We start from the raw sequence: 535,366 nt of genomic DNA on the forward strand, positions 1-535,366 counted from the left end.
ACGGGAGATAACAACTCTGACACTCCCCGCTACCGGGACACTGGAAACGGAGACTAATACTCTATGACAGAATGAGTTACCATTAAAAGACAAGGAGGAAGGTGTGTCCAGTAGTGATTCATTTAATTGTCTTATCGATCTATCTAAGTTTTATTTTCCAAGCGATACATAGCCCACGGGCAGAGTAGTGAGACTAAGTTGACTAAAGGTCTTCACACTTTAAACTAGATACATCACAGAGGGGAAACACTCAACCACAGGGAAATCATATAGAGACTGGTAGGACTAGTGCTTAATAATAACTCAAGGACCAATTAGTGGTGAAGCAAAGAGTCTAGAGGATAAAGGTGGGGTTCACACATCCCAGCTAGAGCTTGACCGTTGAGAGTGACAAGGCAAAAGACCTCTCTACGCGGACAACGCTTCGATATAGAAAGAGAGGCAGGGCTACGCGAGCGGTCCTGGTTATACCGAGATAACCTGAAGTATCTATAGTGCCCTGTCCAATCCAGGGAACGGGACGCTAACCACCTCTAGCACCCCGCTGCCGGCCAAGGGGCGGGGCTGAAGGTTTCGTATCGCGACAAGGGGCAAGAGAGGAGTGAGCGCTACGCATAGAGAAGGTATAGCTGTTTATGCATGGTTCTCATTAAATCCTGTCTCTAGGGAGTTTCCTAAGGATAGAGTAACAACATTAGCTTGGGGAGTTTCCTAAAGAAACGCAGGTGTATCAGCGACTGGTTTATGACCCCTATTTACACTAGATATGAATCTGTAACCCCTCCCTCCCTCTCCCTACGTCTCTCTTGGTGTCCCACTTTCCCCTACCCCTGAACCCACCTTGGAGGAGCCAACTATTATCCCTGACCCGGATGAGTTTGTCCCCCCTGCCCCTCCCCCCTCCTACTTTTCAACCTTCTACTCCTACACACCACGGCTGGCTCGCAGGATGTTTGGGGACAGTGTGACACCACTACCTCATATCTATGGTGCCAGGATTAAAGGAGTAGAGGTGTTCAGTCCTTTAGACCCACCCCCTCCCTACGAAGCTGTTACTGGAGGCTCCGCCCTGGACACCGCAACACAGGTACTTACAGCAGATTACATTTATATCATTTTATGGATACCTTGAAAGTAGACTATGGATTTAGATAGTCATTCAGTTACAGCTTAGCATTAGCATTGTTTAGTGCAAAACAATGGGAATGGCTGGCCCCCATCCAGTCAGCATGCTCCAAGTTGTATTCCAACAAAAACTCAGTAACTTCAAATCAAGTAATGCAGCAATGTGATACCTTAGAGTTGTAAACACTTTGTATTGATAGTTGCAGGGTTGGAGTCAATTTGGAATTTCTGAGTTCAATTCAAACAATGCATTTAAATTGAATTGGCCATAAGAAGCAGAATTTTAATTGAAGGAATTGGAATGGAATTCAAACCAATTCAAACCATGGAGCATGAAAGTTTGGTTCATTTGACAATTATTTTATCAAAAGGATATGCAACATATTAATGCATACTATTTAAAATATTAGTTTGGAATTATTCCACATTTTGTTACAGCCTGAATTCAAAATTAGTTAAATATATTTTTTATAACAAAGTGAAAAGTTTTAGCAAATTTATTGAAACTAAAATACAGATTTAATTGACATACATTATCAGTCAAAAGTTTGGACACACCTACTCATTTAAGGGTTTTTCTTTATTTTTACTATTTTCTACATTGTAGAATAATATTGAAGACATACAAACTATGAAATAACACATATGGAATCATGTAGTAACCAGGCCAGGTCATCTGATGCAGCACTCCATCACTCTCATTGGTCAATTAGCCCTTACACAGCCTGGAGTTGTGTTCGGTCATTGTCCTGTTGAAAAACAAATGATTACCCCACTAAGCGCAAACCAGGTGGGATGGCGTATTTGCTGCAGAATGCTGTGGTATCCATGCTGGTTAAGTGTGCCTTGAATTCTAAATAAATCACTGACAGTGTCACCAGCAAAGCACCCCCACACCATCAACTCCTTCTCCATGCTTCAGGGTGGGAACCACACATGCGGAGATCATCCGTTCACCTACTCTGCATCTCACAAAGACACAGCGGTTGGAACCAAAAATCTCAGATGTGGACTCATCAGACCAAAGGACAGATTTCCAACAGTCTAATGCCCATTGCTCGTGTTTTTTGGCCCAAGCAAGTCTCTTCTTATTATTGGTGTCCTTCAGTAGTGGTTTCTCTGCAGCAATTGGACCATGAAGGCCTGATTCACACAGTCTCCTCTAAACAGTTGATGTTGAGATGTGTCTGTTACTTGAACTCTGTGAAGCATTTATTTGGGCTGGAATTTCTGAGGCTGGTAACTCTAATGAACTTATCCTCTGCAGCAGAGGTAACTCTGGGTCTTCCTTTCCCGTGGCGGTCCTCATGAGAGACAGTTTAATCATTACCTCTTGATAGTTTTTGCAACTGCACTTGAAGAAACTTTCAAAGTTCTTGATATTTTCCGGATTGACTGACCTTCATATCTTTCACAGATTATTGTATGTGTGGGGTACTCCTGAACTTATTTAAGCTTGTCATAACAAAGGGGTTGAATACTTATTGACCCAAGACTAGGGCTGTGGCAGCCAGTGAATGTCAAACAAATAACTGTCAGTCTCATGGTAATTGACCAATAATTAACATAAACACATGTAGCATCTCCTGGCTTCCACACATAGCCTACAAGCCATTTTAGTCTAATAGATCCATGTAATATAGCCTAAACCTTCACAATAAATCCATTATTTATTTTAGACAGGTCTATAGAAGCATGATATGAAGAAAATGTAGTCTATTTCAGAAGAAATTAATTGCATACTCTAAATTGTCCTTAAATTGTTCCTAATGTGGCTGTGCCAAATGGCTGTGGGCTACACTAGTTCATTTAGCAGACAAGATTTGCCTATAATTCCGTGGCATTATTTGATACTATTTTATAGTATGAAGAATACAATTGAACAAAGCTGAATAAAATTTAAATATTTTCTCCAAACATTTGAGGGAGTGTGCACATGCGTCTATTCTGTGTTAAGCTGTTAATAAAGAAATAGGTACTCCTATATGCTTAATTTAGAGTTACTAATGTAACTTTAGTTGTTCTACAAACGTCGGGCTATATGTTTTGATGTTTAATACATTGTAAGGCTGCATGATTCTAATGATGGAAAAATTCGCTTGAAAGGCATGAGCTCTGCGTTGTTTTTTGCGCAAGCTGTACACACTCCAATAGTCTCTCATTCACAATTTGACAAACACTTGATAATGCCACGAATTTCACAGCAGCATTCCCTTTGTGGCCATAATGCACCCTAAAAAAACATGCCTTTTGCGGACCGGAGTGCTGCGTTGTATCCTTCTCCCTGAGTGTGCTACGCAATCCGAAGCGTCTCTCACTCACACTGCTTTCCGTCAGGTGATCGGGGACGCAACTGCGTGCGTCCTTATCCAATTCCGAGGTGCATACTGAAAATATTGGAAGAACTGTCAACCAAAAGATGAGTATGCCTAACAAACAGAAAAAGCACTAGCCTATGTCAATCTACTCTCCCTCATAGTACAAAAGTCGATCTATTCTACGCAATAAATACATATTCCAAACATAGTCTGGGACAGTTGAGGGACGCGATAGATCCCAAATTAATACAACCACTAGCATTAAAAAAACAGTTTTATACAATGTGGCTGACGCAACAGATCAGAACAATTAGCTTAAAATGTTGATAATCTGTTAGGCTATTTCTTCGCATTATAAGCGCAGCAATGCGCTCATGCTAGTAGTAGCCTTTTGCGGACCGGAGTGCTGCGTTGTATCCTTCTCCCTGAGTGTGCTACGCAATCCGAAGCGTCTCTCACTCACACTGCTTTCCGTCAGGTGATCGGGGACGCAACTGCGTGCGTCCTTATCCAATTCCGAGGTGCATACTGAAAATATTGGAAGAACTGTCAACCAAAAGATGAGTATGCCTAACAGACAGAAAAAGCACTAGCCTATGTCAATCTACTCTCCCTCATAGTACAAAAGTCGATCTATTCTACGCAATAAATACATATTCCAAACATAGTCTGGGACAGTTGAGGGATGCGATAGATCCCAAATTAATACAACCACTAGCATTAAAAAAACAGTTTTATACAATGTGGCTGACGCAACAGATCAGAACAATTAGCTTAAAATGTTGATAATCTGTTAGGCTATTTCTTCGCATTATAAGCGCAGCAATGCGCTCATGCTAGTAGGCTGTAAGCGGAAAACACCATTATCAAAAGTGATCACAAATGCAATTATGTATGTAATGCTTTTATTATAAATGTGCATTTTTATGGTGAAAATCATCTTCCCCAAACTTGAAACTCACGCGCTGCTTATATATGCCAGTTAGGCTCCACACCCTTGTAAAGCGGATTAATGTGCTTAATTTAAAAAGTTATTTGGCCACTTTAGTTGTGAAGGCATTGTTTCATTCACAAGTAAGTGATAATAATAATAATATATGATTCACAATAGGCTAATATTCTCACCGTTCAGAATATTCTTGATTTAATCTTGTCTTTACATATACTAAATAGTATATGTGTGACATTTGTTTAGATTTAGAATGGACCATTATCATGCACCTGTATCGAAACAGGGGCAGCGGAAAAAATACATGTCATCTATGCACTTCCAGTTGAAGTCAGAAGTTTACATACACTTAGGTTGGAGACATTAAAACTCATTTTTCAACCACTCCACAAATTTCTTGTTAACAAACTATAGTTTTGGCAAGTCGGTTAGGACATCTACTGTGTGCATGACATAAGTAATTTTTCCAACAATTGTTTACAGACAGATTATTTCACTTAAAATTCATCTTATCACAATTTCAGTGGGTCAGAAGTTTACATACAATAAGTTGACTGTGCCTTTAAACAGCTTGGAAAATTCCAGAAAATGACATTCAAGGGTTTTTCTTTAGAAGCTTCTGATAGGCTAATTGACATAATTTGAGTCAATTGGAGGTGTACCTGTGGATGTATTTCAGGGCCTTCCTTCAAACTCAGTGTCTCTTTGCTTGACATCATGGGAAAATCTAAAGAAATCAGCCAATGTTACGCCCCTGAAAACAGGGGAGAAATAATCACGAGTGTGATACGGTGTTGTATTCTCAATTCAACTTAGTGTAATCATTTCACAAAAGTAACACATTACAAAACAACAGAAAACCCATTATACAACTAACACAGCAAAATATCTTATTAACAACGTACATGTTCATTCACAATCGACATAAAATGGCAGCTACTCTCAGTACGATGCTATTCTTCACTTCAACCGAGCAGGGCTAATATTACTCTCTTCAAACTTAACTCTAACTTCCTCAAGACGTTACTAAGACACACCTTAAACACTCTTGACATGTTAGCGAGTTATAACATTTAAATTATTATTTTTATCATCAATAAAGTACCTGAAAACAGGGGAGAAATAATCACGAGTGTGATACGGTGTTGTATTCTCAATTCAACGTAGTGTAATGAGAAAAGACCGCGATTTTCCCCAGGAATATGGGTGGAGACCAGAGCAATCGATCTCCGGCTCATAGATTAAGAGCATTTCGTAGATCACAGATGAACATTTTTAGGCACCACAAAATAAAGTAATCAATATAACGTTTACACATTACTCTCAATTCTTACCCTTTGACAGATTTTAACGTTAACACAATTATATGAATGTTATTAATCTCTATCAACTAATACTGAATGCATCTTTTTAACCTTAGATGTTTTACGATCCTCACATACTATAAACTTACGAATACTTTTTAATGTATAACAGGCTATGAATGTTTCCTTTAACCTGTCACACCAAGACCTCAGGAAAAAAGTTGTAGACCTCCACAAGTCTGGTTCATCATTGGGAGCAATTTCCAAATGCCTGAAGGTACCACGTTCATCTGTACAAACAATAGTGTGAAAGTATAAACCCCATGGGACCACGCAGCCATCATACCGCTCAGGAAGGAGACGCATTCTGTCTCCTTGAGATGAACGTACTTTGGTGCAAAAGGTGCAAATCAATCCCAGAACAACAGCAAAGGACCTTGTGAAGATGCTGGAGGAAACAGGTACAAAGTATCTCTATCCACAGTAAAACAAGTCCTATATCGACATAACCTGAACGGCCGCTCAGCAAGGAAGAAGCCACTGCTCCAAAACCGTCATAAAAAAAGCCAGGCTTACGGTTTGCAAATGCACATGGGGACAAAGATTGTACTTTTTGGAGAAATGTCCTCTGATGAAACAAAAATAGAACTGTTTGGCCATAATGACCATCGATATGTTTGGAGGAAAAAGGGGGAGGCTTGCAAGCTAAAGAACACCATCCCAACCGTGAAGCACGGGGTTGGCAGTAACATGTTGTGGAGGTGCTTTGCTGCAGGTGGGACTGGTGCACTTCACAAAATAGATGGCTTCATGAGGAAGGGAAATTATGTGGATATATTGAAGCAACATCTCAAGACATTAGTCAGGAAGTTAAACCTTGGTCGCAAATTTATTTATTTTTCACCTCTATTTAACTAGGCAAGTCAGTTAAAAACAAATTCTTATTTTCAATGACGGCAAAGGAACAGTGGGTTAACTGCCTGTTCAGGGGCAGAACAACAGCTCGGGGATTTGAACTTGCAACCTTCCGGTTACTAGTCCAACGCTCTAACCACTAGGCTACCCTGTGGTTAGTGGCCATCACAAAACCCTAATCTCAACCCTACAGAAAATTTGTGGGTAGAACTGAAAAAGCATGTGCGAGCAATGAGGCCTACAAACCTGACTCAGCTACACCATCTCTATCAGGAGGAATGGGCCAAAATTCACCCAACTTATTGTGGGAAGCTTGTGGAAGGCTACCCGAAACGTTTGACGCGTTAATTCATTTAAAGGCAATGCTACCAAATACTAAGTGAGTGTATATAAACTTCTGACCCACTGGGAATGTGATGAATGAAATAAAAGCTGAAATAAATAATTCTCTCTACTATTATTCTGACGTTTCACATTCTTAAAATAAAGTGGTGATCCTAATTGACCTAAGACAGGGAATTTTTACTAGGATTAAATGTCAGGAATTGTGAAAATCTGAGTTGAAATGTATTTGGCTAAGGGGTATGAAAACTTCTGACTTCAACTGTAAATAGCGAATGGAAGATGCTTTCCCCCGTGGTTTATTCTCATGCCAGCCAAATAGGCTATACTCCTGTGCTAAATATAAGCAATATGCTTAATATTAAGAAAGGTGAGAAATAAATATAGTAGGCCTAGCCTATAGAACGATGATGGGATCCTCCTCTTTTTATTAGTGGCCATCAGTCAGTTTTTTTCCTGCGATTGCATAGCCTATAGAAATGTTGCGCAACATGAGCTCATGGGCTCTCATGAAGTGTTTGATTAGATTTTCAAAAGGACTTGTATAGATGTCAGAATGATTAGAGGGACAATAGAATGCTGAGTACAAGGCAAGTTAGCAAGTTTGGTAGGCTACTAATTACCAGCAGCATCAGAGCTTGGAGAATCCTAATTATGGTGACTAAACGGTCATGTGGAATTTGACTGCCTTCATGGCTTGTGACCGCTAGTTTGGTGGTAATACGGTCACCGCAACAACCCTACTAAAGACATTTCAGCTTTTGATTGGTTTGTTTTGTAAAAATGTAAAAGAAAAACATAAAACTACTTTGACATCATGGGATATTACATTCAGACTGTAACAATAAAATGTGGAAAAAATCCATATTGAATATTTTCTGGAGACACTAATTGATAACAGAATAACAGTATTTTTTCTTTGTCATGATATTATATTGTTCCCTTCCATACTGCAGTGTTTGATATAATCAATTCTGGGAAATGTATTTTGATATTTAAAAACATTAAGGGAACTATGAACTGTTATAGACAACCCACAACGATGTTAGAATATTTCCAGGCCACTATAATTCTAGAAAATTGATTTAAGAGAATGTGTTTTATATTTCTAAAACTCATTCTCCTAAAATATATATATATGTATATTATTCTAACATGTTGTAGGTTGTCTATTATAATTCATAGTTAATACTCAGAATACATTTCCCAGAATGCATTCCCAAAAATGTTACAACCTTATGCTACACGGTATTGGTAACTATACGTGAAGTCAAAATAAACATTTCTATGGTGATGTATCAAGGCACAAGGTGAGACCCAAATGCAGACACAGGAGGCAGAATGGTCAGGCAGGCAGGTACAAAGTCCAGAAACATGCAAGGGTCAAAACCGGAGGACTAGAAAAAGGACAATGCAAAAAAGCAGGAGAAGGGGAAAACCGCTGGTTGACTTGGAAACATACAAGACGAACTGGCACAGAGAGACAGGAAACACAGGAATAAATACACTGGGGAAAATAAGTGACACCTGGAGGGGGTGGAGACAATCACAAGGACAGGTGAAACAGATCAGGGCGTGACAGTGATTTGTAGAATAAATAGTGCATTTGAGTCTAAATTAATTAAATTAATTAAATTCTACTTCCTTTAATTCAAATTCTATTAATTCTGCTTCCTGTGGGGTGTGGCCAATTCATATTCAAGAATTGAATTGAAATTAAATGGCAATTCACAACTGAATTCAGAATTGACCCCAACCCTGGATAATTACTTTTATTGTTTGTTTCATATCTGTGTGGTTTATTAATGTCTCCCAATCTCCAGTTACAGTATAATATTGAATGACTATGTTATCTTCAGGAGACAGAGATTCAGATTCCCGTGACGGATCTGACAGAGTTGACAGAAGAGTTGAATAACAGCTCAGAGGCGGGTACTTCAATTAGAGGTAGGACACAAGGATGGATGGATTGATGGACCGACATACTGTAATAAAGTTGAGAGAGAGGTGGGACAAGTACTGGGTTGGGCAGAGTAGTGTAGCATAGTGCATTAAGTGGTATGGCGTCAGAGGTCTGAACATACCAAAACACAACCACAATGTACGATATTTTATTAGATATTAAAATTCATAGGACAATGTGGCCCATATGGAAAAAATATATTGACAGATATTTTAACATGTATTTAATTATATGTAAATTACAGATATATAAATATATGTTTAAGCCTTATATGAACATATATTTAAATATTAACCAGCAGGTCTCCTATGTAGAGGCAGTGAAAATAGCTGAAGGAGTAAGAAGTGAGATGGCTGTGGATGGCCGTGGATGTCCCACAGTCTGCAGCGAGTGCCATGCAAGAGAAGGATCCCGACACATTAACAGTGGATAAAAAATATTATGAAAAACCAGCATTGTAATTTAGAATTCCGTAAAGTAAGTGTGGAAGAGGTGAAAAAAGTATTGTTGTCCACCAACAATGACAAGCCACCGAGGTCTGACAACTTGGATGGAAAATTACTGAGTATAATAGCGGACGATATTGCCACTCCTATTTGCCTTATCAATTTAAGCCGAATTTAAGCCCTAAGTGTGTGCCCTCAGGCCTGGAGGGAAGCAAAAGTAATTCCGCTACCTAAGAATAGTAAAGCCCCCTTTACTGGCTCAAATAGCCGACCAATCAGCCTGTTACCAACCAATAGTACACTTCTAGAAAAAATAGTGTTTGACCAGATTCAATTCAAATCGACAACAGACTTTCAGCACGCTTGTAGGGAAGGACATTCAACAAGCACAGCACTTACATAAATGACTGATGATTGGCTGAGAGAAATTGATAATAAGATTGTGCGGGCAGTTTTGTTAGACTTCCGTGCGGCTTTTGACATTAACGATCTGGAGAAACGTATGTGTTATGGCTTTACACCTCCTGCTATATTGTGAAACAAGAATTACCTGCCTTAACAGAACACAGAGGGTCTTCTTTAATGGAAACCTCTCCAACATAATCCAGGAAGAATCAAGCAGCTGTCTAGGCCACTTACTTAAAAAAAAAAAAAAACTTTACTAACGAGTAAGGCCAGTGTGTCTATGTATGCAGATGACTCCACACTATACAAGTCAGCTACTACAGCGACTGAAATGACTGCAACACTTAACAAAGAGCTGCAGTTAGTTTCAGAATGGGTGGCAAGGAATAAGTTGGTAAATATTTAAAAACCTAAAAGCATTCACTAAACCCTAAACCTCAACAAAATCTTGTAATAAATCACGTGGAAATTGAGCAAGTTGAGGTGACTAAACTGTTTGGAGTTACCCTGGATTGTAAACTGTCATGGTCAAAAGATATTGATACAACAGTAGCTAAGATGGGGAATTTTAATAATGTTAATAATAATACAGTGTCCTCCACTAATATTGGCACCCTTAGTAAATATGAGCAAAACAGGCTGTGAAAAAAGTATTTATTGTCTATGTGTCTACGCCAAACCCACTTCTGGTGTTTGTTTCCAAAAATATATCTTTTGGTCTCATCTGACCATAGAACCCGGTCCCATAGAAAGTTCCAGTAACGTTTGGCAAACTATAGGCGCTTGAGCTTGTTGTTTGATCAAATAAAATAAAATAAAAGTGTATTTGTCACGTGCGCTGAATACAACAGGTGTAGAAGACCTTACAGGGAAATGCTTACTTACAGGCTCTAACCAATGGTGCAAAAAAGGTGTTAGGTGAACAATAGGTAGGTAAAGAAATTAAACAACAGTAAAAAGACAGGCTATTTACAGTAGCGAGGCTATAGAAGTTGCGAGGCGACATACAGACACCGGTTAGTCAGGCTGATTGAGATAGTATGTATGTACCATGTAGATATGGTTAAAGTGACTATGCATATATGATGAACAAAGAGTAGCAGTAGTGTAAAAGAGAGGTTGGCGGGTGGTGGGTGGGACACAATGCAGATAGCCCGGTTAGCCAATGTGCGGGAGTGCGGGCCTTCCTCTGTGTGCAGGCCTTCCTCTGACACCGCCTGGTGTAGAGGTCCTGGATGGCAGGCAGCTTAGCCCCAGTGATATACTGGGCCATACGCACTACCCTCTGTTGTGCCTTTCGGTCAGAGGCCGAGCAATTGCCGTACCAGGCAGTGATGCAACCAGTGCTCTCGATGTTGCAACTGTAGAACCTTTTGAGGATCTCAGGACCCATGCCAAATCTTTTTAGTTTTTTGAGGGGGAATAGGCTTTGTCGTGCCCTCTTCACGACTGTCTTGGTGTGTTTGGACTATTCTAGTTTGTTGTTGATGTGGACACCAAGGAACTTGAAGCTCTCAACCGGCTCCACTACAGCCCCGTCGATGAGAATGAGGGCATGCTCAGTCCTCCTTTTCCTGTAGTCCAAAATAATTTTCTTAGTCTTGGTTACGTTGAGGGATAGGTTGTTATTCTGGCACCACCCGGCCAGGTCTCTGACCTCCTCCCTATAGGTTGTCTCGTCGTTGTCGGTGATCAGGCCTACCACTGTTGTGTCGTCTGCAAACTTAATGATGGTGTTGGAGTCATGCCTGGCCATGCAGTCGTGGGTGAACAGGGAGTACAGGAGAGGACTGAGCACGCAGGGGAGCTCCAGTGTTTTTTTTTTTATGGTAACCCTCCCAAACAACTTGTGGTTAAACTTCTTAATTATTGCCCTGTTAGTAGAAAGGGGCATTTTCAACCTTTGAGCTATTTTCTTATAGCCATTTCCTGATTTGTGCAACTTAACAACCTCATTACTGTATTCTCAGGTCTTTCCCAGAGTGATGGATGACTATGGGAACTTGGCCTGTGTGTCACCTCATATTTATACCCCAGTGAAACAGGAAGTAGTCTTAATTACTCAGATGAACTAAAAAAAACGTTAAATATGAATGGGAATATATTCAGTTAGATTGCCAGTAATTGAGAGGCACGTTTCGGAATTTTTTTTTTTTTCACATACATTTGACTTCAATTAAAGGTTTGATTTTTGTGAATATTTTGAATGAAAGACCAAGAGGATAAAAAGAAAATAAATGTTTTCACAACAAATATCAAATCATAGACTTCATTATAACATAATAACACTCAGAAATACGAGCCATAGGTCATTAATATGGTCAAATCCGGAAACGATAATTCGAAAACAAACGTTTATTCTTTCAGTGAAATACGGAACCCGTACATATTTTATCTAACGGGTGGCAACCCTAAGTCTAAATATTGCTGTTACATTGCACAACCTTTAATATTATGTCATAATTATGTAAAATTCTGGCAAATTATTACAGTCTTTGTTAGGAAGAAATGGTCTTCACACAGTTCGCAACGAGCTAGGCAGCCCAAACTGCTGCATATACCCTGACTCTGCTTGCACAGAACGCAAGAGAAATGACACAATTTCCCTAGTTAAAATAAATTCATGTTAGCAGGCAATATTAACTAAATATGCAGGTTTAAAAATATATACTTGTGTATTGATTTTAAAGAAAGGCATTGATATTTATGGTTAGGTACACATGGGTGCAACGACAGTGCTTTTTTCACGAATGCGCTTGTTAAAACATCACCTTTTTGGTGAAGTAGGCTGTGATTCAATGAGAAATGAACAGGCACTGCATCGATTATATGCAACGCAGGACAAGCTAGATAAACTAGTAATATCATCAACCATGTGTAGTTAACTAGTGATTATGTTAAGATTTATTTTTTTTATATGATAAGTTTAATGCTAGCTAGCAACTTAACTTGGCTTCTTGCTGCACTCGCGTAACAGGTAGTCAGCCTGCCACGCAGTCTCCTTTTGGAGTGCAATGTAATCGGCCACAATTGGTGTCCAAAAAAACAGATTACCGATTGTTCTGAAAACTTTAAATCGTCCCTAATTAATCGGCCATTCCGATTAATCGGTTGACCTCTAGTACAGAGTCCCATTATCAGCAACCATCACTACTGTGTTCCAATAGCACGTTGTGTTAGCTAATCCAAGTTTATCATTTTAAAAGGCTAATTTCTCATTAGAAAACCCCTTTGCAATTATGTTAGCACAGCTGAAAGCTGTTGTTTTGATTAAAGAAGCAATAAAACTTGCCTTCTTTAGACTAGTTGAGTATCTGGAGCATCAGCATTTGTGGGTTCGATTACAGGCTCAAAATGGCCAGAAAGACCTTCCTTCTGAAACTCGTCAGTCTATTCTTGTTCTGAGAAATGAAGTCTATTCCATGCGAGAAATTGCCAAGAAACTGAAGATCTCGCACAACGCTGTGTACTACTCCCTTAACAGAACAGCTCAAACTGGCCCTAACCAGAATAGAAAGAGGAGTGGGAGGCCCTGGTGCACAACTGAGCAAGAGGACAAGTACATTAGAGTGTCTAGTTTGAGAAACAAGATGCCTCACAAGTCCTCAACTGGCAGCTTCATTAAATAGTACCCGCAAAACACCAGTCTCAATGTCAACAGTGAAGAGGCGACTCCAGGATGCTGGCCTTCTTGGCAAAGTTGCAAAGAAAAAGCCATATCTCAGACTGGCCAATAATAAGAAAAGATTAAGATGGGAAAAAGAACACAAACACTGGACAGAGGAACTCTGCCTAGAAGGCCAGCATCCCGGAGTCGCCTCTTCACTGTTGACAGCCGCGACCGGGACTTAAACCCGGGCTCTCCTAACTGACTTGCCAAAACTATAGTTTGTGAACAAGAAATTTGTGGAGTGGTTGAAAAACGAGTTTTAATGACTCCAACCTAAGTGTATGTAAACCTCCAACTTCAACTGTAGACATATACAGATATATACAGATATATACAGTGTCAAGAAAAAATATGTGAACCCTTTGAAGTTACTTGGATTACTGTATAAATTAGTCATAAATCTTAGTAACAACAATAGACAAAAACATAGTGTGCTTCAACTAATAACACACAAATGTTTGTATTTTTCTTGTCTATATTGAATACATCATTTAAACATTCACACTGTAGGTCAAATCTACACTGGAGTTGCTTACCAAGAAAACAGTGAATGTTCCTGAGTGGCCGAGTTACAGTTTTGACTTTAATCTACTTGAAAACCTATGGCAAGACCTGAAAATGGTTATTTCACAATGATCAACAACCAATTTGACAGAGCTTGAAGAATTTTGAAAAGAATAATGGGCAAATGTTGCACAATCCAGGTGTGTAAAAGCTCTTGTAATCGCTGCCAAAGGTGCTTCTACAAAGTATTGACTCGGGTGTAAATACTAATGTAAATGAGATATTTCTGTATTTGACATTCACAAAATGTTCAAACATTTAAAAAAATCTGTTTTCACTTTGTCGTTATGGGGTATTGTGTGTAGATGGGTGAGATTAACAAAATATGTAATACATTTTTTAATTCAGCTGTAACAACAAAATGTGGAATTAGTCAAGAGGTATGAATACTTTATAACTTACTAATAAATCATCTGATTGGCTAAGAATAAAAACTGGTATGGTACAACCACCACATGAGCTGATTGAAACATGAAATGGCAGAAAAATAAATATAACATTATTTGAATCCTAAGATTGAAGTGGGCTTAATGGGTATACTTACCCTACATCAGGGATGGGCAACATTGATGGGAGTGGGGGCCACAAAAAATGTATGTTGCCCATCCCTGCCCTACATCATGACCAAGCACAAGGTGGATGCAGGTGAGCTACGCTGAATCTCCAAGCTTGTACCATATTGCTTTGAGATCAAACACATTCCAGGAAAGCAATGTTGTGCCCAACGCGCTGAGCAGGGACCCGTTTGTGAAGCCACCGAATCATCGACTCTTGTCCGAGCCGTATTTGGAGCTGCTTAGGAAAGTGTGTGATGTGGAAGATGGATGTGTGCAGGATGCATTCCACCAGACATGTCAGCCGCAAGTCCTAGGATAACTCCTCCCTGAGTGTGTCTGCGGATGTGTCCTTGTCTGAGGATGGCGTGTCAGTCTTACTCTCCTCTCATGAAGACTGGGAGTCTGTGTCTCAACAGAGAGCTGCTTTGTTAGTGGACCACATGAGCACCCAGCTAGCCCAATACACACTCCCCTCCTTGTCCGTAGAAGAGCTCAAGCCCCACCAACAACATGATGCCTCCATCTTCACAGTGATCCACTATGTTGAGAGGAAGTGCAGACCAGCCAAACGTAAGCATCACAATGACAACCAGCTCGCTCGGAAGAATCTGAAACAATGGGAAATGCTCACACTGGTTAATGATATATTGTACAGAGTTTCCAATGATCCACTTAACAAGAGCGAGCGATTCCATACGTCCTACCTGAGACTCTGAGGAAGGAGGCCTTGCCTGGTGGCCAGCCACACACCGTCAGAGGTTTTTATGGCACGTAATAGAGAAAGACGTCCGCAACTATGTCAAGACCTGTCAAAGGTGTGTCCTCAGCAAGACCCCAGAGCCCACAGCAAGAGCCCCACCGGAGAGTATCAAGACCACTGCCCCACTGGAACTTGTATGCATCGACTCAGAAGTCTGCTGTCTGCTGAAGACAACCAGAACAAGTCTGTGGATGTCCTAGTGATTAGTGATCACTTCACCAAGATGGCACATGCATTCCCCTGCTGGGACCAGACAGCAACGGAAGTTTGAAGAAGCTTTGGGACAACTTCTTTTGTGTCTATGGATTTCCTACCCATCTCCACTCAGACCAGAGAGCCAATTTCCAAAGTGAATTCATCGCCGAACTCCTGGAGTTGGCCTGTGTCAAGAAGTCTTGTACCTCCGCCAATCATCCTACATCCTGCAGTGGCATGGAGAGGTTAAACAGAACACTAGGCAACATGCTGATATCCTTGTCCCCAAAGGAAAAGCAGGAAGTGGCCCCATATGATCCAGAACATGACCTTTGTGTACAATTGTACTGCTCATGAGACCGCTGGCTTTGCACCCTTCTACTGGATGTTTCAGAGAATACCTAGGCTGCCTGTTGACCAGATCTTCAAGAACTTCTTTCAGGACAAGACTGTCTGTGGCTACGATGTCTATGTGAAGACCCTGGTGAGCAACCTCCAGTCTGTTATGCTCCAAGCTCAGAAGAACTCTGCAGTGGAACAGAGACACCAGTCTGACCAGCACACCAAGAAAGTCAAAGCCAGCCTCGCTCCATTGGTGACCAAGTTCTTGTGGATAACAAGATATGCAGAGGAAAACGCAAGCTTGCCGACAAGTGGCCCTCCTGCCCAAGAACAACCTAGGAAGGCAGAACAACCTAGGAAGGCAGTCACCCCCCTTCTAAGTTTGGGAGGGTTATCAAGCCAGTGTGTAGACTGATAGTCTATGGTAGAACAAATTGTAGACACTAAAGGACAATGTTAGGAAAAAGTACCCTGTTATTGATAAGGGAATAAACTTAGATGTTGAGAAGTTCTCATTTTTCAATAGAGAGTGCTTAGACCTGCACAATCTCTATTCTCTCAACCTTTTATTAGGTAGCTATTTAGCTGATATATTCCAGTGAGTGGTTTGGTAAAACGTAGGGCCTGTATATACGAAGTCATTACAAGTATTTTTCTTTTATTTTCATACTCTCCAGAGGTTTGCGTAATTCAACATGTTGTAATTGTATATTATAATTATACAATATATATATTGTATAATTACACAACATTTCAATAGTTCCATGCCTGATATTACTGCCTGATATTTCTGTACATTCCTTTTGTTGTTGCAAGTGCCCTTTTTAACGTTGCACACTCCCTTCTGCATTCCCCCTCAAACATCCCCTGCCCCCCTTAACTCTTCGCTGTCTACTACTGTACCCACGTGGAAGGTAGGGTACTGAAAAATTGTCCCATGAAAATCATAATCAGGCCTATATGTTAAAACACTTATATGGTCACTGACAGTGTATTATAATGTGGACTCCCACCAATATATTGAGATATTCATGTATTTCGGTAATTTATTCAAATTGTATCTGTTGATTTGTGAATATTGTACATGCTAGCTAGCTACTGTACTTTCTACTGTAGGCTACATGTCGTCATTGGGCTTGCATGTCTATTCATGTCCCCTTTTGTTGTTAAAAGGGGAGCACAGCATTTGTTTATGAAAGTTTTTCCTGTCATTAAATATGCCATGTGTTTCTGTTGAAGATATTTTGACCATATTTTACTGTTAGTAGTTTGCAAGGTCACGTACTGAACATAACACCAGGTTGTCGTTGAGAAAGCTAGCTAGCCTAGGTCCATAGACTATACTGTACATAACACCAGGTTGTCATTGAGAAAGCTAGCTAGCCTAGGTCCATAGACTATTCTGTACATTTCTATTTCATACTGTATATTGCATTTACCTTATATTATACTGTTATGTGAAACTAGGTTACTGTTATATTTCCCTGTCTACTGTACCCATGCGTAAGAGAGGACTTTGGCATATAAGGACAGCATTTGTTTATGGATATTTTTCCTGTCATTACAGTGCCTTGCGAAAGTATTCGGCCCCCATGAACTTTGCGACCTTTTGCCACATTTCAGGCTTCAAACATAAAGATATAAAACTGTATTTTTTTGTGAAGAATCAACAACAAGTGGGACACAATCATGAAGTGGAACGACATTTATTGGATATTTCAAACTTTTTTAACAAATCAAAAACTGAAAAATTGGGCGTGCAAAATTATTCAGCCCCCTTAATACTAATACTAATATATGATATATATATAATACTTTGTAGCGCCACCTTTTGCTGCGATTACAGCTGTAAGTTCATCATAGGTACACTTCAACTATGACAGACAAAATGAGAAAAAAAATCCAGAAAATCACATTGTAGGATTTGTAATGAATTGATTTGCAAATTATGATGGAAAATAAGTATTTGGTCAATAACAAAAGTTTTTCTCAATACTTTGTTATATACCCTTTTTTGGCAATGACAGAGGTCAAAACGTTTTCTGTAAGTCTTCACAAGGTTTTCACACACTGTTGCTGGTATTTTGGCCCATTCCTCCATGCAGATCTCCGCTAGAGCAGTGATGTTTTGGGGCTGTTGCTGGGTAACACGGACTTTCAACTCCCTCCAAAGATTTTCTATGGGGTTGAGATCTGGAGACTGGCTAGGCCACTCCGGGACCTTGAAATGCTTCTTACGAAGCCACTCCTTCGTTGCCCGAGTGGTGTGTTTGGGATCATTGTCATGCTGAAAGACCCAGCCACGTTTCATCTTCAATGCCCTTGCTGATGGATTTTCACTCAAAATCTCACGGTACATGGTCCCATTCATTCTTTCCTTTACACGGTTCAGTCGTCCTGGTCCCTTTGCAGAAAAACAGCCCCAAAGCATGATGTTTCCACCCCCATGCTCCACAGTAGGTATGGTGTTCTTTGGATGCAACTCAGCATTCTTTGTCCTCCAAACACGACGAGTTGAGTTTTTACCAAAAAGTTATATTTTGGTTTCATCTGACCATATGACATTCTCCCAATCTTCTTCTGGATCATCCAAATGCTCTCTAGCAAACTTCAGACGGACCTAGACATGTACTGGCTTAAGCAGGGGGACACGTCTGGCACTGCAGGATTTGAGTCCCTGGCGGCGTAGTGTGTTACTGATGGTAGGCTTTGTTACTTTGGTCCCAGATCTCTGCAGGTCATTCACTAGGTCCCCCAGTGTGGTTCTGGGATTTTTGCTCACCGTTCTTGTGATCATTTTGACCCCACGGGGTGAGATCTTGCGTGGAGCCCCAGATCAAGGGAGATTATCAGTGGTCTTGTTTGTCTTCCATTTCCTAATAATTGCTCCCACAGTTGATTTCTTCAAACCAAGCTGCTTACCTATTTCAGATTCAGTCCTCCCAGCCTGGTGTAGGTCTACAATTTTGTTTCTGGTGTCCTTTGACAGCTCTTTGGTCTTGGCCATAGTGGAGTTTGGAGTGTGACTGTTTGAGGTTGTGGACAGGTATCTTTTATACTGATAACAAGTTCAAACAGGTGCCATTAATACAGGTAAAGAAGAAGTTACAGGTCTGTGAGAGCCAGAAATCTTGCTTGTTTGTAGGTGACCAAATACTTATTTTCCACCATAATTTGCAAATAAATTAATTAAAAATCCTACAATGTGATTTTCTGGATTTTTCTTCTCATTTTGTCTGTCATAGTTGAAGTGTACCTATGATGAAAAATACAGGCCTCTCATCTTTTTAAGTGGGAGAACTTGCACAATTGGTGGCTGACTAAATACTTTTTTGCCCCACTGTACATTTGCATAACCTACTACAGTCAGCTGTCATCAAACACATCTAAACAAGACATTTCGGCTAATGAATTACGTTTATCAATCTATTTTTGTGCAAATTAATGACGGCGGTCTGACCCAAAATAAAAATCTACCTGAAGAGTTAAGAAATCCTTGAATACTTTCACACCTAATATTGCAAATGACAGTTGGGGACATGTGGCCAAATCTCACCCGCAGGGCCGATCCTAGCTTTTTGGTGGCCCTAATCAAGATTTAGTTTGGGAGCCTCACCACCTTGTGGATAAAACATTTTTATGGTCTCCCTTTTGACATCAGTTCATTTCGTGCAATTGTATGCATTTTGCTATAGGGCGTAGAGAAAATGCTGTGGTTTTAAAGCACATTTTCTGAAATTCTACCCATTTTTCCATGGGGTGGAGAGAAAATCTTGCCGTTCTAAATTGAATTTCATGCAATTCTACTCATGCCATGGGGCGGACAGAACATTTTGTAGTTAAAAGCTAATTTCCTGCAATTACCAAAATGTTGTGATGCGTGGATAGAACATTTAGCCCTTTTAAAGCTAATTTCCTGCAATTCTGACTGTCATCACTGAAGACATTTGTGGTGACGAGGCACACAAGGGTTGCTGTAAAAAAAAAGTAATTATCGGTTTGATCGTCTCTAACCAATCAGAGTATCAAAGCCAATGGGGGGGGCTTGAGGTTAGGGCCCCTTGGCAAATGCCATGCATGGTAATGTGTAACTGGCTAGACTAATTTACCAATTTAAACATTTTTCGCTGACATGGGCTAATTGAGTGACTGTCAGTGACTGACATTACAAGAGGAAAAACTGCTGATGCACTGCCAATTTCAAAATTGCATCTTATCTATTCTACCATTCTAACTCTCAACAGTAAATTGAGACCATGACTGAGTTCCTAAAAAAAGGGGGGTTGGGGGCACCCTAGCGGCTTGGGTCCCTGCCGTTTATTCCCAGGGCCGGGACACATGGGTCCCTGCCGTTTATGCCCAGAGGGCTGCACACGCGCCCTTTCCTGCGCCCTTCTTGTGCCTCTGACAAAAATGTGAAACGCAATCCTAGCCCCTTGTCACAAACAGCAGTTATTTTAAAACTTCAAACTCCGCCACCTCGAGACGACCATGGGAGTAGTAACGACGCTAAGATTGACCAAACCCAACTGACGGATCTCTTCTTTAATTTAGGAATAAAACTAAAACGATCACCCGCCTCCTCGCGCTGAGTTTCATCCAGGTTCAGTTGTTCTCCTCCTGGTGGCGCGTATCCAATGTCTATACCGGTAGTTCTCCCCGGATCGTGTTAGAAACTAGGGTTTCTTTGGGTTCTCAGTTGGCAGACTCGTCGTTCAGGATCCGGCCGCCCCGCTGTGTATCTAGCTCTCGCATGCCTGGTTCTCAGTCGCAGCTGCTACCAGCGCTTCTCCCCGGCGGCCCACTGCTCTCCCTTGGATTACTGCAGCTGGTTCTCGGCTGCTCCATGGTCGCGCTCTCCTTCTCAGCTCTCTCCCTCAGCAGCTCGCCACCCATCCGAAACTCATGCCCTTTCTGGGTCGGATCTTCAGTGAGTAGCCTCAGGTTTATTATTAACATTTCACACATAATTAATAAGATGGCAGTCATTTGTTTGACTCCATATTCTTAAATTATGATAGCTAGTCGACTATATCAACAGGTCGTGTAGTGCTTATCAATTATGCAACTGTTACCCAAATCACACTCTGGTTAGGGGATTAGATCATATCCACCAGAACCAAAAGACGGCAGAGCGATGGACTATTTGTCAGCTGTCGTGTCCTGGTGTCATATCTAGATGCTGTTTAAGAGTCAAGTGGTATTAGGTGACTTGTGTGCTTACAAGTACATTATTATTATGGGGTGACTTATATTGGTAGCCCCTATATACTAGCCTATTTATGAGTGAACTGGATTGGAGCACATACTGTACAGTTGAAGTCGGAAGTTTACATATACCTTAGCCAAATGCATTTAAACTCAGTTTATAATCAGAAATAATCTTTCTGTAAACAATTGTTGGAAAAATTACTTGTGTCATGCACAAAGTAGATGTCCTAACCGACTTGCCAAAACTATAAGTTGTTAACAAGAAATTTGTGGAGTGGTTGAAAAACAAGTTTTAATGACTCCAACCTAAGTGTATGTAAATTTCCGACTTCAACTGTATATCTGAAAGGACTGGGTAGAAATGAAGTTGATATCCAAAGCTATGTCTTTATAAATCAATCACACCAAATAAGGGACTATACAATCCTTTGGCAAAATAAACTGTATTGTTATGAGTAATCAGGGTCAGGGGTAATAACCTAGTAATTTACCCCAGGAAGCACATTGTGATTAAAGTTCTTATAAAACAGGCAGTTTCTTATTGGAAAACACTGAACCAGAATTTGATATTGAATGTTTCTCGATCTAAGGTGTCCATCTTGGTTCGAGTCCGAAATGGCACCCTATTGAATAAATGGCACCCTATTTTCAATTTATCGCTTTACTTTTATATAGGCCTTATAAAGGGTATCTGAAGCCTTTAGAGTTGTTGTTCTTTTAACGTGGGACTGTGCATTGTGCAATGACTTTTGTGCATGTTTGGCAGACCATCTCAAAATCTCTTACACAGGGGTTACATGATTGTCAGCTGCTGCTCAGACAATACTATGGAGGCTGCCAGGGTTGTCAAACCTCAAAATAATGGCCCTGTTAAAAGTCTTAATCAGTCCAGCCACTTTATCTGCCCACTTCCTTTAAAGTATTAGACTAAAAGTGTTTCAGAAGACTATTGGGCCTTTTCAGCTTAATCAGAAACTACCACTGGAGAGAAATCAACCTTTTACAGACACTAATGTTACCACACACTAATGTAACCACACAGTACAATTTGTTTTTGTGTTCTTACAGTGCCTTGAGAAAGTATTCGGCCCCCTTGAACTTTGCGACCTTTTGCCACATTTCAGGCTTCAAACATAAAGATATAAAACTGTATTTTTTTGTGAAGAATCAACAACAAGTGGGACACAATCATGAAGTGGAACGACATTTATTGGATGTTTCAAACTTTTTTAACAAATCAAAAACTGAAAAATTGGGCGTGCAAAATTATTCAGCCCCTTTACTTTCAGTGCAGCAAACTCTCTCCAGAAGTTCAGTGAGGATCTCTGAATAATCCAATGTTGACCTAAATGACTAATGATGATAAATACAATCCACCTGTGTGTAATCAAGTCTCCGTATAAATGCACCTGCACTGTGATAGTCTCAGAGGTCCGTTAAAAGCGCAGAGAGCATCATGAAGAACAAGGAACACACCAGGCAGGTCCGAGATACTGTTGTGAAGAAGTTTAAAGCCGGATTTGGATACAAAAAGATTTCCCAAGCTTTAAACATCCCAAGGAGCACTGTGCAAGCGATAATATTGAAATGGAAGGAGTATCAGACCACTGCAAATCTACCAAGACCTGGCCGTCCCTCTAAACTTTCAGCTCATACAAGGAGAAGACTAATCAGAGATGCAGCCAAGAGGCCCATGATCACTCTGGATGAACTGCAGAGATCTACAGCTGAGGTGGGAGACTCTGTCCATAGGACAACAATCAGTCGTATATTGCACAAATCTGGCCTTTATGGAAGAGTGGCAAGAAGAAAGCCATTTCTTAAAGATATCCATAAAAAGTGTCGTTTAAAGTTTGCCACAAGCCACCTGGGAGACACACCAAACATGTGGAAGAAGGTGCTCTGGTCAGATGAAACCAAAATTGAACTTTTTGGCAACAATGCAAAACGTTATGTTTGGCGTAAAAGCAAAACAGCTCATCACCCTGAACACACCATCCCCACTGTCAAACATGGTGGTGGCAGCATCATGGTTTGGGCCTGCTTTTCTTCAGCAGGGACAGGGAAGATGGTTAAAATTGATGGGAAGATGGATGGAGCCAAATACAGGACCATTCTGGAAGAAAACCTGATGGAGTCTGCAAAAGACCTGAGACTGGGACTGAGATTTGTCTTCCAACAAGACAATGATCCAAAACATAAAGCAAAATCTACAATGGAATGGTTCAAAAATAAACATATCCAGGTGTTAGAATGGCCAAGTCAAAGTCCAGACCTGAATCCAATCGAGAATCTGTGGAAAGAACTGAAAACTGCTGTTCACAAATGCTCTCCATCCAACCTCACTGAGCTCGAGCTGTTTTGCAAGGAGGAATGGGAAAAAATGTCAGTCTCTCGATGTGCAAAACTGATAGAGACATACCCCAAGCGACTTACAGCTGTAATCGCAGCAAAAGGTGGCGCTACAAAGTATTAACTTAAGGGGGCTGAATAATTTTGCACGCCCAATTTTTCAGTTTTTGATTTGTTAAAAAAGTTTGAAATATCCAATAAATGTCGTTCCACTTCATGATTGTGTCCCACTTGTTGTTGATTCTTCACAAAAAAATACAGTTTTATATCTTTATGTTTGAAGCCTGAAATGTGGCAAAAGGTTGCAAAGGGCCGAATACTTTCGCAAGGCACTGTATGTGGTGGAAAAACCCCTTCATAAGGCACTCCAATCTCAATATACAAAAGCTTTATTTCAGCATGCATTGGAAAACAAAATAAATTTGCTTTTTGTTTTCACAGACATCTTATTACCAAGGATGGGTGGGGTGTTTCACATGCCCTTCAAATGAGTCCGGTGCTTCTGCTTATCACCACAGATATTAGGTCCAGACAGAGACGAGTCATATCAAGGACATGTCCACTCTCCCACACATCCTGGGGAACAGGAACCATGAACAATTGTTTTACAGAAAGTTAGAAACAGTTATAAAACAGACCACAAAAACTTAAAGGGCAACTTGTAACAATATTACAGAAACTAAGAGGAACAGGATTACCTATCTCTTCTTCAAGCCATATAAGATAACAAATGACATTTTCCTCTTTGACACCACATTATACGGGTTTCACATTGATCTATAAGGGCTGGGGTGTTGCAGGCTTCTGTTGGCCTTTGTACAAGTCTGTTTTAATGTCCACTGGCAAATCACTCCTCACCAAAACACAGCAACTCACTCGGCATACATAGCTTTCCTGGAACATGGGTGGGTGTAAGGGAGATAAGGCCTATTGAGCAACTAACTATCTAGTTATTGTTAGGAAGTGTGGCGCAATGGCCTACAAAGGAAGATCACTGCTTTAGTTCATTATGTCAGACAACATTCACATAACCTTTGACAACATTCACACAACCTTAAACAACATCCACACACCATGTGTGACTGACCGTCTGGATTCGGTCTTATGTAGCAACGTTTGCAATTGTGTTTTTTACATTGGATAACAGTAGAGACTGTGCTAGAACATGGTATATCATATACTGCAGTTGAGGAACAATTGGAAAGTCATTCTGCTTTGAAAGTTGATAAACTTGTAACCTCACTTTAGAGAAAATGGCCCTTGAATGTTTTGATACACCTACTGGAGAGCTCTTCTTAGTCTACACCCATTCAGCATCATTCACACCCTCTTAAGCTTTAGCCCAATCCAGCTCTTTAGATATTCACATTCACTACGGCCGTGTACTAAACAACCAAAGATTTCAAGACTAAAGGCTGGTTTATACTACGGGTGTGTTCGTAAATTCAATCTGGAGTGCCAGAGTGCGCTCTGGGCGTTCGTAAACTCAGCGTTGTCAGATTGTCCATTAGTAAATTCAAAGCGGTTCGCTCTCAGAGCGTTCAGAGTGCACACTGGCCACTCTGGCCGAGGAGTAGGGTTGGTCCGAGCATTCGGACCTAACAACAGCAGTCAAGCACCCAAGCTAACTGGCTAACGTTGGCTAGCTGGCTAGCTACTTCCAGACACAAATGGGTGAACAGCTCACTCTTACCATTTTACTTGCTATAGTAGAGCTGGTTAGGCTGTTTTCATGTTATCCAGAGCGTTGGTGACTGCAACTGTGCTGCTGGCAACTATTTATTACGCTTTTTTGCTACTGTTTACTGACACCGGCCATATTCAACGGGTGTTGAGCGTTCGTAAATGTATTCTGCACTCTGACACACTCAGACAAGTGCTCTGAAAACGGAGTAGATAGCCAGAGCAAATTTACCAGCTACGTCTAGTTTACCAGCTACTTGAGGAAACAGACGCTCCTCAAGTCCTCAACTGGCAGCTTTATTAAATTGCACCCGCAAAACACTAGTCTCAACGTCAACAGTGAAGAGGCGTCTCCGGGATGCTGGCCTAAAGCTGCCAGTTGAGGACTTGTGAGGCGTCTGTTTCTCAAACTAGACACTCTAAAGTGCTTGTCCTCTTGCTCAGTTGTGCACCGAGGGCCTCCCACTCCTCTTTCTATTCTGGTTAGAGCCAGTTTGCGCTGTTCTGTGAAGGGAGTAGTACACAGCGTTGTAGGGGATCTTCAGTTTCTTGGCAATTTCTCGCATGGAATAGCCTTCATTTCTCAGAACAAGAATAGACTGATGAGTTTCAGAAGAAAGGTCTTTGTTTCTGTCCATTTTGAGCCTGTAATCGAACCCACAAATGCTGATGCTCCAGATACTCAACTAGTCTATGGAAGGCAAGTTTTACTGCTTTTTTAATGAGCACAACAGTTTTCTGCTGTGCTAACATAATTGCAAAGGGTTTTCTAATGATCAACTAGCCTTTTAAAATGATCAACTTGGATTAGCCAACACAACGTGCCATAGGAACACAGGAGTGATGGTTGCTGATAATGGGTCTCTGTACGCCTATGTAGATATTCCATTAAAAATCAGCCGTTTCCAGCTACAATAGTCATTTACAACATTAACAATGTCTATATTGGGGCGGCAGCGTAGCCTAGTGGTTAGAGCATTGGACTAGTAATGAGCTGACAAGGTACAAATCTGTCGTTCTGCCCCTGAACAAGGCAGTTAACCCACTGTTCCTAGGCCTTCATTGAAAATAAGAATTTGTTCTTAACTGACTTGCCTAGTAAAATAAAGGTAAAATAAAAATAAATATACTGTATTTCTGAAAAATTTGATGTGATTTTAAAATTGCTTTTCTTTAGAAAAAACAAGGACATTTCTAAGTGACCCCAAACTTTTGGGCGGTAGTGTATGTGATACGTGGTTGGGATACAACTGTGATATGTGGTTGTCTCACCTTTCCATCTTGATATGAATGCACTAGCTGTGGGTCGCTCTGGATGGGAGTGTCTGCTGAATGGCTAAATTGTAATGTAAATGTAGTTCTATGTATGTATATTTATGTATTTTATTTGTTGTGTTTCCTGTTTGGACCCAAGGAGGAGTAGCCACTGCCTTGGCAACAGCTAATTAGGGGTCCTAATAAATACAAAATACTTTAATGGAGACAAAAATATGTGTGTGTGGGGGGGGGTTACTGTCTGTATATGCACATGGTATACAGTATGTAACATTGCGGATTTCTGTATCTGTTTTCTTCTTCTTCTCCAGGTGATCCTGTCAGGGATCGTTGGCCTCACAACATGGAGGAGACCCATGCTGCTGCTGGTAGGTCATTTATCACAGAACTGTTATTTTTATACATGAGAGGGATCTGTACTTGCTTACTGTATGAGGGAACCGACCTAAGTACTGTATGAAGGCCAGGGGTATTCAACCATTTTTTCCATATTTTTGTTTGAATATCTCTAGCAACAACAGAATAAACACATTTTGAATTAAGTACCTGCCAGTAGCGACTCCTGGTTGGCTAAGTAGGTGGGGGGGAGCAGAGTGCAGGCAGGTTTTTTCCAATTTCAACAGGCCACGCACAATGCTGTCAGGTGTATAAATTTGAGCACACAGCCGTGCAATCTCAATAGACCAACATTGGCAGTAGAATGGCCCTTACTGAAGAGCTCAGTGACTTTCAAGGTGGCACCGTCATAGGATACCACCTATCTAACCAGTCAGTTCATCACATTTTTCCCTGCTAAAGCTCCCTGGTCAACTGTAAGTGCTGTTATTGGGAAGTGGAAACGTCTAGGAACAACAACAGCTCAGCCGCAAAGTGGTAGGTCACACAAGCTCACAGAACGGGACTGCCGAGTGCAGATGCGTGTAGCGCGTAACAATCATCTGTCTTCGGTTGCAACACTCATTACCAAGATCCAAATTGCCTCTGGAAGCAATGTCAGCACAATAACTATTAGTTGGGAGCTTCATGAAATGGGTTTCCATGGCCGAGCAGCTGCACACGAGCCTAAGATCACCATGCGCAATGCAAAGCAACTGGCTGGAGTGGTGCAAAGCTCGACGCCATTGGACTCTGGAGCAGTGGAAACGCTTTCTCTGGAGTGATGAAGCACGCTTCACCATCTAGCAGTCCGATGGACAAATCTGGGTTTGGAGGAGAACACTACCTGCCCGAATGCGTATTGCCAACTGTAAAGTTTGGTGGAGTATGAATAATGGTCTGGGTGTTATGACTTCTAGAAGTAGTGGGTGGAGGAGCAGGCGCAGAGAGCAGGGTAGTTCGATACGTGGATATTTATTTCCAAACAACAGAGTGTCGGTCAACGCCACACACAAGGGCGCATAAAGACCCAGTCCAAACAAACAGGACGAAACTGTTCGGAAAATAGAATCCACAAAATATACACACACCAATAACCGAAAAACAAGCCCGCACAAAAGCAGGCCTACCGCACAAAAGCGGGCCTACCGGGTTTAAATAGCCCAAAACAAAAACCCAAACAAGAAACAGGTGAAACTAATCAGACAACACTAAATGAAACAGAAAAGGGGATCGGTGGCAGCTAGTAGGCCGGCGACGACGACCGCCGAGCGTAGCCCGAACAGGAAGAGGCACCATCTTCGGCGGATTTCGTGACACTGGGGCTGTTTACCATGGTTTGGGCTAGGCCCCTTAGTTCCAGTGAAGGGACATTTTTGCGCTACAGCATACAATGACATTCTAGAAAATTCTGTGCTTCCAACTTTGTGGCAACAGTTTGGGAAAGGCCCTTTCCTGTTTCAGCAGGGCAATGCCACCGTCTACAAAGCGAGGTCCATACAGAAATAATTTGTCAAGATTGATGTGGAAGAACTTGACTGGCTGCACAGAGCCCTGACCTCAACCCATCAAACACCTTTGGGATGAATTGGAAAGCCGACTGCGAGCCCGCCCAACATCACTGCCCAACCTCACTAATGCTCTTGTGGCTGAATTGAAGCAAGGTGACCGGAAACATGACCGAATACAAACAGTGTAGCTATTCCCTCCGCAAAGCAATCAAACAAGCTAAGCGTCAATATAGAGACAAAGTAGAATCGCAATTCAACGGCTCAGACACGAGAGGTATGTGGCAGGGTCTACAGTCAATTACGGACTACAAAAGAAAAACCAGCCCCGTTGCGGACCATGATGTCTTTCTCCCAGACAAACTAAACAACTTCTTTGCTCACTTTGAGGACAACACAGTGCCACTGACACGGCCCGCTACCAAAACCTGCGGGCTCTCCTTCACTGCAGCCAACGTGAGTAAAACATTTAAATGTGTTAACCCTCGCTAGTTTGCAGGCCCAGACGGCATCCCCAGCCGTGTCCTCAGAGCATGCGCAGACAAGCTGGCTGGTGTAATTACGGACATATTCAATCAATCCTTATCCCAGTCTGCTGTTCCCACATGCTTCAAGAGGGCCACCATTTTTCCTGTTCCCAAGAAAGCTAAGGTAACTGAGCTAAATGACTACCGTGCTTTGAGAGACTAGTCAAGAACCATATCACCTCCACCCTACCTGACACCCTAGACCCACTCCTACCATACCGCCCCAATTGGTCCACAGATGATGCAATCACACTGCACACTGCCCTAACCCATCTGGACAAGAGGAATACCTATGTAAGAATGCTGTTCATCGACTACAGCTCAGCATTTAACACCGTACCTTCCAAACTCGTCATTAAGACCCTGGGTCTCCACCCCGCCCTTCTGCAACTGGGTCCTGGACTTCCTGATTGGCTGCCCCCAGGGCACCCCCTGGGTAACATCATCTCCACCCCGCTGATCAACACTGGGGCCCCACAAGGGTGCGTTCTCAGCCCTCTCCTGTACTCCCTGTTCACCCATGACTGCGTGGCCATGCACGCCTCCAACTCAATCATCAAGTTTGCAGATGACACTACAGTGGTAGGCTTGATTACCAACAACAATGAGTCGGCCTACAGGAAAATAACCTCAAACTCAATGTCAACAAAACAAAGGAGAGGATCGTGGACTTCAGGAAACAGCAGAGGGAGCAGCCCCCTATCCACATCAACCGGACAGTAGTGGAGAGGGTGGAAAGTTAAGTTCCTCGGCGTACACATCACGGACAAACTGAAATGGTCCACCCACACAGACAGCATGGTGAAGAAGGCGCAACAGCGCAACCTCGGGAGGCTGAAGAAATTCGTCTTGTCACCAAAAACACTCACAAACTTTTACAGATGCACAATTGAGAGCATCCTGTCGGGCCTGCTACGGCAACTGCTCCGCCCACAACCGCAAGGTTCTCCAGAGGGTAGTGAGGTCTGCACAACGCATCACTGGGGGCAAACTACCTGCCCTCCAGGAAACCTACACCACCCGATGTCACAGGAAGGCAAAAAAGATCATCAAGGACCCTAGCCACTGCCTGTTCACCCCGCTATCATCCAGAAGGCAAGGTCAGTACAGGTGCATCAAAGCGGGGACCGAGAGACTGAAAAACAGCTTCTATCTCAAGGCCATCAGACTGTTAAACAGCCATCACTAACATTGAGGGGCTACTGCCAACATACTGACTCAACTCTATCCACTTTAATAATGGAACAATTGATGTGATAAATGATCCATGATATCCACTAGCCACTTAAAAACGGCACTTTAAATAAAGTTAACATACCCTACATTACTCATCTCATATGTATATACTGTACTCTATACCATCTACTGCATCTTGCCTATGCTACTCGACCATCACTCATTCATATATTTGTATGTACGTATTCTTATTCATTCCTTTACACTTGTGTGTATAAGGTAGTTGTTGTGAAATTGTTAGGTTAGATTACTTTTTAGATATTATTGCATGGTCGGAACTAGAAGCACAAGCATTTAGCTACATTCGCATTAACATCTGCTAACCATGTGTATGTGACAAATAAAATTTGATTTGATATGAATATCCGGATATCCTGCCGTTTGCACAGTCAGCGTCTTACAACTCTGAGAGTGTATTTAAATCAGCTTTCACTGATTGCACTTAAAGGAAGATAGTTCCTAAATGGGAGTGCTTGCTTTGTTGTCCAACTGATCTTGTGTTCTTTCTGTCATCCGGTGAACCCCGTTCATGTCTGCACACAGCAATATCTTTAAATTATTTTCTTAAACTCCTTTACTCCTAAACTATATCTGTTAAAATGTCGATTCCGCTAGGTGGCCCTTTTTTATCAGGCTATGATTAAGCCTACCGCAGAATGTTGCCAGTGTGTATAGTAGCATAGTGTATTACAAATGGAGGTATCACACAATACAATTTGAGCAATAGTTCTGTTAAAGCTGCAATATGTAACTTTTTGGGGTCCCCTACCAAATTCACATAGAAATCATGAGTTATAGTTCTCACATACTCATTGAAAGCAAGTCTAAGAAGCGGTAGATCTGTTCTATATGCGCTACTTCCATGTCTCCCATTCTTAGGTTTAGCTTCAAGCAGCTGAAAATAAATATTGAATATTGAATTAAATATTTTTGGGTATTGAAAATGTTATTTCACAGGGGTTTAGATGGTACAATGATTCTCTATGCTGTACTGCTTTTGCTTGTTTTATCACATAAACTGAAATTATGCGAACAATTCGAATTTTAGCAACCAGGATGTAGTGGAGCGATTTTTGCACCTTTAGTGCAACAGATTAACATCAATAATGTATCTTCAGACATAGCCTACCCCTTGGGGAACACTCTTATTAGTGTAAAGGGGGTCTTAGTCTTAAGCCCCTCAATTTGTTCAAAACGTGACTTCAGGAAACTGGAAGAGTGAGTGTTCAGTTGAAACTGGGGAGTTGGCGCTTGCCTGAGGGTGAAATCTGGAGTCGAGCTGTCTGTCCCGCAAGCTGTGTATTTGTGTGTGTGTGTGTCCTGTGTGAGAGCGGACACACTGACTGAGTTAGGACAAATTAGTGACTGTATCCTCCCCGTCACAAAGAATACACAGAGCCCCACCTCTGACCTGAGTGATTTCCATGGCCGCGGTCGCCAGACAGAAAGGGACAGACACAGAGAGACAGACAGCGGTCACCATGCGTCTTAGCTCCAGTATAAATACCCCTCTGCCTCACTGTGAGAGGCGGTGGGGGGCTGGATTTGGCCCATCCCCTCCCTTATGCCCAAGACCGCCAGGCGACCGACACGATTTTGCTGCTTGAGGCACGCTTAAAATAGTCAGATCTTTTCCGAGCCCACCTATTTGTGTAAGCTTTGAAAAGGGGTCATTTTCATATTGATTGACATATCCTTGGCTGTTCTGAATTACATGCACTATAAACCAACACTCACATCAAGTCAGTCTAATAGTAAGTGTAGTTAAATTACCCATTGTATATTCCATGATGTCAGCTATCAACAAACAGGTCTGTCTTCCCTCCTCTCCTTCTTCTTTCTGTCTTTTTTTCAATAACAGTGTTTATATGACTAATTTTTTCTGTCATATTTTCTATCTGTAATTTCGTCTTGTTGTTCGTGTTTTTTTATTTTTACCATTGAGGACCACTTTGAAAACAAGTGTTTTAATTAATAATTTTACGTGATTTCCTCTGGGAATACATTGTTTATCTTGTTGTACATTATATGTATTTTACCCAAATAAATTCAATTCAAATACAGTGCCTTCAGAAAGTATTCACCTTGACTTTTTCGACATTTTGTTGTGTTACAAAGTGGGATTAAAATGGATTTAATTGTATTTTTTGTCAACGATATACACAAAATACTCTTATGTCAAAGTGGAAGAAAAATTATAATATTTATAAAACATTTATGAAAAAGAAAACAATATTATATCTTGATTAGATATGTATTCAACCCCCTGAGTCAATACATGTTAGAATCACCTTTGGCAGCGGTTACAGGGTATTTCTGGGTAAATCTCTAAGAGCTTTCCACACCTGGATTGTACAACATTTGTCCATTATTATTTTCTAAATTCTTCAAGCTCTCTTAAATTGGCTGGTGATCATTGCTAGACAACCATTTTCAGGTCTTGTCATCGATTTTCAAGCAGATTTAAGTCAAAACTGTAACTCTGCCACTCAGGAACATTCCCTGTTTTCTTGGCCAGCAACTCCAATGTAGATTTGGCCTTGTGTTTTAGGTTATTGTACAGCTGAAAGGTAAATTCATCTACCACTGTCTGGTGGACAGCAGACTGAACCTGGTTTCCCTGCAGGATTTTGCCTATGCTTAGCTCCATTCCGTTTCTTTTTTATCCTGAAAAGCTCCCTAGTCCTTAAGGATTACAAGCGAACCCAAAACATGATGCAGCCCACCACTATGCTTGAAGATATTGAGAGTGGTACTCAGTAATGTGTTGTATTGGATTTGCCCCAAACATAAGACTTTGTATTCAGGATAAAAAAGTTAATTGCTTTGCGACATTTTTTGCAGTATTATTTTAGTGCCTTGTTGCAAAGAGGATGCGTGTTTTGGAATATGTTTATTCTGTACAGGCTTCCTAACTACAATGTTGTTGATCCATCCTCAGTTTTCTCTGTTATTTAGGCTTCCCATAAGAAAGGGGTTGAAGACGTATTTCAGATTTTCAGTTGTAATTAATTTGTAAAAAATGTAAACATAATTCCACTTCGACATTCAGGGGTATTTTTTTAGGCCAGTGACCCAAAAAATCTAAAGTGTGTCCTTTTTAAATGCAGGCTATAACACAACAAAATGTGGAAAAAGTCTGGGGTGTGAAGGCACTATAAATGATCTTTCCAGTCAAGGCCAGCTATGAGGGCCTTTTTCTTTTGTCATAAACATCCCTTTTTTCTCTCAACTTCCCTTTCTTCCCTCTCTCTATATTATGGTTCTGTATTATTTGAGGATTTAGTTTTAATATGCTCTCTGATTTGGACTATTTTCCTATTAGGCTGTGTGATATGTTTTGCAAATATCTCCATTACTATTTCTCTCCTCCCCCCACCCTTTCCCTCTCCCAGGTGAATATGTTTGTGCTGTCGTCAGTGGTGTGTGTTCTTCTCAACCTGGCCGGCTTCATCCTCTGCTGTCAAGGAGCTCAGATGGTCTCCACCATAACCAACTGTCAACTGGTGAGACACACACACACACACGCAGACATCACCCACACACAGTCAGGCACACAACACAAACTCTTTCCCTGATTTGAAATGTGTGTACAGTGCCTTGCGAAAGTATTCGGCCCCCTTGAACTTTGCGACCTTTTGCCAATTTTTCAGTTTTTGATTTGTTAAAAAAGTTTGAAATATCCAATAAATGTCGTTCCACTTCATGATTGTGTCCCACTTGTTGTTGATTCTTCACAAAAAAATACAGTTTTATATCTTTATGTTTGAAGCCTGAAATGTGGCAAAAGGTCGCAAAGTTCAAGGGGGCCGAATACTTTCGCAAGGCACTGTAGGTGTTTGATTGGTCGAGTGTGTGTGCAGATGTGATGATGTTGTGTGTAGGTGTTTGATTATGGTGTAAGACAGACAATGATTGGGGATAAGTGGATCATGATTATCAGTGATCTATCTTCACATGTTTGTGTGGGCTTTGTGTTGTTATTATAGGGGAGATTTAGATGTTTTATAGGTGGCAGGCTGTATTCCTGTATTCATTCTCTCTCTATGTCTCTCGCTTTCGCTCTCTCTCTCACTAAAACACACACACACACACACACACACACACACACACACACACACACACACACACACACACACACACACACACACACACACACACACACACACACACACACACACACACACACACACAGCATCTTGCATTCAGAAGGTATTCACACCCCTTGACTTTTTCCACGTTTTGTTGTTGCAGCTTGAATTTAAAATGTATTAAATGTAGATATTTTGTCACTGGCCTACACACAATACCCATAATGTCAAGGTGGAATTATGTTTGTTTTTTATGTTTACAAATTAATAAAAAATGAAAAGCTGAAATGTCTTGAGAAAATAAGTATTCAACCCCTTTGTTATGGCAAGCCTAAATAAGTTCAGGAGTAAAAGTGTGCTTAACAAATCACATAATAAGTCGAATGGACTCACTCTATGTACAATAATACTGTTTAACATGATTTTTGAATTACTTGCTCATCTCTTTACTCCACCATACAATTATCTGCAATTAACACAGATTCAACCACAAAGACCAGGGAGGTTATCCAATGCCTCGCAAAGAAGGGCACCTATTGGTAGACGGGGGAAAAAATAAATAAACTGACATTGAATATCCCTTTGAGCATGGTGAAGTTATTAATTACACTTTGGACGGTGTATCAATACACCAAGTCACTACAAAGATATAGGCGTCCTTCCTAACTCGGTTGCCGGAGAGGAAGGACACTATCTGATCTACCTGATGTCTCTTTCCTCTCTACTGGAGATGCTATCTCAACAATGTGACCTCTCTACATCCTAATACCATCCATCATTTTTTTTATTAGTCCAACCGGCCCCACACAGAGGGGTTATGTCCCAAATGGCACCCTATTCCCTACATAGGGCACTACTTTTGAACAAAACCCTATGGGCCCTGTTTCAAAAGTAGTGCAGTACTGTATATAGGGAATAGGGTGCCATTTGGAACAGAAACCACGGCTGGTTCCAGTTCAAGGCATATCAACATGGTACATTTTATTAGCCTAGAAACATGCCAACTCACACGTTAGACGTGCAGGAACTTCTCCCACCCCAAAACGAACTTGAACACAAGCAGCGTATCAGACTGGAGCTTCAAACATAAAGATATAAAACTGTATTTTTTTGTGAAGAATCAACAACAAGTGGGACACAATCATGAAGTGGAACGACATTTATTGGATATTTCAAACTTTTTTAACAAATCAAAAACTGAAACATTGGGCGTGCAAAATTATTCAGCCCCTTTACTTTCAGTGCAGCAAACTCTCTCCAGAAGTTCAGTGAGGATCTCTGAATGATCCAATGTTGACCTAAATGACTAATGATGATAAAGACAATCCACCTGTGTGTAATCAAGTCTCCGTATAAATGCACCTGCACTGTGATAGTCTCAGAGGTCCGTCAAAAGCGCAGAGAGCATCATGAAGAACAAGGAACACACCAGGCAGGTCCGAGATACTGTTGTGAAGAAGTTTAAAGCCGGATTTGGATACAAAAATATTTCCCAAGCAGCACTGTGCAAGCGATAATGTTGAAATGGAAGGAGTATCAGACCACTGCAAATCTACCAAGACCTGGCCGTCCCTCTAAACTTTCAGCTCATACAAGGAGAAGACTGATCAGAGATGCAGCCAAGAGGCCCATGATCACTCTGGATGAACTGCAGAGATCTACAGCTGAGGTGGGAGACTCTGTCCATAGGACAACAATCAGACGTATATTGCACAAATCTGGCCTTTATGGAAGAGTGGCAAGAAGAAAGCCATTTCTTAAAGATATCCATAAAAAGTGTCGTTTAACGTTTGCCACAAGCCACCTGGGAGACACACCAAACATGTGGAAGAAGGTGCTCTGGTCAGATGAAACCAAAATTGAACTTTTTGGCAACAATGCAAAACGTTATGTTTGGCGTAAAAGCAACACAGCTGAACACACCATCCCCACTGTCAAACATGGTGGTGGCAGCATCATGGTTTGGGCCTGCTTTTCTTCAGCAGGGACAGGGAAGATGGTTAAAATTGATGGGAAGATGGATGGAGCCAAATACAGGACCATTCTGGAAGAAAACCTGATGGAGTCTGCAAAAGACCTGAGACTGGGACGGAGATTTGTCTTCCAACAAGACAATGATCCAAAACATAAATCAAAATCTACAATTGAATGGTTCAAAAATAAACATATCCAGGTGTTAGAATGGCCAAGTCAAAGTCCAGACCTGAATCCAATCGAGAATCTGTGGAAAGAACTGAAAACTGCTGTTCACAAATGCTCTCCATCCAACCTCACTGAGCTCGAGCTGTTTTGCAAGGAGGAATGGGAAAAAAATTCAGTCTCTCGATGTGCAAAACTGATAGAGACATACCCCAAGCGACTTACAGCTGTAATCGCAGCAAAAGGTGGCGCTACAAATAATTAACTTAAGGGGGCTGAATAATTTTGCACGCCCAATTTTTCAGTTTTTGATTTGTTAAAAAAGTTTGAAATATCCAATAAATATCGTTCCACTTCATGATTGTGTCCCACTTGTTGTTGATTCTTCACAAAAAAATACAGTTTTATATCTTTATGTTTGAAGCCTGAAATGTGGCAAAAGGTCGCAAAGTTCAAGGGGGCCGAATACTTTCGCAAGGCACTAAATATATTCTGCATTTTTGACTCAAAGATCAACTGTTCTAGTTGTTCGGGATCTGATCTTGTCCCATCTTCATTATTGTCCGGTAATATGGTCAGGTGCACATTTAAAAAAACGTATTGTATCACAGCGCCTCTCCTCTTTCTAAAGATCTACACTGTTGGTCCCATGTTTCATAAGCTGAAATAAAATATCCCAGACATTTTCCAGACTCTCAAAAATATTATTTCGCTCAAATTTTGTGCACAAATTTGTTTACATACCTGTTAGTGAAAATGTCTCCTCAGCCAAGATAATCCATCCACCTAACAGATGTGTCATATCAAGAAGCTGATTAAACCGCATGATCATTATACAGCTGCACCTTGTGCTGGGGACAATAAATGGCCACACAACACAATGCCACAGATGTCTCAAGTTTTGAGGGAGCATGCAATTGGCATGATGACTGCAGGAATGTCCACCAGAGCTGTTGCCAGATAATTTAATGTTAATTGCTCTACTATAAACCGCCTCCAACATCATTTTAGAAAATTTGGAAATACGTCCAACCAGCCTCACAACCGCACACCACGTGTAACCACACCATCCCAGGACCTCCACATCCGGCTTCTTCACTTGCGGTATTGTCTGAGACCATCCACCCGGACAGCTGATGAGATTGTGGGTTTGCACAACCAAAGAATTTCTGCACAAACTGTCAGAAACCATCTCAGGGAAGCTCATCTGCGTGCTCGGCATCCTCATCATTGCCTTGGCCTGACTACAGATCCCGAGGCCAATTGTCGTGCCATTCATCCGACGTCATCACCTCATGTTTTAGCATGATAATGCATGACCCCATGTTGCAAGTATTCACAATTTCTGGAAGCTGAAAATGTCCCAGTTCTTCCATAGCCTGCATACTCACCAAACATGTCACCCATTGAGCACATTTGGGATGCTCTGGATCAACGTGTACGACAGCGTGTTCCAGTTCCCGCCAATATCTAGCAACTTCGCACAGCCATTGAAGAGGCCACCATCAACTGCCTGATCAACTATATGCAAAGGAGATGTGTCGCAGTGCATGAGGCAAATGGTGGTCATACCAAATACTGACTGGTTTTCTGATCCATGCCCCTACTTCTTTTTAAGGTGTCTGTAACCAACAGATGCATATCTGTATTCCCAGCCATGCGAAATCCATAGATTTGGGCTTAGTGAATGTATTTCAATTGACAAATGTACTAATATGAACTGTAACTCAGTAACATTTTGAAAATTGTTGAATATTGCGTTCAATCGCCCCAGTCTTCAGGCCAAAGAGTTCAAACTTGGTTTCATCAGACCAGAGAATCTTGTTTCTCCTGGTCTGAGTGTCCTTTAGGTGCCGTTTGGCAAACTCCGAGCGGGCTGTTATGTGCATTTTACTGAGGAGTGGCTTCCGTCTGGTCTCTCTACCAAAAAGGTCTGATTGGTGGAGTGATGCAGGGAAGGTTGTCCTTCTGGAGGGTTCTCCCATCTCCACAGAGGAACTCTGGAGCTCTGTCAGAGTGACCATCGGGTTCTTGGTCACCTCCCTCACCAAGACCCTTTTCCCCCGATTGTTCAGTTTGGCCGGACAGCCAGCTCTAGGAAGAGTCTTGGTGGTTCCGAACGTCTTCCATTTAAGAATGATGAAGGCCAATGTCTTCTTGGGGACCTTCAATGCTGCAGATATTTGTTGATAACCTTCCCCAGATATGTGCCTCGACACAATCCTGTCTCGGAGCTCTACGGACAATTCCTTCGACCTCTTGGTTTGGTTTGCACTGTCACCTGTGGGACCTAATATAGACAGTTGTGTGCCTTTCGAAATCATGTCCAATCAATTGAATTTACCACAGCCGGACTCCAATCAAGTTGTAGAAACATCTCAAGGATGATCAATGGAAACAGGATGCACCTGAGCTCAATCTTGTGTCTCATACCACAGGGTCTGATTACTTATGTAAATAAGGTATTTCTGTTCTTTATTTTCATTAAATGTGCAACATTTTCTAAAAAACCTGTTTCGCTTCGTCATTCTGGGCTATTGTGTGTAGATTGATAAGGAAAATAAATAAATTGTCAATTTTAGAATAAGGCTGTAACGTAACAAAATGTGGAAAAAGTTAAGGGGTCTGAACACTTTCCGAATGCACTGTATATACATGTCACACCCTGACCATAGTAAGCTTGTTTATTCTCTATGTTGGTTGGGGCGTGATACTGACTAGGGTGGGTCATCTAGGTTTTTTTGTATGTCTATGTTGGCCTGATATGGTTCCCAATCAGAGACAGCTGTTTATCGTTATCTCTGATTGGGGATCATATTTAGGTAACCATTTCCTCATTTGTGTTTGTGGGATCTTGTCTACATTTAGTTGCCTGAGTGCACAACAGTAGCGTCATGTTTCGTTTGGTTGGTTGGTTGTTTGTTGTTTTGTTCAGTGAGTTTCGGTTTATTAAAATTATGTTGAACTCTATGCACTCTTGGTCTAATCATTATAACGAGCGTGACAGAAGATCCCACCAAAAATGGACCAAGCAGCGTGTACAGGAGGAGTGGACTTGGGAGGAGATCCTGGATGGTAAAGAACCCTGGACGCAGGCCGGGGAGTATCACGAGAGGCAGCCCCCCCAAAAAGGTTTGGGGGGAGAACACGGGGAGATTGGCGGAGTCAGGGTTCAGACCTGAGCCAACTCCTCGTGCTTACAGTGGGGAGCGTGTGAACGGTCAGGCACTGTGTTATGCGGTGATGCGCACAGTGTCTCCAGTGCGCATTCACAGCCCAGTGCGCTTTGTTCCATCTTCCCACAGTTGCCGTGCTAGAGTGGGCATTCAGCCAGGATGGATTGTGCTACGTTGGCCTGATATGGTTCCCAATCAGTGACAGCTGTTTATCGTTGTCTCTGATTGGGGATCATATTTAGGTAGCCATTTCCTCATTTGTGTTTGTGGGCTCTTGTCTACATTTAGTTGCCTGAGTGCACAACAGTAGCTTCACTTTTCGTTTGGTTGGTTGGTTTGTTGTTTTGTTTCGGTTTATTAAAATGATGTTGAACTCTACACATGCTGCGCCTTGGTCTAATCATTATAATGAGTGCAGTGCAGTGCAAGTCAAGTCAATACAGTGCAAGTCAAAAGTTTGGGGACACCTACTCATTCCAGGGTTTTTCTTTATTTTTACTATTTTCTACATTGTAGAATAATAGTGAAGACATCATAACTATGAAATAACACATGGAATCATGTAGTAACCAAAAAAGTGTTAAACAAATCAAGATATGTTTGAGATTCTTCAAAGTAGCCACCCTTTCCATTGAAGACAGCTTTGCACACACTTGGCATTCTCTCAACCAGCTTCACCTGAAATTATTTTCCAACAGTCATGAAGGAGTTCCCACATATGCTGAGCACTTGTTTGGCTGCTTTTCCTTCACTCTGTGGTACAACTCATCCCAAATCATCTCAATTGGGTTGAGGTCGGGTAATTGTGGAGGCCAGGTCATCTCCATCACTCTCCTTCTTGGTCAAATAGCCCTTACACAGCCTGGAGGTGTGTTGGGTCATTGTCCTGTTGAAAAACAAATTATAGTCACACTAAGCACAAACCAGATGGGATGGCATATCGCTGCAGAATGCTGTGGTAGCCATGTTGGTTAAGTGTGCCTTGAATTCTAAGCAAGTCTCTTATTCTTATTGGTGTCCTTTAGTAGTGGTTTCTTTGCAGCAATTGTACCATGAAGGCCTGATTCACACAGTCTTCTCTGAACAGTTGATGTTGAGATGTGTCTTTTAGTTGAACTCTGCGAAGCATTTATTTGGGCTGCAATTTCTGAGGCTGGTAACTCTAGTGAACCAATCCTCTGCAGCAGAGGTAACTCTGGGTCTTCCTTTCCTGTGGCGGTCCTCATGAGAGCCAGTTTCATCATGACGCTTGATATCGCTTTTTGCGACTGCAGTTGAAGAAACGTTCAAAGTTCTTTACATTTTCCACATTGACTGACCTACATGTCGTAAAGTAATAATGGACTGTCATTTCTCTTTGCTTATTTGAGCTGTTTGGTCTTTTACCAAATAGGGCTATCCTCTGTATACCACCCCTACCTTGTCACAACACAACTGATTGGCTCAAACACAATAAGAAGGAAAGAACTTCCACAACTTTACTTTTAACAAGACACACCTGTTAATTGAAATGCATTCCAGGTGACTACCTCATGAAGCTGGTTGAGAGAATGCCAAGAGTGTGCAAAGGGTGGCTACTTTGAAGAATCTGAAATGTAAAATATATACACTGCTCAAAAAAATAAAGGGAACACTAAAATAATACATCCTAGATCTGAATGAATGAAATATTCTTATTAAATACTTTTTCTTTACATAGTTGAATGTGCTGACAACAAAATCACACACAAATTATCAATGGAAATCAAATTTATCAACCCATGGAGGTCTGGATTTAGAGTCACACTCAAAATTAAAGTGGAAAACCACACTACAGGCTGATCCAACTTTGATGTAATGTCCTTAAAACAAGTTAAAATTAGGCTCAGTAGTGTGTGTGGCCTCCACGTGCCTGTATGACCTCCCTACAACGCTTGGGCATGCTCCTGATGAGGTGGCGGATGGTCTCCTGACGGATCTCCTCCCAGACCTGGACTAAAGCATCCACCAACTCCTGGACAGTCTGTGGTGCAACGTGGCATTGGTGGATTTAGCAAGACATGACGTCCCAGATGTGCTCAATTGGATTCAGGTCTGGGGAACGGACGGGCCAGTCCATAGCATCAATGCCTTCCTCTTGCAGGAACTGCTGACACACTCCAGCCACATGAGGTCTAGCATTGTCTTGCATTAGGAGGAACCCAGGGCCAACCGCACCAGCATATGGTCTCACAAGGGGTCTGAGGATCTCATCTCAGTACCTAATGGCAGTCAGGCTACCTCTGGCGAGAACATGGAGCCCCCCAAAGAAATGCCACCCCACACCATGACTGACCCACCGCCAAACCGGTCATGCTGGAGGATGTTGCAGGCAGCAGAACGTTCTCCACGGCGTCTCCAGACTCTGTCACGTCTGTCACGTGCTCAGTGTGAACCTGCTTTCATCTGTGAAGAGCACAGGGCGCCAGTGGCGAATTTGCCAATCTTGGTGTTCTGCACGGTGTTGGGCTGTAAGCACAACCCCCACCTGTGGACGTCGGGCCCTCATACCACCCTCATGGAGTCTGTTTCTGACCGTTTGAGCAGACACATGCACATTTGTGGCCTGCTGGAGGTCATTTTGCAGGGCTCTGGCAGTGCTCCTCCTGCTTGCACAAAGGCGGAGGTAGCGGTCCTGCTGCTGGGTTGTTGCCCTCCTACGGCCTCCTCCACGTCTCCTGATGTACTGGCCTGTCTCCTGGTAGCGCCTCCATGCTCTGGACACTACGCTGACAGACACAGCAAACCTTCTTGCCACAGCTCGCATTGATGTGCCATCCTGGATGAGCTGCACTACCTGAGCCACTTGTGTGGGTTGTAGACTCCGTCTCATGCTACCACTAGAGTGAAAGCACCGCCAGCATTCAAAAGTGACCAAAACATCAGCCAGGAAGCATAGGAACTGAGAAGTGGTCTGTGGTCACCACCTGCAGAACCACTCCTTTATTGGGGGTGTCTTGCTAATTGCCTATAGTTTCCACCTGTTGTCTATTCCATTTGCACAACAGCATGTGAAATGTATTGTCAATCAGTGTTGCTTCCTAAGTGGACAGTTTGATTTCACAGAAGTGTGATTGACTTGGAGTTACTTTGTGTTGTTTAAGTATTCCTTTTATTTTTTTGAGCAGTGTATATATTAGATAGTTTTTGTAACCTTTATTTAACACTTGTTTTGTTACTACATTATTCCATATTAGTGTTAGTGTTATTTCATAGTTTTGATGATGTCTTCACTATTATTCTACAATGTAGAACATAGTAAAAATATAGAAAAACCCTTGAATGAGTAGGTGTGTCCAAACTTTTGACTGGTACTATATGTACATATAGTACAGTGCCTTCGGAAAGTATTCAGACCCCTTGATTTTTTCCGCATGTTGTTATGTTACAGCCTTTTACAAAATGGATTACATGTTTTTTTTTATCTCAGCAATCTACACACAATACCCCATAATGACAAAGCTAAACCCTGTAAAAAAAAAAGTTGGGCAAATGTTAAAAATAAAAAAAACAGAAATACTTTGTTTTCTTAAGGATTCAGACCCTTCACTGTGAGCCTCGAAATTGAGCTCAGGTGCATCCTTTTTCCATTGATCATGCAACTTGATTGGAGTCCACCTGTGGTAAATTCAATTGATTGGACATGATTTGGAAGGCACACACACCTGTCTATGCAAGGTCCCTCAGTTGACAGTGCATGTCAGAGCAAAAACCAAGCCATGAGGTTGAAGGATTGTGTCGATGCACAGATTGACATCGGAAGTTTACATACATCTTAGCCAAATACATTTAAACTCAGTTTTTCACAATTCCTGATATTTAATCCTAGTGAAAATTCTCTCTCTTAGAATCACCACTTTATTTTAAGAATGTGAAATGTCAGAATAATAGTAGAGAGAATTATTTATTTCAGCTTTTATTTCTTTCCCAGTTGATCAGAATTTTACATACACTCAATTAGTATTTGGTAGCATTGCCTTTAAATTGTTTAACTTGGGTTAAACATTTCAGGTAGCCTTCCTCAAGCTTCCTACAATAAGTTGGGTGAATTTTGTCCCATTCCTCCTGACAGAGCTAGTGTAACTGAGTCAGGTTTGTAGGCCTACTTGCTGGCACATGCTTTTTCAGTTCTGCCCACAAATGTTCTATAATAGGATTGAGGTCAGGGCTTTGTGACGGCCACTCTAATACCTTGACATTGTTGTCCTTAAGCCATTTTACCACAACTTTGAAAGTATGCTTGGGGTCATTGTCCATTTGGAAGACCCATTTGCAACTACGTTTTAACTTCCTGACTGATGTCTTGAGATGTTGCTTCAATATATCCACATCATTTTGCTTCCTCATGATGCCGTCTATATTGTGAAGTGCACCAGTCTCTCCTGCAGCAAAGCACCCCCACAACATGATGCTACCACCCCTGTTCTTCACGGTTGGGATGGTGTTCTTCGGTTTGCAAGCCTCCCCCGTTTTCCTCCAAACATAACGATGGTCATTATGGCCAAACAGTTCTATTGTTGTTTCATCAGACCACAGGACATTTCTCCAAAAAGTACGATCTTTGTCCCCGTGTGCATTTGCAAACCGCAGTCTGGCTTTTTTATGGCGGTTTTGGAGCAGTGGCTTCTTCCTTGCCCAGCGGCCTCTCAGGTTATGTCGATATAGGTCCTGTTTTACTGTGGATATAGATACTTTTGTACGTGTTTCCTCCAGCATCTTCACAAGGTCCTTTACTGTTGTTCTGGGATTGATTCGCATTTTTCGCAACAAAGTATGTTCATCTCTAGGAGACAGAACGCCTCGCCTTCCTGAGCGGTATGACGGCTGCGTGGTCCCATGGTGTTTATTCTTGCGTACTATTGTTTGTATAGATGAACGTGGTACCTTCAGGATGATCCAGACTTGTGGAGGTCTACAATTTTTTTCCTGAGGTCTTGGCTGATTTCTTTAGATTTTCCCATGATGTCAAGCAAAGAGGCACTGAGTTTGAAGGTAGGCCTTAAAATACATCCACAGGTACACCTCCAATTGACTCAATAGATGTCAATTAGCCTATCAGAAGCTTCTAAAGCCATGACATCATTTTCTGGAATTTTCCAAGCTGTTTAAAGGCACAGTCAACTTAGTGTATGTAAACTTCTGACCCACTAGAATTGTGATACAGTGAATTATAAGACAAATAATCTGTCTGTAAACAATTGTTGGAAAAATTACTTGTGTCATGCACACAGTAGATGTCCTAACTGACTTGCCAAAACTGTAGTTTGTTAACAAGAAATTTGTGGAGTGGTTGAAAAACATGTTTTAATGTCTCCAACCTAAGTGTATGTAAACTTTCGACTTCAACTGGTTAAATTGTGAGTTTTTGAGTAATGGAGTCTCCCGTCCAGAACACCTGCTCCTCAAATCTGTTGTTACTTTCACTAAACCCTGACCCCTTCACTTACCCTAACCTTAACCATAACTCTAACCTTAACCCTTACCGTAATCATTTTAAATGTCAACTTCAATGGGGTAGGGACGTCCCAAGGATCCCGGATTTCAAGCACCCTTTTGACCTGGAGGGAGGGAGGGAGGGCGATGAAAATGTACATGCCTGAAGGTAAAATATGTCTTGCTCTCACTCTGTTGATGTCTCTCTCTTCAGTTTCCCTCTTTGCCCTATTTCTCTCTCTCTCCCTTCCTCCCTCCTTACTTTCCTCTGGTTGAAAGTGTTAACATTCTTAGAATAGGTTGGGATTGGCATGCCAACATGTCAAACAAAGTCTGTTTGTTTTTGACATTTCTTAGACCTGGTCTGTTGTGTGTTTCAGAGTGAGTTTAACGGTCATGTATCTGTTGTGTTTTATGTGTTTCAGTGTGAGTCTAAACGCCATGCATCTCTTGTGTGTTTCAGAGTGAGGTGGGAGATGTGTGTAACTGCTGTCCTCAAACCCCCACTGCCAAGTGTCCTGAGGACAAACTACTCAAACTCTACCCTGGACACTCCTGTAGTACCATGAGGGTCCTGCTCAAGGTGTGTATGTGTTAGTTTGTGCATACCATGTATGTGAGAGAATGTATGTTCATTGCATAGAGTTGTACAGAGATCGCAACGTTGTATCTGTCCCATTATGGCATCTGGGCAGTGCCACTGAGTCCATCTCCATTTTTTTATTCTACTACTTCTATGAGTTGGTTAACAACCTGATAGAGGGTGCATACTGCCACCTGGAGTGTGTTGCTAGAAAAGGTTTGAAGCCAAGTTTGGTGATTAACTGCCACCTGCAGTTATGCAATGTTTGCTCACAAGTATAATTCATTGTCTGATCCCTCCAGATGATCTTGATGGAATTATGTGATCCTTACTTAACCCATAGGAATTCCCACCCAGGTGGCTACTTAACCTTTCACACATACCAATAAATGAATATGATCATTCTACAGTGGTCACTGCAGCTTACGCTCAAACTGGTGTGATTAGAACGCTTATTTAGAAAGTCCAGTTTCGATTTACGCAACAGTCAGCATTTAAGCTAGCCACACTGTTTATTCACAGAAACATTTTGCACAAACACAGTCCTTACAAAGTTATGTCCTGAACGTGCCAAGTTTATTTTTGGATGCAATGTTCAGACATTCACAGAAGTAAAGAAAATGGAAAATGTAGGCTACGTTAGTCCTAGCACTAACTGAGGAAAGATTGACATAACACAAGCGGTCATATTTAGATAACTCTCGACTGTCAGAAACCACAATGTGAATTAGCTAATAGCAATTACTATTTATATTTCATCACATCATGGGTGAGCTTATCGAAATAAAATTAAAAAAAATATATATATATTTTTTACATTTTACCCCTTTTTCATGGTATCCAATTGTTTTTTAGTAGCTACTATCTTGAAACATAGATAATTAGCAGGCAGCACGTGTTAACTGTCCTGTTACGTAACAATCACATTTTGGAACAGTGAGTGCATTCTGACATCACGTGCATAGAGATATTTTGAACTCATGTGTGAAAAGGTTAAAAATGGCGAAAGTGCTCAAAGGCACTGTTAAAACGGGGTTTTGGGCACTAGAGCCCTCTATACAACTCTATGGTTCCTTATGGTAGTCTTTAACCATAAAGCAAGTTAAGATGGTTATTGGTGTTTGTGGGGTGGTTTAACCCAAACTGTTTCTCGTCTGTCCGTGTTTCCAGAAGGTTCTGTTTGCGCTATGTGCTCTGAATGCTCTGACCACTGCAGTGTGTCTGGTGGCTGCTGCCCTCCGATACCTACAGGTCTTCACCACCAGAAGACCATGTATGGTATGTACTCTATCACAACCATTCACAGGGCCTGAGAACCCCCAGCTGCATTCATGTAGGTTAGAATCTGCACCACATCCGATCACATAACAGAATAATCTCCATATCAGAGTGTGTGAGCAGAGTTGAGTGGTTGGAAATCCCGCTCATGCTGTGCTTGTGCACCACTCCAGTGCTCCACAGCACTCACAGGATAAAAAACTGCAGCTCTGAATTCACTCCATTCATTAAAATCACAATTTAACCGACACCCATTTGGCGGGTATCCCTTTTCCATCTATTTGTGTGACTACCTGGACCTACCGTTTGGTTTGGAATTATTGAAACCAAACCAAATGATTTGAATGAAAGTATTTTAATAAACATGAAAAGGTGAATGTAAGAAGCGCTTATAATTTCAAATAGGCTTACGTGTCATATTTAACAGCATATAAACACTCTAAATAGGTCAGGAGCCAGACAGGGAGCCTAAGAAGGAACGAAAATGTATTTTTCAGGCTATATTATTTCAATTATTTCAAGGCTATAGCCTTGTTTTATCAAATTCTTTGTGAAAATATTTATCGAACTCCATGACAGTAGCTAAAGCAAGGGGCTATAGCAGCACAGAAGTGGACTACAAATACATGCTGGGCCAGGCATGCCCTGAACTCGTGAAGTGAGCGCTACTGGAGCGAAGTCCGATGCTCAAACTTTTGTGAATCTCGCTCTGTGCTCCTGTCAAATTGGGCATACTGCTCCTCGGTCCGCTCCAGCTCCGCTCTGCTCACATACTCTGCTCCATATTGACCAATGCTTCTTTAATTTGTCAACACTACAGGTGCATCTCAATAAGGGGCTTATCTCCCCCCTCTATTAGGATGATCCCAGGCCAATTGCAGAGGAGGTGGAGGAGCCAACTATTATCCCTGACCCGGATGAGTTTGTCCCCCCTGCCCCTCCCCCCTCCTACTTTTCAACCTTCTACTCCTACACACCACGGCTGGCTCACAGGATGTTTGGGGACAGTGTGACACCACTACCTCATATCTATGGTGCCAGGATTAAAGGAGTAGAGGTGTTCAGTCCTTTAGACCCACCCCCTCCCTACGAAGCTGTTACTGGAGGCTCCGCCCTGGACACCGCAACACAGGTACTTACAGCAGATTACATTTATATCATTTTATGGATACCTTGAAAGTAGACTATGGATTTAGATAGTCATTCAGTTACAGCTTAGCATTAGCATTGTTTAGTGCAAAACAATGGGAATGGCTGGCCCCCATCCAGTCAGCATGCTCCAAGTTGTATTCCAACAAAACTCAGTAACTTCAAATCAAGTAATGCAGCAATGTGATACCTTAGAGTTGTAAACACTTTGTATTGATAGTTGCAGGGTTGGAGTCAATTTGGAATTTCTGAGTTCAATTCAAACAATGCATTTAAATTGAATTGGCCATAAGAAGCAGAATTTTAATTGAAGGAATTGGAATGGAATTCAAACCAATTCAAACCATGGAGCATGAAAGTTTGGTTCATTTGACAATTATTTTATCAAAAGGATATGCAACATATCTATTTAAAAATATTAGTTTGGAATTATTCCACATTTTGTTACAGCCTGAATTCAAAATTAGTTAAATATATTTTTTATAACAAAGTGAAAAGTTTTAGCAAATTTATTGAAACTAAAATACAGATTTAATTGACATACATTATCAGTCAAAAGTTTGGACACACCTACTCATTTAAGGGTTTTTCTTTATTTTTACTATTTTCTACATTGTAGAATAATATTGAAGACATACAAACTATGAAATAACACATATGGAATCATGTAGTAACCAGGCCAGGTCATCTGATGCAGCACTCCATCACTTTCATTGGTCAATTAGCCCTTACACAGCCTGGAGTTGTGTTCAGTCATTGTCCTGTTGAAAAACAAATGATTGCCCCACTAAGCGCAAACCAGGTGGGATGGTGTATTTGCTGCAGAATGCTGTGGTATCCATGCTGGTTAAGTGTGCCTTGAATTCTAAATAAATCACTGACAGTGTCACCAGCAAAGCACCCCCACACCATCACCTCCTTCTCCATGCTTCAGGGTGGGAACCACACATGCGGAGATCATCCGTTCACCTACTCTGCATCTCACAAAGACACAGCGGTTGGAACCAAAAATCTCAGATGTGGACTCATCAGACCAAAGGACAGATTTCCAACAGTCTAATGCCCATTGCTCGTGTTTTTTGGCCCAAGCAAGTCTCTTCTTATTATTGGTGTCCTTCAGTAGTGGTTTCTCTGCAGCAATTGGACCATGAAGGCCTGATTCACGCAGTCTCCTCTAAACAGTTGATGTTGAGATGTGTCTGTTACTTGAACTCTGTGAAGCATTTATTTGGGCTGGAATTTCTGAGGCTGGTAACTCTAATGAACTTATCCTCTGCAGCAGAGGTAACTCTGGGTCTTCCTTTCCCGTGGCGGTCCTCATGAGAGACAGTTTAATCATTACCTCTTGATAGTTTTTGCAACTGCACTTGAAGAAACTTTCAAAGTTCTTGATATTTTCCGGATTGACTGACCTTCATATCTTTCACAGATTATTGTATGTGTGGGGTACTCCTGAACTTATTTAAGCTTGTCATAACAAAGGGGTTGAATACTTATTGACCCAAGACTAGGGCTGTGGCAACCAGTGATTGTCAAACAAATAACTGTCAGTCTCATGGTAATTGACCAATAATTAACATAAACACATGTAGCATCTCCTGGCTTCCACACATAGCCTACAAGCCATTTTAGTCTAATAGATCCATGTAATATAGCCTAAACCTTCACAATAAATCCATTATTTATTTTAGACAGGTCTATAGAAGCATGATATGAAGAAAATGTAGTCTATTTCAGAAGAAATTAATTGCATACTCTAAATTGTCCTTAAGTTGTTCCTAATGTGGCTGTGCCAAATGGCTGTGGGCTACACTAGTTCATTTAACAGACAAGATTTGCCTATAATTCCGTGGCATTATTTGATATTATTTTATAGTATGAAGAATACAATTGAACAAAGCTGAATAAAATGTAAATATTTTCTCCAAACATTTGAGGGAGTGTGCACATGCGTATATTCTGTGTTAAGCTGTTAATAAAGAAATAGGTACTCCTATATGCTTAATTTAGAGTTACTAATGTAACTTTAGTTGTTCTACAAACGTCGGGCTATATGTTTTGATGTTTAATACATTGTAAGGCTGCATGATTCTAATGATGGAAAAATTCGCTTGAAAGGCATGAGCTCTGCGTTGTTTTTTGCGCAGGCTGTACACATTCCAATAGTCTCTCATTCACAATTTGACAAACACTTGATAATGCCACGAATTTCACAGCAGCATTCCCTTTGTGGCCATAATGCACCCTAAAAAAACATGCCTTTTGCGGACCGGAGTGCTGCGTTGTATCCTTCTCCCTGAGTGTGCTACGCAATCCGAAGCGTCTCTCACTCACACTGCTTTCCGTCAGGTGATCGGGGACGCAACTGCGTGCGTCCTTATCCAATTCCGAGGTGTGATACGGTGTTGTATTCTCAAAACGGGGGAGGCTTGCAAGCTAAAGAACACCATCCCAACCGTGAAGCACGGGGTTGGCAGTAACATGTTGTGGAGGTGCTTTGCTGCAGGTGGGACTGGTGCACTTCACAAAATAGATGGCTTCATGAGGAAGGGAAATTATGTGGATATATTGAAGCAACATCTCAAGACATTAGTCTTAAACCTTGGTCGCAAATTTATTTATTTTTCACCTCTATTTAACTAGGCAAGTCAGTTAAAAACAAATTCTTATTTTCAATGACGGCAAAGGAACAGTGGGTTAACTGCCTGTTCAGGGGCAGAACAACAGCTCGGGGATTTGAACTTGCGACCTTCCGGTTACTAGTCCAACGCTCTAACCACTAGGCTACCCTGCGGTTAGTAGCCATCACAAAGCCCTAACCTCAACCCTACAGAAAATTTGTGGGTAGAACTGAAAAAGCATGTGCGAGCAATGAGGCCTACAAACCTGACTCAGCTACACCATCTCTATCAGGAGGAATGGGCCAAAATTCACCCAACTTATTGTGGGAAGCTTGTGGAAGGCTACCCGAAACGTTTGACTCAAGTTAACTAATTTAAAGGCAATGCTACCAAATACTAAGTGAGTGTATATAAACTTCTGACCCACTGGGAATGTGATGAAAGAAATAAAAGCTGAAATAAATCATTCTCTCTACTATTATTCTGACGTTTCACATTCTTAAAATAAAGTGGTGATCCTAATTGACCTAAGACAGGGAATTTTTACTAGGATTAAATGTCAGGAATTGTGAAAATCTGAGTTGAAATGTATTTGGCTAAGGGGTATGAACTTCTGACTTCAACTGTAAATAGCGAATGGAAGATGCTTTCCCCCGTGGTTTATTCTCATGCCAGCCAAATAGGCTATACTCCTGTGCTAAATATAAGCAATATGCTTAATATTAGGAAAGGTGAGAAATAAATATAGTAGGCCTAGCCTATAGAACGATGATGGGATCCTCCTCTTTTTATTAGTGGCCATCAGTCAGTTTTTTTTCCTGCGATTGCATAGCCTATAGAAATGTTGCGCAACATGAGCTCATGGGCTCTCATGAAGTGTTTGATTAGATTTTCAAAAAGACTTGTATAGATGTCAGAATGATTAGAGGGACAATAGAATGCTGAGTACAAGGCAAGTTAGCAAGTTTGGTAGGCTACTAATTACCAGCAGCATCAGAGCTTGGAGAATCCTAATTATGGTGACTAAACGGTCATGTGGAATTTGATGGTAATACGGTCACCGCAACAACCCTACTAAAGACATTTCAGCTTTTGATTCGTTTGTTTTGTAAAAATGTAAAAGAAAAACATTTCTACTTTGACATCATGGGATATTACATTCAGACTGTAACAATAAAATGTGGAAAAAATCCATATTGAATATTTTCTGGAGACACTAATTGATAACAGAATAACAGTATTTTTTCTAAGGCATGATATTATATTGTTCCCTTCCATACTGCAGTGTTTGATATAATCAATTCTGGGAAATGTATTTTGATATTTAAAAACATTAAGGGAACTATGAACTGTTATAGACAACCCACAACAATGTTAGAATATTTCCAGGCCACTATAATTCTAGAAAATTGATTTAAGAGAATGTGTTTTATATTTCTAAAACTCATTCTCCTAAAATATATATATATGTATATTATTCTAACATGTTGTAGGTTGTCTATTATAATTCATAGTTAATACTCAGAATACATTTCCCAGAATGCATTATAAATGTTTCCCAGAATGCATTCCCAAAAATGTTACAACCTTATGCTACACGGTATTGGTAACTATACGTGAAGTCAAAATAAACATTTCTATGGTGATGTATCAAGGCACAAGGTGAGACCCAAATGCAGACACAGGAGGCAGAATGGTCAGGCAGGCGGGTACAAAGTCCAGAAACATGCAAGGGTCAAAACCGGAGGACTAGAAAAAGGACAATGCAAAAAAGCAGGAGAAGGGGAAAACCGCTGGTTGACTTGGAAACATACAAGACGAACTGGCACAGAGAGACAGGAAACACAGGAATAAATACACTGGGGAAAATAAGTGACACCTCTGGAGGGGGTGGAGACAATCACAAGGACAGGTAAAACAGATCAGGGCGTGACAGTGATTTGTAGAATAAATAGTGCATTTGAGTCTAAATTAATTAAATGAATTAAATTCTACTTCCTTTAATTCAAATTCTATTAATTCTGCTTCCTGTGGGGCGTGGCCAATTCATATTCAAGAATTGAATTGAAATGAAATGGCAATTCACAACTGAATTCAGAATTGACCCCAACCCTGGATATTTACTTTTATTGTTTGTTTCATAACTGTGTGGTTTATTAATGTCTCCCAATCTCCAGTTACAGTATAATATTGAATGACTATGTTATCTTCAGGAGACAGAGATTCAGATTCCCGTGACGGATCTGACAGAGTTGACAGAAGAGTTGAATAACAGCTCAGAGGCGGGTACTTCAATTAGAGGTAGGACACAAGGATGGATGGATTGATGGACCGACATACTGTAATCAAGTTGAGAGAGAGGTGGGACAAGTACTGGGTTGGGCAGAGTAGTGTAGCATAGTGCATTAAGTGGTATGGCGTCAGAGGTCTGAACATACCAAAACACAACCACAATGTACGATATTTTATTAGATATTAAAATTCATAGGACAATGTGGCCCATATGGAAAAAATATATTGACAGATATTTTAACATGTATTTAATTATATGTAAATTACAGATATATAAATATATGTTTAAGCCTTATATGAACATATATTTAAATATTAACCAGCAGGTCTCCTATGTAGAGGCAGTGAAAATAGCTGAAGGAGTAAGAAGTGAGATGGCTGTGGATGGCCGTGGATGTCCCACAGTCTGCAGCGAGTGCCATGCAAGAGAAGGATCCCGACACATTAACAGTGGATAAAAAATATTATGAAAAAACAGCATTGTAATTTAGAATTCCGTAAAGTAAGTGTGGAAGAGGTGAAAAAAGTATTGTTGTCCACCAACAATGACAAGCCACCGAGGTCTGACAACTTGGATGGAAAATTACTGAGTATAATAGCGGATATTGCCACTCCTATTTGCCATATCAATTTAAGCCAAATTTAAGCCCTAAGTGTGTGCCCTCAGGCCTGGAGGGAAGCAAAAGTAATTCCGCTACCTAAGAATAGTAAAGCCCCCTTTACTGGCTCAAATAGCCGACCAATCAGCCTGTTACCAACCAATAGTACACTTCTAGAAAAAATAGTGTTTGACCAGATTCAATGCAAATCGACAACAGACTTTCAGCACGCTTGTAGGGAAGGACATTCAACAAGCACAGCACTTACATAAATGACTGATGATTGGCTGAGAGAAATTGATAATAAGATTGTGCGGGCAGTTTTGTTAGACTTCCGTGCGGCTTTTGACATTAACGATCTGGAGAAACGTATGTGTTATGGCTTTACACCTCCTGCTATATTGTGAAACAAGAATTACCTGCCTTAACAGAACACAGAGGGTCTTCTTTAATGGAAACCTCTCCAACATAATCCAGGAAGAATCAAGCAGCTGTCTAGGCCACTTACTTAAAAAAAAAAAAAACTTTACTAACGAGTAAGGCCAGTGTGTCTATGTATGCAGATGACTCCACACTATACACGTCAGCTACTACAGCGACTGAAATGACTGCAACACTTAACAAAGAGCTGCAGTTAGTTTCAGAATGGGTGGCAAGGAATAAGTTGGTAAATATTTAAAAACCTAAAAGCATTCACTAAACCCTAAACCTCAACAAAATCTTGTAATAAATCACGTGGAAATTGAGCAAGTTGAGGTGACTAAACTGTTTGGAGTTACCCTGGATTGTAAACTGTCATGGTCAAAAGATATTGATACAACAGTAGCTAAGATGGGGAATTTTAATAATGTTAATAATAATACAGTGTCCTCCAATAATATTGGCACCCTTAGTAAATATGAGCAAAACAGGCTGTGAAAAAAGTATTTATTGTCTATGTGTCTACGCCAAACCCACTTCTGGTGTTTGTTTCCAAAAAGATCTCTTTTGGTCTCATCTGACCATAGAATACGGTCCCATGGAAAGTTCCAGTAACGTTTGGCAAACTATAGGCGCTTGAGCTTGTTGTTTGATCAAATCAAATCAAATAAAAGTGTATTTGTCACGTGCGCTGAATACAACAGGGAAATGCTTACTTACAGGCTCTAACCAATGGTGCAAAAAAGGTGTTAGGTGAACAATAGGTAGGTAAAGAAATTAAACAACAGTAAAAAGACAGGCTATTTACAGTAGCGAGGCTATAGAAGTTGCGAGGCGACATACAGACACCGGTTAGTCAGGCTGATTGAGATAGTATGTATGTACCATGTAGATATGGTTAAAGTGACTATGCATATATGATGAACAAAGAGTAGCAGTAGTGTAAAAGAGAGGTTGGCGGGTGGTGGGTGGGACACAATGCAGATAGCCCGGTTAGCCAATGTGCGGGAGTGCGGGCCTTCCTCTGTGTGCAGGCCTTCCTCTGACACCGCCTGGTGTAGAGGTCCTGGATGGCAGGCAGCTTAGCCCCAGTGATATACTGGGCCATACGCACTACCCTCTGTTGTGCCTTGCGGTCAGAGGCCGAGCAATTGCCGTACCAGGCAGTGATGCAACCAGTGCTCTCGATGTTGCAGCTGTAGAACCTTTTGAGGATCTCAGGACCCATGCCAAATCTTTTTAGTTTTTTGAGGGGGAATAGGCTTTGTCGTGCCCTCTTCACGACTGTCTTGGTGTGTTTGGACTATTCTAGTTTGTTGTTGATGTGGACACCAAGGAACTTGAAGCTCTCAACCGGCTCCACTACAGCCCCGTCGATGAGAATGAGGGCATGCTCAGTCCTCCTTTTCCTGTAGTCCAAAATAATTTTCTTAGTCTTGGTTACGTTGAGGGATAGGTTGTTATTCTGGCACCACCCGGCCAGGTCTCTGACCTCCTCCCTATAGGTTGTCTCGTCGTTGTCGGTGATCTGGCCTACCACTGTTGTGTCGTCTGCAAACTTAATGATGGTGTTGGAGTCATGCCTGGCCATGCAGTCGTGGGTGAACAGGGAGTACAGGAGAGGACTGAGCACGCAGGGGAGCTCCAGTGTTTTTTTTTATGGTAACCCTCCCAAACAACTTGTGGTTAAACTTCTTAATTATTGCCCTGTTAGTAGAAAGGGGCATTTTCAACCTTTGAGCTATTTTCTTATAGCCATTTCCTGATTTGTGCAACTTAACAACCTTTTGTTGCACATCATTACTGTATTCTCAGGTCTTTCCCAGAGTGATTGATGACTATGGGAACTTGGCCTGTGTGTCACCTCATATTTATACCCCAGTGAAACAGGAAGTAGTCTTAATTACTCAGATGAACTAAAAAAAACGTTAAATATGAATGGGAATATATTCAGTTAGATTGCCAATAATTGAGAGGCACATTTCGGAAAAAAATATTTTTTCACATACATTTGACTTCAATTAAAGGTTTGATTTTTGTGAATATTTTGAATGAAAGACCAAGAGGATAAAAAGAAAATACATGTTTTCACAACAAATATCAAATCATAGACTTCATTATAACATAATAACACTCAGAAATACGAGCCATAGGTCATTAATATGGTCAAATCCGGAAACGATAATTCGAAAACAAACGTTTATTCTTTCAGTGAAATACGGAACCCTTACATATTTTATCTAACGGGTGGCAACCCTAAGTCTAAATATTGCTGTTACATTGCACAACCTTTAATATTATGTGGTAATTATGTAAAATTCTGGCAAATTATTACAGTCTTTGTTAGGAAGAAATGGTCTTCACACAGTTCGCAACGAGCTAGGCAGCCCAAACTGCTGCATATACCCTGACTCTGCTTGCACAGAACGCAAGAGAAATGACACAATTTCCCTAGTTAAAATAAATTAATGTTAGCAGGCAATATTAACTAAATATGCAGGTTTAAAAATATATACTTGTGTATTGATTTTAAAGAAAGGCATTGATATTTATGGTTAGGTACACATGGGTGCAACGACAGTGCTTTTTTCACGAATGCGCTTGTTAAAACATCACCTTTTTGGTGAAGTAGGCTGTGATTCAATGAGAAATGAACAGGCACTGCATCGATTATATGCAACGCAGGACAAGCTAGATAAACTAGTAATATCATCAACCATGTGTAGTTAACTAGTGATTATGTTAAGATTTATTTTTTTTATATGATAAGTTTAATGCTAGCTAGCAACTTAACTTGGCTTCTTGCTGCACTCGCGTAACAGGTAGTCAGCCTGCCACGCAGTCTCCTTTTGGAGTGCAATGTAATCGGCCACAATCGGTGTCCAAAAAAACAGATTACCGATTGTTCTGAAAACTTTAAATCGTCCCTAATTAATCGGCCATTCCGATTAATCGGTTGACCTCTAGTACAGAGTCCCATTATCAGCAACCATCACTACTGTGTTCCAATAGCACGTTGTGTTAGCTAATCCAAGTTTATCATTTTAAAAGGCTAATTTCTCATTAGAAAACCCCTTTGCAATTATGTTAGCACAGCTGAAAGCTGTTGTTTTGATTAAAGAAGCAATAAAACTTGCCTTCTTTAGACTAGTTGAGTATCTGGAGCATCAGCATTTGTGGGTTCGATTACAGGCTCAAAATGGCCAGAAAGACCTTTCTTCTGAAACTCGTCAGTCTATTCTTGTTCTGAGAAATGAAGTCTATTCCATGCGAGAAATTGCCAAGAAACTGAAGATCTCGCACAACGCTGTGTACTACTTACTCCCTTAACAGAACAGCTCAAACTGGCCCTAACCAGAATAGAAAGAGGAGTGGGAGGCCCTGGTGCACAACTGAGCAAGAGGACAAGTACATTAGAGTGTCTAGTTTGAGAAACAAGATGCCTCACAAGTCCTCAACTGGCAGCTTCATTAAATAGTACCCGCAAAACACCAGTCTCAATGTCAACAGTGAAGAGGCGACTCCAGGATGCTGGCCTTCTTGGCAAAGTTGCAAAGAAAAAGCCATATCTCAGACTGGCCAATAATAAGAAAAGATTAAGATGGGAAAAAGAACACAAACACTGGACAGAGGAACTCTGCCTAGAAGGCCAGCATCCCGGAGTCGCCTCTTCACTGTTGACAGCCGCGACCGGGACTTAAACCCGGGCTCTGCGAGTGTCAAGCCAACACGTTAACCATTTCACCAAGAGGTCAGAATAGCTTGTCAGTCATCAGAAGTGGGATGGCACTCGTGAGGTCATTGGAGAGGATTGTATACGTGAGGGACTTGTTATAGAGAAAAGGGGTGGGTAACACCTAGCGAGCTCATCAAGAGGTTCGGAACTCTTGGCATAATGGTTTAGGTGTTGGCTTAACAGTTGCTGGACCTGGGTTCGACCCCCCCCACCAAACACCCACACACAACCAGACATTGGTTGATTTATTGATTGGAGACAGTTTGTCAAAGAACATTTCCTTGGAATTGTTTTACCTGCATAAATATGGGGTCAATTTCACGCCATATGTATTGAATTCAAAATGAAATAAATCATGAACATGAAAAATAAAGTTGAGAATGTAAACATTATATTTTTGAGGACGGGTGAAATAATGGATGTTGAAATCAAAAACCAAACAATTAAAAGAAACATTTATAGAATTGTAAACAAAAATAAGACATCAAATGCAAAACCCAAAAACTTGTAAGCAAATCATTTAAAGCAAGAGCAAAACTCAGTGACAAATGATGAAAAAACTATATTTGAAAAAGAATGCAAAGATAACTTTCCCAGCAACCAATCGTATTGAATACATTTTGTCTATCCTCTTGCCTGCATGTACTACCTTTTGGTTACGCTACTCGTATCTTTGCTTTCGATGTCTGTTTCTTTCGAGTTTTGGCATTATTCTTCTGTGAAGGGAGGGGTTTAGAGGGAGGTGTAGACAGTGAGTCTTCCATTGGTCCTATTCAATAGGATTGGTTGCTGGGAAAGTTTAACCGAAAATGATTTTTTCATTAATTTTCAAATATATCTTTTATCATTTGTCATAAGAGTTTTGCTCTCGCTTTAAAATTATTTGCTTACAAGTTTTGTGGTTTTGCTTTTGATGTCTTATTTTTGTTTACAATTCTATACATTTTGCTTTCAATTGTTTGGTTTTTGATTTCAACATCCATTATTTCACCCGTCCTCAGAAATATAATGCTTACATTCTCAACTTAATTTTTCATGTTCACGATTTATTTTATTTTTCAATTCAATACATATGGCATGAAATTGACCCCATTACAGCAAACCTAATGAATAATGCTGGAAATGCCAGTTAAAAAATGGAGAAAAAAAACTGTCCCTACCTATAAATTACAGACTATATGCAAAACACAGGGCATCCTGTGAATGGACATGTCCAAACCTCGGTATAAATCTCTCATATCTTCGTTCCACCATCATAATTCACATTAACACATGTGAGCCTCGGAAAACGCTATACGTTTGTGTCCTGACAAAGCATCCGCGAACTTGAATCCTTTTATTTTTTATTTTTTATTCAACTAGGTAAGACAGTAAACAACAAAATCTTATTTTACAATGGCGGCCTTCTCCGGCCCGAACCCGGACGACGCTGGACCAATTGTGCACTGCCCTATGGAACTCCCAATCACGGTCGGTTGTGATACAGCCCGGGATTGAACCAGGGTCTGTAGTGACGCCTCTAGCCCTGAGATGCAGTGCCTTAGAGCGCTGCGGCACTCGAGAATCCTTGCTGAGAGAGTACTGTTGCTAGTCGGATGTCTGTCTGTAGCTATCCCATTACAGCTATAGTTACTGCTAACTTACAGTGAAAGTACTGATATAGTTATCCTAGTGAAAGTACTGCTATAGTTATCCTAGTGAAAGTACTGATATAGTTATCCTAGTGAAAGTACTGCTATAGTTATCCTTTGAAAGTACTGATATAGTTATCCTAGTGAAAGTACTGCTATAGTTATCCTATTGAAAGTACTGATATAGTTATTCTAATGAAAGTACTCCTATAGTTATCCTAGTGAAAGTACTGATATAGTTATCCTAGTGAAAGTACTGCTATAGTTATCCTTTGAAAGTACTGATATAGTTATCCTAGTGAAAGTACTGCTATAGTTATCCTAGTGAAAGTACTGATATAGTTATCCTAGTGAAAGTACTGATATAGTTATCCTCGTGAAAGTACTGCTATAGTTATCCAGTGAAAGTACTGATATAGTTATCCTAGTGAAAGTACTGCTATAATTATCCTAGTGAAAGTACTGATATAGTTATCCTAGTGAAAGTACTGCTATAGTTATCCTAGTGAACGTACTGATATAGTTATCCAGTGAAAGTACTGCTATAGTTATCCTAGTGAAAGTACTGCTATAGTTATCCTAGTGAAAGTACTGCTATAGTTATCCTATTGAAAGTACTGATATAGTTATCCTAATGAAAGTACTCCTATAGTTATCCTAGTGAAAGTACTGATATAGTTATCCTAGTGAAAGTACTGCTATAGTTATCCTTTGAAAGTACTGATATAGTTATCCTAGTGAAAGTACTGCTATAGTTATCCTAGTGAAAGTACTGATATAGTTATCCTAGTGAAAGTACTGATATAGTTATCCTCGTGAAAGTACTGCTATAGTTATCCAGTGAAAGTACTGATATAGTTATCCTAGTGAAAGTACTGCTATAGTTATCCTAGTGAAAGTACTGATATAGTTATCCTAGTGAAAGTACTGCTATAGTTATCCTAGTGAAAGTACTGATATAGTTATCCAGTGAAAGTACTGCTATAGTTATCCTAGTGAAAGTACTGCTATAGTTATCCTAGTGAAAGTACTGATATAGTTATCCTAGTGAAAGTACTGCTATAGTTATCCAGTGAAAGTACTGCTACAGTTGCTGTATCCCAGTGTACTACTATAGTTGTCCCAGTCAGATGAATGGGACTTAACCTTGCCCTTCCGTCATAGATTCACCCACTGACAGCTATGCCATCAATGTATTATAAGAACATTTATTTCAGTCTCAGATGTTACATTTACCACCCCCACCCACCCTCTATCTAGCTCTCACAAACTCCGTCTCCCACATACATACATACAGCTCAGGATAGGAAAGTTTCTTCCCTTTCTTCAATCTCTGTGAAAAGTGTAGTTTCACTCCCAGTCTGGAACTATTTTAGAGTAGAGAGACACGTTTGTCAAACTGAGAAGATTAAGACGTGGCGAAAAAAGTCAGACAGACAGAGACATTATGATCAAACAATTCAAATTGTAACTTTCCCTTTCTAAGGTCACAGTGCCTGTGCGATAGAGATGGAGCTTTGGGTGTGACCCGGGTATAATTTGTCACACCACACACACTTAAGGGAGAGGAAGAAAGAAAGGGGAAAAAACTGACAGAAAGACAGAGTTAAAGAGGGTCAAGAGAGGAGTGAGCGCTACGCATAGAGAAGTTATAGCTGTTTATGCATGGTTCTCATTAAATCCTGTCTCTAGGGAGTTTCCTAAGGATAGAGTAACAACATTAGCTTGGGGAGTTTCCTAAAGAAACGCAGGTGTATCAGCGACTGGTTTATGACCCCTATTTACACTAGATATGAATCTGTAACCCCTCCCTCTCCCTACGTCTCTCTTGGTGTCCCACTTTCCCCTACCCCTGAACCCACCTCCTTCCCCCCTACCCACCCCTCTCCTAACTGACTGACTCTGTGCTTTTTATGTGTGTCTGTTTTAGTGCCCCCCTACCCCTCTCCTCCTAATTGTGTTTAGTGTTCCTGTGATTCAGACGTTGGTCCCCAGACGACGGTTATGGCGGTGCCCACGTCTCCGCCGTCTTACCCCTCTCCCCGATCACCCCCCCTGCTCCAGGCCAGACCCCCCCAGGGTACCCCGGTGCCCCCCGTCAGGAGGTCTCAGCGCCAGAGAATTATGCGCTCCTACAGTGACCCTGTACTATTGGACCTGGCTGCCAAAGGTAAGGCAGGGTTACCCACGCGTGTGCACACACACACACACACACACACACACACACACACACACACACACACACACACACACACACACACACACCGACAGTCAAAAACAGGATTATATCAACTTTATAGTTCTGGAACAGTCTGTCCTCGGTAAATCTACAGTCTCTGCGTGCGTGTGTTTTAGAATCTCCTCATTCTCTGAAGAGTGAGACTACATTTACAAACATTTCCCTTGCACAAATTCACATTTAATATGATACCGTTTGGCAGACACTTTTATCCAAAGAGTGTGTACATTTTTAGTGTGGGCGAGCTCCAGCAGTGGTTAAACCCATGATGCTGACATTGCAAGTGCCATGATCCACCACTGAGCCACACAAGACCACAGTTTTTTGCAAGAAAGGAAACAGCAAATGTTAATTCCTTCTGACAGTGAAGGGAGTTCAAAAACATGGCTCATTAGATTTTATAGTGGGATTACATGATAAGATACAACAGATGTTTTTGTTTGTTTAATATTCACTCAGCAATAGAGCAGAAGCAAACACTTGAAATGTCAATTCACATTGTAATGGAAAAAGAAGAAAGGAGGACCAAGGCACTCTTCATATAATTGATTAAAATGCCTTGATTAGTAATGGCATGTTCAATAGAAACAATGTTTTTTTTAAACCGATGCGTTTCGGCTGCATGGCCTTCGTCAGGGAGTACCAAAAAAAAGGAATACAAGGTCCTCTTTTAAACAGCTTATCAATTAGCCCTAATTGGAAGAGTGAGTGGTTACACAATTGATTGGACACACCTAGTAAGCAATACTATACACATTGAAATACTGTAGCTATGTTATGGGGGGGGGGGGGGGGCAACCCAGACAGGATGACCACATCAGTGAATCAACCCACTCAGGTGACGCACCCCCTCCAGGGACGGCATGAGAGAGCCCCAGTAAAGCCAGTGACTCAGCCCCTGGAATAGGGTTAGAGGCAGAGAATCCCAGTGGAAAGAGCGTCATACCCAAGAAGACTCGAGGCTGTAATCGCTGTCAAAGGTGCTTCGACAAGTACTGCGTAAAGAGTCTGAATACTTATGTAAATGTGATATTTCCGGTTTATTTTCATTTTTTTTTTGCTTTAAAAAAAAAACTGTTTTTGCTCTGTCATTATGGGGTATTGTGTGTAGATTGATGGGGGGGACTATTTAATACATTTTAGAATAAGGCTGTAACCTAACAAAATGTGGAAAAAGTCAAGGGGTCTGAATACTTTCCGAAGGCTGCGTATATACAGTGGGAAGAAAAAGTATGTGAGCCCTTAGATATAATAACAGGTTGACCCTCCTTTGGCAGCAATAACCTCAACCAAACGTTTTCTGTAGTTGCCGATCAGACCTGCACAACGGTCAGGAGGAATTTTGGACCATTCCTTTTTACAAAACTGTTTCAGTTCAGCAATATTCTTGGGATGTCTGGTGTGAACCGCTCTCTTGAGGTCATGCCACATCACCTCAATCGGGTTGAGGTCAGGACTGACTGGGCCACTCCAGAAGACGTATTTTCTTCTATTCAAGCCATTCTGTTGTTGATATACTTCTGTCTTTTGGGTTGTTGTCCTGTTGCATCACATAACTTCTGTTGAACCTCAATTGGCGGACAGACATTCTCCTGTACATTCCTGTACAGCTGTACATTCTCCTGCAAAATGTCTTGATAAACCTGGGAATTCATTCTTCCGTTGATGATAGCAAGCTGTCCAGACCTGAGGCAGCAATGGGTTTTTTTGGACAGCAGGGGCTTCTTCCATGGTGCCTTCCCATGAACACCATTCTTGTTTAGTGTTTTACATACAGTGGGGAGAACAAGTATTTGATACACTGCCGATTTTGCAGGTTTTCCGACTTACAAAGCATGTAGAGGTCTGTAATTTTTATCATAGGGATACTTCAACTGTGAGAGACGGAATCTAAAACAAAAATCCAGAAAATCACATTGTATGATTTTTAAGTAATTCATTTGCATTTTATTGCATGACATAAGTATTTGATACATCAGGAGAAGCAGAACTTAATATTTGGTACAGAAACCTTTGTTTGCAATTACAGAGATCATGCGTTTCCTGTAGTTCTTGACCAGGTTTGCACACACTGCAGCAGGGATTTTGGCCCACTCCTCCATACAGACCATCTCCAGATCCTTCAGGTTTCGGGGCTGTCGCTGGGCAATACGGACTTTCAGCTCCCTCCAAAGATTTTCTATTGGGTTCAGGTCTGGAGACTGGCTAGGTCACTCCAGGACCTTGAGATGCTTCTTACGGAGCCACTCCTTAGTTGCCCTGGCTGTATGTTTCGGGTCGTTGTCATGCTGGAAGACCCAGCCACGACCCATCTTCAATGCTCTTACTGAAGGAAGGAGGTTGTTGGCCAAGATCTCGCGATACATGGCCCCATCCATCCTCCCCTCAATACGGTGCAGTCGTCCTGTCCCCTTTGCAGAAAAGCATCCCCAAAGAATGTTTCCACCTCCATGCTTCACGGTTGGGATGGTGTTCTTGGGGTTGTACTCCTCCTCCAAACACGGCGAGAGGAGTTTAGACCAAAAAGCTCTAATTTTGTCTCATCAGACCACATGACCTTCTCCCATTCCTTCTCTGGATCATCCAGATGGTCATTGGCAAACGTCAGACGGGCCTGGACATGCGCTGGCTTGTGCAGGGGGACCTTGCGTGCGCTGCAGGATTTTAATCCATGACGGCGTAGTGTGTTACTAATGGTTTTCTTTGAGACTGTGGTCCCAGCTCTCTTCAGGTCATTGACCAGGTCCTGCCGTGTAGTTCTGGGTTGATCCCTCACCTTCCTCATGATCATTGATGCCCCACGAGGTGAGATCTTGCATGGAGCCCCAGACCGAGGGTGATTGACCGTCATCTTGAACTTCTTCCATTTTCTAATAATTGCGCCAACAGTTGTTGCCTTCTCACCAAGCTGCTTGCCTATTGTCCTGTAGCCCATCCCAGCCTTGTGCAGGTCTACAATTTTAGCCCTGATGTCCTTACACAGCGCTCTGGTCTTACACAGCTCTCTACACAGCTCTCTGGAGTCTGTTTGATTGAGTGTGTGGACAGGTGTCTTTTATACAGGTAACGAGTTCAAACAGGTGCAGTTAATACAGGTAATGTGGAGAACAGGAGGGCTTCTTAAAGAAAAACTAACAGGTCTGTGAGAGCCAGAATTCTTACTGGTTGGTAGGTGATCAAATACTTATGTCATGCAATAAAATGCAAATTAATTACTTAAATATGTGATTTTCTGGATTTTTGTTTTAGATTCCATCTCTCACAGTTGAAGTGTACCTATGATACAAATTACAGACCTCTACATGCTTTGTAAGTAGGAAACACTGCCGATTTGGCAGGTTATCAAATACTTGTTCTCCCCACTGTATTGTAGACTCGTCAACAGAGATGTTAACATCTTGCAGAGATTTCTGTCTTTAGCTGACACTCTAAGATTCTTCTTAATTAACCTCATTGAGCATTCTGCGCTGTGCTCTTGCAGTCGCCTTTGCAGGATGGCCACTCCTAGGGAACAGTGCTGAATTTCTCCATTTATAGGCAATTTGTCTTACCGTGGACTGACTTTTAGAGATACTTTTGTAACCCTTTCCCTTTTCAAGGCATGGTTCACATCAGGCAATGCTTCTTCTTCTTCTTCAAAATCAAATTTTGTGAGTGTTTTTTATGGGACAGGGCAGCTCTAACCAAAATCTCCAATCTCGCCTCATTGATTCGACTCTAAGTTAGTTGACTCCAGACTCCAATTAGCTATTGGAGAAGTCATTAGCCTCATGGTTCACCTACGTTTTCCAACCTACACTGTGACAAGTTTAAATTATGTATTCAATATAGACAAGAAAAATACAATAATGTGTGTGTTATTAGTTTAAGACTTAGTTGAAGTTCAGATCAAATTGTATGTCAAATTTATGCAGACATCCAGGTAATTCCAAAGGGACACTGTATATGCAGTTAAAGTCGGAAGTTTACGTAAACTTAGGTTGGAGTCATTACCACTCGTTTTGCAACCACTCCACACATTTCTAGTTAACAAACTATAGTTTTGGCATGTCGGTTAGGACATCTACTTGGTGCATGACTCAAGTCATTTTTCCAGCAATATTTTACAGACAGATTATTTCACTTATAATTCACTATATCACAATTCCAGTGGGTCAGAAGTGTACATACACTAAGTTGACTGTGCCTTTAAACAGCTTGGAAAATTCCAGAAAATGATGTCATGGCTTTAGAAGCTTCTGATAGGCTAATTGACATAATTTGAGTCAATTGGAGGTGTACCTGTGGATGTATTTCAGGGCCTACCTTCAAACTCAGTGCCTCTGCTTGACATCATGGGAAAATCTAAAGAAATCAGCCAAGACCTCAGGAAAATTGTAGACCTCCACAAGTCTGGTTCATACTCAGGAGCAATTTCCGAACGCCTAAATGTTCCACGTTCATCTGTACAAACAATAGTATGCAAGTATAAACACCATGGGACCACGTAGCTGTCATACCGCTCAGGAAGGAGACACGTTCTGTCTCCTGGAGATGAACGTACTTTGGTGCGAAAAGTGCAAATCAATCCCAGAACAACAGCAAAGGACCTTGTGAAGATGCTGGAGGAAACAGGTACAAAAGTATCAATATCCACAGTAAAGTAAGTCCTATATCGAAATAACCTGAAAGCCACTGCTCCAAAACCGCCATAAAAGTCAGACTACGGTTTTCAACTGCACATGTGGACAAAGATTGTACTTTGTGGAGAAATGTCCTATGGTCTGATGAAACAATAATAGAACTGTTTGGCCATAATGACCGTTGTTATGTTTGGAGGAAAAAGGGGCAGGCTGTGCTAGCCAAAGAACACCATCCCAACCGTGCCGCACGGGGGTGGCAGCATCATGTTGTGGGGGTGCTTTGCTGCAGGAGGGACTGGTGCACTTCACAAAATAGATGGCATCATGAGGAAGGGATAATTACGTGGATATATTGAAGCAACATCTCTAGACAACAGTCAGGAAGTTAAAGCTTGGTCACAAATGGGTCTTTCAAGTGGACAATGACCCCAAGCATGCTTCCAAAGTTGTGGCAAAATGGCTTAAGGACAACAAAGTCAAGGTATTGTAGTGGCCATCACAAAGCCCTGACCTCAATCCCATAGAACATTTGTGGGTAGAACTGAAAAAGCGTGTGCGAGCAAGGTGGCCTATAAACCTGACTCAGTTACTCGAGCTCTGTCAAGAGGAATGGGCCAAAATTCACCCAACTTATTGTGGGAAGCTTTGAAAGGCTACCTGAAACGTTTGACCCAAGTTATAAACAATTTAAAGGCACTGCTATCAAATACTAATTTAGTGTATGTAAACTTCTGACCCACTGGGAATATGATGAAAGAAATAAAAGCTGAAATAAATCATTCTCTCTACTATTATTCTGACATTTCACATTCTTAAAATAAAGTGGTTATCCTAACTGACCTAAAACAGTGAATTTTTACTCTGATTAAATGTCAGGAATTGTGAAAAACTGAGTTTAAATCTATTTGGCTAAGGTGTATGTAAACTTCTGACTTCAACTGTACATATCTTTTAAAAATATATTTCCCTTTATTATTTTCCTCTAACCCTACCACCCCTCCCCTAATTGGAATAAACTAACGAACAACAACACGTAGGCTTCTACTTCCAGTTTATACATACAGTGCCTTGCGAAAGTATTCGGCCCCCTTGAACTTTGCGACCTTTTGCCACATTTCAGGCTTCAAACATAAAGATATAAAACTGTATTTTTTTGTGAAGAATCAACAACAAGTGGGACACAATCATGAAGTGGAACGACATTTATTGGATATTTCAAACTTTTTTAACAAATCAAAAACTGAAAAATTGGGCATGCAAAATTATTCAGCCCCTTTACTTTCAGTGCAGCAAACTCTCTCCAGAAGTTCAGTGAGGATCTCTGAATGATCCAATGTTGACCTAAATGACTAATGATGATAAATACAATCCACCTGTGTGTAATCAAGTCTCCGCATAAATGCCCCCTGCACTGTGATAGTCTCAGAGGTCCGTTAAAAGCGCAGAGAGCATCATGAAGAACAAGGAACACACCAGGCAGGTCCGAGATACTGTTGTGAAGAAGTGTAAAGCCGGATTTGGATACAAAAATATTTCCCAAGCTTTAAACATCCCAAGGAGCACTGTGCAAGTGATAATATTGAAATGGAAGGAGTATCAGACCACTGCAAATCTACCAAGACCTGGCCGTCCCTCTAAACTTTCAGCTCATACAAGGAGAAGACTGATCAGAGATGCAGCCAAGAGGCCCATGATCACTCTGGATGAACTGCAGAGATCTACAGCTGAGGTGGGAGACTCTGTCCATAGGACAACAAGCAGTCGTATATTGCACAAATCTGGCCTTTATGGAAGAGTGGCCATTTCTTAAAGATATCCATAAAAAGTGTTGTTTAAAGTTTGCCACAAGCCACCTGGGAGACACACCAAACATGTGGAAGAAGGTGCTCTGATCAGATGAAAGCAAAATTGAACTTTTTGGCAACAATGCAAAACGTTATGTTTGGCGTAAAAGGAACACAGCTGAACACACCATCCCCACTGTCAAACATGGTGGTGGCAGCATCATGGTTTGGGCCTGCTTTTCTTCAGCAGGGACAGGGAAGATGGTTAAAATGGATGGGAAGATGGATGGAGCCAAATACAGGACCATTCTGGAAGAAAACCTGATGGAGTCTGCAAAAGACCTGAGACTGGGACGGAGATTTGTCTTCCAACAAGACAATGATCCAAAACATAAAGCAAAATCTACAATGGAATGGTTCAAAAATAAACATATCCAGGTGTTAGAATGGCCAAGTCAAAGTCCAGACCTGAATCCAATCGAGAATCTGTGGAAAGAACTGAAAACTGCTGTTCACAAATGCTCTCCATCCAACCTCACTGAGCTCGAGCTGTTTTGCAAGGAGGAATGGGAAAAAATGTCAGTCTCTCGATGTGCAAAACTGATAGAGACATACCCCAAGCGACTTACAGCTGTAATCGCAGCAAAAGGTGGCGCTACAAAGTATTAACTTAAGGGGGCTGAATAATTTTGCACGCCCAATTTTTCAGTTTTTGATTTGTTAAAAAAGTTTGAAATATCCAATAAATGTCATTCCACTTCATGATTGTGTCCCACTTGTTGTTGATTCTTCACAAAAAAATACACTTTTATATCTTTATGTTTGAAGCCTGAAATGTGGCAAAAGGTCGCAAAGTTCAAGGGGGCCGAATACTTTCGCAAGGCACTGTACTATATACTTTTTACAGACACAATGTATTTTACAATAGTTATCTTTTGTTTGTTTTTAATCCCATCATTCAGATACTCTCAACCCCTCCATCTATCTCTGTAGACCATCCAGTTCGATTTCTATGTTGCATATATTTTTAACCGTGCTGTTTCACAAAAGTTCTGAATCTATATACATTTTACAGACACAATGTATTTTACATTAGTTATCTTGTTGTTTTTAATCCCACCCTTCAGCTCCACTCAACCACTCCCATCTATCTCTTAACACCATCCATGTTTTAAATATATATTTGCAATATATTTTTCAACTGTGCTGTGATGTTGAAACAAAATATATATTTTTTTGCTAAAAGTATTATTATATCATTGATCGATTGACTATGTCTTTTCAAATCACCCAGTATTGCTATCTGCAGAGTTAGCTCCAGGTAAATGTTGCACTTCTTCAACCATTCCTGGACCTAAGACCAAAAACATGCTACATATGGACAGTATCAAAACAAATGATCTAATGATTCGGTCTCTTCACAACAAAATCTGCAGAGCTGGGATGGTTATAACCCCCATATAAATAACATTATATTGGTTGCAAGAATTTTGTATAATAATTGAAAAGAAGTAGTTGCAGCTTGTCTCTCTTTGGTCAGGTTGTGGCAAATGCAATCTGGTCCTGTGTTATTTATCTTCATTGTGCAAGAGATTTGTCTTTGTCTTCATTTTGCTACCTTTCTATACAGTATGTAGGCCTATAATAAAGAAACACATTATACATAGAAGTCAGTAGACTCACAGAGGGCCAGACGCAACGAGATGTTGAGAGTAACTTGTAGAACACACAGCAGTCCATAGCTGGGAGCCAGGGACCTTGCTATAGGGCCTGAGGGAACACGCACACATTACACACATATTACCCTGGAAGCACCGTAACTATGAATCATAACTCCAAAGACGTTTTACTCATTTGAATTCTTCAGAATGTCTTTGGAACAAGAGATACAAGGAATTCCGATTGTAAAACATCTTCTCTTTTTAGTGAAATATATGCTTAGCTGTGCCCAAATGGCACCCTATTCTCTATAGAGTGCACTACTTTTGACCAGCCCCTGCATCACTGAACATGGTTGGAGTGGAGTTACTGACATCAAAAACTCAAAATTCCGGTGTCCCGGACACAGATTAAGTCCTTCACTAAAAACACAAAATGTACAGGACATTGAAACCTAACATAGACAAATGTGTACAATATAATGTGTACAATGCGTGGGCCACTTGTAGGTTTACTGCTGTATTGGTCGTCGTATTGACATACGTAATTGGATCCTCACAGGTTTGTTTCAATCTCATGGATCCTAGGGAATAGGGTGTCATTTAGGACGCACACCTAGACTAGTGAAGTCATCACTGACCGTTCACTAGTCACTTGTGATATCTTTGAATAATGCTTTGTTATAGGCTAATGTCGTGTTTGATTCGTTAGAAGTGAGATCTGATCATCTACTTAGCATGATTGCAATAAAGACCTGTGTGTGTGTGTGTGTGTGTGTGTGTGTGTGTGTGTGTGTGTGTGTGTGTGTGTGTGTGTGTCATTTGCTAAACTGTGAAGCATAGCTAACGCTTCCAACAGACGTCCCACTGCATGCCAGTCTACAGACACACTAAGCCCCTACCACCCTCTCCTCCTCAGTATTAAGTTGTGAGGTGGCCACGCAGACCACCCAGACTTCCACCCAGACTTCCCAGTCCGCACTGGCCGCCCAGTCCTCTCGGACCCAGACAGTGACCCTCCGGCAGGGAGGTAGAGGCCCTCGGCGGCCCCGGCCCTCCTCCATGGTGGACTACCAGAGCTACAGACACACCCAGCAGCTGGTCAGTAGGTTCCTGGATCAGCCGGTCCACTGCAGCCTGACTCCCGAGGTCCAGGAACTGGTGGACAGCATCCGCAGCGTGCTGCGCTCTGACCAGAAACAAATGGAGGAGGCCGTACGCTGTGCCAGCTACATAGAACAGGTATAGAGGCTACATAGAACAGGTAGAGGTTACATAGAACCAGACCTGGGACAACTATAGTTTTACCTATGCTTCGTATAATTTTTTTTTTAAATAAATGGGGAAACAAATAGTTACTTTGAAGGGGACTACAACTCTTTGAATAAAGATCTCAACAAATGACTTTTACTTTATAAAACTATTTCAATGCAGATCTCAGAAAGTTACTACTTTTTCTAAACTGTTTAAATACAGATCTGAGAACACAACTTCTTAATATTTTTTAATATATTATTAAATATTTAATATATTATTAATTATATTATTTAATATATATATTTTTTTATCCAGATCTTATGAAGCTATTGGATTTGCTGGTTTCAACTAATTGCAGGGCTGCATCTGCCACTGCATGTTGAAGATATAAATAGAATGAATATCCAACACAATCTCCAATCTATCTTAGCCATATTTGATCTACACAATACTTTTCTATCTGAACATGCTGTAAATATATATTCTCCTGAATGTCTATTGCCCCAGGTGTTCATAATCAAGTCAAACCAATTAACCAATTATATTTTGTACAGATAAGTATAAATAAATTGTGACACTCAACCTAGACTCGGTTTCCCAAACTTGGTCCTCTGGACCCCAAGGGGTGCACATTTTGGTTCATGCCCTAGCACTACACAGCTGATTCAAATAATCAACTAATCATCCAGCTTTGATAATTTGAATCAGCTGTGTATTATGCATTCCTTGGGGTCCCTAGGACAGAGTTTTGGAAGTGCTGAATTAACCAATTATATTTTGCTAAGATAAGTATCAATACGTTGTGCTGCTCAACTACTGTATGACTCTTTCAACATGCCACTGAAAAGGTAAAAAGCTGCAATTCACTTAATAATACCCGAAAATACAAAAGCCATTTGAAAACATTGCAAATAGCAAGTTGAATTCTGAGCTAAATCAACTTCTAATCTCTTTGTCCATCTTCTTATTTCAAACACACTATAACATAGTTAAAGGGATAGTTTACTCAGAATACAAACTAACACGTTTTCCCCTTTACCTTGGCTGTTGTTGATATTTGTTGTGTGGTATATTTTGTTTCCTTTCGACACTTAGCCATATTTTGTTACTGTTAGTGTTCTCAGTAAAGCTTAACATTAAACTGTTCCTATGCCTGTGTAATAAAGCTGTAATTACTTTTGGAGCAACATGTTATTAGCATGTTGTTACATAATACTTTGGTAATTGCATTTTATTTGCATAATGAGCTGAGAGGAATAGTGACTGTTCCTTATTCCACTTACGTAATAACTCCATTATTATGCAATTATAAAGCAATTTCCAAAGTCATGTGACAACAATGTTGCTATTGTAATAATCACAAAGTTAGTATATATAAGAACTTGATGTCAAGTGTTACTCTATTAAGTGTCTAACTCATTATGAAAATATATGTGTTAGTCATTTTGAAGCTGCAAAAGTGGTTTACTCTAATGTTGAGTTGATTCCATGTCCCTCATGTATTTAATTGTAGGCTATATGCTATAATAAGATTAATATATGAGAGCCCTCCAAACCATGTACTAATGATAATATATTTAGACAAATTCAGCTCACTGTTGTAGCTTTTGGTTTTCAAAATACTTTCAAAGATGATTTGGTTTTCTGTTTGAATATGTATGAATATCAAAGAAAATAGTTGCCTTATAGATTAAACTCTATATAAACTATATTCGACCATTTAAAGTATTTGAAAAGTTGGTATTTTCAAATAAACTACAAAATCCAACTATTTTCTGCCCAGGTCTGCATAGAACAGATAGAAGGTATATAGAACAGGTAGAGGAGTGGAGGACGGAGGAAGAAGGGGGTGAGAAGGATGAGTCGGTGAGAAAGAGGAGATAAGAAGAGATACATTTGTGTGAATTTTTGTGTGAACTATCCCTTTAAACTGGACCATTATATCCTCCTCTCCTCTCCAGGTGATCACAGTATCAGAGAGAGCAGCTATCCTCCAGCCCCTCTCCCTCCTCAGGCCCCGCTCCAGACCCAGTGCCCCCCTGTTGAACTGTTCCTCCCAGACCCTGCCCCAGCCCCTCCGGAAGAGACCCTGGTTGCTGCACCTCGGGAGCTGTGGGGACCTCAGCACCTTCACCTGGGCGGAAAAGCAGCCGCTAGAGGACAGGCAGGGTGGTGGCTCTGGCTCCAGGTCCTGGTCTAGAGCTGGGTCTAGAGCGGGTTCTAGGGTGGGTTCTAGGTCAACGTCACGGGCGGGGTCACACCTGGATCATCGCGAGCGCCCCCACAGTCTTATAGGGGTGTTCAGGGAAACTGTGCTCTGATGGAACTCTGTTATCCCATCTCAAAACCTCCCTAGCGAAGAAATAATGGTATGCTCCACTGGGGGAAAACAGCCCATTGACTCCAAGTGAAGTGCTCCTACTAGTGGTGAGGTTTGGGACTGCCACTGCTAAAGCTAGTGGAGAAAAGTCCCACAGACTGCAAGGATTAGCCTTTGGGAAGGCTGCATGGGAGTGTGTGGTTGTGTATGAGAGTGTCTGTATGTGTTTTTTATTTTTTATTTGTGCTGTGCTAATATTGATGAAGTGTTCAGTACAGATGTTGTTTGCATCGTGAGAGAATATTTCCCATTAACTATTCTTTGCTATACAACCTGTTCTAAAATGATTGGCACTGAACATATGGCTAGACAGCACCTGCCCCTTTGCCCTCCCACTCGCCAAGTCCCATTTTGGGTGGCGGTATACTTGTTTTTTTGAATACCGTTTTTGACGTTGTTGTTCTGAACCCACTGCCCGCAGGTCATCGTTAAGTTTGCCACCCCCACCCCGTCTGTTGATTGCACATTGCACATGTTGATTGGTCTGCCTTGTGCGGAGCTTGGTCACGCCCGGGTTGTGCCTGTTTCCCAGTCTGCCCTGCCACTTGATTTTACATAATCATCAGTACTCGGTCTGGTTGGCTGATACGTGCAGCAGCAACACAGGTAGTCTGTACCTAACCACATACTAACCATATACTAAAATATCCACACGTCACTAGCCAGCCATATACTGGATCATGAGTTAGACGATTGTGCATATTCTATTAGGAAGTTATTTAATCATTTAAGAGCATTTATTGATCACAATCAGTAAAAAATCAATCAAGCTAGCTAACTAGCAGTTTAATGTCAATCATCAACAATGATCAGCTGTATCCTCACCCTATTTTCCCGTAGTCAATCATGTATTTTTCTGATGAGTGTGTTGTTGCAGAAATAAATAGGCTTATGCTAAAAAAAAAAGTTTGAATTTCGAGATTGAAAGTCTTTTTTTTTCTTCAGGCTGTGCATGACCCTGCTAGACAGCAATTTTGCACTGAACAATAAGAGCTAGATTCAATCCAACCTGCATCTTTCAAAGGAAATGTTTCCACATTTGCGGTAAACGCTATATATGTCTGCTCAATTGAAAATGACCTTCAAAGGTCAATCGCGCTTGAATTTAGGCCTAACTGGAAGGAGAACTGCATGTGAGAGTCTATGGAAGGAAGTCTCTCTCTACACTTCACTATCTACCCAGGAAAATTCAGGTCTACCCCTTCTGCCTGTAATGTTCCAAATCATGTACATTTGAAATGTTCAAAATTAATTACACTGGTCATGCAATGCGTGTTTAGTCTTGGGATGCTAAATTTAGCTTCAATTCATTAAATCAAACTGCATCCTTTAGACTGGGATTCAACCCAATGCGCATTATAGAGCAGTGCACTGGACAGCGACAATGTGCCTTTTAAAGGCAATGTCCCTAACGTTAGCAGAGATGCCATTCATGGTAAATGCTGCTGATGTTCCCAAGCTTAAATTACCTTTAAAAGACACATTGTCGGCTGTCCAGTGCATTGCTCTACAACACGCCTTTGATTGAATCCTGGCCTTTAAAGGCAACAAAAAGTGGTATGTGTGGTCCAGTGGTTACAGCCGCTGACCCCGGCACACATGTATGCCATTCGGCATGGGGTCAAATCTGGCCCACTGCCCTTTAACTCACTCTTCCCCATATTCCACACTGTAGTACCTCTTAAATAAAGAAAACAAAAGGACTGCCGCACTCTTTAAAAAAGAAAGTGACAACAGTACTGTCCTTTTGCAAGTAGTTTATTGTTGTAAATACTGTTACAAACATTCCAGTTCTGGTAAGGTAATGTAGTTCAATAACTGTAACATCACAGAAAAGCTAGCAAATAAATAAACATTGCCATTGCTTTACAGAAAGTGTGTTTTTTTTTTTAGATTAATTACATTCAAAACAGTGCATTATAAACACTAGTTATCCCACCTTTCAGTCACCATCTACTCAAGTGTAAGTTTGCTACCATCTCTTTACAAAGTACAACTTTTTTGCGGGGGAGGTCTACAGTAATACGCCCCTGTGTTTGTGACCTTGTGCGCTCGTCAAATATGTACAGTTATGTCTTTTCACACAAATCAACTCCATCTCTAGTTCATATGAAACCCCTTCTTTCCGAGTCACATTAAGGGCCCTTGCCATCAGTCTGAATTCTCTTTTCATGTTACTTGTTATCCATTGAAGCTTGCGTATATGGTCAATCCAAACACACAAATAACCATTAGCAGTATATATACCTTTATATATATATATATATATATTTATGTATATATTATGTAGTCCAGCTGGTTTTGGTTGAACATGGAGTAAAGAAGTTGTCATTACACACCACACACACTAGAAGCAGGAATGATACAGCATATTACCGACCAACCGGTGACTCCATAGATAAACCATGCTAGAACATCATGTGGTCAACCGTACAGGAACCACTTTTACAGTATCATTTAGTAGTTCAATGTCATAAGTACAGTAATAAATAAGGCCAAAATTTGATTTAGGGATGAGATAGAATAGACATTTGGAACAATCAATGGTTTAGAGGGGAGAGTAGGGCAGAGGGGAAGGGTCAACGTTTGGCACACAAGCTCAGGTGGCAGGGTGCTCCAGCAGCAACTCGCAAGAGGTGTAGCGTCATAATAATGTGTCCCCTCCACAAGTCAGTGTAGCAGAGGTGTCGCAACAGAATGTGTCCCTCCTACAGAGGTGTTATTATGACACACGTCATAATGTGTGTCCACTCCACAACCCGGAAACTGTCCCATGAAGGTTTGTAAACACGAATCCAGAGAGGGTGTGTCTCAAAAGCGGGAAGTGACACAGGAGACACGAAGTGAGGGAGAGGATGTCTGGGCAGAAGGTCAAAGCTCATTCAAGTTAAACAAGGTGGAAGCTTCCAGGAATTCATTTTTTAAAAATTGTCTAGAGTTCTAGACATTTCAGAATGACATTTTAAAACATTCTAAAATAACTAGATCTGATTCTTAAGTAAGCTACAGGTAAATTTCTCATCAATTTACTACTACAACATAATGCTTCCATTGTGGTTGACGTGTTCATTACCAGTGGTAAGTCGTCGCATCTTGCTTTAGTTACTAGGGCTTGATTCAATCCGTATTGCCGAAGTTCGGCGCTATAGCGCGATTGAAATGTAAAGGCACTATTCCTGCGTTCGCGGAGACTGAATTCACGGTAAATGCTGCATATGTTGGCTAATTCAGAAATGACCTTTAAATGTCAAGTTGCTATTCACCGATAAGGATTGAATCGAGCTCCTAGTCTCAAAACACTGTAGCCTCATGAATCACTTCTAGTCAGAAAGGCAGCAGGGCCCAACATAAACAGGAGGGGAACATCTATCCACTTTATGCAACAGAGATACATTTGAGGACTTGTGAATCATGTACACAAGGGAGATGATATGTTGACTCATTTCAGTACTTTCATTTCATCACATTTGCGAGATAACAAAATACAATCTAAAAATAAAAGAATAAATCATGTTTTTTAAATGATAAGCATCCTTCAAGTATAAAGATTGAGATCCAAATGCAATGCAATATAATGACCTATAAACAGAATTACAGTATAGTCTGGCAAAAATATTGCAGATTATATTCAAGACATTTTTTAAAATATTAAATAAGACAGAGGAATGTAAAATCCTGGGTAATGAAAATATAAAATAATTTCATTGCAGGTTGTTTTTAAGGTTGTACTGTAATACAATCTAATCCAACTGTCCTGATCGCAAAAAAAATATTAAATCCTGAACTTCAGTTTGGTGCCAAAGTCTGAGGTATTCCATACACATCTGCTATCTCCCCTCAGCCTAAGATGGATCTGAACAGTTTTAGCTTCTACTGTATTCCACCACCAGAGCCTATAGTACAGAACCTTTGTGGAGGCGTCCCGAATGGCACCCCTATCCCCTACATAGTGCACCCTACATAGTACACCAAATAATGTTGTTGACTTGTATGTGACCAAAACATAAATTGTGGGGGAAAAAAACACTTCAAAAACCCCACCTCAAACTTGTATCTCAAACAAACCTTTTCAAAAATGCTTGCTATTTTCTCATAGACGTATCACCCTGAGGAGGATGAGCTGGTCAATTAGCTGTCTAGAGGAGGCTGAGCTGGTCAATCAGCTGTCTAGAGGAGGCTGAGCTGGTCAATCAGCTGTCTACTTGCGTGAATATTTTTAATGACCGGTATACGGCCACGCTATTCTGTTGTTGGGGTACACCCACACCATTCCAACACAGAAAAGCTACTTTTTAACATACCAATTACCATTTTTTTAAACAAAAACCATTTCACTCATATTGTAATTATTGGTCATATTTCATAGAAATCTAGAAACACTGGGCATTTACTTTAAGCTCTGGTCTCTGAGTGACTGTAAACCCTTAAGACATATGGTGGTTTGATGATGCAGAGTCCCTCTTCCCAGAGTGGAAATAGTATGTGATTAGCCGAACCGATTTAGAAAAAATATTAGCAAGTGTTTTTTTTTTTTTACTTCCGTACTAGTGGTTGTGAGTTCTGTTGTCACCTAATCATAGTTTTCACTTCAAGAGGATGCTGAAGGGAAAGATGATGATGGAGAGCGTTTTGCTATTAATGCTAATTCCATGTGAGAACGAGACCAGTGTTATTTTGTTGTCCTGGCAATAGGTAGAATTACATGTTAACTTTCAAAAGCTCCCATTTCAGGGCTGGCTTCTGTCTAAACCCTGTCTTACAAGGCTGTCCTCCAGCCTTGTAGAACTGTTTTTCCTGGACTGCATGTTGTTTCAGAAGGGAATGTGAATTCCTTTGGAAGGTTTTAAATCATTTGGTCTATGTAGTGTAGCCTTCCCTTGACAAGGCCTGACTTAAAACAGATGGGCTTGGAGAAACTTGGAATGCTTGTTATATCAGCCCAAATCTCAGCCTTAAAAACAACATAACAATTCAAAAATGGGATGGGAACGTTTGGTTCTTCTTTGTCTTTCCTGGAGGACTTCCACAGTCGGGAAAAGTCCTCCCTGCTTGGACATTCATTAACGTTAGACGGAAGGCAATGGAATGTTATGACGAGGAATGATAGGGGCTTGTTGTTCCGAGTAGTAACACTTGTTTACCAGCAAGTTTCACACTCCCTCTCTTTTTGTTTGTGTTGTGGGAGAACACAGGAGTGATTATTCAACATTACATCAGACGAGTGCAGCCGGTGAGAGAAAGGGAGAGGGATAGAAAAGGGAGGTAGACCGATAGAAAGTGAGAGGGAGAGGGATAGAGAGAGAAACAGAGAGAGAAACAGAGAGAGGGAGAGAAAGAAACATGGGAAAGAAGGGAAGGTCAGTGCGAAGCTCAGGAAGCAACCCTCAGTATGGGAGGGGCTTGAACAAGCTGTCTTTTTCAGCCAAACTCTACTCTCCACAGCAAAACAATCAGATAAAATAGTCATCCAGAGCATGTGATATGTCCATTTGTTATGATTAAGAAGCTTCAGTCTCCAATGGTGATCTGGTGCTTGAGGGAGGGGGAGGAGTTGCTCACACATAGAGGGTGCAGTGATGCTGGGGGTCAGGGAGTGAGGTCGGATGTCGGGTACGAGAGGGAGGTCATCACTAGATGTAAACAGGTTGCTCCTGGGCAGTTAGCAGGCGGTACATGGCAGCTGGCATCGTCTTCATGTGGATCTGTGGAAGAGAGCGAGAGAACGAAAGACGAAGAAAGTCAGAGAGCCGAAAAATGAGAGTCACGCTGATCATGGATATACAGTAACTACACAACCATAGCCTTAACCCCAACCCTAGCTTCATGTCCACATGCCAGCTCAAGTCTAACCCTAGCCTCAACCCTAACCCTAGACAAACCTAACCGTAGCCTTGTCGAGAACCAGGCTTCCCTATACAGAAAGCCTGGGGAAGTCAATGGCAGAAAACAATGATGCCTAACAACACGTCAAACGAAAGAAATGCCTTGCTTGGGCAGAGCTCCACAGGTGCCCACTCATAACGTCTCTTTTTTTGTTGTAGAGTTTTCAAGCAGAGAAGTTTCACCGACTCGATTTTGTGTGTAGAGCACACTTCTGGCAAACCATAATTCAGTTTTTACTCCAAGTTTTCTTCCATTTTCACCAATGTTGCAAACTAGCAACAACTCTACAAAATGTATCTTACCTGGTCTGAAAACAGTGACAAACATAACAAATATGCAGCGCCCATTTAGGGGCATGTGGGGAAAGTTCTTGAAATGTAACATCCAATAAAAATGTAGCTGCTGGAATCCTGCGAACCATTCTAACCATTTCGGCTAATACCAAATTCTCCAGACCACCAAAGGAAGCGTGACATGATTTTGGAGCACAGGAGATTGGTGGAACCTTAATTAGGGAGGATAGGCACATGGTAATGGCAGGAGCGGAATACGGGGAAAGGTATCAACAACATCAAACGTGTTTGATTCCATTTTATTCGCTCCGTTCCAGCCATTATCATGAGCTATCCTCCCCTCAGCAGCCTCCACTGTTTTGGAGGTATGGCTATGAGAGACTACCCTAAACCTAACCCAACAGTGGTTGACGGTCCAGCACCAAAACTGAAATGCTTTGTTAAGCTAACAGTTACAGGCTCAGAATGACCTTTCCCCTCTGACCTCACCTCTCCCACAGCGTTGGACAGAATGTGGACGATCTTCTCGTGGGGCGTGGCCACCACGCTCTGGCCATTGATCTCGATGATGCGGTGGCCGACCCTGACACCTCCCCTCTCAGCGATGCCCCCTCGCATAAGGCTGCAGATCTGTGGGTGTGCAGGGGAAGGTCCAAAAAAGACAGTTACATTCAACCATTCGGCTTAACGTCTGTTATATTCAGTTTCCGCAAAAGCATGAGCCCATCACTTCAAGAGTCACCACTATCATACACAAACGGAAGGTTATTATCACAAAGCAAAGAGGACAAAGTCAAATGCAGAGAAAGTTTGGGGCTCATGATATCACACAACACATGGTCTCCCTGGTGATACCCACAATGCCGTTCTGTACGCTGAAGCCCAGCTGGTATCTGAGGTCAGGTCGTCTGATGAGCACCGTGGTAACAGGAGGACACCTGACGATGTTCAGCTTGATACGAGACTGGTTCTTCAGACCCTGAGAGAGAAGAGAAGTGGAGAATGAATTAAACTAGTCTAATAAGATAATTGGTAGGTGACAAGTATAGATGTTGGCTGTGTGTACTGCACTGTCCTCTGCATTCCCGTTCTCACATAAAAGAGAACACGTCATTCTTTATAAGAGGAGAGGATACAGAGATAGCGAGGAAAGAAAGAGGATGCAGAGATAGATGAGAAATAAAGGAAGGAGAGTTAGAAGAGAAAGAGATATCCTGTCCTCCAGTACCTTGATGACACTCTGTCAGACAGGGGCAGGCCTACCAGACTAATGGAAGGAGAGAGAAAGAGAGGGAGGAGAGAGTGTGTGTGTTACCTTGATGATAGACTGGCAGGTGGACAGGGGTAGCCCCACCAGACTGATTGAAGATGAGAAAGGGAGGGAGGGAAAAGGGGAGAGAGAAAGAGAGAGAGGAGAGATTGTGTGTTACCTTAATTATGGTCTGGCAGGTGGACAGGGGTAGCCCCACCAGACTGGTCCCGTTGATAGACATAATCTGGTCTCCGATATTAAGACGGCCTGACTTCTCCGACGGACCAGCATGCATCATGTTGGCGATGATGACTGTGGGCAGGATGGAGCCCCACCCACTCTCCACAATGACCACGCCCAGAATCTCACCTTTCTGCTTCTCGATGTAAATCTGGGGAGAACCACAATCATGTATTCTTTAAATTTATTTGTGGGGGTTTTCATTGCTCTGTGTTTCGTTCACTTACATTTGGTTGTCTTGCCTCACAGTTGCAGGACAGATAAAAAAGTATATTTGTTTGGCTTGATAGTTACACTATTCGGATTTAAATAATGCAGCACTGGCTTTTTTGTTTCATCTGCTGGGATTGACAACTGCTTGCAGTTTCCAGGGATGGCAGAGAAGGCAAAGGGACTGTTCCTAACCAGTATCAATGTGTGGTGGCTTTATATTTGTTATTTTAATGACGCATTAAAAGATTAATCATAATCAAGTCTCCATGCCCTCCACCCAAGTGGGTGCCACATTTTCGGCAATGGAGGACCTGTACCTGTGGAGGAGCCGCTCCTGTGGAGGAACTGAACGTCGGAGGAGCAGGTGTGGTGCACTGACTAAGAGTCTTTGCTTCTTCTTGACTGTACCATCGATGCCCCCTCCTCTCAAGCTATACTGCATTTCCAGCCCATTGCCTCAACTGACACCGACTACTAGAGAGCCTTTTCAATCTCCATCAAAGAGGACCACTTTTCTTTTAGGGGAAATAAGTCTCAGACTTTTTGTGATATATCACTATCGCGTTTTTTAAAAATTTACTATGTTTTTTTAACTGGTAAAATCAATTGATCAATTCTCCAGAGGGCTGCCTGGGAGATCCCAGTGTCTGAGAGACTCACATCTTTGCTGCTTTGCTTCATTTCGAACTTGAGTTCTTACTCCGTGCCATGGTCTAGAACCAATCACTGCCTGCCGTGGTCAAGACTGGACATGGGTGGTTTCAAGGTTAAAAATGATTCAGTGGTGCTGCTGACTGGAGACAGTTTATAGCATAGTAAGAACTCCGCTCTTCATTCGTAAAACCATGGTCGTTCTCGGACTTGTAGAAGTGGAACAGATGTATTAATACACCGTAGCGTTAGCTTTACGAACGCCTTCAGTAAGATAAAACCAGGTACAGAATACAGAGCATGACGGGTACTGTTCATCATTCTACAACAGACTCACGTCTTTGCAGTTCTCAGACTTGGAGAAGTGTATGAGGTCGTCGTTGTACATGTCCTGAGTGTTGAGCAGGTCACTGTACTCCTTCTGACTCAGGTCCTCTGGGTTGATGCCGTTAGCCCGCAGGAACTCCTGGTACGCCACACTGAAGGCCTGGCCTATAGACTGGGCAATCAGCTGGGCCTGGAGAGAGAGAGTGGGAGAGAGGGAGGCAAGGGACAGAGGAGAGGAAGGGAAATGAACTGTGACACAGTGATTTGTTAGACATACAGTGATGATTTAAAATCCAATCAAAAAGACTGCGTAGGGGCTTTAAACAGAACAAACCAATCAGGACAGAAGTGTTTCATATTGATGAGATGAATGTTTCATCTCTCTGAGTCACACTATGTCTTCTGGCCGACCTTTCCTTTCTCTGTACTCCAGTGATTTGAGATCAACTTCAGAAGACATAGTGTGACTCAGAGAGATGAAACATTCATCTCATCAATATGAAATACTTCTGTCCTGATTGGTTTGTTCTGTTTACTGGAATGTGTGTCATCACTGGCATGTGTGTGTGTCTGTTCGTGTGTGTGTGTGTGTGTGTGTGTGTGTGTGTGTGTGTGAACCCAGTTACACCAGGGGTCCCAAAAACAACTCTGTCAAGTGAAATTAACCATTAGATGATAAGGGAGGGCGTGGAGACTTGATTATGATTCATTAATGCAACATTAAAATGCTATAATGTTGAGAGTCAGTCAACAGGACAAGTCGAATCCAGTTAGAGAGAGAAAAATTATGAGAAAGAGAGGGAGAGAGAGCGATGGAGAGACTAAGGGTTGTAGTTGTAACCACAAAGAGAGAGAGAGAGAGAGAGAGAGTGTGTGAAAGACCAATATAAAGTAAGGGTTGTAAATCACAAAAGATACAGAGAAAGTTATACAGAGTCACAAAGAATGAATGAACAAACGAGAAAGAGTGAGAGAGTAAAAGACAGAGAGTAAGTAGGGAGGGAGGGAGGGAGAGATGATGAGACATCGTTTGAAAGTAAAAGTAAAGTGAGATCCTCACATCCTCGGACTCAAAGACGTGGCAGATCATCTTGTACTGCCGTTGTTTCTCGTCCTCGGCGGGGTCTGACGCCTCCACGCTGTCCATGGAGTCTGGGCGGGGCATACGGCGCCTTGCCATCAGAACCACAATGTTGCCGATGTCAGCGATGTAGGAGATGGTCCTCAGAGGGTGGTCCATCATAGTCTCCTGTAGATAGAGGCGAGATAGGGTCAAGGGTTAAGAGGTGATGATAGGGTTAGGGGTTAAAGTGTGATGATAGGGTTATGGTCAGGGTTCAAGGGTTAAGGGGTGATGATACGGTTATGGTCAGGGGGTGGTCCATCATGGTCTGCTGTAGACACAGAGGGGACAGTCAATACCATACGTTTCATGTCTACCAGATTCAACCCTTCTCTATGTCTATGGTCAGGACAGGGAGGGCACAGAAAGAAGAAACTCAGGACCAAACCAATATCAAAGCAACTCCATCAGCTGTCGTGTGAAAAAATCTACACTCAAGAAACACTATATTGATTGTCCCAGGGGTACTTGTACAGGTAATTGGCTAGTGTGGCCAGGCCCCCTGATTGGCCCCACGCTGGGATTAATGAGCCAGGAGGAGAGGAGAAGAAATGTCAACAGAGAAGTGGACAGCATAGAAGATGAGAGACAGAGAGAGTGTACCTGTGAGTCAGCGTTGAGGACTTTAATCCTCTGGGTGGAGATGAAGAGGTCCACCTCTGTCATGGGCTGGGCCTCACCTTCTGGAGCCTGCTTAGACACACACACAGACCGATACATACAGTGACAGAGAAAGACACAGAACAGGGCAATTGAGCATCTAGTCTATTATTAGAGCAGTACAGCTGACAGTCCATCATTATCATTCCACAACTAGACAGAGGTCAGAGACAGTCCACAACTACCCGAGATAACACTGAAGGAAGACACCAGCACTTTCAATCAATCAAAAGCTTTGAGGTGTTCAGAATGTTGCAGATAAAGTGAGTGTGAGTGTGTGTGTGTGTGTGTGTGTGTCTGTGTGTGTGTGTGTGAGTGTGAGTGTGAGTGTGAGTGTGAGTGTGAGTGTGAGTGTGTGTGTGTGTGTGTGTGTGTGTGTGGAGTTGTTGTTTTCCTTCAGTGTAATTCTGGCTTGTACAGCATATTCAGAGTTAGTCCAGTAGTTAGTTGAGTATAGCCTGTCCATAGGTAGCAGAGAGACTGGAGTTAGTAATGGGGTTAGTCTTATTAGTTTTACTGTGGTGTTTCTCAACTTCCCTCCTGGGGACCCACTGTGTTAACTGTGTTTCACTCTAGTTATATTGGTTTTTGGCCACTTCATTTAAGTCGTATTACAGTGATGAGAGTGTTGGTAGTAATGAAAACCTGGATGGATGCCTGTGAGTCCCCAGGACCGGAGTTGGGAAACTTTGGGGTTACAGTGAATACTTAGTCGGTCTGTGTTGGAAAAGAGAGGTGCTGCTGTGTGTAATGTTAGCCATCCACAGGATTCACAGTGCTAACAGCCTTGCAATTGTTACAACCACAGTGAAATACCACACTAATACAGAAGCTTGTGCCAGAGAAAAACCTCTTCAATTACGATCACAAACACAACACAACTTCATGGTATAACAAAAAAATTGTGGCTGCACAGCCATTTTCTGCATCCAGCAATTTCAGTTTCTCCTCATATAAAGCTTTTATTCGTTGTACATCTATGTCATGTGTCCATGTATTCCTGTCAGTATCTTGTAGAAACTCTATAGGAGGATAAAATCGGAGAATGTCTGACATGGAATGAGAAAATGGTGACGGATTTAACTGACAGACAAACCTAAGAATGGTGTACATAACATGACTGCAAATCAACAGAGAGGACTTTGTTGCTGGATTCAGAAAATGCAGCGAGTAAAAGAAGTAGAAAAATAAGGAAAGAGGAGAGGGAGAGAGACTTTACAACACAGCATGAGTCCCTAATGGCACCCTATTCCCTATATAGCCTATTGGGCGCTGGTCAAAAGTAGTGCATTAAATAGGGAATAGGGTGCCATTTGGGACATAGACACAGACAGACACAGGAAAACACAACGGAACACTGAACAGCCAATCAATGAGGAGTACCGCACCTTCTTCTTGTTTTTGGCTAATTTCTGGGCCGTCTGCTTGGCATGGAACAAACATACATACAGGAGAATGGGTTAGACTGAAGCAGGGCTCAGGGCTCAGGCAGGGTGTGCTGTGTGTATGTGTGTGTGTGTGCTTGTTTTCCATTATCAGGACCCAATATCCTTACATTTCATCTTAATGTCCTGAACAGATAAGAAACAACTTTTCTTCAGGTCCTCAATTTGTTCAAAATTGCTATTTTAAGCTAAAGGGTTATGTTTAGGGTTAAGTTTAGTTGTTTTGGGGTTAGGGTTAGGTTAAAGGTTAACGGTTAGGCAAAATAGGATTTGTAATGGTGCAAAAGAATTGACACTCCAAAAAGTCCTGACATTTCACAATAACACAGCTGTTGCTATTTTAAGCTAAATATGCATCCTGTTTGCAGTGTGCGTGTGTGTGTGCGTGTGTGTGGTCAGAGTAGTGCAGGGCCGAAGTAGCATGGGCATAGATAGTAGGCCTATGGATCTGGGGAGGGGATTGAGTGGCAGTGTGTGTATTGATTACATCCATTGGGACATTCCATTTTAGAACATATCATACATTTAAATGTCTGGGATTCAACCAGTCTGAAGTCAACCAGTCTTTAAAAAAGTACCCAATGGCATATCTACTTTACTGTTCAGTGGGTTATGTTTTGGCCAGCAGGTGACTCACTAGTGCACTAAAAGGATTAGACACAGTTATTACCACCCTAATACTTGTTTTAATTAAACTGCACCATTAATTTATGGTCGAATTCACTGAATGAGGTCAATTAATGTGAAAGTGTATCATGCTTAATTGGAATCTTGAGTATGTCTTTACAATACATAGTAAACTAAGGTACAGTGCCTTCGGAAAGTATTCAACCACCTTGACTTTCCCACATTTAGTTGTGTTACAAAGTGCAATTAAAATTGACTGAATTGTAATTGTTTTGGCATTGATTTACACAACATACTCCAATATCAAAGTGGAAAAAAATACATTCTAAAATGAATATAAACTGAAACACTAATATATCTTGATTAGATAAGTATTCAACCCAATACATGTTGGATAACACCTTTGGCAGTAATTACAGCTGTGAGTCTTGTTGGGTAAGTCTCTAAGAGCTTTGCACAATTGTACAATATTTGCCGATCATTATTTTTCAAATTCAAGCTCTGTCAAGTTGGTTGTTGATCATTGCTACATAGCCATTTTCAAGTCTTGCCATAGATTTTCAAGACAATTTCAGTCAAAACTGTAACTAGTCCACTCAATGTCATCTTGGTAAGCAACTCCAGTGTAAATTTGGCCTTGTGTTTTCGGTTATTGTACAGCTGAAAGGTACATTTGCTTTCCAGTGTCTGTTTGAAAGCAGACTGAACCACGTTTTCCACTAGGACTTTGCCTGTGCTTAGCTCTATTCCATTTCTTTTTATCCTAAAAAAAACTCCCTGGTCCTTGCCGATGACAAGCATACTCATAACATGATGCAGCCACCACCATGCTTGAGAATATGAAGAGTGGTACTCAGATAAGTTCATTTCTTTGTCGCATTCTTTGCAGTATTACTTTAGTGCCTTGTTGGAAACAGGATGCATATTTTGGAATATTTGTATTCTGAAAAGGGTTCCTTCTTTTCACTCTGTCATTTAGTTCAGTATTGTGGAGTAACTACAATGTTGTTGATCCATCCTCAGTTTTCTCCTATCACAGCCATTAAACTCTAACTGTTTTAAAATTACAATTGGCCTCATGGTGAAATCCCTGATCTCTTTCCTTCCTCCCTGGCAACTGAGTTAGGAAGGGTGACTGTATCTTTGTAGTGACTGGGTGTATTGATACACCATCCAAAGTGTAATTAATATCTTCAACATGCTCAAAGGGATATTCAGTCTGCTTTTTTTAATTTTTACCCTTCTACCAATTGGTGCCCTTCTTTGCGAGGCATTGGAAAACCTCCCTGACTTTGTGGTTGAATATGTGCTTGAAATTCCCTACTCAACCGAAGGACCTTACAGATAATTGGGGTAGTCATTCAAAAATCATGTTAACCACTATTATTGCACACAGAGTGAGTCCATGCAACTTATTATGTGATTTGTTCAGCACGTTTACTCCTGAACTTATGTTGGCTTGCCATAACAAATGGGTTTAAATAGGTTTAAAACCTCTTGAATTGTAATCTGACCCTTTTTTATTATTATTTTTTGCCTAAAATGACATACCCAAATCTAACTGCCTGTAGCTCAGTACCTGACGCAAGGATATGCATATTCTCGATACCATTTGAAAGGAAACACTTTGAAGTTTGTGGAAATGTGAAATTAATGTAGGAGAATACAACACATTAGATCTAGTAAAAGATGAAAACATCCGTTTTCAAAAATGTTTTTGTTCAATCTTTGAAATGCAAGAGAAAGGCCTTAGGACTCCAGCCGCAATTTTGTTTTTGGCCACTAGATGGTAGATAGTAGAACATGCAGAGGTGCTATGGTGCCTCTGTCTGATGAGAACAGGAGTAACAGAAAATATACTCTGGGTGTGTATACAGTATGTATGGGCTGATAGAGGCTATGGGCTACAGCTCAGTGCATTTTGATCAGGTGGGCTGTAAAATGCTGAGTCACTACAGTGTGGGCTATGGGCTGGAGGTGCGCCAGGAGGCTGATAAACCAGGAAGATGTCAGGAAGACTCAGGTCATGTGACAGAAAGTGAGTGAGGGGAAGTGACCATAGAGAATGATAGAGGACTCTTCATTGTATCTGTCCCATTATGACATCTGTGAGCGCATGGGCAGCGCGATTGAGGACATCTCCATTTTGAAGTAGTCAATTACAGTTTTTTTCGATTGCTAAACGACAGTGGGCACAACTGGAGTCACATGTGCAAAACTCTAACTACAGTCTGCACTACCAACAGTCACCTGAGCTAAACAGTTCACATCACCTGCAAAACTCATTCCAAGCAACACAACTCTTAACACATGGCTCAAAACACGCTCAGTGCAGCCAAACACTATGCACAACCCTCACTGAGATAACACACACTGTCACTCAGAACACACTGAGAGTAAAAACACTAGCATCAAACACCAATACAGAAAATACAAACTTTTCATCTTTACAGTTTGAACAATTTCAGTGACTTCATACAAAGTAATATTTTCTTCAAAGAAAATAGTGACATTCTTTCACATGATTTATTAACATTTTTAGAACATAACAATTCTTTAAGGTAAATGAAAATTAGCAGTTTGCTTCAATAGTCTGTAGTAATTTACGGAATTACAGTAATGAGAAAAAAAAGGTAGAAACTAAAAGTACATACTGTAATTCAAACAAATAATTGAGGGGCTAATCCTGCCTCTCTCTAGCATCAGGCCACAGGTTTTCTTCAACATCACATCTAATGTTTCTCTTGCCATGCACCTGGGGAAGAACCTTCTGGAGTGCCTTATCCATCCCTGGCAGTCCTCTGGACTCGTGTCCTCACATCCGGCACGCATGGCTTCCAAAAGAGACATTTGGTCATGTGGGTGGTGACCAAACACTTTCCACCTCCAGGCAGAGAAAAACTCCTCTATTGGGTTGAGGAAGGGTGAATATGCAGGCAGGTACAAAACCATAAATCTGTGATGTGCTGCAAACCAATCTGTGACAGCTGCAGAGTGGTGAAAAGCAACGTTAGGGGGTTTCTTACTGGCTCCCCCTGTTCTGCTGGCACTAGCTGAGCATAGAGCTGTTATAGGAAAGCTATAAGCCTTTCTGTGTTGTATGGGCCAATGAGTTGTGTGTTGAGAAGCAAACCATCATTGGCCATTGCAGCACACATGGTGATATTTCCCCCCCTTTGGCCTGGAACCTCCACAGTGGCCCTTTGACCTATAACATTCCTTCCTCTGCGCCGTGTTTTGGCAAGGTTAAATCCAGCTTCATCGATAAATACAAATGAATGTGGTCTTTCCAGTGCTTCCACCTCCATTACTCTCTGAAAAACAGTAAGTGCACAGTTTTACTGTAGAAATGCTAGTTGTTTTTTTTTACTGTAAATATTTTGTATAGCTGTGTACGTAACCTCAGACGTCTTACCTGGACATATTGGTATCTTTGCTCTTTTACCCGTTCACTGTTTCTCTCGAACGGTACAGTGTATAACTGTTTCATTGTAACTTGGTGTTTCTTTAGGACTCGAGCAATAGTTGTTGTGCTGACAGAATTAACATTTTCAAATATATCATTATCAGCCAGCACTCTATCTTGAATCTCCCGCAGTTTTATTGCATTGTTGACAACAACCATGTCAACAATAGCATTTTCCTGCGCATCTGAAAATATTTTTCCTCTTCCCCCTGTTGGGGGCAGCCTTTGGGTCCTGTTGTAAAAATATATTTTACAGTCAAACTTACTGTAATATATATCTGTGTAAATATTCTATAATTGCAATACAAAATAGATTCCTGTAATGTTTTCATTTACTGTAAGGATGTAACTCTCACCTGTTTGCATGATGGAAAATTCGCATTACAGATGCCACTGTGGATCTTTGCAGATTGGGTTGCACCCTCAACCCTGCCTCTCTCAATGAGAGATAATGGTTCACGACATGGTCTATAAGTGTAGCCCTTATTTCATCTGAAATAACAGCTCTTTGTCTTCTTTGTCTTCCTCCACGCATCCGCCCTCTCCCTGCCACCCTTCTCCCTCCACGAACCCATCTTCCTTGTTCCATTTCCAAAATGAGTCTTTCTGAGCTCTACCTATATATACTGTAATATGTGTGTGTGTTCACTAACAAGTCTAAAACAAGACACCTGCTTAGCCTTTCAGCTGAAATTGCAATCAGCAGTGTTTGAAAGGCACAAGGCTGAAATCTATTCCGTTTTGAATGTGTGGTTCACAGTTTTGACAGCAGTGTGTTAGCATTTGAACAAAGTGCTGTAAATCCACAGTGTTGTGCAGGTTGTGGTTAAAGTCATGGGATAAGTGTGTAGAGTTTTGAAAACTGTGTTCAAGCAATGAAAAACGAACTAGAGTTTGGTCCACATGAACTGCTGCTGTGCAGACTGTAGTTAGAGTTTTGCACATGTGACTCCAGTTGTGTCCACTGTCGTTTAGCAATCGAAAAAAACTGTAAACAAACTCAAAGGGTGCACACAGCAGTGTGTTGTTTGAACAGATATAAAGCCAAGGTTGGCAATTTACTGCCACCTGCAGTTATGGAATGTTTACTCAAGTATAATGAATTGTCTGATCCCTTCTGATGACCTAGATGAAATTATGTGATCTGCCTTCCCACCCAGTTGAATACTTCAAAATGGGGAAAGGCCTCAATAGCACAGGCCAAGCTAAAACAAGTTTTTGGGCACTAGAGTTCTCTATTATTCTCTATGGAAGTGACACAGTTATAGGTAGAAATGTACTGATGTGAGATCTTGACCTTTGTACATATTCAGGTTCGTACATAGCATAGAACATGTTTCTATGCAAAACAGATATCGATTTGATCACTTGTGATAAAGATGTTATAAAGCAGTACGTTCCCACTGGGCACAGATGTCATTTCAACATGTAGTTTTCATTTACATTTGGTTGAGATGTCAACTAATGTGAATTCAACGTGAAATCAACAAAAAATGTCACCATGTCATTGGATTTAGGTTAAAAGTTGGGTGAAAAACAAATTCCCTTACATTGACTTTGCAAATCCAATCAGTTTTCCACGTTGATTCAACATCATCCGATAGATTTTTGTTGTTGAAATGATGTGGAAACAACGCTGATGCAACCAGTTTTTGACCGGTGTGTTATCAGACAGTATTAAAAACAGGTTATTAGATATTATCCATTACCAGGTAGAAAACATAATCCAGTACAAGGTCAGGATGGAATCAGGTTGGGCGACATGTAGCCTAGGTTAAGAGTGATGGGCCAGTAACCGAAAGGTCGCTGGTTCGAATCCCCGTGGTGACTTGGTGAAAAATCTGTGGATGTGCCCTTGAGCAAGGTACTTAAACCTAATTGCTCCTATTGCTCCGGACATGAGCATCTGCTAAATGACTAAAATGGGATCTATCCAGAAGTTCCTCTGTAAGAAAATAATTTGACCTGTCTACCAGCATTTTCAACCACATCATTGCGAGCAAAGAAAAAAAATTGAATTAGTCTCTCTCCTCACCTTGATGCGGCTGACAGCCTCCTGGGCCTGCATCATGCGCACGTTCTTGGAGGGGGTCTTGTCAGACAGCAACTGGGTGGAGCCCAGGTAGTTAGCGGCAAAGATGATCCCATCGATCAGGTCCTCTGGGTCACATGGACCTGGGACTGGGAGGAGAGGAGTAGGAAGATTAAAATGCCATGATTTGTCATGGAATATATATATACGTTTTGAATCTTAACATGTTCGTGAAGGCTTCAACTCTAAAGATGCAGAAATTAGAACAGTTGGTTTGATTGGGACATCATAGTGAGAGACAGAAAGAGAGAGAGAGTGTGTGTGTATGTGTCACCAGAATGTCATTGTGCTTCACACAGAGCTAGAGAGACTAGAGACACAATGCTCCTACTGAGCTAAAGCACACAGAATGCATGAGTAAAGAGGGAAGGATAAAGAGTGTGGGTGGGTGGGTGTGTTTGTGAGATAGATAGATAGATGTGTATGTGTGAGAGAGAAATAGGAGAGAGAAAGACCGCACTGAAGCATTTGACTGGTGCACTAGAGGCCCTTTCTCTGTCACTAATTTTCCTTACCTCCCATTCAGCCCTCCAATGACATTTAAAAATGCTGATCTGGTACTAAATGTACGCCTGCACATCAGCATACCCCCACAGAGCTAAATCACCCAAGCATTTACTAGAGAGAACCGCTTCTCAAATATATTCTGCACTGGCAAAATGCGGCCCACTGAAGTAAAGCAGAGAGGGACGTAAAGACCAGGAGCCAGGAGCAAGTCTTACCTTCTACATAGGTAGGAAAGGAGGCCAGGCTTCTCCTGGACTGCAGGTGTAGAGGAGAAGACAGATAACACGTTACTGACAGGTCACACAGGCATGGTCATTATAACACTGTCATAGCACTATCATGACACTGGTGAAAGACAGACAAACGTTGGTTGACACACTGGGCTGTTGCCGGCCATGACATTTTGTTAGCCGGTTTATTGTCACGCAAATGACTGCCAGTCTCATGGTAATTACCCGTTAATGAACATAAACATGTTTACAATCTTCAGGCCTCTATGCGTACAAGCCGCTGATGCGCGCCTTTGGAGCATCTGCATTTTAAAAAGTCTAATAAATCCATTTAATATACACCATCACAATAAATCCATTATTTATTTTAGGCAGGCCTAAAGAAACATTATATGAAGAAAATGTATTTCAAAAGAACCGAATGTCAGTCGGCCTACTGTATGTTATCTGGCTATGCGCCATGCCCGTAGGCTAGTTCATTTAGCAGACAAGATATCGAATCAGTCCTGTGCCATGATTTTATATTATATTATTGTAAGAATAATATAATTGAACTTAGCTGAGAAAAATAGAGAGGATGTTTTCCCATTGCGGAGTGAGTACACATCTGAAGTGGCTATGTTGTGAGCTTAAAAGTTAGCATTTGAAACAGGTCCTATATGCCCAGAGTTATTTTGTCAATTTAGTTGTGAATGAAACAAACCTCAGAATGTCTTAGAAATCAAAACATGATGCAGCTATAGGCTATTGACTATTTGAAAAAGTCACACAAAAAAGCTTGCCTCCGGCTACACACCCTCTTATCAAGTGATCATATTTTTACCCATCAGACTATTCTCAATTTAATGTTATCTTAAATTTGTTTAGAAGGGCCCATTATGAAATGGGTAGGAACAGGTGCAGGGGCAAAATACATAGCATCCGTATGCACTCGAATAGCGAACGGAGGCCTCTTTCCCCCAGTTAAATCATGCCGTGTAGGCTACTCCGCCTTTATAGCAAAGCAGCTGAGAAATAAATATAGTAGCAGCTAGGATCCTCTTCTTTTTAGTGGCAACCACCAAAACTCTGCTTTCACACAGGATTGCATATATAATCGTCTGGATTTATAAGAAAAATAATTAAACTTCACACATCAAACACTGTTTGAGAAGCATGCAACCTCTCTATGCCATGGGCTCGCCAACCATGTTCCTGCAGCTAACCTAGGCTATTCAAAATAAAATCAAATACAAATTCACCATAATTGTAGGTTAACATTGTAAGCCACCCTGCACAACAAACAGCATCGCCTAGGCCTATACATTCTCTCCCATACTCACGGATAGAACGTTTTGAGCGTAATTTAAACCAACCAGTCCATCAAGTATGCATAATAATACAGCCCACATTCTAAGGTGATTACTAGAATATGTTTAATTTCAGAGTATAGGCTAGACCAGTTATGTACTAAAAACTCAGTTTTTTTCCATGCTAATATGTGATAGACTATTAGGATATGTATTGTATAACAGCACAATCATTATTTTAATTCTGTTTTTTGGGGGGGACTTGGGCTCATACAGTTGAAGTCGGAAGTTTACATACACCTAGGCCAAATACTTTTAACTCAGTTTTTCACAATTCCTGACATTTAATCATAGTAAAAATTCCCTGTCTTAGGCCAGTTAGGATCACCAATTTATTTTAAGAATATGAAATGTCAGAATAATAGAGGATAATTATTTATTTAAGCTTTTATTTCTTTCATCACATTCCCGGTGGGTCAGAAGTTTACATACACTCAATTAGTATTTGGTAGCATTGCCTTTAAATTGCTTAACTTGGGTCAAACGTTTTGGGTAGCCTTCCACAAGCTTCCCACAATAAGTTGGGTGAATTTTGGCCCATTCCTCCTGACAGAGCTGGTGTAACTGAGTCAGGTTTATAGGCCTCCTTGCTCGCACACACTTTATCAGTTCTGCCCACACATTTTCTATAGGATTGAGGTCAGGGTTTTGTGATGGCCACTCCAATACCTTGACTTTGTTGTCCTTAAGCCATTTTGCCACAACTTTGGAAGTATGCTTGGGGTCATTGTCCATTTGGTAGACCCATTTGCGACCAAGCTTTAACTTCCTGATTGATGTTTTGAGATGTTGCTTCAACATTATCCACATAATTTTCCTCCCTCATGATGCCATCTATTTTGTGAAGTGCACCAGTCCCTCCTACAGCAAAGCACCCCCACAACATGATGCTGCCACCCCCGTGCTTCACAGTTGGGATGGTGTTCTTTGGCTTGCAAGCATCCACCTTTATCCTACAAACATAACGATGGTCATCATGGCCAAACAGTTATATTTTTGTTTCATCAGACCACAGTACAAAATGTACGATCTTTGTCCCCATGTGCAGTTGCAAACCGTAGTCTGGCGGTTTTATGGCGGTTTTGGAGCAGTGGCTTCTTCCTTGCTGAGCGGCCTTTCAGGTTATGTCGATATAGGACTTGTTTTACTGTGGATATAGATGCTTTTGTACCTGTTTCCTCCAGCATCCAGGTCCTTTGCTGCTGTTCTGGGATTGATTTGCACATTTTGCACCAAAGTACGTTCTCTAGGAGACAGAACGCGTCTCCTTCCTGAGCGGTATGGCGGCTGCATGGTCCCATGGTGTTTATACTTGGTGTTTATACTTATTGTTTGTACAGATGAAAGTGGAACCTTCAGGCGTTTGAAAATTGCTCCCAAGGATGAACCAGACTTGTGGAGGTCTACAACATTTTTTCTGAGGTCTTGGCTGATTTCTTTTGATTTTCCCATGATGTCAAGCAAAGAGGCACTGAGTTTGAAGGTTGGCCTTGAAATACATCCACAGATACACATCCAATTGACTCAAATGATGTCAATTAGCTTATCAGAAGCTTTAAAGCCATGGTATCATTTTCTGGAATTTTCCAAGATGTTTAAAGTCCCAGTCAACTTAGTGTATGTAAACTCCTGACCGACTGGAATTGTGATACAGTGAATTTTAAGTGAAATAATCTGTCTGTAAACAATTGCTGGAAAAATTACTTGTGTCATGCACAAAGTAGATGTCCTAACTGACTTGCCAAAACCATAGTTTGTTAACAAGAAATTTGTGGAGTGGTTGAAAAATGAGTTTTAATGACTCCAACCTAAGTGTATGTAAACGTCCGACTTCAACTGCATTTAGACATATGCGTATGCATAAGCTCTAATATGCATTTGGTTGTTCTACACATTTCGTTGTGCTCGGCTCTGAAACAACATCCACAACGACCATGTTTTCCACTCAGTTGTTGAACTTCTTTCTTCAAATTGATCATCACAGTGAGGTCAAAATGTTTTACCCAATGGTGGGTTTTAAAAGCATGATAGTATTTTGATGATAAGTTGACAAGGTAAAAATCTGTCATTCTGCCCCTGAACAAGCCAGTTAACCCACTGTTTCCTAGCCCGTCATTGTAAATAAGAATTTGTTCTTCGCTGACTTGCCTAGTTAAAGGTTAAATAAAATTTTAAAAAATAAGTGTTTGATGTTATTTTCCATTGATTTTCCCATTGGTCTCAGTGTGGTTAGAGGGACAATAGAGCTCTGAGTGCCAGACCATTAGCGACCTGATGGTCGTTAGTGATTTGGGTACTACCAAAGCATGTCCAGAGTGCATAATAGGAGATTACCATGACTCAACGTTTATGTGGAACTTGACTGCGTTCATGACACGACTGCCGGTGTTGCGGTAATATGGTCACCGCAACGGTCCTATATGCAGTGACATTTTGATTTGTCACAATGCCTGGTAAGTATCATAACATGGACATATACATGCACACAAAAAGACCTCTTTAGTGGAAAGCGGTGGAGACTCGAAGCTTTCACTCCCTTCAAGCATGGGTGTCCGGATTGAAGACTCCGCCCCCTGAGGAGAGGCCTGAGAGTCTGAACCTGGAGACTAGAGAGAGAGTGAGGGGAGGAAGAGAGAGAAAGGAAGAGAGAGAGATAGAGAGAAAGTTAATTTTACTTCCATCATTCAAACATAAAAACATAAAACAGAGCAGGGCCGTGGAAAGATTGGTCATATGGTATACAAGACTTATACAAGACCTTTCACTGAACCAAATCAATAAGGGTAACACCCACATTTGGTTCAAACTCAACAAAAGCACGGTCCTTAGTGACAATCATTTACATGTACTTTATGTGCAGTCTATGCTTCTCACTCAAATTCAGTTTTATGATAATTTCCCAAGAGAAACCAACCAGTTCCAAGCTGATGGAAATGTGCTTTCGTGTTGGGATTTTAATGCTAGAACAAGTTCTGAACCTGACTGTGTAGACCCTTAGGGTAATAAACATATACAGTATTTGGACATTTGGACAACCTGTATCAATGATTTCCTTTCGAGTACATATAGCCCAAACCTCCCTGACTTACATTTGGCTTTGATAGCTGCCACAAAAACACATTTATGCAAAAGGAAAAGCATTCTAGTTGAAAACCTCAAAAGAGAAATGGTTAGATTCCGAGTGTAAACTCAAGGATATTTATCAAATAAAAAACATTACCAACCACAAGATTCAGCAAGAATATTGTGGTACATTTAAAGAATACAAACAAAACCTAAAATGGAAGAAACGGAAGCATTTTGAAAACTATGAAAACCAGTTCTGGGAGTAATGGAATGGCTTAAAAGGAGAACAGAAGAATGATCTAGGCAACATCTGGAAAGATAATTTTGAAAGTCTCTATGGAATAATATCATAAGAAGACCTTACTTTAAAACAAAGAGATATCCAAGAAAAACCTAATTAAAAACAACCAGAACCCAATTGACTACCAAATTACACGAGCTGAACTTTCAAACAGCCTTAAAACCTGGAAAGGCATGTGGCCCTGACAGCATCAGGAATGAAATGGTTAAACACAGTGCTCCTGAGCTGCAGGATGCCTAATTAAAACTATTCAACCAGGTTTTGGAGAGTGGCTGCTTCCCTGGTACTTGGAACCAAGGGTTCAAAACCCCCATATAAAAAAGCGACAAATTACATTGATATTTAGTCATTTAGCAGACGAATTAAACCCCAACAACCATTGAGAGCAATTGTAATGGCTTCTTTTGTAGGCACTTTACAGAGGCTTTACAGAGGCTCCGCTATGGCTCGTTGGGCAAAGCCTGTGAAGAAATTAATTGGGTTCTTGGAGGGTATTTGGATAAATGCAGAAAATAAGGTCTGTGATAAACACAGGATTAGGAGATTTTATACGTTTTTTTCTATGAATAATCTTCATCAGCTAACATCACTTTTTGAGAATTTTAAAGCATTTATGTAATTGAAAAAAGTAAAAAGCTAACGATGTGCTTACATGTAAAAAAAAAAAAAAAAAATACAACTACAGCGCATGCCTTTGATGTCATCAACGCTACGCAAAAGCTTCACAGCTCAATCAAAATGTATATACAAGACATGGCTGGATAGCCGTGTAAAACAGCTCTGGGATATCGACAGAAGGAGTCTGAACCCTTTACACTCGTGGGAATTGGCCTATATAGATAGGGATAAATTGAAATGTTTCTTACAGAAGAAATATGAAAAGCAAATGCACAAGCATGGAAGCAATTAAAACCGTTTGGAGATTATGGGGAAATTATTAGACCAAAGTTACAGGCACAACAGTCCATCTGACACAAGACTGAATCCAAACATTACACTATTGATCTAATGTGCATTTTACGTTTACTGTACTTTTTGCTATATTCGTGGTAAATGTGGGGTACTGTAGGTGCAACATAAGACAAAACAATTACAAGGGTTTGAGTAAGAGGACTAACTGGTGTCTCCAAGTGGCCACACTCCTCTCCAAAGTGTGCACAGTTCCTAAGTCATTTCAATGCACATTTATGACTCAAAGAAGAGTCTTCAACTATAAGGTGTTTTTGATCTCTCCTAGCTGTGCCGTTGAGGAACTAGAGCAAAGCACACTTCTAGTTGTTTTGTTTGGAACACAACCCTCCATCTCCGCAATCACACAATTATTGTTGCTTGTTTACGCAACCCATAAAAACGGCTCATTATAAATCGCAATCTTTCACAAGGTAATTCAGAGAAACAAATCATCATTTTTGATACACAGATAAAGGATTCATTAGTGCATTCAGGTGCGTGTTCTGCGGCAAATTTTCTTCACAATAGACAAACATAGGCTCTTTCTGTTCGGAACAAGCCAGGATATGATGCCATGTCATCTTGTACATCAAACATAGTGCTAAAAAAGCGTTGACACTGTACATGACATGAGTTTTATGATATGGAAATGTGAAGTGCACATTTGGACGGGTGTTTGGCTTGCTTGTATGACATGTGGTGGTTCATTTCTTTACTATCAAATGAGGAGAGACAAACTTATCACACAAGTCAGAGTTATACTTAAGCTAAATCTTTAACAGTGAGAGCTTTGCAATAGCAAAGACTTGGCGACGAATCACCGTTTCTGATGATCCGTTGAGAGCGGCGAGACAAAAGTACAAAGGTCTTTTATAGCCAAGATACACCCCATTTAACCTACATGACAAACAACAGATGTATAGAATGGGTCACAAGGTTAAGATGTGTATGAACGATACCTATAATACATAGCAGACAGTATCTGCTGTGGCAACAGTTTTCATTGTATAGACCAGTGTCTGGCCCTTCGACTCCAAACTGGAACCATCTCTCCCTGGTACGGTATAGAGCAGAAACATGAACTCATGCTCTGGAAGGCTCTTTAGGTTTTATCACCCAAAATACATCGTAAATCTCCTGTCAGTGTTATGTCCCAGAGGCCCATCCTCTGTAGAACACACACACAATAGTTAACAGAATACTCCATTCTGTTGAATAAAACAACCATTTGATGCAATAAAAGCCTTATAACATAATCTTGCAATTTTGCCACCATAGACATCAAATGGGTATTATTATAATCCTCAAAAACTCTGCTTTCAAAATACATTGAGTCCTCTTCATTTATAGCATTTTCCTCACTCCCCAATTAGTGGAAGTGATGGGGAAACGTCTTGTCGGGTGCGGTTCTCAAGTGTATTATTATTATTATATCTATTATTATTATTGAAATTAACTATTTCATTATCCTCATTGCATTGTACTTTATTTACTGAAATGCTGTACCACTATACTGCTTTGGCAATATCTACAAATTGTATTTCATGCCAATAAAGCAATCTGAATATGAATGAAAGAGAGCGACAGCGAGAGGGGGAATAGAGAGCGGGGAGAGAAGGGGGAGAGAGGGATAGAGAGAGTTGGGGATACGGAGGAGGAGAAGGAGAAGAAGGGGAGAGAGAGATAGAGGGGTAGAGAGAGAGAGGGATTGAAATGGGGAAAGGAGGCGAGATGAAGAACGAGACAGAGAGGAAAAAAGAAAGAAAGGGAAGGGAAACCAGAGGGGAAAAGAGTAGAATAAGATATATTATATAAACACACTACATCTCATTCCAAAATAATATAAATTAATATGCTATAACAGTCTCCACTCTTCTGGGAGGGCTTTCAACTAAACTCAGCAAAAAAAGAAACTTCCCCTTTTCAGGACCCTGTCTTTCAAAGATAATCAGTAAAAATCCAAATAACTTCCCAGATCTTCATTGTTTCATTGTAAACACTGTTTCCCATGCTTGTTCAATGAACCATAAACAATTAATGAACATGGACCTGTGGAACGGTCGTTAAGACACTAACAGCTTACAGACGGTAGGCAATTAAGGTCACAGTTATGAAAACTTAGGACACTAAAGAGGCCTTTCTCCTGACTCTGAAAAACACCAAAAGAAAGATGGCCAGGGTCCCTGCTCATCTGTGTGAATGTGCCTTAGATATGATGCAAGGAGGCATGAGGACTGCAGATAAGGCCAGGGCAATAAATTGCAATGTCCGTACTGTGAGACGCCTAAGACAGCACTACAGGGAGACAGGACGGACAGCTGATCATCCTCGCAGTGGCAGACCACGTGTAACAACACCTGCACAGGATCGGTACATCCAAACATCACACCTGCGGGACAGGTACAGGATGGCAACAACAACTGCCTGAGTTACACCAGGAACGCACAATTCCTCCATCAGTGCTCAGACTGTCCGCAATAGGCTGTGAGAGGCTGGACTGAGGGTTTGTAGGCCTGTTGTAAGGCAGGTCCTCACCAGACATCACCGGCAACAACGTCGCCTATGGGCACAAACCCACCGTCGCTGGACCAGACAGGACTGGCAAAAAGTGCTGACGAGTCGCGGTTTTGTCTCACCATGGCCGGATTCGCGTTTATCGTCGAAGGAATGAGCGTAACACCGAGGCCTGTACTCTGGAGCGGGATCGATTTGGAGGTGGAGGGTCTATCATGGTCTGGGGCGATGTGTCACAGCATCATCGGACTGAGCTTGTTGTCATTGCAGGCAATTTCAACGCTGTGCTTTACAGGGAAGACATCCTCCTCCCTCATGGGGTACCAATCCTGCAGGCTCATCCTGACATGACCCTCCAGCATGACAATGCCACCAGCCATACTGCTCGTTCTGTGCGTGATTTCATGCAAGACAGGAATGTCAGTGTTCTGCCATGGCCAGCAAAGAGCCCGGATCTCAATCCCATTGAGCACGTCTGGGACCTGTTGGATCAGAGGGTGAGGGCTAGGTCCATTCCCCCCAGAAATGTCCGGGAACTTGCAGGTGCCTTGGTGAAAGAGTGGGGTAACATCTCACAGCAAGAACTGGCAAATCTGGTGCAGTCCACGAGGAGGAGATACACTGCAGTACTTAATGCAGCTGGTGGCCACACCAGATACTGACTGTTATTTTTTATTTTGACCCCCCTTTGTTCAGGGACACATTATTCAATTTCTGTTAGTCGCATATCTGTGGAACTTGTTCAGTTTATGTCTCAGTTGTTGAATCTTGTTATGTTCATACAAATATTTGCACATGTTAAGTTTGTTGAAAATAAACACAGTTGACAATGAGAGGACGTTTCTTTTTTTCTGAGTTTAGATGTTGGAACATTGCTGCGAGGTCTTGCTTCCATTCAGCCACAAGAGCATTAGTGAGGTCGGGCACTGATGCTGGGTGATCAGGCCTGGCTCGCAGTCGGCGGTCCAATTTATCCTAAAGGTGTTCGATGGGGTTGAGGTCAGGGTTCTGTGAAGGCCAGTATTGTTCTTCCACACATCATTATCTTGTCCCTGGAAGCTCGTAGAAATGCAATTAGCAGAATGGATATTCCAATTCAAAGCAATGACCACATCGGCGGCCATATTGGATGCACTATTTGGAACGCTCTATGAATTGAAGCTTATCATTCCATTGAAATTAATATAGCACTAATCTATGGCCTGTCTATTGATTCTCTATCTATGTGGGCGCTCCTATCTATCGATGCTCCATTGCCCATAGTTCCAGGAGCTACTTCTCTGCACAGAAAACACACCTAGGTTGACTCATGAATATTCTTCAACAATATTCAGTGATGTTTCATTCATACAGCTCACTTGTCATACATTTTAGACATTTAGAGAAATTGAAGGGAAAACAACTCCCACAATGAAAACTGGCACGAATCCACAGTCCAGGTCCAACACCTAACAACATAGGAGGAATGTTTGGTATAAATCCACCAAAACTACACTAATGTTCACTCCAAACAAACCTGGCTTCCATGGTTTTCATGCAGACGGTCTACCAGGAAATCCCAGAAGTTCTCCATACTTTGAGCCTGAACAATGGTCAAACTATGACGCAGACTGTCCTTAACTTACACACACAGACAGACACTACCTAGTGGCTACAGAACCTGAATGAGGTAAACTAGCTAACCTTCTCTCAAGGTACTGTGGTGGTAATGTATCTACAGTCTCTGATGGCTTGGTACCGAGTCTGAGCTCTGCTCTACTCCTGTTTCACAAGCTATCAGAATTCACAATGGACTTGTCAGAAAGGCACAGGGGTGTGTGTGTCTGTGTGTTTGTGTATAGACAGAGGCCTGCAGTGGATGAAAACAGGCTCTCTTCAATGTTATCAGAAACCCTCTGAATTATTCACTCTCTCTCTCTCTCTCTCTCTCTCTCTCTCTCTCTCTCTCTCTCTCTCTCTCTCTCTCTCTCTCTCTCTCTCTCTCTCTCTCTCTCTCTCTCTCTCTCTCTCTCTCTCTCTCTCTCTCTCTCTCTCTCTCTCTCTCTCTCTCTCTCTCTCTCTCTCTCTCTCTCTCTCTCTCTCTCTCTCTCTCTCTCTCTCTCTCTCTCTCTCTCTCTCTCTCTCTCTCTCTCTCTCTCTCTCTCTCTCTCTCTCTCTCATATCTAAACTAAATAAATAATCCTGGGGAGGGCAAAAATAACATGTTCTTCTGATGAACGGGAAACTGCCAGAAAGGAGAAGTAAATGACACTATAGTACAGTACGCATAAGGTCATTATAGCACAGTCTTAACCCACCTCTCTTTCTCTCTCTCTCTGATATATTTATGGGGCTTTATTGGCATTGCCAAATTAAGTGAAATAGATTATAAACAAATGCGAAATTAACAATAAAAAATGTACAGTAAACAATTACACTCACAAAAGTTCCAAACGAATAAAGACATTTCAAATGTAATTTATGTCTATATACAGTGTTGTAATTAAAGTACAAAAGGGAAAATAAATAAACATAGGTTGTATTTACAATGGTATTGTTCTTCACTGGTTGCCCTTTTCTTGTGGCAACAGGTCAAATCTCGCTGCTGTGACTGCACACTGTGATATTCTACCCAAAATTGGATTTGTTTTCTTTGTGTTTTTGTGTAATCTGAGGGAAATATGTGTCTCTAATATGGTCATACATTTGGCAGGAGGTTAGGAAGTGCAGCTCAGTTTCCACCTAATTTTGTAGGGCAGTGTGCACATAGCCTGTCTTCTCTTGAGAGCCATGTCTGCCTACGGCGTCCTTTCTCAAGGCTATGCTCTCTGAGTCTGTACATAGTCAAAGATTTCCTTAATTTTGGGTCAGTCACAGTGGTCAGATATTCTGCCATTGTGTACTCTCTGTTTAGGGCCAAATAGCATTTTAGTTTGCTCAGATGTTTTGTAAATTCTTTCCAATGTGTCAAGTAATGGGTCTAATTGTGTTGCTGCTCTGTGGGCCAGCTTGCTTAGGGACCTCTTCTCCAGGTTCATTTCTCTGTAGGTGATGGCTTTGTTATGGAAGGTTTGGGAATCGCTTCCTTTTAGGTGGTTGTAGAATTTAACGGCTCTTTTCTGGATTTTGATAATTAGCGGGTATCGGCCTAATTCTGCTGTGCATGCATTATTTGGTGTTTTATGTTGTACACAGGGGATATTTTTGCAGAATTCTGCATGCAGAGTCTCAATTTGGTGTTGGTCCCATTTAGTGAATTCTTGGTTGGTGAGCGGACCCCAGACGTCAAGTATTTTTAGCCAGATCCTAATCGGTATGTCAAATGTTATGTTCCTTTTGATGGCATAGAAGGCCCTTCTTGCCTTGTCTTACCTGTGGCGCTGATGTTAAGACCGTGGTATGTATATTTTTTGTGTGCTCTGGGGCAACGGTGTCGAGATGGAATTTGTATTCATGGTTCTGGCAACTGGACCTTTTTTGGAACACCATTATTTATGTCTTACTGAGATTTACTGTCATGGCCCAGGTCTGGCAGAATCTGTGCAGAAGATCTAGGTGCTGCAATTGAATCGAAAGCTTGTTCTAAATCAACAAAGCATGAGAAGCATTTGTTTGTTAGTTAATTAGGGTGTGCAGGGTGAATACGTGGTCTGTCGTGCGGATGTGAGGATGATGTTAAAGAGTTTAAGTATAGCCAATTGGAATTTGTGGTCTGTATATTTTATAATTTCATTTAGGATACCATCAACCCAACAGGCTTTTTTGGGTTGTGGGTTTGTATTGTGTCCTATAGTTCATTCAGTGTAATTGGTGAATACAGTGGAGTCTCACTCGCTCGCTCACTCACTCACTCACTCACTCACTCACTCACTCACTCACTCACTCACTCACTCACTCACTCACTCACTCACTCACTCACTCACTCACTCACTCACTCACTCACTCACAATAACAACGTTAGTACCAGCAGCAACTCCATGAGAGCTCTAAACCAGATGTACATTGTGCTGTCTGAAATTAATCAAAGACAAACAGAGCTAATTAATCTCTCAACAAAAGGATAGGAGACAGACAGTAATCTAGCAGGGCTCTGTTTGTTAAATATAGTGTGTGTGTGTGTGTGTGTGTGTGTGTGTGTGTGTGTGTGTGTGTGTGTGTGCGCATGTGATAAACCAGTATGCTGATGGCTTTGACCTTCTCAGGGGATGCGTGTGATCTGATACAATGGCATCAACTCCTCACATCTCTAGGCAGTGTCAGGCTCTTATGACTAAAAGTCAACAAACATTTCCTCAGCTCACCACTCATGCGGCACACCTTTTGGATAATATGATAAGCTTGAATGTGTTTGTGTGTGTGTTGCGTGACTCTACTAAAACCCAAATGACTGCCTGCTCCCAGACATGAATCCGTTGTTGTCTCCAGAGGTCTGAGTGAGTACAAAGAATCTCTCTCCATCATTCCTTCCCCTTTTGAAGAGGAACAGTCTTTTATACTCGGAGGGGATTTCTCAGGCTAGCGTGACAGTAGTAAAGTGTCCATCCATCCACTAGTCACTCTCATCACTACTATGCCCCCTGGGTAGTTATACAGAAGAGTAAGAGCTCCAGTGGTGTAAACCCCCCACCCCCCTCTCCCCACCAACTTCCCATTACCAGCCCCCGTCCCTGACCGTGCATGAAGGCAGTCCCCTCCTATACTCCATGTTCACCCACGACTGCGTGGCCAAGCACAACTCCAACACCATCATTAAGTTTGCTGACAACACAACAGTGGTAGGCCTAATCACCGACAACGATGAGACAGCCTATAGCGAGGAGGTCAGAGAACTGGCAGTGTGGTGCAAGGACAACAACCTCTCCCTCAATGTGAATAAGACAAAGGAGCTGATCGTGGACTATAGGAAAAGAAGGGCCGGATATGCCCCCTTTAACATCGACGGGGCTGAAGTGGAGAAGGGTCGAGAGTTTCAAGTTCGTTGGTGTCAACATCACCAACAAACTATCATGGTCCAAACACACCAAGGCAGTTGTGAAGAGGGCACGACAACACCTTTTTCCTCTCAGGAGAATGAAAAGATTTGGCATGGGTCCTCAGATCCTCAAAAGGTTATACAGCTGCACCATGGAGAGCATCCTGACCGGTTGCATCACCACCTGTTATGGCAACTGCTCAGCATCTGACCGTAAGGCACTACAGAGGGTAGTGCGTATGGCCCAGGGGCGGCAGGTAGCCTAGTGGTTAGAGTGTTGGGCCAATAACCGAAAGGTTGCTGGATTGAATCCCTGAGCTGACAAGGTAAAAATCTGTCGCTCTGCCCCTGAGCAAGGCAGTTAACCCACTGTTCCCCGGGTGCCGAAGACATGGATGTCGATTAAGGCAGACCCCCGGACCTCTCTGATTCAGAAGGGCTGGGTTAAATACGGAAGACACATTTCAGTTGAAGGCATTCAGTTATACAACTGACTAGGTATTCCCCCTTTCCTGACATACAGGACCTATATACTAGGCGGTGTCAGAGGAAGCGGAGCGCCAAGTCTAGGACCAAAATGCTCCTCTTTGGGCTGCAATCCCGCTAATGGGATGATATGACAACAGCCAGTGAAAGTGCAGGGCGCCAAATTCAAAACAACATAAATGAACATAAATTAAAATTCTTCAAACATACATGTACCTTATACTGTTTTAAAGGTAGTCTTGTTGTTAATCCCACCACAGTGTCCGATTTCAAATATGTTTTTCAGCGAAAGCACCACAAACGATTATGTTAGGTCACCACCAAACCACAATAAAAACAGCAATTTTTCCAGCCAAAGAGAGGAGTCACAAAAAGCACAAATAGAGATAAAATGAATCACTATCCTTTGATGATCTTCATCAGATGACACTCATAGGACTTCATGTTACACAATACATGTATGTTTTGTTTGATAAAGTTCATATTTATATAAAAAAAAGCTGAGTTTACATTGGCGCGTTACATTCACCAGTTCCAAAAACATCCAATGATTTTGCACAGCCACATCGATTCAACAGAAATACTCATCATAAATGTAGATGATAATACAAGTTATACACATGGAATTATAGATACAGTGCCTTGCGAAAGTATTCGGCCCCCTTGAACTTTGCGACCTTTTGCCACATTTCAGGCTTCAAACAAAGATATAAAACTGTATTTTTTTGTGAAGAATCAACAACAAGTGGGACACAATCATGAAGTGGAACGACATTTATTGGATATTTCAAACTTTTTTAACAAATCAAAAACTAAAAAATTGGGCGTGCAAAATGATTCAGTCCCTTTACTTTCAGTGCAGCAAACTCTCTCCAGAAGTTCAGTGAGGATCTCTGAATGATCCAATGTTGACCTAAATGACTAATGATGATAAATACAATCCACCTGTGTGTAATCAAGTCTCCGTATAAATGCACCTGCACTGTGATAGTCTCAGAGGTCCGTTAAAAGCGCAGAGAGCATCATGAAGAACAAGGAACACACCAGGCAGGTCCGAGATACTGTTGTGAAGAAGTTTAAAGCCGGATTTGGATACAAAAATATTTCCCAAGCTTTAAACATCCCAAGGAGCACTGTGCAAGCGATAATATTGAAATGGAAGGAGTATCAGACCACTGCAAATCTACCAAGACCTGGCCGTCCCTCTAAACTTTCAGCTCATACAAGGAGAAGACTGATCAGATCTTGGCTGATCAGCCAAGAGGCCCATGATCACTCTGGATGAACTGCAGAGATCTACAGCTGAGGTGGGAGACTCTGTCCATAGGACAACAATCAGTCGTATATTGCACAAATCTGGCCTTTATGGAAGAGTGGCAAGAAGAAAGCCATTTCTTAAAGATATCCATAAAAAGTGTAGTTTAAAGTTTGCCACAAGCCACCTGGGAGACACACCAAACATGTGGAAGATGTGGATCTGGTCAGATGAAACCAAAATTGAACTTTTTGGCAACAATGCAAAATGTTATGTTTGGCGTAAAAGGAACACAGCTGAACACACCATCCCCACTGTCAAACATGGTGGTGGCAGCATCATGGTTTGGGCCTGCTTTTCTTCACCAGGGACAGGGAAGATGGTTAAAATTGATGGGAAGATGGATGGAGCCAAATACAGGACCATTCTGGAAGAAAACCTGACGGAGTCTGCAAAAGACCTGAGACTGGGACAGAGATTTGTCTTCCAAACAAGACAATGATCCAAAACATAAAGCAAAATCTACAATGGAATGGTTCAAAAATAAACATATCCAGGTGTTAGAATGGCCAAGTCAAAGTCCAGACCTGAATCCAATCGAGAATCTGTGGAAAGAACTGAAAACTGCTGTTCACAAATGCTCTCCATCCAACCTCACTGAGCTCGAGCTGTTTTGCAAGGAGGAATGGGAAAACATTTCAGTCTCTCGGTGTGCAAAACTGATAGAGACATACCCCAAGCAACTTACAGCTGTAATCACAGCAAAAGGTGGCGCTACAAAGTATTAACTTAAGGGGGCTGAATAATTTTGCACGCCCAATTTTTCAGTTTTTGAATTGTTAAAAAAGTTTGAAATATCCAATAAATGTCGTTCCACTTCATGATTGTGTCCCACTTGTTGTTGATTCTTCACAAAAAAATACAGTTTTATATCTTTATGTTTGAAGCCTGAAATGTGGCAAAAGGTCGCAAAGTTCAAGGGGGCCGAATACTTTCGCAAGGCACTGTATATCTCTCCTTAATGCAGATTTTTTTTTAAATTAACCAGTTAAGTCTATAGGGGCGCTATTTCATTATTGGATAAAAAAACGTGCCCGTTTTAAGCGCAATATTCTGTCACGAAAAGATGCTCGACTATGCATAGAATTGACAGCTTTGGAAGAAAACATTCTAATGTTTCCAGAACTGCAAAGATATTGTCTGTGAGTGCCCCAGAACTCATTCTACAGGCAAAACCAAGATGAAACGTCAAACAGGAAATGAGCAGAATCTCTGAAGCTCTGTTTTCAAATGTCTCCTTATATGGCTGTGAATGCAGCAGGAACGACCATGTGCTTTCTGTCGTTTCATCAAGATGTCTGCAGCATTGTGACGTATTTGTAGGCATATCATTGGAAGATTGACCATAAGAGACTACATTTTCCAAGTGTCCGCCTGGAAATTGCGTCGAAATTGGTGCGCAAAAGCCAGGTGCAAGTATTTTTCCATTTGATAGAGAGGAGAAACCAGGCTTCCACGAACGATATATCATCGAAGAGATATGTGAAAAACACCTTGAGGATTGATTCTAAACAACGTTTGCCATGTTTCAGTTGATATTATGGAGTTAATTTGGAAAAAAGCTATTTCTAATACACAAAGAATCTTTTTGGAAAAACTGAGCATTTGCTATCTAACTGAGTCTCCTCATTGAAAACATCTGAAGTTCTTCAAAGGTAAATTATTTTATTTGAAGGCTTTTCTTGTTGTTGTTGAAATGTTGCATGCTGGATGCTAACGCTAAATGCTACGCTAGCTAGCTACTGTTACACAAATTATTGTTTTCCTATGGTTGAGAAGCATATTTTTTACAAAAGGCTAAGCTTGAGAGATGGCATATTTATTTCATTTCATTTGCGATTTTCATGAATAGTTAACGTTGCGTTATGGTAATGAGCCTGTATTCACGATACCAGATCCGGGATGGGGAGATCAGAGAGGTTAACTTTACGGAAAAAGCAAACCATGCAATAATCTGAGACAGCGCTCAGAACAATAGTCAAATTAGCCACCATGTTGGAGTCAACATAAACCATAAATGACATGCTAAATATTCCCTTACCTTTGATGATCTTCATCAGAATGCACTCCCAGGAATCCCAGGTCCACAATAAACGCTTGATTTGTTCGATAATGTCCGTTATTTATGTCCAATTAGCTACTTTTGTTTGGTACACCTATCAAAACGTTGGTGCTGTTCGATTATTTTTTCGGACAAAATCTTCAAAAAGTTTTATTACAGGTCGAAGAAACATTTCAAACTAAGTACAGAATCAATCATTAGGATGTTCCAACCGGAGAATTCCTTTGTGTCTTGAGGAGGAACGGAACGCAGGAAGATATCATGCATGTGACCTGGAACTGGCTCTCTGCCAGTAGTCTGATTCATTCCCCTCTTATTCAGTCCCACAACACAATAGAAGCCTCATTCAAATTTCTATAGACGGTTGACATCTAGTGGAAGCCCTCTTCATTCATATCGCAATGGGATTTCAATAGGGAATGGTTTGAAAATATACCAACCTCAGATTTTTCACTTCCTGTTTGGATTTCTTCTCAGGTTCTTGCCTGCCATATGAGTTCTGTTATACTCACAGACATCATTCAAACAGTTTCAGAAACTTCAGAGTGTTTTCTATCCAATACTAATAATAATATGCATATATTAGCAACTGAGACTGAGGAGCAGGCTGTTTACTCTGGGCACCTCTGGGCACCTTTCATCCAAGCTACTCAATAGTGCCCCTGCAGTCATAAGATTTCTAACCCCCGCTGAACAATTAATCAAATGGCCACCCGGGCTATTCACATTGACCCTCTGCTACTCATCTATGCATATTCACTTTACAAATGACCTCGACTAACCTGCACATTGACTCGGTACGGAACCGCTGTAACAGGGGTTGGGTTATTGTTATGTAATTTTCTTGTGTTACTTGATGATTTTTTTATATATATGTATTTTTTTATTACTTTAGTTTATTTAGTAAATATTTTCTTAACTCTATTTCTTGAACTGCATTGTTGTTTAAGGGCTTGTAAAGTAAGAATTCCACGGTAAGGCCTGAGTGATTTGATTTGTTTGACATCAGCATGCCATCTCCCTGAATGAGACAGGAGTCTCCCTAAATGCAACAAAGTCTAACTTTGGTGGGGTGTCTCTAAATAATGCTAATTGAACTATTCTCCTATTTGTTTAAAATGCAATTTGTACTGCTACAGTGGTACATTTTTAAATAAAAGCTTATTCCAAATTAAACAAACATGCCCACCTCTGTGTCAAAATAAAATAAAAGAAGACACGTCTTTACTATTAAGCCCATAAAAACATTCTGAAAACATAGGAGGTCCCGTGAAAAAAATAGTGACCCCTGAATGTCACGGTATAATTCGCACTCCGTAATTCAGCAATCCTCTCCGACTCTTCCCTCACTCTCTCATGCTCGCTTCTCCATCCTCCCCTTTTCTTTCTTCCTCTCTTAACCTACACTCTACCCCCTCCCCCCTCTTATCAGTGTCAGGCTGTCGAGGTCTGGCAGGCCAAGACAGCTCCATTTGCAAGGCTGACTGTGTAGTGGAGAAGCTACGAGAGGAAAGGTGGCATGCAAACACAGAGCTAGGAGGAATACTGATGAGATGAGACCGCTGGTCAAACGATTCAACCAACCTACCCACGCTATAGCTACTGCAGCAGTCAAACGGTGAGGGGAGGAGGATCATTTGTCGTCACAGCCACCACTCAGAAAGCAAAACCCCTCTGAGGGAAAGAGGGATAATGAGAGGAGGAGGGGGAGAGGGGGAGAGGGAAGAGAAAAGGGGAGATGACGTGTTATAGAGATATGAAGTGAGAAGGGGATGGTGAGACAGAAAAGAGGGAAAGAGAAAGATAAATGAGGGAGAGAGGAAGAAGGGGAAGGAGTCTAATCTTGTGGTCTTGAAACCAGAAGGATATGTGTTATTCAGCTCTTCTGCTGTTGCCTTTCTGGACCATGATCCAATACATTCAAAATACAACCAAACCTTTTCCTAGGCTGTATCTCAATAGTCTAAAGTTGATTCCTCTTTTCCTTACCTCCTCTCCTTCTATTGTACTGATTTGAAAGAACTGGAGAGACGAGCTAATTTCATAGTGAGCATCCTACATATTGCTCTCACATATCTTGCCTTTTCATATAAATAAAGATAGAGAAAGAAGACAAGGGAAGGAAAGGAAGCCACTTCAGACTATTAAGAGACCCTTCTTCTTTCCTGTCCTGACCAGTCTGAGGTTGTAACTCAAGATGCTATCTACTGTATCTTTATATAAGAATTACATCATTATTAAGCAACCAGCTCCATTACAGTGTGTCAGGTGACCACACACATGCACACACATTTACGCACGCGCGCGCACGAACTCACACACACAGGTGAGGTGACTAAACCAACACACACCCACTAGTGTTAGTCTGTATCAAACCAGTACTCACGTCGCCCCCTAGTGAGGGTTGCAGGTCACAACACTCAGCAGTGGGACTCAGGTCCTGTCTCATCACCCAGATTGGTTCTTTAGGCTCATCAGGGGTGTAGGGTGACCTCACCGTCCTGGTCTTCACCTCCTCTATGGCCTCTTTGATGTCCTTTATGGCCAGGGTGATTGCGTCTCTTTTCTCACGACTGTTACGAACCCCAGACGAGTCCTCAGAGGGACTGTCTGCTGGGGCTGGAACGCCCTCTCCTTCTTTCTCATCCCCCTCTCTTTCCATCTCTCCCTTGGGATGTTTGGAGTCTGTGGGGGTGTCGGATTGGGAGTTGTAAGAGTCTCCCTCTTCCTCTCCTCCTTTCATCATGTCTTCTTTGTCTCCTCCCTCCCCCAACCCCGCAGCAGCTCTCTCCAGACTCTGAGAGCTGGAACTCTCTCTGACTTCTGTTACGATCATGTTGATGTCCTCTTCACCGTCCTGGTCACAGCTGTCTGCCCGCGGGTACGGAGCAAACTCCGCCTCCTTCTCAGGGCTGTCTGACTCGCCGTCCGAGCGCTCGTCGTAGTGGTGCAGCCTCGACCCCACTGCCTCCTGCTGCCAGTAGTCCCCGCCCCCGTCCCCCCCCTCAAACAGACGGAACGCCGCCTTTCTCTGCTGGAGGTTCTCGTTGGCATTTGTAGGAGTCGGCCCCTCAGCAGCAGCAGCAGAGGGGGCGTCGCTGATCTCCTCATACACATGTTCTGTCAGGGAGTAGTGGTAGGCTTCAGAATATGCCTCGTTTTTAGGTTCCATCCTTTCCTCGACGCTGCTGTCCCGTTCCCCCGGCACCCTGGCCCCTCCCCCATGGAGGTTGGGAGGTTGGGTGTAGACGTAGTTAGAGTAACCACCACCAGGGTTCAGGGTTTCCTCTGCCTCCTCCTGACTGTGGGGTCTCCCAACGTCTGGTAGGGGTTCCCGGGGTAAGGGAGGGGGCTGGGGGGGGTAGTTGAGGTTCAGGTTGGGCTGAGGGTGGGGATGGTGCTGCTCTGACTCAGCGCTCTCTGTGTATCCCTCCGCCTCTGGGCGAAGCATCACCTCGTAAGTACCGCCCTCGTCCTCTGCCTCAAGATCTAGGGCCATGACGCAGTCGCCCTCCGCCCGGTCTGTGTGTGTGTGGAAAGCACTCTCCGTGCTGGCCGAACGGCCTAACGCAGAGTTATCCCCCTCTGTCTCCCTCTCTCTATACCTCCCTCTCTCCTCCTCATCCTCCTCCGGCTCTTCTCGTTCTGGGGGTAGAGAGTGAACAGGCTGTGGGGCTGGCAGAGGTTGTTGTTGTTGTTGGTGTACCCTCTCAGCCTCTCTCTGCTGTCTCTGTATGTGTCTCTGCTGCTGTGCTCTGAGCCTGGCCTCGCTGTCCCCCTGTCTGCGGTAACGTGTCACTGCAGGACGCAAGATGGGCTGTGACTGACCCTGGGCCTGCTGCTGCTGCTGGGGTTGGGGAGGGGACTGGGCCCCCAGGTGAAGTTCCGCCTCTGGCTCCTCTGTTGACCTGCGTTGTGGGGCCCCTCTGACCCTGCTGCCACCTGTGCCAGGAGCCTCATTATATCTCCTGTAGCGGGGAGCAGGGTGGTTGTTGTTTTCACTACTGTGGTTGCTAGGCTGCCGGGGTCGACCGTTGTTGGTGGCAATGTGGTTGTCGTGGCGACGGCGTTGAGGAGGGGGCAGGTCGGCTTCTACGTGCTCGATCAGCTCCTGGCCATGCTCCACCTCCTCGGGGTTCATGGCTGCCTCGGTTTGGTCGGGGAACGAGGGGGGGGGTCTAGGCGGAATGCATCGCCTGCCGTCTGGGAGAAACGCAGCTCCGTGGAAGGGCTTCTGAGAGAAAAGAAAGAGAGGAGAGTTACAATGCTACTACAAACTAAAACATAGTCAACAAAAGGTATTAAGTCACTCGTAGAGGACGGAAGTTCAATAAGAGCTATTTATTAGTAAAAAAAACACAGTTTTACATTAGTGAAACCTTCATCAATCACAGTATTGAGTCTTTAATGCCATAAAGAATGAGACAGCTGGACCACAGTGATAACTCTAGATCATAGACCTCAGAACTTCTTGTTTAGCAACCTGTTGAGGCTCCTTCCTTCTCCCCTCACCCCTCATAGCAAAGAGCACTCCCCAGGCCCAACACACACAGCCACCCACACAGAACGTTCCCCAGATCCAGACTATTCCTGTCATAAAGACCACCTGGAGGTCTAGCCTCTTCTCTTCCGGTTCTATAGCTGGTTACAAAACAGGTACAGACACCGCGTGTGTGTGTGTGACATTGACCCACTTTGTGCTGTCAAGAGCCACAGCAGGCAGAGAGAGAAAGTAAGCGCTAACATCTTCAGTTCTGGAAGAGAGAGAATGCCCCCCACACACACACACACACACACACACACACACACACACACACACACACACACACACACACACACACACACACACACACACACACAGTCCCAGAGGAAAACTGACATGAGTAGAATGAGTAGAACAGACAATGATTCTGAGGAGAAATATCAACTCCAAACGATGTATGACTACCACCACTAACATCACACATTCAGTAAAACATTGAAAGGAATGTAGGGCCTCTGTTTTAATCATATCATTACCCAGATTGGTCAAAGCTTTCTTTAAATGTAAGCTTTTAAATCAGACATCATCACTGGACTGCATTCAATAGAATGATCATAGCCCTATGTTTTCATTCCACAAACACTTTCCAACTCTTTACTATAGTCAATCAATCAAAAAGGAATATTAATTTAATAACTGCCAACAATTAGTATTTGGTTGCAGAAGACCACCAGAGAATGAGAAAAGAGGCTCTGTTGAATCATAATGAGTAGATGAGAAGGATTTTCTCTCATTCACAATGAAGCATGGGAATCAGTCAGTCTAGGGCTAACACCCCATCTCATTAGCAAAGAAAGGATCTAAAACTACACACGCACACAGCCAGAGCGCACATCTGTGGTAACCATGGTGATAGTCTCCCTTGACAACGACTAGGTGAGGTGTTCAGACTGCAGCAACAAGGAAACTACCTTTCCTCTCCTCTCTGTTCCTGCTTAGCAACCACCTCATACTTGCACACACACAAGTGTGGCAGGCACACACACAAGTGTTGCGGGCACACACACAAGTGTTGCGGTCACACACACAAGTGTTGCGGGCACACACACAAGGCATACGAGCACAGGCATGCAGGCTGACATTCACACGTACACAGACACACAAGTGTATGCATGCATGCACGCATGTTCAAACACACTCACATAGACATACAAACACAGACACGCCCTCTCCCTCGGGACCTGGCAGTCCTTACCCGCAACAGCAAGAGGGAGGTAAAAATATAGATGGAGGCAGACCACAAAAAAAGAGAGAAACATAACAGCTGTATATCCAAATGAAGGTAGCTACATCAGGAGAGGCTGCGGTGGAATGAAACCACAACACTGTGACAGTCCAGAGGGCGAGGGAGGGATAGAGAGAGAGAGAGAGAGAGAGAGAGAGAGAGAGAGAGAGAGAGAGAGAGAGAGAGAGAGAGAGAACTGCTGAAGTAGTAAGACTTACTGCTATCAATTGACATACTACAGAATGTTAAAGATCTTCTGTAAATCTAGGAGGTTGCTTTTAGATGAATACACACACAGGGAGGCACATGCACACATATATTTGTTGTGATTGATTGAACACACACATCGGTCCCTGACGCAGACTTGTATCCATATACAGTGTGAACAACTAGCAAAGGAGCACCTACAGATAGCTGTCAAAATAAAGAAAACACCAACATCAAGTGTCTTAATATGGCGTTGGGCCACCACAAGCCAGAACAGATTTAATGCACCTAGGCATAGATTATACAAGTGTCTGGAATCCTATTGGAGGGATGCGACACCACACGTCCACAAGTAATTTGGTGTTTTGTTGATAGCTATGGTGGAAAACCCTGTCTCAGGCGTCGCTCCAGAATCTCCCATAAGTGTTCAATTGGGTTGAGATCAGGTGAATGAGACGGCCATGGCAAATGGTTTACATCGTTTTCATGTTCATCCAACCATTCAGTGACCACTAGTGCCCTGTGGATGGGGGTATTGTCATTATATGGGGGCAGAGCCATGGTCGCCAAAATAATGGCCAAAATAATGTCCTGCACAGCATTTTCATACATCACCCTAAGCATGATGGGATGTTAATTGCTTAATTAACTCAGGAACCACACCTGTGTGGAAGCACCTGCCTTCAATATACCTTGTATCCCTCATTTACTTAAGTGTTTCCTTTATTTTGGCAGTTACCTGTATGTAACCGCCGTTACTCAAGCGAAGATAGATGAATCCATATACTGTGCCTACACTCGTGCCCTCTGATGTCAAATGTAAATGCCAGAAGCAAAGTCAGGGCAACACAGCAGGACTCTGGTATGCTAGAGGGCTCTGGTATACTACTGTGAAGGAGGATGCTGATCATACTGCATGAATGTTTCATGATCATCACTGGGTCTGAAGTATCTCTATACTGTACTATAATGGAACCCCTTCAGTTCTCATTACCCCTTTCTTCTCTACTGTTCTTCCTATACTGTACTGTATGGAACCCATCCTCCTCACCCCCTCATCCCTTCTTCTCTCCTCACCCCCTCTTCTCACAACTCTCCTCTCTCACCCCCTTCCTCACCCACTTTCACCTCACTCCTTCTCCCCTCTCTCCTCACACCCTCCAAAAAAGTGTCAGAACATCAATTTACAGATCTTATCAGAACATACAGTAGTGAAATATGACAGTTAAAATGCCTGAAAATGCTACATTATGAACCTTGACCCCTCTCTCTTCTCCTGCCTTTGATCGTGATGTGGTTGGGCAGTTTGGAAGTGAGGTGTGACCCAGCTGGAATGACAGGGAGTGGTGATCTGTGGCTAGGATTCCCACTGTCACTGTGACCTCCAACCTGTCTGTCTGTCTACACATCTCTCACTCTCTGCGGGAGAATCACTGGAAACTGGTCTCTGTCAAGGACATACACACCAACACACACAACCACCCTTGTCATGAACAGAAACACACACACACACACACACACACACACACGCTTACCGTGAACAAAAACACTTGCTCACACGCACACATTCCTGCCGCCAAGTGCTGAAATCCCCTGGAGCTCTGGACTGAGGCAGTGTGGAGATAATGTCTTTGGAAAGATCATACCACACTCTTCTCTCTCACACCATTTTTCGCTATGCTTCTCTTTCTTTTTCTCTGTGTCTGTCTGTCTCTCTTTCCTTCCTTCCTTCTCTCTCTCTCATATTGCAGGAGAAAAACACACTATTCAGCTCTAGCCCCTACAGTGTATTGCTGAAGGTGGGGCTGAACAGCTTCAATACATTGGAATTGCTTCATTGGAAAGTCTGATTCTAAAGTTTGAACAGTATTACATGGTTTTAGAGTTAGCTATTAAAAGGTCCAAACAGCCATTTTTATCACAATATTCAATTATTTCTGGGAAACAATGAATTACCTTACTGTGATTGTTTTCAATTAAAATGGTCAAAAATAAAGTAAAATACCTTCTTAGTGAAGAGTAATTTCTAAAGCAAGAATTTTTGCTAGGACTGTCTGGAGTGGTCTGAGTAAGGGCCCTAATTGGATGAGCCTAATGGGAGGGATATGTAACCTGAAAACTAGCTGGTATTGGTCTATTTACTTACATCACCGGGCAGGCCAAAACTCCATCCAACCAAAACAGGCTCAAATTTCAGGCAGTATTAACAGTATTATTCAAACCTCATAGTGTGGAAATATATATAAAACACAGGAAAATCACGTTTTGACTGCACTGGGCTGTAAACACATGTATGTACAAAAGGCACTGTAATGATACTCCAATGAATCCAATAATCCAAACGAAGCAGTTGAAAATACTCAAATACACAGTATTTACACAAATACCTAAAATGCACAAGTACAGACACATTTAGAGTTATCACACGTATTTTAAACAGGCATCATTGAATAAATACTTGGTAACATGGAGCACTTGAAATTACTCCATTTCATCTCTGAATGCAACAAAGCCTCAATATTGTCATGACGGTTTAAAGCTCAGACAAGTTCTCCTCCTCTCTCCTGATCATTCCTCCTCTCTTTTATCATTCTCATTAAGGTTTTATCTATCAGCCGATCAATTAACCCTCATCCTAACGACTTGTCTAACTAATTGTGGGATAAATTCATGTTGACAGCGTTCCGTCAACAAAGATTTACCCATAATTCCAGTTGAGTCACGCAGCATTAATTCCTGTGATAAAAGAGCCATTTGGAGTTAATCACTGACACACGTAGTGAAGTACTGAACACACACACACATACACACAAACACATGCGCATGCACCAGACCTGGGTTCAAATACTATTTAGGGTGTTTAATTGACTTTCAAAGTCATTTCAAAGTAAGTATTTGGATATGTTTTATTTGAAAACAAGTAGTTGAATATTGGAATATATTTGGAAATACAGTCGTGGCCAAAAGCTTTGAGAATGACACAAATATTAATTTTCACAAAGTCTGCTGCCTCAGTTTGTATGATGGCAATTTGCACATACTCCAGAATGTTATGAAGAGTGATCAGATGAATTGCAATTAATTGCAAAGTCCCTCTTTGCCATGCAAATGAACTGAATCCCCCCAAAACATTTCCATTGTATTTCAGACCTGCCACAAATGGACCAGCTGACATCATGTCAGTGATTCTCTCGTTAACTTTTTGAAGGTACTCCCCCTTCTTCTCAATTTCAGCCTAAAATCATACCCTAATCTAACTGCCTGTAGCTCAGGCCCAGAAGCAAGGATATGCATATTCTTGGTATCATTTGAAAGGAAACACTCTGCATTTTGTGGAAATGTGAATTGAATGTAGGAGAATATAACACAATAGATCTGGTAGAAGAAAATACAAGGAAATAAACATACGTTTTCTGTTTTTTATTGTTGCTGCATCATCTTTCAAATGAACAAGAACAGCCAAACATACTGATGGGATGCTGGGGATGAAGAACATAAGATGGCAACAATAGCTGAGCAAAGTTTTAGACAGATAACTTTAAAAATGAGTGAGCTACATGACATTGAGCATGAAGTCACCCAGGTGTCCAACACAAATGTACCCAAGTGGCCGAATTGGTACAGTGATACATTTTGAAGGAAATAACTATATACAAAATACATAAATGCTATTCTAACACCCCCCCCCCCCCCCCCCCCCAAAAAATATATATATATATATTTTTTTAATAAAATATTAATAATAATAATTAAACATAAACAATTAACAAGAGTAACTATTTACGCATTTTCTATTTACAATATTGGGAAGACCCTCAGTCCTCTACACCATGTTGTGCTGCTGGTGCCATGGCCCATATAGCAGTCTCTTTCTGCTGTAAAGCAAAGACTTACTGAACAGGTGGTGCAGGTGATGGGGCATTTCCTGTGACAAAGGGCACAACGACGTCTCCCTACTGTGCCCTTTTTGCCCTGAGGCACATTCATGCCTGCAGAGATAAATCTGGGCAGGTGAACACCACTGGTTGGAGCAGAAGGGACAGAGATAGAGGGGTCAGAAGGTGCTGAAGCAACTCGGTCTCGCTTTCTCTATCAATTTCCTCTATAATTTGTGTTAAATCTGTATACCTAGACTTTGTTTTAGCTTTTCCTGATTTATTCACCATAATTTAAATATATAAACTTGCTGAAAATGCTATTGACTATGTACTGCTATGCGTAACACTCATGGCTCCGTCAAGTAGGATTTGCAATGGCGAATGAACCTCTTTTACGCCAGAGTTTACGACAAAGGCTGGTCTTCGAACGTATAACCATTACATATTGCCGTTTACCGCAGCTCATTGGCTATATTCCAAGCTATATTTCAAGATGATCAGTGGTCATTGGGCCAAAATACAGTCAATCAACGATAGACCGGTCCTACCACTGGTGCGCAATGAGGTCATTGATTGGTGTCTTCAAATCGGTTTGTTTCGGTCAATACGTCCCAGGAAAAGAACCATCAAGTATGGTTGTGTTAGTAACAACCAGAGGACTGCAATGAAACCAACCATGACTGGATAAACGTTTGTTTAGTGTGTGTAATTACCACGAATGCTTCGTCCAAATTTGAATGAGACGGAAATCACGACGCAAGCGGTTTACAAATGTTTCGTGTTAGGCTTTAAAAATGAATGTTATCAAACAAAACAAACATTCACTGTGTAGTTAGGACACTTGGCATTGCCACCAGAGGATGATCTTCAAAGGTAAGTCATTTATTTTATTGTTATTTCTGACTTTCGTGACGCTAATGCTTGGTTGGAAAATGCTAGTTACTTGTGTGTGCGGGGAGTTGTCCTCAGAAAATCGCATGGTTTGCTTTCGCAGTAAAGCCTTTTTGAAATCTGATACAGCGGCTGGATTAATAAGACGTTCATCTTTTAAATGATGTAAGATACATGTATTTACAAGAATGTTTACTATAACAAATGGTGTATTTAGAATGTTAGCGCTCTGCAGTTTCACCGGATGTTGGCCTGGTGGGACGTTAGCATCTCACCTACCCTAGAGAGGTTAACACAGGTGTGAGTGTTGACGAGGACAAGGCTGGAGATCACTCTGTCATGCTGATTGAGTTTGAATAACAGACTGGAAGCTTCAAAAGGAGGGTGGTGCTTGGAATCATTGTTCTTCTTCTGTCAACCATGGTTACCTGCAAGGAAACACGTGTCGTCATCATTGCTTTGCACAAAAAGGGCTTCACAGGCAAGGATATTGCTGCCAGTAAGATTGCACCTAAATCAACAATTTATCGGATCATCAAGAACTTCAAGGAGAGCGGTTCAATTGTTGTGAAGGCGGCTTCAGGGCGCCCAAGAAAGTCCAGCAAGCGCCAGGACCGTCTCCTAAAGTTGATTCAGCTGCGGGATCGGGACACCACCAGTACAGAGCTTGCTCAGGAATGGCAGCAGGCAGGTGTGAGTGCATCTGCACGCACAGTGAGGCGAAGACTTTTGGAGAATGGCCTAGTGTCAAGAAGGGCAGCAGGGACAGACTGATATTCTGTAAAAGGTACAGGGATTGGACTGCTGGGGACTGGGGTAAAGTCATTTTCTCTGATAAATCCCCTTTCCGATTGTTTAGGGAATCCGGAAAAAAAGCTTGTCCCGAGAAGACAAGGTGAGCGCTACCATCAGTCCTGTGTCATGCCAACAGTAAAGCATCCTGAGACCATTCATGTGTGGGGTTGCTTCTCAGCCAAGGGAGTGGGCTCACTCACAATTTTTCCTAAGAACAAAGCCTATGAATAAAGAATGGTACCAACACATCCTCCGAGAGCAACTTCTCCCAACCATCCAGGAACAGTTAGGTGACGAACCATGCCTTTTCCAGCATGATGGAGCACCTTTCCATAACGCAAAAGTGATAACTAAGTGGCTCAGGGAACAAAACATCAATATTTTGGGTCCATGGCCAGGAAACTCCCCAGACCTTAATCCCAATTGAGAACTTGTGGTCAATCCTCAAGAGGCGAGTGGACAAACAAAAACCCACAAATTCTGACTAACTCACATTGATTATGCAAGAATGGGCTGTCATCAGTGTGCATGAACTTCATGTAATTGTCAATAAAAGCCTTTGACACTTATGAAATGCTTGTAATTATACTTCAGTATTCCATAGTAACATCTGTCAAAAATATCTAAAGACTCTGAAGTAGAAAACTTTATGAAAATTAATATTTGTGTCATTATCAAAACTTTTGGACACGACTGTACACTTAGAAAGTACTGGCATAAAAAAAATACTTGAATACAGGAATTGGCATGTATTTAAATATACTTAAATACACAGTATTTACACAAGTACTTAAATACTGCCATACATTTTTAGGAAATGATTTTAAAATACTTTCAAATACTTCAGATAGAAGTAGCTGATCCAGGCCACATTATTTGAAAATACTAAAATACATAGAAAATAAGTATTTACTGTAAATAAAAAATACACACACTATTACAGAGCCATGTCTCTCTCTCTCTCTTTCGTTCCCTATCTCATTATTTTTGTGTCTGTTTTACTCCTTCCCTCTCAGTCTCTACCTCACACACGCTGATTCATTGTCAATAATTAATCATTCTGCCTAGTAGTAGGGGTGTCAAACAATATGGCCTGTGGGCCGGATCTGGCCGGCCAGGTGGTCCAATCCGGCCCGCGGGTGATTCTTTGTGTTGCTAAAACCAAATCGAAACGGTGCAGAGATTACAATGGACCTACATTCATACAGTTTCTTGACCGTGTCCAGCTCACTAATAATCAGCTAAATAAAAGCTAGCAAGCTAGCAAGGGAGCATCGGAAATTCCAAAAACAATAGAGGACAATTTCTTTCTAATTTTGACAGCGAGGAAATATAACACATTTTTAGTCCGGCCCCCCAAACCTCGTTAAAGACCGAATGCGGCCCACGGGGCAAAATGTATTTGAAATCCTAGAGAGACCAGCTATGTGGCAGAGAGAGAGAGAGAGAATGGGAAATATGAAGTGATTGAGAAAGGGAGGGAGGGAGATGGAGAGAGATAAAGACAGATGGGGAGAGAGATATGAGGGATAGAGTGAGACACAGAGTGAGGAAAAGAGGGAGATAGAGAAAGATAAAGTGAGCGAGAGACAGAGAGAAAGGGAGGGGGAGGAAGGTAGAGAGAGCTTGCAATATTGCTTAAAGACAATATTGAGGGATGGGGATAGAAGAGAGGTTATTCAAGTAAATCATTAAAGCTAAAGCAGAACATTACTGCTAGGCTCAGTGGGCTGTAATAAGACTGTAGAGCAGCTGAATTAGCCTTCAGAATTAGCCTTAGGCAGTTCTCATGGACACACACAGAGTCAAACGCCTAGTGTAGGTCAGGTTGCTGACGTGTGTGTGTGTGAGGGTGCTTGCTTGTATGTGTGCAATATGTGTGTGTTGACCTTGAGTTTTGGTAGAAGACAGAAGAGAGGATGGCAGAGTCACGGTATACAACTCCTTGAAAACCATAGAGTATACTGGTGGTATGTTTTCTCCTCTTTACCACGTGGATGCTTTGGTCTATCGATCACACAAATTATTTGTGTGCATGTGCCTCACTGGGTGCGTGTGTGTGTATGTGCATGTGTGAATGTGCGTGTGTAAATGTGTGTGCGTGCGTGCACGTGCAGGGTGAGAGAGATAAATCATGATAACTACAGGGGGATGACAGGATGACTGCAGGACATACAGAGGCAGGAGGATTGAGTTATAGTGCCTTCCATCCCCCTCTCTCTCTACTGCTCTCTCCTTCCATCCCTCTTGCTTTCCGCCGATCTCCCTCCCTTGGAGAGTTATATATGCGAGGTGGGAGCTGTCAGGATGAGGCAATAATACACACACACATTGGCTTTCCTCCAGTGGTCAAACAGCCCCGTAAATAAAGTCACAGAGCCAAGCTGAGCTGAGCCAGACTGAACCAGGACAACTATACAGAACTAACAAGAGTCTGTAGCTACACTGCAGAGAGAGGGGGTGGAGGAAGAGAGAGAGGGATGGAGGAAGAGAGAGAGAGGTGGGAGGAAGAGAGGGAGAGAAGGGTGGATGGATGGACAGAGAGAAACAGAAGTATGAGAGGAGCTAGAAAGAGAGAGTGGGGGGAGATGCCCAAACCCAAAGCAATGGCCGAATACCCATACTTGTGTACTACAAACTTAAACTGCATACTATGTACTTATTGTCGCATTCTATTTAGCACGTACCGTTTAGCAAAAAGTATGCAGTATGCCATGGCCGCATCGCAGTAGTGGCTCCTGATTGGCTGAGTAGGTTGGGGCGGGACCGAGTGCCAGTGAATTTCCAAATTCAGCAGACATGCATCGCATTAACCAGCCTGATAATAGCTCATTTCCAATTCAATTAAATTCTCTAATCTCTGAATAAAATAGGAATGAGGTTATAGGCAGAATATCACATTCAACATATAATGTAGCCCCTATAGCCCATCTATCCTATTTAAAAAAAAAGGTGAAACAAAAAAAACTGTGCTATTTTGTTAGTTACAAAGAGAAACCCAGATGCGAGCTGCCCAGTGACACGAGTCTACCAGACGAGCTAAATGCCTTTCATGCTCGCTTCGAGGCAAGCAACACTGAAGCATGCATGATAGCACCTGCTGTTCTGGACGACTGTGTGATAGCGCTCTCGATAGCCGATGTGAGAAAGACCTTGAAACAGGTCAACATTCACAAAGCCGCGGGGCCAGACGGACCAACTGGCAAGTGTCTTCACTGACATTTTCAACCTCTCCCTGGCCGAGTCTGTAATACCTACATGTTTCAAGCAGACCACCATAGTCCCTGTGCCCAAGAAATCGAAGGTGACCTGCCTAAAGGATTACCGCCCCGTAGCACTCACGTCGGTAGCCATGAAGTGCTTTGAAAATCTGGTCATGGCTCACATCAACAGCTTCCTCTCAGATACCCTAGACTCCAATTCGCAAACCCCCTCAACAGATCCACAGATGACACATTCTCAATCGTACTCCACACTGCCCGTTCCCACCTAGACAAAAGGAACACCTATGTGAGAATGCTGTACTACAGCTCAGCGTTCAACACCATAGTGCCCACGAAGCTCATCACTAAGCTAAGTACCCTGGGACTAAACACCTCCCTCTGCAACTGGATCCTGGTCTTCCTGACGGGCCACCTCCAGGTGGTAAGGGTAGGCAACAACACGTCTGCCACGCTGATCCTCAACACTGGGGCCCCTCAGAGGTGTGTACTTAGTCCCATCCTGTACTCCAGGTTCACCCATGACTGTGTGGCCAAACACAACTCCAACACCATCATTAAGTTTTCTGATGACACAACAGTGGTAGGCCTGATCACAGACAACGATGAGACAGGCTATAGGGAGGAGGTCAGAGACCTGGCAGTGTGGTGCAAGGACAACAACCTCTCCCTCAATGTGAGCAAGACAAAGGAGCTGATCGTGGACTACAGGAAAAGGCGGGTCGAACAGGCCCCCATTAACATCGACGGGGCTGTAGTGGAGCAGGTCGAGAGTTTTAAGTTCCTTAGTATCCACATCACCAATGAACTATCATCGTCCAAACACACCAAGACAGTCGTTAAGAGGGCAAGACAACCACTTTTGCCCCTCAGGAGACTGAAAAGATTTGGCTGCACCATCAAGAACATCCTGACCGGTTGCATCACCCGCCTGGTATGGCAACTGCTCGGCATCTGACCGTAAGGCGCTACAGAGAGTAGTGCGTACGGCCCAGTACATCACTGGAGCCAAGCTTCCTGCCATCCAGGACCTATATACTAGGTGTCAGAGGAAAGCCCCAAAAATTGTCAGAGACCCCAGTCACTCGTTTTCTACGCTACCGCACGGCAAGCGGTACCGGAGTGCCAAGTCTAGGACCAAAATGCTCCTTAACAGCTTCTAACCCCAAGCCATAAGACTGCTGAACAATTCATCAAATGGCCACCAGACTATTTACATTGACACCCCCCCCCCCCCTTCAATTTGCTTTGTACACTGCTGCTACTCGCTGTTTATTATGTATATTATGCATAGTCACTTCACCCCTATTTTTTATTTGTTTTATTGCTCCTAAAAACCAATGAGGAGATGGAAAAGGCAGGACTTGCAGTGCGTCAAAGCGTCACAAACAGAACCAAGTTCTATTTTAGCACCTGGCTAGGCAGACGCTCGTTGATGCGTGCGAGCAGTGTGGGTGCAATAATTGAATAACATGTCTGTGTACATTTATTTTGCGAAGAGAGAGGTGTGGTCAGCATGTAAGGCTTGATCCCATAAATGTAATAATTAAATAGGTAGCCTAGCCTACAAAACTAAAACATTCCATATGTTCAAATCAAAAGGCCTAATTAACATGACATCAATAACGCAACCACATGTAGCCTATGATGTAATACTCATGATTATTTTAAGGAGAACAAAATCTACTTAGCCTACATTTTAACATCACTGCAGAAGCGATTCGGCACCTTCTCAATTACAGTGCCTTGCGAAAGTATTCGGCCCCCTTGAACCTTGCGACCTTTTGCCACATTTCAGGCTTCAAACATAAAGATATAAAAATATATATTTTTTTGTGAAGAATCAACAACAAGTGGGACACAATCATGAAGTGGAACGACATTTATTGGATATTTCAAACTTTTTTAACAAATCAAAAACTGAAAAATTGGGCGTGCAAAATTATTCAGCCCCTTTACTTTCAGTGCAGCAAACTCTCTCCAGAAGTTCAGTGAGGATCTCTGAATGATCCAATGTTGACCTAAATGACTAATGATGATAAATACAATCCACCTGTGTGTAATCAAGTCTCCGTATAAATGCACCTGCACTGTGATAGTCTCAGAGGTCCGTTAAAAGCGCAGAGAGCATCATGAAGAACAAGGAACACACCAGGCAGGTCCGAGATACTGTTGTGAAGAAGTTTAAAGCCGAATTTGGATAAAAAATATTTCCCAAGCTTTAAACATCCCAAGGAGGACTGTGCAAGCGATAATATTGCAATGGAAGGAGTATCAGACCACTGCAAATCTACCAAGACCTGGCCGTCCCTCTAAACTTTCAGCTCATACAAGGAGAAGACTGATCAGAGATGCAGCCAAGAGGCCCATGATCACTCTGGATGAACTGCAGAGATCTACAACTGAGGTGGGAGACTCTATCCATAGGACAACAATCAGTCGTATATTGCACAAATCTGGCCTTTATGGAAGAATGGCAAGAAGAAAGCCATTTCTTAAAGATATCCATAAAAAGTGTCGTTTAAAGTTTGCCACAAGCCACCTGGGAGACACACCAAACATGTGGAAGAAGGTGCTCTGGTCAGATGAAACCAAAATTGAACTTTTGGCAACAATGCAAAATGTTATGTTTGGCGTAACACGTGGGGATGGTGAACACACCATCCCCACTGTCAAACATGGTGGTGGCAGCATCATGGTTTGGGCCTGCTTTTCTTCAGCAGGGAAGGGGAAGATGGTTAAAATTGATGGGAAGATGGATGGAGCCAAATACAGGACCATTCTGGAAGAAAACCTGATGGAGTCTGCAAAAGACCTGAGACTGGGACGGAGATTTGTCTTCCAACAAGACAATGATCCAAAACATAAAGCAAAATCTACAATGGAATGGTTCAAAAATAAACATATCCAGGTGTTAGAATGGCCAAGTCAAAGTCCAGACCTGAATCCAATCGAGAATCTGTGGAAAGAACTGAAAACTGCTGTTCACAAATGCTCTCCATCCAACCTCACTGAGCTCGAGCTGTTTTGCAAGGAGGAATGGGAAAAAAATTCAGTCTCTCGATGTGCAAAACTGATAGAGACATACCCCAAGCGACTTACAGCTGTAATCGCAGCAAAAGGTGGCGCTACAAAGTATTAACTTAAGGGGGCTGAATAATTTTGCACGCCCAATTTTTCAGTTTTTGATTTGTTAAAAAAGTTTGAAATATCCAATAAATGTCGTTCCACTTCATGATTGTGTCCCACTTGTTGTTGATTCTTCACAAAAAAATACAGTTTTATATCTTTATGTTTGAAGCCTGAAATGTGGCAAAAGGTCGCAAAGTTCAAGGGGGCCGAATACTTTCGCAAGGCACTGTAAGTAGCCTAGTTTTTTTGTTTGGCTACTTGAATAGATCTAGGGCCTATCACTCGCAGCCCTACATCCTGGCATTTAAACCATACCCTGAATATTTGCATACGAAGAATGCGTCATGCACAATTGCGTTGTTTCCAGCAATTCCTTGATTTCGCTAGAGCATCTCCATATCTGATTGATCAGCTGTTGTCAAAGCCTAAATTAGTATGACAGGGATCATCAACTAGTCAGTCATGGGAAGATTTTTTTCTTGAGCAGATGGTTAGGGGGACAGAACCCAATTACAAATCATTTATAGACTGCAAATTGACCGCAAGAATCCCAAACAGATATGTTTGACTAATAATTTCAAACCTTGCTTATATTTCTATACGATCACATCTCTCCATTATGTGTGGGAACACTTGAGGACAGATTTCGTAAATTAAAATCCCTTGGAGCTGATTTCCTAGTGTTTTTACAGTCAGTTACATTTTAAGTCGGAAGTTTACATACACTTAGGTTGGAGTCATTAAAACTTGTTTTCAACCACTCCACAAATGTATTATTAACAAACTATAGTTTTGGCAAATCTACTTTGTGCATGACACAAGTCGTTTTTCCAGCAATATTTTACAGACAGCGTATTTAACTTATAATTCACTGTATCACAATTCCAGTGGGTCAGAAGTTTACACACACTAAATTGACTGTGCCTTTAAACAGCTTGGAAAATTCCAGAAAATAATGCCATGGCTTAAGAAGCTGCTGATAGGCTAATTGACATAATTTGAGTCAATTGGAGGTGTACCTGTGGATGTATTTCAAGGACTACCTTCAAACTCAGTGCCTCTTTGATTGACATCATGGGAAAATCAAAAGAAATCAGAGAAGACCTCCACAAGTCTGGTTCATCCTTGGGAGCAATTTCCAAATGCCTGAAGGTACCACGTTCATCTATACAAACAATAGTACGCAAGTATAAACACCATGGGACCACGCAGCCGTCATACCGCTCAGGAAGGAGAAGCGTTCTGTCGCCTAGAAAGGAACGTACTTTGGTGTGAAAAGTGCAAATCAATCCCAGAACAACAGCAAAGGACCTCGTGAAGATGCTGGAGGAAACAGGCACAAAAGTATCTATATCCACAGTCCTATATCAACATAACCTGAAACACAGCTCAGCAAGGAAGAAGCCACTGCTCCAAAACCGCCATAAAAAGAAACCAGACTATGGTTTGCAACTGCACATGGGGACAAAGATTGTACTTTTTGGATAAATGTTGTCTGGTCTGATGAAACAAAAATAGAACTGTTTGGCCATAATGACCATTGTTATGTTTGAAGGAAAAAGGGGGAGGCTTGCAAGCCGAAGAACACCATTCCAATCGTTAAGCACGGGAGTGGCAGCATCATGTTGTGGGGGTGCTTTGCTGTAGGAGGGACTGGTGAACTTCACAAAATAGATGGCATGAGGAAGGGATCATTTATGTGGATATATTGAAGCAACATCTCAAAACATCAGTCTGGAAGTTCGAGCTTGGTCGCAAATGGGTCTTCCAAATGGACAATGACCCCAAGCATACTTCCAAAGGTGTGGCAAAATGGCTTAAGGACAACAAAGTCAAGGTATTGGAGAGGCCATCACAAAGCCCTGACCTCAATCCCATAAAAAATTTGTGGGTAGAAAAAGCGTGTACGAGCAAGGAGGCCTACAGACCTGACTCAGTCACACCAGCTCTGTTAATTGAGGAATCGGCAAAAATTCACCCAACTTATTGTGGGAAGCTTGTGGAAGGCTACCAAAAACATTTGACCCAAGTTAAACAATTTAATGGCAATGCTACCAAATGCTAATTGAGTGTATGCAAACTTCTGACCCACTGGGAATGTGATGAAAGAAATAGAAGCTGAAATAAATCATCCTCTCTACTATTATTCTGACATTTCACATTCTTAAAATAAAGCGGTGATCCTAACTGACCTAAGACAGGGAATTTTTACTAGGATTAAATGTCAGGAATTGTGAAAAACTGAGTTTAAATGTATTATGCTAAGGTGTATGTTAACTTCCGACTTCAACAGTCCAACAGAGAACCTGGAGCGCAAATAAAACCAACGGGCTGCCAGTTGGGGAACCCTGGAGTATGACATCCGGGCATTTCAAATAATACTTGATTTTCGAAATGTTGCATACTATTAAACTTATTTTTTTTGCATACTCAAACGGTCTACTATTTAGTATGGGTATTTGTACACGGCCATTGTCTCATTCGCCTAAGAAGGGTACGACATCATACCATTAAGCCATACAGGATGAACTATAGGTCTGGCAAGGCCAATCAGTCAATAGACCCCATGGTTTCAATATGTGGTCTGGTCTGGTCAGTTTTCTGGCCTATAAACCAGACCTGGTCATTTATAGACACTTACTGTAGGGCTACAGACATATGGGCAGGACCAGGCATTTATGTGGTCCTAGAGGCAGACCTATATACAGTACATGTCACACACACAACCCTAGAGGCGCTCTGCTCAGGCTATATTAATGTCATCAGTTGGGCCAATCAGAGCTGACACATGACAGTGACACAGAACTCTGAACCGCCTGGACATGCCACAACACACACTTCCCATTAACATCAGAGACATTATCTTACAGCCTCCTGCACACACACACACACACTTGCACTCTTGTATGCACGCACACACACACACACATATAACAAACCATCTCAGAGAAACACAGTCGCAGAGAAAGGCAAGGACACACACATAGAACAGTGTGGTTGATGAACAAGCCTCTCCTTCCTTACTAATCTTTCAGCTCTCAGTAAACAGCCTGTCCAGATGCGCCCACTTTGACAGGCCGACAACTTGATTTAATCCTTCCTCTAATCAGATAAATGCTCAATAATTTGTGTGTGTGTGTAGAGGGTCGTGGGGAATGAGGGGAGGACAGACAGACAAAATCCCAGGGTATTATGTAAGGATAACACACACACACATCTCACACCACCTCTCCCCCTATATCTCTCTCCGTCCCTTAATGGTGGTTGTATTTGCGGTTGAGGCAATGGCTTGGATCATGGTCAACACACACACACACAAACACACAGTTATGGATGGTAATTCGGCCTAATGGACAATCTTGTGTGGTTGACCTATGTGCTGTCTAATGTCCCCTGGTTCCTACCTGCCTATGCTGATGAGGCTGCATCCACCACTTATCGACCGCTCGTATGGATCTGGAACACACAGTACACACACATGCAGCAATATCAATCACTCACACACACGCTCATTCAATCACACAACATCAATCACTCACACACACACACACACACCAAAATCAATCACTCAGCCATGATGCACTCATAGATATGTAGTTCTTCCCTACACACATAGACATACAAACACACAGATGCACACGCAAACTGTACTGTATATCAATCAAGTAAATTTTCCACCCACACACATACACAATTACATGCACACAAGAACATACAGAGTCTGCATCAATTACTGAACACACACACACACACACACACACACACCTATTACTGAACTAATTACATTCCCTAGGAACACTACGACAATTAAACATTAGGTCAAGGACATTCTGCCAAAACACAACGATCGCTGCATTGACCGTGTTTAATACCATTAGCATACTGGTTATGCCATCTTTATAGCCACTAGTCAATACACAGAGAAGATAAACATTGATTTCGGGTCTGGAGGTCATATATATCTGTGATTGTAGACTCTATATCAATTACATAGGCCTAGCACTATTCTGTGAGGCAGAGAGAAAGCATACAAGCCTAGAATAAATTAGCATATTTTAAATGTAGTGACATGATTCCAGGTACAGGCAACAAAGCTAGGGATAAGTGTTATTTTAACTCAAAAATATATTAAAAGCCAAAAAAGCCTGTTAATTCCATGGTTGTCTTTGTTGGTTAAATCCTCTTGCTAACGGATTAGCCAGGAAAGCTCAAATGAAAAAATCTGAATCTCAGTCAGAGAAGAATGACGAATGCGCAAAAGTCGAACAGAAGCAGGAGAAAATTGGTTTCCTCCTTTTCTGAAGCCACGCAGCACGACGGAGGGTTTATTTTACTCTGCGAGTTAGAGATGATTATTCCCTCTGCTCTCTACTAATTATTTCAACTTTGGTGAGAACCGCAAGTGAAGGCTGCGTTAATCTGCCTTACATCTTTTTCATTCAGCTTTTCTCACAGAGTATGGTGCTAGCCTCCAGAGACACAGTATAAGGATCTATACTCTGTACTTGTCAGAGTGCTGGGTTGGTTCTGTCTGAGGGAGTTACAGAGGTGCCCATGGGCAAACACACATCCATATTTGACTATTCTCAAGTAAACTACAGTTTTGTTGAATTATTATTATCTTTTTTTTGTGCAATTATCACAAAATTGAAACACTCAAAACAGCTAGTCAAAAAGGCTGTTTCAAAACTCTAAGCACATTTTAAATTGACAAAGTATAACACACAACTTTATTTTTTCACTTAATAACTTAGTCAGGCTTTCATCTCGAAATACATCTTTTACTTTGCAATACATGCTTATATAAAGTAATTGCCTTTCACGATGCGATGCTCACATTACTTTTGATATTATTCTCTTCTCTTTAGTTAAAATACATTTTTACTATCGCTTAATCCAACTGCTCTTAATTGATGATCACATAAAAGTTGGGTAAAGCTACCTATACATTTAACATTTCTCATATTTTTTGCTTTTGGATGAACTGGTGGTTAACATATCTGAATTGTGTTTTGGATCAATGGTTTTGTGGTGAAATATGTCTACAAATAAAATGAATGCACAATGAAAGGTTTTGAATGTAAGACTGGCTGCGTTACAAGTGTTACCAGTTTGGAGTTTTGTACGAAGAGTTTAGAAAATTCCCCCACATACTTGTGAAAATAGTACCAAAGCAATCAAAAAAAAAGAAAACTCAAGGCTATGTGTGTGTGTGTGTGTGTGTTTAAATTGAACAAGCCTTTAAGATAAGCCTATGTATTTGGCTGTAACTAAACAGCACAGTCAATATACCCTGAAGGAAATTCAAAGAGCTCAATGGGATCATATGGTTATTTCAATATCAGTTAGAAATAGGATTTTGGCATTGTTACAAAATCAGCTGGGCTATAAAAAGTAACAGGCATTTATTTTGAAGAAAGAGAGGCCTTCAAGACATCCAAGATCCAATCCCCACAAACACACTCAGACAGGAAAGTTGCAGGCGCACACACACACACACACACACACACACACACACACACACACACACACACACACACACACACCATCAACTCTTATAAAAGTTCAAATGTGCACCATTTCATTAGTTAAAGATGAAAAGATGTGTACAGCTGCAGGGGTCTCAAATCCAAGCTGTGTATACCGATTAAATAAACTACAACTCTAAACGAGTCTACTGCACACATCTCTGATATGAAATTTAGTGAATAAAACATGAAAAATTACATTATTTTGATACATTTTTCATGGTTATTTATTTTCTATAACGCCAGGCTCCAGTGACTCATCTCCTCCCAGGGTGATTCCCAGCATGCATTGCAAAAACAAATTGACTGCCGTGGCCTGCGGAGGCAAGAGAGATTGAGAATCAATATTTCAAAACATCCATTCTTTATTTCTTCCCACAGAACAGACATACAGTACGTCTCCTCCTCTTGAGATGGACTGGTGCATAATGGCCCTCTTTCCTATCTGCACATCAAATCAGAGATCAGGGGTTGTATATATCAAGCATCTCAGAGTTGGAGTGCTAGGGTTCATGTAATGTTATTTATTGTGTGGTCTAAAAAGGCCAAAGTGATCCTGGGCTCAAGTTTAACAAACCTAACGCAATGGTAAATTTAAGCAATGGGGGTTTGTCAGAAATATTTCAGCTATTTTCACAGCCGGAAATATGAGCGCAATAGCTAGCAATGATACAAAAGGGCTGGTTGTTGATAAATAAGTTGTAGGTGTAACGAGGGCTCGGCCACTCACTGGAGAAGCACGTCTTTGGTAACCGGATGAGAGGCGGTCTTTGGAGATGGGGATGGATACTTGAACAAGCTAAATGAAGTATGCTGGTCGGCATATGTGAGTATGTTTTAGGATGTGCAGTATATTTTCAAATTAAGGCACTCTGACGAATAGACCATTTAAAGAGCAACAGCCCCTAAAAAACTACTTCTCATTTAGAAAACAGACTATGTGGCATCAGTCAGAAACATTCATTATACTGTCAGAATTTACTACAAAGTGTAAAGAGGATAATTTTGGTCATGAAGTCAGTCTCGTGAAACTTTTGGTCCTGACTGCATTACAATGTAAATGAAGGTTGGGTTTGTTTCAATCCTGCCCACAGCTGGCAGGACACAAGTAATCATGGAGTGCAGCTGCAAGCGAACCGATTGTAATGTCTGTGGTAAATTTTATTTGACTTTGGATATCCCTGGGGCTAGTTAGGAAACATCTGTAAATTGGTCAATATATAAAAATTGCAATAGCTCCAAATTTCAATGACTTAAAAACCTCAAATCACCTATAAATTGTAGAAATTAATATGTTCTCATTTGCATTGTGCAATTTATTAGCCCCGGAGATAGGTTATCCAAAGTCACACCAATTTTGTCACGGTCAGACACCAGCCGGCTGAAGCTAATTGGCTAAATATTTTGTCTAACTCTTCCCACCTGTGAACTCACACATCAACCCACACCCCAAAACCAACTCAGGTTTAATTCAGTCATGGCCGCTAGAATTTCCTGATCAATTTTAATAGACAAAAAATGTGATTTTCTTTCAAAAACAAGGACATTTCTAAGTGACCCCAAACTTTTTAACGGTAGTGTATATATTGGCGCATAGCCAGGGGGACAATGTACTTAAGTATCAAAAGTAAAAGTAAAAATATAAACCATTTCAAATTCCTTATTGTAAGCAAACCAGATGGCACAATGTTCTGTTTTATTGACGGATACCCAGGGGCACACTCCAACACTGACATAATTTACAAACAAAGCATTTGTGTTTAGTGAGTCTGGATGACCAGGGATGTTCTCTTGATAAGTGTGTGAGAATTGGACAATTTTCCTGTCAAAATCTAATGAGTACTTTTGGGTGTCAAGGAAAATGTATGGAGTAAAAAGTACATTATTTTATTTACAAATGTAGTGAAGTAAAAGTTGCCAAAAATATAAATTGTAAAGAAATGTACAGATACCACAAAAAACTACTTCAGTAATACTTTAAAGTATTTTTACTTCAGTACTTTACACCACTGCCCAAATGCCTTCACACCAGTACATTAGCACACTTTATATTCTGTTACACATGCACTTATCACATAGTATTCCATACATAAGTTAAGGCCATGCAACCTGAGTTGAAACGTGAGTGAGGTGCACATGTACAGTACAAGCGCCATATATTTGTGGTGGACACTTGATACAGTCGCATGATAATGTTGTGGTATGTCACAAAATCATGTTATGACCACTTATATCAATATTAATTTTATATATCAATATTTTGCTAAGGTGTAAACTGTACAGCCAAATGGTTACTTGCAAAGTAGCAATATCAGAAATAGATCGTGTCGATATAAATAAAATATACAGTATGTACAGGAACAATATTAATAACGATATCAGTGATAGTCATATGCATACAATCAGAGGTAAAGTGGCTGAGCAGCAGGACAAAGAAAATTGTAGCAGCAACTTATTGTGAATAGAGGCACTGCATGAACAAGGGAATCTAGAGTTGAATTCGGAAGTTTACATACACTTAGGTTGGAGTCATTAAAACTTGTTTTACAACCACTGCACACATTTCTTGTTAACAAACTATAGTTTTGGCAAGTCGGTTAGGACTTGCATGACACAAGTAATTTTTCCAACAATTGTTTACAGACAGATAATTTCACTTATAATTCACTGTATCACAATTCCAGTGGGTCAGAGGTTCACATAGACTAAGTTGACTGTGCCTTTAAACAGCTTGGAAAATATCAGAAAATTATGTCATGGCTTTAGAAGCTTCTGATAGGCTAATTAACATAATTTGAGTCAATTGGAGGTGTACCTCCAAACGAACTTCAATGCCATACAACACTCCTTCCGTGGCCTCCAACTGCTCTTAAACGCTAGTAAAACCAAATGCATGCTTTTCAACCGTTCGATGCCCGCACCCACCCGCCCGACTAGCATCACTACTATGGACGGTTCTGACTTACAATATGTGGACTACCTAGGTGTCTGGCTAGACTGTAAACTCTCCTTCCAGACTCACATTAAACATCTCCAATCCAAAATTAAATCTAGAATCGGCTTCCTTTTTCGCAACAAAGCCTACTTCACTCACGCCGCCAAATATACCCTCGTAAAACGGACTATCCTACTGAACCTCGACTTCGGCAATGTCATTTACAAAATAGCTTCTAATACTCTACTCAGCAAACTGGATGCAGTCTATCACAGTGCCATCCGTTTTGTCACCAAAGCTCCTTATACCACCCACCACTGCGACCTGTATGCTCTAGTCGGCTGGCCCTTGCTACATATTCATCACCAGACCCACTGGTTCCAGGTCATCTATAAGTCTATGCTAGGTAAAGCTCTGCCTTATCTCAGATCACTGGTCACGATAACAACACCCACCTGTAGCACGCACTCCAGCAGGTGTATCTCACTGGCCATCCCCAAAGCCAACACCTACTTTGGCCGCCTTTCCTTCCAGTTCTCTGCTGCCAATGACTGGAATGAATTACAAAAATCGTTGAAGCTGGAGACTTAAATTTCCCTCACTATTCTTTAAACATCCACCATCTGAGCAGCTAACCGATCGCTGCAGCTGTACATAGTCCATCTGTAAATAGCCCACCCAATCTACCTACCTCATCCCCATATTGTTTTTATTTACTTTCTGCTCTTTTGCACACCAGTATTTCTACATGCACATCATCATCTGCTCATCTATCACTCTAGTGTTAATTTGCTAAATTGTAATTACTCTGCTACTTTGGCCTATTTATTTATTTACCTCCTCACGGCCTTTGCACACACTGTATAGACTTTCTTTTTTTTCTATTGTGTTATTGACTGTACGCTTGTTTATCTCAACTAGCCTACCTGATTAAATAAAGGTGAAATAAAAAAACAAATACAAAATAAACCTGTGGATGTATTTCAAGGCCTACCTTCAAACTCAGTGCCTCTTTGATTGACATCATGGGAAAATCAAAATAAATCAGCCAAGACCTCAGAAAAAAAATTGTAACCTCCACAAGTCTGGTTCATCCTTGGGAGCAATTTCCAAAAGCATGAAGGTACCACGTTCATCTGTACAAACAATAGTACGCAAGTATAAACACCATGGGACCACACAGCCGTCATAACGCTCAGGAAGGAGACGCGTTCTGTCGCCTAGAAAGGAACGTACTTTGGTGTGAAAAGTGCAAATCAATCCCAGAACAACAGCAAAGGACCTTGTGAAGATGCTGGAGGAAACAGGTACAAAAGTATCTATATCCACAGTAAAATGAGTCCTACATGAAGTTCTGATACTGCTTGATCTGTGGCAGCGGCCTGAAGTACCAGCCATAGCTTTCCACCAGCACCGTACCATCGTCCAGTCCAACCAGCTGTGGGATGTTGACCCCTGTCACAGTGCTGTCCTTCACAACACCAGCAATCTCAGACAAAGTTTTCAGTCACGTCTTTCTGAAGCTCTGCTTGAAGAGGCTGAAGCACCAGTCAGGGGCAAACTTGGTGTTGCCTGTGATCAGGTCCAGATTGTGGTGGAGCTTGTGCATGGTCCACCAGGCATAATACCAGAGCACAAACTTGTTATTGTTTTCGCCACTGCAATTATCACAATTCTGGTCCACACGTGTTTTCCCAACTCCATAGTTGGTGAAGAAATGGTGCAAGTAGTTGATGACTGCGCTGCTGCCTTTGCTTACTTGGGCCAGCTCTCTTTTTGATGACTGTATGACTGGTGGATTAGAGTCAGGCGTGTTCTACTGATTTATGCTGAAAGACAAATTCCAGATACAAATATTTTAGCATTATTATACAATAGATGCAAAATGGCATTCTGAGATAACATCACTACACACAGTTCACGCAGGTAATGTTAGCTACTGAAGCTAACATCAGCTGGCTAGCTAACAGCAAGCTTTAACTAGCAATACAAACCGATTGTCATAGCTGGCTAAAGTTAACCAATAGGGTTCTATGTTAGCTAGCTAACACTAGGCTATAACTACCAATGCGAAATGGCATTCTGAGAAAACATCACTCACGTTACACACACTTCATGCCACACACATATGCAAACTTAGGGATGACATGCCAGTAACAAACGCTGACACTACACATTCATGTATATAAGACCAAATTATGAAAGACAAGAATTGTACTTTAGAATTCTGTAAAGTCAGTGTGGAAGAGGTGAAAAAAATAATTGTTGTCTATGAACAATGACAAGCCACCGGGGTCTGATAATCTGGATGGAAAATGACTGAGGATAATAGCAGACGATATTGCCACTCCTCTTCAATTTAAGCCTACTAGCGAGCGTGTGCCCTCAGGCATGGAGGGAAGCTAAAGTAATTCCGCTACCAAAGAATAGTAAAGCCCTCTTTACTGGCTCAAATATCCGACCAATTAGCCTGTTACCAACCCTACCAACCTCTGGAAAAAATTGTGTTCCACAAAATACAATGCTATTTCACAGTAAACAAATTGACAACAGAATTTCAGCATGCTTTATAGGGAAGGACACTCAACAAGCACAGCACTTACACAAATGACTGATGATTGGCTGAGAGAAATTGATGATAAAATTATTGTGGGGGCTGTCTTGTTAGACTTCAGTGCAGCTTTTGATTAACGGTCATAGCCTGATACTGGAAAAACATATGTGTTATGGCTTTTCACCCCCTGCTATTATGTGGATAAAAAGTTACTTGTCTAACAGAACACAGAGGGTGTTCATTAATGGAAGCCTCTCAAATATAATCCAGTTAGAATCAGGAATTCCGCAGGGTAGCTTTTTAGGCCCCTTGCTTTTCAAAATTTTTACTAATGACATGCCACTGATTTTGAGTAAAGACAGAGTGCCTTTGTATGCCGATGACTCAACACTGGTCTAAGACACTGTATCTCAGTGCTAGAGGCATCACTACAGACAACCTGGTTCAAATCCTGACTGTATCACAACCGGCCATGATTGGGAGTCCCATAGGGCGGCGCACAATTGGCCCAGCGTCGTCCGAGTTCGTCATTCGTCTAAACCCTAAACCTCAACTACATCTTGTAATAAATAATGTGGAAATTGAGCAAGTTGAGATGACTAAAATGCTTGGAGTAACCCTAGATCCTAAACTGTCATGGTCAAAACATATTGATGCAGTAGTAGCTAAGATGAGGAGAAGTCTGTCTATAAAAAAGTGATGCTCTGCCTTCTGAACAACACTATCAACAAGGCAGGTTCTACAGGCCCTAGTTTTGTCGCACCTTGACTACTTGTTCAGTCATGTGGTCAGGTGCCACAAAAAAGGACTTAGGAAAATTGCAATTGGCTCAGAACAGGGCAGCACGGCTGGCCCTTGGATGTACACAGAGAGCTAATATTAATAATATGCATATCAATCTCTCCTGGCTGAAAGTGGAGAGATTGACTTCATCGCAACTTTTATTTATGAGAGGTATTGACATGTTGAATGCACCGAGCTGTCTGTCTACTACCGGCCCACAGCTCGGACACCCATGCCACAAGACATGCCACAAGAGGTCTCTTCACAGTCCCCAAGTCCAGAACAGAACAAACAGGGAGGCACACAGTACTACATATAGCCATGACTACATGGAGCTCTATTCCACATCAAGTAACTGATGCAAGCAGTAAAATTAGATTTAAAAAACTGATTAAAAAAACACCTTATGGAACAGCGGAGACTGTGAAGCAACACAAACATTGACACAGACACGTGAATACACACACACACACAAATGATAACATACGGACTATACATACACATGGATTTAGTACTGTAAATACGTGGTAGTGGTGGAGTATGGGCCTGAGGGCACACAGTGTATTGTGACATCTGTGAATGTATTGTAATGTTTTTAAAATTGTATAAACTGCCTTAATTTTGCTGAGCCCCAGGAAGAGTAGCTAATGGGGATCCATAATAAATACAAATACAAATGTTAGCTAGCAAGCCAGCCACCTACCCTCAGCTAACATTAGCTAGCTAACAGCAAGCTTTAACTTTGGGTCTTTTGTTAAGACATGTCACGTTAACGTTAGCTATCTAGCTCAATCTATAGAGTAATGTTACTAGCAATACAAACCGATTGTCAAGCTAAAGTTAACCAAATAACGTTAGGTTTAATGTTAGATAGCAAGCCAGCCATGGAACTCCAGCTGGCTAGCTAACAGCAACATTTAGCTTACAATGAAAACAACTTTGACAAAATTAGAAATTTATAATATCTGAATCTGTAGCTCGATTCTTACCTGTATACATGGATGCAAGCTTCACGGCAGACTGCAACCCATTTTATAAGACATCCTGTGTTGTTTCCGTTTAGTTTGCACAGCTTGTTTGGCCCGTTGTGTTCCACTGATTTCAAAATGTGTTATTTTCAGAGTGAGAGAGAGTCAGCATGGCACGATCGTCGTCCAGAAAGTAGTCCATCACAACTTTTTCCCACTGACCTTTGTCGATAGCGCCTGATAAATTCAGGGCAGCAATGTTATTGAGAGCAGTAGCAACATATTTGCACTTCTCCATGGCTAACGTTATATCTTTCAAAAGAAAATGCAGTAGAAAGGATTATCTATGCATTATGAGCAGCTCATTTTATAGACACAAGATGCAAGACCAATCCAAACTAATCTCTCAGCATGTCCAGCCCACTCATTATCTCTGCCAATCATGGCTAGCGGGAAGGTTGCTGTCTTTCTCTGTGGCTAAACCAACTAGGCTCTTAATTTAACAATTGCATTCATATTTACAGATGACATACAAGTTTGATATTAAAGCACAAGAAAGTTCATGTATCTCTGGAACATACTAACATCTCTGTTGACGAGTCTACGATTCGTAAAACACTAAACAAGAATGGTGTTCATGAGAGGACACCACGGAAGAAGCCACTGCTGTCCAAAAAAAAACATTGCTGCAAGTCTGAAGTTCGCATAGACGGGAAAATTAATTCCCAAGTTTATCAGTACATTTTGCAGGAGAATGTAAGGCAATCTATCCGCCAATTGAAGCTCAACAGAAGTTGGGTGATGCAACAGGACAACGACCCAAAACACAGAAGTAAATCAAAAACAGAATGGCTTCAACTGAAGAAAATACACCTTCTTGAGTGGCCCAGTCCTGACCTCAACCCGATTGAGATGCTGTGGCATGACCTCAAGAGAGTGGTTCACACCAGACAACCCAAGAATATTGCTGAACTGAAACAGTTTTGTAAAGAGGAATGGTCCAGAATTCAACCCCAAAAATTTGGTTGATGTTATTGTTGCAAAAAGGAAGGTCAACCAGTTATTAAGTCAAAGGGTTCACATACTTTTCCCACACTGCACTGTGAATGTTTACGCAGTGTGTTCAAAATAGACATGAAAACGTATAATTGTTTGTGTGTTATTAGTGTAAGCAGACTGTGTTTGTCTATTGTTGTGACCAAGATGAAGATCAGATCAAATTTTAGGACAAATTTATGCAGAAATCCAGGTAATTCCAAAGGGTTCACATACTTTTTCTTACCACTGTATGCATGAACACTCTGAACAAGAGCGGACAAGTATTGGCCATACAGTGGTGTGTGTGTGTGTGTGTGTGTGTGTGTGTGTGTGTGTGTGTGTGTGTGTGTGTGTGTGCATGAGTCTATCAGTGTGTTTATTTGATCCCTTGGCCAGTCATTTAACGATTCATTAACTCTGAGCCTAGTCCCTCTCTAGTACGTGTAACCACTGTAGATGTGACAGCCAACCATTACAAAACAAATAAACAAAAATTTGCAGGTTCACATGTTGAGCTTAAATTTCACATGTTAACAACATCTTTACACATGGGAGGAGAATAACATGTTTTCACCTCACATGTGAATTGCAGTTTCACATGTAAAATTTGTGGTTTCACGTGATAAAATCATTCATTCTAAAAAAAAAATCAGAATGGCACAAATTCCCCGATATCAGGGTACTCATGTCAACATGTTTGCTTTCAGAGCATATTTGATCCCAAATTATAAGCGGGACTCACATGTGAAAATCACATTTGCTGTTTCACATGTGAAAAAAAACCCCACATTTGCAGGTTCACATGTAAGAAAACTCCACATGTGAAAATCCCACTTTCACAAGAAAATTCCACATTTTCTTGAATGTTTGTAAACAAAGTAAATGTAAACAAACACTGTATAGCCTAAAAACATGGTTAAATTTATCATTTTCATATAATGGATGGTCAGTCCTTGCATCCATAGAATAGTCTCAGCTTTTTACCGAAACTGTTCAATTAAGGATTGCAGCTTTAAACACCTTTAATAGAGGTACAGTGTTATTATTGTATATGGTGAAATCCTCTAGTGAGTGAGTTACGTTTGTGCCATTAATATTAAGCAAAACTTCTGAAGTCGAGAACAACATTTTTAGTATTGCAAACACAAAGAATGATCTTGAAAGCAAAACATAAACCCAAAAGTACTGGTAACAAAATAAAATATTGCAAGGAAATACTATTAACTGTAAATGGACAACGCGATTAAATAAAACACCTTCCTCTTTCCTGTCATTTGACTGTTGGTTTTTACCCTGGCCTTTCGCTGCTTTTTTTCTAGTTGGAATTTTTGGTACATTCATTCCAGCAACATAGCACCCTGCATCACAGTGCTGGTTTACTTCTGAAGCTAAGCATGGTCGTTCCTGGTTGGTCCCTGGATGGTTACCAAACTAAGCTGAAGTGGTGAAAATAATACTATGAAAAATGTAATTTGTTCACACGTCTGACAACCACACAATGTTTTTCATTTTTTGTTGTTGAAAGGGAACACAATAGGCAGAGAGACAGAGGGAGTGTGAGGGAGCGAGGGAGACAGGGAGTGTGAGGGAGCGAGAGAGACAGGGAGTGTGAGGGAGCGAGAGAGACAGTGGGGGTGTGAGGGAGCGAGAGAGAGTGTAAGGGAGTTAGAGAGAGAGAGAGAGAGAGAGAGAGAGAGAGAGAGAGAGAGAGAGAGAGTGTGAGGGAGGGAGAGAGATGGAATAAGATAGAGAATGGGGAGCACCAGAGTACCAGCTTCAGCCAGGTTAATGAGGCATCACTGAACAAATTAACCACTGTAGCACGATGACCAGCTGGCTATCAAGCATACACACACACACACAAAAACTTACAGCATCTCTAGCTAAACATTTATCTCTATCCAATAATTCCAAACGGCCTGGCTGGTGAAATCCCCTGGGTAAAGGAAAAAGTCTACCGGTACATTATCATTATTGCAATCTGGCAGAAAATCCAACCAAGCTGCATGATTGGAAGAACAAACTGAATGTGCAAGAGATATTTAGCCATGCTCAGACGAAAATAACAGTTCAATAAAATACGTTGTCATTAGGTAGCAGAGAGAGAGAAAAAAACAAAGGAAGGAAGGGAAGCATTTCCAGGGGTGTGGAAGCAGACAGACACTCACCTTCTAGAACCATCTATAGGTGTGGAGGGTGGTGAGGTGGCTTCTCAGAGCAGAGGTCAGGGGGCCGGAGTTGGGGTTGGACCCTATGGTTCCGTGGATCTCAGTGGCCTTGTGGCTCGTGTCAGTGTAGGTCACTGGCTCCTTAGACAGAAAAGGGCATACATGGCTGCGTTAGAACACACCAGCTCACAGAAAAGAAGTGGAGACATTATAGATAAGGCTAGGGAGAGGCAGATGAGGATCTAATGTAAGAGGAGTGGATGGAGAAACAGAGAAAAACGGACGAAAGAAAAACGTTGCCCTCCTTCACACACACATACTACAAAAGGTTGAAACAAGCTTATCCCATTGGCAGAGTGAGAGAAGAGAGAGAGAGAACAGCTCCAGTTTGTCTCTTGGTAGTCCTATCTGTAATAATCCTGGCAGAGCGGCAGCAGCAGAGAGGCTGTGGAAAATCAGCCTTGTGTTCTTGTTAAATCTCTGGCTTTATGATGTGACTTCTGTGGCTATGTGACAGATGAAACAGAGTGAATCTGAACAAGAGCTCTCACACACAAACACAGGCGCACAAACACACACAACCGCACACACACACACACACACACACACACACACACACACACACACACACACACACACACACACACACACACACACACACACACACACACACACACACACACACACACACACACACACAAACGTGCACACACAGACGCAGACCGCACACACACTCTCGCCCAATTTGTCAAGGCAATGTGAGATGTCTGGGACTCAACTGAGAGAGCCATAACCTAGATTTTCACGGAGCGGATACCAAAATCATGTTTTTGTTCTGAATCTAGTCTGGCCTTGATAAAGTTTCCATCATTTAGATGAGTTTAGACAGACAGCAGAGCAGAGTATTACTTAATGGCAGCACAATGGGACTCTATGACAATATCTGAATAACACCTGAAGAAAATAAATAACAAAAATATGACATCTCCTCTTGCATCCAAAAAGAGATGATGTCATAAACTGTTGCCTGATATAAACTATGTACTACATGCTGTATGTCTATAGGTTGGGAGGAACTGAGGAAGTGGGTAGGACAGAGTAGTGTTTTCATGATTAGGGCTGTTGCAGTGACCGTATTACCGCCACACCGGCGGTCACGAGTCATGAAGGCAGTCAAATTCTACGTGACTGTTTAGTCACGGTAATTAGGCTTCTCCAAGCTCTGATGCCGTTGATGGTCATTAGTAGCCTACCAAACTTGTTAACTGCTAACACTATTGTCCCTCTAATCACTATGACATCAATGCAAATGTAATCAAACATTTGATCAAACATTTCAGGAGAGCCCATGAGCCATGTGGAAGCATACAGCTCATCCAGGGCCAACCTGAAAAAGGGCATCAAGATGGCTAAACATGACCACAAACTGCGGATTGAGGAGCACTTCAACAATAACTCTGACCCTCGACGCATGTGGCAGGGCATCCAAGCCATCACAGACTACCGGCCCAAAAAAACTTAAGTCCTGCCTCCCTCCAACACTGGATCCCCACCAGTTTGCCTACCGACTGAATAGGTCTACAGAGGACGCCATCTCCACAGCTGGTCAGGACCCACCTGGACAAAACCAACACCTATGTGAGAATGCTGTTCATAGACTTAAGCTCAGCATTCAATACGGGCATTCCCTCTAGGCTGGTCACAAAACTCCATGACCTAGGGGTCTGCCCCTCTCTCTGTAACTGGACTTTGGACTTCCTAACCAACAGACAGTCTGTCCGGTTAGACAACTTCACTTCCTCAACCCTGAACCTGAACACCAGTGTGCCACAGGGCTGCGTGCTGAGCCCCCTCCTGTACTCCCTCTTCACCTATTCCTGTACACGGTTCCAACACCATCGTCAAGTTCGCAGATGACACCATGGTGGTAGGCCTGATCAGTGACAATGATGGGTCAGCCTACAGGGAGGAGGTCAAGCATCTGGCTGCATGGGGCGCTGACAACAACCTGGTCTTCAATGCAAAGAAAACCAAGGTGCTCATTGTGGATTACAGGAAGTCTAAAAGCTGCAGCCACGCCCCAGTTCTCATTGATGGCATTGAGGTGGAGCGTGTGCCCAGCTTCAAATTCCTGGGTGTCTACATCTCAGAGGACCTCTTCTGGACCCTCAACATCTCAACCCTGGACAAAAAGGAAAAGCAGGGGGCTGAAGGAGGCCTGCCTATCTCCCAAGATCCTTTTACTGCTGTACGGTCGAGAGCGTTCTGACTAACTGCGCCACAGTGTGGTTTGGCGGATGCTCCATGGACGACCAGAAGGCCCTGCAATGGGTGGTGAAGCTCCCTGCCATCGTAGACCTCCAGCGCAAGCGGTGTCTGCATAGGGCGCGTGGCATCAACAGGGATCCATGCCACAAACGGTTTGCCCTCCTACCATCAGGAAAGCGGTACAGGTCTCTACGTTCCTGCACTTGCAGGCTCAAGAACAGTTTCTTTCCAGCTACTGTAACCCTGCTGAACTCTGTGACACGGCACTAGCCATATCCACCCGCCCACCGCTTAGTACTGCCTCTCAGGGACCTTATTGCATTACTCTCTTTGCACTCTTCACGGTACTACTGGACTCTAATATTGCTTTGCAAAGTCTGTTAAAAACATTATTCAGTTGTACATGTACATGTCTACCTCGGTAACCTCATTGCTGCTATCCCTGTATTTCAGATGCATGCCTCCTTGCACTTTCAATTTGCCTTCATGGCACATTTAGACTTGCCATTTGTACTTGCCATTTACCTTCATGGCACATTTAGACTTGTCATTTACCTTCATTGCACATTTAGACTTGCCATTTGTACTTGCCATTTACCTTCATGGCACATTTCGACTTGCCATTTGTACTTGCCATTTACCTTCATGGCACATTTATACATCCCACTTAATAATATACATTGTATTTAATTGTTTCACTTGTAAATTTGTTGTACTGTTTTATTTGCACATCTGGTTAGATGTTAACTGCATTTCGTTGTACTGTACTTGTACTTGTTCAATGAAGTTTAATCTAATCTAATTACCAGGACGTGCACTCTAAGCATGCACTGACCAACTGGCAGGTGTCTTCACTGGCATTTTCAACCTGTCCCTGACTGAGTCTGTAATACCAACATGTTTCAAGCAGACCACCAAAATCCCTGTGCCCAAGAACACTAAAGTAACCTGCCTAAATGACTACCGACCCGTAGCACTCACGTCTGTAGCCATGAAGTGCTTTGAAAAGGCTGGTCATGGCTCACATCAACACCATTAAAGCTCATCACTAAGCTAAGGACCCTGGGACTAAACACCTCCCTCTGCAACTGGATCCTGGACTTCCTGATGGGCCGCCTCCAGGTGGTGAGGGTAAGTAACAACACATCTGCCACGCTGATCCTCAACACGGGGGCCCCTCATGGGTGCTATTATTTGCTATTATTTGACCATGCTGGTTATTTATGAACATTTTAACATCTTGGCCATGTTCTGTTATAATCTACACCCGGCACAGCCAGAAAAGGACTGGCCACCCCTCATAGCCTGGTTCCTCTCTAGGTTTCTTCCTAGGTTTTGGCCTTTCTAGGGAGTTTTTCCTAGCCACTGTGCTTCTACAGCTGCATTGCTTGCAGTTTGGGGTTTTAGGTTGGGTTTCTGTACAGCACTTTGATATATCAGCTGATGTATAGCCCTTCTTAATATAAATAAAATCGATTTTTGATTTGCAATGCTCAGTCCCCACCTGTAGTCCCTGTTCACTCATGACTGCACAGCCAGGCACAACTCCAACACCATCATTAAGTTTGCAGACGACACAACAGTGGTTGGCCTGATCACCGACAGCAATGAGGGAGGTCGTCAGTAACCTGGTCGTGTGGTGCCAGGACAACAACCTCTCCTTCAACGTGATCAAGACAAAGGAGAGGATTGTGGACTACAGGAAAAGCACGTCTGCGCACGCCCCCATTCTCATCGACGGGGCGGTAGTGGAGCAGATTGAGAGCTTCAAGCTCCTTGGTGTCCACATCACCAACAAACAATCATGGTCCAAACATACCAAGACAGTTGTGACAAGGGCACGACAAAGCCTATTCCCCCTCAGGAGACTGAAAAGATTAGTCACTTTAACTCTAACTACATGTACATATTACCTCAATTACCTCGACTAACCTGTGCCCCCGCACATTGACTCTGTACCGCTACCCCCTGAATATAGCCTCGCTACTGTTATTTTACTGCTGCTCTTTAATTATAATAATTTATTTGTATCTATTTTTTACTGAACTTATTTTTCTTAACTGCATTGATGGTTAAGGGCTTGTAAATAAGCATTTCACTATAAGGTCTACTACACCTGTTGTATGTGACAAATAAGATTTGACTATTTTCGTCTCATATTTCAGCCCCTTTTCAGGTTTCACGACTTTTCTTTTGACAAAAATTGTCAATTTATCAGAAAAATGCATAAATTAATTCAAGCTACAAGAGTGTAGGTCTAATGACAATCTCCAAATGTCATTACACCTACAAGTGTTGGTGTTTTGTAACAGATCTCTTTGCATTCATCCAATGGCTGGTGCAAGTACGCAAAGAGCATTTGAAAGGCATTGCGTCGTGGAAAGAAACACAAGTTTGAAGTGCTATGGGAACATTGGTGTCAACATTTGTTAATGACCGGCAGCTGGCGAGAAATGTCATATACCCTTTGTGTCTATGATGGTATATACTCTCCGAAAAGACAATGAACTTGTCAATGTGTTTAGTACCCACAATGCCACATACACGTCACACAATATTAAAAATGAACACATAGGACTGACTCATGGGTGGGGCATCCACAGTTACATGTGTGAACTAATTTTCCACTTTGACAAACGTGTTCAGTGTTATGGTAGGCAGGCATTGCTTAATTGATTGAGTGGGTCGAACTTGGTCCAGTGGCACAATACGCACATCCTATGGCACAATACGTGCCATATCTCAACGTGTTGCTGTACTCATGAGTGGCATCGTTTTCCATGTTTGAAGCGGGCCTATTTGTTTGGCAAGACAGCTGCATCTCATTGTAGTAGGCTATGGTTTGGTTATTTGGAACTACAATCACATTTTGTTTACTGCGTGCACCTGTGTAATGATCATGCTGTTTAATCAGCTTCTTGATATGCCACACATGTCAGGTGAATGGATTATCTTGGCAAAGGAGAAACGCTCAGGGATGTAAACAAATTTGTGCACAACATTTTAGAGAAATGCGCTTCCCTATCTTCTCGCAACCATGTATAACTCCCTGCAATATGTCAAGACACAATTCTTTGTTGAATAGTAGATTTAAAAAAGCCATAAACTGTAAATGACTACTGTGGCTAGCTATGCTGTCTCTGACCATGCTTAAGGTTAGCCTAGCTGTAGTTAAACTGTAGCATAAATGCTCATTTCTGATAAGACCTTCAACATTTGTCTTGTTTTACCAGTCAGTTGAGAAGACCGTGGCCTCCTCTCCCTGTCCTGCTCTTCCAGTGCATAATTTACTGTAGGCATAATGTGATAGGGAGCTGCTTGACTCTGGCTGACAGAAAACAAACAGTAAAACATCAGATATTGGGACAGTTCTGGTCTGTGTGTGTACATACCAGAAGACAACAGTTGTCTCCTCTTATTGGGAGTAAGAAGAACAGACAGGAGAGTGGCTGAACTAGAGGTTTACTATAGCAGAGACTGAGCTAAATAGCCAGTGAATCCTGTGATCGAGAGGTCTAGATTATGGGATAGGGAAATAGTCACTGATTTGGCTGTGATTTAGCCACATCCATACACAGAGCTGCTCAGACTGGAGCACTGACTCAGACAGAGGGCAAAACATTTTGGAACCATACGTGCAAAGATTAGAAAAGGTTTAAGTTGAAACAGTTTTTGCATCTCAAAATGGGCATCAACCAATTAAAATTGTTGATTTACTTGCACGTGATAGAAGGCTACATTCTATCTAGTTCCATCAGATAACATGGAACACGTTAGCCCTATGCTAACTTCACCAGCTGACTGTGATTATATCCAGTAACAAGTTATGCATCAGCCAATTACAAATGTTGACATAGATGGACTTAATCAAAAACTTTTCAATGAGATTGTCAAGTAAAGGGATACTTCAGGATTTTGGCAATGAGAGCCTTTATCTCTAATGTCCTTCATACTGGACACAGAGACATAAAAATGGTATCCATGAGTTAATCTGACTGGGGAAGTAGATAAAATGTTTGCATTGTATGTTGTAAGGAGGTGCCCCCTTCCACTGTGCTAATGGACTTCTCCTGGGCCCGAGTGAGTAAAGCCAACCATGCTGGCACGTGTCCCTTGTGAATTAGCTGTGAATCAGGATCTCTGAATGGCTATGTTCAACTGTGTATTTACTGTTGGCTTCCATGACTGTATCTTTCTCTCTCTCCCTCCATCTGTGATATAGGAGCTGGGTAGGATATAGGCGCTGAAGTCAGGCTCATTCATGACCTGTATCTGTGACGAGGGGGACCTGGAGCTGATCTATGCTAACATGCCAAACATCTCAGAAAGGACAAACGTGATTACTAACAAGACGGTACATCATAAGTGTTTAGTAATATTACCCTTTCATTACATGTCACTCATCCTCATTTTTCTACAGATGGAGGACAGAAGAGTCCTCTGACTGAAAGACAGGTTGATACTGATGTCTGAATTGGGACAGACCTTGCACTCAGCATTAAAATTATAAAAGACATCGATTGCTTGTTATTGTCTTTTGTTATTATTGAATCGAATGGTACTATCAATAGGGTGGGGGGCCCTATGTATTCTTCAAACATGCCAGGGAACTCCGTTCTTATATGGGACACACTACAGGAAGGTATAATATTAGCACATTGTTATATTAGCAGAACACTGCTTCTACAGTATGTGAAGGATGGTTTATTCTACATGGAAATTTGAAAGTTATCAAAACATTGTTTAGAATATCTACATAAGCTCAGCAATTGCACTCTTCCCATATTACTCTGTAGGCTACTGAGCGATTCAACGATTGGTCAGTAGCTACAGAGTGGTATGAGAAGAGTGCCATCCTCTGGTATTTCACATCTGCCTGTGGTTATTGAACTCTGTCATATCCATGATGGAGTGTCATGCACTCCAACCCTCCTGTCACCTGGCTGCACCTATAATACATACTACACAGATGGAATCACCCACTGGAGACTGGAAGACAGAACCTCACCCAGAGAGATGTGCATTTCAGTGGGTGGTTAGAAAACCAAATCCTTAGATTTGGCCAAATAGACACATTTTTATTTGCTAGGTAAGTGTAGGCATACTGTCTTTATAAGCACATCAATATGATATTTAAAGCATGAAATGTTTTGTCTTGGTCACATGGAAACATACATTTTTTGTTGATCAATGTATGTATACCAGTGCTGGCAACTCTCACGCATTGGCCATGAAACACACACATTTGACCCTCTTCACACGCCACACTTCTTATATCTCAAACATTGGAAAGTATGCTTTTATTTTTCTAATTAGTCCAATGTTGAAATTGGAGGATATGAGCCTGTAATTTAACATCACAAGTGGAACTTCTGAACCGCGGCACATTGAAGTATATGATTGGTCTAGTTATGTAAGGGATCAAGGGAATTGGATGCACTTTTTAAAGAAACACCACTCAAGATTAGATTGGAGCTGAATAGAGAGAGAACGTTTTCTGCTGAGATTATAAAACTGTAAAAAGAGCAGCACTGTTTACAACAAAAGTAGGTTGCATGCACCAAAGTCAATTTAATCCACATTGCATTAGTCCCCTTGTTTGGTGATTGGAATTTAGGTTGTGATAACGAAAAGGCAGCAGACAGACCTACAATATGTTTTAAGTTTGGTAGGGTGACCTGATTTGTAACTACGAAAAACATTTTGTCTAACAGACAGTGAACCCAAAAGTGTAAGTTTGATTCTAGGGGGGGGACAATAGAGAAATAATTTGGTTAGGGTGTAGGGGCAGATTAATGCAATCTTGTTTTCAGGAGATTTGATCTACTTACTTTACTTTAGTCTGATCAGTGAAACAATTCTCATTCTTAACAATGGACAAAAATATTGATATGCTTACTCAAAAAGAACACTACTGTTATTCCCCACACTTATTTTATTTATCTGAGCAGCTAACCGATCGCTGGAGCTGTACATAGTCTATCGGTAAATAGCCCACCCAATTTTACCTACCTCATCCCCATACTGTTTATATTTATTTACTTTTCTGCTCTTTTGCACACCAATATCTCTACCTGTACATGACCATCTGATCATTTATCACTCCAGTGTTAATCTGCAAAATTGTAACTATTCGCCTACCTCCTCATGCCTTTTGCATACAATGTATATAGACTCTCTTTTTTTCTACTGTGTTATTGACTTATTAATTGTTTACTCCATGTGTAACTCTGTGTTGTCTGTTCACACTGCTATGCTTTATCTTGGCCAGGTCGCAGTTGCAAATGAGAACTTGTTCTCAACTAGCCTACCTGGTTAAATAAAGGTGAAATAAAAAAAAATATTTAAAAAACAATTATTCCACTTCTTCCCAAATTTGCCACAAAGCAAAAAACAGGTTTTTAGAAATGTTTGCAAATGTATATAAAAAAACAACTGAAATATCACATTTACATAAGTATTCAGACCCTTTACTCAGTACTTCATTGAAGCAGCCTCAAGTTTTCTTGGGTATGACACTACAAGCTTGGCACATCTGTATTTTGGGAGTTTTTCACATTCTTTGCAGATCCTATCAAGCTCTGTCAGGTTGGATGGGGAGCATCGTTGCACAGTTATTTTCAGGTCTCTCCAGAGATGTTCGATCGGGTTCAAGTCCAGGCTCTGGCTGGGCCACTCAAGGACATTCAGAGACTTGTCCTGAAGCCACTCCTGCATTGTCTTGGCTGTGTGCTTAGGGTCATTGTCCTGTTGGAAGGTGAAACTTTGCCCTAGTCTGAGGTCCTGAGCGCTCTAGATGATTTCTCTGTACTTTGCTCCGTTCATCTTTCCCTCGATCCTGACTAGTCTCCCAGTTCCTACCACTGAAAAACATCCCCACAGCATGATGCTGCCACCACCATGCTTCACCGTAGGGATGGTGCCAGGTTTCCTCCAGACGTGACGCTAGGAATTCTGGCCAAAGAGTTCAATCTTGATTTCATCAGACCAGAGAATCTTGTTTCTCATGGTCTAAGACTCCTTTAGGTGCCTTTTGGCAAATTCCAAGTGGGCTGTCATGTGCCTTCTACTGAGGAATGGCTTCCGTCTGGCCTCTTTACCATAAAGGCCTGATGGGTGGAGTGCTGCAGAGATGGCTGTCCCTTTGAAAGGTTCTCCGATCTCCACAGAGGAACTCTGGAACTAACAAAACTAAACGAATTGCAAAGACAGGCAATCCAGCTCCTAAAGTTATGTAGGTCAGGAGCAACCAAATTATATATTTTTTGGTGAGTTTGGACATTTACAGGCGAATGTGAACGAGAGACATTGTGCAAATGATAAAAGTTTTGACACATGCTTGTCTGAAGGAAGAACAATACTGGCTCTGAAGCAGCATGTGTACACGCAGACGCTAGGGTACGGTCCTGCCAGCTCTGCTTGGAGACGAGGGGGGAGGAGCAGACAAGCGCAGAACGGAGAGGAAAAGAAAACACAAGGAAATCAAGCAGTGGCAGCTGTACAGATAACTCATCCAAAGGGCTTTGACTTCTCAAACACTATATGATGCCTCGTCACCTTATTAATTCAGCCACTTGCATAGATAAGTTAAACTTAGGGGTCACGTTAACACAGATTGATGCATTTTTCACACAGGAAAAAAATATAAAACGCGTAAGAAATATCTCGCTGCGTTTTGTAAACGCAGATCTAAAATGCTTCTTGTTATTTTTGCTCAGCATCAGACGCATTTTTGCACTTTCGTCAGTGTAGCCATCCTACTTTGCTCCAGTAAAACATGGGACATGTAGCTGGCTACATTCTTTCTATGATAAATATTAGAAACATGACGGCCATGCATCGTTTTTGCAAAAAAATACCTTTCTTTTTCATTTAAACTAATTTACTCGTGTGGCTGCCAGCCAAATAGCGTTTGACTTCTGCAGAATGTGTTGAACTAATGTATTTTATGTGAAGTGAAACTATAGTTTCATATCCCGAATCATTCTATTGAAGCAAAAAAAACACTGACTCTCAATATAAAATGCGACCCCTGTCAATATACAGTTGGAATCAACTGCTCCCTCTTTCTCCCGTCGTGCTATTTACAAACAAACGCGACTGGCTAAACTGTTCTGGGAAATTACCTTCATAATGTAAAATAATGTGACAGGTGATAGGAAGACGATCTGGTTTATTTCCTAAAGTATTGCACAAGTTGACTGTAGGTATTTACTTAAAAAGTTGCTACAAATATTGAAATTTATTGAAACAATTCAAATAAATAGTTTGAACGGCAAAAACCATCCTGTGGCTATTTACAAATACCCCAGTATACGATATATACAGTATATCGCCCAAGCCTACTCAGAACTGTTGACCCAACTCAATAGGTGGCCTGTCACGAATCTGTGTGACTTGTGTTCTGGTTGAGGTGTTCCCCTCATTAAACAGTAACAGGCGTAGTCTGGTAGTTGTGCCATTTTAGCTGTTGGTACAATATACTACAGTCATGTCTGCAAAAACACTACTGTAAATACTACAGTATACTGCAGTCATGTCTGCAAAAACACTACAGTAAATACTGCAGTAAGGTCTGCAAAAACACTACAGTGAATACTATAGTAAACTACAGTCATGTCCACAAAAACACTACAGTGAATACTATAATATACTACAGTCATATAAGAAAAAACATTACAGTAAGTACTACATTAAAGTCAACAAAAACATAACTGAATACTATAGTATATAAATATAATAATACTACCGTATTTAAACTATAGTATACTATAGTATTTTTTTCATATAGGAAGCTTCAAAACGAGGCCAAATCAGGAAGTTCAGTCACTATTTAAAGGCTGTTTAAGATAAATATAAACCACAGATAGACCAAAGAGCAAAACATACTATAAATACATACATACAGTATGTAGCGATAACTCTTGACTTGTGCAATTATCGAAACCTGGATCTACACTTCAGAACCAATGATAAACATATTTCCTCTGTATCTTGTCTGTCTATAGTAGTCAGTGGGAGTGTATAGTTGTTGTGATCATGCTTGGCTGAATCTCCCCACGCAGAGCAAGCTGCTGCCGGATTGTCATGGTGTGCTGCTGGGTTGTCATGGAGATGCCTCGGTAATGACTTCCACTGGGACGGCAGGTGAAGGAAGTGATCTTTACACTGGACGCATCTCAATAGTCTAACGTGGCCTTCTCTACTCTCCTTCATCTCAATAGTCTCAAGGCCACCTCCTCTCATCTCAGGTATCTCAAGGAAAGGATATGAGGTGTGGACTTAAGACTATTGAGATGCACCCAGAAAGTCAGACACAGAATACACAATCAGATAGTGGTGTTTGTTCATCACATACAGAATACATCTACCCCAGTGGTGTGTGTGTGTGTGTGTGTGTGTGTGTGTGAATGTATATTTGACAGTGGCCTTGGGGATAGAAATCCTCTCACTGGTGCCCATTGATTAAGCACAAACACTCATATATACAACAATGAACAAGCTGTCTAATACTCTGTCTCACACACACACACACACACACACACACACACACACACACACACACACACACACACACACACACACACACACACACACACACACACACACACACACACACACACACACACACACACACCTTCTCTGAAGTCAGCTTAGCTTAGCTCAGTGTGTGTTAGAGCAGGTTGACAAGGCTGAAAAACCTTCAGCATCACACACAGGGATGACATCTGTGGGGTGCCAAAAGTGGTTTGTCCTCCACTGTCTGACAGGAACAAACACTAGGTTGTGTCAGACTGGGGTTGAAGATCAACACTGAAGGGAGAACACAACAGCATTTCTCAGACAGTACTACCAAGACACTATCTCAAAAACACACACAGTCATGTAGTGATAGATAGTGTTGTTGGAAGATCTGTCATGTTCTAGCCTCACTACACTCCACTGGCAATGGCATTTCTATTGACAAAAACATGTAATTTCATCACGACAGGTAAAGGGTATGTACTGTGGAGTACAATTTATCTTTACTGGAGTGATATTATTCATATTTGGTTATTGCGTGTTCTTTCTGGTGGCTTACATGCGGACCACACCACTCGCATTACGTGCGTGAGCGTTGCAAAATAAACTTACACATACAGTACATGTTATTCAATAATTTCATCAAAACTGCTTAGGAGCGTTTGCGTAGCCAGGTGCTAAAATAGAACTTGGTTGACACGCTGCAAGTCCCGCCTCTCCCATCATCTTATTGGTTTTTAGGAGTGTGGGCAATTGAAAGATGAAATGAGGTTAACATTCCAGTTCAGTTGGTGGTGGTAATGCACCTTAAAGTTGGTTGCCAACCGCCATATACAGTCGTGGCCAAAAGTTTTGAGAATGACACAAATATTAATTTGCACAGAGTCTGCTGCCTCAGTTTGTATCATCCAATTTGCATTTACTCCAGAATGTTATGAAGAGTTATCAGATGACTTGCAATTAATTGCAGTCCCTCTTTGCCATGCAAATGAACTGAATCCTCAAAAAACATTTCCACTGCATTTCAGACCTGCCACAAAAGGACCAGCTGACATCATGTCAGTGATTCTCTCGTTAACACAGCTGTGAGTGTTAACGAGGACAAGGCTGGAGATCACTCTGTCATGCTGATTGATTTCGAATAACAGACTGGAAGCTTCAAAATGAGGGTGGTGCTTGGAATCATTGTTCTTCCTCTGTCAGCCATGGTTACCTGCAAGGAAACACGTGCCGTCATCATTGCTTTGCACAAAAAGGGCTTCACAGGCAAGGATATTACTGCCAGTAAGATTGCACCTAAATCAACCATTTATCGGATCATCAAGAACTTCAAGGAGAGCGGTTCAATTGTTGTGAAGGCGGCTTCAGGGCGGCGCCCAAGAAAGTCCAGCAAGCGCCCAGACCGTCTCCTAAAGTTGATTCATCTGCGGGATTGGGACACCACCAGTACAGAGCTTGCTCAGGAATGGCAGCAGGCAGGTGTGAGTGCATCTGCACACACAGTGAGGCGAAGACTTTTGGAGGATGGCCTAGTGTCAAGGGCAGCGGGGACAGACTGATATTCTGCAAAAGGTACAGAGATTGGACTGCTGGGAACTGGGGTAAAGTAATTTTCTCTGATGAATCCCCTTTCAGATTGTTTGGGTAATCCAGAAAAAAGCTCGTCTGGAAAAGACAAGGTGAGCGCTACCATCAGTCCTGTGTCATGCCAACAGTAAAGCATCCTGAGACCATTCATGTGTGGGGTTGCTTCTCAGCCAAGGGAGTGGGCTCACTCACAATTTTGCCTAAGAACACAGCCATGAATAAAGAATGGTACCAACACATCCTCCGAGAGCAACTTATCCCAACCATCCAGGAACAGTTAGGTGACGAACAATGCCTTTTCCAGCATGATGGAGCACCTTGCCATAATGCAAAAGTGATAACTAAGTGGCTCGGGGAACAAAACATCGATATTTTGGGTCCATGGCCAGGAAACTGGAAACTCCCCAAATCTTAATCCCATTGAGCATTTGTGGTCAATCCTCAAGAGGCAGGTGGACAAACAAAACCCCACAAATTCTGACAAACTCCAAGCATTGATTATGCAAGAATGGGCTGCCATCAGTCAGGATGTGGCCCAGAAGTTAATTGACAGCATGCCAGGGCGGATTGCAGAGGTCTTGGAAAAGAAGGGTCAACACTGCAAATATTGACTCTTTGCATCAACTTCATGTAATTGTCAATAAAAGCCTTTGACACTTATAAAATGCTTGTAATTATACTTCAGTATTCCATAGTAACATCTGACAAAAATATCTAAAGACACTGAAGCTGGATGGACAAAATCAACATGCTTGCGATGGAGCATGCGCGTGCCCGATCTGGTCAGCATATTACAATACAATCTGACTGTTGAAAACAGATGTAGTGCCAGCCTGAATCATCTTTATCTCCACAGAAAGGACTAATATTCTCTGTCCATTTCCACTCTGCACTGAGATAAAAATATTGGTGCTATTTCAGTACCTTCAATATGTGTGTGCAGATACACTCTGTCAGTGTATCTGTCTGTGAGCGTGTGTGTGTGTGTGTGGCCTTGGCTCAGATACCAAATCTGAAAGCTGTGTGTGTGTGAGACCAAAGAGCTATCTCTTAGACTCTATAGGCCCCTGAGCCATATCTTCTTCCCTTTGCCTCTCTGACTGCCTCTTTCCCATCTTCCCTGCCCCTCACCTTTCCTGCCTCCCTGTCACCTTTTTCCCAGCTTTCCAACACTCTGGGTTCATCTCTTCATCCACCTTCCCCCTTTCTATCTGGTACGATATCTCGTCACACCTTACCACTCATTTTCTCTCCCTTCTCTAACTCACCCTCCCTTCCTCCTCCTCCTCTTCTCACCCTGAGCCATCTCAACCTCCCTCCCTCCCTCCCTCCCTCCTCTCACCCTGAGCCCTTTCTCCCTCAACTTCCCTCCCTCCACCTCTCTCCCTGGCACAATATCTCCTCAGGCATTACCACTTTTTCTTTCCTCTCCTTCTTTCCATTATCTACCTCCCCCTCTCTCCCTGAGCTGTCTTCTAGTTGTGTGACCACCTCCTCAGCCCCCCCCCCCCCCCCCACACACTCTCATGCTTGGCTGAAACCGGCAGGCACTCAGGGCTTGTATGCATGGATGCCTGTTTGTGTAAGACGCAGCGTGTAGAGCTAGGTTGTGGATTAAATGACAGAAAGCTTAACAACGTAACAGTGAGAGGTGAAACACATACAGTCATTATAATATCTGATTAAAGCAGTAGACTAATGATCCTAGAGAGGAGTCATGTGGTCTGTCTGACTCACTGAGTTTAAAGAAGTATTAGCCAGAAAAGCTTATAATACTACTGTACCCTTATAATAATTTTTGTTACACGCTTTTATGTCATAGTTGTATCATTGTAATGTGATTGTACTAAGAGTTCATGTCAGATGAATGTCACAGGGTTGTCATGTGACTTATAAGCGAGGGGGAGTGAGAGAATAGAGGGAGAGCAGAGAGAGAAACATAAATATGTGTTAACAAAATAGCGAGAGAGAAAGACAACTCTGCACTAACAAAGGGAGGGCGAGCTGTGGAATGCTAATAGCCTAATTTCAACAGGACATTCAAGAGTAAAACGCACTGTATTAATATTCTGTCAGTTTCACTTTCTCCGCAGTCATAGACCTGAATAACATGAATATTCAATGGATTATTACTGTCCATTATATAGATATATATATATATATATATATATATATATATATATATATAGATATATATGTATATATCTATATATATAGATATATATATATATATCTATATATATATATATGTATATATATATATATACACTGCTGTTCAAGCGTTTGGGGTCACTTAGAAATGTCCTTAATTTTGAAAGAAAAGCACATTTTTTGTCCATTAAAATAACATCAGAAATACAGATCAGAAATACAGTGTAGACATGGTTAATGTTGTAAATGACTATTGTAGTTGGAAACGGCAGATTTTTTATGGAATACCTACATTGTACAGAGGCCCATTATCAGCAATCATCACTCCTGAGTTGCAATGGCAATTGTGATAGCTAATCCAAGCAGAGTTGCATAGAAAATGCCATATCTCAGACTGGCCAATAAAAAGAAACGATTAAGATGGGCAAAATAACACACTATACAGAGGAACTCTGCCTAGAAGGCCAGCATCCCAGAGTCGCCTCTTCACTGTCGACATTGAGACTATTTAATGAAACTGCCAGATGAGGACTTGTGAGGAGTCTGTTTCTCAAACTAGACACTCTAAGGTACTTTTCCTCTTGCTCAGTTGTGCAGTTATGCACCAGGGCATCCCACTCCTCTTTCTATTCTGGTTAGAACCAGTTTGCGCTGTTCTGTGAAGGTAGAAGTACACAGCGTTGTACGAGATCTTCAGTTTCTTGGCAATTTCTCACATGGAATAGCCTTCATTTCTCAGAACAAGAATAGACTGATGAGTTTCAAGAAAGTCCTTTGTTTCTGGCCATTTTGAGCCTGTGATCAAACCCACAAATGCTGATGCGCCAGATACTCAACTAGTCTAAAAAAGGCCAGTTGTATTGCTTCTTTAGTCAGAACAACAGTTTTCAGCTGCGCTAACATAACTGCAAAAGGGGTTCCTAATGATCAATTAGCCTTTTAATTAGCTAACACAACGTGCCATTGGAACATAGGAGTGATGGTTGCTGATAATGTGCCTCTGTACGCCTATGTAGATATTCCATAAAAACTGCCCTTTCCAACTACAATAGTCATTTACAACATTAACAATGTCTACACTGTAGGTCGCAACTGCCAGGTCGCACTTGTGGGTCGCAGTTGTAAATGAGAACATGTTCTCAACTGGCCTACCTGGTTAAATAAAGGTGAAATAAAAAATGTAATTAAAAAAATTCGGATCAATTTGATGTTATTTTAATGGACAAAAAATATGATTTTTTTTTATTTTTTTAAAGGACATTTCTAAATGACCCCAAACTTTTGCACTGCTCAAAAAAATAAAGGGAACACCTAAACAACACAATGTAACTCCAAGTCAATCACACTTCTGTGAAATCAAACTGTCCACTTAGGAAGCAACACTGATTGACAATAAATTTCACATGCTGTTGTGCAAATGGAATAGACAACAGGTGGAAATTATTGGCAATTAGCAAGACACCCCCAATAAAGGAGTGGTTCTGCAGATGGCGACCACAGACCACTTCTCAGTTCCTATGCTTCCTGGCTGATGTTTTGGTCATTTTTTAATGCTGGCTGTGCTTTCACTCTAGTGGTAGCATGAGACGGAGTCTACAACCCACACAAGTGGCTTAGGTAGTGCAGCTCATCCAGGATGGCACATCAATGCGAGCTGTGGCAAGAAGGTTTGCTGTGTCTGTCAGCGTAGTGTCCAGAGCATGGAGGCGCTACCAGGAGACAGGCCAGTACATCAGGAGACGTGGAGGAGGCCGTAGGAGGGCAACAACCCAGCAGCAGGACCGCTACCTCAGCCTTTGTGCAAGGAAGAGCAGGAGGAGCACAGCCAGAGCCCTGCAAAATGACCTCCAGCAGGCCACAAATGTGCATGTGTCTGCTCAAACGGTCAGAAACAGACTCCATGAGGGTGGTATGAGGGCCCGACATTCACAGGTGGGGGTTGTGCTTACAGCCCAACACCGTGAAGGACGTTTTGCATTTGCCAGAGAACACCAAGATTGGCAAATTCGCCACTGGCGCCCTGTGCTCTTCACAGATGAAAGCAGGTTCACACTGAGCACATGTAACAGACGTGGCAGAGTCTGGAGACGCCGTGAAGAATGTTCTGCTGCCTGCAACATCCTCCAGCATGACCGGTTTGGCGGTGTGTCAATCATGGTGTGGAGTGGCATTTCTTTGGGGGGCCGCACAGCCCTCCATGTGCTCGCCAGAGGTAGCCTGACTGCCATTAGGTACCGAGATGAGATCCTCAGACCCCTTGTGAGACCATATGCTGGTGCGGTTGGCCCTGAGTTCCTCCTAATGCAAGACAATGCTAGACCTCATGTGGCTGGAGTGTGTCAGCAGTTCCTGCAAGAGGAAGGCATTGATGCTATGGACTGGCCCGCCCATTCCCCAGACCTGAATCCAATTGAGCACATCTGGGACATCATGTCTCGCTCCATCCACCAACGCCACGTTGCACCACAGACTGTCCAGGAGTTGGCGGATGCTTTAGTCCAGGTCTGGGAGGAGATCCCTCAGGAGACCATCCGCCACCTCATCAGGAGCATGCCCAGGTGTTGTAGGGAGGTCATACAGGCACGTGGAGGCAACACACACTACTGAGCCTCATTTTGACTTGTTTTAAGGACATTACATCAAAGTTGGATCAGCCTGTAGTGTGGTTTTCCACTTTAATTTTGAGTGTGACTCCAAATCCAGACCTCCATGGGTTGATAAATTTGATTTCCATTGATAATTTTTGTGTGATTTTGTTGTCAGCACATTCAACTATGTAAAGAAAAAAGTATTTAATAAGAATATTTCATTCATTCAGATCTAGGATGTGTTATTTTAGTGTTCCCTTTATTTTTTTGAGCAGTGTATATATAAAATCACACACACACACACACACACACACACAATACTGTCCATTATCAACACACTAACTTCGTACAGCAATTGTGACGCAGGACCAAAGTTTGTAGATCCCAAACTCCACAAATTCCAATTAACAGCTTCATACAAAAAAAATCCAGATTGGCAGATCATTTTCCAATTCTAACATAAATTCCCACATAGAGGACTATCCGCTGACTGATAACATTAATATGCAGTTGCTAACTCTAAGGTTTAGTCCGCATTAAATATTCCCTTTCACTGTAATAGTTCTAGTGACACAGTAGTACACCACATTATATATGTAGCAGGGTGCAATTTGAGACAAAGCCTATGATTCATAACGATAATCTATTGTAATCTATTAATATAATCTAATAGCAAACCAAGCAGAGGCCAGAAATAGACACAAAGCCATATGGCGCATTACTCCATCCCTCTATTCTTCTATCATCCCTCTTTCTCCATCCATCCATCCAGCCCAGACATGTGTTCAAATCAGGGGAGAATGACTGCTCCCTTTCATTGAAGCCACAGAAGTTCAAGGCCAACCGCGGTACTGCAGGCATTGTTAGCAGAAAACAGGATCCCCGTTATAGTAAATAGAAAAATAGTGATCTTCGTGGTCAATATTTGTGTAAATAAAATAAAAAAATCGAAAGCAAACATGGTAGCAATAATTGCTTATACTACACCAGATGTATGTCCTTAAACAGATTATTTCAAAATTGCACAAAGTTCTAAGGACAATTTAGTTTCTAATCGATCCTGGGCTGTATCACAACCGGCCGTGATCGGGAGTCCCATAGGGCGGCGCACAATGGGCCCAGCGTCGTCCGGGTAAGGGGAGGGTTTGGCCGGGGTAGGCCGTCATTGTAAAATAAGAATTTGGTTAAATAAAGGTTAAATAAATAAAATAATGCCAGCCTGCAGTACCCCGGTCAGTCTTGAGTTACTCAATGAGAGGAGGCAGCACTGAGCTAGCCTGCAACGTCTCTTCCTGGTTTAGCTCAAACTGCGCAATTTATGTCTCCATGGGCAGCCATTTTAACTGATTTAATTTGGCTTCCAATGCGCTATTGAATCTTCACATTGGAATTAATGGTGTCACATGATCAATTGCTTCGTCCATTCATATCATGGGTTCAAATAGGCTGGCTCAAGCAAACATTCAGGATGTTTGAAAGAGAACAATTACTACTATAACCCAGGTCTGATGCACAGAAGAGAGGTTATGTGTAGGTTATACAGGCCATATGTTTTCTGTCTACCCAATTATGCTGATATGCTATTGATATTACAACACAGCAGAGTAATAGGCCAGTAGGATGTACTGTAAAGACATAGCTTCATGCCCTCACTACCTCCGCTTGCCTTGGCTAAACGTCTCTTCAATATAACCTCTATTTTGACGAGGGGCATTTTGTTCCAACTGAGAATATGGCGGCCAATTACAAAAAGCCCTTAAACTCAAAGCTTTTTTCTTTCTTTCAAATGTATGCCTAACCTAAAATGTATTTAAAGATACTTAATTGGAGTTATATCTTTGTAGTAGTTGTGCAATTACTCAATATTCCCACACACAGTTGGGAATGTTTGAAGATACCAGTCTAGTTCCCAGACAGACAGTTGTAGCTCTAAGACTGTCCCAGATATTGATGTTGATAGATTACTATGTAGGTCGTAGCTACTCCCTAGGTGGTCATTAACTCACCTACATCCAGTCAAGGGCACCTTAGTTTTGCCAAGTTTCGATACCTACAGTACTGTATGTGTGTAGCTCCTGTGTGTATCTACACTGGTGTGGTCAGGGCATCCAGCTGAAATAAGGAAAGCATGAGTGAGGAGTGCCAGGTGAGGGTGAAGCAAAGCTATGGGTAGAGAAACCATTTTAAATATCTTTGGTCCATCTTACATGATCTGGTTCTTCCCTGCACACTACACAACTCACCTTCATGTCCTCTCAAAATACAGCTAATTAGGTTTGTGGAGCCCATTTGGTAATTTGTTTCCTGCATCCCCTGTTGAGTAGATATATCAGTTATTGACTGCTGAGATTTAGAAGGTGGGTAATTAACTACAAAAATGTGGCAAAAAATATCACCATTAACAACACAGACTAATAGAAGGGATTCTCTTTTATGTGTATATACAGTGTGTGTGTGTGTGTGTGTGTTCACCTGTGAGGATGTCTCATTGCTCCTGAATGATTCTCCCACATACTGACAGCTCATTAGGAGAGAGTGGGAGGTAGCAAGCGAGAGAGAGAAAAAAGAAAGAAAGGGAAAAGGGAATCCACAGAGGCCTCTGAGACACAGTCCATATATCTAAGATCGAGAAAAAGACTAACATTTTCCATCAAAACCTATGTCTGCATGACGTCAATTGAATAAACAAAAAACATACTTTAATTTGACTTTATTCTGAATTGTGACACTCGAAAACACCATTGTACACATAGTGCAGCATGACAGTGTGATTCTAGCCTCAACAACAAAGCTTCAGTCCCACTGCTTCCCATTCAGTGTGATTGGAGGCAGACAGGAGATGAAAATGTCTTGAACAGTGAATACCAGCAGCAGCAGACCAGCAGACTGTAATGGACAGACCATGTTGTATTGTGAAGTGGTCCTGTGAGATCTCGAATGCGTCCCAAATGGCACCCTATTCTCTATATAGAGTAGTGCAATACCTTTTACCAGAGCCTATGACACTCATCTTGTGAACTCCATCCCTGTGTTCTCACTGTGTGACTTTAGGCACTCAAGCTTCTATATCAATCCCACCAACCAGACATATGACCCTTACATATGACCTCTTATATCCTGTAGCCTGACAGCTCTTCACAAAAATATATCTACAACACACACACACAGTACACACACACACACACACACACTCACACAGCACAAGCTCTTTCTCAGAATAAGAGATGAAAACTGTGAAGAGACAGAGAGCATTTACTAGCTGCTGATACAGTCTAGTGTTGTCAATACAGAATACAGAAACATAATTATGTGGTAAATAAAACAGAATAGCTGGTGTTAGAACTACTACAATGCTGCCTAACCTTTCCTGCCTCTGTCATTGTTAAGCCGTATCAACCCACAGAACTCCTCTAGAGAGTGATTCATATTGAAAGAAAGCTCAATGCCATTCCTACTGACCCAGAGGAGAAGGATAGGACAGGGCATCTAAGGAAATAAGCAACAGCAAAGAGTTTAGAGAGGAAGAGCAGAAGGGGAACGTTTCAATATTGCAAGGTGTGCACCGGAATCCCCGACATCATTATGTGGACACGGTGTGGCAAGCCCATGCATTGACAAACAGTCATGGAGGAAGGGAGAGTCCCTTGTAGGGGTATAAATCAGAAGGAAAACATGCTGGTGATACACACACCTTCACACACACTGTACCCCCAGGATTAGCCTCTGTTGGATTCTAGCTTGAAATATACTTATTTGTGTTACCATAGTAGAACTTATTGATTACTTTACATGTATAATGAATGTATATGTTTGGGTCAATGGAAAGTAAGATAGTAACTTTCCATACACCTAGTTCCTGAGTGAGAGAGGGGGAGTGCAGAAAGTTTACATTCTGTCACAGACATAGGCCCCGCCCACTATGTACTTTGCCTCCGGACACAAATACATTTGCACATAGAACCTTCCTGCTTACCCATAACATGTTAATCACTACTGCTAGGCCACTTACTAAAACGTGCTCAAGTCAATTAGTCAGTTTCCAACGCCTTCCCTGTATCCTGTCAGCTCCCCTGGACCCTAAACAGACACCACAGGAGCAGATGAGAGCATTTACCGCAAAATGTATAATGTAAACAAAGAGACAGCCACCACAATATGCAGCACTGAGGGGGTCGTTCCACCTCAAAAAGCACAAGAGGTTCTGTAAGAAACCGATACGATTTGCATTCCTGCAACATTATTTGGTTGAAATATAATATGATCTCTGAGAAATTAAGCTAATTGATTGCACCCAAATTGGCGATATTAATTTAATTGTTAATTTATCGATTCATATACAGTCGTGGCCCAAAATATTGGCACCCTTGCACTTTTTTCAAATAATGCACCATTTCTTCCAGAAAACTGTTGAAATTAAAACTTATTTTGGTATCCACATATGTATGTCTTCGGTGTGCAGTTGAACAAAAATATATTTTAAAAAAATGAATAATTTACTAAATCTTAGTTAATTCCACAAAGAAATCCTAAAATGGCTAGGACAATAATATTGGCACCTTCTAGAAGTAGCTAGAAATAATTAGATTTCAAGTAGGTGATTCTCATTTACTTTGGAATTGAACTCACCTGTGGTGAGTTGAAGCTGCTTGCGGTATAAAAATCACATATTCAACCAGTTTGAATAGAGAAAAGGACTTATTCTCCTTTTTTGTGTCACTGTGTGTACCACACGCATGGACAAAAGAAAGAAAACCAAATAATTATCTGAGGAGATCAGACACAAGATTGTAACCAAGCATGGACAATCTCAAGGCTACAAATCTCCAGAGACCTTGATGTTCCTGTTTCCACCATATGTAATGTTATGATGGTAGAAGTTTAAGGCCCATGTCACTGTAGCCAACCTCACTGAACTTGGCCAGCAAGAGAGAAATTGATGGAAGATTGCAGTGAAGGATTGTTCGAATGGTGGATAAAGCACCTCGGTCAACTGCCAAACAGATTCAAGCTGACCTTCAGATACAAGGTGTGACAGTTTCAACTCGCACCATCCGTCTCCAACTCAATGAAAGGGGGTTATGGTAGGAGACCCAGGAGGACTCTACTGCTGAGAGAAAGACATAAGAAAGCCCGACTGCAATTTGCCAAAACACACCTGAACATGCCCAAATCCTTCTGGGAGAATGTCCTGTGGACAGATGAGACCAAATTAGAGTTTTTTGGTAAAGCACACCATCTCTATGTTTACAGAAAACAAAATGAAGGTTTCAAAGAATATAACACTTTCCCCACAGTCAAACATGGAGCAGGTTCAGTGATGTTTTATGGTTGCTTTGCTGCCTCTCGCACTGGGTGCCTTGAAGGTGTGCATGGCGTCATGAAATCAGGTGAATACCAAGGCATTTTGGAGCACAATGTCGGACCCAGTGACAGAAAGGTGGGTCTCCGTCAAAGGTCATGGGTCTTCCAGCAGAACAATGACACCAAACACACTTCAAAAAGCACCCAGGAATGTTTCAAGACAAAACACTGGACTGTTCTGAAGTGGCCAGCAATGAGTCCAGATCTAAATCCAATTGAAAACTTGTGAAGAGGTCTGAAAACAGCAGTTAGGAGAAGGCACCCTTCTAATCTGGGAGAAATTGAGGATTTTGCACAAAAGGAGTGGGCCAAACTGTCAGTACAGAGGTGCAGCAAGCTCATCGATGGTTATAGGAAGGGCTTGATTGCAGATATTTTGACCAAAGGCTGTGCTACCAAATATTAAGTATAGGGTGTCCATTTTGTCAATGCCATTTCTGTTTATTTTCTGATTTAAATGGATATATTAAGTTCTGAATCAAAAACAAAAGTTCTGTAATATTAACAGTGAAATAAAGAATTGTGGAGGTCAAATACTTTGTTCAATTTCAACTAATTTTTAGGGAAAATTGTGAGTAAGACATGAAGAATGAAAAATAAAAAGCCACTCAGGGACCCCCCACACCTCACACCAGGCCCACCCCAACAGACAGTATTAGTTCTCTATGTTTGACATGTAGTATGAAGCTGCAGCTTGGAATATTGTTTATTCATACTATGTATTTGTATTTCTTATGGATCCTCATAAGCTGCTGCCTTGCTCTTCCTGGGGTCAGGCAAAATTAAGGCAGTTATACAATTTTAAAAACATTACAAAACATTCAGTACAGAATTCACAACACACTAAGTGTATTATCAGTGAATATGGTGCAGAGAAATTAGCCATTGACGTCACTTGCATTTCCCCCCATAAATATGTGTGAAAATGCAAGGTTTTTCGCACTAAATACCACTGTTCCTACTATTGCCACTCCCGTTAATCCTCATTCATTGTAGTTGTGGTGCAGGTTGTAGCAGTGGTGTAAAGTAAAAATACTTGAAAGTACTACTTAAGTAGTTTTTTTTTAGTTATCAGTACTTTACCATTTTTATTTTTGAAAACGTTTACTTTTACGCACTACATTACTAAAGAAAATTATGTACTTTTTACTACATACATTTCCCTGACACCCAAAAGTACTCGTTCCATTTTGAATTCTTAGCAGGACAGGAAAATTGCATAATTCACACACTTATCAAGAGAACATCCCTGGTCATCCCTACTGCCTCTGGTCTGGCAGACTCACTAAACACATGCTTCATTTGTAAATTATGTCTGAGTGTAGGAGAAAGCTCCTGGCTATCTGTAAAAAAAGATAACAAGAAAATGAGGCTGTCTGGTTTGCTTTATATAAGGAATTAGCAATTATTTATACTATTATTTTTGATACTTAAGTATATTTTAGCAATTATATTTACTTTTGATACTTAAGTATAATTAAAACCAAATAGTTTGACTACTCAAGTATGACAATTGGGTTATTTTTCCACCACTGGGTTGTAGCATGGGTGGAAGTAAGAAGAACGCACATTTTATGGCTTATAAAGATGTTGAACTGAATTCAAACTTAAACATGATCTTAGGCTACTCATAAAAACAGCAGCTCTTTCCTGTATTCGTTGAGTCTCTAGCTTGTCATGGTTTTAAATGTTTTGAAATCTCACAGTATCAACGTCGCTGTGCATTCGAGGCTTCTTTTTACAGTCTATGGCTCGAGGAAACGGTGCACACACAGTGATCTGAGCTATCTGATCTGCCAGCTGTAGGCCTATAGATGCACTTGATTTGCTCTCTGGAGTTCTACCTTCAGACACATGAAATGGTTCAAAATGGAAACACTTTACCCTCCCCGCCCTAGGGCTGCTGAATCAAGTCCACTTATCGCAAACAGTGCGAAGCGAATACAAAAATAGGAACCCGAGGTTTTATAGTTTTTTTAAATGTATTTTTTTAGAAATGTTTGGTGATCGACTAGGAATGCCTTACAGATCAACCGGTTGGTGACTACTGCTGTATGGTGTTTTGCAATGGTAATGGTATTGGGTTGGGTTTAATGGTAAATGTAACACAACATATGTTTTCTAGTAATGTTATTGAAAAACATGAGACTGACATGCAAAGGTTTATAATTGTATTATTAGGGTTGTCCTAAAATATTTGGGCTTCATATGAGAATTGCACCATAGGGAAAGCCCCTCTCAGAGAGCTGCCACTTGTTTGACTATTCAAGGGGAGTTTGGTTGAAGCATTAGGTTGCTCAGAGAATTACAAACTGAATTGCTTTCATGGAGGACTGGCTTGACTTTTGAGGATGACTACAATTTATTTTCATTATGAGAAAAAGCTATTGGTTTTCAAACCAAAGTTGCAGATAAAATGTTATGATCCATTTGATAAACACAAGAGACCCACAAAAAGGATAAAAGGTTGTGGTAGTAGCATGAACAGTTTACACATTCATTTATGGGGGAAATGCAAGTGACTTCAATTTATCTGAACAGGACGGGAAAGAAACACCTATTGTACATAGTATAAATAATCAATACTCTAAGGTGCAGCTTCATACTACTTGTCAAACATAGGGAAAATATACTGTATACTGGCCATTAGGGTGGGCTTGGTGTGGGGTTGGGGGGGTCCGTGGATGGCTTTTGACCATTTATTTGGATTCCTCACGTCTTAATCATTTATTGAATATTATATGAATCCAAATGGTCTTAAAACAAAATAATATTGAATAATATTGCAGGAATACTAATCTTATCTGATTCTAACTACAGAAACAATTTCAGAACAATCTGAAACAATCTGGATGTCATGGCTTGCTGAAATGACTGGACCAACCCTGAGAGAAAGATTACATGTGTCTACATAGAGAGAGAACCAGCTTCATGAGGTAGTCACCTGGAATGCATTTCAATGTTTAAAAAATATATATTTAACCTTATTTAACTAGGCAAGTCAGTTAAGAACATATTCTTATTTAAAATGATGGCCTACCCCGGTCAAACCCTCCCCTAACCCAAACGACGCTGGACCAATTGTGCGCCGCCCGATGGGACTGCCGATCACGGCCGGTTGTGATACAGCCCGGGATCGAGCCAGGGTCTGTAGTGACGCCTCTAGCACTGCGATGCGGTGCCTTAGACTGCTTCTCACTCAGGTGGGCCTTGTTAAAAGCTAATGAGTGGAATGTATTTCCTTCTTAATGCGTTTGAGCCAATCAGTTGTGTTGTGACAAGATAGCGGTGGTATACAGAAGATAGCTCTATTTGATAAATGACCAAGTCTATATTATGGCAGGAACAGCTCAAATAAGCAAAGAAAAAATGACAGTCCCTCATTACTTTAAGGTCAGTCAATACGGAAATTTGTGCAGTCGCCAAAACCATTAAGCGCTATGATGAAACTGGCTCTCATGAGGACCGCAACAGGAAAGGAAGACCCAGAGTTACCTCTGCTGCAAAGGATAAGTTCATTAGAGTTAACTGCACCTTGCAGCCCAAATAAATGCTTTACAGAGTTCAATTAACAGACACATCTCAACATCAACTGTTCAGAGGAGACTGTGTGAATTGCTGTAAAGAAACCACTACTAAGAATAAGAGAGTTGCTTGGGCCAAGAAACACAAGCAATGGACATTAGACTGGCGGAAATCTTTCATTTGGTCTGATGAGTCCAAATTTGCAATTTTTGATTCCAACCACCTTGTCTTTGTGACACGCAGAGTAGGTGAACAGATGATCTCCGCATGTGTTGTTCCCACCATGAAGCATGGAGGAGGCGGCGTGATGGTGCTTTGCTGGTGACACTGTCAGTGATTTATTTAGAATTCAAGGCACACTTAACCAGCATGGCTACCACAGCATTCTGCAGCGATACACCATCACATCTGGTTTGGGCTTAGCGGGAGTATCATTTGTTTCTCAAAAGGACAATTACCCAACACACCTCCAGGCTGTGTAAGGGCAATTTGACCAAGAAGGAGAGTGATGGAGTGCTGCATACGATGACCTGGCCTCCACAATCACCCAACTTCATTCCAATTGAGATGGTTTGGGATGAGTTGTACCGCAGAGTGAAGGAAAAGCAGCCAAACAAGTGCTCAGCATATGTGGGACCTCCTTCAAGATAGTTGGAAAATCATTCCAGGTGAAGCTGGTTAAGAGAATGCCAAGAGAAGAGTGTGCAAAGCTGTCATCAAGGCAAAGGTTGGCAACTTTGAAGAATCTCATTGAAAATATATTTCGATTTGTTAAACACTTTTTTGGTAACTACATGATTCCATATGTGTTATTTCATAGTTTTGATGTCTTCACTTTTACTCAACAATGTAGAAAATAGTAAAAATAAAGAAAAACCCTTGAATGAGTAGGTGTCCAAACTTTTGACTGGTTTGGACACCTACTCTGCATAATACTGTACATAAATTAGTAAAATACCCCAACCATGTGGGAATGAGCCATCACCTTGTTTATTAAATTTTAGCAAACAACATACTGTATTGTGAAAAACATGCATTAAGAGAGGAGAAACCACGTCAATTTCATGTTTTTAAAATGTAACCTTTATTTAACTAGGCAAGTCAGTTAAAAACAAATTCTTATTTACAATGACGGCCTACCAAAAGGCAAAAGGCCTCCTGCTGGGATTAAAAATAACTCCAATTAAAAATATATATAGGACAAAACACACATCCCGACAACACAACATAAAGAGAGATCTGAGACAACATAGCAAGGCAGCAACACATGACAACACAACATGGTAGCAAAACAACATGGCAGGAACACAACATGGTAGAAGCACAAAACATGGTACAAACATTATTGGGCACAGACAACAACAGCACATGTGGGCAAGAAGGTAGTTCATAATTGTAATAGACTATCTCTGATTGTAATCTCCAAAACATCTCTCCTCCTCTTGTTATCACTCCATTGGAGAGTAAATGAAAAGGAGTAATCTATATGCACGTAGCAGAGAGTAGTGTGGGTAGGCAGCCAGTGCAGACGTTGACAGTGAGTAACTGAGAAAACAACTGCTAAGAATGATGAGACACTGACAGTACTGCAATTACACTAACAACCATTATGACAGAGACAGACAATGAAACACTTATAGTGAAGAATGACAAATTAAAAACACCTCCTTCGACAACATCTTTAAGGGTCCCCAAAATAATAGCAATATTATGCTGTGTGTGTGTGTGTGAGAGAGAGAGAATGAACAGCTGTGTGTGAATGAGTAGAGTGATATTGATACTAGCCCGACATATTCTATCTCTCTCAACATGCTGGTCAATAACAGATGTACATTTTCGCCTCTGAAATTGTATTTATTTAACCTTTATTTAATTTAACTGGGCAAGTCAGTTAAGAACAAATTCTTATTTACAACGACGGCCTACCTCAGCCAAACCCGGATGACGCTGGGCCAATTGTGCGCCGCCCTATGGGACTCCCAATCACGGCCGGGTGTGATACAGCCTGGATTCGAACCAGGGACTGTAGGGACACCTCTCTTGCACTGAGATGCAAGAGAGGCCACTTTCGCCACTTGGGAGCCCGAAAAAGGACCATGCAGAGTGCTAAACACACACACTCTCTCTCTCTCCTTAGAGAGAAAATTAGTCATGGAAACCAATTCCACAACTCTGACTTCCATATCTCAGAGGGGAGCCGAGGGAGGAGGTAGGAAGGGGAGGGGGTGTTCACACCAGAAGTCCTTTCTGTAGGTCAGAGTCCCCATCTCTCACTCTTCATCTCTTCCCCTCACTCCTCCTCCATCTCGCTATTCCCTAACTACCCCCATCCATTCTCTCTCCCCCTCTCCTTCACTCATATCTCTCAGCTTTTGTAGCATTCTTCCTCTTGACAACCTCCATCCCAATAGAAAGCCTGCCATGTAGGTATGCCTGCTGTTCAACCAATCACATCTCATTCTGAAGTAGCTCTAACCACATCTCATTCTGCCTGATATCCACCAATCACATCTCTTTCTGAATCAGGGACAGACAGACGGCTCCAGTGAAAGGTCACAGATTGGCCTAACACACCAGGAAAATACAGCCTCACTCCTCCTCCTCTGCCCAGAGAAAGGGCATTTCTGATCTGTGATCTCTACCCCCTTCCTTCCCGCCTTTCCAAGACAAATGCAATTGAGTGTTTGCCAAAGGGAAAAAAGCTGCAGAAATCAAATGCACACACTAAAGTCAAATGCCAGAATCAATGACGGCCATAAAGCTCCTTAAACTTCCACAACTTTCACATAATCGATTAGAGAGCTACTGGGTGTGCAGAATATTACTGCAGCCCAGCAATAACACACCTGATTCAACTTATCGACAAAACAGCCAGTGGTGGGCTGGAACAAAAGCCTGCACACACCAAGCTCGGACCAGGTTGGCTAACCACTGGACTTACCCTATTAGTCTTTCAATTAGATATCAACCCTGTCCTATTTATGACCATTTCCATGGTGATGAACCGTTTATAATACATCCTATTCAGCAATTACACAGCTTACTGGCTCAACATGGAAGGAGAGGATCAAGAATTCTGCAAATCCTTTTAAAGCAGTGATATATTTCTGGTCCTTTCCCTCCCTCCCTCGGACTACACGCGCCATATGCTTCTTACGCTGATAGCCTAAACAAACACACACCCGCTAATCTCAAAAGACTATAAGGTTAATTAGAGGAAGTAAGACTTATTTAGCAACACTGTAGGGCTAGTATCTGTGTCAGAAACATTTAACAGAAGCAGCCTTTTCAGCAAATGCACATAATGTGTCTATGTACCTTTGAAGGGGGTTGACTACTGTCACCATGAACATCAAGAGGGGTATCAAGAGGGGTTACAGTTGGGTATGGCAGGCGCCATACACTAGCTCAAGACAGAAAATGTCAACGTAGGCTATAAAAAATGTAGACAAAAATCATTCCAATCCCACCTAAAATGTAACGGCTGTAATTGAGAGCTGGCTTTAGGACCATGCGGAGCATCGCTGAGAGAGAAGCTGCCAGCCTGCACGCCTTTAACACTGCAGAGAGCATAGGCAGTGCCAGACAGTTTGCTTTGTTTGTCTGCCGTTTAGGCAGTGAGTTCATTGCTTTTGAATTTGATGTCGGTATTTGAACTCAGCCTTGTAAACCTTGCAGCCAGCTATTTTATGCACTGGTTACTTTCACATTGATGTCGACATTGGCGGCGCGTCCAATAGGTTAAGGGAAGATAAGCTTCCTCTAAAGTAAATTAAATTAAATGTGATATATAATTACAAAATGCCTATACAGAAATAAATAAAATCATTCAAAATTCTACACCAGAGTGTATGATTTGGCCACAGAGGATCATTCGAATCTTAAAAAAATTAGCTGTGGATTGTTTTAAACCTGCAATTTGGGCAGCGCTTGGCAAATAGCCTAACAAATAGCTGATTGCTGAATTGCAGTGGTCAGTGAAAAGTAGTTATTGCAATATTTCAAAAATACAATCGTGAATAATCACTGTCATTATCATTGGATCAGTTCCATTGGAAAGTTTTGAGATTAGATGGTTGCATTTAGTTACACTACGCAGTGTAACTACGCAGAAAATCCTGCATTTCCTGGCTGCTTAAACTCTAATAGTTTGCCGAATTTCAGTTTGTGTGACAAAATAAGCTAGTATAGTGTAGAGAATCATTGTACCATCTAAACCACTGTGAGATATATTTTCCGCAACCAAAAATATTGTTGTTTCAGCTGTTTGAGGCTGAGTGTACAAAACTGAAAGTAAAAGACAAAAACAAAATGTAAGAACAGGAAGCATAGAAATAGCACACATAGAACATATCTACCGCTTCTTCAACTTGGTTTCAAGTGGAATGGTAGATCTATAACTCCCATTTCTATGTGAATTTGGTCAGGTAAGATTAAGACATGGTCGTTTTTACTGATCTGTTTGTCAGTGTCAATAGAGTAGGCTACTAATTTGTTGTACTCAAAAATATGTTGCTTATGTCTTCAGTCATATAAAGCATAGTAGAACTGCATGAAATGTGTTTATCAAAGGCCACATTTCCTATGCAAAGAAAGGAGAAGAAACGTCTCTGATTAGGCTTAGTTTTTCACTGAGCTCAGGCATGCATTGTTCAGAACCACCCCAAACATTCTGAAATTGCATTTATGTCCCCCTTAGTTTCATCATTGGAATGTGATACAAAACGCCTCCGAGCGGTCGGGTAGGTGGTTTGGAGTGTTTTTCTGACTGGATAAAAAAAATATGTATATAATAATAATGATTCCCCCCTCCTTCTAAAACCAAAGTTGAGGCCGCTGTTCAAAACGATCTGTTTCGCTAAGAGTGATATGTGAGTTATATGACCGCTCCCGAGTGGCGCAGCAGTCTAAGGCACTGCATCTCAGTGCTAGAGGCGTCACTACAGATCCTGGTTCGATTCCAGGCTGTATCACAACCGGCTGTGATTGGGAGTCCCAAAGGGCGGTGCACAATTGGTCCAGCATCGTCCAGGTTGCCTGTCTACAAGTGCAATGATAGATGCCTGTAAAGGTGAGAAAAAAAATTGCTTCCCCAAACTTGAAACTCACGTGCTATGGATGTCGGCAGTGGCGGTTCTAGCTTGTATGCTCCCCTCCCCCAAAAAACAACCAGACATTTGGAACAACACAAATAGATAATCATAACATTTAAAACTATATAAATAAAAACATATATACAAAAGTACAACTCAGAAATATAAAAAATAAGTACAAGACAAATAGAAACAAATTGTAGTATATAAATACAAATAAAAAGAGAATCCAATTATTACACTATTACCCTATTGCTAACAGAAAACACACAAATAAAACTAAATTGCACAAGTCCTATATCACACAAATACACAATAAAATAACACACTTATAAAGAAAAGAACCTAATTAGTACACTATTGCACCGCAAACAAGAAACACAAACTAAATTGCACAACTAATTGCATTAGTACTGTACAAAGTTAGAGGTGCGCTATTTGAAAGATACCCCTGCTCCTAGTCCGGCTTCATCATCTCAACTTCTGAGTGGGAGATCTTCCCAGGAAGTAGTAACCTGCCTAGCTCACAAACTAGAATCAGGGCGCCAATTCCGACAAGGTTAATCGACCCACGGTCCCACACAGTGACATGATATCATTGACGTGACCTGAAAATAAGCGATAGAAAACTGATTGCGCAAATGCCACCATTCCGAATGTTTTTTTTGTGCGGGCGCCAGGTGCAGCTGGGTGGTTGCCCATGTCGCCTATACCTACATCCGCCACTGGATGTCGGAATTTGAAGTTGGCTTTGTTGTGACTTGTTAGTGTGTATCATGGATCTATTTCAAGTTGCACTGTATGAGCGATTCCACAAGTAAATTAGTAACGTTACATTTATGATACGGTTGAGTAGTGGTTGACATTACATACTGTTCCACATAACTTTAAACCTAATATTTCTGTGATAATTAATGGCTGGGGTCGTATGTTTTTGCAGTTCTCCAAATAGCATTTGGTGGTGAACCACGTATTTTGATGCTATTGAAGAATAAAAATGCGACCAATCAATCTCCACCCATATAGACAACACATGACATACAGGCGGGGTACTGCTTTTCTGCGACCTGCATCATCGGTAGGATGAAGAGAACGAGTGCGACTAGTCTGTGGACAAAACACAGATAAACCGAGAGCTATGAATACAGAAAACCCAGAAACAACTCCTAAACCCCAAAACATTGACATAACATACTTTTACCTTAATTACGTCAATAGTTTTTTCCTTGCCACCTGCTCCGAAACGGATGAGCCGAGGCGACAATTAGGACGAATATTTGTCAGGAATGCAAAATCCGAAGCACCTTCTGCGCTTGCGTATTCCGGGCCCGGACCGCCATTCATCAGCTCACAGACCACTATTTGGCAAAAAAACACCGATCTTGCCCGGGTCCCCGTGGACGGCGGAGGCAGCTGCGAGGCAGTAACAATTATAAACGCATCGTAATGAATGCTCTCTTGTTACAGAAGCCAAGTCTGCAAAAAGGATGAATCAGACCAGAGCCCAGACAGATCAATAGCACTGTTGTGGCCAGCCTGGTCAGATTTAGGAGGGGCCGCATCACTTGTAAAAAAACACCTATTTTTTGGCAAAGCCATCAAGTTAGGTATGTAGCCTCATGCCATGGAACCTAATGCAAAGCAAACCCGTTATAGCCTAACTGTCACGTAGCCAAGCACTGTTATCTTAATTGAAGAAAAAAAAGAATACAACGAATGCACTTGTTGCGCAATTTAAAGCATCATCTCGGCAACATCACAATTTTGAATCTCCTGAAATTTAGAAAATAATGTTGTCCATAGATAAATTGCTGTAGTTTATTATATCTAATATGTTCTATTGTTTTAAAATTAAGCTTATCAATGCCTTCGGAACATCTGCAAATGAATGACCTGGCCTAGAAAATATTCTATCCGCCGCATAGAATGTTTGTTTCATGTCAACAAATTAGGCGTTTAAATGATTCCCTACGCTACATTATAGCCTAACTCTTGTATTGCTTATATGGATCAACAAATCTCCCGCTGGCCATGACCATGAAAAGTATCGGCAGCAGGATGACTGGGCTACCCTGGCCACTCAAGTGCCATTCGCCCAGACAATCTCTGCTAGTGCTGCTCTGCTAGTGTCACAAAAATACTCGGAAAGTGTTGCCTTGTTTGAAACCCCATTATATCGCATGAACACGTAACCGTGCGTTCACAAGCAATTCGTTCGAATCAACGGTAATTCATCTCACCTCAGGTTCTTCAATATCGATGTTTCTGCAAGCTGTCGGTCCGTTCCATTCCCTGCAATTCCACCATTTTTCGTTCCACACCTCTCTCACTCTACCCGGCTAGGCTGGGCAGCAGTCGGTCTGTGCTGTGCTGTGAGCGAGCTGCCTCCCTCCCCTACCCCTCCTCCTCAGCCACCGTGACATCAGAGGGGGATTACAAACAATCCAAAAGCATCTTTAAATGGGGGGAATTTTGTCCAGCACTGGATGGCCGCTTCAGCGGTCTTGAAAGGCTTATATTGTCTTCAACTAGAGTACACACATTTCTGGTCCGCTTCATATATCCATGCTATATTGCATGTCAGTTCAATTATTATTTTCAGATCTGTACTTAGTCATGGGGAAACAACTGGATTCCATTTATAGGCTGTCATGTGATGTCCAGACATTTAGCTAGATAGGCACACGTGAAAGAGATAAGTAATGGCAATGGAATAGCAAGGAAGTTTTAGTCAGAGATGTAAATAAATAGTTTACCATTACCAACATGCTTATTACGTATTTTCCACCAACAACCCATTCTTCACCTATTTTACCTCAGGTAGTGACAAAGTTGTGTATTCCAGATGATGATCTTTATTAAACTTGGTAAGCAGTTGATAAAAAACTATTTATGTTGAAACAGTATATATAATTAATTGTATTACTCTAAATAAATACAGAAATAATCAAAGATGAGCTGCTAGGCATATTAACATAGGTCACACCCTCCAAAAACAATTTTACAATAAATTAGAAAAAGTACAAAGAAAGTAAGAAACAACATTATCTTTTAAAAACTAAATTAACCTTTGTAAAAATAATGATTCTGCATATAAACTCAGCAAAAAAAGAAACGTCCCTTTTTCAGGACCCTGTTTTTCAAAGATAATTCGTAAAATTCCAAATAACTTCACAGATCTTCATTGTAATGGGTTTAAACACTGTTTCCCATGCTTGTTCAATGAACCATAAAACAATTAATGAACATGCACCTGCGGAATGGTCGTTTAGACACTAACAGCTTACAGAAGGTAGGCAATTATGGTTACAGTTATGAAAACTTAGGACACTAAAGAGGCCTTTCTACTGACTCTGAAAAACACCAGACGGGACTGGCAAAAAGTGCTCTTCACTGACGAGTCGTGGTTTTGTCTCACCAGGGGTGATGGTCGGATTCACATTTATCGTCAAAGGAATGAGCATTACACCGAGGCTTGTACTCTGGAGCGGGATCGATTTGGAGGTGGAGGGTCCGTCATGGTCTGGGGCGGTGTATCACAGCATCATCGGACTGAGCTTGTTGTCATTGCAGGCAATCTCAACGTTGTGCGAAGACATCCTTCTCCCTCATGTGGTACCCTTCCTGCAGCGTCATCCTGACATGACCCTCCAGCATGACAATGCCAGCAGCCATACTGTTCTTTCTGTGTGTGATTTCCTGCAAGACAGGAATGTCAGTGTTCTGCCATGGCCAGCAAAGAACTCCGAACTCAATCCCATTGAGCACGTCTGGGACATGTTGGATCGGAGGGTGAGGGCTAGGGCCATTCCCACTAGAAATGTCCAGGAACTTGCAGGTCTCCAACTCAATCATCAAGTTTGCGGACAACACAACAGTGGTAGGCTTGATTACCAGCAACGACGAGACGGCCTACAGGGAGGAGGTGAGGGCCCTCGGAGTGTGGTGTCAGGAAAATAACCTCACACTCAACGTCAACAAAACTAAGGAGATGATTGTGGACTTCAGGAAACAGCAGAGGGAACACCCCCCTATCCACATCGATGGAACAGTAGTGGAGAGGGTAGTAAGTTTTAAGTTCCTCGGCGTACACATCACAGACAAACTGAATTGGTCCACCCACACAGACAGCATCGTGAAGAAGGCGCAGCAGCGCCTCTTCAACCTCAGGAGGCTGAAGAAATTCGGCTTGTCACCAAAAGCACTCATAAACTTCTACAGATGCACAATCGAGAGCATCCTGTCGGGCTGTATCACCGCCTGGTACGGCAACTGCTCCGCCCACAACCGTAAGGCTCTCCAGAGGGTAGTGAGGTCTGCACAACGCATCACCGGGGGCAAACTACCTGCCCTCCAGGACACCTACACCACCCGATGTCACATGATGGCCATAAAGATCATCAAGGACAACAACCACCCGAGCCACTGCCTGTTCACCCCGCTATCATCCAGAAGGCGAGGTCAGTACAGGTGCATCAAAGCTGGGACCGAGAGACTGAAAAACAGCTTCTATCTCAAGGCCATCAGACTGTTAAACAGCCACCACTAACATTGAGTGGCTGCTGCCAACACACTGACTCAACTCCAGCCACTTTAATAATGGGAATTGATGGGAAATGATGTAAAATATATCACTAGCCACTTTAAACAATGCTACCTAATATAATGTTTACATACCCTACATTATTCATCTCATATGTATACGTATATACTGTACTCTATATCATCTACTGCATCTTTATGTAATACATGTATCACTAGCCACTTTAACTATGCCACTTTGTTTACATACTCATCTCATATGTATATACTGCACTCAATACCATGTACTGTATCTTGCCTATGCCGCTCTGTACCATCACTCATTCATATATCCTTATGTACATATTCTTTATCCCCTTACACTTGTGTCTATAAGGTAGTAGTTTTGGAATTGTTAGCTAGATTACTTGTTGGTTATTACTGCATTGTCGGAACTAGAACCACAAGCATTTCGCTACACTCGCATTAACATCTGCTAACCATGTGTATGTGACAAATACAATTTGATTTGATTTGACCTTGGTGGAAGAGTGGGGTAACATCTCACAGCAATAACTGGCAAATCTGGTGCAGTCCATGAGGAGGAGACGCACTGCAGTACTTAATGCAGCTGGTGGCCACACCAGATACTGACTGTTACTTTTGATTTTGACACCCCCCCTTTGTCCAGGGACACATTATTCAATTTTTGTTAGTCACGTGTCTGTGGAACTTGTACAGTTTATGTCTCAGTTGAATGTTATGTTCATACAAATATTTACACGTTAAGTTTGCTGAAAATTAACGCAGGTGACAGTGAGAGGACGTTTCTTTCTTTGCTGAGTTTATGTACAATTCCTATATTCTAACGTTTGTATTCTAATGTCTGTAAGTAGGCCTAGTATGCAATACAACAAACCCACGTGGTAAAAAGAGTAAGGATATGCTTGCGTTCATTCATTCAAAAGACGCTGACACAGACAGAATTAAAACTACTCAATGACAGCTAACAACAAGTGACAGCTCAGAGAAAACTAAAAACAACAAAAACCAAATGTAGCTTTGATAGTTTGACAAATTATTTTCATCATTCAGGACACATTGGTTTTGAGATGAGAAGGGTCTCTTACATAATGCTTAGGTTATATACAGTCTTCTTAATGACTCCAAACATAGGTAACAGAGAACATGGTAGTAGTAGGAGTTAAATGGAATCCCTCGTAGGTAAAATGTTGTGAACTAAAAACAAAAGTGCCTTCGGCAGGACAAGGCAGACGTATGGCCGACACACTGCACACAATATCCAAATTAAGTGATAGAAGGGTAAAGGCTGCATTTGAACTCTTTCTGCAATGATCTCCAACAGGACAGACACTGTGGCTGTTCCAATATCCACCTACAACAGTCATGATGTGTTTCCCAGCTTGTGTGACTGCAATGGCTGAAGACTTCTTCACACATTACTGCCCCTACTGTCTGCCCCTAAAACACACTAGAGCTACATCACCTTAGTACTGTGTGTATAGCTGTTGTCATAGGCTGTTATAAGCTGCTTTGTCTGTTCACAGTGGCATTATGAATGTTTTATGAATGCTCGTCTAGGCCTATGTCTCAAACGCGTCTAGCTAAGCCTCTTGGGAACGATATACAGTTGCAAGTTGATTGTTATGTTGTGCTACAAGCGCTAAAGAGCATGCCCCTGCTCCTTCCACTCAAAACGTCAGTTTGGTTTTTGATCCATTTGAGCTCTGTCACATTTTGTTATGCGGCAGCCGTGAAGAGAATACTTCAGTGGCAACTACCAAGCTCTCTCCCAGCTTGTTTGTTTGTCTGTCTGTCTGTGTTGACATTGTCTCCCTCGTCCACATGCTTCATACCAGTGCCTGTTCTGATCACATTACAGATACACACGACAGTAGCCTAAGCCTGTATTCATAAAGTGTCTTGAAGTAGGGAGCTGATATAGGATCAGGTCCCTCCTATCCATATAATATAATTTATTATGATCAAAAAGACAAAACTGATCCTAGATCAGGACTCCTAGATACGCTTTGTGCATACTGGCCCTGTTAAGTAGCACCTCGACGAGAGGGCTCAGACACCTAACAGAAATACAAGTCTGTCTCTAATACAAATGGGAACGTTTTCCCAACCTACTCTATAGCAGTATCCCTCCCTATCCAACAGAGAATCTGACCTGCCTGCCTAGTGGGCAGTGGCTCAGACACATAATACAGTATTGTATAATAACCACTTTGACAAATGAGCTGGAGTGACTTAGGGGCAGATCTGCAGGAGGATGCATCTAAGATAAGAGAGGTTAACTGCAGGTTGGAGTAGGGGAACTATCCCTTTAAGAGGAGATACATAGGTGGTGAAGTATCGATGTAAGAGGAGAAGACAGAAAGGTGAACTATTCATTTAAAGCAATAATCTTAAACTTGATTCAGCCTAATTCAGCCCTGCCACTTAAAAGGTATAGTTCACCCAAATTACATAATTTTCAAATCCACTGTAAGTGACTTTTGTTGAGCTTCACAATCAATTTCAGATTGTTTCAGATGATTTAGACATGATGCGTGAAAAAAGCTAATATCGGTCCAATGAGTTAAATGGGATTTGTGCCACAAATGTTACAATGTTAGCATGTGGAAACAGTTCCAGGGAAACTAAACCAAAGCATGGATTGCTGTAAGCAATCTACTGTAAGCAGTCTATGGGTAAGGTAAGGAAAGCAATGTTTCATTTTGTAATTTGGGTGAACTATCCCTTTAAACTGAGATGGGGCTGGAAAATGTTAATTACGAAAACAGCTGCAAATATCCCATTTGCACCTTACAGAAAATAATACAGAAGAAGCCCAATGTTCATCAGAGCTGCAATATAAAATATTGTTCTATTAGTCTATGACCAATAAAGGGTGGAAGAAGTGTTCTGCTGTTGTTATTATTATCATGTTCATAGTGGTTTGTGCAACTGAACAAATTACATTTACAAAAGGTACAGGACAGGGGCCCTTTCTTACAAAATGTAACCCTACCGGAATATGTACATTGCGAGTATGTGTCAGTCTAAAGATATGTTCTGTGAATATACAGGTTAGGGAATGTAATGTCATTCTTATAAAACACAAACTTAGATGATTTACCTTGAGATAATGTAACACATATCATTGTAACACTACCAAAAGAAAGGTCTTTATACCGTATTTACCATAGAGTAACCTATTATCTGGTTATAATACTTATTACAGGAGCCAGTGCAGTGTTTGATTGAATACCTCAAGTATATACTGTAGGTTGAGAAAAATGAGCAGAGAATGGATCAAAAACATTTCTTAATGTGTATAATCCTATAACGGGATAGATCAGTATTTTGGCAATGAAGCCCTTTGTGTACCCCAGTCATTTGAACTTGTGTATACAATTTTATGTCTCTGTGTTCAGTTTAAAGGAAGTTGCTAACTAGCGTTAGTGTAATGCTAGCAGTTCCAGTTATTACGCAAACTTCCAGTCAATGTGCAAATGCTAGTTACCCCTAACTTCCTTCATACTGGACGCAGACATACAAATGGTATCCACAAGTTTGTCTGACTCAAAATCCCAAACTATCCCTTTAATGTTATGTGCTGAATTTAGAGACAGTCATATAAATAGAATCCATTCTATCCATGAGTCCTATTTCTATGGAGATAGTGCTGTAAGCATAAAATAAACTCTTCCTACACAATGCTTTCACTGACTCCTAATGACAACAAGCTTTAAATCATACGCCTATAATACCTAGATCAGTGGGTCTGTGAGATATGAGGGGTATACAACAAAGCAGGATCAATGAGTTAGCCAGCTACCTTGCCTAACTATTTAAAAAAAATATGTTTTACAAAGATAAGTTTGAAACGGGCATGGTCTAAATTAGTCAACAACCAGAAACACATATCTAAGTTGAGCTTTCTCAATGGACCAGAAAATCAATAGCTATTTCTGGTTGTTAATTGAAGTTGGCCAGATAACTCATTGATCCTGCTTTGTAGTAAACTCCACTGGACTGAAAAGCTGTCAAGTTAGTGGGAGCCAAGTTACTCTCCAGGGAAGAAAGATTAAAAAAAACACTGAAACATCAAAAACATTAAATGAGAGCAGCTGCCTCACCCTTGATGCTGTTGGCCCAAAGAACGGCGGCCATTTTGAATGTCGTGCTGAATGATAGGCATTCAGGCCAGTTATTGCAGGTTACATACACTACATGACCAAAAGTATGTGGACACTCGTCGAGCATCTCTTTCCAAAATCATGGGCATTAATATGGAGTTGGTCCCCCCTTTGCTGCTATAACAGCCTCCACTCTTCTGGGAAGGTGTATATATAGTTGTGCTGTCATGTCAACTCCTTGTCACCCATTGTCATGCCAAACAAAACATTGTTTGGATTGACAAAGACAGCAATGGAGTAGACAAGAGAACAAACAGATCTGGTACTATTGTTGAGCAATAATGCATGCCATCAGCCAGGGCCTGTATTCATAAAGAGTAGGGAAGTGCATCTTTCCCTTCCAATTTCAATTCGATACGTATCTAGATCTGTTTTAGCTGACTTCTCTGTCTGTGTGTGCCAGGGTTTCCGGTAGCCGGCAATTGGTCGATAAATGGCGATATAACATACTTACTTTTTTTTCATATTATCAAGCATGTCTTACCTTTCTTCAAAGTAGTCTATAGGCAAAATCTGACCATGGGAACATGGAGGCAATTATTTTCTAAAGATTTCATAAAGTAATATCGGAATTAAAATGCTAAAAATCTAAAAGTCAAAAGTCAACTAATGTGAGATCATTGTGTGAATTGTTTGTCCTTTGGTTATTTATGTTTTATCAATTCCCCATTACATACACTGCCGTTCAAAAGTTTTAAAACACCTACTCATTCAAGGGGTTTCTTTATTTGTACTATTTTCTACATTGTAGAATAATAGTTAAGACATAAAAACTATGAAATAACACGTGTAGTAAAAAAAAAAAGAAGTTAACTTCTTATGGCTTGGGGGCAGTATTTTGACATCTGTATGAGAAGCGTGCCCAATGTAAACTGCCTGTTACTCAAACCCAGAAGCTAGGATATGCATATAATTGGTAGATAATGTAAAATAATGTCTATGAGTATAACAGAACTGATATGGCAGTTGAAAACCTGAGGAAAATCCACCCAGGAAGTGGTTTAAAAAAAGAGTCAATTAACTATTTACCTGTGAATAAATTAATGAAACGGAGAATGGATTACATTTTTGTATGGAGGTCAATGAGAGTGTCGAATTTGGTCAGAAAAACATTGAATTGCTAATTTGCTACTTGAAGGTTATTTGATTGAATATTAGTTTCGTAATGATTAAGTTGTTACAAATGCACTGATATATGTGGACACAAGTGGCATTTCACAACATTGAAAAAACTGTTATAAATCAGAGTGATGCCGGTTGTTCACACGCGCATCTGCCCTCTCATTGGTAATGGGCCCCCCTGAAATCGCCTCCGTTCCATCTTTGAGGGCGGTCACTCGACTATCTTGTCAATATAATGGAAAATCTTTGCTAGGCTACTGACATTGCCTGGGGTTTTTCGGCATGCAAAATGACTTGTAGATCAATGACTGTCAACGCAGTTCTCTCTTCAACATTAGAACTAGGGACTAATGCGTATCGGTAAATAGTGAGTTACATCTCTAATAAAGAGTCTCAGAGTAGGAGTGCTGATCTAGGATTAAGTACCCCCTGACCATGTAATCATAAAGATCAAAAGGCCAAAACTGATCCTTTATCAGGCAACGCTCCTCAGAGAAACTTTGTGAATACAAGCCCAGGTATCACTAAGAGGACTAAACAAACAGAACTGTGAAAAAAATACAGCAGCAACAACCACTCCAGGAGAGTATGAGTGTGTCACAAATGGCACCCTATTACTTATACAGTGTGCCATTTGGGATGCAGACAATGTGATGATCAGATCTGGGGGGGATTATAGTTCCCCCTCAGAATGGAAATAGAGGTTGTGGTACCAAGTTAGCCTTGGTGCCAGTCTGTTTCTGCTCGCTTGTCAACTCCTTATGGAATTGTCATGCAAAATGTTTGCCTTGACAATGACAATGGGGTAGGCAAAAGCACAAACAGATCTTGGACCAGGCTGGCACCAAGTTGTTCTTGAATAAAAAGGAAAAGCAGTGACACAGCCTATATACCAGTTGTGCTTACATACTGTAATCATTCTCATTGACAGACTCGAGGGCTAGGTACTTCAAGAGAACCTTCTGAGGAAATTATAATTTTTAGAATGTGCTTGCAGTCATTTCTTTACAATTGAGCATTTCTTTACAATTTACGCCTGGCAGTTGATATATTTCACATCCAGGTATGAAGAAACCTGGATCAACTAGAATTGTTTCTCTAGGCTAGATTTAATTTGCTTTCCTCTCTCCTTGCGAAAAACTTCAATTTCTCTGGGAGCTACAACATGAGTTTCATTGGTTCATGGTTGTGCTCAGTCTAAATGTTGTTAGTTGTCCGTAGGGATGCACAACATATCGGTATCGGCATATAATGGCTTTGCTATTTTTTTGTTCTTTGTTTTTGTATGTTGACAATGAATGATTTGCTGCACTGCTCATCTCACTATAGTCCTTAGTTTAATTCTGCAGAATTGACCTGATAACAACATTGTGATGAATAGCCTCCTGTAACCTGGCAGCTTCATTTAACCTATTCTGCTACAATACATTTAGTTACTGGAAGACAAAAGAAAGATACCGGAAGAATACATCTCTTAAGTGAAAAAAACTCAAATGACAGACAGAATTGGTTGACATAATTGTTCCAGTCCCTAACATTGAAAGAGACCTGAGGTATTGAGGTACCTGAACTAAGCTACTAACAGACCATACGAGACATACTCTTCCAGAGAAGTCGTTCCATATTATTTCAGCAAGCCATGACACCCACCATGTTCTCAAAATGTTTCTGTAGTAAGAAACAGGTAAGATAGGTATTTCTGAAGCATTATTTTCTTTACATTTTATCTTGGAGAAATTAGGCTAATTAATTGCACTCAAATCAGCAATTTAGGATTCAGATAATATTCAATAAATATAGTCCTAAACATCCGATTTGGACCAAACTTCTTCCTACCAATGAGTAAGACACGAGGAATCCCCCCAAAAATGTAAAAGCCACCCACGCACCCCCAACCAGTATTCAGTATCAGTTCTCCATGATTGATAAGTAGTATGACGCTGCGGTTTAGAGTATTGCTTTTCCATACTATGTAATGTATTCCCTATGAAACTGACGTTTTTCCCCCCTGATAGTATTGAAGTCTGTTGCATTATTTACCATGAAGTAGTGTGAAAGTACCAAGTTTTGACCACTAGATGCCACTGTTCCTGCTATACCATCACACTCTTTTATGCTTTTATAGAGCTGTTTCCTGATCATTTTATTGAAACACATAAGACCGCCAAGCAATTAATTACTTTATTAAGGCTGTCACAACATTTAGTCCCTAGCCAATTTCTCCATCAAAGTTTTTGGCTTGTAAGGAAAAGTCTTCGTATGAGAATTGCATCGGGATAGCCCTCAGAGAGCAGCCACTTGTTGGACTATTCAAGAAGAGTTGGTTTTCAGCATTAAGTTGCTATAAGAACAAGCTGAATTGCTTTCATGGAGGACCGGCTTGAATTGTGAGGACCACACAATTTATTTTAATAATGAGACAAATCTATTGGTTTTCTACCCAAAGTTGTAAAATGAAATATTGTGATATAAACACGAGACCAGCAAAATGGATAAAAGAGTGGCGGAAAAGCAGGAACAGTGGCATTTAGTGGTAAAAATCTATAGACCGGTTGGCTGATAAAGTCACAAAAATTATGCGCACACATCGTTATGGCCTGAAGCTGTGCTTTGTAATGATTCTGAACGGTGACAATGACAAGAAGCTACCATGTGGGGAATTGTATGTGTCTCGTTTTATCTTCAAATAAAATGTATTTTTATTGGTCACATACACATGGTTAGCAGATGTTATTGCGAGTGTAGGGAGTGTGTTCTTGATACCATGTCTTGTTTTGAGGTGTTTTGACATATTTCATGTCAATGCTAATATGGCAAAAAAAATGCTAACTAACAACTGTAACAATGCATTTGAGAGTCAACAAGTGCTCATTGTGAAAATGTATTTATGTGTTCAACAAACATTTGGAGACTAAATATAGTTCACATGTTGTCAACAATCTAAGCCAAACAGGTCTGTTTTTCCCCATAGTTGCACAAGCTTCACTTTTGTTGCTTAATAACCAATGCAAGCCACTTTAATTACTAATTTCTCTGAACAGGGAGGAAAGAAACATCACCAGATGCACAGGGAATACATTACTTAGTATGGAGAAGCAATACTCCAAGCCACAGCTTCAGACTACTTGTCAAACATAGACAGCTGATACTGTATACTGGTTGTTGGGGTGGGATTGGCATGGGGTGTAGGGGGTCCGTGGGTGGTCTTTGACATCTTTTGGGGGATGCATTGGTAGGAAGATGTTTGGCCCAAATTGGATGTTGGGTACTATATTTGACTACAATCTGAATCTTATAAATTAAAATGGTCAATTTGGATGACATCAAATATTTCAGAGATCTAATTATATTTCAACAAAATAATGTTACAGGAATGCTAATCGTATCTCCTCTTACTAACTACAGAAACAATTTCAGAACAATCTGGTGGTCCTCTTTCTTGTGCTTTGAGGTGGAATGACTCAGAGCAAAGCCACACTCAGATTTCCATTCTGAAAGGGGGATTGGCTCAGACAAAGCTCTGCCGACAAATCAGAGTCCAGGTATTTCCAGGAAGACAGGAGGGGCCACAAATAACTTTGAGATCCCCCAGCCCCCTTCCAGAGCCTTAAAGATGAGCATAATGTTACCAGCCACTAGACGCTGATCTAGGGACAGTATTTTACAGTTCTTGCCCTAATGGTTAAGGTTAGGGGTTGGGTGATCCTAGATCTGTGCTAGAGGGGCAAATTTAAACCGTAACCCATCTCCCGTGGAGTAGGAAGCGTCTCCTTTCACTGACCAATGACCTTGTCCGTCCATCTCTCACTGACCAATCACAGAGTCTAGCCACTTCCTGTATGCAAGGGCGAAGCATCCCTGCTCGTGGGAGCGGCAGCCGTCCAGGACGCTGGCTATGAAACCGTGCTCTGAGGGCAGGGCGGGGGGGTAGGGGTCAGGGGGACCCCGCTTCAGACGCTTAGTGTCGCGGGGGTCTGGGACCCCGACCCCGTCCACCTCCATGGCGTTCTGACCCTCCTGAGTCTGTCCGTTCCTGCTCTCCACCCTGTCTAGACCCACTCCTCTAGGGGAGGCTGTGTGAGGGTAGCTGCTCAGCCCAGCGTCAGTGTGGTTCAGCTGGGGAGACTCACTGCCACAGCCCTGGCCATCGTGGTGATCGTGGTCCCGCCTCCAGTGGTGCCAAAGGTAGAAGACGTGTCGCCTGGAGACAGATAGTGGTTAGGAAATACAGTGTTGGTTTTGATGTCATAGTAAACTGCTATCATTGAAAAACTGGATTTCTAGAATCTGTAGAACTGTAAAGCTAAAAAAACATTTTATGTTGAAACCATATTATGTTCTTAAGGGGAAAAGATGCCACTCTAGACAAAAATAACAATAACCTCTAAGATATCACTGAGTCATAACCATCTTGGCCAAATCAATGTATAATTAATCTTCACATTCTCTACAGCCATTAGTCATCAGTTAGCAACCATCTGAACACTGTTACCATGGCACCCCTTACTTCGCCCTATCACAACAAAGCTGGTCAGTAGTGCTGGGCGATATGGCCTAAGAATCGAATCTCCCGTTTTTTTTATACTTATGGGCAATTCACAATATATATATAAGATTGAATGTTTTAAATAAGCTTTCTTGTACAATTAAACTGTAAAAAAAAAAAAATGCATTTCAAACAGTCAGCAATAATCTAATGAATTCAGGGCTAGGCTAAATATAAGCCTTCCACAATCATAAGACCCACTAATAATTGTATTATTTTATCAAAACAGTTTAACCTGTTTTTTTTGCAATGATCACTGATCTGGTTTTCAAGTCAATCTATGAAAATGAACTATGCATAATTCCATGGCGTTGGTGGGGAAGCTTGCTTGTTTCAGTGATCCTGTAGATTATACAGGTGGGGTTTTGGGCCAGGCAGGTTCAACCATGCAGGGCAGGTTGCAGGTGAGATAAGAGACTATACACCTGGCCCTCCATAGATATGTGGTAGTGGAGTATGGGCCTGAGGGCCCACACTTAGTATGTTGTGAAATTTTTTAATGAATTTATTGTCATGTTTAAAAAAAATTGTAGAACTGCCTTAATTCTGCCGGAGCCCACCAAAAGTAGCTGCTGCCTTGGCAGATACAAATACTATGACAGTTTTAGATGAAAGCCCCACCCGGGAAATCAGGGGCTCGATGACATGTTTTCTAGGGCCCAAAACTACAGTACGTCTTAGCGCATGGAACATCCTCACCATGTTTGAAACTTCATGACAGCTCAAGTTATCAGAGAGATGGAACATGAATATCCTGTGTGTAAGCGAAAGCAGATGGACTGGTTCTGGACGCACGGTGAAAAGCGATGGCTAAACGATCTATTCAGGAAAGGATCATTCCTACTCCAGTGGTCTAGCCCTCATTATCAGTAGAACAACTGGCAAATCACTCTTGGAATGAGAACCAATCAATGACCTGGAATGGGAACCAATCAATGACCGGTTCATCAGAGCAACACTTGACTCCAAGGACTGCAAGTTCACCATCCTGCAATGCTATTCCCACACCAACGAGGCAGAGGAGGAGAACAAGGATGACTGATACGAGCAGCTACAACAAGCAGTATCCAAGGTCCCACAACACGGCATGGTCAGGACATCGGTGGATTTGAATGCAAAGGTTGGAGCAGATAACACAGACTGTGAATAGACTATTGGGCAACAACAGTGAAAAGATTGTTGACTTTTGCCTCAATAACATTGTGTGATTAGTGGCACACAATTCCCTCACAAAGACATCCATAAATTAACATGATGATCCCCAGATGGTCACAGTCAACCAAATTGACCACATCATTATCAATAAGAAATGTCGAAGGTGTCTGCAGGATATTAAGTTCCACCGTGGGGCAGATGTCAACAGTGACGACTACCTGGTAATAGCCAAGGTCAGGCTGAAGCTGTGAGCCACACACATACACAATACAACAAGGGCAGAACGTCTTTGACATCAACAAGCTCACATCTCCTGAAATAAAGAAAGCTTTTACCATTGAGCTAAGAAATCGCTTCAGTCCATTAGCCAATGCAGAGGAACACCAGGGCACAGTTGAAACCACGTGGAACAACATCGAGAATGCGTAAACAGAAACGGCAAAGAAAGTTATTGGCTTTAGAAAGAAGGGCAAAGAAGTGGTTAACACAAGATACGTGGAATAAAATAGATGTGAGAAGGCTGGCCAAAGATAAACTGCTGAGCACAAAATCACCCAGGCTGATTGAGCGAGCAAAGCAAGAATATAAGACCAAGGACAAAAAAAGTAAGAAAGAGTGCTGGAAAGGATAATATTATTGGCCAGTGAGGCAGAACAAGCTGCAGCAAGAGGAGAACTAAGTACTCTATATAAGATCACAAGACAGCTCTGTGGCCGAGTTAGCAACCACACAATGCCAGTCAAAGACAAACAAGGTAAAACAACCAAAGAGGAACAAACTGCAAGATGGGTCCAGCACTTTGAAGAGGTTGTCAACTGGCCAAAGCCTAATGATCCAAAAGACCTACCAACCTCGGATGAGATTGATGGTATTGACACCGGCCCACCAGTTGAAGCAAGCAGCCATCAAGCAGCCATCAAAGGCTTACGAAGACTCTCTGCACACTAAGCTACTTAAAGCTGATGTCAACACAGCTACCAAGGTACTGACTGATATCTTTTGCAAGACCTGGGAGCATGATGTCTTACCACAAGACTAGAGAAAAGGCCTTATCGTCAAACTGCCAAAGAAAGGAAACCTCAGCGAATGTGAAAACTGGCAACATACAACTAAACTCAGCAAAAAAAGAAACAACCTCTCACGGTCAACTTTTCAGCAAACTTAACATGTGTAAATATTTGTATGAACATAACAAGATACAACAACTGAGACATAAACTGAACAAGTTCCACAGACATGTGACCACCAGCTGCATTAAGTACTGCAGTGCATCTCATCCTCATGGACTGTACCAGATTTGCCAGTTCTTGCTGTGAGATGCTACCACTCTTCCATCAAGGCATCTGCAAGTTCCCGGACATTTCAGGGGGAAAGGCCCTAGCCCTCACCCTCCGATCCAACAGGTCCCAGACGTGCTCAATGGGATTGAGATCTGGGCTCTTCGCTGTCCATGGAAGAACACAGGTATTCCTGTCTTGCAGGAAATCACGCACAGAACGAGCAGTGTGGCTGGTGGCATTGTCATGCTGTGGCGGGTCATGTCAGGAAGCGCCTGCAGGAAGGGTACCACATAGGGAGGATGTTTTCCCTGTAACTCACAGCGTTGAGACTGCCTGCAATGACAACAAGCTCAGTCTGATGATGCTGTGACACACCGCCCCAGACCATGACAGACCCTCCACCTCCAAATCGATCCCGCTCCAGAGTACAGGCCTCGGTGTAATGCTCATTCCTTCGACGATAAACGCGAATCCGACCATCACCTCTGGTGAGACAAAACCGCGACTCGTCAGTGAAGAACAGTTTTTGCCAGTCCTGTCTGACCCAGTGACGGTGGGTTTGTGCCCATAGGCAACATTGTTGCCGGTGATGTCTGGTGAAGACTTGCCATACAACAGGCCTACAAGCCCTCAGTCCAGCCTCTCTCAGCCTATTGCGGACAGTCTGAGCACTGATGGAGGGATTGTGCGTTCCTGGTGTAACTCGGGCAGTTGTTGTTGCCATCCTGTACCTGTCCCGCAGGTGTGATGTTTGGATGTACCGATCCTGTGCAGGTGTTGTTACACGTGGTCTGCCACTGCGAGGATGATCAGCTGTCCGTCCTGTCTCCCTGTAGCGCCGTCTTTGGTGTCTCACAGTACGGACATTGCAATTTATTGCCCTGGCCACATCTGCAGTCCTCATGCCTCCTTGCAGCATGCCTAAGGCACATTCATGCAGATGAGCAGGGACCCTGGGCATCTTTCTTTTGGTGTTTTTCCAGAGTCAGTAGAAAGGCCTCTTTTAGCGTCCTAAGTTTTCCTAACTGTGATCTTAATTTCCTACCGTCTGTAAGCTGTTAGTGTCTTAACGACCGTTCCACAGGTGCATGTTCATTAATTGTTTATGGTTCATTGAACAAGCCTTGGTTCATGGTTCATTGAAACCCTTTACAATGAAGATCTGTGAAGTTATTTGGATTTTACTGATTATCTTTGAAAGACAGGGTCCTGAAAAGGGGACGTTTCTTTTTTTGCTGAGTTTATATCTTCTGCAGGATACACCTCAAAATGATTGACATTGCTGTCAATGACAAACTCAGACAAGAACAAGCAGGGATCCGCAAAAGAAGAGCATGCATTAACCAGATCTTTGCCCTGCACAACATCATCGAGCAGTGCCGAGTGGAATGCACTCCTCTACATCAACTTATTTATTTCAAGAAAGCATTCGATAGTGTTCACCATGAGAGTTTATGGAGGGTCCTTGGAGCCTACGGACTACCACCTAAGATTGTTAACTTCTTTGGGATAGGGGGCAGCATTTTCAATTTTGGATGAATAGCGTGCCCAGAGTAAACTGACTCCTATTCAGTCCCAGATGCTAATAAATGCATATTATTAGTAGTATTTGATGAGATGAGAGGTAGCTCTTGTTCCATTGCTTTTCTACAGATAATGGAATTCTCCGGTTGGAACATTATTGAACATTTATGATAAAAACATCCAAAAGATTGAGTTGAGTTTATTTTATTTTTACAAGTACAGTGCACTTTAATCAACGTTTCAGTAAAAGTGCCAGTTTTAGGCAGCCGTCTAATTTTCAACCGCAGTCCCTGGGCAGGTTATTAAAAACAATTACAATATAGACAATAGCAACATAGGACAAGCAAGACATAGCATACAGAGCAACATACATAGGACAAGCAAGACTTAGCATACCGATTCTATACTTAGTTTGACAAGTTTCTACGACCTGTAATATAACTTTTTGAACTTTTCATCCGACGTTCGGCTGGACCTGAACGCGCGTTTGAATTTGTTTACAAAACGCGCTGACAAAAGAAGCTATTTGGACATAAATGGACAATATTGACCAAAACAAACATTTATTGTGGAGCTGCGATTCCTGGGAGTGCATTCTGATGAAGATCATCAAAGGTAAGTGAATATTTGTAATGCTATTTCTGACTAATGTTGACTGCGCAACATGGTGGATATTTCTTTTGACTGGTTTGGGCTCTGAACGCGGTACTCAGATTATGCTTTTTCCGTAAAGTTTTTTTTTTTAAATGTGTGCATCTGAAGTTCCTAAAAGTTCCATGCATAACACTTGAATTTTCAAGTATTTCTGTGAATTAATGTGGCTCACTGCAAAATCACAGCATGTTTTTGAACTTCTGAACATAACACACCAATGTAAAATTAGATTTTTTAGATATAAATATGCACTTTATCGAACAAAACATTAATGTATTGTGTAACATGAAGTCCTATGAGTGTCATCTGATGAAGATCATCAAAGGTTAGTGATTCATTTTATCTCTATTTGTGCTTTTTGTGACTCCTCTCTTTGGCTGGAAAAATGGCTGGGTTTTTCTGTGACAACATAATCATTTGTGGAGCTTTCGCTGTAAAGCATTTTTGAAATCAGACACTGTGGCTGGATTATTTATCTTTAAAATGGTGCCTAATACTTGTATGTTTGAGAAATTTGATTTATGAGATTTCTGTTGATTTGTATTTGGTGCTCTGCATTGTCTTTTGGCTGTTGGCAGTCGTCCGCCATCTGCCTGGTACAGTTGAAACCGCGATTCATCCGTGAAGAGCATACTTCTCCAGTGGGACAGTGGCCATCTAAGGTGAGCATTTGCCCACTGAAGTCGATGACGACGCCAAACTGTAGTCAGTTCAAGAGCCTACTGAGGAGACGACGAGCACGCAGATGAAATTCTTTGGTTGTGCAAATCCAGTTTCATCAGCTGTCCAGGTGGCTGAAGCAGGTGATACCACAGTTGAAGAAGCCTGGAATGGCGTGGTTACATGTGGACTGTGGTTGTGAGGTCGGTTGGACGTACTGCCAAATTCTCTAAAATTACGTTGGAGGCGGCTTATGGTAGAGAAATTAACATTCAATTCTCTGACCCATCTCAAATAGCGAGTTGTCAAAGAGGAAGAAGTGATCTTTCATCTTTGTTGTTCTGAGTGGCAGGGGGAGGAGCTTTGTGTGTAGGGGAGGAGCTTGGTGTGTTTAAAGGTCATAGCAGAATTAGCGAAGGAGACGAGATCATAAAGACCAAGTGGACATAAACACTCATAAAAACGAAAAATAGAACAGCAGATTCTTGCGAGATTGGCATTTTAAATATCGTGCTAAAACATAAATTAGAATTGTTTAAATTTAAAAAATATATATTTTACCCCCTTTTCATGGTATCCAATTGTTAGTAGTTACTATCTTGTCTCATTGCTACAACTCCCATACGGGCTTGGGAGAGACGAATGTCGAAAGCCATACGTCCTCCGAAACACAACCCAGCCAAGCCGCACTGCTTAACACAGCGCGCATCCAACCCGGAAGCCAGCCGCACAAATGTGTCGGAGGAAACACCGCGCACCTGGCGACGTGCACTGCACCCGGCCCGCCACAGGAGTCGTTAGTGTACAATGAGACAAGGTTATCCCTACCGGCCAAACCCTCCCTAACCCTAGGACAATTGTGTGTCGCCCCACGGCGACACCTCCCGGTCGCGGCCGGGTTGCGACAGAACCTGGGCGCGAACCCAGAGTCTCTGGTGGCACAGCTAGCACTGCGATGCAGTGCACTAGACCACTGCTCCACCCGGGAGGCATCATGAATTAGAATTTATCAAAATAATTTGATATAGCAGGGCACTGTGGACTTCTTAGGGACTTGCAATTGCAGCCCTACTGGTCAGGTATAATAAACACTTTCTACTGAGCAGCTGATCTTCAGCCTCTCTCTCTCTGTTCCCTCTTTCCCCAGTCCTCTCTCTGTTCTCCCTCTCTGCCCTCACTCGCTTGCTCTGTTCCCTCTTTCCTCTCGCTATTGTCTATATCTCTATTCTCTCACTCTCCCACTCTAGAAGAACAAAGAATGTTCTGCAGCAACAAACAAAAAAAGTATTCAGACCTTCACTTTTTCCACATTTTGTTACATTACAGCCTTATTCTAAAATTGATTAAATACATTCCTCAATCTACACACAATAACCCATAATGATAGTGAAAACGGATTGAGATTTTTTTGCAAATGTATTAAAAATAATAAATTAAAACATTTATTCAAACCATTTACTATGACACTAGAAAATGAACTCATGTGTATCCTGTTTCCATTGATCATCTTCTTTGTGATGTTTCTACAACTTCACTGTCCATCTATGGTGAATTCAATTGATTGGACATGATTTGGAAAGGCACACACCTGTCTATATAAGGTTCCACAAAAAATGTCTGCAGCAATTGCAAGTCCCTAAGAAGTCCACAGTGCCCTGCATTATTATTAAATGGAAGAAGATTGGAACGACCAATACTCTTCCTAGAGCTGGCCGCCTGGCCGAACTGATTAATCTGGGGAGAAGGGCCTTGGTCAGGGAGGTGAACAAGAACCCGATGGTCACTCCGACAAAGCTCCAGCGTTCCTCTGTGGAGATGGGAGAACCTTCCAGAAGAACAACCATCTCTGCATCACTCCACCAATCAGGCCTTTATGGTAGAGTGGCCAGACGGAAGCCACACCTCAGTGATAGGCACATGACACCCGGCTTGGAGTTTGCCGAAAGACACCTAAAGGACTCTCAGACCATGAGAAACAAGATTCTCTTGTCTGATGAAACCAAGATGGAACTCTTTGGCCTGAATGCCAAGAGCCACATCTGGAAAAAACCTGGCACTATCCCTACGGTGAAGCATGGTGGTGACAGCATCATGCTGTGGGGATGTTTTCAGCGGCAGGGACTAGGAGACTAGTCAGGATTGAGGGAAAGATGAATGGAGCAAAGTACAGGGAGATCCTTGATGAAATCCTGCTCCAGAGCACTCAGGACCTCAGACAGGGGGCGAAGGTTCACCTTCCAACAGGACAAGTGGCCCTGCCCGAGCCCGGACTTGAACATCTCTGGAGAGACATGAAAATATATGTGTAGCGACGCTCCCCATCCAACCTGACAGATCTAACGTAACAAAATGTGGAAAAAGTGAAGGGGTCTGAATACTTTCCGAATGCACCGTATATGACATGATAGGGACCTACCAACACATCCACTACTGAAGAGTCCTGAGAACATAGTAATGGTCTAACGGACAATAAAAACGATTGGCATAATAAAGCATTTGCCACCAATATGGAGGGTAGTTAGCCAAACTCTGTACAGTGTCTATGGCTCTAGTTGAAATTAGGCCGCACCCTAGATACAACAACGTGCTGGTCCATGATTGTTCCTCCTTTGGTCTCACCTGTGACACCAGAGCATCTCATAATAAAATGTGTTCTGTGATTGGCTAACATTGTAGTCTGAGGTTGAGTGACAGTGGCCTGTGGGCTCGTACCTGTGACACCAGAGTGTCTCGTGTCCGGGGAAGGACTGGATGAGGTCAGTACACAGCTCCATCTCCTGGTGAAAGAGCTGGGGCACTGCCGGCACTGAGGACTGGTCCTCTGGGGTGGCGGGAGAGAGGCAGGGGGCTGCTGCTGTGGCCTCTCCGTTAGCCTGGTGGTGGGGGTGGCCTGGCTGGGGGTCCGGGCTGGGACTGCGAGGGCTGGAGCTGCCGGGGCTGGGCCAAGGGGCATGGTGGTGGTGCATGGACTGGCTGAGCTCCCTGACCAGGGCCTTGAGCAGGAACTGGCGGTAGTGAAAGCCACTGTGGTCAGACACGTGCATGGAGACCCACTCACGCATGGAGGACAGCTCATCATGGAGGACCTGGGAAAAGAGGAGAGGTGACCTCATTCAAGCAAGGTTTTCCATTCAAAGGTATTTGCCCTATGCTAACCAACATACGATTAAAGAGGACATTGAATTGCAGGTGTACATGTTCAGACAAACAGCCATTTTTAACAATAAAACAAAAGAGAGAGGGAAATGATTTGGCTTCTTACAAAGAATTGATTTGAACAATCAAACGCTATCAGGACAGCCATTACAAGAACCAAACCCCAATGGGTGATCAGAAAGTAGGCTTATCATAACAGGAAGTGCCTATTAAACTATCATTGCTACAGTCTACTCTGTCACAGTCCTATATCCCTGGTTCTAATAAACAGTAGCATCTTTCCATATCGTAGGAGTGCCTGACATGGCTTAAAAATTAGGAACGGATCAACTGAGCCACAACACTCCACCTTTAAATCCCTAGGCCTCTTATTTTAGGATCAGGATTTGCTGCATTAATGCCTGCACTGTCCCCAGATCAGTTAAACGGACAAGAAAGTTCCTGTCCTCCTCAACATTCAGTGACAGGCCAGAAATATGAGGCAGCGGGGGCTGGAGACACACAGACCCTGGTCATATTGCATAAGCCATGCTAGCTGCATGAAACATTCATAGCTAGTTGCCGGCTAGACTAGCACACACAAATGTTTTCTGTCAGTGTTACATTGAAAGAACTGTCATAGTTACATTGAAAGAGCTGTTAATGTTTTGCCAGAGACCATGAACATACAATTAAGAGGCAGAGCGAGAGAAGCAGAGCGAGAGAGAGAGGCAGAGAGAGAGAGAGGCAGAGGCAGAGCGAGAGAGAGGCAGAGCGAGAGAGGCAGAGGCAGAGCGAGAGAGAGGCAGAGCGAGAGAGGCAGAGACAGAGCTTCAGAGAGAGAGAGATAGGCAGAGCGAGAGCGAGAGGCAGAGCGAGAGAGAGGCAGAGCGAGAGAGAGGCAGAGCGAGAGAGGCAGAGCGAGAGAGGCAAAGGCAGACCCGAGAGGTAGAGGCAGAGAGGCAGGGCGAGAAAGAGAGGCAGAGCGAGAGAGGCAGAGCGAGAGAGAGGCAGAGCGAGAGAGAGGCAGAGAGAGAGAGAGAGAGGGAGAAAGAGAGGGAGAGGCAGAGAGAGAAAGAGGCAGAGAGAGAGAGAGAGGCAGAGAGAGAGAGGCAGAGAGAGACCCTATCTCGTCCTACTCCTACCTTCAGGTTGCCCTGGGCCATGTTCTGCAGGACCCAGATACGGTGCGACCAGGCGTTGTAGTTGCTAGGGTAGCGGCTGGCGGCGTCGGCGCATACCTTCATCTCGTCGTGTAGAACCCTGTGGAGGCGCTCACTAAGCCGAGTCCTCTCTGCTGCGTCACGCAGGCCACTGTCACGCTGCTCCTTCCTGTCCGAGCTGGGGGGAGAATACTCCCGTAGCACCTGCTGTAGTACCCAGCGCCTGGAAACACAGGGGGAATGTTTAACTATATACACTGAACACACACACACCTCAAATACCCTCGGCTCCCAAAACAGCCCTAAACCCAGAACCAACCGAACCTATAGTAAGCATCTGGTTCAACAACAGAGCCAGGACAAAAGGCCTGGATAATATCAATACAAAACAGCTACGTAAGTGACCTATTCATCTGCGATGACATTCTCAGTATGCATTGTGCAACCACAGCCTTCTCTGGCTGCCAAACACTTTGCTGGCCAGATGAGGGGTCATTTTGGGTCAGTTAGATCATGTCATGTGGTTAAAGGATTTTTTTTATCAATAATGACTAAATGATATATACATTTAACGTAGAATTATAACTAATAGAATTCTATCCTGTCTGATGAAGAATGTTTGTACATAGGCCAAGAGGAAGGGTTAACAGACAACTTGTGATCACAGTGAAACTAACAACAGGAAGGATGTCTGGTCCCCAACCAGGGAGGGGAGTGTAACATGTGGTAGCATATGATAAGGAATATGTATGTGTTGGAATGGAATTGAAAAGCAGCTTTGTCATTGTCTTTAGAGGAGGGACATTTATGACGAAATGAGAAGTATATAAACCAATGTACATGAAATGATGGGCAGAGCTCGAGAATAAACGTCACTGGCTATTTTTGACTGGTCTCCGTCTGTTTCATTTCCCACAAAACCTTACAAACTCTGGGTACAGACTGAGTATTTTACTTGAATTGGTTAATGAACACATAAGAACAAAATTCCTCTAACACATGTACACACCATATATGGCCTTCAGAAACCATTCACACCATGACTTTCTACACATTTTGTTGTGCTACAACGTGGTATTAAAATGTATTTAATTGTAATTTTTTTGTCAACGATACTCTAACGGCAAAGTGGAAAACAAATTTTAACATTTGTAAAAGATATATAGTACCAGTCCATTGTTTCGGGGACACCTACTCATTCAACCTTTTTTCTTTATTTGGACTATTTTCTACATGGTAGAATAATAGTGAAGATGTCAAAACTATGAAATACAACATAATACTACAATGCTGAATAAACCCCAAAAAAGTGTTAAGATTCTTCAAAGTAGCCACCCTTTGCCTTGATGACAGCTTTGCACATTCTTGGCATTCTCTCAACCAGCTTCACCTAGAATGCTTTTCAAACAGTCTAGAAGGAGTTCCCACATATGCTGAACACTTGTTGGCTGCTTTTCCTTCCCTCTGCGGTCCGACTCATCCCAAACCATCTCAATTGGGTTAAGGTCGGGTGATTGTGGAGGTCAGGTCATCTGAGGAAGCACTCCATCACTCTTTCTTGGTCAAATAGCCCTTACACAGACTGGGGGTGAGTTGGGTCATTGTCCTGTTGAAAAACAAATAATAGTCCCACTAAGCGCAAACCAGATGGGATGGCGTTTCACTGCAGAATGCTGTGGTAATCATGCTAGTTAAGTGTGCCTCGAATCCTAAATAAATCACTGACATTGTCACCAGCAAAGCACCCCCACACCATCACAAACTGCAAACTGGTGAGGGCCCAAAAAGATGACCCATTTTCTTTGCACTGAAATACACAAAACATCCCTGCTAAGGGAATTTAAAATTCAAATTTCTAGTGCCTTTCACGTTGAATCCCTTATTGAAATGCAGCTTAACTGTGTACTAATTAAACAACAGAATATGATCTACATGGTCAGTCTCTGTGTGTAAAATAAAAAGTGGTTAATGTGAACCTAACTCATAGCTAAACATTTGAAGGAAAACAATCCAATGTTATTTGTTGCCGTACTTTACTGCACAAGTCCACAAAATAAACAATACATTAATATTTTATACTGGTTTATGTAGCCGATTCAATATAATACCACATACATTTTAGGTCAATATTTTCTCAAAGGAAGGAGCTATTTCAAGATAATCTGGAAATTTAGCTAGTTAACTCATTGATCCAGTTTTCAAAAACAAGTCCCTCTGATGCTGCACTGTCCAACAGATCTGAACATTTCTGAGGGAAAGTTAAACGAAACCCAAATAGAACTCTTTCCTATACCCACATACATTTTCACAACACTTTCTTAAAAAAAATATCTGAATTGCAAACATAAAAACATAGCCCATCAAATTAAGGTAAATGGTGGCAGAAAACAGGCCTCGGATGCTGCGTCCTAGGCCAGAAACAATGTGAGATTTATTTGACAAAGGGAGAGTACTGGAGGGAAGGAGAGGGCTGGGTAGAGGGTTTGCCCTTTTTCATAACCCGGACAAGTATTTCAAGTGCCCTCTTGCTCTGTTTTGCGGCATGCTTGAGCCTTGCCCTCTTGTCCTCTTCAGCTGCCGCCGTCTTGCTCTCCTGAGCACTTCCAGATGGCTGACAGCCATACCCGAGATGTGATCTTCGGGCTTCCAGCAGACTCCGCTGCCACTGGGTCTTGTCTACTGTTCCTGCAGACCTGATGTTTCTGCAGAGCCTTCAGTCCACCTCTCCAAACCTTGCATCCTCCAGTTTAAACATCTCCACTGCGGTCTTCTGCCTGGTCTGCAGGGTGTAGTTCACAGTCTGTATTGCATTGAAAGTTGAGATGTTCATGTTGGTGCTTCATATATCAATGATGTCGTTCATCCAGCTAAATTAAGATTCAACCCTGGGACCATGAAAGACAGAGAGGGCACCTTTCACCACATTACCCAGGGCTGGATACAGTGTCTGGGCCAAGACATGAGCCCACCACTCCTCCATGTCATCTCCCTCCGTGAAGCTGGCCAGGCATGGATCAATATTGTATCGCATGATCTCCTAGTGGAGATCACTGTCGGCAGGTGAGAGGTGGCCCAACATTGCGCTCAGCTTCTTCAACTGGATCGCTACCTGCGAGTTGCCTCTCAAAATCGGGTCCAGAGCAGACAGTGACCTCAGTGTGTGACTTTGCAAGGCTTTGGTGACCTTTTCCATGAAAGACTTCAGCAGCTGAAATATAGAACACCACAATACTGTTTTGAAACAATGAGAAAAAAAGATAAAGTATTAAATGTAATTCAATTGTAGGGTACTAAAAGCATGATTAGGATTCCTGGTTCTGAATCCATCTGCTTCCCGTCCCACATGCATCTTCTCCTTAAGTACCATCACTCCCATAGTCTTGGGTGACACTAGTGATGTATTCAGCATTGAACGGTTTCAAGCTGCTTGTCGTGGAGCATATGTACCAACGTCTGGCTACCCTGTGAATGTAAAACAAACTGTTCTGAAATACAACATTATATATACAAGTGTAGCCAACAGTCGCAGATAGAAAATACCCACCTGGGAAACCATTACGTGTTCCATCAGAATAGGCAGTACACCCACGTAAATGCTGAGTTGTAGGTCAGTTGTAGTGCCCTCATGCCACACATGGTCACTCTTCTTTCTGTCTTTTCCTTGCTGTGTCATATCTGTGAGAACAGAATCAGTAAGTTAAGTGTAAATAAGGTACATTTTTCCATTACAGACCACAAAGGGAAGCACAGCCGAGAGCTTCCCAGTGACACAAGCCTACCAGACGAGCAAAACTACTTCTATGCTAGCTTCAAGGCAAATAACACTAAAACATGCATGAGAGCACTAGCTGTTCTGGATGACTGTGTGATCAAGCTCTCCGTAGCAGATGTGAGTAAGACTTTAAACAGGTCAACATTCACAAGGCCGCAGGATGATCAACTGGCAGCCTTCACTGACATTTTCAACCTCTCCCTGTCCGAGTCTGTAATATCAACATGTTTCAAGCAGACCACCATAGTCCCTGTGCACAAGAACACTAAGGTAACCTGCCTAAATGACTACCGACCCGTAGCACTCACGTCTGTAGCCATGAAGTGCTTTGAAAGGCTGGACATGGCTCACATCAACACCATTATCCCAGAAACACTAGACCAACTCAAATTTGCATACCAACCTAACAGATGATGCAATCTCCATTGCACTCACCGCTGCCTTTTCCCCACCTGGAGAAAAGGAACCTATGTGAGAATGCTATTCATTGACTACAGCTCAGAGTTCAACACCATAGTGACCTCAAAGCGCATCAATAAGCAAAGGACCCTGGGACTAAACACCTCCCTCTGTAACTGGATCCTGGACTTCCTGACGGGCTGCCACCGGGTAGGTAACAACACATCTGCCTCGCTGATCCTCACCACAAGGGCCCCTCAGGGGTGCGTGCCCAGTCCCCTCCTGTACTCCCTGTTCACTCGTGACTGGACGGCCGGGCAAGACTCCAACACCATCATTAAGTTTGCCGATGACACAACAGTGGTGTGACATCCTATAAGGAGGTGGTCAGAGACCTGGCCGTGTGGTGCCAGGACAACAACCTCTCACTCAACGTGATCAAGACAAAGGAGATGATTGTGGACTACAGGAAAAGGAGGACAGAGAACTCCCCCATTCTCATCAACTGGGCTGTAGTGGAGTAGGTTGAGAGCTTCAAGTTCCTTGGTGTCCACATCACCAACAAACTAACATGGTCCAAGCACACCAAGACAGTCGTGAAGAGGGCACAAAGCCTATTCCCCCTCAGGAGACTGAAAAGATTTGCCATGGGTCCTCAGATCCTCAAAAGGTTCTACAACTGCACCATCGAAAGCATCCTGAGGGGTTGCATCACTGCCTGGTACTGCAACTGCTCGGCCTATGGCAGCAAGGCACTACAGAGGGTAATGCGTACGGCCCAGTACATCACTGGAGCCAAGCTTTCTGCCATCCATGACCTATATAACAGGCGGCGTCAGAAGAAGGCCATAAAAATGGTCAAAGACTCCAGACACCCTAGTCATAGACTGTTCTCTCTGCTACCGCACGGTAAGCGGTGCCGGAGCGCCAAGTCTAGGTCCAAGAGGCTTCTAAACAGCTTCTACCCCCAAGCCATAAGACTCCCGAACATCAATAAAATGGCTACCCAGACTATTTGCATTGTCCCCCCCCCCATACCCCCTCTTTTACGCCACTGCTACTCTGTTATTATCTATGCATAGTCACTTTAATAACTCTACCTACATGTACATATTACCTCAATTACCTCGACTAACCGGTGCCCCCGCACATTGACTCTGTACCGGTACCCCTGTATATAGTCAAAATCAAATCAAATGTATTTATATAGCCCTTCGTACATCAGCTGATATCTCAAAGTGCTGTACAGAAACCCAGCCTAAAACCCCAAACAGCAAGCAATGCAGGTGTTGAAGCACAGAATGCTGTACTATGGGTTCATTATTGCTATTTTACTGCTGCTCTTTAATTGCTTGTAAGTAAGCATTTCACTCTAAGGTCTGCACCTATTGTATTTGACGCATGTGACTAATAACATTTGAACATAGAACTAGTGATGATCTTCACCTTTTCTGTTGAGGTCCTCGTGCAAAGACTTGATCCGCGCTTGTGCCTTCGTGCTCGCGTGGTGTTTTTTATAAATGTGTTCAAGTGGATCCTATTACAGCTCCTGGTCTTCGTTGCTCGGGAACCCATAGTACAGCATTCTGTGTGTCGAAATGCTGACATCATATGCAGACAGCCAGCGATGGGGCACAAACCTCTGAGGATTGGAGGCAGGGATGTTCAGGTACCGGCATTTAACCTTAAGGTACATCACTTGACAAAAAGAGAGAGACTATGAAATGATAAAATTCCATACACTGCCCCTTTATTGTTCTTTGTCATTTAGGATTGCACATAAACAACAGATTTGGAATAAATTCAGTATGATGAATTCATGAATAAAGATTTAATTCATTGAGTGATAAGTAAATACCAAACTTTAAAATATACTTGTTTTTACTTGATATGGAGACCGCTGATGATCAGTGTGCTGATCATTGAAGAGCTGCTCAAGGTGGTGGTCGAAGGGCTCTGCAAACTTCTTTGCTGCATTGTGGATGTGATGGCAGGAGACTCCATCAATGTCGAGCAGGTTTGGAAGGATCCTTGTCTCGATGCCGGTCTTGCTACCTCTCATGATGCTACAAGAATGTTATGGTTGAAGAAGTCGCAGAGCACGCTGTCCAAGCTGACGGCATTCACCTTTATGACCTCCAGGGACCCCAAGTGCTCCACCACAACCTTTCCCATGCCAGCATGGAGAGGACCTTCAAAAATCAAACCAAACAAAATCAGTTATTTTGTCAAATGCACAGTAAACAGATGTTGACTGGACAATTAAATGCGTTCTACTTGCGCTCTCCAAAAGTGTAAGAGAAGATTAAAACAAGATACAAGTAGTGCAAATAGAGTGAATAGAATGCCAAATTGATAAGATAACAATAATTAAATATGAGAACAACCTTTTTGTTGCTGTTAGATGTGCTCTCATCCAAGTTCAAAGAAAAAGGAAACCTCAGGTATGAGAAGGTCCGCCCTAGGCCATTGACCATCTTGTCGGATGCCGCTGTTCTCGAGAGCTTCATCCTCTCCAAAGCCACCTCGTCAACGGCAAGATTTTGCACTAGCTCAACAATTACTGGAGCAATAGCAAAGGGGAGGGAATGCTCTGCTAGGACAACAAGGACCACAGCCTATATCATGACTTGCCCTCCTGGATCAAAGGTGCCGGCTAAACAAACGTTTCTCAAGACCCTCCTCTCCTGGGGGAGTTGGCCAGTTTTATGACGGTCATAAATACCTTGCAGGAACTGTCTCTCCCTGGCCATGCAGTATTGAGGGGAAATAACCCTTTGTTACAAGCAGATTCTTTCCGCTAAAACTACAACATCCAAAAGTGGATAATGAAACAACATTCCTAACACAAAGAATGTGGGAAATGTTCAGGAGGGACTTAAAGAACAATCATGTAAGCATTTATTGTTTGGTGATATCATTAAAGACGTTATAACGGAAACATTGTAACTAATAGTTTCCAATGTATGTCAGAGTTACATCTAAATGTTGTAAAACTTAGATAATTAAATATGAAACTATTTGTGAGAAGATGAAATGTGATTTTAGTCTTCGAATTGAGATAATTGTTTTTTATGTAAAGTTTTACCCAGTCAAGTAACCATGCCCACATGAGCACAGACATGCCAAAAGGATGGAACACCCTTTTTCCAGAGTGCTTATAAAGGACTCCTAACGAAATTGACATTAGACCAGAAAACGTGGAGCAGTGGCAGGGTTGCTACTGGCGTAAGGACATGGTGATCTTTGGTGGACAACCAGAGACTTACACAACCAGAGACTTTCTGTCAAATTTTTCTTAACAGACGGATCGGGCGATTTCAACAGAGAAAGACGACAGACATACAAGCATAAATATCAGGGATGCAAACTGATGAGGGACCAAAAAGGTGGCACTTGTTTTGCACTGAAACATGCAAAGAATCCCTGCAGGGGGAAATGCAGGTTTAAACTAATTAAACAACATATGATCAAGAATAGAATATGATCTACATGATCAGTCTCTGTGTGCAAAATAAAGTGGTTAATGTGACCCTAACTCACAGCTAAAACATTTAAAGAAAGCAATCCAATTTAATTTGTTGCCTAGACTGTTCCAAGGATCGGGCAATTTCAACAGAAAAAGACAGACATGCAAGCGTAATAATGTACATTGCATTTCCAAATCCGAATGAGCGGTTGGTAGGCTGCCAAATATCTATACTGACGATGAGCGTATTATTCAACTGTACGTACGATAGTTTAATTAATTTGTCTCTCCTTCTCCCGCTCTCTTTCCCCACCCCTTTTCATCGTGTAACAAGCTGTCATATCGGTTTAGTACACTAGGGACTTTTCATTGCATTATGTTAGTAATCAACGTATAATCTATCCTCTGTGTTTATATAATTCTGTGTGATTATTTAGTTAGTAAATAATTAAGCCAATTTGTGTATCGCTGAGCCATCAAGTAGACTAGGGTTCATGCAGATTTAACAGATTATGCGACATTCAGAATGAGACTGATATGAGGAAATGATTGACTGCTATGATATCGAGATTGATATTTGAGTTAATACGGGAAACAGTAACTCATTAAACAAACTTTTCCTGCGGGGCCCCAGGTTACTAATGAGTTAATTGTTACAGGATTAATTTAAATCACGTAATAATTACACAGTTAATTATTCGATAAATAGCATGTCATTGCATTAATGATAGTCATGTCACAACACCTAGAAGACACAAATTAGGAAATTACCTAAAAGCAGGCACACTACATATCTTGTGTAAATTGCTCAAAAGTGTTTATTTCACCTACACTAAAGGTTCTCAAATAGTGATGCTAATGACCTAACACACGTACCTCTACATTTGCTATGCGGTCGACAGTGGGCACAGGAAGCTGAGCCTCTTGTTCCCTAATCTTCTCTGGCCCCTGGCGGAATGGTGCTGGTGGTGGGCAGTATCTGGGCTACACTGCACGTTATTACATTGTACACAGTCTACCTGTGCTGTTCTACAATGTGCCAGAAGAGCATGAGACCCTTTGTTGGCATAAATGATCTATTTCAGGCAGAGTACACCTGGCATACCCCTTTTTATCGACCTTATTGAAAAACTGAGAAAGAGGGAAAGTGTGTGGTGTTCCTTTCACCTCTATAGTAGAGGTTGACCGATTAATCGGAATGGCCGATTAATTAGGGCCGATTTCAAGTTTTCTTAACCTGTTGCGACGAGCAATCCGTATCCGGGAGCGTAATTATAGCCTCAAGCTCATTACCATAACGCAACGTTAACTATTCATGAAAATCGCAAATAAAATGAAATAAATATATTGGCTCACAAGCTTAGCCTTTTGTTAACAACACTGTCATCTCAGATTTTCAAAAAATGCTTTTCAACCATAGCTACACAAGCATTTGTGTAAGAGTATTGATAGCTAGCATAGCATTAAGCCTAGCATTCAGCAGGCAACATTTTCACAAAAACAAGAAAAGCATTCAAATAAAATAATTTACCTTTGAAGAACTTTGGATGTTTTCAATGAGGAGACTCTCAGTTGGATAGCAAATGTTCAGTTTTTCCAAAAAGATTATTTGTGTAGGAGAAATCGCTCCGTTTTGTTCATCAAGTTTGGCTGAGAAAACCCCCCGAAAATTCAGTCATTACAACCTTAACTTTTTTCCAAATTAACTCCATAATAGACAGAAACATGGCAAACGTTGTTTAGAATCAATCCTCAAGGTGTTTTTCACATATCTATTCGATGATAAGTCACTCGTGGCAGTTTGGTTTCTCCTCTGTTCATAATGGAAAAATGCGCGCACCTGGAGATTACGCAATAGTTTCGACGGAGGACACTGAGCGGACACATGTAAATGTAGTCTCTTATGGTCAATTTTCCAATGATATGCCTACAAATACGTCACAATGCTGCAAACACCTTGGGGAAACGACAGAAAGTGTAGGCTCTCTCCTTGCACATTCACAGCCATATAAGAAGACATTGGAACACAGCGCCTCAAAAATCTGGCTCACTTCCTGTATGAAATTTCATCTTGGTTTCGCCTGTAGCATTAGTTCTGTGGCACTCACAGACAATATCTTTGCAGTTTTGGAAACGTCAGTGTTTTCTTTCCAAAGCTGTCAATTATATGCATAGTCGAGCATCTTTTCGTGACAAAATATCTTGTTTAAAACGGGAACGTTTTTCATCCAAAAATGAAATACTGCCCCCAGAGGTTCAAGAGGTTAACAATCGGAAATCGGTATTTTTGTGCGCCGATTTTGCCTATTTTTTTAAATATTTTTTTTTAGACCTTTATTTAACTAGGCAAGTCAGTTAAGAACACATTCTTATTATCACGGACGGTCTAGGAACGGTGGGTTAACTGCCTTGTTCAGGGGCAGAACGACAGATTTTCACCTTGTCAGCTCGGGGGATCCATTCTTGCAACCTTACAGTTAACTAGTCCAATGCTCTAACCACCTGCCTCTCATTGCACTCCACGAGGAGCCTGCCTGTTACGCGAATGCAGTAGAAGCCACCTAACCATAAACACCAATGCCTTTCTTAAAATCAATACACAGAAGTATCCAGGTTACCAGGCAATATTAACCAGGTGAAATTGTGTCACTTCCCTTGCATTCATTGCATGCAGAGTCAGGGTATATGCAACAGTTTGGGCAGCTTGGCTCATTGCGAATTAATTTGCCAGAATTTTACGTAATTATGACATAACATTGAAGGTTGTGCAATGTAACAAGAATATTTAGACTTAGGGATGCCACACGTTAGATATGGTTCCGTATTTCACTGAAATAATAAACGTTTTTTTCCCCGAAATGATAGTTTCCGGATTTGACCATATTAATGACCAAAGGCTCGTATTTCTGTGTGTTATGTTATAATTAAGTCTATGATATTTAATAGAGCAGTCTGACTGAGTGATGGTAGGCCTCAGCAGGCTCGTAAGCATTCATTCAAACAGCACTTTCGTGCATTTTGCCAGCAGCTCTTCGCAAGCACAGCGCTGTTTATGACTTCAAGCCTATCAGCCTAATGGCTGGTGTAACCGATGTGAAATGGCTAGCTAGTTAGCGGGGTGCGCGCTAATAGCGTTTCAAACGTCACTCGCTCTGAGACTTGGAGTAGTTATTCCCCTTGCTCTGCAAGGGCCGTGGCTTTTGTGGAGCGATGGGTAACGCTGCTTCGAGTGTGGCTGTTGTCGATGTGTTCCTGGTTTGAGCCCAGGTAGGGGTGAGGAGAGGGACGGAAGCTATACTGTTACACTGGCAATACTATTGTGCCTATAAGAACATCCAATAGTCAAAGGTATATGACATACAAATGGTACAGAGAGAAATAGTCCTATAAATAATATATTAACTACAACCTAAAACCTCTTACCTTGGAATATTGATCATATTGTGCACATATTGCACTTTAACTTCTCCAACACTTTGTTTTTGCATTATTTAAACCAAATCGAACATGTTTCATTATTTATTGAGGCTAAATGTATTTTTATTGATGTATTATATTAAGTTAAAATAAGTGTTAATTCAGTATTGTTGTAATTGTCATTATTACAAATAAATAAAACAAAATCGGTCGATTAATCGGTATCAGCTTTTTTTGGTCCTCCAATAATCGGTATCAGCGTTGAAAAATCATAATCGGTCGACCTCTACTCTATAGTGACATCCAGCTTAAACCAGGCCCAGCTCCAGCTCCACTTAATCGCTGAATCCACTTGTTAAACAAACAATGCCTTATCTTCACCTAATTCTTTCATTCTGAAAACTAGAGGGAAAACATAAAATACAATTTTATTGGTCATATGGACATGGTTAGCAGACATTATTGCAAGTGTAGAGAAATGCTTGTGCTTCTAGTTCCAACAGTGCAGTAATATCTAACAAGTAATCTAACAATTCATAGATAGTAGTAAGGTCGGTAGCTAGCTATCGAGTTAATATTTCACTCAGATTTCCATCAGGGTCCAGTGAGCAACTAACAATGTTATAGTTTGAGGAACGTTAAGAGTCGTATACCAGTTAATACTATATCTAACGTTAGCTCATCTGATGTTGTAACTTTAACTAGCTGTCTGACTTTGTTAGCCAGCAAATTTTCACACCATAAACTAAATAATTTGATCAGCTCATAGTACACCTTCTCACCTCCATCGTATTCGTTGGCAGACTTCTAAACTACCTCTTTGTTCTCGTCAGGGGACGCGCTGTTGCTGTAACTGGCAAACTGCTTTTCCACTTTTCCACTCTTTCAAAAGCGTGCGCTGATGCTGTAACTAGCAAGTTGGTAGTCTCTTCTCTCTTTAGTCGCGTGCCGCATTCTGTTGTTGTGTGAATGATTGGCTGAGCCTTGGATACAGCCAGTATTGCTGGCTGTATCCCCCCCCCCCCCCCCGCCCCCACTCAAACTTTTCTCATCGGATCTACACGAATCACGTAGGTCACCTATTTTGGATTCAAAACGTAGGTCACCTATTTTGGATTCACCTACTCAAGGAACAGGAATTAAATCATCAACATGTATTGATCACATCTTAACTAATGCTGCAGAAATGTGCCTTAAAGCAGTATCCAAATCCATAGGATGTAGTGATCACAATATAATAGCCATATCAAGGAAAACTAAAGATCCAAAGGCTGGACCTAATATAGTGTATAAGAGGTCACACAATAAGTTTTGTAGTGTTTCATATGTTGATGAAGTAAAGAATATTTGCTGGTCTGTGGTGTGTAATAAGGAGCAACCAGATGCTGCACTGGACACATTTATGAAATCGCTAATTCCAGTTACTAATAAGCACACACCCATTAAGAAAATTACTGTAAAAACTGTTCAATCCCCTTGGATTGATGAGGAATTGAAAAATTGTATGGTTGAGAGGGATGAGGCAAAATGTATGGCAAATAAGTCTGGCAGCCCAACTGATTGGCAAACGTACTGCAAATTAAGAAATCATGTGACTAAGCTAAATAAAAATAAACTATACTATGAAGCAAAGACAAATTATATAAAGAATGATAGTAAAAAGCCTAGGAGCACCTTAAATTACATTTTTGGGAAAAAAGACAACTCAGCTCCATCATTCATTGAATCAGATGGCTCATTTATCACAAAACCCACTGATATTGCCAACTACTTGAATTACTTTTTCATTGGAAAGATAAGCAAACATAGGGATGCCATGCCAGCAACAAACGCTGACACTACACATCCAAATATATCTGACCAAATTATGAAAGACAAGAATTGTACTATTGAATTCCGTAAAGTCTGTGTGGAAGAGGTGGGGAAATGATTGTTGTCTATCAACAATGACAAGCCACGGGGTCTGACAATCTGGTTTGAAAATTACTGAGGATAATAGCGGACGATAATTGCCACTCCTATTTGCCCTCAGGCCTGGAGGGAAGCTAAAGTCATTCTACTCCCAAAGAATAGTAAAGCCACCTTTACTGGCTCAAATAGCCAACCAATCAGCCTGTTACCAACCCTTAGTAAACTTCTAGGGAAAAAATGTGTTTGATCAGATACAATGTTATTTCACAGTAAACAAATTGACAACAGACTTTCAGCACGCATATAGGGAAGGACACTCAACGAGCACGGCACTTACACAAATGACTGATGATTGGCTCAGAGAAATTGATGATAACATTATTGTGGGGGCTGTCTTGTTAGACTTCAGTGCAGCTTTTGACATTTTCGATCATAGTCTGCTGCTGGAAAAACATATGGGTTATGGCTTTACACCCCCTGCTATAATGTGGAAAAAGAGTTACTTGTTTAACAGAACATAGAGGGTGTTATTTAATGGAAACCTCTTCAACATAATGCAGGTAGAAGCAGGAATTATCCAGGGTAGCTGTTTAGGCCTCTTGCTTTAAAAAAAATCTTTACTAACAACATGCCACTGACTTTGAGTAAGGCCAGTGTGTCTATGTATGTGGCTGACTCAACACTATACACGTCAGCTACTACAGCGACTGAAATGACTGCAACACAAAGAGCTGCAGTTTGTTTCAGAATGGGTAGCAAGGAATAAGTTAGTCCTAAATATTTCAAAAACTAAAAGTATCATATTTGGGACAAATCATTCACTAAACCCTAAACCTCAACTACATCTCGTAATGAATAATGTGGAAATTGAGCAAGTTGAGGTGAATAAACTGCTTGGAGTTACCCTGGATTGTAAACGGTCACAGTGGCAGTGATTCTGATTATGAGCCGGCAATGTCTAGGTGTCCATCTCCCTCTGAAGCTGGTTCATCCAGCCGGACCCCCGCTGTCTCCGGCTCCACACCTACCTGGCCATCTAGAGGTGTGAAGTCAGTGACAAAGAGGAGGAGGTGGGGAAGAGAGAAACCTGCAGACAGAGGGCCAGAGAGTCGTTGGCACTTTGTGTTAGAAGATGATGTGGAACCAAATCCACCAGTTTTTAGACCCAAAAGGCAGCCAGGACCTCAACTAGACATGACTGCAAAGTACAGCCCCCTTCAACTTTTAATTGTTTTTCAACTCATCAGTTGTTGATTCCCTGGTGTCGAACATCAATGAGTACGGGGCTAAGAAGCAGGCAGGAAAGAAAGAGGCATGGAACACCATTTCTATGTCAGACCTTTTCTGCAACTTTTCAATGGTCATTTACATGGGGCTGGTGAGGTTGTCATGTCTTGTAAACGGTTTCTGACTATCAGTGACCCTTCACATCAGTGACCCAGAAGTTGATGGGGAGAATTACAAGAAGAGAGGCACACCAAGGTTTGATAGGCTCTGCAAAATCAAACCTCTCAACATCGTTGAGGCCTGCAAGACCTATTTTCAGCCTGCCCAGAACCTGTCCATCGATGAGGGGATGGTAGCCTCAAAGGCCAGAATCAGCCTCAAACAATACATGCGTAACAAACCAACCAAGTGGGGTTACAAACTGTTTGTTTTGGCTGATTCTGTGTGTGCCTACACTTGCAATTTTGCAGTTTGGAAAAACAGTTTTGCTACCGGTAATGGACTGAGTTATGATTCCGTTATGGAGTTATTGGATTTTCAACTGCTGGGGAAGGGCTACAAACTGCTTGTGGACAACTTCTACAAAAGCCCTACTCTGTTTACAGAGCTGAGGAAGCGGGATGTGTGGGCTTGTGGCACTATTTGGACCAACAGAGTGGACTTTCCAAAAACAAAGGTGAACGACATACAATGGATTCGTGAAGCTGGCCTGCTCTTTGTAAAGTGGATGGATGCCAGAGAGGTGGTCATGTGCACAACTATCCACAAGTCCTTCAGTGGCGATGGGGGTAGTTGGGGGTAGTTGGGGATGGACCACAAAAAAAAATCCCCATTCCAGCTGTTGTGAAGGACTATAACAAGGGCATGAGAGGTGTGGACCTGTCAGATGCACTGATAGGATACTACAATGTTGTCCACAAGACCATGAAATGGTACAAGACATTTTTCTATCATTTCATTGACATTTCTGTGGTGAATGCCTTCATCCTCCAGAAGGAAATTCAGAAGGGAGGATACCCCAAAGAAGTTAACACTATCAACAAGACAGGTCCTACAGGCCCTGGTTTTGTTGCACCTGGACTACTGTTCACAAAGACGGACTTGGGAAAATTGCTGGTGGCTCAGAACAGGGCAGCACGGCTGGTCCATAAAAGTATACGGAGAGCTAACATTAATGATATGCATGTCAATCTCTCATGGCTCAAAGTGGAAGAGAGATTGACTTCCTCATTACTTGTTTTCGTAAGAGGCGTTAACAAGCTGAAGGTACCAAGCTATCTGTTTAAAATACTAGCACAAAGCTCGGACACCCATGCATACAATACATGCCACCAGAGGTCTCTTCACAGTCCCCAAGTCCAAAACAGACTATGGGAGGCGCACAGTACTACATAGAGCCATGACTACATGGAACTCTATTCCACATCAGGTAACTGATGCAAGCAGTAGAATCAGATTTAAAAAGCAGGTAAAAATACCCATTATGGAACAGCGGAGACTGTGAAGTAACACAAACATAGGCGCACGCACGCACGCACACACACACACACAATAACATACGCACTATACACATACGTACACATGGATTTTGCGTTGTAGATATGTGGTAGTGGAGTATGGGCCTGAGGGCACACACTTAGTGTGTTGTGAATTCTGTAATAAATGTACTGTTAATGTTTTTAAAATTGTATAACAGGCTTAATTTTGCCAGAGCCCGGCCAAGGCAGTAGCTAATGGGGATCCATAATAAATACAAAAACTCTGCGTCTCACAAAGACACGGCAGTTGGAAACAAAAATCTAATGTCTAATGTCCATTGTTTGTGTTTCTTGGCCCAAGCAAGTCTCTTCTTCTCATTAATGTCCTTTTGTAGTGGTTTCGTTGCAACAATTCGACCATGAAGGACTGACTCACGCAGTCTCCTCTGAACAATTGATGTTAAGATGTTACTGCATTTATTTGGGCTGCAATTTCCGGTTGGTAACTCTAATGAACTTATCCTCGGCAGCAGAGGTAACTCTGGGTTTTCCTTTTCTGTGGCGGTCCTCAGAGCCAGTTTCATCATAGCATTTTTACAGTACTACTTTAGTGCCTTTAGATGCATGTTTTGGAATATTTTTTATTCTGTACAGGCTTCCTTTTCTCTCTGTCAATTAGGTTAGTATTGTGGAGTAACTACAATGTTGTTAACTTATTTCATCAATCAAGTACAAGAGTGGAGCAAAAATACACAGACCCTTGGCTCTCTGTGGAATGAGTTTGACACGTGCTCAAAGGGATATTACATGTCTGTTTTTTTTTCATTTGTTACCCAACTACCAACAGGTGCCCTTCTTTGCGAGGCACTGATCAACTGAGGGACCTTATAGATAATTGTATGTGTGGGGCACAGAGATGAGGTAGTCATTCAAAAGGCATGTTAAACACAACGATTGCACACAGCGAGTCCATGCAACTTATGTGACATTTTTACTCCTGGACCTATTTAGGCTTGCCATAACAAAGGGGTTGAATACTTAGTGACTGAAGACATTTCAGCTTTTCATCTTTAATTAATTTGTTTAAAAAAAAAATGAAAAACATAATTCCACTTATGGGGTATTGTGTGTAGGCCGGTGACAAAAAAAAATCTAATTTTAAATTCAGGCTGTAGAACCAGCATTCACCGTGACCATGTCTCAGTGTGACATAATAATCCCTATTCACATGCTACAGGATATAAACCAACTGCTTCTGGAATCCACAAATGGAACCTCCACTCTCCGGTAGACAAGCACAAAATGCAATAATCTATCCATCTATCTAACCTTTTGGAATTACCTGGATTTCTGCAGAAATTGGTCATAACATTTGACCTCACCTTCATCTAATTCACAAGAATTGACAAACACAGTGTGCTTAAACTAATAACACACAAATTATTGTATTTTTCTTGTCTATATTAAATACATAATTTAAAAATTCACAGTGTAGTTTGGAAAAAGTACGTGAACCCCATAGGCTAATGACTTCTCCAAAAGCTAATTGGAGTCACGAGTCAGTTTACCTGGAGTCCAATCAATGAGTTGATGTTCATCAGTCCATGGTAAGACAACTTGTCTATGAATGGAGAAAGTTCAGCACTGTTGCTACTCTCCCTAGGAGGCCGTCCGACAAAGATGAATGCAAGAGCAGAGTGCAGAATGCTCAATGAGGTTAAGAAGAATCCTAGTGTCAGCTAAAGACTTACAGAAATCTCTGGAACATGCGAACATCTCTGTTGACGAGTCTATGACACGTAAAACACTAAACAAGAATGGTGTTCATGGGAGGATACCACGGAAGAAGCCACTGCTGTCCCCAAAAAATATGAAGTTCGCAAAAGAGCACCTGGATGTTCCAAAATATTCTGTGGACAGATTAAACTAAAGTTAAACTAAAGAACACACAACACTGTGTGGAGAAAAAAAGGCACAGCACACCAACATCAAAACATCATACCAACTGTAAAGTATGGTGGAGGGAGCATCATGGTTTGGGTCTGCTTTGCTGCCTCAGGGCCTGGACAGCTTGCTATCATCGTTGGATAAATTAATTCTGTGGGAAGCTTGTGGAAGGCTACCCAAAACGTTTGACCAAGTTAAACAATTTAAAGGCATTGCTACCAAGAACTAATTGAGTATGTAAACTTCTGACCCACTGGGAATGTGATGAAATAAATAAAAGCTGAAATAAATCATTCTCTCCACTATTATTCTGACATTTCACATTCTTAAAATAAAGAGGTGATCCTAACTGACCTAAGACAGGGAATTTTTACAAGGATTAAATTTCAGGAATTCTGAAACTGAGTTTAAATGTATTTGGCTAAGGTGAATGTAAACTTCCGACTCTCTATTTCTACCTGCTTTCTACCTCTAACCCCTCATCCTTCCTCCCTTTTCCCCCTACTTCTACAATATACTGAATGAATCCAGTGTCAGGCCAGTGACAATCATGTGACCATAATTTCCTAGGGTCCCTTGGGGCACGGGGTGTCTTTCAATGGGATGTGATCCTACGGCCTACAGGAGTGGGCTTGGTCCTGATCTAACATGACGCGGATGGTGTGGGGAACGGGGGGGATTAAACTGTGGGAAATAGGTTAGACCGTCCGTCTCGCAAGAAATATATCCCCACTCTCTCCATCCCTTCTTCTTCTGTACCTTCCTCTGTTTCTCTCTCTTTATTACTAAGTATTTCTCCATCCTTCTTTCTCCACCACCACCCCCTCTCTCTCTCCCCCCCCTTTTCTCTCCAACCCACACTCTCTTGCTTTCCTTCTCTCTTCATCCCTCATTAATTCTCTCCATCCCTTCTTCCCTCCCAGCTTGGGTTAGTGGTGGTAAATTGTATAACTTTACTCCATCAATAATATTTCAAAGATTTATTCTGTTGCCTGGTTTAGAGTCGAGAAGGGACTCAGTAGAGGCAGTAATGATTGGACCTGTTTAACCGTGTGTATGTGCATGTGACGTGTTTGAATGCGTGTTGTGTTTTAGTGTGTGAGAGGATTTACAGTGGAACCTATAAATGCCATCGTTTTATTTTGGTCCACTGGTGACTAAACATGCATCGTAAAACCGCCAGTTTAATATTTTTAAATATTTAACGTGGACACACGCGGAGGCACACACCACACACACACCCCTCTCCAGTCCTACCTGTGTATCCATGTCTCGGGGCTCTTGGGGAACTTGGTGAGGGCCAGTTTTCCCAGGTACAGGTCTCTCTCTGGATTTAGGGCGCCACATTGCAGCAGCTCCTTCCTGCCAAAACAGACAGAAGAGAGGAACTATTCAATGACTGTCAATCTCAATGTTCTTTACCGATTGTGAATGTTATGTTACTGCATTGGGCACATTTGTTTGCATGCTATTTGCATACTTGTTTTTGTTTTATGAAACACAAAACCTTCTCACAGGAAAAATAAGTTATTTGAATTGATCAAAGTTAGGCAAGTTAGATCCTCAAAGACACTCAATGTACAAGCAAACACATTCACAGGCTAAATAGCCTGACTACTTTTTTTATTATCTGCCAAATGAGCAAATGTTTGAAAGCGGCTAGGGCTTAATGAAATATACCAGGCAACGATTAGGTATGTGACCTTGACAGTTGGATACGTATTTTGTATGACAGAATGATTTGACCAGGGTGTTTGTTGTCTTCAGCCCTATTCGCAAGGGACTAGTATTACAAGAGAACATTGGTTATTAATTTATTACCCCAGAATGTCCGTTACACCAGAGAACGATTCGGACGGGATTCGTTTTTTTTTCCAAACTGCCACCTGTAAGAATTTTTTATTTTTCAAAGAATTGACAGCTATGACGAAAGCCTGGAGATTTTTTTCAAAGCCAGAAGATATTTCAACAAGTCTGGACGATAACAGGCCACACTGAAAACTTGAGCTTAGTTTCCAAGTGTCGCCATAATATTTGAATGAAGGAAGTGTAATCATAATATTTTAGCGATCCACAGTAGGCGACATCCTAAATACCTCCCACCCTTCAGATGTGGGCTAAACAGCGCATTTGCACTTGATATGCGTTTTAGGCTATGAATGACAAAGTGAACTTGTCATTTACCAATGTTTAGCTCTGTTGTATGCTGCATTATGATCTATTAACAGCAAGGTTTGCATTAAATAGGCACAATAAAAAAAAAAAATGCATTTGGCGATATTCAATTAAATCGTACGAAACGTAAAAATAAAAGCATTCACTGTGAAAGTTCATACAGTTGAAGTCGGAAGTTTACATACACCATAGCCAAATACATTTAAACTCAGTTTTTCACAACTCCTGATATTTAAACCTAGTAAAAAGTCCCTGTCTAAGGTCAGTTAGGATCACCACTTTATTTTAAGAATGTGAAATGTCAGAATAATCAGAAAATTATTTATTTCAGCCTTAATTTCTTTCATCACATTCCCAGTGGGTCAGATGTTTACATACACTCAATTAGTATTTGGTAGCATTGCCTTTAAATTCTTTAACTTGGGTCAAACGTTTCAGGTAGCCTTCCACAAGCTTCCCACAATAAGTTGGGTGAATTTTGTCCCATTCCTCCTGACAGAGCTGGTGTAACTGAGTCAGGTTTGTAGGCCTCTTTGCTCGCACACGCTTTTTCAGTTCTGCCCACAAATGTTCTAAAGGATTGAGGTCAGAGCATTGTAATGGCCACTCCAATACCTTGACTTTGTCCTTACGCCATTTTGCCACAACTTTGGAAGTATGCTTGGGGTCATTGTCCATTTGGAATCCCCATTAGTGACCAAACTTTAACTGCTTGACTTATGTCTTGAGATGTTGCTTCAATATATGCACGTAAATTTCCTCCCTCATGATGCCATCTATTTTGCGAAGTGCACCAGTCCCTCCTGCAGCAAAAGCATCCCCACAACACGATGCCGCCACCCCGTGCTTCACGGTTGAAAAGGTGTTCTTCGGCTTGCAAGCCTCCCCCTTTTCCTCCGAACATAACAATGGTCAATACGGCCAAACAGTTCTAGTTTTGTTTCATCAGACCAAAGGACATTTCTCCAAAAAGTACAAACTTTGTCCCCATGTGCAGTTGCAAACCGTAATCTGGCTTTTTTAATGGCAGTTTTGGAGCAGTGGCTTTTTCCTTGCTGAGCAACCTTTCAGGTTATGTCGATATAGGACTCGTTTAACTGTGGATACAGATACTTTTCTACCTGTTTCCTCCAGCATCTTCACAAGGTCCTTTGCTTTGTTCTGGGATTGATTTGCACTTTTCACACCAAAGTACGTTCATCTCTTGGAGACAGAACGCATCTCCTTCCTGAGCGGTACGACGGCTACGTGGTCCCATGGTGTTTATAGTTGCGTACTATTGTTTGTACAGATGAACGTGGTACCTTCAGGTATTTGGAATTGCTCCCAATTTTGAACCAGACTTGAGGTCTAAATTTTTTTTCTGAAGTCTTTGCTGATTTCTTTTGATTTTCCCATGATGTCAAGCAAAGAGGCACTGAGTTTGAAGGTAGGCCTTGAAATACATCCACAGGTACACATCCAATTGACTCAAATGATGTCAATTAGCTTATCAGAAGCTTCTAAAGCCATGACATAATTTTCTGGGATTTTCCAAGCTGTTTAAAGGCACAGTCAACTTAGTGTATGTAAACTCCTGACCCACTGGAATTGTGATACAGTGAATTAGAATTGAAATAATCTGTCTGTAAACAATTGTTGGAATAATTACTTGTGTCATGCACAAAATAGATGTCCTAACCGACTTGCCAAAACTATAGGTTTGTTAACAAGACATTTTTGGAGTGGTTGAAAAACGATTTTTAATGACACCAACTTAAGTGTATGTAAAAATCCGACTTACGTTAATGAATGATTTACGCATTAGCTAAGCATGCATATTTAGCCAATGTGAAATGGCTAGATAGTTAGTAGGTAATAACTGGATAATTTCTTTTTTTGCCTCTTAAAATAATAGTAAATAAATATTATTGTTTGTTCTAGCTCTCATACAGCTGTGGTTGAGAATAGCCTATGCCGAGGCTATAGACTTCCATTCTTGTTATTTTTAAACGTGCAACTTTAGGACAACACTTTCTTAAACTAGAATATTTGGGAAATAAGTTACTGTTCATAACTTTAAAGCTGCAATATGTAACATTTTGGGCGACCCGACCAAATTCACAAGGAAATGTGAGTTATAGATCTGTCATTATCATTGAAAGCAAGTCTAAGAAGAGGTAGATCTGTTATATGTGCACTGTTTTTATGCTTCCCGTTCTTAAGTTTGTTTTTCAGTCTTTTACCTTCGGTTTTGTACATCAGCTTCAAACAGTTGAAAATTCTATATTTTTGGTTATTGAACATATATTTCACAGCGGTTTAGATGGTACATGATTCTCTACACTTGCTTCTTTTGTCACATAACTGAAATTAGGAAAACTATTAGAATATTAGCAACCAGGAAATGGCACAGCAACTTCTGCATATTGCAACCTTTAACTTGTCTTAAAGCTTTTATGATAGGCTTAGTAGGAGGATGTGTTACTGGCTGAATTTGTCTGGCCCCCATGGATAATTTCTTTCTAAATAAGCTTAAACTTGATTAAACTTGTCATTCGATTTTATTGTAGGCTATTGACATTGTTCTCTCTCATTATTAGTCCCCTGGCTACCTTACGTTTTAAGGCTATTCAAATAAGGTTTTGAGATGTAACTCCGTTAGATTCAATGTTTTATTGGAAGAGGGCCATGCACAAAACGATGGAAGCGTAGCCAATATCCCAAAGATACTCATAGCCTATCAAATGGAGAGAGAATGGAAGTTTTTAAAAACAGCTTTACAAGATAGTTATGTTCTAATTTTTTTAAATACGTTTAGTCTATAGCCTAAGGCCCATGCCATATCCAACAGAGAGAGAGAGAAACAATATTTTCTGACTGTACACTTTGGTAGGATTCTCCGCTTTGTCTGGCCTACATTCCTCTCTAGCGTTCTGTAGAAAACATATTTATTGAAATAGGCTACAGCAAATAGAAATAGACAAATTACTCGGAATGTCACTTGTGTCCTACCCCACTGTGCACTGCGAGACTACTTTAAAGTTCAAATAGACCATTGTCTGTCACATCATAATGTCGTCAGCGTTGACGAAGGCCATCAATCATCGTCGGTAGACAATGCTATCGGAACATCGCCCAACTCTAGTTCAGAGGGTTACTGGTTCAAGCCCAGGTTGGGGCAAGAAGAGGGAAGGAAGCAATACTGTTACACATGGTTATCTCAACTCCGAATTCATGGGTTGCAGCTCAATCACTCTGTTTCGTTGTTATTGTTATGAAAGTTCTACAGAAGCCGCAGCATTGGTGCCCAAAAGTCGAGTGATGCCCAGTCATTTTGAACAGTGGCTAATGACTGTTTAGTCTAAATTACACTATAGTGGCCTGGAAATACACTGAACAAAATGATAAAACGGAACATGTAAAGTGTTGGTCCCATATTTCATGCGCTGAAATAAGAGATCCCAGAAATGTTCCATACACACAAAAGGCTTATTGTGTATGTGTATGGTGTCATGTGGGCGAGAGGTTTGCTGATGTCAATGTTGTGAACAGAGTGTCCCATGGTGGCGGAGGAGTTATGGCATGGGCAGACATAAGCTACGGACAACGAACACAATTGCATTTTATCGATGGCAATTTGAATGCACAGATATACCGTGACGAGATCCTGAGGCCCATTGTCGTGCCATTCATCCGCGGCCATCACCTCATGTTTTAGCATGATAATGCACAGCCCCATGTGTAGCAAGGACCTTTACACAATTCCTGGGAACTGAAAATGTCCCCGTTCTTCCATGACCTGCACACATTGAGCATGTTTGGGATGCTCTGGATCAGAGGTCGACCGATTAAATCGGCATGGCAGGTTAATTGGGGCCGATTTCAAGTTTTCATAACAATCGGTAATCTGCATTTTTGGATGCCGATTATGGTCGATTACATTGCAATCCACAAGGAGACTGCATGGCAGGCTGACCACCTGTTACGCGAGTGCAGCAAGGAGCCAAGGTAAGTTGCTAGCTAGAATTAAACTTATTTTTATAAAAAACAATCAAAAGATAATCACTAGTTTACTTCACATGGTTGATGATATTACTAGTTTAACTAGCTTGTCCTGCGTTGCATATAATCAATGTTAATTTATCATTGAATCACAGCCTACTTCGCCAAATGGGTGATGATTGAACAAAAGCTCATTCACAAAAAAAAGCACAATTGTTGCATCAATATAACTAACCATAAACATCAATGCATTTCTTAAAATCAATACACAAGTATATATTTTTTAAACCTGCATATTTAGTTAAAATAAATTAATGTCAGCAGGCAATATTAACTAGGGAAATTGTGTCACTTCTCTTGCGTTCAGTGCAAGCAGTGTCAGGGTATATGCAGCCGTAATGACCAAAGGTTCCTATTTCTGTGTGTTTATTATATTATAATTAAGTATGTAATCTGATATTTGATAGAGCAGTCTGACTGAGCGGTGGTAGGCAGCAGCAGGCTCGTAAGCATGCATTCATTCAAACAGCACTTTCCTGCATTTGCATGCAGCTCTTCGCAATACTTGAAACACAGCTCCATTTATGACTTCAAGCCTATCAACTCCCGAGATTAGGCTGGCAATACTATAGTGCCTATAAGAACACACAATAGTCAAAGGTATATGAAATACAAATTGTATAGAGAGAAATAGTCCGATAATAACTACAACCCAAAATGTATTAACTACGAATATTGAAAACTCATGTTAAAAGGAACCACAAGCATATGTCCCTTGATATTGTTCTGAGCAAGGGACTTAAACATTAGCTTTTTTACATGGCACATATTGCACGATTACTTTCTTCTCCAACACTGTGTTTTTGCATTATTTAAACCAAATTGAACATGTTTCATTTATTTGAGACCAAATTGATTTTATTTATGTATTATATTAAGTTAAAATAAGTGTTCATTCAGTATTGTTGTAATTGTCATTATTACACAGACACACACACACACACATATATATATAAAAATTGGCTGATTAATCAGTGTCCAATAACCAGCAACTTCACACAGCCATGGAAGAGGATTGGGACAACATTCCACAAGCCACAATCAACAACATGATTTACTCTATGCGAAGGAGATGTGTCGCGCTGCATGAGCGAAATGGTGGTCACACCAGATACTGACTGTTTTTCTGATCGACACCTACTTGTTTTTTAAAGTATATTTGACCAACAGATGTATTCCCAGTCACGTGACATCCATAGATTAAGGCCAAATATTTTTTTTGCAATTGACTGATGTCCTGTAACTCATTTTTCATTTTGATTTATCTTTGAAATTGTTGCATGTTGAGTTTATATTCTTAGTTCAGTATACAATGACATTTCTAAAGTAAGCAGGTGAACAGTGCTTAATCCAACACATTGGTGTGGCTAGCTTCCGGGTTAAGCGGGCGGGTGTTAAGAAGCACGATTTGGCGGGTCATGTTTCGGAGGACACGTGACTCGTCCGTTGGAAAGTTGTAGCGATGAGTAAAAAAAAATATCTTCATCCTTGTCAATTGACAATGCAATGAGGAAAACGCTTAGTTTGGGAGTCAGTTCTAAAACAAATGTTCATGAAACGTGCAATTCATGAATAGGGCCCACAACTGAATACAACCTATAGCTGGCCAAAATACACTACATGAACAGAAGTATGTGGACACCTGCATGGTGAACATATATCATTCCAAAATCATGGGTATTAATAGGAAGTTGGTCCCCCCTTTGCTGCTATAACAGCCTCTAATCTTCTGGGAAGGCTTTCCACTAGGATGTTGGAACATTGCTGCGGGTTCTTGCTTCCATTCAGCCACAAGAGTATTAGTGAGGTCAGGTACTGATGTTGGGCGATTAGGCCGGGCTCACAGTCGGCGTTCCAATTCATCCCAAAGGTATTCAATAGAATTGAGGTCAGGGCTCTGTACAGGCAAGTCAAGTTCTTCCACACCGATTTTGACAAACCATTTCTGCATGGAACTCGCTTTGTGCACAGGGGCATATTTTTTACTTAACACTTATTTTTCTTAAAACTGCATTGTTGGTTAAGGGCTTGTAAGTAAGCATTTCACTGGTAGGTTGTGTTTGGCGCATGTGACAAATAAAATTGTATTTGATTGTCATGCCCAACCTGTTGCCACAAAGTTGGAAGCACAGAATCGTCTAGAAGGTCATTGTATGCTGTAGCGTTAAGATTTCCCTTCTCTGGATCTAAAGGGGCCTAGTCCGAACCATGAAAAACAGCCCGAGACCACCGAAACATGAAAAACAGCCCCAGACCATTATTCCTTCTCCACCAATCTTTACAGGTGGCACTATGCATTTGTGCAGGTAGCGTTCTCTTGGCATCCTCCAAACCCAGATTCGTCCGTCAGACGGCCAGATGGTGAAGCGTGATTCATCACGCCAGAGAACGCGTTTCCACTGCTCCAGAGTCCAATGGCGGGGAAGCTTCACCCCACTCCAGTCGACACTTGGTGATCTTAGGTTTGTGTGCGGCTGCTCGTTCATGGAAACCAAGCCTCCGACAAACATTTCTTGTGCTGACATTGCTTCCAGAAGCAGTTTGAAACTCTGTAGTGAGTGTCGCAATCAAGGACAGATTATTTTTACGTGCTTCAGCGGTCTCGTTCTGTGAGCTTGTGTGGCCTACCACATTGCGGCTGAGCCGTTGTTGCTCTTAGACGTTTCCACTTCACAATAACAGCACTTACATTTGACAGGGGCAGCTCTAGCAGGGCAGAAATTTGATGAACTGACTTGTTGGAAAAGTGGCATCGCCACATTGAAATTCACAGAGATCTTCATTAAGGCAATTCTACTGCCAATGTTTGTCTTTGGAGATTGCATGGCTTTGTGCTTTAATTTATACCATTGTCATTATACCATTGTGATGTGGCTGATATCGCCAAATCCACAAATTTGAAGGGGTGTCCACACACTTTGGTATATATAGTGTATCTCCAGAAAGAACCAATTGGAGAGTAGAGACCGACCGGTATGGGATTTAGTTTACCTTCTTAGGTACAACTTAAAGATGTGTCTATCTATGGCAGTGGATAAGAAGAATGCAAAAGTGTTTGTGCTAAACCGCCACAAGGGGTGTCTGGCTGAATAAATTAAACTTTCTTTCAACTGCACTGTTCACAAATAAGCATTGAAATGCAGTAACATGATGTTCCTAATCTCACCACTAGGTGTCAGCATTTGTCTTGAGTAGATATACTACAGTGTTTACAATAGTCAAAGGTCATGTAAACAAACACTTTATGGCAACCTCGCAATGAGAGTAAGTTATGACAAGCACAAGCTAGCTGTTCATTACAACAATGTTTTCTCACAGAAACCATACATACATTATATTGCAGAATGGCATGCGCGGATGACTGAAAATGTTTATGCAGGCAAATGCTTGCCTCACTGGTTTTAGTCACACATTCTAATTTATCTAGCTAGCAAACGTTAGCTACTTATCATGAATGCAAACACATGGCCTTGGTGATGAGGACAGGGCTGCTTGCTTGGTGAAGTGTTCTTCTAATTATTTACTTATTCATATACACTGGCTGTGACAAGCTATTCACCGTCAAACTACCATGCCTACTCTCGCTCAAGTTGTGACCTAGGGCTGAATGATGATGTCAGGCAACCATTGACATTTTCAAAACATTACTGCAAATGAGCAGACTTATTTGTTTATTCTATGTATATAATATCGGTGCTTTATCTGTGGAATAAAGACTGATATCATTTTTGTGAAAGGCTAATATCGGCTGATTATAACCGTCAACCGATTTATCAGTCTTGCTCTATAGGAGACTGAATCTCTTGAAACCTTGATGAAGACAGCTTGCTATCGAAACGTTGATAAATAAATTATTGTAATTAGTGTTAAGAAATGATTGCATCAAAGCTACCCGAGTGTGTGGCTTTTCCTTTTCTTTTGAAAGATAGTGAATGTCTAACATTAAACCGTGAGATTGAAATAGCTAGAAAGAAGAATAAAAGACTAATGCAATGAGACAATATACAGTGCATTCGGAAAGTATTCAGGCTCCTTGACATTTTTCACATTTTGTTATATTACAGCCTTATTCTAAAATGTATAAATAAATGTTTTCCCAAATCAATATACACACACAATACCCCATAAAGACAAAGCAAAAACAAATATGAGGAGACTCAGCGGAGGTTCAAACAAGTAAAAAGACAGCATGGCCTAATTTTTTCAGAGCAGCTAAGAATTCAGGGTAGTTAATATTTAAAAACAGTACTGACTGAAACGTTCTAGAGAATGTCATTTAAAAAGCAGCCTCCGAGATCATAAGGAATACATTTTGTTGCATGAAGAATTTATATCAAGGAATCTGGTAGTTTTTGTCTGTCTAGCTGATAGGGAGTGAGCGGGCAGAGTGGGTCTATTTACAGGACTTTGTTATTGCAGCCACAACATATATACACACGTAGCTTACGCACAATAGGGCCGGCATGATACTAGTATACAGTGGGGCAAAAAAAGTATTTAGTCAGCCACCAATTGTGCAAGTTCTCCCACTTAAAAAGATGAGAGGCCTGTAATTTTCATCATAGGTACACTTCAACTATGACAGACAAAATGAGAAAAAAAATCCAGAAAATCACATTGTAGGATTTTTTATGAATTTATTTGCAAATTATGGTGGAAAATATGTATTTGGTCAATAACAAAAGTTTATCTCAATACTTTGTTATATACCCTTTGTTGGCAATGACAGAGGTCAAACTTTTTCTGTAAGCCTCCACAAGGTTTTCACACACTGTTGCTGGTATTTTGGCCCATTCCTCCATGCAGATCTCCTCTAGAGCAGTGATGTTTTGGGGCTGTTGCTGGGCAACACAGACTCCAAAGATTTTCTATGAGGTTGAGATCTGGAGACTGGCTAAGCCACTCCAGGACCTTGAAATGCTTCTCACAAAGCCACTCATTCGTTGCCCGGGCGGTGTGTTTAGGATCATTGTCATGCTGAAAGACCCAGCCACGTTTCATCTTCAATGCCCTTGCTGGTGGAAGGAGGTTATCACTCAAAATCTCACGATACATGCCCCCATTCATTCTTTCCTTTATCAGTCGTCCTGGTCCCTTTGCAGAAAAACAGCCCCAAAGCATGATGTTTCCACCCCCATGCTTCACAGTAGGTATGGTGTTCTTTGGATGCAACTCAGCATTCTTTGTCCTCCAAACACAACGAGTTGAGTTTTTACCAAAAAGTTCTATTTTGGTTTCATCTGACCATATGACATTCTCCCAATCTTCTTCTGGATCATCCAAATGCTCTCTAGCAAACTTCAGACGGGCCTAGACATGTACTGGCTAAAGCAGGGGGACACGTCTGGCACTGCAGGATTTGAGTCCCTGGCGGCGTAGTGTGTTACTGATGGTAGGCTTTGTTACTTTGGTCCCAGATCTCTGCAGGTCATTCACTAGGTCCCCCAGTGTGGTTCTGGGATTTTTGCTCACCGTTCTTGTGATCATTTTGACCCCACGGGGTGAGATCTTGCGTGGAGCCCCAGATCAAGGGAGATTATCAGTGGTCTTGTTTGTCTTCCATTTCCTAATAATTGCTCCCACAGTTGATTTCTTCAAACCAAGCTGCTTACCTATTTCAGATTCAGTCCTCCCAGCCTGGTGTAGGTCTACAATTTTGTTTCTGGTGTCCTTTGACAGCTCTTTGGTCTTGGCCATAGTGGAGTTTGGAGTGTGACTGTTTGAGGTTGTGGACAGGTATCTTTTATACTGATAACAAGTTCAAACAGGTGCCATTAATACAGGTAACGACAGAGGAGCCTCTTAAAGAAGAAGTTACAGGTCTGTGAGAGCCAGAAATCTTGCTTGTTTGTAGGTGACCAAATACTTATTTTCCACCATAATTTGCAAATAAATTCATTAAAAATCCTACAATGTGATTTTCTGGATATTTTTTTCTCATAGTTGAAGTGTACCTATGACGAAAATTACAGGCCTCTCTCATATTTTTAAGTGGGAGAACTTGCACAACTGGTGGCTGACTAAATACTTTTTTGCCCCACTGTAGCAATATTTTTTTCCATGGCAAAAATTCAAACATGAAGCAGAACGAAAGTTTTGGTCCTTTCTAAACATTCTGTATGTAAAATATTGCATATTATAACTTGGAAAATAAATAAATGTGACTCTGGATGACAAAATAATGTTTGTTTCCAATACTAACGAGTATTACGATACTGCTATCGTCCTGGACCTAAAACACAACACAGCTGGTGGGAGCTGGAGTCATTGGTTGGTGTCCATACCTGACATTCCAAGCGGTGGTAAAGTCTGAGTTGAGCAGCAGCAGAGTGCAAGTAATGTCCACCAGAGCTGGAAGAGGGAGAGACAGAGACAGGTTAGCATATCAAGTGATTATTTGAAGTACAACTGTCTATAATGCCCATTTTTCTTGGCAAATACATTCTGGCCGTCCAAAAGGGTAACAAAAGGACCAGACCAACTGAAAATGTTGACACATCCCCAAAGCTCATCTATATGATTAAAACTAGAGCCCGACCGATAAATCGGCTAACCGATATTATCGGTGATATTAGCCTTTCACATATTCCACAGATATAGCACCGATATTCCGTACATAGAATTAACAAATATGTCTGCTCATACATGTCACGCTGTAGAATGATAGGAGACAGGCGCAGGAATACGTAATAGTTTTTTTTTATTTCTCCACCTAAAATAAAGTACGTCATGAAAACAACGGGGACGAAGCCCAAAACAAACACGTGTGTGTATATATTAAAACACAGGGATGCAACCCAAACAAAAGAGTGAGGTTTAAACCTCTAAATAATACACAGGACTAGACCCGTAATAACGAGTGCACAATAATACATAGCACGAAAGCCGATACAACAGAGCAAAGTGTTGTGGATGAATCAGAATTAGTTGGGTAACATAGATAAATAAGATGTTTTATTTATTTTCATAATATGCTTATGTGAGATGCTTGTCATTAGAATGTCTCCTTTTGGACTATACTGTTGGCAGTTACACTTTTCCTTTCTCAGCTAGGGAAAAGTCACTTGGGGCCCAGAGAGGGGAGAGGTCAGGTTTGAACATTGTCTTCATATGTGAATGTATCTGTTAAACCATGTGAAGGGCTTCACAATGTCTGTACGCCAGTCACTCCCTCCTTTTCCCATTGGGGGGAGGAGTATGGCCGTGTCTGGAACCCCTCTGATGTTGCACTTATCTTTCAGAGTACATGACCTAGAGGCTCGCTCCCTTCAGTGAGCTTGTCCAGGAGGGGCTGTTCTTGAGATGGGAGTTTCTAAAGTTGACAATTGATATATGCCATTGGATGAGGTAATGTTTTGGTACTATGAAGTACTGGGAACGAGAATAGAACCTCGTCTTAGAGACCAAACTGAACGATAATTTATAGCTAATGCTATCTGGCTATGGGATACTCCTCTCTCAAGTAAAAGTCTTTCTTTGGGAACTATTCCTAAGATCTGTGGTTCGTCATGTAAGTTGAGATGGGTGTTTCTTGGCTATAAAAGATCTTGGAATTCTCTTATAGGCACTCTCAGAATTCATTATAGACACTGAATTGATCTGAGAGTCAAAGGGCTATGGTGAAGGTCATATAATTAAAGATGAAGTTTAAGTATAACTCTGACTGGTGTGTGGTTTGTAAACTCTCCTCATTTAGTGATACAGGAAATTACCACGACAAAAGGTACTCACAAGACCAACGGACATGGGGACAATAATCGACAAGGACAATGGGGAACAGAGGGCACAAACAGTTGAAGTTGGAAGTTTACATACACCAAAGCCAAAAACATTTCAACTCAGTTTTTCACAATTCCTGACATTTAATCCTTGTAAAAATTCCCTGAATTAAGTAAGTTAGGATCACCACTTTATTTTAAGAATGTGAAATGTCAGAATAATAGTAGAGAGAATTATTTATTTCAGCTTTAAATTAGAGTATTTCATCACATTCACAGTGGGTAAGAAGTGTACATACAGCTTGGAAAAGTCCAGAAAATGATGTCATGGCTTTAGAAGCTTCTGACAGGCTAATTGACATAATTTGAGTCCGTTGGAGGTGTACCTGTGGATGTTTTTCAAGGCATATCTTCAAACTCAGTGCCTCTTTGCTTGACATCAAGGGAAAATCAAAATAAATCAGCAAAGACCTCCACAAAAAAACTGTAGACCTCCACAAGTCTGGTTCATTCTTGGGAGAAATGTCCTAATGCCTGAAGGTGTGGTTCATCTGTACAAACAATAGTGTGCAAGTTTAAACACCATGGGACGACTCAGCCGTCATACTGCTCAGGAAGGAGACGCGTTCTGACTACAAGAGATGAACGTACTTTGGTCCAAAAAGTGCAAATCAATCCCAGAACAACAGCAAAGGACCTTGTGAAGATGTTGGTGGAAACAACAGGTAGAAAAGTATCTATAGCCACAGTAAAATGAGTCCTATATCGACATAACCTGAAAGGCCGCTCAGCAAGGAAGAAGCCACTGCTCCAAAACCGCCATAAAAAAGACAGACTACGGTTTGCAACTGCACATGGGGACAAAGATCGTACAATTTGGAGAAATGTCCTCTGGTCTGATGAAACAAAAATATTACTTTTTGGTGATAAATGACCATCGTTATGTTTGGAGGAAAAAGGGGGAGGCTTGCAAGCCGAAGAACACCATCCCAACCGTGAAGCACGGGGGTGGCAGCCTCATGTTGTGGGTTGCTTTGCTGCAGGAGGGACTGGTGCACTTCACATAATAGATGGCATCCTGAGGGAGAAAAATTATGTGGATAAATTGAAGCAACATCTCAAGACATCGGTCAGGAAGTTAAAGCTTAGTCGCAAATGGATCTTCCAAATGGACAATGACCCCAAGCATACTTCCAAAGTTGTGGCAAAATGGCTAAGAACAATAAAGTCAAGATTTTGGAGTGGACATCACAAAGCCCTGACCTCAACCCTATAGAAAATGTGTGAACAGAACTGAAAAAATGTGCGCGAGCAAGGAGGCCTACAAACCTGACTCAGTTACAACAGCTGTGCTACCAAATACTAATTGAGTGTATGTAAACTTCTGACCCACTGGGAATGTGATGAAATAAATAAAAGCTGAAATAAATCACTCCTATTATTCTGACATTTCACATTCTTAAAACAATGTGGTGATCCTAACTGACCTAAAAAATGATTTTTTACAAGGATTAAATGTCAGGAGTTGTGAAAAACTGAGTTTAAAAGTATTTGGCTTAGGTGTATGTAAACTTCAACTTCAACTGTATGTGCCCTCTGTTCCCCATTGTCCTTGACGATTATTGTCCCCATGTCCGTTGGTCTTGTGAGTACCTTTGCTCTGTTGTATCGACTTTCGTGCTATGTGTTATTGTGCACTTGTTATTACGGGTCTAGTCCTGTGTATTATTTAGAGGTTTAAACCTCACTCTTTTGTTTGGGTTGCATCCCTGTGTTTTAATATATACACACACACGTGTTTGTTTTGGGCTTCGTCCCCGTCGTTTTCATGACGTACTTTATTTTAGGTGGAGAAAAAAAAACGTATTACGTATTCCTGCGCCTGTCTCCTATCATTCTACAACATATTTGTTAATTCTATGTACACAATATCGGTGCTTTATCTGTGGAATATGTGAAAGGCTAATATCGCCCGATAATATCGGTTAGCCGATTTATCGGTCGGGCTCTAGGTTTAATCATATAGATGAGCGTTGGGGATGTGTCAATTTTCAGTTGGTCTGGTCCTTTCGTTACCCTTTTGGACGGCCAGAATGTATTTTGCCAAGACAAATGGGCATTATAGACAGCTTTAATTGTACTTCAAATAATCACTTGATATGCTAACCTGTCTCTGTCTCTCCCAGCTCTGGTGGACATTACTTGCACTCTGCTGCTGCTCAACTCAGACTTTACCACCGCTTGGAATGTCAGGTATGGACACCAACCAATGACTCCAGCTCCCACCAGCTGTGTTGTGTTTTAGGTCCAGGACGATAGCAGTATCGCGATACTCATTAGTATCGTGGCAAGTAAATAAAACATGAAGCAAATTTTACTTCTTTAGGAAAACAGACCTAATCTTGGAAACAAACATTATGCTGTCATCCAGAGTCACATTTATTTATTACAGCAGGTTTAGAAAGGACCAAAGCTTTCGTTCTGCTTCATGTTTTAAGTTTTGCCATGGAAAAAATATTGCAATACTTTTATCCCGGCCCTATTGTGTGTAAGCTACGTGTGTATATATGTTGTGGCTGCAATAACAAAGTCCTGTAAATAGACCCACTCCGCCCGCTCACTCCCTATCAGCTAGACAGACAAAAACTACCAGATTCCTTGATATAAATTCTTCATGCAACAAAACGTATTCCTTATGATCTCAGAGGCTGCTTTTTAAATGACATTCTCTAGAAAGCTTCAGTCAATACTGTGTTGAAATGTTAACTAGAATTCTTAGCTGCTCTGAAGAAATTAGGCCATGCTGTCTTTTTACTTGTTTGAACCTCCGCTGAGTCTCCTCATATTTGTTTTTGCTTTGTCTTTATGGGGTATTGTGTGTGTATATTGATTTGGGAAAACATGTATTTATACATTTTAGAATAAGGCTGCAATGTAACAAAATGTGAAAAAAGTCAAGGGGCCTGAATACTTTCCGAATGCACTGTATATTGTCTCATTACATCAGTCTTTTATTCTTCTTTCTAGCTATTTCAATCTCACGGTTTGATGTTAGACATTCACTATCTTTCAAAAGAAAAGGAAAAGCGAGCCAGGCCTAATCGCCCAACATCAGTACCTGACCACCTCTTGTTTGTGAACACCTTGCTTTTAATAATGTACAGCCAAAATCCGACCATAGAAAAAAAAGCAAAGATTTCCTGATATGCCATTGATACCAGCATTTCCTCTTCTACTGTCGAAAGGTATTAAGGCACAATACCTTGTTCAGATATTCCCTTTTTCTAAGTTTCTACCATTAGGCTGCATATCCATCTCTGTCACACTATAAAAACCGCTCACATCAGGTGAGCGTTTGAGAATGGCGTTCTCCCGTAATAGCATTTTGGAAGATTCACGCATATGGCCGAGACAAGTTAACAGATTGCGGCACTTGTAATGTGAAGTATTCATAGTTTATCAACTTTTAAGCTAAATATTGTGATCTGTTTCATCAGCCTCATCTTTGTATTTAAACATTTTAGTATGGAATCACTGTTGTATGCATTTGATATTTTTGTGCTCTATCATCCCGCAACTGTTCCAACGTGTTTTAAACAGTCCCAGACATATATTTTTTAATCATCCCCCGGATGACGGGACACTAGGGCTGGGCGATATGGACAAAATCTCATATCCCGATATAGATCATTTCATATCACGATATAGCACATTTTCTGTAAATTCAATTAATAAATAGTTTATATAAAATTACCACATGTAAAGGCCTATTTCTTATTACATTTTGAATTATACTCAACAAATAAAAGGTACTTACTCATATTTGATTATTTCTCCTTTTATTTAGAGCCTTGGTGCAAATTTGCAATTAAGCATGTAACAAATTAATAATGTATAAAATCTAAAAAGGTAAATAGAAAACACTTCAACTATAGTTGCAAACAAAATAAATATAGGCCTAAAATATATATTTTGGGAGCTTGACTGTTTTGCATGTCAATTTGGCATTAATACCTGTCACATATCAATTTGCATTTGGTACCTTGGGTAGAGTGTTAGCACCAACTCACGAAACCCCCGTTTCTCGACCGTGTAAATTGGGGCCATGTCTTCGCAGATGTAAGTTGTGATCTCCATCCATGGAGGAGACTTATTCAAGCTAGTTGTCTTGACTACTTTGTCTCCTCTCTTGCATTAAAGGTTAAAAAAGTTAATAGGAGACAGAATGCGATCGGATCATCATCTAATTGGCATTCACATAACTCTTATAGATTTTCCACGTGGACGGGAATATCGGATATTTAATCAAAGTTTACTGGAGGACAACTTATTTTTAACTATTGGATCCTTAAAAAATACAACTTTTACATTACCTTGCAGCTTACCTATAAAATGGGCTGATGGTGAGTAGACATACTCGGTATTCATATCACAAAATATATAAATAAGCTCTCCACAATGAATTTCAATAGAAAACTTGTAAAAACAGACAAGATCCTGCAACCATGGAGAGGTAAACACCTGTCTATTTCTGGAAAAATTGCCCTGATTATCTCCTTAGACATATCTCAGTTTACTCACTTATGGCGCTGCCTACTCATGCTGATTCATTTTTCAAATCATATGAGCAAAAAATATTTTGCTTTATCTGGGACGCTAAACCAGACAAAATAAAACAAGCCTATCTATATAATGAATATGAATTGGGTGGGTTGAGATTATTAAATATAAAAGCACTAAACCTCTCTAAAAGCTTCACTCATTCAAAAGTTTTATTTGAACCCTAAATAGTTCGAGTAGATTAATAAGAAAAGCTAATCCAATGTATAAAATGGCCTTTTGCCTTTGTGCAGATTGCCATGTCTCATTTTCGATTAATTGAAAATTATACTTTTTTCAAAGTATCTGTCTTTTTCAAACAAGCATTGCAGAGCTGGTTACAATTTCATCCCCCTGAAAAGATAGACCAAATATTATGGCTGAACTCAAATGTGCTGGTTGATAAAATACCTGTTTTTATGGGAAAGATGTTTGAAAAGGATATTTTGTTCTTAAATTATATTGTAATGGTAGAGTTATGTCCTTCGTGGAGTTATAAGAATTGTACGGGAAGGTCTGCTCAATCCAAGAGTACAACCAATTGTTTACAGCATTACCCCAAAAATGGAGGAGGCGGGTGGCAGCGGGAGGAGGTAGGGAACTGGTCTGTCTGCCCAATATAAAGGATCACAACTGGCGGAGAAATAAAAATAGCATAAATAGGAAAGTATACCAGTTTCATTTGAGGACCAGGATGTTGACAACTGTGCCATACAGATTGCAAAATAGTTGGGAAGAGATTTTTGATGTACCGATTCCATGGTATGAGTTGATATATAAAACAATGCAAGATTCAAGACTTCATGCTTTTCAGATAAAATTATTATTTAGAATTCTTGGCACTAACAAAATGTTGAATATTTGGGGCATAAAATCATCGAAGCTCTGCAGATTTTATTGTGAGAATACAGAATCAATAGACCACTTATTTTGGTATTGCCCTCAGGTAGCCTGTTTCTGGTCTCAGGTTCAGGAATGGCTGAAAATGCATAGCATCGATCTAAAATTAGAAATAGTACTGTTAGGAGATCTGGAGAGACCGGTTCACTCAATTACTAATATACTAATACTTAGTAAAAGTATTTATCTTGAACACGCAAGCTGTAGATTCTATTCAATTAGATAGATTGAAATTGTACATTAAACATAGCATAGTTGAAAGATATGTGTTGCGTAGAAACACAAAGTGGGTGGCCAGCAGAGATAGATGGGATGGGCTGAGGGACAGCTATTGGGGAACTGTGGTGGGATCATAGAGGGTTCGGGTTTCACAAGATTGTGATCATGAAAAAGGAAACTATGACATATTTTATATCACTATCATGCACATGCACCCTCACACATAAGAATGGCTCTGTTGAGGAAAGACTGATACATGTTTGATAGTGTCTTGATGCTGTATTGTTTGTTCTTTATGCTCTAATACTTTAATGTTACCCCTTCCTTGTGTTTTTTTGTAATAAAATAATAATAATGAATAAATAAATCTCCGTCCATCTTCGTTATTCTTTGCCATATGGTGTGCCGCGGGCAAAATCCTCTTGTAACGTCTGAGTCGGGGGTTTGTTTTGAGCACTCGACTGTACTTTTTTGGGTCTCATCCGTAGACTCTCGCCGTATTGTTTCACATGATTCTTGCGTAGGTGGTAAAGGAGGTTAGTGGTGTTTGAGCCTGTTGTCGGGACCGGCCTGTGGCATATTTTGCAAAGGATGGTTTTCTGGTCCTTGTCAGACTTTTCATACCCAAACCACATCCATGCGACCTGTAGCCCCTCTTTTAGGTATGAGCTCTGTGTCTCTGTGTAACGTTCACTCTCCTCCGTGTTTGTTTGTGTTGCAAATTTCCTCCCACACGGCACGCAAAGCATTATCCAATTGATAAAAAAATATTGCAGTAAAGAGTGTGATTTGCAACACAATTAAATAAACGATACAGCATAATATGAAACGATAGAAAAACGTATATCGTCACACAATATTATATCGTCATATCGCCCAGCCCTACAGGACACCCTTAATTTCGAGCCCTGGGGTGTGCGCGTTTCAGTGGACTAAGGAAAATGGATAAAGAATAAATAATTATTATTCTTACCTTCCCTGTCTAGCCACTGTTTGCGCTGCCTGTAGAGCAGTAGTTTGTTGTGGACATAGGGTAGCAGGAACTTGACACACCAGCTCTCCACCCCCAACTTGTTCTCTACCAAGACGATGGGGCTGCGGTTGTACCTGGCCTCAGGACACAGGATCAGACCTATCTCATCACTAGGAGGGGGAGGGGGGAGGAGAGAGAGTGTGAACCTGCATGCTCATTGCTCTAACAACAACTACACAAACACATACACGTTCTCAGATACCCATGCTCTCTAACATGCATGCTCACACATACATAACCTTTTAACCTCTAGACTCAGCAGAACCCCTGTCTGATGGTGGGCTTTATTCACTGCCTGGCTTATGGAGTAGGGACCCTTGCACTTAGCCTAAATGTCTCTAGTTGAAGGAGCAGGAAGGAGCACACTTTAGATGCCCAATACAACACTGGTCTGGAGTACGGGGCACAAGCCTTGTAGAGAGGAGCCTAGTTTGCACAAGTGCATCTCCAGAGAGTCTACGCCTCACTGAGCACACAACAGAACTGGTTTGCCTCAAACTGCGTGCGCGTACACACATACAGTCCCCTTTGCAGCAGGGCCATGTTCAGTAAGCAAAATTGATTGGAATGTTTCAGATAGAAATGTCACAAATAGAACTGGAGTGATTCCTTATTCTACATGTCAGAGTGGCATGTTTGCTCTATATTTTTTTTAGATGGATGCCACCAACTGAAAAACCTAGTGGGGAAATTGTTGGTATGGAACCCTGGTGTGTGTATGCACACAGCACAGCATAGCGCTCAGCACAGGTCACTCACATCACCAGAGGGATTGAGCCTATACAAACACTACTAATCAGGCTTAGATGTTATTTTTATTGAAGGATGTTTTGCCCTGTAAAAATGCCTTCAATTTATTAAGTAGAAATGTACTCAGTTCAAATAGGTCTGTGTATGTTCTACTTCTGATAAACTGGAACTGAAATGTGCATCAAATCAATTTTATATGAAAAGTTATATTTTACATTCCATTGTGCCTTGTACTGCAAAGCCTCTTTTGATATCTCTCAAAAGAGGCTGGTGGTTATGAGTTGGCTACCAAAACATGGAGATGCAAATGAAAGGGAAAAGATCTGGCCTCTCAGCATCAAGTTGAAGCATTCACACCCTGTTCTTAAATGAGCTACAGAATGTAGGCCAGTTCTAATTTAGAACACTCAGTCGGAGAAGCTTCTAAACAGAATACATCTAGCGAGCTGACACTCTTCTAAGCCCAACAAGGCATTATTTACCATGGTAATATTTTTTATATATTGTTATAATAACAAGTAATAAAATTATCATTATTGGATATGATTAGCTAACAACTTGAAAAGCGTAGTAGCTATGTCATCACCAGAGTAGATCTCCATTGGAATCAAAACAGAAGGTGTGAAACTTGACAGGTTTCTGAGATAAGATGATAGATAAAACATCTATGAATCACAGAGCCAAACTCATCAGTCAACGCTAGGGTGAGGGATGACAACTAAACTCAACAAAAATATAAATACAAAATGCAAAGTGTTGGTCCCATGTTTTATTAGCTGAAATAAAACACCCTAGAAATGTGAATGTGAAATCCATAGATAACGACAGATCAAAGATTCATTTAAATTGACTTATTTCCTTGTATGAACATCAACTCAGTAAAATCTATAAAATTGTTGCATGTTGTGTTTATATTTTTGTTCAGTATAGTAAAGACACATTTTGGATACAAAGGTGTCAGACCTTTGCGTACATACGTGGTGGTTAGCGCGTTGGACTTGGAACCGAAAGGTTGCAAAATCGAATCCCCGAGCTGACAAGATACAAATCTGTCGTTCTGCCCCTGAACAAGGCAGTTAACCCACTTTTCCTAGGCCGTCATTAAAAATAAGAATTTGTTCTTAAATGACTTGCGTAGATAAATAAAGGTGTAAAAAAAGATCTGGAAATGCCACTCCGACATAACATGCGAGAGGAGAGTCGCGAGCCGCAGACTGTTCCAACACTATTTAGCTGGCTATATACTTTAATTTGTGGTCAAAACAAACACTTTCTGATCACGTGATTTATGCATGCCATTCCAGAGCTGGGAATAACAAGGCTGGGTCAACTTTTTCTGCAAATCAAGTAGCTAGCCTTCTTGGCTAATGAATGGCTTGGCTAGCTACTAAGTGGCAAACGAATTCCGCTGCACAGTCAAAGATATATCCTCTGCAACGTATGGCTAAATGTATGCAAATACACAAACTAGGCTACCCTCCGGGTTCTGAAGATTGCTTTTTATCCTGAATGTTTGCTTGCTTGCTGGACAACAAACTGTGATGGTTAGATAGCTAACGTTCGTTAGCTTGCTAATAAAGCAGCAAATGATAGCCATCTCGTTCGAGCATCATGCCATGATTAGTTTGCTGTTATCTTGTAGCTAGCTAATCGTACTCGTTATTTACGATAAATTGGATAATGCTACGTACATATTGGGATTTCTCTTGAAGGCGTTATTGATATCTTTGACAACTCTCTGGACCAAGACATCCTCCTCCTCCTCCTCTGCCATTTTTATGCACTGATGACGTCATCATGTTCATCCGGGCCATTAAAAATTAACACACTAGGCAAAAATCTTTGATGAGCATGTTTAAAACAAGTTTCACCATGGTAACATTGTAGCAACATTTCTTACACAAACTCTGCCACACCAGGGCCGTCACTAGATACCAGACACAAAGTCATAAACTCCGCCTATTTCTACAATGTATCTTCTTAAAATCTGATTTTAAACCTAACCTAATTAACCACACTGCTAGCCATACGCCTGACTTTAAACCAAGACCAAAAAGCCACAAAGACCGTTTGACTTTGTGGCTGTGGTAACTAGTGAAAAACCTCAATGTTGGTACTGTACTCTAAAATCAACTGAGAAAGACATCAGTGATCTTTAGTTCAGAAATCCGGGGCATACCCTAACTTTCATTTATCATTCGTACTGCATACCGACTCTTCAAAGAAGGGACTCTTTGTCAGCAGCAGGATGGGAAGTTGAGAGTAATCGGATATGGATCAAGAAAATTAACACCAGCTGAGAGGAACTACAATTTGCACAGTGGAAAGCTTGAGTTCCTTGCTCTAAAATGGGCAGTGTGTGAAAAGTTTAGGGACGACCTATGCTACACCCCGTACTTCACCATTTATACAGATAACAACCCACTAACCTACGTCATGAGCACCGCAAAGCTTAATGCTGTCGGCCACCGCTGGGTTGGAGAACTGTCAGATTTTCGGTTCAACATCAAGTACAGGCCTGGAAAAATAAATATAGATGCGGATACATTGTCTTGTATCTCCATGGATATCAATCAATATGTGACAGAATGCACTGAGGAGCTGTCACAGGACTTTGTGCGTGCAAAGAGGGAAGGGAGCCAAGCGGCCCAGAGGAAGGATGTGGCCTGGATCACTGCCCTCCACATCTCCTCTGTAGACTCCAGTCATCAGCCCAGTGCACTTCTGCCAATGATAGGTCATGACGAGCTGGTGAAAGCACCGCGTGAAGATCCAGCCATTGGAGAGATTGTAAAGCTACAGTAGTTACTGATGAAATGAGAAAAGTGGTGAACTGGGTCACAAGGAAGATATTCAATGAGTGGAGCAAACTGCACCTGGAGAATGGGCTCCTATATAGACGGACCAACAGCTCGTCCTTCCTGTAAGGTACAGACCGGTAGCCCTTAAACATCTCCATGATGACATGGGACACATTGGTACCAAAAGAGTACTCCACCTTGCGAGAGGTTCTACTGGCCATATATCGAGAACTATGTCACAAGGAAATGTCAGTGCATAAAGCTGAGGAAACCTGTCATGCATGTGCGAGCACCTATGGGTAGCATCATATCTAGCTCACCCCTGGAGCTCGTCTGTGTGGATTACTTACATCTGGAGACCAGCCAAGGAGGTACTGAGTACATCCTGGTGGTGGTTGATCATTAATTTACAAGATTTGCTCAAGCTTACCAGACAAAGAACAAGTCCAGACGGACTGCAGCAGAGCGTACCTTTAATGACTTCCTACCCCGATTTGGATACCCTTTGAAACTGCATCATGATCAGGGTCGGGAGTTTGAAAATGTCCTGTTCCAGCAGCTATCAGGGGTTGGCCATTCCAGAACACCACCATACCATCCCCAAGATAAGCCAGCTGAGAGATTTAACCGCACCTTGCTACAGATGTTGCGAACGCTGGCAGACAAAAAGAAGGAGAGATGGAAGGACCATCTTCCACAAATTGTACACGCATTCAACTTCACCTGGCATGAGTCCATTGGTTACTCACCCTACTATCTGCTCTACGATCATCAACCACACCTTCCAGTGGACTTGTTGTTTGGCTTGTTGGGAGAGAGAGACCGGAAGATGAAAGGGGCAATTCTGTAACCTGGAGACCGAGTTCTGGTTAGGCACCTCAGTGAGCCGAGAGGGCCCGGGAAGCTAAAATCATACTGGGAAGGAAGGAACAGTTTGCAGACAATCTGGTAGACATAGTTCATTCAAAGGTTGGAGACAGGCATAAAACCAGAACACTGCACCGAAACTTGTTACTACTTGTGAATTACTTACCGGTTGAACCTCCACCACCGCTCCTAAACCAGCACCAAAGAAGTGATCTATGCAGAGAAACAGACAGTCAGTGATGTGGAAGAACACACTCACAATGGGGACACATCTGACTTGGATGATGAATGGACAGGAGGCTATTCGCTAAGGAACCATCTGACTAGGACAGAACAATGAACTTCAAACCAAGTATCTGCAAGACCTCCCATGATATAAAGAGATTCAGTCCAAGTACTTAGCCAACCTGCAAATGAGTACCTACCTGAAACAGCTTCAGTACCTGTATTGGAAGAACAAAGTCAACCTGATCGAAACGAACCAGAGCCAAAGAATGAGCACAAGGAGCATCTCGAACATCTCCCCCCTGTAGTTAATGCACACACAGAGTAGGCGGTCAACCTTCAATGCAATCACACCCTACAGTTAACACGCTTGGTGTAATATACAGTGTGCCTTACTTACCAGTATGGGAAACACCTTACTACAGTGGTTGTTCCTGTAAAAGTTGCGTCATACAGCAGCACAAATTGCAGTTATTTACTTGTCAGCCATTGTTGCCATTAATGCTAGTTTGACCACCAGAGAGCATTTTTGAGAAGCATTTGACATCTCTTCAATATTGGCTGTACTAGAGAATTTAAAACCTTTTTTTGTAAGAACATAGTATATGGGATTGATTAAGAAATGTCGCTTAATTCATTTGATTAATATTATGGTGTTTAAAAACCAAGAAAAACTAAACCCTCAGGGTTGGCGCTGTAAAACGTGAAGGTTGGTAGTAGGCTACAGTACGAAAAGCATAACATTTCCACACCCTAATTGTAGCCTAACCAATACCGAAACGGAGATTCAGTGAAAATAAAAATCAAATTGATTTATCAAGACCAGTCCCCATGCTTGTCTCAGAGCAGTGCTGTCTTTTCCCCCTTCCACTTGCCTCTTCCATTCATTTTTAAAATAGTATTTTCCAGTAAGCAATTTGTATACCTTCATTAGCCTAGAGTACTTTGTTCCAAAGTGGTGCCGGAAGAAATGGAAGCAGTTTTACGGGCGCCCAACCAATTGTGCTATTATGTGGGGTTTTTCGCATTATTTGTAACTTGTTTTGTACATAATGTTTCTGCAACCGTATCTTAAGGCAAAAAAAGAGCTTCTGGATATCAGGACAGCGATCACTCACCTCGGATTAGATGAAGATTCTTTCTTCAACAAAGAAGACACACAAGACATTTTACAAACACCCGGCAGGGCCGACATCCACGTTATTAGCAAGAGGAAGCGACGCAGGTACAGAGGACAAAGAGCCGGATGCCTGGTCAGGACCCGGAAAAGGCGAGTGGGAAAGCTGCCATTACCATCAATACTACTCGCCAACGTGCAATCATTGGACAATAAACTAGACGTGGATCACGAATATCCTACCATCGGGACATCAAAAACTGTAATATCCTATGTTTCACGGTATCGTGGCTGAATGACAACATAGATATTCAGCAAGTGATCCCCCCGACAAGATAGAACAGCACACAGACGAGGGGGGGGGGGGGGGGGGGGGGGGGGGGGGAGCAGTCTGTGCATATTTGTAAACAACAGCTGGTGCACGAAATCTAAGGAAGTCTCTAGATTTTGCTCACCTGAAGTAGAGTATATTGTGATAAATTGCAGGCCACACTACTTGCCTAGAGAGTTTTCAGCTATACTTTTCGTGGCTGTTTATTTACCACCACAGACAGATGCTGGCACTAAGACCGCACTCAGTCAGCTGTATAAGGAAATAAGCAAACAGGAAACCACTCACCCAGAGGCAGCGCTCCTAGTGGCCTGAGACTTAAATATAGGGAAACTTTAATCAGTTCTACCAAATTTCCATCAACATGTTAAATGTGCAACCAGAGGGAAAAAAATTCTAGATCACCTGTACTCCACACACAGAGACGCGTACAAAGCGCTCCCTCACCCTCCATTTGGTAAATCCGACCACAACTCTATCCTCCTGGTTCCTGCTTACAAGCAAAAATTAAAGCAGAAAGCACCAGTGACTCTGTCTATAAAAAAGTGGTCAGATGAAGCAGATGCTAAACTACAGGACTGTTTTGGTATCACAGTCTGGAACATGCTCCGGGATTCTTACGATGGCATTGAGGAGTACACCACATCAGTCACTGGCTTTATCAATAAGTGCATTGAGGACGTCGTCCCCACAGTGACTGTACGCACATACCCCAACCAGAAGCCATGGATTACAGGCAACATTCGCACTGAGCTAAAGGGTAGAGCTGCCGCTTTCAAGGTGCGGGACTCTAACCCGGAAGCTTACAAGAAATCCTGCTATGCCCTGTGACAAACCATCAAACAAGCAAAGTATCAATACAGGGCTAAGATCGAATCATACTACACGGGCTCCGATGCTCGTCGGATGTGGCAGGGCTTGCAAACTATTACAGACTACAAAGGGAAGCACAGCCGCGAGTGACACGAGCTTACCAGACGAGCTAAATCACTTCTATGCTCGCTTCGAGGCAAGCAACACTGAGGTATGCATGAGAGCATCAACTGTTCCGGACGACACGCTCTCCGTAGCCGACGTGAGTAAGACCTTTAAACAGGTCAACATCTACAAGGCTGCGGGGCCAGATGGATTACCAGGACGTGTGCTCCTGGCATGTGCTGACCAACTGGCAGGTGTCTTCACAGACATTTTCAACATGTCCCTGATTGAGTCTGTAATACCAACATGTTTCAAGCAGACCATCATAGTCCCTGTGCCCAAGAACACAAAGGCAACCTGCCTAAATGACTGCACGTCCGTAGCCATGAAGTGCTTTGAAAGGTTGGTAACGGCTCACATCAACACCATTATCCCAGAAACCCTAGACCCACTCCAATTTACATACCGCCCCAACAGATCCACAGATGATGCAATCTCTATTGCACTCCACACGGCCCTTTCCCACCTGGACAAAAGGAGAATGTGAGAATGCAATTCATTGACTACAGCTCAGCGTTCAACACCATAGTACCCTCAAAGCTCATCACTAAGCTAAGGATCCTGGGACTAAACATCTCCCTCTGCAACTGGATCCTGGACTTCCTGATGGGCTGCCCCCAGGTGGTGAGGGTAAGTAGCAACACATCTGCCACGCTGATCCTCAACACTGAAGCTCCCCAGGGGTGCGTGCTCAGTCCTCTCCTGTACTCCCTGTTCACCCATGACTGCATGGCCAGGCACGACTCCAACACCATCATTAATTTTGCCGATGAATTTTGCCGACAAAGACGATTGGGAGGAGGTCAGAGACCTGGCCGGGTGGTGCCAGAATAACAACATATCCCTCAACGTAACTAAGACTAAGGGGATGATTGTAGACTACAGAAAAAGGAGGACCGAGCACGCCCCAATTCTCATCGACGGGGCTGAAGTGGAGAAGGGTGAGAGCTTCAAGTTCCTTGGTGTCCACATCAACAACAAACTACAATGGCCCAAACACACCAAGACAGTAGTGAAGAGGGCACGACAAAGCCTCAGGAAACTAAAAAGATTTGGCATCAGTCCTGAGATCCTCAAAAGGTTCTACAGCTGCAACATCGAGAGCATCCTGATCGGTTGCATCACTGCCTGGTACTGCAATTGCTCGGCCTCTGACTGCAAGGACCTATAGAGGGTAGTGCGTACGGCCCAGTACATCACTGGGGCTAAAATGATTGCCATCCACTGTCAACTGTGTTTATTGTCAGAAAACTTAACATGTGTAAATATTTGGATGAACATAACACGATTCAACAACTGAGACATAAACTGAACAAGTTGAGCTAATAGTTTGAGCTAATAGTTTGAGCTAATAGTAAGACACTAACATTTGTGTAAACTTTAGAGTTGTGTTCTGTGGGTGTTACTGAGTAGGCTGATCAGGTTGTCTAGAAGGGATACAGTTTGTCATACACACACACTTTCTCACTCTCTCACCCTTCCACTTCCTCCCTCCATTACTCCTCTCCAACAGGACTCTCAGAGCCTGGGTGGAGGGAACAGCAAAGGATGCTGCTATTGGCTAAAGGGAAAACACACACGAACGATGGTCAGAACGTGACATATACTCTGTGAGGAGATCCTCCATGAGCTAGGTGAGTCTACATACAGTTTGAAATCCACAAAAATGAGAGGATATAAGGCTATATATAAACAAATTCAGCAAAAAAAGAAGTCCTCTCACTGTCAACTGTGTTTATTGTCAGAAAACTTAACATGTGTAAATATTTGGATGAACATAACACGATTCAACAACTGAGACATAAACTGAACAAGTTGAGCTAATAGTTTGAGCTAATAGTTTGAGCTAATAGTAAGACACTAACATTTGTGTAAACTTTAGAGTTGTGTTCTGTGGGTGTTACTGAGTAGGCTGATCAGGTTGTCTAGAAGGGATACAGTTTGTCATACACACACACTTTCTCACTCTCTCACCCTTCCACTTCCTCCCTCCATTACTCCTCTCCAACAGGACTCTCAGAGCCTGGGTGGAGGGAACAGCAAAGGATGCTGCTATTGGCTAAAGGGTACGGCATATTTTGACATTGGCACGCTGGCCTGGATGATCATGCTGAGTGACGGTCTCCATAACTTCATTGACGGGCTAGCCATCGGAGCATCATTCACTGCCTCAACGTTCCAGGGCATCAGCACCTTTGTGGCTATACTGTAACGATTCTCTTGTGGTGAAGTAGAGTCGGACCAAAATGCGGCGTGGCTATTGCGATCCATGTTTAATGAAACAAAGTAAACACGAATCAAATACAAAAACGTAACACGAAAACCAAACCAGCCCAGCCCAGCCCAGCCCAGCCCAGCCCAGCCCAGCCCAGCCCAGCCCAGCCCAGCCCAGCCCAGCCCAGCCCAGCCCAGCCTAATACTGGTGCAACGTAACACAGAGACAGGAACAAGGACAATCACCCACAAAACCCAACACCAAACAGGCTACCTAAATATGGTTCCCAATCAGAGACAATGACTAACACCTGCCTCTGATTGAGAACCATATCAGGCCAAACATAGAAATAGACAAACCAGACACACGACATAGAATGCCCACCCAGCTCACGTCCTGACCAACACTAAAACAAGGAAAACACACACGAACGATGGTCAGAACGTGACATATACTCTGTGAGGAGATCCTCCATGAGCTAGGTGAGTCTACATACAGTTTGAAATCCACAAAAATGAGAGGATATAAGGCTATATATAAACAAATTCAGCAAAAAAAGAAGTCCTCTCACTGTCAACTGTGTTTATTGTCAGAAAACTTAACATGTGTAAATATTTGGATGAACATAACACGATTCAACAACTGAGACATAAACTGAACAAGTTCCACAGACATGTGAATAACAGAAATGCAATAATGTGTCACTGAACAAAGGGGGGTTGGGGTCAAAATCAAAATCAAAAGTAACAGTCAGTATCTGGTGTGGCCACCAGCTGCATTAAGTACTGCAGTGCATCTCCTCCTCATGGACTGCACCAGATTTGCCAGTTCTTGCTGTGAGATGTTACCCCACTCTTCCACCAAGGCACCTGCAAGTTCCCGGACATTTCTGGGGGGAATGGCCCTAGCCCTCCCCTCCGATCCAACAGATCTCAGACGTGCTCAATGGGATTGAAATCCTGGCTCTTCGCTGGCCATGGCAGAACACTACCATTCCTGTCTTGCAGGAAATCCCGCACAGAACGAGCTGGTGGCATTGTCATGCTGGAGGGTCATGTCGGAATGAGCCTGCAGGAAGGGTACCACATGCGGGAGGAGGATGTCTCCCCTGTAACGCACAGGGATTGCCTGCAATGACAACAAGGTCAGTCCGATAATGCTGTGACACACCGTCCCAGACCATTACAGACCACCACCAAATCGATCCCGCTCCAGAGTACAGGTCCGTCCTGTCTCCCTGTAGCACTGTCTTAGGCATCTCACAATATGGGCATTGCAATTTATTGCCCTGGCCACATCTGCAGTCCTCATGCCTCCTTGCAGCATGCAAGTTCACGCAGATGAGCAGGGACCCTGGGCATCTTTCTGTTGGTGTTTTTCAGAGTCAGTAGAAAGGCCTCTTTAGTGTCCTAAGTTTTCATAACTGTGACCTTAATTTCCTACCGTCTGTAAGCTGTTAGTGTCTTAATGACCGTTCCACAGGTGCATGTTCATTAATTGTTCATGGTTCATTGAACAAGCATGGGAAACTGTGTTTAAACCCTTTATAATGAAGCTCTGTGAAGTTATTTGGATTTTTACGAATTATCTTTGATGTACAGGGTCCTGAAATAGGGCTGTTTCTTTTTTTGCAGAGTTTATATATATGTATAATATGTATCACACAGTACCATTTCAAAGTTTGGACACACCTACGCATTCAAGGGTTTTTCTTTATTTTTACTATTTTCTACATTGTAGAATAATAGTGAAGACATTAAAACTATGAAATAACATATGGAATTATGTAGTAACCAGAAAAGTGTTAAACAAATTAAAATATATTTTATAATTGAGCTTCTTCAAAGTAGCAACCTTTCCCTTGACAGCTTTGCACACTCTTGGCATTCTCTCAACCAGCTTCATGAATGCGGAATGCATTTAAATTAACAGGTGTGCCATGTTAAAAGTTAATTAGTGGAATTTCCTTCCTTAATGCGTTTGAGGCTAACTGTTGTGTTGTGACAAGGTAGGGGTGATATACAGAAGAAAGCCTTATTTGGTAAAAGACCATATTATGGCAAGAACAGCTCAAATAAGACAATTCAGAATAATTCAAGAACTTTGAAAGTTTCTTCAAGTGCAGTTGCAAAAACCATCAAGCGCTATGATGAAACTGGCTCTCATGAGGACCTCCACAGGAAGGGAAGACCCAGAGTTACCTCTGCTGCAGAGGATAAATTAATTGGAGTTACCAGCCTCAGAAATTGCAGCCCAAATAAATGCTTCACAGAGTTTAAGTAACAGACACATCTCAACATCAACTGTTCAGAGGAGACCACTTGAATCAGGCCTTCATTGTCGAAATGTTGCAAAGAAACCACTACTATAAGACACGAGCAATAAGAAGAGACTTGCTTGGGCCAAGAAACACGAGCAATGTACATTAGACAGGTGGGAATTTGTGCTTTGATCTGATGAGTCCAAATTTTAGATTTTTTGGTTCCAACCGCCGTCTCTTAGTATGACGCAGAGTAGGGGAACGGATGATCTCCACGTGTGGAGGAGGTGCGATGGTGTGGGGTGCTTTGCTGGTGACACTGTCAATGATTTATTTAGAATTCCAGGCACACTTAACCAGCATGCCTACGACAGCATTCTGCTGCGATACGCCATCCCATAATGGGGCGATCATTTGTTTTTCAACAGGACAATGACCCAACAAATCAAATCAAATGTATTTATATAGCCCTTCTTTACATCAGCTCATATCTCAAAGTGCTGTACAGAAACCCAGTCTAAAACCCCAAACAGAAAGCAATGCAGGTGTAGAAGTACGGTGGCTAGGAAAGACTCCCTAGAAAGGAAGGAACCTAGGAAGAAACCTAGAGAAGAACCAGTCTCTGAAGGGTGGCCAGTCCCCTTCTGGCTGTGCTGGGTGGATGCTTTGACAAATGTTGCACAACTCATCGTTCATAATTTGCCTCCTTTATTATGCATGACGTTCGCATATGAAATATTTCTGAAGAATCCATGAAGGCCTCATAAATGGCTAACTTAGCTATCAAGCACAAAGATTCTTCCTCTCTGCTATCCCTCCCAGGGTGTCCATCATTTGCGTCACCCAAACGGACATTGAGCTGCGCGTGCGCAATGTGCAATGTAAAAGTGCTTGGGCACTTCCGGCTCGCCTCATTCGCGAAACAGAACAGTGGCTAGGTTCGTAATGGCTTGAAAGAGCCAAACATTATATAAAATAAGAGGTGAGTTTATCGTTATTGACAATTACATATGATGATAAAATAGCTAACATAATTCGATTAGTTTAACTAACGCGTTGTGGTTAAGCTTCCTTGCCAGCACTTGTGTGGCTCAGCTGTCTGATTGGCAAGCTGAGAAGCTCATGCTAGCTAACTGTCTGCAATTAGCTGACTAGTTACGTCTTTCTTTGCCAGTGCCACGTTGATTTGTTGTAGCCACTTCCTAAATTATTAATGCACATTCTGTCATCGGGAAACTACACACCGGTGTTGCCTAGTTTAGGTAACATCAATGACTCATACTTAACGGTTGTACCTAGCTTAGTTGGCTTAATCGATTTTGATTTAACCCAGTTGTTACCTAAACTGGGAGTCGTCTAATTTAACTAGCAGGTAGGTTAGCTAACTAGTTGGATGTGTGTTCTATCCATTGCATACAGTAAGTTCTCTCTATTAGAAGAATCAACTTGAAAGAGTGAAGAGAAACGATGGCGTGTGCAATGATACCTCTTGATGAGCAACAGGTGACAGAGGCTGCTGGGCCTTTGGGAAAGGAGCGCACCCTGCCAGCCCTGGTAAGACAGCCAACATGAAAAACCATCTGACACTGCTTCCTCGTGTACATTAAGTCCATAGCTGTGGTTGTCACATCACAAACGAACTGCGTTGTGGTATGTTATCTGCATTAGTTAGAGTTCGCTACTGTAAGCTATCATCGAAGTCTGTAAATTCCCTTTGGTTATGTGCCAGTTCATCAGACCTATTTTACTGTCCTAGTTGTTTTCTCATCATAACCCCACTCTAGTATATGTTTCCCTCAACTGTAGAAGTTAAGCTATATATCAGTGTGTTTGCCTATGTCTGATGTCTCTGAACCATAGCCCACTGTCCTTGTGTTGCCATGGCAGCATCCAGACAGGAAGGAGGAGCGGTGTTTTGTGACTTATAAGCCCCCTCCCGAGGACAGCTCCCCTGCTCAGGTGGAGGAGTACCTGGAGCATGGCAAGTTCATCACTGAGGACCTGGACTGGCTGCTGGCCCTGCGACATGACAAGTTCTGGTGCCAGGTCAGTCACTGTGGCTGTCATACACCATATGATGTGGAGACCTAGCCAAGAAGAACCTAAACCCATTGTGTCCCCCCCCCAGGTGGTATTTGATGAGTCATTGCAGAAGTGTTTGGATTCCTACCTACGCCACTCCCCTCGGGGGTTAGACCCCTCCTCCTTGCCCTCCTCCCCGGCCGTTGCTGACATGCAGCGCTGCATCCACCGAGCCGTCTTTATGACCTTCCTCAGAATGGCCACGCACAAGGAGTCCAAGGTACCGCTGCTTTCTAGGTATTCTGGGGGTCTGTCTGTTTCTGATAACTCAATGATGTAGTGTTGTTGAATGGAGAAACTGTCTTATGCACGTCCAGATAACTTGGCTCACATTTAAAGGTCATGTTTAGACGGCGTTAGAGACAAGTTATATTTAACAGAGGCAAAGAATTTTTGGAACATTAATTCTTCTCCGTCCGACTCTTGTATTGAGAGGAGAATTGTCTGACTGAACATAACTGTTATCTCCTGTTTTCTCTTCTCTCTCAGGAGAGCTTTATAACTCCGACTGTGTTCGGAGAGATCATTTACAACAACTTCCTGTTCGACATTCCCAAGATCCTGGACCTGTGTGTTCTGTTTGGGAAAGGAAACGCCCAGCTGCTCCATAAGATGATAGGTGAGCTCAGCAATGGGCCCTTTGTCAGGTGGAGCACTTTACCTGCTCAAATGGATCTAGAACATATTTTTTTTCTCAATTAATGACATCAATGTCTTGTTTATCTTCCAGAAAACATCTTCACCCAGCAGCCGTGTTACTATGGAGACCTGGATGAGGCTGTTCTCTCAGTCCTACAGGTAAGAAGCACAATCATTCAATACACTCCATTTCAAAAGGCTTTCTCCCATTTTGTGCTCTTTGAAAATAATCTAGGTGACGCTGAAATTTTACCTCAATTCAAATTTTGTGTCACGGCATTTTAAGACGTCTCAGCCTGCAACTTTTAAGGGGTGCACTTTGTAGATAATAGGGTGCCATTTCAGACTTGCCCTTTGTCTCTCCCAAAGGTGTTAGACACTATCCTTGCTAAGTGTGGTCTCCAGTGTGAAGGAGCCACTGCCATCGAGCCTCTGAAGCTCAGCTCATCCGGCCGACCCACCGCCATGACCATGAGTCAACAGGTTATATGATAAACATACTGCTGATGCATTTTACACCATGACCGACTAGATAGACCACAGTTATAAAGTAAAGTCCACTGCGTGTCAGATATTGGTGTCTTTAAAACATGCCAGCTGAAGTTTAAAATCTCTTCAATGAGTCACGGGTTTGTTTTAACTGATTGTTGTGACTCGTTGTGAAACCTCTTCCATCTCATCAATGAGTTGACATTCTCCTAGTACAGGAGTGACTGGTTCTGACTGGTTGTGCCTCCTCTTCCAGGACCTAGTGGATTTGGTGCTGTATCTGTGTGACACCTGTACCACCATCCAGGCCTTCCTGGACATCTTCCCTGCTGCCTGCTCCACCTTTCACTGTCACAGCTTCCTCAACAGGTAGCGTGCGTGCTCGCACACACACCTTCCACTAAGTTTCCTCAACAGTTTGAATTATTTTATTTGATAAACCTATACAGCCAAGAACAATCCGTATTTAGCTCGTTTCCCACCACCACTATTCAACTACTCTGTTTCCACGGTGGTGGAACATTTGTTTATTTCAATATTGCATTTGTCAGAATTGATCACTTTTTTGCTCTAACTTTTACCTTCTTATTCTTCTTAGACTAGCCTCATTCTACGAGGTGGCTGTGCCTGACATAGAGAAGGCTGTGAGGAAAAGAAACTTTGACGACGACAGGTGTGTCTCTGTTCATAGACGTGTGCTTTTGCCTGAACATCAGACTGTTACCATGCTTACCTCATGGATATCAATCTGAAAGAAGTTGCTGTAAAAAAAAGACTTAGTCTCTACAAATAAAATTATATTTGAGGTTACTTTCCCGGTTGGTTCTTTTGGCGGTAGGAGGTGGAGATGGAGTATCCACAGGAAAGTGTTGTTTACCAAACTTTTTGAAAGTCTGAATGTACTGAAAGTTGTCTGAATAACACTATTCTGTGGATATTTTGTCTCAGTTTTCAAGCAGCAGAAGGACAAAATGCACCGACAACCGGTAGATCAAGTTTAAATGTAATTTGATTAAACATTCTGGCTTATAAAGACAATGCACACATGGCTGTATATACCATTTAATAGTGTATTACAACCTGATTAATCATGTATGTGTGTGGGGGTACTGTGCATGAACTGTCTACAGTTGAAGTTGGAGGTTTACATACACTTAGGTTGGAGTCATTAAAACTAGTTTTTCAACCACTCCACAAATTTCTTGTTAGCAACCTATAGTTTTGGCATGTCGGTTAGGACATCTACTTTGTGCATGACACAAGTCATTTTTCCAACAATTGTTTATAGACAGATTATTTAACTGTATCACAATTCCAGTGGGTCAGAAGATTACATACACTAAGTTGACTGTGCCTTTAAATGGCTTGGAAAATTACAGAAAATTATGTCATGGCTTTAGAAGCTTCTGATAGGCTAATTGACGTAATTTGAGTGAACTGGAGGTGTACCTGTGGATGTATTTCAAGGCCTACCTTCAAACTCAGTGCCTCTTTGCTTGACATCATGGCAAAATCAAAAGATATCAGCCAAGACCTCAGAAAGATAATGGTAGACCTACACAAGTTTGGTTCATCCTTGGAAGCAATTTCCAAACGCCTGAAGGTACCACGTTCATCTGTACAAACAATAGTACGCAAGTATAAACAACATGGGACCACGTAGCCGTCATACTGTTCATCAAGGAAGAAGCCACTGCTCCAAAACCACCATAAAAAAGCCAGACTACGGTTTGCTACTACTGCACATGGGGACAAAGATTGTACTTTTTGGAGATATGTCCTCTGGTCTGATGATACAAAAGTAGAACTGTTGAGCCATAATGACCATTGTTATGTTTGGAGGAAAAATGGGAGGCTTGCAAGCCGAAGAACACCATCCCAACCGTGAAGCACGGGAGTGGCAGCATCATGTTGTGGGGGTGCTTTGCTGCAGGAGGGACTGGTGCACTTCACAAAATAGATGGCATCATGAGGAAGCAAAATTATGTGGATATATTGACGCGACATCAGTCAGGAAGTTAAAGCGTGGTCGCAAATGGGTCTTCCAAATGGACAATGGTCCCAAGCATACTTCCAAAGTTGTGGTAAAATGGCTTAAGGACAACAAAGTCAAGGTATTAGAGTGGCCATCACAAAGCCCTGACCTCAATCCCATAGAACATTTGTGGACAGAACTGAAAAAGCGTGTGCAAGCAAGTAGGCCTACAAACCTGACTCAGTTACACTAGCTCTCTCAGGAGGAATGTGCCAAAATTCACCCAACTTATTGTGGGAAGCTTGTGGAAAGCTACCCAAAACGTTTGACCCAAGTTAAACAATTTAAAGCCAATGCTACCAAATACTCATTGAGTGTATGTAAACTTCTGACCCACTGGGAATGTGATGCTGAAATAAATCATTCTCTCTACTATTATTCTGACGTTTCACATTCTTAAAATAAAGTGGTGAGCCTAACTGGCCTAACACAGGGATTTTTTTTTTTTACAAGGATTAAATGTCAGGAATTGTGAAAATCTGAGTTTATATGTATTTGGCTAAGGCGTATGTAAACTTCTGACTTCAACTGGATGTTCTGTGTGTGTATGTACTGTGCATGTATGGACCGCGCCATTTCTTTTTTTTTTGTATCCGTGTGTGTGTGTGTACGCACTTGTGTGAGTGACTGACCCCCTCCCGTGCCCCCTGCCAGTCTCCAGGAGGACCTGTGGAGGAGGGTGTGTCACGCCCGGAGGAGGATGGTGGAGATGGCACACCTGCTGCTACAACACACCTGCCTACAGCCCATACTAGAGGGGTCAGAATAAAATGCCTTTATCTCTTTCTATTCTCTTTTTCATCCTTTCTTTATCCACCTACCAAACCTTCATGCTGGAATGGGGATCCCTAAAATTCAGATTTTCTTTTAGTATGGTGATCATATTTGCTCATAGCCTTCCTGCAGCCTTTGAACATTCTTGTTAATTTGTTTTTAGCTCAGAGAACATTCAGACATTTGTGGAGGAACTCCTGCAGCATTTCACTACTTTCCTACCAGAGAAGAGGTACAGTGCATACTTGTTTGAATCCTGATATGGGAAGAATTTCCTTTTTGAAGGGCCATAAATGTCTTCAATCAATATTTTTGACCATTGCATCCCTGACCTAATTAATACTAGAGTTTTTGTATGATAACTGCTGTTAGGAATGCTGTGTAACTGATTGGAGGTTGTCCATTGAGGAGATAAAGGATATTTGTTTATGCCATCCTTGTTGCTGTCTGTCTCAGGTTCCTATTAGACTACGATGAGCAGTTCCCCATAGCTGATGATATCAGTCTTCTTCAGCAGGCCTTTCCTCTCCTGTATCCTTCCTCCACATGGTCTCACACACTCAGACGCATGTTCCTCAATGAGTCCACCAGTCAGCCACTCAATCTTAGAAACATACACATCCCCCTCATTGGAAGAAACGTATCCATCCATCCAACCTAGAGCAGTGATATTAACATACCTCCACCACCCTTTCCTCCAGCACTGCCTGTTGTCTTTCCTTAACCCTCCCTCCCTGTCAGAGATGAGACTAGGACATCATATCTGCTCCAGGGGGTGGAGGATGCCTGGGACAGCATCGGCCGGAGGAGAACCCAGGACAGACCCCAGCAGACACACTCCTCTGCCGGGCTGACTGGCCAGGGAGTAGAGGTTGGGGCAGGGGCCTGGGGGGGAGAGATGGGGATCAGAGAGCCAGGGGAAGGAGGGGAGACCCCCAGAGGAGCAGAGGCCATGCGGGATACACCCCATAAAGGAGACAACGTGAGTTCTGAATAGGAGATACCAGTTTGGGCAAATGGGGTGGGGTGAGCTGTGTTGTAGTTTGTTAGTTAAACCGCCAAAATAATGGGACCATACTTGCGAACATAAGTGACCATTTCAATTTAAACCGTTTCTCTCCGACTCGTAATGCGTATCGGCCAATTCAAATAGTCGATTTACTTGCACGTGACGGAACGCTAAATTGTAGCTGGTCCCATCAGATAACATGGCATATATTCGCTTTATGCTAACCTCACCAGGTGGCAGTGATTATATCTTGGAACATATTCTTCATCAGCCTATCAAAGATCTTAGACTTTATATGCGCCAACCAATGGCATTTCTTAAAATAGGTCGACCCTGACCACGGGGTATATTTTAAACCTACAAATTGAAGGTTTACTTTTGTTACGTTGGTCTGTAACAAAATGTTGTGTGCCAATATTGCATTGATGCATCCTTGACTAGGCTCCTAGCATATGAGAAAATCTCAAGTTTTTGTGCTTTTATGGAAAAAAGATAATTGAGGTACGTTGATTTATTTTCTGTAATTATTTAAACTTTATTTAATTAGGCAAGTCAGTTAAGAACAAATTCTTATTTACAATGACTGCCTACCCCGGCCAAACCCTGGGCCAATTGCGCGACGCCCGATGGGACTCCCAATCTCAGCCGGTTGTGATACAGCCTGGAATCGAACCAGGGTCTGTAGTGACGCCCCTAGCACTAAGATGCAGAGCCTTAGACCGCTGCGCCACTCATACAGCGTAAAACAAAAAAAATTAAGAGCCATATGCATTTGTCAAATAGCAGTCATGTAGGCTACCATTATCACCATCGCTTCTAAGCGGTTCTCTCGAAATCGATAGTGCACTTTAACTATGGGTTCGAGACCCCCTCGCATTAAGCTTTCTTGTTGAGGAAAAAATAGGATTCAAAACGCATGTATTGAAGTGGATTAATATAATCATGAATAGCCTATAAAACGTTGCAGGCCTACGTAAGTGAAGCCTACATAATAATTTAACCGACTAATGATAGCCTGCACCACGGGTAGGCAACCCTGTTTCTGGAGTGCTGCAGGTACTGCAGGATTTCAAGACCAACTTGAGCTAATTGATCAGTGATTGCCTAAAATCAACACATCTGGTCTTTCAGATGGGTTAAATCAAATACATGAAGTTCCTGCGCCATTCCAGGACCAGGGTTGCCCACACTGTCTCCTCACCAGGAGAGGGTGTAATCGCTCTATGGGTGGCTCACCGGCCAGTTCATGAATTGAGGTGTACCATTCAAAGTCCCATATGCATTAGTAGGTTGTAGCATAAGGAGGACACTATCTGATGTTAACTAATGTAAACTATAGCTATGGTAAACTATAGCTATGTTGATTGGAGTTCCTATAGTAGCATACAGAAAATGCTAATCATAGAGTTAGATATTTAAAAAAAATCAATCAACTCTGTTGATTCGAGTCCTCTGGACTCGGGGATAATAAAACAATAAAAAAACAATACCGCCATCTGTAGGATGATAATGAGAGTGCAACCTACACAGTTTATTAGGTACCCCCATAGAGTATTGGGTCGGAACCCCCTTTGCCTTCAGAGCATCCTTCATTATTTGGGGCATGGATTCTACAAGTCAGAAACATTCCACAGGGATGTTGGTCCATGGTGACACAATGGCATCACGCAGTTGCTGCAGATTGGATGGTGGTACACCACCGCCACCAGCCTGTGCCGTTGACACGAGGCAGGGTGGGACTCATGCTGCTTACGCCAAACCCTGACTCTGCCGTCAGCATAACACAACAGGAACTGGGATTCGCTGGACCAGGCAACGTTTTTACACTTCTCAATTGTCCAGTGTTGGTGATTGCGTGCCCCTGAAGCCACTTCTTCTTGGTTTTAGCTGATAGGAGTGGAAACCGGTGTGGTCGCCTGGTACAGTAGCCCATCTGTGACAAGGCTCGACGAGTTATGCGTTCCGAGATGCTGTTCTACACACCACTGTTGTACTGCGCCGTTATTTTCCCGCCTGTTAGCTTGCACAGTTCTTGCCATTCTCTTTCGACCTCTTTCATCAACGAGCTGTTTGTTGCACCACTCAGAAACCCTAGACGCTGTCGTGCGTGAAAAGCCCAGGAGGGCAGTCATTTCTGAGATACTGGATCCGGTGTGCCTGGCACCAACGATCATACCTCTTTCAAAGTCGATTAGGTCACTCGTTTTGCTCATTCTAACGTTAAATCTAACAGTAACTGAAAGCCTCAATGCCTGCCTGTCTGCCTGCTTTATATTGCAAGCCACGGCCACATGACTCACTGCCTGTAGGAGTGATACATTTTCTTAAACTGGGTGGTGTACCTAATAAACTAGTGAGTGTATAATCCTACTGTACACTTTAATGCTCATCCCCCTCGAGTCAAGTAATGCATATGTGACAAAGCAGATGATTAAAAATGCATATAAAATGTTTTAGGCCTACATTTAGGTGTACACCTCCATGTGATAAAGCCTATGCTATATGATTATTAGTGTTTGTGCAAGGCTGAAGAGAGAGCTCCTTAATAATAAATGCAATCTTAATTTTCAAGCTGTTGGCTACGTCCCTTTTCAACACACTAAAAACAATACATGTAAATCTACATTTCAAATGTGAGGACTCTGCAACGATTATGTGGACTAGGCACTTTACACAGAGCGCAATTTGACCAGTCAGTCAAATATAGATGATTTGATGATCAGGACATGCTGTTGTGGGTATGTTAAGGACGCTTCCGTGAGCAAGTTTTTGGAACTCGTCCAACTACATCAACGATTTTAATTGGCTGATGCAGAACTTGTTCCAGGATATAATCACTGCCACCTGGTGGGGCTAGTTTAGGGCTAATGTGTGCGATGTTATCTGATGGGACCAGCTACAATTTAGTGTTCTGTCACGTGCAAGTAAATCAACTATTTTAATTGGCTGATACGCAACTGTTTACATTTAAATGGTTGTTTATGTTTGCAAGTATGACCTCCAGATTTGTAATTTTAGCAGGCAAAATAATACACAAATATAACCAAATCATTTTGAGAGCTTACCTATCCTATATGAGATGATACACAGTAGCCTCAGTCCGGTATAGATGCTGTTGTAATAGTGTGTGTATGTGTTATGTTATCCAGGGTGCTGCGTGTACGATCAGTGCGGGGGAGCTGGAGTCTCTGTTAACCCACATCAGAGACCTGCTACCAGACCTGGGAGAGGGATTTCTACTGGCCTGTCTCCACCAGTACAACTATAGCTCTGAATTGGTCATTAACTACATCCTAGAGGACAGACTACACCCTGACCTGGACAAACTGGATAGAGCCATGCCCAGGTAGGGAGAGGGGTGTGTGTGTGTTAGCTTGTGTATCTTTGTCTACACACAGACCGAGTCGTGCTCCGCTGGCCTGGTTACGCATCCACCATAGTTGTGGGAACTGTGCTGGAAAATAACAATGTAAACGGAAAATGACAGAGCCAGCACCGGTTGGGTAGTCTGAAAAAGGTATTAATGGTGATGTTCGCCTCTCTCTGCAGGCCGGTAAAGGAGGAGCTTCCTCCTGTACTCAGCACCAGGTCCAACGTGTTTGACGATGATGAGTTTGATGTCTTCAACAGAGACCAGGTGGACATGACTCGCGTCTGGAAGGGCCGGAGGTGAGACACTATCGACTATTTATTTAATTGTGGCCAAGATGATGACTCGGTCACAGACCATTTCCTGTCCTGTCTTGTCACGCCAAACCACACCCAAAATGTAAAAAATCCCAAGTCATTTTTAGATAAATACCAGGTCAATAGTGTACAATAAGTGTACAATAAAGCCTGACCTCTGTATCTTTGATCTATAATCTCTGTATATCTGTCTGTGTTGTTTCCCTTCAGGAAAGAAGAAAGTGTGCGGGACTTGCTTAATGACAAGCAGCACATAGCAGAGCAGAAGGAACGCTACCTGACCTATGAGACTGTGGTGGATGAGGTCATCGTGATTCCCAGCGAATCAGGAGCCATCGACAATCTGAACGATTATGATGATGAGTATGATGACACATATGACATCAACCAAGTAGGAGCCAATGATCTGGACGGAGACTCCAACCTGCTCAACCGCAGGTAACATACACACCTGTTGACTAATTAAGATTTTAGCTAGTCATTATGCTGATTTAGACTAGAGCCTCCCATCTGAGTTTGGTCGCTCAGTCTCAAGGTTTCTTCCCTCTTGCCAAGGTGCTGCTGCTTGAATTTGAGATCGAGCTCTGGTTAATGAAAACACTTTGTGACAACTCTTGTACCACATTTATGTAAAAAAGGGCTTTATGAATACGCTTTATTTATTGATTGTGACACATCCTCTCTCTCCCTTCCACAGGCCGTTCACCATCCCTCAGGCCCTACGGCAGGGAGGCAGACCACAGATGCAGGAGGAGAACATAGAGGAGGAAGAGGACGAGAAGGTAGGTTGTATAGAAATTAATTGTACTGTATAGAACAGTGGTCACCGACCGGTCGATCTTCAAAGCATTCCTAGGCGAGCACCAAACATTTCTGTAGAAAAGCCTACGATAAAGGCTTGCGCTCCTTCATTTTTTATTTGTGTTGTGGTGTTGGTAGTAGGTGAACTTGATTCAGAAGCCGGTTTGGAAAAGTGTTCCTATTTTGAACTATTTTGTCTGAAAAGACAAACTCCACCTACCCGGCGGACTGGGAGATCTGGAAGCATACAGCTTCCACGACCCCAGCAAACTTTTAAAACAATGCCCAGAGAGACTGTCAAAGAACACAGCAAAGAGCTGCTATTTTTTTTGAGTTGGTTCATGTCTTAGGTTTTTATTCAGCACTGTCAACACTGTTTTTATTTAACACTATTACAAAACATAAAACACGCTTATCCCTACTTCCACTTGCGCTGCAGCTGCAATGAATGAGTAGCCAAGTGTATCGATTAGCCCTGTGTTTTTATTATTTATTAGCAGCTCGTCATGTCTCTTTTTAATATTGAGGAGTATTTCACTTTCTCTGGTCATAGAAAAAACATGAATTTGTGCATGAGGCAGATGCGGTTTCAAGTTTCGCCATCAGGTGGAAGACTGTCCATCTCTCTAGTCAATCTTACCGGAAGAAAGGAAGGAGAGAGCAGGGACTGTGAAAGGCAGACCCTCTGCTGCTTTCTGAGACTAATGCCAAAACTAAAACAACTGGAAACTCTGAAATCTCAGACTTCTGACTTCAGTGCTGGAAACTCAATTTAAAAATAAATAAATAATAATACATGATTATAGTAAAAAGATCAGACTGGGGAAAAATTCAAAAAATCTGAGCGGTAGAGCTCGGTTTGCTTTTTGACTGCTAAAGGTTGGTGACCACTGTCGTGACGTGGACTTTTCATTAATGTGATGACTGTTATATCATATCAATTCTGTGTAATTGTTATTACTTGATTAAACTAATCATGTAACATTTAATTAAGAAGTTGGGGCACCACGGGAAAATGTTTAACTATTTCCAGATATTTTCAAAGCTTATCGATTAGTCACGTATTAATATATTATTACCTCAGTCATTCTGAACGTCGTAATTTCTTGTAGTCTGCACGAACCCTACTTTATTGATGAATCAGCGATACACAAATTGGCTCAATTATTTATTTACTAACTAATTAAACAATTACAGAATACACACTAACATTATACAGTAAATAGTCTCTAGAAGACTATCAAAACGGGACAGTTTGGTTATAACATGGTGGGGAATTCAGAGGGGGGGGGGACAAAGGAGTTACTCTATTGGACATTGAGAAGCTTCGCTCACGAAAATACAAAATCTTAAGCACTCAGATAGCCGTTCATTTGGGGAAAAAAAGAATGCAATTTATATATTTACGATTGAGCTGTCCTTGAACGTCCAAATCCTTTGGTCACGGAGATGTTGGGTGAATGACTCTGGTTTGGCCACCAGAGATCACCATGTCCTTAGGTAGAGCTCCTGGTCGTGCTGGTGGTAAGAATGGATACTTTGAAGTACCCTGTACAGTAGTTCTCAGTTGATCTTGTTAGAATGCTTCAGAGGTTGTCGGTGTTCTCATCCCTAGGCTACGTACATAAACTATTTTTTATAAAACTATTTTCTCATTTAGAAGACTAAAATCCCTTTTCTGTCTTTTCAAAAGTATTCTGACACTTAATCATTCATTTTATACAACATTCAGATGCACACCTCATAATTGATAATTGTAGACAGAGGTACCGTTATGTGGTTCTACCATCTTTCATGATGTCACAACGTTAAAAAGAACCCTCATGTTGAATTTGTTTTGGTCTCCACTGACCATTTCCACATTCTCAAAAATTTAAATATTGTTTAATTCTCCAATTTGGGGGAGGTAGTAGAACAAAGGACCTTCTCCTGCCAAAATTCGTCATGTCTTTCCCTCCATACTGCTTGGCAAGGGAAGGTATTTACGACCATCATAAAACTGGCCAACAGCCCCAGGAGAGGGCACCCCGATCTCCATTTCAGGACTGGCAAGTCATGACAACTTGTATAGAACAATGCTGGTTCACACGAACCGCTATGGACTTCTCTGTGATGTAAGTTAATAGCAATACCTGCCACTTTCTTCAAATACCACCCTTGATTCCTGTTCTTTATTATTCTAACTATACAGTTGCTTGCCTTATTATGATCAACAATATGGGCATGGTAAGTGTTATCTATTGATTGTATGGCACTGTTTAAAATCTTGGCCACAAGATGACTAGCTACCTAAGGCTGTCTATGTACCATGTCTTGATATCCAGATTTATATTAGGTTTGACATAGCTGAACCAGTGGCTATGCTGTAGTGTTATTCTTATGTCTAGGTTAAGCTGTTTAGATGGATCAGTATGTGTTGTATCATTAACCCTTTACATGGTTTGTGTTCTCAGGAAGACGCTGTGAAGAGAGACCAGTTTGTTCAGGACCCAGCTCTGCTGAGAGAGAGGGCAGAGGCCAGGAGAGCTACCATGCAACACAGGAAGGGGTACGGAGACACACACACTAACTTAAATCCATGTCTTATATTGTCCTTAAGTTCTGCTACATGTCTTACAATGTAAGACATCCTAAATTGAGGTTAGCTTGTGAGAAATGTGTGCATTTCCCATTTGAACCCCTCTCTCCTCCTCCTAGGTACCGTCCGGAGCCTGCCAGAGAGAGAGACGTGGTGGGTAAACCTAAAGGCCAGGGCCAGTCAACAGAGACCCTTCTGGACCGACGCAAGAAGGAGGCCCACAAGAGCAGGGGAGCCAACCACAACCGCAGGGCTATGTCCGACCGCAAGAGGAACAAGGGAATGATCCCCTCCTGATAGGTGTTGCCATGGAGACCAACCAACTGACCTAGCGGACGGTGCGTACAAGACAGGACGACGTGGAAAGGAAGGAGAGAGAAAGAGGTCAATCAAAGGTCACGAGCCCTGATTGATGTCCCCTCCCAGAGTCCTCTTCATCAGTCAGATTCTTTCTACCGGGATTCACCGACCAGGCCATTTTTATAGGCCTTTTTCTGTTCTCTTTTAGCAAAGACATTCTAGTTTTCCATTTTCTATCGGGGACACCAATGATTAGTTCCATAACAGAACTTTGGTTGCCAAGTGGCCTGTTGGTGGAATGTTTAGAGACACATTTGAATGGTTTAGTTTCAGTTGTTTAGTCCAATATTGTTGATTGATTCAGTTAATCCAAAGTGCTGACTGAATGACGAGATTTATTTTTGCCATGTAACAAATCCATTTATTAAGATTTGGAGTGATGGAATCATTAGCTTTTACATGGTCATCAAATGAACAAGGAACATATGAGTAAAATGAGAGCGAGGAGACTCCAATAGGACGAGAGAACCAGTGCGACCGGCCTGACTGTCAGACTGAAACCACTGTCTGCTGGATCTAGAAGAACAATGAATGTCAGTTAAATACAGGACTAGACATCAAAATGACAGGCAGGCCAGGACCAGGGGTGGCAGCGTGTGTGCAATGTCTGAACGAAGTGAGAGTGTCTGTGGTAGTTAATATCTCCTCACCCAGCCAATCCCCCCACCCACCATGGTTCAGCCTCAACCCAAAAAGTGAGCTGCTATAACAACAGTCGTGTGTGTGTGTGTGTGTGTGTGTGTTTGGAAGTGCAGCCTAAGAGGCCAAATGTCCCTCAGACAGACATCGAACAGCTTTTAGAGGCTTCTGACTCGCCATGCACAACTACTTTATAACAAGAGATTCCTATAGAAAGATCTATAAGAGCATTTTTGTACAAAAAAAAACATTACAATTTGCTTTTTGAAGTTCTCTTTAAAAACAAACAAAATAATAAATACATTTAATACTGTGGTTAGAGCTTTTCCAATGGAGTATTTCTGTGGGAACTGAGCGTTGACTTTAAAGTGTTCTAGTGGCAACATAATACCATAGGATGGTGAAATATAGCTGCAGTTTCCATATTTCTCTAGTGATTAGCTGATGGTAGGAAGCATTTAGAGTATTCACATTTCCCTATAAGGTGTTGCTAGATTTTTTAAAATTTAATTTATTTAATTAGGCAAGTCGGTTAAGAAAAATTCTTATTTACAATGACGGCCTGTGGGATGTGGTTGAGTGAAAGTGGTTTGAAGTGTGATACAAGTGACTCCATTTGACCTTTCCATACTATACTCATTGGTTAGCCAAGGTCAAGTCTGTTTCAGTTCTACAAGGTCACTGGTTTATAATAAAATAATTTAAGGACTACAAAGGATTAATATAACATAAGTACTGACAAATAGTACACTCTAAGTGCGGCTGTGTTTAACATGCTGTCTCTGTATAGCTACTCTGGTTATCTGGTATTTACCTCACAGAGCAGTCTCTCTACAGAGTTTAACAAATGTAGGGGTAACAATTTAATTGTTACCCCTACATAATTAATCCCTGCCCTTATTCATATTAATTCAGAATAACACAAACTTTGAAATTGGATTCAGAGTACACAATAATAGTCTGGATGAAATTAGTCCATCTACACAAATTTAAATTAACTTTTGAGATTATACTGACCCTGTGATATGGTGGAATATGGGCCCCACATGACCAGATGCGTTTTGATGCCAGTTAGCAACACACTGTTATCCATGCTTTGTACCATATTGCATTTAACATCCATGCAAATATACCTAGCTATATCTTATTTGTTCACATTAAAATGCCTTGGACTTAATTCATTTCCCTGTAAAGAACATACATGGAATTCCACCAGATTCACAGAACATTAGAATGCCCTTCTATAATTCTCCACATGTATAGACACTTTCACCATGAGGCACCAGTACTCTATCACACATACAGCGAGAGAGAGGTGGGTGGGAGAGAATAGAGTAAAGTCATTGTACAGTATGTTATCCCAGGAAGAAAGTACTGTTTGTTTCAACACCGGTACGGTAACATTTGTTTTACAGTACCACATAAGTGAAGCTGCTTCAGGATTGGCTGTCCACAAAAGGTCAGAGGTCAACATTGTCCAATAAGAAGGCCAGCTGCTGGGAGAAGCTCCCCTGACCACAATCAAGTGCAGGAGGAAGAGGTGAGGTCTGGAACTGCTACTGAAAACTAGTCACGACAGACTACAAGACAACTTGATCCCAATGTTCTGGGCCCAGCTTTTCAGAAGTTATCTGATCGGATTCCGGAATCGGACAGGATAAAAAATTATTACAAAAATGTAACTGAAAAATGTGATTATGATCCTCCGGATAAGGATTTGGTAATCCAATCTGACCTTTAATCATGTCATTTTTTGAATCATGCCAAAACTCTAAAAGACACTGATTAGGATAGTTTTGATGCCAAAAACTGGGATTATCTTGATCCCCCATTCATGTAGTTCACTCATCTCTGTTACCCTATGACAGTGTAGTAGTGGTACCACAATTTGTCCAGTAGATGGCAAGATTTAGGCCTGTTCAAAACACTGAAAATCCTAATTCTGTGATCTTGATATTGTGGTATCTGGATCAGAATGATCCTGATTTTTTTCTGAAAACTGGCTCAAAAACAGCCAGATTGATCTGAACCTGGATAGCAAAAATGGGGATTACAGAATCGAAATTCTGATATGGATTAAAAGTTTTTAAAAACTGGGCCCTGGTCAGTGGGGTGAGGAGTTGGGCCAAGGCTACCATTAGCTGTCTCTACAGAGGTTACCTGTGGATGGAAGGGAAAGATGACAGTCAAAGGGAATAGCTGATTAACCCGGGTACCAAATACAATCACCAACGCTACATTAGGTTTCAAATGTGTTAATTCCATATGGCAAATAAAGTTGCACTTAAGTGTACAGGCAAGTAGAGATCTGACTAAGTATGCTGTGTTTACACAGGGGGCAGGTCTATAACTTACTGAGTATGCTGCGTTTACACAGAGGACAGGTGTGCTGCAGGAGCAACCACGGATCCACACAGTCCCTGTGGAACTCATGGAGGCAGGGCAGCACGCGAAGACACTGCAACACACAGTCACACACCACCAGGTGAGCTAGCATACTACTAACACTCTTGTGTCTAAAAGTAGAATTTACAAAAATGTCTATGTGTTATACATCTTACTTTCTATGTAACATATTACATGTTTGTGTGTGTTTCTGAGTAGTTCCAGAGGAGTATACTACAAAGCAGGATCAACGAGTTAACGGCAGCAAAAAAAAAAAAAAAATTCCAACACAAGCTTTTCGTTTCATAGTTGTAACTAAGGCAAATAAAATTTATTTGGGGGTGTCCAAGCCAAAGACCAGGAGCCCTGGATAGGTGTGGTGCCAACACAAATTGATTTTACACTTGAATTTGTGTTTTTTTGTTTTTACATTTAGCCTACAGTAACAAAATAATGAAAATGCTACTGTATTATTTTACATTTTAATAAAATGGTAATCTAATGTTACCTAAGACCTTCATAAACACAACCAAATTATTATTTTTGCGATAGCATATATGAAATGTATTAATTACACTGTTAGAATGTTGCAGTCAAAATGACTGCTCATTAACTTGAAAGGGGGGTCCCTCGAGGCCCATCGGTTCTAGTGTTAAGATAATCTTATATATGAGTTTTTTGTTGGGCATGGTCAAATTGACTCGACAAGTCAAGCTTAGCAGTAAAAAACAACAATGCTATTTAAGAATATTTAGACAAGTTAGCTGGTTAACTCTTTTATCCTGCTTTGTATTATAACCCTCAGGAGTCAGTCAGTCTGACCTGGTTGTTGTTGAACTGTTCCAGACAGACAGCACAGTTGTCTGTCTCTAGCTGCGCTGGGTCACACCACGGTTTGGGCTGCCGGTACATCCTGGTCTTCAGGGAAGACAGTCTCTTCAGGATGTCCTGTTTTGGTAACTGTAGGAATGATTAAGTCATGAATATTATGGTGGATGTTTCTACATTATTAATTTTAAAGCATCTCATTGAAATACTGTCGTTCAGTGTCTGTTTACTTACATTTGTTCTAGATTAGTGTGTCTGCTAATTGCTCAATGATTAAAAGAGGAAAATGGTTAAACTCTACCTCCAGGTCGTCATTGAGTTGGTTGTCCTGGTACTGCCATCGAGCCTGAACTATGACCCCTGTACAGAGGATCAGAGCCACCAGTAGGACCGTGTTCCACAGCTGATGCAGGTACTTCTGGAGGACAACACATAACAGGACCGAGCACGAATGTTAACCTACTTCTAAATCATTTGTTTACGTTTGTCACACAACAGAGATATAGGAAAAAGCAATGAGTTGCACGGATCAGTGATTTGTTAGATCTAGCCTGTGAGGAGTTGTAGCTTAAATTCAGATTATCTTTGGTTGCAATGTCATTTATTTTTATTTTGTTGTCCCTATTCATCTGAATGTATGCCATGGTGTTCACACCTGGACCTGCGAGTTGGTCTCTCCGGTGCAGATGACCCCCTGCCACTCTCCATACAGACCGCCTCTGGAGAGACCGCACGTGGACCACAACGTCAGGGTGGCCCCCTACAATACCACCGGAGAGGAGGTTTTACACACATCCAAAGTAATAACATGAGCTGGACAGTAGAGTGATACAATGCATAGAAAACTGGAAATGTCCGCTGACTATTTTGCTGTTCTCTAAGGTGATAAAGTTTATGGCAAAAAATATGATCTTACCAAGTTGTCCTGTAGAATAGTCTTGTATGTGATTTTCACAGTAGCATGAAGGCCCCTATGAAATAAACCATAGAGTTAACTCACTCAGTGTCTCTATATTAGTCAGTATGCTATAGTATATTCATACAATCAAAGCTATACTCCCGAGTGGCGCAGCGGTCTAAGGCACCATATCGCAGTGCTAGAGGCGTCACTACAGACATCCTGGTTCGATTCCAGGCTGAATAACAACTGGCCGTGATTGGGAGTCCCATAGGGCGGCGCTCAATTGGCCCATCGTCGTCCAGGTTTGGCCGGTGTAGGTCGTCATTGTAAATAAGAATTTGTTCTTAACTGACTTGCCTAGTGAAATATATACACAGAGAGGGATCCTTGTGTAGACTAGTATTGTTTAGTTTTCCATCACTTTGGTACCTGAGGAGTGCTCCGATAAGCTTGGTAACATTTTCTGATGTCTGGATGACAATGACTGGCTTAGAGAGGACTTGGGACAGATCCATCTAGAAAGAGAATACAGGAGAGAATAGTAGTTATCATAGACCATATATCATTGTTCTATCTCTATGGGGGTTATACTGTAAAGCAGTAGTAGAGGAGTGGTTACTCTAACAGCTGACAATTATAGAGCAACATTGGTGTTATGCTCTATAGTGGTGGTTACCAACCCTGGTCCAGGAGAGCTACAGGGTGTGCAGGCTTTTGCTCCAGCCCAGCACTAACACAGCCACTGTGTAAGAAAATGACTTTTACCTCTCTGATAGTGTTCTGATTGAGGGCTAGGATGATGAGTGCAGAAGCCCCCAGGACCAAGGCTCGTTTCATCTAACAAAGAGAGATAGTGGTTATACTTACTTCAGACTTACTTTACCCACACTGATATATTTGCATGTGTTAAAAGTGTGTAAAAAATATATAAATCATATTTCATGCTGTAACCCTCCTACTAATCACTATTCACTAAGTTAAAGATGTATATTTAGGTTAACATTTTACAGTATTGCCATTCTATTTTTTACATTTGAAAATCATCTTTGTTTAATAATTTCATATTAACATGTGATAAGGCCACACAGAGGGCCAGAGATAATTACAGACACCTGTACAAAGTACCCAAAAGGCCCATTAAATGTCATGTGATAGATTACAATGATAAAATCCTGGATTTCAAAAAATCTGGTAGTTCCCTGGTAAATTTCCTTTAATATACCCTCCCTTTGCAACCATAGGTGAAACTCTGTGGTGCTGAAGAACAGATACAACATTCAGACAGTTATTCATCTCTTACTGACTTACTGCCTGCCTGGGGCGGCAGGGTAGCCTAGTGGTTAGAGCGTTGGGCTAGTAACCGAAAGGTTGCAAGTTCAAATCCCCGAGCCGACAAGGTACAAATCTGTCGTTCTGCCCCTGAACAGGCAGTTAACCCACTTCCTAGGCCGTCATTGAAAATAAGAATTTGTTCTTAACTGACTTGCCTAGTTAAATAAAGGTCAAATAAAAAAATAAACTGATATATATAGTTTGTTGTGTGTCACAATACTTATTTCACCAAATATACAAATTATTCAACAAAACAGTAGACTGACTGTTCTTCCCATGCCCATGTGAGTGATTCCTCACAAAACCAGGACAAAAAAAGATTTGGGGGATTATCACTAAATTGAATCCATAAAATCATCCTTTGGAGGAAGTATACAAAACATTTCCATGACAGACTGACCAGGTGAAAGCTACTGTATGATCCCTTATGTCACTCGCTAAATCCACTTAAATCAGTGTAGATGAAGGGGGAGGAGACAGGTTAAATAATGATTTTTAAGCAATTTGCCAGTAGGCCTATGGTCTCATAAGTCTTCTCAAGTACCCCCTAGAGATAGACCAAGTACACCCAGGGGTCATAGTACCACTGGTTGGGAAACACTGAGCATATTATGTTCAACAATGTATATATTTTTTAAGTTACCAACTCAAAATGTTATATTCTCAATATTCATAAATGAACGCACAAAAATTGTATTTAAATCAAAATACTACTCATATTACAGAACAAGCGGTAAAGCTTAATATGAAATAAAATGTTGCTTTGTAGCACCTACAGATCATGGAGTCTTAAAGGAAGCCTAGGTAATGCCAGAAACGTTGATAAATTATTTTTCAATTATGCTTTTAGATACAAATGTCAAATATATGTCAACAATCCTTCCTTCAAATAATCATTTTATGGATTACATTTTGTGAAAATCCCCAAAATCATGGTATTTTTTTGTCTCGTTTCCTCCCTGAACTCACTTTATTGACAACGGCAGCAGCAAAGGATTCCTGGCTGTTCCCAGCAGTGGAAGCTTTGCTCTCCTCCACTTTGACAGGCACCACACCTATCCAGGGCTCCTGGTCTTTGGCTTGGACACCCCCACCTTTATCCCGGCTCACCTGCGGCTCCTCATCCTGCACCTGAACAATGGCAATTGGAAACACTGGGGTCGTTATATGATTGTTACTGGGTAATATCAGTTTATTTACTTATCCTATGCAGACATTGCATGCTTGATGATTCAACATGCAATGGTGAAAATAACACATTTTAAGCTATTGCTAGACAATATAGAGTACTGTATATATGCAATGTATATGTTATTTTCTCAGTAACTAATGTTTATATCCATATCATGTTGCACACACAAATCCAGTGGTTTTACATAGCAGAGCCTAGCTAGCTGTAACATCACTCACTAATATGAGGTCCCCTTCGAGATCATGCTCTTGTTGTTGATTGTGTTTTTCGGGTACGCTGCTGCTTTCCCAGTTCGCTTCGAGCACCTCGCCTTGTAGAACGGTGCTGACATCTGGACGTTCTCTCAGCAGAACCTCGACCAAGGCGACCTGAGCGCCCGTAACTAGCAGACACGACAAGAACGAAGGAGCCGAGACTAGAAACACCACGGTAAAATAGCAGCAGCTTGCAGACATGGCCGAAGAAACGCGTAAATTAAAAATATTATAAAATAAATAATCTTATCAACTGTCAACCATTATTTTACAGAACCAACTAAGTTACTGTACTTTTTGGCTTGGACCCCAAAAATGTAAGCAAGAGCACTATTTCCTGTAGAACAGGAAGCTGAGATGTGAGTTGACGTTTGCTTGCAAATCTGCCATCTACTGGGAAATTGAGAAAATGCTTGTTTTAGTGAATATATAACAATAATAAAAAAGTTGTGTATTGTGCTTGTTTCCAGGCCCAAATGCAAGGTGTGGACTGATACTGCATGGTGTGTAGCTGTTAATGTTTATTTTTTTGATGCAAACCCAAGTTTTATTGTGTTGCATAAAAACAACTTGTGTTGGTATGTTTTATTGTTATTTTTGAATGAACCCACTGCGAAATGTGCTGGATCAGGTTGGGATACTGGCCCTTTAAATGGGCGTGTCCTCTCGTGTTTACGCTTTTAGAGTTTCTAAACCCAGAGACGCAACTTCGCAAGACTTCCGGGAACGGTTGAGAAACAGACCAGTCTGGGGTTTGGGGTTTGAGGAGGCAATGATATAAATTAAATATTCTTCCTTAGATGTTAATTTTCTCAAAATCTAAAGATACAACCTAGATTAGATCCGATTTCTTAAGTAGTTGGGCATGTTAGTACTCCAAGCTCGTGAAAGTGACAAACTGAAGCGTTTTCATTTTCGTCAAAAACAACGTTATATCGACGGAGTGCCGTTGATTTGACGGCCTGCACATGCGTAGTTCGGCACGAGAGACCGTTGTTGACCATGGCCTGTTTCTACGCATGAGTTTAATGAGCCAACGTCGCCATCACGTCGCCTACAAGTGTGCTCTGGAATTTATACTGAAGAAGCAGTTTTAGCCTATCTCCATAGGTTACTGTCTTTGATACGGTCATTGCTTTTTACGACTTGACTGACAGGGATGAAGAGGATAACATTGCCCTCGTAGAACAGCTTCACACAGTGGGATCAGTCCAGCGACGAGGGCAGAAAAGTGCGTGGCATCCTCTTCGGGTCTTCCAACTGCCATTAACGGAATAAAAACTGCCATTGTATCTTGTTTTGCTTTAACAGACGTGATGAGTGGCAGGGTTGGCGACCTAAGTCCGAAGCAGGCTGAGGCATTGGAGGAGGTGAATTGCTGTACTGTACATTTCTGTATCTGTGTCGCATTTATTTATGTTTGACCTGACCAGCAGACACGACAAGAACGAAGGAGCCGAGACTAGAAACACCACGGTAAAATAGCAGCAGCTTGCAGACATGGCCGAAGAAACAGTCATTGATGCTTTTGGAACTTTGAACCTTCCTATCTTTTTCCACCACATGCATACAGACAGTGTTGTCTGCAATGTTCGTTACAAGATATGATTGATTATATGTAGAAACATGTCATGGCTACAATACGCTGTAACCTATTTATGCATTTTATCAAGCTTTTCCTTCTGAGGTTTCTCTGTAATACGGGTCAGTAAAGTTGATAGTTGATTAAAATAATGAACCACCTAACTGGGTAAAAAAAATCTACCCTAGGCCTATTATTATATGAATGATCATGTTATTAATAATACATTATTTAGGTAATTGCAATTTACTGAATATAATTTAGTATATGTTTCTCCCTTGAAAGGTTTGGTTCTAGTGTATGATTTTAGTTTCATTTCCTAAAATATATTACTATTTAAGATGTGAGTGGAAAAACTCTTATTGAACTTACTGTGACCAATGTGCTTTGTTATAAGAGATTAACTTCCACACAGAAGTCTGAAGCTTTCATGTGGCTTATAACAATTCATTTCAAATGCTTGCTTCCATGTTTACCACTAAACCCATATGTACATCATCACTAATACACCTATACCCCTTTTGGCCCTCTCGCTCTCTTTCTTTCTCTCGCTCTCGCTGCCCCCTTTCCCTGTCTCTCTCTCTGCCACCCGGTTTTTATCCTTGGGCAGTTTCGAGAGAGGATTCAGGATGTTCTTCCACTACTTCCTGCTCAGCATGACCACTTCCTGTTGCGCTGGCTCAGAGGTAAGGCAGACTAATTAACCGCCTGTTGCTTCACCACGGGGTGCTTGGAACTGGAATGATCTGTTCTGATAGGAGAGCTGCAAGGCCGTTAAGACCATGCCTGGGTATGGTCAGACAGTCCAGTCTAGCTCGGCTAGATAGGCTTCTGAAGACGTTGATTATCATCTTTGATGGATACGTTGTTACACAGCAACAGATATTTCAGCTTCAACCGAACAATTCAACAGTTAAAACTCAATGGTTTTGCGAAAAGAGAAGTTACCAACTGGTTGCATCTCAGTTACAGGGCCTGAGAGAAAGAGAGAGGTCTTTGGTCTAGCGTTGATTAGTGGAGTGACAGGTTGTAGTAACACAGCAAGTGAGAGGCAGGCGTTGTAAAGAATGCCTTGTTCTACATTGGAATAGATTGGACTCACGTAGGCTCACTGAATCCTTATAATCTAGGGCTAATTGCATTAAACCTGTAAAACAGTGACTCATGCATTATTAGTTATGGCAGCATACGCTTAGCCCTTCCACTGATGGTCTGTGTCTTTCAGGTTTTCATCTATAACTCTTCCTATTCCATCTGTAATTAGAAAGAGCTTGTTACTATGTGTTGATCCTTGGCAGATCATAAAGATATAGTCTAATAATCAGAGCTGCACTCACTGCATAGAAATGTATTGGTCTTAATGGTCGACTTTGGGCAAAAACACAAAAATAACGGCTTTAAACTGTATAACTGATCAATGCACCATCATATCAGGTCATTTAATGCTTATAAACTAAACATATTTATGAATAAGATATTTGGCTACAAAAGTGCAATTTCTTACTGATCTTTACAGCTTCAGTCCAAAAACAAATCCTTTGAAATGAGTCAACACATACTGGAAGAGTAGCTAGCTACCGTGACTAGCTTAGCTAACGAACTAGCTAGACTATATATACAAAAGTATGTGGATGTTCCAGGACTGCCGTTCAGAAGAAGAGATTGAACTTCACTGAGTTCTCCCCATTTGTTTGCACTATATAGATCAATGTTTTTTCTGTGATCGAATCTACATATCAGCCAATGCACCAAACCAAAACAAATGAGATTGAGTCTGTGATTTTGTTGTAGGCAGAGCCATAGCGCAGTGGAGTAGAATTCTATTGGCAGAGGGAGCCCAAGAGTGTTCTTTCACCCACATGAGTGGTCTTTCACCCACAAGTGACTGCGCTTTTCAGATCAGATCAGAGCGCATTTGTTGTTCTTTGCTAGTTAGCGAGTTATTAGCCCAGTTATGGATAGGTATAGGTCAACAATGGGGAGTTCCTGCTACAATTTACAGTCACCTATTTGGCCCATGGTGTTACAGACCAAGTTACAGAACAAGTAAATCATTAATTAATGTCAAGCCCATCATAATGTAATTATTATTATTTTAAATGCAATGTAGGCCTGCATTGAACACCTCATACAGTATAGTCTACTGTAGGCTATATCATAGAAATTTAAACCTATTTCCATGGTAAAATGTTATGGGATTTGCTTAATTGGTTTTGTTGGTAGGCCTACATTATGTTCAAATAGCAACAATAAGGGCCTCCTGAGTGGTTCAGCGGTCTAAGGCACTGCATTGCAGTGAGGTGTCACTACAACCCCGGGTTCGATCCCAGGCGGTGTCACAGCTGGCCATGACTGGGAGACCCATGAGGCGGCGTACAATTGGCCCAGCATCGTCCGGGTTAAGGGAGGGTTTCACCGGCTGGGATTTCCTTGTCCCATCGTGCTCTAATGACTCCTTGTGGTGGGCCGGCACCTGCAAGCTGACTTCGGTCGCCAGCTGGACGGTGTTCCCTCCGACACATTGGTGCGGCTGGCTTCCGGGTTAGGCAAGCAGTGTTTCAGAAGCAGGGTCATGTTTCGGAGGACGCATGGCTCTCGATCTTCTCCTCTCCCAAGTCCGTAGGGGAGTTGCAGCGATGAGACACGAAATTGGGAAGAAAAATGGCTAAAAGTACAAATATAATATATATATATTGACTATTGGCTCCTGTCTAAAACTGTAAGTGCTGAAGCGCGTAGTGTGTACAAATTATCTGTCCTCAGTTACAACACACTACCGAGTTTCAAACTGCCTTTAGAAGCAATGTCAGCACAATAACTGTTCGTTGGGAGCTTCATGAAATGTGTTTTCATGGCCGGGCATCCGCACACAAGCCTAAGATCACCATGCACGTCTGCTGGAGTGGGGTAAAGCTCGCCGCCATTGGACTCTGGAGCAGTGGAAACGCGTTTTCTTTGTGATGAATCACGCTTCACCATCTGGCAGTCCGATGGACGAATCTGGGTTTGGAGGATGTCAGGAGAACGCTACCTGCCCCAATGCATAGTGCTAACTGTAAAGTTTGGTGGAGGAGGAATAATGGTCTGGGGCTTTTTCATGGTTTGTGCTAGGCCTGTTAGTTCCAGCAAGGGGAAATCTTAACACTACAGCATACAATGACATTCTAGATGATTCTGTGCTTCCAACTTTGTGGCAACAGTTTGGGGAAGGCCCATTCCTGTTTCAGTATGATAATGCCTTTGTGCGCAAAGCGAGGTCCATACAGAAATGGTTTGTCGAGATTGGTGTGGAACAACTTGACCGGCCTGCACAGTGCCCTGACCTCAACCCCATCGAACATCTTTGGGATGAATAGGAACGCTGACTGCGAGCCAGGCCTAATCGCCAAACATCAGTGCCCGACCTCACTAATGATATTGTGGCTGAATGGATTTCTGTTTTTTTATTTTTAATACATTTGCCAAAATTTCTAAAAACCTGTTTTTGCTTTGTCATTATGGGGTAGTGTGTGTAGATTGATGAGGGGGAAAAAAACAATTTTAACAATTTTTGAATCAGGCTGTAACGTAACAAATTGAAAAATGTCAAGGGGTCTGAATACTTTCCAAATGCACTGTATATTTTTAGTATATGTAAAGACCAGATTAAATTAAGAACAGTCTGATGGGTGACAATATTATCACTTGTGAATTATGTATTATCACTTGTGAATGATGCCCAGCATGTGAAGTAAGGCAAGAAACAGCACATACAGTGCCTTGCGAAAGTATTCGGCCCCCTTGAACTTTGCGACCTTTTGCCACATTTCAGGCTGTATTTTTTTGTGAAGAATCAACAACAAGTGGGACACAATCATGAAGTGGAACGACATGTATTGGATATTTCAAACTTTTTTAACAAATCAAAAACTGAAAAATTGGGCGTGCAAAATTATTCAGCCCCCGTAAGTTAATACTTTGTAGCGCCACCTTTTGCTGCGATTACAGCTGTAAGTCGCTTGGGGTATGTCTCTATCAGTTTTGCACATCGAGAGACTGAATTTTTTCCTTTCTCCTTGCAAAACAGCTCGAGCTCAGTGAGGTTGGATGGAGAGCATTTGTGAACAGCAGTTTTCAGTTCTTTCCACAGATTCTCGATTGGATTCAGGTCTGGACTTTGACTTGGCCATTCTAACACCTGGATATGTTTATTTTTGAACCATTCCATTGTAGATTTTGCTTTATGTTTTGGATCATTGTCTTGTTGGAAGACAAATCTCCGTCCCAGTCTCAGGTCTTTTGCAGACTCCATCAGGTTTTCTTCCAGAATGGTCCTGTATTTGGCTCCATCCATCTTCCCATCAATTTTAACCATCTTCCCTGTCCCTGCTGAAGAAAAGCAGGCCCAAACCATGATGCTGCCACCACCATGTTTGACAGTGGGGATGGTGTGTTCAGTCAGCTGTGTTGCTTTTACGCCAAACATAACGTTTTGCATTGTTGCCAAAAAGTTCAATTTTGGTTTCATCTGACCATATGGCATTCTCCCAATCTTCTTCTGGATCATCCAAATGCTCTCTAGCAAACTTCAGACGGGCCTGGACATGTACTGGCTTAAGCAGGGGGACACGTCTGGCACTGCAGGATTTGAGTCCTTGGCGGCGTAGTGTGTTACTGATGGTAGGCTTTGTTACTTTGGTCCCAGCTCTCTGCAGGTCATTCACTAGGCCCCCCAGTGTGGTTCTGGGATTTTTGCTTCTTGTGATCATTTTGACCCCACGGGGTGAGATCTTGCGTGGAGCCCCAGATCGAGGGAGATTGTCAGTGGTCTTGTATGTCTTCCATTTCCTAATAATTGCTCCCACAGTTGATTTCTTCAAACCAAGCTGCTTACCTATTGCAGATTCAGTCTTCCCAGCCTGGTGCAGGTCTACAATTTTGTTTCTGGTGTCCTTTGACAACTCTTTGGTCTTGGCCATAGTGGAGTTTGGAGTGTGACTGTTTGAGGTTGTGGACAGGTGTCTTTTATACTGATAACAAGTTCAAACAGGTGCCATTTAATACAGGTAACGAGTGGAGGACAGAGGATCCTCTTAAAGAAGAAGTTACAGGTCTGTGTGAGCCAGAAATCTTGCTTGTTTGTAGGTGACCAAATACTTATTTTCCACCATAATTTGGAAATAAATTCATTAAAAATCCTACAATGTGATTTTCTGGATTTTTTTTCTCATTTTGTCTGTCATAGTTGAAGTGTACTTATGATGAAAATTACAGGCCTCTCTCATCTTTTTAAGTGGGAGAACTTGCACAATTGGTGGCTGACTAAATACTTTTTTGCCCCACTGTACATGTGAAATTAGTAAAACAGTATATAAACATTATTAAAGTGGCTAGTGTTCCATTATTAAAGAGACCAGTGATTCTATGTCTATGTACATAGGGCAGAAGCCTCTAAGGTGCAGGGTTGAGTAACCAGGTGGTAGCCGGCTAGTGATTGCTATTTAACAGCCTGAGGACCTTGAGACAGAGGCTGATTTTCAGTCTCTTGGTCTCAACTTTGATGCATCTGTACTGACCTCGCCTTCTGGATGATAGCGTGGTGAACAGGCTATGGCTCGGGTGGTTGATGTCCTTGATGATCTTTTTGGCCTTCCTGTGACTTCGGGTGCTGTAGTTGTCCTGGAGGGCAGGCAGTGTGCCCCCGGTGATGCGTTGGGCAGACCGCACCACCCTCTGGAGAGCCCTGCGGTTGCGGGTGGTGCTGTTGCCGTGCCCGGGCAGTGCAGTGCAGTTGTCGTATGCACACGTGGTGGGTTTGGCATCAAAATGAGAATGCATGTGTCGTAAATAACCCTGTATCTATTGTAAAATATGGTGGTGGATCTTTGATGCTATATGGATATTTAGCTTTCTCTGGTCCTGGGGCCCTTGTTAAGGTCAACAGCATCATGAACTTTACCCAGTACCAGGATATTTTATCCAAAAACCTGGTTGCCCCTGACAAAAGACTGAAAGTTGGCCGCAAGTGGATCTTCCAGTAAGACAATAACCCCAAGCACACATCCAAAGTCCATAAAGAAATTGTGGTTTGAATTGAAGAGGGCTGTCCATAAGTGTAGACGAAGGATATCAAGCATCTAGAAGGATTCTGTATGGAGGAATGGTCTAAGATCCCCCCCAATGTGTTCTCCAACTTATAAAACATTTAGAAAAAGGCTCAGTGCCGTTAACCTCGCAAGATGATTTTGACCCCTACCATTGCTCCAGACCACAACAAGGGGGAGTCAGAGCACTCATTATGCAATTGGGTCCCAAGGTTTTTATATGACCAATGATATCGAGTGGTTCCAATGACGGATTTTGACGTTCTTTAACAAAGATGGCTGACAAAACATTACGGTGGAAGCAAATGTAAGTTGTTGTAACATCATAACGAGTCAAGCAAAACATTTACAATTGATAGGAATATGTTTAGTTAATGTAGAGACAAACGTTTGTGCATATTTTTTTGTCATGAAGTTAATTGACAAAAATTGCTATTTTGCAAGTTATCTGACTAGCTAACATTAGCCAGTGTTAGGAGAATGAATTTGTAATTTGTGTTGTTTAATGTTTTAGGGACTCTTGAGAAAACCAGCAAAACAGGCTGTCCGTCTTGTGAAACAGTAGATGTAAAGAATCTACCTAGCTAAAGCATTTACTGAAAATTGAATGTACAATTGTGTATGCTTGCCTTGCAATGCATCTGAAGTAACATAGCTAACTATTTATTTGCTTATTGTGTAGTGGAGGATACAAATAACTGTATGCCTATGGATGTGTAGCTAGCTACAGTGTGTAGCTGATCTGTGTATGGACCCTAAAACGTTAGGTTCTGAACTAATATTTATTCCAATCTATGAACCTCAGCTATCATAGTTGTTGTATCAAATTCAAGTCTGAATGACATTAATGAAGCCTATGTGTAACCGGTGTGAAATGGCTAGCTAGTTAGCGGGATACGTGCTAATAGCGTTTCAATCGGTGACGTCACTCGCTCTGAGACCTTGAAGTTGTTGTTACCCTTGCTCTGCAAGGCTGTGGCTTTTGTGGAGCGATGGGTAATGATGCTTCGAGGCTGGTTGTTGTTGATGTGTGCAGAGGGTCCCTGATTCGAGCCCAGGTAGGGGCGAGGAGAGTGGCGCAAGCAAAACTGTTACACGGGCACCGTTTTAATCAGAAGAATCTCCTCTATGTAATTATGTAAGTCTGGGCAGCAAGTTCGTTTGTCATCAATCGCTAGACCAGAAATAGTCAGAAGTTTTAATTTTTTCCCTACTTTTTCATTACGCAGATATTAGCACAGTTGACAGCATTGAGGTTACGGATGTTTACTTTCTACACAAGTTGTTTTTTTCCAGTTTCGTCCTATGAACAGACTGTAGTGGGAAAATAAAAAGGGTTACATTTTTTATGGAATTCTAAGCATCACTCCAGTCAAAACAGGCCCTGCGATTGTTTGATTCCATCAATTTGCTGTTCCAGTTTAGCCATCATTCTTAAGCTGTTTTTCAGCCTTGGGTGAATTTTTTAAGGACAACGTAACTAACAAATTGTCAGCCAACATAACTTTGTAAGGTAACTTATTTGAAAAGCCATTACTTTATTACATTGAGTAGCAAGCTACCCCTTGGTCGTTAGGGCAAATCTGGTCTATAATAGGAGGGGGGTTTTGGGACAGAGCCACTGACTGACCACTGCTGTCAGCTGGCCACTTAATCACCTTAGCTATTAGAGTATTAGATAAGCTGCTTATAGTGTCCTCTCACCCTTCTGGGTCAGTACCGTAGGGTGGCTGCTACTATACATGGGAAGTCTGATGTAAGGTGTTGACACACAGTGGAAGAAAGCCTCTCGGTCAGGCGACTGGCTGCTCTTAATCTCCATAAAGAGCCCTAATGGAGGCTAGCTACAGTCTGTTGTTATGGTGATACCACCAGCCCTACCCTGCTCATTTACTGACACCCGGAGTGAGGAAGAAATTAGTCATGTCCAGATTTATAGAGGGAGATGAAATAAAAATTGCACAGTCACATGGCTGACTGAAAAGAGTGCCAATTTGGGACGCAGCCAGTGTCTCACCGGTCAGATGTAAAACTGAAGACTCTTCTTATGAATGAAAAGGGGACTTGGGGTCATTTCCTGCTTGTTTGCTTGTGGTTAGTTATCTAATGTTCATGTTTATAATGTTAGTTGTGGAGGACCAAAATGCTCCGTGTTTCTCAAATAGAATGTCCTTCACATGTTACATGTTAAATAACAGCATACACACAAACACAAAATCACTGTCAGCTCTGATCTATAACCATGGCGCCATGAATATTATTCACACTCTCTCTCTCTCTCTCTCTCTCTCTCTCTCTCTATTTCTTCTCTCTCTCCTTTTCTCTCCCCTCACAGCCAGGAACTTCAATGTCAATAAGTCAGAAGCCATGCTTCGAAAGGTAGGCTAACACTCCCCTTCTCCTTTCCTATGTTGCTATTGAAACATATATGACTAGTTCTGTTGTATATTTTCATTGCTGCCATTAGAGTACCCCTGGTGTGACCAACGGTTTATCTAGCCAGTAATCTGAAATACTGTGGGGAAAAGCATGTGGGAAATATCAGGAATGTAGCCTAACCACAATACAATACAGGCGCTTTCAAAGAGTGGATTGCGTCACATGAAAGTGCTGCTTAAAAAACTGAAATACATCCATCACATTCATTTGATTAAACACCTTTGCCAAGCCACGAATGCTACTGTAGGGGAGAGTGGGGTAATTAATGCCAAAGGGCTAATTGAGCCACCCCTTGTTTCTAGGAAACACAACATTAATCACGTGACCAAATATTTAGGAGGAGGTCATAATTTAATGGCATCTGTGAAGGAAGAAACCACATAGAAGTGGTAAGCAAGTTAGGTCCAAAAAATGGATTTTCACAAAGTCCAATTCATTTGTTGTGTTATATGTTTCATGATGCTAATATCTAAACCAAGTAGATTGGTTTAAGACTGTTTTATACTTCAGTTGGGGTCCTAAATATAGCATGAGGTCCTAAACCTAATATGAAAATGCATCCTTGTAGCTGTGTGGGCAAATTTAGTCATAATGCTTTCTTTGGGGTAAATTGTGCCATTTGGCCAAGTTAAGCCAATGGCACAACATACCCCATACAAATGATGATTACATTTAGTCAGTTTTATGCATAATATGAATAGCATTTTTTAAATTTTTCATGCATTTGAACTCAATATATTGCATTTGTATTGTTACAGAGCAGACATTATCATGCCTCATGCATACAAATGTAAAACAAGCAGGGGTCGTCAACCTTTTTTTCCTGAATACAAAGTGTTATGTTTGGGGAAAATCCAATACAACACATTACTGAGTACCACTCTCCATATTTTCCATATTGGTGGCAGCATCATGTTATGGGTATGCTTGTAATTGTTAAGGACTTAGGGAGTTTTTCAGAATAAAAAAATAAGCATAATGGAGCTAAGCACAGGCAAAATACTAGAGAAAAAAACTGGTTCAGTCTGCTTTCCACCAGACACTGGGAGATGAATTCACCTTTCAGCAGGACAATAACCTAAAATGGTTGTCTAGCAATGATCAACAACCAATTTGAGAGTGCTTGAAGAATTTTGACAAGAATAATCGGCAAATGTTGCCCAATCCAGGTGTGTAAAGCTCTTAGAGACTTACTCAGAAAGAGTCACAGCTATAATTGGTGCCAAAAAGTGCTGACTCAAGGATGTGAATACTAACACTAAGTTTTAGAACACCTACTCATTTAAGGGACTTTCTATATTTTTACTATTTTCTACATTGTAGAATAATAGTGAAGACATCAAAACTATGAAATAACACATATGGAATCATGTAGTAACCAAAAAAGTGTTAAACAAATCAAAATATATTTTATATTTGAGATTCTTCAAATAGCCCCCTGGATGACAGGTTCCAACCCCCGTGTCTTTGTGAGACGTGGTGTGGGTTAACGGATTATCTCCGCATGTGTATTTCCCACCGTAAAGCATGGATGAGGTGTTATGGTGTGGGGGTGCTTTTCTGGTGACACTGTCTGTGATTTATTTAGAATTCAAGGCACACTTAACCAGCATCACTACTACCGCATTCTGCAGTGATACGCCATCCCATCTGGTTTGGACTTAGTCCCACTATCATTTGTTTTTCAGACCCAACACAACTCCAGGCTGTGTAAGGGATATATACCAAGAAGGAGAGTGATGGAGTGCTGCATCAGATGATCTGGCCTCCACAATCCCCTGACCTCAACCAAATTGAGATAGTTTGGGATGAGTCGGATCGCAGTGGGAAGGAAAAGCAGCCAACAAGTGCTCAGCATATGTGGGAACTCCTTCAAGACTGTTGGAAAAACATTCCAGGTGAAGCTGGTTGAGAGAGTGACAAGAGTGTGCAAAGCTGTCATCAAGGCAAAGGGTGGCTATTTGAAGAATCTCAAATATAAAATATATTTTGATTTGTTTAACACTGTTTTGGTTACTACATGATTCCATATGTGTTATTTTATAGTTTTTATGTTTTCTATTATTCTACAATGTAGAATATAGTAAAAATAAAGAAAAACTCTTGAATGATTAGGTGTTCTAAAACTTTTGACCGGTAGTGTATGTAAATTAGATTATTCTGTATTTCTTTTTCAATACATTTTCAGGCTGTAACACAACAAAATCTGGGAAAAGTTAAGGGGTATGAATACTTTCTGAAGGCACTGTATACGTTTTTTTATCAACTGTAATAATCGAAAAGGCAGGAACTGATGTCAGCACTCTTACTCTGAAAATACAGGCCCAGAGTAGTGCTGTATGCTGGGTTCAGAAGCCCCGGCCCATTTCTTAGTTCTGAGTGATTACTGCTTTTTGAGGTTGGTTCAGTTTCGTTTTGATTATTAAAAAAATATCACGGCTTTCAATTATGAAAAAAAATGTGTGATGAAAATAATGATGTTACAATGATTTTAGAGCTTTTTAATGTACATTTCAAAGCCAACAATAGTGAGCATTCAATTGCCAAAATATTGGAAATTTTTCAGTTGTGTATATTACTTTATTTTTATTTGATGACTTTATTATTTTTCATTCCTTAAAGTAATAATCTCATCTCTGCTCAGGTAGTAGCCTTGCAGTCAACCATCCATCTAGCCAGGTCCTCTATCGTTATGTGCTCCCCATACTGTACTGTCTTTAGTCATCCTATTTAGCTAACCTGCCTAAGTATGCTGCAGAGCTGTCTGACAAAATAAACTAAGAAAAAAAAGAAATGTCCTCTTACTGTCAACTGTGTTTATTTTCAGCAAACTTAACATCTGTACAATTTTGGATGAACATAACAAGATTCAACAACTGAGACTAAAACTGAACAAGTTCCACAGACATGTGACTAACATAAATGGAATAATGTGTCCCTGAACAAAGGGGGGTCAAAATAAAAAGTAACAGTCAGTATCTGGTGTGGCCACCAGCTGCATTAATTACTGCAGTGCATCTCCTCCTCGTGGACTGCACCAGATTTGCCAGTTCTTGCTGTGAGATGTTCCCCCACTCTTCCTCCAAGGCACCTGCAGGTTCCCAGACATTTCTGGGGGGAATGGCACTAGCCCTCCCCCTCCGATCCAACAGGTCCCAGACGTGCTCAATGGGATTGAGATCCTGGCTCTTCGCTGGCCATGGCAGAACACAGACATTCCTGTCTTGCAGGAAATCACGCACAGAACGAGCAGTATGGCTGGTGGCATTGTCATGCTGGTGGGTCATGTCAGGATGAGCCTGCAGGGAGGGTACCACATGAGGGAGGAGAATGTCTTCCCTGTGACACACAGCGTTGAGATTGCCTGCAATGACAACAAGCTTAGTCCGATGATGCTGTGACACACCGCCCCAGACCATGACGGACCCTCCACCTCCAAATTGATCCCGCTCCAGAGTACCGGCCTCGGTGTAAAGCTCATTCCTTCGACGTTAAACGCGAGTCAGACCATCACCCCTGGTGAGACAAAACCGCAACTCTTCAGTGAAGAGCACTTTTTGCCAGTCCTGTCTGGTCCAGCGACGGTGGGTTTGTGCCCATAGGGGACGTTGTTGACGGTGATGTCTGGTGAGGACCAGCAGGCCTCACCAGGCTTTTGCTGACAGTCTGAGCACTGATGGAGGGATTGTGCATTCCTGGTGTAACTTGGGCAGTTGTTGTTGCCATCCTGTACCTGTGCAGGTGTTGTTACACGTGGTCTGCCACTGCGAGGACAATCAGCTGTCCGTCCTGTATCCCTGTAGCGCTGCCTTAGGCGTCTCACAGTACGGACATTGCAATTTATTGCCCTGGCCACATCTGCAGTCCTCATGCCTCCTTGCATCATGCCTAAGGCATGTTCACGCAGATGAGCAGGGACCCTGGGCATCTTTCATTTGGTGTTTTTCAGAGTCCGTAGAAAGGCCTCTTTACTGTCCTAAGTTTTCATAACTGTGACCTTAATTGCCTACCTTCTGTAAGCTGTTGGTGTCATAACGACCGTTCCACAGGTGCATGTTCATTAATTGTTCATGGTTCATTTAACAAGCATGGGAAACAGTGTTTAAACCCTTTACAATGAAGATCTGTGAAGTTATTTGGATTTTTACGAATTATCTTTGAAAGACAGGGTCCTGAAAAAGGGACATTTCTTTTTTTGCTCCTGTTTAATTTGACTAGTTCTTCAAAGTAGATAAGGCATACTTTCGCGAACTTTCTCCGTCCCTCTCGTTGTTTGTTGTGTACATTCCACCCTCATGCAGTCTGTTTATTTGACCTAATTTAGCAGACGTAAAAGTGTATCCGTCCAGAGATCTGTATATAATGACGAGATGCTCATGTCTCCACGCTAACAATGGGAGTCGTTGTCCCAAAGGCAGGAAGGAAGGCAACAAGCTTAGTTCCAAAATAAGCCCATAGAATTGCATTGTGCTTATTTTAGATAGAATTTGTCAAGAATGAAGCTTCTCACTTTGCCTCTTCCTCTCTGATCCATATGTCTGAACCAGAAAAAAACTTTCACAAAGGAATGTGGTCATTGTAGTTCATTACCACATTTCAGCAGACTCATACTAATGAAAACTACAAGTCCCTTCAGCCCAGTGTCCCACATCTGCCTTGACTTGATTTTTCTCGTGAATGGATCCATTTTTCTCTAGAGAAATGGCGCAATGGGCTCGCAAAAAAACACATAACTAAATGGAATTCAAGTAATTTAACCAATGACGGTCAATTAGTTGTTTAATAACCCCTTAAATGACGAAAGGTCAGTTAATCGCTCAGCTCTATCATTTCCTGAAGTGTGTAGTGTATTATCCCCTTTATGCTGATGGGGTATTTATGCAGGTTGTCACACTGGCAGTCTAAACCTACTGATCCACTTAACTCACTATAGTCACTGTTCTCCTGACACAAACAGAGTGTTTGTGTGCGTGAGAGAGAGAGAGATATTTCAATCCATTACATGTAAAACTATTGGAGCCATTCATGTTCTGTCATGCTTTATTTCCAGCACCTTGACTTCAGGAAACACATGAAAGCAGACACAATCACCACAGAATGGCAGCCTCCAGAGGTATGACAGTCTGTTATCACACTTATTCAATTGACCTATTAGCAGAGTATATATTTTTTAATATTTTATTTATTATTATTAAAATATCAAATAGGCCTAAATACTGAAATAGTTTACATTTGATAGTGCCATGTTATTAGTCTGTTACCATGGTGTTAATAGTGTGTTTCCATTGCATTTGTGTCCAGGTTATTGAGAAGTACCTGTCTGGTGGGATGTGCGGGTTCGACCGGGAGGGAAGCCCCATCTGGTGGGATGTCATCGGCCCTGTGGACCCCAAGGGCCTCTTCCTGTCTGCCTCTAAACAGGACTTCATCAAGTCTAAGATCAGAGACTGTGAGATGCTGCAGAAGGAGTGTGACCTGCAGTCTGAGAGGGTATGGGGAGGTTTCATTCATATAAATATAATTATTAGAATGGGGATTCCCATTTAAATCAATGTTGCCACTATCTATGGTTTTCAGTACTATATGTGGAGGGTCAGGAGTTTTACATGAATATACAGTATGTTTGACAAGACCAGGAAAAACCCCTGGCACCAACCTTACTGAGATTCTATACCACTAATGAAGTGTTCCTGTAGAATCTTTGTCATCCTTGTTGAATACCCTACCTATGGTCACAGATCTGACATACACTATATATAGACAATTAGGCTATTTCAGCCACACCCATTACTGACAGGTGTGTAAAATCGAGCACACAGTCATGCAATCTCCATAGACAAACATTGACAGTACAATGGCTTTACTGAAGAGCTCAGTGACTTTCAACGTGGCACCGTCATAGGATGGCTCCTTTACAACACGTCAGTTTGTCAAATTTCTTCCCTGCTAGAGCTGCCCCGGTCAACTGTAAGTGCTGTTATTGTGAAGTGGAAACGTCTTGGAGCAACAACGGCTCGGCCGTGAAGTGGTAGGCTACACAAGCTCACAGAACGGGGCCGCCGAGTGCTGAAGCACGTAACTCATAAAAATTGTCTGTCCTCTTTTGCAACACTCACTACCGAGTTCCAAACTGCCTCTGGAAGCAACGTCAGCACAATAACTGTTTGTAGGGAGCTTTATGAAATGGGTTTTCATGGCTGAGCAGCCACACACAAGCATAGGATCACCATGCGCAATGCCAAGCAGTGGCTGGAGTGGTGTAAAGCTCGCCGCCATTGGACTCTGGAGCAGTGGAAACACGTTCTCTGGAGTGATGAATAATGCTTCACCATCTGGCAGTCCGATGGACAAATCTGGGTTTGGCGGATGCCAGGAGAACGGTACCTGTCCGAATGCATAGTGCCAACTGTAAAGTTTGGTGGAGGAGGAATAATGGTCTGGGGCTGTTTGTCATGGTTCGGGCTAGGCCCCTTTGTTCCAGTTAAGGGATTTTTTTACGCTACAGCATACAATGACATTCTAGACAAGTTTGTGCTTATATCTTTGTGCCATCAGTTTGGGGAAGGCCCTTTCCTGTTTCAGCATGACAATGCCCCCGTGCACAAAACATCTGATATATGGCTTTTTCTTTGCAACTCTGCCTAGAAGGCCAGCACCCTGGAGTCGCCTCTTCACTGTTGATGTTGAGACTGGTGTTTTGCGGGGTACTATTTAATGAAGCTGCCAGTTGAGAACTTGTCTGTTTCTCAAACTAGACACTCTAATGTACTTGTCCTCTTGCTCAGTTGTGCACTGGGGCCTCCCATTCCTCTTTCTATTCTGATTAGAGCCAGTTTGCGCTGTTCTGAAGGGAGTAGTACATAGCGTTGAACAAGATCTTCAGTTTCTTGGCAATTTCTCGCATGGAATAGCCTTCATTTCTCAGAACAAGTAGAAGAAAGTTATTTGTTTCTGGCCATTTTGAGCCTGTAATCAAACCCACAAATGCTGATGCTCCAGATACTGAACTAGTCTGAAGATGGCTAGTTTTATTGCTTCTTTAATCACTACAACAGTTTTCAGCTGTGCTAACATAATTGCAAAAGGGTTTTACATTTAAACTCAGTTTTTCACAATTCCTGACATTTAATCCTAGTAAACATTCCCTGTCTTAGGTCAGTTAGGATCACCACCTTAATTTAAGAATATGGAATGTCAGAATAATAGTATAGTCCAGGCTCTGTCGTAACCGGCCGTGACCGGGAGGTCCGTGGGGCGACGCACAATTGGCCTAGCGTCGCCCGGGTTAGGGAGGGCTTGGTCGGTAGGGGTGTCCTTGTCTCATCGCGCACCAGCGACTCCTGTGGCGGGCTGGGCGCAGTGTACGCTAGCCAAGGTGGCCGGGTGCACGGTGTTTCCTCCGGCGCATTGGTGCGGCTGGCTTCCGGGTTGGATGTGCGCTGTGTTAAAGAAGCAGCGGCTTGGTTGGTTGTGTATCGGAGGACGCATGACTTTCAACCTTCGTCTCTCCCGAGCCCGTACGGGAGTTGTAGCGATGAGACAAGATAGTAGCTACTACAACAATTGGATACTACGAAATTGGGGAGAAAAAGGGGTAAAATTCAAAAAAAAAAAATAATAGTATAGAGAATTATTTATTTCAGCTTTTATTTCTTTCATCACATTCCCAGTGGGTCAGAAGTTTACATACACTCAATTAGTATTTGGTAGCATTGTCTTTAAATTGTTTAACTTACGTCAAACGTTTTGGGTAGCCTTTCACAAGCTTCCCACAATAAGTTGGGTGGATTTTGGAACATTCCTCCTGACAGAGCTGGTGTAACTGAGACAGGTATGTTGACCTCCTTGCTCGCACATGCTTTTTTTGTTCTGCCCACATATTTTCTATAGGATTGAGGTCAGGGCTGTCCTTAAGCCATTTTGCCACAACTTTGGAAGTATGCTTGGGGTCATTGTCCATTTGGAAGACCCATTTGCGACCAAGCTCTAACTTCCTGACTGATGAGATGCTGCTTCAATATATCCACATAGTTTTGCTTTCTCATGATGCCATCTATTTTGTGAAGTGCACCAGTCCCTCCTGCAGCAATGCTCCCCCACAACATGATGCTGCCACCCCTGTGCTTCTCGGTTGGGATGGTACTCTTCGGCTTGCAAGCCTCCCCCTTTTTCTTCCAAATATAACGATTGTCATTATGGCCAAACAGCTCTATTTTTGTTTCATCAGACCAGAGGACATTTCTCCAAAAAGTACGATATTTGTCCCCATGTGCAGTTGCAAACTGTAGTCTGGCTTTTTTATGGTGGTTTTGGACCAGTGGCTTCTTCCTTGCTGAGCGGCCTTTCAGGTTATGTCGATATAGATACTTTTGTACCAGTTTCCTCCAGCATCTTCCCAAGGCCCTTTGCTGTTGTTCTGGGATTGATTTGCTCTATTCGCACCAAAGTACATATCTCTAGGAGACAGAACGCGTCTTCTTCCTTAGCGGTATGATGGCTGCGTGGTCCCACGGTGTTTATACTTGCATGCTATTGTTTGTACAGATGAACATGGTACCTACCTTCAGGCGTTTGGAAATTGCTCCCAAGGATGATCCAGACTTGTGGAGGTCCACAATGTTTTTTCTTGGCTCATCTCTTTTGTTTTTCCCATGATGTCAAAGCAAAGAGGCACTGAGTTTGAAGGTAGGTCTTGAAATACATCCACAGGTACACCTCCAATTGACTCAAATTATGTCAATTAGCCTATCAGAAGCTTCTAAAGCCATGACATCCTTTTCTGGAATTTTCCAAGCTGTTTAAAGGCACAGTCAACTTAGTATTTGTAAACTTCTGACCCACTGGAATTGTGATACAGTGAATTACAAGTTAAATAATCTGACTTCTGACTTCAACTGTATATATATATTTGTTTTATGTTTGTATTTGTTGGGATTAATATATTGTTTATTTGTATCTGTTGGGCTTTAGCTTAGGTTATCCTTTAGAGTCAAGTATATTTGTCTAGGCTCAGTTGTTCCTTGACTAGCACCATTCACTGTCGATGTTTCCAATGTTATACCTTCTAATAGTAACTGTATCCACTGGTGAATTGGGAGAGAGTGAGGTGATTGCCATCTAAGAGCCAACATCTTTTTTTGTCCACGTACTTTTGTTCATGTAGTGTACATTTATTAACACTTTTCCTCTCCCTTCCACTTTCTCACTCTGTTTTCTGCCTTCCTTCTCATCACTCTCTCTCTTTTCCGCCCTCTCTCTTTGTCTCTCCATCTCCATCTGTCTCACTCTCTCCTCCAGCTCGGGAGGCATGTGGAAGCCATCACTATGATCTATGACTGTGAGGGGCTGGGTCTCAAACATTTGTGGAAGCCTGCCATCGAGACTTACGGAGAGGTAAACTAAATGTTGTGTCTTTACTATCATGAACTGAAGACTGATAGTTTTTATCAAAGATTCTCTGTAATTAGTTACTACGCGATCAACTGATTAATCACGTAACTAATTAATTAGGAAGTCGGGGCACCAAAGAAACATTTTCAGATTACAAAGTTATCATTTCCTAAAATAACTTTTCAGATATTTTATCTGATCAATTAGTTTTTGAATTAATTATTTAATTTACCTCACGTTAATCTCATTCCAAACGTCGTAAATTGTTGGTTATCTGCACGAACCCAGTCTTCACTATGAGTCATCCATACATCAATTGTCTTAAATCATTTATTTATTACTAACTAACTACTAACTAAATAATTCACAGAAATGCATAACCAAACAAACAAACAAGGTAAATGTAATGATAGGAAAATGCGCCCTAGTGGGCTAAACCGGCATGGCGGCTTGTTAGATAAAAGGGGAAGTGGGGGTCGACTAAGAAGTCACTACAAAGTGATAACTATAACAATTGAAATGCTAATCCTTTGCACATGAATGCTCACTCAGTCGGGAACAATTGCAATCAATATATATATTTACGCTCTGTGTCGTCTTGATCACTGTTGAAAAGTTCATTTCTTTTGTAGAATTGTCCGTCTCTCTCCCTCTCTCTCTTGGTTGTGGTTAGAGGTGATTGTTCAGAGTGACATTCGTTATAGAATGGATGTTTCGGTGGTTGTCGTTCTTCGCGTTTAATGATGCCGAATTCCTAGCTGCAGACTAGTAATCAATATCAAATACTTTTTCTTATTCTGTCGGTATCGATAGTCTTAAGAGTTTAACCACGTGGTATGGTTAAAAGATTCAGCAATGGTCTACAACCTTTGTTCCCCTCCTAATGGAGAAAAACGTGGTCTGCAACCTTAAGCCATCTCGTAATTGAGGTAAGCTCGGTCTGCTGATCGAAAACCCGAGTGGGGTTTTTATTGGGAATGGCAGAAAAGGCTGTCCCAGGATGTCTGACCCTAATTGGGCTCGGGCGGTCCCCTGATTTAGTTCAAATCAAAAGGGAATTGTATTTTTCTTCATTAAACAGTCCAAAATCATATTACACAATTATACAAACAGTATCATACGCACTCATTCATCTTATACAACAATTAGATGTAAACCTCATATCTGAGGCTATTATACAAACAGCGTTACGGTAATGTGGCTACACAGTCTCCCATGAGCTTTCCCAAGTTGTGACAAACGGACCAGCTGGATTCTTCACCGATCTTATATACTCTCCCTGGAACATGAAATTTGTTCGTACCTCAAGTTCTGTGAGGTGGAAGGATTTCCTTTGTCCTCTATGAAAGTTTACTCTCTCTCCACTATGTGTCCATGAGAAGATCCTTTCAGCAATTTACTACCTCTGACCACAGCAGCCTAGTTGAAGGAGGCAAGGGGGAGGCAGGGAGAGGGGGATGGGGTTGCTATACCCAAAGAGGCCAATGTCATGACAACACACACACACACACACACACACACAGAGTTCTGTTGAATCCATAGGGGGAGGGGGTGATCTGAGATGATACTGTCTGATCAAAGTGTTGTATCCTTACAGATCCTGACCATGTTTGAGGACAACTACCCTGAGGGCCTCAAGAGACTATTTGTCATTAAAGGTAAGTTTCACCACCACTTTTTCGTCATATCAATCTATTATATTTGGATGTGGAGAAATGATCTGGAGAAGACCAACCATGCTATCGTTTCTTTGTACATTTGAAAAAGATAGATCATAAAGAAACCATGAATAATGGACACAACTCTTTAAACATCGAATCCGCATTTGCGGAAACAGAGCCACTGTTTGCCCCACCACCTTTGTTATTATTTTGGTTTTGTTGATGAAACGGAGAAGAGGAACGTCCGGCAGTATTTATAAAAAAATATATTAAAAAATGCAGTACATATTCTGCTGTTTTACTACGCGTGCAATGATGTCCGAGGGAAAAGAACCATCATCATTGTTTGCAGTAAATTCTTTGTTGTTGTAATATCCCAAACGGAGGTGGCAATTTCACCAATTAAGGATTCCAGAGGGAGATGTTACCCCTTAGTATCCCAGTAGTTGTAACGATCGTCGTAGGTGGAAGAAGGAGTAGACCAAAACGCAGCGTGGTAAGTGTTCATGTTGTAAATTTAATCAAAACTGAACACTAAACAAAATAACGAGAATGAAACAGTTCTGTCAGGTGATACAGACAAAACAGAAAACAAACTACCCACAACTCAAGGGCGAAACCAGGCTGCCTAAGTATGGTTCTCAATCAGAGACAACGATTGACAGCTGCCTCTGATTGGGAACCATACCAGGCCAAACACATAGAAATACAAACATAGAATACCCACCCATATCACACGCTGACCAAACTAAAAATAGAAACATAGAAAGCAATCTACGGTCAGGGCGTGACAGTAGTAAACTTACTTATGTTGTGTGTCTCACATCTCTCAAACCTTATTTAGACAGCATTGTATCACACTTGTTCTCTCTTTTCCCACTCCTTAGCCCCCAAGCTCTTCCCCGTGGCCTACAACCTCGTCAAGCACTTCCTTAGTGAGATCACCCGCAACAAGATCATTGTCCTGGGTGGTAAGACACTTCCGTATTTCCATTTGAATGTTCCCATAAAAATATACTGTTCCAGAATGCTGAATCATGTCACCTCTATGCATGGCATTTCTATTACAGTAGGAACATTCCATACGCTGTGAATACATACAGTAGTATATGGTTGCATTGTCTCTAACTCTACCCAGCTTAACCCTTCTGGTCAGTAAAGGTAATGAATGCACTCACTGTAAGTCGCTCTGGATAAGAGCGTCTGCTAAATAACTCAAACGTAAAATGGCAATATCAGTCTCTCTCTCTTTACCTGTCTGTTCTGCAGCCAACTGGCAGGAGGTGTTGCTTAACTACATAGACCCAGAGCAGCTTCCTGCTGCGTACGGAGGGAAACTCACCGACCCGGACGGGGACTCTCGCTGTAGGACCAAGGTGAGCTCACACCACCAGGAAGTGGGTTGCTTTTTTCATGACCCCCCCCCGAAATGAGACGAGAGATGTCCAATGCTGTAGTCATAGCTGCTCTTCAGTAGATTTAGGAGAAAAATTAAATTATACATGGCGACAACATTTAGGGCTTGCAGTGCCACCTATTACTAGTTGCTCCACACCTGCCTAAGGGCTTTTGCAGTAGGAAGGACTCAACATGCTGCAATATTGAAGCCATGCTGTGAGATGAGAGCAGCTTTGCTTTGCTGCCTGCAACCACAAGATGCTGCAGGCAGGGCTAATAACGTTCCTAAAATACATCCTGCTACTAGTGGGGCCAGTGGAATTAGATGAGGATTCTCTGTCAGACTGTTGGACTTTGTATGTGTGATACATTGAGATTGTGGGCTATATATCACCATGAAACAATTCACAATGAGTTTCGAGTCTTTTTATTCCTTCTCGTCATTGAGATGTTATAGGAGTTCCAGATGGCTTCCTTAGTCTGCTTCAACAGTTACAGTCTGCTGATTGGGTATTTTTCGAAGACAATGCCGCATGGATCTGCTTATTTTTGCTCTTCAGTTCAATTCTGCCTTGCCACAAATGACCTTGCTGCCAGCCAGCTACAACCTCTCAATGGCTCTGTAGTCATCTACCTGCCAGTAAATGCCATAACAGTTGAGCCTAGATGCATTTGAAATGTTCTTACCTAGGAAACTGACCCTTGCTCTGATGTCTCTGTAGATACATAGGTAGAGATGTCTTCCTAACCTGGAGAGGAGCAGGAGGAGTAGGAGGACAGGTCTTTGTCATCCCAAATGAGACCCAGGAAATGACCTTTTGAAATCTTCCGGAAGACTAAGATTCCACGGACTGAAATTCTCCCTAACTTCATGATTCCATTTTACTCAACTGAGTAATTTAGTCATTCAACACAGGATTGAACAGGAACTTCAGCTTTTATCATTAGTAGCTATCCTATGGGGTTCTATGGAGTGTTTAGATCAGGGACTTAGTTGGTAATCTCGGTTAACCCAGAACTAAATTATTGCGTAATTTGGTCAGATGCCATCTGTTAGGTTCTGAACAAACAGAGAAAAACTCAAACGGACGACTAGAAAAAGCTCAAACCCAAGTTTATTTACCCACTGGGTCATACAGCTGCAAAGACAAGGTATGATTACACAAGCACATATAACCTCCTACTAGGCAGGGTCAACTCCTTACACATCTAGACAGCCAATACATCTCTGTTGCTAGGCAGGAACTTATTGGTTCCTCTCACTGGGGTAGTCATGGCCCTGCCTGATGCTAGAACCTTCGTGGGTGTGGAAGTGTATGTACAGTGCCTTGCGAAAGTATTCGGCCCCCTTGAACTTTGCGACCTTTTGCCACATTGCAGGCTTCAAACATAAAGATATAAAACTGTATTTTTTTTGTGAAGAATCAACAGCAAGTGGGACACAATCATGAAGTGGAACGACATTTATTGGATATTTCAAACTTTTTTAACAAATCAAAACTGAAAAATTGGACGTGCAAAATTATTCAGCCCCCTTAAGTTAATACTTTGTAGCGCCACCTTTTGCTGCGATTACAGCTGTAAGTCGCTTGGGGTATGTCTCTATCAGTTTTGCACATCGAGAGACTGAATTTTTTTCCCATTCCTCCTTGCAAAACAGCTCGAGCTCAGTGAGGTTGGATGGAGAGCATTTGTGAACAGCAGTTTTCAGTTCTTTCCACAGATTCTCGATTGGATTCAGGTCTGGACTTTGACTTGGCCATTCTAACACCTGGATATGTTTATTTTTGAACCATTCCATTGTAGATTTTGCTTTATGTTTTGGATCATTGTCTTGTTGGAAGACAAATCTCGGTCCCAGTCTCAGGTCTTTTGCAGACTCCATCAGGTTTTCTTCCAGAATGGTCCTGTATTTGGCTCCATCCATCTTCCCATCAATTTTAACCATCTTCCCTGTCCCTGCTGAAGAAAAGCAGCCCCAAACCATGATGCTGCCACCACCATGTTTGACAGTGGGGATGGTGTGTTCAGCTGTGTTGCTTTTACGCCAAACATAACATTTTGCATTGTTGCCAAAAGTTCAATTTTGGTTTCATCTGACCAGAGCACCTTCTTCCACATGTTTGGTGTGTCTCCCAGGTGGCTTGTGGCAAACTTTAAACAACACTTTTTATGGATATCTTTAAGAAATGGCTTTCCTCTTGCCACTCTTCCATAAAGGCCAGATTTGTGCAATATACGACTGATTGTTGTCCTATGGACAGAGTCTCCCACCTCAGCTGTAGATCTCTGCAGTTCATCCAGAGTGATCATGGGCCTCTTGGCTGCATCTCTGATCAGTCTTCTCCTTGTATGAGCTGAAAGTTTAGAGGGACGGCCAGGTCTTGGTAGATTTGCAGTGGTCTGATACTCCTTCCATTTCAATATTATCGCTTGCACAGTGCTCCTTGGGATGTTTAAAGCTTGGGAAATCTTTTTGTATCCAAATCCGGCTTTAAACTTCTTCACAACAGTATCTCGGACCTGCCTGGTGTGTTCCTTGTTCTTCATGATGCTCTCTGCGCTTTTAACGGACCTCTGAGACTATCACAGTGCAGGTGCATTTATACGGAGACTTGATTACACACAGGTGGATTGTATTTATCATCATTAGTCATTTAGGTCAACATTGGATCATTCAGAGATCCTCACTGAACTTCTGGAGAGAGTTTGCTGCACTGAAAGTAAAGGGGCTGAATAATTTTGCACGCCCAATTTTTCAGTTTTTGATTTGTTAAAAAAGTTTGAAATATCCAATAAATGTCGTTCCACTTCATGATTGTGTCCCACTTGTTGTTGATTCTTCACAAAAAAATACAGTTTTATATCTTTATGTTTGAAGCCTGCAATGTGGCAAAAGGTCGCAAAGTTCAAGGGGGCCGAATACTTTCGCAAGGCACTGTATATGAGGTAGGACTGTAGTAGGAGAGTCATTGTGGTGGGCCCCCCTCCCCAAGGTTTCTTCTCACTTCATCTGTTGACTTGACCTCGAGTCGAATTCCTCACTCGTCCCTTGTTCCACAGCCGGTCTGCCTTATCAGAGACTAACTAGACTGTTGCCCTTTGCCTCCCTCCTTACAAACAAAAAATGAACTTTCTGCACTTCCCCCTTGTCTCACTCAGTAAATTTCCATACACCAAATTCTTATCCACCCTTTATTGACCCCAACATATACATTCATTATACATGTCAAATAATCAATAAGTTCTATTATGGTAACAGGAATAATTATATTTCAAGCTACAATCCAATAGTCCCTCTTTTTTTTTAATAGTATCTCCATACTGTTCAACAATTAGGGTAGCCTAGTGGTTAGAGCGTTGGACTAGTAACCGAAAGGTTGCAAGTTCATATCACCGAGCTGACAAGGTACAAATCTGTCGTTCTGCCCCTGAACAGGCAGTTAACCCACTGTTCCTAGGCCGTCATTGAAAATAAGAATTTGTTCTTAACTGACTTACCTACAGTGCCTTGCGAAAGTATTCGGCCCCCTTGAACTTTGCGACCTTTTGCCACATTTCAGGCTTCAAACATAAAGATATAAAACTGTATTTTTTTGTGAAGAATCAACAACAAGTGGGACACAATCATGAAGTGGAACGACATTTATTGGATATTTCAAACTTTTTTAACAATTCAAAAACTGAAAAATTGGGCGTGCAAAATTATTCAGCCCCCTTAAGTTAATACTTTGTAGCGCCACCTTTTGCTGCGATTACAGCTGTAAGTCGCTTGGGGTATGTCTCTATCAGTTTTGCACATCGAGAGACTGACATTTTTTCCCATTCCTCCTTGCAAAACAGCTCGAGCTCAGTGAGGTTGGATGGAGAGCATTTGTGAACAGCAGTTTTCAGTTCTTTCCACAGATTCTCGATTGGATTCAGGTCTGGACTTTGACTTGGCCATTCTAACACCTGGATATGTTTATTTTTGAACCATTCCATTGTAGATTTTGCTTTATGTTTTGGATCATTGTCTTGTTGGAAGACAAATCTCCGTCCCAGTCTCAGGTCTTTTGCAGACTCCATCAGGTTTTCTTCCAGAATGGTCCTGTATTTGGCTCCATCCATCTTCCCATCAATTTTAACCATCTTCCCTGTCCCTGCTGAAGAAAAGCAGGCCCAAACCATGATGCTGCCACCACCATGTTTGACAGTGGGGATGGTGTGTTCTGTGTTGCTTTTAGGCCAAACATAACATTTTGCATTGTTGCCAAAAAGTTCAATTTTGGTTTCATCTGACCAGAGCACCTTCTTCCACATGTTTGGTGTGTCTCCCAGGTGGCTTGTGGCAAACTTTAAACAACACTTTTCATGGATATCTTTAAGAAATGGCTTTCTTCTTGCCACTCTTCCATAAAGGCCAGATTTGTGCAATATACGACTGATTGTTGTCCTATGGACAGAGTCTCCCACCTCAGCTGTAGATCTCTGCAGTTCATCCAGAGTGATCATGGGCCTCTTGGCTGCATCTCTGATCAGTCTTCTCCTTGTATGAGCTGAAAGTTTAGAGGGACGGCCAGGTCTTGGTAGATTTGCAGTGGTCTGATACTCCTTCCATTTCAATATTATCGCTTGCACAGTTCTCCTTGGGATGTTTAAAGCTTGGGAAATCTTTTTGTATCCAAATCCGGCTTTAAACTTCTTCACAACAGTATCTCGGACTTGCCTGGTGTGTTCCTTGTTCTTCATGATGCTCTCTGCGCTTTTAACGGACCTCTGAGACTATCACAGTGCAGGTGCATTTATACGGAGACTTGATTACACACAGGTGGATTGTATTTATCATCATTAGTCATTTAGGTCAACATTGGATCATTCAGAGATCCTCACTGAACTTCTGGAGAGAGTTTGCTGCACTGAAAGTAAAGGGGCTGAATAATTTTGCACGCCCAATTTTTCAGTTTTTGATTTGTTAAAAAAGTTTTAAATATCCAATAAATGTTGTTCCACTTCATGATTGTGTCCCACTTGTTGTTGATTCTTCACAAAAAAATACAGTTTTATATCTTTATGTTTGAAGCCTGAAATGTGGCAAAAGGTCGCAAAGTTCAAGGGGGCCGAATACTTTCGCAAGGCACTGTAGTAAAATAAAGGTTAAAAAAAATAAAAATTAAAAAAAACTTTGAAATTACTTATAAATAAACAGAAAAGAAAACATGATTCATATTCTCAGTTGATTTGGATGTTTACACCTCAGAGACTTATGGCCTCTGACTATGTAATCTGCTTTCATGGCATAAAGCCCTGGCCTCAAACCTATAATCACACTATGCACACTTTTACTCCCCCCTGTCTGCCATTACCCCTCCTGTTGTACAACTGATAATGACATTTCAGCTGGAGATTTTGACTTTCTCTTCCTCCTTCCGGTTCCTAGGAGATTGAAAGCAAAAGACTTGAAAAGAAAACACAATATATGACAAGTGTTAGTAATGCGTTAAGCTATGCATAATCATATATGGCAAAAACTGTACCTTTGGATACTGTTCTGCTGGGGTCCACAAAAATTAAGGCTCAAAATACCTCCTCATGCTTGTACCCAGACTTCCCCCATCAGGCTGCAGGTTTTACAGGAGGTGTTCCCACGCGATGTCATCCTCACTTTGGCCCTCTGTTTCCCCAGACAAGCTCCCCCCCCCTCCTTTGTCTAGGATGTACAATGAATCTCTGTGTCTAGGCAGGTGGTGTTATCCTCCCATCCCGAGTCCAGAACCTTTCGTACTCCTCAACACATCTCCCGGTCTTCTTATCAGTAGAATACATTATTGCACTTTGCCTCAGTCCATTGTTAATTACCTGGACTCGTAAACAAACAGCTATTTGAGAATAAGCGACCCATTCCTACTCAAGTAAATATCATGAAAGCTAGAAGACAGTATTATAGGGCAATAGTTCACAATCTATGGTATAAGCGCTATCATATGACTCCTATCTCCCTTATGGGAACATTCTGTCTCTGAGACAGGCCATCGTTGTACTTTGCCTCCGGCCACAAATACATTTGCACATAGATCATTCCATCTAAACCATAACACACTCATTACTACTGCTAGGCCACTTACAGTGGGGCAAAACAAGTATTTAGTCAGCCACCAATTGTGCAAGTTCTCCCACTTAAAAAGATGAGAGAGGCCTGTAATTTTAATCATAGGTACACTTCAACTATGACAGACAAAATGAGAAAAAAAATCCAGAAAATCACATTGTAGGATTTTTAATTAATTTATTTGCAAATTATGGTGGAAAATAAGTATTTGGTCAATAACAAAAGTTTATCTCAATACTTTGTTATATACCCTTTGTTGGCAATGACAGAGGTCAAACGTTTTCTGTAAGTCTTCACAAGGTTTTCACACACTGTTGCTGGTATTTTGTCCCGTTCCTCCATGCAGATCTCCTCTAGAGCAGTGATGTTTTGGGACTGTTGCTGGGCAACATGGACTTTCAACTCCCTCCAAAGATTTTCTATGGGGTTGAGATCTGGAGACTGGCTAGGCCACTCCAGGACCTTGAAATGCTTCTTACGAAGCCACTCCTTTGTTGCCCGGGTGATGTGTTTGGGATCATTGTCATGCTGAAAGACCCAGCCACGTTTCATCTTCAATGCACGACACAGGGATTCTTTAGCTAAATAGCCCAGTACTGTAGCCTACTCCCGACCGTCACATTCCATCCATATTTTTCGTTCCATCCTAACAGAAACCCAGAAGGTTTTTCATTTTTCTTGGAATAGAAACACCATAATATTAATAAAATTAATTAAGCAAAATTTCATAAAATTAGTCCCATATACTATGTTCTTACAAAACAAGGTTTAAAATTCTCTAGTACAGCCGCTATTGAAGGCTATCAAATGCTTCTCAAAGATGCCCTCTGGTGGTCAAACTTGCACTAACTAGCATTAATGATACTAGTGTTTGGCACTTAAATAACGTGCCATAGAATTCTGCGGCACCATGCAACCTATGCCGCAGTACGCTGCAACTTTTAAAGGACGAACCACTGTAGAAAATGTTCTTTGTGTGCCCTTTAAGGTGCATCCTTTCTAACTAGTGAAATACCAACTAAAACCAAATAATAAGACCCTACGCAACACCACAAAAAAATATTCATAACAGGTGGTTTGTGTGCTGGTGTGCGTGGTAAAATGTTGGGCAAAAACAAACAAATGGCCAGACCTTACTTAATTGTGACCTCCTTTTACGGCCGGATCCAGGTAACTTTATACTTAATAGAAGTGCAGAATTTCACTAACTGCTCTCCCAAGCCTCGGAAATATTTCAAAGGGAGAGATATGAACACCCTACCCTATCCTGGAAGAGAAAATGTACATTTCGTTAGTTTTCACTATGCTAAATCTTAATCAGCAACACAAAGTTTTAATTACAGACAAAACAAAACATGATAATTTCTGTTTACAGAGAGGCTACTGCCCTCCACTCTTTGAATCACTTGTGTTTTAATCCACCCCAATCTTTACTGTATATACTATAACCAATATCCATTGGATATTCACTATTTGCTTCACACTCATTAATGTCTACTATTTTAAGATTAATATTCACTAAATCAGGACAGGTCTAATTTTGGCCCATTGTAATCAAAGCAGTGTTCTCTCGCCTGCACTGCACTTAGACACGACGGCATTCCTCTTGCCAAATCTAACCATTTTTTTTATGTAACTAGGCAAGTCAGTTAAGAACAAATTCTTATTTACAATGACGGCTTACCTCGGCCAAACCCGGATGACCCTAGGCCAATTCGCCACCCTATGGGATACAACCTGGATTTGAACCAAGGGCTGTAATGACACCTCTTGCACTGAGATGCAGTGTCTTAGACCGCTGTGCCTCTCGGGAGCCCAACCATTTACTCCAGTATATGACTGGTCTCTCTTTTCCCCCCATGAATTTGCGTAACCACCATGCCCATGAACAAACTTTTTTTTTTTTAACTTTACAATTGTTTCTTTAACTCTATGAAATATTACTCACAATATTAACTCGGTTGCAACACTCACTACCAAGTTCCAAACTTCCTCTGGAAGCAATGTCAGCGCAATAACTGTTCTTCGGGAGCTTCGTGAAATGGGTATCCATGGCCGAGCAGCCGCACATAAGCCTAAGTTCACCATGCGCAATGCCAAGCGTCGGCTAGAGTGGTGTATAGCTCGTCCCCATTGGACTCTGGAGCAGTGGACACATTTTCTGGAGTTCTGAATCACACTTCACCATCTGGCAGTCCAACGGACAATCTGGGTTTGGCGGATGCCAGGAGAACGCTACCTGCCCGAATGCATAGTGCCAACTGTAAAGTTTGGTGGATGAGGAATAATGGTCTGGGGCTGTTTTTCATGGTTCGGGCTAGGCCCCTTTGTTCCAGTTAAGGGAAATTTTTACGCTACAGCATACAATGACATTCTAGACAAGTCTGTGCTTATAACTTTTTGCCATCAGTTTGGGGAAGGCCCTTTCCTTTTTCAGCATGACAGTGCTCCCCGTGCACGAAGTGAGGTCCATACAGAAATGGTTTGTCGAGATTGGTGTGGAAGAACTTGCCTGGCCTACAAAGAGCCCTGACCTCATCTCCATCGAACACCTTTGGGATGAATTGCGAGCCAGGCCTAATCGCCCAACATCAGTGCCCGACATCACTAATGCTCTTGTGGCTGAATTGAAGCAAATCCCTGCCACAATGTTCCAACATCTAGTGGAAAGCCTTCCCAGAAGAGTGGAGGCTGTTATAGCAGCAAAGAGGGGACCAACTCCATAATAATGCCCATGATTTTGGAATAATGGAATAATAATAATAATGATTGACGAGCAGGTGTCCACGTACTTTTGGTCATGTAGTGTGTATATTTGTATGTGTGTATTTGTTGGGCTTTATAGATAGTTTATTTCTATATGTTGGGCTTTAGCTTAGGTTATTCTTTACAGATTCAAGTATATTTGTCCAGGCCTCAATTGTTCCTTGACTAGCACCATTCATTCTCCCTGTTGATATTTCTAATGTTACAACTTCTAATAGTAACTGTATCTACTGGTGAATAGGGAGAGAGTGAGGTGATTGCCATCTATGAGCCAACAACTTTTTTTGTGGCAGTGTCACCTGCCAACGGTAATCATCTCTGATTGATTAAGAGATTCAAGGAGCTATCATCGTTAAGTAACATAGTAGATGGAAAGCATTGAATATTTACATTCATGCACTTCAAAATGAATTGTGTAACTTTTTTGCCAGAAGCATTTAACTGCAGCAGGGCACTCCCACATCATATGAAATAATGTGACTACCTGATTTAGGGTACACGGTGAACAGTTGGGAGTTGGGACCAATTTCATTGTAAAAAAAATCCTTGGTGTTAAATACAGTCGGTGACAAAACTTTGAATATACACTGAGTGTACAAAACATTAGGAACACCTGCTCTTTCTGTGACATAGACTGACCAGGTGAATTCAGGTGAAGGTTATGCTCCCTTATTGATGTCACATGTTAAATCCATTTCAATCAGTGTAGATGAAGGGGAGGAGATGGGTTAAAGAAGGATTTTCAAGCCTTGAGACAATTGAGCTATGAATTGTGTACCATTCAGAGAGTGACTGGGCAAGACAAAAGATTTAGGTGCCTTTGAATGGGGTATGGTAGTAGGTGCCAGTGTCGATTTGTCAAGAACTGCAATGCTGCTGGGTTTTTCACTCAACAGTTTCCTGTGTGTGTGGTACACCACCCAAAGGACACCCAGCCAACTTGACACAACTGTGGGAAGCATTGGAGTCAACATTGGCCAGCATTCCTGTGAAATGCTTTTGACACCTTGTAGAGTCCATGCCCTGATGAATTGAGGCTGTTCTGCGGGCAAAACTCCTGTGTTCCTTATGTTTTGTACACTCATTGTATACAGTTGAAGTCAGAAGTTTACACACACTTAGGTTTGAGTCATTAAAACTAATTTTTCAACCACTCCACAAATGTATTGTTAACAAACTTGGTTAGGATATCTACTTTGTGCATGACACAAGTAATTTTTCCAACAATTGTTTACAGACAGGTTATTGTATCACAATTCCAGTGGATCAGAAGTTTACAAACACTAAGTTGACTGTGCCTTTAAACAGCTTGGAAAATTCCAGAAAATGCTGTCATGGCTTTAGAAGCTTCTGATAGGCTAATTGACATCATTTGAGTCAATTGGAGGTGAACCTGTGGATGTATTTCAAGGCCTACCTTCAAACCCAGTGCCTCTTTGCTTGACATCATGGAAAAAACAAAAGAGATGAGCCAAGACCTCAGAAAAAAAATTGTAGACCTCCACAAGTCTTGTTCATCCTTGGGAGCAATTTCCAAACAGTAGTACGCAAGTATAAACACCATGAGACCACGCAGCCGTCATACCGTTCAGGAAGGAGACACGTTCTGTCTTCTAGAGATGAATGTACTTTGGTGCAAAAAGTGCAAATCAATCCCAGAACAACAGCAAAGGACCTTGTCAAGATGCTGGAGGAAACAGGCACAAAAGTATCTATATCCACAGTAAAACGAGTCCTATATCGACATAACCTGAAAGGTGCTCAGCAAGGAAGAAGCCACTGCTCCAAAACGCCATTAAAAAAAAGACTACAGTTTGCAACTGCACATAAGGACAAAGATTGTACTTTTTGGAGAAATGTCCTCTGGTCTGATGAAACTGTTTGGCCATAATGACCATCATTATGTTTGGCAGAAAAGGGGGGAGGCTTGCAAGCCGAAGAACACCATCCCAACTGTGAAGCACGGGGGTGGCAGCATCATGTTGTGGGGGTGCTTTGTTGCAGGAGGGACTGGTGCACTTCACAAAATAGATGGCATCAGGAGGAATGATAATTATATGGATATATTGAAGCAACATCTCAAGACATCAGTAGAAGTTAAAGCTTGGTCGCAAATGAGTCTCCAAATGGACAATGACCACAAGCATACTTCCTAAGTTGTGGCAAAATAGCTTAAGGACAACAAAGTCAGGGTATTGGAATAGCCATCACAAAGCCCTGACCTCAATCCTATAAATAATGTGTGGGCAGAGCTGAAAAAAGTGTGTGCGAGCAAGGAGGCCTATACACACCTGGCTCCATTACACCAGCTGTGTCAGGAGGAATGGGCCAAAATTCACCCAACTTATTGTGGGAAGCTTGTGAAAGGCTACGTTTGACCCAAGTTAAACAATTTAAAAGCAACGCTACCAAATACTAATTGAGTGTATGTAAAGTTCTGACCCACTGGGAATGTGATGAAAGAAATAAAAGCTGAAAGAAATCATTATCTCTACTATTATTCTGACATGTCACATTCTTAAAATATAGTGGTGATCCTAACTGACAGGACATTTTACTAGGATTTAATGTCAGGAATTGTGGAAAATCTGAGTTTAAATGTATTTGGCTAAGGTGTATATAAACTTCCGACTTCAACTGTAAGTATATGGATGAGTGATGGCCGAGCGGCATAGGCAAGGTGCATTAGAAGGTATAAAATACAGTATATACATGTGATATGAGTTTAGTGGCATTATTTAAAGTGACTAGTGATCTATTTATGAAAGTGGCCAGTGATTGGGTCTCAATGTAGGTAGCAGCCTCTCTGAGTTAGTGATTGCTGTTTAGCAGTCTGATGGGTTTGGGATTGAAAAACAGCTTCTGTCTCTCGGTCCCAGCTTTGATGCACCTGTACTGACCTCGCCTTCTGGATGGTAGCGTTGTGAACATGCAGTGGCTCGGGTGGTTGGTGTCCTTGATGATCTTTATGGCCTTCCTGTGACATCGGGTGCTGTAGGTGTCATGGAGGGCAGGTAGTTTGCCCCCGGTGATGCGTTGTGCAGACCCTCTGGAGAGCCTTGCGGTTGAGGGCGGTGCAGTTCCGTACAAGCTGTGATACGGCCCGACAGGATGCTCTCGATTGTGTATCTGTAAAAGTTTGTCAGGAGTTTTGGTGACAAGCCAAATTTCTTCAGCCTCCTGAGGTTGAAGAGGCGCTAGAGGAATAACCTTAATTTCTCCGAACCAGAATAGACTGACGAGTTTCAGAAGAAAGTTCTTTGTTTCTGGCCATTTTGAGCCTGTAATCGAACCTACAAATACTGATGCTCCAGATACACAACTAGTCTAAAGAAGGCCAGTTTTATTGCTTTTTTAATCAGCACAACAGTTTTCAGCTGGGCTAACATAATTGCAAAAGGGTTTTCTAATGATCAATTAGCCTTTTAAAACAATACATTTGGATTAGCCTACACATTGGAACACAGGAGTGATGGTTGCTGATAATGGGCCTCTGTAGATATTACATTAAAAAATGATCTGTTTCATCCGACATTTATAGCTTATTTGCTGTAGAGGGAGATCAGACTGGGTCTGTGTGTACACTACAGGCAGATTATGCAACAGTCAGTCAAGTTTTAAAGATCATTTTTAACACATTTACCGCTGACAGTGCCACAAATGCATTTGGATCAAGGTCCTGTTTGTGTCTGCAGCTGTCCTCAGCTCAACATTTCCCATGGCTTGCTGTGTTATGCTAGACAGGTAATGAATGGTCTTGTGTGATTTGACTGTGGACCAATGCTAATTGCCCTCTGCTTATGGTTGAGGTGAACCATCCCATCTCTCTCTCCCTTCACTCAGAAATGGAATACATCACCCCTTATTGCCCCCCGGTGATTCTCAATTACTGCTGCAAGCAGCATTTTTAACTTCCGTCTGTGTTTGGTGTGTCAGTATTTCTCAAATCCTTGGTTTTCTTGAGCTGAGGGCTCAGACTGTTTAGGAAGATGAGATCATTAGCCAGTAAGGTGGTCTAAAGAAAATTGTTGGTCTTGTTATTATAGCAAATAAATTACAAAATTAAACTCTGAGGCTGATACTCTGGACTTTTATTTCTCAGCTGAAAGTATGTGAAGCTCAAAAAGGCTATGATAAAACATGTAACCGCAGCAGATTCATAGTTGTAGAAAGTTAAGCTTTCTTTTTTATTTCCTCGTAAGTTCTTCCCTAAAAAAAGGTCCTGCTGACTTTCATAGCATTTTTATCAGCTACAGTACCTTGCAAAAGTATTCACCAAATACAACCTGTAATTTAAATAGATTTTTATTTGGATTTTATGTAACGGACATGCACAAAACAGTCAAAATTGGTGAAGTGAAATGAAATTACTTGTTTCAAAAAATAAAAATGTTTTATGGAAAAGTGGTGCGTGCATATGTATTCACCCCCTTTGCTATGAAGCCCCTAAATAAGATCTGGTGCAACCAATTACCTTCAGAAGTCACATAATTAGTTAGATTGCACATAGGTGAACTTTATTTAAGTGTCACATGATCTCAGTATATGTGTATATATATATATATATATATATACACCTGTTCTGAAAGGCCCCAGAGTCTGCAACACCACCAAGCAAGCGGCACCATGAAGAACAAGGAGCTCTCCAAACAGGTCAGGGACAAAGTTGTGGAGAAGTATAGATCAAGGTTGGGTTATAAAAAATACAGAAACTTTGAACATCCCATGGAGCGCCATTAAATCCATTATTAAAAAATGGAAAGAATATGGCACCACAACAAACCTGCCAATAGAGGGCCGCCCACCAAAACTCACAGGCCAGGCAAGGAGGGCATTAGTCAGAGAGGCAACAAAGAGACCAAAGATAACCCTGAAGGAGCTGCAAAGCTCCACAGTGGAGATTGGAGGATCTGTCCATAGCACCACTAAGAGCTGGGCTTTACGGAAGAGTGTCCAGAAAAAGATCCATTGCTTAAAAAGGCACGTGGGAGACTCCCCAAACATATGGAACAAGGTACTCTGGTCAGATTGAGACAAAAATTGATTTTTTTGGCCATCAAGGAAAACGCTATGCACCTCTCATCACCCCGAGAACACCATTTCACAGTGAAGCATGGTGGTGGCAGCATCATGCTGTGGGGATGTTTTTCATCAACAGGGACTAGGTAACTACTAGTCAGAATTGAAGGAATGATGAATGGCGCTAAATACAGGGAAATTCTTAAGGGAAACCTGTTTCAGTCTTCCAGAAATTTGAGACTGGGACAGAGGTTCACCTTCCAGCAGGACAATAACCCTAAGTATACTGCTAAACCAACACTTGAGTGGTTTAAGGGGAAACATTTAAATGTATCGGAATGGCCTAGTCAAAGCCCAGACCTCAATCCAATTGAGAATCTGTGGTATGACTTAAAGATTGCTGTACACCAGCGAAACCCATCCAAATTGAAGGAGCTGGAGCAGTTTTGCCTTGAAGAATGGGCAGAAATCCCTGTGGCTAGTTGTGCCAAGCTTATAGAGACATACCCAAAGAGAATTACAGCTGTAATTGCTGCAAAAGGTGGCTCTACAAAGTATTGACTTTGGGGTGGTGAATAGTTATGCACACTCAAGTTTTCAGTTTTATTTGTCTTATTTCTTGGTTGATTCATAATAAAAAATAAAAAATTGCATCTTCAAAGTGTTGTGTAAATCAAATGATACACCCCCCCACCCCAAGGGGGGTGAATACTTTCACAAGCCACTGTAACCCCACAACATCCATCCTCTTACTCTGTCTATATATATGTGTGTATTCAAGATCCACTATGCTGGGACAGTGCCTACGTCCTACTATGTTCGTGAGTCAGTGAAGGTGGACTATGAACAGTGTCTAACAGTCAGCCGTGGCTCCTCACAGCAGCTAGAATATGAGATCCTCTTCCCTGGCTGTGTGCTCAGGTGAGTGGACCGATTATACTACAGCTATTTCTTTCTTTCTATCCCTCCCTCTTTCTCTGTCTTACCTCTCTGTAACCCCACTACTGGTCCTGTTCTATCTCGGCCTCCCTTACCTCCCTCCACCTTTATTTTCCTCTCTCTCTCAATCTCTTTATTACCCTCCTTAACTCCAGTGCAGGGTGGCCCTGCATCGAGTCCGATACCCACGGTTCCCTGTTGTTGACCCGGAAAAATCTCAGTTGGTGGGTGAAATGAAAACGTTCTTTCAACCCACGGGTCGGCTCGCGATTCAGAACAATTATAATCCGGATCGAATCATTTTAAATCAATAAAAAAAATGGTTTACAGACCCAGGACTTGTGTTGCATTGTGTTGCGAATTCCATTCTGTGAGCGATGAGGCAGACATATAAGCTACCACGCTGTGGATCAGGGAACTGTCCATTATTTGTGTGGTGCTGAAATGTATGTTTCGTCCTCCCACACGAGAATACTTTGCCAAGTGTACTTTCCCTGGCTAGCTTAGCTCATGTGAAAATGGCCAACGTAGGTATTTGTTTACGATAGGCTAATTTAGTTTATTATCAGTTAACTATTAAGCTACCCCAGGCATTCATTTGCAGCCTTTCTTAAATTATGGGTCGGGTCGCGGACCTGTTAATGGTGGATCGCGATGTGTCAGAGTCAATTTCTAATTATTTCATTAATTACTAGAATTGATTTGGCCAAGTGCGCTCTCTGCTTAGCAGCGGTCTCTGCTCAGTTTGGCAGCTGCGTTAGAGTGAGAGTGAGATGCCCGTGTGCTTCGCGGTTTACCTGATCTTTTTTTCTGCAGTTTTCTTGAAGATTACTCCGCGACACAGGCGATGCAGCGCTGTCGTTCATGCGCTGTCTGCCACTGACTCGTCATTCTCACTCTCCATCACTCACCGCTGTCATCAAATGGATTCATGCTAGCCACAAGTTCTGACTGAGCTCAATTGTCATGAAACGCATATACAGAGAGCGTTTCTCTTTCATAGAAATTTATAACGAAGAGCGCCCACAATGTGTTTTGTGCGGGGAAGTGCTTAGTAATGAAACGACACGTCCTGACCAAACATCCACAGCATGATGGTAAACCAAGGGAGTTCTTTCAGAACAGGGTAGCATGCTTCAGGAAACAGTGCTACGACAGTGGAAAAGTAAGTCAGCTAGCAAGGCATTGTTGTCATTTTATAACAGGTGATGATGATTAGTAGAAATAAGGGAGCACTAACTAACTTTCATAGTAGTAGATGTGAGTTTATCTTTCAAACAATCCCCTGGCCTTGTACACAGCTAATAGCTATCATTTGCCAAAGCAAGCTAGCTACTGATAGTGCAACCCTAGTAACAGTACAAATGAAGATGAAAAATGATCAGGCCTACTGTACATCTTACTGTATAAATGATTGTTGAAAACTGGTCTCTGTTGCAACTGTTGCTGTTAAAATACAATCATATTTTTTTTATTCTTAACTGGAATAAACTGAATGAAGCAAGATGCTTTTTGAGGCAAACACAGCTGTCTCCTGCCTGACTGAGAAAGCAGTAGATGTTCTGGTCCAGTTTGGCACCACATACCTATGCGAGTCAGGTTTCTCAACTCTGACATACTTAAAACAAGTACAGAAACAGTTTCAAGGTTGAGCATGACCTCAGTATTGCACTGTCAAGAACGGAGCCCAGAATAGGCATGCTCTCAATAGGACTGTGTGTGTGTGTTTTCTGGTCTACATCTGTGTGATGTGATCAATCAGTTTATTCCAGTTCAAAATAAAAATATGTATTGTATTTTAACAGCAACAGTTCCAACCTAAACTTTCTTTCAACAATAATTTCTACAGCAAGATGTACAGTATGCCTGATCATTGTTCATCTGTACTGATACTTAGGGTTGCACTATCAAAAAGCCTGTGTGTGTGTTCTGTTATTCATATGTGTGATGTGATCAATCAGTTTATTCCAGTTCAGAATTATAATTATTTATTGTATTTTAACAGCAAACAGTTCCAACCTAGACAGATATGTAAGAGTGTTTTTAAAGGGGGAAAATAAACATTAATATATATGTATATGGATATTTAATTTCATTGTTATTTGTTTTTGTCTATATTGCATTTGTTTTAGGCATAAGGGCAATGAAATATACCAATATTTATGTATAGTTGCATATTTTGCTAAGCTTGGGTCCCAGGAAAACACCGAATTTCTCATTTGGGTCCCATGCTGAAAGGTTTAAGAACCTCTGATTTAGACCATAACGCTGGCTATATCAAGTTTAAACCGGTGCGCTGGTGAAAGTTTGAGCAGGCCTAGGTTATAGCCTACTAATTAAATGTAGTTTTGCATCCTATATTCAATTCTGGGAATTGTTTATATGATTTTCAATTAAACAGTTTTACTATCTAAACAATATTGAATGTAAAGGTATTGTTTTATTATGTCGGCTATAGGCTTTCATCAGGTAAGAAGGCTAATGAGAAGACCCTTTTTCAGAGCAATTTTAGTTGTCAATGTGCCACATCTCATTGTAAAAAAATGTATCATGTCGTTCTGGCATGGTTTCATGGCATAGTTTCCTTTTATCTAAATGTTGATTAGACATGCATATACATTAATTCATGCAGGGAGGGGAATAATAGCCTATGACTGACTTGTCATAGCCTATGAATAGTCATAAAAACGATGAAATAAATTAATGTTATTTGGCGGGTCACGGATCGGATCGACAATTCTATGCGGGTGTGTCGGGATATATAATTATATAATGTAATGTAATATCTCCCCCCATGCAGGTGGCAGTTTTCTAGTGATGGGGCAGACATCGGCTTTGGGGTGTTTATGAAGGGGAAGATAGGAGAGAGGCAGAATGCAGGGCAGATGCAGGAGGTGGTTCCCAGCCAGAGATACAACGCACACCTGGTGCCCGAAGACGGCTCTCTCACCTGCAGCGAGCCTGGGGTCTGTGAGTACAGGACAGCTAGACAGAGACACATAAGCGATTTCTATACTTTATACCCCTTTCACACTATCGGGCCATCCCAAACCAAACCAAACTGTGCTGGCTTGGGTATTTTCTTTTCACATTGCCTTTTTTTCATGGTTCCAGCAACTTTAATGCTTGGTTTGATTAGTCTCAGTAGTGTGAAAAGCCCTACAGTGGGCTAGAACAGAGGTACAATGACACATGAAGACTTGGGTAGGGGCACATAAGAACCTAGTCCAGTGGTACTAGACAGAGATTGGATCTCGGCCTACCAGTATAACACTAGCCCACAGTGTGACTACTTTACAGACCCATGTGTGTCTTTGCCTGTTGGGTGACGCTTTTCCTACTTCTGAGGGTATATCCGTGGTCAGTGGATCGTTCTGATAAGGAATGCGTTGTTTGCATCACCAAGTGTTGTCCAGGAAATAATTTATTCAAATTGTAAGATACTACCACCCCACCTCAAAATCAAAACCAATGTTTGTGCGCACACACTCTATTCTACTTCTTGTCTGCTTCCTGTCTGCAAGGCTGATTAGCTAGACAAAAAGGTGTGAAACACAGACGTGTGCGTGCAAAGTGAGAACACAACATGGAATCCATGTTTGATTTTGATTTGGAGGGGGGTATCAGATATCAATTAGATTGAATTCTTACTTGGGCACTGCACAGAGACGCAACCGACAACTGTCTACCGATTGCAGATGTAAGCTCGGTCGTGGGAAAATTGTCACCAAACAAGCATAGGAACGGTCAGCAAATAACTAGCAAGGTGGGTGCATGTTATAAAGCTAGACCCAGGTTCCACTCAGGTCTAGAAACTGGGCAATTAAGAACCAGGCCTTGCATACAAGCACACAAAGAGGACAAGGGCCGGAGTAAAGGTGTAGGACTTGATTTAGGCGACATCCATGTTGTTTTCTTTCTTCTTCAGATGTGCTGCGGTTCGACAACACCTACAGTATCTTCCAGTCCAAACGCATCAGCTTCACCGTCGAGGTCTTGCTCCCAGGCCAATCTCAGTCTCCGAAAAAACGGACTGGCTCACAAGTGGAGGCCAGCAACCAATCGCAGTCTCCGAATAACCAGGGTGGGTCAGAATCTGGGGCCAGCAGCTAATTGTGACAGACGTTACTGAGCTAGAGCTAGTCTCAGCCCCGGCCATGGTCAGTGAAGTCAGACCTGAAACCACTGAAATAGACTCCAATGATCAGCACTGAGGTACTTCATCTGACAATGGGCCATTGTGCTGCTCACGAATGAAGGTATGTAGCTCTGGTTACATGCAGCTTGCTGATGCTGAGACTTCTACATCTGCAAGCCACACGCAATGCCCTGGGCCAGAGCTAGAATGTACAATGAAGAGAAACAAGTCCACAACTCAGGGTTCCTGGAGTAGAGGAGATGTATTCAAACACAGACTGAAACAACTGGTTTACTTTCTACAATAAGTGTATGGCTTTTGAAAATCTAACAAATCTATATTTTGTCTTTTAATTGTTAGAACATGAAAGGCAAGAAATCTTTGAGAATGCTAATATCCACTGTCCAAAATCTGTATCATTAAGCATTATTGCAGTAGAATGACATTCCATTTTGTTGTGTAATCTTCAGCACCAGTTTTTTCCTGTATAGGGTGGCAATTTGCAAAATTCCAGTAACTTTCCCAAAATTCCCAGGATTTCCTGCTTATTCCCTCCTGATTCCGGGAATTCTCCAACTGAGAAATCCAGAAAACCTAGGAATTTTGGGCAAATTACCGGAATTTTGCAAACCTTTTCATGTATATCTATCTATATGTAACAAGAAAAGACATACATGGTGTAAATGCTTGCCTTAAATACGTCAGTGTGTTTAAAGAATGTGCAGCACTCAACGAACTGGCCCTTATGGGCAGTTGAAATACTCAAAAAGCTCTATTATATGTCATCTGTAAACTGTACTTATTGATTGAAGTCGTCTTCTGCCAGCATCTGGATAAAGTATTTTGCACAGTGAAAATCATGGAATGTAGCTAGCTATTATAGCCTTATTCGATGTTGGTTTGTGCTCACTGTTCAGTAGATAATTTGTTACCTTTATGTATTTTAGTAATGAGTAGGGGGAACAGTACCCACTCCGAAACATTTAAATTGTTATCTTTTTGTGAACATTTGTCAATCTTTTCTTTAGTTAAAATTGGAAACATGTCATTTATTTTTGTAGAATTCATGTAGTCAGTGCATATCTAATGTAACAGAAACCAATCTGAGCTGTTCCAATCTATTGGGAAAATAATATACATGTTTGAATCAACTTGAATGAATCTCTTTCTCTGTCTAACCTATATGCAGATGTGGTAACAATTAAGCCTGGGGACTGAATATACAGTATACTAACTAAACAAGTACTTGGACGTACAGTATGGTACAAAATGATCGCACTTTAGAGCCCTGACAGTACCTTAGTCTACAAAAGTAAAAGGTATGTCTGTGTCTTTCTCCAGTAGTTGTATCTATTGTCTGACAGTTGGTTTTCTAAGCAATTTTTTTATTAGGAACATATACAGTTGAAGTCGGAAGTTTACATACACTAAATTGACTGTGTCTTTTAAATAGCTTTGAAAATTTCAGAAAATTATGTCATGGCTTTAGACGCTTCTGTGAAGATGCTGGAGGAAACAAGTAAAAAAGTATCTATATTCACAGTAAAACGAGTCCTATATCGACATAACCTGAAAGGCCGCTCAGCAAGGAAGAAGCCACTGCTCAAAAACCGCCATAAAGAAACCAGACTATGGTTTGCAACTGCACATACTTTTTGGAGCAAAGTCCTCTGGTCTGATGAAACAAAAATAGAACTGTTTGGCCATAATGACCATTGTTATGTTTGGAGGAAAAGGGGGGGAGGCTTGCAAGGCGAAGAACACCATCCCAACTGTGAATCACGGGGGTGGCAGCATAATTTTGTGGGTGTGCTTTGCTGCACTTCACAAAATAGATGGCTTCATGAGGGAGGAAAATTATGTGGATATATTGAAGCAACATCTCAAGACATCAGTCAGGAAGTTAAAGCTTGGTTGCAAATGGGTCTTCCAAATTAACAATGACCCCAAGCATACTTCCAAATTTGTTGCAAAATGGCTTAAGGACAACAAAGTCAAGGTATTGGAGTGGCCATCACAAAACCCTGACCTCAATCCCATATAACATTTTTGGGCAGAATTGAAAAAGCGTGTGCGAGCAAGGAGGCCTACAAACCTGACTCCGTTACACCAGCTCTGTCAGGAGGAATGGGCCAAAATCCACCCAACTTATTGTGGGAAGTTTATGGAAGGCTACCCAAAATGTTTGACCCAAGTTAAACAATTTAATGGTAATGCTACCAAATGCTAATTGAGTTGTCTATAAACCTCTGACCCACTGGGAATGTGATGAAATAAATAAATTCAAAATAAATCATTTTCTTTACTATTATTCTGACATTTAACATTCATAAAATAAAGTGGTGATCCTAACTGACCTAAGACAGGGAATTATTACTAGAATGAAATGTCAGGAATTGTGAAAAACTGAGTTTAAATGTATTTGGCTAAGGTGTATGTAAACTTCAACTGTAGGTGTTCCTTTTGTCCAGGTGGGAAAGGGTAGTGTTGAGTGCAATAGAGATTGCATTATCTGTGGATCTGTTGGGGCAGTATGCAAATTGGATTGGGTCTAGCTTTTCTGGGATAATGGTGTTGAGGTGAGCCATGACCAGCCTTTCAAAGCATTTCATAGCTACAGACGTGAGTGCTATGGGTCGGTAGTCATTTAGGCAGGTTACCTTAGTGTTATTGGGCACAGGGACTATGGTGGTATTACAGACTCAGTCAGGGACAGGTTGATAATGTCAGTGAAGATACTGTCCAGTTGGTCAGCGCATGCTCGTAGTACACGTCCTGGTAATCCGTCTGGCCCTGCGGCCTTGTGAATGTTGACCTGTTTAAAGGTCTTACATCGGCTACAGAGAGAGTGATCACACAGTCGCCAGGAACAGCTGGTGCTGTCATGCATGTTTCATTGTTACTTGCCTCGAAGCGAGCATAGAAGCAATTTTGCTTGTCTGGTAGGTCGTGTCACCGGGCAGCTCGGCTGTGCTTCCCTTTGTAGTCCGTAATAGTTTGCAAGCCCTGCCACATCCGACTAGTGTCGGAGCCAGTTTAGTACAATTCAATCTTAGTCCTGTATTGACGCTTTTGCCTGTTTGATGGTTCATCGGAGGGCATAGCGGGATTTTTGATAAGCTTCTGGGTTATTGTCCCGCTCCTTGAAAGCAGCAGTTCTACCCTTGAGCTCAGTGCAGATGTTGCCTGTAATCCATGGCTTCTGGTTGGTGTATGTACGTACAGTCACTGTGGGGACGATGTCATCGATGCACTTATTGATGAAGCCAGTGACTTATGCGGTGTACTCCTCAATGCCATTGAAAGAATCCCGGAACATATTCCAGTCTGTGCTAGCAAAATAGTCCTGTAGATTAGCATCTGCTTCATCTGACCACTTTCTTATTGACCGAGTCACTGGTGCTTCCTGCTTTAGTTTTTGCTTGTAAGCAGGAATCAGGAGGATAGAATTATGGTCAGATTTGACAAATGGAGTGCGAGGGAGAGCTTTGTATCTGTCTCTGTGTGTGGAGTCAAGGTGGTCTAGAGTTTTTTTTCCCTCTTGTTGCACATTTAACATGCTGAAAGAAATTAGGGCAAGCTGATTTGAGTTTCCCTGCATTAAAGTCCCCGCCACTAGCAGCTCCGCGTCTTGATGAGCGTTTTCCTGTTTGCTTATGGCTGTATACAGCTCATTGAGTGCAGTCTTAGTGCCAGCATCGGTCTCCGGTGGTATATAGACAGCTACGAAAAATATAGATGTAAACTCTCTTGTTAAATAATGTGGTTTACAACTTAGATACTCTACCTCAGGCGAACAAAAACTCGAGATTTCCTTAGATTTTGTGCACCAGCTATTGTTTACAAATATACATAGTCCGCCGCCCCTTGTGTTACCAGAGGCCGCTGTCCTGTCCTACTGAAAAAGCATAAAACCTGCCAACTGTATGTTAATCATGTTGTTGTTCAGCCATGACTCGGTGAAACATAAGATATTACAGTTTTGAATGTCCCGTTGGTAGGATATACGTGCTCGTAGTTTGCCTATTTTAATATCGATTAATTGTACGTTGACGGGGATGAGGGCCTTGTCGGGTGTCTGGAGTAAATACTTCCCGTCCGACTCATTAAAGAAGAGGAATTCCTTCAGAACGGGGTGAGTAAATCACTGCCCTGATATCAATAAGTTATTTTCGAACATAAGACACTGTGACAGAAACATTATGTACAAATTAAGTTACAAATAACCCAAAAAAGCACAATTAGTTACGGGATCGTTAAACAGCGGCCATCTCCTTCGGCGCCATTAACTTTTTATGGCTGTAGGGGCAGTATTGAGTAGCTTGGATGAAAGGTGCCCATATCAAACAGCCTGCTCCTCAGTCATAGTTGCTAATATTTGCATATTATTATTATTAGTATTGGATAGAAAACACTCTGAAGTTTCTAAAATTGTTTGAATTATGTATGTGAGTATAACAGAACTCATTTAGCAGGCAAAAACCTGAGAAATTCCACTTCCTGTTTTTTTTCTGGAGGTGGCAGATTTTCAACCAAGGTCTCATTGAAATTACAGCCAGATATGGATGAGTTTTCACTTCCTATGCCTTCCACTAGATGTCAGCAGTCAACATAACTTTGTCTGATGGCACTAATGTGAAGGGGGGTCGATTGACACAGGAAATAGTCACCACAGCCATGAGTGGACCATGCTTTCACCAGGCGCGTTCACGGGGGAAGGACTTGCGTTCCACCGCTCATCTGAAGTAATTCATCTGAAGTAATTCTAATTCTCCGGTTATTCAAGATATATGTAAACAACATTCTAAAGATTGATTCAGTACATCGTTTGACATGTTTCTACTGACTGTTACGGAACTTTTGGACATTACGTCACGTTATAGTGGACGCGCTTTGTGACTTTGGAATTGTTTACCAAACGCACTAACCAAAGTAGCGAATTGGACATAAATAACGGACATTTTCGAACAAATCAAGCATTTATTGTGGACCTGGGATTTCTAGGACTGCATTCTGATGAAGTTCATCAAAGGTAAGGAAACATTTATCATGTATTTTCTGGTTTCTGTTGACTCCAACATGGAGGCTAATTTGGCTACTGTTCTGAGTGCCGTCTCAGATTATTGCATGGGTTAATTTTTCCGTGAATTTAAAAAAAATCTGACACAGCGGTTGCATTAAGGAGAGGTATATCTATAATTCCATGTGTTTAACTTGTATTATCATCTACATTTATGATGAGTATTTCTGTTGAAACGATGTGGCTATGCAAAATCACTTGATGTTTTTGGAACTAGTGAATCTAACGCGCCAATGTAAACTCAGATTCTTTTTATATAAATATGAACTTTATCAAATAAAACATGCATGTATTGTGTAACATGAAGTCCTATGAGTGTCATCTGATGAAGGGTGTCCACAACCACACCAGTCATCAGGATCAGTTCAGAAGCCTAAGTTTAGCAAGACAGAGATTATTCTGGCTGCACCTTAATGCTAGGGACTATTGTCGTAGAAGATTCAGAATTTTTTGGTAACATATGTAAGATGTTTTATATTTATCAAATGGGTGTAAGTTTGCTTCTCATCAGAATGGTATTTTTGTATAATGCTGTGGCGAGGTTGCGGTTATCTGTTCTATGTCAAAACTAAGTTGCATGGGCCACAGAGAGGGGAGAGGTCAAAGTGTCATCATGTGTAAACATATCTTTTACTCCCTACCTTTTTCTAGTGGGGAAAGGAGGGTGGCAGTGTCTGGAATCATTCTCATGCTCCTTTTTATCTTAACCTATAGCCTCACTCTCCTCTCCGTGAGTTTGTATTTAGAGTGGGTTGTATCTAAATGACAATTTGATATATGCCTGTTGATTTGGAGGATTGGTTTATTGTTCTGGGGTTTGGGAAAGGAGACAAAGCTGAACGATGAATTATGTCTATGCTGTCTGACTATGTGTGATCTTTGCTATAAAGGATCCCATTTTGCCATTGTGTGGGGACTCTCAACTTTTCATTAGAGATACTGAACTGTTGAAAGTCAAAATGCTATAGAGCTGATATAATTAAAGATGGACTTTTATAACTAACTCTGACTTGTGTGTGTGGTTTGCTCCCATGATTTGGTAAATAGAGGAAATTTCCACGACACTATGTCTGTGGTTGCCAGCCTTGCATTGTCAACAAACTGTTGAGCCTGAGGGTAGGGTCCCCCCTAGAAAATATCACCTCTACTATGCCGTAACAGCTGGTTTGCATTGACTTTTGGTCAGCCGAAGATTCAAGCAACAAGTCCATCGACGTGTTGTTGGTAACAGACCACTTTACAAGAATGGCTCAAGCGTTCGCATGCACAAAAGACCAATCAGCTAAGCAAGTGGCAAGAATCCTGTGGGACAGATATTCATGTGTTCATGGATTTCCTGAGAGAATTCATAGAGACCAAGGGGCAAACTTCAAGAGTCAACTGATCAGCGAGCTACTCAGAGTGTCCGGTGTGAGGAAGTTTCACAAAAACCTAGTGATGCCTCTTGCAATGAGATTCAGTGCCTTAGACCACTGCGCCACTTGCGAGCCATGACCAATATATATTGTCCTGCTAAATAGACACGTTCGGCTTTTGGTTTCTCCCCCTCTAAAAACAAAAATTAATATTTTGGCCTTTATAAATTATTATTTTGGCCTTTTTCAGATTACAATTGCTCACTTTTGGTTATTTGAAAACATGTTTTCTTAGCAGGACAATAGACATGTGGTCCATAAAACACCTCTCTGACATATCTCTTGATGATGATCGGGCTCGGGCTGACACGGTCCGCTTTATATAATTAACATTTCATTATTTATAGATTTTTACATATTTTCTCATTGTTTCTGTGATAAAAAATGAAGTTCACATTTAAGTAAAATTCTTTAAGAGTCCTGTATAAGTAACCAAACCAAGATGGCATAGCAGTCAGACGTGTGTTTTTTCCTTGTTTTTTCCTTATATATTTTAATATCACTTTCCATCTATGGACTGAATATACTCTCCTGCAACCCGCCTCACACATTGTGGTACGGATGTGCTATTTCTATACTTTAATTAAGAACCAGAAACCCCATCAAAAGCTAGCTAGCAAACTGGCTACTAGCTAGTAATCAGTTAGCCATCTCCCGGCTAGCCGAAGAGGCCCATGAGCCACTCCTTGGGCTACATTACCTGGACCCCTGCCGACCCATCACGACTGGACTACTGACGTAATTCCGCCCGAGGGGTTTTTTCAACTGACTCCTCCGTCACAACGTCCCATGAATGCCCACCCGCTAGCCTGCTAGCCGTGGCCCGCTAGATGTCTAGAGCACATCGGACTGTTAGCTTAAGAGGCCCATCGGACAAATTCTTTAACCACTATACCTATTTTGCCAATTGGCCTGGTTTACCACACGGAGCCCTGCTGATCCGTCCTCTGAACCGGAACCCCCCAACAGAAGCTAGCCAGCTAACTAGCTACTAACTAGTAGTCAGCTAGCCACTGCTAGCGGTCATCAGCTACCTTTAGCCCGGACAACTCTCGCCAGTCTGCACAGCATGACTCAAATCAGAGCAAATCGGACCTATTTTCCCCATATCTCCGGATTCCTACCGCAAGCGCTGAACCTTTAAAAAAAAAAAATGTTCCCTCACCTGGATCATCGCAACTAGCTAGCTGTTGTCCAAGTGGCCACTCATGGCTAATGTCTCTGTCCTGAAGCAAGAACCAATCAGCCTGGAGCTATCCTTGCTAGGCCCAATTACCACACAGAGCCCTCCTGATCCGTCTCCCGACGTCACAGCAAGAGGGCGCCACAACAGACTTTCTTCTGTTGCGATGTCCCTCAAAGGCCCTTCTGCTAGCTTGCTTGTCCTGGCCGGCTAGCTGCCTGAAGCCACTCACTGGACTCCTGCGATCACTTGGCTACGCATGCCTCTCCCTAACGTCAATATGCCTTGTCCATTGCTGTTTTGGTTAGTAATTATTGCCTTATTTCACTGTAGAGCCTCTAGCCTTGCTCAATACGTCTTAGTTAACACTTTATTTCCACCTCCCACACAAGCGGTGACATCACCTGGTTTAAATGATATTTTTAGAGACAAAATCTCTTTCATCGTCACTATACACAGGTTTACCCCCACTGTTTCACATCCTACCATACCTTTGTCTGTACATTATGCCTTGAATCTATTCTACCGTGCCCAGAAATCTGCTCCTTTTACTCTGTTCTGAACGTACAAGACGGCCAGTTCTTTTAGCCTTTAGCCGTACCCTTATCTTACTCCTCCACTGTTCCTCTGGTGATGTGGAGGTTAATCCAGGCCCTGCAGTGCCTAGCTCCACTCCCATTCCTCAGGCGCTCTCATTTGTTGACTTCTGTAACTGTAAAAGCCTTGGTTTCATGCATGTTAACATTAGAAGCCTCCTCCCTAAGTTTATTCTATTCACTGCCCTAGAACACTCTGCCAACCCGGATGTCCTAGCCGTGTCTGAATCCTGGTTTAGGAAGACCACCAAAACCCTGAAATTTCCATCCCTAACTATGAAATTTTCCAACAAGATAGAACTGCCAAAGGGGGCGGAGTTGCAATCTACTGCAGGGATTGCCTGCAGAGTTCTGTCTAACTATCCAGGTCTGTGCCCAAACAATTTGAGCTTCTACTTTTAAAAATCCACCTCTCCAGAAACAAGTCTCTTACCGTTGCCGCTTTCTATTGACCTCCTTCTGCCCCCAGCTGAGCCCTGGACACCATATGCGAATTCATTGCCCCCATCTATCTTCAGAGCTTGTGCTGTTAGGTGACCTAAACTGGGACATGCTTAACACCCCGGCCCCATCCTACAATCTAAGTTTTATGCTCTCAATCTCACACAAATTATCAATGAACCCACCAGGAACAACCCCAAATCTGTAAAAACGGGCACCCTCATAGATATCATCCTAACCAACCTGCCCTCCAAATACACCTCTGCTGTCTTCAACCAGGATCTCATCGATCACTGCCTCATTGCCTGCGTCCGTAATGGGTCTGCGGTCAAGCGACCACCCCTCATCACTGTCAAACGCTCCCTAAAACACTTCAGCAAGCAGGCCTTTCTAATCGACCTGGCCTTGGTATCCTGGAATGATATTGACCTCATTCCGTCAGTAGAGGATGACTGGTTATTCTTTAAAAGTTCTTTCCTCACCATCTTAAATAAACATACCCCATTCAAATAATGTTGAACCAGGGACAGATATTGCCCTTGGTTCACTCCAGACCTGACTGCCCTTGACCAGAACAAAAACATCCTGTGGCGTACTGCATTAGCATTGAATAGCCCCCACGATATGCAACTTTCAGGGAAGTTAAGAACCAATATACACAGGCAGTTAGGAAAGCTAAGGCTAGCTTTTCAAACAGAAATTTGCATCCTGTAGCACTAACTCCAAAAAGTTCTGGGACACTGTAGTCCATGGAGGATAACAGCACCTCCTCCCAGCTGCCCACTGCACTAAGTCTAGGAAACAATGTCACCACCAATAAATCTGCGATAATTGAGAATTTCAATAGGCATTTTTCTACAGCTGGCCTTGCTTTCCACCTGGCTACCCCTACCCCGGTTAACAGCCCTGCATCCCTCACTGCAACTTGCCCAAGCCTCCCCATTTCTCCTTCACCCAAATCCAGATAGCTGATGTTCTGAAAGAGCTGCAAAATCTGGACCCCTACAAATCAGCAGGGCTAGACATTCTGTACCCTCTCTTCCTAAAATTATCAGCCGAAATTGTTGCAACCCCTATTACTAGCTTGTTCAACCTCTCTTTCGTATCGTCTGAGATCCCCAAAGATTGAAAATCTGCCACGGTCATCCCCCTCTTCAAAGGGAGAGACACTCTAGACCCAAACTGCTACAGACCTATATCTATCCTACCCTGCCTTTCTAAGGTCTTCGAAAGCCAAATGAACAAACAGATCACGGACCATTTCATATCCCACTGTACCTTCTCCGCTATGCAATCCGGTTTCCGAGCTGATCATGGGTGCACCTCAGCCACGGTCAAGGTACTAAACGACATCATAACCACCATCGATACTAGACAATACTGTGCAGCTGTATTCATCGACCTGGCCAAGGCTTTCGACTCTGTCAATCACCACATTCTTGTCGGCAGACTCAACAGCTTTGTTTTCTCAAATGACTGCCTCGCTTGGTTCACCAACTACTTCTCAGACAGAGTTCAGTGTGTCAAATCGGAGGGCCTGTTGTCCGGACCTCTGGCAGTCTCTATGGGGGTGCCACAGGTCTCAATCCTCGGGCCGACTCTTTTCTCTGTATACATCAATAATGTCACTCTTGCTGCTGGTGATTCTCTGATCCACCTCTACGCAGACGACACCATTCTGTATACTTCTGGCCCTTCTTTGGACACTGTGTTAACTAACATCCAGACGAGCTTCAATGCCATACAACTCTCCTTCCGTGGCCTCCAACTGCTCTTAAATGCAAGCAAAACTAAATGCATGCTCTTCAACCGATCGCTGCCCACACCTGCCCGGCCGTCCAGCATCACTACTCTGGACGGTTCTGACTTAGAATATGTAGACGACTATAAATACCTAGGTGTCTGGTTAGACTGTAAACTCTCCTTGCAGACTCACATTAAGCATCTTCAATCCAAAATTAAATCTAGAATCGGCATCATATTTCGTAACAAAGCATCCTTCACTCATGCTGCTAAACATACCCTTGTAAAACTGACTATCCTACCGATCCTTGACTTCGGCGATTTCATTTACAAAATAGCCTCCAACACTCTACTCAGCAAATTGGATGCAGTCTATCACAGTGCAATCCATTTTGTCACCAATGCCCCATATACTACCCACCACTGTGACTTGTATGCTCTCATTGGCTGGCCCTCGCTTCATACTTGTCGCCAAACCCACTGGCTCCAGGTCATCTATAAGTCATTGCTAGGTAAAGCCCCGACTTATCTCAGCTCACTGGTCACCATAGCAGCACCCATCTGCAGCACGCGCTCCAGAAGGTATATTTCACTGGTCACCCCCAAAGCCAATTCCTCCTTCGGCCGCCTTTCCTTCCAGTTCTCTGCTGCCAATGACTGGAACGAACTGCAAAAATCACTGAAGCTGGAGACTCATATCTCCCTCACTAGTTTTAAGCACCAGCTGTCAGAGCAGATCACTGCACCTGTACATAGCCAATCTGTAAATAGCCCATCCAACTACCAATCACCATATTTTATTTATTTTATTTATTTTGTTCCTTTGAACCCCAGTACCACTACTTGCACACTCATCTTCTGCACATCTACCACCCCCGTGTCTAATTTGCCATACTGTAATAATTTCGCCACGATGACCTATTTATTGCCTCACCCCCCTTATCCTACCTCATTTGCACACACTGTATATAGACTTTCTCTATTGTATTATTGACTGAATGTTTGTTTATTCCATGTGTAACTCTGTGTTGTTGTTTTTGTCACACTGCTTTGCTTGATCTTGGCCAGGTCGCAGTTGTAAATGAAAACTTGTTCTCAACTAGCCTACCTGGTTAAATAAAGGTGAAATATAAATAAATAAATAAAATTAGTAGTATTTTAGTATTTTGATAAAACAGGGAGAGAAAACAAGCATTGCAGGCTGTGAATTCTGCAAACAACATTTCTAGTATGGGCTATTGGCAGGACAATCAACTTTTTCCTTTATTCAGATTACAACCGCTGACTTTAGGTTATTTGAAAACTAAATCTCCAAAATATCGTTATTTTTTTAAACAAGGACTTGAAAATGGGATTGTGAGCTCTGCGAACAACATTTCCCATCCAAGAATGGTAAATGACTAATTAATACATTCATTCAATACATTGTTAACCATTCATCCACCCATTATGAGCAGGAGCTGAGAGGATCACCAAAACTAAAGGTATTTTGGTTTCAGTGCATTTTCTTTAAAAAAGGTTTTATATGGCCTATCAATGTGCAGGCATACTGTGTAATAGAATTGCTAATTGTGTACTAAAAACGTGAATGTGTTTTTGCAGAGCATACAACCATGCCGACAACCATCCGTGGAGATCAGTGGACAACAACAGGCTGCAGAGAAAAAATGCATGGTTCCGTAGAGTACCAACTGGGATGGATCCCGAGGCAAATGTGGTTTCTTCATTAACATCTTTATGCTTTCTTTAATAAAATAAAGATACAAATACTCTCCAGTTTTGATCCATGCCTGGGCCTGCAGGACGCAAATGTCTTTGTTTGTCAGACGAATCATTGGGTCGAAACTGCAGAACAGTTAGCAGGACAATATACAGTATATTGGTAATGGTTCCCTAGTGGCGAGGCGGTCTAACGTAACGCATCTCAGTGTAAGAGACTATAGTCCCTGGTTCGAATCCAGGCTGTATCACATCCGACTGTGATTCGGGAGTCCTATATGGCGGTGCACAATTGGCCCAGCATCATCTGGGTTTTGCCAGGGTAGGCCGTCATTGTAAATAAGAATTTCTTCTTAACTGACTTGCCTATTTAAATAAAAACAAAACAATTTTGTAATGTGTTTTGTTAGGTAAATTGTTTTGTAAATATGAATTCACATTTGTGGTGCCACTAAATAAACAATGGAAACATTTTTTAATTTATTTGTTCTACTTGATCAGAACAAGCTGTAACTGGACTGTAGCATATTACTTACTAAAACTGTTGTTATACTAAGGTTGTTGTTCTGAGAGAAACAAAAATGACCTGGATGCCATGTACAGTATTATAGACTCTAAAAGGAAACATTACCACTGTCTCTTGCGCATGTCATTTTCCTTTCATAATGCATCCTTATTTCCAAAATGATTATTATTATTAGATATTCTCACAGCGCACATTTGTAAATCCCAAATTCTAAAAGTAATTGGAACGGTAGATACAAATGATTTGTGACATTGTGGTTACAATAAAGAATGTAAACAAGATGCTGTGTTTTTATTTACAGAAGTGATGGACAGCTGGAGGCATTTTGAAAACAGGTTTTCATAGGGGAGTGTAGCAGGTGTTGCCCATCCATGCAAACAATGTTACCTATTAGCAGGACAATAGACTGTTCATAGCCAGGTGTGAAAATCCACCAATTTGCAATGTATTCGATGCTTAAGTGTTCCATTTCTAACTCAAGACCTCATACAACAAATAATACAACAAACATTGTGGTTAAACTCAAATATACAATTGATAGAAAAAACTTTAACAAGTGGAAGGGGGAAAAGTATTATTATTATTAACCCTGCATTATAATTATATAAAAGCCCCTTAGACATTCTGTGTTTTTATTTACAGTAGTAATGTGCAGCTGGAGGCATTTTGTTAAATAAAGTTTATATTTACATTTTAAAAACCTCACCTAGCGAGGGTATCGTTTTCTTAGCATGGGAGGAGAATTCTCCACCTGGGCGGACTGTGAGAGGATCATGTACAACACAATGATATCCTTGGGCATGCTGCAGTCTTCAAATCTGGTGGGTAAGTTGTCCCTCAGCTGCTTGATGAAATCTTCCATCACCTCTGTGACAATGCCTGGTCCCTCTTTCTTCAGTGTGCTGAAGTACAGTAGCCTTTCAGATGACAAGTCCAAATTGAACAACTCAAGCTTCCTAGTAAAGGCCTCAAATTTCTCCACCTTGTCCGTGACTGTTTCCCTCCTTGTAACTGCAGATTTAACCTGTTTAAGTTAGAATATGTCCGCAAAAAAAGCTGTGTGTGCAGCTTGCAGTTAACGATTCAATGTTTCTGCGTCAGGCCTGTATATGGGGCAGGAAGGCCACTAAAAGTTATATGCTAGATTCATAATTAGTCTGAGATTGAATTATTTGCAAACAGCAATATTTTCATTGCAAATAAGATACTCTGGCTTGGCATTGGGAAAAGATGGAGAGATGAAAGCATTTATCTCTGTACATTCTTCTCTGAAATTTCGATTTTCATTATCCACCTTTCTTCTTGATACTTTTTGAGAGCGACATTTTATCTTGCTATCAAGTAAATTGTTATGAACAAATGTTGACGTTACAGAAAGTAGAGTAGCCTACATTAGGCTACATAGACCAACACACGCAAGGTGTGCTGCAGTATGATGCAACTTTCACAGGAAGAACCACTGTACGGAAGGACCCCTTATCTGCCAGTAGATGTGCTCTTCAGAAAAATCCTGAACGACCCAGCTGTGACCAGTTACCTGTGGAGGAGAGAGTGAATTCCATTCCTGAAAGAGGGAGAGATACAGTGCCTTGCGAAAGTATTCGGCCCCCTTGAACTTTGCGACCTTTTGCCACATTTCAGGCTTCAAACATAAAGATATAAAACTGTATTTTTTTGTGAAGAATCAACAACAAGTGGGACACAATCATGAAGTGGAACGACATTTATTGGATATTTCAAACTTTTTTAACAAATCAAAAACTGAAAAATTGGGCGTGCAAAATTATTCAGCCCCTTTACTTTCAGTGCAGCAAACTCTCTCCAGAAGTTCAGTGAGGATCTCTGAATGATCCAATGTTGACCTAAATGACTAATGATGATAAATACAATCCACCTATGTGTAATCAAGTCTCCGTATAAATGCACCTGCACTGTGATAGTCTCAGAGGTCCGTTAAAAGCGCAGAGAGCATCATGAAGAACAAGGAACACACCAGGCAGGTCCGAGATACTGTTGTGAAGAAGTTTAAAGCCGGATTTGGATACAAAAATATTTCCTAAGCTTTAAACATCCCAAGGAGCACTGTGCAAGCGATAATATTGAAATGGAAGGAGTATCAGACCACTGCAAATCTACCAAGACCTGGCCGTCCCTCTAAACTTTCAGCTCATACAAGGAGAAGACTGATCAGAGATGCAGCCAAGAGGCCCATGATCACTCTGGATGAACTGCAGAGATCTACAGCTGAGGTGGGAGACTCTGTCCATAGGACAACAATCAGTCGTATATTGCACAAATCTGGCCTTTATGGAAGAGTGGCAAGAAGAAAGCCATTTCTTAAAGATATCCATAAAAAGTGTTGTTTAAAGTTTGCCACAAGCCACCTGAGAGACACACCAAACATGTGGAAGAAGGTGCTCTGGTCAGATGAAACCAAAATTGAACTTTTTGGCAACAATGCAAAACGTTATGTTTGGCGTAAAAGCAACACAGCTCATCACCCTGAACACACCACCCCCACTGTCAAACATGGTGGTGGCAGCATCATGGTTTGGGCCTGCTTTTCTTCAGCAGGGACAGGGAAGATGGTTAAAATTGATGGGAAGATGGATGGAGCCAAATACAGGACCATTCTGGAAGAAAACCTGATGGAGTCTGCAAAAGACCTGAGACTGGGACGGAGTGTTGTCTTCCAACAAGACAATGATCCAAAACATAAAGCAAAATCTACAATGGAATGGTTCAAAAATAAACATATCCAGGTGTTAGAATGGCCAAGTCAAAGTCCAGACCTGAATCCAATCGAGAATCTGTGGAAAGAACTGAAAACTGCTGTTCACAAATGCTCTCCATCCAACCTCACTGAGCTCGAGCTGTTTTGCAAGGAGGAATGGGAAAAAATGTCAGTCTCTCGATGTGCAAAACTGATAGAGACATACCCCAAGCGACTTACAGCTGTAATCGCAGCAAAAGGTGGCGCTACAAAGTATTAACTTAAGGGGGCTGAATAATTTTGCACGCCCAATTTTTCAGTTTTTGAATTGTTAAAAAAGTTTGAAATATCCAATAAATGTCGTTCCACTTCATGATTGTGTCCCACTTGTTGTTGATTCTTCACAAAAAAATAAAGTTTTATATCTTTATGTTTGAAGCCTGAAATGTGGCAAAAGGTCGCAAAGTTCAAGGGGGCCGAATACTTTCGCAAGGCACTGTAATTCCTTACCTGATCCGGAGCCTGATGGAAGAACTCGAGAATGGATAACACAGCTACCAAGTGGAAGAGATGATTGAGAATAACTCAGTGGGGCTTCAGCACCTCTGGTTTCTCAAAACTCAAAAGATACTCCGAAGAGATCCAATGAACAGTTACAAAGGCTTGTCTGTTCACTGGATCTCTGACACTCATACTGAGCATTGTAGCGCAGTTACACAAGTCAGGACCCATATGTTGGTTGCATTGTCAGACCTGTTAACAGATTGATACACAGTATATCTAGACAAGACATTCTCAGTGACACTAAGCTTAACGTTCAAGCAGTTCAAAGATTAGGCAAAGCAACAGTTTGTAGTTACAATCTTTCAGTAAAGATCCCAGTTTTCTTTTTACTTTTGCACTTTATTTTATTGATCAGGGTCAGTAGTACACAGTATGAATAGGTTGTGTGGGTTGTAGGAAGGCATCCTTCAACCAGTAGTTGGTTGGAGAGTTAGGCCAGCTATCTTTCCACTTCATCCTTCATCATGGATACGTCAGATGTTGTCAATTCAGTCTATGGAGACCTACGAGTTAACAAGTGATGTACCCTTTACCCTATGGTTGTAAACTGTTGCTGAAATTCTGTGTGGATGGGTGTAACAGGGTTAGAAATGTCCCTGTTGACTGACTTTCTCCATAATTATTTGTTTTTCATGCTATTTGTGTGTTAAGTGACATCTACTGGCGTAATGTGGTACTGCAGTTCTGTGGTTACATCCTTTAGTTTAATTGACAATTTCTTGAGGTATGTATTGTGCGCCAGGCTGTCCCTTGTATTTTGATATATTTTGGGAAAATAACTTGTTCTAAGCTGTAAAACCATGTTAACATGTATTGTAAGGGTTTATTTGGACTTCTACGGACATTTTGGCAATTCGCCTCAGTTATGCTAGCTAGCTCCGTCCACTGTGTATTAATCAAATCAAATTGTATTGGTCACATACACCTGATTAGCAGATATTATTGTGGGTGTAGGGAAATGCCTGTGCTTCTAGCTCCGACAGTGCAGTAATATCTAACAAATTACAACGTATACCCAATACACACAAATCTAAATAGGACATTTTATTTATTTATTTAACTAGGCAAGTCAGTTAAGAACAAATTCTTATTTACAATGATGGCCTACCGGGGAACAGTGGGTTAACTGACTTGTTCATGGGCAGAACGACAGATTTTTTTTACCTTATCACCTCTGGGATTCAATCTAGCAACCTTTCGGTTACTGGCCCAACGCATAAACCACTAGGCTACCTGCCACCCCAGAAGGTGAGGTGAATTAAGACTATATACATATGGACGAGCGATGTCAGAGCGGAATGGACTAAGATACAGTAGAATAGTATATACAACAGTATATGCATATGAGATGAGTAATGCAAGATATGTAAGCATTATAGGTGAATGAGATACCATAGAATATTTTAGAAAACAATATAAACACATGACCTCGCCTTCTGGATGATAGCGGGGTGAACAGGCTCAGGTGGTTGATGTCCTTGAGGATCTTTTTGGCCTTCCTGTGACATTGGGTACTCTAGGTGTCCTGGAGGGCGGGTAGTTTGCCCCTGGTAATGCGTTGGGCAGACCGCACCACCGTCTGGAGAGCCTAGCGTGGGCACCCATCTCTTCAAGGGTTGATCCGTGTGTTCTATACTAACTTGCCGGCTACATCCAGACATCTAAGAGAGAGAGAACAGCTCACTGAACATTACTCGCCCTAGCAGAGCTGGGTAGGCTGATATGTTATCCAGAGCGTTGGTGACTGCAACTGTGCTGTCAGATTGTCTGTAAATTCAGAGCGTTCTGCGTTCAGAGCGCACACTGGACCCGCTGGCCAATAAGTAGGGTTGTTCCAAAATCTCTGACCTCACAATGACAGTCAAGCACCGAAGCTAACTGGCTAACATTGGCTAGCTACTTCCAGACACATAATGAGCGAACACCCCACTCTGACCATTTTACTCTGGCAGAGCTGGTTAGACCGTTTTTTCATGTTATCCAGAGTGTTGATGAATTACAGTGGGGCAAAAAAGTATTTAGTCAGCCACCAATTGTGCAAGTTCTCCCACTTAAAAAGATGAGAGAGGCCTGTAATTTCCATCATAGGCACACTTCAACTATGACAGACAAAATGAGAAAAAAAATATTGAAAATCACATTGTAGGATTTTTTATGAATTCATTTGCAAATTATGGTGTAAAATAAGTATTTGGTCACCTACAAACAAGCAGGATTTCTGGCTCTCACAGACCTGTAACTTCTTATTTAAGAGGCTCCTCTGTCCTCCACTCGTTACCTGTATTAATGGCACCTGTATTAAAGTTTGAACTTGTTATCAGTATAAAAGACACCTGTCCACAACCTCAAACAGTCACACTCCAAACTCCACTATGGCCAAGACCAAAGAGCTGTCAAAGGACACCAGAAACAAAATTGTAGACCTGCACCAGGCTGGGAAGACTGAATCTGCAATAGGTAAGCAGCTTGGTTTGAAGAAATCAACTGTGGGAGCAATTATTAGGAAATGGAAGACATACAAGACCACTGATAATCTCCCTCGATCTGGGGCTCCATGCAAGATCTCACCTCGTGGGGTCAAAATGATCACAAGAATGGTGAGCAAAAATCCCAGAACCACACGGGGGGACCTAGTGAATGACCTGCAGAGAGCTGGGACCAAAGTAACAAAGCCTACCATCAGTAACACACTACGCCACCAGGGACTCAAATCCTGCAGTGCCAGACGTGTCCCCCTGCTTAAGCCAGTACATGTCCAGGCCCGTCTGAAGTTTGCTAGAGAGCATTTGGATGATCCAGAAGAAGATTGGGAGAATGTCATATGGTCAGATGAAACCAAAATATAACTTTTTGGTAAAAACTCAACTCGTCGTGTTTGGAGGACAAAGAATGCTGAGTTGCATCCAAAGAACACCATACCTACTGTGAAGCATGGGGGTGGAAACATCATGCTTTGGGGCTGTTTTTCTGCAAAGGGACCAGGACGACTGATCCGTGTAAAGGAAAGAATGAATTTTTCACCTTTATTTAACCAGGTAGGCTAGTTGAGAACAAGTTCTCATTTGCAACTGCGACCTGGCCAAGATAAAGCATAGCAGTATGAGCAGACAACACAGAGTTACACATGGAGTAAACAATTAACAAGTCAATAACACAGTAGGAAACAAAGGGGGAGTCTATATACAATGTGTGCAAAAGGCATGAGGTAGGCGAATAATTACAATTTTGCAGATTAACACTGGAGTGATAAATGATCAGATGGTCATGTACAGGTAGAGATATTGGTGTGCAAAAGAGCAGAAAAGTAAATAAATAAAAACAGTATGGGGATGAGGTAGGTGAAAATGGGTGGGCTATTTACCAATAGACTATGTACAGCTGCAGCGATCGGTTAGCTGCTCAGATAGCTGATGTTTGAAGTTGGTGAGGGAGATAAAAGTCTCCAACTTCAGCGATTTTTGCAATTCGTTCCAGTCACAGGCAGCAGAGTACTGGAACGAAAGGCGGCCAAATGAGGTGTTGGCTTTAGGGATGATCAGTGAGATACACCTGCTGGAGCGCGTGCTACGGATGGGTGTTGCCATCGTGACCAGTGAGCTGAGATAAGGCGGAGCTTTACCTAGCATGGACTTGTAGATGACCTGGAGCCAGTGGGTCTGGCGACGAATATGTAGCGAGGGCCAGCCGACTAGAGCATACAAGTCGCAGTGGTGGGTGGTATAAGGTGCTTTAGTGACAAAACGGATGGCACTGTGATAGACTGCATCCAGTTTGCATGAGTAGAGTGTTGGAAGCCATTTTGTAGATGACATCGCCGAAGTCGAGGATCGGTAGGATAGTCAGTTTTACTAGGGTAAGATTGGCAACGTGAGTGAAGGAGGCTTTGTTGCAAAATAGAAAGCCGATTCTAGATTTAATTTTGGATTGGAGATGTTTAATATGAGTCTGGAAGGAGAGTTTACAGTCTAACCAGACACCTAGGTATTTATAGTTGTCCACATATTCTAGGTCGGAACCGTCCAGGGTGGTGATGCTAGTCGGGTGGGCGGGTGTGGGCAGCGCACGTTTGAAAAGCATGCATTTGGTTTTACTAGCATTTAAAAGCAGTTGGAGGCCACGGAAGGAGTGTTGTATGGCATTAAAGCTCGTTTGGAGGTTAGTTAGCATAGTGTCCAAGGAAGGGCCAGATGTATACAGAATGGTGTCGTCTGCGTAGAGGTGGATCAGGGAATCGCCCCCAGCATGAGCGACATCATTAATATATGCAGAGAAAAGAGTAGACCCAAGAATTTTAACCCTGTGGTACCCCCATAGAGACTGCCAGAGGTCCGGACAACATGCCCTCCGATTTGACATACTGAACTCTGTCTGCAAAGTAGTTGGTGAACCAGGCGAGGCAGTCAATAGAAAAACCAAAGCTTGTCTGCCGACAAGAATACGGTGATTGACAGAGTCGAAAAGCCTTGGCCAGGTCGATGAAGACGGCTGCACAGTACTGTCTTTTATCGATAGTGGTTATGATGTCGTTCAGTACCTTGAGCGTGGCTTAGTTCACCCGTGACCGGCTCGGAAACCGGATTGCACAGCGGAGAAGGTATGGTGGGATTCGAAATGGTCATTGATCTGTTTAGTGATCTTTCGAAGACTTTAGATAGGCAGGGCAGGATGGATATAGGTCTGTAACAGTTTGGGGGGGGGGGGGGGGGGGGCAGAGCTGTTGGCTGGGGTTAGAGTAGCCAGGAGGAAGGCATGGGCAGCTGTTGAGAAATGCTTTTTGACATTTTCGATTATCATGGATTTATCAGTGGTCACCATGTTACCTAGCCTCAGTGCAGTGGGAAGCTGGGAGGAGGTGCTCTTGTCCTCCATGGACTTTACAGTGTCCCAAAACTTTGGGGATTTAGAGCTACAGGATGCAAATTTCTGCTTAAAAAAGCTAGCCTTTGCTGACTGACTGCGTGTATTGGTTCCTGACTTCCCTGAACAGTTGCATATCGCAGGAACTATGCGATGCTATTGCAGTCAGCCACAGGATCTTTTTGTGCTGGTCGAGGGCAGTCAGGTCTGGAGTGAACCAAGGGCTATATCTGTTCTTAGTTCTGCATTTTTTTAACGGGGCATGCTTATCCTTTTGTGACTAGGCGGCAGAATTAAAATTTTTGGAAAAATAACGTTCCCGTAGTAAACGGGATATTTTGTCAGGACAAGATGCTAGAATATGCATATAATTGACAGCTTAGGATAGAAAACACTCTAAAGTTTCCAAAACTGTAAAAATATTGTCTTTGAGTATAACAGAACTGATATTGCAGGCGAAAGCCTGAGAAAAATCCAATACGGAAGTGCCTCGTGTTTTGAAAGTGCTGCGTCCCTATTGAGCAGTGAATGGGCTATCAACCAGATTACTTTTTCTCCGTATTCCCCAAGGTGTCTACAGCATTGTGACGCAGTTTTACGCATTTATGTTGAAGAATACCCGTAAGCGGCTACATTGCGCAACTGGTCACCTGATGGCTCCCAGAGTGTTCTTGCGTAAAATACAGAGGTAGCCATTATTCCAATCGGTCCTACTGAAAAACCAATTGTCCCGGCGGATATATTATCGAATAGATATTTGAAAAACACCTTGAGGATTGATTATAAACAACGTTTGCCATGTTTCTGTCGATATTACGGAGCTAATTTTGAATATTTTTCAGAGTTTTCGTGACTGCAATTTCCGGGTGATTTCTCAGCCAAACGTGAAGAACAAACGGAGCTATTTCGCCTACAAAAATAATATTTTTGGAAAAAAGGAACATTGGCTATCTAACTGGGAGTCTCGTGAGTGAAAACATCCGAAGCTCATCAAAGGTAAACTATTTAATTTGATTGCTTTTCTGATTTCCGTGACCAAGTTACCTGCTGCTAGCTGGACAAAAGGCTATGCTAGGCTATCGATAAACTTACACAAATGCTTGTCTAGCTTTGGCTGTAAAGCATATTTTGAAAATCTGAGATGACAGGGTGATTAACAAAAGGCTAAGCTGTGTCTCAATATATTTCACTTGTGATTTTCATGAATAGGAATATTTTCTAGGAATATTTATGTCCGTTGCGTTATGCTAATTAGTGTCAGTCGATGATTACGCTCCCTCATGCGGGATGGAGAGTCACTTATCTAAGATGGTGAGGAAAGAACTTTTAAAGAATGACCAGGCCTCCTCAACTGACGGGATGAGGTCAATATCTTTCCAGGATACCCGTCCAGGTCGATTAGAAAGGCCTGCTCTCAGAAGTGTTTTAGGGAGAGTTTGACAGTGATGAGGGGTGGTCAGGATGATGTCTATGAGGGTGCCCATTTAGGGTTGTTCCTTGATTTGTGTGAGATTGAGGGCATCTAGCTTAGATTGTAGGACTGCCGGGGTGTTAAGCATTTCCCAGTATAGGTCACCTAACAGAACGAACTCTGAAGCTAGATGGGGGGGCGATCAATTCACAAATGGTGTCCAGGGCACAGCTGAGAGCGGAGGGGGGTCGATAGCAGGCGGCAACAGTGAGAGACTTGTTTCTGGAGAGATAAAAAAAAAATATTAGAAGTTTGAACTGTTTGGGTACAGACCTGGAAAGTATGACAGAACTTTGCAGGCTATCTCTGCTGTAGATTGCAACTCCTCCCCCTTTGGCAGTTCTATCTTGACGGAAAATGTTGTATGGAAATCTCAGAATTTTTGGTGGCCTTCCAAAGCCAGGATTCAGACACGGCAAGGACATCAGGGTTTGCAGAGTGTTCTAAAGCAGTGAGTGAACAAACTTAGGGAGGAGGCTTCTGATGTTAACATGGTATCAGAAGTTTGTTTTACTCACTGCTTTAGCACACTCTGCCAACCCAGATGTCTTAGCCGTGTCTGAATCCTGGCTTAGGAAACCACCGAAAACCCTGAAATCTCCATCACTAACCATAACGTTTTCCGCCAAGATAGAACTGCCAAACTGCCTGCAGAGTTCTGTATTACTATCTAAGTCTGTACCCAAACAATTTGAGCTTCTACTTCTAAAAATTCACCTTTCCAGAAACAAGTCTCTCACTGTTGCCACTTCCTATAGACCTCCCTCTGCCCCCAGCTGTGCCCTCGATACCCTATGTGAATTGATTGCCCCCCATCTATCTTCTGAGTTTGTGCTACTAGATGACCTAAACTGGGAGATGCTTAACACCCTGGCCATCCTACAAACTAAGCTTGATGCCCTCAATCTCACGCAAATTGTCAATGAACCTACCAGGCACAACCCCAAATCAGTAAACACGGGCACCCTCATAGATGTCATCCTAACTAATTCGCCCTCCAAATACACCTCTGCTGTTTTCAATCAAGATCTCAGCGATCACTGCCTTATTGCCTGCATCCGTAATGGGTCTGTGATCAAACGACCTTCTGCGAGCAGGCCTTTCTAATCGACCTGGCCTGGGTATCGTGGAATGACATTGACCTCATCCCGTCAGTAGATGATGCCTGGCTATTCTTTAAAAGTGCCTTCCTCACCATCTTAAATAAGCATGCCCCTCTCAAAAAATGTAGAACTAGGGATAGATATAGTCCTTGGTTCACTCCAGACCTGTCTGCCCTTGACCAGCACAAAAACATCCTGTGGCGTTCTGCATTAGCATCGAATAGCCCCCGTGATATGCAACTTTTCAGGGAAGTTAGGAACAAATATACACAGGCAGTTAGAAAAGCTAAGGCAAGCTTTTTCAAACAGAAATTTGCATCCTGTAGTACTAACTCAAAAAAGTTCTGGGACACTGTAAAGTCCATGGAGAATAAGAGCACCTCCTCCCAGCTGCCCACTGCTCTAAGGCTAGGAAACACTGTCACCACCGATAAATCCACTGTACTTGAGAATTTCAATAAGCATTTCTCTACGGCTGGCCATGCTTTCCACTTGGCTACCCCTACCTCGGTCAACTGCCCGGCACCCTCCACAGCAACCCTCCAAAGCCCCCACCATTTCTTCTTTACCCAAATTCAGATAGCTGATGTTCTGAAAGAGCTGCAAAATCTGGATCCCTACAAATCAGCCGGGCTAGACAATCTGGACCCTCTCTTTCCAAAATGATCTGCCAAAATTGTTGCAACCCCTATTACTAGCCTGTTCAACCTCTTTTTCGTATCGTCTGAGATTCCCAAAGATTGGAAAGCTGCCGCGGTCATCCCCCTCTTCAAAGGGGGTGACACTCTAGACACAAACTGCTACAGACCTATATCTATCCTACCCTGTCTTTCTAAGGTTTTCGAAAGCCAAGTTAACAAACAGATTAATGACCATTTCGAATCCCACCATACCTTCTCCGCTATGCAATCTGGTATCAGAGCTGGTCATGGGTGCACCTCAGCCACGCTCAAGGTTCTAAACGACATCATAACCACCATCGATAAGAGACAATACTGTGCAGCCGTATTCATCGACCTGGCCAAGGCTTTCGACTCTGTCAATCACAACATTCTTATTGGCAGACTCGACAGCCTTGGTTTCTCAAATGATTGCCTCGCCTGGTTTACCAACTACTTCTCTAATAGAGTTCAGTGTGTCAAATCGGAGGGACTGTTGTCCGGAACTCTGACAGTCTCTATGGGTGTGCCACAGGGTTCAGTTCTCGGGATGACTCTCTTTTCTGTATACATCAATGATGTTGCCTTTGCTGCTAGTGATTCTCTGATCCACCTCTACGCAGACAACACCATTCTGTATACTTCTGGCCCCTCCTTGGACACTGTGTTATTAACTAACCTCCAGACGAGCTTCAATGCCATACATTGAGGGGGGGCAGAGCTGTTGGCTGGGGTTAGAGTAGCCAGGAGGAAGGCATGGGCAGCTGTTGAGAAATGCTTTTTGACATTTTCGATTATCATGGATTTATCAGTGGTCACCATGTTACCTAGCCTCAGTGCAGTGGGAAGCTGGGAGGAGGTGCTCTTGTCCTCCATGGACTTTACAGTGTCCCAAAACTTTTGGGATTTAGAGCTACAGGATGCAAATTTCTGCTTAAAAAAGCTAGCCTTTGCTGACTGACTGCGTGTATTGGTTCCTGACTTCCCTGAACAGTTGCATATCGCAGGAACTATGCGATGCTATTGCAGTCAGCCACAGGATCTTTTTGTGCTGGTCGAGGGCAGTCAGGTCTGGAGTGAACCAAGGGCTATATCTGTTCTTAGTTCTGCATTTTTTTAACGGGGCATGCTTATCCTTTTGTGACTAGGCGGCAGAATTAAAATTTTTGGAAAAATAACGTTCCCGTAGTAAACGGGATATTTTGTCAGGACAAGATGCTAGAATATGCATATAATTGACAGCTTAGGATAGAAAACACTCTAAAGTTTCCAAAACTGTAAAAATATTGTCTTTGAGTATAACAGAACTGATATTGCAGGCGAAAGCCTGAGAAAAATCCAATACGGAAGTGCCTCGTGTTTTGAAAGTGCTGCGTCCCTATTGAGCAGTGAATGGGCTATCAACCAGATTACTTTTTCTCCGTATTCCCCAAGGTGTCTACAGCATTGTGACGCAGTTTTACGCATTTATGTTGAAGAATACCCGTAAGCGGCTACATTGCGCAACTGGTCACCTGATGGCTCCCAGAGTGTTCTTGCGTAAAATACAGAGGTAGCCATTATTCCAATCGGTCCTACTGAAAAACCAATTGTCCCGGCGGATATATTATCGAATAGATATTTGAAAAACACCTTGAGGATTGATTATAAACAACGTTTGCCATGTTTCTGTCGATATTACGGAGCTAATTTTGAATATTTTTCAGAGTTTTCGTGACTGCAATTTCCGGGTGATTTCTCAGCCAAACGTGAAGAACAAACGGAGCTATTTCGCCTACAAAAATAATATTTTTGGAAAAAAGGAACATTGGCTATCTAACTGGGAGTCTCGTGAGTGAAAACATCCGAAGCTCATCAAAGGTAAACTATTTAATTTGATTGCTTTTCTGATTTCCGTGACCAAGTTACCTGCTGCTAGCTGGACAAAAGGCTATGCTAGGCTATCGATAAACTTACACAAATGCTTGTCTAGCTTTGGCTGTAAAGCATATTTTGAAAATCTGAGATGACAGGGTGATTAACAAAAGGCTAAGCTGTGTCTCAATATATTTCACTTGTGATTTTCATGAATAGGAATATTTTCTAGGAATATTTATGTCCGTTGCGTTATGCTAATTAGTGTCAGTCGATGATTACGCTCCCTCATGCGGGATGGAGAGTCACTTATCTAAGATGGTGAGGAAAGAACTTTTAAAGAATGACCAGGCCTCCTCAACTGACGGGATGAGGTCAATATCTTTCCAGGATACCCGTCCAGGTCGATTAGAAAGGCCTGCTCTCAGAAGTGTTTTAGGGAGAGTTTGACAGTGATGAGGGGTGGTCAGGATGATGTCTATGAGGGTGCCCATTTAGGGTTGTTCCTTGATTTGTGTGAGATTGAGGGCATCTAGCTTAGATTGTAGGACTGCCGGGGTGTTAAGCATTTCCCAGTATAGGTCACCTAACAGAACGAACTCTGAAGCTAGATGGGGGGGCGATCAATTCACAAATGGTGTCCAGGGCACAGCTGAGAGCGGAGGGGGGTCGATAGCAGGCGGCAACAGTGAGAGACTTGTTTCTGGAGAGATAAAAAAAAAATATTAGAAGTTTGAACTGTTTGGGTACAGACCTGGAAAGTATGACAGAACTTTGCAGGCTATCTCTGCTGTAGATTGCAACTCCTCCCCCTTTGGCAGTTCTATCTTGACGGAAAATGTTGTATGGAAATCTCAGAATTTTTGGTGGCCTTCCAAAGCCAGGATTCAGACACGGCAAGGACATCAGGGTTTGCAGAGTGTTCTAAAGCAGTGAGTGAACAAACTTAGGGAGGAGGCTTCTGATGTTAACATGGTATCAGAAGTTTGTTTTACTCACTGCTTTAGCACACTCTGCCAACCCAGATGTCTTAGCCGTGTCTGAATCCTGGCTTAGGAAACCACCGAAAACCCTGAAATCTCCATCACTAACCATAACGTTTTCCGCCAAGATAGAACTGCCAAACTGCCTGCAGAGTTCTGTATTACTATCTAAGTCTGTACCCAAACAATTTGAGCTTCTACTTCTAAAAATTCACCTTTCCAGAAACAAGTCTCTCACTGTTGCCACTTCCTATAGACCTCCCTCTGCCCCCAGCTGTGCCCTCGATACCCTATGTGAATTGATTGCCCCCCATCTATCTTCTGAGTTTGTGCTACTAGATGACCTAAACTGGGAGATGCTTAACACCCTGGCCATCCTACAAACTAAGCTTGATGCCCTCAATCTCACGCAAATTGTCAATGAACCTACCAGGCACAACCCCAAATCAGTAAACACGGGCACCCTCATAGATGTCATCCTAACTAATTCGCCCTCCAAATACACCTCTGCTGTTTTCAATCAAGATCTCAGCGATCACTGCCTTATTGCCTGCATCCGTAATGGGTCTGTGATCAAACGACCTTCTGCGAGCAGGCCTTTCTAATCGACCTGGCCTGGGTATCGTGGAATGACATTGACCTCATCCCGTCAGTAGATGATGCCTGGCTATTCTTTAAAAGTGCCTTCCTCACCATCTTAAATAAGCATGCCCCTCTCAAAAAATGTAGAACTAGGGATAGATATAGTCCTTGGTTCACTCCAGACCTGTCTGCCCTTGACCAGCACAAAAACATCCTGTGGCGTTCTGCATTAGCATCGAATAGCCCCCGTGATATGCAACTTTTCAGGGAAGTTAGGAACAAATATACACAGGCAGTTAGAAAAGCTAAGGCAAGCTTTTTCAAACAGAAATTTGCATCCTGTAGTACTAACTCAAAAAAGTTCTGGGACACTGTAAAGTCCATGGAGAATAAGAGCACCTCCTCCCAGCTGCCCACTGCTCTAAGGCTAGGAAACACTGTCACCACCGATAAATCCACTGTACTTGAGAATTTCAATAAGCATTTCTCTACGGCTGGCCATGCTTTCCACTTGGCTACCCCTACCTCGGTCAACTGCCCGGCACCCTCCACAGCAACCCTCCAAAGCCCCCACCATTTCTTCTTTACCCAAATTCAGATAGCTGATGTTCTGAAAGAGCTGCAAAATCTGGATCCCTACAAATCAGCCGGGCTAGACAATCTGGACCCTCTCTTTCCAAAATGATCTGCCAAAATTGTTGCAACCCCTATTACTAGCCTGTTCAACCTCTTTTTCGTATCGTCTGAGATTCCCAAAGATTGGAAAGCTGCCGCGGTCATCCCCCTCTTCAAAGGGGGTGACACTCTAGACACAAACTGCTACAGACCTATATCTATCCTACCCTGTCTTTCTAAGGTTTTCGAAAGCCAAGTTAACAAACAGATTAATGACCATTTCGAATCCCACCATACCTTCTCCGCTATGCAATCTGGTATCAGAGCTGGTCATGGGTGCACCTCAGCCACGCTCAAGGTTCTAAACGACATCATAACCACCATCGATAAGAGACAATACTGTGCAGCCGTATTCATCGACCTGGCCAAGGCTTTCGACTCTGTCAATCACAACATTCTTATTGGCAGACTCGACAGCCTTGGTTTCTCAAATGATTGCCTCGCCTGGTTTACCAACTACTTCTCTAATAGAGTTCAGTGTGTCAAATCGGAGGGACTGTTGTCCGGAACTCTGACAGTCTCTATGGGTGTGCCACAGGGTTCAGTTCTCGGGATGACTCTCTTTTCTGTATACATCAATGATGTTGCCTTTGCTGCTAGTGATTCTCTGATCCACCTCTACGCAGACAACACCATTCTGTATACTTCTGGCCCCTCCTTGGACACTGTGTTATTAACTAACCTCCAGACGAGCTTCAATGCCATACAACTCTCCTTCCGTGGCCTCCAACTGCTCTTAAACGCAAGTAAAACTAAATGCATGCTATTCAATCGATCACTGCTCGCACTTGCTTGCCCGTCCAGCACCACTACTCTGGACGGCTCTGACTTAGAATACGTGGACAACTACAAATACCTGGGTGTCTGGTTTAGACTGTAAACTCTCCTTCCAGACTCACATTAAGCATCTCCAATCCAAAATTAAATCTAGAATTGGCTTTCTATTTCGCAACAAAGCATCCTTCACTCATGCTGCCAAACATACCCTCGTAAAACTGACCATCCTACCGATCCTTGACTTCGGTGATGTCATCTATAAAATAGCCTCCAACACTCTACTCAACAAACTGGATGCAGTCTATCACAGTGCCATCCGTTTTGTCACCAAAGCCCCATACACTACCCACCCACGTACGCTCTCGTTGGTTGGCCCTCGCTTCATACTCGTCGCCAAATCCACTGGCTACAGGCTATATTCAAGTCTCTGCTAGGTAAAGCCCCGCCTTATCTCAGCTCACTGGTCACCATAGCAGCACCCGCTCCAGCAGGTATATCTCACTGGTCACCTCCAATGCCAATTCCTCCTTTGGTCGTTTTTCCTTCCAGTTCTCTGCTGCCCATGACTGGAACAAATTGCAAAAATCTCTGAAGCTGTAGACTCACATCTCCCTCACTAGCTTTAAGCACCAGCTGTCAAAGCAGCTTACAGATCACTGCACCTGTACATAGCCCATCTGTAAACAGCCCATCTATCTACCTACCTCATCCCCATACTGGCATTTATTTATTTATTTATTTTGCTTCTTTGCACCCCAGTATCTCTACCTACACATTAATCTTCTGCCGATCGACCATTCCAGTGTTTAATTGCTATATTGTAATTACTTCGCCACCATGGACTATTTATTTCCTTAATTTACCTCATTTGCACTCACTGTATATAGACTTTTTGTTTTCTTTTGTTCTACTGTATTATTGACTGTATGTTTTGTTTATTCCATGTGTAACTCTGTGTTGTTGTATGTGTCGAATTGCTACGCTTTATCTTGGCCAGGTCGCAGTTGCAAATGAGAACTTGTTCTCAACTAGCCTACCTGGTTAAATAAAGGTGAAATAGAAAACCTTCCTAGAGGGAAGTTACAGCCCCTCTCCGTTCCACAACGGCCATGGCTCCTGCGGTGGAGGAGTGGGTGCAGCGCTCCAAGGAGACCTGGAGAGTCATCCAGGAATCCCTCAAACAAGCCAGTGGACGGCAGAAGAGGAGTGCTGACTGCCACCGCAGTGAGGCCCCCGTGTTTGTACCGGAGGACAGGGTCTAGCTCTCGACCCGAAACCTACCCCTCCGCTTGCCCTGCCGGAAGCTGGGGCCACAGTGTGTGGGGCCCTTCAAAGTCCTGAGGAGGATAAACGAGGTGTGTTATCGATTACAACTCCCTTCCTATTATCGTATTAACCCCTCGTTTCATGTGTCTCTCCTCAGGCTGGTGGTAGCTGGTCCCCTGCAGGAAGGTGAGGTGCCGGAGGTACCTCCGCCTCCTCTGGACATCGAGGGGTCCCCGGCATACACGATACGTGCCATTCTGGACTCGATACGCTGGGTGAGGGGCCTGTAGTACCTCGTGGACTGGGAGGGGTACGGCCTGGAGGAGAGGTGCTGGGTACCGGTGGGGGACATCTTGGACCCGTCACTGTTGAGGGATTTCCATCGCCTCCACCCGGATCGTCCTGCGCCTCGCCCTCCAGGTCGCCCTCGAGGCCGGTGTAGGCTCCTACCGAAGGTGGCTCCCCTTCCTGTTCGGGTGGCGCTCGGCGGTCGTCGTCACTGGCCTACTAGCTGCCACTGATCCTTTTCCCCCTTTCTGTTGATTGGTTTCACCTGTGTTGTGTTTAGGCTGATTAGTCGGGCTATAATTACCAGGAGTCCCGCCTGTGTGACTTGTGTGCACGAATGAGTTTTACGTATTTCCCATTTCGTGGGGTTTTGCTGGACTGTTTAACTTAAGTCCCCGTGTTTGGGGCATTTGGTTTGTGTGCGCCCTGCCCTGTGTTTCGTGGGATGGCTTATGTTCGCCGTTAGTGCATTAAATAGTACTCCCCTGAACTCTCTGCTTCCTGCGCCTGACTTCGCACCCACTACACCCAGATCGTTACAGACAGGCGCAGGAATACGTAATATATGGTTTTATTACTCCACCCAAAATACAACATGTCATGAAAAAAGGCAGGGAGACAAAGCCCAAAACAAACACATACAGTGCCTTGCGAAAGTATTCGGCCCCCTTGAACTTTGCGACCTTTTGCCACATTTCAGGCTTCAAACATAAAGATATAAAACTGTATTTTTTTGTGAAGAATCAACAACAAGTGGGACACAATCATGAAGTGGAACGACATTTATTGGATATTTCAAACCTTTTTAACAAATCAAAAACTGAAAAATTGGGCGTGCAAAATTATTCAGCCCCTTTACTTTCAGTGCAGCAAACTCTCTCCAGAAGTTCAGTGAGGATCTCTGAATGATCCAATGTTGACCTAAATGACTAATGATGATAAATACAATCCACCTGTGTGTAATCAAGTCTCCGTATAAATGCACCTGCACTGTGATAGTCTCAGAGGTCCGTTAAAAGCGCAGAGAGCATCATGAAGAACAAGGAACACACCAGGCAGGTCCGAGATACTGTTGTGAAGAAGTTTAAAGCCGGATTTGGATACAAAAATATTTCCCAAGCTTTAAACATCCCAAGGAGCACTGTGCAAGCGATAATATTGAAATGGAAGGAGTATCAGACCACTGCAAATCTACCAAGACCTGGCCGTCCCTCTAAACTTTCAGCTCATACAAGGAGAAGACTGATCAGAGATGCAGCCAAGAGGCCCATGATCACTCTGGATGAACTGCAGAGATCTACAGCTGAGGTGGGAGACTCTGTCCATAGGACAACAATCAGTCGTATATTGCACAAATCTGGCCTTTATGGAAGAGTGGCAAGAAGAAAGCCATTTATTAAAGATATCCATAAAGATATCGGTTAAAGTTTGCCACAAGCCACCTGGGAGACACACCAAACATGTGGAAGAAGGTGCTCTGGTCAGATGAAACCAAAATTGAACTTTTTGGCAACAATGCAAAACGTTATGTTTGGCGTAAAAGCAACACAGCTCATCACCCTGAACACACCATCCCCACTGTCAAACATGGTGGTGGCAGCATCATGGTTTGGGCCTGCTTTTCTTCAGCAGGGACAGGGAAGATGGTTAAAATTGATGGGAAGATGGATGGAGCCAAATACAGGACCATTCTGGAAGAAAACCTGATGGAGTCTGCAAAAGACCTGAGACTGGGACGGAGTTTTGTCTTCCAACAAGACAATGATCCAAAACATAAAGCAAAATCTACAATGGAATGGTTCAAAAATAAACATATCCAGGTGTTAGAATGGCCAAGTCAAAGTCCAGACCTGAATCCAATCGAGAATCTGTGGAAAGAACTGAAAACTGCTGTTCACATATGGTCTCCATCCAACCTCACTGAGCTCGAGCTGTTTTGCAAGGAGGAATGGGAAAAAATGTCAGTCTCTCGGTGTGCAAAACTGATAGAGACATACCCCAAGCGACTTACAGCTGTAATCGCAGCAAAAGGTGGCGCTACAAAGTATTAACTTAAGGGGGCTGAATAATTTTGCACGCCCAATTTTTCAGTTTTTGATTTGTTAAAAAAGTTTGAAATATCCAATAAATGTCGTTCCACTTCATGATTGTGTCCCACTTGTTGTTGATTCTTCACAAAAAAATACAGTTTTATATCTTTATGTTTGAAGCCTGAAATGTGGAAAAAGGTCACAAAGTTCAAGGGGGCCGAATACTTTCGCAAGGCACTGTATATAAAATACACAGGGATGTAACCCAAACAAAAGAGTGAGGTTTAAACCTCTAAACATCAGCATCCTGGTGTCGCCTCTTCACTGTTGATGTTGAGACTGGTATTTTGCGGGTACTATTTCATGAAGCTGCCAGTTGAGGACTTGTGAGGCGTCTGTTTTTAAACTAGACACTCTAATGTATTTGTCCTCTTGCTCAGGTGTTCTCTGGGGCCTCCCACTCCTCTTTCTATTCTGGTTAGAGCCAGTTTGCTCTGTTCTGTGAAGGGAGTAGTACACAGCGTTGTACGAGATCTTCAGTTTCTTGACAATTTCTCGCATGGAATAGCCTTCATTTCTCAGAACAAGAATAGACTGACGAGTTTCAAAATAAAGTTCTATGTTTCTAGCCATTTTGAGCCTGTAATCGAACCCACAAATGCTGATGCTTCAGATACTCAACTGGTCTAAAAAAGGCGAGTTTTAATGCCTCTTTAATCAGGACAACCATTTTCAGCTGTGATAACATAATTGCAAAAGGGTCATTAGATCAATTAGCCTTTTAAAATGATAAACTTGGATTAGTTTACACAACGTGCCATTGGAACACAGGAGTGATGGTTGCTGATAATGGGCCTCTGAACGCCTATGTAGATATTCCATTAATAAATCTGCCGTTTCCAGCTACAATAGTCATTTACAACATTAACAATGTCTACACTGTATTTCTGATCAATTTGAGGCTATTTTAATGGACAATTTTTTAAATTTTCTTTAAAAAACAAGGACATTTCCAAGTGACCCCAAAGTTTTGAACGGTAGGGGATGTGTATTTGTACGTATCTATTTGTATGTGTATATGTATGCATATTTATATTTAAATATGTGGGTATGTGTATGTACAGTTGAAGTCGGAAGTTTACATACACCTTAGCCAAATACATTTAAACTCAGTTTTTCACAATTCCTGACATTTAATCCAAGTAAAAATTCTGTGTCTTAGGTCAGTTGGGATCACCACGATATTTTAAGAATGTGAAATGTCAGAATAATAGCAGAGAGAATAAATTATTTCAGCTTTTATTTATTTAATCACATTCCCATTGGATCAGAGGTTTATGTACATTCAATTAGTATTTGGTATCATTGCCTTTAAATTGTTTAACTTGGGTCAAACGGTTCGGGTAGCCTTCCACAAGCTTCCCACAATAAGTTGGGTGAATTTTGGCCCATTCCTCCTGACAGAGCTGGTGTAACTGAGTAAGGTTTGTAGGCCTCATAGCTCGCTCACGCTTTTTCAGTTCTGCCGACAAATGTTCTATAGGATTGAGGTCAGGGCTTTGTGATAGCCACTCCAAACAGTTCTATTTTTGTTTCATCAGACCAGAGGACATTTCTCCAAAAAGTACGATCTTTGTTCCCATGTGCAGTTGCAAACAGTAGTCTGTCTTTTTTATGGCGTTTTTTGAGCAGTGGCTTCTTCCTTGCTGAGCAACTTTCAGGTTATGTTGATATAAGGCTCGTTTTACTGTGGATACAGATACTTTTGTACCTGTTTCCCATAGCATCTTCACAAGGTCCTTTGCTTTGTTCTGAGATTGATTTGCACTTTTCGCACCAAAGTATGTTGATCTCTAGGAGACAGAATGCGTCTGGTATGTCTGGTATGACTGCTGCGTGGTCCCATGGTGTTTATACTTGCGTACTATTGTTTGTACAGATAAACGTGGTATCTTCAGGCATTTGGAAATTGCTCCCAAGAATGAACCAGTCTTGCGGAGGTCTACAATTTTTTTTCTGAGGTATTGGCTGATTTCTTTTGATTGTCCCATGATGTCAAGCAAAGAGGCACTGAGTTTGAAGGTAGGCCTTGAAATACATCCACAGGTACATCTCCAATTGACTCAAATTATGTCAATTAACCTATCAGAAGCTTCTAAAGACATAATTTTCTGGAATTTTCCAAAACAGTAATTATAAGTGAAATAATCTGTCTGTAAACAATTGTTGAAAAAATGACTTGTGTCATGCACAAAGTAGATGTCCTAACCGACTTGCCAAAACTGTAGTTTGCTAACACGAAATTTGTGGAGTGGTTGAAAAACGAGTTTTAATGACTCTCACCTAAGTGTATGCACACTTCTGACTTCAACTGTATATATAAATATTTATATATATATATATATTTACCCCCCAAAATATAGGTGATTGGAAATTATGTTGACAACTTCCATTGATGGAAGCGACAATCTATCTGCAACATTAAATCTGCAACATTAAATCTGATCCACCCCCTACATGTTTTTTTCAAAAATGTAAATTCCATTATTTTAAAAGAATGTATAATAGCATGAAAAAAAGAAGGGTTATTTTCTTTCTATTTTCTTCCCATTATTTTTTGCTCTGTCATCTCATCCTTTTCTAAATATCTTTATTGAAGAGATTATTGTTTTCACTCAACTTTTTAATTACGTTGTAATTACATAATCGTAAATCATTATTTTGACACATCACCCCCACCTCAGACATTCTCCCTTCAGACATTCTCCCACAAACCCCCGATTTGCCTTATTGCTAATATAAACTGATTATCAAAGTAATTAGAGCAGTAAAAATACATGTTTTGTCATACCCATTTTATACCGTCTGATATACCACGGCTGTCAACTAATAAGCGTTCAGGGATCGAACCACCCAGTTTATAATACAAAACATTTCGTGGAATAATAGTTTATCATCAATACATCTATTTTGATCTCAATTATTTTCTTATTCAATAATACTTATATTTGGCTATGTGATAATTTAGAAAGACAGAAGAGATACAGTCTTTTGAGGTAATTTAAATGTTCAAACATGTATTTTGGCCGCAGGGTAAGTCGATTATGTAACGAGATTGTATTCGCTTATCTTCAGTTGGCCGCTTGGGCACGGGGCATGTGGCGAGCATGCCCTCAAACAAGCACAGCACATACGCACGGAATTTAACTAAATAAAGATACTACTTCTTCGTGGAGAAAATATTCTTCAATAGAACGAAGGTGAGTTATATTGTAATCTTGGGCTTTATTACGCGCCGCGTTCGTTCTGTACCTATGGGTGAAGAATTCGGTATTTTTATTGCAAGTACTGAGCGAGTTGGAGCAGAGAATTAGGGCACAATGAGCGGCCTGAGCATCTCGGACGCACTGGTTGGATTAGGTATAGTTTGAACCCAGTGACTCCTGAAAGCTTTATAGAACAAACAGCGCACTACGTTGTATAACAAGCTGCATGTATCTCATAAAATCTTTTCACTTTCCTTGCGTAGTGATGCCCACAATATGTCGAGAACAAAATGTTCCAAAAACAGGACATAGACTTTGTTAAATGTCCAACAGACCGTGATTACATCCCCAAATCAAACCAGCACCATGCACAATGCGTTATGTAAGAGATGATGAATAGAAGGTATTTTCTAGAGTGGATTTTCTATGGATAGGGAAAATGATAATTACTCTCTCCTCCAATGGGGTTCCATAGGCTAAATGCAAGTTGCAGATTCTTATGTTTAAATGTATGCCTCTACAGTCTTAGAAAAATGGTTTCAAATAGTTATTCGGCTGGCCCCATAGGATAATCCATTTTGGTTCCAGGTAGAACCGTTTTTGTTTCCAGATAGAACACTTTTGGGTTCCATGTAGAACCTTAATGGAACAAAACATGGTTCTCCTTTGGGGTTCTCCTATGGGGACAGCCAAATAACCCTTTTAGGTTGTACATAGCAGTGTGTTTTCTAATATATTTGTTTAATAATGGAGCAATATGTTTCCATGTGAATTATTGAATAGATTGTCGTGCGAAATACAATAAAAATGCCTACAGTTCTCTCAATGTATACAAATGAGTTATGATTTCTGTGTATCCAGAAGTTATTTTTTGCTTAATAACCTTTAGGCCTACCTATACAAATTTTTTTTTTAAAACAACTCTGCATCTCTGCCCAGCCTGGCAAGAGTAGCCAAAAGGGTGTTTAGCATCCCCAGTGGCTCTGCAAGTGTGGAGAGGATATTATCCGCTGCTGACTTGCTCTACCGTCACCATCGCATGAACCTGATGCCACAGACTGGCCAAAGTCGTGTTTCTAAAAATGAATTCTAAAAATGAATTCAAAAGGCACTCATTTTTTGTTGAATTTTATTTAATTCTTAGTAAGCCACAGCCTATATGAACAATTGATAGACTATAATGATTTAATACAACAAAATGTTGTTTAAATGCTGAGCGCTTTATGTACCGTCTCAGGGAAGCTCATCTGCATGCTCGTCATCCTCACCAGGGTTTTGACCTGCCTGCAGTTCGATGTCGTAACCGACTTCAGTGTGCAAATGCTCACCTTCGACGGCCACTGGAGAAGTGTTCTCTTCACGGATGAATCCTGGTTTCAACTGTACCGAGCAGATGGCAGAGAGTGTGTATGGCGTTGTGTGGGCAAGCGGTTTGCTGATGTCAATGTTGTGAGTCCCCAATGGTAGCGGGGAGGTTATGGTATGGGCAGGCATAAGCTACGGACAACAAACACAATTGCATTTTATCGATAGCAATTTGAATGCACACAGATACCGTGACGAGATCCTGAGGCCCATTGTCATGCCATTCATCCGCCGACATAACCTCATGTTTCACCATGATAATGGATGGCCCCAAGTTGCAAGAATCTGCACACAATTCCTGGAAGCTGACAATGTCCCAGTTCTTCCATGGCCTGCATACTCACCAGCCATGTCACCCATTGAGTATGTTTGGGATGCTCTACATCGACGTGTATGACAGCATGTTCCACCAATATCCAGCAACTTTGCACAGCCATTGAAGAGGAGTGGGACAACATTCCACTGGCCACTATCAACAGCCTGATCAATGTCGTGCTGCATGAGGCAAATGGTGGTCACACCAGAAACTGACTGGTTTTCTGATCCAGGCCCCTACCTTTTTATAAGGTATCTATCTATATTCACAGTCATGTGAAATCCATAGATTAGGGCCCAATTTATTTATTTCAATTGACTGATTTTGTTATATGAACTGTAACTCAGTAAAATCTTTTAAATCTTTCAATGTTGTCTTTATATTTTTGTTCAGTGTAAGCATTGTCTTGGTGCGTTCACACTCTTAGGATCGGCCCATGGGTCCCAAGCTCCTCGTCCACTAGGAAAAGGCATTGTCAGATTCTAAGAGTTTCTCCAGGGTCTTGCCTGTCTCATCTGCCCCCTCTCTTGTCTCATCTGCACCATTTATTTCCATTATGCCTGAGGGTGATTGTCAGAGGAGCCACCCCAATTCCATAGTTGTGTGTTGTTGTGAAGGTAACTGTGCTTGTAGTCGCTGGACCTGGGCCTCATCTGTGGGTGAGGGGGTCCTTTGTAGGCTGTGTCTGTCTTCAGGCCCATCCTAAGAAACAGAAAAGAAGCATTGAATGTAGCTAGGCCTACATATTCCCTCTCATATCAAAACAGCAGGGTGTGATCTTCAAGTTAGATTGGATTGCTACATTTTATGTATATGTACTGATTTCTCAGAGAAGTCCATCTCGTAGTGACATCTGACACAGGGGAAAGGAGAAATATTAAACTATGTTTTTAGAGGCAGGGTAGTAGTGCAGGATCTTCTGCAAATATTCAGGCTTTAGCTTTGTGAATTCACAATCTCAAATTGTAGAGCAGACATTGTTTTCACCCAAAGAAAACAATCAACACGTTGGATGAGTCAGTTTGTTATCTGGCTAGCATCCACCACTCTTCATGGCCAACTAGTTAGCTAGAAAACAAACAAAGTAACAAAATAGACATAGCCAGCGTGCTTCATAACATAGTGCGGCATACAAAACAAACAAAGTCCAAACAAAGCTACCTAGCTACAAATGGAATTCATAACAGGAAGCAATCAAGCTACAGTTGGTAGTGGTCATTTAGCTAGCTAGCCAGTTATCCAACTAATATTAACTGTGGGACAGGCAAGAGTTTCTGACTCAGTCGTAAGCCAACTTTTTTTTATAGCAAGTTCAACAAGGACTAAATTATCTTACCCGAACTGAGGACACAGGATAGGTGTAGTATTCCAATGAGATACTTCATTTCAACCAGTGGAGAATGTGAAACACTTTTTTGAAATGTTATTATCCATGTGTTATAAATACAAAATACATGATTATAAATATTATAATTGTAATATATTATAAATACAAGTTCAATATGTACTTCAATGCACATATGGTGGGCATTATAAAAAAAGAGGATGAAAGAGGAGGTGGGGAGAGACGTGTAGAAGACAGAAAAGGAAATAGATAAAACATAGGAGGAGGGAAGACAGCATATGATAAAGATGTACAGTGCTACCCTAATATTCTCTCAGTTCATCGCAATTACATAGTGTCTCTAGCGGTATCTCCTAACCAGTTTTGGGATCCCAGTCGGCCAGGAGGTTATCTTAAGAGCGGGTGAGGTGGTGATGACGGGACTGGCTTCTTCTCTCACATCAAAACATACCTGCAGACGAGAGACAGATGGATAGAGAGAAAGCATGATTAAGCTTTGTTTTTTTTTTCATTCTAACACGGTCAGTCATCATAATCATCAGGAGGTGAAATGGAAAGCTGACCATGGATCATTAACTCTACTACTACATCTCTATATGTATTTCAATGTAAAGCATCTCTTTAATAATACTTCCTGTATAATATAAGCATAATTTCCCTTATAACAAATCAGAAAAACACTGGATAGATAGATCCATGTGCATGTGTAGCATGTGACAATTGCAGGATCATATCAAGGATAGCATCACAAATTAATACATACAGTTGAAGTTGGAAGTTTACATACACCTTAACCAAATACATTTAAACTCAGTTTTTCACAATTCCTGACATTTAATCCTAATACAAATTCCCTGTTTTAGGTCAGTCAGGATCACCACTTTATTTTAAGAATGTGAAATGTCAGAATAATAGTAGAGAGAATGATTTATTTCAGCTTTTATTTCTTTCATCACATTTCCAGTGGGTCAGAAGTTTACATACACTCAATTAGTATTTGGTAGCATTGCCTTTAAATTGTTTATCTTGGGTCAAACGTTTCGTGTAGCCATCCACAAGCTTCCCACAATAAGTTGGGTGAATTTTGGCCCATTCCTCCTGACAAAGCTGGTGTAAAGGTTTGTAGGCCTCCTTGCTCACACGCGCTTTTTCATTTCTGCACACAAATGTTCTATAGGACTGAGGTCATCTTGAGATGTTGCTTCAATATATCAACATAATCTTCCAAACATAATGATGGTCATTATGGCCAAACAGTTCTATTTTTGTTTCATCAGACCAGAGGACATTTCTCCAAAAAGTACGATCTTTGTCCCCATGTGCAGTTGCAAACCGTAGTCTGGCTTTTTTGGCGGTTTTGTAGCAGTGGCTTCTTTCTTGCTGAGCGGCCTTTCAGGTTATGTCGATATAGGACTCGTTTTACTCCTTACGAACCACATAGCATATCATTACAGCAGTATGTACCGGTATGTTAGCTGTCTACCCAACGTTAGTACCTATACATCAAACTTGACAGTATATTAACTATAGGCTATTTAACTACCCAACATTTATTGACTTGATTATTCCTGTCATTCTTAAGTTCCCTAAATGTTATAGTCGTTGTGCGTTCTCAATGGACATTCGGTGTGCTTTCGTAAATCTGCTCTTATCTACTCCGATTTCAGAGCACTCTCGTCTGAGTGTACCAGACCGCAGAATAATGAATTTACGAGCGCTAAAAACCCGTTGAATATGGCCGGTGTCAGTAAACATTGGCAAAAAAACGTACTTAATTTGTTTCCAGCAGCACAGTTATAGTCACTAATGCTCTGGTTAACACGAAAACTGCCTAACCAGCTCTGCTAGGGCAAGTAAAATGGTCTGAGGGGTCTCACTTGTGTCTGGAAGGAGCTAGCAAGCTAGCCAACGTTAGCTTGGGTGCTTGACTACAGTTGTAAGGCCAGAACGCTCAAATCAACACTACTCCTCAGCCCAAACGTCCAGTGTGCGCTCCGAGAGCGAAACGGTGGGAATATACCCAGAGGCTTTTTCATTTTCATTGAATAGAAACACTATAATATTAATCAAATGAATTAAGCAAGTACCAGTCAAAATTTTGCACACACCTACTCATTCCAGGAAATGCTTCTCAAAGATACCCTCTGGTGGTCAAACTACCAATAACTTGCATTAACAGAATAAATGGCTGACAATTAGATAACGTGCCACAGAATGCTGCAGCAGCCCACAAGGTGTGCCACAGTATGACATAACTTTTAAAGGAGGAACCACAGTATCTATAGAGTACATTATGTACTCTATTGCTTTGGATGTGAAAGTGTCACAGACATATAGCTTGAACTTGATATTGATAACCCATTCACAAGTTGCATTGTAATGAGACAAGTACTAGTAAAGTGAGTGGTGAATGAGGTAAGTTTTCCACTTACTATTTATGCTCTTTGAGCATCTGGAAAAGCAATATATAAATGCAATCAAGTATTAGTATTATTATAAAATATGGTGGAGATTGAGGTAACCCGTCCTGCAAGTACAGGGAACTTTATGGTCTGCCCGCTGATCTTATTTTCTGAAGGGTTAGGAAGGGAAGAGGGAGGGGTATACTATGTGGGGTATGCACTAGAACAGACCACATGGAAAGTGTTTGTGTATACAGTATGTGTGTGCTTTCATATATCCATACCCCATAGACTGTGGTCTATACATACTGTATGTGTTGATATTTATTCAGGTGTCCATACATGTGTGTGTGCGTGTGTGTGGGTTGTTTATGTTTCCATTCATAGTATGTGTGCGCGTGCATGCAGTGAGTGTTTTTATATGGGTGTGTGTGCATATGTTTATTTACAGTGCCTTGCGAAAGTATTCGGCCCCCTTGAACTTTGCGACCTTTTGCCACATTTCAGGCTTCAAACATAAAAATATAAAACTGTATTTTTTTGTGAAGAATCAACAACAAGTGGGACACAATCATGAAGTGGAACGACATTTATTGGATATTTCAAACTTTTTTAACAAATCCAAAACTGAAAAATTGGGCGTGCAAAATTATTCAGCCCCTTTACTTTCAGTGCAGCAAACTCTCTCCAGAAGTTCAGCGAGGATCTCTGAATGATCCAATGTTGACCTTAATGACTAATGATGATAAATACAATCCACCTGTGTGTAATCAAGTCTCCGTATAAATGCACCTGCACTGTGATAGTCTCAGAGGTCCGTTAAAAGCGCAGAGAGCATCATGAAGAACAAGGAACACACCAGGCAGGTCCGAGATACTGTTGTGAAGAAGTTTAAAGCCGGATTTGGATACAAAAAGATTTCCCAAGCTTTAAACATCCCAAGGAGCACTGTGCAAGCGATAATATTGAAATGGAAGGAGTATCAGACCCCTGCAAATCTACCAAGACCTGGCCGTCCCTCTAAACTTTCAGCTCATACAAGGAGAAGACTGATCAGAGATGCAGCCAAGAGGCCCATGATCACTCTGGATGAACTGCAGAGATCTACAGCTGAGGTGGGAGACTCTGTCCATAGGACAACAATCAGTTGTATATTGCACAAATCTGGCCTTTATGGAAGAGTGGCAAGAAGAAAGCCATTTCTTAAAGATATCCAGAAAAAGTGTCGTTTAAAGTTTGCCACAAGCCACCTGGGAGACACACCAAACATGTGGAAGAAGGTGCTCTGGTTAGATGAAACCAAAATTGAACTTTTTGGCAACAATGCAAAACGTTATATTTGGCGTAAAAGCAACACAGCTCATCACACTGAACACACCATCCCCACTGTCAAACATGGTGGTGGCAGCATCATAGTTTGGACCTGCTTTTCTTCAGCAGGGACAGGGAAGATGGTTAATATTGATGGGAAGATGGATGGAGCCAAATACAGGACCATTCTGGAAGAAAACCTGATGGAGTCTACAAAAGACCTGAGACTGGGACGGAGATTTGTCTTCCAACAAGACAATGATCCAAAACATAAAGCAAAATCTACAATGGAATGGTTCAAAAATAAACATATCCAGGTGTTAGAATGGCCAAGTCAAAGTCCAGACCTGAATCCAATCGAGAATCTGTGGAAAGAACTGAAAACTGCTGTTCACAAATGCTCTCCACCCAACCTCACTGAGCTCGAGCTGTTTTGCAAGGAGGAATGGGAAAAAATGTCAGTCTCTCGGTGTGCAAAACTGATAGAGACATACCCCAAGCGACTTACAGCTGTAATCGCAGCAAAAGGTGGCGCTACAAAGTATTAACTTAAGGGGGCTGAATAATTTTGCACGCCCAATTTTTCAGTTTTTGGATTTGTTAAAAAAGTTTGAAATATCCAATAAATGTTGTTCCACTTCATGATTGTGTCCCACTTGTTGTTGATTCTTCACAAAAAAATACAGTTTTATATCTTTATGTTTGAAGCCTGAAATGTGGCAAAAGTTCGCAAAGTTCAAGGGGGCCGAATACTTTCGCAAGGCACTGTAAGTATGTTTAATGGTGCATATAGCTACACGTGCTCTCATTTCAAGTACAATACCCTGATCTATCCACTGTCTATTGTTCCCTCGTCTTCTTGGGATGGGAAGGGGGTGGGAGGTGTCTGGGTAGGTGGGTAGGACTCTGGCACATAGACTACTACTTCTCAAGCTGGACTGAGATGGGGGTTGTTCAGAGAGTAAGGACTGAAGTGAAGTTAGGTTCAGATATTGTGTTCAGATATTTTGGTTATCTGACTTACACCCCTCCCCCCCACACCAAGTTTAGCCACAAAATGGTTCCCCATGGTAGGCACTGTGTTTTTATATTTTTTTTTATTTCACCTTTATTTAACCAGGTAGGCTAGTTGAGAACAAGTTCTCATTTGCAACTGCGACCTGGCCAAGATAAGGCATAGCAGTGTGAACAGACAACACAGAGTTACACATGGAGTAAACAATTAACAAGTCAATAACACAGTAGAAAAAAGGGGAGTCTATATATACATTGTGTGCAAAAGGCATGAGAAGGTAGGCAAATAATTACAATTATGCAGATTAACACTGGAGTGATAAATGATCAGATGGTTATGTAAAGGTAGAGATATTGGTGTGCAAAAGAGCAGAAAAATAAATAAATAAAAACAGTATGGGGATGAGGTAGGTGCAAATGGGTGAGCTATTTACCAATAGACTATGTACAGCTGCAGCGATCGGTTAGCTGCTCAGATAGCAGATGTTTGAAGTTGGTGAGGGAGATAAAAGTCTCCAACTTCAGCGATTTTTGCAATTCGTTCCAATCACAGGCAGCAGAGAACTGGAACGAAAGGCGGCCAAATGAGGTGTTGGCTTTAGGGATGATCAGTGAGATACACCTGCTGGAGCGCGTGCTACGGATGGGTGTTGCCATCGTAACCAGTGAACTGAGATAAGGCGGAGCTTTACCTAGCATGGACTTGTAGATGAGCTGGAGCCAGTGGGTCTGGCGACGAATATGTAGCGAGGGCCAGCCGATTAGAGCATACAAGTCGCAGTGGTGGGTGGTATAAGGTGCTTTAGTGACAAAACGGATGGCACTGTGATAAACTGCATCCAGTTTGCTGAGTAGAGTGTTGGAAGCAATTTTGTAGATGACATCGCCGAAGTCGAGGATCGGTAGGATAGTCAGTTTTACTAGGGTAAGTTTGGCGGCGTGAGTGAAGGAGGCTTTGTTGCGGAATAGAAAGCCGACTCTTGATTTGATTTTCGATTGGAGATGTTTGATATGGGTCTGGAAGGAGAGTTTAGAGTCTAGCCAGACACCTAGGTACTTATAGATGTCCACATATTCAAGGTCGGAACCATCCAGGGTGGTGATGCTGGTCAGGCGTGCGGGTGCAGGCAGCGAACGGTTGAAAAGCATGCATTTGGTTTTACTAGCGTTTAAGAGCAGTTGGAGGCCACGGAAGGAGTGCTGTATGGCATTGAAGCTTGTTTGGAGGTTAGATAGCACAGTGTCCAAGGACGGGCCGGAAGTATATAGAATGGTGTCGTCTGCGTAGAGGTGGATCAGGGAATCGCCCGCAGCATGAGAAACATCATTGATATATACAGAGAAAAGAGTCGGCCCGAGAATTGAACCCTGTGGCACCCCCATAGAGACTGCCAGAGGACCGGACAGCATGCCCTCCGATTTGACACACTGAACTCTGTCTGCAAAGTAATTGGTGAACCAGGCAAGGCAGTCATCCGAAAAACCGAGGCTACTGAGTCTGCCAATAAGAATACGGTGATTGACAGAGTCGAAAGCCTTGGCAAGGTCTATGAAGACGGCTGCACAGTACTGTCTTTTATCGATGGCGGTTATGATATCGTTTAGTACCTTGAGCGTGGCTGAGGTACACCCGTGACCAGCTCGGAAACCAGATTGCACAGCGGAGAAGGTACGGTGGGATTCAAGATGGTCAGTGATCTGTTTGTTGACTTGGCTTTCGAAGACCTTAGATAGGCAGGGCAGGATGGATATTGGTCTGTAACAGTTTGGGTCCAGGGTGTCGCCCCCTTTGAAGAGGGGGATGACTGCGGCAGCTTTCCAATCCTTGGGGATCTCAGACGATATGAAAGAGAGGTTGAACAGGCTGGTAATAGGGGTTGCGACAATGGCGGCGGATAGTTTCAGGAATAGAGGGTCCAGATTGTCAAGCCCAGCTGATTTGTACGGGTCCAGGTTTTGCAGCTCTTTCAGAACATCTTATAGTTACACTTCCAGCACTATGGGTACAGCCTTATGGATGGAACCAACCCCCCAATGGCAACAGGGCATGCTAGCTAAATGCCTGATTTGTTGACAAACTCAGTAAGTTGTTTAGTTGATTGTACTGAAGGTCACAAACAGAGATCTTACCTAACAGGTAATATCTATTGTTACTTCAAGTCAGTGCTACATTTTGTGTCATATTTTAGTTGACTGTCTAAAACAGCTTACAGGTAGCTTTAGGCTGATCAAACGTCATTTACCAGCTAACCTAACGTAGCAGGTGTAAAAAAAATGCCTGAAACTACATGCCCCACATTTGTATTTTAATTAATTATGGATCCCCATTAGCTGCTGCCAAAGCAGAAGATCATCAAAGGTAAGGCATTAATTATATCGCTATTTCTGACTTTCACATGCCTGGTTGAAATATCTTTTTCATGCTTTGTATGCGGCCGCTGTCCTCTGATAATTGCATGGTGTGCTTTTGGCGTAAAGCCTTTTTGAAATCTGACACAGCGGCTGGATTAACAAGAAGTTAAGCTTTATTTTGATGTATTACACTTGTGATTTTATGAAAGTTAAATATTTAGAATACTGTAGTTTCAATTACACCGGATGTTGGCCAGGTGGGACGCTACCATCCCACCTGCCCATAAGAAGTTAACAAGATTCAACAACTGAGACATAAACTGAACAAGTTCCACAGACATGTGGCTAACATAAATGGAATAATGTGTCCCTGAACAAAGGGGGGTGGGGGGTCAAAATCAAAAGTAACAATCAGTGTCTGGTGTGTCCACCAGCTGCATTAAGTACTGCAGTGCATCTCCTCCTCGTGGACTGCACCAGATTTGCCAGTTCTTGCTGTGAGATGTTACCCGACTCTTCCACCAAGGCACCTGCAAGTTCCCAGACATTTCTGGGGGGAATGGCCCTAGCCCTCACCCTCCGATCCAACAGATCACCGACGTGCTCAATGGGATTGAGATCTGGGCTCTTCGCTGGCCATGGCAGAACTCTGACATTCCTGTCTTGCAGGAAATCACACACAGAACGAGCAGTATGGCTGGTGGCATTGTCATGCTGGAGGGTCATGTCACCCTGACCATCACCCTTGGTGAGACAAAACCAGTGAATCAGCGAAGAGCACTTTTTGCCAGTCCTGACGGGTCCAGCGACTGTGCCCATAGGCAATGTTGTTGCCGGTGATGTCTGGTGAGGACCTGCCTTACAACAGGCCTACAAGCCCTCAGTCCAGCCTCTCTCAGCCCATTTCGGACAGTCTGAGCACTGATGGAGGGATTGTGCGTTCCTGGTGTAACTCTGGCAGCTGTTGTTGCCATCCTTTACCTGTCCCGCAGGTGTGATGTTTGGATGTACCGATCATGTGCAGGTGTTGTTACACATGGTCTGCCACTGCGTCACTGCACCTCTCTGTAGTGCTGTCTTAGGCATCTCATTGCAATTTATTGCCCTGCTACATCTGCTTTCCTCATGCCACCTTGCAGCATGCCTAAGGCACATTCACGCAGATGAGCAGGGACCCTGGGCATCTTTCTTTTGGTGTTTTTCAGAGTCAGTAGAAAGGCCTCTTTAGTGTCCTAAGTTTTCATAACTGTGACTTTAATTGCCTACCGTCTGTAAGCTTGTTAGTGTGTTAACGACCGTTCTGCAGTTGCATGTTCATTAATTGTTTATGGGTCATTGAACAAGCATGGGAAACTGTGTTTAAACCCTTTACAATGAAGATCTGGGAAGTTATTTGGATTTTCACTAACTATCTTTGAAAGACAGGGTCCTGAATACGGGACTTTTCTTTTTTTGCTGAGTTTAGAACTAAGTTCTATTTTAGCACCTGGCTACGCAGACGCTTGCAAGCAGTTTGGATGAAATGATTGAATAACATGTAGGTGTACATTTATTTTGCAACATTCAGGCAGGCAAAGTGCGCAGTATGGTCAGCATGTCAGAACAGCCCTTGTTGGGAGTTACCACAGGATAATTCCACGGTTCTCAGGCATTATTGCTTAATTAAGTACAAACATTTTAAAGACCACAGGGATTTTATAGAATTCGATTCTATAAAAAGTGACATCTTTCACTTGCATCTGTTTCCAATTACATCTCATTGAATGTTGACTATTAAATAGAAAAGAGCATCCACCATCTATTTCCTTTCTCTTCTGTTGTCCGAGTGAAGATAAAACAACCATTAGTTAGACACACAAGTGAGCATGAAAGATCGAAGCAGGATTATTGTTATTTGTTGTGACACGTGGATTAGATTAGATGACAATGACATCTCAGCAGACGTGTAATCTCCTCTTCTTCCCTGCACAGACGAGCCATGGTAGTCTAGACTATTGTTTGTTTTGTTGATCATGTTATGCACTCTGAATGACAGGGCTGAGAGATGTTTTCTTTGTTAGAATATATGACAAATGCATTAGATTAATATAATGAATTACGATAAACTACAACAGACTATAGTAATCAAATAGATAGATAACAAGACATCATTTAATTACAAAAGATAATGTTACAATACTAATGTTAGAAGACACACAGATCACTCTCTCACATAGGTTCTGTAGATCTGCAAAGTGCACAATCTTGTCTGCTGCTGGCTTTCCAACAAGTACTAAGAATTACACTCTCAGTTTGTTAGGCTAAATCTTCTCATCCACCAGTGACCTGTATTGTGGGAGTTGTAGTGTTAATAACCACTGATCTGTAGTCCTCCAGTGCAGTTTATGGCAGTAGGGATGGAGGCAAGTCACGTCAATGCTTTCCCTGTACTGTCTGGTACCATTACAGCCACATGTCAATATGCAATATACTTAGAGCTCAGTTCCAACCAACAGTTGAACTAGTGTTCTCCCAAAATAAGCGTCATGTCTATGTCATGCAACTGATTTTTCAAAGGTTCCAGAAATGACAATGAGACATGCCCAGTTAAATAAATAATAAAAGAAATGTAGAAATATAACCACGTCTTTTCTGACTGAGTGATCCGAGTGATTCCCTTCTAACACTGCTCCATTGCAAGATTAATATATTTAAATGAGACTTCTCTAGTGAAATAACGATTTATTTAAATAAATAAATACGAGGTGTCTTCACAGAGCTTATCTGTGATCTCTGGTGACTGACTGCTCTGTGTTCCTGTAGGAATGGAGTTCCCTGTGGACGGCCTGGCCAGCGTGACCCAAGAGGTCCTGGAGAGATCAGCCCAGGACTACATGAACAGCATCCTCCACAGCAATCCAGACTCACCTGCACATCTCACCCTCGCCAACAACACACAGGTAAACACCTCACCCTCAGCAATCCACACAGGTAAAGGAGCTTTGACTGCATTTGTGACCGACTAGCTCGATTCAGTCTTATGTAGCAAATTTTGAAATTGTGTTTTTTACATTGGATCAAAGTACAGACTCAGAGCTAGAGAATTGTATATCATACCATACAGTTGAGGAACATTGGAAAATTGATGAACTTATAACCTCACTTATGAGAAAATGTCCCTTGAATGTTTTGGTACACCTACTGGAGAGCTCTTCTTTGTCTACACCTATTCAGCATCGTTCACACCCTCTTAAGCTTTAGCCCCACCCAGCTCTTTAAGAATTCATGTGAGGCCATGTACTAAACAACCAAAGATTTCACGACTAACTGGTGTGTTCATAAATTCAATCTGGTGTACCAGAGTGTGTTTAGAGTGCGCTCTGGGGGTACCGTAAACGCAGATTGTTGTCAGATTGTCAGTTGGTAAATTCAGAGCGTTTCACTCTCGGAGCGTTCAAAGCGCACCTTAGACGATCTGGCCGAGGAGTCGGGTTGATCCAAGCATTCTGACCTAACAACAGCAGTCAAGCACCCCAGCTTACTGGCTAAGGTTGGTTAGCTTGCTAAATACTTCCAGACAGAACAGCTCACTCTGACCATTTTACTCATCCTAGCAGAGCTGGTTAGGCTGTTTTTATGTTACCCAGAGCGTTGGTGTCTGCAACTGTGCTGCGTTTTGATAATGATTTTTTTTTGCAAACGTTTACTGACACCAGCCATATTCAACAGGTGTTGCGCGTTTGTAAATGTGTCAGTTATTCTGACGAATTTACCAGCTAGGTCTATCGAGAGTTGTCACAGTGGAGTCTTTTGATTAGACATTTAACTAGCTAGCTAAACAATTAACCATAATCCCAACTCATAATGTTACTACCCTGCATGAATCTGCAGGGAGCTAACCAACCAGGTTCAATGATAGCTAGCTAGCTAACATTAGGCTATAACTAGCAATGCAAATGGCTCTGAGATACGAATAATATTATTACACAGATCATGCATGTAACATTAGCTAGCAAGCCAGCAAGCTAACATTAACTAGCTAGCTAACAGTACGCTTTAACTTGAAATTAACCCAACTTTTTGACCAAAAAAGTTAGAAACGTGTAATATCTGAAAATGTAGCTAGCTAGACAATCTCACCCGTATACATGGATGGACGCTTCTCCCTCTCTGTCGCGGATATCATGGTTGCCTTAGTTTGAAGATGTAATCCAGAGACCGCTGTTTTATACAACAGCCTTCTGTGTGTTCTCTTTTCGACTTTGTCTGCATATTTGCAATCAAACGCCAGAATTTTCTTCATCTCCTTAGCTATCATACTCTAATTCCACAGTGTTGATACCGATTTCAAAAAACTTGATCCTCGGAAAGTGGAGAGCGACCCCTTTGCAGTTCTACTACGTGATATCTTTAAAAACATAATTTAAAAAAAGCTGCGTTAGAAAGGATTACGAACACATCAGCTCAGGTTTAGCCACAGAAAAAGAAAATACCTTTAGCCATGATTGGCTAACAATTGTATTTGTATTTACAGATGGCATACAAGTTTGTTATTAAGGCACATGGAAGTTGGCAAGTTCCAGATGGCATTTCTACCAAAAAATGTTTACGTTCAAATGGCTCTCCTGTGAAGTAGTGACGCGTGACATACTCCTACTTTGCTGAAATTAGTCAGATTTGACTGCCAAAAATCTGTCATTGAATCTGCCTTGGCTAGATTTACTTACTTCCAGTGCTACAGTTATTCCAGGTCCGCTTCGCCTCTTTAAAACGACAAAACAGTTATATTATGAAATCTGCCCCTTTTCATAGGAAGTAGCCTATTTGATGGAATTCAAATGTACAGCTTCCCTAGCATTTTTCTACTATATGCTAAATTATACCCCAATAAATTAAATGGTTGAATTTTGATCTTGTGCTCCTGTCCTCACCCAGATGCCCATTGGGCTTTCCAATGTGGGTTTCGTCCCTCTGTATGGAGCCGACCTGAGACAGAAAGTCCTCGCCCTGTTCTCCCCACAGGACCAGTTTACAGGTAAATGAGGTCTTATGAGGAAATTGTTGATGATGTTGACACAAAATGGAGACTGCTAATGGATAAACTGGACCCCCCCCCCCGCCCCCCCTCCCCCCACCTAAGGCTAGTGTAATGCCACTGTGTCTTTTGTGCCTTCAGGAACTGTAAAATGAATCATGAAAATGTTTACCAATTGTAACAGTTAACAATGTAATAATATGTATTTAAAAGCAGTACATATAGTACTTCTAAAAGTTTATTGTATTCTTAGTCAATATATTGTGCATTCAGAAATGGTTCAGACCCCTTCACTTTTTCCACATTTTGTTACATTACAGCCATATTCAAAAATGTATTAAATGAAAAAAACATCTTATCAATCTACACACAATACCCCACAACGTCAAAGCGGATTTTTTTTTCTTCTATTGAAGATAGAAAACAGAAATACTTTAAGTATTCAGATCATTTGCTATGAGACACGAAATTGAGCTCAGGTGGATCCTGTTTCCATTGATCAACCTTGAGATGTTTCTACAACTTGATTGGAGTCCACCTGTGGTAAATTCAATTTATTGGACATGATTTGGAAAGGCACACACCTGTCTATATAAGGTCCTGCAGCTGACAGTTCATGTCAGAGCAAAAACCAAGCCATGAGGTTGAACGAATTGTCCATAGAGCAATCTGTCGAGGCACAGATCTTGGGAAGGGTACCAAAAAATGTCTGCAGCATTGAAGGTCCCCAACAACACAGTGGTCGCCATCATTATTCAATGGAAGAAGTTTGGACCCACCAAGACCCTTCCTAGAGCTGACTGCCCGGCCAAACCGAGCAATCGAGGGAGAAGGGCCTTGGTCAGGAAGGTGACCAAGAACCTGATGGTCACTCTGACAGAGCTCCAGAGTTCCTCTGTGGAGATGGGAGAACCTTCCAGAAGACAACCATCTCTGCAGCACTTCACCAATCAGGCCTTTATGGTAGAGTGGCCAGATGGAAGCCACTCGTCCGTAAAAGGCACGACAGCCCGCTCGCAGTTTGCCATAAGGCTCCTAAAGACTATCAGACCATGAAAAGCAAGATTCTCTGGTCTGATGAAGCCACGATTGAACTCCTGAATGTCAAGCGTCACGTCTGGAGGAAACCAGGCTCTGCTCATCACCTGGCCAATACCATCCCCACGGTGAAGCATGGTGGTGGCTGCATCATGCTGTGGGGACGTTTTTCAGCAACAAGGACTGGGAGACTAGTCAGGATCAAGAAAAAGATGAACGGAGCAAAGTACAGAGAGATCCTTGATGAAAACCTGCTCCAGAGTGCGTAGGACCTCCCCAAATACCCAAGAAGAATCAGGGCTGTAATCACTGCCAAAGGTGTTTCAACAAAGTACTGAATAAAGGGTTTGTATTGTATGTAATTGTTGTGTGTGTTATCTCTATCAGCGGTGGGGCTGTACTTGTTGGATCGATGGTGGTCACTGGAGGACATCCTAAAAACAGCAGACCCTGCCAGAGATGGATGTGTGGAGGTACTATCTTTGAAAACTATTTTAGCTGTATGTGTACTAATACACCACCTGGTTGTTGAAAAATAGCATGTGTAAGAGTTCTCACTATTGTTGCAGAAATTATTATACAGCTGCAAAAGTAAATGTAAAATAAGACGCATCCAAGAGACAATAGGTATATATTTGTGGGTTTGTTTTTATTATTATTTTTTTTTAACAAGAATTAGATAGTATTGGGTCAGTGAATTGAATGAGACACACAGGGGTGCTGACTGATGTGGTTGTCTGTTTTGCTATGTGTTCCTCTATAGGTGGAGACTCTAGGGGAGAGGATAGTCCTGTACATTTTGAATCGTGTGGTGTACAGAGCCATGGAAATGAGTTCAGACGAACTACCTTTCCTCTGCCACGGGGAGAGCGACAACGCCAAGATCCTCTGGAAAGACGGACAGGCAGTCGGCTTCTACTCAGTCAAACCTTCAGGTAAGGAACCTGGCATTAACATTGAAGATAAAAGCATTGATGCTCAATTCTTGTCACACATCAGGTATTATGGAGTAGAGCTGAGTTCAAGTGTCTATGTGCTGTTTAGTAAACTATGGGTGACCTTTAATACTGAAATGTTTAAATACAGAACAGCATATGTGTGCAAAACAAAGATAGTTCCTAACTCACAAAGCCAATGCGCATTTTGGCATAGACGTTTATATGTATTGTATGCTTTCCAATGTGTGTATATACAGTGGCTTGAGAAAGTATTCACCCCCTTGACATGTTTTCTATTTTGTTGCATTACAACCTGGAAATAAAATCAATTTTTGGGGGTGTTTGTATAATTTGATTTACACAACATGCCTACGACTTTGAAGATGCAAAATATGTTTTATTGTGAAATAAACCAGAAATAAGACAAAAAAACTGAACTTGAGCGTGCATAACTATTCACCCCCCCCCCCCCCTGCACGTTTCTTGGGTATGTCTCTATAAGCTTTGCACATCTAGCCACTGGGATTTTTGCCCATTCTTCAAGAAAAAACTCCAGCTCTTTCAAGTTGGATGGGTTCTGCTGGTGTACAGCAATCTTTAAATCATACCACATATTCTCAATTGGATTTAGGTCAGGGCTTTGACTAGGCCATTCCAAGACATTACAAATGTTTCCTCTTAAATCACTTGACTGTTGCTTTAGCAGTATGCTTAGGGTCATTGTTCTGCTGGAAGGTGAACCTCCGTCCCAGTCTCAAATCTCTGGAAGACTGAAACAGGTTTCCCTCAAGAATTTCTCTCTAATTAGCACCATACAACATTCCTTCAATTCTGACTAGACTCCCAGTCCCTGCCGATGAAAAACATCCCCACAGCATCATGCTGTAACCACCATGCTTCACTGTAGGGATGGAGTTCTCCGGGTGATGAGAGGTGTTGGGTTTGCGCCAGGCATTTTCCTTGATGGCCAAAAAGCTCAATTTTAGTCTCATCTGAGCAGAGCACACGCCTTTTGGCGAACACCAAATGTGTTTGCTTATTTTTTACTTTAAGCAATGGCTTTTTATCTGGCCACTCTTCCGTAAAGCCCAGCTCTGTGGAGTGTATGGCTTAAAGTAGTCCTATGGACAGATACTCCAATCTCCGCTGTGGAGCTTTGCAGCTCCTTCAGGGTTGTCTTTGGTCTCTTTGTTACCGCTCGGATTAATGCCCTCCTTGCCTGGTCCGTGAATTTTGGTGGGCGGCCCTCTCTTGGCACGTTTGTTGTGGTGCCATATTCATTCCAATTTATAATAATGGATTTAATGGTACTCCGTGGGATGTTTCTGATTTTTTTTATTACCCAACCGTGATCTGTACTTCTCCAAAACTTTGTCCCTGACCTGTTTGGAGAGCTCCTTGGTCTTCATGGTGCCACTTGCTTGATGGTGCCTCTTGCTTAGTGGTGTTGCAGACTCTCATGTCTTTCAGAACAGGTGTGTGTATACTGAGATCATGTGACAGATCATGTGACACTTAGATTGCACAAAGGTGGACTTCATTTAACTAATTATGTGACTTATGAAGGTGATTGGTTGCACCAGAACTTATTTAGGGGCTTCATTGCAAAGGGGGTGAATACATATGCAGGCACCACTTTTCGGTTTTTAATATTTTAGAATTTTTTGAAACAACTTGTTTTTTTTTCATTTCACTTCACCAATTTGGACTATTTCTTGTATGTCCATAACATGAAATCCAAATAAAAATCCATTTAAATTACAGGTTGTAATGCAACAAAATAGAAAAATGCCAAGGGGGTGAATACTTTTGCAAGGCACTGTATACTGAATGAAAATTTAAATGCAAAATGCAACAATTTCAAAGAATTTACTGAGTAATAGTTCATATGAGGAAATTAGTCAATTGAAATCAATTTTATTAGGCCCTTATTTATGGATTTCACGTGACTGGGAATACAGATATGCATCTGTTGGTCACAGATACCTTTAAAACAATGGGTCTCAGGATCTCATCACTGTATTTCTGTGCATTCAAAAAGCCATCAATAAAATTAAATTGTGTTCGTTGTCTGTAGCTTATGCCTGCCCATACCATAACCACACGGCCACCGTGGGGCGCTCTGTTCAAAACATTGACATCAGCAAACCACTTGCCCACACAACGCCATACACCCAGTCTGTGTTTGTGAGGCCAGTTGGATGTACTGCCAAATTCTCTAAAATGACATTGGAGATGGCTTATGGTAGAGAAATAAACATTAAATTATCTGGAATCAGCTCTGGTGGACATTCCTGCAGTCAGCATGCCAATTGCACACTCCCTCAAAACTTGAAATATCTGTGGCATTGTGTTGTGTAACAAAACTGCACAGTTTAGAGTGACCTTTTATTGTCCCCAGCACAAAGTACACCTGTGTAATGATCATGCTGTTTAATCAGCTTATTGTTATGCCACACCTGTCAGGTGGATGGATTATCTTGGCAAAGGAGAAATGCTCAGTAACAGGGATGTAAACAAATTTGTGCACAAAATTTGAGAGAAATAAGATTTTTGTGCGTATGGAACATCTCTGGGGTATTTTATTTCAGCTCATGAAACATGGGACCAACACTTTACATGTTGCGATTATATATTTGTTCAGTGTACATTCTATATATGTTTCTGACTATTTACTGTAGTCATGAGTCTCCATATGTTTTCCTGTTCTCCCTATAGGCAGCTTGTGCAGTACCTTCTTAACCCAGTGCTATCAGCTTCCTATCATGGACTCCATATTCGTCAGGAAGTGTCACCGTGACAACGGCCTGGGCCTTCAAATGCTGGAGAACTTTGTTGAATGTTTCAAAGAGGACTGCCTTGGGTTGAGATACCCCCTTTCAAAAGTTATGTACAAAGGTAATCATCAACCTTTTTTACTAGTTGTGGAATACAGGAAAAGGACCGAGCACACCCCCATTCTCATCAATGGGGCTGCAGTGGAGCAGGTTTAGAACTTCAGGTTCCTTGGTGTCCACATCACCAACAAACTATCATGATCCAAACACACTAAGACAGCCGTGAAGAGGGCACGTCAAAGCCTATTCCCCCTCAGGAGACTGAAAAGATTTGGCCTGGGTCCTCAGATTCTCAAAAGGTTCTACAGCTGCACCATTGAGAGCATCCTGACTGGTTGCATCACTGCCTGGTATGGCAACTGTACGGCCTCCGACTGCAAGGCACTACAGAGGGTAGTGTGTACGGCCCAGTACATCACTGGGACCAAGCTTCCCGCCATCCAGGACCTCCATACCAGGAAGTGTCAGAGGAAGGCCATAAAAATTGTCAGACTCCAGCCAGCCACCCTAGTCATAGACTGTTCTCTCTGCTACCGCACGGCAAGCGGTACCGGTGCACAGTGGCAGTTCTAGCTTGTATGGCTCCCTGGATGAACCCCCCCCCCTTTCAACAACAAAAAGCACCATTCTGCACTAACTGTCATTTTTATTCAGACATTTGGAACAACACAAATAAATAATCATAACATTTAAGACTATATAAATATATACAAAAATAAGACTCAGAAAGAAGTAACAGAGACAAATATAAACAAATTGTAGTATATAAATACAAATAAAAAAAGAGAATTTAATTATTACACTATTGCACTTCAAACAATAAACACACAAACTAGATTGCACAACTAATGGCATTACTAATTGCATTAGTACTGTACAAAGTTAGAGGTGCGCTATTTAATAGATTCCCCCGCTCCCCATACCTTATTATTTATTCATTTCTATTCTTAACTTCTTAAAGCATTGTCGGTTAAGTTCTTGTTGTATTCGGCGCATGTGACAAATAACATTTGATTAGTTGTTGAAATACTTACAATGTTCACACAGAGAAATACAAGGATGGTTGAAAGATTTCAAAACATTCCCTATCCTCTCCTAACCTGCAGCCATCAGTCTACCAGTCCACTTCCTTAACAACTTCTTATCGTTTTCCAGTGTGTGGGAAGTACCTGAGCCTGTACCCGGCCGACAGAGACCTGCTGTGGGAGGTGGAGAGTGTTGGAAGACCCAGCCAGAGGACTAACATAGCCAACAAGATCCAGGCTATGGGTCTGAGCTGTATGTTTATCACAGGTTTAAAATGGCAGACGTGCACATCCCAGACGTGCACAATATAGCCTAAGTTTCTATATTGCTGTACTTAGGATGCTAGAATGACACTGTATGTCTTGAACAGAGACATTTCTCACTAAAATTATGGAATTGTAATTTCTTCCCTCAGCCTTATCCAAGTACCTCCCCTTTACGGAGCACTCTGTGGCGAGCCGTGTGGGGGCTGAAAATGAGGGTGTAATGGAGAAAGTGACATCACGCATACAGGAAGCAATGGAGTATACTGTTGAAATTGTGGTACGTTTTTAAATATAACAATAGATTTAATGTAAAGAATATAAACATGTTATGTGACAAATAATCTCTATTGTTCAATATTTATTTTAGTTTTGTATTACTGACTTATAGCATTTGCAATGGAATGTTTATTGTTTTGCTTACATAATAACATACATTTACTTTGTTTATAGGAGGACGTTACACTGGTCAAAGTGACAAAAGGCAAGTATTGATTGTTTCATGTACTGGATCTTGGTAATAAGTTCTAACATATGTTCTCTAAAACGACAGAGTTTCACCTCCTAACATCATTTTTTATGATGTTTCCAGAGAAGGAAGAAACGCCGGTTACAACCAGAGGCAGGAGCAGTGGCCAGAAATTCAAGAATATCTCGGAGGAAAGCAAATCAGAGAAAGTCATCAGGTAACAGAATGTGAATACTGCTTTGTTTCAAATGTCCATGTCCAGTAAAACACACAAACAGTTAAATAACTATTGCCTAAATGAAGGTCATTCACTTTGGAATATATGTGTGGTGTAGGATTGAGGATATTGAAGCAGAGGTGGATACCCCAAAAGAGAATCCAGTTTCAAAGCATCAGCAAGAGAATGAAAAAGTTGTTGCTGTAGCTGAATGCGACGAAGAGGAGTTAGCTGAGGTATATATAAATGTAATATGATTCGTAAACAATTCTGTTTTTCAAGTGTCCAGGAGTAAGGAGGCTTAAGTGACACAGGCTCTTTAAAAAGTTTATATTTTACAGGATGTTGTTGACATAGCCACAGAGGAGGTTGAGGAGGAGACGGAGGAGGTTCCAAAGGAGGTGGCAGGAACCAATGAAGACAAAGAAGAGAACAAAGAAGAAACAGCCGAAGAATCCTCGAAGGAGGGGAAAAAAAGAAGAGGCAGACCAAGATCCACTCGTCTCACGAAACCTGTTGAGGCTGAGGAGGAGAGAGTGGAAGAGGAGCAGCCAGTAGTTGAGGAACCTGCTGAGGAAGAGGAGAATATCTCACCAGCTGAGGAGGAAGAGGCAGCTCCAGTGGTAGAAACAAGAGTCTTGAGGAGAGGAAGAAAAAGCGTTCCACCTACCCCCTCCACAAGAAGAGGCAAACTGCCTGAGGAAGAGAAGGCGGAAGAGCCAGAGGAGAAAGAGGCAGCTGAGGAAGAAGAGGCACCAGTAGTGGAAGCAATAACTGAGGAAGAGGAAAAATTGGAGGAAGAGAAGAAAGAGGTGGAAGCAGAAGAAGAAGAAGAAACGGTAGAAAAACTAGCAGAGGTAGTTGAAGAGGCAGAAAAAGTGGAGTGGGAGGCAACAGCAGTGGATAATGTAGCAGATGAACCAGTAGAAAAACCAGTTGAAGAAGAAGAGAAGACCATACCACCTGATGAGGAAGAGGAGGCTCCAGTTGTAGAAACAAGAGTCCTGAGAAGAGGAAGAAAAAGTGTTCTAGTTACTACACCAAAATGCAAGGCCACACGAAAAGGCAAACAACCTGTGAAAGTGGAGGCGCCAGATGAAGAGTCAGCTGAGGAAGAAGAGGCACCAGTAGTAGAAGCCAGAGTTTTGAAGAAAGGAAGAAAATCTACCCCTGCCAAACCCAGATGCAAATCCAAACGACGCCACAAACAACCCGAGGAAGAGGTAGAGGAGGTGGCTGAACCTGTGTTGGATTCTGTGGATAAAATGGTAGAGAGAGAAAAAGAAGTGGAGGAAACAGCAGCAATAGAGAAGGGAGAAAAAGTGGAGCAAGATAAACCAGTGGAGAAGGAAATGGCAGAGGAGGAGGTAGCTGTAATAGTGGAAGAAGAAATGGTGGAGGAAGAAGAGGAAACTGAAACTGCACCAGTGGGAGAGGAGAGTGTTGCAGAAGAAAAGGTGGAGGAGGAAGCAACAACTGGGGAAGAGGAAAATGTGGAGGAAGAGCAGGAGAAAACCGAAGCTGAACCTGAATCAACGGAAGAGGAGAGTGCTGCAGAAGAAAAGGTGAAGGAGGTAGCAACAACTGAGGAAGAGGAAAATATGGAGGAAGAGAGGGAAGCGGAGATAGTGGAGGAAGAACAAATAGAGGAAGCTGAAGCTGCAGTTGAAACTCTTACTGTGGAAGAAAAGGTGGAGGAGGAAGAAAAAACCATAGAGGAGGAAAAGGTGGAGGAAGCAACAACTGAGGAAGAGGTAAAAGTGGACGAAGAGAAGAAAGAGGAAACAGTTATAGAAAAACTAGCAGAGGAAGTTGCTATGGTAGAAGAGGCAGAAAACATGGAGGAGAAAGAAGAGGCTAGAGAAGTGGAATTTGTTGCAAATGAGGTGGTAGAAAATCCAGTTGAAGAAAAGAACACCTCACCATCTGAGGAAGAGGAGAACACCTCACCACCTGAGGAAGAGAAGACCTCACCACCTGAAGAAGATGCTCCAGTTGTAGAAACAAGAGTCCTTGGGAGAGGAATAAAAAGGGTTCCTGTTGCTCTGACTCTGAAACGTAGGTCCACAAGAAAAGATAAACAGCCTGAGGAAGAGAAGGTGGAGGAGCCAGAAGAGGTAGAGGAAGCTGAGGAAGAGAAGACCCCATTAGAGGAAGCCAGAATCCTGAGGGTAGGAAGACAATCAGTCCCTGCTACTGCCACACTCAGACGCAAATCCACACGAGCCCGCAAAGAACCTGAGGAAGAGGTGGTGGAGGCGGCTGAACCTGTGACAGAAGCGGTGCAAGAAGAAAAAGCTGTGGAGGAGGAAAAAGGAGAGGAAGAAAAGGAAGAGGAATCTGAAACTGCGCCAGTGGAAGAGGAGAGTGCTGCAGAAGAAAAGGTGGAAGCAGAAAAAGCAGAGGAAGAGGAAGGAACAAATCAGGAAGAGGAAAATGTGGAGGAAGAGAAGAAAGCACAAATAGTGGAGGAAAAGGAGAAAGAGGAAGCTGCTGCTGAAGCTACAACTGTGGAAGAAGAGAATGTTGCAGAGGAAAGGGTGGAGTATGAAGCAGCTATAATAGAGGAAGAAGATATTGTGGAGGAAGAGAAGGAGTCAGCAGATGAAGAAAATATTGAGGAAGCTACAGCTGTGGAAGAAAGAGTGGAGGAAGCAAAACACGCAGAGAAAGAAAATGTGGAAGAAGCAATAACTGAGGAAGAGGAAAAAGTAGAGGAAGAGAAGAAAGAGGCAGAAAAAGAAATGGGAGAAAAACTAGCAGAGGTAATTGAAGAGGCAGAAAAAATGGAGAGGGAGGCAACAGCAGTGGAGAATGTAGCAGGTGAAGCAGTAGAAAAGCTAGTTGAGGAAGAAGAAAGAACCACAGCACCTCAGGAGGAAGAGGAGACCCCAGTTGTAGAAACAAGAGTCCTGAGAAGAGGAAGAAAAAGTGTTCCAGTTACTCCACCAAAACGCAAGTCCACACGAAAAGGCAAACAACCCGAGGAAAATGAGAAAGTGGAGGCACCAGATGAGGAAGAGGCAGCTGAGGAAGAAGAGGCAACAGTAGTGGAAGCCAGAGTTTTGAGGAAAGGAAGAGAATCGGCCCCTGCCAAACCCAGATGCATATCCAAACAAGGCAGCAAACAACCTGAAGAAGAGGTGGAGGAGGAAAAGGTAGAGGAGGTTGCTGAACCTATGCTGGATTATGTAAAGAAAAGGGAGGAGAGAGAAAAAGCAGTGGAGGAAACAGCAGCAATAGAGCAGGAAGAAAAAGTGGAGCAAGAAAAACCAGTGGAGAAGGAAATGGCAGAGGAAGCAACTGAAATAATGGAAGACGAAATGGTGGATGAAGAGGAAGAGGAAACTGAATTTGCAGCTGAACCTGAATCAGTGAAAGAGGATAGTGTTGCAGAAGAAAAGGGGGAGGTAGCAACAACCGAGGAAACAAGCGAGGAAGAGGAAAAGATGAAGGAAGAGAAAGAAACGGAGATAGTGGAAGAGGAAAAAATTGAGGAAACTGTAGCTGCAGTTGCAGCTGAAACTATTACTGTGGAAGAAAAGGTGGAAGAGGAAGCAAAAAACATAGAGGAAGAAAAGGTGGATGAAGCAACAACTGAAGAGGAAAAAGTGGATGAAGAGAAGAAAGAGGAAACAGTTATTGAAATAGCTATAGAAAAACTAGCAGAGGAAGTTGCTATGATAGAAGAGGCAGAAAAAGCGGAGGAGAAAGAAGAGGCAAGAGTAGTGGAATGTGTTGCAGATGTGGTAGAAAAGCCATTTGAGGAAGAGAAGAAGACGTCACCACCAGAGGAGAAGGAGGAAGCGGAGCCTCCAGTTGTAGAAACAAGAGTCCTGAGGAGAGGAAGAAAAAGTGTTCATGCTACTCCGACTCCAAAACGCAAGTCCACACGAAGAGGCAAACAACCCGATGAAGTAGAAAAGGAGGATGAGCCAGAAGAGGAAAATGCATATAAAGAAGAGCCACCAGTAGTGGAAGCCAGAGTTCAGAGTAGAGAAAGGAAATCTGCCCCGACACCCAGACACAAATCCAAACGAGCCCGCAAAGAACCTGGGGAGGAAGAAAAGGTAGAAGAGGCAGCTGAACCTGTGCCTGAAGCTGTAGAGGAAAAGGTGGAGGAAGAAAAATCAGTGAAGGAGGAAAAGGTAAATGAAGCTGCAGCTGAAACTGCTACTGTGGAAGAAAAGGTTGAGAAGGCAGAAGCGATAGAGGAAGAACATGTGGAGGAAGCAACAACTGAGGAAGAGGACAAGGTAGAGGAGGAGAAGGAAGCAGAAACTGCACCTGAAACTGCACCAGTGGAAAACGAGACAATGGCAAAAGAAAAGATTGAGGAGGAAATTAAATCTGTAGAGGAAGAAAAGGTTGAAGCAACTGTTGAGGAAGAAGAAACAGTGGAAGAAGCAACAACTGAGGTGACTGTGGTAGAAGAGGCAGAAAAAGTGGAGGGGGCAACAGAGGTGGAAAGTGTAGCAGAGGAAGTAGTGGAAAAGCCGGTTGAGGAAGAGGAGAAAGCCTTACCACCCGAGGAAGAAGAGGGTAAAGTTGTAGAAACAAGATTCCCGAGGAGAGGAAGAAAAAGCATTTCTGTTACTCCTCCAAAACGCAAGTCCACACGAAGAGGCAAAGAAGCCGAGGAAGAGGAGAAGGAGAAGACAGGAAAGGTTGAGGAGATGGATGAATTTGTGCAGGAAGCTGTGGAGGAAAACGTGGAGGAGGAGGAAGAAGAGGCACTAGTATTAAGAGCCAACATTCTGAGGAGAGGAAGAAAATCTGCTCCTGCCACACCCAGATGCAACTCCAAACAAGCTTGCAAAGAACCTGAGGAAGAGGAAGTAAAGGTGGGGGCTGAAAAGATGGAGGAGGCAGCTGAACCTGTGCCAGAAGCTGTGGAGGAAGGAAAAGCAGTGGAGGAGGAAATGGTGGAACAGAATAAGATGGAGGCAGATGTTGCGATGGTAGAGGACAAAGGAAACACTGAAGTACAAGCAGACAGTGGTGCTCCTGAGGAAAAAGAAGAAGCAATCACACATCTGCCAGAGGAGGTTATGGCAGAGCAAACCAAGGAGAAGGAAGAAGAGGAGAACACAGAGGAGAAAACTACAGAAACATCAAAAGAGGCAGCTGAAGTAGAAACAGCTGAAGCGGTAGATGAGGTGGAAGAAGAGGTTGATAAGGTAATGGCAGAAGAGGCAAGCGTAGTAGAAGAGGAAGTGGCCTCAGTGGCTGAGGGTGCTGTCAAGCCTGAGGAAAATGGAACAGAGAAGGAGAAGAAGGAAGAAGAAACTATTGAGGAGAATGGCAAGGAAAATGTAGAGAGCGGTGAGACAGAGGCAGAGGATGGAGTCGGGGTCAAGGTGGACAACCTTAATTTACAGTTGGCAGAGGACGGTGAGGAGGAGGAGAAAGAGGAGGGGGAGAAGATGGAGGTAGAGGAAAAGAGAGCTGCTCCAACTCAGAAGGAAGAGCTGAAGAGCTCTGAGGAAGAGGAGGCTCCAGTGGTTTTAACGAGAGTTCTGAGAGTGAGGTTAACTGCCACACCCACAACCACACCCAACTCCAAGGCCACGCCCCAGCGTAAATCCACAAGACACAGCAAAATAGTAACACCTGAGAAGTTTGATCCTGAGGGGGTCCTGCTTTCATCAGATCAAGAGCAGGAAGAAAGCCTTGTGGAAATGAGACATCTACGTAAGAGAAAAAGCACAGGGCCAACACCTGTTCACAGATCCAAGTGCCACAGCAGAACTTAGGCTGTGAAGACAGGTGTTTTTGTTCTCCTCTTTAAATATACAGCTATAGAGGAAAGATTTCACATGGGACCAGATCATTTCCTTTTATCTATTTGTCAGAAGAAGAAAAAAATGGAAAAAATGCTTCCTGTTTTTGTGTCATTTTCCGAGTCGATATGCTGCATATTTAATACCTTTTTATATTGTACGTACATTTAGCATTTTAAGTACAAATCTGTTTACTATTTTTTCAAATTGCAGCTGTCATTTTGACCTTAGTGGCAGGTAACTCAATGTGTTTCAGTAGGCTGGGAGGCTTTGGTTTTCTGATAAATGTATAGTATTTTTAGGTCGAACAGTTTTTAACTGTTTCTGTTGCAGTTTCTAACCGCACAAATTATTCTATACAATTTTTTTGTAATCACAATTTAAACATGATCTTTTAAGATAGCATTTATTCTCTCAAAATACTACAGGGTGTATTTCAGCATACCATAATTCCAAACGGTGTCCCCTCAAGTATAACTCAACAACTCTATAAATAAATAAATAAATATATTTTTTACGTATGAATTTAGTTACACTTATTGTCAATAAGAGACATCTGATTTTGTTAGTCAGTCTCACTCAGATATAATAGTAAAACCTGCAAACATTTATCTCCACCCTATGGAAAAATGTGTATAATTGCAGGAAATTAGTTATAAAAATGCTCAATATTTTATCTGTCGAATTGCAAAATCTGTAGAATTGCAGCAAACTTGTTTTAAAACTGCAACATTTTCTCTACACCCGTGGCAAAATGTGTAGAATTGCTCTAAATGAACTGTATTACGTATGCACAAATGGGTACGCAGACCCATGAGCAACTGCGGCACCTTATTAGTTCAGATTTTTTGTGGCCCCCTCCCTCATCAAAGTTACCCATCTCTGATATAAATGCTATTACATTAAATGTGTAATATGTTCTTAAATGTGTAATATGACACAAATATGATGATTTGTTTTTCAAAAGTGTAAAATATTTCCTATTTTATTAAGGGAATAATGCATTAAGCAAGTTTTAGTTTTATTTTACAGCACATTTGAGTGACATTTCTCTTTGACATTTTTTATGGTTTCATTTTTACCCAATTACAAATGTTTTCAGCGGAACTGTCACGCTCTGACCAAAGTAAGCTGTTTTTCTCAGTGTTGGTTGGGGCGTGATAGTGACTAGGGTGGGTCATCTAGGTGTTTGTATGTCTATTTTGGCCTGATATGGTACCCAATAAGAGACAGCTGTTTATCGTTGTCTCTGATTGGGGATCATATTTAGGTAGCCATTTCCCCATTGTTGGTTGTGGGATCTTGACTATGTGTAGTTGCCTGTCAGCACTATTGTATAGCGTCACCTTTCGTTTGTTATTTTGTTCGTTTGTTCGGTGTTCATTCTTTTAATAAAGAGAATGTACGTATACCACGCTGCGCCTTGGTCTCCTTCATACGACGAATGTGACAGGAACTCAGGATCTAAAATCACATTTGATGTTGTTTTTGTCTATGGTTAATTTCAACATAATTCTTGAATTGAATTGTCAACACTGTCATGGTGTCACTTTGTGTGTATTGAAATATTTGGTACACCTTGAACATAATATTTAGTGTTAAAATAAATAAAAATGAATACACACAAATATTTCCTCACTGAGCTGAAGAGGCATAATATTTTAGTTCATTTGAAAAGGATGTTGTTCGCAATATTGATTTATATACCAATAAATGTATGTATATCCTTACATTTTGTTTATTATTAACATGTGTCATTAAGGTTTGATGTACAGGAAGTTTAAATTTAGTAACAGTATAGTTCAATCCACAGTAATACCATGGCCATACAGAACAGTTTGTAAAATAACATTTAACTGTTTAAAATAACACTTATAAAAGCTGTGATGTTAAACTGTAAATGTTTTATCTTGAGAGGTGAAAATATAGCTAGCTTAACTCTGCATTTTCGTTTATGTGTTTCAAACTTTGAATGCTTTCTTATACATCTCAGTGTTCCACAAAAGCACAAGCCATGTAGCCTGTCTTGATCACAAACATTTCCATATGTTGTATTTTATGACACACCTCTCGTTGCATAATTTATTTTAATTAGGCAAGTCAGTTAAGAACAAATACTTCTTTACAATGATGGCCTAGGAACAGCAGGTTAACTAACTGCCTTGTTCAGGGGCAGAATGACAGATTTTTTTTAACTTGTCAGCTCAGGGATTCGATCCACCAATTTTTTGGTTACTGGCCCAACGCTTTAACCACTAAGCTACCTGCCGCCCCAAAAACAAAAGGGCAATAGCGACAGAATTGATGCGGGTAGAGAAAGGGACATTTCTGGTGTCTTTTGGGGGTTATTTTCTTATTAGGGGTTCGCAGCAAAGCTGTGAAACCTATTATTATTGTCTGAATTATAATATTTAAGTAACAACTTTAAGAATGATTACTGGCTGCATTCAACCTACAGCACTAGACTAAATTTCACTTGTGTCATCCTTGTGGTGCTTTCACTGATTTCACATAAAGGAAGAGTTCCTACATGATCAGTGGTGTAAAGTACTTAAGTAAAGATACTTTAAAGTACTACTTAAGTCATTTTTGGGGGGATTTGTACCATACTTTACTATTTATATTTTTTGACAACTTTTACTTCACTACATTCCTAAAGAAAATAATGTACTTTTTACTCCATACATTGTCCCTGACAGCCAAAAGTACCCTTTACATTTTGACAGGAAAATATTCAAATTCACACTCTTATCAAGAGAACATCCCTGGTCATCCCTACTGCCTCTGATATGGCGGACTAACTAAACACAAATGCTTCATTTGTAAATTAACGTCTGAGTGTTGGAGGGGGCCCCTGGCTAACCGTTAAAAAAAAAGTACAAAAATTGTGTCGTCTAATTTGCATAATATAAGGAATTTGAAATTATTAATACTTTTACTTTTGATACTTAAGTATATTTTAGCAATTCCATTTACTTTTTATACTTAAACTCAGCAAAAAAAGAAATATCCCTTTTTCAGGACCCTGTCTTTCAAAGATAATTTGTAAAAATCAAAATAACTTCACAGATCTTCATTGTAAAGAGTTTAAACACTGTTTCCCATGCTTGCTCAATGACCCATAACAATGAATGAAAATGCACCTGTGGAACGGTCGTTAAGACACTAACAGCTTACAGACGGTAGGCAACTAAGGTCACAGTTATGAAAACTTAGGACACTAAAGAGGCCTTTCTACTGACTCTGAAAAAGACCAAAAGAAAGATGCCCTGTTGTAAAGGCAGGTCCTCACCAGACATCACCGGCAACAACGTCGCCTATGGGAACAAACCCACCATCGCTGGACCAGACAGGACTGGCAACTTACGGTTCTGAAAACTTACGGTTTTGTTTCACCAGAGGTGATGGTCAGATTTGCGTTTATCGTCGAAGGAATGAGCATTTACACGAGGCCTGTACTCTGGAGCGGGATCGATTTGGAGGTGGAGGGTCTGTCATGGTCTGGGGCGGTGTGTCACAGCATCATCGGACTGAGCTTTTTGTCATTGCAGGCAATCACAACGCTGTGCATTATAGGGAAGACATCCTCATCCCTCATGTGGTACCCTTCCTGCAGGCTCATCCTGACATGACCCTCCAGCATGGCAATGCCACCAGCCATACTGCTCGTTCTGTGCATGATTTCCTGCAAGACGGGAATGTCAGTGTTCTGCCATGGCCAGCAAAGAGCCCGGATCTCAATCCCATTGAGCATGTCTGGGACCTGTTGGATGGGAGGGTGAGGGCTAGGGCCATTCCCCCCAGAAATGTCTGGGAACTTGCAGGCGCCTTGGTGGAAGATTGGGGGAACATCTCACAGCAAGAACTGGCAAATCTGGTGCAGTCCATGAGGAGGAGATGCACTGCAGTACTTAATGCAGCTGGTGGCCACACCAGATACTGACTGTTAATTTGGATTTTGACCCCCCCTTTGTTCAGGCAGGGACACATTATTCCATTTATGTTAGTCACATGTCTGTGGAACTTGTTCAGTTTATGTCTCAGTTGTTGAATCTTGTTGTGTTCATACAAATATTTACACGTTAAGTTTGCTGAAAATAAACACAGTTGACAGTGAGAGGACATTTCTTTTTTTTCTGTGTTTACTTTTAGACATTTACTCAAGTAGTATTTTAGTGAGTGACTTTCACTTTTACTTGCATAATTTTCTATTAAGGTATCTTTACTTTTACTCAAGTATGGCAATTGGGTACTTTTTCCACCACTGTACATAATAGAGTGCTAGCTTAGTTATCCAACTGATCTTGCATCCTTTCTGTCATCCTGTGAACCGTTCATTCATTTCTGTCATCCGTTCATTGCTGCTCACAGCTATATTTGGAAATCTTCTTGTTCAAATCCTGCAGTGATCACATATACAAACTCTGTTACCACATCCAAAGGGAAGGGGGAGATACCTAGTCACTTGTTTAACTAAATGCATTCAACTGAAATGTGTCTTCCACATTTAACCCAACTCCTCTGAATCAGAGAGGTGTGGGGGGCTGTCATAAGCAAGCAATGGGTTAACTGCCTTGCTCAGGGGCAGAACAACCGATTTTTACCTTGTCAGCTCGGTGATTTGATCCAGCAACTTTTTGGTTAATGGCCCAACACTCTAACCACCAGGCTACCTGCCGTACATGATGCAATGGTGGTAACCCTTTTCTGCAGTCAAATGACCAAATCGCTCTTTAGTGGCTTCATGGGTGAAATGTTAATTATATTTTTCATAATTACTCAACTTTTCTTTTTTTTATGTCGAAAGTCTGGTGTTTCCATGTCAAGCGGTTTTGTTATATTTCTGTCCTCTGTGATACATATAACATTTTCTATTGGGATGCAAACTCAAAATGTAATACATTTAATCTCTATATCGGACAGGGTGCAGGTGTCTTATTTTTTTAAGCCCATAACCATTTGTGTGAAGTGTATACTTTAGTTTCAAAGTAGATTTGTTTAAATTAAGACTACCAAGAAACACTTTGATTCAGCCCATTGCAGTAAAAGGTTGATGTATAACTACTAACGTTAGGTAGATAGCTAACATACTGGTACATACTGCTGTAATTCTATGCTATGTGGTTCATAAGGACAGCGTCGATAACAATTTGTCAGCCAACATGTGAGGTGTAAGGTAACTTATTTCAAAAGTCATTACTTTATTACATTGATTAGCAAGCTACCGCGAGGACGCGCTCTATCGACTCTGCGCTTTGAGCATGCTTTTGGCGCACAGTCGATAGTGCGCTGGACTTCTGGCAAGAAGGTTGAGGGTTCGAAACCTGCTCCCTGCTTGTTTAATTTGAAGTCATGCACAATTGTCAGTTTATTATTAGGTTTTTAGACACAGTTAGAGACACGGTAGTGCATTGGGACCCAAAAGCATAATCAGGACTCTAACACCCCTTGGTCGTTAGGGCAAATCTTGTCTGTGATATTAATTTTTTTTCTTCACACCTAGCCTGGCTATTGGACTATTCTTTAGTAAAGGTTTTATAGTCTAATGTTCAGCTATTAGCCCCCCTCCCCAACTTGCAACAAATTGTTGTTACTCCCATCTCATTCCTCGCCCTCTTCCACGCGTCATTCTCCGCCTTAGTGGCTTGCTTGTGGCGTGCTGGCAGGATATGGCTGCATTTCGGCTGTGCATCAAGAATTCTACATAGCAAGTTTGTATGAAGGTCTGTTTATTCACAGGCAAATTGTTACATGCTATGTTACATTTGTGTATTTTTCTCGAGAGCAAAACTTTTTTTAAATGTTCAATCAAAAATAATAGTTCTGAAAGCAAAAACGAGGCTTGAAAGTAAACATTTTTTTTGCAATCAAATATTTTGTAATAGAGTCCAAAACTTTATGCATTTCATTCCCCAAAAATATTTTGAGAAAAAAAATGTATTTGAAAACAAAACTACAATTTAATTTTGATTGTCAGTTTGGCTACAACCAATACATACTGTTCAGCCTTTCTTTTCGACACAAAGGAAGTCATAGCGGACACCTACGAAGGACTGTGTGATGATGGCATCTCAGGTAAGCAGCACTGGGCGTTCTGCCGTCCAACTTTTACATAGCTCCTACGATTCAGTGTCGGTTCATTAATTCTACTATATTACATAGATACATACTGTTGAATGATAAATCATGCAATTATTATTCTCAAGATAACCAAAAACATTTAGCTAGGAACGCCTGTTCTTGCCATTTTCAGTTGAATTCATCTAACTTTCTTTCATGGCAACTCTTTGGCAGGCCATGTCCTATTTGTTTCAAAGTCGATATATAATCATATTTCATGACAGTGTAACGGTTAGCTTTTTTTTACAGAAGGATGAAAGAATACTATTTGTCTGTCAGGGAATGCTATTCTGATACGTTAGATGAAGGGTTAGACCAGAAAGTCAGGGCCATTAAGGCAAGGATGCCCCACGCGGGCTTTAGAATGGTCAAAGGAAGTCTTCAAGAAATAAGCCATCGTGTACAATAGCAAAGAGTTAGGGAGTCTTTGCGGCGTGTAGATGGTGCAGATATCATTGCCAGAATGATCTAGTTTCAGTGCATCGCTCTGCAAAAATACTCTGTTCCTGTTCCCCTGGTTAATAGGTTAAACATTTAACTTTTAATTCCAATGCTTTTTTTTCAAGATACAACATTGTCATCTTTGGCGGTATAGATGGATTTTCAAGGAAGGTAAGTATATTATTTTGTATACATATTGCATATTTCCCATCAAATAATGAACAACCACAATACCAGTCTGGTGTTAAGCTTTCTTTATTGACGTATCCGCGACATCTGCCGCTTTAGATTGAATGGTCATATCTCAGTTATTGTTTTCATATCTAAAAAAAAATAAGCTATCTTCTTTACTGCAGAGTGCGAGCTGATCAAGGGGTCGAAAATGTAGATATTGCCAGATGTTCACTGTCCGAGGAACAGGCCGTGGAAGCTTTATTGCTGTTCTGTGTTCTTTTTCTCCATCTCTGCCTGTCTTGTTCTATATGGAACCTGTCTCACAGGCATTCATTAAAAAACCCTTAAGATGTCAGCTGCTAATTTTCAGATTTATACCACATAAACACTCAGCCATTTTCACTGGACTATCAAGCCCCTGTTGCTGACATGTCTTGATTTCACTGGGGGTTAGCCTTGCAATAACCAAGTGGTGAGACACATAGCCCTCTATATTTAGATGTTTCAGGTACACTCTGATAGGTGTCTGCGTCAGTCAGTAACCACTCACAGAGGCACACACAACTTGCATTTCTATAACCTCGGGCCCACCTCAGTGTTCACTATTCATGAAGGAAGACCACAGGACCAGGTTCCTCCCCCCACAAAACCTTTTATTTCTCTGTTATTAAGAGTGGAACGCTTATGGGGAGATGTTTGGAGTGCTGTGACATGTCAGTACTACAATTTGCTGCAGTTTGGAGGAAGAAGGCTACCTTGACCTGTCGAATTCTATCCACCTCTTCTGTGTGGGATATGTGTTCCTAACTCATCTGTGGGCAGATCTGCAGCATTTCACAGAGTTCGAATAATCTCCCTTTAAGTACAGAGGCGAACCTGACACCTCACCAGCTGTTGCTGGTGTATTCAAATGATCAAGTCATCATCAAGCTTCAAGTGTTATTTATGTATTTATTTGTGATCTGGTAATGTAAAAGTCAAATAATGACATTATCTTCTATTGTTTGTCCTCATGTGTCTGTTTTTCAGGATAAAGTACTCCACTTAGTGTGGACACCAGGTGAGACTACACACACAGTTATATCAGCTGTGTTGGGGAACCCCTCCTGCATCTGAACTGGCTGACACAGAGAGCACAGCATGATCATAGGTGAGAGGTCACTTGAGGTGCGCCGAACCACACCTTTATTTGCTATGGAAGAGTACATGATCAGTGAATATATTCAATGTACAGGCTACAATGTGGGGATCTCATGCGTGGTAATAACTACAGTACATGTATTTGGACTTGCATCCTTGGCACAATAAAGTTATTATATTCTACACAATCCATAGGCTTCATTAATGCTATTCATACTTGAAGTCGATACAACAACTATCATAGGTGAGGTTCATAGGTTCTGAACTAATATTCATACCAAACGTTTTAGGGTCCATACACAGATTGCCTACAATTCCATAGGCATAAAGTTATTTTTATCCTCCACTACACAATAAGCAAATAAATAGTTAGCTAGCTATGTTACTTCAGCTGTATTGCATGGCAAATATAAGCAAGGCAAGCTAACACAATTGTACATTCAATTTGCAGTAAATGCTTTAGCTACATTCTTTACATCCACTGTTTCACAAGACGACAGCCCGGTTCTGGTTTTCTTAGGAGTCTCTAAAACATTAAACAACACAAATGACAATTTCATACTCATAACACTAGCTAGCTAGCTGGCTAATGCTAGCTAGTCAGCGAACTTGCTAAATAGCGATTTTCGTAAATTAACTTTATGACAAAAGAATATGCACAATCGTTTGTCTCTACATTAACTAACATATTCCTCTCAATTGTGCATTTTTTGCTTGACTCATTATGACATTATAATTACTTACATTTGCTTCACTCGTAATGTTTTGTCAGCCTCCTTTGCTGAAGAAAGTCACCAGCGACGGATGGCTCGTGTCAAATTCGTAATTGGAACCACTCGGTCATATGAAAACCTTGGGAACCAAATGCATAATGAGTGCTCTAACTCCCCCTTGTGGTGGTCTGGAGCAATGAAGCCGGATACCTGGATACCTCTAAGTCCCGCTGTGTAAGGTCTGTGTAAGGTCGCAACTTTTAAAGGAGGAACCACTGTACAAGACAATGGGTGCTCTTGCTCCCGCGCCACGGGATACAGTTCTACCGTGACAGAGCTAAGGCGAGCACACCATGTTGTTTCACTATTTAAGCAGATATTCAACTGACTAACAGGCCAGACACAGTAGGTTATAAACACACAATAATGCAAGTGACCCATGACTGTATCAATATTCTAAAGATATTATAGTCCACATATAATATTATTTAATAATATATAATACACACCATTAAGCTGACACTTTTAAGCGACTTAGTCATGTGTAGCTTAACCTCTTTCTAAATATGTTGGAAAACAAATTGCTTTATGTAATGAAACAAATCACTTTTAAATTATTCTCCAAATAAATATTACGGAATAACCCACATTTTATTGGTGTGACTAACTGTGATTGCGCCAAGGTGCATCTCATTATTGGTGGGTGGGGTTTTCCCTATACATTTCCAGTGTTTCCCGGTGGTCAGAAGTTTCCCATTATTTGTAAAGGTTGGCCTGCCTTGAGAGGACAAGAGAAGTGAAGGTGACTTACACCAAACTTCCAATAATGGTAGTTGAATCGTAAGTATGGTAAAAGTATGACCTCCTGCCGGGATCAGCTCTTCTTCTCCATGGGCACGCCTTCCTAAACCTTTGTATGTATTGCTGTTTCTAATTTAAAGTAAAAGCTAGTAACTATATATTGGTGATAGGATCATTGTATGGGCTTTAGCGCTGAAGATTGTGATATTATTGTGGAGTGCTCCAATGGTGATTATAGAGATGTGATTCTGGTGCTGAAAGATATTGGTGCTTCAGAAATCTCCAGGCTCCACCCCTCACTGTCACACTCCAGCACAGAAACCCTCATCCATGCCTTGGTTACTTCCTGACTAGACTAGTGTAACACTCTCCTCACCAGATCCCCACCGACCTCATCAACAGACTTCCAACTGGTTCTGAACTCCGCAGCCAGAATCCACACCAGCACCAGATCAACTGAACAAACCAATCCTGGCTCCATGTGCAACTGTATTAACTTTAAAATACTCCTTCTCACCTACAAAGCCCTCCACAACCTGGCACCCACCTACCTCTCTGATCTTCTCCCGATCTATGCTCCCTCCCGCCCCTCCTCTGCTGGTCTCCTTGTCTCCCTCCATTCCACAATGGGTGCCGGGGTCCTTAGCTCTTATTCCCAACCCTACCACCTTAAACCAAAACATAACCCTAAACAGGGTAGCCTACCACCTTAAACCAAACCCTACCCGTGTTTGTATCCTCTTCCCACCCCCCCACACCCCTCTTTTTATCTGTCCTATTTTACCTGGTCCTTTGATTTTAGATTGTTTCGATGCACTTGATTTTATGACGTCATGTATAGATTTTATGACTTCATGTACAGTGGGGCAAAAAAGTATTTAGTCAGCCACCAATTGTGCAAGTTCTCCCACTTAAAAAGATGAGAGGTCTGTAATTTTCATCATAGGTACACTTCAACTATGACAGACAAAATGAGAAAAAAAATCCAGAAAATCACATTGTAGGATTTTTAATGAATTTATTTGCAAATTATGGTGGAAAATAAGTGTGTGGTACACACACGAGGCGCAACCAGTGGGATACCATATGAATTGTGTGATTGGTAAGATGTTTCCACCTTTTAAAGAGGTGATTGGTGGCTTATCAGGTGCACCCAGCAGCCTCTTGGGGCAATTTTTCTTCCCTTTTTCGTCTCACAGTGTACTGAATTCGCACTCCTTAACAGTGGGCGATAGGTGGCGCTGTATACACTTTAGTTGGTTGCCATCCGCAATTACAAATTTAAAGAAGAAGAAGCGAGGAAGAGACCCGCGTATTCGCAAATATCAAAGCTGAAACAAAGCATGCAATTAATTTTTCGTTATGTATGAGACTTTATATTCGCAAATTATCTGTGAAAATGCCTAAATCAATCAAGAAGTCCTGCACTACACAGACATCTATAAGTAGCTATTTCGGCGGGTTGAGCAGCAGTGCCCCTGACAGAAACGTTCAATCCGGTATTATCGGTAACTCTGTTGAGCTATGCGCTGGGCTGAAACCAGGACCTAGAGGAAAGGTAAGGACACAGACAGTGCGAATGTTATTGTGTAACTGTATACAAATAAAGCATTTAACTCAGACATAGCTCAACCAAAGTGCATGACAGAGTTGTGAGAAAGCAATGGCTTTATACTTTGCATGTAACTATTGTTGTTAGCTAACGTTACTTGTTCGCTCTCACACACACATCTATATCAATGGTATTGTGTTGCACACTATGAATTAAGTTGTATTTTATTCCCCTCTTCTGTGTTCTCTGTATTGTGCAGCATAAGCATTCTCCGAATAATAATGGTGGGTCATTATTGAAACGAGCCAAATTGGCCCATAACGGACAGGAAAAGGAGGACATGAACTGTGAGGTCATATCCTGGCGTGTCGATGGTGAGCACTCCTAGCCATGCCGCGTTCAAGACAACTCGGAACCCGGAGACGCTGACATTTCTGACTTGGAAACTCGTTGAGAAAGATGAGCACTGAGTTTCCCCACTTGGAAAGTATCAAAATCAACCAATAGGAAGCTTCACGCTTTTTTTTTCTTTGCATACGTTTATCAGAGGTTCCGATTTCAGAGTTGTCTTGAAAGCACCATAATACATCAGACTTGATAGCAAGGTCTCAGTCTGAAACAAAGCAATATAATTACTTGGAATGTTTTTATTTTTTTATATTTTATTTCACTTTTACTTTACTAGGTAGTCCAGTTGAGAACAAGTTCTCTCTCATTTACAACTGCGACCTGGCCAAGATAAAGCAAAGCAGTGCGACAAAAACACAGCATTACACATGGAATAAACAAACATACATTCAATAACACAATAGAAAAAAAGTATATTTAGCGCCGCAGCTACTTGCTCAAGCCTCCCCAGCTTCTCCTTCACCCAAAACCAGATAGCAGATGTTCTGAAAGAGCTGCAGAACCTGGACGCGTACAAATCAGCTGGGCTAGACAATCTGGACCCTCTCTTTCTAAAGTGCTGTGGGCAGCTGGGAGGAGGTGGTCTTATTCTCCATGGACTTTAGTGTCCCAAAACCTTTTGGAGTTAGAGCTACAGGTTGCAAATTTCTGTTTGAGAAAGCTAGTCTTTGCTTTCCTGACCGACTGTGTGTATTGGTTCCTGACTTCCCTGAAAAGTTGCATATCGCGGGGACTATTCGATGCTAGTGCAGTTGGCCACAGGATGTTTTTGTGCTGGTCGAGAGCAGTCGGGTCTGGAGTGAACCAGGGGAAATATCTGTTCTTAGTTCTACATTTCTTGAAAGGGGCATGCTTTTTTAAGGTGGTGAGGAAATTACTTTTAAAGAATGACCAGGCGTCCTCTACTGACGGGATGAGGTCAATATCCTTCTAGGATACCTGGGCCAGGTCGATTAGAAAGGCCTGATCACAGAACTGTTTTTAGGGAGCGTTTGACAGTGATGAGTGGTGGTATTTGACCACAGACCCATAGCGGATGCAGGCAATAAGGCAGTGATCGCTGAGATCCTGATTGAAAACAGCAGAGGTGTATTTGGAGGGCAGGTTGGTCAGGATAATATCTATGAGGGTGCCCATGTTTACGGATTTAGGGTTGTACCTGGTGGGTACCTTGATTTGTGTGAGATTGAGGGCATCTAGCTTAGATTGTAGAACGGCCGGGGTGTTTAGCATGTCCCAGTTTAGGTCACCTAACAGAACGAACTCTGAAGATAGATAGGGGGCAATCAATTCACATATGGTGTCCAGGGCACTGCTGGGAGCTGAGGGTGGTCTATAACAGGCGGCAACAGTGAGATGCTTATTTCTTGAGAGATTCATATTTTATTTATTTTTACATTTTTTACCCCTTATTCTCCCCAATTTCGTGGTATCCAATTGTTTAGTAGCTACTATCTTGTCTCATCGCTACAACTCCCGTACGGGCGTACTGCTTCTTAACACAGCGCCATCCAACCCGGAAGCCAGCCGCACCAATGTGTCGGAGGAAACACCGTGCACCTGGCAACCTTGGTTAGCGCGCACTGCGCCCGGCCCGCCACAGGAGTCGCTGGTGCGCGATGAGACAAGGATTTCCCTTACCGGCCAAACCCTCCCTAACCCGGACGACGCTAGGCCAATTGTGCGTCGCCCCACGGAAGGTTGCAAGTTCAAACCCCCGAGCTGACAAGGTACAAATCTGTCGTTCTGCCCCTGAACAGGCAATTAACCCACTGTTCCTAGGCCATCATTGAAAATAAGAATTTGTTCTTAACTGACTTGCCTAGTTAAATAAAGGTAAAATCTTTAAAAAAAATGTTTTTTTTTTAACAAATAAAAAAAATTGGCCGATTAATCGGTATCGTCTTTTTTGGTCCTCCAATAATCGGTATCTGCGTTGAAAAATCATTATCGGTCGACCTCTAGTCCTTATACAAACTATCCACAGGAAAGTATTATAAACCGACATTTCAAAACACTGGTACTGCTGTTGAGATGTCAATCTCCTGGCACATGGGCAAAACCATATAAACACCTACAAGAGCTTGGTAGGTATGCGTGCATCGTGTGCATGTACTTACGTTGTGCACGTGTATCCGTGCATGTACTTGCGTGTGCACATGATTAACGAACAAGCTGTGAGAGCCACGCACAGAAACACTAATTTTGAAGTGCGATTAATAATACTTTCCTGTGGATATTTTATTTCAGATTTCCAACAATATAAGGATGAAATCAGTGGACACTAGGTAGACTAACTTCAAATGAAGTTTATTAAACATTCTGACATGTAAAGGAGCTGTTAACTATTTTGGAAGATTCAAATTAGAGAGTAGAGGCTTGTCCAGTCCACACTCAGAATTAGAGTAGGCACCCCCCTGAAAATGTTGATCCAAATCAGAAAATGATTTACCTTGAAGGAGAGTGTATAAATATGTACTTACTTTGAAATAATTCAATTTGCCTGCAATCCACACTTTGGGTTTGTTTACACAGCCACTACCAGTTTTCATTTAAACTCTTATCCCTTTTTCCTATCAGAAATCAGGGCCCCCTCCTCTCGAGGGGCAGGCAGCCTCTCCTCTTCCACCCTGGAGAGACTGAAGGGCTTCGTCTGTCCTAGTGAGCCCCAAGGCAGAGGCCCTCTTGGGCCCGGGAATGCGGGTGGCGGGTCTGAGGATGCAGATGGTGGGCCTGAGGATGCAGGTGGTAGGCCTGGTGATGTAGGCGATGGGTGTGCTCATGGAGGTAATGGGCCTGGGGATGTAGGAGGTAGGGAGGCTGTGGCCCACAGAGAAATGACTGGCGATAAAAAGAGACAGAAAAGCGAAGAAGAGGAGTGGCGGAGTCCAGAGCCATCATCAAAAAAACAGGTAGGAGATCATCACCTTTCTCTTTGATTTTCTACTAATTAATTGTATTCTGTGAGTTTGAAACTGTATGTTAAAGTTGCACTATGTAAAAATTGCTCCGGCATTAACTAGTTGCTAAAATTTGAATAGTTTGCTTAATTTCAGTTTGTGGCAAAAGAAGCAAGTATAGTGTAAAGAGTCATTGTACCATCTACACTGCTGTGAAGTATGTTCTCCATAACCAAAAATATTGTATTTTCAGCTGTTTGAAGCTGCTGTACAAAACCAAAAGTAAAAGATGCAAAAATTCAACTTAAGAACAGGAAGCATAGCAATAGTACACATATATAACAGATCTAACGCTTCTTACTTGCTTTCAATGAGAATGCCACATCTATAACACATTTCTATGTGAATTTGGTCAATATTGCAGCTTTAAATGGAAACTTTATTGTTGTGATCCTTCCTAGGCTCTCAGCCTCATTCAGTTTGCCAAGCCAGGAGAAGGAAGAAGAAGAAGGGGGGGTGTAATGAAGACTCCTCCAGGAGTAGGGGGTGAAGTCTCTGTGACCAGTGCCCCCTGTGGGATCTCTAAGAGTGGGTACACTCCTCTGGAGCAGCAGTACCTGCAGATTAAAGAGCAACATAAAGACGCTCTATTGGCTGTGGAGTGTGGATACAAGTACAGGTTCTTTGGAGAGGACGCAGAGGTGAGAGGCGTGTGTGTAGAGCGGCGAAGAAGCTGAACATCTTCTGTCACCTGGACTATAACTTCCTGATGTGCGTTAATCAATGTGTGTATGTAGATCGCAGCAAGGGAGCTAAACATCTGTCACTGGTTTGTGTGTGTGTAGAAAGCAGCGAAGCAGCTGAACATCTTCTGTCACCTGGACCATAACTTCATGACGTGTAGCATTCCCACACACCGCTTGTTTGTTCACGTACGACGCCTTGTCTCCCAGGGCTACAAGGTGTGGAACAGGGCAGATTCAAGGTTCTCCAGTCAGGCCCATTACTGTTGCAACTCATTATCGAAGTCAAAGGGCAGACAGAGTATTTTAAGTAATGCAATGTGAAATGTTTTAGGCATACAACTGTTAAATGTCACCATAGACTTTGTTTATGTGTGATGTTATTGTCTGCCACAGATTAATTATTAATTTAGGAAGCAAAATAATTATTTGTCAGTGATGAGTGTGTCTGATTTACGTTTGATTGACTGTGATTGGTTCTCACCTCAGGTGGGCGTGGTGAAGCAGACAGAGACGTCGGCCATTAAGGCCTCCGGAGCCAATAAGAACTCTTTGTTCACCCGCCAACTCAGCGCTCTCTACACAAAGTCTACACTGGTGGGGGAGGGTATCCTTACATATGCTGGTGTGTGTGTTGTGTTATTCACCATATCCATACAGGTGTATTTATGGACCGGGCATAAGAGTAGTCAACTGCGCACAGCTGCAGTAGTGTCCTCCTGTGTGTGATGACTTCAGCCCACTATAGTGTGCTTATTGACCCTTGACCCTGGGTATCAGACGTCAACCCAGTGCATAGTCTGGTTGATGTGGAGGAGGGGGAGTGTGATAATGTGGTGACAGATCCTCCAGAGAGCTACCTGCTCTGTCTCAGTGAGACCTGGGATAAACCCAGAAAACAACTAACCATTGGGCTGGTGGTGAGTACACACTCAATTGTACGCACATGGGCTCAATGTGGGGTAATTCAGACCCGAGTTATGTGCACGTAAATGGAACTTCATTCCCCATTTTACGCACTTTTCTCTCTAAGCTTATTCTTTATGCACGCGGAAACCATGAATAAAGTCGCGCAAACCTACCGGTTCCAAGTGGAAAAAGCATTTACTTCATTTTTTTTTAACGATAGAAATAACAGCATACTCCATGCACTGTAATTTTTAAATTGATAAGACCTAGGTAAATGCGTACTAGGTAAATGCGTACTAGGTAAATGCGTAATCAGTTTGGATAAGGTGATTGTGTATGTGTATAGGCCAAATAACAATTGTTTTAGATCTATTTTACCTTATCACTGGATATTAATGTCAAACCAGTCACGGTAGGAAATGGAAAAGCATATCAACATGTATTCTTTATGCTCGAAGACGGCGCTGGAGAGGATTGCTGCCGTTTCATGGGCTCTTAACCAACCGTTCTATTTTGTTCGTTTTTTTTTTTTTTTTTTTTTTTTTTGCATTTTCTCTAACTTTTATTTTGTACATAATGTTGCTACTACTGTCTCTTATGGCCGAAAATAGCTTCCGGAAATCAAAACAGCGATTACTCACCTTGAACTGGATGAAGTATTTCTCTTTAATGAGTCCGACGAGAGGGATTTACTCCAGACACCCGAACAGGCCCTCATCCCGTCATTTGCAGGAGAAATAAACAGAAAAGATAACGGGGAAAGAGATTGGAGTGCCTTGTGAGGATCTGCCGAAAAGTGGGTAATCTGCCCTTGCCATCCGTACTACTGGCCAACGTACAATCGCTCAAAAATAAATTGGGACAAGCTCAAAGCATGTATATCCTACCAACTGGACATCAATAACTGTCATATCTTATATTTCACCAAGTCGTGGCTGAACGAAGACATGATTAACATACAGCTGGCAGGTTACACACTGCATTGGCAAGATAGAACAGTTGTTTTGCCCATCTTAATTTTTATTGGTCAGTCTGAGATATGGCTTCTTTTTTTCTTTCTTTCAACTCTGCCTAGAAGGCCAGCAACCCGGAGTCGCCTCTTCACTGTTGACGTTGAGACTGGTGTTATGCGGGTACTATTTAATGAAGTTGCCAGTTGAGGACTTTTGAGGCGTCTGTTTCTCAAACTAGACACTAATGTACTTGTGCACTACTGAGCAAGTGGACCGGGGCATCCCACTCTTTCTATTCTGATTAGAGCCTGTTTGCGCTGTTCTGTGAAGGAAGCACAGCATTGTACGACATCTAAAGTTTCTTGGCCATTTCTCACATGGAATAGTCTTCATTTCTTAGAACAAGAATAGACTAACAGGTTTCAGAAGAAAGCACTTTGTTTCTGGCCATTTTGAGCCTTAATCGAACCCACAAATGCTGATGCTCCAGATACTCAACAAGTTTAAAAAAGGCCAGTTTTATTGCTTCTTTAATCAGAACAACACTTTTTAGCTGTGCTAACATAATTGCAAAAGGGTTTTCTAATGATCAATTAGCCTTTTGCCTAATTGGATTAGCTAACACAACATGCCATTGGAACACAGGAGTGATGGTTGCTGATAATGGGCCTATGTAGATATTCCATTAAAAATCAGATGTTTCTAGCTACAATAGTCATTTACAACATGAACAATGTCTACAATGTATTTCTGATCAATTTGGTGTTATTTTATGGGACAAAAAAATGTACTTTACTTTCAAAAACAAGGACATTTCTAAGTGACCCCAAACTTTTGAACGGTAGTGTACATTTATTTTTTTTATTTTTTTTAAAGCCCTGTCAAGTTCATTGATGACTATTGCTATCAATGACAGCCATTTTCGGTGCATTTTTGGTGCACGATATCTAAGGAAGTTTCAAGTTTTTGTTTGCCTGAGGTAGGGTTTCTAATGATAAGCTGTAGACCACATGATCTACCAAGAGTTTTTCATCTGTATTTTTCATAGCTTTCTACCTACCACCAGCACCACTGATGCTGGCACTAAGACCACACTCGATGAGCTGTTCACCGCCAAAAGCAAACAGGAAAATGCTCCATGAGGCGGCACTCCTAGTGGCCGGGGACTCTAATGCATGGAAACTTAAATCTGTTTTACCTCATTTCTGTCAGCATGTTAAATGTGCAACCAGATGGGGGAAAAAAACTCTCGACCACCTTTATGCCACACACAGAGACGCGTACAAAGCTATCCCTCTGCATCCATTTGGCAAAGCTGACCATAATTCTATCCTCCTGATTACCTACAAGAAAAAACTCAACCAGGAAGTACCAGTGACTCTCTCTCAGTAAGGAAGTGGTCACATAAGCACAAGCTACAGGTCTGTTTTGCTAGCACAGACTGGAATATGTTCCGGGATTCCTCCGATGGCGTTGAGTACACCACATCAGTCAATGGCTTCATCAGTAAGTACATCGAGGAAATCATCCCCACAGTGACTGTACGTACATACCCCAACCAGATACCATGGATTACAGGCAACCTCCGCACTGAGCTGAAGGGTAGAGCTGCCACTTTCAAGGAGCGTGACTCTAACCTGGAAGTTTTATAAGAAATCTCGCTATGCCCTCCGACGAACCATCAAACAGGCAAAGCGTCAATATAGGATTAAGATCGAATCATACAACACCGGCTCCAACGCTTGGATGTAGTAGAGCCGAGAGCTGCCCAGTGATACAAGCCTAACGGACAAGCTAAATTACTTCTATGCTCGCTTCGAGGCAAGTAACACTGAAACATACATGACAGCACCAGCTGTTCTGGACAACTGTGCTATTCATTGACTACAGCTAAGCGTTCAACAACATAGTGCCCTCAAAGCTCATCAATGAGCTAAGGACCCTGGGACTAAACACCTCCCTCTGCAACTGAATACTAAACTTTCTGATGGGCCGCCCCCAGGTGGTGAGGGTAGGTAACAACACATCCGCCACGCTGATCCTTAACATGGGGTCCCCTCCTGTACTCCCTGTTCACTCATAATTGCATGGCCAGGCACGACTCCAACACCATCAAGTTTGCCTAAGACAACAGTGGTAGGCCTGATCACCGACAACGACGAGACAACATTTTGGAAGGAGGTCAGAGACCTGGCCTTGTGGTGCCAGGGCAACAACCTCTCCCTCAATGTGATCAAGACAAAGGTGATGATTGTGGACTACAGGAGAAGGAGAACCGAGTATGGCCCCATTCTCATCTATGGGGCTGCAGTGGATCAGGTTGAGAGCTTCAAGTTCCTTGGTGTCCACATCACCAACAAATTAACATGGTCCAAGCACACCATGACGACAAATCATTTTCTCCCTCAGGAGACTGAAAATATTTGTCATGTGTCCTCAGATCCTCAAAAGGTTCTACAGCTGCACCATCGAGAGCATCCTGACTGGTTGCATCACTACCTGGTATGGCAAGTGCTCGGCCTCCGACCGCAAGGCACTACAAAGGCTTCCTGCTATCCAGGACCTCTATACCAGGCGGTGTCAGCCATAAAAATTGTCAGACTCCAGTCAACCTATGCTAATCTCATTAGCCTACGTTAGCTCAACCGTCCCGTGGGGGGACCCACCGATCCTGTAGAGGTTTTAATTATTTCTTATTTTCATTGATAAAAAAAAAAATATATTTTTCTTAACTGTATTGTTGGCTTGCTAAGTAAGGGTTTTCCTTTAATGTCTACACCTGTTGTATTCGGCGCATGTGACAAATACAATTTAGATTTGACATGATGGGTATGCCCCTTTTCTCAGTGAAGTATGAAATGCTGTGCCATTATGCCGAATTTGAATGGTATGGCCTATATAGGCAGTGATGAGAAATAGGGAGCCAATTTGTTTACAGCACTTATTTCCATGACTGGTCACAACTTATTTTCTCATGGCTCACTCTTGTCCCTCTGCTCAGACATATGGTGAGCGATATGTTTGGAACCTCATCACAGTTTCGAATCGCAATACGTATCGCGAGGTCCCTGTTAATTCCCAGCCCTAGTTTTCTTCAATTTGTAGGCTATAAGTTAAATATTATTAGCCACTATCGGTAGCGACCATAAGTAATAAATATTTAATAATGTAGTGTTTGTTTCCTTTCCTTACATTCATAGAATTCCATTCCTTTGTTTGACCTAAATTTATTTGTTTCTTCAGTAAACGCTGTCCTGTTATTGTTATTGAGGGTCAAGTAATAGTGGATACTATTTTATGAAGGCCAATTACAAATTATAGTAAAAATAAATTGCGACATGTACAGTAAGCTTATTAAACCATTACTTTGAACTTGGCGCAAGACTTGGCACTTGTCATCGCACAGTTTCATGATCACTGAGGGTAATTAGGGTATATTTGATCATACTATTCTCCATATTATAATGATAGTGTATATTACTTCCAATTTTACCATTTGATGAACTGAATATGGAAGCTTTCAGAATTAATCAAACCACCGTTTTCATTTCTGCATAAAGGCTCTGTTTTTCTATTCCGTTCCATTTACCTTTCTTTCCTCTGTCTGTGTTCCTGAGGGTCGCTATCAATAGTGGATAATATTAGGCTAAAGTAGTGCAATAATTTGGTACCTGCAGCCTATTTGAATCATTATTTAACGCAGACCACACTTAGCAGTTTATACCTGGAGCTTGGTGCACGGTTCACAAGGACTGGACTGTTGTCCATTACAGTTCCATGATTATTGAGGAATAGGGTAGATTTATAGGACTATTATTCAACCCCTATAGCGCACTCTTCTCACTTTCCAATATTTTATGGATTGAACCACTTTTTTAAATTCATCAATATATTTTGTATGTAAAGGCTTTGTAAACTATTTTTCATTATCCATACATACTTTCCTAACCCTAAAAAAAATATTCTGATCTTGTAGATAATTTAATCTACCAATTGGTGCTGAAATGGAGACATATAGATCTCTCTCTTAACCCGTTCTCTCAATGTATTCTAGTTAGTCTGTCGCCAAAATTCAAAATAAAGAGGAACAGTATTTAAAGATAAGTGTCCTGAAAACCCTGTTGAATGAAAACACCACAAAAATATGTTTGCCAGCAAGTGGGCAGATTTTCAGCGGTTTAATTAAATGTATTCATTGTGTGCCAGAGAGCCACACTTCCAGAGCGCATTACTGTAAGATACTGTAAGTCTGAATACCAACTACTAAGAAGTGCGTAGGAAAGGTGTGCATAGGAAATGTGTATCTTTCCTAAGTCTGAATCGGGCCAATAGTGACTGGCAAAAATTGCTGTGTGTTTGTATGTGTGTGTTAGGCGGTGCAGCCCAGTACAGGTGACGTGCTGTTGGATTGTTTTGTGGACGGCTCAACGCGTTGTGAGCTGGAGGGGCGAGTCTTAAAGGTCAACCCTGTAGAGATCCTGGTGCCCTCTGACCTCTCAGACTCCTCCCACCGACTGCTGCAGAGCATCGTCACCGCCAGGTAACCTCTAACCCTGACGTCTCATTCTCCTCAGACTGCTGAAGAGCACTAAAAGCTTTTGTTTTCTACAAAAGCAAAGGTGATGCATCTCCCAAATAGACTGGGACATCAACAACAGCCTAGTTTCTGGCTGGTTTGGAAAATAGACATGAATACATTTGACCTCTTACACAACCTGATTCTGCTCTGACCTCTGCATATATTAAAGTATTTTCATTCTATAGCATGCAATGAGAGGGCGGGAGATTCAGAATAGTGAGGGGGCTGGGATTCAAACCCACGTTGGGGTTGTGCATGTGTACTACAGGTGGTGGTGTTTCCCGCTAGACCAGCCTAGGGCACAACCTCTGCAGTTGTGCCATCTCTGACTGGGTGGCAGTGCTAGGTGCTGAACACTAGGGGGAAGTAAACATCTGTCAGAGAGAGCGAGTGAGGGAGATACGGTGCTCTCCTATGATCTACCCTTTAACCCAGAGTTAATTTAAAGTCATTGTTCTGTAAGCATGAGTTTCCACTACATTTTCTACACCAGTCAATTCCTTTTTAAATTCATGAGGGGATGTGAACAAGCAAACATTGTGTTGTACGTTCTCTAAGTGACTGTGAACACTGAGGAGAAGGTAATGTCAGGCTCTCATCTCCACTCGTCGTAAAACATGGCTCCCCAACCCTGTTCCTGGGTTTTGCTCCAACCCTAATCTAGCACACCTGATTCTGATAGCTGGTTCATAAGCAAATCGGTTTACTTACAACTGGGGTTGGAGTGAAAACGTACCGGGGGTAACACTCCAGGGACAAGATTGGGCAGCCCTGATGTAAAGATTTACTCCTCACTGCTGATGGTCTCTGGGTGATGTAATTTATGAGTGAGTGGCTGCAGGATGCAGGAATGTCTTCTGCACTCTTAACTTTCCTTCTCTCCCATCCCTTTCCCTTTCTATTCACACTCTTCTGACCAACTTCCCACCTGTTGTCATCTCTATTCTTTCTCTCATTCTGTCCCTTTCTCCCTCATCTTTCAATCATTTTTCATTAATACTCATTTTTTTCCCTCTTCCATTTTCTTTGTTCTCATTTTCTGACTTCTCTATTTCTTTCACAGCTTTCTCTCTTATTCCATTCTGCCATGTTTGTGTGAATCTCTTAACCTGATCTCCTCTGCCCTCTCTTCTGTTGAAGTGTGTGTGTGTGTGTGTGTGTGTGTGTGTGTGTGTGTGTGTGTGTGTGTGTGTGTGTGTGTGTGTGTGTGTGTGTGTGTGTGTGTGTGTGTGTGTGTGTGTGTCAAAAAGCAGATGTCACATTCTCCTGACCTTGTGAATTTCATGTGCGTTGTCTGAAAGTTGTTTTATATGGTTAGCCTGGTGTGTTTAATTATTTTATTTAATCTTTATTTAACTAGGCAAGTCAGTTAAGAACAAATTCTTATTTACAATGATCGCCTAACCCAGACGATCCTGGGCCAATTGTGCGCCGCCCTATGGGACTCCCAATCACGGCTGGTTGCCTTGAATCGAGCCATGGTCTGTAGTGACGCCTCTAGCACTGAAATGCAGTGCCTTAGACCGCTGCGCCACTCGGGCGCCCTATATTGTGTGTATATCATCTTCTGCATGATGACATGTGTTTTAGCATCTCTGGGTGCTACTAACGTTAACTTGTCTCTGGGGTGGGCTAGCCAGAGAGGCCCCTTAGTAACGGTCTCTGTGTGGTTGTCACATGGCTGTCGAGTGCCCAGTTAATGAGATCCTGGGAGGGTTCCAATGTAGGTGCTGTGTGAAGTCTTTCACTCTGCTAAAATGTAAGACCCTTAACATTTTCACTGTAATATTCACATCATTGGGTTTACTTGATAGCTACCTACACAAATAGCTAGCTAGAACAAAGTGTTAATAAGATAAATTCATTAAAAAGATTAAAAGCAATACAAATAAGTTCTCCAGTAGGCATCTACTGAGGGAGCTAAGAGCTGTGTTGTCAGCTTGCAAAATTCCACCTGTGATTTCTGGAAAACTTTACCCAATTCCCAGGTTAAAGGAATTTTGCAACCATACAAATGCACACACTGATGTCAGTGTTGGACTTGTGAGGTTTTCCAGAAATCACAGGTGGAATTTTGGGAATTTTGCAACCCTACCCATGTGAATGTTACGGTGAAAATTAAGTATTCAACCCCTTTGTTATGGCAAGCCTAAATAAGTTCAGGAGAACATTTTTGCTTAACATGTTACAATTGTAGAATAGTGAGAATTCACTTTGTCTAAGGATGACAGAGAATGAGTGTAGGGGTCTATGATCCTACTCTTGATATACCATCTAACTCCATTATCATGTGAACGCTATAAGGCCCGTAATCCTATCCAGTGGGTATGCCAAGGTTGCGAGCCTTGCGTCACCACTCGGAATCAAATCAAATGTATTTATATATCCCTTCTTACATCAGCTGATATATCAAAGTGCTGTACGGAAACCCAGCCTAAAACCCCAAACAACAAGCAATGCAGCTGTAGAAGCACGGTGTATGTATTTTGTCCCCCCCACACCAAACGCGATCACGACACGCAGGTTAAAATATCAAAACAAACTCTGAACCAATTATATTAATTTGGGAACAAAAGCATTAAACATTTATGGACATTTAGCTAGCTAGGTAATTTGTCCTATTTAGGCAGCTTGCTGTTGCTAGCTAATTTGTCCTGGGATATAAACATTGAGTTGTTATTTTACCTGAAATGCGCAAGGTCCTTTACTCCACTAATTAATCCACACATAAAACGGTCATCCGAATCGTTTCTATTCATCTCTCCTTTTTCTTGGCTTTTTCTTCTCTTGACTTTATATTGCGACTGGCAACTTTCATAAATTAGGTGCATTATTGCCACTGACCTCATTCGTCTGACCCCACGTGGGTATAACCAATGAGGAGATGGCACGTGGGTGACTTCTATTTTAGCCCTTGGCAACGCAGACGCTCGTTGGAGCGCGCAATAATTTAATAATATAGATTTCTAACAAGGAGCTAATATCTTGCAATCAATGAGCATTAGGTTATTGAGTTAACCTTTGCTCAGAGATGCACATTTGGAGACCAAGTATATATGCTATGTATGTTGTGAATAACATTTACCATTAGACATTTCACCAAATAATAATTCAAGAAATATTACTCAAATGTGAGAGCTACATTTAAAAGTAATCCGATTTTATTACAGTTCCGCAATAAGAATACAAATAGCAAATGGTACATAACAGAAATCTTCACGATAAAAATAATACAAAATAGTCCAAGTCTTAACAGCATAGAAAATTCACCACTATGATATACAAACGTAGATCGGTTTACCAATGACTCCACGATCAGTGTTTAAACCATGACCAACATCTGCTCTTTAATTACTTGTTCTTTTTACTTTTACTTTTTTTTTTTGGTATTTGTTTCTCTAACTGCATTGTTGGTTAAGGGCTTGTAAAACAAGCATTTCACTGTAAGGTCTACCTACACCTGCTGTATTCGACGCATGTGACAAATAAAATTAGATTTGGATTTAAACCCAGTTTTTATTCTTCCAAGAGCACTAAAATCCCAGTATCTCCCATAGTCTAACATCACTTTGCATGTCCCAAAACATTCAAACAAAAGGCATGACAGCACACACATTCTTGGATCTACTCTTCAAAAACCTTATCTAAATTATATTGGCGCATTCCTGTGTCGCTTGTCTTTGAACTTTCCAAAAAAAACAAAACAAAAAAAGTTGGAAATAAAATCCATAGAACTTACAGTACAATGAAACATATCAAAATTCATAGCTCTTCATGAACTCTTGAAACAATCCAAACATTACAATTTAATTCACACTAACACTAATTCATTTTGTTGATTTCAAGTTTCGTCAGTACTTACCACTCCTGGTGAGTGACTCCAGGACTTCCGTGAGAACACTTCCGTGGATTCACTGTGAGCAATAATAGTGTTTAGCATAATTTTTGAATGACTACCTCATCTCCGTACCCCACACATACAATTATCTGTAAGGTCCCTCAGTCGAGCAGTGAATTTCAAACACAGATTCAACCACAGACCAGGGAGGTTTTCCAATGCCTCGCAAAGATGTGCACTTATTGGTAGATGGGTAAAAATAAGAAAAGTAGACCATGAATATATCCCTTTGAGCATGGTAATGTTATTTATTACACTTTGGATGGTGTATCAATACACCCAGTCACTACAAAGATACAGGCATCCTTCCTAACTCAGTTGATGGAGAAGAAGGAAACCGATCTGGGATTTCACCATGAGGCCAACGGTGACTTTATAACAGTTACAGAGTTGAAGGGCTGCGATAGGAGAAAACGGAGGATGGATCAACAACATTGTAGTTACTCCACAATACTAACCTGAATTACAGTGAGAAGAAGGAAGCCTGTACAGAATACAAAAAATCCAAACCTTGCATCCTGATTGAAGTAGTACTTTAGTGTCTTATTGCAAAAACTTCTTGACCTGAATACAGTGTTCTGTTTGGGGCAAAAAAACTCTTCATATTTTTAAAGCATAGTGATGGCTGCGTCATGTTTTGGGTAATGCTTGTCATTGCTAAGGACTAGGATGTTTTTTAGGATAGAAAGAAAAGGAATAGAGCTAAGCACAGGCAAAATCCTAGAGGAAGACCTTGTTGTCTGCTTTCCAACAGACACTGGGAGACAAATTCACCTTTCAGCAGGACAATAACCTGAAACATATGGTCAAGTATACACTGGAGTTGTTTACCAAGACGATATTGAACGTTCCTGAGTGGCCTAGTTTCAGTTTTGACTTAAATCGGCTTGAAAATCTATTGCAAGACTTGAAAATGGCTGTCAACGATAGTCAGCAATAGTCAACAACAAACTTGACAGGGCTTAAAATGTGTTTTTTACACTACCGTTCAAAAGTTTGGGGTCACTTAGAAACGTCCTTGTTTTTTAATGAAAAGCGCAGTTTTTGTACATTTAAAATAACACCAACTTCTTATAGTGTAGACATTGTTAATGTTGTAAATGACTATTTCCAGCTTTTTAATAAAAAAAAGAAGGCGTGATTGATTGCCCATTATCAGCAATCATCACTCTTGTGATGGTGGCATGTTGTTAGCTAATCCAAGTTTATAATTTTAATCATTAGAAAACCCTTTTGCAATTATGTTAGCACAGCTGGAAACTGTTGTCCTGATTTAAAGAAGCAATCAAACTGGCCTTCTTTAGACTAGTTGATTATCTGGAGCATCAGTATTTGTGGGTTTTAATGGCCAGAAACAAAGACTTTCTTCTGAAACTCGTCAGTCTGGCCAAAATTCAGTGTGGGAAGCTTGTGGAAAGCTACTTGAAATGTTTGACCCAAGTTAAACAATTTAAAGGCAATGCTACCAAATACTAATTGAGTGTATGTAAACTTCTGACCCACTGGAAATGTGATGAAAGAAATTAAAAGCTGAAATAAATAATTCTCTACTATTATTCTGACATTTCACATTCTTAAAATAAAGTGGTGATCCTAACTGACCTAAGATGGGAATTGTTACTAGGAATAAATGTCAGGAATTGTGAAAAATTGAGTTTAAATGTATTTGGCTAAGGTGTATGTAAACTTCCAATTTCAACTGTAGCCTTGTTATTGTTACTTTTTATTAAATGTTTTACTTTAGTTTATTTAGTACACATTTCTTAACTCTTTCTTGAACGGCGTTGTTGGTTAAGGGCTTGTAACCATTTCACGGTAAGGTCTATGTTCTACATACAGGTTGATCAGAACCATTGGTGTGTGAGATTGATTATTTGGAATGGCTGAGTGTATTGGCTATTGATCGGGTCTACCCAGGGGTGTGATGGTGTTGAAGGGCCTGTCTATAGCTGGTATTTTATAACCATCTCTAGCTAGAATGGAAGTCAGCTGGAGGCATGCTGCTTCGTCTGTGTTTTCAACAATTGAATCCTACAGACTAATATATGGTTCTTCGTTGCAATGGTTCAATTGGTTGTCTGTTTGTGGAGTGTGTTGCTGTTAAAGAGAATCCTCCATCTCTCTCGCTCTCTCTCTCTGCCACGTGTTTGCTTTGGTTGTCTTGGAAACAGCAAGAGATGACAAAGCCACAGAGTCCTTGAAATCACAGGAGAGAGAGAGAGAGAGAGAGAGAGACTTTCATAGGAATAAATACTTGTCAGGCACAAGCAAAATATGGGTACTGTATGATGTTGACAGACATTGAAGTTTCAGTAAAACAAATAATATTTTATTTGAAGGGTTATGTTAGTTATATTGCTTAACTTATAGAGCATTATGACACATTATAATGAAGCAATAAGGTCATTTCCATGCGCACCAACATGTCAAGTTCATAGGAGCATGTCAAATGAAAGATAAAGGGCTTTACACTAGGGGTTTGAACTAACTTTTAAGTGATGTTCGGATCCTTAACAAAATTCCTTAGTGAAAAACATTTATTCTAAAAAAAAAAAGAATTCCCCCCACAAAATTCAAATCACAGTGCAGTTATCACAAAATATTATTTTCATGTTATAGGCTAACTTAACGGTAGCCTATAAAGGCCTGGGGATAATTGTGTAATTTAAGTAAAACCAGAAAGGAAAAGGCGAGCTGTAGGCTACCTTGGTGAATTTGCGAGGCATGCAAAACAAGACATTGCGAAATACAGAATACTAAGACATTCTTTCTGCCTGCCCCCTCTCTCTCCCTCGCGCTGGCTCGCCTGCCCTTCGCTACAGATGCGAGTGGGTGTTCAGTCTTCGGCCTGTTGTGTGTAGAATATCCTAGCCTATTCATTGATGATGGGCCCTGCTGTACTGAAATTGCAAGACATTGTAAACCAAGAAATTGCCAGATACAGCATTCTATTGCGAAATGCAGCTTTTGATTATCGATATTTAGGCCTAGTGCACAGTTCTAACTCTGTCTGTCTGTGGGCAGACCTGCCTATACTGTTCTCCTCCCCTCTTTCCCAGTCCTTCGCTAGCTCGCTATGAAAGATGCAGGTGTTTGTGTTCTCGGAAGTACCAGTCTCCTCCGTTCCAAAATGCAGGTGTTTGCGTAGACTGTGTTAGACCCCTTAAGAGTCTATATTAACATAAGGACAACTCAGAGTATGCTTTTTTGTTCTTCTGAAATAGACTACATTCTTCATATGTTTCTTTAGACCTGTCCAAAGTAAATACGGGATTTATTGTGATGGTGTAGGCTATATTAAATTGATTTACTAGACATTTTAAAATGTAGATGTTCCAAAGGTCTGCATCAGTGGCTTGTAGGTGTGTGGTAATCAGGAGATGCTAAATGTGTTTATGCTAATTAACGTTTTATGTCATTACCGTTTTATGCAATTACCGTGAGACGGGCAGTTATTTGCTTGACAATCACCGGCTGACATAATTTCATGACTGCCACAGCCCTAGGCATATTTTCATCTCTCAAAAAGTGTCCATCCCAAAAATGTGGAATAAGCAGGCTTTGATTTCTTGTCAAACAGGTGGAAAAGGGGCTCTTAGAAAACATCTACCAGAAAAAGTATTAAAAGGTTTTAGAAGTACAACACTTATAACTAATATCAACACTTACAGTGTATTCACACAGTATTCACATCCCTTGTTTTTTTTCCCTCCACATTTTGTTTTCTTACAGCCAGAATAAAAAAAGTTATACAATTTGCATTTTGTTGTCACTGGCCTATACACCCCATAATGTCAAAGAGGAATGATGTTTTTTTTTTTTTTTAAAGTTTTTGCAAATGAATAAAAAATGAAAAGCTCAATACATATCAATACATATTCAACCCCTTTTATGACAAGTCTAAATTAGGTCAGGAGTAAAAAATGTGCTTAACAAGTCACATAATAAATTGCATGGACTCACTCTCTGTGCAATAATAGTGTTTGACATGATTTTTGAATGACTACCTAATTTTTGTACTCCACACACACTTATCTGTAAGGTCGAGCAGGGAATTTCAAACACAGATTCAACCTCAAAGACCAGGGAGGTTTTCCAATGCCTTGCAAAGAAGGGCATCTACTGGTCGATGGGTAAAATAAAAAAAACTGACAATGAATATCCCTTCGAGCATGGTGAAGTACTTAATTACACTTTGGATGGTGTATCAATACACCCAGTCACTCCAAAGATACAGCAGTCCTTCCTAACTCAGTTGCTGGAGAGGAAGGAAACAATTCAGGGATTTCACCTTCAGGCCAATGGTGACTTTAAAACAGAGTTTTGCAGTGCTTCTGCAGAGTATTGACTTGGGTGTGAATAAGTTATGTAAATTAGAAATTTCATTTTCAATAAATGTGTAAACATTTCTAAAAACGTGTTTTCACTTCATCATTATGGGGTATTGTGTGTAGATGGGTGAGAAAAATATATATTTAATCTAAACTCAGCAAAAAAAGAAACGTCCCTTTTTCAGGACCCTGTCTTTCAAAGATAATTCGTAAACATCCAAATAACTTCACAGATCTTCATTGTAAGGGTTTTAAACACTGTTTCCCATGTTTGTTCAATGACCCATAAACAATTAATGAACATGCACCTGTGCAACGGTCGTTAAGACACTAACATGCTACAGACGGTAGGCAATTAAAACTATTAAAAAAGGATATTAAAGAGGCCTTTCTACTGACTCTGAAAAACACCAAAAGAAAGATGCCCAGAGTCCCTGCTCATCTGTGTGAATGTGCCTTAGGCATGCTGCAAGCAGGTATGAGGACTGCAGATGTGGCCAGGGCAATAAATTGCAATGTCCGTACTGTGAGACGCCTAAGATAGCGCTACAGGGAGACAGGACGGACAGCTGATCGTCCTCGCAGTGGCAGACCACGTGTAACCTGCACAGGATCGGTACATCCGAACATCACACTTGCGGGACAGGTACAAGATGGCAACAACAACTGCCCGAGTTACACCAGGAACACACAATCCCTCCATCAGTGCTCAGACTGTCCGCAATAGGCTGATGGGCTTGTAGGCCTGTTGTAATGCAGGTCCTCACCAGACATCATCGGCAACAAAGTCACCATCGCTGGACCAGACAGGACTGGCAAAAAGTGCTCTTCACTGACGAGTCGCGGTTTTGTCTCACCAGGGGTGATGGTCGGATTCGCGTTTATCGTCGAAAGAATGAGCATTACACCGAGGCCTGTACTCTGGAGCGGGATCGAGGTGGAGGGTCCGTCATAGTCAGGGGCGGTGTGTCACAGCATCATCGGACTGAGCTTGTTGTCATTGCAGGCAATCTCAACACTGTGCATTACAGGGAAGACATCCTCCTCCCTCATGTGGTACCCTTCCTGCAGGATCTTCCTGACATGACAATGCCACCAGCCATACTGTTCGTTCTGTGTGTGATTTCCTTCACGACAGGAATGTTAGTGTTCTGCCATGGCCAGTGAAGAGCCCGGATCTCGATCCCATTGAGCATGTCTGGGACCTGTTGGATGGGAGGGTGAGGGCTAGGGCCATTCCCCCCAGAAATGTCCGGGAACTTGCAGGTGCCTTGGTGGAAGAGTGGGGTAACATCTCACAGCAGCTGTATAAGGAGGAGATGCACTGCAGTACTTAATGCAGCTGGTTGCCACACCAGATACTGACTTTTGATTTTGACCCCCCCTTTGTTCAGGGACACATTATTCCATTTTTCTTAGTCACATGTCTGTGGAACTTGTACAGTTTATGTCTCAGTTTTTGAATCTTATGTTCATCCAAATATTTACACATGTTAAGTTTGCTGAAAATAAACATTACAGCCTGAATTCCAAATAAACTAAAGAAACGTCTCCGTTTCTTTGGAATTCACGCTGTAACACAACAAAATGTGGAATAAGTCAAGGAGTAAAAATTCTTTCTGAAGGCAGTGTATATTTAGTTTCGGTTATTTTTTCGGTAACATGGCCTTCTCTTACCAAAAATCAACATATCTATAAGATATTTTAACATTTCTATAATACAGCATTTGGAGGGAGGATAATGAAAGTTCAAAGAAGTAACATGTAAAGGTAGACCAATCAATTAGTTATAGTGTTTGTACAGATATCAATTTACTTTATTAATTGATTTAAAACAAAATTCTGTTACCAAATCTGTAACAGAATTTCAGAAAAGTCATTAACGTCAATTTAGCAATTGATTTGGCTACAGTGCGGAATCATAATAGTCACAAACCACAGTTGGGTCACCTGCTAATGTTCTCCCTTCCGCTGGAATACTGTTATGTTCAGTTAATAACTTTTCTTTCTGTTGTCTGGTGGTCAACCCCTCGCCCTCTTCTCTTTCTTCTCTCTCTCCAATTAATGTCACCGCTCCCAGCTCTTATTGACACCTACTTATGAGCCCCATCTCTTTCCATTTACTGTAACCAGCATCCTCACCCACTGACTGACACCAGATGTCCATGGATGTTGAAGTCGTTTACATACATTTTTCGGTTGGTCCGATTATTGTTATTTTTTTTAAAACTCAAGGTGTCATGTCATAGCTGACACCCCATTCTTTCTGCAGACATATTTTAATCTTATTTAACAGAATTTTGGGAAAACATGTTCACACAAAAAAACAGTGAGATTTTACAGACATTCTGCTACCAAACTTTGCATCTGCACAGTTCTTCCAGTAAATGTGATTTTTGTACATGTTCAGTGTATGTTGTTAAATATAGTCCTTGTGCATAGAGTTGTATGGTTTGTTAAACTTTGAAATCTGTTATTTTTGGAGCAATTCCGTTACCGTGGAATTACCTATAATGCAAGCGTAAAAACTATGAAATAACACATATGGAATCATGTAGTAACCCAAAAAGTGTTAAACAAGTCCAAATATATTTTAGATTTTAGATTATTCATAGTAGCCACCCTTTGCCTTGATGACAGCTTTGCACACTCTTGGCATTCTCTCACACAGCTTCACCTGGAATGCATTTCCAATAGTCTTGAAGGAGTTCCCACATAGACTACCGTTCAAAAGTTTGGGGTCACTTAGAAATGTCATTGTTTTTTTCTTGGCATTTTCACTCATGGAATAGCCTTCATTTCTGAGAACAAGAATAGACTGACGAATTTCAGAAGAAAGGTCTTTGTTACTGGCCTGTAATCGAACCCACAAATGCTGATGCTCCAGATACTCCACTAGTCTAAAGAAGGCCAGTTTTATTGCTTCTTTAATCAGAACAAGTTTTCAGCTGTGCTAACATAATTGCAAAAGGGTTTTCCAATGATCAATTTGCCTTTTAAAATGATAAACTTGGATTAGCTAACACAACGTGCCATTGGAACACAGGAGTGATGGTTGCTGGTAATGGGCCTCTGTACGCCTATGTTATGTAGATATTCCAGAAAGAATCTGCCGTTTTCAGCTACAATAGTAATTTACAACATGAACAATGTCTACACTTAATTTCTGAACAAATTGATGTTATTTTAATGGACAAAAAATGTGATAAAAAAAAAGAAGCCATTTCTAAGAGACCCCAAACTTTTGAATGGTAGTGTATGCTGAGCACTTGTTGGCTGCTTTTCCTTCACTCTGCGGCCCAACTCATCCCAAACCATCTCAATTGGGTTGAGGTCGGGCGATTGCGGAGGCCAGGTCATCTGATGCAGCACGTCATCACTCTCGTTCTTGGTCAAATAGCCCTTACACAGCCTGAAGGTGTGTTGGATCATTGTCCTGTTGAAAAACAAATGATAGTCCCACTAAGCACAAACCAGATGGGATGGCGTATTGCTGCAGAATGCTGTGGTATCCATGCTGGTTAAGTGTGCCTTGAATTCTAAATAAATCACTGACAGTGTCATCAGCATAGCATCCCCACACCATCACACCACCACCTTCATGCTTCACGGTGGGAACTACACATACAGAGATCATCCGCTCACCTACTCTGTGTCTCACAAAGACACGACTGTTGGAAGAAAAAATCTAATTTGGCTTCATCAGACCAAAGGACAGATTTCCAACGGTCTAATGTCTATTGCTCATGTTTCATGGCCCAAGCAAGTCTCCTCTTCTTATTGGTTTCCTTTTGTAGTGGTCTCCTCTGCAGCAGAGGTAACTCTGGGTCTTCCTTTCCTGTGGCGGTTCGCATGAGAGCTAGTTTAATCATAGCGCTTGATGGTTTTTGTGACTGCACTTGAAGAAACTTTCAAAGTTCTTGAAATGTTCCACATTGACTGACCTTGTCTTAAAGTAATGATGTACTATCGTTTCTCTTTGCTTATTTGAGCTGTTCTAGCCATTATATGGACTTGGTGTTTTACCAAATAGGGCTATCTTCTGTATACCACCCCTACCTTGTCACAACATAACTGATTGGCTCAATTGCATTAAGAAGGAAAGAAATTCCACAAATGTACTTTTAACAAGGCTACACCTATTAGCATTCTCTAAAACAGCTTCATGAGGTGGAATGCATTAAGAGTGTGCAAAGCTGTCGTCAAGGCAAAGGGTGGCTATTTGAAGAATCTCAAATATAAAATATATTTTGATTTGTTTAACACTTTTTTGGTTACTACATGATTCCATATGTGTTATTTCTAAATGTTTGAACTTGCAACCTTCCGGTTACTAGTCCAACGCTCTAGGCTAGCCTAGTTACCACTAGGCTAGCCTAGAGCGTTGGACTAGTAACCGGAAGGTTGCAAGTTCAAACCCCCGAGCTGACAAGGTACAAATCTGTCATTCTGCCCCTGAACAGGCAGTTAACCCACTGTTCCTAGGCCGTCATTGAAAATAAGAATTTGTTCTTAACTGACTTGAAAATATATATATATATATATTTTTTAAATGTCATAGTTTTGATGTCTTCACTATTATTCTACAATGTAGAAAATAGTACAAATAAATAAAAACTCTGGCATGAGTAGGTGTGTCTGAACTTTTGACTGGTACTGTATATTTTTAGATATTTTTCTAAAACATTTTACTTGAGCTTAGATTTTTGTGCCTGAACTGTTCAGACTAACAGGTTGATTCTTATAGGAGCTGGTGTAATAAGCTCCCTCTACCTCCTATTTCCTCCTTCTGTCACTCTTCTCTCCCTGCCTTCTCCCTCTCTCCACTCCCTCTCTATTTGCCTCTCTCTTTCTGCAGTGTGCAGGCTGGTGATGGCGTACGTATAGAGAAGAGGGAAAGTGCCCAGTTTGACTTTGCCTCTGCAATGAACACTGTCACTGAGTTCTACTGTCACACACAGGACTCAGGTGAGTCTGAGAGAGACAGGGTAGAGAGAGAGACAGGGTAGAGAGAGTGAGTAGGTAGAGAGAGAGGGGTTAGAGAGAGAGAGAGACAGGGTAGAGAGAGAGAGAGAGAGAGGCTTCATGTCATGAATTACAGGTCCGTGCTTCCATCTGTCCTTTAAGTGAAAAATATTTTCTGTTGGGACAGCGTGTGTGTGTGTGTGTGTGTATTTTGGGGACGCTGGCGGATGATCAACGAAACAAGTATTCTCTAACAAAATGAGGCACGAGTTTGTGACTCATTGCTGTATTCGTGTGACCATCCCCAGGTTCCAGACCTCTCTCCAGTATAGCCTCTTTGGAAAGTCCTGTGGTCTGCTGTCTGGGTCCTCTCATCCACTACCTCACAGAGTTTAACCTGCAGAGAGTACTACTGCACCACAGGTACTCACACACATACACACACACCACCCTTGTGGTTGCCACAGACTGACTCCCTGTGACTCTTGTAATATTGTATGTGGTAAATCTCTGTGTGTGTATGACTTTAAGTTCGTTCAGGCACCTCTCCTGTGAGTCAGACGGTATGGTCCTCAGTGCTCCCACTCTCAGAAACCTGGAGATACTCACCAACCAGGTACGTGTTAGTGAATGAGTGGTTGCTCCACTAAAAGTTTTGTGATTATGCTGCGGGACTTAGAGGTAATTTGTGGTTTCGTACGGTACCCGGCGTCACCACTTCATTGCTCCAGACCAGCGCAAGGGGGAGTTAGAGCACTGATTATGCTTTTGGGTCCTACTGTGTCTCTAACTGACAATGAGTGGGTGACATAAACTTAAATAATTATAGATATATAATTGTGCACGACTTGTGCACAACTTAATTATTACTTAATAAAACTGTTGTTACACTAAGGTTTTTATTCTAAGAGTAATTTAGACTACAGTTAGGGTGTGGAAATGTTTAGGATTATTTTGCTCTTACTGTAGTACTGTAGCCAACTCCCGACCAGTCACGTTGTACAGCGCCTGAGTGGCGCAAAGGTCTAAGACACTGCATCGAAGTGCAAGCTGTGTTGCTACAGATACTGGTTCAATACTAGTGCCGGTCTTGACTGGGAGACCCATGAGATGACTGTAGGTTTTTACGTTATTTGAAAACGAAATCATCTCCAAAATATTGTTATTTTTTTAAACAAAATGATTATTATTATTAATTTAGAATAATATAAAAGCCCCTTGGATATTCACACACATATATTATTAACCCTGTTATTAGCAGGACAATATATATTGGTCATGGCACCCGAGTGGAGCACAATGGGATTGCCTTGCAGTTCTCTAGCTGTATCCACTGAAGTAGCGGTGGGCGCGAGAGGTTCAAGACACGAGTGCAAGGGGCACAGGAGGGGCCGCAAAGCCGTGCACAGAAGACGGACCTAGCCCATGAGGACGGACTGACGGACGGGGGGGGTGGACCCCTAACCCGCCCAACTGGGTAGCACAGAACAACACTTTAAGGGGCATTGCACTAATAATGGCGCTGACTAGGGAAACGTCCTGTTGTCATTTGTGCCAGTCTGCACGTTAAAACTAAAACAATGTAACATATAATGGCGTGCAAAATTACCCTTAGATATGAAATCGGAAGGCAGATATGATTAAATATTAAAGCATTAGACCTCTCGCTAAAGGCGTCAGTCAAAAGTTCCACTTAAATCAGAACTGGATTTAGCGAAAAATGACATGAAAAGCACACATTTGTAAATCCCAAACTCTAAAAGTAATTGGAACGGTAGATACAAATTATTTGTGACATTGCGGTTACAATAAAGAATGTAAACAAGATGCTGTGTTTTTATTTACAGTAGTGATGAACAGCTGGTGGCATTTTCAAAACAGGTTTTCAAATACAGTGGGGCAAAAAAGTATTTAGTCAGCCACCAATTGTGCACATTCTCCCACTTAAAAAGATGAGAGAGGGCTGTAATTTTCATCATAGGTACACTTCAACTATGACAGACAAAATGAGAAAAAAAATCCAGAAAATCACATTGTAGGATTTTTAATGAATTTATTTGCAAATTATGGTGGGAAATAAGTACTTGCCCCACTGTACTTGTGGCCCGATTAGCAGGACAATAGACTCTTTATAGCCCTGCTACTGTAGGTGTGAACATCCCCCTACTTACAATGTATTTGATGCTTAAGTACTCTAAAGTGTTACATTTGTGAATAGCGCTGTCCGTGACCAAAATCCCCAAGTCTACCAGTATTTTTTAAATGTCTCCAGAAGATATCCGTTCCACCTGAAAGCCCTAATCTGCTCACTTAAATGAATAGAGATCCTGGTCATGGTGCTACAGTATGTTGTTACAGCATAATCAAAGTGAGGATAATCGTCGATCTGCTGTTTACTGATGGTCTGTTGTAAAATGAAAGTCACACCTTTCCAGTACTCCTCACCCCGCCCCAACTCCACCCTTAACACAGTTACCATTCAAAAACAAGCTATTTATCTACAAAAAAATGACATTGTGACCAAAGAGAACAGACAAAATGGACATTGTTTTCATCAAGCCAGCTTCTTTCTATGGTGCTACTCGTTCCTGGGTTCGTCAGGTCGTCAGTTCACCCTGACATTTCTAGTCCTCTTCTGACAACAGAACTTGACCAACTGCTCACCAGGCACAGCAAGGGCCGTCCGGTCCGTTATGCTGTTCTGCTATTCCAAGGATGTGTAACCAAAGAGATACCACGAGAATACCAACTGGGATGAATCCCGAGGAAAATGTGGCTTACCCGTGAACCTCCGGGTGTTCATAATTAAATTACTGTGTCTCAGAAGTAGCTGTCTTTAATAAAGAAATGTTTTAGTTATCCTGACCTGGACACAATGTACAGTATTATAATAGCCCTTCCGATTGGCGCAGCAGTTGAAGACACTGTATCGCAGTGCAAAATGCATTGCTTCAGATGTAGGTTCGATACCCGTGCTGGCCGCCACTGGGAGACCCATATGTAATTACTGTTTGTCACGAACCTGCATCTGTAGCAATGCATTTTACACTGTGATGCAATGTCTTAGACCGCTGCGCCAACCGGGAAGGCTATTATAATCTTGTACATGGGGTCCAGGTCAGGATAACCAAAACATTTATTTTTTAAAGACTATCAGAAAGAATGTTGCTACTTGTTTATTTTGATCCAAAGCCTGAATGAGTGAGTCACTCAGCTTTATGTAGGTGCCGGGCTATATGACTGTGCCATCAACTTGATAATATATAACAATAATTTGTAGGTTATTTCGTAAAAAAAATTAAAGTGAGCGATTTGTAATCTGAATATCAAAATATTTTCGATATACTGTAGGCCTACTGTAGGCGACATGAGTCTCACTAGTGTTGAGTAATGTGCTGTTAAAAGTGGCGTATCTCTTATTTAAAAAGCATATTGAAATTAGAAGCAATAGCATTTGATGCAATAAGCCTACCCGCTGTGGTCACTATTTTAGCACAGTTTTGCGCTGCTCTGAGACAAGCATGGGGTCTGGTCTTGGTAAATCAATGAGAGTTTTATTTTCACTGAATCTCTGTTTGTGTATTGGTTAGACTAGAATTATACAATTAGGGTGTGGACATGTTATGCTCTTAGTACTGTAGCCTACTCCCGATCGTCACGTTGTACAGCTCCATATTTTCTGTTCCATCCTAACGGAAACCCAGAGGGTTTTTCATTTTTCTTGGAATAGAAACACCATAATATTAATCAAATGAATTAAGCAACATTTCTTAAAATTAGTCCCATACACTATGTTCTTACAAAAAAGGTTTTAAATGCTCTTGTACAGACACTATTGAAGGCTATCAAATGCTTCTCAAATATGCCCTCTGGTGGTCAAACTAGCACTAACTAGCTTTAATGGTTACAATGGCTGACACTTAAATAACATGCCATAGAATTCTGCGGCACCATGCAAGCTGTGCTGCAGTACGCTGCAACTTTTACATGATGAACCACTGTACTTTTCCTGCAGTTTACTTGTATACAACTTACAACTTTATCTTATATAATGTCCTGTTTGGTGCTATTTTGTGGCCTAAATTAAGTTTGGGCAATTGTTATTGTGGAGCATTGGAACGGTACGATATTACTAGGCCAAGTGCAGTACTCTTTTTCACAGAAAGGTTTGTGTTACAGACAGATGGAGGTACGAAGGGCAGTTTGTTGTGGGTGTTAGACCACACCCACACCTCATTTGGTAGAAGACTGATGAGGAAGTGGGTAAGCCAGCCCCTCAAAGATGCACAGTAAGTACACACTGAATCCCAAACCAGTCCTTTGCCTCTACTAACTCGCTTGGAGGGCCCTCCGTGGTCATCTATTGCTGACGAAACTCTGAGGGTGACTTCAAGAGTGATGAGTGGATCAAACAACGGCCCATAATAATGGCTGGAACGGAGTGGCATCAAACATAGAAACCATGTGTTTCTAGAATAGATACCATGAGCCTGTCCTCCCCAATTAAGGTGCCACCAACCTCCTGTGGGATCAAATTAACCCATTAATTTCAGGACACACTTGGGACTTGAATGATGCAATTTATGTTCCACGTTAAATAATAAAATGAGAATTAAATTAAAATGAACAAATTTCCCCTGTCATTTTACAAGATATAAACCTCCGTAACAGTTAAACATTCAATTTGTGAGGTATTTCATTTGTTACATGTGTCAAGCCTAGAAATCAGACACAAACAAATATATTTTGCATATAATTAGGCTCAACTCTCCATTATTTTGTATGAAATTGTTAACACCAAACATATCGCAGTGCATGTTGGGATAGCACTTTGCTCTTGAGCTGGCAGCATTGCTGGCTCAGTTGAAGTGGCCCCTAAACCCATGATCATTTTAAATCCCTCAGATTTACATCACTTGTGCATATGGTGGAGGCGTGAGTGAATTCGGAAATGGGGGGGCGAGGGGAAAGGAAAGGGACTGGTTTGGGCTTCAGCAACAGATTACGGTGAAGTTGCCACGAGACCCTGATCTTGTGTCAGTTTTGCATTTCTCCCGTTAATGGTTAAGGATTTAGGGGCGGGGAGGGGAAGCTGAACCTAGGAATATGTACCTAGGGGAAACTTTACCCTGGAGCAAGTACACACACGGACCTTTCAGATCTGCACTGAGTGTCTGAGGGATAGAGATGGATTTGGGGTTGGGCTGAGACTGTAATCTCTCTTACTCGCTCAGATCTGCTGTTAGGATTATAAATCTTCGATTCTACCATCAGATAGGTTATGAGAGAACCCTGCTTCACGCTTACATGAATAAAACCCAGATTACACACACATGCACATGTCTCTCTGCACTCTGCAGTCACACTCGAATGCCTAATGCACATTGTGTTGCTGGGGAGGAAACTGAAAATAGCACTTGTGCTTCTGTATACAAAATGTCAACCCTGGAGGCACTTGTTCACCCCACAGGTCTATATGTGAGAGACAAGGTGCTGTATGTGAGATCCTGGAGTCTGATTCCGTCACCCTACCCTCCGTTAGAGCCCTGCTCTTCCGTCTGCCAGACCTGGAGAGAGGAGTGTGCAGCATCTACCACAAGAAGGTACGCTCGCGCATGCACACACACACGCACACACGGCCTAGAAGCAGTGGCCTCACTCAAAGATTAAACGAGTGACCACCCTAGCAATGGAAATGCATGTCATCGATGATTGAAGGCTGGCGAGATCAGGTAGAACCATTCTAGCCAATGATAGGGAAGATACACGGGGGAACAACAGGCACAAGTAAGTTGTTTATTTCAATGTTGTCGGAATGCCACGTGCATCCACTTATATCAGTACCTTTGTAAAAGCCTAAACATTACGAAACTTATATTCGATCAAACAAGTCTCACGTAATTCGATATTTTCTCATAGACCTCCATACTAAAAAGGGCTTATCACATCCGGACAGATTGTGAGCGAAGCAAATCCTCTCGCTTCTCCTCTTTCTTTCTGCCTCACTGTCATATCTCCCACCCTCCCAGTATGACATTGTCTCCTTTCTTCCACAAGCTTCACTCAAATGTCAGGACAAAGAGCTTTCATCAGTGTGTGCATGTGCTTATTTGATGCTGAACCTTGCTCTTGTCCACAGTATCATTTTCTCAGCTTGCACTCTTACCTCAAAATCTGCTGAAAGTTTCATCCTCACAGTGATTGGTTAGAAGTTTTTTCTAATCTATTCCACCCACCCTCCCTACACACACACATACATATTAATTGTCATATTTGGATGAGTTGTGTGATGGTCTGCTTCTCTATTTAATGGAGAGAGGAAATGGAATGGTTATGGTAGCAAGCCTTCGTGTGCTCTCAACCATAAAAACCACGTCACACCTCCCAAAGCCAGAGAACCATTAAAGCTGTGACACTCATTAACCCTCTGACCTGTTTTAATGCCAATATGAATTCAATATTATCTGTAACACCACATCCCTCCAATAACAGTAATAGACCACTGACATACAGGTCACTGAATCAATAATACTGTAGAATCTATAATGATTAACAATAGTATATTTTTATAACATAGTGCCTGCCTTCAGAAAGTATTTCCGCCCCTTGACTTTTCCCACATTTTGTTGTTACAACCTGAATTTATAATGTATTACATTTATATTTTTTGTGTGACTAGCCTACTACACACAATACCCCATAATGTCAAAGCTGAATAATACAATTAGTAAAAAATGAGTCAAGTATTCAACCTAAATACGTTCAGGAATAAAAATGTGCTTAACAACTCACATAAGTTCCATGTGTGCAATAGTAGTGTTTAACATGATTTTTGAATGACTACCTCATTGTCTGTACCCCACACACACAATTATCAGTCAAGCAATGAATTTCAAACACACAAAGACCAAAGACACAAAGACCAAAGACAGAAAGCAGACATAGAATATCCCTTTGAGCATGTTTAGGTTATTAATTTGACTTTGGATGGTGTATCAATACACCCGGTCACTACAAAAGATACTGTAATTCCTAACTTATTTGCCAAAGAGGAAGGAAACTGTTCAAAGGATTTCACAACGAGGCCAATGGTGACTTAAAACAGTTACAGAGTTGAATGGCTCTAATAAGAGGGAACTGAGGAAGGATCAATAACATTGTAGTTTTTCCACACTACTAACCTAATTGACAGAGTAACAAGAAGGAAGCCCATACAGAAAATAAATATTCCAAAACATGCATCCTGTTTGCAACAAGGCACTAAAGTAATACTGAAGAATTTTGAAATTAATAATGGACAAATGTTGCACAATGCAGGTGTGAAAAGCACTAAGAGACTTACCCAGAAAGAGCCACAGCTGTAATTGCTGCCAAAGGTGATTCTAACATGTATAGACTCAGGGGATTTAATACTTATCTAATCAAGATATCATTGGTGTCTTATTTTTCATAAATGTTTTAAAAATATTATAATTTTTCTTCCATTTTGACAGAGTATTTCTTGTAGATCGTTGACAAAAAAATGACAATTAAATCCATTTTAATCCCACTTTGTAACACAACAGAATGTGGAAAAAGTCAAGGGGTGTGAATACTTTCTAAAGGCACAGTATGTCATGTGGACAGATAATGGTGGTTATAGATTTAGATGGCGCTGCTCTTTGTTGAGTTTTATTGAAGAAGTAGATTGGCTTTTAACGTCTCTGTGATTGAACACAGGTTAGTGTGTGACCAACTCAGTGGCCTTGTGGTTAGAGTGGGCGCTCTGATATTGGAAGTTTGGGAATTCAATCCCCAGCCAAATCATAGTACCCGTTTGTGTGTCAGATGTTACCTATGCTGAAGTTTTAACAGGTCAGATAAAACCTACCCAATTATGGTCTGCAAATCAAAGGACCAAAAGCATCTTGTCCATCTGTAGAAGTAGCCAGAGTTGAGGCAGAGTTCATCAGTAGCACATGGAATGAAAAGGTGAAATCTGAAATACGGTTGAAGTTGGAAGTTTACATACACCTTAGCCAAATACATTTAAACTCAGTTTTTCACAATTCCTGACATTTAATCCTAGTAAAAATTCCCTGTTTTAGGTCAGTTTGGATCACCACTTTATTTTAAGAATGTGAAATGTCAGAATAATAATAGAGTGATTTATTTCATCTTTTATTTCTTACATCACATTCCCATTGGGTCAGAAGTTTACATACACTCAATTAGTATTTGGTAACATTGCCTTTAAATTGTTTAACAAGGTTAAAACGTTTCGGGTAGCCTTCCACAAGCTTCCCACAATAAGTTGGGTGAATTTTGGCCCATTCCTTCTGACAGAGCTGGTGTAACGGAGTCAGGTTTGTAGGCCTTCTTGCTCACACGCGCTTTTTCAGTTCTGCCCACAAATTTTCTATGGGATTTCCTCAGGGCTTTGTGATGGCCACTCCAATAACTTGACTCTGTTGTCCATAAGCCATTTTGCCACAACTTTGTAAGTATGCTTGGGATCATTGTCCATTTGGAAGACCCATTTGCGACCAAGCTTTAACTTTCTAACTGATGCCTTGAGATGTTGCTTCAATATATCCACATCATTTTCCACCCTCATGATGTCATCTATTTTGTGAAGTGCACCAGTCCCTTCTGCAGCAAAGCACTCCCACAACATGATGCTGCCACCCGTGCTTCACGGTTGGGATGGTGTTCTTCGGCTTACAAGCCTCCCCCTTTTTCCTCCAAACATAACGATTTGGAGGAAAACAAACAGGCCAAACAGTTCTATTTTTGTTTGTTCAGACCAGAGGACATTTCTCAAAAAAAATAGATCTTTGTCCCCATGTGCATTTGCAAACTGTAGTCTGTTTTTTTATGGCGGTTTTGGAGCAGTGGCTTCTTCCTTACTCATCGGCCTTTCATGTCAATATAGGACACCTTCTACTGTGTATATAGATACTTTTGTACCTGTTTCCTCCAGCATCTTCACAAGGTCCTTTGCTGTGGTTCTGGGATTGATTTACACTTTTCACACCAAAATACGTGCATCTCTAGGAAACAGAACGTGTCTCCTTCCTGAGCGGTATGACGGCAGCGTGGTCCCATGGTGTTTATACTTGCCTACTATTGTTTGTACAGATGAACGTGGTACCTTCAGGCGTTTGGAAATTGCTCCCAAGGATGAACCAGACTTGTGGAGAACTACATTTGTTTTTCTGAGGTCTTGGCTGATTTCTTTTGATTTCCCCATGATGTCAAGCAAGGAGGCACTGAGTTTGAAGGTAGGCCTTGAAATACATCCACAGGTACACCTCCAATTGACTCAAATTATGTCAATTAGCCTATCAGAAGTTTGTAAAGCCATGACATAATTTTCTGGAATTTTCCAAGCTGTTTAAAGACACAGTCAATTTAGTGTATGTAAACTTCGGACCCACTGGAATTGTGGTACAGTGAAGTGAAATAATCTGTCTGTAAACAATATGTCATGCACAAAGTAGGTGTCCTAACCGATTTGCCAAAACTATAGTTTGTTAACTAGAAATTTGGGGATGGTTGAAAAACAAGTTTTATTGACTCCAACGTAAGTGTATGTAAACTTTCGACTTTACAAACCTATACTCTGTTGAACAACAAACCTAATTATGTTCTCCCCAACAATGACCATTGGTGAGCAGGCTGGAGGTAATTTTTTTGTTTTTTTTGTTCTTCAAAACATTTAAAAACAACAACTAATTATTTCCCCCCCCCCCCCCCCCCCATATATATTTTTTTTTTTTACAGCTTTTTTGCTACATATCCATACACTACCGTTCAAAAGTTTGATTTTGTCACTTAGATTGTTTTTTAAAAGAAAAGCTACTTTTTTTGTCCATTAAATAGAACTGGCCTAAATAAAACAAAACTGGTCTTCTAGAGACTAGTTGAGTATCTGGAGCATAGCATTTGTGGGTTCTATTACTGGCTCAAAATTGCCAGAAGGCCAGGATCCCGTAGTCGCCTCTTCACTGTTGACATTGAGACTGGTGTTTTGCGGGTACTATTTAATGACGCTGCCAGTTGAGGACTTGTGAGGCGTCTGTTTCTCAAACTAGACACCCTAATGTACTTTTCCTCTTGCTCAGTTGTACACCGGGGCCTCCCACTCCTCTGGTTAAAGCCAGTTTGCGGCTGTTCTGTGAAGATCTCATACAACATAGGGTTGTATGAGATCTTCAGTTTCTTGGCAATTTCTCGCATGCAATAGACTTCATTTCTCAGAACAAGAATAGACTAACGAGTTTCAGAAGAAACTATAAACTTGTCAGGTTCTGATTATTTTACGTTGCTTCTTCACCCGAGATTAGCCCCCAATTGCTAATGAATCCGTTCTTTATTCTCCAGGCTCCGCTTTGTCATCAACATGGACAACCTTGCAATGTATGTATATCACATGTATCCATCGTGATTTTCCCTGGACTTTTACTGCTGACCTCATTATGAGCAGAACTTGATAAGGACCTTACCATTTTGGCCCTAATGTGTCTGTTACATCATGTCCCCCCTCTGGAGTTATTCCCCACGCCTCTTTTACTTGTCTGTCTGCTTCCCCTACTGCATTAGACAGTTAAGCATTGTGTCACTCATAAAGTGGACGTCTGCTTTTCTCAAATCCAACGTGCCTGGTTGTGACATGTGACGACCTCAAACGGACTCTGTGGTTTTGTTATGTGTTGCCCATATACTACATAAAACCGTAGGCCAGGTATTTCCTAACTGGGGCACACGCAATGCCGTCGTGGGTACGCCAAATAAAAATGTGATTCACAAATTTAAAAAAAAAAAAAAGATAACTAACAATTCTTCACATTTTCAAACAGTACATTTATACAGTGCCTTGCGAAAGTATTCGGCCCCCTTGAACTTTGCAACCTTTTGCCACATTTCAGGCTTCAAACATAAAGATATAAAACTGTATTTTTTTGTGAAGAATCAACAATAAGTGGGACACAATCATGAAGTGGAACGACATTTATTGGATATTTCAAACTTTTTTAACAAATCAAAAACTGAAAAATTGGGCGTGCAAAATTATTCAGCCCCCTTAAGTTAATACTTTGTAGCGCCACCTTTTGCTGCGATTACAGCTGTAAGTCGCTTGGGGTATGTCTCTATCAGTTTTGCACATCGAGAGACTGACATTTTTTCCCATTCCTCCTTGCAAAACAGCTCGAGCTCAGTGAGGTTGGATGGAGAGCATTTGTGAACAGCAGTTTTCAGTTCTTTCCACAGATTCTCAATTGGATTCAGGTCTGGACTTTGACTTGGCCATTCTAACACCTGGATATGTTTATTTTTGAACCATTCCATTGTAGATTTTGCTTTATGTTTTGGATCATTGTCTTGTTGGAAGACAAATCTCCATCCCAGTCTCAGGTCTTTTGCAGACTCCATCAGGTTTTCTTCCAGAATGGTCCTGTATTTGGCTCCATCCATCTTCCCATCAATTTTAACCATCTTCCCTGTCTCTGCTGAAGAAAAGCAGGCCCAAACCATGATGCTGCCACCACCATGTTTGACAGTGGGGATGGTGTGTTCAGCTGTGTTGCTTTTACGCCAAACATAACGTTTTGCATTGTTGCCAAAAAGTTCAATTTTGGTTTCATCTGACCAGAGCACCTTCTTCCACATGTTTGGTGTGTCTCCCAGGTGGCTTGTGGCAAACTTTAAACGACACTTTTTATGGATATCTTTAAGAAATGGCTTTCTTCTTGCCACTCTTCCATAAAGGCCAGATTTGTGCAATATACGACTGATTGTTGTCCTATGGACAGAGTCTCCCACCTCAGCTGTAGATCTCTGCAGTTCATCCAGAGTGATCATGGGCCTCTTGGCTGCATCTCTGATCAGTCTTCTCCTTGTATGAGCTGAAAGTTTAGAGGGACGGCCAGGTCTTGGTAGATTTGCAGTGGTCTGATACTCCTTCCATTTCAATATTATCGCTTGCACAGTGCTCCTTGGGATGTTTAAAGCTTGGGAAATCTTTTTGTATCCAAATCCGGCTTTAAAATTCTTCACAACAGTATCTCGGACATGCCTGGTGTGTTCCTTGTTCTTCATGATGCTCTCTGTGCTTTTGACGGACCTCTGAGACTATCACAGTGCAGGTGCATTTATACGGAGACTTGATTACACACAGGTGGATTGTATTTATCATCATTAGTCATTTAGGTCAACATTGGATCATTCAGAGATCCTCACTGAACTGAAGGGGCTGAATAATTTTGCACGCCCAATTTTTCAGTTTTTGATTTGTTAAAAAAGTTTGAAATATCCAATAAATGTCGTTCCACTTCATGATTGTGTCCCACTTGTTGTTGATTCTTCACAAAAAAATACAGTTTTATATCTTTATGTTTGAAGCCTGAAATGTGGCAAAAGGTCGCAAAGTTCAAGGGGGCCGAATACTTTCGCAAGGCACTGTATTTCCCAACGGGGCTATACTTTTTAAAGGTTTTTTTCTCACCTGAGTAGCCTCGTTTCACTGTCAAAAATAAAATTAAACCTTCTAGTGTTCAGCGAAATAACAACACAATGTCAAATACAGGTAGCCTAGTCAAATAATGAACATCCGATCACATTAACCGTTACTCTCTTGCGGGAAACCGTCACTCTTGCGCTGACATGTAGAAACAAAACATGACAATTTGAAAAATAAACCACGGGAGTTTTTTGAGCGAGAATATAGACAACTTTTGAGAAGTAAGACATGTATAAAAGCAACAGATACCATTAACCTGTCTAGGAAAGGCATTCCGCTAGCGGAACCCCACGACAACATTCCGCTGAAAAGGCAGCGTGTGAAATTCAAAAAGTTACATATTTCAAAAACATATTTAACACATTAACAGGTCCAATACAGCAAATGAAAGATAAACATCTTGTTAATCTACCCATGGTGTCCGATTTAAAAAATGATTTACAGCGAAAGCACAACATATGTTAGGTCATAGCAGAGTCAAAAAAACACACAGCCATTTTCCCAGCCAAAGATAGGAGTCACAAAAAGCAGAAATATAGATACGTCAGCGTATACGTCAGCAACTAGTCACAGAAAGCATTCAGCCATTTCCAACCAAAGAGAAGAGTCACAAAAAGCAGAAAGAGATCAAATTAATCACTAACCTTCGATGATCTTCATCAGATGACACTCATAGGACATCCTGTTACACAATACATGTATGTTTTGTTCGATAATGTGCATATTTATATCCAAAAATCTCAGTTTACATTGGCGCGTTACTTGCAGTAATGTTTTGATTCCAAAACATCCAGTGATTTTGCAGAAATACGCATAATAAACATTGATAAAAGATGCAGTGTTATTCACAGAATTAAAGATAGACTTTTCCTCTATGCAACCGCTGAGTCAGATTTCAAAAAAACTTTACGGAAAAAGCATAATCTGAGAACGGCACTCAATACCAAATTCAGCCAAAGAAAACTCTGCCATAATGGAGTCAGCATTAGTTCGAAAAAACACTATAAATATTCACTTACCTTTGATGATCTTCATCAAAAGGCACTCCCAGGAATCCCAGTTCGGCAATCAATGACTGATTTGTTCCAGAAAGTTCCATAAAAGCCCATCATTTAGCCACTTGTTGTTAGTGTGTTCAGCCCAGTAATCCATCTTCATGAGGAGCGAGCACATCCTCCAGACTAAAACTCAAAAAGTTCCATTACAGGTCGTAGAAACAAGTCAAATGATGTATGCAATCAATCTTTAGGATGTTTTTAACTTAAATCATCAATAAGGTTCCAACTGGAGAATTTCATTGTCTGAAGAAAAGCATTGGAACGAGAGCATACTCTCTGCCAGACCACTCACTAAAAGAGTTCTTATGAGCCCCTCCTTTATAGTAGAATCCTAAAACCAGTATTTAAAGACTGGCATCTAGTGGAAGCCCTAGGAAGTGCAAGCACATCCATAACTAACAGGGATTTGAATAGGCACTGTTTTGAAAATCAATTTCTCACTTCCTGTTTGGATTTCTTCTCAGGTTTTTGTCTGCCATATGAGTTCTGTTATACTCACAGACATCATTCAAACTGTTTTAGAAACTTCAGAGTGGTTTCTATCCAATAGTAATAATAATATGCATATATTAGCATCTGGGACTGAGTAGGAGGCAGTTCGGTTTGGGCACGCTATTCAACCAAAAGTGAAAATGCTGCCCCCTATCACAAAAAAAAGTAAATAAGAAGGAGCTAGAAGTGTCTTATATGGTGAGCTACCGAGTGGCTAGGACAGGCAAGCCCCATATTATTGTGGAGGACTTAATTCTTCCTGCTACCGCGGATATGGCTGAGACAATGCTGGGGGAAAAGGCCAAAAAAACTATACAGACAATGACTTCATCAAACAACACTGTTTCACAATGCAAAAGAGACATGGAAGGAGATGTTTTGAAACAATTACTGCTTTACAAAGACGGCAGTGAATTATATGTGTTACAGCTGGATGAGTCAACAGACGTGGTGGGCTTGGCACAGCTCCTGTTACGTTTATGGGGTGTCAATTAAGGAAGACATCCTCTTATCTGAACCACTGGAAACCAGGACAACATGAGAGGATATTTTTAAAGCACTGGACAGCTTTGTGACATCAAATGGACTTTGGTGGTCAAGATGTGTTGGTATCTTTACGGATGGTGCAAAGCCATGACAGGGAGACATAGTGGAGTGGTAACGCGCGTGCAAGCAGTTGCTCCCGACGCCACTTGGATACACTGTAGCATCCACCGAGAGGCTTTTACTGCCAAGGGAATGTCTGACAGCTTGTTTTTCGCAAATCGTCATGTATGGATTGCATCAGCTGATGGGTGATTGCCCCATTTTTGGAGGAATTGAGTGCATCTTCATCTTCCATGTCGGGTAACCCACTGTCTAACCACCTCTGTTCTAAACCTTTCTTCAAATTCAACAAACGGTTCTTTTGAACACATTTGGTTATCTCTCCCCAATTGGTGGTTGCATTGGTCAGACCCTAAAGGAAGACATGTATGGCTCTCCATCTATCGACCACATCTTGCTCTTCACCACCCCACAGCTCTATAAACATTTTCTTCAAGTACACCATGTTCACGGTTGTTCAAAACAAAGGATAATAACTGTAATCTATCATAAGTATGTAGATTGTAGAGTTTCTTATTACGCTTCAAATGGTTCCGTGTCTTCATACCCACGTCTCGTGGATGTTTAAAAGTTTTTGACCATTCATCCAACTGTTTTGGAGATGCTGATTTATGTGTGATTACTGTCAATGGAGGTTTGCCTTTACTACCTTTTACAGCCTGTGTTCTGGTTGGCCTAAGACATTGTTCGTCACCGCTATCAGTATCTATTGACTCAAAGCCAGGCAATGCTGACCAGATGCTTGAATCCCGATCATCCTTCCACAATTCAGTGTGAGGGTAGATTGATGGAACAAAGGTTCCACATGTTTTTACGACCCTTGCCTGTAATTGTTGAATTTCTTATTTTAAGGTTTTTATCTCTTCACCAAGTGTTCTCAAACTCTCTTTATCTCTCTGCAATGTCCTATCACTGTTATCAAGAAATAATTTCTCATCCTTCTTCCTTACTTTGGCTAATACAGTTAAACTTTCTGGCGCATGGGTCCCGCTAGCGACCCACCTCGACAACATCTGGTGAAATTGCAGAGCGCCAAATTCAAAATACAGAAAACGTAATATTAAACCTTCACGGGTGTCATACATGATTCTTTAGCTTAGAATCTTGGCAATCTATCTACATCGTCGGATTTAAAAAAGGCTTTACGGCGAAAGCACAGCATTCGATTATCTGAAGTCAGCGCACCACAACAGCATATTATCCAAACAAGCACAAAATCCCAAATAGCAATAAACTAAGTGACTTGCCTTTGAATATCTTCCTCTGATCGCAATCACAAGAGTTCCAGGAACACAATGAATGGTCGTTTTGTTCGATAAATTCCTTCTTTATATCCCAAATAGTCCGTTTAGTAGGCGTCATTGAGTTCAGTAATCCACCCGTTCAGAATGCAGACATAGGGGTTCCAAAAGTTACCAGTAAAGTTTATCCAAACCAATCAAACGATGTTTCTAATTCAGTATTAGGTTCTCTAATATCTAAATAAACAATCATATTTCATACGGAGCTAACTATTTTCGATAGGAAAGGAAAAGAACGCAACGCGCTCCCTCGGTCTTGCGCGCAATGAGACTAGTTTTACCATGGGACTTCCTGAGGATAATCAACTGTTCCTTGTTGGTTTTTCAGAATACAAGCCTGAAACCATGTATAATGACTAGACATCTAGTGGAAGCCATAGGAACTGTAATTTGGGAGGCAGAAGTCTTTGGTTTCAAAAGCTTAAGCTTGGAATTGGCTGGAAGGTCAACAGAAAAAAAAATGGTTCCTGTGTTTTCGCCTGCCAAATCAGTTCTGTTATACTCACAGACATCATTTTAACTGTTTTAGAAACTTTAGAGTGTTTTCCATCCAATACTACCATGCATATGCATATCCTAGCTTCTGGGCCTGAGTAACAGGCAGTTTACTTTGGACACCTCAGTCATCCAAAATTCAGAATACTGCCCCCTATCTCTAAGAGTTTTAACCTGATTTGGTTCTTTTAAATGACATCGGTCTAGAGTCACCCAGCAATCAGGAGATTAAGAGTTGAATCCCGTGGGTTGCGCTCAGCCCTCTCTCTTTCTTTTCCCTGCATCAACACACAGTTGAGTTTTTCCTTGTTGTTGGTCACAACCAATTAATCTATGTCACGGCACCAAGTGTTAGCAGTTGATGTTAAACTTCAATAACACAGACCCCAAAGTAAATCGGGGTGAGAAAAAAAGGTTAATTCAAAGAGGAAAAATCATAGATGTTATGCTGAGAGGTAGATGTTTACTTGTATTTATTATGGATCTCCATTAGCCGCTGCTAAGGCAGTAGTGTGTAGTGTGTATGCTATTGTGTATGCATGTGTCTGTGCCTATGTTTGTGTTGCTTCACAGTCCCCGCTGTTCCATAAGGTGTTTTTTTAATCTATTTTTTTAAAATAAACTTTTACTGCTTGCTTGAGTTACTTGATGTGGAATTGAGTTCCATGTAGTCATGGCTCTATTTAGTACTGTGTGCCTTCCATAGTCTGTTCTGGACTTGGGGACTGTGAAGAGACCTCTTGTGGCATGTCTTGTGAGGTATGCATGGGTGTCCGTGTCTTTTTTTGTGACACCTGACACTTGACTGAACAGTCATCCAGGTGTGACAAAACTAGGGCCTGTAGGACCTGCCTTCTTTATAGTGTTAAGAAGGCAGAGCAGTGCTCTATTATGGACACACTTCTCCCCATTTTAGCTACTATTGTATCAATATGTTTTGACCATGACAAACCAGGGATACACCAAGCAATTTAGTCACCTCAACGTGCTCAATTTCCACGTTATTACAAGATTTAGTTGAGGTTCAGGGTCCCAAATACAATGCTTTTAGTTTTAGAAATATTTAGGACTAACTTATTCCTTGCCACCCACTCTGAAACTAACTGCAACTCTTTGTTGAGTGTTGCAGTCTTTTCAGTCACTGTTGTAGCTGACATGTATAATGTTGAGTCATCCGCATACATAGACACTCTGGCTTTCCTCAAAGCCAGTGGCAATTCATTAGTAAAGATTGAAAAAAGGAATGGGCCTAGACAGCTGTCTTGGGGAATTCCTGATTCTACCTGTATTATGTTGGAGAGGCTTCCATTGAAGAACACCCTCTGTGTTCTGTTAAAGAGTTATCTGTCTATCTACAATATAGCAGAGTGTGTAAGTCATAACACATACGTTTTGCCAGCAGCAGAATATGATCGATAATGTCAAAGGCCGCACTGAAGTCTAACTAGACAACCCCCCCACAATCTGTTTATCATCAATTTCTCTCAGCCAATCATCAGTCATTTGTGTAAGTGCTGTGCTTGTTGAATGTCCTTCTCTATAAGCATGCTGAAAGTTTGTTGTCAATTTGTTTACGGTAAAATAGGATTGTATTTGGTCAAACACAATCTTTTCCAAAAGTTTACTAAGGGTTGGTTACAGGCTGATTGGTTGGCTATTTGAGCCTTAGTTAGCGGAATGACTTTTGCTTCCCTCCAAGCCTGAGGGCACACATTTTACAGTAGGCTTAAATTGAAGATGTGGCAATATCGTCTGCTATTATCCTCGGTCATTTTCCATCCAAGTTGTCATACCCTTGTGGCATGTCATTCATTGATGTGTAAGTGAATTTCATTCCAATGAGACTGTATTCTGCTACAGTACCAAAAAACGTGCATGAAGGTGCCAGTACCCTGTTTACATTTGAAACGTAAATGTGATGCATTTGAATACGTTCTGTGAAGGCGGACAGGTGTAAAGTAAGTTCTATGAAACAATTGGAATTTTAGCTCTTGTAAGCTCATTCTTCCTCACCAAATGCATGTCCAATGTCTCTCTCCCAAACATGTCTCAATGCATCATAGGATGAGGCACTTCTGTTCGATAAAATAGAATATATGTCAGAGATTAAACCTCTCTGAACAGTAGGATTCGTAAATAGTTAGTAACTTCAGTCATTTGAAAACGTAGTTTATCGACTTTCGTCTGACCCTCTATGAAGTGTCTAAGTTGTAGGTACTTAAAATAATATTTGTTGGGTAAGTCAAACTCAGCTTTTATCTGTGGGAACGATTTAAGTGTCCTGAGTAAATAAAAGCATGAGGTCAGCAATACCCTTGGGGGTATCTGTATTAAGAGCAATCGGTGACCAGAGTGATATATGGTCTGGAATCTGCAGATGCCTCCTTGCATCTTTCCAAGCTAAGAGTTATTATGTGTTGTAAAATTGTCAGGTAAGGACTGGATCTTTTCAAAGCTATTAATAAATCGTACGGAAGCTAATGCTCTTGGATGACATGCTATTGATTCCATCCCAACCCAAAGTGAGTGGCGTCTGTCTAGGCACCAACTAATCATGTGCTTGATCTGAGCAGACCAGTAATATAGTTGCAGATTTAGCAAAGATATCCCTCCTGAATTCTTAGGCTTAATTAGTTTGGTAAATTTGATTATTGTTCCAGATATATATATAGATATATCAACATTTATTTTCTAAAAAAGGACTGAGATAGATGGGGATATTTTGGAATAAATAATTTAGCCGAGGAAGGATATTCACCCTGACGGTATTAATCCTGCCAAAAAGAGTTTGGTAGGGTAGACCAGTTAATCAGATCCTGTTTAATTTTTGTGAGCAAAGGTATATCATTTGATGTGAACAGGTCTTTAAGACTTGGAGTAACATATATGCCCAAGTATTTTAAGCCTGTTTCAGTCAATTGGAATGGAGATATTGTTTCTATGTTGATTGTAGAGGGGATATTCAAAGGTAATGCCATGGATTTATCCACATTAATTTTGTACCCTGACAGGTTACTTATTCATATATGATGTCCATTACTGCAGTGACAGAGGTCTCTGGTTTAGACATGTATAGAAGCACCTCATCAGCAAATAATACAATTCTATGCTCTTCATCACCCAAGTATTTTAAGCCTGTTTCAGTCAATTGGAATGGAGATATTGTTTCTAAATTGATTGTAGAGGGGATATTCAAAGGTAATGCTCATGTTATGACTAGACCTCATTGCCTCAGCCAGTGGTTCTATGACTAACGAGAACAGAGCAGGAGATAAAGGGCAGCCTTGACGACAGCTCCTACCGATATGAAATCTTTCCGATAATTTACCATTTGTGTTAACTGCCGCTGATGGGTCAGAAAAAATACATTTTTGCTAAATTAATAAAATGGTCACCCAGATTAACTTTTTCTAATACAGCATACAGTAATTTACACTCAACTCTATCAAAGGCCTTTTCGGCATCGAGAGAGACAATGAGTGCAGGGTCTTTAATTCTGCCAAGTTGGTTTATGATATTCAGAGCACGTCTCACATTGTCCGTTCCAAATCTGGCTTTGACAAAGCCAGTCTGATCAGGTTTAATGAGGTCTGGAAGTAGGACCTCCGACCTGCGAGCAAGTCTCTTGGCAACTATTTTAACGTCATCTCTGAGCAAACCGATAGGTCTAAACTAAGCCCATTTTAATGGATTTTTGTCCTTTTTAGTATCAGGCTAATGGATGCAGTTTTCCAAGACTCTGGTATGATGCCTCTTTCGAACATAATTTTTTGTAGAACCCTGCCGGGAAGCCATCTAGGCCAGGTGCCTTGCCAGAAGGATTGCCTTAATAGTTTCCCAAACCTTTTCAGGAGTAAAGGGAGCATTTAGTCTATTTCTGTGCTCATCTGATATAGTGGGCAAGGTTACCTTATTCAGATATTTTGTAATTTCGTTGTTCGATCTTGTACATTGTAAAGTATAAAGAGATTTATAGAAGTCGCAAAACTTATTGATAAAAATCAAATCAAATCAAATCAAATTTATTTATATAGCCCTTCGTACATCAGCTGATATCTCAAAGTGCTGTACAGAAACCCAGCCTAAAACCCCAAACAGCAAGCAATGCAGGTGTAGAAGCACGGTGGCTAGGAAAAACTCCCTAGAAAGGCCAAAACCTAGGAAGAAACCTAGAGAGGAACCAGGCTATGTGGGGTGGCCAGTCCTCTTCTGGCTGTGCCGGGTGGAGATTATAACAAAACATGGTCAAGATGTTCAAATGTTCATAAATGACCAGCATGGTCGAATAATAATAAGGCAGAATAGTTGAAACTGGAGCAGCAGCACAGTCAGGTGGACTGGGGACAGCAAGGAGTCATCATGTCAGGTATTCCTGGGGCATGGTCCTATGGCTCAGGTCCTCCGAGAGAGAGAAAGAAAGAGAGAATTAGAGAGAGCATATGTGGGATGGCCAGTCCTCTTCTGGCTGTGCCGGGTGGAGATTATAACAGAACATGGCCAAGATGTTCAAATGTTCATAAATGATAAGCAATGGATCATGAGAAGTGAAGCAATCTGCCGTTCTTATAGACTTAACAAATCTTTCATTTTGTTATTTTTTTAGTTGGTGTGCAAGTAGATGGCTCAGACGGTTACCAAACTCATAATATTTTTGCTTGGTAAAAAAACAAACATTTTTTGGGATAATGAGAAGAAAAAACAACTGTTTTTTTACGTGTTTTGTATGCTCTAAATTGAGTTTGGCCTTAGCACAAGCTAGTGAATTCCTGTTCGCCTAGGTTGGTTGTTTATGAAAAAGTTCTAAATGCTTTACTTCAAACTCAAATTTTTCCCTATTTTCAATTCTAAGCTTCTTGATTAGGGAGGCTTGGGAAATGATATGACCCCTTTTGGTTGCTTTAGCAGCATCCCAGATAGTTGCAGCTGAGACAGGAGAGAGTTGGTTGTCGAGCCAGTAATGTGATAATTTATATTTTATCACAGAGTAGAATCCTTCATTGTTAAGCAGAGATGTATTAAGTCTCCAATATCTAATTTTGGGACAATTAATAAGACGTTTGTATAAGCCTAAACTAAAACAAAAAATACAAATAAAGTTTAGAAAAACCCCACTGCTGAGTCCCCAAATGAAATGACAGACCCCCAAAATGGTACCTACCCTGTTTTCTGTCACTTTACTAACAGGAAGCCCACTAATGGTTTTAAAGAAGTTAAAAGGTTTCACTGTGTCCTATGTTGAATAAAGGGGAATTAACATAAATCTATGGACATGTGGATGAAAAAGGAATAACCTAAATATTTTAAATTGTCCTAAGCGTTATCGCTATTGCACTCATATGCACGTGCCAGAACAGATACACCATACAATCACATGTAGCCTAGCCTATATAATAAAAAAGACAAAATTGCGGGCCTAAAGTAAATACACCCCTTTGCCTACCTTGAGACCCGACTGACTAAATTAGCAAATTAACAGGAACGTCATTGGGATTTGGCCTATTCATTCCGGGAAAAAAAGAACCTCATTAGTTCTATAAATGAAAAGCTTAGTTACATTACACCACAACGCTTATTAACGATTACTTTGAATACCATTGCATGGTAGATGGTTCCGACCTGAGGTATTCAGCCATCTGCATGTGGTGCATTATTTTGCTAGGGCAAATAAAAGTTACTCACGTTCATGTCTGTACACTGACCATGTGTGCACCCTAATAACACAACTAGCAACCTTCACGGATCTGGGTTCTGTGCCGCTGTAGAGTGGATATTGTCCCGGTAGAAGGTGAGCGCAGACTGGGGATCTTCAAATGTGTGGCTAGCCCCCTGTAAAGTAATCCTCAGTTATCCCAGTGTATCAGGCCAAATCTGACTCCTGCCTTGTGAAGGTGGGCTTTCACATCTTTGTATGCAGCTCTGCGTTTTGCCAGATCTGCAGAGTAATCTGGGAAGATATGGATCCGCTTGCCATTGTAGTTCAGTTGTCCTCTTTCGCGGGAGGTGCGAAGAATGTTCTCTTTGGTCTGGAAGTAATGTAGGTGGACCAGCATTGCTCTGGGAGGGTGACCGGGCTGTGGTTTTACCGCTAGAGTGCGATGTGCCCTGTCGATGACTGGGGGCCGGTCAAACGTCTTTCCGCCAAGGACGTCAAGCAGGAAAGTGGCCATGAACTCGGTAGGATTGCGCCCTTCCGTCCCTTCTGTGATTCCGACCACACGTATGTTCTGTCTCCGGGAACGTGTTTCCTGTTCATCTAGACTAACCTTCAACTTCACGTTCTCGGAGGTAAGCTCGTCGTTTTTGGTTTCCAATTCGGTAAGCCAATTATCTATGTCGGTCAATGGCGTTTCCATATCCTTTATTTTTTGGGTTTGTGTCGCGAAAGTTGTTTGTAGTGTTGCCATAGTTGACTGGACTTCTGTCATAATTTCAGCTCATAGACTTGACACAGAGGAGCAAAGTTCGGTCATGAAATCAGAGCGTAGTGTAGCCATTTCTGCACGGATGGTGACTAGCATCTCAATAGCGTTAGCATCCACCATCTTGTTGCTAGTCTTTGTCGTGTCTTCTTGTTTTCCCAGTTCCGGACATATCCAATAATGTCACCCGAATGTTGCTAGAGTCAGTAGGTGTGCAAAATTAATTATTGTTTTGATAGATAAAAGGTTAAAACATAGAAGTATCAGCCCATAGTGGAGTGGCCTCGGAACACATCTTTACATAGCCATGATGAAACCCTTTTCTTATTTTTATTCAGTTTAGTCACATTATTTCTCAATTTGCAATAAGGCTGCCAATCGGTTGTGCAGCAAGACTTATTTGCCATTCCTTTTGCCTCATACCTCTCAACCATACAATTTTTAAATTCCTCATCAATCCACAGGGATTTAACCGTTTTTACAGTCATTTTCTTAATGAGTGCATGCTTATTAGCAACTGGATTAAGCATATTTCATAAATGTGTCAAGTGCTTTGTCTGTTTGCTCCTCATTACACACGACGGACCAACAGATAATATTTACGTCAATAACATAGGAATCACAACAACACTTATTGTATGACCTCTTTAACACAAGCTTCAATGCCATACAACTCTCCTTCCATGGCATCCAACTGCTCTTAAATGCAAGTAAAACTAAATACATGCTCTTCAACCGATCGCTACCCACACCTGCCCGCCCGTCCAGCATCACTACTCTGGACGGTTCTGACTTAGAATATGTGGACAACTACAAATACCTAGGTGTCTGTCTGGTTAGACTGTAAACTCTCCTTCCAGACTCACATTAAGTATCTCCAATCCAAAATTAAATCTAGAATCAACTTCCTATTTCGCAACAAAGCATCCTTCACTCATGCTGCCAAACATACCCTTGTAAAACTGACTATCCTACCGATCCTTGACTTCGGCGATGTCATTTATAAAATAGCCTTCAGCTCTACTCAGCAAATTGGATGCAGTCTATCACAGTGCCATCCGTTTTGTCACCTAAGCCCCATATACTACCCACCACTGCGACCTGTATGCTCTCGTTGGCTGGCCCTCGCTTTTCGTCGCCAAAGCCACTGGCTCCAGGTCACGCATAAGTCTTTGCTAGGTAAAGCCCCGCTTTATCTCAGCTCCTTGGTCACCATAGCAGCACCAGCATCCAAAAATCACTGAAGCTGGAGACTCATATCTCCCTCACTAACTTTAAGCACCAGCAGATAGTGCAGCTCACAGATCACTGCACATGTACATAGCCCATATGTAAATAGCCCATCCAACTACCTCATCACCCATACTGTTATATATTTTAATTTAATTTGCTCCTTTGCACCCCAGTATCTCTACTTGCACACTCATCTTCTGCACATCTACACTCCAGTGTTTAATTGCTATATTGTAACTATTTTGCCACTATGGCCTATTTATTGCCTTACCTCCCTTATCCTAGCTCATTTGCACACACTGTATATAGACCTTTTCTATTGTATTATTGACTGCATGTTTGTTTATTCCATGTGTTGTTTTGTGTCGCACTGCTTTGCTTTATCTTGGCCCGGTTGCAGTTGTAAATGAGAACTTGTTCTCAACTAGCCTACCTGGTTAAATAAAGATGAAATAAAAAATATATATAAAATATTAGGCCCAGCCTTTGGAACTTTGGTTTTCCTAGATATGGCTATTCTATTGTGATCACTACATCTGATGGATCTGGGTGTTGCTTTCAAGCAAATTTCTGCAGCATTAGTAGAGATGTGATCAATACATGTTGATGATCTCATTCCTGTGCTGTTTGTAAATACCCTGGTAGGTTGACTGATAACCTGAACCAGGTTGCAGGCACTGGTTACAGTTTGAAGCTTTTTCTTGAGTGGGCAGCTTGATGAAAGCCAGTCAATATTTAAATCACCCAGAAAATATACCTCTCTGTTGATATCACATACATTATCAAGCATTTCACACATGTTATCAATATGCTGACTCTTAGCACTTGGTGGTCTATAGCAGCTTCCCACCAGAACGCGCTTTAGGCAAGGCAGATGAACCTGTAGCCATATTACTTCAACAGTATTTAACATTAGATCCTCTCTAGTCTTTACAGGAATGTGGTTCTGAATATAAACAGCAACACCTCCACCATTGGCATTTCTGTCTTTTCTATAAGTGTTATAGCCTTGTATTGCTACCACTGTATCGTCAAAGGTATTATCTACGTGAGTTTCAGAGTCAGAATATGAATGTCATCTGTTACTAGCAAATTATTGATTTCATGAACCTTGTTTCTTAAACCTCTTACTTCTACCCCTTCCTTTTTCGAAAATTCTGTTAAAAATCGCGCAACTTTTCAGCGTCCTGCTACTCATGCCAGGAATATAGTATATGCATATGATTAGTATGTGTGGATAGAAAACACTCTGAAGTTTATAAAACTGGTTAAATCACGGCTGTGACTATAACAGATCGTGTGTTTCATTGAAAAACGCAAGAAAAACTGCTCTCTGAAAGCAAAAAATAATTTCCATAAGTCACTTCCACCAGTTGTTAAAAGAGAACAGAATTTAATGGGAATCTGCCTGCAATTCATACAAATTCCGCACGATGGCGCCATTGTCCTAATTTTCAATTGAATTAATTGTTGGAAAATCCATCCATCTGACCTCCATTTTCCCAGTCTTCACCCGGATGCAGTTGTGGGAGATATCAGATGGCATTGTTTTTGCAAGTGAAGACCTATTGAAGAGACATCGCCCTGTAATCATTTTGATAGATTATAAACGTTTACTAATACCTAAAGTTGGATTACAAAAGGATTTCGAAGTGTTTTGTGAAAGTTTATCGTCGACTTTTTTAATTTTAAAAAATTACGCAGCGTTTAAAAACGATGATTTTTTCTGAATTACACAACTTCCATACAAAGCTATTTTGGGTATATATGGACCGATTTAAACGAAAAAAAGACCCAATAGTGATGTTTATGGGGCATATAGGGGTGCCAAGAAAGAAGCTCGTCTAAGGTAATGAATGTTTTATATTTTATTTCTGCGTTTTGGGTAGCGCCGGCTACCGCAAAATCTGTTGTTTACGTGTCGTGCTGGCATTTTGGGGGGTGCATGCTATCAGATAATAGCTTCTGATGCTTTCGCCGAAAAGCATTTTAAAAATCTGACTTGCTGGCTAGGTTCACAACGAGTGTAGCTTTAATTCAATACCCTGCTTGTGAATTTTGATCAAAGATTGAGTTGTAACGAGTACATTTAGCATTTAGCGTAGCGCATTTGCATTTCCAGGGGCATACTTGGGACGTCTGCGTGTCAAGTATTCTCAAGAAGTTAAGCTACATATGCTTGTGATATTTTTATAATTTTTCTTCAAGGATCCTTACTTGCTTTCATTGTTTTACTGGGAAGCTTAGCAGCAGTAGATGTGCTCATGTTATTTATGTTAGTGCAGGGTGAGCTGCTCATAGTGGACTTACTCCTAGGGCACACCAGCTTAGTGCTAACAGTATAAATCTGGTTCATAGGCACATGATTACTGCATATAATAACTGTAGGATCAGTAGAGGCATTCAGGGCAGATAAAGGGACATACAATAGGTTACTTATATTGTGTCTACTGATGCCCCTGGTGTAATGTACAATTGCTGAAGCATTATGACAACACTGTGTCACAATGGTAGGGATTAGCTGAGCTGGGCTTGAGTCATTGATAAATCATTGTCTCAAAGCAGCCTTATAGTTCTGTGAAAGGATCCAGGATCCCAAATGATTTGGGTGGATCCCATCCTCCTTATAAAACGTGTTTTGTTTCCAAAGGTATCGAAATCGTCAACAAAAGTTACACCCATTGAGCTGCAACAATCACGTAGCCAGTTGTGAAGAGAAAGAATCCTGCTAAAGCGTACAATGCTGCGATTCAGAGATAGCGGATATGGTACGGATATGATGGGGTTTTTGTTAGTGTTTAGAGAATCAATCAACTCTTTAAAATCCAGTTTCAACTTTTCAGAACTGCCCTTCATAATGTCATTAAAACCCACATGGACTACGATATAATCGATTTCCTGGCATAGTGCATTCGAGAGCAGGAGAGTAATGTCATTTACTCAAGCTTTGTCATAAAACATTGTTTTTGCACCAGGAACGGTCACATTTCTTACCATGGAGCTGCCCGGAATCACTTTTGGTGAGAAGGACGAGGAAATCCTCGGCAGGTAAACAATTTCCGCAATGGAACTCCGAGTGATCTGGTTTGTCCTGAAACAGTGCGTAATAGATACAGCTCCTACAGCGCTGGAAACGTTATTTCTCCAGACAAAACTCATCTGGTACCAACTTCGTTAGCTTGATGGCTAGCAGCTTAGCGTCTCTGTCAAGCAGGCTTAAACCGGTCTGTTAACCAGTTGGATTTAGGGGGCGCTATTTTAATTTTTGGATGAAAAACGTTCCCATTTTAAACAAGATATTTTGTCACGAAAAGATGCTCGACTATGCATATAATTGACAGAAGACACTGACGTTTCCAAAACGGCAAAGATATTGTCTGTGAGTGCCACAGAACTGATGTTACAGGCGAAACCCAGATAAAAATCCAACCAGGAAGTGCCGCATTTTTTGAAACCGCCTCATGCCAATGACTCCTTATATGGCTGTGAATGAGCTACGAATGAGCTTACGTTTTCCACGTTTTCCCCAAGGTGTCTACAGCATTGTGATGTCTTTTTAGGCATTTCCCTTGAAGCATGGCTGTAAGGGACCATATATGGCATGTGGTCACATGGTGTCTCCCGCAGAAAACCTTGCGTAAAATACTGAGGTAGCCATTTTTCCAATCGCTTCTTATGAGAAACCAACTGCCTTGACGGATATATTATCGAATATATTTGTTAAAAACACCTTGAGGATGGATCCTAAACAATGTTTGCCGTGTTTCTGTCGATATTATGTAGCTAATTTTGAAAAAAGTTTGGCGTTATAGTTGTAGCATTTTTCGGTCGATTTCTCAGCCAAGCATGATGAAGAAACGGGAGCTTTTTCACCTACAAAAATAATATTTTTGGAAAAAAGGAACATTTGCTATCTAACTGGTAGTCTCCTGAGTGAAAGAATCCGAAGTTCTTCAAAGGTAAATGATTTAATTTGGTTGCTTTTCTTATTTTTGTGAAAATGTTGCCTGCTGTCAGCAGAGCATAGCATTATGCCATGATAAACTTACACAAATGCTTGTCTAGCGTTGGCTGTAACGCATATTTAGAAAATCTGAGATGACAGTGTTGTTAACAAAAGGCTAAGCTTGTGTTTGAATATATTTATTTCATTTCATTTACGATTTTCATGAATAGGAAAAGTTTTTAGGGGTATTTATGTCCGTTGCGTTATGCTAATGCTTTTGAGTCTATGATTACGCTCCCGGATACGGGTTTGCTCGTCGCAACTGGTTAAGCAGCATTCCGGGACAAGAAATAGCGGTTCTTGCTGTTAAAAGCAAACTGTGTTGGGAAATCGATGCAAAAACATGTTCTGTATTCGTATTTAATGAATATCGGTTTTGTTTCAATCAAAAATAACAAACCGAGTGTTTTCCAGCATACACTGTTCAGCTGCGCACTCTGATGACGTGTGACGACATGATGTGCAACAAGTACGGACACATCTGTCCTCAGTGATTCTCTCCACAGAACAAAGGGACAGATTGTAATTTATAACCCAGCCCTAGCCTGTGGTTGACCAAATAGGATACCTTGCAATAAAACTGGACCAATGGCCAAATAACAAGTATCCTATTTCAGGCTCAATGTGAAGACAAATTCCTTCCATGTCTCTGACCCATTGCTCATTATTTCCCTATTACAGAAAAAACTATATTTCCATTGATCGTTAGTACTCTATTGACTTTTAGTCCTCTTGACCTTTAGGCTTCTTGACCTTTAGTCCTCTGTATTTATCTTGAAATATTCTTACACTTGTCAGCCCAACAGTCAAGACAGTCAAGACTGTTGGGCTGTTGGGCTGCAGAGAAGCCTCCCCTTTACAGACCATGCTGTTCCTTATATAGCTGATTCCAAGAATGCTCAGTCATGGCTGGTTCAACCCCTCCCATATAGATTGGGGAGCACCATAAGCCACTTTGGATTCATCCTCTGGTCATCTGCCTCTGGTGTGGTCTCCCAGATGCCAGGACAATTAGGAATACTGTGGCCTTTTTTCTGTTCCTCCAGGCTTTCTCATTGACACCCACCACATCTCATCTATAGAATGCCAGCTGTAGGTTTTTAGGCTCTCCTCAGTTCACACAAACATTTAATAGAACAGAAATGTCTTACTGTTTAGTTAAGTATATCATTGTAGTTAAGTATATAATTGTCAAATATCCAACAAATCAGGTAAATATGTAATTTTTCTATCACATATTGTAATCCAAACCCAACCTTAATTTACTCGTTGTGATGCACTGACGTTCCAAACTCTGTTTTAGACGAGGTTAACTTCATTACCAAAATGATTCTATTACACTTTTGTAGTGAATTTTGACACTAGATTAAATTATTCTGACTTATATTGATGCCACATAGGCTGTTTTCAAAGGGAGGGTTACTTCCTTACTTTACAGCAGGGGTGTCAAAGTCAAATGGACGGAGGGCCAAATAAAAAAATCAGCTACAAGACGAGGGCCGGACTGTTCGAATGTTCATTGAAAAAATTTTAAATGACGCATATAGTCTAGTGAACCTAATTGAACCTACTGAAAACCTAACAAATATATTACAATATGATCAGATAAATAAAGCAATATTTTCTTATGGCTCTGTCAGTAATCTTTAATTTTCAACAGACACAAAAGACAAATTTCCTTTATATAAATATCCCCATAACATGAACATTAAATGAAAGAAACCGGTATTCAAGGCACCATCAGTAGACTATATTTTCTATTTTAGCAAAAGTGGGCTAAATTTACTTCAAAGAAAAAACAATAATAGCAATTTTCTATCATCCACTCAACTGAAATATTTTTAAAATATAATTGGATTGAAATACAAAAAAATAAAGTGCAAAAATCTATTAATCAAAAACAACACTTTGTTTAAGGAGAAGTAACATGCAGTGAAAACAAATATTAAATTTTAACTTTTAAACTTGAACTGAGTAAAAACTCTAAATATGTGATTGCACAGTAATGTTCACTTGTTTGAGGTTGAGGGTGATACTTGGTGGTGTCCCATCTTTTCCACAAGTTCATCAATGTTCGGGGTAAGGCTCTGAGCTGAAGAAATCCTCAGAATTGAGTGGAGGTGTTCAGCAGTAAGTCGACTTCTGTGTGATGTTTTGTTCAGGTTCATCAAAGAAAACAGTTGTTCACACAGGTATGTGCTGCCAAACATAGACAACGTTTGAGCAGCCTGGATGCGCAGCTGGGGCATTGTGCCGGGGAGGAAACGGGCGAACTCCGCAGCACCCACTGCCGCATATTTTGCCCTCAGTGCATCATTGCATTGGAGGTCAATCAACTCCATTTGGAGGTTTGGTGGTGAGCTTTCCACGTCAACAGCAAATGGGTTACCGAGCAGTTCCAACCTGCTTTTTTGTGCTTCAAAGTCAGCAAATCGGCGTCGAAAGTCAGCGGCAAGCATACCTATTTTATCAGCCAACTGTGTGCTCGGGAACGCACTGGTAGAGAGCTTCTCTTTCATGGTCTGGCAGCTGGGAAAGTGGCTCAAATTTTCTTTCCGCATCTGCGTCTCCCACAGAGTCAGTTTGGTTTTAAATGCCTTCACTGTACTGTACATATCAGAGATGACACGATCCCGACCCTGCAGCTGCAAGTTTATTGCATTCAGATGACTCGTAATGTCACACAGAAAAGCCATTTCACACAGAAACATTTCGTCTCGGAGTTGTGTTGTGTCTTTCCCTTTGCTGTCCAAGAACAGACAAATCTCCTCACGAAGCTCGAAACATCTTTGAAGCACCTTTCCCTGGCTTAGCCATCGCACCTCTGTGTGATAAGGCAAATCACCATGCTCCGTTTCTAACTCCGTCAGAAATGCCTTGAACTGGCGGTGATTCAAACCTTTGGCTCTGATAAAGTTAACTGTGCGCGTGATGATGCTCATTACATGCTCCATTTTCAAGGCTTTACCGCACAACGCTTCCTGGTGTATGATACAATGATAAGCTGTCAGCTCACCTGTCGCGTTTTCCTCTTGCATCTTTTCCCGTATCTTCGCCACCAGTCCGCTCCTGTGTCCACACATCGCAGGTGCTCCGTCGGTTGTCAAACCCACGAGTTTTTCCCAAGGCAGCTCCATCTCATTTACACATCTTGACACCTCTTCATACAAATCATGCCCCGTAGTTGTGCCATGCATAGGACGTAAAGCCAAAAACTCCTCTGTCACGCTTAGGTTGGAGTCCACTCCGCGGATGAAAATTGACAACTGGGCAATGTCAGAAATGTCGGTGCTCTCATCCACAGCCAAGGAATATGCAATAAAATCTTTTCCCTTTTTCACAAGCTGCTCTTTTAGATTGATGGACAACTGGTCTACTCTCTCGGCAATGGTGTTTCTGCTCAGACTCACATTTAAAAAGAGTTGCCTTTTTTCTGGGCAAACTTCGTCACAAACTTTAATCATGCAGTTTTTGATGAAATCCCCCTCCGTAAATGGCCGGGCTGATTTAGCGATCTCTTCTGCCAAAATAAAACTGGCCTTGACAGCAGCCTGGCCTTGTGATTTGGCTTTTTTGAACAGAGCCTGTCGAGATTTGAGGCCTCGTTTTAATTCCTCTGCCTTTTGTAGCCTTTGTTCCATGTCCATATTCTTGTTTTTGTCCGCGTGTTTCGTTTCATAATGTCGTCTCAGATTATACTCTTTCAGTACCGCCACACTTTCTCCACACAGAAGACACACAGGTTTTCCAGCTACCTTCGTGAACATATACTCCGACTCCCACCTTGTTTGAAACCCCCGGTTCTCAGTATCCACCTTCCGTTTTGCCATTTTTGATGGGTATCTGAAAGTTAATTTTACTGTGATGCTGACGACTGCTGTGCCAATAAATATTGAAATGAAGCAGCCTACTGCTCGGTGCGTCACCTTTGCATTGTGGGAAATGTAGTATTGGTGCGTGTAAAAGATCTGCGGGCTGCCGGCTTGCTGCGGGCCGGTTCTAATAATAAATCAAGATCATCCCAGGGGCCGTAAAAAACCTTCTTGCGGGCCGGATGTGGCCCGCGGGCCTTGACTCTGACATATGTGCTTTACAGGTTAGTGTGTGTGTCCTAAGACCTACTTTCCACCTTCCACTTCAATTGAACATCTGCTCATGTCCGCACAGGGTTCCACGTCTGCACACCACCTAGGAAAAGTGTCCTGCTGACACAGAGATTTTGGAAGCCCGTGCGGACATGTGTGGAAGGTAGCGGACATTCGATATTGCATAATTTCATTCGAGCCGACCTAATAGCGCGGAAGCGTAAGATGTAAATTAGGCTTAACAGCTGTCATATCAGTATTAGATGAGAGTGAGGAATTTACATCTCATCTCTCTCCCCACACACACATACTCTTGTTTTATATATGATCTAATTTATACATTCTTAGTTATGTCAATGATATTACCTCACCACAGGGAAATATATGAAAGATGAATTGAGTTTTAATATCAAACGCACACATTACATTCTAATGACCCATGTGTTTGCATGTGTGTGTTCCAGTGTTCCACCCAGGAGTTCTACCTCATCAGCAGCAGTCTTTCTCGGCTGGGGGTGGAACTACAGGCTCTGCTCCCATCCATCCAATCACAGCTCAGCTCCTCTCTGCTCCGAGGACTCCTATTGGACACACCTGAACTGCTGGCTCCCGCACACAACTTTCTCAAAGTCCTCAACGAGAAGGCTGCCAAGTGAGTCACCACAGTGTGCGTGTGTGTGTTAGGCTTGAGTGGTATACCGTATACTGGGGTATTTGGAAATAGCCATGGGATGGTTTTTTAATACCGTTGAAACTATTTCTTTTAAGTTTTTCAATACATCTTAATATTTGTAGCTACCTTTTTAGTAAATACATGCAGTCAACCTGTGCAATACGTTAGGAAATAAAGCAGATCGCACTGATCATTTCACCTGCCACATTGTTTTACATTATGAAGCTTACCGTAGTTCCCCAGAATATTTGAGCCAGTTATGTCTTTGTTTGTAAATATCACAACGAAAGAAAGCGGGAGCAGGTGCGTCCAGCTGTGTATTGACAGGGGTGCCGTTTTATATTGAAAGTGTTTTTTTTGTTGCTTTAATAGAGTGATCAGGGGCGTGCAACTTTTAGTTTTCCTTCACAGAAAATACATTAGTACAACACATTTAGTAGAAAATGACAACAGAAGTGCAACGCTTATTTGGCTGGCAGCCACCCAAGTAAATGAGCTCACAATGAAAAGTATTTTTTGCAAAAACGTTACATGGCCAAAATAAGAATTTGTTCTTAATTGACATCCCTAGTTAAAAAAAGTATTCAGACCCCTTCTCTTTTTCCACATTTTCTTACGTTACAGCCTTATTCCAAAATGGATTAAATAAAACATGTTCCGCAACAATCTACACACAATACCCCATAATGACAAAGCAAAACAGATTTTTAGAAATAAAAATAAATAAAATGAAATATCACATTCACGTTGCTATGAGACTCATAGGGTAGCCTAGTGGTTAGAGCAGGGGTGTCAAAGTCAAATGGACGGAGGGCCAAATAAAAAAATCAGCTACAAGACGAGGGCCGGACTGTTCGAATGTTCATTGAAAAATTTTTAAATGACGCATATAGTCTAGTGAACCTAATTGAACCTACTGAAAACCTAACAAATATATTACAATATGATCAGATAAATAAAGCAATATTTTCTTATGGCTCTGTCAGTAATCTTTAATTTTCAACAGACACAAAAGACAAATTTCCTTTATATAAATATCCCCATAACATGAACATTAAATGAAAGAAACCGGTATTCAAGGCACCATCAGTAGACTATATTTTCTATTTTAGCAAAAGTGGGCTAAATTTACTTCAAAGAAAAAACAATAATAGCAATTTTCTATCATCCACTCAACTGAAATATTTTTAAAATATAATTGGATTGAAATACAAAAAAGTAAAGTGCAAAAATCTATTAATCAAAAACAACACTTTGTTTAAGGAGAAGTAACATGCAGTGAAAACAAATATTAAATTTTAACTTTTAAACTTGAACTGAGTAAAAACTCTAAATATGTGATTGCACAGTAATGTTCACTTGTTTGAGGTTGAGGGTGATACTTGGTGGTGTCCCATCTTTTCCACAAGTTCATCAATGTTCGGGGTAAGGCTCTGAGCTGAAGAAATCCTCAGAATTGAGTGGAGGTGTTCAGCAGTAAGTCGACTTCTGTGTGATGTTTTGTTCAGGTTCATCAAAGAAAACAGTTGTTCACACAGGTATGTGCTGCCAAACATAGACAACGTTTGAGCAGCCTGGATGCGCAGCTGGGGCATTGTGCCGGGGAGGAAACGGGCGAACTCCGCAGCACCCACTGCCGCATATTTTGCCCTCAGTGCATCATTGCATTGGAGGTCAATCAACTCCATTTGGAGGTTTGGTGGTGAGCTTTCCACGTCAACAGCAAATGGGTTACCGAGCAGTTCCAACCTGCTTTTTTGTGCTTCAAAGTCAGCAAATCGGCGTCGAAAGTCAGCGGCAAGCATACCTATTTTATCAGCCAACTGTGTGCTCGGGAACGCACTGGTAGAGAGCTTCTCTTTCATGGTCTGGCAGCTGGGAAAGTGGCTCAAATTTTCTTTCCGCATCTGCGTCTCCCACAGAGTCAGTTTGGTTTTAAATGCCTTCACTGTACTGTACATATCAGAGATGACACGATCCCGACCCTGCAGCTGCAAGTTTATTGCATTCAGATGACTCGTAATGTCACACAGAAAAGCCATTTCACACAGAAACATTTCGTCTCGGAGTTGTGTTGTGTCTTTCCCTTTGCTGTCCAAGAACAGACAAATCTCCTCACGAAGCTCGAAACATCTTTGAAGCACCTTTCCCTGGCTTAGCCATCGCACCTCTGTGTGATAAGGCAAATCACCATGCTCCGTTTCTAACTCCGTCAGAAATGCCTTGAACTGGCGGTGATTCAAACCTTTGGCTCTGATAAAGTTAACTGTGCGCGTGATGATGCTCATTACATGCTCCATTTTCAAGGCTTTACCGCACAACGCTTCCTGGTGTATGATACAATGATAAGCTGTCAGCTCACCTGTCGCGTTTTCCTCTTGCATCTTTTCCCGTATCTTCGCCACCAGTCCGCTCCTGTGTCCACACATCGCAGGTGCTCCGTCGGTTGTCAAACCCACGAGTTTTTCCCAAGGCAGCTCCATCTCATTTACACATCTTGACACCTCTTCATACAAATCATGCCCCGTAGTTGTGCCATGCATAGGACGTAAAGCCAAAAACTCCTCTGTCACGCTTAGGTTGGAGTCCACTCCGCGGATGAAAATTGACAACTGGGCAATGTCAGAAATGTCGGTGCTCTCATCCACAGCCAAGGAATATGCAATAAAATCTTTTCCCTTTTTCACAAGCTGCTCTTTTAGATTGATGGACAACTGGTCTACTCTCTCGGCAATGGTGTTTCTGCTCAGACTCACATTTAAAAAGAGTTGCCTTTTTTCTGGGCAAACTTCGTCACAAACTTTAATCATGCAGTTTTTGATGAAATCCCCCTCCGTAAATGGCCGGGCTGATTTAGCGATCTCTTCTGCCAAAATAAAACTGGCCTTGACAGTTGCGTCCGCGTGTGTGTCCGCGTGTTTCGTTTCATAATGTCGTCTCAGATTATACTCTTTCAGTACCGCCACACTTTCTCCACACAGAAGACACACAGGTTTTCCAGCTACCTTCGTGAACATATACTCCGACTCCCACCTTGTTTGAAACCCCCGGTTCTCAGTATCCACCTTCCGTTTTGCCATTTTTGATGGGTATCTGAAAGTTAATTTTACTGTGATGCTGACGACTGCTGTGCCAATAAATATTGAAATGAAGCAGCCTACTGCTCGGTGCGTCACCTTTGCATTGTGGGAAATGTAGTATTGGTGCGTGTAAAAGATCTGCGGGCTGCCGGCTTGCTGCGGGCCGGTTCTAATAATAAATCAAGATCATCCCAGGGGCCGTAAAAAACCTTCTTGCGGGCCGGATGTGGCCCGCGGGCCTTGACTCTGACATATGTGGGTTAGAGCGTTGGACTAGTAACCGAAAGGTTGCGAAAGGAGCTGACAAGGTACAAATCTGTCGTTCTGCCCCTGAACAGGCAGTTAACCCACTGTTCCTAGGCCATCATTGAAAATAAGAATTTGTTCTTAACTGACTTGCCTAGTTAAATAAAGGAAAAAAGAAAAAAGTGCATCCTGTTTCCATCGATCATCCTTGAGATGTTTCTACAACTTAATTGGAGTCCACCTGTGGTACATTATATTGATTCGACATGATTTGGAAAGGCACACACCTGTCTATATAAGGTCCCGCAGTTGACAGTGCATGTCAGAGCAAAAACCAAGCCATGAGGTTGAAGGAATTGTCCCTAGAGCTCAGAGACGGGATTGTGTCAATGCACAGATCTGGGGAAGGGCACCAAAACATTTCTGCAGCATTGAAGGTCCCCAAGAACACAGTGGCCTCCATCATTCTTAAATGGAAGAATGAGAGCTGGCCACCGGACCAAGCTTTGCAATCGGAGGAGAAGGGTCTTGGGCAGGTAGCTCCAGAGTTCCTCTGTGGAGATGGAAGAACCTTCCAGAAGGACAACCATCTCTGCAGCACTCCACCAATCAGGTGTTTATGGTAGAGTCGCCAGACAGAAGCCACTCCTCAGTAAAAAGGCACATGATAGCCTGCTTGGAGTTTGCCAAAATGCACCTACAGGACTCAGAGCATGAGAAACACGTTTCTCTGGTCTGATGAAACCTCTTTGGCCTGAATGCAAAGAGTAACTTCTGGAGGAAACCTGACACCATCCTTATGATGAAGCATGGTGTTGGCAGCATTATACTGTGGGGATGTTTTTCAGCGGCAGGGACTGGGAGACTAGTCAGGATTGAGGGAATGATGAATGGAGCAAAGTACAGTGAGATCCTTGATGAAAACCTGCTCCAGAGCGCTTAGGACCTTAGACACACACTCAAGACAATGCAAGAGTGGCTTCGGGAAAAGTCTCTGAATGTCCTTGAGTGTCCCAGACAGAGCCCGGACTTGAACCCGATCGAACATCTCTGGAGAGACCTGAAAATGGCTGTGCAGCAACACTCCACAACCAACCTGTCAGAGCTTGAGGATATTGAGGATATGCAGAGAAGAATGGGAGAAAATCCCCAAACACAGGTGTGCCAAGCTTGTATCATCATACCCAAGAAAACTCGAGGCTGTAATCAATGCCAAAGGTTCTTCAACAGAGTACTTTGTAAAGGGTCTGAATACTTATGTAAATGTAACATTTCAGTTTTTATTTTTGTTATAATTTTGCAAATATTTATCAAAACCTGTTTTCGCCTTGTCATTATGGGGTATTGTGTGTAGATTGATGAGGGAAAAAAGCAATTTCAGCCATTTTAGAATAAGACTAACGTAACAAAAAGTGCATAAAGTCAAGGGGTCCGAATACTTTACTGAATGCACTGTACCTCAGCCTTGTCTTGATTTAGCTGGTGGTTGTGAGCCATCCAAGTATTTAAATCACAAATACAGTCAAATTTTTCTGTGGAGCTAAAATCCTCTGGTGACAGAGAAATGTAAAGTTTGGTATCGCCTGTAGCAGTGAAAAGCATCTAGATTACTTTTCTTCAGAAGGGGTTTCACCATAGCAGTTTTTAGTGCAGTGGGAAAAGTACCTGTGAACAGGGAGTGATTAACAATAGCTTGCACTTTTTCAGATATGCAATTAAAAACTGTTTTGAATAAGGAGGGGATGGGAGGTAGAAGGCTTAAGTTGATATTTCACTTTCCTTAGCATGTCTGTGTCAACCAGGGAAAATAAATTCATAGTGCCTTTTCGTGGTATGCTAGGGCATATGTCATCAAACTTCTCATCAAGATCTTATTATTCATCTTGCATTATTATTATGATGATTTTTAGTGATGAAGTTAGAAAAATGAGCCCATCTGGCATTTCTAAATGCATTGATATACACTGCTCAAAAAAATAAAGTGAACACTAAAAAAACACATCCTAGATCTGAATGAATGAAATATTCTTATTAAATACTTTTTTCTTTACATAGTTGAATGTGCTGACAACAAAATCACACAAAAATGATCAATGGAAATCAAATTTATCAACCCATGGAGGTCTGGATTTGGAGTCACACTCAAAATTAAAGTGGAAAACCACACTACAGGCTGATCCAACTTTGATGTCCTTAAAACAAGTCAAAATGAGGCTCAGTAGTGTGTGTGGCCTCCACGTGCCTGAATGACCTCCCTACAATGCCTGGGCATGCTCCTGATGAGGTGGCGGATGGTCTCCTGAGGGATCTCCTCCCAGACCTTGACTAAAGCATCCGCCAACTCCTGGACAGTCTATGGTGCAACGTGGCGTTGGTGGATGGAGCGAGACATGATGTCCCAGATGTGCTCAATTCGATTCAGGTCTGGGGAACGGGCGGGCCAGTCCATAGCAGCAATGCCTTCCTCTTGCAGGAACTGCTGACACACTCCAGCCACATGAGGTCTAGCATTGTCTTGCATTAGGAGGAACTCAGGGCCAACCGCACCAGCATATGGTCTCACAAGGGGTCTGAGGATCTCATCTCGGTACCTAATGGCAGTCAGGCTACCTCTGGCGAGCACACGGAGGGCTGTGCGACCCCCCCAAAGAAATGCCACCCCACACCATAACTGACCCTCCGCCAAACCGGTCATGCTGGAGGATGTTGCAGGCAGCAGAACGTTCTCCACGGCGTCTCCAGACTGTCACGTCTGTCACATGAGCTCAGTGTGAACCTGCTTTCATCTGTGAAGAGCACAGGGCGCCAGTGGCGAATTTGCCAATCTTGGTGTTCTCTGGCAAATTAAAAACATCCTGTACAGTGTTGGGCTGTAAGCACAACCCCCTCCTGTGGACGTCGGGCCCTCATACCACCCTCATGGAGTCTGTTTCTGACCGTTTGAGCAGACACATCCACATTTGTGGCCTGCTGGAGGTCATTTCAAATCAAATACAATTTTATTTGTCACATACACATGGTTAGCAGATGTTAATGCGAGTGTAGCGAAATGCTTGTGCTTCTAGTTCCGACAATGCAGTAATAATCAACAAGTAATCTAGCTAACAATTCCAAAACTACTACCTTATAGACACAAGTGTAAGGGGATAAAGAATATGTACATAAAGATATATGAATGAGTGATGGTTCAGAGCGGCATAGGCAAGATACAGTAGATGGTATTGAGTGCAGTATATACATATGAGATGAGTATGTAAACAAAGTGGCATAGTTAAAGTGGCTAGTGATACATGTATTACATAAAGATGCAGTAGATGATATAGAGTACAGTATATACATATACATATGAGATGAATAATGTAGGGTATGTAAACATTATATTAGGTAGCATTGTTTAAAGTGGCTAGTGATATATTTTACATCATTTCCCATCAATTCCCATTATTAAAGTGGCTGGAGTTGAGTCAGTGCTCTGGCAGTGCTCCTCCTGCTACTCCTTGCACAAAGGCGGAGGTAGCGGTCCTGCTGCTGGGTTGTTGCCCTCCTACGGCCTCCTCCACGTCTCCTGATGTACTGGCCTGTCTCCTGGTAGCGCCTCCATGCTCTTGACACTACGCTGACAGACACAGCAAACCTTCTTGCCACAGCTCCATCCTGGATGAGCTGCACTACCTGAGCCACTTGTGTGGGTTGTAGACTCCGTCTCATGCTACCACTAGAGTGAAAGCACCGCCAGCATTCAAAAGTGACCAAAACATCAGCCAGGAAGCATAGGAACTGAGAAGTGGTCTGTGGTCCCCACCTGCAGAACCACTCCTTTATTGGGGGTATCTTGCTAATTGCCTATAATTTCCACCTGTTGTCTATTCCATTTGCACAACAGCATGTGAAATTTATTGTCAATCAGTGTTGCTTCCTAAGTGGACAGTTTGATTTCACAGAAGTGTGATTGACTTGGAGTTACATTGTGTTGTTTAAGTATTTTTTTGAGCAGTGTATATCTCTCAGAATATCATAATGGCCCTGCAAATTTGACTTTCTCCACTTCTGCTCTGCCTTTCTGCACTTTCTCTTTAATTGATTAGTTTCCTCACTCATCCAAGGGGCTTTCCGTTTGGACGTGGCCTTTTCCAACTTTACTAGAGCTTTGGCATCAATTGTTGTTATTAAAGTTATCAAATAAATCATCACAAAAGGAAGGCAGAATATGTGATGGAGCATTGTTCATACATAGGGTTGCACATTTTGGAGAATATTCATAGGTGGAAACTTTTCTTGGGAATTAATGGGAATATATGGGAATTAACGGGAATATATGCACATTAACCTCTTAGAACTACCCATCCAGGATCCGGTAGAATTGTCATCAACTACACTAATTAGCATAGTGCAACGGCCAAATAATCTTACTAGAAAATATTCATATTCATGAAATCACAAGTGAAATATAGCGAAACACAGCTTAGCCTTTGTTAATCACCCTGACGTCTCAGATTTTGAAATTATGCTTTACAGCCAAAGCAAGACAAGCGTTTGTGTAAGTTTATCGATAGCCTAGCATAGCATTATGTCCAGCTAGCAGCAGGAAGCTTGGTCACGAAAATCAGAAAAGCAATCAAATTAACCGTTTACCTTTGATGATCTTCGGATGTTTTCACTGACAAGACTCCCAGTTAGACAGCAAATGTTCCTTTTGTTCCATAAAGATTATTTTTATACCCAAAATACCTCCTTTTGTTGGTCACGTTATGTTGAGAAATCCACCGGAAATAGCGGTCACGACAATCCAAATTATATCCATAATATCGACAGAAACATGGCAAACGTTTTTTATAATCAATCCTCAAGGTGTTTTTCAAATATCTATTCGATAATATGTCAACCGGGACAATTTACTTTTCAGTAAGACCGAGAGGAAAAATGGCTGCCTCTTGTCTTTTACGCAAGAATCACTCTGAGGGCCCTCAGCTGGCCACTTACGCAATGTGGTCCTTTACGCTCATTCTTCAACATAAAGGCGTGAAACTACGTCTAAAGGCTGTAGACACATTAGGGAATACGTAGAAAAAGGAATCTGGTTGATATCCCTTTCAATGGCCAATAGGGTTGCATAGGAACACAACGGTTTCAAAATATGAGTCACTTCCTGATTGTATTTTTCTTAGGCTTTCGCCTGCAATATCAGTTCTGTTATACTCACAGACAATATTTTTACAGTTTTGGAAACTTTAGTGGTTTCTATCCTAAGCTGAATTTAAATGTTTCTGTCTCCATATAATATGGTAAATAAAATCAGCAAAGAAATGTACGTCCTCTCACTGTCAACTGCTTTGGGAGAGGGGTGGTCGCTGCTCCTGCTGACTCCATTCAAGGGTGCGGGCTTCTGTTATGAATTCGATGAATGGTGAGTGGAGGAGTTAAGCGCAGAGAGCAGGTATTTCCGTACGTGGATCTTTTATTCCAAAGACAGCGGAGACACGGACATGCAAAACACAAGGGTGCATGAAACAACCCGTCCAAAATACACAGGACTAAAACTGTCCGGAAAAATAGAGATCACACTAATACACCAACACCAATAAACAGAGAACAAAAGGAAAGGGAATCGATGGTAGCTAATAGGCCGGCGACGACGACCGCCGAGCGCCGCCCGAACAGGAAGAGGCACCATCTTCAGCGGGATTCGTGACAGCCTGTAGGACTTGCCTTGTTGATAGTGTTGTTAAGAAGGCAGAGCATCGCTTTATTATAGACAGACTTCTCCCCATCTTAGCTACTACTGCATTAATATGTTTTGACCATGACAGTTAACAATCTAGTGTTTCTCCAAGCAGTTTGGTCACCTCAACTTGCTCAATTTCCACATTATTTATTACAAGATTTAGTGTCGGTTTAGGGTTTAGTGAGTGTTTTGTTCCAAATACAATGCTTCTAGTTTTAGAAATATTTAGGACTAACTCATCCCTTGCCACCCACTCTGAAATGAACTGCAGCTCTTTGTTGAGTGTTGCAGTCATTTCAGTTGCTGTAGTAGCTGATGTGTATTGCGTTGAGTCATCCGCCTACATAGACACTCTGGCTTTACTCAACGTTGGTGGCATGTCGTTAGTAAAAATGTAAAAAAGCAAGGGGCCTAAACAGCTACCCTGGGGAATTCCTGTTTCTAACTCGGTTATAATTTAGAGGCTTATTATAGCAGGGGGTGTAAAGCATAACACATACTTTTTCCAGCAGCAGACTATGATCAATAATGTTAACAATGAGGTAAGGTATGGCGGAAGTTTATGCAATGAGGCTTTATAGACAAAAAGAGCGCACTGCATCGATCTTCGACACTTCAAAGAGGGCCAGCCTACTTTCTAATATAAAATGTAATTGATGTGTACTGAACATATCACCCGTAATAAAGCGCAATGCGCTATGATAAACTACATCCAATGGCTTCGATACATTCATATAGACGATATCGCTATAGTTAATAACCGGAATGAATGTTGACTTAATTATTTGTTTTCTGCTATTTAATGAAAGACAGGACCTGTTCCTATAGATGGGGTATATATTAATTCTTAATTTAACTAATTCATCAACTTGTTTTTTGAAAGATAGCTTTTCGTCAATCCAGATGCCCAGATATTAATAAGTGGGCTCCATCCAAATCAGACACATTTTTACGTAATTTGGTAAATAACATACTTGGTTTTACCTGCATTAAGTACCAATTTCAGTTCATCAAAGGTTTTCTGTTGTGAAATAAAGGCAGATTGAAGCTCTGACCGAGCTTGGTCAGCTGTGGGGCAATGGCATACACCACAGTATCATCTGCATACAGGTGAAAGTAAAAAAATGTGTGTGTGTGTAGGTCAGGGGATAAGAGGGAGCTGTTCTGTGACCTATCGGGCTTCCCAGTGCTCCAGGAGAGGAGAGTCGAGATCCAATCGGTTCTGACTGAGATACAAGACCACCGGACAGAGGTCCGATACACACTCAGGACCCCCACACTGGACTACGTCAGAGTCAGTGGTCAAGAGGTAACATAGAGAGAGAGACTATGTGTTGTGTGTGACAGAAGCTGCGGGTGGACAGGGGAGTGTGTGTCTGTTTGTGTTAGGCGGAGACTAATATAATTTTAGCCATATTCCCACTACAAGATATGAAGGAGAGTCTGAGGATAGGAGTGGCGAAAGATAATTCTACTTTTCAATTCACATTACAGCCTTGCCTTTCGTTGTGGCTGGCAATGTGACATACTTGGTCCGCAGCTCAAAATTACAATTTTACAATTAAAAACTAAAAATTGTGTTTTAATTGAGAAACAGGCATTGGTCTGAAGCCAATAAAGATAGGAAATTCACTTGAGCACCACAATGCCTACTCCACCCATGCTCAGCCAAGGTTCTCCAGCACACAACTTTGACTTACTACAGTAGCTATGTTGGTCTATTGTAGACAAAAGCACAGTTGCTTTAACAGCATGTATTCATCAAGTAGCGTTAAATTCACACGTTGGATGGCTAGGCTACCTAGGCCTTTTGAATCCAAAATGATTGACTGGAATTAATTAATCAATCATCACAATAGTGATGGCATACTGGATGAGTATCTTTTTAATTACAGCTGCAAAGGCTTACACAATGCCACCCTACATACAGCGAGCTCAACCCTGTTTTTGTCCAATCGCAGTTGTTGTCTGTTTTAAGGGTTTTACTTTTTTCATCTTTTTTCCAGTATTTATTTTTTTTACCATATGACCTAATTATTAATTTAATCCCACATAAAAATGTTTTTACAGCTGATTTATTACTATGTCCTGCGCTAAAACTAGGATCCGGAGTTGGTTAGGTTAGCATACTACCAGATCAGGAAAAACCCCGCCACCACTCTGGGACCTGTGGTTCCACCTCTGAAATCACACAATGTTACAAATTAAACAACATATCCTATTTGTATGCTCTATATTTTCCATGTTTTTGGTGGTGGGGATGGACTTCCATAGTTTTACGAGGCTCTGTGCAGCCGGCGGCTACTGCGACAATTTCAGAATGTAACAGGCACTTAAGGAAAAAATCTATAAAACAAGTCTCAAATATTAGGAAAATGTCTATACATTTCAACTGTTTAAAAAAACATTGCACTGCTATTACCATTTATATTGTTGGAGTGTTAACTCAATGAGACAATTCTGTTTACACTGCCCTGCTTCAAGTGGTTGGGCGAGTGTCATGCGCTACTTCCAGAGATAGTGGTGGAGACGTAGCAAGTACGCAAGTTTGCATTTGAGTAATATGTGTAGCCTATGGTATTTTTACAAAAAGTTTACTAAGTGTGAAGAGGCCTTTTGTGTAGGTGGCTGAGTCACAGTGGTGATCTAATTTAGGCGTGCGTGTATGTTTGCGAGAAAAGCTGCGGGTGAATAGGTGAGTGTATGTGTTTGTGTTAGGCGGGCACTGATGGCCTCATTTTCTGTAGGTGGCTAGGTCACAGTTGGGATCTGATTTTAGTTGTGTATGTATGTGTGTCTGACTTTTTAACTGCTTAAATGTAACCTAATGTAATTCCCCAAAGTAATTATTTATCATAAGAGGGCCATAAACCAGGGTTTCCCAAACTTAACCCTTAACACTACACAGCTGATTCAAATAATCAAAGCTTGATGATGAGTTGTTTGTTTGAATCAGCTATGTAGTGCTACAGCAAAAACCAAAATGTGCACCCAAAGTAGGCCCCAGGACCGAGTTTGGGAAAACCTGCCACAAACAATAATTAGTAATGCTGCAAGAAAGGTTCAAATCTCACCTTACTGGTAAAAAAATAGTTATACATTGCTGAGGTGTAGTCACTTTTGAAGACACAAGCTCAAGTACACAGTACAAATATGAAAATAGGGTTCAGCCAGGAGTTGATGGACAGTCGGAAGAGCGAATGAAATGGTAGGAGGGACATCCTAGCTTCAAATGGTGTCAGATTTCACATCCTGCGTCACACAGGCAGAAGAGACAAAATCCTTTCTGAAAGAATCAGGGCTACCTCTCAATGCAAGCCATTTCGATCTGTGGTGTCCACATATCGATTTATAAGCGCAAATGTCTGTCCTAACCGGTACTAGAACCACGCAGGTCCCCAAAACAGGGGACTTTACATCTTTAAGGCTTGTTTGTGTGTTTTAATCAAATTGACGTTGTCTCTGTCTGCAGGCAAGTTATTTATCTCCCCTCCTGTTCTACCTTCTAAACTCTCTCCATCCTTCTCTCTCCCCCTACATCCCTCTCTTCCTGCTTCCCTCTTTGCCTCCCCCATCCCAGTTCTTGATAGAGGTAAAGAACTCTATGGTGTCTGTGGTTCCGTCCGACTGGGTTAAGATCAGCAGGTGAGAACACAGAGAGGACAGAGACGGGAGTTTTACACATTTTGTCACATTTTATTTATCTGTTCTAATCAGTGTTGTCTCTTCCTGTTATGTCTACCTTTCCCCTCTGTCTCATTTCTCTGACCACCGTCTTGTAAGATAGAGGTCCTGACAGGAAATGGTGATATTTTTTTTAGCTGGGAAATTAAATTAAAGGCCATGATCTATGACTGAGGATGAATTGCTCTCTCTCCCCCTCCCTCCTTCCCCCTACTCCCTTCAAGTACTAAGGCAGTGAGTAGGTACCAGTCTCCGTACCTGATAGGAAGATGTAGGAGTCTGTCCCAGCTCAGAGAACAGCTGCTCATCGACAGCCAGAAAGAATGGACTAACTTCCTACAGTATGTATCCTTTATTCATCACCTACAGTACATCAATTTCATGTTGTTGACATCCATCCAAAGTGGGGAGAGGGTTGATGTGTAAAACAGCAGAAATTCCAATGGGAGGTATAAGACCTAGTTTAAAGGGGCTGCATGTAACATTTCCACCGGCAACTAACACCAACTGTCAATTACATATCAATAGTAGCAAAGTTCTAGAAAGAGTAAAACATACTTTTTAGAACACCGCACAACGCAGCTAATTAGCATTTCACTTCTAATTAGCATTTTTACTGGTTCTACAAGCCAGTCCAGCTGATAAGGTAAGAAGCAGTAATAAGCCATGTTAGGTGTTTTAAAGTGACCTTAAAAAAAAAACGCATGAAAAAATCTAATTTAAAGACATCCTTCCCGCCAACCCGCCATGTCAGGTCTCCTGGCACCTCCACTCCTATGAGGGACAGCTCCCCAAATACCAGTCAAAGCTCTTCTCTGTCCTGGCACCACAATGAAGGAACAAGCTCCTTCCTAAAATCCAGACAGCAACCCTGCCCATCTTCCAAAAATGTCTCTTCAAAAGCTTCTTGGTTTAACCCCCAAGCACTCCCTTGCACTAACACTTGCACTTTATTTTCTTACTATCACTGATTGTGCTAATAGCTGTACTTGGAGGAAGGTTTTACTTGCAGCGACTGTGATATGCATATGGTTTACCTACCTTAATGTAACAGTATTTCTTCCGTCGCTCTCCTCGCCACAATGTGGGTTGAACCCTGCACACATCAACAACATTCACCCTCGAAGCACCGTTACCTATCGCTCCACAACAACTACTTCAAGGTCTTGGAGTGAGTGACTAGGGCTGTTGCGGTGACTGTATTACCGCCACACCGACAGTCATGAGTCATGACCGCAGTAAAATTCCATGTCACGGGAATCTCCTCTTATGCACTCTGGACAAGCTTTGGTAGTACCCAACTTGGTAATGACCATCAGGTCCTAATGGCCTGGTACACTGGGCTCTATTGTTTCTCTAACCATTGGTATCAATGCAAATGCAATCGAAAATCACATCAAACATTTATCATCAAAACAGTATCATGCTTTTAAAACTCACCTCGCTGTGCTGATCAATTTCAGTGTAAAAAATGGTTGTTGTGGATGTTTTTTCAAAGTCTAACAGAACGAAATGGACAGCGCTTCCTAAGGTGATGATTAATTTAAAACACCCACACGCATATTAGAGTTTATGCATAGGCTTATGAGCCTAAGCCCCCCCCCCCCCACCAAAAAACAAACTTTGATTAATGATTGTGCCGTTATACAATACATAGCCTACCACATAGTACCCATGCCAGACAAACAAAACTGATTTAAGACGGTACATAATAGGTCTAGCCCAGTGGGGGGGGCTTGCTTGTCTGCATTTATTTTGACATTAATACGTGTCACATATCAGTTTGCCAATGAATCCGCATACAAACATGGTCTCTTTGTTTTCTATAGTAAAACAGCTCCAAAATGCAGGTGTTTCAGCCTAGCTCAGTTCTTTCTGTGGTGGTGTTTCAAGCCAGCAGAAAATACAGAGCGTTGAGCTGTGATTGGCACTGTTCTGTCACTCATGGGGACACTACGTCACCGCCAAGTCTAAGGATTGAGCTAGAAACTTGTAGCCCCTTGGATGCTGCCATAGAGTTACATTAGAAGTGCCCATCCAAGAAGGCTCAAGGTCATTGGCCACAGATAAAAAATCTTCAAATCACATTATATGTACTTAAGCAAGTCAGCCATATCAGCTTTGTTTTTTTTTAAAGGCAGTAAATGAGGCTGAATGAACTGTTTCGCTGCCAGACAAGGTACCACTGATAGCCAGATGTAACAGTGGTAAGGTATTGGGACTGCTGTTGGGACAGCATTATGTAGGCCCTAACAGTTTGCGGGCACCGTTTGTCACTGTTATAGTGCACTTAATGTATTGTTTAGTGTTGTGTTGTCTAGTGGCTTTGCTGGCATGCATCCCACTTTTCTATATTTTTTTTGCCCCACCAAGATTTACATGCTAAAATCGCCTCTAGTCTAGCCTATTCTCCAAAATTAAACGAATTTGAATAATAATAAAGTGTGGGCTGTATTTTTATTTATACTGGATGGACTTAATGCTTTCTATCCAGCAGTCTGGGAGAGAACGCATAGCCCTGGGCAACGCTGTTGGTTCATTGATTGTGCAGGGCAGCCTACAGAGTTAGCCTACAATTATAGTACATTTGTATTTGATTTTGAATAGCCTAGTAATAGGGCATTTTTAAAATTTTCAAAACTAAAATGAATTTAATTTTAGCCATACAGAATATCTCACCGTGCATTTCCATCTCCTCCTCTCTCTCCTTTATTCCTTTCTAGAGTGCTCAGAGGGGCTGTCAACAGTTTAGTGAAATATGTTTTCATACGAAAACATGTTACTATCGATGTTCCCGAACAGATTTCACTTGGTTTCCCAAATTAAGCACTGAGTAGCAGCAGGAACAGGGTTGGAGCAGCTCATATGAAGCACATACTTCGCTCTAAAACTGAAGTAGCCTACTCGGCATCATTGACGATCCCTCAGACGATCCCGCAGGTGAAGAAGCTGGATGTGGAGGTCCTGGGCTGGCTTGGTTACATGTGGTGCCACTCCTGTCAGGTGGATGGATTATTTTGGCAAAGGAGAAATGCTCACTGACGGGGATGTAAACAAATTTGTGCACAAAATTTGAATTAAATAATATTTTTGTGTGTATGGAACATTTCTGGGATCTTTTATTTCAGCTCATGAAACATGGGGACCCACACTTTACATGTTGTGTTTATCTTTTTGTTCAGTATATCGAAATACATTTTACATATTAGTAAAGACAAGATTAAATTGAGTATAGTCTGATGGGTAAAAATATGATCACTTGGAGTGAACAGATGTGCAGCTTAAGGCAAGGAACAGAGTGCAAGCTTTGTGACTTTCAAATCATTAATAGTCGCATCATGCAGCTGTCGTGGAATTATTCTAATCAAAAGGAGACTTTTAGATTTCTTCAAAACAATCAAACTTTATTATTTATTTACTGCAGTAACATAGCTTGTCAATGACCCACCTGTACAGTAAGTGATTTGTTGAGAGCCCAAACAGCAGAACTAAGCCACAGCATTTTATAACAAAGTCCCTCCTCCTGGATATTCATGACAAATCACAGATGAGAGAATTTATACAAAGGTACATTTTGCTCTCATGCAACATACGTCAAGATTTACATGGCGCTAAATATCTGTCTATAGTTAATTTACTTCTTTCTTATACAGAAATACTAATGCAACATAGACACTAGGTCCTTTCCTTAAATAAACTGGAGATTGGGTCTCCCTGGCACTGACAGACAGACACTAATGGAAGGGATTGTTGTTTTATCACCAAGCCATTGTAAATCTACTGTCAATGTTAAATCTCAGAGGCTTCTCTCTCCACACAGACACATAAGAGTTCTAAGAACTCTATTATGTTGCCTCTAAGAAATACAGACAGTGTAAGTACTAATATAGGCTTACATTCTAATATAAAAGTAATGTGATTAACATAATGTTGTAATTCTACGACACAGCCCATAATTTCTAATACACAAACAAAGGTTTGTGTCTCTCACAACTTAAGTTTCCAAATATCTCTAAATCTAGCATATATGACCTGTTTCAAATGATCACTTTTACAACTTCATATGAGCACTCGCTCCGGAATGGGAAAAATATCCTTTATATTTTATTCAACTAAGTTCAATTATATTCTTCTTACTATAAACTTATATCATATAAAATAATGGCATGGGACCTTTAAGCATATATTGTCTGCTAAATGAACAAGCCTATAGCCTATGACATGTAGCAGAGCCAGAAAACATACAGTAGGCCAACTCATATTCTGTTCTTCTGAAATACATTTTCTCTTTATCATAATGTTTTTTTTTAGACCTGTCCAAAATAAATAATGGATTTATTGTGATGGTGTATATTAAATAGGATTTTTTATTCAACTTTTTTAAGTGTATATAGGTGTTCCAAATAGGTTCACATCGCTAACTAGCTAGCCATTTCACACTGGTTACACTCACCCCCTTTTGACCTTCTCCACAGCAACCAGTGATCCGGGTCAACAGCATCAATCTAACAGTATTGCTTATGTCCCTCTCCTCGCTCCATAAAAGCCTCGACCCTTGCAGAGCAAGGGAAACAACTACTTCAAGGTCTTGGTGCGAGTGAAGTCACCAATTGAAACGATACTAGCGCGCACCACTAACTAGCTAGCTATTTCACACCGATTACATTAAGACAACCGCATTTCACTTTTGGTGCTAACTTTTGGTAGTTTTGTCTGTTCCCCTTCTATACTCAAACTCTCTCTCTCTCTCCTGCTCTCAGTCAGTTTGGGGAGTACTACCACACTATGAAGAAGGCTGTTGGTAACTTAGCAACAGTGGACTGCCTGTTCTCATTGGCTGAGGTCGCTAAGCAGAGGAACTACTGCAGGTAATCACTCTGATGACCTTTACCTTAGAGGTGTGTGTGTGTGTGTGTGTGTGTGTGTGTGTGTTTGTGTGTGTTTGTGTGTGTGTGTGTGTGTTAGTTACAGTTTTAAACAGCCTGTGAGGAGGAGTGGACTGGGCCCAGAAGGCTTAGCTCTACTGCCAACTGCACCCTAAACATCTCCCTCTCTCTATCCATCTCTGTGTCCCTCTCTCGCCAACTACACCCCCTACTTCTCACCTCAGAGAATATAACTGTGTTCTCTCCCAGGCCGGTGTTGTGTGAGGGAGACCGTCAGATCGTGATCAGGGACGGCAGGCATCCTGTGATAGACCTACTGATGGGAGAGCACACACAATACGTCCCCAACAACACAGAATTACAGGTATACAGACAAACACACACACAAACTGGTGTAGATTAATCCTTCTCTCTGTGAAATGCAAAAGGCGCCAATAGGAATCCGAGCCAAGCTCTCATACTGCCCACCCAATCACTGTACAGATCAAATCAAATTTTATTTGTCACATACACATGGTTAGCAGATATTAATGCGAGTGTAGCGAAATGCTTGTGCTTCTAGTTCCAACAATGCAGTAATAATCAACAAGTAATCTAGCTAACAATTCCAAAACTACTACCTTATAGACACAAGTGTAAGGGGATAAAGAATATGTACATAAAGATATATGAATGAGTGATGGTACAGAGCGGCATAGGCAAGATACAGTAGATGGTATTGAGTGCAGTATATACATATGAGATGAGTATGTAAACAAAGTGGCATAGTTAAAGTGGCTAGTGATACATGTATTACATAAAGATGCAGTAGATGATATAGAGTACAGTATATACATATACAGTGCCTTGCGAAAGTATTCGGCCCCCTTGAACTTTGCGACCTTTTGCCACATTTCAGGCTTCAAACATAAAGATATAAAACTGTATTTTTTTGTGAAGAATCAACAACAAGTGGGACACAATCATGAAGTGGAACGACATTTATTGGATATTTCAAACTTTTTTAACAAATCAAAAACTGAAAAATTGGCCGTGCAAAATTATTCAGCCCCTTTACTTTCAGTGCAGCAAACTCTCTCCAGAAGTTCAGTTAGGATCTCTGAATGATCCAATGTTGATCTAAATGACTAATGATGATAAATACAATCCACCTGTGTGTAATCAAGTCTCCGTATAAATGCACCTGCACTGTGATAGTCTCAGAGGTCCGTTAAAAGCGCAGAGAGCATCATGAAGAACAAGGAACACACCAGACAGGTCCGAGATACTGTTGTGAAGAAGTTTAAAGCCGGATTTGGATACAAAAAGATTTCCCAAGCTTTAAACATCCCAAGGAGCACTGTGCAAGCGATAATATTGAAATGGAAGGAGTATCAGACCACTGCAAATCTACCAAGACCTGGCCGTCCCTCTAAACTTTCAGCTCATACAAGGAGAAGACTGATCAGAGATGCAGCCAAGAGGCCCATGATCACTCTGGATGAACTGCAGAGATCTACAGCTGAGGTGGGAGACTCTGTCCATAGGACAACAATCAGTCGTATATTGCACAAATCTGGCCTTTATGGAAGAGTGGCAAGAAGAAAGCCATTTCTTAAAGATATCCATAAAAAGTGTCGTTTAAAGTTTGCCACAAGCCACCTGGGAGACACACCAAACATGTGGAAGAAGGTGCTCTGGTCAGATGAAACCAAAATTGAACTTTTTGGCAACAATGCAAAACGTTATGTTTGGCGTAAAAGCAACACAGCTGAACACACCATCCCCACTGTCAAACATGGTGGTGGCAGCATCATGGTTTGGGCCTGCTTTTCTTCAGCAGGGACAGGGAAGATGGTTAAAATTGATGGGAAGATGGATGGAGTCAAATACAGGACCATTCTGGAAGAAAACCTGATGGAGTCTGCAAAAGACCTGAGACTGGGACGGAGATTTGTCTTCCAACAAGACAATGATCCAAAACATAAAGCAAAATCTACAATGGAATGGTTCAAAAATAAACATATCCAGGTGTTAGAATGTCCAAGTCAAAGTCCAGACCTGAATCCAATCGAGAATCTGTGGAAAGAACTGAAAACTGCTGTTCACAAATGCTCTCCATCCAACCTCACTGAGCTTGAGCTGTTTTGCAAGGAGGAATGGGAAAAAATGTCAGTCTCTCGATGTGCAAAACTGATAGAGACATACCCCAAGCGACTTACAGCTGTAATCGCAGCAAAAGGTGGCGCTACAAAGTATTAACTTAAGGGGCCTGAATAATTTTGCACGCCCAATTTTTCACTTTTTGATTTGTTAAAAAAGTTTGAAATATCCAATACATGTCGTTCCACTTCATAATTGTGTCCCACTTGTTGTTGATTCTTCACAAAAAAATACAGTTTTATATCTTTATGTTTGAAGCCTGAAATGTGGCAAAAGGTCGCAAAGTTCAAGGGGGCCGAATACTTTCGCAAGGCACTGTACATATGAGATGAATAATGTAGGGTATGTAAACATTATATTAGGTAGCATTGTTTAAAGTGGCTAGTGATATATTGTACATCATTTCCCATCAATTCCCATTATTAAAGTGGCTGGAGTTGAGTCAGTGTGTTGGCAGCAGCCACTCAATGTTAGTGGTGGCTGTTTAACAGTCTGATGGCCTTGAGATAGAAGCTGTTTTTCAGTCTCTCGGTCCCAGCTTTGATGCACCTGTACTGACCTCGCCTTCTGGATGATAGCGGGGTGAACAGGCAGTGGCTCGGGTGGTTGTTGTCCTTGATGATCTTTATGGCCTTCCTGTGACATCGGGTGGTGTAGGTGTCTTGGAGGGCAGGTAGTTTGCCCCCGGTGATGCGTTGTGCAGACCTCACTACCCTCTGGAGAGCCTTACGGTTGAGGGCGGAGCAGTTGCCGTACCAGGCGGTGATACAGCCCGACAGGATGCTCTCGATTGTGCATCTGTAGAAGTTTGTGAGTGCTTTTGGTGACAAGCCGAATTTTTTCAGCCTCCTGAGGTTGAAGAGGCGCTGCTGCGCCTTCTTCACGATGCTGTCTGTGTGGGTGGACCAATTCAGTTTGTCTGTGATGTGTACGCCGAGGAACTTAAAACATACTACCCTCTCCACTACTGTTCCATCGATGTGGATACGGGGGTGTTCCCTCTGCTGTTTCCTGAAGTCCACAATCATCTCCTTAGTTTTGTTGACGTTGAGTGTGAGATCAGCAATGTAATATCGACCTTTCACTCTCTCCATAAATCGTTCTCTCTCATTCTCTCAAATTTTATTGGTCACATGCTTCTTAAACAACAGGTTAAATGCTTACATTGAAAGTGAAATGTTTACTTATGGGTCCTTTTCCAACAATGTATAGTTTAAGATAAAAAATATAAATAGTGACCCGAGGAATAAATAACAATAACAATTAAAAATAACATGGTACCAGTACCAAGTCGATGTGCGCGGGTGCGAGGTAATTGAGGTAGTTATATACATATAAGTAGGAGTAAAATGACTAGGCAATAGGATAGGTAATAGACTGTAGCGGCAACGTATGTGGAGCAACAGCCTATGTGTGTGGCGTCGGTATGCATGTGTGCGTATGTTTTGTGTGTGTGGGTGTAAGTAGTGTGTGTGTGTGTGTGTGTGTGTGGGTAGAGTCCCGTGTGTGTGCGTAGTCATTGCAAGAGAGAGAGTTCAAAAAAGGGTCAATGCAGGTAGCCATTTGATTAGCTACTGTATTTAGCAGCCTTGTTTAGCGGTCTCATGGCTTGTGGGTAGAAGCTATTCAGGGTTCCTGTTGGTTCCAGACTTCGGACAGTGGGACCGCTTGCCGTGCGTTAGCAGAGAGAACAATCATTGGCTTGGGTGGCTGGAGTTTTTAAAAATGATTGGGCCTTACTCTGACACCGCCTGGTATAGAGGTCCTGGATGGCAGGGAGTCGGCCCAAGTGATGTACTGGGCCGTACTCATCATCTTCCATATCGCCTTGCAATCAGGTGCCTTGCAGTTGCCGTACCAAGCAGTGATGCAGTCAGTCAAGATGCTCTCAATGGTGAAGCTGTAGAACTTTTTGAGGATCTGAGGGCCCATGCCAGATCTTTTCAGCGTCATGAGGGGGAAAGGCACTGTTGTGTCCTCTTCACAACTCGGTGAAGTGGACACCAAGGAATTTGAAGCTCTTGACCTGTTCCACTACAGCCCGATCGATGTAGATTGGGGCGTGCTCGCCCCTCTTTTTCCTGTAGTCAACGAACAGCTCCTTTGTATTGCTGACGTTGAGCAATATTTTGTTGTCCTAGCACCACAACTGCCAGGTCTCTGACCTCCTCTCTATAGCCTGCCTCATCGTCGTCGGTGATCAGTCCATCCACCGTTGCATCGTCAGCAAACTTGATGACAACGATGAGGCAGATTTTTTATGGAATATTTACATAGGCGTACAGAGGCCCATTATCAGCAACCATCACTCCTGTGTTCCAATGGCACATTGTGTTAGCTAGCTAATCCAAGTTTATCATTTTAAAAGGCTAATTGATCATTAGAAACCCCTTTTTGCAATTATGTTATCACAGCTGGCAGCTTCATTAAATAGTACCCACAAAACACCAGTCTCAACGTCAACAGTGAAGAGGCGACTCCGGGATGCCGGGATTCTAGGCAGAGTTCCTCTGTCCTGTAACAATGTACGCTGAGAGTCGGGAGTCGGGAAGCAAGTTCAGGGAGTGAATACATTGAATAAATAAATGAACAAAACAAGAAACACAAACAGCACACAACATGAAACAGGAACAATGATGACCGGGGAAGAAACCATAGGGAATGACATATAAAGGGCAGGTAATCAAGGAGGTGATGGAGTCCAGGTGAGTGTCATTATGCGTGTAACGCTGGTGACAGGTGTGCGCCCTAACGAGTGGCCTGGTGACCTAGAGGCCAGAGAGGGAGCACACGTGACAGTCCAGTGTCTGTGTTCTTTTGCCCATCTTGATCTTTTATTTTTATTGGCCAGTCTGAGATATGGCTTTGTCTTTGCAACTCTGCCTAGAAGGCCAACATCCTGGAGTCGCCTCTTCACTGTTGACGTTGAGACTGGAATTTTGCGGGTACTATTATTGAAGCTGCCAGTTGAGGACTTTTGAGGCGTCTGTTTCTCAAACTAGACACTCTAATGTACGTGTCCTTTTGCTCAGTTGTGCACTGGGGCCGCCCACCCCTTTTTCTATTCTGGTTAGAGCCAGTTTGCGCTGTTCTGTGGGAGGGAGTAGTACACAGCGTTGTACGAGATCTTCAGTTTCTTGGCAATTTCTCACGTGGAATAGACTTCATTTCTCAGAACAAGAATAGACTGACAAGTTTCGGGAAAGATCTTTGTTTATGGCCAGTCATCTGTGGATCTGTTGGGGCGGTGTGGGAATTAGAGTGGGTGCAGGGTATCTGGGATGATGGTGTTGATGTCAGCCATGACCAGCCTTTCAAAGCATTTCATTGCTATACTGTAGATGTGAGTGCTACAGTCATTTAGGCAGGTTATCTTGGCGGATGTTACCTGTAATCCATTGCTTCTGGTTGGTGAATGTACAGAATGTACAGTCACTGTGGGGAAGACAATGCACAGAATCAATGCACTTATTAATGAAGCCGTTGACTGATGTGGGTGAATTCCAGAACATATTCCGGTCTGTGTCAGCGAAACAGTCCTATAGTTTAGCATCTGCTCCATCGGACCACTTCCATATTGAGCGCATCACTGGTACTTCCTGCTTTTTTGTTTTGCTCATAAGCAGGAAGCAGGAGGATATAGTTATGGTCTGATTTGCCAGAGGAAGGGCCTTGTGTCCATTTCAGTGTGTAGAATAAAGGTGATTTTGAGTTTTGTCATCTCAAGTTGTACAGGTGACATGCTGTTTAAAAATGAGGTAAAACGGATTTCAGTTTCCCTCTTATTCTCTTTCATTCTCTCCCTCCAGATAGAGCGAAAGAAGAAATGCATCGATCTCTTTGTGCTCATATGGTCATTACTCTCTATGGACTGTTTATTCATGTTCATAATATTATCATGTTCATATCATGTCCATAAGTCATAACATTCAATGAGAGGGTGGATAGAAAGATAGTAGGACAGGGACCTCACGATACATACACTATTCGATACATATTGCGATTCGTTATGCATTAAGATTGAATATGTATTGACATTTCATTCTGCAATAGGGTGGAACTGAGGATTGAACCACTGTGCTGCTAAGGTTTTAAATCTTTCCAGGCAGAAACAATTTTGCCTGATTAATCTGCTTACAACTGCTCAAAGTCAGAATTCAATTGATATAGAGTCAGGTCAAAAAATATTGGTACCTTTTGATAAAGATGAGCAAAAAAAGACTGTATACAGTAATATTAATCAGAAATACTGAGCTATGTTTGGTAAATTATATTATTTTATACTTATACAAGTTTGAGGAGGCTCAAACTTGGCCACAAGTGGCTCTTCCAGCAAGACAATAACCCCAAGCACACGTACACATCCACAAAGAAATGGTTAATTAACCACAAGATCAACATTTTGCAATGGCTATCTGTCTCCGGACTTGAACCCTATTGAAGACCTGTGGTTTGAATTGAAGAGGGCTGTCCATAAGTGCAGATGAAGGATATCAAGGATCTGGAAGGTTTCTGTATGGAGGAATGGTCTAAGATCCCTCCCAATGTGTTCCCCAATCTCATAAAACATTTTAGAAAAAGGCTCAGTGGCATTATCGTTGCAAGTTGAAGTATTGAAAACAGGGGTGTCAATCATTTTGACCCCTATCTTTTTGAGGAAAAACAACTAATCAATTTTAGAATAAGGCTGTAACGTAACAAAAGTTGAAAAAAGTCCAGGGGTCTGAATATTTCTGAATGCACTGTGTATGCATACAATTCTTTTTTAAAGTTTGTGCATATGTTTTGATACAGTACCAGTGAAAAGTTTGGACACACCTACTCATTCAAGGGTTTTCTTTATTTTTACTATTTTCTACATTGTTGAATAATAGTGAAGACATCAAAACTATGAAATAACACATATGGAATCATGCAGTAACCAAAATTGTGTTAAACAAATCTAAATGTATTTTATATTTGAGGTTCTTCAAAGTAGCCACCCTTTGCCTTGATGACAGCTTTGCACACTTTGGCATTTTGTTAGCTAGCTAGCCCTAGTTATATAATATGTTTTTACTTGTTGCGTTCTCCCTCTTGCGTTCATTCGGGATGTGAGCTGGCTGCTTGTTCTAAATAGTATAATCGAATCTGTCAAAACAGTGGCAGCATGTGGCCTCCCGAGTGGCGCAGCGGTCTAAGGCACTGCATCACAGTGCTCGAGGCATCACTACAGACCAGGGTTCGATCCCAGGCTGTGTCACGCTGCTCCCGTGACCGGGAGACCCATGAGGCGGCGCACAATTGGCCCAGCTTCGTCTCGGTTTGGCCGGCCGGGATGTCTTTGTCCCACTGCGCTATAGCGACTCCTTGTGGCAGGCCGGGCGCCTGCAAGCTGACGGTGTTTCCACCGGCATCCGGGTTAAGCGAGCAGTGTGTCAAGAAGCAGACTGTCAAAGCGCACCGGCTCTCTCGCAAGTCTCCATTTAAAACAAAAATCATGTATTTAAACTGTCCAGATATCCCCCCAAAATATTGATATTATTAAATTATTTAAATTGCCCTTCCATAGACTGTATGTAATTTAAAAGTGCATTTAAACAGATATCACGATTCACAAGCATTTTTAATCTATTCAGTTTTGGAAGAAGAAGTATCATGATTGACACATGATTTTAAAGAGAAAGAAAATGAAAATGAAGTATTAGAGTTATTTTCTCAGCTGCTATGTGTCGGAGGTGGTGGCTTTTAGCTTAGGGTTGTCAATAATAAAAAATAACACCACTTAGTTACTTAGCTATTTACAATTTGTCCCCCCTTCTCTGTTTGTTCAGGGTGACGGGAGGAGGACTCTGATAATAACAGGCCCTAACATGGGGGGTAAGAGCTCCTACATCCGCCAGGTGGCGCTAGTCAGCATCATGGCCCAGGTGGGATCATATGTACCAGCTACAGAGGCAAGACTGGGCATCCTGGATGGCATATACACCAGGTACACACACACACACACACACACACACACACACACACACACACACACACACACACACACACACACACACACACACACACATATATATATATATATATATATATATATATATATATATATATATATATATATATATATATATACATACATACATACATACATACATACATACATACATACATACATACATACATACATACATACATACATACATACATACATACATACATACATACATACATACATACATATATATATATATAATGTATATATATATATATGTGTGTGTGTGTGTATATATATATATATCAGTAAATGTGATTACTGATTGACACATTGTCAGCCTCTTGTTGCCCATTATCAACACATTAGCAACTTAGTTCTGCAATCAACTGTGAGTGGTTCTGGTGGCATTTTTAGCTCCTCAATGGTTACCAGGTAATATGAGAGAGACCAGAGACTATTCTCCCTCTCACACACGCGCGCGTGCACACATACACAAGTTAGCGCGTTTCTGTTCGCCACTTATGTTACCATGTGAGCAGAGAGAGACTAAAGGAGGACTCGTTCTCCTTTTCTCTCTGCTGTTTGGCAAAAGCAGAAAGAATAGTGGCCATGACAACATTAGAGGCACAGCGTTGGGATCCATAATAAATGCAGCAGACTTTATTTTTCTCCATCGCTCTTTGTTTTTCTTTTGCTTTCTCTTTGTCTTTCTGTCCCTTTCTCTAGTGAAATTAGACTTACGACAATATTGAGTACTGCATGGCTAACACTGCCCCTATCGGAAAGGTACATTAAAATCGTGTTGGATATATATATACACATTGCACAATAACACACCTCTACGGATAGTATTGGCCACATAAATTATTACTTTTGTTTTGATATTGTTAACTTGAGTGCGTGGCAGCCAAACAAACACACATCAGCGTTAGAAGAAGACTTTCCCTAATTCGTACCATACTAATGAACAATCTACGCAAAATGACAATCTTGCGTACTTGCATCAAGTTATAAATTACGGGGTGCACACATCTACATATTTTTGTTATGCGTAGAGTATAAATTAGGCTTTATGTGGTGTCTCTGTTTGCATGTAATTTGAGTGCACAACATCGACATTTTTAGCCTTGTATGTAGCTCCGATGACTGCCCACTGTTTTTTGTGTGTTTGTGCATGGCGTACAGGCGCGTGTGTGTGGTCGTAAAAATGTGATGTTATTTTTATTGTGACAGCCACAATCTCCCGTAATCCTTTTGTGTTCCTCTGCAAGCCGAGTGTGTGTTGGTGTCTACCACAGGTAATGTGTGTGTGTTTCCCGATTTGAACAGTGTGAACGCTATGGTATAGGGAAATACCCCTAATCACCTGCAGATGTTTGTGTGTTTTGCATGTTTAAGCATGTTTCTGTGTGTTAACACACAGAGGGGACAATGACCGTCAGCATACCACGGTAAACGACAGTGTGTGTGTGTGTGTGTAGGTGTGCGTGTTTGTGGGTGTGCGTGTTTGTGGGTGTGTGTGTTTGTTGGTGTGGGTGTTTGTTGGTGTGGGTGTATGTTTGGGCATGTGTGTTTGTAGGTGTGCCTGGGCGTGTGTCGATTCCTACGCGTGTGTATGTGTGAGAGATGAGAGCTGAGGAGAGATAAAAGCAAAAAGGTTGATTCCTACATCCACCTCTGCCAGTCTCATACCGCTCTTTATCTGAACACTTTATCTATCAGTTCCTCCATTTGTGTATATATTTGTATTTATCTATAACACAAAATCCATGTTAAAAAATCCATGTTATTGTTTCTTTGTATTCGTGTCTATGTTTGTGTTGCTTCACAGTCCCTGCTGTTCCATAAGGTGTATTTGTATCTGTTTTTTTTAATCAAGTTTTACTGCTGGCATGAGTTACTTGACGTGGATAGAGTTCCATGTAGTCATGGTTCTATGTAGTACTGTGCGCCTCCCATAGTCTGTTCTGGACTTGGGTACTGTGAAGAGACCTCTGGTGGCATGTCTTGTGGGGTATGCATGGGTGTCCGAGTTGTGTGCCAGTAGTTCAAACAGACAGCTCGATGGATTCAACATGTCATAAATACAAGTAGTGATAAAGTCAATCTCTCCTCCACTTTCAGCCAGGAGAGATTGACATGCTTATTATTAATATTAGCTCTCTGTGTACGTTCAAGGGCCAGCCGTGCTGCCCTGATCTGAGTCAATTGCAATTTTCAGGTGTGATAAAACTAGGGCCTGTAGGACCTGCCCTGTTAATAGTGCCGTTAAGAAGGCTGAGCAGCGCTTTAATATAGACAAACTTCTCCCCATCCTAGCTACTATTGTATCAATATGTTTTGACCATGACAGTTTAGTCTCCTCACTTTCCACATTATTCATTACAGGATTTAGTTGAGGTTTAGGGTTTAGTGAATGATTTGTCCCAAATACAATGCCTTTAGTTTGTGAAATATTTAGGACTGACGTATACCTTGCCATCCATTCTGAAACTAACTGTGTAGCGGTATTTATTAGAGAGGGGTAAAGAAAGATTTTGTTCGGGCGCCAGGCAGGTATTAACCATGCCGAAAGGAAAAGAGTAGAAGAGGGAGAGTACCACTACCAGACCCACACACATCAGCAGAAGAGACTGCTTAGAGTGTAGCCTGTTTACCAGATAGCCAGTGGAGAGAAAAGAGAATACACACCATATAAAACCCACATCACAGCACAGGGGTAACCCCAACAAGAATACCTCATACAGTAATACTAATAATGGCAGAGCAATTTCACAGCAACTTCATACAAGAACGAACTCAGTCATCAACAGAGGATTTGCAATAATCTGTGTTATTTTCTAGTGGATGAGTGCAGAGGGTATGAATGTGGGGGGTGTTCATCGACACAACAAAGGCCTTAAAAATGTCCACAGTCTTCTCGGCCACATGTCATTAGTACACCCCACCTCAATAGCGTTCACATAATATACAACTTGCAAGCAACCTCCCTTTCAACTAAAATGTCCATCCAAATACTTCTGGCAGGGCAATAATAGTCCAGCTCTAATGAACTTCAATGGGAAGTGCATTTGAAAAATAGAGAGTCTGTTGCAGGGTAAAGCACTGGAACAAGAGGGAAGAGAAAGAGAGAGAGAAAAAGAGAAATCTTAGCTGTGGTCTTCAGGCCTGCCGGTGTCTGACTGTCCGATGGTTTGTTGGTTTGTATGTTAAAGCTTCGCAACAATGTTGCTACTAATCCATGCGATTCATAACGGGCGGTCCCAAACAAAAACAACCACGATCTAAAGCGATCACATCGATGATTGAGTTAAATACTTTATAAACTACAAACGCTGAAAACAAACAAAACTTCTGCAGCACAGCACACACAATCAAACTGTCGCGCCACCCAAAAGCCCCTCCCCAAAGAGCTGAACGAGCTCTCTTTATTTCCTCCTTCTTTACTGCTCATGCGCTCTTAAAGTGGCAGCGCACGGTGAAGGCTCCGAGCAGATTTCGCCACAACTGCAGCTCTTTGTTAAGTGTTGCTGTCATTTCAATCGCTGTGATAGCTGATGTGTATAGTGTTCAGTCATCCGCATACATGGACACACTGGCTTTCTATGATCGATAATGTCAAAAGCTGCGCTGAAGTCTAACAAAACTATCACGTTTTAAGGTATGACCCAGGTGCAGACAGTGTTGAAGAAACTGAAGTTTATTCATTAAACGGGCAGGCAAATGTCAGGTCAAGGCACGCAGGGGTCAATAATCCAGAGAAGGTGTAAGGCACTGGAAAAGCAGGCGGGCTCAGGGTCAGATCAGGCAAATGTTGGTAATCCAGAATAGTGGGGCAAAGGTACAGGATGGCAGGCAGGCTCAGGGTTAGGGAAGGCAGAAGTCTGTAATCCAGAGTAGTGGGGCAAAGGTACAGGATGACAGGCAGGGTCAGGGCAGGAAGAAAGTAAGGGGGGAAACGCTGATAGGTATGTAAACTGTAAACAGGAGACAAAGAGCTGTGAGACATGGTTTTAATTCTAGACACAGGAAAGGTAGGAAGTATACAGAGGGTATGGGGAAACAGAGGACGAACAGCAGAGGGGTTTATGATCTTGGAGCGGGGGGAAAGGTCTCGGCTTCCGGGAGCCGAGAAAGACAATACAGACAACTCTGGGTGTTAAGTCTGCGTACACGTTCGGCTGGAGACAGCCTAGCCCTGGCGAGCTGCATCGGCTCGGGAAGAGGTAAATCGGCAGTCTTCGGGGGCTCTTGGAGGAATTCGGGTAAGCCCGGATCCTCTCAGGGATGTAAACGCAGGGGACATCCGGAGTTCATCAGATGCAATTTCAGATCCTTGAGTGAGCGATTGGGATCACAATCAGACCTCTTCTCCCTCCTACGTCCCTGTAGCCGACCATCGATCTGGAAGGTTAAAGCGATGAGTGAGTTGAGATCCGTCGGTAGTTTCTGGCCTGCAAGCTCGTCCTTTACTTCCTCCGATAATCCGTGCAGGAACGTGTTGACCAGCGCTTCCGGGTTCCAGGCATGCCCCGCTGCTAGCGTGCGGAAATCCTGCCGAAGCTGGTGTAGCTTCCGGACACCCGAGCCTCAAACTTTTTTCAACTCCGCCACAAATCCCTCCAGACTGAGGCATACGGCTGACTGTTGTTCCCAAACGGCCTTAGCCCAGGCGAGGGCCCTCCCAGACATCAGCGTGGTGAAGTACGCTATCATAGAGTGGTCCAAGGGGAAGGAGGAAGGCTGCAGCTCCATGATGAGGGAACACTGAGCGAGAAATGCCTGACAGGTGCCCGACTCTCCATTGAAGCGCTCTGGGGGAGGTAAGCAGGGTTCCTGGGAAACCGGGGTGACGGCGCTGCTACCAGCAGGGTTACTGAGGGGCTTGGAGGTTATCGTCGTGATATGGCTGCCTAGTAGACAACCCACAGAATTGCTCCCACAATGTGTCCAATGCTAGGTCGTGACGTTCAGCCACGGCCTGGAACCCTTCCATCAGACCGCAAAGCAACTCCTCGTGCCTACCAATGCTGGCTCCTTGGGAGGAGATGGCGTTGCGGAGATGGTCCAAGTCTGCTGGGTCAGTCATTGCCAGTTCGTACGTTCAAGTTTTAAGGTATGACCCAGGTGCAGTGTTGAATAAACAAAAGTTTATTCTTTAAACAGGGGCAGGCAAATGACAGGTCAAGGTAGGCAGGGGTCAATAATCCAGAATAGGTGTAATTCACTGGAACAGCAGGCGCGCTCAGGGTCAGGTCAGGCAGAGGTTGGTAATCCAGAGTAGTGGAGCAAAGGTACAGGACGGCAGGCAGGGTCAGGGCAGTCAGAAAGGTCAACACTGGGAAAACTAACAGGAACTATAGACAAGACAGGAGCAAAGGGAAAAACGCTGGTAGGTATGAAGAACAAAACAAACTGCCAACAGACAAACAGAGAACACAGGTATAAATACACAGGGGATAAAGGGGAAGTTGGGTGACACCTGGAGGGGAGTGGAGACAATCGCAAAGACAGGTGAAACGGATCAGGGCAAGGCCATACATTTTGCTTCCCTCCAGGCCTTAGGGCACACGCTTTCTAGTGAGCTTAAATTGAAGATATGGCAAATAGGAGTGGAAATATCATCCACTTATCCTCAGAAATTGTCCATCCAAGTTGTCAGACCCCGGTGGCTTGTCATTGCTGATAGACAATAATATTTTTTCACCTTTTACTTTACAGAATTCAAAATTACAATGCTTGTCTTTTGTAATTTGATCAAATATACTTGGATGTGTAGTGTCAGCGTTTATTGCTGGCAAGTCATGCCTAAATTTGCTAATCTTGCCAATTAAAAAAATCATTAAAGTAGTATCAGTGGATTATCAATATCAGTGAATTTTGTCATGACTGAGCTATGATTCAATGAATGAGTTTCATCCAACATTTCATTTAAGGTGCGCCAAAGCTTTTTACTATCATTCTTTATCATTTATCTTTGTTTCACAGTGTGGTTTCTTCTTCTTTTTATTCAGTTTAGTCACATAATTTCTCAATTTGCGTTACGCTTGCCAATCGGTTTTACAGCCAGACCTATTTGCCATCTCTTTTGCCTCATCCCTCTCAACCATACAGTTTTTCAATTCCTCATCTATCCACGTGATTTAAGTTTTTACAATCATTTTTTTTAATGGGTGCGTGCTTATTAGTAACTGGGATAAGAAATAAATGTGTCAAGTGTTGCTCGCCATTACACACCATGGACCAACAAATATTCTTCACATCAACAACATAGGAATCACTACAAAACCTCATACACTATATTAGGCCCAGCCTTTGGAACTTTGGTTTTCCTAGATATGGCTATTATATTGTGATCACTACATCCGATGGATTTGTATACTGCTTTCAAACCAATTTCTGCAGTATTAGTAAAGATATGATCAATACATGTTGATGATTTCATTCCTGTGCTGTTTGTCACTACCCTGGTAGGTTGATTGATAACCTGAACCAGGTTGCAGGCACTAGTTACAGTTTGAAGCTCTCTCTTGAGTGGGCAGCCTGATGAAAGCCAGTCAATATTTAAATCACCCAGAAAGTATACCTCCACTGGGCCGTGCTCTCTGGATCAGAGCTTCTCAGGTGAGTTCTGTGACTTTGGCCTCGCAATCTTCTTCGAGGCCGTGATCATTCCGGTGATTTTGATAGGGAGTTCGACGGTGAGGCATGTATCTGTACCTGGGGCAAAGACTTTCTGTTTTCCTGGGGCAAAAGTTTAGGATATCACCAGCTTCCCGTGGCTGTGAGTCAGTCACTACTTGATAGTCTCTACTTGACAGTCTCTACTTGACACCAACAAACGCCCCATAATATCTGGCCCTCTGCCCTCCCTAAATCGTGGCATTCAACGGTTCAGCAGACTTTTAGCCCTCCGTAACTGGCTACGAGACTATTGCAGCTCTGTGGTTTTAACATTTATTGACAATTCGGATACCTTCTGGAAACAAAGCTTGTATTATAAAGAGGATGGGATCCACTAAAATCATTTGGGTTGCTGGATCCTTTCTCAGCATTATAAGGCTGCGTTGAGACAATGACTTATCAATGACCCAAGTCCAGCTCATTTAATCCCTACCATTGTGTCGCTGAGATGTCATAAGGCAACTGTCACGTCCTGACGTTAAGTTCCTTTTTTATGTCTTTATTTTAGTTGGTCAGGGTGTGAGTTGGGGTGGGCATTCTATGTTGTTTTTTTATGTTTTGTTCTGTTATATTTCTATGTGTTTGGCCTAGTATGGTTCTCAATCAGAGGCAGGTGTCAGTCGTTGTCTTTGATTGGGTGCCATATTTAGTTAGCCTGTTTTCTATTGTGTTTTGTGGGTGGTTGTTTCCTGTGTGAGCGTTTTCACCATACGGGACTGTTTTGGTTGTTTGTTTGTACTTCTGTTATTTTTGTTCAGTGTTCTGTTGATTTATTAAATATATCATTATGGACACTTACTACGCTGCACATTGGTCTGATCCTTGCTACTCCTCCTCTGAAGAAGAGGAATTCCGTTACAGCTACAGCAAATGTACATTATCCTTGGGGCATTGGAAGACACAATGTAAATAACCTAATCTAACATGTTAACATATGTAGCATAAGAAACAAGGTTCATGAAATCAATAATTTGCTAGTAACAGATGACATTCATATTCTGACAATCTCTGAAACTCACTTAATACCTTTGATGATACATAGGTAGCTAGCTATACATGGTTATAACAACTTCTGAAAAGACAGAAATGCCAACGGTGTTGTGGTCTATTCAGAACCACATTCCTTTAAAGCTTAGAGACGATCGAATGTTCAATTCTGTTGAAGTAATATGGCTACAGGTTCATCTGCCTCACCTAAAGCCCATTCTTGTAGGAAGCTGCTATAGACCACCATCAGTATCTGGATAATATGTGTGAAATGCTTGATAATGTATGTGATATCAACAGAGAAGTATATTTTCTGGGTGATTTTAAAAATTGACTGGCTATCATCAAGCTGCCCACTCAGGAAATAACTTCAAACTGTGACCAGTGCCTGCAACCTGGATCAGTCAATCTACCAGGGTAGTTACAAACAGCACAGGAAATAAATCCTCAACATGCATTGATCACATCTTTACTAACTCTGCAGATATTTGCTTTAAAGCAGTATCCAAATCCATAGGATATAGTGAACACAATATAATAGCATATAAATGAAAAACAAAGTTCCAAAGGCTGGGCCTAATATAATGTACAATAAGTTTAGTTGTGATTCAAATATTGGTGATATAAAGACTATTTTTTGGTCTGTGGTGTGTAATGAGGAGCAACCAGACACTGCACTCGACGCATTTATGAAACTACTTATTCCAGTTACTAATAAGCATGCACCCATTAAGAAAATGACTGTAAAAACTGTTATATCCCCTTGGATTGATGAGACATTGAAAAATTGTATGGTTGAGAGGGATGAGGCAAAAGGTATGGCAACTAAGTCTGGCAGCCCAACTAATTGGCAAACGTACTGCAAATTAAGAAATCATGTGACTAAACTAAATAAAAATAAACCACACTATGAAGCAAAAATAAATTCTATAAAGAATGATAATAAAAAGCTTTGGGGCACCTTAAATGAAATTTTGGGGGGAAAAGCCAACTCGGCTCCTTTATTTATTGAATCAGATGGCTCATTCATCACAATGCCCACTGATATCCTTTAATTACTTTTTCATTGCACAATTAAGCAAATTTAGGGATGACATGCCAGCAACAAACGCTGGCACAACACATCCAAGTATATCGGACCAAATTATGAAAGACAAGAATTGTACTTTTGAATTCCGTAAAGTCAGTATGGAAGAGGTGAAAAAAGTATTATTGCCTATCAACAATGACAAGCCACCGGGGTCTGACAATCTAGATGGAAAATGACTGAGGATAATAGCAGACAATATTGCCACTCCTATTTGCCACATCTTCAATTTAAGCCTACTAGAGAGCGTGTGCCCTCAGGCCTGGAGGGAAGCTAAGGAATAATAAAGCCCCCTTTACTGACTCAAATAGCTGACCAATCTGCCTGTTACCAACCTTTAGTAAACTTCTGGGGATGTTTCTTTTTACCAGATACATGCTGTTTCACAGTAAACAAATCGACAGAACAGAATTTCAGCATGCTTATAGTGAAGGACACTCAACAAGCACAGCACTTACACAAATGACTGATGATTTACTAAGAGAAATTGATGATAAAATGATTGTGGGGGCTGTCTTGTTAGACTTCATTGCAGCTTTTGACATTATCGATCATAGTCTGCTGCTGGAAAAAGTATGTGTTATGGCTTTACACCCCCTGCTATAATGTAGATAAAGAGTTACTTGTCTAACAGAACACAGAGGGTGTTATTTGATGGAAGCCTCTCAAATATAATCCAGATAGAATAAGGAATTCCCCAGGGTAGCTGTTTAAGCCCCTTGCTTTTTAAAATGTTTATTAACGACCTGCCATTGAGTAAAGCCAGAATGTCTATGTATGTGGATGACTCAACACTATACACGTCAGCTTCTACAGCGACTGGAATGAGTGCAACACTCAACAAAGAGCTGCAGTTAGTTTCAGCGTGGGTGGCAAGGAACAAGTTATCCCTAAATATTTCTAAAACTTAAGGCATTGTATTTGGAACAGAACACTCACTAAACTCTAAACTTAAACTAAATCTTGTAATAAATAATGTGGAAATTGAGAAAGTTGAGATGACTAAACTGCTTGGAGTAACCCTAGATTGTGAACTGTCATGGTCAAAACATATTGATGCATTAGTAGCTAAGATGGGGAGAAGTCTGTCTATAATATAGCAATGCTCTGCCTTCTTAACAACACTATCAACAAGGCAGGTCCTACAGGCCCTAGTTTTGTCACACCTGGACTACTGTTCAGTCATGTGGTCAGGTGCCACAAAAGGGACTTAGGAAAATTGCAATTGGCTCAGAACAGGGCTGCACGGCTGGCCCTTGAATGTACACAGAGAGCTAATATTAATAATATGCATGTCAATCTCTCCTGGCTGAAAGTGGAGAGATTGACTTCATCACAACTTTTATTTATGAGAGGTAGAATGCATCGAGCTGTCTGTCTAAACTACTGGCACAAAGCTAAACTACTGGCACACGGACACGCATGCATACCCCACAAGACATGCCACAAGAGGTCTCTTCACAGTCCCCAAGTCCAGAACAGACTATGGGAGGCACACAATACTACATAGAGCCATGACTACATGGAACTCTATTCCACATCAAGTAACTGACGCAAGCAGTAAAATCTGATTTAAAAAACAGATGAAAAAAACGTCTTATGGAACAGCAGGGACTGTGAAGCAACACAAACATTGGCACAGACGCATGCATACACACACACACACACACACACACACCATAACATACGCACTATTACATACACATTTAGTACTGTAGATATGTGGTAGTGGTGGAGTAGGGGCCTGAGGGCACACAGTGTTTTGTGAAATCTGTGAATGTATTGTAATGTTTTTAAAATTGTATAAACTACCTTAATTTTGCTGGACCCCAGGAATAGTAGCTGCTGCTTTGGCATGTGGATCGCTCCTCTGAGCGCCAACTTTGGCTAATTTACAGGGTGTGTGTGTGTGTGTGTGTGTGTGTGTGTGTGTGTGTGTGTGTGTGTGTGTGTGTGTGTGTGTGTGTGTGTGTGTGTGTGTGTGTGTGTGTGTGTGTGTGTGTGTGTGTGTGTGTGTGTGTGTGTGTGTGTGTGAGAAACCTCTGTCCCTCTCTCTCTCTTCGATCTCTGTCAAACCAGGTCAACAAACTTCAGTTGTTGTGGGTGTAAAGAACAATACAGTTTTCGTAGGGTATAAAAGGCTATCTAAGTACTACAGCTGTAGATCAGAGCTCTGCCAGTCTTTAAAGCACAGCAATGCTTGAAGTATGAGGGTCTCTCTGATGCTTTTTCTCTTCACGCTCTTTTTCTCCCCATTTCTCTCCCCCTCTGTTCTGAAGTACTGCCCTGTAGAAGTAGCTGATGTTCCCTCTAGTACCAACACTCACATGTTTCCACTTTTCTTCTTCTCGTTCTCTCTCCTACACCCCTTTCTCATTCTCTCTTCTCTCTCCTAGACTATAAATTAGAGGCCGACCGATTAATCGGAATGGCCGATTAATTAGGGCCGATTTCAAGTTTTCATAACAATCGGAAATCTGTATTTTTGGACACCGATTTGGCCGTTAAAAATTTGAAGTCAGTTAAGAGCACATTCTTATTTTCAATGACGGCCTAGGAACGGTGGGTTAACTGCCTCGTTCAGGGGCAGAACAACAGATTTTCACCTTGCAAGATTGGATCCCCCGAGCTGACAACATTACAGTTAACTAGTCCAACGCTCTAACCACCTGCCTCTCGTTGCACTCCACAAGGGGACTGCCTGTTACGCGAATGCAGTAAGCCAAGGTAAGTTGCTAGCTAGCATTAAACTTATAAAAAACATATAAAAAACAATCAATCAATCATAATCACTAGTTATAACTACACATGGTTGATGATATTACTAGTTTATCTAGCGTGTCCTGCGTTGCATATTATCTGACTGAACATACAAGCATACAAGTATCTGACTGAGCGGTGGTAGGCAGCAGCAGGATCGTAAGCATTCATTCAAACAGCACTTTCGTGCTTTTGCCAGCAGCTCTTCAACTTCAAGCCTATCAACTCCCGAGATTAGGCTAGTGTAACTGATGTGAAATGGCTAGCTAGTTAGCGCGGTGCGCGCTAATAGCGTTTCAAATGTCACTCGCTCTGAGGCTTGGAGTAGTTGTTCCCCTTGCTCTGCATGGGTAACGCTGCTTCAAGGGTGGCTGTTGTCGTTGTGTTCCTGGTTCGAGCCCAGGGAGGAGCGAGGAGAGGGCCGGAAGCTATACTGTTACACTGGCAAAATTGTGCCTATAAGAACATCCAATAGTCAAAGGTTAATGAAATACAAATGGTATAGAGGGAAATAGTCCTATAATTCCTATAATAACTGCAACCTAAAACTTCCTACCTGGGAATATTGAAGACTCATGTTAAAAGGAACCACCAGCTTTCATATGTTCTCATGTTCTGAGCAAGGAACTTAAACGTTAGCTTTCTTACATTGCACATATTGCACTTTTACTTTCTTCTCCAACACTTTGTTTTTGCATTATTTAAACCAAATGTAACATGTTTCATTATTTATTTGAGGCTAAATTGATTTTATTGTATTATTATTTATTGTATTGTAGTATTATGTTAAAATAAGTGTTAATTCAGTATTGTTGTAATTGTCATTATTAAAAATAAATGTAAAAACTCGGCCGATTAATCGGTATCTACTTTTTTGGTCCTCCAATAATCGGTATCAGCGTTGAAAAATCATAATCGGTCGACCTCTACTATAAATAAGATATGCTGTATGGCCATTTAAAATGAAGCGTTTTGGAGAAAGGGAGAAAGATTATGCTTTATCTGGATAATAAACTCATTATGAATATACACTCCTCTGAGATGACAAAGAGAAAAGGTAGATTCCTCCATCCTCTGCCAGTCTCATCCCTCTCTTTATCTCACACGTTGTGTGTGTTATAAAGGACAGAGAGAATGCTATTTTAGTTCGGGAGATGAGATGACATAATCTGTTTCCTCCTCAACAGAGTTCACCAGTGTGTTCCCTTGGTTGGAAAGTGTGTATGTGTCTCGTTGTTTGTGCGTTCATGGCTGATGGTATTTGAGTGCTGATGGACGAGTGCATGTGTGTTGTCCGTGTGTTTCTGATGGTATTTTACCTCTGATGGACATATTGAATCTGAAGGTTATGGAGCACATTTTCTCTTTTCCTCACTGTTGTTATGGAAACCGCAGAGGAAATGAAATGTAGAAAGCTGTTTGAAAAGGACCTTACATCGACCGTACATTCAAACCAGCCATTACTCTTTGTTCTCTGATGTCTCCTATCTCCTCTTCTCTGTTTTCATGTCATATATTATGTCAAAATGGTTTTCATGTCTTGATTCTGCAGTCTGTATTGTAGCATCTCTCTGACGCAGTGCTTTAGATGCAGCCTGCATGGACTTTGAGCTTCAGAAGATCCACACGTAGTCAATCCCTTAGCAGCAGAAACACAATAGGCGAGTCTCTCCAGGATTTTGTGATCAATTAAATAAATCAACAATTTCCCGCATTTTATGCAGATTTGAAAAATCACTGCACTATTACCGGTTGACAAAGTAGCCTAACGGTTAGAGAGGTGAGCCATCAACCCTCAAATATAATACAAAAATGTTGTGAAATGCTGGAGGGACTGATAGACCTCTGTTTCTAAAGACAGTTTAGTAGTAGGGATGATTGATCTTACACCAGAAGTCACAGACCCCTTCAATCTATGTAGACTTTAAGGGGCTGTTTCTGTGACACAGATTCTGCCTAATCCTGGACTGAATAAGCATTTTCAGGTGAGATTCTACATTGAGCCTGCTTTTAAGACTGGGCTTAATCTGTGTCTGGGAAACCATCCTTCATTGTAGACTCTCTATTGAAAGTGTTTTTTAGTCCACAAGTAGGCTCATCATGGTCCATTCACCCAGACCCAGCCCTGAATGTTTCATAGCTGGATTGAAGGGCATGGTTGTTGTGTAAAGGGCAAGTCTTCCAATATTCCACTGGCGTCTATTCTGTTGGAAGTGTGGACAGAGGTGGCATGGAATGGCTTTCGGGTGGGTGGGTGGGTGGCAGAGCATGGCACGGAGGGTCCTTACAACCCATCTGGCTTCGCTTAGACTGAGTTTTCGCTGGCAAACTGCCTCTAGTCTGGAGGCCTAATCAAGAGAATGAATAATGGAGGAAGTGAAACAGAATAAATAAAGGAATGAATGCGTACAGCGAATCAGCAGAAAATCACTCCCTAAACGAGGGGAAACTCCAAGACAGCCATGATGTCCACAGATGCTTATGGTCTGGTGAAACGCAGATAACAGCTCCTTATTTTGTGAGTGAGTGCCAGTCCGTACAGCCACAGAATATTGAAGTATCCAAAATAATAGTTTTATTTAGAAATAAAAGACCACACAGTTTGCTTTGGCATGTTATCTACATGGCATCACTGAGCCAGCTGAATAGCCTCATGGTCTTGTACTCGTCTATCCACTGCAAGGCTACGTTATATATTTGACTGATAAAACTTTCCTGGAGTATGACACACATGCACGCAACGTGCACACCCTAATTGTTTGAGGAGATGCAGAGGTATGCTGGCCACACCCTTCCCCTCTCTCTGGCATGTGCCGTAACCATGGTTTTAAAATTATTATTATTATTTTTATTTAACCTTTATTTATCTAGGCAAGTCATTTAAGAACATATTCTTATTTACAATGACGGCCTACACCGGCCAAACCCGGGCAACGCTGGGCCATTTGTGCTCCACCCTATGGGACTCCCAATCACAGCTGGTTGTGATACAGCCTGGATTCAGGTTCAGTGACACCTCTAGCACTGAGGTGCAGTGCCTTAGACCGCTGCGCCACCTGGGAGCCCCAAGTTACATCTGTTGTTACAGACGTCAGCAGTTTATCTGATTGGTCAAATGACAATAAGCATGTTGAGAGGTGCGGAAACCATATTGAAAATGAAATTAATGTTGCTTGTATTGGTAAGAGTCGAGTGTTCCTGCAATGCACTAACTGGCTGTAGTCATACTACTGCGACAATTGGGCTGTATTGTTGACTGTATATTTGGATTGTTTGATTTGTATATTGAATATTGAAATGTATATTGAAATGTTTAGAGGTGAACAATCCATTATTAGTCAATGGTTATCAGTGAGGGAGAGACTAATCTAGTTCATGTGAGTTGCGATTTTTTTCTCTCTCCCTGTCTGTCTGTCTGTCTGGTTTCATTAATCTCTTATTCTGTGATCTGACAGCATTCAACAGAATTCTCATCTGCATCCTAATCTTAGGCTCTGCTCACACACACACACACGCATGGACACACACCAGGATTTCCGTTAGTCGCTAATAGCCTGCTTTTGTCCAATTTATTTGTACATTTTATTTTCTAAAAGTCAATAAATTAAATTGCCAATTTGCCGGGAGAATTAGGAAAAAAATCCCATTATGAAATAATGCCTTTTAGCCTATTTAATGATGGAAATACCAGTCGATGGAAATATATTTGACTGGTCATGCTTATAGGTTAATTTGCATAATTTTTGGGAATTAAATTAGCGCGTGTACAAATTAAATTGGCGCGTGTGTATAGTATTTTCATTGCCTATCTTATTACATGCTTACAGCATACAGATACAGAGCCTTTGAGTGGAACATCTGTCAGACAGGGCAAGAGATTGGTGCTTTCAAGACAACTGGAAACTCTGAAATATACGAGGTCAAATCATGACGTCAGTGACCTTCAGGTCGGAAAGTCGGAACTCTAGAAAGCGGCCCAAGTTCCCGAGTTGGAATTCCAAGTTGGATGACTGTTCAAAATGATTTTTCCCAGTCAGAGATATTTTTTCCCCCTGTTGTCTTGAACGCACTGAAGTCGGAGATTTCCGAGTTCCCAGTTGTTTTGAATGCGGCATTAAACGGCAACGGAAGGCAGGCTTCATCAGTGCGTCACACACCACTTTGCAATGAGCTGGAGGCAGTATGCATTTTCAAAACATACTTAATTGTTTGAAACCTGAATATTTTAATATACACTGAACAAAAATATAAACGGAACATGTAAAGTGTTTGTCCCATGTTTCATGAGCTGAAATAAAAGATCCCATAAATGTACCATACACACAAAAAGCTTATTTCTCTCAAATGTTGTGCACAAATTTGTTTACATACCTGTTAGTGACCATTTCTCCTTTGCGACGATAATCCATCCATCTGGCAAGTGTGGCATATCAAGAAGCTGATTAAACAGCGTGATCATAACAGGTGCACATTGTGCTGGGGAAAATAAAAGGCAACTCTAAAATGTACAGTTTTGTCACATAACAAAAGGGCACAGGTGTCTCAAGTTTTGAAGGAGCGTGCAATTGGCATGCTGACTGCAGGAAAGTCCACCAGAACTGTTGCCAGAGAATGTCATGTTCATTTCTCTACTATAAGCCGCCTCCTGGTAAAACAACCGCAGACAGCGTGTAACTACGCCAGCCCCGAACCTCCTTCGGGATCGTCTGAGACCAGCCACCCGGACAGCTGATGAAGCTGTGGGTTTGCACAACTGAAGAATTTCTGCACAAACTGTCAGAAACGTCTCAGGGAAGCTCATCGCATGCTCGCTGTCCTCACCAGGGTCTTGACCTGACTGTAGTTAGGCGTTATAACCAACTTCAGTGGGCAAATACTCCCCTTCAATGGCCACTGGCATGCTGGAGAAGTGTGCTCTTCTCAGATTAATCCCGGTTTCAACTGTACCGGGGAGATGGCAGACAGCGTGTATGGCATATTGTGGAAGAGCGGTTTGCTGATGTCAACATTGTGAACAGAGTGCCCCATGGTGGGGTTATGGTATGGGCAGGCATAAGCTATGGACACAATTGCATTTAATCAATGTCAATGCACAGAGATACCATGACAAGATCCTGAGGCCCATTGTTGTGCCATTCATCCTCCGCCATTACCTCCTTTTTCAGAATGATAATGCATGGTCCCATGTCACAAGCGTCTGTACAGAATTCCTGAATGCTGAAAACGTCCCAGTTCTCCCATGGCCTGCATACTCACCAGACATGTCACCCATTGAGCATGTTTGGGATGCTTTGGATCGAGGTGTACTACAGCGTGTTCTAGTTACCGCAACTTCGCACAGCCATTGAAGAGGAGTGAGACAACATTCCACAATTAACAGCCTGATCAACTCTATGCGAAGGAGTGTCTCGTTCCACGAGGCAAATGGTTGTCACACCAGATACTGACTGGTTTTCTTATCCACGCCCCTACCCTTTTTTTTTAAGGTATCTCTGACCAACAGATGCATATCTATATTCACAATGATGTGAAATCCATAGATTAGGGCCTAATGGATGTATTTCAATTAACTGATTTCCTTAGATGAACTGTAACAAAGTTGCGTTTATTTTTGTTCAGTGTATATTGTTAGGCATGTCTTACCTTGCTTCTCTTTTTTTGTGCTGTGAGTTGAGTTGAGTCGCAGTCTGTAGGAGGGGGTTCAAGGTTGTGCAAGGAGATTGTGTGTTGTTATTAATGGACGGTAGGCTATGGGTGTCACACAGGTCCAACACGTGTAGGTATTAGTACAAATACAAACTGTTTTGTCTTTTCACTGCTTTGTGGAACACACTCACACAAACACCCTAAAGCTGTGTTCCTCCCCTCTGCCTGTAAAATGTAGAAATAAAATGAGTAGAATGAAGTAGACACATTTCATTCTAAAATTCTTCTCTCCTGTGTGTTATTGGTCTGTAGGATGGGAACGTCTGAAAGCATAATTAATGTGTGTGTGTTTTGGTAGAATGGGAGCATCTGACAGCATCTATAAGGGCCGAAGCACATTCATGGAGGAGCTGACGGAAGCCTCGGAAATTATCACCCGGGCAACCGAGAGGTCATTGGTCATCCTGGACGAGTTGGGGCGGGGCACCAGCACCCACGACGGGATAGCTATCGCCTATGCTACTCTGGAGTACTTCATCAGAGATGTGAGTGTGTGTGCATGCATGCATCTGTATGTCATCCTATTATCCTATCCTAGTCGTTGAACGAGCATAATTCCACAACAAGACTCCTTTTTTTGGGGGGGGGGTCCCTTCACTTTAGATGCAATTACGACGTAATATTGTGGCACACTTGCACATTTTTTCTTCTTAAATAAGTAGAAATAGAGTGTGGTGAGTGGGTTAACTGCCTTGTTCAGGGGCAGAACGACAGATTTTTTACCTTGTCTGCTCGGGGATTCGATCCAGCAACCTTTCGGTAACTGGCCTAACTCTCTAACCACCTCGTTACCTGTAATTGGATTTTCAACATTGCAGAACCAATTGTTTTTTTTACAGAATTTACTATTTACATTTTAAAAGTAAAAACAAATGGCATTGGCATAATTATTGGCACCCCTGAGCTAGTACTCGATTACATAGCCCTTGGCCAAGAACTGCCAACACATGCTTTTTGTAGCCATCAATGAGCTTGCAGCTCCTTTCTATTGGCAATTTGGCCCGCTCTTCAACTTCAAACGGTTCCAATTCTTCAATGTTTTTGGGTTGCCTTCGACCAACTGCTGTTTTCAGATATCTCCATAGGTTATTGATGGGATTCAGATCTGGACTCATCACTCGCCATTCCAGAACAGTCCGCCAAATCTTCTTGAACCAACACTGGGTGATTTTTATGTGTGTTTGGGGTTGTTGTCCTGCTGAAAGAGGAGGAGACCCAGTTTTTGGACAATGGGTTGAACATTACAATCCAAAACACCTTGATCATCTGTTGGTTTCATTTCTTGCACATGTTCAAGGCCGCCAGTACCAGAGGCAGCAAAGTAACCCCACAGCATTATCAAACCTCCCCAATGTTTGATTGTAAGGAGGGTGTTATTTTCTTCACTATAGTTACTTCACTTGACTGTAAGTGTAAAGGCCAAAACACACCATGCTGATGAACGGGAAAAAGCAGCGGGTGGCCATCCTATCTTCTTAGATAGAACGTCGGCGGTCATTTTCTGTTCAATCTTGACGAATCTACATGTTAAATCACCACACACATGGTGATTGTGAACACTCTGCAGCCACCCACTGCTTTTAGACTTTCGTCGGCACGGTGTGTTCTGGCCTTCCTGACATATGTCTCCCTGGCTTCACTGGTAACATAGTGCTATACACTTTTCAATACACACACACCTCCCTCCCTCTGTACCCCATAGAGCTGAGTCAACACCTCCAGTGGGGTTTGATGTCAGACGCCATCCAAATCACTAAGTTATGGCCTCCAATAAAGCTTATTGGTGATGTGCGTGGGTGTTTTGTGTGTGTGTGTGAGTGTGTGAGTGTGAGAGCGCTGTGATAGTTTGTTTTCCATACGTAGAGTAGGCCCTAGAGAGAGACTGGGAGCCGAACAGAGCTAGAAGAGGGAGTATAATTGGGGGAGGTAGAATTGATCTATAATGCTAATATAATGGAGTTGCTTGTTAGTGTTTGTGTACGTGTGGGTGTGTGTATGTGGGAGAGGATCTTATATCACCTCTGCTTCAGAACTGCAATTTTTTATTTGTTTTAAAAGGAGGGGAGAATTGATCCAAATAGGAGGTAGAGAGAAGAGGAAGGTAGATGCATAAAGAGCAGGAGAGGAGACATGACGAGGCAGAGATAGAGGTGTGGAGAGTAGAGAAGTTACCTGATGTCCCTCAGGACTCCTCTGGATATTGCAAATTGTTCCTGGTTTGACTCTTTAAGTGACAGAACAGTGGCTTGTTACCTGATCTGTGTGTGCGCTCGTATGGGGTGCGTGCGACTGCATGCTACTGGTCTCTCTGCCTTTCAGGTCTCATTTAGTTCCATCTAGACTCCACCACTCCAGGGGGGATATATATTTATCAGCGCACATTCAGGTCTTGGGGGAATGAGCTTATTGGTGCACATGGGGGATCTTGTTTAGCAGAATCTACAGTGGTGAGGAATCATCCACCATATGTTTACTAGCTGGAAAGCTGATGGAGCTGGAGAGAAATGGGCCCCTGTGTGCAGCTCCATGATAAGGCTGGCTGTAAAGCTGTGTTGTTGTCGACCTCTGCGCACTCATCCAATCAAGGTTTTACTATGTGGTTGTTGTTTCACCTTCCTCAATTAAATGTGCTTCTTGTCCCTCTGGATTGGAGCGTCTGCTAAATGACTCAAATATATTAATCTAAATGCAATCAAGCTTAGTTGGTCAATTAGCTTTTATGTTTATTTCTATTTCATCTCATTCATATCACAGAAAACGCTGGCCTCGTTTTAGATTTGGTTAATTAATTAACACTAGCGGCCATGACTGAATTCAAACGTGGGTTAGTTTCTGTGTGTGGTTTGATGTCGGTGTCTCAGGTGTGTTTTTTGCAAGTAGGAATCAGTTAGACAAGTTATTCTGACAACTGGTGTGCGACCAAGGCAAAATTGGTTTGACATTGGATAGCCTATCTCTGGGGGTAGTTAGGGACCGTCAATAAATTACACAATGTAATTGAGACAATATTTTTATGTTCACATAAAAGTTTATTGCTTGCGTACACAGTTTAGCAGATGTTATACCAGGTGCAGCAAGATGCTTATGTTACTAGCTAGGTGCAGCAAAATTGTCAAACAAGTACACAAAAAAATTTAAATGTAAAATAAATCAAGAAATGTTGGAACAAATCCAATTGACAACCCAAAAAGCATTATAACAGTGACAATATAACGATCTATTCGTATATACATCGGATAGATTTACGCAAGATGTACTAAGAATGATACAGTGTGTACAGCAGTAAATATATTAGAGTGCGCTATCTATGTCAAGATACCAGTATATAAATAGATATGTGGTGTGTATAAACAGTGTAACTAAAATTCAATGAACAGTAGTTGAAATATTAGAATGAGCTATGTTGAGAATACATTATTTAAATATACAGTATAACACCCCATGGTACAGTATATTATAGACACAAACGATAATTTTCTTGCTGGAAAGATGGATAGAAATGTTGCATTCTTCTATAGGGACATGTCGTGTAAGTTTAAAACAGTGACACTTCAATGACAGCGAAAGATTACATATCAGAAGTGCCTTCCCGTTGAATATCAGAGAATGAACAACAATCTTTTCTCTGCTATATTTTACAGAAAATCATGAAGTGAAGCGAATTCATTACATAGGGGTAACAGGCTAAAAGTAGAAAGTAGAAACAGAAAATGATGGACAGAATTAGGATTACAGATCATAAGCTGTGTTCAAATACCCATACTAACATACTGTATACTACATACTTAATGAGTGTATATACTACATACTATATACTATTTGTTCATTTTTAGTATACTGTCAATGAACGGTAAACTTTCTGTTGAGAGTACTAGCGCTTCGCCTGTCTACCGGAAGTTGATGCTGTTGCTACGCAACTTCTTGCTACCTTGTAGGCATAACAAATTACTAGCTAGACATCGTACGACTTCATTAACAATGTCTATTAAGAACGCACAATGACTATACCACTTAGCTATGCTAAGAATCACTTGAATAATGAAGTCAATAGGTTGCGTTCGTAAATTCACTCTGGCTATTCTCTCCGGTTTCAGAGTATTCCCGTCTGAGTGTGCCAGAATACAGAATAACTGAAGAATTTACGAACACTCAACACCCATTGAATATGGCCGGTGTCAGTAAACGTCGGCAAAAAAATCATAATTAAATTGTCACCAACGCTCAGGATAACATGAAAACAGCCTAATCAGCTCTGCTAGGGCGTGTAAAATGGTCAGAGTGAGGTGTTCTTTTATTTGTGTCTGGAAGTAGCTAGCATGCTAGCCAATGTTAGCCAGTTAGCTCGGGTGCTTGACTGCCGTTGTGAGGTCAGAACACTCTGATCAACCCTACTCCTCGGCGAGAGTAAGGCATCTAGTGTAGTGTGCGCTCTGAACGCTCCGTGACCGAACCGCTCTGAATTTACGAACACACCTTTAGTAGCCAACTAACGTTTGGTAGCTAGCTAACATACCAGTACATACTGCTGTAATGATATGCTATTCGGTTCGTAAGGATAGTGTAGCTAACAAATTGCTAGCCAACATAACATGTAACTTATCTCATTTGAAAAGGCATTACTTTATTACATTGCAACAAAAAAAGTATGTTTTTGTTAAAGCAAAGAATTTGTATCCACTCTCATCAGATTTTCTTCAAATCTGAAAATGTTGTGACGCCTCGCCCATTTTATGAAGAATTGCATTATGGGCCCTAAAAGCACAGAAATAGTGTCCACTGCTGATATTCTTTGTATTTTGGTGAATGTAGTACTACATCCGGGAACTTTTGGTCTACTAACTATACCTATGCTATGACCAATAAGCATACTACATACTCAATGTATGTCACAAATAGTGCGGTTAGTATGAGTATTCAAACACAGCTATACTGTCTCATTCAAAGTGAAATATGCAGCATGTCCTCATTGGAAATCTACCAGTTATTATGTACCAAGCTGTTACGCAAACCTGAAACCTAGCCACTCTCTTGTACCTTAGCAGCAGTTGCTAGATGGCTACACACATTTTTAGCTAGCTAGCCAATGTTATATCCCGACAATATTGATGCTCAATATATTTTGTTCTCAGCCATATCTAAGCCATATTTAAAATGTAATTCAGGCCAGATAGCCTACATTATTGAAATTGTATCTATTTATTTAGTTAGTTGCTAGCTAGCCAGGCTCCCGGGTTCACGTCTCGTCCGAGCAGCCTAGATATGGGACAAGTTGGCTAGTTGACCCTCAGCATAATTATCTCAGCCTTATTCACAATTAAATTCAAGGCAGGCATGAACTCAGATTGGCTACAAACATTCATTTTGTCGCATTAAATCGCCCCAAAAATGTGGCAAAGCAATAAACTTTATGTCCTGAATACAAAGCCTTATGTTTGTGTTGCCACAAACACAAAGCATCAGTACCACTCATTTTCAAGCAGGGTAGTGGCTGCATGTTAAGGTATGCTTGTCATCGGCAAGGACCTGGGAGTTTTTTGGGGGATGAAGAGAAATGGAAAAGATCTAAGAACAGGCAAAATCCTATTTAAAAAAAACCTGGGTCAGTCTGCTTACAAATCAAATCATTTGTCACATGTGCCGAATACAACAGGTGAACTGCTTACTTTACAAGCCCTTAACCAACAATGAGGTTCAATAAATAAATATGTACTAAATAAACTAAAGTAAAAAAAATATATATATTAATAATAATAATCAAAAATTAACAAAAGAAAATTACATAACAATAACGAGGCTATATACAGGGGGTACCAGTACCGAGTCAATGTGCGGGGATACAAGTTAGGTAATTTGTAAAACGACTATGCATAGTTAATAAACAGCGAGTAGCAGCAGTGTAAAAACAAAGGAGGGGGGGTGGGGGGGGGGGGGTCTCATCATTGTTGGTGATCATGCCTACTGCTTTTGTGTTGTCATCAAACGTAATGATGGTCCTTAGCCATGCAGTCATGGGTGAACAGGGAGTACAGGATGGCACTAAGCACGCGTTGCTGAGAATCAGCATGGAAGATGTGTTGTTGCCTACCCTTACCACCTGGTCGGTGGTCGGTCAAAAACTCCAGGATCCAGTTGCAGAGGGAGGTGTTTAGTCCCAGGTCCTTAGCTTAGTGATGAACTTTGTGGGCACTATGAGCTGTAGTCAAAAAACAGCATTCTCACATCGCTTCAGTCAATAATCCACCCAGTTTCCCTCCATCAAAATACATACAAAATGAATCCCAAACGTTACTAATAAACTTTTCCAAACAAGTCAAACAACGTTTATAATCAAACCTTAGGTACCCTAATACGTAAATAAACTATCAAATTTAAGACGAGGAATTGATACTGTCTTTACCGGAGAAAAATACCAAAGAATGTGCTCTCTTCCACGTGCTCGGAAACACTACAGCCAAAATGGGAGCCACTTAGAAAAACTTGAATTTCTGGCTCATTTTTCCAAAAACCAGCATGATGACTCTTTCTAAGGACTGTTGACATCTAGTGGAAGCCCTAGGAACTGCAATCTGGGAGGATTTCGCCTTATAATAAAAGGGAGCCATTGAAAACAGTGGTAGGCTGAATTTCTTTTGGGGGGGTTGGGTGGTTTGTAAGATATTACCGTTTTTTAATGTGCCGTTGGTAGGATAGTCTTAATCGTAGATTGTCCTGTTTATTTTCCAATGATTGCACGTTGGCCAATAATACGGAGGGTAGTGGTGGTTTACCTACTCTTCTGTGAATTCTTACAAGGAACCCCGCCCTTCTCCCCTTTTCCTCAGTCTTTGCGTCCTTTCCTCAGTCCTTTGCGTCAGACTCATTAAAGAAAAAATCTTCGTCCAGTTCAAGTCTGTTCTGATGTCCAGAAGCTTTTTTCGGTCATAAGAGACTGTAGCAGCAACATTACGTACAAAATGAGTTACAAACAATGCAAAATAAAATAACAAAATATTAGTTGATTAGGAGCCCATTAATTATGACACTGGGAGAATTCACCTTTCACTTTGATGAGCATGAGAAAAAACAACAGCGTAGCAGTTCTTGACATATTCAAACCGGTGTGCCTGGCACCTACTTCAACGTCACTTATTTTGTCTTGCCCATTCACCCTCTGAACGGCACACATACACAATCCATGTCCCATGTCTCATTGCTCAAGGCTTAAAAATCCTTCTTTAACCTGTTTCCTCCACTTCATCTACACTTGATTGAATGGATTTGACAAGTGACATCAATAAGGGATCATAGCTTTCACCTGGAGTCACCTGGTCAGTTAATGTCATGGACAACCTCCTCCCTAAGTTTGTTTTATTCATTGCTTTAGCACACTCTGCCAACCGGAAGTCCTAGCCGTGTCTGAATCCTGGCTTAGGAAGACCATCGAAAACCCTGAAATTTCCATCCCTAACTATAACATTTTCTGACAAGATAGAATTGCCAAAGGGGGCGGAGTTGCAATCTACTGCAGAAATAGCATGCAGAGTTCTGTCTTACTATCCAGATCTGTGCCCAAACCATTTGAGATTCTACTTTTAAAAATCCACCTTTCCAGTAACAAGTCTCTCACCGTTGCTGCTTGCTATAGACCACCTTCTGCCCCCAGCTGTGCCCTGGACACCATATGTGAATTGATTGCCCCTCATCTATCTTCAGAGCTCATGCTGTTCAGCTGGGCATGCTTAGCTAACCTCCAGACGAGTTTCAATGCCATACAACTCTCCTTCCGTGGCCTCCAAGTAAAAATTAAATGCATGCTCTTCAACCGATCACTGCCCACACCTGCCTGCACGTCCAGCATCACTACTCTGGAAGGTTCTGACTTAGAATATGTGGACAACTACAAATACCTAGGTGTCTGGTTAGACTGTAAGCTCTCCTTCCAGACTCACATTAAGCATCTCTAATTCAAAATTAAATCTAGAATCGGCTTCCTATTTCGCCACAAAGAATCCTTCACTCATGCTGCCAAACATACCCTTGTAAAACGGACTATCCTACCGATCCTTGACTTCGGCGATGTACTTTACAAAATAGCCTCCAACACTCTTGTAATGGTCCTGTGTGTAGCTGGTGTAGCGAGACAGGCGCAGGACAGCAGATATGAGTAATCAACGGACTTTACTCAAAATATCCAAAATACAAAGCAATATAGCGAGCCCACAATAACAGATTGATGTACAACGAACAATCACTCACAAACAAACATGGGGAACAGAGGGTTAAATAATAAACAAGCAATTGGGTGATTGAAACCAGGTGTGTAAGACAAAGACAAAACAAATGGAAAATTAAAAGTGGATCGGCGGTGGCTAGAAGGCCGGTGACGCCGAACGCTGCCCGAACAAGGAGAGGGACCGACTTCGGCGGAGTCATGACAACTCTACTCAGCAAATTGGATGCAGTCTATCACAGTGCCATCAGTTTTGTCACCAAAGCCCCATAAACATCCCACCACTGCCCCATATACTACCCACCACTGCGACCTGTATGCTCTCGTTGGCTGGCTCTCGTTGGCTCGCCCTCGCTGGCTCGCCCTCGCTTCATATTCGTCGCCAAACCCACTGGCTCCAGGTCATCTATAAGTCTTTTCTAGGTAAAGCCCCGCCTTATCACAGCTCACTGGTCACCATAGCATCACCCACCCGTAGCACGTGCTGCTGCAGGTATATCTCACTGGTCACCCCAGTATCTTTGGCACCCCTGGTCACCCCAGCTCCTTTGCACCCCAGTGTCTCTACTTGCACACTCATCTTCTGCACATCTTTCACTCCAGTGTTTAATTGCTAAATTGTAATTATTTCACCACTATGGCCTATTTATTGCCTACCTCCCTTATCCTAGCTCATTTGCACACACTGTATGTTGTATCTTTTCTATTGTATCATTGACTGCATGTTTGTTTATTCCATGTGTAACTCTGTGTTGTTGTTTTGTGTCGCACTGCTTTGCTTTATCTTGGCCATGTCGCAGTTGTAAATGAGAACTTGTTCTCAACTAGCCTACCTGGTTAAATAAAGGTGAAATAAAAATATATATATATTTTTTTAAAGTGCAGGGGTTCCTAATGTTTTGTACACTCGGTGTACATGTAGAGTGGGTATAACATCATGTAAACATGATTAAAGTCAGAGACCAGTGGGCAGCAGTCTCTAAGGTGCAGGGTAGAGTACTGGGTGGTAGCCGGCTAGTGACAGTCTCTATGGTTCAGGGCAGGGTACTGGGCTGAAGGTGGATAGTGATGACTGTTTAACAGTCTGATGGCCTGGAGATAGAAGCTGTTTATCAGTCTCTCGGTCCCAGCTTTGATGCACCTATATTGTCTCAGCCTTCTAAATGCTAGAGGGGTGAACAGGCTGTGCTTGGATGGCAGAGGTCCTTGATGATCTTCTTGCCCTGCCTGTGACACCGGGTGTTTTAGATGTCCTGGAGGCTGTGTGTGTGTGTGTGTGTTGTTCACCTTCTCATTAAATGCTTTCAATATTCCTATATGAATTTCTACAATTTATAGTTGGTCTGAGGTTTTTAAGTCATTGAAAGTTATTGGAATTTTAACATATTGTCACATTTATATTGTGTTATTTACTGATGGTCCCTAATTAGCCCCAAAGGGATATCCTATGTCAAACCATATTTACACAGGTATTACGATTGGGTCATGTGCAGCTGCACTTCGAATTGAAAATTACTTGTGTGCTGCTAGTGTGGGCATGAGGGCATAATTGAAATGAACCCAACATTAATTTCTGTTGTTTTGGACGAGACTGACTTTATGACCAAAATTATCCTATTTACACTTTGTAGTCACTTTTGACAGATTAAATGTTTGATGCCACATAGGCTGTTTTCTAAATGAGAAGTTTAGGGGCATTTGCTCTTTTAAACTATCCACGTTTGTAAAACAAAAACTGTTCTCTGAGAGAGCTCTGAAGGTTTCATGTTTTACAAAATAAATAGATGAATGTTCTTCTTATGTAAATTGGGGAAATGCAAATGTTTAAGTAGAAGCTAAGCCTTTCTGGGATGTTTTTGGCGGTGGTTTGGCTAGAAAAGCACAGGCTAACGACCTGTTGTGTAATAGCATTGCTTTGTTTGAACAACTTCAAAGGAAGGAGTTTATAAAAAGACAAACATGGCACTGTTTCAGGGCTTTTACTTCTCCTTCATTTTGTAAGCAATACTAGGTAGATATTGTAAATACCCCTGATGCATTTCTGTGATTTCCAGTCCATAATACACACACTATCACCATCACCACCTACCCCTATTCCTTCTCCTCCTTCTTTTCCACACAATCATCATCACCCTCATCACCATCCGACATGAGTCTGCATCAGAACAGGAGTCCTGGTTGTCATAGTAACCAGTCTGTCCCGGTCTCCTATGCTCACCTGTGAGGTAGATTGTAGTTATGTATGTGTCTTGTTACCTAACACTCTGATTGGAGCATTGTGAACAGACAGCCTTGAAGTTCAACATTCTCTCTCTTTCTCTGGGGATGTGGAGAGGGAGGGAGAAGAGAGAAAGACTCTGGTTGCCATAGCAAAGCTCTCCCAGAGACTCTGAGAAAGAGAGAGCTCAGAGGAGTTCTGTTGGCAGTCACAGAACCAGCACTTGGTCTGGTGAGATACATGGTGTGCAGGCTTTAGTTCCAGCCTAGCACTAATCTCCTTTGGCAGCCTTTTAACATAATAATGTTACATATCTAGCACATTTATTTATTTATTTAAACAAACCTTTATTTAACTAGGCAAGTCAGTTAAGAACAAATTCTTATTTTCAATGACGGCCTAGGAACAGTGGGTTAACTGCCTTGTTCAGGGGCAGAATGAGAGTTTTTTTTACCTGCTCGGCGATTCAATCTTGCAACCTTTCCGTTACTAGTCCAACGCTCTAACCACTAGGCTACCTGCCGCCCCAATCGTGTATCCTAAGGTCAACAACAGATTGCCAGGACAACCCCACTTGCCCTTCTGATGACCCTCAGAGGTTAGAGGTCAGGGTGCGGCCACTTATCTAATAGAACTCATTGTAGTCTAACAGGGGTTGGTATTGTGGTGTTAATTGTAATTAACCATTTCAAGCCATTTCCAGGGCCAAATTCCAAAACCAGTTCTCACATGATGGGTGTAACAGTGCAGACTGTGAAATGTAAATGGCGTCATTGTAAATATTAATTTGTTCTTAACTTACTTGCCTAGTTAAATAAAGGCACAAAATGAATAAAAATAGGCCCGGTTTCCCGGACACAGATTGAGCCTAGTTTAGTGCTGAAAAACCTGACCAATGGAGATTCTCAGTTGAAATAGCTTTTTAGTCCAAGACTAGGCATAGCCTGTGTCTGGGTAACCAGCCCATAGTGCTATAATGGCCTTTTACCTTGAACACCAGACAGCAGGTTAACCAAGGTACACAAATTGGCACACACATACACATATTTATAGTGCTGGCTATGATACAGGTAGTAAGTTCCCCAGTATAATGCTCCTCTCCTCTTCAGGTCAGGAAAAGTTGCCACCAGGTGACTACTCATCTCTATTTATCCTCCTCTTTCCTCCCTTCCTCTTGCCTCCCTGCCTCTCCTCTCTCTGTGTCTGAGACCTCTGTGTCTATGTGTCTCAGAATAGGTTTCACAATAAGTGTAAAGCAATAGCATGAAGATAAATTATTACCTGGGTTGATTGAATAGGGTCATATACACTTTTCTTTTTATTTATACAGGTGATCTCAATGAAATTGAAAATATGATTGTTCACTTACTGTTGAATGTTTGACCTCCATCTCTTGCTCTCCCTCGGTCTCTATCACCCTCTCTCCCTTTCTCTCCCCATCCTCTCTCTCCCCATTCACTTTCCTCCCCCTTACCCCTCTCAGGTGAAGTCTCTAACTCTGTTTGTGACCCACTACCCACCTCTGTGTGAGCTGGAGAAGGTGTATCCTCTGCATGTAGGCAACTTCCACATGGCCTTCCTCCTCAATGAACCAGACATCGCCACAGACGGTATGCTGGTGGTGTGTGTGTGTTTATGTGTGTACATGCTTGTGGGTCTTTCTATAAACAAGGGCACCCGTGAGGATTTCCTACACTTGACAACGTATTACAGCTGTTATAAGTCATTGATAATAATCTGGCAACATTTTTTTGTTTAGTCCTTTCTCATGGTTGGTGTCTTGACGGATTTGTCCAGAATCGTGTGACATAAAACATACATTGTCTGTCTTTGCATTTATGGCAAGTTGTCATTATGTTGTATATTAAGCATTAATAAATTAGACATTGAACTTGAACCCTGTAAGAATCCTGGGTCTAGCTGTCGGACAGTTGTTTTTGTATAAAGATCTCAGAAATGCAGTGTAACTACGTAACATTTTGTGTCTACTTATCTTACAGCGTGAAAACAGTTTTCATGGGCATACAAATCCCCCAAAATGTATGCGATTTGCTAAATCGAATGCTTCTAACAGAGTCACGTTATCGTGATACTTACAACTTAAATCGATACAGTCATTAACGTGGCTCTTCAATAGTTATGCATAATACTTGTTGGATGCGTATTTAGTGTCGAGTTGTTTAATTACGGCGTGATATTTTCACATCATCGTCTGATCCAGGAAATAATTTTCCGAATGACAGTCAGTTGTTGTGCATGCAATGCAACAACAGCCCAAGTGCTGGAAAAAAAAGCTGTTTAAGGAATGTCCAGAGTATTTTGTTGTCATTCGTTACGCCGGTGTAACGATCGTCGGTGGAAGAAGCTGAGGACCAAAGCGCAGCGTGGTACCTGTTCATATTATTTATTTAAACTGAACAAGATCAAACAAAGAAACAAAAAGCACAACCGAAACAGCTCCGTCAGGTGCAAAACACACTAAACAGAAAGTATAACCACCCACAAAACACAATAGAAAACAGGCTACCTAAATATGGCTCCCAATCAGAGACAACGACTGACACTTGCCTCTGATTGAGAACCATACTAGGCCAAACGCATAGAAATATAACAACAGAACAAAACATAGAAAAACAACTTAGAATGCCCACCCCAACTCACGCCCTGACCAACTAAAATAAAGACATAAAAAAGGAACTAAGGTCAGAACGTGACAGTACCCCCCCCCCCCCCCCCCCCAAAGGTGCGGACTCTGGCCGCAAAACCTGAACCTATAGGGGAGGGTCTGGGTGGGCATTTACCATGGTGGCGGTTCTGGAGCGGGACGTGGACCCCACTCCACCATAGTCTCATCCCACTTACAGTGCCTTGCGAAAGTATTCGGCCCCCTTGAACTGCGACCTTTTGCCACATTTCAGGCTTCAAACATAAAGATATAAAACTGTATTTTTTTGTGAAGAATCAACAACAAGTGGGACACAATCATGAAGTGGAACGACATTTATTGGATATTTCAAACTTTTTTAACAAATCAAAAAATGAAAAATTGGGCGTGGATCATTCAGAGATCCTCACTGAACTTCTGGAGAGAGTTTGCTGCGCTGAAAGTAAAGGGGCTGAATAATTTTGCACGCCCAATTTTTCAGTTTTTGATTTGTTAAAAAAGTTTGAAATATCCAATAAATGTCGTTCCACTTCATGATTGTGTCCCACTTGTTGTTGATTCTCCACAAAAAAATACAGTTTTATATCTTTATGTTTGAAGCCTGAAATGTGGCAAAAGGTCGCAACGTTCAAGGGGGCCGAATACTTTCGCAAGGCACTGTATGTGGCACCTTATGAGTGGCGACCCTCGCCACCGACCCCGGTTTGGGGACCCTAGCAACGGGTCCCGAATGGACGGGAGATTCCGGCAGCACCGGACAGGCGAGAGACTCCGGCAGCTCCAGAGTGAAAGGCAATTCCGGCAGCGCCGGAGTGACGGGCGATTCCGGCAGCACCGGAGTAACGGACGGCTCTGGCAGCTCCTGACTGACTGGAGGCTCTGGTAGCTCCTGACTGGCGGGCGACTCTGGCAGCTCTGGTCAGGCAGGCGACTCTGGCAGCTCAGGACAGACGGAAGACTCTGGCAGCTCAGGACAGACGGGAGACTCTGGCAGCGCTGGACAGGTGGGAGCACCTGTAGGGAGGAGACGGAGAGACAGCCTGGTGCGGGGGGATGCCACCTGAGGGCTGGTGCGTGGAGGAGGCACCGGATAGACCGGACCATGGAGGCGCACTTGAGGTCTCGAGCACCGAGCCTGCACAACCCTACCTGGTTGGATACTCCCCGTAGCCAGGGAAAAACAACATAGAATGCCCACCCCAACTCACGCCCTGACCAACTAAAATAGAGACATAAAAAAGTAACTACGGTCAGAACGTGACAGCCGGTGAAGACAATGGGCTTGGATCCACGTTGGCTCTAATATCCCTAGTGAATTGATGTTGATCATCTTGTTGTCTGCTTGATTTGGGCTCCCAGGTGGCACAGTGGTCTAAGCCACTGCATCTTAGTGCAAGAGGTGTCACTGCAGTACCTGGTTCAAAACCAGGCTACATCACATCCGGACTTGATTGGGAGTCCCATAGGGCGGCGCTTGATTGGCCCAGAGTCGTCTGGGTTTGCCCGGGGTAGGCCGTCATTGCAAATAAGAATTTGTTCTTAACTGACTTGCCTAGTTAAATATAGGTTAAATAAAATAAAAATGTCTCATTATGGGTAAGGTGTCTGATTAGATGTAACAGAAAGTATCAAGGTAATGGTTTCATCTTTTCATATGTTTTTATGCCTTGGATTGAACACATTCTACTGTGCGCAATTGTGTAGGATAGACTATTGTGTAACACCCAACGAGATTCCTATGAATTGATCTGTATAAGTATAACAAATTACATAGGGCTTATTCACAATATGATCTGGAATTGAAATAACATGACAAATACATTTTGGTTTACATGTTACACCTGCAATTTTAAACAATACAAGGGGCTTGAAGTAACCTACTTGAATATGGGGCTCAGAAATGTAAGTACTGGAATGAGCCTACCTTTAAAATCAGACATTTCCTCAATTTGGTGCTTGAAAAGTCATTGTAATTATTGTTGCCAATTTATACGTCCTGCTCCCTTATAATTAATTATCTGTGATTTATTTAATTACTTTTTGTGAGAGCCAACTGGGCACAGACTTCAATTCAATGTCTATTCCACCTTGGTTCAATGTAGTTTCATTGAAATTATGTGGAAACAACGTGGATTCAGCCAGTGGGAGATGTGTCCATTTTTGTCATTTTCCCTTTGCTTCAATTGAAGGGTGTTGCTCTACTCTGTTGCAGTGCGGTTATTATGTGGACGACAACATCTAATGTTGGCTTCAACTTGGCTTTCCATACAAATCCTTCCATTACAAAAGGAACCCCTTTTTTTATTTCTTTCTCATTATAAAAACATAAATTGTGAGATTTAATGTTACCGCTATTCATGAACATAGTGTCACGCCCTGATCTGTTTCACCTGTCCTTGTGCTTGTCTCCACCCCTCTCCAGGTGTCGCCCATCTTCCCTTTTCTCTGTCTGTTTGTTGCCAGTTCATCTTGTTCATGCAAACTAACCAGCGTTTTTCCTCTAAGCTCTTATCATTTCCTAGCCTCTCTTTCCTCATCCTCCTGGTTCTTGACCTTTGCATGTTCTGACCCTGTACCCGCCCGTCTGACCTCTCTGCCTGACCCTGAGCCTGCCTGCTGTCCTGTACCTTTGCTCCACCTCTGGATAACTGAACTCTGCCTGACCTGGAGTCCGCCTGCCCTGTCCTGTACCTTTGCCTTAACCTGGATCTTCGACCCCTGCCTGCCTTGACCTGTCTTGCCTGCCCCTGTTGCTACAATAAACATTGTTACTTCGACAGTCTGCATCTGGGTCTTACCTTCATCTAGCCTTGTGTGCCTACGTCTGCTACACCGAACAAGAATATAAATGCAACGATTTCAAAGAATTTACTGAGTTACAGTTCATATAAGGAAATAATTCAATTGAAATTAATTTATTAAGCCCTAATCAATGGATTTTACATGACTGTGAATACAGATACCTTTAAAAAATGGTTGGGGCGTGGATCAGAAAACCAGTCAGTATCTTGTGTGACCACTCCTTCACATAGAGTTGATCAGGCTGTTGATTGTGGCCTGTGGAATGTTGTCCCACTCCTCTTCAATGGCTGTGCGAAGTTGCTGGATATTTGCGGGAACTGGAACATGCTGTCGTACACGTCGATCCAGAGCATCCCAAACATGCTTAATGGGTGACATGTCTGAGTATGCAGGCCAGAAGAACTGGGACATTTTCAGCTTCTAGGAATTGTGTACAAATCCTTGTGACATGGGGTTGTGCATTATCATGCTAAAACATGAGGTGATGGTGGCGGATGAATGACACGACAATGGGCACGACTCAGAATCTCATCACAGTATATCTGTGTATTCAAATTGCTATTGATAAAATGCAATTGTGTTCGTTGGTCACCCCCTCCCCTTTTTTGCCCTTAGAACAGCCTCAATTCATCTGGACATGGACTCTACAAGGTGTCGAAAGCACCACAGGGATGCTGGCCCATGTTGACTCCAATGCTTCCTACAGTTGTGTCAAGTTGGCTGGATGTCCTTTGGGTGGTGGACCATTCTTGATACACAATGGAAACTGTTGAGCGTGAAAAAAACACCAGTGTTGCAGTTGTTTACACAAATTGGTGCACCTGGCACTTACTGCCATACCTTGTTCAAAGGCACTTGAACTTGTCTTGCTCATTCACCCTCTGAATGGCACACAAACACAATCCATTTCTCACTTGTCTCAAGGCTTAAAAATCCTTCTTTAACCTGTCTCCTCCCCTTCATCTACACTGATTGAAGCGGATTTAACAATAAGGGATCAAAGCTTTCACCTGGTCAGTCTGTCATGGAATACTCAGCGTATGTACAGTTATGTAAATTGTACAATTGTATAACGTTGAGGTCCTTAAACATTTCAAATAAGTACTTGAAAAAGTCGCTGAAAGTCCTTGAATTTGACTTGCCAATGTCTGTATGAACCCTGCTTGAAGGATGTGTAGTCCTAGCCATATGTTATAGTATAGGTGGAATTATGGGCCAATTTGCATATATTCACTATTATTCCTCTAACTACACATAGAACTGCATACAACTAACCATAACCCTAACCCTAACCCCTAATCCTAACCCTTTTTATTTTTGTTTCAAAACAATTAAACAATGTCACACATTGGCCCCATTATTTATAGAAATAACCTTGTGTAGAGTTTAACCAAGGCTGTGGGTTTATGAAGGGTTAGTTAGGACGGTTGACTTAAGTCCAGTAAGGCTAACCATAGCGAAGTTGTGTTTATACCTTTGTGTGTGCGTGTGTGTAGACGTTGAGGTGCAGCCAGAGTTCATCACCTTCCTGTACCAGCTGACTGAGGGGGCGGCTGGGCAGAGCTATGGGCTAAATGTTGCCCGATTGGCTGAGATTCCAGAAGCTGTACTCCACATCGCCGCACGCAAAGCACAGGAGCTAAAGAACATCGTCGACGCCCGGAGGTACACATACAAAGACACCCACTGTCCCAAACAGTGGGACACTCTTTCGGCTGAGCAGTCCAATGACTGAGTATGAGAATACTTCTGCAAAACGTTTTAAATCAATCTGGACTAACGACATGCCACTGGCTTTGAGTAAAGCCAATTTGTCTATGTATGCAGATAACTCAACACTATACACATCAGCTACTACAGCGACTGAAATGACTGCAACACTTAACAAAGAGCTGCAGTTAGTTTCAGAATGGGTGGCAAGGAATAAGGTCCTAAATATTTGAAAAACTAAAAGCATTGTATTTGGGACAAGTCATTCACTGTACCCTTAACCTCAACTAAATCTTGTAATAAATAATGTGGAAATTGAGCAAGTTGAGGTGACTAAACTGCTTGGAGTAACCCTGGATTGTAAATGGTCATGGTCAAAACATATTGATACAACAGTAGTTAAGATGGGGAGAAGTCTGTCCACTCTCAAACCCGGATCCGGGAGCGTAATCATCGCCTCAAAATAATTAGCATAACGCAGAGGACATAAATCTTCCTATTCATGAAAATCACAAATGAAATATATTGAGACTCAGCTTAGCCTTTTGTTAATCACACTGTCATCTCAGAATTTCCAAATATGCTTTACAGTTAACGCTAGACAAGCATTTGTGTAAGTTTATCATGGCATAATGCTATGCTAGGCTCTGCTAGCGGCAGGCAACATTTTCACGAAAATAAGAAAAGCAATCAAATTAAATCATTTACCTTTGAATGACTTCGGATGTTTTCACTCAGGAGACTCCCAGTTAGATAGCAAATGTTCCTTTTTTCCAAAAATATTATTTTTGTAGGCGAAATAGCTCCCGTTTGTTCTTCACGTTTGGCTGAGAAGTCGACCGGAAAATGCGGTCACTACAACGCCAAACTTTTTTCCAAATTAGCTCCATAATATAATATAGACAGAAACATGGCAAACGTTGTTTAGAATCAATCCTCAAGGTGTTTTTCACATATCTATTCGATAATATATCCGTCGGGACAATTGGTTTCTCATTAGAAGCGATTGGAATAATGGCTACCTCAGTACTTTACGCAAGATTTTCTGCGGGAGCCATCATGTGACCACTTGCTCAATGTGGTCCTTTACGGCTATTCTTCAACATAAATGCGTAAAAAGACGTCACAATGCTGTAGACACCTTGGGGAATACGTAGAAAGCGTAAGCTCATTCGTAGCCCATTCACAGCCATATAAGGAGTAATTGGCATGAAGCGCTTTCAAAAAATGCCGCACTTCCTGATTGGATTTTAATCTGGGTTTCGCCTGTAACATCAGTTCTGTTGCACTCACAGACAATATCTTTGCAGTTTTGGAAACGTCAGAGTGTTTTCTATCCAAAGCTGTCAATTATATGCATAGTCGAGCCTTGTCGTGACAAAATGTCCCGTTTAAAATGGGAACGTTTTTTATCCAAAAATGAAAATACTGCCCCCTAGTCACAAAAGGTTAACAGCACTATCAACAATGCAGGTCCTACAGGCCCTAGTTTTGTCGCACCTGGACTACTGTTCAGTCGTGTGGTCACAAAGAGGGATTTTGGAAAATTGGCTAAATGTGGAGTAGAGATTGAATTCATCACTCCTTGTATTTGTGAGAGGTATTGACATGTTGAATGCACTGAGCTGTCTGTTTGAACTACTGGCGCTACTGACACCCATGCATACCCCACAAGACATGCCACCGGAGGTCTCTTCACAGTCTCCAAGTTCAGAACAGACTATCGGAGGCGCACAGTACTACATGGGACTTTATTCCATGTCAAATACCTAATGCAAACAGTAGAATGAGATACAAACAGAAACAAATATACTTTATGGAACAGCAGGGACTGTGAAGAGACACAAACACAGGCACAGACACATGCATACACACACACGATAAACTATACACACACGTACACAAGGATTTTTAATTTTATGTGGTAGTAGAGTAGTGGTCTGAGGGCACACACTTAATGTGTTGTGAAATCTGAAGTGAATGTATTGTTTTTAAAATGGTATAAACTGCCTTAATTTTGCTGGACCCCAGGAAGAGGAGCTGCTGTCTTGGCAGATCCAAGCGTCGGCTGGAGTGGTGTAAAGCTTGCTGCCATTGGAGTCTGGCGCAGTCGAAATGCGTTCTCTGTAGTGATGAATCGCACTTCACCATCTGGCAGTCCGATGGATGAGTCTGGGTTTGGCGGATGCCATGAGAACGCTACCTGCCCCAATGCATAGTGCCAACTGTAAAGTTTGTTGGAGGAGGAATAATGGTCTGGGGCGGTTTTTCATGGTTCAGGCCCCTTAGTTCCAGTGAAGGAAATTCTTAACGCCGCAGCATACAATGACATTCTAGACAATTCTGTGCTTCTAACATCATGGCAACAGTTTGGGGAAGGCCTTTTCCTGTTTCATCATGGCAATGCCCCCGTGCACAAAGCGAGGTCCATACAAAAATGGTTTGCCGAGATCGGTGGGGAAGAACTTGACTGGCCTGCACAGAGCCCTGACCTCAACCACATCGAACACCTTTGGGATGAATTGTAACGCAGGCTGATAGCTAGGCCTAATCACCCAAAGTCAGTGCCCAACCTCACTAATGCTCTTGTGGCTGAATGGAAGCAAGTCACCACAGCAATGTTCCAACATCTAGTTGAAAGCCTTCCCAGAAGAGTGGAAGCTGGTATAGAAGCATAGGGGAGGACCAACTCCCTATTAAGGCCCATGAGATGTTCAACAAGTAGGTGTCTGCTTACTTTTGGTCATGTAGTGTACATATGGGCAGTACCAAAACCAGTGATCTAATGATTGTCTTTTCGCAGCTAAATCTGCAGTTAGGATGGTTGTATACCCCATATACTGAATATAACATTCTATTGGGTGCAAGAATTTGTGTAATAATTTAAATGGAAAAACTCAAAGTTTTGATATCTGGCGTCGTTTTGTGTATCAGGTCATAAACCATGTGCCATGGAATCGGTGTGTCGAAAATCTCCTCCCAACTATTTTGCAACCTGTGTGGGCGCAGCTGTCAATTTTTTTGTTCCTTAAATCAAACTGGTATACTGTTTTATTCATAATTTATTAAAATCATTTATTCATAGCCAATTTTTGTCTTTAATGCAAGGCCGACAGACATGTTCCTTACCTTCTCCCCTTTCCATTTGCCTCGTCCATTTTTGTAGTAATGCTGCAATCATTTGTAATTTTGGATAGAGCAGGCATTTCCATATATATTTGTTAACTGATTGTGTGACGTAACTCGACCAGTCTTATTTATGATATAATTTACAAAGATTTTTAAAGTGAAATTGCACCCAGCTAATTTTTTTAATTTTATATTTATTTAACTAGGCAAATCAGTTAAGAACAAATTCTTATTTTCAATGACGGCCTAGGAACAGTGGGTTATTACTGCCTTGTTCAGGGGCAGAACGACAGATTTTTACCTTGTCAGCTTGGGGATTCAATCTTGCAACCTTTCGGTTACTAGTCCAACGCTCTAACCACTAGGCTACCTGCTGCCCCTTTCTATTGCTTCTTTTAAAAATAGCAATATTTTGGAGATTATTTCATTTTTAAATAATCAAAAGTGAAAGGTTGTAATCTGAATGATGGGAAGAAGTCCATTCTTGAACACGAGGTGAACTATTGTTACCAATCTGCTAGAGAACCAGTTCGGATTTAAGTATAGTTTTTGTATGATTTAAGCCTTTATTAAGTGTTCCAATGCTTTAGTAATTGATAATTTCTTCCCCTCTAATTCATATTCATTATATAAATACGCCCGTTTAATTTTTGTCTGGTTTGTCATTCCAAAAAAAGTTCAATAGTCTTTGCTCATATAATTTAAAAAAACATGTCATTAGGTGTAGGCAGGGCCATAATCAAATAGGTAAACTGGGATATGACTAAATAATTAATCAGGGTGATTTTTCCACAAATAGACAGGTTGTCCTTTCCATAGTAACAAGATTTTATCTAATTTGGCTAACTTTCTATTAAAATGTATTGTAGCGAGATCATTTCTTTCTTTCGGGATATGAATACCAAGTATGTCCACTTCACCGTCTGACCATTTTATTGGTAAACAACACGATAATGGCAAACTTTTATTTTTAGCAATCCAATATAAAATATGGTGCATTTATCATAATTCGGTTATAATCGAGAGAGGTTAGAAATGTTATATAGATCCTCTGTGAGGCTGTGCAGGGATCCAAATAGCGGATTTAAAAGAAAACATGAATCATCAGCATACCTTTGTTTTTAAGCCCTGGATTTCTAGCCCTTTGATATTTTTGTTGGATCTGATTTTAATAACTAACTTTTCGATGGCCGTAATAAATAGAAATGTCTATCATGGACATCCTTGTTTTACCCTTCTTTACAATTTAATACTTTCTGATAAGTAGCCATTATTTACTATTTTACACCTGGGGTTACTATATATAACTTTAACCCATTGTATAAGAGATTCTTCAAAATTCTAATGGTCCAGGCATTTAATTATATGCTCTATGCATTTTGCTAGGATTTTGGCATCACAACAGTGTGTAAGGGGTCTCCAGTTTTTTAGGTGGACTGGATCTTTATACTGTATTTACCACCTGGGTCCTATTTCAGTAATAGTGAATTCAGACCTTCTTGCTGAGTATCAGATAGTCTACCGCTTTTATAGGATTGGTTAAAACAGAACTTTGAGTACATCGAAAAAATATTTGATATAACTCATCTGGTGTGCCACCCAGCCCTGAAGTTTTCCTTATTCCTCTGTAATTAAGGCCTTCACATGAGTCTTTCTGTATGGCTGTTAATTTTACACTATTAATAGAAAAAAAATCCTTACAATTAACTTTAGTTCATGGAGATGGAGGAGACTGAAATTAAAACATGAATCATGGATGACTCTGTCATTTATAGCAAGTTTAAGTAAATTATTTTTGGTCGCACTTCTATGTTGAAGATAAATAAAATAATTTAGTGTATTTTTCCCTGTATTCCAGTTCGCCTTATTTTTATAATACACTGCTCAAAAAAATAAAGGGAACACTTAAACAACACAATGTAACTCCAAGTCAATCACACTTCTGTGAAATCAAACTGTCCACTTAGGAAGCAACACTGATTGACAATAAATTTCACATGCTGTTGTGCAAATGGAATAGACAACAGGTGGAAATTATAGGCAATTAGCAAGACACCCCCAATAAAGGAGTGGTTTTGCAGGTGGGGACCACAGACAACTTCTCAGTTCCTATGCTTCCTGGCTGATGTTTTGGTCACTTTTGAATGCTGGCGGTGCTTTCACTCTAGTGGTAGCATGAGACGGAGTCTACAACCCACAAAAGTGGCTCAGGTAGTGCAGCTCATCCAGGAAGGCACATCAATGCGAGCTGTGGCAAGAAGGTTTGCTGTGTCTGTCAGCGTAGTGTCCAGAGCATGGAGGCGCTACCAGGAGACAGGCAAGCACATCAGGAGACGTGGAGGAGGCCGTAGGAGGGCAACAATCCAGCAGCAGGACCGCTACCTCCGCCTTTGTGCAAGGAGGAGCACTGCCAGAGCCCTGCAAAATGACCTCCAGCAGGCCACAAATGTGCATGTGTCTGCTCAAACGGTCAGAAACAGACTCAATGAGGGTGGTATGAGGGCCCGACGTCCACAGGTGGGGGTTGTGCTTACAGCCCAACACCGTGCAGGACGTTTGGCATTTGCCGGAGAACACCAAGATTGGCAAATTCGCCACTGGCGCCCTGTGCTCTTCACAGATGAAAGCAGGTTCACACTGAGCACATGTGACAGTCTGGAGACGCCGTGGAGAACGTTCTGCTGCCTGCAACGTCCTCCAGCATGACCGGTTTGGCGGTGGGTCAGTCATGGTGTGGGGTGGCATTTCTTTGGGGGGCCGCACAGCCCTCCATGTGCTCGCCAGAGGTAGCCTGACTGCCATTAGGTACCGAGATGAGATCCACAGACCCCTTGTGAGACCATATGCTGGTGCGGTTGGCCCTGGGTTCCTCCTAATGCAAGACAATGCTAGACCTCATGTGGCTGGAGTGTATCAGCAGTTCCTGCAAGAGGAAGGCATTGATGCTATGGACTGGCCCGCCCGTTCCCCAGACCTGATTCCAATTGAGCACATCTGGGACATCATGTCTCGCTCCATCCACCAACGCCATGTTGCACCACAGACTGTCTAGGAGTTGGCGGATGCTTTAGTCCAGGTCTGGGAGGAGATCCCTCAGGAGACCATCCGCCACCTCATCAGGAGCATGCCCAGGCGTTGTAGGGAGGTCATACAGGCACGTGGAGGCCACACACACTACTGAGCCTCATTTTGACTTGTTTTAAGGACATTACATCAAAGTTGGATCAGCCTGTAGTGTGGTTTTCCACTTTAATTTTGAGTGTGACTCCAAATCCAGACCGCCATGGGTTGATAAATTTGATTTCCATTGATTCATTTTTGTGTGATTTTGTTGTCAGCACATTCAACTATGTAAAGGAAAAAGTATTTAATAAGAATATTTAGTTCATTCAGATCTAGGATGTGTTATTTTAGTGTTCCCTTTATTTTTTTGAGCAGTGTATATTACACTTGATATTTCTTCAATAAGTTCCTCCATTTCTTTTTTTTTCCCTCTAACTTATTCTGTGCCTCTATGGCACAGTTTTTATGACCATCTATCTGCATTGTTAGACCTTCTATTTCCTTTGTTAATATGGACTCTTTTGACCCTAAATTGCTTTTGTTTTAAAGATGAGTATTGAATTGCATGGCCTCTAAAGGCACTTTTAAAAGTGTCCCAAACAATAAGGGTATCTGCTGTACCTATGTTCTGTAGGGAAAAGGCAGGTATAAATTATTCTGTCTTGGTTAAAAACAAGTTGTCATGCAGTAAGCTTTGACGATATTTCCAGTATCCTCGCCCTTACAGAAATTCTGTAAGAGTAATGTGTATACCAATTATTTGATGGTCCGACCGCATTCTGTCACCAATCAACACTCTTTAAACATTTGCTGGCAACGAAAATTACATAAGGAATTAGTCAAGACGACTTGCTTGATTGAGCCTCCTCCATGTATATCTCACTAGGTCAGGATATTTAAGCCTCCATATACCCGCTAGTTCCAATATATCCATAATATTCGTAATTTCCTTAAGTGCATGAGCGTGATAGTTTGTGGTGTGAATTCCTTTACAGTCCATTGAGGTACTTAAAACCGTGTTATAATCTCCTACTGTAATAATTGAGTCATGTATTGCCTGTAAGCTCGATAAATTATTATACACTGCCGTTCAAAAGTTTGGGGTCACTTAGAAATGTCCTTGTTTTTTAAAGAAAAGCTCATTTTTTGTCCATTAAAATAACATCAAATTGATCAGAAATACAGTGTAGACATTGTTAATGTTGTAAATGACTATTCTTTCAAAAACAAGGACATTTCTAAGTGACCCCAAACTTTTGAACGGTAGTGTATATATTATTGAAGAAGCGTGGATCATCATTATTTAGACCATGTAGATCAATGAGCCAGATCTGTGTATGGGTCCAGTAGCATATTTAAAAGGATCCACCTTCCTTGCTGATCTGTTTGAGCAGTTTGCATATTCGGATCAAAATTATTGTTCATTAATATCATCACCCCTTTTGAGTTTCTTTGCCCATGGGAGAAATATATTTCGCCCCCAGTCATTTTTCCATACAACTGAATGTAGAATGAGTTTCCTGTAAACAATAGATATTATATTCCTTCTAGGGGAAGGAAGCCAGGTAAAGACTTATTGTCTTTTATTATTATCTGCTAAACCATTACAATTATAACCAGCTATACTTATTTCACCACTTGCCATAATGAGATACAAGTTTAGATTATACATGTACATACCATAATATGTTTGTAAACTTACCATTAAGAAATACCATGATAACTGAGTGTCCATATAGCTGTACCATGATATTTTCACTGTTAAGCATAATGTGGGTGGGACAGTGATCTAATGTTATGTACATAATGTTGCTGCTACCGTCTCGTATGACCGAAAAGAGCTTCTGAACATCAGAACTTGGTTTATTCACCTCAAATTGGACGAGGAATTCTTCTTCAATGAGTCGGACGCAAGGGATATACTGCAGACACCCGACCAGGCCCTGATCCCTGTGATTCGCTGGAGAAGGAAACTGAGATTTCGAGGCAAAAGATCAGGGTTCCTTGCGAGGATCAGGCGACGAGTGGCTAATCTTCCCTTGCCTTCCGTTCTGCTAGCTAACGTTATATCGCTGGAAAATAAATAGGACGAACTGAAAGCACTTACATCCTACCAACGGGACATTAAAAACTGTAATATCTTATATTTCACCGAGTCGTGGCTGAACGATGACATTAAGAACATACAGCTGGCGGGTTATACACTCTATCAGCAAGACAGAACAGCAGCCTCTGGTAAGACACAGGACGGGGGCCTATGCATTTATGTAAACAACAGCTGGTACACAATATCTAAGGAAGTCTCATGGTTTTGTTCGCCTGATGTAGAGTACATAAGCTGTAGACCACACTATCTACCGAGAGAGTTATCATAAAACATTTTCGTAGCTGTCTACATTCCACCAGAGAGCGAGGTTGGCACTAAAACCGCACTAAATGAGCTGTATTACTGCCATAAGCAAACAGGAAAATGCTCATCCAGAGGCGGCGCTCCAAGTGTCCAGTGACTTTAATGCAGGGAAACTTAAATCGGTTTTACTGAATTTCTATCAGCATGTTAAATGTGCAACCAGAGGGGAAAACTCTAGACCACCTTTACTCCACACACAGAGACGCATACAAAGCTCTCCCTCGTCCTCCATTTAGCAAATCTGACCTTAACTCTATTCTCCGGATTCCTGCTTACAAGCAAGAATTAAAGCAGGAAGCACCAGTGACTCGGTCAATAAAAAAGTGGTCAGATGAAGCAGATGCTAAACTACAGGACTGTTTTGCTAGCACAGACTGGAATATATTCAGGGATTCTTCCAATGTCATTGAGGAGTACACCACATCAGTCACTGGCTTATCAATAAGTGCATAGAGGACGTCGTCCCCACAGTAACTGTACGTACATACCCCAAACAGAAGCCATGGATTACAGGCAACATATGCACTGAGCTAAAGGGTAGAGCTGCTGCTTTCAAGGTGGGGGACTCTAAGGTCCAAGAGGCTTCTAAACAACTTCTACCCCCAAGCCATAACACTCCTGAACAACTATTTAAATGGATACCCAGACTATTTGCACCCCCCCTCCATGCTGATGCTACTCTCTGTTAAGACCTATGCCTAGCCACTTTAATAACGCTACCTGCATGTACATAATTACCTCGACACCGGTGCCCACGCACATTGACACATTGACTCTGTACCAGTACCCCCTGTATATAGCCCCGCTATTGTTATTTACTGCTGCTCTTTAATTATTTGTTTTTCAATTTTTTCTCTTTCATTTTTATTAGGTATTTTCTTAAAACTGCATTGGTGGTTAAGGGCTTGTAAGTAAGCATGTCACAGTAAGGTCTACACATGTTGTATTCGTCACATGTGACCTCTAATTGTTCTCCAATATTCCACCAGCTAAAACCTCCCCCATCCCAGGTTGGGTTGTCGTCCCAGTGACTAGCTGGCCATCCCTGTACACATGGATCCTAGGGCCTTTAAGAGATACGGGCCCAGCCTACAGGGAGAAGGTGAGTTCCCTGGCAGAGTGGTGCCAGGAAAATAACCTCTCCCTCAACGTCAACAAAAACAAAGGAGCTGATCGTGGACTTCAAAAAACAGCAGAGGAAGTACTCCCCTATCCACATCGACGGGACCGCAGTGAAGAAGGTGGAAAGCTTTAAGTTCCTCGGCATACACATCACTGACAATCTGAAATGGTCCACCCACACAGACAGTGTGGTGAAGAAGGCGCAACAGTGCCTCTTCAATCACTGGAGGCTGAAGAAATTTGGCATGGTCCCTAAGGCCCTCAGAAACTTTTACAGATGCACAATTGAGAGCATCCTGTCTGGCTGTATCACCACCCTTTACGGCAACTGCACCGCCTGCAACCGTAGGGCTCTCCAGAGAATGGTGTGATCTGCCCAACGCATCACAGGGGGCACACTGCTTGCCCTCCAGAAAATCTACAACACCTGATGTCACACGAAGGCCAAAAAGATTATCAAGGACAACATCCTGGGAATGAGAAACAGAAGCTATTTTTCAATCTCAAGGCCATCAGACTGTTAAATAGCCATCACTAGCAGGTTACCACCCGGATACTCAACCCTGCACCTTAGAGGCTGCTGCCTTATATACATAGACATGGAATCACTAACCACTTTAATAATGGAACACTAGTCACTTTAATAATGTTTACATACTGTTTTACTCATCTCGTATGTATATACTGTATTCTATTCTACTGTATTTTAGTCAATGCCACTCTGACATTGCTCATCCTAATATTTATATATTTCTTAATTACATTCTTTTACTATTAGATTTGTGTATTGTTGTGAATGTTTAGATACTACTGCACTGTTGAAGCTAGGAACACAAGCAGTTCGCTACGCGTGCAATAACATCTGCTAAATATGTGTATGTGACCAATAACATTTGATTTGATCCTTTAAAAATAGCGCATGTTGCCACTTACAGTACAGAACCAGATTCTCAGCCAACAGCATTTTGAACGCCTTCACCTCTGTTTTACTGCATCTAGTTATTTAAAAATGTATATATAAAAAAACATTGCATATCTTAATTTATTCCCACAATTGACGAATAATTTGCATAATAATATCAGCACTTCTACGAAGGATTGTCACCTGTAACAAGGGCTGGCAGTATGAATTCTACATTTTGTCAACAGATGTGGGATGCATAGACTCACTCAACCCACCCCATCCAAACAAACACCTCTGCCCCTCTCCTTCCACCCATAGATCGACCTTTCGCACACACAAACACAAGCTAACATTTTCAACAGTTGTTCCATCCCGGGCCCCAACTCAAGGGAAGATGCGTGAATGTGTAAAACAGTTTGGCTATTTACAAATTGAGCAGGAATGGGAAGATTTAATTAACCAATATCTAGTCCTAGCTTATAGAGCTCTTCCCCCCCAACACCCACACACGCTGGTCCACCGTTATGACCAATCTTCTCAAGAACCTCTGTGCAGTTAGACCATTTTGATTATTCTGTGCCACCATGGCCACAATAATATGCTCTCTCTGATTGTCCGAGTGTGACTCCCTCCCCATGGGTTACTGCAGCCAGTGTAGCCAGCAATGCCAGTACCTGCGGGTACTCCACTCTCATTAGCAGCTTTGAGAAAATCCTAGTATATTATGCTCACCCATTCGGGGGCTTAGACTTTTGGGCCTACTCTACCAGGCAGGCTCAGACTCTTGATGGGGTGGTGCTGCATCAGTGAGTCTCTGACTGCGTTCAACTTTCTGTCATGGCTGTATAGCCTACTTGCAGTAGGAAACCATGTGTTTGGTGTATTTGATACCATTCCACAAATTCCGCTCCCGCCTTCACCACGAGCCCATCCTCCCCAATGAAGGTACCACCAACATCCTGTGCCGCATACTGTGCCTTTTTTATGTCCTCTTGTTTGTAGTGTTTTTATTTCTACCTTGTTGATTACTGCCTACTTTTTGGCTTTGGGTACTTTGTGTACCAGTTCCTTGTATTTGGGGATTTATTATTTCATGAATTATCCTATCTTTTATCTATTTATAAATACTATACGTAAAAAATATAATACCAATTATTTTACAACATTCCCTAACTTGAATAGTATAGTGTATTTACTGTATATATATATATACACACACACACACACACACAGTGGGGAGAACAAGTATTTGATACACTGCCGATTTTGCAGGTTTTCCTACTTGCAAAGCATGTAGGTCTGTGATTTTTATCATAGGTACACTTCAACTGTGAAAGACGGAATCTAAAACAAAAATCCAGAAAAATCACTGTGTGATTTGTAAGTAATTCATTTGCATTTTATTGCATGACAAGTATATGATACATCAGAAAAGCAGAACTTAATATTTGGTACAGAAACCTTTGTTTGCAGAGATCATACGTTTCCTGTAGTTCTTGACCAGGTTTGCACACACTGCAGCAGGGATTTTGGCCCACTCCTCCATACAGACCTTCTCCAGATCCTTCAGGTTTCGGGGCTGTTGCTGGGCAATACGGACTTTCAGCTCCCTCCAAAGATTTTCTATTGGGTTCAGGTCTGGAGACTGGCTAGGCCACTCCGGGACCTTAAGATGCTTCTTACGGAGCCACTCCTTTGTTGCCCTGGCTGTGTCTTTTGGGTCGTTGTCATACTGGAAGACCCAGTACGACCCATCTTCAATGCTCTTACTGAGGGAAGGAGGTTGTTGGCCAAGACCTTGCGATACATGGCCCCATCCATCCTCCCCTCAATACGGTGCAGTCATCCTGTCCCCGTTGCAGAAAAGCATCCCCAAATAATGATGTTTCCACCTCCATGCTTCACGGTTGGGATGTTATTATTGGGGTTGTACTCATCCTTCTTCTCCCTCCAAACACGGTGAGTGGAGTTTAGACCAAAAAGCTCTATTTTTGTCTCATCAGACCACATGACTTTCTCCCATTCCTCCTCTGGATCATCCAGATGGTCATTGGCAAACTTCAGACGGGCATGGACATGCGCTGGCTTGAGCAGTGGGACCTTGCGTGCGCTGCAGGATTTTAATCCATGACAGCGTAGTGTGTTACTAATGGTTTTCTTTGAGACTGTGGTCCCAGCTCTCTTCAGGTCATTGACCAGGACCTGCCGTGTAGTTCTGCGCTGATCCCTCACCTTCCTTGATGCCCCACGAGGTGATCATTAGTCATTTAGGTCAACATTGGATCATTCAGAGATCCTCACTGAACTTCTGGAGAGAGTTTGCTGCACTAAAAGTAAAGGGGCTGAATAATTTTGCACGGCCAATTTTTCAGTTTTTGATTTGTTAAAAAAGTTTGAAATATCCAATAAATGTCGTTCCACTTCATGATTGTGTCCCACTTGTTGTTGATTCTTCACAAAAAAATACAGTTTTATATCTTTATATTTGAAGCCTGAAATGTGGCAAAAGGTCGCAAAGTTCGGTTTCCACGCTTACCGTACAGGGTGGTGAAAAAGGTCATCCGTGTCAGTGAAAGAGTCTCTTCATTTTCCTTTAGAGTTTGGTTCTCTATTCTTTCTGTGTTTACTCTCTGCTATGTTTTGGTGTTGACTGTGTTGGTTGTCTTTGTCTATACAATTCTCTAGCCTTTACAAGCTGTTTTGAGTTATCCAGTGTGGATGTTGTTGCACACGAGTGAGCAGATCAGCGTAGAGGTACTATTATTTAGTCAGCTTTAGGGACATTAATTTATATGCTTTTTCACGAGGCATTCTGAACCGCCATGCTACCTTCTTATTGAGTCATTGTTAGTTTTACACTTAAGACATGCCGTTGTGCTGTAGAATTTGTGAATGTTGTCTCTTGATTAAATAAAAAATAATACTCAGCAATCCACACACAATACTCCATAATGACAAAGCGAAAACAGGTTTTTAGAATAAAAAAAAAAAAAGTATTAATAATTTTAAAAACATACCTTATTTACGTACAGGACCACTCAAATGTTTGGACACACCTACTCATTCAAGGGCTTTTCTACATTGTAGACATCAAAACTATGAAATAACACATATGCAATTATGTAGTAACCAAAAAAGTGTTAAACAAATCCAAATATGCATAAATGATACATAAGCATAGCCCCCCCCCCCCCCCCAAAAAAAAAAAACAAACAGAATAAAAATAATGGTTGTGACATAGTGCACCACATATTACACACAACAGGATATATATATTTTGTTTTTTTTACTGATTTAAGTTTCTTTGGTACTGATATTCACCTTTGAGTGTGGACTGTATTATTATGCATACTGGGTGGACTAGTTACCTTGTGCTACGCTCAAAAATGTATATATTTTAGTGTGGGAGAGAACTTCTAGGCCTAGGCGAAGCTGTTGGTTTATTGATTACATTTTTTATTTTTTCATAATTAATAGGCTGACACATTACTTTAAGCAACAGAATATCTCACCATCATGCATTTCATCTCTTCTCTCACCTTCAATTCCTTTCTGGAGCATGCAGAGATGGGGGCAGTCAACAGTTTAATGAAATATGTTTGTTGTGAAAACATGTTACTATCAATGTTCCCGAACAGATTTCACTTGGTTTCCCATATGAACCACTGGCTGGCTGCAGGAACATGGTTGGAGGGCGCACGGCATACAGAGTTTGGGCGGAATATCACCTTTCGAGCAGCAAGAGGCTGCATGCTCCTCAAACAGTGGTTGAGGCATGAAGTGAAATAACCAGAGTAGCCTGCCGGTGGGAAAGCGGCCTCCATTCGCTATTCGAATGCCTTGTTCCTGCCCTTTTGATAATGGGCCATTTTAAATCGAAACTAGCAAGGAAGAGCTTTTTGTGACTTTCTCAAATGATCAATAGCGTATTGTCGCATCATGCAGCCCATATATGTTTTAATTTCTAAGACAGTCTAAAGTTTGTATCATTCACAACTAAAGTTGCCAAATAACTCTAAATGTAGCATATAGACCTGTTTGAAATGATCACATTAATGCTCAACTTAGACTTTTCATATGCGCACTTGCTCTGGAATGGGAAAAATATAATTTCTATTTTATTCAACTAAGTTCAATTATATTCTTCTTACTAGAAAATCATATAATATAAAATAATGGAATGGGACTTCTACGCATATCTTGTCAGCTATATGAACACACCTACAGACTATGGCATTGCCCATTGCCAGATAACATACAGTAGGCCAACTCATATTCTGTTCTTCTGAAATACATTTTGTAATTAACGCATTTGTATCTTTATCTTTTTAAATTAAACTGATTTGGTGAGGGCTGCAAGATGTTTACCAGGTTTATTTGCCATTAAGTACTAGGCTTTATTTGAGATGAACCTGTATTTGTTGGCTCACTTCAAAATTTTATTTTCTTCTTTACCATATAAAGATGTTGTGCTTTTTCTAAAATAGTGATTTATTTTTCTTTAATTTTAATTTCTAACTCAGATTTAACTATTGCGGAATATGAAATTATCATTCCCCTAATTAGATCAAGTTATTTTGCAGGGTGTGCGTGTGTCAGGCAACCCGCAGGCCAGGGCGTACAGAGCTAGTTTAGTCAGTCTCCCATAGGAATTACCTGTTAGCAGAGGTATTACCTGTTAGCAGAGGCACACACACACACCATGTAATCCCTTCCATATGAAATGTGTGTCTCGTGCCAGACAGTCAGAGCCCGTGGGGTGCAGTAGAGTACTGTCTTTCCACTCATTCCTCTACCATCAAGGCTCAGTTCACCCCTGGGGACCGGTGTCTTATTTCTCAAAGAATCAGATTGGTTTTTGCATGTTCCACCATCCTGACATCAGCCCATTCCTTTAAAGGTTCTAGTAACATTTCCACCTGCAACTTTCGCCAAATGTCAATTGCATACCAGTAGTAGCAAAGGAATATATATCCATGAGTGTAAAACATACTTTTCAGAACGTAGCATTTTATATGTGACTATCTGGTCCGGCTGCACTCTGATTCTACCATATTGCGCACACTTATCAGTCCTTTCAGATCTACATAAATGGCGAGGGGCTTGATATTGTGCACAATTTCAGAACACACTGAATGGATTTACTTCAAGACTGAAACATTTGTACTAGAATAATTCCATATAATTCTCTGTTGGCCTCCAATTATATTGGATCGAATTAAAACCACTTTTCTATTGTGTTCCCCCTACCTCTAACCCACTTCTTTCACTCTCTCGTTCTCTCTCATTCTCTATCTCTCTCTCTCTTTCTTTCCCTCTGATCTCTCTCGTTCTCTCTCTCTCTCTTTCCCTCTCTGATCTCTCTCTTTCCCTCTCTGATCTCTCTCTTTCCCTCTCTGATCTCTCTCTCTCTCTCTTTCCCTCTCTGATCTCTCTCTCTCGTTCTCTCTCTCTCTCTCTCTTTCCCTCTCTGATCTCTCTCTCTTTCCCTCTCTGATCTCTCTCTCTGATCTCTCTAGAAAGAGCAAGAGGTTGTTTGCTGAACTGTGGAGCATCGACGACAGAAAGGCTCTTTTGGACTGGGTGCAGCTAAACTCCTGATCACACACACTCGAATGTGCACACACACACTCAGAAATCCCTGGCTGTTGTGACTCTAAGCCTGGTTTGTCCTCTTGTGTTCTCCATAAAGTCTCTCTAGCCCTGACTCAGGAAGGACTAAAGCCCTGAGGGAACAGGAGGAACAGCATTAATCTCTGTATCTATAGAAAATGGACACACACACCATTAAATGCCAAAGCACATGCAAGTGCGCGGCGGATTAGCGGGGCCAGTGATGCGAGACCTATCTCTAAACCCAGTCATTTTTTTAATTGAACCTTTATTAAACTAGGCAAGTCAGTTAAGAACACATTCTTTTTTGCAATGACGGCCTACACAGGCCAAACCCGGGTGACGCTGAGCCAATTGTGCGCCGCCCTATGGGACTCCCAATCACGGCCGGTTATGACACAGCATGGATTTGAACCAGGGTGTCTGTAGTTTTTCTTTGGTACCAGGTAGTTTAATTGTATTAAAGTAAGTAAATACCTAAAGGTACCCAGTTACCACATAGATTGTTGGTCAATACCAGCTGAAACAGCAAGTTTATCTATGGTTAGGGAAACTCATAGCGTTAATGGCATGGCTGAACGCTTGCTGTGAATCCAGTATGAGACCGCGCAGAGAAGCAGGGGATAGCGTTATTTTGACAAGCATAGGCGAGAGACGTGCTTTGATAATGCAACCTATGGTTTACAGAATGAAGTCAGGAATTTGCATTTGAGACAGGATTTAGGATTTTGGTTTCAGTGTGATTGGGACTGGATAGGAAAATAGCCTAGGCTCTAGGACAGGAGAAGGTAGTTTTCCCTCATGCCTCTGAATTGTTCAGACTTCATGTCTGTGACAGAGAGGCCTATGTAGTGAATTTTGCATAGGCCTAGCAAATTTGAGACTGTCTGAAGAGACACAATGACAGCTCAAAGAGGCACATGTTATTTTATAGGTTACTGTAGGGGTTTCCTGTAGGGTTTATTAACTGCATTCAGGTCCCGTGTGCAGTTCAGCAGTGTGCTTTGAATTCATGGCGACTTTGTGTGAAGTAAATGCGCTAGGCTAAAGGCAACCTGTTTTGGATAATGTGCTATTTTATTTTCTGCTAATCTGATGCTGCGTATGTTGTGTATTTTGTGGAAATGCATTAGTGCCAACATTGGGTAATATTTTTGTAATTTCCCAGGTCTTGTCATTTACATTTTTTGGTTGAAATGTGAATAGCGTCCCCGGGACAGTCCCCGGCTCCTGGTTACCCATGTTAATCCCTAATTCAGATTTAGTCTGGGTGCCAGTCTGTTTAGCTATCATTCTACTCCTTGCCACTCCTGTCATTTGGCAAGTGACAGGAGTGGAATGTTATCTAAAATGACTGTTACCTAGCCTAATTCAGGCTGTGTGGGTAGAATGAATTCAGGCTTGTACAATTCAATAAAAAAACAACTTTATTCAGACTGTTGAATCTTTGTGTTCATTTCTCTAGTGTGAAACTCACTGTCTAATGAAATAATTATCTTCCATTTTTAATGTCTGATTTAGTTTCAGTGATACCGTTTGAGTAACATTGTGTTACTTTACTTAGACTAAGAAAATAAACTTTATGAAACTCAAAAAGCGTTATGACCATCATAACCATATAAACCAGAAAGGCCTATCAAATCACATTTTATTTGTCACATACACCGAATACAACCTTACAGTGAAATGCTTACTTACAAGCCCTTAACAAACAATGCAGTTTTAAGAAAATACAAAAAAAAACGTACAAAATAAAAGTAACAAATAATTAAAGTGCAGCTGTAAAATAACAAAAGGTGGTACCGGTACAGAGTCAATGTGTGGGTCACCGGTGTCAAGGTAATATGTACATGTAGATAGAGTTATTAAAGTGACCATGTATAGATAATAACTGAGTAGCAGCAGCATAGAGGAGGGCAGGGGGGGGGGGCAATCCAAATAGTCTGGGTAACCATTTAATTAGATGTTCAGGAGTCATGGCTTGGGGATAGAAGCTATTTTAGAAGCCTCTTGGACCTAGACTTGGCACTCAGGTATTGCTTCCCGTGCGGTAGCAGAGAGAACAGTCTATGACTAGGGTGGCTGGAGTCTTTGACAATTTTTAGGGCCTTCCTCTGACACCGCCTGGTATAGAGGTCCTGGATGGCAGGAAGCTTGGCCCCGGTGATGTACTGGGCCGTACGCACTACCCTCTGTAGGACCTTGCTGTCTGAAGCCAAGCAGTTGCCATACCAGGCAGTGATGCAACCCGTCAGGATGCTCTCGATGGTGCAGCTGTAAAACCTTTGGCATGGGCTCTGAGGACCCATGCCAAATCTTTTCAGTCTCCTGAGGGGGAATAGGTTTTGTTGTGCCCTCTAAACGACTGTCTTGGTATGCTTGGACCATGTTAGTTTGTTGGTGATGTGGACACCAAGGAATTTGAAGCTCTCAACCTGCTCCACTACAGCCCCGTAGATGAGAATGGGGGCGTGTTCGGTCCTCCTTTTCCTGTTGTCCACAATCAACTCCTTTGTCTTGATCACATTGAGGGAGGGGTTGGTGTCCTTGCACCAAACGGTCAGGTCTCTGACCTCCCTATCGTCTCATCGTTGTCGGAGATCAGGCCTACCACTGCTGTGTCATCTGCAAACTTAATGATGGTGTTGGAGTCGTGCCTGGCCTTGCAGTCATGAGTGAACAGGGAGTACAGGAGGGGACTGTGAACGCACCCCTGAGGGGCCCCCATGTGGGGGATGTGTTGTTACCTACCCTTACCATCTGGGGGCATCCCGTCAGGAAGTCCAGGATCCAGTTGCAGAGGGAGGTGTTTAGTCCCAGGGTCCTAGTGATGAGCTTTGAGGGCACTATGGTGTTGAATGCTGAGCTGTAGTCAGTGAATAGCATTCTCATGTAGGTGTTCCTTTTGTCCAGGTGTGAAAGGGCAATGTGGAGTGCAATAGAGATTGCATCATCTGTAAATCTATTGGGGCGGTATGCACATTGGAGTGGGTTTCTGGTATAATGGTGTTGATGTGAGCCATGACCAGCCTTTCAAAGCACTTCATGGCTACAGACGTGAGTGCTATGGGTTGGTAGTCATTTAGGCAGGTTACCTTAGTGTTCTTGGGCACAGGGACTATGGTGGTCTGCTTGAAACATGTGTCTATTACAGACACGGATAGGGAGAGGTTGAAAATGTCAGTGAAGACACTTGCCAGTTGGTCAGCGCATGATCGGAGTACACGTCCTGGCAATCCGTCTGGCCCTGCGGCCTTGTGAATGTTGACCTGCTTAAAGGTCTTACTCACATCGACTGCGGAGAGCGTGATCACACAGTCGTCCGGAACAGCTGATGCTCTCATGCATATTTCAGTGTTACTTGCCTCGAAGCGAGCATAGAAGTAATTTAGCTCATCTTTTAGGCTTGTGTCACTGAGCAGCTCTCGGCTGTGCTTCCCTTTGTAGTCTGTAAGCCCTGCCACATCTGACGAGCGTCGGAGCCGGTGTAATACGATTCAATCTTAGTCCTGTATTGATGCTTTGCCTGTTTGATGGTTCGTCGGAGGGCATAGCGGGATTTCTTATAATCTTCCGGGTTAGAGTCCCGCTCCTTGAAAGCGGCAGCTCTACCCTTTAGCTCAGTGCGAATGTTGCCGGTAATCCATGGTTTCTGGTTGGGGTATGTACGTACAGTCACTGTGGGGATGATGTCATCGATGCACTTATTGATGAAGCCAGTGACTGATGTTGTGACTTCCAATGCCATCGGAAGTCTGTGCTAACAAAATGGTCCTATAGTTTAGCATCTACTTCATCTGACCACTTTTTTATTGACCGAGTCACTGGTCCTTCCTGCTTTAATTTTTAGCTTGTAAGCAGGAATCAGGAGGATAGAATTATGGTCAGATTTGCCAAATGGAGGCCGAGGGACAGCTTTGTACACGTCTCTGTGTGTGTGTAGTAAAAGCGGTCTAGAGTTTTTTCCCCCTCTGGTTGCACATTTAACATGCTGATAGAAATTCAGTAAAACAGATTTAAGTTTCCCTCCATTAACGTCCCCGGCCACTAGGAGCGGTGCCTCTGGAAGAACATTTCCCTGTTTGCTTATGGCGGTGTACCGCTCATTGAGTGCGGTCTCAGTGCCAGCATTGGTCTGTGGTGTTATGTAGACAGCTACGAAAAATACAGATAAACTGTCTAGGTAGATAGTGTGGTCTACAGCTTTTCACAAGATACTCTACCTAAGGCGAGCAAAATCTTGAGGCTTCCTTAGATATCGTTTACCAGCTGTTGTTTACAAATATACATAGGCCGCCACCCCGTCTTACCCCAGTCTGTTCTTATATCCTGCCTTTAGAGTGTATAACCTTCCAGCTCTATGTTGTTAATGTCGTCGTTCAGCCACAACTCAGTGAAACATACTTTTTGTCCCGTTGGTAGAATATACGTGCTCTTAGTTCGTCCCAATTATTTTCCAGCTATTGAAAGTTGGCTAACAGTACGGAGGGCAAAGGCAGATTAGCCACTCGTCGCCTGATCCTCACATGGCTCCCTGATCTCCTTCCGCGAAATCTCAGTTTCTTTCTCCTGTGAATGACGGGGATGAGGGCCTGTTCGAGTGTTTGGAGTATATCCTTCCCGTCTGACTCATTGTAGAGAAATTCTTCGTACAGTTCAAGATGAGTAATCGCTGAGACGGTAGCAGCAACATTATGTACAAAATAAGTTACAAACAAAATAGTACGGTTGGTTAAGGGACAATAAAACCGCAGCCATCTCTCATCAAAAAGCGGTTGTCTTGTCCTGTTTGTGAATCTGCTCCTGCGTTCATCCCAGTCACCAGAAACCGAGAATTGGGTTAGGTGCATGTCTGACATCAATGTGTGCACAATTACAATGATAATTTAATATGGGTAATTTCATTGTTTTTTATATAACATAAACATAAGTTATGACCTACTACATGAGTGTAAATTAAAGTAAAGTTATTTTATGGCTGGTTATGAGTCATAACCAGCCATAAAAAGTCATTAAATAACGCAATATATGTGACAACAGGTCTAAATATGTTATGACGCCTGGCATCAAGTAAAGTGTTACCAAAGTTGACAGCAAATATGAAATGCAGCATGTACTGTATGTGTGGTAGGACTATGATATCATGCGGTTGACCATTTTTTACTGAACTAGAGAATTCATGTAAGCCATGCAACGTTAGGCCTAGGAGAGAGAGTGGTGATGAGTCATCAGTCAAAAAGCGGTTGTCTCACACACTCCGCCTTTCATTCCATCAACTCGACTGCCTAAACTGCGGTGCACCAGTGCCCAACAAGCTGAGAGCATCAACATTGCATACACACTCTAGCCGACTACATTCCAAAAAATTGCAGGTATTGGGTAACTTGCGTTGTTTTCTTTAAACGGAGGAAGGTTGGGTTGTTGATGCTGGGCTATTGAGATATGACCCAGTGGGTCAGATCAGAAGACTAGAGGTGTGGTTTAGTAGGGGCGTGGCTTTCAGAAAATAATTTTTGGACACCTGTAAGAGTAAATGTCATGCCGGTTCATCTGTTCTGTTGTATTATCACGTAAAGGTTGAACACTGACACTTTTGTAGCTTTACACAAGTGTATGTGTCCCTTAAGAGCATATGCATATCCCAATGTTGGGATAGTTTCCACTTTTTTTGCAATATGTAAAACATAATTTTATAGTACAATATGTAATGTGTAAAAACTATTCAAGGAAAATGTATGTGTACAAACTTAACCATGATGAACATGAAATTACATTTACTCTCACGGTTGGCCAAAATAACTATCTGAAAGCCACGCCCCTAATATGCTAAGCCTCCTGAACATAGCCTATAGATGGTTTGGTTGTTTAGCCACAAAACCGACGAGTGCGCAACTATGGGGCAAAACAGAAAGGGTTGGCTTAGATTGTTGATAACATGTAAACTATATTAAGCCTCAAATGTTTATTAAAAACATAAACACATTTTCACAATGAGCACTTGTCTCTCAAATACATAGTTACAGTTGTTGGTTAGCTAGCTAGTTAGCGAATTTATATTAGCATAGACGTGATATTAGTCAAAACACACACAAAAAAAACATGGTATCAAGAACAAGATAAAAAATGTAGCTGCAAGCAGCAATGCCAGGGTTCAAGCTGTGGGTTCACTTTGCCACCATCAGGACAAATTGGAAACATTTCCCTATTTATGCTTTCTGTACTCCTTACCATGCTTGCCAAATATCAATATTCAAAATCAAACAGATCGATCAATATGTTTATACTGTATTTTGGACAATTTTTATAATGTTGATTAATTTAAAACGTATTCTTCTCCAGAATCGCTGGACCGATAGGCACCAAATTTGGTACAGTATGTAGCATCTATGGACGCACGTCTTTCAACGCAACATTTTCCAATAGTCTAGCAAAAACAACATGACCGCTATAAGCCAATGAGCCATCATTCAAGTTTTTTCCTCTCCAACAGCACCACCATGTGGCCAAACTCTACAGGTTAGATTTGTCACTCATCTCCATGAGCGTGTGTGAGTCAAACCGATCAAGTGATATAAAATGTGCCTTTATAGCGCCACCATGTGGTCGATCTGCATGTTCTTTCATATGTTGTCTTGACAGTGTTTGGAACACACGTTTTTTTCCAATACTAATATCTGAGTCTGATTTATACGCATTTATGTGCCAGGTCATGCCCATCTGAATGTTTATTGTTGGTTTAGGTACTAGTCTGGAAAATGTTGCATTGAGTAACATTGGTCCATAGATGCTACATATCAAGTTTTGAGCAGATCGGTCATTCGATGCCAGAGGAGTAGCTTTTTGAGTTTTATTTCTTACTAAATTCAGAATGGTGGAAAATCTATATTGGAAGACACTATGGGTTCTTGAGGCAAATCAAATGTTATTTGTTTATTTATTTATTATTATTATTTATTTATTTATTTATTTGTCACATACACATGGATAGTAGATGTTAATGCGAGTGTAGCGAAAGGCTTGTGCGTCTAGTTCCAACAGTGCAGTAATATCTAACAAATAATCTAACAATTCCCCAACAACTACCTAATACACACAAATCTAAAGGGATGAATGAGAATATGTAAGTATATGGATGAGCGATGACCGAGCGGCATAGGAAAAGTGCAATAAATGGTATAAAATACAGTATATACTTGTGATATGAGTAATGTAAGACATGTAAACATTAAGTGGCATTATTTAGAGTGCATAGTATAAAGTGACTAGTGATCCATTTATTAAAGTGGCCAGTGATTGGGGTCTCAATGTAAGGCAGCAGCCTCTCTGAGTTAGTGATTGCTGTAGCAGTCTGATGGCCTTGAGATAGAAGCTGTTTTTCAGTCTCTCGGTCCCAGCTTCGATGCAGCTGTACTGACCTTGCCTTCTGGATGGTAGTGGTGTGAACAGGTAGTGGCTCGGGTGATTGAATTCCTTGATGATCTTTTTGGCCTTCCTATGACATCGGGTGCTATAAGGTGTCAAGGAGGACAGGCAGTTTGCCCTCGGTGATGCGTTGTGCAGACCACACCACCCTCTGGAGAGCCTTGCCGTTTCTGTACCAGGCTGTGATACAGCCGACAGGATGCTCTTGATTGTGCATCTATAAAAGTTTGTCAGGGTTTTGGGTGAGAAACCAAATTTCTTCAGCCTCCTGAGATTGAAGAGGCACTGCTGTGCCTTCTTCACCACATTGTCTGTGTGAGTGGACCATTTCAGTTTGTGTGTGATGTGTGATGTGTACGCCGAGGAACTTAAAACTTTCCACCTTCTCCACAAATATGTTTTGTGTGAAGAGAGGGACCTATGTACCAATCTTTTGGACGCTAGCTAACATGGGGTGAGAGGCGTGACCATTGCATGTTAACCTCTCTGCGCACCGAACACGGTAGCGGGATGAAATTCGACAACATACGGTGACATAAATAGTCATATTAAACATTCATGAAAATACAAGTGTCTCACATGTTTTGAAAGCCGAGAATCTTGCTAATCCAACTGCGTTGTCAGATTTAAATAAGGATTTACTGCGAAAGAATACGATGCGATTATCTGAAGATAGAGCCCCATAAAAAACAACTATTTCAACCAGCACAGGCGTAACAAAATCACAAACTGCAATAAAATAAATTGTTTACCTTTGACGATCTTCCTCTGTTTTGCAATCCAGATGCTCATTGTTACACAATGAATGGTCTTTTGTTTGATAAAATCCATTTTTATAGCCTAACACGAAACATTTGTGAACCGCTTGTGTCGTGAATTCCGTCTCATTCCATGTTCGACGACACATTCGAGGTAAATACACACACAAAAGGTGACTTTTCCAGTCATGTTTGGTTTCATTGCAATCAACTGGTTTGTTTGTAACACAACCAAACCAATGGGTCATTTCGCGGGACGTATTGACTGAAATAAACCGATTTGAAGACAAGTATTGACATCATTGTGCACCAATGATATGACCCCTGTTTCGTTGATTGACTATTTTAACCCAATGACCACTGATCGTCTTGAAATCTAGCTGGGTAGATAGCTAATAAGCTGAGGTAAACTGCAATATGTAATGATTATGTGTTGGAAGACCAACCCATGTAGTAAACTCCGGCGTAAAGAGGTTCATTCGCCATTGACGATTCATACCGGAAGGAGCCACGCATGTTGCGCACAGCATTCTTTTGGTAAAGAGCATATTCAGCTGTTTATATATCAATCAGTATGGCGACTAAGTCAGGGAAAGCTAAATCTAAGTCTAGATATACAGATATACACACAATTTTAGAAGAAATTGATCGAGGACTTTCCCAAATGGAGGAATATTTTTTGAACGGAGAGAACATAGTTTTGGACTGGTAAGTTATTTTCATGCTAATGCCGTTGTTTGAAATTAATAATATAAAATATTATTTGTGAAATGAAATAGCCTATTTTGAGGCTGTTGAGGGGAGGGCAGGCCCACAACAATGGCCAAAGTGAAATGGAGACAGTAGATCTAGCTGGTCTGTCATAATACACTGCTAAAAAAAATAAAGGGAACACTAAAATAACACATCCTAGATCTGAATGAATGAAATATTTTTATTAAATACTTTTTTCTTTACATAGTTGAATGTGCTGACAACAAAATCACACAAAAATTATCAATGGAAATCAAATTTATCAACCCATGGAGGTCTGGATTTGGAGTCACACTCAAAATTAAAGTGGAAAACCACACTACAGGCTGATCCAACGTTGATGTAATGTCCTTAAAACAAGTCAAAATGAGGCTCAGTAGTGTGTGTGGCCTCCATGTGCCTGTATGGCCTCCCTACAATGCCTGGGCATGCTCCTGATGAGGTGGCGGATGGTCTCCTGAGGGATCTCCTCCCAGACCTGGACTAAAGCATCCACCAACTCCTGGACAGTCTGTTGGTGGATGGAGCGAGACATGATGTCCCAGATGTGCTCAATTGGATTCAGGTCTGGGGAACGGGCGGGCCAGTCCATAGCATCAATGCCTTCCTCTTGCATGAACTGCTGACACACTCCAGCCACATGAGGTCTAGCATTGTCTTGCATTAGGAGGAACCCAGGGCCAACCGCACCAGCATATGGTCTCACAAGGGGTCTGAGGATCTCATCTCGGTACCTAATGGCAGTCAGGCTACCTCTGGAAGGCTGTGCGGAGGGCTGTGCGGCCCCCCAAAGAAATGCCACCCCACACCATGACTGACCCACCGCCAAACCGGTGGGAGACATGGTTAAGAAAGAGTGTTCTGAACACTGATGTTAACCTTACTTGTTATAACCTTTTTAGACGAGACAGATTCCAAAGGGGGTGGAGTGGCAATCTTTACCAAGGACCACCTTCAGTGCTTGGTTGTCTCCACGAAGTCTGTCCCCAAACAATTTTACTTTCTGGTTTTCAGCATTAAGCTTTCAAATAGTTATTTGTTGACTGTTGCTGGGTGTTACCGTCCACCATCAACATTGGCCTGTAACCTACTGGCCCTAAGCTTTCTCCTGGCCCAAGCTCATTTAATAACTATCATTGTGAACTGAGTTGTCATACTGTTTCAGCAAATGTACATTATCCCAAGGGCATTGAAAGACACAATGTAAGTAACCTAATTTATGTCCCTCTTTGCTGCCCTGAATGCCACTGCTGATCCTACAGCTATTGTATGCAGTGATCATATGCTTATGAACCAGAGTAATACTGTTAGCACTGAGGTGGTGTGCCCTAGCAGGAAGTCCAATGTGGCAGCTCACCCTGCACTAACATAAATAAACCGAGTATGTCTACCTTTGCTAAGCTTCTTAGTAAAGCAAGAAAAACAATCAAGTATCCCAGAAAAGTGTTAAAATAGCTCATGTTAACATATGTAGCTTAAGAAAAAGGTTAATGAAATCAATAATTTGCTAGTAACAGATGACATTCATATTTGATGATACAGTGGTAGCAATACGGTGCCTTGCGAAAGTATTCGGCCCCCTTGAACTTTGCGACCTTTTGCCACATTTCAGGCTTCAAACATAAAGATATAAAACTGTATTTTTTTGTGAACAATCAACAACAAGTGGGACACAATCATGAAGTGGAACGACATTTATTGGATATTTCAAACTTTTTTAACAAATCAAAAACTGAAAAATTGGGCGTGCAAAATTATTCAGCCCCCTTAAGTTAATACTTTGTAGCGCCACCTTTTGCTGCGATTACAGCTGTAAGTCGCTTGAGGTATGTCTCTATCAGTTTTGCACATCGAGAGAATTTTTTCCCATTCCTCCTTGCAAAACAGCTCGAGCTCAGTGAGGTTGGATGGAGAACATTTGTGAACAGCAGTTTTCAGTTCTTTCCACAGATTCTCGATTGGATTCAGGTCTGGACTTTGACTTGGCCATTCTAACACCTGGATATGTTTATTTTTGAACCATTCCATTGTAGATTTTGCTTTATGTTTTGGATCATTGTCTTGTTGGAAGACAAATCTCCGTCCCAGTCTCAGGTCTTTTGCAGACTCCATCAGGTTTTCTTCCAGAATGGTCCTGTATTTGGCACCATCCATCTTCCCATCAATTTTAACCATCTTCCCTGTCCCTGCTGAAGAAAAGCAGGCCCAAACCATGATGCTGCCACCACCATGTTTGACAGTGGGGATGGTGTGTTCAGCTGTGTTGCTTTTACGCCAAACATAACGTTTTGCATTGTTGCCAAAAAGTTTAATTTTGGTTTCATCTGACCAGAGCACCTTCTTCCACATGTTTGGTGTGTCTCCCAGGTGGCTTGTGGCAAACTTTAAACGACACTTTTCATGGATATCTTTAAGAAATGGCTTTCTTCTTGCCACTCTTCCATAAAGGCCAGATTTGTGCAATATACGACTGATTGTTGTCCTATGGACAGAGTCTCCCACCTCAGCTGTAGATCTCTGCAGTTCATCCAGAGTGATCATGGGCCTCTTGGCTGCATCTCTGATCAGTCTTCTCCTTTTATGAGCTGAAAGTTCAGAGGGACGGCCAGGTCTTGGTAGATTTGCAGTGGTCTGATACTCCTTCCATTTCAATATTATCGCTTGCACAGTGCTCCTTGGGATGTTTAAAGCTTGGGAAATATTTTTGTATCCAAATCCGGCTTTAAACTTCTTCACAACATTATCTCGGACCTGCCTGGTGTGTTCCTTGTTCTTCATGATGCTCTCTGCGCTTTTAACGGACCTCTGAGACTATCACAGTGCAGGTGCATTTATACGGAGACTTGATTACACACAGGTGGATTGTATTTATCATCATTAGTCATTTAGGTCAACATTGGATCATTCAGAGATCCTCACTGAACTTCTGGAGAGAGTTTGCTGCACTGAAAGTAAAGGGGCTGAATAATTTTGCACGCCCAATTTTTCAGTTTTTGATTTGTTAAAAAGGTTTGAAATATCCAATAAATGTCGTTCCACTTCATGATTGTGTCCCACTTGTTGTTGATTGTTCACAAAAAAATACAGTTTTATATCTTTATGTTTGAAGCCTGAAAAGTGGCAAATGGTCGCAAAGTTCAAGGGGGCCGAATACTTTCGCAAGGCACTGTACATGGTTATAAGATTTACAGAAAATACAGAAATGCCAAAGGTGTAGTTGTGGCTGGTTATATTCACAACCACATTCCTGTAAAGCTTAGAGACTATCTCATGTTAAATACTGTTGAAGTAATATGGATACAGGTTAATCTGCCTCACCTAAAGCCCATTTTGGTAGGAAGCTGCTACAGTATAAACCACCAAGTGTTTAAGTCAGTATCTGGATAACATGTGGAATGCTTGATAATGTATGTGATAATGATATATGTCGATAATGTATGTGATAATAATATGTCATGGAAATTGCAAGATTATGTTATAATGCTTGTATTGCATTATAATGGTTGTTTTATTCGACAGAATAGAGTGTTCTGTTAACTATTGTGTGTGTTCTACTGAGGATGGGCCTCTATGAGATAACACTGACAGAGGAGATTTACGATGTCTTTGGGTGATAAAACCTAAAGAGCATTCCAGAGAACATGAGGTAATGGTTCTGTGCTATGAAGTACCAGGAACGAGATTAGAACCTCGTTTTAGGGACCAAACTGAACGATAATTTATAGCGAATGCTATTTGGCTACAGGATACTCCGTTCCATTTATAAAGTATTTCTTTGTGAATTGTTCCTAATATCTGTGGTTTGTTATGTCAACTAGGGGTGTGTATCTTTGCTATAAAAGATCTCAGTAGCCATTGAGTTGTCACTTTAAATGGTTCATTAGAAATGGTGCATCATTGAAAGTCATTGCTATTGCAAAGCTCTTATTATTAAAGATGTAGTTTAAGTATAACTCTGACTCGTGTGTGAAGTTTGACTCTCTCCTCATTTGGTAATACAGAAATTAACCACCACAGATATCAATAGAGAGGTATATTTTATGGGTTATTTAAATATTGCCTGGCTTTCATCAGCCACTCAAGAGAAAGCTTCAAACTCTAACTAGGGCCTGCAACCTAGTTCAGGTTATCAATCAACCTACCAGGGTAGTGACAAACAGCACATGAATGAAATCATCAACATGTATTGATCACATCTTTACTAATGCTGCAGAAATGTGTTTTAAAGCAGTATCCAAATCCATTGGATGTAGTGATCACAATATAGTAGCCATATCTAGGAAAACCAAAGTTCCAAAGACTGGACCTAATATAGTATATAAGAGGTCATAGAGAGGGCTTTTTTATATAAGAGGGCTTTTTAATTTAGTAAAAATGTTACCCCCTTTTTCTCCCCAACTTCGTGGTATCCAATTGTTTTTAGTAGCTACTATCTTGTCTCATCGCTACAACTCCCGTACGGGCTCGGGAGAGACGAAGGTTGAAAGTCATGCGTCCTCCGATACACAACCCAACCAAGCCGCACTGCTTCTTAACACAGCGTGCATCCAACCCGGAAGCCAGCCGCACCAATGTGTCGGAGGAAACACCGTGCACCTGGCAACCTTGGTTAGCGCGCACTGCGCCCGGCCCGCCACAGGAGTCGCTGGTGCGCGATGAGACAAGGACATCCCTACCGGCCAAGCCCTCCCTAACCTGGACAATGCTAGGCCAATTGTGCATCGCCCCACGGACCTCCCGGTCGCGGCCGGTTACCCAGAGTCTCTGATGGCACAGCTGGCGCTGCAGTACAGCGCCCTTAACCACTGCGCCACCCGGGAGGCCCCTACAATAGGTTTTTTAAAGCCTCATCTGTCACGCCCTGACCTTAGAGATCCTTATTATTCTCTATGTTTGGTTAGGTCATGGGTGTGACTCGGGTGGGAAATTCTATGTTTTCTATTTCTTTGTTTTTGGCCGAGTGTGGTTCCCAATCAGAGGCAGTTGTCTATCGATGTCTCTGATTGGGAATCATACTTAGGCAGCCTGTTTTCCACCTGAGTTTGTGGGATCTTGTTTTCTGTTTAGTTTCTTAGCCTTACAGAACTGTGCGCTTTCGTTTTTTTGTCTTGTTATTTTGTTTTGGTGTCATCAATAAAAAGACGATGTATGCCTACCACGCTGCGCCATGGTCCACTCTTCATTCTCCAAACGAGAGCCGTTACAGAAGATCCCACCAAAAACAGACCAAGCAGCGTGGCCAGGAGGACTGGACATGGGAGGACATCTTAGACGGTAAAGGATCCTGGACGTGGGAGGAGATCCAGGCCAGAATGGATCGCCTTCCATGGGAGCAGACGGAGGCAGCAAGGGAGGGACAACGTCGACACCGGGGTTAGCGACCTCGAAGCAACACACGGGGAGATTGGCAGAGTCAGGGCTTAGACCTGAGCCAACTCCCCTTGATTACTGTGGGGAGCGTGTGACTGGTCAGGCACCGTGTTATGCGGTCATGTGCACTGTGTCTCCAGCTTTGCTGCTGAACCCCTAACCAGAAGAAACACAATAAGGTTTCACCATCTTCGCTGCTGAACCCCTAATAATAATAAATAGCTGCAAGCAGCAATGCCAGGGTTCAATCTGTAGACCACTTTGCTACCGTTAGAACAAATTGGACACATCGCCCTAGGAGGAGCTACTTCTGCTCTCCTTAGCAAATGTTGTCTTCTCCAGGACGGTTAAACCGATCGGCACCCAATTTGTTATATAGCATCTATGGATGCATATCTTTAAACGCAATATTTTCCATGACTCTTGCTCAAATGGAGATCCATAATAATAATAAAAAACAATATGGCCGCAATAAGTCAATGAGCTTGCATTAATAACCTTTCCTGTCCATCAGAGCCACCATGCAGCCAAACTGAATCATATTTTACAGTTTAGCTAGACTCATATCCCTTAGCATTTGTGCCCAATTCCATCCCTTTGAGTAAAAATATCAAGAGATATAAACATGTGCCCGTTATAGTGCCACCATGTCATTGATCTAAATGCTTAGATATGCTCAGTCTTGACAGTGTTTGGAACATGTGTACTAAAAATAGATTACATTAAAAACACCCAAGTGCTGGGTCAACACAGCATGAACATGAATAAAAACCAAATGAAACCATTTTTAGCTAAACCCAACATTCACGCCACCCAACTGGCTGCCTCAAAATAACACAGCATGGGTAGTGTCCAATATTTAGCCAGCGCTGGGC

At 41.7% G+C, this 535,366-nt stretch overlaps 8 protein-coding genes across 24 annotated transcripts; 5 read left to right on the top strand and 3 right to left on the bottom strand.

Annotated features, from left to right (window-relative positions):
- The first annotated feature begins 20,244 nt into the window (after positions 1-20,244).
- LOC139411210 (endosomal transmembrane epsin interactor 1-like) lies at positions 20,245-74,034 on the top strand. The gene is made up of 10 exons (XM_071157194.1): positions 20,245-20,785; positions 26,688-26,744; positions 33,418-33,528; positions 45,343-45,462; positions 46,633-46,740; positions 47,600-47,872; positions 52,724-52,811; positions 61,170-61,358; positions 70,411-70,733; positions 72,710-74,034. The coding sequence occupies exons 1-10, from the start codon at positions 20,609-20,611 to the stop codon at positions 73,067-73,069; spliced, it is 1,806 nt and encodes a 601-aa protein (XP_071013295.1). The 5' UTR covers positions 20,245-20,608; the 3' UTR covers positions 73,070-74,034.
- Positions 74,035-76,151: 2,117 nt separating this feature from the next.
- Positions 76,152-177,372, bottom strand: LOC139411211 (amyloid-beta A4 precursor protein-binding family A member 1-like). The gene is made up of 14 exons (XM_071157195.1): positions 177,334-177,372; positions 142,999-143,139; positions 111,519-113,366; positions 95,982-96,092; positions 92,123-92,162; positions 91,344-91,489; positions 85,159-85,191; positions 83,714-83,800; positions 83,048-83,236; positions 81,998-82,177; positions 80,735-80,947; positions 80,164-80,283; positions 79,794-79,934; positions 76,152-78,830 (listed from the first exon to the last, which is right to left on the bottom strand). Exons 3-14 carry the CDS (start codon positions 113,271-113,273, stop codon positions 78,759-78,761), a joined length of 3,087 nt encoding a protein of 1,028 aa, XP_071013296.1. The 5' UTR covers positions 113,274-113,366; positions 142,999-143,139; positions 177,334-177,372; the 3' UTR covers positions 76,152-78,758.
- A 1,537-nt stretch (positions 177,373-178,909) lies between these two features.
- LOC139411212 (protein prenyltransferase alpha subunit repeat-containing protein 1-like) lies at positions 178,910-243,678 on the bottom strand. 4 transcript variants are annotated; one of them, XM_071157199.1, is made up of 9 exons: positions 243,588-243,678; positions 241,957-243,265; positions 241,673-241,838; positions 237,313-237,482; positions 229,188-229,254; positions 217,942-218,046; positions 199,047-199,287; positions 197,479-197,852; positions 178,910-189,148 (listed from the first exon to the last, which is right to left on the bottom strand). In XM_071157199.1, exons 3-9 carry the CDS (start codon positions 241,693-241,695, stop codon positions 188,752-188,754), a joined length of 1,377 nt encoding a protein of 458 aa, XP_071013300.1. In that variant the 5' UTR covers positions 241,696-241,838; positions 241,957-243,265; positions 243,588-243,678; the 3' UTR covers positions 178,910-188,751. The 4 variants fall into 4 exon arrangements, with proteins under 4 accessions (XP_071013300.1, XP_071013299.1, XP_071013298.1 ...); XM_071157198.1 differs by lacking the exon at positions 243,588-243,678 and having other exon boundaries at positions 241,957-243,407; XM_071157197.1 differs by lacking the exons at positions 241,673-241,838; positions 241,957-243,265; positions 243,588-243,678 and adding an exon at positions 239,814-239,896 and having other exon boundaries at positions 199,047-199,242.
- A 6,121-nt stretch (positions 243,679-249,799) lies between these two features.
- LOC139411213 (activating signal cointegrator 1 complex subunit 2) lies at positions 249,800-264,324 on the top strand. 3 transcript variants are annotated; one of them, XM_071157202.1, is made up of 19 exons: positions 249,800-249,898; positions 250,353-250,470; positions 250,804-250,962; positions 251,045-251,218; positions 251,488-251,617; positions 251,729-251,796; positions 252,007-252,120; positions 252,383-252,495; positions 252,725-252,799; positions 254,816-254,920; positions 255,099-255,167; positions 255,392-255,466; positions 255,677-255,917; positions 259,094-259,290; positions 259,494-259,613; positions 259,842-260,069; positions 260,329-260,413; positions 262,886-262,980; positions 263,130-264,324. In XM_071157202.1, the coding sequence occupies exons 2-19, from the start codon at positions 250,384-250,386 to the stop codon at positions 263,305-263,307; spliced, it is 2,313 nt and encodes a 770-aa protein (XP_071013303.1). In that variant the 5' UTR covers positions 249,800-249,898; positions 250,353-250,383; the 3' UTR covers positions 263,308-264,324. The 3 variants fall into 3 exon arrangements, with proteins under 3 accessions (XP_071013303.1, XP_071013302.1, XP_071013304.1); XM_071157201.1 differs by having other exon boundaries at positions 249,811-249,898; positions 250,336-250,470; XM_071157203.1 differs by having other exon boundaries at positions 249,833-249,854; positions 250,336-250,470.
- On the bottom strand, positions 263,705-271,247 carry LOC139411214 (ring finger protein 215). 2 transcript variants are annotated; one of them, XM_071157204.1, is made up of 10 exons: positions 270,866-271,247; positions 270,425-270,586; positions 268,889-268,960; positions 268,553-268,638; positions 268,139-268,193; positions 267,878-267,982; positions 267,524-267,640; positions 267,217-267,354; positions 266,365-266,467; positions 263,705-266,169 (listed from the first exon to the last, which is right to left on the bottom strand). In XM_071157204.1, the coding sequence occupies exons 1-10, from the start codon at positions 271,100-271,102 to the stop codon at positions 266,147-266,149; spliced, it is 1,098 nt and encodes a 365-aa protein (XP_071013305.1). In that variant the 5' UTR covers positions 271,103-271,247; the 3' UTR covers positions 263,705-266,146. The 2 variants fall into 2 exon arrangements, with proteins under 2 accessions (XP_071013305.1, XP_071013306.1); XM_071157205.1 differs by lacking the exon at positions 268,889-268,960 and having other exon boundaries at positions 264,296-266,169.
- A 369-nt stretch (positions 271,248-271,616) lies between these two features.
- LOC139411215 (SEC14-like protein 2) lies at positions 271,617-313,555 on the top strand. Of its 9 annotated transcripts, none has more exons than XM_071157208.1 (13): positions 271,617-272,132; positions 272,213-272,271; positions 273,094-273,169; positions 280,902-280,945; positions 286,056-286,118; positions 286,307-286,495; positions 290,303-290,398; positions 291,993-292,053; positions 292,944-293,027; positions 293,326-293,432; positions 308,109-308,248; positions 311,067-311,236; positions 312,195-313,555. In XM_071157208.1, the coding sequence occupies exons 2-13, from the start codon at positions 272,218-272,220 to the stop codon at positions 312,377-312,379; spliced, it is 1,269 nt and encodes a 422-aa protein (XP_071013309.1). In that variant the 5' UTR covers positions 271,617-272,132; positions 272,213-272,217; the 3' UTR covers positions 312,380-313,555. The 9 variants fall into 9 exon arrangements, with proteins under 9 accessions (XP_071013309.1, XP_071013313.1, XP_071013315.1 ...); XM_071157209.1 differs by lacking the exons at positions 271,617-272,132; positions 272,213-272,271 and adding exons at positions 272,365-272,377; positions 282,694-282,903; XM_071157214.1 differs by lacking the exon at positions 273,094-273,169 and having other exon boundaries at positions 271,923-272,132.
- A 34,546-nt stretch (positions 313,556-348,101) lies between these two features.
- LOC139411216 (axoneme-associated protein mst101(2)-like) lies at positions 348,102-377,299 on the top strand. Of its 2 annotated transcripts, XM_071157216.1 has the most exons (12): positions 348,102-348,189; positions 361,103-361,239; positions 363,215-363,314; positions 364,740-364,825; positions 365,116-365,287; positions 368,009-368,188; positions 369,283-369,405; positions 369,569-369,696; positions 369,870-369,900; positions 370,009-370,102; positions 370,221-370,338; positions 370,444-377,299. In XM_071157216.1, exons 2-12 carry the CDS (start codon positions 361,105-361,107, stop codon positions 375,856-375,858), a joined length of 6,582 nt encoding a protein of 2,193 aa, XP_071013317.1. In that variant the 5' UTR covers positions 348,102-348,189; positions 361,103-361,104; the 3' UTR covers positions 375,859-377,299. The 2 variants fall into 2 exon arrangements, with proteins under 2 accessions (XP_071013317.1, XP_071013318.1); XM_071157217.1 differs by lacking the exon at positions 368,009-368,188.
- Positions 377,300-386,532: 9,233 nt separating this feature from the next.
- Positions 386,533-521,622, top strand: LOC139411217 (mutS homolog 3 (E. coli)). 2 transcript variants are annotated; one of them, XM_071157218.1, is made up of 24 exons: positions 386,533-386,832; positions 387,086-387,200; positions 389,815-390,146; positions 390,596-390,835; positions 390,980-391,096; positions 391,367-391,484; positions 391,658-391,797; positions 397,113-397,279; positions 410,406-410,515; positions 410,821-410,935; positions 411,044-411,128; positions 414,692-414,801; positions 415,983-416,115; positions 443,174-443,361; positions 453,571-453,739; positions 456,011-456,075; positions 456,339-456,455; positions 460,875-460,982; positions 461,250-461,364; positions 468,956-469,113; positions 486,642-486,828; positions 498,254-498,380; positions 503,734-503,902; positions 520,095-521,622. In XM_071157218.1, exons 1-24 carry the CDS (start codon positions 386,641-386,643, stop codon positions 520,174-520,176), a joined length of 3,459 nt encoding a protein of 1,152 aa, XP_071013319.1. In that variant the 5' UTR covers positions 386,533-386,640; the 3' UTR covers positions 520,177-521,622. The 2 variants fall into 2 exon arrangements, with proteins under 2 accessions (XP_071013319.1, XP_071013320.1); XM_071157219.1 differs by lacking the exon at positions 503,734-503,902.
- Positions 521,623-535,366: the final 13,744 nt, after the last annotated feature.

This window comes from Oncorhynchus clarkii, chromosome 6 (genome assembly GCF_045791955.1).
Source record: "Oncorhynchus clarkii lewisi isolate Uvic-CL-2024 chromosome 6, UVic_Ocla_1.0, whole genome shotgun sequence".
Classification (NCBI taxonomy): Eukaryota; Metazoa; Chordata; class Actinopteri; order Salmoniformes; family Salmonidae; genus Oncorhynchus; species Oncorhynchus clarkii.

Excerpts from the sequence above, each read along its gene's own strand:
- LOC139411211 (XM_071157195.1), bottom strand. The coding sequence starts at position 113,273 with ATGAACCCCGAGGAGGTGGAGCATGGCCAGGAGCTGATCGAGCACGTA. Across the intron at positions 91,490-92,122 it reads CTTTCCTACCTATGTAGAAG|TCCCAGGTCCATGTGACCCA; the intron begins GTAAGACTTGCT and ends CTCTCCTCCCAG. Across the intron at positions 80,948-81,997 it reads AGTCTGAGAACTGCAAAGAC|ATTTACATCGAGAAGCAGAA; the intron begins GTGAGTCTGTTG and ends GGTTCTCCCCAG.
- LOC139411210 (XM_071157194.1), top strand. The coding sequence starts at position 20,609 with ATGCCTGGTTCTCAGTCGCAGCTGCTACCAGCGCTTCTCCCCGGCGGC. Across the intron at positions 26,745-33,417 it reads GGAGACCCATGCTGCTGCTG|GTGAATATGTTTGTGCTGTC; the intron begins GTAGGTCATTTA and ends TCCCTCTCCCAG. Across the intron at positions 46,741-47,599 it reads CCACCAGAAGACCATGTATG|GATGATCCCAGGCCAATTGC; the intron begins GTATGTACTCTA and ends CCCCTCTATTAG.
- LOC139411214 (XM_071157204.1), bottom strand. The coding sequence starts at position 271,102 with ATGTCTGCAAGCTGCTGCTATTTTACCGTGGTGTTTCTAGTCTCGGCT. Across the intron at positions 266,468-267,216 it reads AACAGTTCAACAACAACCAG|TGTCTTCGCGTGCTGCCCTG; the intron begins GTCAGACTGACT and ends TGTGTGTTGCAG. Across the intron at positions 266,170-266,364 it reads GTGTAAACGCAGCATACTCA|GTAACCTCTGTAGAGACAGC; the intron begins GTAAGTTATAGA and ends TTCCATCCACAG.
- LOC139411217 (XM_071157218.1), top strand. The coding sequence starts at position 386,641 with ATGAGACTTTATATTCGCAAATTATCTGTGAAAATGCCTAAATCAATC. Across the intron at positions 387,201-389,814 it reads CATATCCTGGCGTGTCGATG|AAATCAGGGCCCCCTCCTCT; the intron begins GTGAGCACTCCT and ends TTTTCCTATCAG. Across the intron at positions 486,829-498,253 it reads TGGAGTACTTCATCAGAGAT|GTGAAGTCTCTAACTCTGTT; the intron begins GTGAGTGTGTGT and ends TACCCCTCTCAG.
- LOC139411212 (XM_071157196.1), bottom strand. The coding sequence starts at position 239,896 with ATGGCAGAGGAGGAGGAGGAGGATGTCTTGGTCCAGAGAGTTGTCAAA. Across the intron at positions 199,288-217,941 it reads CCCGAGACATGGATACACAG|GCGCTGGGTACTACAGCAGG; the intron begins GTAGGACTGGAG and ends CTGTGTTTCCAG. Across the intron at positions 189,149-197,478 it reads GAGACACTCTGGTGTCACAG|GCGACACGTCTTCTACCTTT; the intron begins GTACGAGCCCAC and ends ATCTGTCTCCAG.
- LOC139411215 (XM_071157206.1), top strand. The coding sequence starts at position 272,318 with ATGTTTGACCTGACCAGCAGACACGACAAGAACGAAGGAGCCGAGACT. Across the intron at positions 272,378-273,093 it reads CCGAGACTAGAAACACCACG|TTTCGAGAGAGGATTCAGGA; the intron begins GTAAAATAGCAG and ends ATCCTTGGGCAG. Across the intron at positions 292,054-292,943 it reads GAGACTATTTGTCATTAAAG|CCCCCAAGCTCTTCCCCGTG; the intron begins GTAAGTTTCACC and ends CCCACTCCTTAG.
- LOC139411216 (XM_071157216.1), top strand. The coding sequence starts at position 361,105 with ATGGAGTTCCCTGTGGACGGCCTGGCCAGCGTGACCCAAGAGGTCCTG. Across the intron at positions 368,189-369,282 it reads TTCAAAAGTTATGTACAAAG|TGTGTGGGAAGTACCTGAGC; the intron begins GTAATCATCAAC and ends ATCGTTTTCCAG. Across the intron at positions 369,406-369,568 it reads CCAGGCTATGGGTCTGAGCT|CCTTATCCAAGTACCTCCCC; the intron begins GTATGTTTATCA and ends TTCTTCCCTCAG.
- LOC139411213 (XM_071157202.1), top strand. The coding sequence starts at position 250,384 with ATGGCGTGTGCAATGATACCTCTTGATGAGCAACAGGTGACAGAGGCT. Across the intron at positions 255,918-259,093 it reads CACCCCATAAAGGAGACAAC|GGTGCTGCGTGTACGATCAG; the intron begins GTGAGTTCTGAA and ends TATGTTATCCAG. Across the intron at positions 259,291-259,493 it reads CTGGATAGAGCCATGCCCAG|GCCGGTAAAGGAGGAGCTTC; the intron begins GTAGGGAGAGGG and ends CTCTCTCTGCAG.